Source organism: Pristiophorus japonicus, chromosome 2 (genome assembly GCF_044704955.1).
Source record: "Pristiophorus japonicus isolate sPriJap1 chromosome 2, sPriJap1.hap1, whole genome shotgun sequence".
Taxonomy (NCBI): domain Eukaryota; kingdom Metazoa; phylum Chordata; class Chondrichthyes; family Pristiophoridae; genus Pristiophorus; species Pristiophorus japonicus.
In genome coordinates this window covers 345,926,272-346,492,600 of record NC_091978.1, presented here as the reverse complement: position 1 = coordinate 346,492,600, position 566,329 = coordinate 345,926,272, and the positions used below count along the sequence as shown (strand labels likewise).

The following is a 566,329-nucleotide window of genomic DNA, read 5'->3' as shown; positions in this document are numbered from 1 at the left end:
TTACACACAATCTTCATCTTCTATTTCAATTCTCTTCCAAATCATATTCTGCCAAAAATAAATTCTGCCTCATCACATTTTACGAGAATGATTTCTGCAAGATATCGGCAACATCACCATTCCTCACAGTCCTACAAAAAGCCCTCATCAAGAAAACATTTTTCAAAATGTGGGGAGAAGAAAAAAAAATCTCATCCGGTCGTCCATTTTTTCCAACAACTTGTCTTGGACTTGCATTTATATAGCGCCTTTAACCAGGTGTCTCAAAGCACTTTATAGCCAATGAAATACTTTGAGTGTAGCCGTTGTTGTAATTTAGGAAATGTGGTAGCCAATTTGCACACCAGAAAGCTCCCACAAACAGCAATGTGATAATGACCAGATAATCTGTTTTTTTGTTATGTTGATTGAGGGATTACTATTGGCCAGGACACGCGGGATAATTCCCTTGCTCTTCTCCGAAATAGTGCCATGGGATCTTTTACGTCCACTTGAGAGGACAGACAGGACCTCAGTTTAACATTCCATCCGACCCAGTCAAGCTGCCTGACATACCCGGTTTCCGGTATACTTTCCCACTAAATTTTATTTTTAACATGATCTAACGCAGCAGTAATAACAATGAAATAATTAACCAAGAGACAGAGGCTGGGGATGGAGGGAGTTGGGGGACAGAAACAGAGGCACAACGAGTTCAACAGAGACATGTCTCAAATCTGTCAACACATCTCCAAGCAAGCAAGACAACATGACAGTGTGCAAGAGGCAAAAAGACAGACAGACAGAAAAAGTGGAAGGCAAACAGAAACACAATGAGAGAAAGAGTGGTGCTCAAGCAGAGATCCAGTTTCAGGAAAACATTTTTATTTAAATATTTTTGATGACAATAACTGCCACTAGAGTTTAACTAGCACTTCAACTAGTATTCTTTTCCAACTAGTATGACAGTTTTTGTGTGTTGAATATCAAGATGCTACTTTAGCCATTTTCTTCAAGTATAAAAAGTTTCATTCTCCAATCACTGGCTTCCAGCTAAAAGGCCAGCTCCAGAATCTTCGTATTAAAGGCTTCCCTGCTACTGGCTGCTAAAAGATGTACATTTAAATGGCACAAGTCCATTCTCCCTTGTAAATTATTTTGTGTGTGAGATCAGGACCCTACTGTGTAAGTAGCTAACTTCTACTTATCTTTACCGCAGCTCATGAATGTATTAATAACAAGACATCCCAATGAAACTCATTAGAAAAATATTTTCACCATATGGAGATTCATCATGTTGTGCAATATAGCATTGACATTACTGGATGAGTAGTTGCACAGCATGGTAACTGGACTTGGTCTTTACAGGGAAGAATGTCACATGGCACCTGTCTTTTCCAATAAGGGCCGACTGTTGAACGCTTCATCAGACAGCATGTCACATACATGGATTTCATTATACAACAACTTGCATTTATATAGACTCTTTAAAATAGTAAAACATCCCAAGGCACTTCACAGGAGCATTATCAAGCAAAATTTGACACCGAACCACTTAAATGAGATATTAAGACAGGTGACCAAAAAGAGGTAGGCTTTAAGGAGCATCTTTTTGGAGGAAAGAGAGCTCGAGTGGCAGAGCGGTTTAGGGAGGGAATTCCAGAGCTTAGGGCCTAATCATCTGAAGGCACGGCCACCAATGGTGGAGCGATTAAAATCGGGGATGCGCAAGAGCCCAGAAATGTGGGAGGATTGTAGGGCTGGAGGAGGTTACAGAGATGGGAAGGTGGGAGGCCATAGAAAGATTTTAAAACAAGGATGAGAATGTTAAAATTGATAATGCTGTACTTTTGGAGTGTAGTCACTGTTGCAATGTAGGAAAACATGGCAGCCAGTTTGTGCACATCAAGCTCCCAAAAACAGCAATGTGATAATGACCAGATAATCTGCTTTAGTGATTTTTTTTTTAAATGAGGGATAAATATTGGGCAGAACATCAGGGATAACTCCCCTGCTCTTATTCAAAATAGTGCCATAGATCTTTTATGTCCACCCGAGAGATCAGAGGAGGACTCGGTTTAACGTCTCATCTGAAAGACGGCACCTTCGACAGAGCAGCACTCTCTCTGTACTGTACTAGAGTGTCAGTTCTGATTTTTGTGCTCAAGTCTCTGGAGTGGGACTTGACTCAGAGGTGAGAGTTCTACCCACTGAGTCACGGCTGACAGTTAGTTCTACAGATTCAGGTAAATGGCAATTTAAACTGGCTTATGAGGTTATCAAATTGATTAAACAAGCTGAGTACTACAGGGAAGATGGAAGAGGAAACTCAGTTACAATTCACAATGAGAAGTTTACGTGCTCTTTGTATCGAAACGAAAAAGTAAAAGAAAAATGTACACACAATAAAAACCTAAAAGGTGCAGAATCTAGTTTACTTTTAGACCGGAGCTGAGCTTCCTACCCAACATCCAGTCAGATATCAATGCTGCTTTCTTTGCCTACTTCGACGACAGCCAAATCCCTAATCTATGCCTTTTAGCTTCAAGGCTAGACTCCTCAGACATTCTCTTTGTCAACCTCCCTGCTGCCACCCTTCAGAAATGAAGCTCATCCAGAATGGCAGAGTCTGCACCTTCATCCACAGAGATCCACACCTCCAACATTCCCCTCGTCATCAAACTCCACTGAACAAGCTACAATAACAACAAACTTTTTCCGGCATCGCTTCCCACTCCTGGCCATTGTGTTTGAGGCAGAGACCTCCTCAGCAATCTCCCTCAGATTGGCTGGCAGGGGTCTGGATCCACCCACCCTGTGTAGTTACAGGTATATCAGAGACATTTCAGCACAGAAAGAGCCCATCATGCTGGTGCCTGTACTAACTGTCTTCTCTATTCCCATTAACCCCTTAATGTTATTCTTCAAGTGGTCACCTCATTTCTATGATGGACTCGGGTTCAATGGCCATTTGCAATAATGCTTTCCATATTCTAATAACCCTTTGAATGAAAAAAATGCTTCAAAGCTCCCCATTTATTCTTCTAATACAATTCCTAAATTAATGCTTCCATTACCAATTGAGCAGTGCATTAGTTTAGGGTAAGGGTAACCAGCGGAAATCGGATTTCAAGGGGTATGGCGTGAAAGCAGGAAGGGGGTACTGAAGTTTCATGTTCAGCCATGAATTCATTGAATGGCGGTGCAGGCTAGAAGGGCTGAATGGCCTGCTCCTGCACCTATTTTCTATGTTTCTAAACCTTTAGCACTTCTATTCGACTCACTTTGAACCCTTTCTGTTCCAGTGAACATCGTACTAGTTTTCCCCAAATCTATCTTAACTATACCTGCTCCTCCCTGATATGACCACAGTAAATCTACATTGGAACGGTTCCACTCTTGAATTCTTGTTCTTTTTTAAAAAAAATAGTAAGATGTCTAAAACTGCAAGAGTATACCATCTGTGGCTGAACCAATGTCTTTTGCAGAGACATCATCGCCCTGCTTTGTATTCAATGCCCTGTGCTAAAAATAAAGTTTTTTTGCCCATGAATTAGCTTGGCTTCTCCAATCACAATCATTATGGGTTATCAAGTCAACTTCACTCACAGAACAATGTTCAAATTGATTTTGCTGCATTAATTGGTTGATTGGTGGAATACTTTTTCAGGGAATATGCTAAGCCACTCGATTCAAATATTCTGTCGGACTTTTCAAATCCGCATTTGATTGGCAGCTCCTTTTGAAATTAAAAGACAGTTATTTAAATTCATGGAGGCCCCAATAACTATTTTCAAGATATATTCAGCCTATTTTTCAAAATCAGTGAATCTGCCTGGAACCTCCTAAAGGTATTAGTGACACAAATAACTCCTGTAGCGATGGAGCAAAAGAAAATAAAAACAATACTAAAATTAGTTACAGCATAGAAGTTGCAGACATAATATTTACAAGATAGGTGTGATTACTGTAAATACTGTAATATTACTGCTTAATAATTACATTTGGTAGTTAAAACCTAAAACAAGTTCTAGTGTAGTGATGTTCTGCCACTTTCCAAAGACAAGTAGGTTCCTGCCAAGACACAGGATAGAATTAGTAACCGAGACAATTTGTAAAAGGGTTCGCTGTATGTTTTCCAGGTATACCATGAACTCGATCTAGATTACAGGGCAAGTGAAAGATTCTGTCGGATGTAAGGAGTTGGTGCTCACCTATGAGAGTAAACATGAAGTCAAAAATATCCAAATGAAAAAGTATAAAATAAACCAAAATATTATATATATATTAAAAAAATATACACACACACACACAAATATAAACACAGTGCCAGCATCAAGCATTCACACATCAAAAAAAAATTGTATTTATATAACACCTTAGATGATCTCAGGAACATCCAGGGGTATTCAACATTCAGGAAGGATAGACAGAAAGGAAAAGGATGTGGGGTAGCATTGCTGGTTAAAGAGGAAATTAACACAATGGTAAGGAAAGACATTAGCTTGGATGATGTGGAATCTATATGGGTGGAGCTGCGGAATACCAAAGGGCAGAAAATGCTAGTGGGAGTTGTGTACAGACCACCAAACAGAAGTAGTGAGGTTGGGGACAGCTTCAAACAAGAAATTAGGGATGCGTGCAATAAAGGTACAGCAATTATCATGGACGACTTTAATCTGCATATTGATTGGGCTAACCAAACTGGTAGTAATGCGGTGGAGGAGGATTTCCTGGAGTGTATTAGGGATGGTTTTCTTGACAATATGTCGAGGAACCAACTAGAGGGCTGGCCATCCTAGACTGGGTGACGTGTAATGAGAAAGGACTAATTAGCAATCTTGTTGAGCGAGGCCCCTTGGGGAAGAGTGACCATAATATGGTAGAATTCTTTATTAAGATGGAGAGTGACACAGTTAATTCAGAGACTAGGGTCCTGAGCTTAAGGAAAGGTAACTTCACTGGTCTGAGACGTGAATTGGCTAGAATAGACTGGCAAGTGATACTTAAAAGGTTGACGGTGGATAGGCAATGGCAAACATTTAAAGCTAACATGGATGAACTTCAACAATTGTACATCACTGTCTGGAATAAAAATAAAACTGGGAAGGTGGCTCAACCGTGGCTAACATGGGAAATTAAGGATATAGTGTTAAATCCAAAGAAGAGGCATATACATTGGCCAGAAAAAGCAGCAAACCTGAGGACTGGGAGAAATTTAGAATTCAGCAGAGGAGGACAAAGGGTTTAATTAAGAGGGGGAAAATAGAGTATGAGAGGAAGCTTGCTGGGAACATAAAAACTGACTGCAAAAGCTTCTATAGATATGTGAAGAGAAAAAGATTAGTGAAGACAAACATAGGTCCCTTGCAGTCTGATTCAGGTGAATTTATAATGGGGAACAAAGAAATGGAAGACCAATTGAACAAATACTTAGGTTCTGTCTTCACGAAGGAAGACACAAATAACCTTCCGGAAGTACTAGAGGACCGAGGGTCTAGTGAGAAGGAGGAACTGAAGGATATCCTTATTAGGTGGGAAATTGTGTGAGGGAAATTGATGGGATTGAAGGCCGATAAATCCCTGGGGCCTGATGGTCTTCATCCCAGAATACTTAAGGAAGTGACCCTAGAAATAGTGGATGCATTAGTGATCATTTTCCAACAGTCTATCTAATCTGGATCAGTTCCGATGGACTGGAGGGTAGCTAATGTATCACCACTTTTTTTAAAAAGGAAGGAGAGAAAACCGGTAATAATAGATCAGTTAGCCTGACATCAGTAGTGGGGAAAATGTTCAAATCAATTATTAAAAATGAAATAACAGCGCATTTGGAAAGCACGGACAGGATTGGTCCAAGTCAACATGGATTTATGAAAGGGGAATCATGCTTGACAAATCTTACGAAATTTTTTGAGAATGTAACGAGCAGAGTGGACAAGGGAGAACCAGTGGATGTGGTGTATTTGGACTTTCAAAAGGCTTTTGACAAGGTCCCACACAAGAGATTGATGTGCAAAATCAAAGCACATGGCTTTTGGGGGTAATAACTGATGTGGATAGAGAACTGGTTGGCAGACAGGAAGCAGAGAGTCGGGATAAACGGGTCCTTTTCAGAATGGCAGCCAGTGACTAGTGGAGTGCCACAGGGCTCAGTACTGGGACCGCAACTCTTTACAATATACATCAATGATTTGGATGAAGGAATTGAGTGTAATGTCTCCAAGTTTGCAGATGACACTAAACTGGGTGAGGCCTCACCTGGAATATTGTGTTCAGTTTTGCTCTCCTAATCTGAGGAAGGATGTTCTTGCTATTGAGGGAGTGCAGCGAAGTTTCACCAGACTGATTCCCGGGATGGCTGGACTGACATATGAGGAGAGACTGGATCGACTGGGCCTTTATTCACTGGAGTTCAGAAGGATGAGAGGGGTTGTCATAGAAACATAAAATTCTGACAGAACTGGACAGGTTAGATGCAGGAAGAATGTTCCCGATGTTGGGGAAGTCCAGAACCAGGGGCCACAGTCTAAGGATAAGAGGTAAGCCATTTAGGACTGAGATGAGGAGAAACTTCTTCTCTCAGTTGTTAACGTGTGGAATTCCCGACCGCAGAGAGCTGTTGATGCCAGTTCATTGGATATATTCAAGAGGGAGTTAGATATGGCCCTTACGGCTAAATGGATCAAGGGGTATGGGGAGAAAGCAGGAAAGGGGTCCTGAGGTGAATGATCAGCCATGATCTTATTGAATGGTGGTGCAGGCTCGAAGGACCGAATGGTCTACTGATGCACCGATTTTCTATGTTTCTATGTCTCAATGCACATTTCAGCCACTTTTGAAATGTAGTCACTGTTGTAATGTAGGAAATGCAGTAGCCAATTTGCGCACAGCAAGCAATGTGATAATGATCAGATAATCTGTTGGTTTAGTGATGTTTAGAGGGCTCAATATTGGCCAGGACATGGAGACACCCTGCTCTTCTTCAAAATTGTTACATAGGATATACGGCACAGAAACAGGCCATTTGGCCCAACCAGTCCATGCGGCGTTTATGCTCCACTCGAGCCTCCTCCCATTATTCGTCATCTAAATCTATCAGCATAACCAGCTATTCCCTTCTCCCTCATATGCATCTATACTATTTGCTTCAACCACTCCCTGCGGTAGCAAGTTCCACATTCTCACCATTCTTCTGAATTCCCTATTGGATTGCTTGGTGACTATCTTATTTTGATGGCCTCTAGTTATGCTCTTCCCCACCTCGAACAAAACCTTTCATAATTTTGAAGACCTCTATTAAGTCACCCCTGAGCCTTCTTTTTTCAAGAGAAAATAGACCCAGCCTATTCATCCTTTCCTGATATGTATACCTTCACATTTCTGGTATCATCTTTGTAAATCTTCTCTGTACCCTCTTCAGTGCCTCTATATCCTTTTTATAATATGGCAATCAGAACTGTACGCAGTATTCTCAGTGCGGTCTAACCAAGGTTCGATACAGGTTTAGCATAACGTCACTACTTTTCAATTCTATACCTCTAAAAGTAAACCTTAGTGCTTGGTTTGCTTTTTTTGTGGCCTTGCTAACCTGTGTCGCAACTAGTGCCATGGGATCTTTTACGTCCACGTGCGAGAGCAGACGGGGCTTCGATTTAACATCTCATCTGAAACGCAACACCTCTGGCAGTGCAGCATTGCACTGGAGCATCAGTCCAGATTTTTGTGCTCAAGTCTCTGGACTGGGATTTGAACCCACAACCTTCTGACACAGACAAGAGCGCTACCAAGTGAGCTACAGCTGATCAGACATAGTAGGGGTTATTTTAAAACTGGTGTCCTAATAACATAGAAACATAGCAAATAGGTGCAGGAATAGGCCATTCGGCCCTTCGAGCCCACACCACCATTCAATAAGATCATGGCTGATCATTCCCTCAGTACCCGTTTCCTGCTTTCTCTCCATAATCCCTTGATCCCCTTTGCCGTAATGGCCATATTTAACTCTATCTTGAATATATCCAATGAACTGGCATCAACAACTATCTGCGGTAGGGAATTCCACAGGTTAACAACTCTCTGAGTGAAGAAGTTTCTCCTCATCTCAGTCCTAAGTGGCCGACCCCTTATCCTAAGACTGCCCCCCAAGTTCTGGACTTCCCCAACGTCGGGAACATTCTACCCACATCTAACCTGTCCCGTCCCATCAGAATCTTATGTTTCTATGAGATCCCCTCTCATCCTTCTAAACTCCAATGTATAAAGGCCCAGTTGATCCAGTCTCTCCTCATATGTCAGTCCTGCCACCCCAGGAATCAGTCTGGTGAACCTTCGCTGCACTCACTCAATAGCAAGAACGTCCTTCCTCAGATTAGGAGACCAAAACTGAACACAATATTCCAGGTGAGGCCTCACCAAGGCCCTGTACAACTGCAGTAAGACCTCCCTGTTCCTGTACTCAAATCCCCTAGCTATGAAGGCCAACATATCATTTGCCTTCTTCACCGCCTGCTGTACCTGTATGCCAACTTTCAATGACTGATGAACCATGACACCCAGTTCTCGTTGCACCTCCCCTTTTCCTAATCTGCCGCCATTCAGATAATATTCTGTCTTCGCGTTTTTGCCCCCAAAGTGGATAACCTCACATTTATCCACATTATACTGCATCTGCCATGCATTTGCCCACTCACCTAACCTGTCCAAGTCACTCGGCAGCCTCCTAGCGTCCCCCTCACAGCTCACACCGCCACGCAGTTTAGTGTCATCTGCAAACTTGGAGATATTGCACTCAATTCCTTCATCCAAATCATTGATGTATATTGTAAAGAGTTGGGGTCCCAGCACTGAGCTCTGCGGCACTCCACTAGTCACTGCCTGCCATTCCGAAAAGAACCCGTTTATCCCGACTCTCTGCTTCCTGTCTGCCAACCAGTTCTCTATCCACGTCAGTATATTACCCCCAATACCATGTGCTTTGATTTTGCACACCAATCTCTTGTGTGGGACCTTGTCAAAAGCCTTTTGAAAGTCCAAATACACCACATCCACTGGTTCTCCCTTGTCCACTCTACTAGTTACATCCTCAAAAAATTCTAGAAAATTTGTCAAGCATTATTTCCCCTTCATAAATCCATGCTGACTTGGACCGATCCTGTCACTGCTATTTCATCCTTAATAATTGATTCCAACATTTTCCCCACTACTGATGTCGGGCTAACCAGTCTATAATTACCCGCTTTCTCTCTCCCTCCCTTTTTAAAAAGTGGTGTTGTATTAGCTACCCTCCAGTCCATAGGAACTGATCCAGAGTCGATAGACTGTTGGAAAATGATCACCAATGCATCCACTATTTCGAGGGCCACTTCCTAAAGTACTCTGGGATGCAGACTATCAGGCCCCGGGGATTTATCGCATCAATTTCCCCAACACAATTTCCCGCCTAATAAGGATATCCTTCAGTTCCTCCTTCTCACTAGACCTTCGGTCCCCTAATACTTCCGGAAGGTTATTTGTGTTTTCCTTCGTGAAGTCAGAATCAAAATATTTGTTCAATTGGTCTGCCATTTATTTGTTCCCCATTACAAATTCACCTGAATCCGACTGCAAGGGACCTATGTTTGTCTTCACTAATCTTTTTCTCTTCACATATCTATAAAAGCTTTTGCAGTCAGTTATGTTCCCGGCAAGCTTCTTGTCGTACTCTTATTTTCCCCCTCTTAATTAAACCCTTTGTCCTCTTCTGCTGAATTCTAAATTTCTCCCAATCCTCAGGTTTGTTGCTTTTTCTGGCCAATTTATATGCCTCTTCCTTGGATTTAACACTATATCCTTAATTTCCATTGTTAGCCATGGTTGAGCCACCTTCCCAGTTTTATTTTTACTCCAGACGGGGATGTATAATTGCTGAAGTTCATCCATGTGATCTTTAAATGTTTGCCATTGCCTATCCACCGTCAACCTTTTAAGTATCATTTGCCAGTCCCTATTCCAACAGAAGTCCCAATTCCAACAGTGTGAATTTTACCCCATATCTCCCAGAAGGCAGGTGAAAGAATGACAAAATGACGCTCACATCATTTTAGTCTTGTTTTCTCTTTTGAATGCAAAGTCTAAAATAACTACATTTCAGTGTTAAAATCAGGCAGTAAGTAAACCACTGTTGCATCGTGGAAAGTGCTTTTGGTTACATTATACACAAGAGATTCTATTTACACTGAATAAGTGCATTCTCTACAGCTACTTACTACATGAAATAAAATAATTGCAGAGGTATGGGGCAAGAGGTCAGATACTGCTAACCAAGCATGGAAGTTTGGGTACTGCAAACTATATAAATCTCAGTTTTCAGTGAACAAGTTATAGGAACTGCTGTGTTTTCCTTGGGTGACAAAAGTTATGTAAAAAAAAAACACACCCCCCAACAAGTAAAATTCAGCGAAAATTCCTGAGTGTGCTTTGAGCTGCAAGAGCATAATGATGCTAGCTCTTCCGAAACCTGATTTTGAATTCAAATTTTAAAATGATCTTAAAATGCTACTCTCACTATTTGGGTTTGACACCGCATGGAATATAAATGGGATATGTTTTACAAAAGCGGCTCCATTTGTAAACCTAGCTTACCGTAAGTTGCCTCCTTTTCTGCTTGATGTCCGTATCATCGAAGTTTTCTTTTACATGGAGTGTCAGCCATGGCTCAGTGGTAGCACCCTCACCTCTGAGTCAGAAGGTTGCAGATTCAAATCCCACTCCAAGGACTAGAGCACAGAAATCTAGGCTGACAATCTAGTGCAGTACTGAGGCACTGTTACACTGTCGGAGGTGCCGCCTTTCGGGCAAGAGGCCCCGTCTGCTTTCACGCGTGGTTATAAAAGATCCTATGGCACTATTTCGAAGAAGAGCAGGGGTGTTAGCCCTGGTGTTCTGGCCAATATTCATTTATCCCTCAATCAACATCATTAAAACAGATTACCTGGTAATTATCACTTTGCTGTTTGTGGGAGCTGTTTGAGAGAGCTTGCTATGCTCAAATTGGTTGCCACAGTTCCTATACGACAACAGTGACTACACTTCAAAAAGTACTTCATTGGCTGTAAAGCGCTTTGTGATGTCCGATGGTCATTATAGGTGCTATGTGTGTGTGTGTGTGTGAGAAATGCATTCATTTAACTATATATAGTTAAATAAATGCATTTCATACATATATTGTCAGCTCTATCCATATCATGATCAAATTTGATGAAATTTGTTTTGATTCAACACGAACACAGAAAAACTAAGAATTGAGCTGAGGAAATTTTTTGCGCAGAAATGAACCAGTGCAATGAAGTTTTATACATTATGCATCTGGATCCTTTAAAGAAATGGTCAGAACAAGTTACAATATCTCTGGTAAAAATCAAACATCATTTTAAGACATTGAGCCATTTAAAAGAAAATCAAAACAAGTGTTGTACATCAACGAATCAGTAACATTAAAAAAAACAAATTCCCCTATCCCCATGTTAAACACTGCTGAAAGATGAAGGGGCAATCGACTTTGGATCCATTTACCTGCAGGGAGTGAGGTGATGGGGAACTAGAGAGTGTGACGCAGGTTGATTTATATTCAGTTTCTCCTCCTCCTCCCCCTAGGTTGCGTCATCCGACAGCGAGCTAATGCTCTGTCACACCAGTGCCACATTAACAAGGCAATTAAAAGAAAAAGTTCTATTTCCGGAGAACATTTGGCGAAGCATTAAATTGTGACAGTGGTAAGCAGATGGTCAAACAACAAAACATTATAATCTCTACAGTCTCCACAGGGGCTGTTTGAGATAAGAAGTCAAAATTCCCATTAAAAATGACACACAAACACAAAACAATTCAACAAGAGCTCTCTAGAATACTATATTTATATAAATAACACACACACACAAAATGACTGGAAACACAGTCCGACTCTGCAGCAAGCTCCCCCAACTCCAAGCTTGTCCTCTCTCTCACAACCATCCCTATTCATTAGAGCAGTCAACAAATGCTAAAACCATCACACTCACTGCAGATATCGCTGCTGCAGAGCAAACAAACATATTCTATTAATATATTTACAAACAGAATTTAATATTGCTGGCAGTCCAAGAAGAAAATGGTGCATAAATCGTTACATTATCTTCAAAAATAAAAACATTCTTTTGTATTTCTGGACAAAGAGGGTGCCTTACAGAATATGTAAACATTTGCACGGTGTCATTAATGCATAATTGAAAGATCAACTCGAACATCTGACAGGGCTATGAGCTTCATAGCTTCCAATTTGAATATGGTAGCATAGTGGTTATGTCACGGGACTAGTAATCCAGAGTCCTGGACTAATGTTCTGGGGACATAAGTTCAAACCCCACCATGGCAGCTAGGGAACTTAAATTCAGTTAATTAAATTAAAACAAAGTCTGGAATTAAAAGCTAGGATCATTAATTAGTGACCTTGAAACTATCAGATTGTCGTAAAATACCATCTGGTTCACAAATGTCCTTTAGGGAAGGAAATCTGCCATCCTTACCTGGTCTGGCTGAAATGTGACTCTCGACCTACAGCAATGTGGTTGACTCTTAACTGCCAAATGAAATGGCCTAGCAAGTCAATCACATTGTACAAAGCAGCTCTCCACCACCTTCTCATGGGCAATTAATGCCGCCCTTGCCAGCGACACCCACATCCCATGAATGAATACATTTTTTACAAATCATTTAATGGTTTGTATCTAACCCTCCATTAAAGTGGTACAAGAGGCTAAAATAAAAACACTCAAAACAGCAACACGCATTGATTACTAGTGCTTACTGAATAAAGGGTAGAATCCATGCAAGCACATTAACTGCTCGTTCATCACAGTGTGAACGTATTATACACCAGTGCATGGAGACATGGTCCCCACAGGGCAGAAAGTATCTGCAGCACTTCATTGATGATCACTGTACGTTTAAAAAGTGACACGCTTTATGGTGAAGAGTAGGAGAATGCATGAAATGAGAAATAAAAGACGGATCATTAAGCCTGATTTGTCCACAACCCATGTACAATCCACTCGAATATGGGCTCCACACAACCCATTTAATTTCCCAAGGCATGATTCTGCAGTATTTTTCCCTAATCTCAGCGATAAATGAAAGAAAACTTTACAACTGGGTTCCATTAGGGTCAGAATTTTTACATTTGTTTACTTACCACATGGCTCTGGTTGGGGTGGAATATAGAATGCTTTAGTGTGAGGGGTGTCGCAGTTGTGTGGGACAGACTGGTTGGGCTGGGTGCTCTTTACCTTTCCACCATTGTTCATAGGTTTATATGTAACCTTCAGGGCTGCTGACCGAGGGCTGTGTGGCTCTTTGTCGGCCGGCGCGGACGCAATGGACCGAAATGGCATCATTCCGCGCTGGAAATTTCGATGATTCTATGTGATTTTGTTTGCTGCATAAATCTGGTTTCTGTATCGTTGTTTTTGATCCACTCGGAGTTTGCCGTTCTGCCATCTATTTGGAGGCTTTTCGTTGGTCGGTATTTCCAGTCGTTCCAAGTTGCTGAAAATCTGATCTATTCTGGTTTGGATTTCATTTTCCACTTATTTCAGAGGTTAACACAAGGGGGTCCCACAGAAGTGTGTCAATTTTTTCTGGGGGAGGATAAGGGCAGGGTAGGCATGTCATAGGAACTCTGAGATAACTAGTCTAGAATATGTGTCTAAGCCTATATTCCATTCTTTTCTTAACTGTTTTAGTTCTTGGCATGATATTTCCATGGTCCCAGCAGCTCAAAACATTACACTCCACATATCTCCAATCATTTCAATTTGCTCTTACCTGTACATCCATGAATCCTATTCCTTACCATTTGTTTTTTTTAAAAAGATATTATTAATAAGCATAGTAACTCCTTTATCTAGAAGTTAAATCTGGATATGCATAATTTAGGGGAGGGGGAAGATTATAATTTGCATGAAGCTTATTGATTTTCTATTCATATCCTCTGCATTCACAGTCCAAGTTTAATAAACTGCTTACATCTACATTATCCACTCCCCTCAGAATTTAAAGATAAAATCCTATTTCCTCTCAGTAAATAAGAACAGGTTCGGTTCTAATACTCTTCATAACTTAATGTAAACACTTGTTTAAAAAAAATATAGGAAGGGTTGAGGGACTAAAAGAGGAACATAACCCATGCTTAAAAAAAATAACTAAGGAGGGGCATATATATCCTCTCTCTCTCTCTCCCTCCCTCCCTCTCTCCTCTCCCCCAGACAGTGCTGTGCCAAAGGCCCCAAATCTCAGCATGGCCCTTCCACAAACTCTTTCCAGTGCGTTATTGCCCTTCTGAAAATAGTTTAATTTAGCAAGTGGAAAATACATGAGTGACTAGCTTTAAGGTACATTTGTTTACAGCACATATTCATGAAAACAATGAAAAATAAGTAATATCAAAACAAATAAGGCATTGACGCAAAAAGTAATCACTCGCACGCAACATTTTGGTGACAAAAATGACCCACAACACTTCACCTCCAGATAGTATTGGTGACTAATGTTTTTCCTAGGTCTCAATTTTTCAACAGATTTCAATTGGAAGATTTAGTAAGTTGTTTATAGCAAATTGTTTTATTGGTTTCCGCTTTTGATACCATCTAACATAATGCAGGACTTTGACTTGGGAGTGCAAATCTTACAAATACACCAGATTTCAGGATGTGGCTTATGCACCTTTGCTGTTCTGCATCAGGTGACAGGAAAGATATGCAAATAACATTGGAACACTGGACCACAGGTTATAATGAGACCATCCAAAAAGAAGGAAGGTTTTATAGAATGTAGAATCATTTGTAGAGCTGATGTTCAGCCGTTAATTATAAAACATGCACATGATACAAAGCTGGCTTTGAACAGGTTAAGTATTCAAGTGGTGTCAAGAAAACTACACAAACATGGCAAAAAAAAGAAAAATTAGGGGTAAAAACAGAAAATGCTGGGAAGCAGTTCTGATGAAAGGTCATCGACCTGAAACGTTTCTCTTTCCACAGATGCTACCTGACCTGCCGAGTATTCCCAACATTTTCTGTTTTTATTTCAGATTTCCAACATCCGCAGTATTTTGCTTTTGTATTCGAGAAACTAGGGGAATGATTTTCCTTTTAGAGATTGTTAGGACATGGAATGCCTTGGTAGAAAAAGAATCAATAATCGCCTTTGAAGTGGATGCAGATAAATCTTTGAAACAGGTAATGTTTTAATCGATATGGGGAAAGAGAGAAATGGGACTAAGTGGATACCACCTTCAGAAAATTGGCACATGCATGAGCCAAAAACCACCTTCTGTAAGATTTTATGGACTTACAAATATTCTAGCCACGTAATAGTGGGTTGTTTTGTATACCTATTTATATATCGAAGATGCTGACTGAATTGCAACATTATTTCAAAATGTATTAAAAACACCTATGTCAGGTTCTATAGCAAAATTCATTTTTAATGTGTCAATATCTACCTTCAGATCCCTGTTACACCTGTAGAATCATAGAAATATAGAAAATAGGTGCATGAGTAGGCCATTCGGCCCTTCGAGCCTGCTCCACCATTCAATATGATCATGGCTGATCAAGCACTTCAGTACCCCATTCCTGCTTTCTCTCCATACCCTTTGATCCCTTTAGCCGTAAGGGTCACATCTAACTCCCTTTTGAATATATCTAACGAACTGGCCTCAACAACTTTCCGTGGTAGAGAATTCCACAGGTTCACATTTCTCTGAGTGAAGAAGTTTCTCCTCATCTCGGCCCTAAATGGCTTACCCAGTATCCTTAGACTGTGGCCCCCGTTTCTGGACTTCCCCAACATCGGGAACATTCTTCTTGTATCTAACTCCGTCAGAATTTCATATGTTTCTATGAGATCCCCTCTCATCCTTCTAAATTCCAGTGAATATAATAAGCCTAGTCGATCCAGTCTTTCTTCATGTCAGTCCTACCATACCGGGAATCAGTCTGGTGAACCTTTGCTGCATTCCCTCAATAGCACGAATGTCCTTCCTCAGATTAGGAGACCAAAACTGTACACAATATTCAAGGTGTGGCCTCACCAAGGCCCTGTACAACTGCAGTAAGACCTCCCTGCTCCTATACGCAAATCCTCTTGCTATGAAGGCCAACATGCCATTTGCCGCCTTCACCGCCTGCTGTACCTGCATGCCAACTTTCAATGACTGATGCACCATGACACCCAGGTCTCATTGCACCTCCCCTTTTCCTAATCTGTCACCATTCAGATAATATTCTGCCTCCCTGTTTTTGCCACCAAAGTGGAGAACCTCACATTTATCTACATTATACTGCATCTGCCATGCATTTGCCCACTCACCTAACCTGTCCAAGTCACCCTGCAGCCTCTGAGCATCCTCCTCACAGTTCATACTGCCATCCAGCTTAATGTCATCTGCAAACTTGGAGATGTTACTTTCAATTCCTTCATCTAAATCATTAATGTATATTGCAAATAACTGGGGGCCCAGCACTGGACCTTGCGGTACCCCACTAGTCACTTCCTGCCATTCTGAAAAGGACCAGTTTATTCCTATTCTTTGCTTCCTGTCTGCCAACCAGTTCTCTATCTACGTCAATACAATACCAAGTGCTTTAATTTTGCACACAAATCTCTTGAGAGGGACCTTGTCAAAAGCCTTTTGAAAGTCCAAATACACCACATCCACTAGTTCTCCCTTGTCCACTCTACTAGTTACATCCTCAAAAAACTCAGATTTGTCAAGCATGACTTCCCTTTCACAAATCCATGCTGACTTGGACCGATCCGGTCACTGCTTTCCAAATGCGCTGCTATTACTTCTTTAGTAATTGATTCCAACATTTTCCCCACTACCAATGTCAGGCTAACTGGTCTATAACTCCCTGTTTTCTCTCTCCCTCCTTTTTTAAAAAAGTGGGGTTACATTAGCTACCCTCCAATCCATTGGAACTGATCCAGAGTCTATAGAATGTTGGAAAATGATCACCAATGCAGCCACTATTTCTAGGGCCACTTCCTTAAGTATGTAGACTATCAGGCTCTCGGGATTTATCGGCCTTCAATCCCATCAATTTCCCCAACACAATTTCCTGACTAATAAGGATTTCCTTCAGTTTCTCCTTCTCGCTACACCTTCGGTCCCCTAGTATTTCCGGAAGGTTATTTGTGTCTTCCTTAGTGAAGACAGAACCAAAGTATTTATTCAATTGGTCTGCCATTTCTTTGTTCCCCATTATAAATTCATCTGATTCTGACTGCAAGGGACCTACATTTGCCTTCACTAATCGTTTTCTCTTCACATACCTACAGAAGCTTTTGCAGTCAGTTTTTATGTTCCCTGCAAGCTTACTCTCATACTTTATTTCTCCCCTCCTAATTAAACCCTTTGTCCTCCTCTGCTGAATTCTAAATTTATCCTAGTCCTCAGGCTTGTTGCTTTTTCTGGCCAATTTATCAGCCTCTTCCTTGGATTTAACACTATCCCTAACTTCCCTTGTTAGCCACGGTTGAGCCACCTTCCCCATTTTATTTTTACGCCAGACAGGGATGTACAATTGACGTTCATCCATGTGATCTTTAAATGTCTGCCATTGCCTATCCACCGTCAACCCTTAGTATCATTTGCCAGTCTATCCTAGCCAATTCACGCCTCATACCATCGAAGTTACCTTTCCTTAAGTTCAGGACCCTGGTCTCTGAATTAACTGTGTCACTATCCATCTTAATGAAGAATTCTACCATATTATGGTCACTCTTTCCCAAGGGGCCTCGCACAAGATGGCCAATTAATCCTCTCTCATTACACAAGACCCAGTCTAGGATGGCCTGCTCTCTAGTTGGTTCCTCGACATATTGGTCTAGAAAACCATCCCTTATACACTTCAGGAAATCCTCCTCCACCGTATTGTTACCAGTTTGGTTTCCCCAATCTATATGTAAATTAAAGTCATCCATGATAACTGCTATACCTTTATTGCACACATCCCTAATTTCCTGTTTGATGCCATCCCCAACCTCACTACCATTGTTTGGTGGTCTGTACACAACTCCTATTAGCGTTTTCTGCCCTTTGGTGTTCTGCAGCTCTACCCATACATATTCCACATCATCCAAGCTAATGTCCTTCCTTACTATTGCATTAATCCCCTCTTTAACCAGCAATGCTACCCCACCTCCTTTTCCTTTCTGTCTATCTTTCCTGAATATTGAATACCCCTGGATGTTGAGTTCCCAGCCTTGGTCACCCTGGAGCCATGTCTCCATAATCCCAATTACATCATATCCTTTAACAGCTATCTGTGCAGTTAATTCATCCACCTTATTACAAATGCTCCTTGGATTGATTCACAGAGCCTTCAGGCTTGTTTTTTTTTTTTTTTAAACACTCTTTGTCCTTTTAGAATTATGATGTAATGTGGCCCTTTTTGATTTTTGACTTTGATTTCTCTGCTCTCCACTTTTCCTTATCTCCTTTCGACCTTTTGCTTCTGCCCCCATTTTACTTCCATCTGTCTCCCTGCATAGATTCCTATCCCCCTGCCATATTAGTTTAAACCCTCCCCAAAAGCACTAGCAAACACTCCTCCGAGGACATTGGTTCCGGTCCTGCCCAGGTGCAGACCATCCAGTTTGTACTGGTCCCACCTCCCCCAGAACCGGTTCCAATGTCCCAGGAATTTGAATCCCTCCCTCTTGCACCATTCCTCAAGCCATGCATTCATCTTGACTATCCTGCTATTTCTACTCTGACTAGCACATGGCACTGGGAGCAATCCAGGAGATTACTTCCTTTGAGGTCCTACTTTTTAATTTAACTCCTAACTCCCTAAATTCAGCTAAGACCTCATCCCGTTTTTACCTATATCGTTGGTACCTATATGCACGACGACAACTGGCTGTTCACCCTTCCCCCTCCAAAATGCCCCTTACAATAGAATCCCCTACCACTATAGCTCTCGCACTCTTTTTCCTGTCGGTGGCACACTGATAAGCAATTATAAAATATGTCACATAATCTTAGGCTGAAATCTGGCAGTTGTTGGCATCCATGCAATTCAACACAATCATTTAGTAACAGGTCATTTAGTCTCAATGGCAAAGGATTATTTTGAGGTGAAATGTTGGGATCAAGACAAGACATCTGATAATAGGTTTCAGCAGATTATTCATGGCAGACCAACTTCCAGCTTGCTTATTTCCTCCCACAACCTTTGCCCCTCAAGCCCTGTTCATATCTCAGCATATTGATCTAACAATTTATTAGTCTGCACATTTCCCTGGGTCCCGCATTGGACAGAGCAACAGAACATCTAGAAAGTTTCAACAGCCACCCCGTCCCCCGCCCCCCTGCCCTCCCAACATTATTGAGCCTGAACCACCCCAGCAACACACTGATCTGTCCCTTTCACAGCAGCTCAATTTTCAACCCTCTCGTCAACATGCATTCACTACTTACGGCTTAACAGTCATGTCATTGACTGTCATTTCACAGACCTTACCCAAATAGATTGTAATCTCTCAGATCTATCGCTCCTTCCTCTCTAATATATTTGCTTCATGGGTTCTTTGCTTAAGAATTCATAGCAACACATTGCTAATAAAAACTAGTTGGTTTATTAACAAAGGTTTATCAAACTACACATTACTAGTTCATCCATTAGAATCACAACTGCATACCTCATCGTGGATGACCTAGACCCAACTGACTGGGGTTTTATTGAGTCTTGTGAACATCATGTGACCAGCTAAGCCACTCACAATGCAACAGCTCTACAACTATTTTAAAGATACCTTTAAGCCAAGTGCCCCCCTTTTGTAAGGGCACAAAGATCCACAAATTAACATTCAAGGGAAGCTTGACAAATCAAATTAAATTAAAATGTTGTTCCCTGTGGAAATGATACACTCCAGTTCCTCTGGTGCCCACCTCTCACGGAAGGCCGCGAGCGTGCAGCAGCTCTCCAAACCTGTGAAAATACTCACAGGTGCAATGCCACAGGACATTGACTAGTTATATACAAAAGTCTATTTTGTTCCCCTGTTCAAAAATAATCTTAGAATTTATTGCGCAGGTGGCAAAATGAAGATTGGCCCAGAAAGTATCAAATTTGCACCAAAAATACCGTGTTCAAACAGTAACTGCAATTTTACAGGAATAGCATTTTTCAGAACAGGCGATGTAATCAGATCATCTTGTAAATATATTGTGATACTTGTGCACAAAAATAGCATCAAACAGTTCTGTTGAAGAAGCAGTTAGATCCCAATATCCCTCCTCCCAACTGTACTAACAATTATATATATTTAAACTGTTTTTCCACTCTGAAAATCTTGTTTTTAAATCAGATATATATGGCTCTGCTTCACTTGCATGACACAAAGTAAAGCATTGTTGTCGAGAGCTACTCTCAGTTGACTTGTCAATAGAGTGGGCGAATGGGATACAAGGGGACAGAGACTGAGGATTCTCATTGGACGAACTGATGGGGAAGGGAGAACGGAGTTTCCTGAACAGAGGGCGATTAGACCATGGGATGCTTCACAATAAGAGGCTAAAAGAGACTAGATCATCATTTAAAAGGGGAATGAGATTAAATATTTGAAGAAGAGGAATATAAAATTATTGGGGGTGGGGGGGGGGGGGGGGATGGGTGACAGGAAAGCATGCCAGCATCGGCACAGGAACTGAGGGCCAAATGGCCTCCTGCTGTAATTTTTATCATTCTATGAAAACGCTCCTTTCTTGAGTCTGAGCCCAGGGAGTGGTTTGGAAATTCTGGTGCTGAGCTGAGCTTAGTGCAATGTGCACGTGAGAAGTGTTGGGGAAATGGCATTCTTGTCATTATAGACAACCAGTGCCAGCATCAAGCACTCCCAGGTCACACATAGCACAGTAAGATGCAGAGCAACAGTCTCTCCACTCTGCCTGAACAATGTACCTCAAGAGCACCAACTATTAAACCAGTGAGAATTTTCCATTTCCACACGAGACAATTCTATGGCCTCTGAGATTGCTACTTAGAGGCAAGTTTTGCACTGAAGGCCTGTGTCAACTAGAAGCCAGATTGAGACTGACCAAACTCAGTTCATGTGGGACTCTTACAGCCAGCAAAGAGGTATTAAACCCACCAGTCTAGGCTGGATTTGAACCCAGATCCCAGAGATGAAAGGCCAGTGTTAACTCAGTTCTCTGGACACGATTTATAAAGTGTTTGTGATTTTGAGTGGGCACTCTGCAGATTTGAGGTGTAGTTCCTTAGGAGTCTTGCACAAATTAGTTTCGTCCAGCTCATGCCATGTTGTACACAGTGCTCGTTCCATCTGTCAAAAGGGGCATTCTTGTTGCACTCTCAGTCCAGTACCACATACATCTCAGCAGTGATACAACATGACAGACGTCAACTTTATTCAGCCCTGGGATCAAAATAAATCCACTCTTGCATTTGTAAAATAATCATGGACTCACGTTTACTGGTTTAAAAGAGAATTCTTCGAATCTTTGGTATACATGTGGGCAAGCAATCAAATGCACAATTATGTTGCAGTGTAGTTCACGTAGAAAATATGAATTAAATATAAAATGTCAGAGGTTTATAGTCATCTTGCACAGACGACCTCTCAAGACATGTGGAGAGAGATTAGGACAACTCTTGTGAGCTGTAATAAAAAGATACACATGCACTGAACTTTGTTGACTAGTGTCTGTTTACTAATAAAACCGATAGCAAAATGCTTGGAAGAACTGCGACATATGGAACAGATTCCTTATAGAGGACCCCACAATACAACCTGAAGGATCAAACCTTCCTTACAAACAGTGGACAACCATCAACCACCTCAGAACTGGTCATGATAGATGCTGTAACCTTCTCCATAGGTGGAAGATGAAAGCATCTGTGGAGCACCTAACCAGACCCTGCAGCACATCATCGAGCACAGCCCTCAGAGGAAATTTGCAGGCAGCCTACAAGATATCCATGCTGTACACCAGAAACTTTGACCTGGATTACTGACTTGATATTGACATTTGATTTGCTATGCTACCACCATATGATAGAAGAAGTAACATTTCTAAATAAAAAAATTATAGTTAGTTCTTTTATTTAAAAATAACTAGCAATCCAATATACTGCCAGGGCTCTTTCTACACTTTAGAACAGAAGTTTGAAAGCTTTTCTGCAAGTGTTGCAAATGTGTCAACATTAGCCAGTGTCTCACAAATGATGCTGCAGTGGGACATGGTCCCCTCCAGACAACGTTACGACCAACATAACATCCTTAACCAAACTTACTTCAGCTAGTTATACTGATCATTCTGAATGGCTCCAAAGCAAAATCTGCTTAACTGCAACATGTGATTTGCAACTTAAGTGTGCTAAAGAAAAGCAAAGAAAATAGATGGGAAGAGTTCAACAAAATTTCATCCAGTAAAATAATTTTTTTTTTTTTAAATAAGGAGGACCCTCTCTGGAGCACCATTAGTTTGATATTTTCTCCGTCAAACACAGAGGACTCATTTCACTGATGGCTGCGATGGAACCAGTGACATAAGTGCAGTTTACCCCCATTCGATGGTAGCGGTGTAGAGTCAGGTCACATGCTGATTACAACACATCTTTTTTACCCTGAAGAGGAAGAGTAGAAAGTCTGCATAAACCAAGATTTTATTTTAAACCTTAATATTCCATGGTAAAAATCAAATACCAATGCAAGGTAGTGTGCATCTATGTGTTTGACATCAGCAGAACATCCAGGTTATTAATAGAAACAGAAAACTAGCAAAGCATAGCAGGCGAAGCCCACCCTTTCCCTCTGTGCTTCTCTCGCCATTCTCCAACAGGCCCATCAAGGGACTCGTCGCTGGCTCCTCATGACCATCAATCCAAAATGGCCCACCCTCTCTCGCTGACATTCACACCCAGAGCACCCGCTGGGAGATAATATTACCAACCTTCCCAAATCCATGCCCATCTTTCTCGCAACTCTATGATTGAACCTTTCCAAATCAGGTTTCTGCCCCGCCACAGCACTGAATCAGCCATAATAAAAAAAGTCACAAACATCTTCGGTGACTAACCCCGGGGTAGTATCTCTCCTCCCTTCTCAACCTATATGTAACCTTTGATATGGTTGACCACACTATCCTCCTCCGTTGCCCAGCTAAGTGGGACTGGTTCCTCTCATACCTAGCCAGTCATAGGCAGAGATACTCCTGCAATGTCTTCTATTCCCACCCACTGCATCACTTTCTCTGGAGTTCCCCAGGATCTGCCCTTGGCACTCTCCTATTTCTCATCTACAGGTTGCTCCTCAGTGACATCAACTGAAGACATGACGTTAGTGTACATGTGGAACCTGTGTTGTGTATGCAATAACTGTTAGACTGAGTACTGTTTAACTCCAAGAGGTATGACCTTGGCTCTGCTTTATTAAGGCCCAAAGTGACTAATGTACAAAATGGCTGGCCTTTTATACTTGGGCTGCACACATGTGCGTGGAGCCCAATGGCCTCCAACAGTGATGCCATCTAGTGGCTAGTGATCCCAAAAGTACATACATGACAATACTCCCCTCTGAGATGTTAAGAGTCTTTTACAAATTGAGACGGTCCGGTGTTTTACACTCCCGGGTTGACGGTCTCAATTCAACTCCAGCCTTGGGTGAGTGTTCAGAGTCTGTTGTGACTGATCTGGTGGGAGTGGCAATGGCCAGGTCAGGGATTGAACATGTCAGTGATGAAAGTCCCAATTCATTGATGACCACGGAGTCCTCTGATGACTGGGGGTAGGTTGGTTGGTCGGTCGTCAATCGTCTCTTCCTCCGACTGTTCCGGTTCGTCTGTGTGCGCAGCTTTGTCTGATCCATATGTTTCCTGCAAGTTTGCCCATTTTTGAACTTGACAATAAATACTCTGTTGCCCTCCTTGGCCATGACAGTACCAGCGATCCACTTGGGACCCTGACCATAATTCAGAACACATACAGGATCATTTACAGAAATATCGCGTGACACAGCTGCGCGATCGGGATACCCTTGCTGACTTTGTCTTCTATATGCAACATGATTATTCAAGTCAGGGTGTACAGGAGATAGCTTGGCCTTAAGACCTCTCCATCATTAGTTCAGCAGGCCAGACCCCGGTAAGCGTGTGTGGTCTTGTCCTGTAACTAAGCAGTATGCATGACAAGTGGGTCTGCAGTGACCCTTGGGTTACTTGCTTCATACTCTGCTTTATGATTTGGACAGCACGTTCTGCTTGCCCATTGGATGCAGGTTTGAATGGTGCTGACCTTTTGATACCATTGAGTTTCATGAACTCTTGAAAATTCTGACTGGTGAAGCACGATCCGTTGTCGCTAACAACGATGTCAGGCAGACCATGTGTCGCGAACATGACACTGAGATTCTCAATGGTAGCTGTGGATATGCTGGATGACATGATTATACACTCTATCCACTTCGAATATGCAGCCACCACAACTAAAAACATCTTCCCCAGGAAGGGACCTGCAAAGTCTATGTGGATCCTGGATTGGACGGTCACGACCACAGACTCAGCGGCGATTCCGCTGGTGCTTTTGCGGCATCAAGCTGTGCATAGACCCTTCGTACGCAAACACCAAGTGTCAGTACGTGCTGAGATTCTATCTGTCCCCGGTGTTGCGAAGGATGTGTCTGGCCATGCTGCCGCGGAACGCTCCAACCAGTTGGACCATGCCTCAGCACCTGTCCTTCGTGGAAAAGTTTTTCAAGAAAAGCACCTTTGACCACAAGGCCATAAAGCAGTGGTCGGCACGCAAGGTCCTGGATGCCCTACGAAAGAAATAGATGATGGATCCTGTTGGACGTAGCTTGGTTAGCGGTGAGAAGGGCCCTACCCGTCAGATCCTTCATGCACAGCTGGGGTTTCAGAGACACGGCACTCTGCCCCCGAGTCGGCTATGGTGCGGACGAGACTGTCATCCATCTCCTTCGGGACTGCCCCTTTGCAAGGCAAGTCTGGAAGGAGATGCAGCGGTTGCTGTTGAGGTTCATCCCAAGCAGCTCCGTAACACAGGACTCTGTGCTCTGCGGACTGTTCCCAGGGACGCACACCGAGACAGACATCATCTGCTGCTGGAGAGCCATCAACTCAGTGAAAGACGCACTTTGGTCTTCCCGAAACTTGCTGGTCTTCCAGAGCAAGGGGATGACCACGGCCGAGTGTTGCAGACTGGCGCAATCCAAAGTCCAGGAGTACGTGCTGAGGGACGCACTAAAGATTGGTGCAGTCGACGCAAAGGCACGATGGGCAAGAGCCACAGTTTAAGACCCTTCCACCACGGTAAACGAAGGGGATGGAATCAGACCCCCCTCGGGCTGTACTTGTTAATCTGCTTGTATACATAGAGCACCATGTACTGAAAAACACCTGTGTTGTGCCATGTATAATGAAAGTCTCTGCACTGTTTAGTAACTTTTAAAGAAATGTAAATGTACCGTGTACTGCTTTCATCTGCATAGTGCTACATGTAACGCGACTCGCGATCGGTATTGAAATGTATCCTGGAATGTAATGTAAACCTGTTCTTATCTGCTCCATGTAATACATGTAGTACTGTGTAAATGAGGGTAACGTGATTTACGGATTGTACTAAACTGTACCTTGAAATGAAATGCACGCTAGTGCATTCTATCGAACTGCTATCAGCATCCAAACAAATTGTATGGAATTGCTGACCGCAAGGTACTGAACTATTTTCCAATGTATTGTGAAAATTTTATATGAATAAAGTATATTTTTGAAAAAAAAGATTCCACTGGTGCTTTGCTGAGCTGCATGCAAGCGTTGCACTGATGCACACATGATTGCAGCTCAAAGTCAATTCCCGCCACCATACACGAGACCTTGCGATGGCTTTCATCATTACAATGCCGGGGTGTGTGCTATGTAGCTCACGTACAAATTTCCCTCTCCCTTTCTTGGGCATAACAACATGATTGCCCCACAGTATACAATCCGACTGAACAGACAATTCGACTTTGCAACGAACATAACGTTTGGTCTCCTCACACATTTGCTTGGGTGTGGCAGACCAAACACCTTTGAGGATGCAACTCTTCACCACCGATAAAATCGGGTCCTGGCTGGTCCAGGTCTTAACTTGTTAAACCGTGACAGGGGTCTCTTCACTCTCAAAAAGCATCCATAACTAACAATAGGTCCGCCGGTTGTGGCGTTTCCACCTCCAGTGTAGGCAACAGCAGACAGCTCAAAGCATCGGCACAATTCTCGGTGCCAGATCTGTGGCGAATGACAATCCTAAACGGATAAGGTCAGCGCCCACCTCTGGATACGGGATGAAGCATTGGTATTGATACCTTTGTTTTCAGAGAACAGTGAAATGAGTGGCTTGTGATCTGTCTCCAGTTCAAACCGAAGACCAAACAGATACTGATGTATCTTTTTAACCCCATACACACAGGCTAGTGCTTCTTTCTCCAGCATGCTGTAGGCTCTTTCCGCTTTAGACAAACTTTTTGAAGCATACGCGACTGGTTGAAGTTTACCCGACTCATTAGCTTTTTAAAAAAAGAGGGAGAGAGAAAACGGGTAATTATAGACCGGTTAGCTTGACATCAGTAGTGGGGAAAATGTTGGAATCGATCATGAAGGACGAAATAGCAGCGCATTTGGAAAGCGGTGACAGGATCAGACCAAGTCAGCATGGATTTAGGAAAGAGAAATCATGCTCGACGAATCTTCTGGAATTTTTTGAGGATGTAACTAGTAGAGTGGACAAAGGAGAGCCAGTGGATGTGGTGTATTTCGACTTTCAGAAGGCTTTTGACAAGGTCTCGCACACGAGATTGCTGTGCAAAATCAAAGCACATGGTATTGGGGATAATACACTGACCTGGATAGGGAACTGGTTGGCAGACAGGAAGCAGAGAGTCGGGACAAACGGGTCCTTTTCAGAATGGCAGGCAGTGACTAGTGGAGTGCCGCAGGGCTCAGTGCTGGGACCTCAGCTCTTTACAATATACATTAATGAGTTAGATGAAGGAATTGAGTGTAATATCTTCAAGTTTGCAGATGACACTAAACTGGGTGGCGGTGTGAGCTGTGTGGAGGATGCGAAGAGGCTGCCAGGTGACTTGGACAGGTTAGGTGAGTGGGCAAATGCATGGCAGATGCAGTATAATGTGGATAAATGTGAGGTTATCATGAACAAATTGAAGTCCTTCCTCGCTGTCGACTCCTGCAATCGCTGGCCTGACCCCGCCCCCCATGATCTCTCTGCCACACTCCCAGCCACAAGCCAGCCAGCCCTGATATCCCCTTGCTCAGTACCTGTACCATTCAATTTATGACCACACCTTGTCCAGAAAAATCCCTTATCCAGAACAGGCCAGGTCCCGAGGGTTCCAGATAAGGGCGGTTCAACCTGTACAAATAATTGTGTCCACAGACGAAACATTTTCACCACAAAATTTGAAAGTGACTAATGTATTTCAACAGGATTTACACAGTGTAAATATATTTTTTTAAATATCAAATACATTATGAAAAAAATCAAAAATGTTCTTCATCTGTAGTCATTTTAATATAATTAAATGGAAATGCAAAGAGAAACATTTTGATGGAGATAGGAGTAAAATTCAGGTTATTAGTTACACGGATGGTAGACCCTTCAAAGACAAGGCATTGTTGCTTTCTCTAAGTAATATAACTTTAAGGAGTTCACTAATCTTGGGTAGTACATTAGAGTACCAGCACTGTGATTCCCTCACAATCAACTCTGCTCTTATTCTAACAAGGTACTGTGCTGGTGTGAGGAACTTCCACAGAGAGGACAGCACTGTGTTAGGGAAACCAGTGGGTGGTATGATTCAGCAGGACAAAAACTGTTTCCACTTTTGGAAAGATCAATACAAACAACAAGGGGAAGACAAACATTTGAGAATCGTGTATCGTGAAAATCAAGTATGGTAATACACACAGTCCTGGCAGTAAATGAGTCATTGTGAAGAGCATGAATCCTAATTTAGATGGACCAGTAAGGCTAACATAGGTTTCTGCCATGTGTCAATCATTTTCCAAGTACTCTTCTGAGAATTTTACTAATGGGTTTCGAGTGACTCACCGAAACAATTTGCAGGTATTTACACCTGTATTTTGTTGGAGGTTTTTATAGTACTGTGAATCCCTCGGTGCTCACCAGTCGTGAAAAGCTTTGAGCAAATTAGTGAATACCACACATTCATACCCGATGGCCACACACACGAACTCTGAGCATGGTGAAAAGGATGAATTAGAGTCGGATTGATAATGTGTCCATGATCTGGCTTTCTCTTGTACAACTCCTCCCTCGCCCCTCACAAACATTACTTGCAACAATGGATGTTCTTGGCTACTGCTATTTTTGACACAATTGCCCTGTGATTACTTCACAATTAGTGAAAAGACAACTCCATCCCTAATACACTAAATTAGCATTTGAGCAGCTGCAGTCCATTTCCAAAGTCAATTAATTTCAAGTAACATCCACACATTACTCACCAAGACAATCTAAACATATTAGGAAATAAAATATTGATTTCAAGTATGCTGAGATAAATCATTGAGGAAGGAATGAGCACCCGTAAAGAAAACAAGTGTGTATGTGTGTGTGATACACACGTACACACACACATACCACTTCCTCCACATAGCAGATGCTGACAGGATCACATCCTACCTTCAGAAACATCAAGGTCTGTGGTACCTTTCACTTGGGTAAAACACCACTGAACATCATTCCCACAGCCTCCGACTCCTAAAGAGACAAATTCATCACGGATGCATTAATTTAACCGGCAAGCGTACAGCAAGTTCCGTTATTAACGATTGAGATAAACTGCCCTGACAATCAGAACGTATACGGTTGCTTACTTCTCATGGCTGCAAGTTCGCCCCGCCGTTACAATCCAGAGACTGGAAGCCAATCCTCGGTCACACCCCAAAGCAATGCTCCTCAATCATCTGTTGGCTGCAGCCAGTTGGGTTTGCGGTGAGTGGAACTATCCTGACCGACAGCTCCGGGGACCAATCCCACACAGGCAAACGGGCTGAAACTGACTGAGGAGCTTTCGGCCACCCAATCACGAAATACCAGGCAGGTTTCCGTTCGGTTGGCTCAATGTGGAGACGGATGTCTTGCTTTTTGAAGATTTGCCACATTTAAAGTGAAATCTGGATTTAAATGATTTTTGCCACCCAGTTATTATTTTTTTGCAATTGTCATTTAAATCGGCGCACGGTCGCTTGACCGGTCTGCAGGCTGCAGTCACTCGAGTACTTTCCTGGACTGCAAGAATGAAGTTTAACCCTGCTGAGTGGCAGAACACCTGTGCATGTATAAAACAGGATCTTTTCCCCTTTGCTCTGAAAGCCTGCATGATCTCAATATCTTTACATCACAATCAATTGCCTTAACATTACTCTCATCTGCATATGGCAACTATCGAGTTTAGTGGAAGGTGAGGGAAGGTTAGCAAACGCTTGATCATAGAATTGCAGAGATGACAGCACCAAAGGCAGTCATTGCACTGCTTGTGTTGGCGCTATCTGGTCAATCCCAGTTCCCTGCTTTTTCCCAAAATACCTTTTTCTATTCATCCTCTTCAATTCCTTTATAAATTATGCAGCGCAGGTTTATCAGAATTATACCCTGACTCCAAGTGTTAAATTACGTGGAGAGATTACACAAATTAAGGTTGTATTTCTTAGAATTTGGAAACTTAAGGGATGATTTGATCCACGTTTTCAAGATATTAAGGGGAACAGAAAGAGTAGAAGTGGGGATTCTCGGACTCGGGGGCATAATCTAAAAATTAGAGCCAGACCTTTCAGGAAACACTTCTACACAGAAAGGGCGGTAGAAGTTTAGAACTCTCTTCCAAAAACGGCAATTGATGCTAGATCAATTGTTTATTTTAAATCAGAGACTGATAGCTTTTTATTAACCAAAGCTATTTCAGGATATGGGGCAAAGGCAGGTATTTAAAAAAATTAATTAATGGGATGTGGACATGGCCAACAAGGCTGGCATTTATTGCCCATTGCTAATTGCCCTCGAAAAGGTGGTGGTGAGCTGCCTTCTTGAATACAACTGCCATTTCAGATGGCAGTTAAGAGTCAACCACATTGCTATACAGAGTTAGGTCACAGATAAGCCATGATCTCATTGAATGGCGGAACAGGCCCGAGGGGCTAAATGGTCTACTCTTGTTCCTACGTTCCTATGTCACAATCTCTTCCTCAATCGGCACTTGTGGCAAATCATTCCTTGTTCTAATGTGTAGGGGGAAAACTTGAAATCCCCCCCTACCCCCGTTTTTCTGGTAATAATTTTGAGCTTATACTCTCTTGTTACTGGTTGGCCAACCAGTGGAAGCAATCTTTCACTATTTACCCTCTCAAAAAAAATCAATCATTTTGAAAATCAATTTTAAATCAAAGGGTTTTAGAAGGGCCTGGAGACCATAGATGTGTTATCCATGAAAACGGAGGCAAACTTCAGAACACTTTTGTAATCTGACAGTCATTTATTTACTGATTTACCTCTCACTATAATTAGTATTTGTTTGTTTTTTTTGGTCCTAGGTTTATTTGAAGATGGTGCAGCCCATCCATCTTATATTTAAGATAAAAGACTGGCTTCACCCCTGTAAGAGATATTTTTATTAACAGCATTCATTATCGCTCGGTCTCTCTGGAAACTTTAAATTGTGACCCCCCTCACACCACCAACCTAATCCAATGGGATAGGTATGGGAACATCAAGGAGTAACGTCCCACAGAAGCCCCAAAACTGGCCTGAATATCAACCTAGAAGCATCTGAAGTGAATACTTCTGTGTAATAAATTCAATAAGTAAGGAATTCTCTGTCAAAGTTGATTTTTGTGATTTTTTTTCTCCATATACTTCATGTTGAGGGGAAATCAAACTTGACAAATCTTCTGGATTTTTTTGAGGATGTAACTAGTAGAGTGGACAAGGGAGAACCAGTGGATGTGGTGTATTTGGACTTTCAAAAGGCTTTTGACAAGGTCCCACACAAGAGATTGGTGTGCAAAATCAAAGCACATGGTATTGGGGGTAATATACTGATGTGGATAGAGAACTGGTTGGCAGACAGGAAGCAGAGAGTCGGGATAAACAGGTCCTTTTCAGAATAGCAGGCAGTGACTAGTGGAGTGCCGCAGGGCTCAGTGCTGGGACCCCAGCTCTTTACAATATACATCAATGTAATTGAATGTAATATCTCCAAGTTTGCAGATGACACTAAACTGGGTGGTGGTGTGAGCTGTGAGGAGGATGCTAAGAGGCTGCAGGGTGACTTGGACAGGTTAGGTGAGTGGGCAAATGCATGGCAGATGCAGTATAATGTGGATAAATGTGAGGTTATCCACTTTGGGGGCAAAAATGCGAAGACAGAATATTATCTGAATGGTGGCAGATTAGGAAAAGGGGAGGTGCAACGAGACCTGGGTGTCATGGTTCATCAGTCTTTGAAAGTTGGCACACAGGTACAGCAGGCGGTGAAGAAGGCAAATGGTATGTTAGCTAGAGGATTTGAGTATAGGAGCAGGGAGGTCTTACTGCAGTTGTACAGGGCCTTGGTGTTCAGTTTTGGTCTCTTAATCTGAGGAAGGACATTCTTGCTATTGAGGGAGTGCAGCGAAGATTCACCAGACTGATTCCCGGGATGGCAGGACTGACATATGAGGAGAGACTAGATCAACTGGGCCTTTATACATTGGAGTTTAGAAGGATGAGAGGGGATCTCATAGAAACATATAAGATTCTGATGGGACGGGACAGGTTAGATGCGGGTAGAATGTTCCTGATGTTGGGGAAGTCCAGAACCAGGGGACGCAGTCTTAGGATAAGGGGTAGATCGTTTAGGACTGAGATGAGGAGAAACTTCTTCACTCAGAGAGTTGCTAACCTGTGGAACTCCCTGCCGCAGAGAGTTGTTGATGCCAGTTCATTGGATATATTCAAGAGGGAGTTAGATATGGCCCTTATGGCTAAGGGGATCAAGGGATATGGAGAGAAAGCAGGAAAGGGGTATTGAGGGAATGATCAGCCATGATCTTATTGAATGATGGTGCAGGCTCGAAGGGCTGAATGGCCTACTCCTGCACCTATTTTCTATGTTTCTATGTTTCTATGTTTCCCTTCCCCATGTTAACATTTGAGAAGCTGAGCTAGTATTTTGTAATGCATCTAGACAGAATGGATTGAGATAAACTGTTCCCATTGGCAGAAGGATTGAGAACCAGTGGACACAGATTTAAGATGATTGGTAAAAGAAGCAAAGGTGACATGAGGGAAAAAAAATGACGCAGCGAGTGGTTATGATCTGGAATGCACTGCCTGAAAGGATGGTGGAAGCAGACTCAATCATGGCTTTCAAAAGGGAATTAAATAAGTATCGGAGAATAAAATTTGCAGGGCTACGGGGAAAGGGCAGGGGAGTGAGACTAGCTCAATTGCTTTTGCAGAGAGCTGACACGGGCTCGACAGGCTGAATGGTCTCCTTCTGTGCTGTAACCATTCTATGATTCTATTAAAAACTGAAAAATACATTAATTCATTGGCAGGAAAAGTGCTCCAACGTTCTCTCTCAGGCCAACATCCCCAGCATCGAGGCATTGACTATGCTCAACCAGCTCCGGTGGGCGGGTCACATTGTCTGCATACCCGATGCTAGACTCCCAAAACAAGCGCTCTACTCCGAGCTACGTCTCGGCAGGCAAGCCCCAGGAGGACAGAGAAAATGCCCTCGAACACTTCGAGTCTCTTTGCTGGGAGCACGGGAAGCCAAGCATTAAAAGCGGAAGGAGCATATAACAAATCGAGCACCCATCCACCTGTCCCACCAACCACCATCTGCTCCACCTGTGACAGAGACTGTAGATCCCACATTGGTCTCATCAGTCACCTTAGAACTCATTTTAGTGTGGAAGCAAGTCATCCTCGACTCCAGGGAACTGCCTAAGAGGAAGACATTAATTTTCACTCCTTATATATTCTGAACACATATCTAAATTCATGTCTCCTTTGCTCTGTTCACAATCTATTGTCTAATGTTTAGTCCTGAATACAGTGCAACAAAATGTGCTAAATATAGATTTTTGCAGAGATTAAACACACATTTTCTCAAAAGGCTAAATGGAAACCTTATCACTTTTTTTGTACAAGCTTTGTGCTGTTTTGCTTTGTTTGCCCATTGAAGCTATTCAGTGAAGATTACTTTGAACAGGCATCAATTAGCAATACTGAAAACCTAGTTTTTACAAAGTTATCAATGCACAGAAACAAATGTATGTGCATACAAAATGCTAACATTTTCAATCATTTTGCATAACCAGACAGCTTTATAACAAGACTAACTATCGCATTACTTACTTTATAAAGAGAAAACGTAGGCATTATAACTATGTACATGAAGACAAATCTAGAAATTAGATTTTCTACCATGCAAGTAATCTGATAACTATAGATATATTTTTCATACATATATACATATACATATACATATATTTTTAAAAACATATCAATAAAATATGTCATAGCTCGCATTGCAATTTGATAAATGTTTTCACTCATTAGTCTGACTTTAACCCATTCATAACCATTTTGCTCATAATTTGCATATGATTTATCATAAGTTACCAATATTCAGTATATTGTAATCTGGTCTCTGGATATGATTTTTGATAGCACTTCTTCAGTTGCAAATATGAATGGCAGTAACATGAATCTAAATTTGGAAACATCCCATAAATAAATGCAATACCTCAACATACATTCACATTCTGCACAGTTTCACGTACCCGTTCTTTTTAGATGATGCAGGACACCAATCTCTCCGCTTTCTAAGGTCAAAATGTATAAACACATAAAAAAGTTTTAATTGTCTGCATTTGATGTTATTATTTTCTTTCTTATGGGGGAGAAATAATATTAAAATGTTACATAGTAATGACTGGGAGTGAAAACATGTACCCTAACTTGATATCTTAGTATTGACCAACATAAGTATATAAGAACAAAATAAATAGGAGCAGAAATAGGCCATCTGGTCCCTTGAGCCTGCTCCACCATTCAATAAGATCATGGCTGATCTGATCTTGATCTCAACTCCACTTCCCTGCCCGCTCCCCATAACCCTTGAGTCCCTTATCCTTCAAAAATCTATCTATCTCCACCTTAAATTTATTCAATGACCCAGCCTCCACAGCTCTCTGGGATAGAGAATTCCAAAAATCCATGACCTTCTGAGAGAAGAAATTTTTCCTCATTTCAATTTTAAATGAGCAACCTCTTATTCTGAGACTATGCCCCCTAGTTCTAGATTCCCCCACGAGAGGAATCATCCTCTCTGCATCAAACCTGTCGAGCCCCCTTAGAATCTTATACTTTTCAATAAGATCACCTCTCAGTCTTCTAAACTCCAGTGAGTATAGGCCCAACCTGCTCAACCTTTCTTCATATGACAACCCATTCATCTCAGGAATCAACCTCGTGAACCTTCTCTAAAATGCCTCCAATGCAAGTAAATCCCTCCTTAAATAAGGAGACCAATACTGTACGCAGTACTTCAAGTGTGGTCTCACCAACACCCTGTACATTTGCAGCAGGACTTCCTTTCTGTTATACTCCATCCCCCTTGCAATAAAGGCCAATATTCCATTTGCTTTCCTAATTACTTGCTGTACCTGCATACTAACTTTGAGTTTCATGTACAAGGACCTCCAGATCCCTCTGTACCTCAGCATTTTGTAATCTCTCCCCATTTAAATAATAATTTGCTTTTTTATTTTTCCCACCAAAATGGATAACCTTAAATTTTCCCACATTATAATCCATCTGCCAAATTTTTGCCTGCTCACTTAGCCTATCTATATCCCTTTGCAAATTCTTTGCGTCCTCCTCACAACTTGCTTTCCTACCTATCTTTGTATCAAATTTGGCTATCTTACACTCGGTCCCTTCATCCAAATAATTAACATAGATTGTAAATAGTTGAGGCCCCAGCACTGATCGCTGTGGCACCTCACTAATTACAATTTGCCAACCAGAAAATGACCCATTTATCCCGACTCTCTGTTTTCTGTTAGTTCACCAATCCTCGATCCATGCTAATATATTATGCTAATAAACTCTTATCTTGTGCAGTAACCTTTTATGTGGCACCTTATCCAATGGCTTCTGGAAATCCAAATACATGACATCTACTGGTTCCTTTTTATCTACCCTGCTCGTTACATCCTCAAAGAACTCCAGCAAATTTGTCAAACATGATTTCCCTTTCATAAAACCATGCTGATTCTGCTTGAGTGCATTATGATTTTCTAAATATCCTGTTACTACTTCTTTAATAATGGACTCCAGCATTTTCCCAATGACAGATGTTAGGCTAACTGGACCAAAGGAAGAATGGATGAAAACACGACACTTATATTATTCTTGACATTTTTTTGAAGATGAAAATGATATCTCTGTTGAAAGGTATAGGAATTCTCTTCCTTTAAAAAAAATTGCAAATGACTGGTGGACCCAAAATCAGACTCACAAGAAAAGTCTTATCTGTACACAGATGCAGGAACTTGCTTGTTGATGTTGGGTAAGGAAAACTACCCTACTAGCTGCCTTCTCACATTACCCCTCTCTGGCTGTTCTACAGCCTTTCATAGCCCAGGTGTGAACTTCCTGATGCTTGCGCTAACAGGAGAACAAAGTGTGCCGCAAATGAACTCTGTGCTAGCTTTTGGAAAAAATAGTGTTTGACTACAGAATAGCAGGCAAAATGATGCTCTGGATCTCCATTTTATACATTTCTATCTCTCAGAGAATTTCCATTCTCTCCCTGACTGGCAAAATATTTACCACATTTCCCAAAAGCACCATTCTTCTTGGATTCAACAAAGCCTCCAAGCCCAGAACACTTTTTGGCATCATCACAGCATGATTCTTACTCAGTAAATTTCAGCTTCCAACTAAATCAAGTGTGGCCAAATGTGCACGATTTCTCCAATAAATTAATGCACCAGATAAATCATTCATTGAATATTTAAAGTTAAATTACTTCTGTGTCTTCATGACAGCATCCCAAACATAACCCACAACAGACACTTGTTCGACATAATGCTTATACAACGCTTGGAAAAAACTTCACGTGAAGCATAATCGTTGCTACGATAGTATGTAAACTTTGAATCTTCTTTGTAAGTTGCAATGTTTGCAGGATCTCTGACTGTAGTTTCATAGTCTTGCCTGCCTGTGTTTATTTATATATGCAGCAAGATACAAATCAATAGAAGAAAGAAATAAGCACATACTGTTTCAAACAGGAGTAGCCAAGCTTTTTAATCTTCAACAAATGCCAAGGAGTCTCCAGGGCCACATGTCAAGTTTGAATCAATAATCCCATTAATTTGCATATATGTCTCAGACTGTGGATGCTACCAGATATGGGTGTCCTGATTTACAATGCATATATCAAATAAAATAACAGCACCAAGAGAAGCCAAACTCCCAGGCCCACGCATTTTAAGCAAGGCATACAACTAGTGAAGAAATGTAACGCAAGTAGCCTGGGCTCTGTGGTTTGGATTGCCCACAGGCTATAGTTTGGAAACTCCAGTGTAAAATAAATTAATATTAAACAAGCACGTTTTGGTTGGAATCATATGTAGGTATATGTGCAATAATTTACTTTAATTTTATATAACTAGGGGGATATTATAAATACAGAAAACATAGTGGGGTGATTTCCCCCAGATATTTTAGGTGCTAAGAACCTCCAAAGTGGCCAAGATGGAGCCTCCACCTGAAACGCCAGTTTAGCCCAGGTTTTCCGCAAGCCGCCATCTTGGTAAAGGAATCGAAGCTTGTGCTAGGAACAGCCACCAGGAGGATCGTTAAGGTGCTGATTACCACCTAAATTGCCTGCTAGCTCTCATTGAGGAAGCTTCACGGCATTTTGGTGGCTAGTGTTTGAACCGACGGCCTCTCCTGACAGCGATCAGCTGTTTGGGAGTAAACAGCCGTTGCAGAGGATTTTGAGAGCCACTTGAAGGTATATTGGACTAGATTTTACACGTTTGTGGTTATCGTCCAAAAATGGGTGTTATTTCCAGCGTGGGCGGTAAAAAAGGTTTTTCAGATCGCCGGCTTCTCGCCCATTCTCAAAGCACCTAGTCTCCATTTTTGAAAATGGGCGATACCGCAAGCGATATGAAATGGGCTTTAAATTTTTTTGACCTTCTGCCGTAAAGTGTGGCCGTCCTTAGCAACGGCATGGCAATGCTCGATTCCCGCGATTCAGGACGTCAAGGGTCATCATGACATGCGCAGAAGAGGAGACAGAGAGAGAGGGAGCTCAGAGGGACTGAAGGCGTGACTGGGTGTGGTGTGGCTGCTTTGGAAGGAACTTTGGAGGGAGACTTTAGAGCTTCACAGCAAGTAGGGAAACAAAAATTACCTGTTACCAGCTACATATTTGCCCAAATTTGGCCTATAATGGAGCGAGAAGAAGAGGCATCACTGACTGACGCTGGAGAGAACCATGAGGTGGGAGAGGAGCAGATTGGAGGGTGCAAAAGAGCCAGGAGGTTCTTGGATGAGGCAAATGCCTCCCTCCTGCAGGAGGTCGAGTTACGCTGGGATGATTTGACAGAGGGAGCACGTGGGAAGCCCACCCCAAAGACCTACTAGAGGATATGGACCAAGATAGCAGAGGTGGTCTTATAGGTGACCAACGAGGTTCGTGAGGACAACTAATGCCGCAAACGATGGAATGACCTTGTGGGATCCGCAAGAGTAAGTATTACATTGATTTACATGTACTTATGTATTTATATAATTTGATTTGTAACAGCCATGAGTGACTATCAGCAAATGTGAGGTCTTTCACTTTTACTGGGAATGTTTTACTCAAAGCCTGTGGTCACGGTGCACAGCATTATTATGAAAATTATTATTCTTTACCTAATCATGATTACATCTGTCGGTTATGTGAAGTATCAGTCCCTGTGACAGTACTGAGCAATGATATCAGCCAATGATCTCATGCCATGTCGTCCTGTCAGCTTTTACAGAAGAAGCGATTGATGATGAGGTCCGTGCAGAGGCGAACGGGTGGGGGGCCATCAGTCCCCAGCGACATCACTGAGATGGAGGAGCGGGTGCTTGCACTTGTAGGGAAGCGCCCTCCGGACAGCCATGGATGCATCTGCAGATCCTGAAGTGATGCCACGTGAGTAAAGCTTACACCATTGCATGATGTAAAGTCAATAGATGCTACACCCACTCATTTCCGAACAATCATATATGATAGATGATTTCTAAAATTGTCATAGAAATAATGCTGGTCTCATGAAAATCATTGCAATGCAAATGTGTTGATGGTCATGAAATGTGATGTCTGTGATGATTTTGATAGCGGTGGTGCTTTTGTCGTGCATATGCTGTGTGTAGTGCTGGACTTACCTTGTCACCCTAGTGCCCCCTTCTCTTCTAAAAACCTCATTTGTGTTTTGCAGCTCAGCCAGCAGCGCGGCCCTGGGCAAGACCACAGAGGCCAGAAGGTGGGGACGTGGGGCAGGAGTCAGTGGACGATCCAACATGTGGTGCTGAGGAGCTCCGATTCTCGCCCGTCAATCTGCTGGGTCTGTTCTCCATGGATGAGAGCGCGGACTTCGAGGAACCTCCAGAAGCCATTCCACCCCAAGGCCAATTAGTGGTCCTCCGGTCATTCCCGCCTCCACTCTGGAGGTACCGGCCACAAGCACCTCGCCACAGGGCACCCCATTTGTCCCCAGGACGGCGCCGACCCCGCGGAGGTCTCATGGACATGGCAGGTCTGTTCCACGAGCACCACATGAGAGCGGAGAGATGGTCCAGGAGGACTGTAGACATTGGTGACCAGCTCAAAGCATTGCGGGGCATATCCTGACAGCTGGCCACTATGACCGAATACATTCCGCGGATGGCGGAGGCCCTGGATGTGATAGCCAGGAACACTGCTGGCACAGGCCTCCCAGTGGTCCCCGAGCGCGTCATTCCACCCCTAGGTTCTGCACCACCACTGCGAACGACAGATGAGAGCAAGGCCAAGATCCCGCTTCCGCATCAGAGAATATTGCCCCCTCGGCATCCTCTGCTCCCGTACCCATGCAATCACGGCATCTGCCTTCATCTCCCACAATGAGGCACTGCCTGAGGAATTCCTCGACCAGGCACCATGGAGCGAGGAGGAGAAGGGGTAGAGGTGGGGAGAAGAAGGGAAGGGGGGTAGGAAAGTGAGGTGCATGTCCTCAGGTGATGGCTGTGTTATATCTCCATCTGGATATATGCAAATTATTGTAATGTACGGGGATTGGGGACCATCCTCCTGCTTTGCCTTTGTATTCTGTATTGCTGGACATGTTGAACATTTGATTGATGTCAATGGTGGAAAAAGTGGGGGGGGTTGGGGTTTGGGTGTTATTGTCTGTGATACTTATGATTTTAGACCAATGTTGGTATAAAAATTTTTTTTATTGAACATGACCTTAATAAGAACATAAGAAATAGGAACAGGAGTAAGCCATACGGCTCCTTGAGCCTGCTCCGCCATTCAATAAGATCATGGCTGAGCTGATCATGGGCTCAGCTCCACCTCCCTGCCCACTCCCCATAACCCCTTATCCCCTTATCATTTAAGAAACTGTCTACTTCTGCCTTAAATTTATTCAATGTCCCAGCTTCCACAGCTCTTTGAGGCAGTGAATTCCACACATTTACAACCTTCTGAGAGAAGAAATTTCTCCTCATCTCAGTTTTAAATGGGCGGCCCCTTATTCTAAGATCATGTCCTCTAGTTCTAGTCTCCTCCATCAGTGGAAACATCCTCTCTGCATCTACCTTGTCAATCCCCATCATAATCTTATGCGTTTCGATAAGTTCACCTCTCATTCTTCTGATTTCCAATGCGTAGAGGCCCAACCTACTCAACCTTTTCTCATAAGTCAACCCCCTCATCTCCGGAATCAACCTAGTGAACCTTCTCTGAACTGCCTCCAAAACAAGTATATTCTTTCGTAAATATGGAAACCAAAACTGCACGCAGTATTCCAGGTGTGGCCTCATCAATATCTTATATAGCTGTAGTAAGACTTCCCTGCTTTTATACTCCATCCCCTTTGTAAAAAAGGCCAAGATACCATTGGCCTTCCTGATCACTTGCTGTACCTGCATACTATCCTTTTGCATTTCATGCATAAGTACCCCCAGGTCCCGCTGTACTGTGGCACTTTGCAATCTTTCTCCATTTAAATAATAACTTGCTCTTTGATTTTTTTCTGCCAAAGTGCATGACCTCACACTTTCCAACATTATACTCCATCTGCCAAATTTTTGCCCACTGACTTAGCCTGTCTATGTCCTTTTCCAGATTTTTTGTGTCCTCCTCACACATTGCTTTTCCTCCCAGCTTTGTATCGTCAGCAAACTTGGCTATGTTACACTCAGTCTCTTCTTCCAAGTCGTTAATATAGATTGTAAATGGTTGGGGTCCCAGCACTGATCCCTGCGGCACCCCACTAGTTACTGGTTGCCAACCAGAGAATGAACCATTTATCCCGACTCTCTGTTTTCTGTTAGTTATCCAATCCTCTATCCATGCTAATATATTAATAAGGGATAAATTATAAGAGTTGCAAATAGGTGGTCAGAATTATGCTGAAGATGGTGAACTAATCAGTATTAGGAGGGTCTGAGAAATTGCCTATGTATGTAACACTTGCTTATGTAGGTATAGTGCAACGCAGTAATGCATTATCCTTAACCTTAGAAACACTTAAACAGCCTAAGTCAGCAGTTTTTGATTAGAAGACTCTGAGGAAGAGATCAGGATGCCAGTATTTGGTACAGTTACTCCAGGCAACATGCAGTCTGGTGTAGACGGCAAATAATGGAACAACACAATGATGGGAGAGGGACAGTTGTATATACCACTCAGAGCCAGTCTGATAAGAGTCGACAAATCAATGTAACTCCGCTGATAGCAATAGATTTATTGATGATTTTATAGGAGGGTAGCTCCTCTCCAAAATCTGTATAAATTATACTTGAAAACTCTTTTTTTTTTGGAGGTTTAAACTGAACCTTCTCGTGCATTGCTCGTAATAAAGCCGGTAAACCTGAGGTTTCGTTTGTTTACTTCCATGGTCATTATACAGTGGGAGCTGGGCTAGGTGTCGATTAACTATATCAGTTAATCCACCCGAGGAAGATAAGCCTCCCTTTTACCCCAACAGACGGGCGAGGTGTCGATTACCTATATCAGGTAGTCCGCCCAGAGGGAGAGAGGCCTCCTTTTTACCCCTACACCTCCAACCCCATGAACGTTTATCTTGTGCAGTAACCTCTTATGTGGCACCTTGTCAAATGCCTTCTGGAAGTCCAAATACTGGTTCCCCTTGTTGCGCATTGTCTCAGATAGCTGGACCATTACACACTGGTGATTCCTTAACATGAAAGGGTTAAATGCAACTTAACTTCAATCAACGTAAACTTTAACTGGCACCAAGGTGATGGGCACTATTGATGACTGAGCTGCACACACACAGAAGTGTGTCAGCGTTGTCACTCACATCAATGCTCTTTCAGGCAAATCGTTCAGATATCAGCTCCTCACGTAAGAGTTTTGCAGCTATGTAGCCACCACAGGCCCTTTCCTGTGTCTGGAGGGGGTTGTGGGCATAGTTGCATAGTCTGGCCCAAGGTCAGTGTCCTCTTCCTCTCTCTCCTGAAGTGGAGCATCAGTGCCTTCTGGCAATTCTTGGTCCCTCATGACAGTCAGATTGTGCAGTATGGAGCACATGACCACGAATTTAACTACTTGCTCAGGGTTTTATTGTAGCTCTCCTCCTGAGTCAAGACATCTGAAGCGCTACCTGTGTTAAGCACAGTTATTGTTTGTTGGCCCCATTGTATTGAAAGTATAATAGCGATTGATCAGAAGCAATAATTTCCTCACTAAAATACAACCCCAAGATTAAACCCCCAATAGTCCAGAGTCTGAAAACATGTCTGTTAAGATGTTCACTTCACCTGAGAAGAACTCCAGAGTCAATGCAAACTCCTCCAAAGTTGAAGCAGCCTTTTGAATGAAGTGACCTGCAATTTTACAAATGGCAGTCACACCACTGGCGTTCGTTCAGAACAGTTCCACTTTTTCTGGGCGTGTTTTTGGGCGAGCGATATTGTGGGTAATATGTGTGCGAGGTGGTGATCTCCTGGGCATTAGTTTTGCCAAATGTGCTCTTTACGACAAAAAAAAAAGTGGGCGCGTGGTAATATTTTTTCCCGGCGTTAAGCACATGGGGAAAGTAACGCTCGGTGATAAGTTTCCTAAAAATGCCCATCAGTTTCCATTTTGTGCCAAAATGGGCGATATATGGGCGTTAGACGTCATTTCAGCAGTAAAATGGCCGTTAAGTGGGTGTTAAGCATGCAAAAAAAGTGGAGGTTCTAGCCCATCACCTTTTACTGTTCACGTGCTGCTGGAGGTTTCAAGAGGATTTTTGAAACATACTGGGGGACTTTCTGAGACACTTTGTCAAGATTTCACCAATATTCTACCTGGAAATTTATTTTGGAAATCCTCTGTGCTACTCTACCTTATAGGAGTTACCAGGAGAAAGGGAGTGCTTGGTCATCAGCATCTTGCTAGAGGTCCCCCTTGGTCTGCAGGAGGAATGGGAGGAGGACATGAGGCCAGGTAGAGCAGCTGCTGCAGGAGAGAGGGACAGGAGGGTGAGGAGGATTCCTTCCCCCGCTGCGGGTACAAGACATTCCTCCTCCTCTGGACCTCCTCCACCAGGACCTCCAGTGCCGCATCCAAAAACTGAGCCATCCTGAAACTTGCTGCTGTGTCAGACAACTCACTCCACACCTTCCGTGGAAGTGCGTATGAGGAGCCCATATATACTGCTGCACACAAATTGTGTCTAATCAGCGTTTGATTGCTAAACCTGTAGGTATCTCCAGGCAAATGATGGTAATCGGCAATTTGGACCAAAATTGCGTGCTAAAACCAGACTTTCAAACAGGTATGTCTTACTAGCACAGCACCTACTTAGTGCCTATTTTCACCCTTTCACCAAAATCACCCCCAGTGTGTTTTATATATGTTTTGCATTAGTTACTTGGGTTAATATCTGTGCGTTAATGAAAGCAATGACAGTATGATAGCAATTGTGTGATATTACCTTTACAGAGGTATATATTAGATTTTGGCAAGATGTACCATATAACCAATACCACCAGTCTTCTTCATTCAAATTTCCTGATAAAAACATGTGAAAAAATTGTAAAAACTTTCAAAAATAATGAAATTCTTCTAAAAACTTTTTCAAAGCCACATTCAAACCTATTTTCTATAACCCTCAGTTTTACAAATTTGTACCAAAGTTTTCTTAGATGAGTTCAGATTACCGCTACCATATGGACCAGAGTATTGGAAACAGTTAAAATGTAATCTCGGGCTTTCGACATATCCATGATAAATATAAAGCAATCTGTCTTCTTTTGGTCTGGTAGGTGTCCTTTAAAAACAAGCACAATTCACAGGATTTTGAAAAGTCACCTACAACCTCAAACCTGTTTTATTACTTAAGAACATATGAACATAAGAAATAAAAGCAGGACTAGGCCATATGGCCCCTTGAGCCTGCTCCGCCATTCAATAAGATTATGGCTGATCTTCGACCTCAACTCCAATTTCTTACTCGATTGCCATATCCCTTGATTCCTCATGAATCCAAAATCCTATCCATATCAACCTTGAATATACTTAAGGATTCAGCATCCACAGCCAAAGAATCACAACCTTCTGAGTGAAGAAATTCCTCCTAGTCTTAAATGGCCGATCCCTTATCCTGATTCCATGCCCCCAAGTTCTAGACTCCCCCATGAGGGGAAACAACCTCTCAGCATCTAACCTGTCAATCCCCCTCAGAATCTTATATTGTTTCAATGGAATCACCTCTCATTCTTATAAACTCCAGAGAATATAGGCCCAATCTACTCAACCTCTCCTCATGTGACAACCCTCTCATCACAGGAATCAATCTCGTGAGCCTTTGTTACACCGCCTCTAAGGTAAGTATATACTTCCTCAGATCAGGAGACCAAAACTGTGCACTGTACTCCAGGAGTGGTCTCACCAAAGCCCTGTACAATTGTAGCAAGACTTTCTTACTCTTGTACTCCAAACCTATTACAATAAAGGCCAACATGCCATTTGCCTTCCTAATTGCTTGCTATACCTGCATGCCAACTCTCTGTTTCCTGTACGAGGACACCCAAATCTCTCTGAACACCAACATTTAATCATTTCTCACCATTTAAAAAAATTCTGTTTTGCCTTTCTTCCTGCCAAAGTGAATAACCACATGTTTTCCCAGATTATACACCATCTACCACCTTATTGCCCACGCATTTAACCTATCTATAACCATTTGCAGGATCTCTGTGTCCCCTTCACAGCTTACTTTCCCAACTAGCTTTGTATCATCAGAAAACTTGGATACATTACAATCAGTCCCTTCAACTTCGTCATTAATATAGATTGTAAATAGCTAGGCCTGAGCACTGACCCTTGCGGCACCTCATTAGTTACAGCATGCCAGATTAAATACGTTCCGTTTATCCTTACTCTCTGTTTTCTGTCCATTAACCAATCTTCTATCCATGCGAATATATTACCACCAACCCCATGAGCCCTTATCGTGCATCACAATATTTTATGTAGCTGGTTATCGAATGCCTTTTGGAAATCAAAATATATTACATTCACTGGTTCCCGTTTATCTACCCTGCTAGTTACATCCTCAAAAAACTCTAATGAATTTGTCAAACACAATTTTCCTTTCATAAAAGCATGTTGATTCTGCCTAATCATATTATGATTTTCTAAATGCCCTGTTACCACTTCCTTAATAATGGATTCCAGAATTTTCCTGATGACTGATGTCAGGCCAACTGGCCTGTTGTTCCCTGTTTTCTCTCTCCCTTCTTTCTTGAATCGTGGGGTTACATTGACTACCTTCCAATCCCTGGGACCGTTCTCGTATCTAGGGAATTTTGGAAGATCACAACTATCTCTGCATCCACCTCTTTCAGAACCCTAGGATGTAGGTCATCAGGTCCAGGGGATTTGTCGGCTTTTTTAGTCCCATTAGTTTCTTAAGTACTTTTCCTCTATTGATCTTAATTACTTAAAGTTTCTTACACTCATTAGCCCTTTGTTCCCCATTATTTTTGGTATGCTTTTTGTATCTTCTATTGTGAAGACAGATACCAAAATATTTGTTTAAAATCTCTGCCATTTTCTTATTCTTCATTATAATTTCTCCTGTTTTAGCCTCTAAGGGACCAACGCTTACTTTTGCTACTCTCTTTCTTTTTACATATTTGTAGAAGCTCTTACAATCTGCTTTTATATTTCTTGCTACCTTATTCTCAATCTATTTTCTCCCATTTTATCAAATTTTTGGTTATTTTTTGCTGGTTTCTAAAGCTCTCCCAATCCTCAGACTTACTATTATTCTTTGCAACATTATTAGCCTTTTCTTTTAATCTAATACTATCCTTAACTTCTTTAGCTAACCACGAATGGGATCACTTTTCCCGTGGAGTTTTTATTTCTCAATGGAATGTATATTCGGTGAGAATTTTGAAATATTTCTTTAAATGTTTGCCACTGCTTAACCACCGTCATACCTTATCTAATTTTCCAATCGACCTTAGCCAACTCACCCCCATACCTCCGTAATTGGCTTTATTGAAAACCAGAATGAACATTGTAAGAAATCGGGTAGCCCAAGATTCTCACTTTCCCGACCTCTTAAGGCCAGTGGCGTAAAAAGAGGGGTGTTTAGGATATTCAAATGCTCCCAAAATTTCTATGTTTTTTTTATCGAACCACTTCTTCTTTTGAAAGAACCTGCCAAGAACATGCCAACATATCAAGATCATTCGATAAAACACAGAAACAACAGATGTTCTTCCGGAGGTAGTCAATTCCGCATTTCGACCAGTAAAATCTAATGAGTTTGACTTGCATTTTTAAATATTGACCCGGATAGTACAGTGAATTGTAGCAACGTTATTGATAGATAACCACAGATAACCAAAGCTTGGACTTCGTTCTATGGAGTTTTTTGTTCAACAAGACTGATTTCTCTGTTCATTTGCTTTATTTGAATTGTTAGATTACTGGAAGCAATAAGGTTTCTATTTTGAAACTTATTGTGAAATCCAGATTTGAAAACCAGACCTTTTGAAGTAGTTTTGTTTAGTCTGGAAAGCTCATATCCAAACACCCCCTGAAAATAAATCCTGCCTGAGGCCACCATGCCAGAAATGCTAAGCCACTACCCTGTTGCCGAGAAAGCACCGAATTCAGAAGGATATCTGCACTCAGTCACTGAAGTACACACAGCTCGATGAGCGCAAGAACAGAATGTTTTCACTGATTCCCCAAGTTTTCAAATTCCCCCCAAACCCAATTCAGTATTTAATCTGAAACACCACTACACCTCTCCCCGCTGAGCGTAGAATCTGGATAGGAGCCTCCCTCATTGAACATTGAATCAGAATGTGTCCCTTCACCAGCATAGAATTGGATTTTAGCCCCCTCTGCATTTACTGTGCAAGTAATCCTGGAAATGGAATCGCAATAATCTTTCCTTGTCTTCTCCCTGGCCCCCCGCCCCCTCCACCACCCCCACCACCACCACCACCTACAGCTCCTCCAGCCCTCCTGTACTTCTCCCTCCCTTTGCAACTCTTCTCACACTCCCTTCCCCCTTCTGTTTCTCTCCCCTCTCCATTCCCTGCCCGTCTTCCCTTCTGCCTCTCCAACTCTTTTTCTCTCATTATTCCCTCTCTCAACCCACCCACCCCCTTCCTCCCTCCACCATCTCTCCTTCTCCTTCCCCTTCCTTCCTCCCTCCTCTATTCTTGTAAATCCATTTGACTAACAGTCTGAAACACCATGGCAAATGACATCTGCATGCACTTCCTATTAACTTTTTCCTTTATAAATTCCTATCTCTACATTTATAATGAAACTGCCTGTGTGAACTTATCATGTTGTAATTGCATTCTACCCTCTCAGTGGAAGTGTTGCAGTGCCATTACTGGCAGGAGGGTGTGATTACAGGATGACTCTCCCGCTCACTGCCCCCTGGGCAGTTTCCACCATAATCGTTAAAATCGGAATTTATAAAACTACTTTAAAAATAAGGACAGATTATTTAACTTTAAAATGACGATAGAATTACATCTGCCTCTCCTGGTTCAATTATCCCTCATCTTGTAATCCTTCTTCACTTGAAGAATACACGGAGTCTCGACTCCCTATATGCAACACCATGGAAGATCAACTCATAATTTGATGGTAATATATTAAATTTGGTACACAGGTTTGGTTCATTGAAAGTTTTTTTATTAATACCTGTGGTATCTGTTATTACTATAGGTGGCAATATAAAGGTATTTTCAAAGTTAAATGTGTCACACAGTGTGACATACAATAGGTAATTTCTTTTTTGTGACAGCATCTTTTTAAAAAATTCATTCTATAGATGTGGGCATCGCTAGCAAGGCCTACATTTATTGCCCATCCCTAGTTGCCCTTGAGAAGGTGGTAGTGGGCCTTCGATACCACTGTAGTCCTTGTGGTGAAGGTACTCCCACAGTGCTGTTAGGTAGTGAGTTCCAGGATTTTGACCCAGCGACCATGAAGAAACGATGATACATGCCCGAGTCAGGAAGGTGTGTGACTTGCAAGTGATGGTGTTTCCATGCACCTGCTGCTCTTGTCCTTCTCAGTGTAGAGGTCGCAGGTTTCGGAGGTGCTGCCCTGACATTGCACAATATGGCCACCAGATTCCATGAACTGCTCAAATGCTTTATGAAATGTTTTCAACCATTTATTTTGTCCAGTCATTAAAATTTTAATATTGATTAAGTTTTAAACAAAATAATAAAAATCAAAAATTACATATTTCATAATAACATGATGAAATGTATCCATTGGCTTTTGTGTTTTTACATGAATGCCTCAGCCTCTTTCAAAAGCCAGGGTTCAGACTCGATATTTTGGCGTAAAGCTGTGCTGATGTGAGTTAAATTTGGATTCTGCAGTCTGAGCATTCCCAGGATGCATCAGTATTATTCAGTCAGATCTATTGATGGAATAATTTTCTTTGCCTCCCACACTTGCTTCCCATTAATTTTCCTTCAAATAATTTTGAAAAACAATTGGACAAATGTCAAAAGCTTTAAACGAAAGACTTGCATTTATATAGCACCTTTCACAACCTCAGGATGTTCCAAAGCGCTTTACAGCCAATGAAATACTTTGTTTATGAAGTGTAGTCACTGTTGTAATGTAAGAAATGCATCAGCCACTTTACGCACATCAAGGTCCCACAAACAGCAATTTGGTAATGACCAGATCAGCTGTTTTTTTTGTGATCTTAGTTGAGGGATAAACATTGGTCAGTACACCAGGGATAACTCTCCTGCTCTTCTTCGAAAAAGTGCTATGGAATCTTTTACGTCCACCTGAGAGGGTAGACGAGGCAGTACTCGCTCAGTGCCGCGTTGGAGTGTCAGCCTGGATTTTGCATTCAAGGTCTCTGGAAAGGGATTTGAAACCCAGGACTCTCGTGACTCAGAGGCGAGAGTTCTACAAACTAAGTCACGGCTGACACTGAGGTATATATTGTACGCTTTTTTAAAAAGAGAGGCAATGTGTGGTGAGTGAGAGAGAAATGACCATGCTCTGATGGCTCACCTGTTGGAAATTTTAATTTGTGTTCCTTTAAATGTGAAAGAGAAAGAGACTGAGGTGAGAGAGAAAGAGAGGGGTGAGAGTGAAAGTGTGCTTTCTTCATTTAATATTGCTTAAATTTTTTTTAAAAGAAGTTAACTTTTGAAGTTAACTAATTATTGCCATGAGTTAGAAAATGTCAGTGTTAATCTCATACACCGATGAGTCAGATTCTATGAGGCGGAGGGAGAGAGAGAGAAAGACACAAATAGAGAGAAAGGTTGCTTTGCAGATGTTTTCCCTCAGTCTAATTGATTTCATTTTTTTTTAAATAAGTTGAAAATTGCAAACAAACATCTCAATTAGTGAAACAGATCGGGAGGGAGGAGGGGAAGAAAACTGGCGGTGGGAGTTTCAAGCCACTTGGCACCCATCGTTGAAGGCTGTATGTGTGATAGTGAATTGAGGATTAAGGTGAGGTGAGTGACAATGGAGAGAGGGGAGGGAAGAATAGGAGTTGAGTGGGTTTTTCGAAGAGGAAGAAATGGGGTACTAATGGGCTAGTGGGAAAGTGAACAGATACGGGACGTGTTGGGAACAAAGGGAAACTTAAGTGGTTGGTGAAGGGACCTGCTATGGGCCACATTTTTCCCAATACCGCCATGCCAAATGCAGCTTGCAACCATTGGTGGCTCCTTTCCCCAGCACACCACCTCCCACATCGCAATCAAAAGGAAAGAAAAGATAGAGAAAGCAATAAGCAGCAGAGAAGAGGGAGTGGCACGGAAGAGGAGACAGATCATCAGCAATGCTAAAACATCAGAAACAGGTGACAGAGTGACCATATTCTCTGATTTACCATGTGCAACACCATGACAGGCAGACTCATTAGGCCAGAATTTGTAGTGGATACTAGCAGAGAATGGACAGCGTTCGCTGTTATTATCTTTTTGGAACTCACACGCAGGTCGGGGCCGCCACTCTGCTTCCAGGCCGCCGCTCGCTGCTCCTTTTAATGCCCCGATCTGCCGCAGATGTTTCCAGACAGGTCGGGGCCTCATGTGGTGGCTGGTGCTCCACGCTCAGGCATTTTCCACCCTTCAATATGCAGTTCAGGACTTTGAATATTAGGTCCTTCATTGAAACACCTGAGAACTCATTGAACTCATCCCTTTTTGGCGTGGAAGCACGTCATCCTCGATTCGAGGGACCGCCTAAGAAGAAGGAACTGACTGCAACTTCAGGATTTATCACATGCGCATCCTAGCGGGCGTGGTAATCCTGAAGTTGCAGTCAGTCATTAAAAACTCCGACACTGGCTGCACTGGGCCCCCTCCCCACCGTTCCAGTGTATTCTGTGGAATCAGTGAAACTGACGAACACTTTGGATTTTCTGTGGTAATATTGCTGTTCAGTAACACATTAAAAGTTAGATCCTTTTTGATTAGGTGTAACTGGTCTTTTAACAGCGTATTGACAACTGAAAAACGAATTTTGATTTTGTGTGGTGTCAAATTTATCCATTTTAAAGTATGCAGGTACAGCAAGTAATCAGAAAGGCAAATGGAATGTTGGCCTTTATTGCAAAGGGGATAGAGTATAAAAGCAGAGAAGTCCTGCTACAACAATATCTGTACAGGGTATTGGTGAGGTCACACCTAGAGTACTGCGTACAGTTTTGGTCTCCGTATTTAAGGAAGGATATACTTGCATTGGAGGCTGTTCAGAGAAGATTCACTAGGTTGATTCCAGAGATGAGGGGGTTGACTTACGAGGATAGGTTGAGTAGGTTGGGCCTCTACTCATTGGAGTTCAGAAGAATGAGAAGTGATCTTATCGAAACATATAAGGTAACAAGGGGGCTCGACAAAGTGGATGCAGAGAGGATATTTCCACTCATGGAGGAAACTAAAACAAGGGGACAAAATCTCAGAATAAGGGGCCGCCCATTTAAAACTGAGATGAGGAGGAATTTCTTCTCTCAGAGGGTTGTAAATCTGTGGAATTCTCTGCCCCAGAGGGCTGTGGAGGCTGGGTTATTGAATATGGTGGAGATAGACAGATTTTTGAGCAATAAGGGAATAAAGGGTTATAGAGAGCTGAGTTCATGATCAGATCAGCCATGATCTTATTAAATGGCAGAGCAGGCTCAAGGGATGAAATGGCTTACTCCTGCTCCTATTTCTTATGTTCTTAATAAAAATTACAATTTTTAAGAAACTTAATTTAATTTTGAAGTTTGATCACCGTTATTTCAGGTTTATCTTTTTCCCTTGTGAGAGCCCCAATCTTTATTTTGCTTTCTATAACATTTTTTTAAAGTTATGATAAAAGGAGCTTATTCACTTTCTGGTTCCCGGTCTGTGAGAATTCTGCATTGTGATTGGCTACTTAGACAGCAGCTTGCGTTAGGGATTCCCGATTAACTTATGCTGATTTCATCTGGATTTCGGAAAAGCTGAACCTCTTGCCACAGAGATCGCGAGATCTTTGTGGGATGCTTAGAACATAAGAAATAAGAGGAGTAGGCCATTTGGCCCGTCGAGCCTGCTCCGCCATTTAAAAAGATCACGGCTGATCTGATCATGAACTCAGCTCCACTTCCATGCCTGCTCCCCATAACCTTTTATTCCCTTATCGCTTAAAAATATATTTCCGCCTTAAATATATTCAATGACCCAACCTCCACAGCTCTCTGCGGCAGAGAAGTCTACAGATTTACAACTCTCTGAAATTCCTACTCAACTCAGTTTTAAATGGGTAGCCCCTTATTCTGAGACTATGCCCCCTAGTTTTAGTTTCACCTATGAGTGGAAATATCCTCTCTGCATCCACCTCGTCAAGCCCCCTCATTATCTTATATGTTTCGATAAGGCAGATTATTATCTGAATGGTGACAGATTAGTAAAAGGGGAGGTGCAACAAGACCTGGGTGTCATGGTACATCAGTCATTGAAGATAGGCATGTAGGTACAGCAGGCAGTAAAGAAAGCAAATGGCATGCAAGGGGATTTGAGTATAGGAGCAGGGAGGTCTTGCTGCAGTTGTACAGGGCCTTGGTGAGACCACACCTTGAGTATTGTGTGCAGTTTTGGTGTCCTAATCTGAGGAAGGACGTGCTTGCTATTGAGGGAGTGCAGCGAAGGTTCACCAGACTGATTCCTGGGATGGCAGAACTGACATATGAAGAAAGACTGGATCGGCTAGGCTTATACTCACTGGAATTTAGAAGAATGAGAGGGGATCTCATAAAAACATATAAAATTCTGACGGGACTGGACAGGTTAGATGCAGGAAGAATATTCCCGATGTTGGGGAAATCCAGAACCAGGGGACACAGTCTAAGGATAAGGGGTAAGCCATATAGGACCGAGATGAGGAGAAACTTTTTCACCGAGAGAGTTGTGAACCTGTGGAATTCTCTGCCACAGAAAGTTGTGGAGTCCAGTTCGTTGGACATATTCAAAAGGGAGTTAGATGTGGCCCTTATGGCTAAAGGGATCAGAGGTACGGAGAGAAGGCAGGGGTGGGGTACTGAGGTTGCATGATCAGCCATGATCATATTGAATGGTGGTGCAGGCTCGAAGGGACGAATGGCCCGCTCCTGCACCTATTTTCTATGTTTCTATGTTAAGATCACCTCTCATTCTTCTGAACTCCAACGAATATAGGTCCAACCTACCTTCATAAGTCAATCCCCTCATCTCCGGAATCAACCTAGTGAACCTTCTGTGAACTGCCTCCAATGCAAGTATATCCTTTCTTAAGTACGGAGATCAAAACTGTATGCAGTACTCCAGCTGTGGCCTCACCAATAAGCTATACAGTTGTAGCAGGAATTCTTTGCTTTTATACTCCATCCCCCTTGCAATAAAAGCCAACATTCCATTTGCCTTCCTGATTAATTGCTGTGGAACTGCATACTAACATTTTGTGTTTCATGCACAAGGACCCCCAGGTCTCTCTGTACTGCAGCACTTTGCAATTTTTCTCCATTTAAAACATAATTTGCTTTTCTTTTCTTTCTGCCAAAGTGGATAACCTCACATTTTCCCAATTTATACTCTACCTGCCAAATTTTTGCCCACTCACTGAGCCTGTCTATTTCCCTTTGCAGATTTTGTGTCCCCCTCACAATTTGCTCTCCCACCCATCTTTGTATCATCAGCAAACTTGGCAACGTTACACTCAGTCCCTGCATCCAAGTCATTAATATAGATTGTAAATAGTTGAGGGCCCAGCACTGATCCCTGCGGCACCCCACTAGTTACTGTTTGCCAACCGGAAAATGACCCATTTATCCCAACTCTCTGTTTTCTGTTCGTTAGCCAATCCTCTATCCATGCTAATATATGACCCTCAAACCCATGAACTTTTATCTTGTGCAGTAACCTTTTATGTGGCACCTTATCGAATGCCTTCTGCAAATCCAAATACACATCTACTGGTTCCTTTTTACCCACCCTGCTTGTTACATCCTCAAAGAATTCCAACAAATTTGTCAAACATGATTTCCCTTTCATAAAACCATGCTGACTCTGCTTGATTGAACTACGCTTTTCCAAATGTCCCGCTACTGCTTCCTTAATAATGAACTGCAACATTTTCCCAACCACAGAATGTTAGGCTAACTGGTCTATAGTTTCTGTCTGCCTCCTTTTTTTTTTTAAACAGGAGAGTTACATTTATTTGTTTTCCAATCCGCTGGGACCTCCCCAGAATCCAGGGAATTTTGGTAAATTACAACCAATGCAGCCACTATCTCTGCAGTCACTTCTTTTAAGACCCAAGGAGGCACGTCATCAGGTCAAGGGACTTTTCCACTTTTAGCCCCATTATTTTGCCGAGTACTACTTCTTTAGTGATAGTTTTAAGTTCCTCCCTCCCTATAGCCCCTTTATTATCCACTATTGGGATGTTTTTAGTGTCTTCTACCGTGAAGACCGATATAAAATATATGTTCAGTCTCTGCCATTTCCCTGTTCCCCATTATTAATTGCCCCGTTTCATCCTCTAAGGGACCTACATTTATTTTAGCCACTTTTTCCTTTTTATATACCTGTAGAAACTCTTACTATCAGTTTTTATATTTTGTGCTAGTTTACTTTCATAATCTATCTTCCCTTTCCTTATTATTTTTTAATCGCTGTTTGTTGGCTTTTAAAATTTTCCCAACCTTCTGGCCTCCCACTAATTTTGGCCACTATGCCGTTGTTATCGGGACCAACGGTGAATGCCTTTGCTTCGCTACTGACTGCAAATTCCGGGCCGCTAAGTTTGCAATATTTGTCGAGCACTGCTTATTCAGGCAGTACCATTCTGTCATGCCTCTAAGTGGCACAGCATAACCTCCAGAAGCTGCAGATCACCATGTCTGTGTCTCATCTATACACTCAGAGCACTGCCTGGGGCCGTCCACTCCTGTTTTAAATAAAATTGCCAGATAAAACGTGAATGTATATTTTATTGTCGCCTTTTTTCCCCCAGACACGTTTGTCAATTGGGACATTCACTGGTCCAGCTTCTGACACTTGTAGAACTGACATGATGGAAATGTTAGACCTGACATTTTGTGACCAGCAACAGAGACACATTTCGAATTAAGCATATGTAACCGTGTATACACACACACACACGTATAATATATGCGCGAGAATTGGATGAAATGTTTCAACCCATTGTCAGGTAGCGGGGTGGGTAATCTCGTCCTGTGGCAACGCCCATTGGCTTAACCGTTGTTCGGAAAAGCAACGTGTGGAGGAAGTTGTCTCTTCTGCGTTGTGCAACTGGACTCGGACTCGTTCCGTATTCGATTGTTGCTTTGCCCGGAGAGGCGGAAGGAAGCCTGCGACTATGAAAGGCGTTGGCTGGGCTGTTACTATATGCGGAGCCGGCCTGTGGCTCAGCGCTCTCGGGGCAAAGCTGCGGCTCGCCGGCAGCTCGGGGGAAGGGGATGGCATCCAGGCTTTTGTCGTTGCTCACAGTCACATGGATGTCGGCTGGGTTTACACCGTGCAGGTACTGTGTGGGGTTTGAGCTCCGTGCATTGCCCCCCTGTCCCCCCGCCTGCCTGCCTGCTGTTTGCCGCTTGCCTTTCCCTCTTGCAGAACGGGGAAGGAATCCCGATGTGAAGTTCTGTCACTCCTGGCCCCACATTTGTCTCATGGCTCGCAAATAGGTTGAACCCAAATGGGCGAGAGTTGCCGCATATCCTAGCTGATGAATGTGGCACTGCACCTGATCTTGTGACTTTGGTGAGCTTTGTCATGTGATTCGGCAATTTTTTAGTGCATATTCAAATAAGGTTAATAACATTCGGCTCATCACTATCTCGACAATGTGGTTCGACAATGTGGTTCAACAATGCAAGTAGCTTAAGGAGCTTCAGTTCAAGTCATACAAATTTCACATCTTTCCGAAGCCTCAAAAAGCAATGTTACCTTAATGCATAGCCCAGCTACATAATTGTGTTGCAGATCAAGTTTGATTATATAAACTTACTATTAATTAGGTTTAAAAAAAAACTACCTGTAATTTTTTGTAGATAAACAAATGATGTCATCATCATAGGCAGTTCCTCGGAATCGAGGAAGACTTGCTTCCACTCCTGAAGTGAGTTCTTTGGTGTCTGAACAGTTCAATCTGAGAGCCACAGACTCTGTCACAGGTGGGAGGGAAGGAGTGTGTGGGACTGGTTTGCCGCACGTTCTTTCCGCTTGATTTCTGCATACTCTCGGCGTTGAGACTTGAGGTGCTCAGCGCCCTCCCGGATGCACTTCCTCCACTTAGGGTGGTCTTTGGCCAGGGACTCCCAGGTGTCAGTGGGGATGTTCTACTTTATCAGGGAGGCTTTGAGAGTGTCCTTGTAGAGTTTCCTCTGCCCACCTTTGGCTCGTTTGCTGTGAAAGAGCTCCTAGTAGACCACTTGCTTTGGGGGACTTGTGTCTGGAATGCAAACTATGTGGCCTACCCAGCGTAGCTGATCGAGTGTGGTCAGTGCTTCAATGCTGGGGACATTAGCCTGGATGAGGACGTTGATGTTGGTGCACCTGTCCTCCCAGGGGATTTGTAGAATCTTGCAGAGGCATCATTAGTGATATTTCTCCAGCAACTTGAAATGTCTGCTCTACATGGTCCATGTCTCTGAGCCATCCAGGAGGGCAGGTATTATTACAGCCCTGTAGACCATGAGCTTGGTGGCAGTTTTGAAGGCCTGGTCTACAAACACTCTGTTCCTCAGGCAGCCAGATGTATATTAGGCATAAAAACAGAAAATGCTGGAAATACTCAGCGGGTCAGGCAGCATCTGTGGAGAGGAAGCAGAATTAACATTTCGGGTCGATGACTTTCGTCAGAACTGGAGAGGGTTTAAAAAGAGCAGATTCTTAACAAGCACTGAAAGGGGGAGGGGAAGAAAGAACAAAAGGAAGGTCTGTGATAGGTTGGAAGACAGGAGAGATTAGAGAGACAAAAGGGATGATGGCCCCAATTGGGGCAGGAGTAGGCCATTTGGCCCCTCGAGCCTGTTCTGCCATTTAATAAGATCATGGCTGATCTGTTCTTGGGCTCAGCTCCACTTCCCTGCCGCTCCCCATAACCCTTCACTCCCTTATTGTTCAAAAATCTGTCTATCTCTGCCTTAAATATATTCAATGAGCCAGCGTCTACAGTGCTCTGGAGTAGAGAATTCCACAAATTCATGACCCTCAGAGAGAGGAAATTACTCCTCATCTCAGTTCTAAATGGGTGACCCCTTATTCTTAAACTATGTCCCCTAGTTCTAGATTCCCCCACGAGTGGAAACATCCTCTCTGCATATACCTTGTCGAGCCTCCTCAGTATCTTTTATATTTCAGTAAGATTATCTCTCATTCTTCTGAACTCCAATGTATAGGCCCAACCTGCTCAACCTTGCTGTGCACAAATTGGCTGCACATTTCCTACATTACAACAGTGACTACACTTCAAAAGTACTTCATTGGCTGTAAAGCACTTTGCGATGACCAGTGGTCGTGAAAGGCACTATATAAATGCAAGTCTTTCTAAGTGTCTTGGGATAGATTTCTGGAAAACCTGCCTTAATGCATTTGGGAATCAGGGTTCTGGAGTTATGCTGCTGATGCAAAATGATACAACTGCAGATTCAGTGTCCAGAGAGCAAGCATTATGGTTGGAGCAGGCTGCCCAATCCCCACCCTTAAAATGTGACACATTTTCTGTGGCACATTTTTCTTTCGACACAATAGCATTCCTACTTTGGATCTGCATTTAGGGGATACACTGCATCAGTGATTTTAAAAACATACTATTGGAACACATGGAAGTGTGCACATTATGTCCGGGAAGCCTATCTCATTCAGTGAATGAAGATCACTTCAGTTGAAGTACAAATGAATGACAGTAATAAAACTGTTGCAGTCACTCATACCCGCAATCTTATTCTCTCAAATGAGTTCAACTCTCAAATTATAATAGATACTGGTACTGCTACTAAAAATACCCTGCTTACCTTGCAGGGTTCTTTTCAATGGTTATTCTGTAATATAAATGGCCTTGTGCCAATGATGTCTGAGGCACTGAAACCCTTCAACAGAAGACCATTTTATTGCTGTCTTGAAAGAAAATAGTTTTGCCATTTTAGATCATGTTGATTCAGGAGAGTTTTAAATATCCATTTTAAGGTAATTGATTGTATGCAGTGTTTCTGTTGAGAATGTGTGGGTAGCTTGACTCATGTTTTAGTCGTGTAAGCTTCTTCCTCTCCACCACCAAAAAATATGCAATTTTGACACTAACAGAGTAGTGTGCCTTTGTTTCACTGTCTTGGCAGTCAAGTAATGGGGTGGGAGGGACAGTTGAGTTCAGTGAGACAACTAAGGACTTACAAAAATGAGCTGAATAACATTTTCAAGTGGACATAACAGTGGCAGATGAAATTCAATAAAGATCGAAGGTTAAGCTATATTTATCCCTTGAATGCTGTTGAACCAGCTATGGATGACATTGAAAAAGGGCTGGAGGTGTTGGGAGACTGCACTTAATTTGGCCAGTCACTGGAGCAACAATCAACAAAGTAAACCGAATACTGAACTATATTACTAAATAGGTAAATCATAAATTGGAAGATATGCTGAAATTGGATAGTGTTTAACGCTAAGTTTGATCACTGAGTCAAAAGGGAACTATTGAAGCCAGGCAGATAAATTGCTACAAGGCTGATTCCCAGTTAAGGATTTAGTTATGAGGAAAAGCTGGAGAAACTCAGGCTCTTCAACCATGAAAGGAGACAACTGAGAGGTGGTGTTGGAGCAGTAAACAAGATATTAAACAGTATGGCCAAGGTAAATCTCAAGCATTGCTTCAAGATAAATGCTAACAGTAAGACAAAGAGCCACTAATGCTTATTTGTATGGACCCTGACATTGGGAAAGATACACAATCTAAAAGATACAGCAACTGTGTAGAAGGGATTTTCTGCAAATTTTGAATTTGTGATTGTTCTAGTATTGTTTTTGCTCTGAATGCACCACAATGTAAATAGGGTGCATTTGGAGCATAAATAGCCCTACCATTTTGCAGATATGCTTATTTCTGCAATACAAATATGGTATTTGTTATTTACTGTCAGGTTAGAACTGCATTGAGTGTGTAGTAACCTAACTATTTAAATGGAGCTCTGAAATTTAATCTATATCACCCGCCCCCCCACTCCAGCCAAGTGCTGATTTGCTTGGATATGGTTCCATCAGAGTCTGTTGTCCAAATGTACCTTGCCCAAGTGACAATGATACTTATAGTGTACCAGCTCAAGTCAGCTATTTCAGCACAGACTGGTTCACATTTTGTGCATTCTCTTTCATGACAGGAAATGCAAATGCAACATATAGGACTTAAAATAAAACATTTCCATTGAATTGTTCTCTCAAAGGGAGGCATGGAGTAATAAAAGACAATCATTAAATCCCAATATCCTTGGCATTGATACAGTCAGCTGAAAGTGCTGCTGTCTGTAAAGTGTTGAGTTTTTTTAGTTGTACCATTTACATATAACATCAGTTTATCTCAGTACCATCAAAAATGATGGCATAACATGCTATCAGAATCAAAGTACAGTAAGTGCCTTGTTCTTTGCACTTGGCAGAATATGATTAATGGGTTTTTTAAATAAAGTTGCTGATCTCGAACTAGTGTTCTCTCAAATCTATAAAACGGAGATTGTTTTCTTGTGGTTGTGTTGAGTATTGACTTTAAATTCACTTTTCACTTGCTTTCATTGTTGGATGTCAGCTTTTCACTTTATCCGCATCTACTGCTTTTGTGATGCTCCATGCGGAGTCCCGTGAGCTTTCTCTGCATGCTTTAATGCAGTGTCTAACCGTGGAGGTTATACTGACACTATGCCCAAATAGAAAATATCCCATTTTCCATCACCGACATCTTTCGTTCTGAGCATAAAATACACAAAGTTTAAAAAATATATTTTTTTTTAAGTGTCAGCCTAGGTTTGTTCTGTCTTGCTAAATTGCATCATGAGAGAATGGGTGTGACCAGAGTCATGCAAGTGATGTGACCAGACTTGAGGTTAACTACATGAAAACTGCAGTGCCCATTCCTGAAATTGGAATGATTAACAATTTCACCAATTCTTGGTGCATTTATTCAGTTGTATTTTAAGATGATTAAATCATTGTCCCCACTAACCCAGTTTAGCCAAGAGATTCATTTAGCAGCCCAACCATTCAGTAATTCTTTGGAAATGTTTACATTAGTGAGTACATGCACCTGATTCCTTTCCCAGTTTTGGATAATTGCTAATTCATCTTTTAGATTTGATTGATTGCATTTACAGTGGACAGCACAGGTGATCCCAGTGGCTCAGAAGTGAAGGCACTGTCTCACAGTCAGAACAGTAAGATCCATGGTTCAATCCATTCCTTTGTTACCTCTAGACTTTACTATTCCAACGCACTCCTGGCTGGCCTCACACGTTCTACCCTACGTAAACTTGTCATCCAAAACCCGGCTGCCCATATCCTAACTCACACCAAGTCCCACTCACCCATCACCCCTGTGCTCACTGACACTACATTGGCTCCAGTTTAAGCAACGCCTCAGTTTTAAAATTCTCATCCTTGTTTTCAAATCCTTCATGGTCTCGTCCATCCCTATCTCCGTAAACTCAGCCAGTCCCACAATCCCCTGAGATATCTGCGCTCCTCGGATTCTGTCCACTTGTGCATCCCTGAAAATAATATTGCAACTTAAGCCCTAAGCTCTGGAATTTGTCCCTAAACCTCTCCGCGTCTCATTACCTATCTTTGCTCCTTTAAGACGCTCCTTAAAATCTATCTCTTTGACCAAACTTTTGGTCACCTGTCCTAATTTCTCCTTATGTGTTTTGTTTTATAACACACCTATGAAGCGCCATGAGATGTTTTACTACGTTACACGTTGTTGTTTGTGCTGAGTTACTTGATATTGCTGGTGCTGTTGGAAAGGTGCTATAGAAACATAGAAAATAGGTGCAGGAGCAGGCATAATAAGATGGTCTATGTTACTGGTGTACTAATCTTCTTATCCTTTCAGTCAGTAACTAGTTTGTTATCACTTAACAGGAGAGCATGCATGCATATGCAGCCAATGTTTACACCACCGTCGTGGAAGAACTGGTAAAGGGAAAACAGCACAAGTTTATTGTGGTGGAGCAGGAATTCTTTCGGCTCTGGTGGGACAATGTGGCCACGGATGCACAGAAAGAACAGGTAATGGGAGAAATTTGGTGTGAATGTAATTTTTAAATTTTCCGTTGGAATTATCATAGAATGTTACAACCACAAAGTCAGGCCATTTGTCCCATTTAGGCGGTGGAAGAGTAACTTTCAAAAGGAAATTGGATAAATACTTGAAGGGGAGAAAATTGCAGGGCTATGGGGAAAGCACAGGGGAGTGGGACTAAGTGGATGGGTCTTTCAGAGAACCGGCACAGTCACGATGGACCGAGTGGTCTCCTACTGTGCTGTAAGATTCTCTGACTCTAGGCTTGTGCCAGTGTTTTTCTTCACATGCACTACCTGGGTCGAATCTCGCTCTCCAGCACACTATCCATACCTTTTAATATTTCTTTTTTTTTTAAAACAACTATCTAATTCTCTTTTAAACAATTTATGAACTCAAAAACGGTTTATGGCAGAAAATGTCCTATTCTAATTACCCTTTCGTCTTTTTGGTTGAGACATAAAACCAAGGTCCCATCTGCCCTCTCATGTTAATGTAAAAGATCCCAGGACACTATTTGATGATGGGACAATATTTATCCGTCAACTGGCATCATTTTAAAAAAAACAGATGATCTGGTCAAATGTCGCACTGTTTGTGGGAACTTGCTGCATGCAAAATAGCTGCTGAAAAAATAGTCCTCAGGATTTCTCAAAGAGCTTTACTGGATTACTTTTGAAGTGCAGTCACTGGTTTGTCGGCAAATGTGACCAATTTGCTCACAACAAGGTCCCGCAAAATGAATGAATGAATGACAAGATAATCTATTTTGGTGGTGTTAGTTGAGGGAAGAGTATTAGTCAAGACACCGGTAGAACTCGCTACTGTTTTTTTTGAACAGTGCCGCGAGATCTCCTGTGTTAACCTGAGCAAACAGGCTTGATTTAACATTTTGTCCAAAAGACAGTACCAGTGCTACATGCTCTTAATACTGCACTGAATGCCAGCCTAGTTATAGGCCTGAAATTGTGGTCAGAGGGTTCCCACAGGCGGATGCCTCCGACCGAATTTTTTTTCACGAATGTACCTGGTGGTCCCAGAAGAACGAACACTTCCGCTCCAAAGCCTAGATGCGCAGCCCAGTGCAGAGGCCCACATATTTCAGGAACGTATGCGCATCCTGGGATCATGTGGGCCTTGACCAGCAATGAACATGGAGTATTCTCATTGCTAGTAATGGTGTGTTCCGTTTGTACGGAGCTCCCATTGCTATCAATGAGAATACCCCCAACAACACAGAAACACTATACATACATTTAAAAAAAAACACTTCACATATTTAAAATTAATTGAAATTGAATTAAATTCTTAAATGTTTTAGAAACATTTTAATTTTTTTGATATTTTTAAAATTGTTTTAATCGGGTTAAAAAATAAACTTACCTTAATGGACAGGGTTTTTAATAGAAAAATTTGTGATAAAATTTAATTTTTCTATCATTTAAAACTCTTGCGCTGGTAAGGCCTGCTTTTACCAGGCATAAGAGTTTTAAGGACATTTGCTAGGCAAGGGTTGGGCAAATAGCCCAAAACTCCCCCCGCGAAGTCCCTTCTCCCTTCTCCTGAGGATGTAGTGATCTGTCAAAAGAAATGTTGACCAATTGCAAGTCCTGGGTTGAGGCACATGCTCTTCGCCCCAGAGGCCGGGAAACATGGAAATCTGGCTAACGCAGAGCTCCTATCAAATTTAATGGGATGGCCTCATTTGTATTTTTATTTCTCCATTTCCTGGCTGGCAGCGAGCTAGATTGAGAGTCTCGCTGGCTGTTGGGTGGGATGGTCTACACTGGAAGGCTGCAGCTAGGGAGTGGTGGGGGGGAGGTTTGGTGTGCAGGGAGACATCATGGGTCAGGCGGACATTGTGGATCAAGGGGCGGACATTGTGGATCAAGGGGATGACATCACAAGGTCGGGGGGAAGAGTGCGGAGAGGGAGGCCAATCACTGGGAGCAAAGCAGGTTAGCTTGGAGGGGGCCGTGTGAAAGCATTCCTGCCTGTCCATAAGCAGTACTGGAAAGGCACTTACCTGCTGGATCCGGTCCCTTCTCGCCTCCCTTCAGCTGCTGGGTTTCCCCGAGCTCTGGGAAATCCGGCCCTCAGCCAGTAAATCTAAATGTCCGCTAAAATCTGAAGCACGCGGCCTCATTAACATATTTAAATAACTGACCCATCTCCCGAGAGTTGGGATCGGGTTTCATATTTAAAAAAATGTTAACACCCCATGACCCTTTCCCGCCCGTCGTGGGGGAGGGAGGGGGGTTAAAATTCCCCCTATTATCTCCATTCTTTCAGTTTTTTTTCATTAATTGAAGTTGTTGACTAATTGCTGAGGTATTTACTTATGTGACTGTCATTAATGCAAGTGCCTTGACAGGAAGTGTTGGTAAGCTATTTAAATGTGATAAAAATTACAGCTAAGCTTGATCCTGCCCTTACCTTTGAGCAAGTTGCACTGACCTTGAACCCTGCCTTTTTAAAAAATCCAGTTCCAATTCTGGGGGTCTGAAGACAATTCTCGTGCCCTAACCATTGTCTTGGCTGAACTGAGCTCCGTGATCACAGACCAGGGATTGAATCAGGACCCTTCCTGATTTAATATGGCTCAGCTACTCCGTGCAGAAATTCACTGAGCCATTGTAAGGCCTATTCTTCAGTTCTCTAATAAAGTCGTGTCGTTCAGTTACCATTTAAACGTTTCTCATTACATTTTACTAGGGTAGAGAGAAACAAAATGAAGAAAGAATATATCTCAGGAACATAGGGATAAGCAGTTAAAAGAAAAGGCAGCCACTCCCAATTCCCTACCCCATGAGAATAACAAGGTAACAATCCAAAGAGGTCATAGAATCATAGATGTTTACAGCACAGAAGGAGGCCATTCCACTCATCGTGTCTGTGCCGGCCGACAAAGAGCTATCCAACTTAATCCCACTTTCCAGCTCTTGGTTCATAGCCTTGTAAGTTACAGCAATTCAAGTGCATATCCAAGTACTTTTCAAATGCTATGAGAGTTTCTGCCTCTACCACCCATTCGGGCAGTGAGTTCCAGACCACCCCCACCATCCTTTGAGTGAAAATATTTCTCCTCTAAACCTTCTACCAATTACTTTCAATCTATGCCCCCTGTTAAGGGAAATAGGTCCTTCCTATCCACTCTAACTAGGCCCCTCATAATTTTATACACCTCAATTAGGTCTCCTCTCAGCCTCCTCTGTTCCAAAGATAATAACCCCAGCCTATCCGCTCATTCCTCATAGCTAAAATTCTCTAGTCCAGACGACATCCTCGTAAATCTCCTCTGTACCCTCTCTAGTGCAATCACATATTTCCTGTAATGTGGTGACCAGAACTGCATGCCGTACTCCAGAGGTGGCCTAACTTGTGTTTTATACAGTTCAAGCATAATCTCCCACACAAAAACTATCTGCACCTAATTAGGAACAGATGGTTGTCCCATGGAGACTTTTACAAAAGAATTCCCATTGCTGACATTTGAATAGAAAATTAAATGTCAATATGTAAGTGTTAACCGTAACCCCGTGTCACCCAGGAATGCACATGTAACCCAGGAGGCTTACAAGTGCCCATCAGCTTCACTGAAATCTAGGGAATGGTTGATGGCATTGAGTTACGCAGCAGTAAATACTGAAGTAAGATTGAGAGCCAAGTCGTCATATAGTGGCCCGCATGTTAGAAGTTGCGGTCTGTCAAGTTTCAGTTTGACAAATTCACCGCATCCCCGGGAAATGGACATTAGCTGCCGGAGAGTGCCCAGCGAATGCCCGTGAAACTCTTGCGCCTGGAAAAGCGGGTGTAGGGCCTTCTTTCACCAGCGTAGCAGTTTAAATAAAATATTAAAATCATTTTTTTTAATTATCTGAACATAAAAAATCTTTTAAATTAGTTTTTTTTTAGCATCTTTAAAAGATTTAAATTTATTTTTCAAAAAATTAAATTTTTGTTTCAAATATTTAATTTAATTGTATTTTAACTCATTTTGAACATGTAATGATTTATTTTTATTTACCTGGCATATAATTGTGTTTTTTAGGGGATTCCTATTCATGCTTATGGGGATTCCGTACGTAAATGGAATTGCAATGAGCATAATGGGGGTGCCCCTTTTTGATTGGTTGGCCTTGCGAACTGCATGCACCCCTGGGATGCATGGGCCTTTAAGTGTAGAGGCCCATGAGCGCGAGTCTCCGAGTCTCCGGGACCATCAGGTTGGTTCGTATTTTTCTTGCGATTCGGAGGCATTCACCCGCGGGAAGCCTCCGACCACAAATTTAGAGCCAATGGGGCTGAAATTCAGGGTCCGGGTATGGCCTGTTGCCGCCGTTTTGCGGCAGCCATGCGGCGGAATCGAATGGCCGCTGCGTTGCAGTCCATTGGCCACGACCCAAATTCAGCACGGTTCCGCCCCACTGCTGCCAACCGTCACAAGCGCGTCATCAAAGCGTGGACTGCCGCTATCCCGCACCTCCACTGCAATGTGCCCCAAATTTACCTTAAAAAATCCACGAGCCAACATGCACCTTGTCCTGAGTGTGTGTAACATAGCGGCCCTTCAAGGGGAGGGCGCATTGCCGTGGCTGCCATGTTTTTATTTTTGACGGCCAACTTCCTGATTGGCCGGCCAATTATTGCCCCGGGTTCGGCCGGGTGATCGCAGCGGACACTTGGTCCTGCCCCAACTTCCGCCCTGCACCAGGACTTACTGCCGTACTTGTGCTCCCACTATGACTGACTTCCGGTCCAACGCGAAAAAAGGTTAAAGTGGAGAAAATTGCTCGGAAGGCTGTCTCATTGCACACGGCGGTAAAAAAATGATATAAAAATTGTGGGTCTGGCTGCCTGAATTTCGGCCCCGATGTTTTTATTCCTATGTGAGTTGATTTAAGTCATTGTTGATATTTGTAAAAGTGATGTATTCCTAATGTACAGTTTTTTACTGAACATTAATTTCAGGTGCACCAGTTGCTGAAGGAGGGCCGTTTGGAGTTTATCATTGGAGGACAGGTGATGCACGATGAAGCAGTAACAGAACTCAGTTCCCAAATCTTACAACTCTCAGGTTAGTATCCTTCCCCTCCAAATCTGTACTCTAAACAACAATATTGAGCTAGTGTAGCCTGATGAACATGTCATTTTGGGGGAGAAATTTGCATTGTTTGCTCCGTGCAGTGCTGCTAAATTGCAACGCTTAGCGCCCCAGCCCCGCCCCCAAGAGGAAGTGGAACGCTGGGTGTCGGAAATTCCGCCTCGGTTACCACCCCCAAACGGACAGTTACCGAATTTTGGCCCCTTTATGTTTCCGGTTGTGTCTAACACTGACTTTTCTTTAATATCTTGAATGCTGAATGCCACATTCAGCCTTCAGAATATATATTGGGACTAAAATTGCGGCTGGAGACTTCCTTTGTATGAACGCCTCCGACCCGAAAAAAATCTACGAATCTACCTGTTGGTCTTGGAGAAACGCAAGATCCCGGTCGGAGGTGTTCATAGGCTATGCGGCTGATTTCACCAGGCATAAAAGTTTTCTGGGCATGAGTGGGGCAAATAGCCCAATCTCTCCTGCACTAATGTCCTTCTCCCGGGGATGTGAATCAGTCAACAGAAATCTTGACCGATTGGAAAAGCTGGTTTTCAGTGCATACGCATCTCGCCCCGCAAACCGGCTTTTGCGAGGCCTCACTGGGTCCGTCCGCACCCGGTGAGGCCAGAATTTCAGCACCACTATATGTGTTTTTCCTGCACAATACTTAGGGTGACTATTTTCAACTGCAATTGGAGCAACATACAATACAGGTTGAACCTCCCTTACCCGGCACCCTCGGGACCTGGCCTGTGCCGAATAAGGGATTTTGCCGGATAAAGGGAGGTCAGCCCGGGGGAGGAGGTCGGTGCCCCGGGTGGGCCCGAAGTGTCGGCGGGCCCCTTGGCGGGTCGGGTGTCGGCGTGGCTCCAAAGTCAGGGTGGGGGGGGGTCTGCTGCATTCTGCGCATGCGCCCCCGGCCACCAGAACCATGCCGGACGAGGGGTGGTGCCGGACAAGGGAGTCCCGGATAAGGGAGATCCAACCTGTAACCTATAAGACACAGACCTTATTGGGTCAAATACAATTCCTGCATTTCGATCATTTGCTTCTGATGAAGTGTATGCACCCACAACTTCAAGAACCTGTCTCATCTATTTACAGATGCAGATTGTTTGACCTGCAGTATATTTCCAGAATTTTCTGTTATTGTGGTGTATCTTTGTCTTTTCTAGTCGTCTCTATCGCGAACACTAAGTTTAATCTTTAAAACAAACTGGTGCTCCACCCATGTTAAATTGGAAACATCACTAATATTTGTCTTGTGTTCATCTGTACATTTGTAATTTTTCAGATGTTATTTACATGATCTTGAGGTATTTCTGAAGATGTTTTGATGAGACCATATGTCTTTGCAGAAGGACACGGTTTCCTGTATGAAACATTTGGAACAAGGCCTCAGTTTTCATGGCATGTGGATCCCTTTGGTGCATCAGCCACCACCCCCACAGTGTTCGCTTTGGCCGGTTTTAATGCTCATCTCATCTCCCGTATTGATTATGATGAAAAGGACATGATGCAGAAAAATAAGGTGAAACAGAGGAGGGGGAAATCCGAGGAACAATCTGTCAACGTCATCCAAATCTAGACTCCTGTCAGTCTTTCCCATTGTATATGTATGTTCTGCTTTAATGAGCTCTTACTTCTGTTTTCCAATTCCCTACAGATGAGGCCTGTGCTGTGCCTCTGATGTATCCAATCTTGCAATACTGTTTAGAATTTCTAAACCTGGTCACAAATGTGGTGGAAGGATTGATTTCTCAGTCTGTATTTGAACCAAGTCACTTTAACCACAGTTTATAGTGTTGTGAAGCGAGCATCTCAAAGTTGCCCAATCTACCCTGCAATTTTTATCACACGTGTGTTAGAATGAACTTGGATCTAATCCTGAGACAAATGCGCCAAGAATTGTTCACATCAGATATTGAGCTGTTGGACAACAACAACAACAACTTGTATTTATATAACGTCTTTAATGGAGTAAAACATCCCAAGGTGCTGCACAAGACTTTTATAAATCAAAGTTTGACATCGAGCCACATGAGGAGAAATTAGGGCAGAAGAGGTAGATTTAGGGAGAGAGTTCCAGAGCTTAAGGCCTTGGCAGCTGAAGGCACAGGCACCAATGGTTGAGTGATTATGGTCAGGGATGCTCAACAGGCCAGAATTAGAGGAGCGCAGATATCTCTGAGTTCTGGGATTGGAGGAGATAACAGAGATCGGGAGAGGCGAGGCCATGGTGGGATTTGAATGCAAGGAAGAACATTTTAAAATCAAGGCATTGCTTAACTGGGAGCCAATGTAGGTCAGCTAGCACAGGGGGGATGGGTGAGCAAGACTTGGTGCAAGTTAGAGCAGCCAAGTTTTGGATGATCTGAAGTTTACGTAGGGTAGAATGTGGGAGGCCAGCCAGGATTTTGTTGGAATAGTCAAGTCTAGAGGTAACAAAGGCATGGATGAGGGATTCAGCAGAGACAAGGGTGGAGACAGGCGATGTTACGGAGGTGGAACTCGGCATTAGTTATGGTGCGGATATGTCCCTCTAATTTTTATCCCTGTATGGCAGCTCATTTGGGATCTGAAGGACATTGCTAAATGACCTTTCAGACTTATAGAACAGGAAGGGGAACAAGAACAGTTAAACTTGGCTCCCTGAGATTTATCCTCTCAATGTTGTCGAATCCACAGAGTGCCTCGTACGACAGAATATGTATCTTGCACAATTCGCGTTCACCAGAGTGGTGAATCCTCAGGGTATTTTTAATGAGACGTTCTCTTATTCAAGGATCTTACTGCACTTACACACCACATGTTGCAGCCTCTTGACTTTCTGTCACTGCAGAAATCTTGTATCCTTTACAACTTGCACAAGCCTTGCTCGCTTACATCCTCTGCACTTTACTACTCTTCAAAGTCCCTCATAAAGACAGTAAGATCAGCACACCACACTGAAGCTAGGCTCAGGTTCTGAATTGACTAACACATAAGTCAAGCGCAAAACAACATACACTTTGGTATAGTGACAGCAGTAAATTGTACAGCCACATTCTGCCCAAACAGCATTGAATGTAGAGAATCGCTTTTACCACTAGTATGTCACTCTCTCCAGTGTATGTTTTTAGTGCTGTTCAGTTCAGGACCATCTATTGTTTCCACACTCTCAAGGTTCACTCTTACATGCTAGACAAAAAAAGTGAATAGTTTGCATTTGATTTTCCTGGCATTCACAGCAAATTCTGGTTAGACATAAAATAATAAATATTGATGTTACAGGCTAAATAGTTCAGCAGTTGTTCTGAAAGACACATTTCCATTTTATTACATGGGACACTGCAGTCTTTTTAACCAGGATCACATACTGGAAGTTTGTCCAGCGGGCTTCCCTATAATATACAAAGAGACTTACTCAGTGCGGGCATTCTTGCCACTGAATCAGAAGATTGTAGGTTCAGGCCCTACTGTCTTTCAGATGAGAGATTAAACCGAGGCCCTGCCTGCCCTCTCTGGTGGACGTAAAAGATCCCACAGAACTATTTTGAAAAAGAGCAGGGAGTTCCCCCCCACCCCCACCCCCGCCCCTCCCCCTCCCAGGGAGCTGGTCAATATTTATCCCTCAACCAACATCACTAAAAAAACAGATTAATTGGTCATTGTCACATTGCTGTTTGTGGCAGCTTGCTGTGCGCAATTTGGCTGCCTCATTTCCTACATTACAATGGTGACTACACTTCAAATGTACTTCATTGGCTGTAAAGCGCGTTGCAACATCCTGTGGTTGGGAAAGGCGCAATATAAATGCAAGTCTTCCTTTATTTTCTTTTTGTTTGCAGTGACTGAATAAGTCAATTCATTTTCTATATTGAAATCTTTTTTTTTTAAACTGGTTGCTTGAGATAACAATCCATGGTTCCATTTATTTTCTTTGTGAAAACAACAAACTAATAGCTACAAATTAAATCATTTCCATGTGTACTATTGTGCTGGCAGGAGATAGCAATTTTACTGTAAATAGGTGGTGTAGAAAATGAGCAGCAACATGATGCAATGGCAGTGATAGAACATGGGTTTAATCTTTCCTCTCTCCCACTCCCCCATTGTTAATGTATTGATCTAAGTTGTATTGTGGGGAGGGAGGGTGGGTGGTGCCTCAAAAGGAGGAGGGGAAATCAAAGCGCGAATTGTCCTGGGAAGTGTTGTGTATCTCTGAACCAGTGTTCAAGAATTGTATTGGGACAGGCTTGGGCGCAGGTCACTGTGGGCCACCCCGGACTGCGAGAGAACATCTCCGCAGGTCAGGGCTATAAAAAGAGCTAGAGCATGCCACTGCAGCTTCCAGCACGAGCGGACACAAATGTGCGACGGCTTCGAGCTGGGGGACGTCATCAGGACTCGGGTCGCCGTTTGGAGCGTGGGCAGAAGCATTGGCGGGGCCCTGGTACAGCAGAGGAGCTGGAAGGTCGTGGGGGAGGTGCGACAAGTGATCGGGGCGGAGGAGTGATGAGGGATCGTGGCTGAGATTTGGTGGGTGATCGTGACGGAGGTTTGGCGAATGTTTGGTGCGAAGGTGCAGCAGGAGATCGTGGTGGAGGTGCGGCGAATGAGAGTATGGGGCCCAGAAGAGCCGAGGGCCATGGGACAGCACGGGTCTGCCCACACTGCGATGTGTGTGCACTGGGTCCATGCAGCAGAGCAGGTCTCCAGTCCTGGTTTATCCAGTGGCAAGGGTTAAGGCCTAGCTCTGTCAAGCCCGTGTGATGGCTGGTGTGCAACAGTTACCACATGTTTAAAAAATCCACGCACAGGCATCCTCCACCCCCTCAATCGGAGTTCTAGACTGGAATATCGGGTCCTTCATTGAAACATCTGTGAACTCATGTGGAAGCAAGTCATCCTCGTTCGAGGGACCACCTATGATGATGATGTACATAAGAACATAAGAAATAGGAGCAGGGGTTGGCCATATGGCCCCTCGAGCCTGCTCCGTCATTTAATACGATCATGGCTGATCCGATCATGGACTCGGGTCCACTTCCCTGCCCGCTCTCCATAACCCCTAATTCCCTTGTCATTTAAGAAACTGTCTTAAATTTATTCAATGTCCCAGTTTCCACAACTCTGAGGTAGCGAATTCCACAGATCCACAACCCTCAGAAGATGTAGGTTATTACCGGACAGCAATTTCAGAAATGAGGAATACTGACCACAATCCATTGTCCCTGTCGATTCTGCTGCTGGACAGAACTTCTTGATGTCTCAGGAGGTTGTGGGGCGGGGCTGGAGACACTTCAGGCACTCCTATCTGCTCCCAGGTTATCCCTGACCAGTTCTGAAGCTTACGGCAGAGCAACGTGAAGTATTGTGGTGAGACAGTGAATAATTACACATATCTGTCTCGCTTTTTGTAACGTTTTGGATCATGAGGCAATTCAGTAGAATACACACCGGCTTAAGAAGAATGAAATGTTCCCTTTTCTGAGGGTGTTGATGTATCTTGATGAGCTGTGGTTTTTCTCTGAATTATGTTTTTTCTCTCTTCCCGCTCTTCCTCTCTCCATACAGAAGCTTCAGTTTGTATGGCGAGGATCTTCCTCATTGGCGCAGCAGCAGGAAATCTTCACTCATACCATGGACCAGTACAGTTACTGTGTCCCTTCTTCCCTGCCATTCTCCAACAGGTAATATAGTTTTCACTGTTAGAACCCAAATAAGATAGCTTTGGGTGGGTGTTCAATAATTAGTATCTAACTAAATGTTGCATTCTGTATGAAATGATATTGCTTGTGTAGTGGTGTGCTGCAATGTGTTGGTGCATTGGCAAGCAAGTCAGAGTGGTGCAACGTAGGTTTGACTTTTGTTTTTCTTCACAGTGCTTATGAGGCACTGAGCAGATGCCATGACTGCTATGAGTGAGATAGTTGTTGACATTTTGAAATGTATTATTTGCACTGACAGGGTTGTGGCAAATAAATCAAAGATCAAGGGCCATTAGCTGTGTATTCTGTTTTTTTTTTAGGAACCCACATAGGAACTTGAACACACAAATCTAGGCTGACATTCCAGTGCAGTCCTGAGGGAGTGCTGTATTGTCGGAGGTGTCGTTTTTTTGGATGAGACATTAACCCAAGGCCCCGTCTGCGCTCTCAGGTGGATGCAAAAGATCCAATGGCACTATTTTGAAGGAGAGCAGGGGGGTTCTCCCCAGTGTCCTGGCCAATATTTATCCTTCAATCAACATAACAAAAACAGATTATCTGGTCATTATCACCTTGCTGTTTGTGGGAGCTTGCTGTGCACAAGTTGGCTGCCCCGTTTCCTCCATTACAACAGTGACTACACTCCAAAAGTATTGGCTGTAAAGCGCTTTGAGACATCCGGTGGTCGTGAAAGGGGTTCTATAAATGCAAGTCTTCCTTTTTTTTTCTTTTCACAGAACTGTTGTAGATGGGTACAGCAGCTAAGCCAGGTCTATGTGGGTTCCTAAAAAAAAACAGAATGCACAGCTAATGGCACCGAGGCAGCACACTGGCCCTTGACCGATGACTTATTTGCCACAACCCTGTCAGTGCACATAATAAATTCAAAATGTTATATTATCTCTTCCATTGAGTGTAAATTAGATAATAATACAGCGGTGGGCAAAATATGGCCTGCGGGCCATATCTGGCCCCCAGATCATTCTATCCGGCTCGCTGGATGGGACAAAAATAGAACACGAGCTGGAGCTCGAGCTGCACATTTGTCTATCCACTTACACTTCCCATGGGTCAGAGACAGACCTGAAGTGCAGCCAAGGAAAAAACATAGTAATACTTCATTCAAATTAATAATTCGCAAAAGCGACTCTCCCTGGTCTGATCTTAAAAGGATCCGTTCTGTAATTCTGGGCCCCAATGATGGATATCTGTACCCAGAATGCACTGCGTACTCGAATGTGCCCTATCCAATTTAGAGTGGAGTCATGGCTTCTCATCTCCACAACTCTTTTAACAGAGAAAGTGACCGGTGACGCATCTTTCCTCTCCCGGTATCCAAAGTACAAGGGCAGGGAAGTTCTCATCTGGCACTAATTGGGGCGGCATTGGTAATCTTTGCAGAGGGGCATAAGGATGACAGAGTTGAGAAATTGATGCTGACACAGGCTCTAAAGAGGGTACAGTTCTATTTCACAGCACTGATTTAAAGAGACCAGAAGATACCACAACATTTTCAACTTTTATCTTTCATTCATTCCTAAGCAGTATCAAATACATGTTGCGTATGTAAGATAACATCTGACTACTATCTGAATTTATGTTAATGCAATGTTTATGTTTATGCAATGTTCACTAATTTTTTTTCACGCCCGGTCCCTTTAAATTTGTTGCGCTGCCGGCCACTATGCAGCTGAGCATGCACAGTATCTCTTCCACCGGCAGGAGCTGGGGAGCGGCCTGCACAGGACCGTGCGATTGGTGGAACTTTGGTGGGCGGCCCTCAACAGCTCACCAAAACTTGTTAAGTAGCCCTCCAGCCCAAATAATTGCCCACCCCTGTAATAAGACTTCTAGACAAAACAAATAGTGTACTGCAGAAGGAATACAATCAGTACTCAGCTGTCATGTTATGGCATAATTTTTATCAGGGAGATCAAGCAGAGGGTTTGTAGTAGTGGTGCCTCTTTCATTGTTAAATCCCTGTAAAGGTTGGGGCACTGCTGGGATCGAAGGAAAGGGGAGAAGAATCAGAAACATGATGATAAGGTATCGGTGCTGATAGATGAAATATTGCAATACTTTGGTCGATCAAAGTAACTACTACTGTAAACGGAAACGGTATTGAGGGAACCTTTCCCTACATATGAATAGGGAGTTGTGGATGCGGATATGAAAAATGTTTACTGTTGCTGGCTGGTGTCTGTCAACTTAAGGAAAAAGCTATTTCTGTTCACAAGATAATTCCAGGAGAGAGAGAACATTCAGCCCATCTTTGTTCATCCATCCAAAACGTACCTAAAGTTCCCCACTACATCCAATTGGTTCTTAAATGATTCAATGGTATTTTCCTCCACCTCTCTATCTGGAGATCCATTCCAAGTTTTGATCGCTTTTAGTGAAGAACAACTTCCAAATATAACCTACTAATTTGAGTCTGTGTCCCCTTGTTCTATTCGCAATTTAGTTTCAAGTAACTTTCCAGATTTACCTTCTCCATACCATTTACAATCATTTTCTCTTGGATGCGTCCTGTCGGCTGAAAAGCCTACTTTTCTCTTGTCTTTTCTCATAACTCCGAACTCAGAGACTATGGATCAGTCGTGTGACTCTTTGCACTGCTTCCAACAATTGAATGTCTCCCTTGGATCTTGGTAACAAGAATGAGATATAGCACTCCGAGCAGCATGTCGTTTGGTCATGACTTCCTCGGACTTGTGTTCCACTGTTTTAAAGTTAGAATTCAACATTCTATTGGTTTTGTTGATTGCTGCTTTGTATTGGCTGTACACATTTGAGTGTTGAATTTGCTTAGGCTCTTAGAAACATAGAAAATAGGTGCAGGAGCAAGCCATTCGGCCCTTCGAGCCTGCACCACCATTTAATATCATGGCTGATCATGCAACCTCAGTACCCCACCTCTGCCTTCTCTCCATACCCCCTGATCCCTTTAGCCGTAAGGGCCACATCTAATTCCCTTTTGAATATATCCAACTAACTGGACTCAACAACTTTCTGTGGCAGAGAATTCCACAGGTTCACAATTCTGGGTGAAAAAGTTTCTCCTCATCTCGGTCCTATATAGCTTACCTCTTATCCTTAGACTGTGACCCCTGGTTCTGGACTTCCCCAACATCGGGAACATTCTTCCTGCATCTAACCTGTCCAGTCCCGTCAGAATTTTATACGTTTCTATGCCCTCTCATTCTTCTAAATTCCAATGAGTATAAGCCTAGCTGATCCAGTCTTTCCTCATATGTCAGTCCTGCCATCCCGGGAATCAGTCTGGTGAACCTTCGCTGCACTCTTCAACTTCGTCCTTCAATATTTCAACTCCATTCATAAAGTACCTGTGCCATCTCTTTTTTCTTTCTGATGTACAGTCCTCTATACTTGTCTATCTCTTATCTGCCACTCTTCTGGCCATTTTACGTATCTTGCTCAACTCATTCTCTAATTTCTGAGTTGCCACCTTCAATTCCATTGCTCTTATAAGATTTCTAAATCACTGGCATTAAATTGACAGCAAGACCAATTCTTTTAAAACAATTTGGAATAAGTTTATTAAACACACACAAATGCAAATAGCCTATCGAACACAACAGCAGTCTATTAGTATCCTACGGACTCTACTTAATTACAACAGATACAATGATGTTATAATAAAAAAGGTATACTTTCCTTCCCTCTGGCAAAGCACAAGCACATAGTGTTTATCCTTGCTTCTGCTGTGGAGGGAAGTTCCTGCTTTTGCCGTGTGCTTAAGAAAACAGAGACCAAGCAATCTTTGGCTTTTATATCCCTGAAGGCCATTGTTTCTCAGAAATCCTCAGGATTGGGTATTGTTTCCAGGGCCGTTCCTGATTGGCTTCTCCTCATACATGTGTCTGGAGGGCTGGTGCCATTCCTTGACTAGGTTAATGGCTTTCCAATTAACATCTTTTCTAGTTTGGTGAGTTTCAAAGCCCAGCTTCCTTTGTAACTTGAGCTCTGCTCAGCCAGAGGAGACATGAACTTGGGGAAGGTATCCATTTTGACACTTCAAACTTGTCTTTTCGTATAATCTACACTTTTAACATTTCTGTATATGTTTTTTTTATATATATATATATCATCTTCACCTAAATCTATGTTGACCACTGTTTACTAAATTATTGTACTAATAATCTCAAGTTACATCAGATTGGCAGAAGCACGGAGAGGATGTTGGAACCACACCACTTCTAATTTATATCAATGACTAGGACTCAGAAGCCTAATGCAAATTAGTCAAATTTTCAGATGGGATTTATTTAGGAAGTCTGTAAGAATAAAAGTGTTTAGTAATGATAAAATTGATTCTGTATATAACATACATATATATTATAATGGACTTAATTATTAGAGGTTACTTATTGTTTTCTACCCTTCAGCCAATTTCTTGTCTTTTCCAAGACTTGCACTGAATTCCCACACTTTTGAGTTTAGCGAATAGGCATTTTACAAAGTTTCAATGAAAGTCGATCTGGAAATCTAACGACTAGTAAGGTTTTCCACAGTTCACGTCACTTCTACACAAATGTCCAGGAGGTTGGTTTGGCATTATCTTCACCTTCTAAATCTATGTTGACCACTGTTTACTAAATTATTGTACTAATAATCTTCCAAGTTAACCTCTAATAATTAAGTCCATTATTCTACATGGTATTAATGTTGCCTGTTTTTGAATATAGCACTATGTTGGCCTGTTTCAAATCTACTGCTACGCCCCCTGCTGGTGCACATTGGCTGCACGAGCAATGGCGGCCATTTTAGGCTGAACTTGGTACAAGCGTCAAACTATTGGTTTCTCCAAAATTAGGAGCCAATAATGCTTTTTTGACATTCATGCAGTGCAGAAAAAACAGGATTCCACCAACACCATACACACAAAAAACTGAGATGTGATATTCATTGGTTCTGCGATATAACTGGAGTGAAATATTGAGTGACCATATTCGTATCTTAAGGAAAAATAGTCTGTGAACAGTGGGCCCTTGCAGTGGGGGGGGGGGGGGGGGGGGAGGAGGAGGAGGAGGAGGAGGAGGAAAGAAAAAATATTTTACAGTTGATCAAATCAGATTCAAGGATATATAATCATCTTTTTCAATGTTGTTTAGATCTGGCTTTTTTTGGAATGGAGTTGCCGTTTTTCCTGACCCACCAAAAGATGGAATTTACCCCAATATGAGTCTCCCCGTGACCAAAGAAACAATTCGTGCCTATGCAGAGACCATGGTATCAAACATTAAAGAGAGAGCGGCCTGGTTCAGATCGAGTCATGTTCTGTGGCCGTGGGTAAGAACGGCAACAGATGCACATGATTGTTGTTGTTTCAAAATGTGGAATGATGCTCGTGCATTTGGTAGGCTGCAATGTGCATTGTGACTCATTCATGGAATTGGATTGGAATGTTGAAAATAAGTTGTAACAAGTAAAAAGTTGTTTTCATTTTATAAATTCATGTATGAACATACCCATCCTTTGTTCCAAGTGGACTTCTTCCAGGTTCTGTCCCACACTAGTTACTTTTCCCCGATTTACTTTCTACTTGCTTTTTAATTTCAGCTTCTGACACAGTACTTTTCATGTAAAGGTTATGTTGACATTATCAACTTTGAATCACTGAGTTGTTAAATCAGTGCCCGACATTAAGACTTGATGAGTCGTAACTTCCTCGAGCTAAATGTCAGGAAAACTGAAGTAATCCTCTTTGATTCCTGTAATCTCCTTTACATCTCCAGCATTGGCCCCTTCGATCAGCCTGGCTGTCGCCTCCTGTTAAAACCCAGAGGTGTGGAACCTTGGTGTATTACTGAGCCTAAGCTCAGTTTCTTTCCCCATATGGCAACTTTGACTAAGATCATTTCCATAACCCTAGTATTTCCCATCTTTCTTCACTACCAAAATATTTATTACCCCAAAGTTTCCCCTCGTGGGGGAATCTCGAACTAGGGGTCATAGTTTCAGAATAAGGGTTCGCCCATTTAAAACGGAAAGGAGGAGGAATTTCTGCTCTGAGGATCGTGAATCTTTGGAATTCTCTACCCCAGAGACCTGTGGAGGCTGGATCATTGAATATATTTAAGGTGGAGATAGACAGATTTTTGAACGATAAGGGAGTCAAGAGTTACGGGGAGCGGGCAGGGAAGCAAAGTTGAGGCCAAGATCAGATCAGCCATGATCTTATTGAATGGCGGAGCAGGCTCAAGGGGCGAATGGCCTACTCCTGCTCCTATTTCTTATGTTCTTCTGTTGTACAATGCTTTCTGGCCTGCCTGGTTTCACCCATTACAAACTACAACTAATCTATAATACCCTGGCCTGTATCCACAGACATACACAAAGGCCTGTACCTCCATCACTCATCTTTGTCAAGCTCCACTGGCTCCCTGTACCCTAATAAAATGATTTTGAGATCATTGTTCTCCCCTTCAAATCCTTCCATGGCCCTATCTTAATAATCTTCTGCAGCATTATGTCCTCACATGTACTTCCAGTCTTCTGACACTGGCTTACTACTTTTCTGTTTCTTCAGCCATTGTGGCCTCACCTTTGAACTGCCCCTCCCTCAACGCTTTTGTCTTTCCACCCCCTTTCCAACTTTCAAAAGCTTTCTCTGGCCCAGTCTCTTTGACTGTGTTTTAACTCCTTGCCGCCCACTAACTTCTCTCTTCCCTTTCGTCCTCCTGCACCGTGTCCACTTTCTTTGTTCATTGGCCTGAAATGCATTCTCCGGTGTCTCTCTGCATATGAGGAGCATTAAAATAGTATTGTCAGTTTGTGTGTAACCTATTTTCCCCTTTTATTTTTACCTCTTTGTTTTTTTGCCTGCAGGGCTGTGACAAGCAGTTCTTCAATGCCTCTGTGCAGTTTGAGAACATGGATCCGTTGATGGATTATATCAACCAACATCGAGATGAATTTGGAGTTACAGTGCAATATGCCACATTAAGTGAATATATGCAGGCTGTTCACAATGCAAACCTGACTTGGGGCATCCGAGAGAACCAAGACTTTCTCCCTTACTCCTCAGGTGATAAAAGGAAAACAAAAAAAAAAAATCATCTTTATGGGAACACACATTGTTTTAATTTTGGAGGAAACAGGCCACTTTTGTGTCCTTTTGTAAAAAGTATTTTGCCATTGTTGAGGGTCCAAAAAAACTATTGAATCTGCTAATGGAGGGTTGTTTGGAGATGGTTTTAGTGGGAGGATGAGAGGCGCCTTATGTTATTCCTCTATATCAGTGGGCACTGGTCTCTGTACATTCAAACTTCTCAATGATGAGCGTTGAAAAGTTGTCTGTGGGTGAACAAGGAGGTCATTACCAATGTAACCTTTAAGCTGCGCAGTGTTTTGCAGCTCCCCTGCAGGCCGCTCGGCGACTTGGAATAACCGCGCATTGAATGGGCCGTTCAGCCACTTGAAAGGGCCACGCACCCAAAATCAAGTTCAGGGAACACTGGTCATTGCCCCCACCACCACTGCCAGCATGTGGCACCTATGTTTAGCCAACAGGTGGCCAACTCCATTTGCAGTGATCTGATGGGTCCACTTGCAATTTTGTGCAACAGCCCATTTTAAAAAGTTAAAACTGCCACTCCGATTTAAGAAAGAATAAGGGGGGGGAAATTTGCGTCGGGGGGGCGCAAACAACTTCTCACCCGAGGCACGGGGCCGCTACCCGCTCACGCTGGAGTTAGTGGAGGCACAGACCAGTAGTGCCCCGCTTCTGCCGGTAGTGCCCCAGGCCGGAGCACCAGCAACGACAGCTTCATCACTATGCACCCCGGAGCGAACATTCGGTCGCGTCCCATGAGGCCACTGTGTTCAATGCCCGTGCCAGCTTCGCGAACCGGGCCGCACTCTGCTCGCGGACCGAAAATTAAAGGGGAGGTGCGCACTTTTTAATTATAAAAAAAAATGGCCGGTCTTGCCTTGACCAATTTGCGGAGAATGTGCCGGGCTGCTGCCACGGCACCCTGCACCCTGGTGGTGAAGTGGTGGCCCCTTCTCCCCATGCAGAGTCGGCAGTGTGCCCTCCCCTTTAACGGAAGGAGAGGGTCCTGTGCTCCGTGTAGCACTGGAAAATTCCAGCGGTTAGCGCCCCAGTCCCGCCCCCAAGAGGAAATGCAGCGCATGACATTGCGCTCCACTTGTTCTCGGGGGCGGTAACCCCAGTTTTGCTGCCAGGGATGGACTTCTGCCCCAAAGAAAGCTTTGCACATGCATGCCCCAAACGGGATGGTACTGAATTTTGGTTCCAAAGTGTCTGCTTTTTAACTAATCTAAAATGGTTGAGAAAAAGATGTATGAACAGCAAATTATCTTCGTTGTTTTAAATCCATCCTAATATTTTTTTTAAATGTTAAAAGGGCTTTTTAAAGATATTAAGTGAGTGTCCTTTATGCGTTCTTTTGTAGAGAGCTTACAAAATTTTCTGTGTATTGGGCAAAATCTCTGTCTTAAATGGTCATGTGTTGGACAAATACTCAAGGCAGTGACGTGGGGCATTTGTTATTCAGGGATATGTGTCTGTGGATCAATTCAGTAGCTTTTTCAACCAGAAAAACTGCCGATCTGTTGTCTGTAAACACTTGCAAGGAGACCTGGGAAGAAAAAGCCAGCTGTTGCGTGATGTCAGTGCTGTACCTTGCCAGTTCCTGCAGAGGGAGCCGTTGCATGCTTTATGCATCAGCAATTTGTAACGACAGTAAAATTGAAAAATTGTTTTAATTACGGCACCACAATGGGTACATTTCAGATACTTGGAGATAAGTAGGTCCTTCAAGCACATTACAAAATTAACTCGCAGCTTCAGTACAATTTTTATTTATTTCTCTAATGGGAAGTAATTTCCAAGCTTACAAAATGAGTATGGGTTGTAATTTGAAGAGAGCTGTTATAGGTATCTGTGAAGTGGAGGAGCGACTGTTGCTCAGCAAAGCCATTGTACTGAAATGGGGGAGAGTGAAACATAGAAACATAGAACATAGGTGCAGGAGTAGGCCATTCGGCCCTTCGAGCCTGCACCACCATTCAATATGATCATGGCTGATCATGCAACTTCAGTAACCCATTCCTGCTTTCTCTCCATACCCCTTGATCCCTTTAGCCGTAAGGGCCACATCTAACTCCCTTTTGAATATATCTAACGAACCGGCCTCAACAACTTTCTGTGGTAGAGAATTCCACAGGTTCTCTGAGTGAAGAAGTTTCTCCTCATCTCGGTCCTAAATGGCTTACCCCTTATCTTTAGACTGTGACCCCTGGTTCTGGACTTCCCCAACATCGGGAACATTCTTCCTGCATCTAACCCGTCCAATCCCGTCAGAATTTAATATGTTTCTATGAGATCCCCTCTCATTTTTCTAAATTCCAGTGAATATAAGCTTAGTCGATCCAGTCTTTCTTGATATGTCAGTCCTGCCATCCCGGGAATCAGTCTGGTGAACCTTCGCTGCACTCCCTCAATAGCAAGAACATCTTTCCTCAGAATAGGGGACCAAAACTGTACACAATATTCAAGGTGTGGCCTCACCAAGGCTCTGTACAACTGCAGTAAGACCTCCCTACTCCTGTACTCAAATCCTCTCGCTATGAAGGCCAACATGCCATTTGCCTTCTTCACCGCCTGCTGTACTGCATTGCTAACTTTGAATGACTGGTATACCATGACACCCAGGTCTTGTTGCACCTCCCCTTTTCCTAATCTGTCACCATTCAGATAATATTCTGCCTTCCTGTTTTTTCCACCAAAGTGGATAACCTCACATTTATCTACATTATACTGCATCTGCCATGCATTTGCCCACTCACCTAACCTGTCCAAGTCACCCTGCAGCCTCTTAGCATCCTCCTCACAGCTCACATTGCTACCAGCTGAGTGTCATCTGTCGACTTGGAGAAATTACATTCAATTCCTTCATCTAAATTATTGATGTATATTGTAAATAGCTGGGGTCCCAGCACTGAACCTTGCGGTACCCCACTAGTCACTGCCTGCCATTCTGAAAAGGATCCGTTTATTCCTACTCTTTGCTTCCTGTCTGCCAACCAGTTCTCTATCCACGTCAATACATTACCCCCAATGCCATGTACTTTAATTTTGTACACTAATCTCTTGTGTGGGACCTTGTCAAAAGCCTTTTGAAAGTCCAAATACACCACATCCACTGGTTCGTCCTTGTCCACTCTACCAGTTACATCCTTAAAACATTCTAGAAGATTTGTCAAGCATGATTTCCCTTTCATAAATCCATGCTGACTTGGACTGATCCTGTCACTGCTTTCCAAATGTGCTGCTATTACATCTTTAATAATTGATTTCAACATTTTCCCCGCTACCGATGTCAGGCTGACCGGTCTATAATTCCCTGTTTTCTCTCTCCCTCCTTTTTTAAAAAGTGGGGTGACATTAGCTACCCTCCAATCGATAGGAACTGAACAGAATCTATAGAATGTTGGGAAATGACCACCAATCCATCAACTATTTCTAGGGCCACTTCCTTAAGTACTCTGGGATGCAGACTATCAGGCTCTGGGGATTTATCGGCCTTCAATCCCATCAATATTCTTAACACAATTTCCTGACTAATATGGATTTCCTTCAGTTCCTCCTTCTCGCTTGACCCTCGGTTCCCTAGTATTTCTGGAAGGTTATTTGTGTCTTCCTTAGTGAAGACAGAACCAAAGTATTTGTTCAATTGGTCTGCCATTTCTTTGTTCCCCATTATAAATTCACTTGATTCTGACTGCAAGGGACCTACATTTGTCTTCACTAATCTTTTTCTCTTCACATATCTATAGAAGCTTTTGCAATCAGTTTTTATGTTCCCTGCAAGTTTACTCTCATACTCTATTTTCCCCCGCCTAATTAAGCGCTTTGTCCTCCTCTGCTGAATTATAAATTTCTCCCAATCCTCAGGTTTGCTGCTTTTTCTGGCCAATTTATATGCTTCTTCCTTGGATTTAACACTATCCCTAATTTCCTAGCCAATTCACATCTCATAGCATCGAAGTTACCTTTCTTTAAGTTCAGAACGCTAGTCTCTGAATTAACTGTGTCACTCTCCATCTTAATAAAGAATTCTACCATATTATGGTCACTCTTCCCCAAGGGGCCTCGCACAACAAGGTTGCTAATTAATCCTCTCTCATTACACAACACCCAGTCTAGGATGGCCAGCTCTCTAGTTGATTCCTTGACATATTGGTCTGGAAAACCATTCCTTATACACTCCAGGAAATCCTCCTCCACCGTATTGCTACCAGTTTGGTTAGCCCAATCCATAAGTAGATTAAAGTCACCCATCATAACTGCTGTACCCTTATTGCACGCATCCCTAATTTCCTGTTTGATGCCATCCCCAACCTCACTACTACTGTCTGTACATAACTCCCACTAGCGTTTTCTGCCCTTTGGTGTTCCGCAGCTCTACTCATATAGATTCCACATCATCCAGCTAATGTCCTTCCTTACTATTGCGTTAATCTCCTCGTTAACCAGCAAAGCTAACCTACCTCCTTTTCATTTCTGTCTATCTTTCCTGAATATTGAATACCCCTGGATGTTGAGTTCCCAGCCTTGGTCACCCTGGAGCCATGTCTCCGTAATCCCAATTACATCATATCCATTAACAGCTATCTGTGCAGTTAATTCATCCACCTTATTACGAATGCTGTTGTCATCTATGTAAAGAACTGATTGGCCAGGAATTTGCGGTCACCGCTGAAACAAAGGTATTCGTCGCTGGCCCCGAACTAAGCTTCGCACAAAGATTTTGCGATTGCTGTGTTGAGAATTTCTGGTTTTCCCAGTTCAAGTCAACGTAATATAGTGAGGATCCCCGAGTGCGAGCTGCTGAGATGTCAACAAGCTGTCCAAGCAGCCAATCAAAAGGCAGAATTCTCTCAGACATCCAACAAAGAAGTGGGCAAGGTCTTAAAATTCTGGGGCCGAAATTGGCCTTGTGCGCATTCCGCAGAATGGGGCGGGGTTTTGCGGAGGCTGTACGAGGTAGTGCCTCATTCCTGCCAGAAGCACTCCTTCGGCTGCGCATGGCAATAATGACATCATCGACATAAACAGCGCCCCGTTAGCGCCCCTGAAGTGAAATTCGGCTGCGCAGCCTCACTCACCGCCTGGCAGTGAAAATGACGGCGACATGCTGCCGAGCGACAATCGGGAGTTGGCTGGAATAGCGCTATTTAAAGGCACCATCTTGGAAACAAATTTCTGTTGGCCATTTCTCTTTGCAGCTTGCTAACACATAGGCTGGTGGACAGATCGCAATGATTTTGCTTTCAAGGACTGTTCTGCTTCCTAAATATTCTCCTGGATCATTCAGGGCAGATTGCAAATCACACTACTTCTCTCGTTTCATGGGAGCTGTGTTGGCACTTGACCTCGCAGCCCCCAAGGGTGACGTCGGAGCAGATGGGCGAAGACAAACGCAGAGAGGCAAATGCAGAGAGACAGACAGACAGGGAGAAGGACATGGGGCAAGAAGGGAGAGGCACAGGAAGAAAGACATGACAAAAGGCGGAAAAATGTGGCCAGAGGGAGATGGCCCAACAGGGCTGGCAACAGGAGACCTTACCCTCCCTGGGTATTCAAGCAGCAGTTCTCCAAAATAAATTTCACTGAGGAGCAGTGTTTGCGAAGGCTGCGCCTAGCAAGGATGTGATCACAGAGCTCTGCCATCTGCTGCAACGTGACGTCGAGTCTCAGACCAGGGTGAGGACGGCTCTCAGTGGCAGTCAAGGTCACTTATCACATTCAATTTCTACACCAATGGATCCTTCCAGGGAGCAATAGTTGACATCTCCAACATTTACCAGTTTGGCCTCCGTCCGCGAGGTCACAGATGCTCTGTACGGAAGAAGGAGGGTCTACATTTCCTTTCCCATGAGCAGAGAGAAGCAGCATGATTGTGCATGTGGCTTTTCTGGGATTGCAGGCTTCCCCATGGTGCTGGATGTCATTGACTGCACCCACATCGCTTTGATGGCACTGCTTCACAATCCTGAGATCTTCCGTAACCGCAGAGGGTTTCCACTCACTGAATGTGCAGTTGGTCTGCGACCGCACACGCAGAATCCTCACCGAGAATGCCCGCTATCCTGGCAGCAGCCATAATGCCTTCACCCGTGCCAGACCGGTGTGCCAGCTCTGTTCCAGCCTCCACATCAAGCTTGCGGCTGGCTGCTCGGAGACAAGGGTTATCCGCTCTTCATCTGGCTCATAACTCCCCTCCGCAACACCAAAACTTGTGCCCAGCACTCATACAATGAGAGCCATGCGGCCACCAGGAACATCATTGAGCAGACCATCGGAGTGCTGAAGCAACGGTTCCGCTGCCTTGACCACTCTGGAGGAGTCCTCCAGTACTCGCCTGAATGGGTGTTCCTATTCGTCATCGCCTGCTGCATGCTGCACAACCTGCCCATCATGACGGCACAGCCATTGACACTAGCATGGCCGCAGCACCTGAGGAGGATGATGAGGAGGAGGAAGAAGAGGAGCAGGGGCAGCAACAACAGGGACGGAGGAGGCAACGAGCCCATCACGATACTGCAAGGGAGTGCACCACCGTCTCATCAGAGTCCGTTTCCAGTGAATTCCATCCCACTTCCCGGTTCCTTTGGATGTCCCCATCACCACATCCATTTTCCCTTCCATACCAAAGCCCCAAAACTGAAATGAGAGACAACAGCAAAGATTAAACATTCCAATCAAAATATATATCAGAACAACAAAAGGCTTGCATCATGTATTTACTAATCATATTTTACCTGTAATTCCAGAGCCATTTCAAGCCTGGACTGGATTTTATGCCTCTCGGAATATACTTAAAGGAATGGCCCGGAGAGCAAATTCTTTCCTCTACGCCTGCGAATCCCTTTTCACGTTGTACCTCTTGAGATACCCGTCGGGATCTATAGACAGACTTTGGGCTCTACAACACATTCAGCAGCTGAGATGGGCAGTATCGGAGGTGAGGACTTTCAGGCACTTTGCTGATCAGCTATATTTTCTAGTGAGGTAAAAAGTGAAGAAATATTCCAAATTGTAATCTTGCATTCTTTTTCTTGAAAAGGCTCGTCAAAGGTCAAAACAATTATAAATGGTATTTTTTTCACAATTGCTACCCAAAAGGAGCAATATCTGACATTCAGCAACAGTGTAATCTGTGGCTCAGTGGATAGCACTCCAGCCTCTGAATCAGAGGTTGTGGGTTCAAATCCCATTCCAGAGACTTGAGGGTGACACTCCAGTGCAGTGCTGAGGTGCCCTCTTCCAGATGAGATGTTAAACCGAGGCCCCGTCTACCCTCTCAGGTGGACGTAAAAGATCCCATGACACTATTTCGAAGAAGAGCAGAGGTGTTACCCCAGTGTCCTGGCCAATACTTATCCCTCAATCAAAATAACAAAAACAGATTATCTGATCATTATCACATTGCTGTTTGTCGGAGCTTGCTGTGCACAAAGTGGCTGCCGCAGTTCCTACATTACAACAGTCACAGACTGCAAAAATACTTCATTGGCTGGGGACGTCCGGCGGTCGTGAAAGGTGCTATATAAATATAAGTCTTCCTTTACAAATAGTTTGAGGGAAGCGAATACTGTAAAACTCATGAGGAATCCATGAAATGTGTCTTTACTCCCAAGAAGTCGATGGAATAATGCAGAACAAATTGTGTTTTGATGCCACGTAGCTGATACAGTAGCCTGTTTTCGCAGAACTAGTTATTATCAAGTGTCGATGCATCCAAATGATAGTAGAGAAGATAATGGATACTTAGTTAATTCCTAGATGCTAATTGAATTAAGATTCAAATGACTTGTGTCATGTGCATACTTTCATCGTTTTTAATAGTGCATTTCCAGAAAATCCATGACCTATATGTGTTCTTTTTAAGTGTGTAACAGTAAAGTTAAGTTTTTCACGATTTGGCTTGCAAGGGTAATCCAAAAAATGAATATAAAGAAAAAGAAAGACTTGCATTTATATAGCGTATGCCATGACCACCAGATATCTCAAAGTGCTTTTGGAATGTAGTCACTGTTGTAATGTAGGAAATGCAGCAGCCAATTTGCGCATAACAAGCTCCCACAAACAGCAATGTGATAATGATCAGATAATCTGTTTTTGTGATTGAGGGATAAATATTGTCCAGGACACCGGGGATAACTCCCCTGCTCTTCTTCGAAATAGTGCCATAGGATCTTTTGGGTCCACCTGAGAGAGCAGAAAGATGGCACCTCTGACAGTGAGGCACTCCCTCAGTACTGCACTGGAGTGTCAGCCTAGATTTATGTGCTCAAGTCCCTGGAGTGGGACTTGAATCCACAACCTTTTGACTCGAAGGCGAGTATAGAACTCAAGCGGTTACTGAGCTGGTAAGTTGATGAAACAGTTGGTGCTCCATTATAGAAACTGAGACTCATTTCATATTGGAGCATTTGAAAAAATAACCACTCAGCCACTCAAGAAACACGAAGAGAATTTTAAAAGTTAGCACTCCCAGTGAAAGCTTTGCATGAGTGGAGCGCATATCAGGAATTTGGGTATGAGAGTTATGGTACCAATTCTCAGTGCAAAGATTTACCATCCAATGGGCAGGGAATCCTGCAGGTCATGCAATACTCAGCACTGGGAGTGCTGAATGGTCGCATTTACGCCACTGAGTGATTCAATATCATGAAATAGAAAATTGTGATCGTTTCAATTCATATTCTTTTAAAATAAAAATCAAATACAAGCCTTTACACTTTGTACTTCAGTTTTACCTTTACGGAAATGTCAACATTTACGTTTTAGGTACAACATCATGATGCTGTAACCGGGACAGAGTCTCCTAAAGTGAGAGATATGTACATGAATCACCTCTTACGAGGGATGTGGGCTGTGAAATCAGTAATGTCTGCCATATTTCAAGAAACCCTGAATACTGGAAAGGATAACTTTGATTTTCTTCTTCCCTCCGACAGTCAAGACACCAGAAGTACAGGTACAGATAGTTTCTTAAACAAGTTGTAGTCTTCAATGTTGCATGCAGTGTTTAGTGTTAACTGGGCAGAATGCAGGAACAGGTACACCAAGTAAGTTGACAATAAAAAGTCATTTTTTTTAAATTCAAATTCATGGGCACAGTGAGGTAAGTATAAATTAAAAATCTTTTATTATGACCTCGTCACGAGCAGGGCTGTTGCAAAATATTGAAAGATTGTGACAAAAAGTTGCAGTGATTTACTTGTAGAGAGATCCTGGGCTTTAGTAGATACATAATGGGTCTCTCTCTTACTAAATCTGACTGTTGCATCGTTTTATTGCACGTTAAATTGTTTTAAAATGATTTATTTATCCTCCGTCAATTCCCAGTTTATATTGACTCTTCAACATCTCCACTCTCCCTTTTGCATTGTCCATGTTGACACTCCCCCAACTCACTGGCACTCTTAAATCACAAGATCAGGTTCCCGACTATAAAGTGAAGCACAATTTGATCCCTTGGAATAGTAGCAGCATAGGTAGGAGCTGTGATAAGAGGTGAGCTAGAGAGTGGAGCAGTGGCTTTGTCAGGACAGTATATGATATTCTGTGTTAAAACGTAACCCTGATATTTAAGTGGCCTGGTAAATGACTAGTGAATAGAATTTACATAAGAGACATGTGCTAGCAAATCTACATCTAAATATAGGTTATCACTTTTTAAAAAATAGTTGCTTGACAACAAGAAGCTTGAGAGCAATTGTAGGTAAGATTTTAAGATACCATGGTACATTCGCGAAAGTTTCAATTGGGTGCCTATTTATGTCTGAAACTTGATGCAATACAGGTTGAGCGTCCGAAATACAGAAACCTCGAGACCGAGGCTGTTCCGGATTCCGGATATTTCCGGATTTTGGAACGGCTTTGCCTGGGTCGAGGTAGGTGGGGTCTGGCAGCCGAGGTAAGGGGGGTAGCTGGGGCCGGGGGGGAGAAAGGGGGAGCCAGGGCCGGAGCGAGCTCGGGCCACCGAGGGCTGGGGGGGGAGGGTGTGGGGGCGAAGTCAGGCCTCCGAGGGCCAGAGCGAGCTCGGGCCGCCGAGGGCTGGGGGGGGAGGGTATGGGGGCGAAGTCAGGCCTCCGAGGGCCGGAGCGAGCTCGGGCCGCCGAGGGCTGGGGGGGGAGGGTGTGGGGGCGAAGTCAGGCCTCCGAGGGCCGGATCGGCGAAGTCACGGCGGGCGAAGTCAGGCCTCCGAGGGCCGGAGCGAGGTCGGGCCGCCAAGGGCCGGGGCGGGCGAAGTCACGGCGGGCAAAGTCGGGCCGGAGGTCGGGCCGCCGAGAACAGGGTCGAGGTCGGGGCGGGCGAAGTCGGGCTGCCGAGACGGGGGGGAGAGGAGTCCGGATTTCGGAACATTTTCCAGATGACCCCACCATGGACCGGCCCGGTGTCCAGGTACCGGAACATTCCGAATTTTGGAACTCTGGATTTTGGACGCTCAACCTGTACTACAAAATTAATCTGAATCCTGGTCAAATCAGTCCACCCTTTAAAAATAAACCAACTCTTTGGCTAATAAAATAGCTGTGGGGAAGTCTGCAACTTGAAACCTATTGTCTTGTTGACTGAATTTTTAAAAAAACTAAAGGGACTCAACAGTTTGGGATTGAAAGGAGCCAATTTGGTGAAAAAAGAATTGAATTGAGTAAGTACTGAAGAATAATTTATGGATGCATGTACAAACACAAACTTAAACTAAAAGGAAATATTTTAAATGCACTGTAATAGCCATTAAAATAACGTCCTGATGTTTTTATCCTGAAAAAATATAGGGGACAGTACTTCCAGGATTTGAAATCCTGTTTCAAGAGAGCTATTGCACAGCTTCAGTGCACGTTGTGACCCATCACAATGAATGACAGCTATCTGAGAGCAATAAAACTAGTATATGGAAATAAAAATATAAGAACTACAAATGCTGGAAACAAAACAGAAAAGGTTTGGAAGCATACAACAGGTCCGTCAACCTAAAAATAACATTTAGGTTGATGTTTCGAGCAGGACTCTTCAAACCTCTGAAGAAGGGGTGCTGTGCCCAAAACGTTACCCTGTCTTTTTTTCTCCCAGGACATTGACGTTGCTTGTTTAGTAGAATTTTCTATTTTTCTTTAAACTAGCCTATGGAAATCTTTCATTGCCCTCCTTAGCCATGTGACTTGATTTAAATGATTAGTACAGTCATGAATTGATGAGGCATTGTTTATTTATCTCTCATGTCAGCAAAACATACTGTTCAATTTTATTTTTAGAGTAGATATTTGAAAGCTTAGCAAAAACATTTTGTAAATTTTTACTCAAATAGGTTTCGAGTGACACTTTCAGTGCACTGTACCTTCTCATCATTTTTGGGTGACTGATTCCATGCTTTTCTTTGGAAAATGAACCTATTGTGAACAAGATAACTTTATAATTTTCACTTGAGTTTCTTTTGATCATTTTGTAAATTTGTGTAATTAATTGTTGATAATTATATCGCATTTAGTCAATACAGAACAGCATGTGTAAATATGTACATTCACACTTGCCACGAATGTTAGACTGTTTCTATTTTTTCCTCTTTGAAAGAGGATAATTCTTTGCAGATCACTGTGTACAACCCTCTTGGATGGAACATCACGACTGTTATTAACATCTCTGTTGCTTATTCAGTAGTCAGTGTGTATGACGATGCCGGAAACACTGTACCATCACAGGTATCTGACTTGAGATTTATTGAGAATATAGACAAATTTATCCAACAGGTAATGTTTTAATTATGCAAAGTCTGTGATAAAATTGGTTCACATTTTTACAGTGTAAAAATTCTGCACTAGAAATTGTGTTTAAAAAGTATTGCGTCATAGACTACATTTCCCCCTCTTTATGATCCTAGAGAGCACCTTCTTTGTTTAGCATTCATGTCATGCAACAAAAATTTCCTGCATCAGCCTTGACTCAGTGATGGCACTTTCACCGCTGAGTCAGAAGATTGTGTGGTTCACGCCCCTCTCCAAGGCTTGAGCACATATTCTAGGCTGAGAGAGCAGTGCATTATCGGAGGTACCATCCTTTGAATGTGATGTTAAACTGAGGCGTGCTTAATTCGATGTAAAAGATTCCAGAGCAGTATTTGAAGAAGAGCAGGGGAGTTTACAACCTGCACTTTACAACCTACTGGACTCAACATCGAGTTCAACAATTTCAGACCATAACCTCTCCCCATATTTGGCTCCCTGTTTTTGAACCCCTCACCCCCCGATTTAATATTTTTTTTTTCCTCTGTCTCCCATGGCAGCTAGTAATTATTCCACCATTCATACCCTATCTAGACTAACCTTTTTCTAACTTCTGCCATTATCATCTCAAATTGGCCCATCATCCCTTTTGTCTCTCTAATCTCTCCTGTCTTCCACCTTATCACAATCCTTCCCTCCCCCTTTCAGCGCTCCTTAAGAATCTGTTCATTTCGAACATTCGCCAGTTCTGACGAAGGGTCATCGACCCGAAACGTTAACTCTGTTTTTCTCTCCACAGATGCTGCCTGACCCGCTGAGATTTCCAGCATTTTCTGTTTTAATTTCAGATTCTAGCACCCGCAGTATTTTACTTTTGTATATAGGGGAGTTCTCCTAGTGTCCTGGCTAATGTTTAGCCCTCAACCAACACTGCCAAAAACAGATAAACTGGTCACTTATTTCAGTGCTGTTAATAGGGGCATTGTGTGTGCAAACTGGCTGTGTGTTTGTCTACAAAACAATAACTGCACTTCAAAAGTAATTAATTGGCATTAAGGTGCTTTGGGATGTCATGTGGATATGAAAGGTGCCATGTAAATACAAGTTCATTCTTTGATCCTTTATTTTATCTTCATTATAACACCGTTCTTGGGATCTGATCACATTTTTTTTAAGGGGCTAGAATTTGATCATACACCGCCACTATCGGATTGCTGCCCAAAAAACCACTAAGATTATTCAATTAAGGCCGGTGGAAAATTGATCAAAAAAATGGAAAAGATTCCGCCCAGCGGGAAAAATTGACCTTCCACGCGGATTCTCGGCGGAAAACGCGATCCTGGTCAAATTGAGCGGTACTTAGTCAAAATTTCGTCTGAGACTACGAGTTGGGCCTAGGGAGGGGGGGTAAACACACAAAATATTTTTCAAAAAAACAAGAATCGAAAAACATTCACAGGACCCTTTTCCAGTGAATCGTTGCAAAAGAATGTAAAAAAATCCTTTCACTTACCTTTTTTTTGCAGGGTTTCATATCGACCGGCGCTGCTCCTGGGCGGTGTTTATTTCAGCAACTACGGATCACCACTACCATCAAACTCGGGCAGTGGTCATTTTTCCAGTGTTGCACATCGGCGGTCCGCTCCCCAGCGGTATTTCAAAACCGCCGGCGGAACACTTTGACGAAATTTTCACTGGGTGGTTTTCAACCAAAAAATAGGAATACTGCCGAGAAACCGAAAGGAAATGCTGATCAAATTCCAGCCCAGGGTATATAAAGTATATCATGAAACACAGAAACATAGAAATTTACAGCGCAGAAGGAGGCCATTTCGGCCCATCGTGTTTGTGCCGGCCGACAAACAGCCGCATGACCTTGCATCAGCAGCCCTAAAGGTTACATACAAACCCATGAACAATGAAGAGGTTGAGAGCTGAAATTGATTGGCTTGCTGTCTTAGAACTCAAGCCAATAAGAAAGTAACAATGTTGAATGGAATAATAGTCAAGATGGAATAATAATCCAGCAGGATTTGGTTGTTTTCTAAAAACAATGAAAATATTGGTGCAGGTTATTGGTTCGCTTGGCTTTTAGGACTTAAAAAAAGACTTGTATCTTTAGTATCTGTTTCTGAGTCCCAGCTCTGCCATCCATCCTGGTGGATATTAATAGTGCCTTACATTCTGTAATCATTATCAAGTTCTCAAGTCCGGGGCATGCTAATTTGCTGATTTAAATGGTTGGGAAATGGTGCACTGTTCCCATTCCCTTGGATTATTCCTGTGGTGTATTTATGAAATTAAAAAGATCTAACATCCAGAAAACTAGAGCAACTAATGTCTCCCACAAACACTGTTTAGCAACTGGTTCCAAGATATGTCTTATCAACGTTATTATGTAAACTAAATGTTGGCTAAGCCACACTATTCCATCCCTTTGCTTAATTCAGTCAACTAGCTTACAATCTGGTCAATAACATACTAGTTTCTGCATGATAACTTTCTGTAAGTGGACTCAATGGCCTAGAAATTGGTCTATACATTTTCGGGCACTGTTTGGACTGCTAAGGCCCCAATACGGTGGGGCAGGATGCATGAACACATTTCGGTCTGGAGTGCATCCCCGCCATATTGGGTAAGGACAAAAAGAGGCGATCGTTACCCACACCGGAAGTAGGCGTTGGGCCCTTTGCATATGCAAATAAGAGGTTGAACACCTGTTTGAGGCCCGCTTCTGTAAAATTGGCTTGTCCTGACGCAGCCAGCTATACTCTGGGTGGGGGAGAAAGCAGCCCTAGGGATCGTCTGCAACAGAAAAGGAAAGTAACTTACCTGAATGTTGAGCCAGGAGGAGAAGGAGTGCTCCTCCCAGCCCCATGTTAGAAAACCTGATCAGCCTCTACGACCCCTGTGGTCCACAATGCTGACCCCCGCGATCCTTGGCCCATGCTCCTAGGCCCATATCCCCAATAACTCGCCCAAGGGGAGCGCATGATGCTAACAGATGCCCAAGCTTGGAGTGCTCATCACCAGTGGGCTCTTCGTGCTTTGAAATGTGACCCAAAGCCCAATATCTGAAGGGTCTCGGGCCTCACCAGTCAGCCGCGCAAATGAGCCCCTGCCCTCCGCACCCAAAACTGATCACCGTCCAACTTCGAGGTCATTGTATGCCTCTGAGCCAAGCTGAGTGTGTGGAAAGGAAAAATCAGAAACAAAAATCCTACCTGATAGTCCTGAGAGCTGGGTATAGGGAATATGGAGCTCGCCTGAGAGCAGCTGTGTGCTGACCCATTGTGCACCAGAGCTGCTAAGGTCAGGCAGCCCGAATATGGGAGATACATTATTACAAGCTTCTTGGCAGGTAAATATATTTTTTAAGTTCCAGTAAAAATAATAATCCCTTGCGGTGAATCAGTGAGTAATTTTCTAGTTCAGCTGTAATTAAAATAAATATTCTTTTGTTCAGTGTACATGCAATAATATTAAAGCAATACCATTTTCTGTTGTAGATCCAGAAATCTGTGGATTCTAACAGCACTTTTGACCTGTATGTTCTTGTAAGGCTAAATGCACTCAGCTACCGTAGGTACCTTATAAAATCAAAACAACCAACTTGCACCAAGGAACCAAATGGCCACTGCTCAAAAATCAACCCTCGTATAGAGGGAGAGTGATTATGTTCGACAGAAAGCTAGTGAGCAAAACGAAAAATCGAGGGCATAGACTGCTTCCATTAATGAATGACTGTTATGTATTGATGCTGAATGAGGACACTAACTTGCTGCACAGCATCACTGACAGGTGAGAATCATGGTAAATGGCTCCTATACAAATCAAGCTTAACCCCCCCCCAGCTTGTTTCATTTAAACTCCAGTAAGCTTTAGAATAGCAACACAATTCAGAATCTGATTTGGTAAGTGATAATGGATTTTTTTAAAGTGTTCTTTTAGATTCTTTTAAAATGGGTTAGTAAAGACAGTTAATATTGATTTTTCTTGGAACTTGTAAATCTGGCTTGTGTTGAGGTAGAGCTGTTGTACAATTGGTAGTTTATATTCTGTGTAGGAAATAACTTCTGTGACACATTTTCCAAAGCAATAGAGTTCTCAACAAAAATTGTGACTCATAGGCCAGTTATAAAACTTTTTTCCGTTACTTTTCTTTGTCAGTTTTCTCTGTGCCTTCCTTTTATGGCAGTGTGGACCCTTACTGTGGCAGGTGTCCGCCAGAATCTTACTCAAGTGACCATCCTCCACAAATTCAGTGCCCTTTACTGCTGGCCTGGCTGAGATCAGCGAATTCAGCACAGATCTGTAATATATGCACCTGCGAGTGTGCTCACAGGTTTGTAGAGCTGTTGTATTGTGAGTGGCTTAGCCAGTCACGTGATGTTCACAAGACTCAATAAAGCCCCTGTCATTTGGGTCGAGATCATCCACGATGCAGTTGCAAGCCTAGTGGATGAACTGGCAATGTGTAGAGTGATTGTTGAACCTTAGTTAATAAGCCAACTAGTTCTTAATAGCAATGTGTTGCTATGAATTCTTAAGCAAAGAACCCATGAAGCAAATATATTACAAGATCAAATATTAAGCATAGTGTATTCCTAGTCTATATGGTTCAGCTACCCCTTATCTTAACCAGCCCAATGCAGAAACAATCTTAGTCACAGTAATATATTTGTGCATGCTTTTTCTTTACTAATTTATGTCTTTAAAGTGAATTTTCAAGATAAACAAATCGCATTTTGTGGAAAATAAGCTACTTAGGAGAAATGAACAGTAAAAGTGTGCCTTTCTCATTATACTGAAACTGGTTTGCATGTAGTTCATTTCTCAGTGGAGAAACCTCACATAAACACATTCAAATATATCCTTAATTCATGTTAAGGGTCAATTTTGTCACTTTGTGCCTTGCTCTTGTGAAATGCATGATTGGAAACCTTCCTGAGAAAGGAACTATTCGGAATTGGGAAATCCTTGTTGTATTCAATCACCCAATTGTCATAATGATAGTTTCTCTCTGTTGTAACTGGCAGATCCTCCCAGAAGACTGTCGAGATAAAGCAGGATTTCTTGGAGTACCACGCTAATGGGGACATTGGACGGGGCCCAATCTCCGATAATTACATATTCACACCAAATGGCTCAGCGATGCTTGTGTCAAAATCTATTGGTATGGAAATAGTAACGGGAAAACTAGTAACTGAAATCAGGCAGTACTTCTACAGGTAGTGTACATCAAAAGTAACATGTTAAGCACCTTATGTACTGATTTCCCAATAAAATTGGGGTGATGTTGCATGAGAAAGTAAAAAAGAAAGGAAGAACAAACTTGCCTTTGTAAGCAAATAATTTGTTTTTAATGTTGTTTGTTGGAGGGATAAGTGTTGACTAGGACACCAGAAGAACTCTCCTGTTCCTCTTCAGATAGTGCCACAGGATCTTTTACACCCATCCGAGCAGGCAGATAGGCCTCAGTTTAAAGTCTCATCCAAATGAGAGCATTTCCAATAATACAACATTCTCTCAGTATTGCACTGAAGTGCTCACTTGGATTCTGGAATGGGATTATAAACTCAAATTGTGGGAAAAATCTGCAAAGGGATATAGACAGGCTAAGTGAGTGGGGAAAAAATTGACATGGAGTATAATGTGGGAAAATGTGAGGTTATCCACTTTGGCAGAAAAAATAGAAAAGCAAATTATAATTTAAATGGAGAAAAATTGCAAAGTGCTGCAGTACAGAGGGACCTGGGGGTCCTTGTGCATGAAACACAAGAAGTTAGTATGCAGGTACAGCAAGTAATCAGGAAGACAAATGGAATGTTGGCCTTTATTACAAGGGGGATAGAGTATAAAAGCAGAGAAGTCCTGCTACAACTCTACAGGTTATTGGTGAGGCTATACCTGCAGTACTGCGTACAATTTTGAGGAAGGATATACTTGGATTGGAGGCTGTTCAGAGAAGGTTCACTAGGTTGATTGCGGAGATGTGGGGGTTGACTTCTGAGAATAGTTTGAGTAGGTTGGGCCTATACATATTGGAGTTCAGAAGAATGAGAGATTATCTTACTGAAACATAAGATAATGAGGGGGCTCGACAAGGTGGATGCAGAGAGGATATTTCCAATCATAGGGCAAACTAAAACTAGGGGACATATTCTTAGAATAAGGGGCTGCCCATTTAAAACTGAGATGAGGAGGAATTTCTTCTCTCAGAGGGTTGTAAATCTGTGGAATTCTCTGCCCCAGAGACCTGTGGAGGCTGGGTCATTGAATATATTTAAGGCAGAGATAGACGGATTTTTGAGCGCTAAGGGAGTAAAGGGTTATGGGAAGTGGGCAGGGAAGTGGAACTGAGCCCATGATCAGATCAACCATGATCTTATTGAATGGCGGAGCAGGCTCGAGGGGCCATATGGCCTACTCCTGTTCCTATTTCTTATGTTCTTCTAAAACTCGGAACATTCTGACTCCAAGGCGAAAATGTTATCCCTGAACTAAGGCTGACACTTAAGCCAAAATCGCAATGGAAGTGTTTACTTTATGTGAGCTGGGCTATTGACCCACACGTTGATGCTCTGTGGGCCTGTATTCACTGGAGTTTAGAAGAATGAGAGGGGATCTCATAGAGACATATCAAATTCTGATGGGACTGGACAGGTTAAATGCAGGAAGAATGTTCCCGATGTTGGGGAAGTCCAGAACCAGGGATCACAGGATAAGGGGTAAGCCATTTAGGACCGAGATGAGAAGAAACTTCTTCACTCAGCGAATTGTGAACCTGTGGAATTCTCTACCACAGAAAGTTGTTGATGCCAGTTTGTTAGATATATTCAAGAGGGAGTTAGATATGGCCCTTACGGCTAAAGGGATCAAGGGGTATTGAGAGAAAGCAGGAAAGGGGTACTGAGGTGAATGATCAGCCATGATCTTTATTGAAAGTGGTGCAGGCTCGAAGGGCCGAATGGCCTACTCCTTCACTTATTTTCTATGTTTCAGTGCCCTTGGATGGTAAGATAAAGTATCTCCCTGCAAGCCTCCCACAGTGAGTTCCTAATCTAGAAGATGCCAGGAAGGTCCATCTTCGAGAAAGAGATGAAAAATCAGATGGAGTATAACTCCTGCATACTTTCTTGCAATCAGCTTTTATTGTCTGTCATTAAGGACCAAGACACAGTCTTGCTACCGCAGTTGGAGAATAGGGCATAGCATAGGGTCACAAAAGTGGAGAAGCAAATATAGCTTACAAAATGAAGTGAGGAATCATTTATTTTTATTAATCGATAAAAGATCAAGCCACAACTCCAAGAACAGGATAGCTTAATATTCATTAATATTTCATGATTGTTTGGTATTATTACTTGCCCCTATTCCACAATCTCATCCCTGACACCAATTTCATAATTTAAAAAAAAACTCTTGCTTTTCATTATCACATTGCTGTTTGTGGGAGAGTATTGTGTGCAAATTGACTGTCGCATTTCCTGCATTACAACAGTGACTACACTCCAAATGTACTTCATTGGCTGTAAAGCGCTTTGCGACTCTGAGGGGGCTTGACAAGGCGGATGCAGAGAGGATTTTTCTACTGATAGGAGAGATTAGAACTAGGGGACATAATCTTAGAATAAGGGGCCGCCCATTTAGAACTGAGATGAGGAGGAATTTCTTCTCCTGAGGGTTGTAAATCTGTGGAATTCGGTGCCTCAGAGAGCTGTGGAAGCTGGGTCATTGAATAAATTTAAAACCGAGATAAACAGTTTCTTAACTGATAAGGGAATAAGGGGTTATGGGGAGCGGGCAGGGAAGTGGACCTGAGTCCATGATCGGTTCAGCTATGATCTTATTAAATGGTGGAGCAGGCTCGAGGGGCCATTTGGCCGACTCCTGCTCCTATTTCTTATGTTGTTATGGGCCCAAGTTTCCATATGATTTGCGCCTGATTTTTAGGAGCAACTGGTGGAGAACGGACTATCTTAGAAATCGCAATTCTCCACATTTTTTTTCAGCAGTTCTAGTCAGGTAGAACAGTTATACTTTGGAACAGAATTTTTTCTTCAAAAGGGGGCGTGTCCGGCCACTGACGCCTGATTTGAAAGTTTCCACAGTGAAAACGTACTCCAAACTAAAGTAGAATGGAGCAAGTGAAGATTTTTGTAGAACTGAAAAAAGCTGTTCTACACATTAAAAAATCAGACGCAGGTTACAAATTAGGCGCCCAGAACGAGGTGGGGGGGGGGGGGCGGGGGGAAGTGATTAAATTCTATAATAAATCCTTATTTATACTTATACAAATATTATACAAATAAATCCAACCTGAATAAACATTTATAAGCAAAGAAAAGATTAAATAAACGCTCTTCCTACCTGTGTGAAAGTGCTTCAGGCAGGCCTTTCGGGACCGAAGGCTGAACGGGCCGGCCCTAGACTTCGGGCAGGGCCCGTCCCCAGCACCAGATTTACAGGTAGGTGGCGTTGGGAGAGGGAGAGGGAGAGGGAGAGGGAGAGGGAGAGGGAGAGGGAGAGGGAGAGGGGGAGAGAGAGAGAGAGGGGCGGGAGCGCGGGTCGGGTTGGGTCCAGTCGGGGAGCGGGAACAGGAGAGCGGGTCGGGTCCAGTCGGGGGGGCGGGGAGCGGGAATAGGAGCGCGGGTCGGGTCCAGTCGGGGGGGCGGGGAGAGGGAACAGGAGCGCGGGTCGGGTCCAGTCGGGGGGGCGGGGAGAGGGAACAGGAGCGCGGGTCGGGTCCAGTCGGGGGGGCAGGGAGCGGGAACAGGAGCGCGGGTCGGGTCCAGTCGGGGGGGAGGGGAGCGGGAACAGGAGCGCGGGTCGGGTCCAGTCGGGGGAGCGGGAACAGGAGCGCGGGGGGGGGGGTGGGGGCGGAGCGGGAACAGGAGCGCGGGTCGGGTCGGGTCAGTCGGAGAGCGGGGGGGGAGCGGGTGTCGGGTCTGGTCCGGAGGCGGGGGGGTGGGGGGGCGGGGAGCGGGTGTCGGGTCTGGTCGCGGGGGGGGGGGGGAGCAGGCGCTGGCCGTGGGAGGAGCCTTATTCACGCAGCCCCAGTGAGGCCATTGGGCCAGGGCTAGGGGCTGCGTGCTTCGGGCCCCTCCCACACAGTTCGGCGCCTGGAGCTACTGCACTTGCGCGCTCACTGTAGCGCACATGTGCAGAGGTCCCGGCACTGTTTTCAGCGCAGGGACCTGGCTCCGCCCCCCCACAGCTCGTGCTGACTGCGCCGAGGGCCAGAGGACCTGCAGATAGGTGGAGAATACCGAGGATTTTTTTAGGCGCACTTTGTGGCGCGAAAAACGGGCGTCCAGGTCGGGACTGCACCGTTCTAGGCGCGTGTGGAAACTTGGGCCCTATGAGACGTCCGGTGGTCGTGAATGGCGCTACATAAATCCAAGTTTGTCTTTCTTTCTTTAGGTCTGATAAAAATTCCTTGCAATGTCGTGTCTTTTTTCATTAGTACAGCTGTTGATGGGCTTTTCTATATTTTTAAATTCCCATTTTGCAGCAGCGGTCAGTTTGTTTAGGTTGGCAGTCAAATGAAAATCTGCTCAGAATGCAACACGTGTACTATTAACCACCAGTGATTTTTCTTTTTAAACAGCAATATTTCTGCCGTTGCAAATGATTACCAATATGCAATATTCACAAGGATCTATAATGTACCTAATGGGTATGATGGATCAATGATATGCAATAGAATTGAGCAGGAGTATACTGTTGGACCACTGGACCTTAACAGGGAAGCGATCTTAAGGATGACTACAAATCTGAAAACTGACAGGACCATTTACACCGACAATAACGGTTACCAGATGATGAAGAGACTGTACAAGTCCCACACCAACAATACTCTTGCTCGAGTAGGTACACTCTGTTATGTTGCACTTGTACTTGGGGTGGGGGTCGGGGGGAGGGGAGTATGAATTCTTACAATTTTTAGAAAATGATAACAGAAGCCCTTTGGTGATTTAGTTCATTGTTTCTTTGGGACACCCTCAAAGCCTCCCTGATAAAGTGCAACATTCCCACTGACACCTGGGAGTTCCTGGCCAAAGAACACCCTAAGTGGAGGAAGTACAACCGGGAGGGCACTGAGCACCTCGAGTCTCATCGCCGAGAGCATGTAGAAAACAAGCGCAGGCAACGGAAAGAGCGTGCGGCAAATCTGTCCCTCCCACCCTTTCCCTCAATGACTGTCTGCCCCACCTGTGACAGGGACTGTGGTCCTCGTATTGGACTGTTCAGTCACCCAAGGACTCATTTTTAGAGTGGAAGCAAGTCTTCCTCGATTCCGAGGGACTGCCTATGATGATGATGATGATCTTTGGGAAGGTATTGAAGAGGAAATTATTTTCAGCTTTGAATGTGGATAGGTCAGATAGGTGTAGGTTCCATTGTAGAATGGTTACAGGCCATTCGGCCCATCGAGCTCGTGCCAGCTCTCTGCAAGAGCACTTCAGCGAGTCCCACTTCCCCGCTCTTTCCCCGTAGCCCTGCAAATGTTTTTTTCCTCCTTGTGGTTGTTCCCAAGTATCACTGTTTATATTCTATACTGAAATGCTCATAATGCACCACTGCTATTCTATGTGACATTTGCCTTTCTTCACATGCAAACACCAGCTTTCTTGGTGTTGATGGCACTACATTTGATTGCATTTTGTGCTGTAGACTGTGTTACATTTGTTGAAATTGATGACAGTTGATCTTTCAATTGCCTGGCAACCGTTAACACCTATTCTTGGATTCAGTTCATGATCTGGCTATTATGAGGCAGTGGGCCAATATTCTAACAATGCTGTAACACTTCTTTTCTGACTTGAATCCCCCACTTTGCCCTGTGTGTAGCTTTCTTTGTACAATGGTGCACTTTAGTCGCAAGAAGTAGCAACCTTCAAGGACCAGTTTGCTTATCATTTAATTTTGAGAGTTTATGGTGTTGGCGTGAAGCTGTTAATCTTATTAAATCTCAGCAAAAACTATAGACACACACTGGGATCTCAATACGGCAGGATTTCCAACAGCATTTAAAGATTCGAATACATTTCTATAATGGGCAAGGAACTAGCTTTCGAATACCTGCATGGAAAGCCATCTGCCCACAGCACTTTGTAATTCTGCTCTCAAAAAAACATTGTGAGTTATCTCCTTGACGCGTTCTGATCGAGGGGGTTGGAGAGGAACTTTCCAGAGTATTTTTTTTCCTATTGGCCCTGGGTTTTTATCTGGGAATTTTTTTTGTGTCTCTCAGGAGATTACTTGGCTTGGAGCGGGTTGGGGGAGGTGTGGTTGGTGGGAAAAGACGGAGAGGTGGGATGGGGGTGTGGGAGGAGCCACCATTGCTCCAGTTCTCATTGTGTGCGGGAGGCTTGGTGGACTAGCTGGTCTTTTCCTGCCCGTCAAGTTAATATATTCATCGATCAATTGCAGAAACACAATGGGCCCGAATTTGATCAAAGCCAAGTTCCGCCCATTTACCGTCGAAAAGACCGCTAAAATCCTGACGTTACTTTGGGCGGAATTTTGGGGAAAAAATGGGGGGGGAAAAAACGCCTGGCAGAAAAAATGGGCGTTACACGCCGATTCTGGGTGGCAGCGGGCGGTAAGTCGGATTCTGGGCGGCAAATGCAATCCTCGACAAAGTAACGCCGAGGCTGGAGTCGGGCCCAGGGAGTGGGGGAACATAAAAAAATGAATGTTCAACAAATTTTTAAAAAATGACAAAAACTTCAGAGGACCCCTTCGAACAAAATCGCTGCAAAAGAATTAAAGAAAAACATCTCACGAACCTTTTCTTGCAGGTCTTCATACCTACCGTCCAAGTAAGGCCTGCTTCCACGCGGCAGTCTGTCTCCTGCAGGAGTGGAGGACCGCTCGGATGAATCTCGGGTGGGAACGGGCGGGAGGACTTTCTTTCGGCGTTGCACGCCAGCGGATGCTCCCCAGCGGTCCTTTCAAACCGCCGGCGTGAGGGCCTCACCAATCTCACACGGAGGGGAGAGCGCCGAAAAACTGGGAAGACCTCCAAGAAAACTCGGTGATCAAATTCGGGCCCAATGATTTTTTAAAAAGTACCGAAACTATATGAAATCAAAACCAACAGTGCTTCAAAGACCCAGTAACTCAAACAGAATCTCCACAAAGAATGAGATAGGTTGAAGTGAGGCTCTACATCAGAACTGATGAGTTTCTACCGAACGTCCCCATCTAGAAAGTTAACCTCTATTTTGGAAGCTGACTGACCTGCTGTATATTTCCAGCATTTCTGTTTTCCCTGAAGCAGAAATACATATTCAGCCATGCTTAACTTCACAATGTGCGACTGAGTCAAATAATTCTTTGGCTTTGCAGTGCTGCAGATTGGATTCTGTGTTGCCATAGTGTGGATCCAAATGGCCCCAGTAAAACGTAACTTGGGAACTGTTACACCCTGCTGCCCTGGATGTTGCCATATGGCGATCTGACGTGCGTTTGGGATTATTATTCCAAGTTGCATTGTACTTTGTTGATCTGACGTGCGTTATTTTTACATGTAAATAGTATTTATGTGCATTTTGAAAAACCAAGTTCTTTAGAGGTGAACAATTTTAAAATTATAAGAGATGTTGGGGGTTATTTTTGGTGAAAGGGTGAAAACAGGCGGTAAATGGGAGCGGTGCTAACAAGACTATTTGAAAGTCTTGTTTTAGCATGCAATTTTGGTCCAAATTGCTGATTACCATAATTTGATCCTGCCTGGAGGTACTAAAGCAGATACCTGCAGGTTTAGCACTCGACCACTGTTTAGACGCAATTTTTGAGGAGCAGTATATATGGGCTCATGCACTCACTTCCACTGATGGTGTGGAGTGAGTTAGCTGACGCACAGCGGCACATTTCAGGATGGCTCGGAAACCGAGTGAGAGGGCACACAGGTTCTCGGATGCTGCACTGGAGGTCCTGGTGGATGAGGTGCAGAGGAGGAGGGATGTCCTGTACCCGCAAGTGGGGGGAGCGGGAAGGAGTCTACCCCTCCCTCCTGTCCTTCTCTCCTGCAGCAGCTGGTGCTGCTCTGCCTGACCTCGTATCCTCCTCCCACAATTCCTCCTGCAGACCAAGGGGGATCTCTAGCCGGATGCTGATGACCAAGCACTCCCTTTCTCCTGGTGTCTCCTGATAAGGTGAAACAATAATGTGGGCTGGAATTTTCCAGGGTGGTAGCGGGCGCGATCGGTGGCGGGTTGGGTGGGAAAGTTGTTATTTTTGACAGCAGGTCGGAAATCCACGTGCCTTTTCCCCCAGACGATTCTGTCATTGAAGATCTGATCCGACCAGCTGCAGTGGGCGGCCAAATTGAAATCATTGTCAGGTGGTTTACAGGCAACGGGGTTGCAACCCAAATATGGCCACTGCCTGCACCGAACCCGCCCAGGTAGCCAAAATTGTGGCTGTATTGTAGCATAGCATTTACTCTTTTCAGGTGAAGTCCTGAGAGAATTTTCAGAATAAATGTTGCTCGAATGTTGAAGCCTTGGCAAAGTGTCCCAGAAAGTCTCCCGATGTGTTGATAAAGCCCACTTCAAACCTCCAGCAGGAAGTGAACAGTAAAAGGTGATACAGTACCTATGTAGCACTTGAAATCCTCTGCAATGACTAGTTAACACCCAATCAGCCGGCTGCTGTTGGGAAAGGGCGTTAGTTCAAGTTATAGCCACCAAAATGCTGTGCAGCTTCTTTAATGAGAGCCAGCAGGCAATTTGAGTGGCAATCAGCCCCTTAGCGATCCTCCAGGCGGGCGTTCCTAGCACAGGCTTCAACTCCTTTACCAAGATGGAGTCTTGCGCTAAATGCGAGCTAAATTGACGTTTCAGCTTAAGACCTCATCTTGGCCACCTCCGCGGCTCTTTAATGCCTAAAGTATCCGGGGGAAATCGCCCCTGTTCATTCTTTAATAAACTATGCTAGATTTTTAATATAAATATCAGCTGCTTTCTCTGGAGCATCGCGGTCAGGATGAAAATATTATTGGGACGTTTCTCCTTGTGCTTTTCAGAACTACTACCCTCTGGTAAGGACTGCTTATATTGAGGAAAGTGGCACAAGGCTCGTCATATTATCGGAGAGAGCACATGGCATTTCCAGCCAAGCTGATGGGCAGGTGGAGGTGAGAAGCTTTTCCAGCTTAAAGCAATTTTTTTCGTTATTACCTGTTTTTAATGAATGACCTGATAATTCAGTATTCGTAGCTCACTAAAAACCTCTTGTATCATTGAAACACCCTGTAAAGAGGAAGTCTCGCTGTGGATCAGGACCCATGTCTAAACATCAGTTAGTTAAAGTGAATTGAATCAATTTAGAGCTTGCTTTTGGTTTTGGTTTTAAATTCTTTGTTTAAACATTGAGTGCCAATTACATCACCAGGCAAAATATCTTGGAAAAGTTAGGCTGAAGAAATTAAAGAACTGAATTTATATTTAGTAGACGCACCCCATGTTAATGATGCTAGTTAATTATCATTCAGTTCCCTCATGTTGTTGAAATCAGTAAGCTGCTGAAACCAGCACTTGCCAGTTTAACAAGATTTCAAAAATTTAACAGATAAAATAAAGGACTCAATTTTCCCCAGTGCTATTTTTTGGCGTATTTCAAGAGTTACACCTGTTTTTTTTTTTGGTCCCGATTAATCCAAAAAAATAACTTGCAAGTTTCCCCGTTCTAACTTTTTTTTGAAATTGGTGCCTCGCAGCTTGTCCTTTAGCTTCGGGGGTGGACCCTAATGTATGCGCTGAAAAAAGGATGGCTTCCCTTCTGCGCATGCGCAAAAAGAAAAATAACACCTCACAATCTGCATTCGGCCATTTTTAAAGAGCCAGTTGTGTGTGAGAACTGTGTGAGAACTTTAATTCTCAGTGGGAAAAGTCAGAGCTGCAATACAAGATGCAACACGGCTCAAAGACCAAGAATTTCTCACAAGAAGAAGTGGAGGCAATATACTGTAATTGAGGCCAGATGGCACGAGCTGGACACCAGCAGAAGTCACATAAAAGTTTCACCAAAAGAAATGAAGAAACGCTGGAACCAACTTGCAGAAGATTACTGTGCAATGGTGACTACCCCGAGGTCTGGAGGCCAGAGCAAAAAGAAGTGGCAGGACCGTGGTCAATTAGTTAGTGTAAGTAATATTTTCATGGATTCACTGGAATTGCAATTGTAAATGTGACCATCTGTATGTCCCACCCAGCAGAAAGACACTCTCTCTTAAAAAGTTATATTTTCATCTTTGCAGAGGAAGGTGGCACACAACAAAAAGGAAAGAACTTGAACAGGTGGAGGCCCGGAAAATCTGCACCCACTGACACCCTTGGAAGGGAAGGTTGCTGCTTTGATGGGTCCTGCCTGGAGAAAAGCAACCACCACTGCACAAGCTGGGCCCACACTCGAGAGAGAGAGAGAGTTCTGCAAATTCCACATTCTGAGTTGCAGAATCTAACAGAGGTGGTTCAGATGATGGCAGTGAGTGCGGAGAGCATTGACCTTACGCAATCACTCCTAGACACCATCAGTGGGGTGGGTGATGAGGTATTGGGACTGTCGGGAGAAGTAACCACAAAACTCGCGAGAAATGTGAACACTGGGCACATGAAGGAGCGAATGTTGCAGATAGTTGAGACACTGTCGGTGAACATGAGGGAGCGAATGTTGCAGGTGGTTGAGACACTGTCGGTGAACATGAGGGAGGGAATGTCGCAGGTAGTTGATACGCTGTTGAGGCACATGAGGGCGGGAATGTCGGAGGTAGCTGCTCACGCCCAAACCCCACGGCCATTGACTGAATCAACTGCCACTCCCACTCCAATCCCCAGACCAGCCTCTGAAGAGGTCCAAAGCAGGCCTTCCACATTACCGCCTGCCCATGCCCCCCCATCAAAAAGTGCGCATTACCCGAGATGCTCTAAAGAATAACCTTGGCACCAATCCAAGAAATGCTACGCCACTGCCTGCGGGCAGGGGTGAAGTCACCAAGACCAAGCGCAGTGGGCAGTCTTAGAATAAGGTGGAGAAGAGATGGGTGAGCCTTTCTTTGCTGTTGTTGTTATTGTTGTTACTGTTGTAACTGTTCTCAAATTAAAAGTTTATTGTAAGTGATGTAAATTTACAAGTTTAAAAGTTTGTAAGTGATCTTAAAGTTTGTAAGTGATCTTAACTGAAAACTTTAAAGTTTGATACAAGAATATTTTTATTAAAGTTAAGTACAAATAAGTGTTAAACTTTTGGATAAAATCTATTTTAAATTATAAATGAATCATTTACATTATTTGTTCCATTATTAACACAACATTTTGAACTAAAGAAGAATCATTTCCATTATTTGTTCCATTAACACAACACAAAACATTACGGAACAGTTCCAAACAGTAAACATGGTCCATTTGGAATAGTTGCCGCTGAGCCTTCAGTCAGCAAAGCATTTACAGATGAGCTGCTGGCGCAAGCCTCGAGCAATTGTTAAAGGGGTATGACTGCCTTCCCTCCTCCGCCGTCGTGCTCCGGGTTCAGGTAGTTGCATGGTTTCCTCCTCCTCGTCATCTGCATCTTCCTCCTCATCATCAGTTACTCTCACCTCAGGTGAGTCTTCTACTACCAGCTGCTGCTGCCTCATGATGGCTAAGTTATGCAGCATACAGCAAACAACAGTGAACTGACCGACAATCTCAGGGGAGTATTGCAATTAACCTCCGGAATGGTCCAGACACCGGAAACGCTGCTTCAAGATGCCAGTGGTCCTCTCTATTATGCTGTACGTCACAATGTGTGACATGTTGTATTCCCGCTCAGCTTCTGTCCGGGTTACGCATAGAGGCGTCATGAGCCAGGTGGCGAGGCCGTACCCTTTGTCTCCCAGTAGCCAGCTCTGCCTTTCTGGCTGCTGCTGAAACACGGCAGATATAACGCTCTAGCATCATGAGTGCTTCCAGGGTATCTCGCATCAACTAACATGATGCAATGCATGTCGTCACACATGAGCTGCACATTCATGGAGTGGAAGCCTTTTCTGTTCCTGTACATCTCAGAATCCTCCAAAGGTGCTCACAAGGCAATGTGGGTACAATCAATGCAGCCCTGTACCTTTGGGCAGCCAGCAAACCTGGAGAAGCTCACAGCCCTCTCACACGTTGCCTGGGTGGTCATTGGGAACATTATGTAGTCATTCCTCCAGGCATATAGTGCAGCATGTTGCATGTTGAGAAATGGTGCACACATCCCCAGTTGTGGCCTGGAATGATCCCGATGCATAAAAAGAAAGTGCATCTGTGTGTAACCTTTACTTCAACTGACAAAGCAGTCCTCCTGACACTTCTAGGATGCAGGTCTGCTTTTACGAACTCTCAGATCTCGGTTACAACTTCTTTGCAGAAAAGCAGCCTTCTCACACAGTCTGCATCATTCAGGTGCAGGTATGAATGCCTGTCTCGATATACCCGACGTGGGTAAGGCCTCCTGCCCATCATCCCACGTGCTCTGAGGTTCCTCAGGTGATGCTGCCTAATCAATCTTCTCCTCCGCAGCACCATCATGCAGAAGGCTTGCACAGGGTATGGCATTGTTAATACTGCCCCCATAATTTAATTGTAGCTTTGCAAGAAGCTCAAAACAGCAGGAGGAAAGACAGCACTCACACCTTCTTTCCTCTCTCTCTCTCTCCCCAAGGTTGACGCCCTAGTATAGACCACACCCTGGTCTGCGCATGCACAATAGGCTTGCTTAGAACGGGAAGTTCGGTATTCAATAAAGAAATGATGTCTAATGCAATTCTTTAATTTTTGATTTTTTTCGAAGTACCACCCCACCACCAACTGAACATCTCCTCACCGGGCTCGAGGGTCGGCCGGCAGAATCGCTCCCTCGTCCGGACACAGGCTCGGCTGTTGGAAAAAAAAGTAGAAGGCTTAGTTGAGAATTGAGTTTTATGATTATACTGATTATACAGTGAAATTAAAAATAAACTAAAACTTAAAAGCAAAAGAATATGGAAAGTACACTAGAGTAGTGAAGAAAGATTAGAAGGACTAAAAGGGAAAATGTAAAAAAGACTAGCAGATAATATAAAAAGTAATAAGGGCTTTTATTAGCACATTAAAAATAAAAATAGTTGGAGGGTAGGTCTGCTCAGGGATGATGGAGAGAGAGAATCTCATTGTAGAGGATAAAGGAGTAGTGGCAATATTAAATAGTATTCAACAAACATTATAAATGCTGGTGAAAGTGAGAATGTATGTGTACAAGAGAAGGATATGGAGTGACTGTTGGAGATAACTGTGGAAAGGCAACAGGCACTAAAAAGGGAAATGAGCAGAACGAGGCCCTGGTGACCTGCACCCAGGACTGTTGAAAGAAATCGGAAAGGAGACAGCGAAGGGTCTGACCACAATTCTTCAATACTCTAAGTATGCAAATTGTATCCTGGAACTGGAGAGTAGCCACTTTGTTCAAAAAAGGACAGAAGGATAAATTTGATAATTATAGAAGGTTACTCTAAAGTCAGAGTTCATAATTTGAGAAAAAATTTGAGTATTTAGAATTGCATAGGTTAAGGAAGGGCAGCCAGCACAGATTTGATAAAGGCAAGTTGTATTTGACAAATTTAATAGTTTTTTGGATCGATAAATAGACTGTAGCAGATTTCGTGTATGTGAATTTTCAGAAGGCATTTGATAAGGTATGTCACATGAGGCCTGTCGGTAAAATGCAGGCATCTAGTCGAAGAAAAAATGTAACAGAATGGTTAGTAAGTTGGTTGACAGTTAGGAAACCATTTGGGTACATGTAGAAGATGTGTGGCCCGGGGGTCACTGTTGGATTGATTAAAGATGTCAGTGAAACATCAAAACGGACTGGGCAGACAAATGGCAGATGCAATTTAATGTGGATAAGTGTGAGGCAATGCATTGGAGGTAAAACAAAGAATGAGAATACACACTCGGGAGAAATAAACTGAAGAATGTGGATTATCAGAGAGACCTAGAGGTTTAAATACACAATTCCTGAAAGTGCCAGTGTTGATGGATAGAACCATATAAAAGACCAACTGCATTTTGGATTTTACAAATGGGGGCAGAGAGTACAAGAGTAAAGAATTAATGAGAAATTTCTAAAAAAAACATTGTTAAAGCCACAGTTACAGTATTGTTTATAGTTTTGTCCACAACATTATGCAAAGGACATTAAAGCCAGCATCAATTCACCACAATATTGCCAAGGATGGGAAGTTATAAGGGAGAGACTTGATATAATGGGAGTATTTCTGCTGGAGCAAAGAAGTCTAGGAGGAGATTTAATAGAAGTTTTTAAAATGATGAAGGGTTTTGACAGGGAATGAAATTTTCCTTTGGTTGGGAAGCCAGTGATGAGAGGTCATCAAATTAAAATTCTCTTCAAACAGGTGAGGAGAGAAGTCCGGAGAAATTTCTCTGCGCAGATGGTTTAGACCATGGACTACGTTGCTGCTGGAAAAATTGTATAAATATTTGAAGCAGAGGAAGATACAATGCTTTGGGGAGCAAGCCAGGCAGTGGGATCAGTTTTGGAGTGCTTTAGCAAAGTGCTGAATCAAGCATGATAGCCCAGATGGCATTCTTCTGCACTGTAAACCTCGGAGTCCACAGCTTTTCACAATTAGAGCTGCTATAAGTTCATTGTCAAACATTTTGTACATGCCACTTAAGTTACAAATTGGTGATCAATGAAAAATATCTATCATGGGATGTACAGATCTCATTCCATGAAAGTTACATTTGTAAGACAAGGTAACCTGAATTTTTTTCATGTTGTTTATTTGCATGGCTATCTCCCACGGACCTTTTTCCCCTTGATCATGAAGCCGGACCGTCAATTGTATTGAAATTTCCAATGGAAAGTACTTGTTTTAAGTGGTTAATCAATGAGATCTTTATCTGTCTCTTTCTCCACCCCATGATTGTGTAATCTTGAGAGTCTGCTTATCCCATAATGATACTGTTGTAGATGATGCTTCATCGAAGATTATGGAACAACAAAGAATGGAATCTGGGCTACAACCTTACACTGAATGACACCTCTGTGGTACGACCACTTTTCTGGCTAATGTTGGGGTCAAAATCCACAACTTCATCCTTGTATCAGAGCGGGATGGCGCTCGAGTTCCGGCCGGTTGTTGTGTATGGCTCTGTCTCAGGTATGTGCTGCTGAGCCTGTCGGCAGGGCCAAAGGTTGAAAATTTGTTTTGAGGCCGTTTGCTGTCACTGGGTTAGGTTTAATCTGTTGTCTTGCAGCAGTGCTCCATTTCTGCCAGCAGACAGAGCAACATTATTTATAGAGCTGACACCTGGTCACCTACAGCAGAATGGTGGAGGAAATGCATGTACTCTATGCCGCAGAAGCAGTGGAAAGACTGCTAGAATTGATAGGAAAGGTGGGGGGGCTAGGGGAAGCTATCCGAACTGGGAGCAGGAAAGGCAATAGCACAAGTGCATTTGAGTTAATATGAAAGTAGCAAGCGAGCAGGGGAAACAGTACAACAGTGCTGTACTAACACAGAAATGTCCTTTAAAAGCCAACTGTGCCAGTGTGGCTGCCCCTCTTGATGCTAGCAGCAAATGTTCAGGGCCTTCACAACTGTGCTGGGCAGCAGTTGTGCCTGTGTTAAACGGTACAGGCCAGAAAGGTCTCGGATTCAATCCCCTCTCCATCGAGTCACGTAGCACTTGCAGGGCTGCAATTGGCCTTTATGTGCAGATCCCAATGAAGGAGAAAATTAACCTTGTTGCTTCTGCTCACTCCGTGCTGGAAATTGCACATGACTATTGAGTGAAGGCAGGATCAAATTCAGCCATAAGGCCCTCGACATTTGAATAGCTTGCTGCCACTCGTGTGACTGCACCCCGGCATATCAGTGCCTTCAGGAGAGGATGGGAGATAAGGGAAGAGAATTTGAAGGAAGGAGATAGGGAAGAAACCCATTGCACAAAAATGAGTGTATTGCAAAAATATAATCGGATTTCATGCTGGCTTGATGGACATCCTGGTATTGGCTGTCGACCTATAAATCTGCAGTGACAATTTCCGATTCTCTAATCCATGCTTTCATCAAGTGAGGCGATGGAAATGCAGCCTCGTAAATGTTACCCTTGTATCTTTCCTTATATTACTTGTGTATTAAAAAGCAAGTAGACATATTTTTTTTTAATATAATGTGCACTCTAAGTGTTATACACCACTTGTGCTGTAATATATCTGATGTCCAGCATACCAGACAAGAACTTTCATTTGATCTACTGCGGCCTTATAAGATCTGTTTTTGTCCTTTACCTGACATTGTGCAATTATTGTGGTTTTATGATAACAGATGCTTATAAAGTCAGCCATGATCTGTAACACTGCTAGTAGTATTTTTCTCTTTGGTAATCAGCTGTTATAAAACTGTCTCTACTTTTATGTGATAAAAACAGAAAATGCTGGAAATCTCAGCAGGTCAGGCAACATCTGTGGAGAGAAACAGAGTTAATGTTTCAGATCTGTGACCCTTTGTCAGAACTGGAAAAGTTCTGTGTGTTAGTACAGCAATGTTGTGCTGTTTCCCCTGCTCACATGCTACGTTTGTCTCGTTAAGCCACCTGCTTAAATTCACCAGTTATAATTTTGCCATTTTATTTATGCAATTAGCTTAATTTATTGTGTTGCGGCCACTGTTTTCAGGCTTATACCCACCATGATGGCTGATCTTTTGATGATACATTGTATGTTGATGCAGTTGATGTTGGCATAGTCAGGGAAATGTTCTCATTAATGGAAAATGAGAACATTTCCCTGATTTTAATCTTTGAAAAACAAACAGGCTTATTTAGGTCTCATGAAATGTTAGCAATGTATTATTCGCACTATCCAGCATTGTATCATCCAACCAGTAGTATTTAAGGTATAATGGATGAGGTTTTCTCCTTGTGCACTTGCCAGCCTATGATTTTTTTTGTCCATTAAAATCAGTGGGGGATAAAATCACGGACTGCTCAGTGCACAAGCAGACAACCCCTGGTCAATGTTTCTGTCATTTTACACTGATACCGATTCTTGTTATGATGTGTATTCCACAGGAAATGAGGCACTTTTCCCATCACACCGTTCCCATGGTGACACTGCAGCGAATTCTATCTTTCTCCCACCTAACCTTCATCTCCTCACGCTTTGCTTGCCCGGTTGGCGATATAACTCAAACCACACCGAACATGTGCAAAATCTAGTTCGAAGTAAGCTGCATTACCAATTTGCACTGTATTGATGTGTTCTTGTCTGTACATGTTTACTGAGTTTATGAAGAGCATTAGTATCAGAATTCATTGGCCACTTAAATGTTTTACTGACCTGTTTATAGAAGTTCTGCATAAAAGTTCTGCACTCAGTTTCTCATCCTCCTGTTTTCCACCACCCGCTGGTTGCTGACTACAATGAATTTGCAAACTGTAATGAATAAAACTGGGGAAAGAATGGATGGGGCTACTGTCAGCTACTCAAGCAATTCTATTGCACTTGTTTTTATTGAACAGCCATGTTTAAAACAAGCTGCAGCAGTTAGACAGTGCAATATTAGCAACCTGGAATTGCAACATTCTAAGCACTGCTTGTTGAATACCTTGATCCTGGCCATTAAGTCAAAAGGAACAGTGTGAGCTGAAGCTTGGTGATTATCTTCAGGCAGGTTTAAACCTGGGCTGTGATGGCATTCTTTCTTGGTGGTCGGTCACAAAGTGCCTTTGACCTGGGAGCAGGTTGCTTGCCAGCTCTCTTGCTTGTGAGCTAATGAAATGACTACAGCAAGTGCCTGCTACTGTATTGGGAAAAGGGATGATGTGAAAAGCATTAGCTCTGTCAAAACTATTTTGCATTCATTTAATTTCAAATTACAGTCCTTGATTGCTGTGTCGTACCAAGATATTTCTACCCATTTATTTCTCCATACAATCGCTCAAGTGATTGCAATTTGGATCCTCTCCCAGCTCTCATTATTTGTCTTTGCAGTAAAACATAGTGTTGCACAGTTGGAGGTGACTTTGAACCAACTCAGGGGGACACAAAAGATCCTATGGCACTATTTGTAGAAGACCAAGGGAGTTTTCCTGGTGTTCGGGCCAACATTTATCCCTCAACCAACATCATTAAAAGAGGAGGCCGTGACTCACTTTGTGGACCTCAGAGCAGGAAGTGTTTGGAATTTTTTTGACTCACCCAGTAGGCCACTTTGTCTATCACACCAGCTGCTGACCTTTCTTAGCCTGATGGGAAAGCCAGCGCTACTTCCCTGGTTAAAATGCCATTGGGGTCCTGCTGACATAATAAAATTCCAATTCTGCATAAATTCATGAGGCTCCTTCCTGCTACCATCATTTTATTGGCAAAACTTACAGCGCGCAGAATTGGAAGTAGCCTTTTCACTTGGGTTGGAAATTGGTTGGGAGTTGGATACAGAGAGTGGGGATAGAGGGTATATACTCTTATCGGCAGGATGTGACAACTGCTGTTTCTCAGCGAGTTGTTCTGGGGCCTCAGTATTTCACCATATTTATTAATGACTTAGATGACAGTATAGAGAGTTATATACACAAGTTTTCAGGTGATACTAAATTAGGAGGGCCAGTAAGTAGTGGAAGCAGGACATTGCAAAGGGACATCAACAGATTAAATGTGGTTTCTTAATTTGTGGAGAAACGGTCGAATGGTTCGAGACTGACCCCAATACGGTTTATAGTGGCTATTTAATTGCCAACAAATAAAACATCAATATATGTAAGTATTTAAGTGATAGTTAACAGAATAGAGCAAGAATTGATATTACGCGCTCCTATTGTAGGGTAAGGCTTTTTTTGCCGGTCACCCATTAATCTGCAGCTTCCTCCCTTTGCCTTGATTCCACACTCCTTCGGCCTGACTCCTAGTGTTAACCGTACAACTTAAACTGCACACTTGGCTCAGCTTTTAAACTGCACCTCAAGAAGGATATATTGGCCTTGAAGAATTTCCAGCGCAAATTCACCAGAGTGATACTGGGGGTTAGAGGGCTAAATTATGAGGGAAGGTTGCTTAAACTCGGCTTGTATTTCCTTGAGAATAGAAGGTTGAGGGGTAATCTGATTGAGATGTTTAAAAATGTTAAAAGGTTTTGATAGCGTAGATAAAGAGACACTGTTCCCTCTAATGGTGGAATCAAGAACCAGGTGACATAATCTTAAAATTAGAGCTAGGCCATTTAAGAGAGTTCTTGGAAAGCATTTTTTCAAACAATGGGTAATAGAAATTTGGAATTCTTTCACAAAGGGCTGTGGTTGCTGGGAATTGGAGCTTTTAAGGCTGAGATTGATATAATTTGGTTGGGTAAGGGAATCAAGAGATATGGAGCAAAGAGGGTAAATTATGTTGAGGTACAGATCAGCCATGATCTAATTGAAGGGCAGAGCAGACTGTTCCTATGTTCCTGCAGACTAATATTGGAAATGTCAGGAGAGGGTCAAGTTTCAAGCGAGGCTAAGTACCCTGCACACTTTTAACTGTCCACCTGCCCAGTTTCTGCTGAGCAGGTAGCGTTAAAACCAACACCCTTATTTTGTATTTGCATTCATATGTGGAAATTATGTACTTTATTAGAAGTGCAGAGATTAAATAGCAGTCTATTTGTATGCTTCTTCCAAATTTTTCATATCCATTTAAATTTCAGTTTCATTATCTTATAGACTGTAGCTAATGCACGCTTGTCTGGTTTTGTTTTCCTATGATAGACAAATCAACTTGAGCAATACTGAATAAAAAGCTTCTACTGTGCTTAAAAAATCTTGTATATATTGTGAGGCACCCCACTTATTTGGGAATAGCTTTGCATTCTGTCAATTGACTAAAAAATATTCTATTTGTTTTAAATCTCTACTTCTGAATAGCTAATGTAGCTTTTTAGTGTCAGCTGTGGCTCAGTAGGTAGCACACTCACCTCTGAGTCAGAAGGTTATGGGTTCAAGTCTCACTCCAGGGACTTGAGCATATAAATCTAGGCTGACACTCCAATGCAGTGCTGAGGGACTGCTGCACCGTCGGAGGTGCTGTCTTTCGGATGAGACGTTAAACCAAGGCCCAGTCTGCACTCTGGGGTGGATGTAAAAGATCCCATGTCACTATTTTGAAGAAGAGCAGAAAAGTTATCCCCAATGTCCTGGCCAATATTTATTCCTCAATCAACATAATAAAAAAACAGACTATCTGGTCATTATCACATTGCTGTTTGTGGGAGCTTGCTTTGCGCAATTTGGTTGCCGCCTTTCTCACATTACAACAGTGACTACATTGCAAAAATACTTCATTGGCTGTAAAACGCTTTGAGACATCCGGTAGTGGTGAAAGGCACTATATAAATGCAAATCTTTTTTTTCTTTTTTTCCTTTTTTAAGGTAAATCTAAACAGTCTGACCCAGACTTCCATCGGGTTCTACTGAGAATTATGCATTTGTATGAAATGGGAGAAGACCCTGTCCTGTCCCAACCTGTGGTAGTCAACCTGAAGGTCTGTCGGTCATTCCTCTTTTTAGCAGTACTGTATTATAGGAAACTTGTATCGTAGTCCTGCAATTATAGAAACATAGAAAATAGGTCAGAAGTAGGCCATTCAGCCTTTCGAGCCTGCACCGCCATTCAATAAGATCATGGCTGACCATTCCCTCAGTACCCCTTTCCTGCTTTCTCTCCATACCCCTTGATCCCCTTAACCATAAGGGCCGTATCTAATTCCCTCTTGAATTGATCCAATGAACTGGCATCAACAACTCTCTGCGGCAGGGAATTCCACAGGTTAACAACTCTCTGAGTGAAGTTTCTCCTCATCTCAGTCCTAAATGGCCTGCCCCTTATCCTAAGACTGTGTCCTCTGGTTCTGGACTTCCCCAACATCGGGAACATTCTTCCCGCATCTAACCTGTCCAGTCCCGTCAGAATCTTATATGTTTCTATGAGATCCCCTCTCATCCTTCTAAACTCCAGTGTGTAAAGGCCCAGTTGCTCCAGTCTCTCCTCATATGTCAGTCCAGCCATCCCTGGAATCAGTCTGGTGAACCTTCGCTGCACTCCCTCAATAGCAAGAACGTCCTTCCTCAGATTATAAAGCAGGCTTGAAGGGCTGAAATGGCCTGCTCCTGTTTCTATGTTCCTGCTGGTTAATTTTCTTAACGTAATAAATTTTGATCTCATCTGATTTGTCTTGGGGCCTATTGAGCAAAGTTGAGGTGCTTTCCAAGGGAGTGATTTAACCTCTGCCTTTTGCAATTGGGTCATTGTGATTGGTTATGCGCACCATCTTAATTAGGGAATGGTATGAGACATATGGAGGGAATTTCTTTGGGACTTCTCCCACTGCGCTGCTATAACCTGGGTGGACGTTCAGTGGAAACCCTGTTTACTTCTATCAAAGTTAAGGCGGCAAAACAGGAGAAGCTCTGAGAAAATTCCCAGCCATAATGGGACTTAAAATAGACAATGGGCTTACATTGCAAAATGGATTCCAGGATAAATGGAATACCATCTAAAACTAGTTTTTTCTGAAGCAATTTGACGGAAATGATATTGAGGTGCAGAAAATGAAAATCATTGGAAGGAAAATATTGCATATCGTTAGCTAAACGTATTTTTTGTGTTTTATTTCAATGCACTGAGAACTAGCTATGATCTACAGTTAGAAATTATTATCGGGGATTAATTACATGAGAACATAATTTCTACTTCTAAGAACATAAGAAATAGGAGCAGGAGTAGGCCATTTGGCCTTTTGAGCTGCTCCGCCATTCAAAAAAATCACGGCTAATCTTGTACCTCAACTCCACCTTCCCACACTATCCCCATATCCCTTAATTCTGTCAGTTTCTAAAAATTTAGCGACCTCTGTCTTGAATGTACTCAACGACTGAGTATCGACAGCTCTCTGGGGTAAAGAATACCAAAGATTCACAGCCCTTTGAGTGAAGAAATTTCTCCTCATCTCAGTCCTAAATGGTCTATCCCTTATTCTGAGACTGTGACCCTGTGTTCTAGATTCCCAAGCCAGGGGAAACATTAACCCAGCATCTACCCTGTCAAGCCCCTTAAGAATTTTATATGTTTCAATTAGATCACCTCTCATTCTTATAAACTCTAGGCCTAGTCTACTCAATCTCTCCTCACGAGCCATTCTCCTCATCCCAGGAACCAGTCTAGTAAACCTTTGTTGCACTCCCTCTAAGTATGTCTTTCCTTAGGTAAGGAGACCAGAACTGTACACAGTACTTCAGGTGTGGCCTCACCAATGCCCTGTATAATTGTAGTAAGACTTCTTTACTCTTGTACTCTAATCCCTTTGTAACAAAAGCTAACATACCATTTTCTTTCCTAATTGCTTGCTGTACCTGCATATTAACTTCCTGTGATTCATGTACAAGGATACCCAGGTCCCTTTCAATGCAAACATTTCCCAATCTCTCACCATTCAAAAAATATTCTGCTTTTTTTGTTTTTCCTACCAAAGTGGATAATTTCACACTTCCCCACATTGTATTCCATTTGCCATAGAAACATAGAAAATAGGTGCAGGAGTAGGCCATTCGGCCCTTCAAGCCTGCACCGCCATTCAATGAGTTCATGGCTGAACATGCAACTTCAGTATCCCATTCCTGCTTTCTCGCCATACCCCTTGATCCCCCTAGTACTAAGGACTATATCTAACATGTTCTTGCCCACTTAGTCAACCTGTCTATATCACTCTGCAGCCTCTTTGTGTCCTCCTCACAGCTTATATTCCCACCTCATTTTGTATCATCATCAAACTTGGATATGTCACACTCAGTCCCTTTATCTAAGCCATTAATACAGATTGTAAATAGCTGAGGCCCAAGCACTGATCCTTGACATACCCTGCTAGTTACAGCCTGCCAACCTGAAAAAGTCCTGTTTATTCCTACTCTCTCTTTTCTGTCCATTAACCAATTCTCAATCCATGCTAATATATTACCCCCAATCCCATGAGTTCTAATTTTGTGTAATAACTTCTTGTGTGGCATCTTTTCAAATGTTTTTTTAAAATTGAAATACACTACATCCACTGGTTCCTCTTTGTCCAACCTATTAGTTACAGCTTCAAGGTTATTAATTCATCTATTTTGTTACAAATGCTTTGCACATTCAGATATCGTGCCTTTAGCTTTGACTTTTTTCTATATAGTTCTCATAGATTTCAAATCTTATTGGCATCAAATGAAAATAAATAGATATGCATAAACTCTGCTGTCTCTGGCATATAAATTATTGCAAGTTGTATAGATTTTACATTCTCTTAAATTGCTACTTCTTCTCTGAGCAGTTCTTAAGCATAGAATCTGTGATGTCTCTGGAAAATAAAGAATGCTATATAGATTCAGTAAAATGCAAATATATAAATGCAAAGCATTTGAGGCAGTACTTTTCTTTGCTTTACTCTGATCTTGCCATGTCCCACAGTATAGTTTGTAAACTGCAGACACCATGTGACCAACCACCAACACACTGCACCATTGGTGCAAGTAGAGAATGCATGGCCTGGAATTTTCTGCATGGATATATCCTGTAAGTTAGGCCTGAAAATGTGTCCATTCTCCCAACCTCAAGATATGCCGGAATTACTTGCCATAAGAACATAAGAAATAGGAACAGGAATAGGCCATACGGCCCCTCGAGCCTGCTCCGCCATTCAATAAGATCATGGCTGATCTGATCATGGACTCAGCTCCACTTCCCCGCCCGCTCCCTTTAACCCCTTATCCCTTTATCGTTTAAGAAACTGTCTATTTCTGTCTTAAATTTATTCAATGTCCCAACTTCCACAACTCTCTGAGGCAGCAAATTCCACAGATTTCCAACCCTCTGAGAGAAGAAATTTCTCTTCATCTCTGTTTTAAATGTGCGGCTCCTTATTCTAGGATCATGCCCTCCCCCCATCAGTGGAAACATCCTCTCTGCATCCACCTTGTCAAGCCCCTTCATAATCTTATACGTTTCGATAAGATCACCTCTCATTCTTCTGAATTCCAATGAGTAGAGGCCCAACCTACTCAACTTTTGCTCATAAGTCAACCCCCTCATCCCCGGAATCAACCTAGTGAACCTTCTCTGAAGTGCCTCCAAAGCAAGTATATCCTTTCATAAATATGGAAACCAAAACTGCACGCAGTATTCCAGGTGTGGCCTCACCAATACCTTATATAGCTGTAGCAAGACTTCCCTGCTTTTATACTCCATCCCCTTTGCAATAAAGGCCAAGATACCATTGGCCTTCCTGATCACTTCTTGTACCTGCATACTATCCTATTGTGTTCATGCACAAGTACCCCCAGGTCCCACTGTACTGAGGCACTTTGCAATCTTTCTCCATTTAAATAATAACTTGCTCTTTGATTTTTTTCGGCTAAAGTGTGTGACCTCACACTTTCCAACATTATACTCCATCTGCCAAATTTTTGTCCACTCACTTAGCCTGTCTGTCCTTTTGCAGATTTTTGTGTCCTCCTCACACATTGCTTTTCCTCCCAGCTTTGTATCGTCAGCAAACTTGGCTACGTTACACTCAGTCCCTTCTTCCAAGTCATTAATATAGATTGTAAATAGTTGGGGTCCCAGCACTGATCCCTGCGGCACCCGACTAGTTACTGGTTGCCAACCAGAGAATGCCAATCTAATCAGATTTGGTCCAAACATAAAATTGGACGAAAATCAGCATAAACAATCGAGGCCCCAAAAAAGCACCAAACTCACACCATATATTCCTCCTTTAGGTATGAAAATTAAAATATGAACTCATTCAACCATCATTCATGAACATTAGGCACAGTATGTTTAAGAACCTACAATTGGAGAAGCTTTCCAATGTTTAATGTGCTTTATGCCATTGTTTCCTGCTGCACCTGATTATCTGGTCGTGATTTTAAGAGTCTCTGAGCAAGTGCAATTTCAGTATACTCGTGTATGAGGCTCTGTAACTTGCAAGGGCGTGGCCAGTATTATGTGTAAGATGCGTTTAGGGGGAGTGATTTGATAAATGGTTGTAAAACAGTGAGGAGATATGGGTGTGTTATAGTTGTACGTGTAATTCAATTATGTCCAAAATTCCACGATCGTTTAAGCCATGTAATTGGCAATGATACGCGAGTGTCTCTGTGCAAATACCGAGGAGATTTGCGGCCCATAATGCGAAAGCATCACCAACTGCTAACGCTTGCATAAAGCTCAATCTGTTTTCCAAATGCAGTAAGCAACTGCTTCTGAGCTTGGAAAGTGAACAGCTGTGAGCTTGGAGCTTTTGTGGCACATTTTAAGCGGTCAAGTAATCAGCTGATTCCATGACCATTCAACTCCCGACCTGCTTACCTGATGTGATCCCCGAGCAACGTGGACCCCCATGGGTGAGCTGGTAAATTCTAAATGTGAGCTCAAAATTGTTGTTAATCCTCTGATAAACAAGGTCATAATGACCTGAATTGTCTGCTCTGCTGCTGCATATTGGATCTGCTCAGCGCTGACAGACCCGACATTTGGGAAGTCGCGTGACAGCGGGGTCCCAACCCACCAGGGGAAAAAAAACACTTTCCCACCCGACTCTCTACCGATTTCGCCCGCTGACCCCTTGGAAAATCCAGCTCTAAAACTCTGTCGAGTACCAGTTTGAGTCATAAATTGTTTTCTCCCAAGTGGTTTTACTGCCTATCATTGAGATAATTGAGTTCACCTCCCTCTCTACCTCAAATAATACAGATAGTCATGAATTTGAGAGCAGTCAGCTGTGTGTGGAAAAAATGCTGACATCAGTTAGGAAATGAAGAGGAAGTTGATTGTGATGCGGTAATTGTGGTGCACTCAATAAGTGCTCCTCCTCTCTTCCCTCGACCTCCCCCGCCAACTACTAAGTCGAAGAACAAAAATATGAGCTCATGAAACTTCTAAAAGATCAGGATTGAAACGTTTGTTTTCTTCTTTCACAAGATATCAAAATAGATACAGATTAGGATGGCTGTTCACTCCACTTCAAAACCCAACAGTTCGTCCCCCTTCACAGCATCCAACTATTTCTTAATGATTCCTAGCATTTTGTCTCTGCCACCTGACCGAGATGGTCACTCCACATATTGATCACTCTGTGTGAAGAAGCACTTCCTGACATCAGTCCAAAATTTGTTTTTATACTAGTTTGAACCTGTGTCTCTTTGTCCTACTCTCATGGTCTAGTTTGAAGTTGTATTCCAGATCTAACTGTTATATACCATTTACTATCTTGTATCCCTCGAAGAAGCTTAAAAAGCTGAAAGTTAATTTACTCATTCCTTATAAACCAGTCCTTTTACACAAGGGATTAGTGTCACGGCTCTGCTCTTCACTGTCTTAGGCCTGAGTGCCTCCCCTGAGGCCAGAGCTGGGCGCAGTACTATAGATGTGATCCGACCAGAACATATTGCATAGCATCTACGGCACAGAAACAGACCATTCGGCCCAGCTGGTCTATACTGATGCTTATGCTCCACACAAGCCTATTCCCACCCCTCTCCACCTACACCTCCTCATCTTACCTTATCAGCATATCTTTCTATTCCTTTCTCCCTCATGTGCTTATCTAGCTTCCCCTTAAATGCATCTGTACCATTCACCTCAACTATACTTTGTGGTAGCGAGTTCCACATTCTTGCCACTCTTTGGATAAAGAAGTTTCTCCTGAATTCCCTCTTCGATTTATTAGTGACTATCTTATTTTTATGGTCCTTAGTTTTGGTTTCCCCCACAAATGCAAACATCTTTTCTATGCCTACCCTGTCAAACCCCTTCATAATTTTAAAGACCTCTATGAGATCACCATTCAGCCTTTGCTTTTCTAGAGAAAAAAGCCCAAGCCTGATCTGCTTTCCTGATAATTATAATCATCTCCGTTCTGGTATCATCCTTGTGAATCTTGTTTACACCTTCTCCAGTACCTCTATTATTTTTATAACATGGAGACCAGAACTGTGCACCATACTCTGAAGTATGGTCTATAGCCCTACAGCGTTTAAGCATGACTTCCTCTGACTTATACTTTGCTGTTTTGGCTTTATTGGTCAGCATTCTACATGGTTTGTTAGTTGCTGCTCTGCATTATTTGGACATGTTGAGTCTACTAAAGTGTCTTTAAACTTCATCCATGGCTATTTCAGCAATTTTCATTGAGTGACTTTTTTTCTTCCTGCGTGCAGTATTTCTGCTTGGATTAAATTAAATTTGCCAGTGTTCTGTCCATTTACGTATTGTTTTGTAGCTCCCAAACTACCAGCTTGGATTCAACTTGCCCTCCTAACTTGATATTGTCTGCCAATTTGACCAATTTGTGCTTCTGAATCCAAGTAATTTTGTAAATTGGAAACAGTAGGGCCCCAACACTGTGATACCCCATTCAGTTAATTTCCCCCCTCACTCCTTCACCTTGACATAATTCCTTTAACAATTACTGACAGGTTCCTACAGTTGGGCCATTTTTTAAAATGCATTTCTAGGTTTTACCTTGAGCTCCCACCCCTATGAACTTAAATAGACTTTTATCAAAAGCTTTTTAGGAAGTCTAGATACCACCATCTGGTAGGACTTCCACAGTCCATTTGGAATGTCGTTTCTTCAAAAAAAAGAGATTGTTTAGGGCAGGATCTTAATTCATAATGATTGCTGTTTTACTAGGTTGTTATTGTACAAACATAATCAACTTTTCTCCTAATAACAACAACAACTTGTGTGGATATATATAGCGCCTTTAATGTAGTAAAACATCCTAAGGCGCATCAGAGGAGTGTTATCAAACAAAATTTGATACCAAGCCATAAAAGGAGACATTAGGGCAGATGACCAAAAGCTTGGTCAAAGAGGTACGTATTAAGGAGTGTCTTAAAGGAGGAAAGATAGAAGCAAGGTGGAGAGATTTAGGGAGGGAATTCCAGAGCTTAGGACTTTAGCAGCTGAAGGCACAGCCATCAGTAGTGGAACGATTAAAATTGGGGATCTCAAGAGGCCAGAATTGGAGGGTTGTAGTTATCTCGGAGGATTGTAGGGCAGAAAGACAATCACAGAGATAAGATGGGGCGAGGCCATGAAGGGATTTGAAAACAAGGATGATCATTTTAAAATCGAGGCGTTGCTTAACCGGGAGCCAATGTTGGTCAGTGAGCACAGGGTGATGGGTGAACGAAACGTTGCGAGTTAGGACACGGGCAGCCGAGTTTTGGATGACTTCAAGTTTACATAGGGTAGAAAGTGGGAGGCCGGCCAGGAGTGCATTGGAATAGTGAAGTCTAGAGGTAACAAAGGCATGTATAAGGGTTTCAGCAGCAGATGAGCTGAGGCAGGGGCAGAGTTGGGCGATATTACGGAGGTGGAAATTGGCGGTCTTAGTGATGAAGTAGATGTGTGGTTGGAAGCTCATCTTGGGGTTAAATATGACACCAAGGTTGTGAACAATCTGGTTCATCCTCGGACAGTTGTCAAGGAGAAGGGATGAGTCGATGGTTAGGGAATGAAGTTTGTGGCAGGGTCAGTAAACTGTGGCTTCGGTCTTCGCAATATTTAGTTGGAGGAAATTTCTGCTCATCCAGTACTACATGTTGGTCAAGCAGTCTGACAATTTAGAGACATTGGAAAGGTCGAAAGAAGTGGTGGTGAGGCAGAGCTGGGTGTTGTCAGTGTACATGTGGAAAGTGACGCTGTGTTTTTAGATGATGTCGCCGAGGGGCAGCATGTAGATGAGAAATAGGAGGAATCCAAGAATAGATCCTTGGGGGACAACAGCGGTAGCGATGCGGGGGTGGGAAGAGAAGCAGTTGCAAGTGATTCTCTGGCTACGATTAGATAGATAAGAATCTGTCTAGGTGAGTGCAGTCCCATCCAGTTGGACGACATTGGAGAGGCGTTGGAGGAGGATGATGTGATCAGCCATGTCAAAGGCTGCAGACAGGTTGAGAAGGACGAGGGGGGATAGTTTACCATTGTCACAGACATATAGGATACCATTTGTGCCTTTGATAAGGGCCATTTCGATACTGTGGCAGGGACGGAAACCTGATTGGAGGGATTCATACTTGGCATTCCAGGAAAGATGGGCACATATTTGGGAACCACAACATGTTGAAGACTTTGGAGGGGAAAAGGAGTTTGGAACAGTAGTTTACAAGGATAGAGGGGTCAAGAATTGGTTTTCTGAGGGGTGATGGCAGCAGATTTGCAGCAGAGGAACCAAACTGCGTTTTACATAGAAACATAGAAAATAGGTGCAGAAGTCGGCCATTCGGCCCTTCAAACCTGCACCACCATTCAATAAGATCATGGCTGATCATTCCCTCAGTACCCCTTTCCTGCTTTCTCTCCATAACCCTTGATCACTTTAGCCGTAAGGGCCATATCTAACACCCTTTTGAATATATCCAGTGAACTGGCATCAACAACACTCTGCGGTAGGGAATTCCGCAAGTTAACAACTCTCTGAGTGAAGAAGTTTCTCCTCATCTCAGTCCTAAATGGCCTATCCCTTATCCTAAGACTGTGTCCCCTGGTTCTGGACTTCCCCATCATCGGGAACATTCTTCTCGCATCTAACCTGTCCAGTGCCGTCAGAATCTTGTAACTTTCTATGAGATCCCCTCTCATCCTTCTAAACTCCAGTGTATCAAGGCCCCATTGATCCAGTATATCCTCATGTGTCAGTCCCGCCATCCCGGGAATCAGGCCGGTGAACCTTCGCTGCACTCCCTCAATAGCAAGAATGTTCTTCCTCAGATTAGGAGACCAAAACTGAACACAATATTCAAGGTGAGGCCTCACCAAGGCCCTGTACAACTGCAGTAAAACCTCCCTGCTCCTATACTCAAATCTCCTAGTTATGAAGGCCAACATACCATTTGCCTCTTCACCGCCTGCCATACCTGCATGCCGACTTTCAATGACTGATGAACTATGACACCCAGATCTCGTTGCACCTCCCCCTTTCCTAATCTGTCGCCTTCAGATAATCTGCCTTCGTGTTTTTGCCCCCAAAGTGGATGACCTCACATTTATCCACATTATACTGCATCTGCCATGCATTTGCCCACTCACCTAACCTGTCCAAGTCACCCTGCAGTCTTTTAGCGTCCTCCTCACAGCTCACACCGCTACCCAGTTTAGTGTCATCTGCAAACTTGGAGATATTACATTCAATTCCTTCATCTAAATCATTAATGTATATTGTAAAGAGCTGGGGTCCCAGCACTGAGCCCTGCGGTACTCCACTAGTCACTGCCTGCCATTCTGAAAAGAACCCGTTTTAAATTATATCTTGTTTTTGGTAACCAATGGCATTTTATTTGCAGACCAGTTACATAACGTTGGAGTCCTCCATCAGTTCAATAAAGTCTAAATTCTCTTTCTACATGAAACCTCTGACAGGACCTGCTGAAGGTGCTGGGAACAGTGGTGTCTGTTGAAGAGCGCTCACTCACAGGAATCTGGGACATTAACACGCTCAAACGCTGGAAGTGGAGAACAGCACAGCAACAGGATATGAGTGAGTTACTCCAATTTACCGTTTTAAAATTCATTTTGAGATTTTCAAAGTAAGGGACACCAAATTCCTGTGAATGGAACATTTCTTTTGTTTGTGACGCCTAGTAGCCACATGAAAGCACTCCCAGATCAGTTATGGCTGCTTGTATACTTCTGCTTGTTTGGGTTGGAGGCCAGTATCTATGAAGCCAGCTCTCTGGATTTACACAACTTTTTAATTCTAAATACAATCCACTTTTTGTCATCACTTTTTTACTCTTTTTCTTTCAAACTGCAATTTTCACAGCTGTCTTAGATATTCTAGGAAGTGGTTTTGATTCAAATCGATGACCAGACTTGAACTTTCACACCTAGTTAACTAGTTTAAAGCTTCTAAAACTTTTTTAATAGACGTACTTGAACAGACCACACAATCCTGTCCAGATTCTCCTCCCCCCAACTTTAACAGAGCAATTTTCTATGAATATTTCTTAACTAATGTAATATCCCTATGTTATCAATAGTCTTATTTAGTGCATTGGTACCAATATGCATTGATACCGAAATCATACTTGTGCTAATATATTTTAATGAACAAAAAAAACAGAATGCTATTACAGAATTTGAAACAAAAACTGAACATCAAGTCTGGAACAAGAAATCACCATGCATATCATCAAACTGCTCCATCCAGTGACTGTATGATTATTTAATCATCGACTATCAACCTATCCGTTGATCCCGCTAATTTAAGGAACGCTAAATTCCTTCCCCACCACTCATGGAAAAAATGGAGCGGTGCTGTTTAACATCTCTAACACCACCGTCTCCCGTCTCCCGAACAGATCTGCTCCAATTTGATAGTGTTACTTGACTACAAATGAACCGTCTCTGTGGGCATTCTGCTCTACATGTTTACTATCCTGGGGAGAAAAGGTTTTCTTTTCAAACATCCACCCCTGCTCAAAACTTGTGAAATTTCTACTTTATTGGCCAAAATAATTTTTCGTGATGTCGCAGCTGCTTTTTGCAGTTTTGTGCCTGTAGAAACGGGAACTGGGTGGGTTGAGGTGTTTTTTGAGGTGTGTGTACATTCCTTTACATATTAAAATCTTATTATAGTGTGCACCTTGGGTGTGCTTTTTATAACAACATTTACAATGGAGACTGCCTGTATAAACATTTATAATGAGTTTCTGTTTGTTAACATTTTAATGGGAAAACTGTATAGAAACATATCACTGTTTCAGTATGTTGGTGAGTTAATCAAATCACTTCAAATGCTTTTTGAAACATCTTTTATCCAACCTATTTTGTAACTGATATTTCTAATCGCCAAAATAAGATTTTAAACAAAATAAATTTCTGAAAATGTACGAATTTCCCAATAAAATGTTTGAATGTACCCATTCTAAGGCTTCAACAAAATTGGGGAAATTATTTGGGTTTTGGTGCTTGACTGAATATTTGAGTGATGGGTATTATTTTTAAATAAGCAAGAAAGAAAGACTTGCATTTATATAGAGCCTTTGACGACCCCAGACTTTGCAAAGTGCGTTCCAGGCCAATTAAGTGCTCTTGAAGTGTAGTCACTATGGCAGTGTAGGAAACACGGCAACACATTTGCACACAGGGTATTGCATATAGTGTGTTATGAGAGTTGCCCTGTGTAGTTTCCTGTGTTTAGCAAGGAAGTTTTCATTGTCACTAGTTCTCCTCATCCCCTCCAGCACTTGCTCTCTCCTTCTCTCTTTCCTGTCTGACCCCCTCCACCCCTCTTCCCTTCAACGAATATAATACATATTTTAATATATTGTTTAAAAACAATGCAAATGTGAGGCTTTCCTGTCCATTATATCATGATTCAGCCATTATGTGTCTACATGCATGAGTGGCCTTATGGATCATCTGTGACCTTGCTCATGATGAATTGGAGAATATGCTCTCTTTTTCTTTTTCTCTGGCGTGTCTGTTGTCTCTGTGTCAGAGAGCAGCGTACATCGATGTTTGTGCTCCTTCCCTTCTGTCTCTCTCATATTTCTCTCCCCCTTTTTTGGTTTACTGTTGTAGTCTCTTCTGTTTTTCTCCAGTTATGTTTTTGTGCATCTTGTGTCTGTTTTTCTCTGTCTCTCTCCTCTTCTCGTTCCGTGTATACAGTGACAAAGGTGGGATATGGTGAGTGCTCTATGCTGGCATCAGGGAGTGGAGGGGACCTGACCAGGGAAGTGAAGAATAGTGGGAGGGGTCTTTGGCTTGGGCCAAAAATCTCAAGTCAGGTGGGTGGCATTATGGAGTGCCTTTTACTTGGAGGTCTCGGCGGTAAGTATATATAGTTTAAAAAAAAAATCATTCTCTGGATGTGGGCATCAATGGTAAGGTCGATATGGAGTGGTTTGCTAGGCCTCTTCAGAGGACAGTTAATAGTCATCACATTGGTGTGGGATTGGAGTGACATATAGGCCAAACTGTGTAATGGCATTTGGTTTCCTTCCTTAAGGACATTGGGCTTTTACAACAATTCAACTTTTGAAGTCCAACAATCCATGGTGCCAGCTTTTTATTTCTGGACTTTTTTTTAAACTAAATTCAGATTTTCATGCTGCAATGGTGTGATTTGAACTATTACTTGATTATTAGTCATGAACTCTGGATTACTAGACTACTAACATAACCACTACAATACTGTTACTTCATGACATGACTTCATCCTGTGTCATCGAACTACAGTATGTGGACGACGCTTGCGTCTGCGCACATTCAGAGGCTGAACTCCAAGCCATCGTCAACATCTTCACCGAGGCATACGAAAGTATGGGCCTTACAATAAAAAAAGGTCCTCCACCAACCTGAGCCCGCCTCACAGCACTGCCTCCCGGTTATCCAAATCCACGGCGTGACCTTGGACAATGTAGACCACTTTCCATACCTCGGGAGCCTACTATCAGCAAGGGCAGCTATCGATGGCGAGGGTCAATACCGCCTCCAGTGCGCCAGCGCAGCCTCCGGTCGCCTGAGGAAGAGAGTTTTCGGAGACCAGGTCCTCAAATCTGGTACCAAGCTTATAGTCTATAGGGCTGTAGTGATACCTGCCCTCCTATCTAGCTCAGAGACGTGGACCATATACAGTAGACGCCTCAAATTGCTGGAGAAATACTACCAACGATGTCTCCGCAAGATCCTGCAAATCCCCTGGGAGGATAGACACACCAACGTCCGTGTTCTCGATCAGGCCAACATCCCCAGCATCGAAGCATTGACCACACTCGACCAGCTCCGTTGGGTGGGCCACATCGTCCGCATACCCGATACAAGACTCCCAAAGCAAGCGCTCTACTCGGAACTCCTACACGACATGCGATCCCCAGGTGGACAGAGGAAACATTTCAAGGACACCCTCAAAGCCTCCTTGATAAAGTGTAACATCCCCACCAACACCTGGGAGTCCCTGACCAAAGACCGCCCTAAGTGGAGGAAGAGCATACGAGAGGGCACTGAGCACCTCGAGTCTCGTCGCCGAGAGCATGCAGAAAACAAGCCCAGGCAGCGGAAGGAGCATGCGGCAAACCAGACTCCCCAACCACCCTTTCCTTCAACCACTGTCTGTCCCAACTGTGACAGAGACTGTAATTCCCATATTGGAGTGTACAGGCACCTGAGAACTCACTTTAGAGTGAAAGCAAGTCTTCCTCGATTTCGAGGGACTGCCTATGATGATACTTCATGACATGCATTATGGAAAGACAAGACAAATCATGACATAAAAGTGTTACAGGAGATCCACGCTGTACACAAAACAAATAGCTCGGAGGTAGGAGGGAGGAAGTATTTTGTCTTGATGCTCCAGCCATCATGGAGTGAGGCAGGCTTGATGAATCAGTTGGTTTTTTTCCTGCTTGTCAATTTTGTATGTTCATATCAGCAAATCTCCCATGGCGTGGTCCATGGTTAACTTGAAGTTTTTAGAAGACTTGTTATGCTCAACTAGTATTATCGGGAGCACTGTTCTATCAACATTGTGAACAGTTCTGGGAAGCTTGGTGCCCACCCAGGTGCCTTTTCTCAGTAGTAGTGGTTAGGCTTTGCTCAAGTCACATGATCCAATATAACTGACCTGTTTGCAATGGCCAGTTGGAATGTCAGGCCTCTTGTGCTCTTTCCCCTCCCTGATTTTAGTCCGTGGTAGTAGTGGTCAATTGATGAGCCTACCAACTCCGAGCTCACAACCTTTTGAACCCCAAATTCCAAACCTCCAACCTCCAATCCCTGACTTCCCTCCCCCCACCACATCCACAGAGCCCTATACAAATGTAGAGCGCTACCTCTTTAAATGATTTTTTACAAACTAAGCTTATTCTCACCTCCGTGTTCTTAAATAGGCTTGTAGTTTTTTTTTACTTAATCCTTCATATTGGTATATATGATGTAACAAAATCCACCACAAACAGACTATATTTAAACATGCAGTTTATTTGATCATTTATCTCATTGCTGTCTGTGGGACCTTGCTGTGCACAAATTTTCTACCACATTTCCCTACATTCCCAAGAGTGACCACACTTAAATAATTGGACGTGAAATACTTTGGGACATCCTGAGTTTGTGAAAGGTGCTATATAAATGCAAGTTTTTTTTCTTGTTTAAAATGCTATACAAATATTTACGGTATTGCTTTGGCAAAATAAAAGCCAGAAACTATCTTTCATGAAATATGCCATCTCCTCTATCAGATCTGCGAGGAGTTATGCCTGCACCACCTCCTTGACTGGATCGACTATTTACTGGAATTTAGAAGAATGAGAGGGGATCTCATAGCAACATATAAAATTCTGATGGGATTGGACAGAATAAATACAGGAAGAATGTTCCCGATGTTGGGGAAGTCCAGAACCAAGGGTCACAGTCTAAGGGTCAGGGGTGTAAGCCATTTAGGACCAAGATGAGGAGAAACTTCTTCACTCAGAAAATTGTGAACCTGTGGAATTCTCTATGACAGAAAGTTGTTGAGGCCAGTTCGTTAGATATATTCAAAAGGGAATTAGCTGTGACACTTATGGCTCAAGGGATCAAGGGGTATAGAGAGAAAGCAGGAATGGGGTACTAAAGTTGCAAAAATGATCAGCCATGATCATATTGAATGGTGGTGTAGGCTCGAAGGGCCGAATGGCCTACTCCTGCACCTATTTTCTATGTTTCTATGTTTCCACAATCACCAACATAGGTCTGGCACCTTGGATCATCTGGGAACTCAGGCCATCTGCCCAGACCATCTGCCTTTGCCCCAGCCTGTTTCAGTTGCTGGTCTGCTCCCCACAGCTGATGCTCTTATGGGCCTTGGCCACCCACATCTTGGGGCCCACCATCGTGGGCTTGCTCATCTGGCCTCTGTTTGTCTTTTGCCATCATCATCTACCCTCTGGTCTTTCCTCTTGCTGATGAAATTCCTCCCGTCCCTGTCATCATTATTGTGGCCTTGGTCATCAGGCTTTGAATGGCATAATGCACCCCTGCTGCCTCTGCCATCTGCTTATACATTATAAGCCATTTTAAGTTCTATAAATAAAAAAATGAAAATCCTCTTTCAGAGCCCAGTGGAAAAGGTGAATGAATCAAATCGTGCAAAATGTTTTTTGAAAATGTTTTCAGCCACTGTATTGAATCTCCTGTAAACTCAGAACTTATTACTGACAATAAGTTTTGTAATGCAATGTAAAAGATTACAATTTACAAGAAAATGATTGAATTTATCACTACAATATAATTTTTCTGTTAGAAAGCATTATTAAAAGCATTTCTATCAGACGCCTGTGCTGATGTGAGAAGCTCACGTCCAAAGTTCATGCAGGTTCCTGAACCATTCCTGTTAGCTGAAGGGATTGAAGACGGTAGCGTACAATTTTCAGCAGGCACTTGTGCCTACATTTTCTTGAAATGCTTACGAGTGACAGCAAGACCAGCCATTCACAGTGTGTCCTTGAGATGTATGATGATCTGTCAGTGTTATTTGTTCATCAGTCAAAAAGACCAAGGGCTTATGGTGGAAATACATACCATTTCCAGTGCGTACCTCTTTAGTAAAATGATTCATAGTTGACCCGGCAGCCAGCTATCACAGACTACTGTGTGCGCAAGGTCACATTTAGCTTCATTGGCAAAGTGAGCTTGCCTATTCAAGCAGACCCTTGATTTGGGAACAAGTAGTAGTATCTGGAGTGCACCTAGCTTATTATAATAATTGCCTTTTGAGCAATTATTTTCTCACATGGATTGGTCTTTAGTATCCTAAATGGAGATGGTAAGGACAGAACCAAAAGGGAAAATAACATTTTTATATTGGTGAAATATGAGAAGGGATTAATTGATCCCCTGAGCTTGCGAGGAAAAAAACAGCCAGGCTTCCTGCTCTGGATTGCTGTCCGGTTATTCCTGATGGAAAGTGCCTGTGTGGGTACGAAATGAAAGCAGGATTGAGCTCAATCCTGTGATGGCTTTTTATGAGACCCACCCAGGGGTGGATGGGCCGTCTGAAAAATCAGGAGATTTCCCAAGTGTTCCCGTGAATGGTTCCATAACAATGTCCTTTTTTTCCATGATAAGGACCATCATTATCGAAGTATGGCGAGACCCCTGATTAAAAGGTTCTGCTTAAATACAAGTGTTATTGGGGAAAATATTTAAAAGAAGAAAAGATGCAGACAAGAAAATATTGGACTGAAGTTCTTGGCCTTTGCTACAAAAAGCCATACCCTGAAAAGATGGCAATAAAGGCAAAATGCTGCTCCTCTGTATGATATGTGGCGGTTTACTTGGGTAGAGTGTGGTATGTGAGGCCACAAATGTATTTTTATCTCTGGGTCGCGGAAAATAAATAGTTTTTCCTTGCCAACTGCAATCAGGTGATCTCTTTTTAAAAAAAAAAACCTCTACAAATTCTTTCTCTGAAAATATGTACCCCTCTTCACCCCCACCTTGTTGCAACAGTATAACCTCTGACTCTGTCAGCCATACCACTGAGATCTACTAATAGTTAAAAATATTTTTACAAATTTTTGTTGCGATGGTATTAAAACTGCTGACTAAAAGCATTCAAGCATTCGATATGTTCTGATTCCCTAATCCCGTCTTATTTCATAGATCTTACAAATGACACAAGATGGCAAACTGAAGACTTCACTGTCACCATTCAACCCAAGGAGTTGAGAACATTCTTTGTGCATTTTCAACAGTAAGAAAACTATGAAGAGAATGTGAAGTCTGAAAATTTTCACTGAACACTATATTGCACTGTTCCTGTGTCAAGTTGCACCTTGTTTTCATTGTGCAAAACACCAGCAGGTGTGTTTGTCATTGTTGGGAGAAGAAAAACTAGCCTATTGGATAGCATTACTACTTGAGAAGGAAGAATATTGAAAATATATTTTTTACTGCAGCTGCAAGCAAAGGGGATGTGAATATGCAAACCAACCTTAAAATAAAGCTGTTGTTCATTAATGGGAATAAAAGAAAATGCATCAAGATGAGAGACTGTGCAGGCTTTATCGAGAAGGGTGCCATTGAAAATCCTAATACTGACCAGTTCGTTTTTAGACAATCTACTTATACCTTATTGCCTGGAGTTTCTTGAACATTCCTGTTGGAGAGAGACCAGAGCACCATAAGCTGACATTGGAACCCCAGTCTCCCCCAATGATCATCAGTTTTCAAAGTTGCTAAGATGCCCCGCCCATGCTGTCTGATATTATTCAGCATAGTTGCAATAATCTTTGAAGATTCCTCTAGAATGTGCTTTTATTTGTTTATCAGTGGATATACTAATTTTTTTTACATGATTTCTAGTATTACTGTGTAGAGTATTGCATCCAAATCATCCTTTATTACCTGTTGGAAACACTTTGTTAACACATTGGTTCCTTACTAATCTCTACAACCCTACTGTCCCTTATTTTCAGTTGGTTTCAGTGCTGGAGTGGGAATCTAAAGCTATTCACAACCTTTACTGTAGTATTGAAGACATTGGGTATACATACCCAATCTCATTGTTAATGAGTTTTATTAATGCAATCCTATTTATAACGCACATCTCATCTACCTGACTTTGAATCCTATTTTTAAATCGGTACACATCCTCTGGCATCAACTAAAGGACATGGCTTTTTAATCTTGACTATGTTACCTGTGGGCTAGAAAACTGGAGTGACACAGAATTGTCCAAAGATTGGCCGTCTTGCCCTTTCTGTCAGTTTGACCCAGTTGATCACTGTTACATTTTTGGATTTTTGATCATTTTTTTTCACAGAAGTGATTTAGTTACAGTTAAATGATGTGTTTTTAAATGTTCTTGTAACCATAAGTCCCAACCACTGAAATAAAGAGCTAATATGTTAATGAGCCAGATTTACTCCACATTTATTGAAGATCATTTCTTGCCTTGTTTCACATTTCTTTCAAACATCCGCACCTATTAGCATTGGAATATCCTTTTTTGAACCCAGCATGGGATGTCTGCTGAGAATCTACTCTTGGTTGGAGGAAGATGGGGGGCATGGTGGAGGAGGGAGTCGGAGCCAGTTTTATTGACAGGCCTAGGGGGAGATCACAAAACAAAAGTCAGATGGACAGCCCTCGACTGCATGTGGTTAGAAGTAGCAAAAAGAAAAAGAGGAACATATGGGCAGTTCAGTTTGGATTTGGTAAGGGAGACCAGGGCTGGGCAGATTCCCCTATTTAGAGATCTGACTAGGCACGGAGCAGGTTAAATACATTGATAAGTTTGCCCAGAAAACATTAAGTGGGCTCGCTAATAGTGCTGGTGTGTCATATTAAATTTTTTTTGCTCTAAGGAATGATACAGAATCAGGTCATGGTGTAGTGAAAATAATCAATGTTTCTCTGTTCACTTAATTGCAAAATAAACTAGTTGTGAATCAACAATTGGCCTCATCTGATAAAGTTTGAATCGGTCTGCCTTTCAAGTGATTGGCAAAGCGTGACATGTGAGGGTGCGTGCCTAAGGTGTGGGGGTCTAAATTAACAGCGTTGTACCCATTTTTTCCGTCTTTCAGATGAGACGTTAAACCGAGGCCCCATCTGCCCTCTTAGGTGGATGAAAAAGATTCCATGGCACTATTTTAAAAAAGAGAAGGGGTATTATCCCTGGTGTCGTGGCCAATATTTATCCATCAATCAACATTACAAAAAACAGATTATCTGGTCATTATCACATTGCTGTTTGTGAGAGCTTGCTGTGCACATATTGGCTGCCATGTTTCCCACATTACAACAGTGACTACACTCCACAAGTACTTCATTGCCTGTAAAGCGCTCTGAGACGTCCAGTGGTCGTGAAAGGTGCTATATTAATGCAAGTCTTTCTTTTCATTTCATGGGTCTAAAGTGTGCTCACCGACAACCAATTTCACCTGAGCCCGATCTGCACAAGCATTCGGACCACTGCTGAATTAGTCGGGGCCTTTTTTCACAAATCAACTGTGAGCTGTTGCCAGCCCACCCATCATCTCTTGCCTACCCCCCCAGACTTATCACTCAGCCTGCGACAAAATTAGTATGGTCCCAACAGGAGGGGCTAATTGTTGCTCGCAACTCAACTGCTTTATTCTGATGAGGCCCGAGGAGGAATTTGCTTCAGTACTCAGGTCTGTGTTCCAGCACATTGTTGCTGGATGCGGCCAGAATCGTTTCAAGATTGGGACGCTAAGGAATTTACATCCCATGATGTCCATTTCAGGTCATTAGTCATACCTGAGGATCGAGGAATGAGTAACGGACAGAAAACAGAGAGCAGGAATAAACGGGTCATTTTTGGGTTGGCAGGCTGTAACTAGTGGGGTGCTGCAAGGATCGGTACTTTGGCCTCAGCTATTCACAACCTATATCAATGATTTGGATGAGGGGACCAAATGTAATATATCCAAATTTGCTGATGATACAAAGCTAGGTGGGGATGTAAGTTGTGAGGAGGATGCAAAGAGGCTTCAAGGGGATATAAGAGAGGCTAATTGAATGGGAAAGAACATGGCACATGGAATATAATGTGGAGAAACGTGAAGTTATGAACTTTGGTCGCAAAAATAGAAAAACAGAGTATTTTTTAAATGGTGAGAGATTGGGAAATGTTGGTGTTCAGAGGAAGTTAACATGCAGGTACAGCAATCAATTAAGAAAGTATGTTGTCCTTTATTACAAGAGGATTTGAGTATAAGAGTAAAGACATTTTATTGCAATTATATAGGGCTCTGGTGAGACTGCACCTAGGGTATTGTGTATGTTTTGTTCTCCTTAGCTAAGGAAGGATATACTTGCCATAGAGGGAGTGCAACAAAGATTCACCAGACTGATTCCTGGGATGGGGATTGTCCTATGATTGAGTAGACGAGGCCTATATTCTGTAGAGTTTAGAAGAATGAGAGGTGATCTCATTGAAACATACAAAATTCTTATAGGGCTTGACAGGGTAGATGCAGGGAGGATGCTTCCTCTGGCTGGGGAGTCGAGAAACAGGGGTCACAGTCTCAGAATAAGGGGTTGGCCATTTAAGACTGAGATGAGGAGAAATGTCTTAACTCAGGGCAGTGAACCTTTGGAATTCTGGACCCTAGAAGGCTGTGGGGACTCAGTCATTGAGTATATTCAAGTCAGAGATTGATAAGATTTTTAGATATTAAGGGAATCAAGGGATATGGGCACAGTGCAGGAAAGTAGATTTGTGGTAGAAGATCAGCCATGAAATATTGAAAGGCAGAGCAGGCTTGAGAGGCTGAATGGCCTACTCCTGCTCCTAATTCTTATGTTCTTATAAGGGTGTGTACTATTGTTACGCTCTGAGGTTATGCTATTATCTGACTAGATATTAGGCAGTATGGTCACACTTCTGTACATAAGGTGCAATGATCGCTTACAGAAGTGACCGAAGTGATCAAATCTCTCAAGAATATCTGGGGCGGATCTGAAATTTGTAATAGTTGCACTGTCATCTAAATCTGAAAGTTGTGGATTCAAGCTCCATTCTGGATTATTGGGGGTGCTGTCTTTCAACAAAACATTAATCCGAGTCCCTGCCTACCTCATCAGATGGACATAAAGGATCTCACAACAACATTCAAAGAACAGTGAGTCCTCCCATTATCACACCCAATATTCATCTCTCAATCTGAAGCATCAAAACTCTTTAACTGGCCCAATCTTACCTTTCTGTGTGCGGAACCCTGCTGTGTGCAAACCCCCCTGCCCTGTTTGCCTACATAACAATAGGGAGCGCTTTTCATAAAAGGCAATGAATTGCTCTGGGAAACCTTGAGGACAAGAAAGGCACTATATTAATGCAAGTCTGGCTGTTCTCTCTTTATTTGTCTCTCTTCGTTTGACACCAACTTGTGTTTATTTAGCATCTTTAACGTAGAAAAACATCCCAATGTGCTTCAGATACGGAAGAAAAATAGATACTGAGCCAAAGAATGAGAGGTTATGAAGGGTGACCAAATGCTTGGTCAAAAAGGTGGCGTTAAAGGAGAAGGAGGTGGAAAGGCAAAAATGTTTCGAGGAAATTCCAGAGTGGGATCTAGGGATCAGAACGCTTGGAAGCCAATAATGGGGCAATGACAAAGTGAAGATTGAATGTGCAAGAGGCCAGAGTCTGAAGAATGGATAATATGGGTGTTTACCACTGAGGGAGATTACAGCGATTAAAAGAGATGAGGCCCTGGAGTGACATAAACACAAGGACGAGAATTTTAAATGTGAGACGTTGGGGAGGTCAGTGATGATGGAGTGATGGGTGAACAGGACTTGGTGCAGCTAAGATACAGGCAGCAGAGTTTTTGATGAGCTAAGATTTGTGGCGGATGGGAGATTGGTTAGGAGAGCATTGGAGTAGTTGAGCCTGGAAGTGACAAAGGCACGAATGAAGATTTCAGTGGGAGATGGCATAGATGTAGATGATGTTGCAGTGGTGGAAGTGAGTCATCTTTGAGATGGAGATGTTATGAGGTCAGAAGCTCAGCTTGTGATTAAACAGGATGCTTAGGTTGCAAACGGTCTGGGACAGTGGCCAGGGAGGGGGATGGAATTTGTGGCATAGGCCAAAGGTAATGGGTTTTCCCATACTTAGCCGAAGGAAATTGCAACTCATGTAAGATCGGCTATCAGACAAGCACTCTGACAGCACAGAGGTGATGGAAAAATCAAGCACAGTGATGGATAGATGGAACTGGGTGTCATCAGCATCCATTTGAATGTTTCCAAGGAGCAGTATCTTAATGAGAAGAAAATGGGGCCAAGGATGGATTCTAAGAGGCCTCTGGAGATGATGGTGTGGGGTAGGAAGAGAATCCATTGGTAGAGTTGAACTGGCTGCAATCAGATAGGTAAAGAGTGGAACCGAGCATAGGCAGTCCCATGGAGCTGGACAATAAAGAAGAGGTGTTGGAGAAGGATTATCTGATCAACTATGTTGAAAATGGAAGGGAGTTGAAGAAAAACAAGGAGATAAAATGCACCACAGTCACAGAGAATGCCATTCGCAACTTTGGTTTTCAGTGGCGCTGAAGGGCGGAAACTTAATTGGAAGAATCCAAATTGGGAGTTGCATGAGAGATGGATGTGGACCAATCTGGGAGATTAGAACATCTTGGATAGTGGGTTGAGGGTGAGTGTTTTGAGGAGGGGGTGATAACAGTGCCTCAGGAGAGGGAACCATTTACAATGGGCCAAAAATTGCTGTTGGAGGCTTCCCATGAGTGGATGCCTCCGGCCACAAAACAAAATGCGAAAGTACCTGGTCATCCCGCTCCAACGTAGAGTTCGGGTCCCAGGCTTAGATGTGCAGCCCAGCACAGAGGCTCGCTCTTCCCAGGAGCATAAGCACTTCCTAGGATCTCGTGGGCTTGGACCACCAATCGATCAGGCCAACATCACTGGCATTGAAGCACTGACCACACTCGACCAGCTCCGTTGGGTGGGCCACATTGTTTGCATGCCTGACACAAGACTTCCAAAGCAAGCGCCCTACTTGGAACTCCTACACGGCAAGCGAGCCCCAGGTGGGCAGAAGAAATGACACCCTCAAAGCCTCCTTGATAAAATGCAACATCCCCATCGACACCTGGGAGTCCCTGGCCAAAGACCGCCCGAAGTGGAGGAAGAGCATCCGGAAGGGCGCTGAACACCTTGAGTCTTGTCGCCGAGAGCATGCAGAAAACAAACGCAGGCAGCGGAAGGAGCGTGCAGCAAACCAGTCTTCCCACCCTTTCCTTCAATGACTGTCTGTCCCACCTGTGACAGAGACTGTAATTCCCGTATTGGGCTGTTCAATCACCTGAGGACTCAGTTTAGAGTGGAAGCAAGTCTTCCTCGATTTCGAAGGACTGCCTATGATGATGATTCTCATTCATAGTAATGGGAGTTCCAATGCAAGAATCAATGTGAATACGATAAAAATAAAGAAAATGCACACATAAATTAAAAAAAACACTTCACTATTTTAAAAGTAATAGAAATTAAATTAAATTCAATGTTTTATTAAAGAAAATTAATTTTAGAATTAAAAAAAATGTTTTAATAGTGTTAAACATAAATTTACCTTCATGGGCAGGGTTTAAATTTTTTTTAAAGTAATAATTTTTTTTTCTATTTTTTACCACGCATAAGAGTTTGAAGGATATTCGTTGGGCAAATAGCCCAAATCTTCGCCAGTGAAGGCCCTTCTCCCGGGAGGCACGCAATTTTTCAAAAGAAATTTTGACAGATCGCAAGTGCCAGGTTTAGGTGCGAATGCTTTGCGCGCCTAAACCCGGAACTTACGGGGCCTCTTTGGGCATGTGCACACATCACACGCACCCGTAGTGGCCGCAGTCTATGGCCTAATATCAACTAAAATTAGGGCCAGAAAGGAAGTTGGGTGATCAGGAGTTTAGGGGGAATGGAACCAAAGGAATAGGAGGTAGATGTCATGGATTAAGTGAGCTTGGATAGAACGGGGATGGTGGGGGGGGAGGTGGCAGGGGGAATACATAAGGGAAAAACTAGCGAGTGATGAGGGTTCATGGCTAAGGTATGGAGGGGAGTGGAGTGAAGCATAGCTCAGGGGACAAGAGGAAGGGGGAAGCAACTGAATAGATGGTCTCTTTTGGAGACAAAAAACGTTTATGACCTCCTTGCCTTTATTAAAGGCGAGGGTGCAGGTAGCAGGGGAGAGGGGTTTAAGGAAGTATTTGGTCGTAGAGTAAAAGAGCCCATTGTTATCTTTGCTCCAGGATAATCCTGGTGTAATGGGCTGTTTGGTAGTTTGCACTCCTTTGAATTGAGGGAGTAAAGATGGGATCCATACCAGGGCAATAACAAAGTGCAAGATGGTAAAGGGTATTCTGGGGACTAAGGCATCAAAGGTGGGGCTCAAATTCAAACATTTTAAGAAAAGTACACCCAACATCTCCCACCCTAACAAATAGGTGCTTTGTATTCACTTGGACAGGGTGAGGAAGTGGTGTTTCCAGCTCACTGTTTAATTTTAGATACCTTTGTTGAAATCATTTGTAGAATAGAATTGAGGAGGTGGGTGGGGGGCCTGACCCATCCACCTCCATGGCACGAACCTGGTATTGCAGTACTTCCAGGTACGATGCTTTGGCTCTCGGCCTTTTGGCTAAGAGCATTGGCGCAGAGTGATCCTTGAATGGGCCCAAGGTGACCTCTGGCGTTTGTAATCTGACAAGATGATCTGACAAAGAATTGGAAAGATTGGCAACGAATAAATAAATAAATACATAAATAAATAAATACATTAAAAAAAAAAAAAATTGTAGAATTGCTTTGTTTTTTAAAATAATGAAAGGGATAAACAAGATAGAAGCAGAGAGGTTGTTTCCACTGGTCGGGGAGACTAGAACTAGGGGGCACAGCCTCAAAATACGGGGGAGCCAATTTAAAACCGAGTTGAGAAGGAATTTCTTCTCCCAGAGGGTTGTGAATCTGTGGAATTCTCTGCCCAGGGAAGCAGTTGAGGCGAGCACATTGAATGTATTCAAATCACAGATAGATAGATTTTTAACCAATAAGGGAATTAAGGGTTATGGGGAGCGGGCGGGTAAGTGGAGCTGAGTCCACGGCCAGATCAACCATGATCTTGTTGAGTGGCGGAGCAGGCTCGAGGGGCTAGATGGCCTACTCCTGTTCCTAATTCTTATGTCCTTATGATTGTATATCATTGAATGTTCCCTGCTTTTGAAAGTTAGTGAACTGTACAAGATGGTAGTTGTACAAATTAATCCCATCCTAAAAGTACTGTGTTTGAAACTGAGTTTCAAAGTTTATACAAGCCACAAGCTTGCAACAATCCAGTTCAGGTTGAAATGGTGGTTGGCTCCAACCTACACAAAATGATTGGGGGTTAAATGCTGACATTTTAGGAGTAATTTCCAACTTCAAGCTTGTGGGAGGGAATTCTGTTTTTGATATTGTGCCAAAGGCCATTCCAACCTCTCTTTAAAAGATAAAGTTAGTTTGATTTTTCCTTTTCTGTGATAGAACACAGATTTTGTTAAAGACACTAACATTCAGTGCATTTGCACATATATCAAATTACTTCAGTTTTTTTTTGCATCTGATAATTTAGACTGCATATACAACAAAATAAAAATAAAAACAACTTTAAAAGCCCTCTGCAAAATGGCACCAAACTCTAATCAGATCTTCTGATATCTAACATCTACATTTCTTCTAACATTCGTTATCAATCTGGCATTTTGTTTTCCTGCCATCGTGCCATCGTGCAATCAAGATCAAGTTTATCCACAAACATATACGGACAGACTCATGACAAAAAAGGCTGATTTTTATTTTTATATATTCTGTTCATTTTAAGGTAAAAGGCAATTTTAAAGGAAATTGAACTGGAGAAAGAGTCGAATTTTGAAGTTTATTCCAATATTTGCTTATTTTCCGTTGACGTGATAAGGTAGCAATTCAGTACTATCAAAGCCTCAGTAATTTTGCGTACTAAATTATCACCAAAAATTAAATGTCATGAAAATATTGACAGCCATACATTTTAAAAACATTATTTGCTAATGATTTTAATTTCCTTTCCTAAAAACGTGACTCACGTATGGATTGGTTCCACAATCAATAACAGTCCTTCCATTCCTCACCTTAATGGCCATTCCACAGATGTGAACCTGTTCATTGTGTCTTTTGGCTCCTGATCCCAGCAATTATCAGAAGGCTTCACAAATGGTAATAAGATTGAGATCCTGTTCCCTGATCTTTAGCCCTAGCTCATTCACTCCACACGAATCACTATATAGCCTATTCTTAGTGATACCCAGTCCTAAATAGTTATTTTATAAAATTTCAACTAGCTTTTAAGGGAGATTTTCTTGAGCTTATATTGATTTATGGTTGATTTGTTTACTTAATTTGTTTGATCATTTTATCCTCAGCTTTCGAAATCTAGTGCAGTTAAAAAAAATGAAATTTCAATGCAGCATATGTGGTAATGTTGCTTGTAACAAAAAGAGATTCGGAAAGATTGTGATCGCAGGAAATGAATCCTTGATAAAGTGGTTCATTTTAGCTTGATCAGTTATCTTGTCTCCTCAAACAGAATTTTACCAGAAGTAAAAGCCCATGGTACAGACTGCAGTCTATTTGCAGTGTCTACAATAATGTGGCCATTTATTAATGCACACTTTTAGATGTAGGTACAAATTATATTGATACACATTTGGGATATAATAATTTGTCATAATTGCATGAGGCACAAATCATGGGGAGAACATGGCAAATTTACTTGCAGCTTGGTGATGAAGTACAAAACAAAATAAAATAATTAAAATCTTTAAATATTTAATGCGTTAATGTAAAATCTGGACAATGCAACAGGTTAGGAACTTTCCTTTCATCTTTGGGACTTGGACTAAAATACAGCCCAGACTGGTGGTACAAAAGTAGCCTCTTTCTGCTGGTTGTAGAGTCTTACGCAAAGTTAATTTGGACAGTCTCAACCCAGCAGAATGCAGATCCAGAGTACAAACTAATTGGCACAAATTTGGAAACCTCACTGAACGAGGTTGTGGAGAAAGAGTGTTCTTCTGATGTTGAGGTTAAGCATGTTGATGGAGTACAGTAGAAGGAAATTTATTCTGCTTGTGCTAAATCTAAATCTGGGAATGATTGATCACAAGATCATATTTTAATTTGGCTCCTATTAGTTTATCCATCCAGAGGAATCCGAATGTCACCCTCTACTACCGTTGAGTGGTCCTTAAATTATTTCAGGGTTTTTTCTTCCATTACTCTCATCATCATCATCATAGGCAGTCCCTGGGAATCGAGGAAGACTTGCTTCCACTTTTAGAATGAATCCTTAGGTGGCTGAACAGTCCAATACAAGAGCCACAGTCCCTGCCACAGGTGGGACAGACAGTCGTTGAGGGTAAGGGAGGGTGGGACAGGTTTGCCGCACGTTCTTTCCGCTGCCTGCGCTTATTTTCTGCATGCTCTCGGCGATGAGACTCGAGGCGCTCAGCGCCCTCCCGGATGCACTTCCTCCACTTAGAGCAGTCTTTAACCAGGGACTCCCTGGCCAGGTGGGAATGTTGCACTTTATCAGGGAGGCTTTGAGGGTGTCCTTGCACCATTACCGCTGCCCACCTTTGGATAATTTGCCATGACTCTACCTGGAAGTTTATTCCACATGTTGGTCACTCTTTGTGTGGAGAAGAATTTTCTGGTACCTCTCGAGTCGCTTCTCTAGTTTGAACATGTATCCCCCAGATCTACTGCCATAATTCAATTGAAAGTAATATTTTCAGCTAACTTCTTCTATACCCTTAATAATCTCATACATCTCTATAAGATCATCTCTCAGTCGTTCGTTTCCAGATTGAAAAGCCAAAGGGGTTGAAATTCGGTACTGCCATTTTTGAGGCGTTATCACTCCATGAGAGAAATGTTTAGCGCCTCGCTTCAGGCGCGGTCCCCAAACAGGAAATTCAGTGTTGACGCCGAAAGAATTGCTAGCAGCGTGAAATCATGGCGTTGAACACTTACCTGGTGACACTACGCTGCGCTAAGTGAGCTGTTAAGCATGGGCTCAACATCTGGGAGTTGGCAGCACTTGGAGCTGCGCCACAGACATAGTGGCACCACCTGGATTTCATTGGGCGCCTCAATGCCTCGTAGTTAGATTAGCTTCCTACGCACTCACTCAGAAGCTGAGCATGGCAGACCCAACAGCAGCTCGTCAGCATTCCCATCGGTTCTCGGACGCTGCCCTGGATGCATTCCTTGATACCCTGAAAAGACGGCGGGTACCAACTCACAGAGGCCTATGGAGGGAAATCTCACAAGTTTCTGCGATTGTCACGGTGGCTACGACAGCCACTGAATGCGTACAAAAGTGGAATGACATGATGCGGCTGGTAAGGGTGAGTATCTTATATTTGAACCATCAAGATACTAAGCTCTGATCTCACCGTGCACTCTCTGCTCAATGTAGTGTTTGGGAATCCATGCTCTACGTGGGCGAGGCCAGTTGGAAGGTTCCCATTTGAAGCCTCACCCACTGCAAGGGCCTGCATGCGCTGTTAACCTTGCTACTCAGTTAGAAAGTGCTATGTGGGAAATCAGGGACACTTTCAGTGTCCCTGACGGTTACATGTGCGGGAAGTGCATCCGCCTGCGGCGCCTGACAGACTACATTGCGGCACTGGAGCTGTGGGTGGATTCACTCTGGAGCATCCACGATGCTGAGGATGTCGTGAATACCACATTTAGCGAGTTTGCCACACCACAGGTAAAGGGTACACAGCCAGAGAGGAGATGGGTGACCAACAGGAAGAGCAGTGGAAGGAAGGTAGTTCAGGGGTCCCCTGCGGTCATCCCCCTGCAAAACAGATACACCGCTTTGGGTACTGTTGAGGGGGATGACTAATCAGGGGAGAGCAGCAGCAGCCAAGTTCATGGCACCATGGGTGGCTCTGCTACACAGGAGGGCAGGAAAAAGAATGGGAGAGCTATAGTGGTAGGGGATTCTATTGTAAGGGGAATAGATAGACGTTTCTGTGGCCGCAACCAAGACTCCAGGATGGTATGTTGCCTCCCTGGTGCAAGGGTCAAGGATGTCTTGGAGCAGGTGCAGGGCATTTTGAAGGGGGAAGGTGAACAGCCAGTTGTCGTGGTACATATAGGTACCAACGATATAGGTAAAAAACGGAATGAGGTCCTACAAGACGAATTTAGGGAGCTAGGAGCTAAATTAAAAAGTAGGACCTCAAAAGTAGTAATCTCAGGATTGCTACCAGTGCCACGTGCTAGTCAGAGTAGGAATTACAGGATAGCTCAGCTAAATACGTGGCTTCAGGAGTGATGCAGAAGGGAGGGATTCAAATTCCTGGGACATTAGAACCGGTTCTGGGGGAGGTACAAACCAGACGTTCTGCACCTGGGCAGGACCAGAACCAATGTCCTAGGGGGAGTGTTTGCTAGTGATATTGGGGAGGGGTTAAACTAATATGGCAGGGGGATGGGAACCTATGCAGGGAGATAGAGGGAAGTAGAATGGGAGCAGAAGCAAAAGATAGAAAGAAGAAAAGTAAAAGTGGAGGGCAGAGAAACCTAAGGCAAAAAGCAAAAAGGGCCACATTACAGCAAAATTCTAAAGGGGCAAAGTGTGTTAAAAAGACAAGCCTGAAGGCTCTGTGCCTCAATGCGAGGAGTATTCGGAATAAGGTGGACGAATTAACTGCGCAGACAGCAGTTAACAGATATGATGTAATTGGCATCATGGAGACATGGCTCCAGGGTGACCAGGTTGGGATCTCAACATCCAGGGGTATTCAACATTTAGGAAGGATAGACAGAAAGGAAAAGGAGGTGGGATGGCATTGCTGGTTAAAGAGGAAATTAATGCAATAGTAAGGAAGGACATTAGCTTGGATGATGTGGAATCGGTATGGGTGGAGCTACGGAATACCAAAGGGCAGAAAACGCTAATGAGGGTTGTGTACAGACCACCAAACAATAGTAGTGAGGTTGGGAACAGCATCAAACAAGAAATTAAGGATGTGTGCAATAAAGGTACAGCAGTTATCATGGGCGACTTTAATCTACATATTGATTGAGCAAACCAAACTGGTAGCAATGCGGTGGAGAAAGATTTCCTGGAGTATATTAAGGATGGTTTTCTTGACCAATATGTCGAGGAACCAACTAAAGGGCTGGCCATCCTAGACTGGGTGATGTGTAATGAGAAAGGGCTAATTAGCAATCTTGTTGTGCGAGGCCCCTTGGGGAAGAGTGACCCATAATATGGTAGAATTCTTTATTAAGATGGAGAGCGACACAGTTAATTCAGAGTCTAGGGTCCTGAACGTAAGGAAAGATAACTTCGATGGCATGAGACGTGAATTGGCTAGAATAGACTGGCACGTGATACTTCAAGGGTGGATAGGCAATGGCAAACATTTAAAGATCACATGGATGAACTTCAACAATTGTACATCCCTGTCTGGAGTAAAAATAAAACGGGGAAGGTGGCTCAACCGTGGTTAACAAGGGAAATTAAGGATAATGTTAAATCCAAGGAAGAGATATATAAATTGTCCAGAAAAAGCAGCAAACCTGAGGACTGGGAGAATTTTATAATACAGCAGAGGAGGACAAAGGGTTTAATTAAGAGGGGGGAAATAGACTATGAGAAGAAGCTTGCTTGGAATATAAAAACTGACTGCAAAAGCTTCTATACATATGTGAAGAGAAAAAGATTAGTGAAAACAAACATAGGTCCCTTGCAGTCAGATTCAGGTGAATTTATAATGGGGAACAAAGAAATGGTGGACCAGTGAAACAAATACTTTGGTTCTGTCTTCACGATAGAAGACACAAATAACCTTCCGGAAATACTAGGGGACCGAGGGTCTAGTGAGAAGGAGGAACTGAAGGAAATCCTTATTAGGCGGGAAATTGTGTTCGGAAAATTGATGGGATTGAAGGCCGATAAATCCCTGGGGACTGATGGTAGGCATCCCAGAGTACTTAAGGAAGTAGCCCTAGAAATAGTGGATACATTGGTGATCATTTTCCAACAGTCTATCGACTCTGGATCAGTTCCTATGGACTGGAGGGTAGCTAATGTTACACCACTTTTTAAGAAAGGAGGGAGAGAGAAAACAGGTAATTATAGACCGGTCAGCCTGACATTGGTAGTGGGGAAAATGTTGGAATCAATTATTAAAGATGAAATAGCAGCACATTTGGAAAGCAGTGACGGGATCGATCCAAGTCAGCATGGATTTATGAAAGGGAAATCCTGCTTGACAAATCTTCTAGAATTTTTGAGGATGTAACTGGTAGAGTGGACAAGGGAGAACCAGTAGATGTGGTGTATTTGGACTTTCAAAAGGCTTTTGACAAGGTCCCACACAAGAGATTGGTGTGCAAAATTAATGCACATGATATTGGGGGTAATATACTGACGTGGATGGAGAACTGGTTGGCAGACAGGAAGCAGAGAATCGGGATAAACGGGTCCTTTTCAGAATGGCAGGCAATGACTAGTGGGGTACCGCAGGGCTCAGTGCTGGGATCCCAGCTGTTTACAATATATATTAATGATTTGGATGAAGGAATTGAGTGTAATATCTCCAAGTTTGCAGATGACACTAAGCTGGGTGGCGGTGTGAGCTGTGAGGAGGATGCTAAAAGACTGCAGGGTGACTTGGATAGGTTAGGTGAGTGGGCAAACGTGTGGCAGATGCAGTATAATGTGGATGCATATGAGGTGGCAAAAACACCGAAGGCAGGATATTATCTGAATGGCGGAAGATTAGGAAAAGGGGAGGTGCAACGAGTCCTGGGTGTCATGGTACATCAGTCATTGAAAGTTGGCATGCAGGTACAGCAGGCAGTGAAGAAGGCAAATGGTATATTGGGGATTTGAGTATAGGAGCAGGGAGGTCTTACTGCAGTTGTACAGGGCCTTAGTGAGGCCTCACCTGGAATATTGTGTTCAGTTTTGGTCTCCTAATCTGAGGAAGGACATTCTTGCTATTGAGGGACTGCTGCGAAGGTTCACCAGAATGATTCCCAGGATGGCAGGACTGACATATGAGGAGAGGCTGGATCGACTGGGCCTGTATTCACTGGAGTTTAGAAGGATGAAAGGGGATCTCATTGAAACATATAAAATTCTGACGAGACTGGACAGGTTAGATGCAGGAAGAACGTTCCCGATGTTGGGGAAGTCCAGAACCAGGAGTCACAGTCTAAGGATAAGTGGTAAGCCATTTAGGACTGAGATGAGGAGAAATGTCTTCACTCAGAGAGTTGTTAAACCTGTGGAATTCCCTACCGCAGAGAGTTGTTGATGCCAATTCATTGGATATATTCAAGAGGTAGTTAGATATGGCCCTTACAGCTAAAGGGATCAAGGGGTATGGAGAGAAAGCGGGAAAGGGGTACTGAGGTGAATGATCAGCCATGATCTTATTGAATGGTGGTGCAGGCTCAAAAGGCCAAATGGCCTACTCCTGCATCTATTTTCTATGTTTCTATATTTCTATGCAGACCCACCCCTCATGTTGGTGACTCCTCAGTCTTCATATGAATCTCGAAGACAGTAGCCTCCCCGTTATTGTTGGGTCCTGGCACCCTAATTCAAGCATTGCCACAGCAAGACCACGCAGCGAATGGAAGTTACATTGAACTGTGAAGATTCGCAAACAGTTAGTTATATGTGCTAAACTATGTAAGGCACTCAGACGTTCTTTTTAATCTCACATGACAAGCTCGCCCACTAGCGCAGGGAGCAGATGCGGACTGCAGGAGGGAACTCTGATTTGCTGGTCCTGACTCTGTTCGAGGAACACGTCTCGGCCCTGATGGGCGTTCAAGTTGGTGCCATGGCGGTGGGTGAGGCCGACCCCCCTGGGGACAGAGACGGTATGTTGAGTTCCTTTGCAGCATCCGCCAGGACATTTAGACCCAACACCACAATCCTTCAGCTCTTTCCATGAGACTGGCATTCTCGAATGCGTTTGCCTGAACACTTCCCTTTGTTTTGTGACTGAGCGGATCATCTCCCAGGCCTCTATGCTGCTCTGTAAGATACTGCTGGGAGATTTGAGAGAATAGTATTAGTAGTGTCTTGCTCTGCAGACTTTCTGCTGCTTTCCCACAGTGTAGTATCTGGCCTTTCATTGATAAATCAATGTGAGGGATTTACTGTGAATGTGGAGATCCTTAAAGAAGTCATATTCAGTGCATTAACATAAAAAAATGACTAGTTACCTTACATTAAAGCATTTTCATTTTCACAAGTATATTTTAAATCACAAATATATTTCCAATTAACTCTTTTACTTCTAACAATTCAGTTCTTGTGAAGCATTTTTTGGGGGAACTGTGAAAGCATACTGTTGGTGTAGGTAACAAAAATAGAGATGGGTTATCAACCCACAAACCTTGGCATCTCTTTCTTTATCACAAGCTAGGTATGGAGGTGTGGAGGTATGTCATTGCTAACTTGCACAGCGGTGCAATTTACTCAGCTTGCCAGCTCATGCACTGAGATTATGTTACTGTTATACTGAAGATTGAAGAAAGGTCTGAAACATTTTTTTAAATTATTTCCGAAAGCAGTCTTTAACCAAGGTTTTTCAGTCAAGGGTAAGACAGAGTAATTAATTCTTTGTACAATTGTAAATAATTTTACTCATTAGAAGTGAAGTTTTTTTTCTACTGTGGGAAGAATAACAAGTAGGTCAGTCGGTATGTCTGGTCAATATAATGAAGTTAAAATGCTGCTTTAATATCTGTACAGGCAGCTGAGCCTTTAGAACAAGTGTCTACCTGTCAATTCCTGCCAGCAAAGCTCATTAAGCTGAAAAAGGTATGTTTGAACCAAAAATACTAGTTCAAGGAATGTGAAAAGAAATCCTGTCAAGTTTGTTTAAATCCAAGATGGCAGCATGCACCTGCCTTGCATCATTGAATAGTAATCCAGAGGCCTGGACTAATGATCCAGAGACGTGAGTTCAAATCCCACCATGGCAGCTGTGGAATTTAAGTTCAGTTAATTAAATTAAAATCTGTAATAAAAAGCTAGTGTCAATAACGCTGACCATGAAACTATCGGATTATGGTAAACCCATCTGGTTCACTAATGTCCTTTAGGAAAGGAAATCTGCCATTCTCACCCGGTCTGGCTTATATGTGATTCCAGTCAATGTGGTTGATTCTTAACTGCCCTCTGAAATGGCCTAGTAAGCCTCTCAGTTGTAAAAAAAGGCTACAAGAATAACACGAATAAAACCGAAAGGGCTACCCGGCATCGACCTCGACACCGGCTTCAGACTCGACAACAACAGACCCAGCCCAGTCGACCCTGCAAAGTCCTCCTCACTAACATCTGGGGACTTGTGCCAAAATTTGGAGAGCTGTCCCTCAGACGAGTCAAGCAATAGCCTGACACAGTCATACTCACAGAATATACATTTCAGCCAATGTCCCGAACTCCTCCATCACCATCCCTGGATATGTCCTGTCCCACGGGTAGGTTAGATGCACCAGAGGTGGTGGCACAGTGGTATACAGTCGAGAGGGAGTGGCCCTGAGATCCTCAACATTGACTTCGGACCCCATAAAGTCTCATGGCTTCAGGTCAAGCATGGGCAAGGAAGCCTCCTGATGATTACCACCTACTGCCTTCCCTCAGCTGATGAATCAGTACTCCTCCATGTTGAACACCTTTGGAAGCAGCACTGAGAGTAGCAAAGGCACAGAGTGTACTCTGGGTCAGGGACTTCAATGTCCATCACCAAGAGTGGCTGGGTAGCACCACTACTGACCGAGCCCTGAAGGACATAGCTGCCAGACTGGGCCTGTGACAGATGATGAGAGAACCAACACGAGGGAAAAACATACTTGACCTCGTCCTCACCAATCTACCTGTCGCAGATGCATCTGTCCATGACAGCATTAGTAGCAGTGACCACCACACGGTCATTGTGGAGATGAAATCCCATCTTCACACTGAGGACACCCTCCATCGTGTTGTGTGGCACTACCACTGTGCTTAACGTGATAGATTCAGAAAAGGTCTAGCAGTTCAAAATGGGGCATCCATGAGGCGCTGTGGTCCATCATCAGCAGCAGGATTGTATTCCACCACAATCTGCGACCTCATGTTCCAGCATATCCCTCACTCTACCATTACCATCAAGCCAGGGGACCAACCCTGGTTCAATGAGGTCTGCAGAACAGCATGCCAGGAGCAGCAACAGGTGTACCTAAAAATGAGGTGCCAACCTAGGGAAGCTGTAACACAGGATTACATGCATGCTAAAAAACAGAAGCAACAGGCGAAAGACAGGGCTAAGCAAATCCACAATCAACGGATCAGATCTCAGCTCTGCAGTCCTGCCACATCCAGTCATGAATGGTGATGGACCATTAAACAACTAACGGAACAGGAGGCTCCATTAATATCCCTATCCTCAATGATGATGGAGTGCAACATTTGAGTGCAAAAGACAAGTCTGCTGCGTTTACAACCATCTTCAGCCAGAAGTGCCAAATGGATGATCCATATCAGCCTCCTCCTGAGGTCCCCACCATTACAGAAGCCAGTGTTCTGCCAATTCGATTCACTCCACATGATATCAAGAAACAGCTGAGTGCACTGGATAAGGCAAAGGCAATGGGTCCTGACAACATGAAGACTTGTGCTCTAGAACGAGCCATGCCTCTATCCAAGCTGTTCCTGTACAGCTACAACTGGCATCTAACAGCCAATGTGGAAAACTGTCCAGGTATGTCCTGTCCACAAAAAAAAGGACAAATCCAATCCGGTCAATTACCGCCCCATCAGTCTACTCTCAATCATCAGCAAAGTGATTGAAGGTGTCGTCGACAGTGCTATCAAGCGACACTTGATCACCAATAACCTGCTCACTGATGCTCAGTTTGAGTTCCGCCAGGACCACTCAGCTCCAGACCTCATTACAGCCTTGGTCCAAACATGGACAAAAGAGCTGAATTCCAGAGGTGAAGTGAGAGTGACTGCTATTGACACATCAAGGCAGCTCTTGACTGAGTGTGGCATCAAGGACCCCGAGTAAAACTGAAGTCAATGGGATTCAGGGGGAAAACTCTCCACTGGCTGGAGTTATACCTAGCACAAAGGAAGATGGTTGTGGTGGTTGGAGGTCAATCATCTCAGCCCATTACATTGCAGCAGGAGTTCCTCAGGGCAGTGTCCTAGAAACAACTATCTTCAGCTGCTTTATCAATGACCTTTCCACCATCATAAGGTCAGAAGTGGGGATGTTCGCTGATGACTGCACAGTGTTCAGTGCCATTCACAATTCTTCAGATAATGAAACAGTCCATGCCCGTGTGCAGCAAGACCTGGTGGACATTCAGGCTTGGGCTGATAAGTGGCAAGTAACATTCACGCTAAGTGCCAGGCAATGACTATCTCCAACAGGTGGGAGTCTAACCACCTATCCTTGACATTCAACGGCATTACCATTGCCAAATCCCCCACCATCAACATCCTGGGGGTCACCATTAACCAGAAACTTAACTGGACCAGCCACATAAATACTGTCGTTACAAGAGCAGATCAGAGGCTAGGTATCCTGCGTCGAGTGTCTCACCACCTATCTCCCCAAAGTCTTGCCACCATTTACAAAGCACAAGTCAGGAGTGTGATGAAATACTCTCCACTTGCCTGGATGAGTACTGCTCCAGCAACACTCAAGAAGCTTGACACCATCCAGGACAAAATAGCCTGCTTAATCGGCACCCCAGCACCTTAAAAATTCCCTCTCTCCACCACCAGCGCACCATGGCTACAGTGTGTACCATCTACAAGATGCACTGCAGCAACTCACCAAGACTTCTTCAAGTAGCACCTCCCAAACTCACAACCTCTACCACTTAGAAGGACAAGGGCAGCAGGCGCATGGGAACACCATCACCTCCAAGTTCCTCTCCAAGTCACACACCATCCTGACTTGGAAGTATATCGTTGTTCCTTCATCGTCACTGGGACAAAATCCTGGAACTCCATCCTTAATAGCACTGTGGGAGTGGGAACCACACGGTTCAAGAAGGCGGTTCACCACCACCTTCTCAAGGACAATTAGGGATGGGCAATAAATGCTGGCCTTGCGTAGAATATGCAGAACATGGAAAATGGTCCCTCTTCACCAGAGGAAACACAGTAGGAGGATACTCGAATGGCATAGGAGGATACTCGAATGGGATCCACAACTGAACCAACTTCCACGATGTCGAATTAGATACAGACAGGTGTACGTGGGTCATCATCATCATAGGCGGTCCCTCGAACGAGGATGACTTGCTTCCACGAGAGTTCACAGATATTTCAATGAAGGACCTGATGTTCCAATCCTGAACTCCAGTTGAGGGGTGGAAGATGCCTGTGCATGAATTTTTTTAACATGTGGTGACCGTTGCACATCAGCCACCACAGGGGCTTGACAGAGTTAGGCCTTTATTCAGTAGCAAGGATTAACCAGGACAATTGGAGACCTGCTCTGCTGCATGGACCTAGTGCACACACATATCCCAGTGTGGGCAGGTCTGTGCAGCCCCTGGGCCCTTGGCTCTTTTGGGTCCTGTACCCTCATTCACCGCACCTCCACCACGATGTTCCAGGGAGCTGCGCTCCAGCACATACACTAAGAATCTGTAATTCCCCAACTGTATCCAATTAAATGTTTGACACTTTTGATCTTTCCATTTTAGATGAATTTCTGACCAAACAAGGTACTGCTCAACCCTCAGCTAGAAATTAAAAGGCTTCCTCACACCAAACAGAATTCAGATCCACCATATTGATTCCTTTAACCTCATGGTAAAAACACGATTTATGTTTCACGCTCCCATAGCTAGCTCACATTAAAAACACCTGCTTTAAAAATGTGTCTTACTGGACAAGCTTGTCATGCACCCAAAAGCAAAATTTCATGTCAATCTACACTTACATTGAGACCCGAGGTCATAGGTACAGTGTTGGTGGTGGACACCAGCAAACCTGAAAGACCCTGAAAACAACAAAGTCCCACCAAGCAGTTGGAACAGCTTAGCACATTTGAGCAACACAGGATGGTGGAGAGTCTGCCCACCACACCCAACAACAACGACCTCACCTACGAAGCCACTAACAATACCACCACCAACCACTACGACACTGAAACCCTGGGAGTGTCCGGAGACAACCCAGGTCCTAAAGATGGACTGGTATTGGTGAACAATGGGAGAATATTGTATGAAAATGAGCTTGTGCCTGTGCTATTAAATCTGGTTCGGATATTCCTCCCAACATGATGTAGCCCAAAAACCCAACAGCTATATAAAACGCTAATAAAAAATGTCATAGACCAAACTGCCCAAGGGTCGGAGACATGTAGTAAACGAGAAAGAAAGTTGGGCAGGAAAAAATGGGGGTTGTGGGGACCGTGTTCAACATGGGAACTTTACTCGTCAATACCCTAGAAATCGAGAGTAAGAGCTCGAAAAGTTAAATAACAAAATAAAGCGGGTTTTGACACAAACAAACATCGAGGCTCAAAAGTGAAACCAGCTGGGGACAAACACAGCAGAAACCCTGTTGGGAATAACCCACATCCTAAAGGCACATGCAAAGACCACCGGCCGTCTAATAGATGCCAAAACACAGAACCAGCGAGAAAATAAAAATGAAATGCTATGTCACGCCTGTGGGGCATGGGTAAATGGTCAAGTGCGTGCCAATGTGGACCAGCTGCACCAGGGAGAGGTCCCCAGCTGGATCAGTAACAAGGAAGCAAAAGATATGGCCAGTGATCCAAGCAATCTGACAGCATGCCAACTCCGAGGGTGATCCAGGTATACCCCACTGATACAAATTGTGTGACAAATCACACACAATACTTCGGAATGATCATGATGATCCCAGCCATGGCTGAGGGCCAAAAACCTTACCCATTGTACCAAGTGTAAAATATAGGAATACTACCACAAATTGCACTGTGGAAGTAATGCAGATTCAATACGAGCCAACCCGGGTTGCCTACAAGGATAAGGGGAAGTACTGTGTGACTACGAGTGAAAAACAGTTCGCCTACAGACCGCTCATATGCCCGAGCAACACGGCGAGCTTCTGTTTCCACCCACAAACACCAACCACTAGTGGACTTCATTAACTGATAGTAGTATACAAAAGACGACAGATGATCTTCAATGCCACGGAGCATGAACGTCCAGATACATCCCTGGATAAGAATAGTATCCCACACCCTGGTCTCCTTCCAGGTAATAATCACTATATTACCTGATAGCAAGCTGCTGTTATAAATACAGGCGACAAAGAATCAGAAAGTTGGCAAAAGCCACAACCACTCAAACGCAGAGAGCCGTGTACGAGAACATGTACAGATTAGAGCAAACTTCTCCAGACTATCAGCACTTAAACTCAGTGGCTACCTTGGGCCAATTATAGCCAATTATAGAGGGGACTGAAAGGGGAGCACGAGGGAGACAGGGCCCAATACAGGGACCATAGCGTGTGTGGCAAGAAACCAGATATCTTGAATAAACAGCTTATGTGACAAAACAATTGGCAAGTCGAAACAAGATAAAACGTAATATGATTAAGCTAAATGTGCTGACCATCTTGGATAATAGCCTGTGTGGTGAAGCAATGGACAAGACTAAACAAGATAAAGTGAAATATGATTAAGCTAAATGAGCTGACCTCAACTGCCTACTGTCTAACTGTTATCTAAACTAAGGTGGACACCCGGTAGTAACAGAATGAAAACTAATGATCTAATATGGAATGTTCTAGAAGGGAGGCGGGGACTTTGTACAATGCATCATTTGAATGTATAAAAATCGAGTACATGCTGTAGCAATTTGAGAAGCTTGGCTCAAAACAGAGAGCAAGTTGTCTCCCACGCGTGCAAATAAATTCCATTTGGATCCTCGTTTTCAGATTTTTGTTGAGTATTTTGAAATATTCCACAACAAAGACATTTTCATATTGATAAAAGGCAAATGTAGCAGCTTCTCAAGTAAGTGACAGTATGAAGGATGTAGGAAAATGCCAGTTATTATTGGTACTTCTGACAAATCATCTACTTGTTGCTGGTAAGCATCATATGCTTTTATACTTTATGAGTACAATATAGTTATGAATAACTCGATTCTTTCTGTCTTAATTCCACCTCACTTTTTTCACTTACTCTGTGGAATTTCTTTGACATTACTCTATTGATACAGTGTGGATGCTTTGCACTGTATAATTTTGATATATGTAACGACCTCAACAGGAATCTGTTGAAAACATTCAAATTTTAATCAGATAAAGCTGTAAAAATAAGTTTAACAATAAGAAAAAAATGGCTGTCTCAACTACCTTTTGGTATATCACTGCTGCATCCTTTGAAAACACTCTCCAGCTTGTTTATTCTGTTCTTCCCTTGACAGTGGTCACAGATAGGATGGAAGTCTCTCAGTCTCCTCCAGAAATAGAGGCCTTTGAAGGAGACTCCATCAACATGCAGTGCTCTTATGAAGAGGACCAAATGATTGAAAGCATCCAGGTTGAATGGACCAAAGACTCGGTCCCAGTCCTCAATGCAACCATTACCAGTGCTGCTACAAATCCAGCTTACATCAACAGACTCTCTCATGCCATGAACAAAACAAATTCAAAGCTGACAATTGAAAATATCATTCAGGATGATGCGGGACTGTACCGCTGTAATGTGTTTGTTGAAATACCTGCGCCAGTTCGAAGAGGCCTTGGGAATGGAACCAAATTAAGTGTGCAAAGTAAATATCCACTAAAATTATAAAAGCTATAAACCTTGGTATTTATATATTAAATTGAGAAAAAATTATTAGTCCAAATTAAAACAATTTGACGAAGAGCATTATTTTTTTCAACAATTAATTCTTAAAACCAGTTTATTTATGGATAATCAATGCCTTTTTAGCCTGCTGATATTTCTGGCATATATACCAAATTTACTCTACATTAATGGTATCTTGTGCAATCTGAATGAACCAAAAAAACACAATAATTTTTAATTGAATTCAGCACACCACAACAACATAATGAAGCAATAGTTGACATATAAGCACTGAACAGATCTCTGAGAAAAGTGACCAACAGGTAATGTTATTGTATGCAATTATAAAAAGTGAATGAAGGTCAGAATTGGTTAATAATCGTGTTTTCCAAGTGAATATTTCATAGTCACTACTAATGTGTTATATCGTGTTTATCTAAAGGCACCATAAGATAAACACAAGGTCATTTTGATAACGTGCCTCATGGACTGCACTTGTGCTATCTCATTTTTCTCTTGCATGTGAAATGTAAGTTTTATTTTCTTTGAAGTGGAAAGTCCAACCACAGCTAATGAATAGATTGTGCATTAACCATCAAATACCAAAGAACTGTTGTGTTTGCTGGTCTCCAGTGTTTGAATGCTAGGATTGATACAAATTCCTCCTCACTCAAATGACTAAATTGTAAAAATAAACATATTGAAAGGGCGTTTTCTTTATTTTTTGTGTGTTTCGGGGAGGAGAGCTATGTGTGATTTTCAAAACAATGGAGCTACATTAGGACTTGACCATTTAACTTGCAATTCTGTTTGAACTTTCAAGCATTGGTGGACATATCTGGGCGTTTGGCTGCTGCTTTGAAGATACTAATTTTTGGTGTAGCCGTTTTCTTGACATTCATTGTTACGAGGCATTATGTGTTAAAATCCCAGAATCGACCAGCAGAAGGTAAGTGATGAGGCAGATCAGTACTGTTCTGTACCCAAGTATTTGTAACTATAACAATGAAGTATTTAAGCATTTATGTAGTGTAACGATTATAAATTTTGCAATGGTTTTTTTAAGTTTGCCAACAGATTTAAAATATTGTTTTACAAATCGCTTTACAAGAAACCTTATTTACTAAATTGGATTTTGATGTACTGAATTGTGAAAAATATTTTTACTCAGCAATTCACAAAGCTTCACATTTAAGCCTGTTTTTAAAAGAAATCATTAATAGTCACTAAAATAAATGTCAAATTGGCTAAAAAGATAATTTCCTATTTGTACTATTAAAATACAAAGTGTGTTTTCAACTATATTCTATTTATTTTTGTGCTTCCCACAGTTCCACCTGGCAACTGAAGTATTAATGTAATGTAGATTGGAAATCAGAGCCGATATTTCCATAAATTGAGTACAGGTCACTCATTCTAGATAGAGTAGAACAAGAAAGGGCAGTGTCACTGAGCTGGCAACAAAAGAGAAGTGTTGGAGGAGGATCTGGTCAAATGTGTCAATGTCTGAGAGAGTTCGAGGAGGATGAGGAGAGATAATGCATGATGATAATAGTCAACGAGAATGTAATTTGTGACTTTAGTTAGGATTCAAACCTGTACTTTGACAAGAGATGGGCATGGATTGGAAGGTGACAAAAAATCAAGGGCTTTGGAGGAGAAAGGAAGGTTGGAGAAAGGACAGTGGTTTGCAAGGACAGAGTGTGTTTTTCGAGGAGAGGGGTTTATGATGATAGTGTTAAGCAGAAGGGCAGTACCTGAGGAGAGCAAACTAGTTACAATGTGTTCTAGCATGTAGGCCAGGAAGAGAAGTTGGTGATGTTATGTCGAGAGAGGACCAAAAGGTAGTCATGGGCTTATTCAAGGGAGATTCAAACCTGCGATGGCAGGAAGAGAGTAGGAAGGCAGATGAGTAGTGATGGTTTGAGAAAGTAGGGGGCACAGTATCTGAGCAGGTAGAAATGAAAGATAGTGTAACCAGATGACAGGAAGGATGGAGAGAGGAGAGAAAAGCTCAAGAGAGACTGAAAAAAAGATAGAAGTAATGTGCTTGAATCCGGAATGGCAGGAAAAATCTGTATGAAATTGAACACAAGGGGAATTTTGGTTACATAGACATGGCAGAGATTCAAAAGGAAAGAAAGATTTTTGCATTTATATAACGCGTTACATATCCTCAGGATGTCCCAATGCGCTTTACAATTATTGGAGTGCTTTTAAAGTGTAGTCACTATTGTAATGTAGGCTGTTCAGACACCAAAATGGCTTCCGATGACCGTGCGGACACTTCTGTTGCAAATCGTGCCAGACGGCATATTTAACTTCAATGGTGCCAGTTTCGAGCCCCAGCCGATGCCCTCTCTTAACTTCACACAGCTGAACACGCGTTAAGCAGCAGGGAGGACCTCCCACCAGTGCTACTTAAAGGGATCATCAACAAGAGATCATCGACTACTTACAGCTTAGATGCTGGTTAATTTCTTCTGGTTGTTGCAATGATTCTATTAGTGTTTGATGCTTCTTATCATTTTCTCAAGTTGCAAAAGTCTTCAGGAAGTGGTGTGGCATAAGAACATAAGAATTAGGAACAGGAGTAGGCCATCTAGCCCCTCGAGCCTGCTCCGCCACTCAACAAGATCATGGCTGATCTGGCCGTGGACTCAGCTCCACTTACCCGCCCGCTCCCCATAACCCTTAATTCCCTTATTGGTTAAAAATCTATCTGTCTGTAATTTCAATACATTCAATGAGCTAGCCTCAACTGCTTCCTTGGGCAGAGAATTCCACAAATTCACAACCCTCTGGGAGAAGAAATTCCTTCTCAACTCGGTTTTAAATTGGCTCCCCTGTATTTTGAGGCTGTGCCCCCTAGTTCTAGTCTCCCCGACCAGTGGAAACAACCTCTCTGCCTCTATCTTGTCTATCCCTTTCATTATTTTAAATGTTTCTATAAGATCACCCCTCATCCTTCTGAACTCCAACGAGTAAAGACCCAGTCTACTCAATCTATCATCATAAGGTAACCCCTCATCTCCGGAATCAGCCTAGTGAATCGTCTCTGTACCCCCTCCAAAGCTAGTATATCCTTCCTTAAGTAAGGTGACCAAAACTGCACGCAGTACTCCAGGTGCAGCTTCACCTATACCCTGTACAGTTGCAGCAGGACCTCCCTGCTTTTGTACTCCATCCCTCTCGCAATGAAGGCCAACATTCCATTCGCCTTCCTGATTACCTGATGCACCTCAAACTAACTTTTTGGGATTCATGCACAAGGACCCCCAGGTCCCTCTGCACCGCAGCATGTTGTAATTTCTCTCCATTCAAATAATATTCCCTTTTACTGTTTTTTTTCCCAAGGTGGATGACCTCACATTTTCCGACATTGTATTCCATCTGCCAAACCTTAGCCTATTCGCTGAACCTATCTAAATCTCTTTGCAGCCTCTGTGTCCTCTACACAACCCGCTTTCCCACTAATCTTTGTGTCATCTGCAAATTTTGTTACACTACACTCTGTCCCCTCTTCCAGGTCATCTATGTATATTGTAAACAGTTGTGGTCCCAGCACCGATCCCTGTGGCACACCACTAACCACCGATTTCCAACCCGAAAAGGACCCATTTATCCCGACTCTCTGCTTTCTGTTAGCCAGCCAATTCTCTCTCCATGCTAATATATTTCCTCTGACTCCGTGTATCTTTATCTTCTGCAGTAACCTTTTGTGTGGCACCTTATCGAATGCCTTTTGGAAATCTAAATACACCACATCCATCGGTACACCTCTATCCACCATGCTCGTTATATCCTCAAAGAATTCCAGTAAATTAGTTAAACATGATTTCCCCTTCATGAATCCATGTTGCGTCTGCTTGATTGCACTATTCCTATCTAGATGTCCCGCTATTTCTTCCTTAATGATAGCTTCAAGCAATTTCCCAACAACAGATGTTAAACTAACCGGCCTATAGTTACCTGCCTTTTGTCTGCCCCCTTTTTTAAACAGAGGTGTTACATTAGCTGCTTTCCAATCTGCTGGTACCTCCCCAGAGTCCAGAGAATTTTGGTAGATTATAACGAATGCATCTGCTATAACTTCCGCCATCTCTTTTAATACCCTGGGATGCATTTCATCAGGACCAGGGGACTTGTCTACCTTGAGATCCATTAGCCTGTCCAGCATTACCCCTCTAGTGATAGTGATTGTCTCAAGGTCCTCCCTTCCCACATTCCCGTGACCAGCAATTTTTGGCTTGGTTTTTGTGTCTTCCACTGTGAAGACCGAAGCAAAATAATTGTTTAAGGTCTCAGCCATTTCCACATTTCCCATTATTAAATCCTCCTTCTCATCTTCTAAGGGACTAACATTTACTTTAGTCACTCTTTTCCATTTTATATATCGGTAAAAGCTTTTACTATCTGTTTTTATGTTTTGCGCAAGTTTACCTTCATAATCTATCTTTCCTTTCTTAGTCATTCTTTGCTGTTGTTTAAAATTTGTCCAATCTTCTAGTTTCTCACTAACCTTGGCCACCTTATACGCATTGGTTTTTAATTTGATACTCTCCTTTATTTCCTTGGTTATCCACGGCTGGTTATCCCTTCTCTTACCGCCCTTCTTTTTCACTGGAATATATTATTGTTGAGGACTATGAAAGAGCTCCTTAAAAGTCCTCCACTGTTCCTCAATTGTGCCACCATTTAGTCTGTGTTCCAGTCTACTTTAGCCAACTCTGCCCTCATCCCACTGTAGTCCCCTTTGTTTAAGCATAGTACGCTCGTTTGAGACACTACTTCCTCACCCTCAATCTGTATTACAAATTCAACCATTCTGTGATCACTCATTCCGAGAGGATCTTTTACTAGGAGATTGTTTATTATTCCTGTCTCATTACACAGGACCAGATCTAAGATAGCTTGCTCCCTTGTAGGTTCTGTAACATACTGTTCTAAGAAACAATCCCGTATGCATTCTGTGAATTCCTCCTCAAGGCTACCCCGTGCGATTTGATTTGACCAATCGATATGTAGGTTAAAATCCCCCATGATTACTGCCATTCCTTTTTCACATGCCTCCATTATTCCCTTGATTATTGTCCGCCCCACCATGAAGTTATTATTTGGGGCCTATAAACTACGCCCACCAGTGACTTTTTCCCCTTACTATCTCTCATCTCCACCCACAATGATTCAACATTTTGTTCATTAGAGCCAATATCGTCTCTCACAACTGCCCTGATATCATCCTTTATTAACAGAGCTACCCCACCTCCTTTCCCTTCTTGTCTATCTTTCCGAATTGTCACATACCCCTGTATGTTTAATTCCCAGTCTTGGCCACCCTGCAACCACGTTTCTGTAATGGCCACCAAATCATATCCATTTGTAATGATTTGTGCCGTAAACTCATTTACTTTGTTTCGAATGCTGCATGCGTTTAGGTAAAGTGTTTTAAAACTAGTTTTTAAACCATGATTTTAAGTTTTGACCCCTCCTGCAGCCCCTTTATATTCATACATATTGTCCCTTCCTATCACCTTGTGGTTTACACTTACCCCAGTGCTACTCTGCTCTGTTGCCTCCTGCCTTTTGCATCCTTTCTTGGGGTTCTGTTCATCTGAGCTCTCATCCACTCTAACTAGCTCAGAGCCCTCTCCTGGGTTTCCATCCCCCTGCCAAATTAGTTTAAAGCCCTCCCAACCGCACTATCAAAACCACCCACGAGAACATTGGTCCCATCTCTATTGAGGTGTAACCTGTCCGACTTGTACAGGTCCCACTTACCCCAGAAGCGGTCCCAATGGTTTAGGAAACTAAAGCTCTCCCTCCGACACCAATGCCCCAGCCACGTATTTATCTGACTAGCCTTCCTATTTCTACCCTCACTAGTACGTGGCACTGGCAGTAATCCCGAGATTACCACCTTTGAGGTCCTGGCTTTCAATCTTACTCCTAGCTCCCTAAACTCAGCTTTCAGGACCTCACTCCTCTTTCTACCTATGTCGTTGGTACCACTGGCTGTTCCCCTTCCCTCGCCAGAATGCCCTGCAGTCGCTCAGTGACATCATTGACCCTTGCACCAGGGAGACAACACACCATCCTGATGTCACTTTTGCTGCCGCAGAAGCGCCCATCTGCTCCCCTAACTATTGAATCTCCTATCACTATAGCCCTTCCCGTCTTCTTCCTCCCCCCCTGTGCAGCTGAGCCACCCACGGTGCTGTGGCCTTGGCCCTGGCTGCACTCCCCAGAGGCATCACCGCCCTCGCCAGTAGTCAGAATAGAGTACCGATTGGAGAGCGGGATAGCCTCAGGGGACTCCTGCACTACCTGCCTCGCCATACTCTTGTGTGCGACGGTCACCCATTCCCTATCCTCCTGTATCCTTTTAATCTGTGGGGTGACCAACGCCTGAAACGAGCTATCCACGTACCTCTCGTTCTCTCGGATGCTGCAGAAAGTTCTCTGCACAGACACACACGCACAGCCACAGATTAGTAGCTGGCCACCATGCTGCCTGCTGATAAAATGGCTCCTAGGCAGTGTGTAAGTACTTCAATCCATTGAGAGAGATATACAGCACAGATTGATGATGTAAACTGTATTGGAGAGACTAAATGATGTAATATATAGCGCATTTAATGTGGTGAAACGTCTCGAGGCGCTTCACAGGAGTATTATGAGATGAAAAATTTTACACCGAGCCGCAACAATAGAAATTAGCGCAGGTGACCAAAAGTTTGCTCAAAGAGGTAGGTTTTAAGGAGATCTTGAACGAGGAAAGAGAGGTAGAGAGGCGGAAAGGTTTAGGCAGGATATTCCAGAGCTTGGGGCCTAGGCAACTGAGGCACGGCCACTAATGTTTGAGCGATTATAATCAGGGATGCTCAAGAGGGCAGAATTAGAGGAGCGCAGCCGTCTTGGGGGGAGGGGTGGTTCTGGGCTTAGAGGAGATTACAGAGATAGGGAGGGGTGAGGCCCAGGAGGGATTTGAAAATAAGGATGAGAATTTTGAAATCAAGGTGTTGCTTAACTGGAAGCCAATGTAGGTCAGCGAGCACAGGGGTGATGGTGTGAGTTAGGACATGGGCAGTCACGTTTTGGATTACCTCGAGTTTATGTAGGGTAAAATGTGGGAGGTCAGCCAGGAGTATGTTGGAGGAGGCAAGCCTAGAGGTAACAAAGGCATGGATGAGAGCTTCAGCAGCAGATGAGCTGAGGCAAGGGCGGAGATGGGTGTTGTTATGGAGGTGGAAATAGGCGGGTATTTGCACAAACAAATATCAAGGCTCAAAAGTGAAACCAGCTGGGGACAAACACGACGGAAACCCTGTTGGGAATAACCCACATCCTAAAGGCACATGCAAAGACCACTGGCCGTCTAATAGATGCCAAAATACAGAACCAGCGAGAAAATAAAAATGAAATGCTATGTCACGCCTATGGGGCATGGGTAAATGGTCAAGTGCGTGCCAATGTGGACCAGCTGCACCAGGGAGAGGTCCCCAGCTGGATCAGTAATGAGGAAGCAAAAGGCATGGCCAGTGATCCAAGCAATCTGACAGCATGCCAACTCCGAGGGTTGATCTGAGTATACCCCACTGATACTAATTGTGGGACAAATCACACACAATACCTCGGAATGGTCATGAAGATCCCGGCCATGGCCGAGGGTCAAAAACCTTACCCATTGTACCAAGTGGCAAATATAGGGGCAGAATGCTGTCAGCATCAGATCCCGGGGAATAGACTGAACCAGGTCATAATACAGGGGATGGTTCGGGATATAAACTCCAGGTGAATGCACTGAATCGGGTCTTACAGTGGATGGTCCGGGATATAAGTACAACAAAAATAATAATAAATATATATATTTAATTGTGTAACTAATTTTTATACAGCAAAATTACGTGTTGTTTTACAGGGGGATCTGTGGAATTTTTATAATACGGGAGCGGGGCCTCAGAAGCAAAAAGTTTGAGAACCCATGCCATATTGCAGACAACTGTAATCTAATCACCCTTGTGAATCCACTTAGTGCCTTTGCCTGTCCTAGTGCACCTACGCAGTGCTACCCCAATGGCTGCAGCGTCGCAGGTGGAAGACTGCTGACTTTCAGTGGGAAAGCCTGCAGATGGCCTTGGAGGACGACCTCAAGCAGCTCTGGGCCGAGAAGGCCCGGCCGTGGACTGCACCATCTCGACACAGGCGGCAGCAGTCCAGGTTGGCTGGCTGATCGGCAACAGCAAGGGTGTGGTAGGGATGGGAGGACGAATGCTGACATCCTGAGAGAGGACAGCAGGTTCATGTTCCATGGAGTCACTATTACTCCCCGGTGTAGCGCCTCAGCGATCCTCGTAATCTGTTGTAGGACAGATTACTGGCTTGCTGTGACACTCTTTGAACACTGTAATCCACAGCCATGATGGCAGCAGTCTGAGCTTGCACAGTAAGTTGGGTGGCTTCTGCTTGTGCTGCAATGGGAGCTGAGACGTCGGCCATCAGACGCTGCATCAAGTGTGGGAATGAAGTTGGCCACCACTTCCATGCTGGAAAGGATGGGCTCCAAGCTCTGTGCAAAGCCCTGTGCCAAGTTGGTGCCTGACGTTGTGCTCCTTGACATTGAATGCAGGCTTTCCGCAGGCTTTCCAATGCACCAAGCATTTCATTGTGTATACCCATCAGCATACTTCTGTCGCGTGGCCCATCGAACTCCTCACCTGAGTCCTCTGCAGCGGAACCCATGTGTGACCTCGCCCTCTGGTGAGCTGGCACCTGCGCTATCCTTGCCCCTGCCCTGGCTGCAGCGCACTCGTGTCCAGTGTCTCACCACATGGAGATCGCGGCTCTAATATATCCCCTAAGATATACGCAGTGTCAATATCTTAGCTGATGGCTGTGAGGGTGAAATCAAGTGATGGTGCTCTGTCTACATCATCACTCTCTTCTTGCTGATCCTCCACTGACTGGCCACATTGCAATTCTTGAGTATCTGAAAGAAAAAAGGCACCCAGGTGAGATTGTGGTGAGGAGAGGGGGGAAAACTAAGAGGTGATTGCTTACCCATTCTGCAGCTTGTAAATCAGAAGAGAGTGTGCATTGAGGGGGATGTGGAGAGGTGGATTAGGTATGAGGATACTGCCATCTTTGATGGTTTTAGCCTTGCCACTGGCCATGGCCTGAGCAATGACCATTTCAATAATGGCCAGCATTGTCTCTTCCATGGGGGATAGAAAATGCAGGCGCACCTGTCCCCCGCCGGTTAGCTCCTCCTGTCTCCGGTTGTGCGCCACCTTGTCCTGCAAGAGAGAGCGGGAAGTGTTTCAGTGAGTGTCATGGAATCTGTTTGGGTGATGTGGCTGTCGTGGTTGAATAGCTGACAGTGTGTTCAGGCTTTGAGAAGTGGGTGTGAGGCTCGCAGTGCAAGGGTGACATGAAGCATATGAATGTTAGGTATGAGTCCTGATTGATAGCGATTGTTGGTAAGTGAGTGATATGGGTGTGGTGAATTGAGCAGTGTTTGAGGGTAGTGGTGTAGGTGGTAGAATACGGCATTCAAAGATGCATTCACTGACCTTGACCACTCACGTGAGGTCATTGAACCTTTTGCAGCACTGTATCCAGGTCCTCGGGTCTTGACTCCTGGCATTGACCTCCATGGCTATTTATTCCCACTGCCTTTTGACCATGTGTCTGGATAGCCTCCTGCCCCCCTTTCCACCTCCTCCATCAAGACCTCCAATGCAGCGTCTGAAAACCTTGGAGTCTGCTTTCTCCCATGTTGTGCCATTCCTCACTGTTTCCTAGGAGAGGTTTACTTCCTGCCTGACTCCCAGCACCTGGTCCAACCACAATGCACCTTCCCTTTAAGAGATGTAGGCTAGTTTTAAGCAGTGCAGGCTAGCTTTAAGTGGTGCTAGGAAGTTAAGATTTTGGGCCCCCTGCTGATTCGTGTAGCAAATCAACAAATTAGCATTGGCTGAACACATAAATCATTATAATTTCAATCAACGGGCGCGGTTTAATTGCACATCACGATCCCCATGCCCATTTTCGGGGCTATCCAATTTAGCCCCCAATCAGTTTTTAGTGTTGGTTGGAGGATAAATTTGGCTAGGACATTGGGGAGATGTACCTGCTCTTCTTCGAAATAGTACCATGGGATCTTTTACATCTAACAGAGAGGGCGGAAAGGACCTTGGTTTAACGTCTCGTCTGCAAAATGACACTTCAGACCATGCAGCACCCACTGCCTGGATTATGTGCACAAGTCTCTGGAGTGGAATTTGGACCCACAAACCTTCTAACTCAGAGGCAAGAGTGCTGCTACCCACTGAGCCACAGCTAACACCTTAAATTAAGTAAGACAAGTTGTGGTTATAAGCAGAGAACAGAGATCTGACAAAATCAAACAGTCCAAAGTTATAGTCTCAGGCCCTGTGGTGTGATGAATTAACTTGTAAACAACAGGGAGTCAGTTTCGAGTGGTCACAAAGCAAAGAAGGGGAACTCAGATGGGAGCTGTCAATCCGCGAGTTATGTCAACTCGTCAGTGACTTTAATTCATTGAGATTCCCATTACCACTCTCTGCCATAGATATTTCACACTGGCAGTCAGTAATTTTAAGGTGTGTCCACTTGTCAGCATTTACTGACAAATTCAGTGCAGGATGCAGATTTCTTGCATTGGGTGCTTCTTTGACTGATGTCACCAGAAAATGCTGCAGAAAGCTCTCTGCACAGACACACACGCACAGACACAGAGAGGTGGAGAGGTTTAGGCAAGGAGTTCCAAAGCTTGGGGCCAAGGCAAGAGAGGCACGGCCACTAATGGTCGAGCGGTAATAATCAGGGGTTCTCAAAAGGGCAGAATTAGAGGAGCACAGACATCTTGGGGGGGGGGGGGGGCGGGATTGTGGAGCTGGAGGAGATTACAGAAATAGGGATAGGTGAGGCCATGGCGGGATTTGAAAATAAGGATGAGAATTTTGAAATCAAGGTGTTACTGAACCGGAAGCCAATGTAGGTCAGCGAGCACAGGGGTAATGGGTGAGCGGGACTTGGTGCAAGTTAAGAGTTAGGACACTGAGCTTTAGATCTCTTCTAGTTTATGTAGGGTAGAATGTGGGAGGCCAGCCAGGTGTGTGCTGGAAAAGTCAAGCCTAGATGTAACAAAGGCATGGATGAGGGCTTCAGCAGCTGATGAGCTGAGGCAAAGGTGGAGACGGCTGTTGTTACGGAGGTGGAAATAGGCGGTCTTGGTTTTGCTGCGGATATGTGATCGAAAGCCCATTTCAGGGTCAAATACGACACCAAGGTTGTGAACAGTCTGTTGGGGAAAGGGATAGAGTCAACGGCTAGGGAACGGAGTTTGTGGCAGGTGTACCGAGATAATGTATAGCGCCCTCTAGCTAGGAGGTATAGGGAGCTGTATTGAGAGTGAGGGTCTGTGAAGGGACGCCATTTTAAAGCTCCACATGGTTGTCTGAAATCTCCCAAATAAACAGAGTTAAGTTGAACTAAGAGTGTTGAGTGTATAACTATAACATGCAGCGGGGACCGTAAACAATGGCTTCGGTCTTCCCAATATTCAATTGAAGAACATTTCTGCTCATCCAGAACTGGATGTCGGACAAGCAGTCTGACAATGTCGAGACCGTGGAGGGGTCGAGAGAGGTGTTAGTGAGGTAGAGCTGGGTGCTATCAATGTACATGTGTAAACTGATGCTTGTGTTTTCGGATGATGTCGTCAAGGGGTAACATGTAGATGAGAAATAGGAGGGGGCCAATGATAGATTCTTGAGGGATACCAGAAGTAATGATGCGGGAGTGGCGGAGGGGGGGGAGGTGGGGGCGGTTGGGGGGGGGGGGGGGGGAGAGAAGCCGTTGCAGGTGATTTTCTGGCTATGATAAGAATGGAACCAGGCAAATGCATTCCCACATTCCCACCCAGCTAGACGATTGTGGCGAGGTGCTGGAGAAGGATGGAGTGGTCAACCATGTCAAAGGCTGCAGACAGGTCAAGGAGGGATAGTTTGCCTTTGTCACAGATACAAAGGATGTCATTTGTAACTTTGATGAGAGCCATTTCGGTACTGTGACAGGCGCGGAAACCGGATTGGAGAGATTCAAACATGGAATTGCCGGAAAGATGAACAGATTTGGGAGGCGACAACACGTTCAAGGATTTTGGAGAGGAAAGGGAGGTTGGTGATGGGGAGATAGTTTGCAAGGATGGAGGGGTTGAGGTTTGGTTTTTTGAGGAGAGGGGTGATGACGGGGGATTTGAGGGAGAGGCGGACAGTACCTGAGGAGAGAGAACCGATAACAATGTCAGTTAACATGCTAACAGCTAAAAGGTGCTAACTTCAGTCTCTTAAGACTGCACTGAGAAGATGTAAATGACAATTGTATCTTTCCCAACTTTCTTCACTGACAGCAAAGTCCCAATGCAAATTAACTTTGTGGTATTTAAGACATTGGGGCTACAAATGCTCCAGATGCTCAGTGCCCATTTAAAACAGGCCCTTCAAATTTAACTACTTATGCCGGGGCTGTGGAACTAGAAACTAACCTTATCCCATAATGCAAAGCCAGCTGATTTAAATATTTAGATGCTATTTCCAGCACGTGATACATTGGGAGACCGTTGAGTATGGCGGCAGGTTATTGGGAGCCAGCAGCTGTTAAAAGGCTACTGTCTGTCCTTCAATCTGTATCTGTTTTTTTTTAATAAAATGGCTTTTGGCAGAATGGTTCAATTGCCAGAGTGTACATTGGAGGTCATGCAGATAAAATCCTACAACAAAGGGTCACCCAGAAATAAATAGTTGAATTTTCTCCTTTGGAGTGCGCATTTCATCTGCTGACGTAAAGCCTGTAAAAGCAGTTCTCCTTCAACATTTCCAGATTGTTGCTCCTCAGTCTATGGACATGGCTATGTGGGTAATGGTGGGTAAAGGCAGTCTGCCTTTGATGCAGTCAAATCTACCCCTCATCTCTCTTTTCATCCTCTTCCTCCAAATAGCATAAAAAGAGAGGACTACCTACTGGAATTCTCAGTTCCAGAATTCTGATTGTAGCAATGATAAATCATGTTTGCAAAAAATTAGGGCACGAACCTCCAAAACTAAAAAACTGTCAGTAAAGAAACCAAACTAACAAAGATTGAACGATTCAGTTGTGACAACCCCAAAGTTAAAGATCACTTTCATAAATCCTTCCCACCAATGCCACCACCAATGCCACCACCAATGCCACCACCAGTGATGCCACCAGTACTTCCACTTAGTGTTATATAGAGCAAAATGTTCTCTCTGGATACAAGCAAAGCTTTACATATAGTTTCTTTGGAACTATTTTCCACACTTCAATTAAACGTAGTCTGAAAATGTCATTCTTCTTCCATTTGGTGTGAAGCAAACTCATTGTTTTCATAACATAGTGAGTAAAATTCCCACACATAAGCCTGTCTATTCGGCATTTTTATATGCCTCTGCTTAATTTGGATAGCTAAAACGTGTTGGCTTGATATTTGACCAATATGTAACAGGAAGGAAGTAGCAGTAAACAAGCAGCATTGTGAAAGCTGCAACCACACCTCCACCAATGTTACTGGTGGTCATTCTGACAAAAGGAGGCAAGATGTATGGCAAATGTGAAATTCTGATCAAGACTTTCAGCTGTTTCCATTAGAACAGAGGGGGGTAAAATGTGATTTGATAAGCATGTTTAAAAAGAATATTATAGCATCTACTTTAATACCTTAGACTATCAGATAGAAAGTTCCAACCTGGTCTTGGATGTCCAGTTGGTCTCTTAATTTATATTTGGCATTTGAGAATTTGCTTTCCTAAATAAAAATGAAATATTTAAATCTTTTTATTTTGAACTTTTTCTGGTAAAAGCAGATATTTTATTTGAGGCGAGAAGAAATTACAATTTTTAAAACATTAATTTTTAAAAATTGTTTACAAATTGTTTAATCCCTAATATCGAAGAATTTGAAACTTTGGTCTCAGGTGAGCAATCAGGTTCCAATCAACCAGAACATTTTTACTAAATTGAGATTAAACTAATTCTTTTTCTAGTTTTGGGACTTCTTTTCCTCAGTGACAGGAGATAATTTATATAATTTAAAAGCAAATGAAAGTTTTTTAAAAAAACATGTATTGTTTCTTTCAGTCCTTCAATGTGACAAAGAGAATTTGAACCCTCGTCTTGAATGATCAGCAGAGTTCAAACTCCTTTTGGCATCTGAGGATTTTAACCCTCAACAGCAATGAAACCTTTTGTGACACTATAATGGCTTGGATTTTGGGCCAGCAAAGTGACAGTTCTTGCCGTTGACCTCAAAGAAAACTGCTCACAAAGATCAGCCGATCTCTGTGGCATGGATTTAATCTCCCCCAACGTTAATTTGATTCTGGTGCCAAGTCGAGGGGATCTCCAGTGTCCAGCAACAATGATATCATCAAGCAGGTTAAGCAGCCAATCACATTGAAGAAAACAAAGAGCAAACCAGGAAGTAAAATGCACTGATTATCCTTCACTTTTTATAAATTTTACAGAGTGAAATAAAGATTGAGACATACACGTTGGATTAAGGCCAATGCTAAAATATAATTTAAAAATGTTTTTATTATATTAAAAGCATATGGAATTTTTATCATAATGGAAAAATTAGACATTACACAAATATTAAATTAGTTTTTTCAGGGCTAGAGAGGTTGTTCAGTAGTAATTATGATGTACTGTGCCGTTAAAAGCCTAGTTACATCTCATTGCACAAGGCTTAACATTTCCGGGGGTATTTAACAACAATATTACAGCATAAAAGGGGAAGTTTTCATCAGATCAGTGATTTCTCAAAGATTGCCATCAGCGGGGACTGCAACAGCACACCCAGTGGAGAAGTAGGGAATCACTGACAGCAATTTCTGGATTTCCGCATTTAACTGTGCATATGCGGATGCCAGAAGTTGCATTCAATTTCACAGTTGTAACGATGGCAAACGCTGACAGCTTCACCGTCATTACAACCACAAAATACGGGGCAACGTGTTTTTAAGGTGCCAACTTTGCAGTTGTAGCATCGCATCTCCAGGGCTTGAGCACATCATCTAGCTTGGCAATTTAGTACTGATAGCGTTTGTCAGAGGTGCCATCTTTCAGATGATACATTGAACCGAGGCCCCACCTGCCTGTCAGGTGGATGTAAAAGATCCCATGTATTCGAAGAGAAGTGGGGATGATCTCCTTGTGTCTTGGCAAATACTTATCCATCAACCAACATCACCTAAAACAGATTAACTGGTCATTTATTGCATTGCTCTTTGTGGGACCTTGCTGTGCCCAAATTGGCTACTGCGTTTGCCTACATAACAACAATTACACTTCAAAAGTAATGTATTGGCTGTGAAGCAATTTGGGGTTATGCTAAGAACATGAAGGACATTAGATAAATGTGAATTTATTCCATTTTAAAATTTAGTTCCTAAAGCTATAAAAATGAATGCCTGGAATATCTATGGAGGTCCTTTGGTGGGAGATCAGTATAAATCCTGGAGAAATAATGTGAATGGCTAAAAGTGACTGTTTGACATTAACTCTAGAGTTTCTGGCAATCTTTCGCCAAAGTTACAGTGGGAGATTGGGACAGCCCCTCGGGAATTCAGGACCTACATGTTTCAATTTTTAAATGTAAACAAAAATCGCTCAATAACAAAATAAGGTATTCAAACCCTCATCCAAACAGGCCCCTGCGTTCATTTCTCTAATTTATCATTACAGGATTTTTCTTTTTTTAAATCATGGTTATTTTTCTTTTGAATCGAGAGAGCTCGCATCAAAGAACTGAGTCTCAGATGGACTGAAACCTGTAACTCTCACAATGCAGCGAGACAGCAAGAGAAGACCAGCAGCACAGGACATCAAATACCATGGAGACTCAGGGTCATGTGAAGAGACAGAGAAAGTGGGAGTGAGATGATGACAGTGTGGTCGACTTACAAAAAAAAAGCACAAGCAACTGTTTGAAATTTTAGTTAGGTTTGGGGTAAAGGTTGACATTTTGTGGGTCAGAAAATGAGATAGAGAATCCCACTTGAGGCCTTTTTCTTCTGCAAGTTGCATCATTTCAAGATATAGGTACAATACTATTAATGGGGATGGTGATATTTATTTGGTACATTATTAAAACAAAAAAATTGTTTTTAAAACATCCCTAAAATAGAAGGGATTGAAACCTTGGCCTGAATTGGCCAATCAGTTTCCAATCCACTGGAAGATCTTTCCTAAACCTAAAGGCCTAGAAATTCATCTTGGGCAGTGACACAAAATGGGCGGTTTCAGATCGGACACCCATTATTCTCAACGCCTGATATTCAGCTCTATTACAGTCAATGGAATTGATTATCAGGCGCTGTGTATAACGGGCGGTCAATCCTGTCATGTATGTAACCACAATGTAACACCACTGTATTACTGTATACACTCAACCTAGATGCACACCTTGACCACAAGGGGTGAACTTGTGGGAGACACTCCTTACCTGATCACACAGGTATAAAAAGGGAGGTCCCACGCAGGGTCATCGTCTTTGGAGTCCTGTGAATAAAGAGTTAAGGTCACAGAGTGACCTTGTCTCCAGAATGTGCCTCGTGTGGTTTCATACTGTAGAGTAAGGACTTTACAAATCCGATACCACCCGTTTTGCACCACCACCCGAGACGAATTTCTCGCCCAAATTACACTAATTGGGAGACAAGCAAATCTCTAAAAGATCTTTGAAAACAACACTGATCCTTTTTGAATGAAAGCGGGTGAATCTGTTGCATTCAGACAATGAATTACAAATCTAGTGGTAAACCTTGCTCATAAACATGGACGTCTGGAGTTTCCACGGAAGATCCACGGAATTCCGAAGTAAAGGTGAATGATATCTGTTTACGCCATTTCTCCAGAAGTTCCGGTAGGACATTGCGAGAACCTAGAGGAAATATCAAGTCCAGTATAATGGGATCCAGTCAACTGAGCCAACTGTGACACATTTCTACATGTTCGATCACAGAGGCCTCTGGCACCATTATGATAGGCAGTTCCTCGGGGTCGAGGATGACTTGCTTCCCCTCTGCTACCACACTGGTCTCTGGTCTCTGGTTTATTTTCTCAGATGAGAAAGGTACATCACAAATGGAGAATGTAGACAGTGAAAAGAGGAGGAAAGATGAAAATATCAAAGAATCTCTGTGCTCAAAGGGGCTGAAATTTCCCCTTCCCGTAAGACTTATTACTGCCGGAAATCAGCGGCCACGCTGTGGAATGGAATGGCTGTCGATTTTTCATGGAATGGCCGCCATTTTGAAAATTCTGCTCCTGTGGTATCCCGGCGGTGACCCACTCCCCCCATTGCCGCTCCACTGCTGTCGATCCATCCTAAGTGAGTCATCAGAGCGCGCATTGCCGATGTGCCTCCCTGAACACGACATTCCGCCCAGAAAATCTTCCTCCCACTGCTCAGTGCCACCGACAGCTTTTTCTGCTGGTGCACTGTGTTTGGAGTGCTTGCAAAATGGCGGTGCGGCTGCCATTAAAGGGGATGACCAACTGCCGTGGCCGGCATCTTATTTTTTTTGTTGGCCGACTGCCAGGTCTGACCGACAATTATGCCCCAGCGTTCGGCCAGGCCGCCAACAGGCCCCGGCCAAAACCCTCCCTGATAGCCCAGTGGATCTAAGTTAAAGAATGGCAGCAGCTCTCCCCTTTAAGTGAAGGGGAGAGACGTGGTGACGTGCCAGCGCGATGATATCATCACCGCAACACTGATGAGTGACAGCGGAGGACCGCCCCCAACTTACGCCCCTCTAATGTGTGAACTTCCGCTCACTGCCACACTTCCACCCCCATTATGACTGACTTCTGGGCCGCTGGAAAAAAAAGCCAAAGAGCGGAATTTCGCTCAAGACGCCACCGTATCCACGTCGCCGATAAAAACAACTGAAACAGTGTAGGTGTGCCGCATTTCCGGCAGTGGGCAATTTCGGCTCCAAACAGCACAATTATGAAGCCCTCTGTCAAATGAATATATTGATATAAAAGCTACAAACCACGTCACAGTATAATTAGTGAGCATGTGCCATTTTTTTTTGCAGCATCTCTGAGACAAGCGAATGTTCAAAGAGACAGTGCGTAACTGTTCATCAGAAGAGAATTCAGATTGATTTTAGTTGAAATGCAAGTTGGAAGAACGCCAGTACTGGCAAGTGTACTTCAAGTCCATATCTTAGGATAACCTTATCAAATGAAGAAAAGAACTGCAAATGTTGGAAATATGAAAACGGAAACAGAAAAATCTGAAAATACACAGCAAGTCCCTTTTATATTGGTTTTAAGGGTGGTGTTAGGACCACCAGCTTCGAACATCTGGCTCACCTGCAGGTGACAGCAACGAACTTGAAACATTTGCTAAGGCTGGTCACCAGCAAAACCTGGTAATAAAACAGTTTTCCGAGCCGCCGGCCTTAGCAACTCTGACAAACTCACTCTGGGGTTGCTGCTGGCTGCACAAGACCTGTGTCAGGTGGCTCTAATACTCCATTAAGACTAACTACAGCTTTTGTCAGAAGCTTGCTGTGAATGTTGCTGTTCCTTCAGGATAAACAGCACGGTCAATGCATTCAATCTGTTATCATTAATGAGGTCTGAAATTCTCCACTGCCAGGCTGTTTCTAGCCATCTGTCTGGGAATCATAACAGTGTTCACAACTATTTGCTACAAATAAAAAGACTCTCAACAACTTGCTGATCTATATAACACAATGCTCTGGTTGAAAACGGTCTTGGTTTCTATGATTGTGGCTTGTGGGATGACATCTCTTCTTTAAAGTTGTATCCTTAGTTATTCACTTCCCTGAGAGATAAAAATGCATTGGGTGGATTCTGTGTAGTCTATTGAATAAACTTGATGAGCTCAATATCCTTTTCTTGTTTCACACATTTGTAACATACTCACAATGGTGACTACTTTAATTGTAATTCACACCAATATATTTAGTTTTACGTCGGCCCTGTAGACTATGAGCTTGGTGACAGTTTTGAGGGACTGGTCTTCAAACATTATTTTCCTCAGGCAGCCGAAGACTGCACTGGCGCACTGGAGGTGGTGTTGGATCTCGTCGTCAATGCCTGCTCTTATTGATAAGAGGCTCCCAAGATAGGGGAAGTGGTCCACGTTGTCCAGGGCCACGCCGTGGATCTTGATGTCTGGGGGGCAGTGCTGTGCAGCGAGGACAAGCTGGTGAAGGACCTTTGTCTTACTAATGTTTAGCGTAAGGCCCATGCTTTCATACGCCTTGGTAAATACGTCGACTGTGCACTGAAGTTCAGCCTCTATGAGTGCACAGACGCAAGCTTTGTCCGCGTACTGTGGCTCAACGACAGAGGTTGGGGTGGTCTTGTATCTGGCCTGTAGACGGCGAAGGTTGAACAGCTTCCCACTGGTTCTGTATGGCTCAGGGACGTGGACCATGTACAGTAGACACCTCAAGTTGCTGGAAAAATACCACCAGCGATGTCTCCGCAAGATCCTGCAAATCCCCTGGGAGGGCAGACACACAACCATTAGCGTCCTCATCCAGGCCAACATCCCCAGCATTGAAGCACTGACCACACTTGATCAGCTCCGCTGGGCAGGCCACATAGTTTGCATGCCAGACACGAGACTCCCAAAGCAAGCGCTCTACTCGGAACTCGTCTATGGCAAACGAGCGAAAGGCGGGCAGAGGAAATGTTACAAGGACACCCTCAAAGCCTCCCTGATAAAGTGCGACATCCCCACTGACACCTGGGAGTCCCTGGCCATAGACCACCCTAAGTGGAGGAAGTGCATTCGGGAGGCGCTGAGCTCCTCGAGTATCGTCTCTGAGAGCATGCAGAAATCAAGCGCAGGCAGCGGAAGGAGCATGCGGAAAACCAGGCTCTCTGCCCACCCTTGCCCTCAACGACTATCTGTCCCACCTGTGACAGAGACTGTGGTTCTCGTATTGGACTGTACAGCCACCTAAGAACTCATGCTAAGAGTGGAAGCAAGTCTTCCTCGATTCCGAGGAACTGCCTATGATGATGATTGATTGATTTTTAGAAGTTTACAACCTTTATAAGGAGTAGTATAGCAAGAGAAATAATAGTTATATTGTGGCTTTCTCAGTGACTCAGCTAGCTTTTTTTATTCATCATGGGACGTGGAAATCGCTGGCAGGGCCAGCATTTATTACCCATCTGTAGTTGCCCTTGAGAAGGTGGTGGTGTGCCGTCCTTGTGGTGAAGGATCTCCCACAGTGCTGCAAGGGAGGGAGTTCCAGCATTTTGACCCAGCAACGAAGAAGGAACGGCGCTATATTTCCAAGTCAGGATGGTGTTGTACTTGAAGAGAAACTTGGAGGTGGTGGTGTTCCCATGTGTCTGTTGCCCTTGTCCTTCTTTGTGTTAGCTATGACTCCAACCAGTGAAAGTTTTCCCCCTGAACCCCATTGACTCAATTTTATTCGGCTTCCTTGGTGCCATACCTGGTCAAATGCTGCCTTGGTGTCAAGGGCAGTCACTCTCACCTAACCTCTGAAATTCAGCTCTTTTGTCCATGTTTAGACCAAAGCTGCAATGAGGTCGGAAGCTGAGTGATCCTGTTCGAACCCAAGGTTATTGGTGAGTAAATGCCGCTTGACAGCACCGTTGACAAAACTTTCCATCACTTTGCTGATGAATGCGAGTAGACTGATGGGATGGTAATTTGCCGGATTGGATTTGTCCTGCTTTTTTGTGGACAGGATATAGCTGGGCAGTTTTCCACATTATCGGGTAGATGCCAATGTTGTAGCTATACCAGAACAGCATGGCTAGAGGTGCATCTAGTTCTGGAGCAGAAGTCTTCAGCACTGCAGCCAGGATGTGGTTGGGCCCGTAGCTTTTGTTGTATCCAGTGTATTCAACCATTTCTTGATATCACGTGGAGTAAATCAAATTGGCTGAAGCATGGCATCTGTGATGATGGGGACCTCAGGAGGAGGCCAAGATGGATCATCCACTCAGTATTTCTAGCTGAAGATGGTTGCGAATGTCTTTTGCACTTGTGTGCTTGGCACTGAATGTGTACATTGAGGATGGGGATGTTCAATGAACCACCTGCTCCTGTTAGTAGTTTAATTGTCCACCACCATTCATAACTGGATGCATCTGCAACAGGTAGATTGGTTTATGACCGTCGCCCAGCTTGACCCCAAAGTGACCCTCATTAGCATCCCCTGCCCACACCCCACGGCCTAATAAAATCTCTCATTGCTAATTAAACAAATGAGTTATAGCGAACTTGCTGGTCAGTTTATTCATTTGAAGTGTAGCAGTGGTTCTGTGCTAATTTATGTGAATAATCATCAGAATTAAACATTTGATTCGCCAAATGAATGATCTCTTTTTATTCACATTCACCTGGAAGATCCTTGGGTGTTTTCTAGGGAGAGATTCTCGGATATCACAGAGAATTAACATAAACGGTAGAAGTCACGCGGGGATCAGGAATTCAAGGCCACTTTATTTCTTTCCTACCCATGCTCTTTTCATGGAAAATCGACAGATATGCAAATTTGAAAATAGGTCTTTGAGGTATGAGAAAGGTTTGACGCAATTCTAAAACAGCACCTGTTTGACCATAACCAGGCAGTGGTCACAACAGGAAACCTGCTTTACTTAAACGTGCAGTTATTTACGTATTCACAGCACTGACCCAATTCAAAGTCCAAGTATAGATGTTTTCGCAGTTTGACGTCCCTTTTCATGTCAGAGCTACATACATAAGCTCCAATTTTATTTTGATTCTTTTGTTTACACAAAGAATTTGAGCATGACTGTTTAAAGATTTCTATGGCACCATCATCCATAATAATGTCACAGGTTATCTCTCTGGCAACTGATCACTTTTGATGACGATGAATTTCAGTTTGAATTACAGAAGCAGATTTTCATCTCTGCAGCCTGGGGTGGTGAGCAGAGAGGAAAATTGGAGGATTGCACACACGTGCTACAGAGCCCACCCGACTTTTCATTTAAATAGAGCCCAGCTCTACCCCACCAACATATCTCTCAACCCTTCCACCGGTTTTATACAAATGGCACAAAGCCCAATTTGGAGCTGAAGCCTTCGGGAGTGCGTTCGAAATCCTTTTTGCACTTCTCGGCCTATGTGTCTCAAAACAGAAAAGGCTGGGTAACATTTTTGATGGCTGCTGACAGAGAATTCGCAACTAAAATCCATCCAGGCACCTTGCAGATATATTTTTCCTCACCATAATGATATTGCTTGCAAGCAACATCCATTGTATATAAATCAAAGGATTGAAACACTGTGTAATGATTTGGGGTTTGAGTGCATGTTGGGTGAGCATTGGACTATGTGCTTGTCTGCAGGAATTAAGAACATACGGACAATGACAGGAAAAGACCCTCATTATGGTGAGGGAAAATATATATGCAATCAAATCACTCCTAAATCTACGCTTTTCTAAAGTGTAGATTTCCACCTCTTTTAAGGGCTCAAGTTTCGGCTTGAGTTGCTCCTATTTTTTTGGAGCAACTAGTTTAAAATGGAGTATCTTCGAAATTGCAATTCTTGGCATTTAGTTTGCTCCAATTCTAGTGAGTTAGAATAGTTTCATTTTAGAACAGTTTTTTTTTCAAAAGGGGCGTTACCAGCCACTTATGCCTGTTTTTCAAGTTTAGGCAGCGAAAACTTACTCTTAATTAACTTAGGATGGAGTAAGTGTAGATTTTTGTACGCTCAGAAAAACCTTGCCAACACTTTATAAATTAGGCGCAGGGATGGGGGGAGGGGGGGGAAGGGAAGTTAGAGGGAAGTTAGAAGATTTTACAAGCATTAAACACTTCACTTTTACAAATAAAGAGCCATCATCAATAATAAATGATAAACAAATCAATAAATCAATAATCAACCAATAAATCAATCAAAAAAAATTAATAAAAAATTGAAAAAATAATAAAAAATCAATCAATAAATAAAAAATTAAAAGTTTCTACTCACCTGCTGCAGCACCGGGAGCCCTCCTACAGCCTGCTGGGGTGGGCCCCCCCCAGGAGATGCCGATCGGGCGGGCCCCGCCGCCGCTGAGGACTTCGGGTGGGGCCCACCTCCAGCGAGATGCCGGTCGGACGGGCCCCGCTGCAAAAGAGGTAAGGGCAGTTAGGCCACTCGGTCAGGGATAGGATTGTCGCCCGGAGACAGGACGCGCTGGGAGGGCCAGGAACTACTGCGCACGCGCGCAGCTGCCGGCACCGTTTTTGGCGCAGGGCTGTAGCTCCGCCACCAGCAGCTCCTGCTGCACTGCGCCGACCTGGAAACGGGCCTACAGATATCGGAGAATCGCGAGGTAAGTATTAGGCACAATTTTTGTTCCACAAATTAGGCGGGCCTCTCCGATGTGCGCCATTCTAGCAGGGGTCCGAAACTTGAGCCCCTAGCCTCTAGGTAACTAAGATGCTTTAAGCTGGGAATTAATCTAGTGGCCCTCCTCTGTACCCCATCCAGAGGCTTAATATCACCCATCATGTGAGGAGACCAAAAATGTACATAGTATTCTAACTGAGGTCTGAAAAGGTCCTGTACAAGGACAAAATAACGTTCTGTGTCTTACAGTAAATTGTCCCATAAATGCACCCAACATTCTATTTGCTCTTGTTACCGCTTTACAGCATTGCTCATGAACCTTTAGCGATGTATGCACTAGAATGCCCAGAACTCTTTCTTTCTCCACCTACTTTGATACTTTTCCTTGTTGTGCCCATGCTATTTTCATGGCCAGGCCTTATTTACTTAAATTCTGTGTGCTGCTAACATAAATCACATCCCCTATAGAAATCTGGCTGGTAGGCAATTTTGAAAGGCCTGCGGCACACTTTACGGAGATGGCTGGAAGTGTCAGGAGTAAAACGAGGCAGCAATTTTGAGCAGGCAAAATGTTTGAAGCATCTAAATCAAAAATGTTTGCTCAGAGGCTTCCCGCAGAGAAATTCCTCTGCAAATAAAATACCCGCCTACCTAGTGATCCAGGAGGTATGGAGATTCGCCGTTCTGTGCCTCTCTGGGTACCCGGGGGTAGAGGCCCACGTATCCCAGGGACGCAAGTGTCCCTGGGATCACATGGGGTGGCCCAATGAATGACAGAAGGGGATCCCCATTCATGCTTATGGTGATTCCGTGTGTATGGAAACCCCATAAGTCTGAATGGGAATACCCCCAAAAATATACCTGCACTTCAAATAAATAACAAAAACATTACATATTTAAAATGGCATTAAATTAAATATTTAAAACAAAAATTAATTTTTTTGAAAATTAAACTTACATATTTTAATGGGGCTAAACATCTTATTGCACAACATTTTTAATGCATAAATGATTGATAAAATGTTATTTTTATGTTTTTTTAAACTCTTATGCTGGTCAAAGCAGGGGATGTTGCATTTTTTCAAGGAGGCTTTGAGGGTGTCCTTGAAGCGTTTTCTCTGCCCTCCTGGGACTCGCCTGCCGTGATGGAGCTTGGAAACGTTAGCCGCCTAAGACCGTCAATTAGTCCATCTCTTGAAGCGGCACAGGATAGCTGCACATACCAATTTCTATCCTGGATGCGGGAATTTTTCTGGAATTTTTTGAGGATGTTTCCAGTAGAGTGGATAAGGGAGAACCAGTTGATGTGGTATATTTGGACTTTCAGAAGGCGTTCGACAAGGTCCCACACAAGAGATTGATGTGCAAAGTTAGAGCACATGGGATTGGGGGTAGTGTACTGACATGGATTGAGAACTGGTTGTCAGACAGGAAGCAAAGAGTAGGAGTAAATGGGTACTTTTCAGAATGGCAGGCAGTGACTAGTGGGGTACCGCAAGGTTCTGTGCTGGGGCCCCAGCTGTTTACACTGTACATTAATGATTTAGATGAGGGGATTAAATGTAGTATCTCCAAATTTGCGGATGACACTAAGTTGGGTGGCAGTGTGAGCTGCGAGGAGGATGCTGTGAGGCTGCAGAGCGACTTGGATAGGTTAGGTGAGTGGGCAAATGCATGGCAGATGAAGTATAATGTGGATAAATGTGAGGTTATCCACTTTGGTGGTAAAAACAGAGAGACAGACTATTATCTGAATGGTGACAGATTAGGAAAAGGGGAGGTGCAAAGAGACCTGGGTGTCATGGTACATCAGTCATTGAAGGTTGGCATGCAGGTGCAGCAGGCGGTTAAGAAAGCAAATGGCATGTTGGCCTTCATAGCAAGGGGATTTGAGTACAGGGGCAGGGAGGTGTTGCTACAGTTGTACAGGGCATTGGTGAGGCCACACCTGGAGTATTGTGTACAGTTTTGGTCTCCTAACCTGAGGAAGGACATTCTTGCTATTGAGGGAGTGCAGCGAAGGTTCACCAGACTGATTCCCGGGATGGCGGGACTGACCTATCAAGAAAGACTGGATCAACTGGGCTTGTATTCACTGGAGTTCAGAAGAATGAGAGGGGACCTCATAGAAACATATAAAATTCTGACGGGGTTAGACAGGTTAGATGCAGGAAGAATGTTCCCAATGTTGGGGAAGTCCAGAACCAGGGGTCACAGTCTAAGGATAAGGGGTAAGCCATTTAGGACCGAGATGCGGAGGAACTTCTTCACCCAGAGAGTGGTGAACCTGTGGAATTCTCTACCACAGAAAGTTGTTGAGGCCAATTCACTAAATATATTCAAAAAGGAGTTAGATGAGGTCCTTACTGCTAGGGGGATCAAGGGGTATGGCGAGAAAGCAGGAATGGGGTACTGAAGTTGAATGTTCAGCCATGAACTCATTGAATGGCGGTGCAGGCTAGAAGGGCCGAATGGCCTACTCCTGCACCTATTTTCTATGTTTCTATGTTTCTATGTTAAACCCAATTTGTCTTGCATTTAGTGCATAGATTCGGGTAAACCTTGCTTATTTGCAAGTAGTTAAACATCCAATAATAGGTGTTTTGATACGTATAGGCCGAGAAGTGCATGATGCAACTCGAATGCCTGCCTGAATATATCGGCCTGAGGCTTGCTCCAAATTGGGCCTCGTGCCTCATTTCCATAAAATCGGCGAGTTGCCGATGCCAATCGAGCGAGTTGGAGGAACAGAGAGTTTGGAAACGGAGGTTGTGGGGCTGGAGGATGTTACAGAGATAGGGAGGAATGATGCCATGAAGAGATGAGATGAGAATTTTAAATTTAAGACGATGGGAGACCGGGAGCCAATGTAGGTCCATGAGAACAGCACTTGGTGCAGGATAGGTCGAGAGATGGTGGAGTGGTAGAGCTGGGTGTTGTCAGCAAACATATGGGATCTGACCCCATATCTGTGGATGATGTCGCCAGGGGGCAGAATGTAGATGAGGAAGAGAAGGGAGCCAAACATAGATCCTTGGGGGACTCCGGAGGTATTGGTGTGGGAGCGGGATGATAAACCATTGCTAGAAATGCTCTGGCTTCAGTCAGGTAGGTAACAGTAGAACCAAGCGAGGGTCACCCCACTGAGTTGGACAACGGAGCAGAGATGTTGGAGGAGGATGGTTTGATTAATCAGTGATGATAGTGGCTTTGAAAGGTACGGGGACACGACCTGCGGGTAATGGGGGAACCATTTATAATGTCAGCTAGGATAAAGACCAGGAAGGAAAGTTAGGTAGTCAGCAATTTAGTGGGAATGGAGTCAAGAGATCAGGAGGTGGGTCTCATGGATAGGGCATGAAGGAAATGAGAGTGAATCTAGAGAGAGACCATGTGACTAGTAATAGTATCAGTTTATACTTTGTGAGTATAAAGGAGAGGTGCGAGTCTGGGGCCCAGAAGAGGGGAGGGCCCAGGGGCAGCACGAGCCAACTTACAGTGCTATATGTGTGCACGCTCGGTTCATGCAACAGAGCTGGTCTCCAGTCGTCTGGGGTAATCCTTGCCACTGGACCAAGACCTAGCTCTGTCAAGCCCATGTGGTGGCTGGTGTGCAACGGCCACCATACGTTAAAAAAATCCAAGCACAGGCATCTTCCACCCTTCAACATGTAGTTCGGGATCTGGAATATTAGGTCCTTCATTGAAACACCTGTGAACTCATCCCTTTTTGGCGTGGAAGCAAGTCATCCTCACTTCAAGGGACTGCCTATGATGATGATAAATGAGTATAAGGTAATTTATACAGAGTACATCAAAAAAATGTAATATGAAGAGACTAACAACACTGAAAGCTCTCCTGTGATAAAGAACACACTGGCATTTCTTTCATCATTTAAATCAGCCTTGTGAGGGCTTTAGAAACAAGCAATAAATGTTAAATTCAAAATTTGACAGGAGTCAAAATCGTTTTAAGATTTTATCAGCTTGAATTATTGGCAGGAGATAGGTTTGATCAAGTTACTAAAACTTTTTTCAGGAAGTAATTGATGATATTTCTGTGTACCTTACCCAAACTGCACTAGGCATCCATCAGTTCAGCTCTGAGAATCTGTAACAAAAGGTATGAATAATCAGCACACATATGGCACAGAGGATCAAGATCTTATCATTCGTAGCTCACAACCAGTATAGAAGACCAGCGCCATTCTGACTCAAAGATGCTGATTGATTTAGTTTCTATAATATGTCAGTTGGAAGATTTTCTTCATTTAGTGTGTCAGTGGATCTGAGTAAGAAAATGTCAATGTACCAAATGTCAATGAACACTATTTCAAGCAGTCAATCTTATGATACCCGATTGCCTCCAGAGAGCAATACTTTCATTCTTCCAATTTAGCTACCTACACACTAACTGAATTAAGTGGTCGATTAAATCAAGCGAAGTCGTAACTTACTGGCCTCGAATAAAATCTAAGTCCAGTCACACAATTAGGTTTAACTTGTGCACTTGGTGACTGCATAGATAAAATACTCACACTGCTGAACTCATCTCAAGAATTCTCCTGACTCGTTTAAAAAGAAGGCTGCACTGAAAATCTTGAAATTGTGCTCATCGCATTGGTGACATCCTCCACACATTACGTGATGATGTTGTTAATGCAAGGTTTGCGCATCTTGGGACTGAACTTCCACATGAAGATCAGGGAGAATTTAGACTTCTTAATGGAAAAACTGGGAGAAAATAGTGGGAAGGGTATGTGATTTGCACCTCATTGTGCCCGTCTTTCAGACACAAACCATAGGCAAACAGGTCCAATATTGCGGAGCTACGTCCACCATTTTGGCTCAGGCGATATTCAGGCATACCTGCCGAGTACCATAAACAGGCATTAGGTACTATTTAAGAATTCCCAAGAATTCATCCGCACTGAGGGTCACAGCCAGTTGAAACTGGTCCTCGCCTAAGCTGCGAGGTGCCTCTGAATGCCTGATTGGCCTCTGCAGCTCGTCGGAAATATTCAGGATGCTCAAGGTCCAACTTCAGATGTGTCGCCTATTTCCAGCCTGATAAATAATGCAAACCAATTTTTAGGATATTGGGCCAGATTTTTAACCTTAAAAAAATGGGTGGGTCGTTAAACTGTTAAAAACTGGGTTCCTGACCTGAACCCACCTCCAACCCGTGCACTTCAGGTTTTAATGGAGGTGGGAAGAGGGTGGGCAGCTAACCCACTCCCAGGAGGCGGGACACCAATTTAAATATTATAATGAGGTTGTAAATCTCTCTTTTTTTAACCAGCATTTTGCTTTTAACTGCATGTGGAAGTGTTTTACACAATTTGTAAAACCCGGCAGTTTCAGCAAGGTGGTGACTGCTGGATCCAGGAGGCAAGTGCCTTTATACCTACTTTCTGGATCCAGGGTCACTACCTAACCCATCCTCTGTGATTGGAGACCCTCTCACAAGGCCTCTGCTCATCCCTCCAGGCCTCCCCCACCGATGATGCTGAGGCTGGCCACAATCTTCCATTCTCCGACCCTGATCATCTGGCCCCGAAACTCTCTTCCCCAACCCCTGACCTTCTGCCCAACACCCGCCCCCCCCCCCCCCACCCCCGATCCTATTAACAGCTTAGCCCACCTCGAATCATCTGCCCGATCACCCCCCCTCCCCACCCGCCCAATCCTTTTAATGGCCCGGCCCCCTTGCAAACCCTCCCTCCCTCCTCTGTGCAGCTTGGTGCTACATGCTTACCCACCTGCAGCCAGCCAGCTTCTCAATTGGCATGCAAACTATTAAAGTCAGAAGATGCCTGCAGGAAACTCGGCCACCCGGGTTTCCTGACCACCTCGGAGCCCCCATGCCTTCAACCTGACCTTCTGTTTCAAATCCAGCACATAGTGCTTAACATTCCACCAACATGAAAAAAATCCAGCTATTCATGGTGGAAATTGATTAAAAAGCCAATTTTTAATCAGTTTTAAGAGTAAGCTGATGCTTTCAGGATAAGAGGGGACGAAAGTGAAGGGAGGTTTTTCTTTTGAAAAGAAAACCACTTCAGAAATGTCTCTCATTCGTGGTATAATCAACACAGTTCAGTGAACATCCCAGTTTACTAGCTTACTGCTTTGTGATTTAATTTCAGACGTACAACCTTAACATCTTATTACTGCGCTGGCCAGGTCATTAAGTTGAAACTTGAATGTTTGTTTTGTACTTTGTAGAGATTTGTTGGAAAATTTGGAACTTTTAAAAGGTTAGTAAATTGGAGACAATGGCAGATACCAATCAGACGTGGTTTTGACATAGAAACGGAAATGTGTAGCACAGCCTGCCTTTATTATTGATTCAACAAAAGGTTTGCTGTTGCAGATGCATTAGATTCTCAACTGCTGCCAAGATGAATCTCAATCATGATTACCTACAGTTAATACTGACACTGCAGTGCACTCATATATTGGTTCAAGTAACTGCAGGTAAGTTGTAAGCATTACTTTTTCTGAAATAAATATAGGTCTAGCCACAATTCTGTTCTGCTACTAATAACAATGGTTTTCTACAAATAGAGTGTAATTGGGATATTATTTACATTAAGTATGTTTGGGTAAGTACTGTAACTCAAATAAACTCTTTAAATGTTATGCTTTTAGGGAATGAATTTATCTTCTTTAGATTCTCAGACATAAGCAGTTGCTTAACATAAATTAATAATTTCTTCCCCCTTGACAGTGGTCACAGATGAGATAGAAGTCTCTCAGTCTCCTCCAGAAATAGAGGCCTTTGAAGGAGACTCCATCAACATGCAGTGCTCTTGTAAAGAGGACCAAACGATTGAAAACATCAGGGTTGATTGGACCAAAGACTCGGTCCCAGTCCTCAATGCAACCATTACCAGTGCTGCTACAAATCCAGCTTACATCAACAGACTCTCTCATGCCATGAACAAAACAAATTCAAAGCTGACAATTGAGAATATCATTCAGGATGATGCGGGACTGTACCGCTGTAATGTGTTTGTTGAAATACCTGCGCCAGTTCGAAGAGGCCTTGGGAATGGAACCAAAGTAACAGTGCAAGGTAAATGTCCACTAAAAATGTTTAAAGATATATATGTTGGTATGTAATCTTACATGAAATTCTTCAATTATCTCCAAGCAGGTATTTTTAATCTAAACAGTACCACTGATTTTTGAAAATAAAAGAGCTGTCAATAATTGTTTTGAAATAATAAGATCATTTGTATAATGTTTCCATTATTATCCAACGAGAAAAATGGTAGCAGTGGGACTCCGGGTCCTGTTAAAGTCTTCAAAAATAATAAACCTCATAGTTCCGATTTCACAACTGTATGTTGTAGTGGTAGTTACTGTAGTTTGGGAAATTACACACAACTGTGTGATGGAGATAGCGTAAAGTCTACAGGACGAACTGATAGGAGATTATTATCAGGTCCCAGACTCACTCTATAGTAATAGATGTGACACAAAGGAAATAACAACTGCAAATGCTGTAAACCTGAAATAAAAAGGAAGATACACTGCAGGTTTATGTTTGCGTGAATACCCTTTGAGTATTTACAGCAATTCCAGTTATTACTTACGTTTTACTTATGGGACCAGTAGCATAGGGTTATGTTACGGGATTAATAATTCAACAGGCTTGGACTGATGAGCCGGGGTCATGAGCTCAAATCCTACCTTGACAACAGTGGAATTTAAATTCACTTAATGAAATAAATCTGGAATACAAAGCTAGTATCAGTAATGGTGACCAGGAAACTATCGGATTGTCGTAAAACCCCATCTGATTCCCTAATGTCCTTTCGGGAAAGAAATCTGCTGCCCATATGTGGCTCCAGATCCTCTGAAATGGCCTGGCAAGCCACTCAGTTGTACCAAACCCTTACAAGGAAGTACAGCAGTGGTTCAAGAAGATAGCTTACTGCCACCTTCTCAAGGGCAAGTAGGGATGGGCAATAAATGTTGGTCTTGCCAGCAATGCCCACGTCCCATGAACGAATATTTAAAAAAAAAGATTTCACCGATAGATAAAGTGAATACACTGAACACTTAATTTCTTCAAACAAAAATCTCACGCCAGTTATTGCCAATGTTTTTATTTTAAAAAGCAGCAAAGGAGCCTGCTTGAAAGTACTTAAAATATCTAATATCCCAGTTGAAGAGCCAGGGCAAAGGTATTGACAAGCACAGACAACAAATACAATGAAAGAGGAAGATTTCCTGAAATTAATTCACATGCTTCATTTCTATAATGCAAATGATTAGTCCTGTTAAATATCATATTACAGATGTGTAAGACAATTTATTCACAAATGCCGTTATCTTCAAATATTAGTATGCAAATGCTTAACATAGCGCCTGTGTTAAAAAAGGAGAGACTAAATTCATAGGAACGAGTTGAGCATGTGTACACAACTATTCACTCTATGGACCGGATTTTCGAGAGGTTTCGACCGGGTTTTCGCCGCGATTTGACCCTCCGCGGCGAAAACCCGGTCGCAAAGCCCGGGCAGTATCCTCGGGTATCTGATGGCGGCGACGCTTCCAAGTTACGCCAGGGAGAGGTGCGCCAGCGTGCAACAACTTGGATTGTGTTTACGTCCGAGTTTCGGCACTCTCCCGACCCGTACGCTGCGCCCAGAATAGTGACAAGTCAAACCTGTCAGTGCAGCCCTGCCAGCAGCAGTAAGTACGAAAACCTGCAAAAAAGATAAGTTAAAGATTTTATTTTAAATTTTTTTTTGCAGCGATTAAATAGTTAAGGGTCTTGGAAATGTTTTTGGAATTTTTTTTTAATTCCCGCCCCCCCCACCCCTCCCAAGGCCTCTCTCGCTACGCGCCCGGCCCGGGACTAAATTTGCCGAAACTCGCATTTTGCGCCGCGAATGCTTGTGTAACACCTCCTTTATAGATGTGCCCCTGGCGCAGATGTAAAGGCCAAAAGATCAGCCTAAAAACGGTCGTGCACCGAAAACGGTAAGTTTCACGTATCACTACCGTTTTCACCGAAAAATCCCGGAAGCCGAAAATCCGGCCCATTGTATTATTATTGGAACGAGGACTGCTTTACGACAAATGGCTATAGAGATAGATACTAGAGCATCATTCAAAGGCAATGAGTTAAGTATTTAAAATGGAAGAATATAAAAGGATGTGGGAAGAAGACAGGGAATGGCATTAGAGTAGCCACTCTAGTTGAAGACACAGGCATAATGGGTCCAATTGCCTCCTCCTGTGCTGTCATTTTTATGATTTTATGATTGTGCTTGGAAGATGTTTTTAAGGGTAAATTCAAATATATTTCTTTGAGTGGGAGATGGTTCATTAAATAAAACTTTGTTCATAATGCTAGGACATTTCCATGGCATCATCTGACCAATGTTTGCCATTTTATTATGCCTATAGAGAAATCTTGGGAATCTGGTGCAACCTAATTCAATGTATATTTTAATATATAATATACACATGTAAAGAATCATCTGAAGGTAGTACCTTTAATGTGCTGTTACACAGATTGGAGATATACAGGTGATTCTGTGTTACACTGTGGCTCGCAAAATGTAACCGACCAATTGGAAAGATTTTAAAGTTCACTTTGCACAAGGCACAGTTATACTGCAACCAGTGGAAAAAACAGAGTAAGACCTGGCATGAGGCAAACACACATTCCTTGGTAGAATTCAAATTGTCCAGCTGAATTCCTGAGTTATAATATAGTTTGCCTCAATCCGAAGATGAAATTGCTTTGCACCCATGCAAACTGCAGCTTAACTGGCCTATCATGCCAGAGTGGCCTGGCATACCAAATCGCAGCATGCACCCAAACTTATTAGAGAGGAACACTAAAGGAGAGATAGGTGATTCCTGTTAGAGAGAGAGGGACAGGAAATTATCAGGCAAGAAATGCTCACATTCACACATTTTCCACCTGCCCACTTTTCAGTATGACTGTGCTTTATAGATATAAGTTAAATTAAAATATCACTTGTAGGCTTTAGACAAAATAACAAAGGGAGAGGTTAGGAGAAACTTCTTCATGTAGAGGGTTGTTCAGACATGGCATGCCCGACTAGAAGAGAGGAGTTAAATCCACAGTCATTCTCAAAAGGAAAGAGAAGTAGATAAATATTTGAAACAAAAAACTTTTAACCACTTTGATGATTCTTGCTTTGAGCAGTTCTTTTGAGATTATAAGTATTGTTTTTGTTTGACGGTCCATTCAAGAACTGTGCTGGTGACGCTGTATCATCTCCAGCCCTGTTATGAAAATCAATCTAGGCTTGGCATACATCTTGGTCTTTTGCATTCTTCAACAATTCTTTTTGCAATTTGAACAGTTTGCTGAGATATTTTGTTGGATTGATGGTACTTTTTTGATGAGGTTGTGAGTTTGAATCTGCAGTTGTTGCTGATTTTCTGAACTCCAAACTGAGGTCCTTTATCTGAATCTATTCTGTCAGATCACCAGTCTAGCAAGCTGCTTCTTGCAATCTACCGTCACATTTGAACACTTGGAATTCAAAAATTCTAAAGTAGCCCTTATTAAATATTGATTTGAAATGAAGTCAAATATATCAGTCCCAACTTTCTGTGACAGTCTGCTGGAATGTTAGGTGCTTTTATTGGCTCTGTGTACATTTTATTTCTATACGTATTGCATTTTAGACATTGCTAACCATGTCTGCAATTTGTGGCAACATACCAGACCAGAACAAGTCAACCATTGCTAAGGTTTTGGATTTTTCAGTCTCTTGGCTTTGATATTTTTCCTCAGGTTGTTTGGCACAAGAACTTTGTAACGTTTAAAGAATGGTTGGCCTTATGGCAATGTAGCCTGGTCCTCAAGATGGCACGCTGGGCAGCTGCGCGGTGTACTCTGCCAGTCAGTCGCTGATAGTTAAAATCTACCCTTTATCCAGAAATCCTTCCGGGATCAAGTTTCATAATGACTGGTATTTCTCAGTTTCAGGTGTCATCTCACCTAGTCTTGCTTGATATTACGCACACAATCATGGGAACGTCTTTGTCATTTGTGCCACTGGTTTCAGGGAGGGAATTTTGATTCATTGCATCCGCCACACTCAGTTCTGTACCTTTTGTAAGATAGACAAATAGAACATCCCATACATTATGTCAAAAGCATTGTATGTGGAATGTTAATTTGCAATCTATACTAGTTAAAAGGTATCAGTTGAATTTTTCTCCCCTTTTCTAATGCATAGACAATTGGAACATTGGATTGGAGTCCACCATTCATCTGCAAGGTTTATCAGATGGCTAAATGTGAATTGCCTCACATAACCCAATACAAAATATATCAATAGTTACCCAATACAACAGGACACGAGTGAAATACTGAGAGAATTAAATTAACCTCTACTTACCAGAGTCATCAAAGATAAATCCGGACACAGATGCATTAACTAACTCGACTTTATTTAATAACATCTATGATAAAACTATCACAAGGTTAAACATGAAAATTTTATAATGTACTTGGATATATAATTTTGGCCCTGAAATTCCGGCCTCGCTGGGTCTGTACGGAATACGTACGAACAGACCCGGCGAGGCCTCACAAAAACTAGTTTTTGGGGTGTGATGCGCATGCGCCGAAAACCGGATTTTCCGATCTGACAGATCCTCTACATCCCCAGAAGAAGGACATCCACGCGGGCGAGATTGGGCTATTTGCCCATCCCTTGCCCAGCGAATGTCCTTCGAACTCTTACGCCTGGTAAAAGCAGCTTTTACCAGCATAAGAGTTTTAAAACATATAAAAATAAAATTTAAATTTAAACCCTGTTCACTAAGGTAAGTTTATTTTAAACCCTATTAAAACACATTTTTTTTTAAATCCAAAAACGTTTTTTTTCTAAAACATTTAATTAACTTTAATTTCAATAAATTTTAAATATGTGTGGTGCTTTTTTAATTTATTATGTTGTGTTTGGGTGTTTTGGGGGTTATTATCACTGAAAATAATAGGAACTCGTAAAATGCGAATACTGTATTGGTGGTCCAGGCCCACGTGACTCCAGCTTCTCCGTCCGTATCTACAAGACATGGACGCGCTGCAAAGCACGGGGAAAGAAGGCCTCCGACCGGAATCCAAGGCGCTTCCGGGACCACCACGTACACCCGTAGAGAAATGTTGGGTTGGAAGCGTTCGTCCGGAATTTCAGGGCCATAAATTCACAGTGTTTAAATCATCATAGGTACAACAGTCATTGAAGTACATTAAGTAATCTTGGCATTAGCTGGAATTTACTTAATACTGTAAAGGTCAATGTGAAAGATTTCAGTATGTCTTAGCGAGGTTAAGTTTAGTCTGTATTTATTGTATTACTGACAAATTTCTAATATCAAGGCAGCCTTTCTGTGACATGAGCTTCAGAAATATAAGCTGTTCTTTGTAACAGGTTGGATGGCAGTTTATGCCTTCCTCTAAAAAGTTCGGGTTTCACATTGGGGATGCTTGCATCGGGTTGTCACCCAGACTCATCGAGTGTCATTTAAACCTAACCAGGCAGGCTGGAAATCCATTGAAGAATAAAATCGGGTGGGGTGTAAAATCAACACCACATCTGATCTCGTCAGTTTCCCGATGGGCGGGTTAGGTTGAAATTGTCCCCGTTGCTTTGCTCCTTTGCCTATCTTCTTATCCGAGCTGAAGTAACTTTGCATGCATGTTATTTCCCTATTATATTATTACTTTATTCTTTATGCTCAATGATTAGGGGGTGAAATTGGGGAGCACCCCTTTTGGGGCGCGAACTTTTAAAAGTTTGAAAAATTGGCGCAAGATGCTAATGATTTCAAACTTTTAATAAATTTGCCGTTTGCGCAATGGGCAGCAGGCAAGGCGGTGATTGGAACAGCGCAGCACACTGGGCCGTGAAGCACTGCCATGTTGAAAGGTTCCGTCACTCCCTTAAAGGGAAAGGCCATCACCACAGGCTCTGCAAAGGGAAAAAAACTTAACCTCTCCACAACTGCAGCTGCGATCCCACCCAATCAGCCTGGCTCTCAAGCAGAGTGCCGGGCTGATCGATCGCAGGCAGGAACCCGCGCAAAAAACCTGCCAGAGAGAAGGTCAATTTCGTGGAGAAATTTCGGGTCGGAGGCGTTCGTCCGAAAGAAGCCACCGATCGGAATTTCAGGGCCATAAAATTCACAGTGTTTAAATCATCAGCGGAGGTAATTTTTTACTTACTTCGGCCACCTCGCCTTTAAGCATCGCACAAGAAGTGGCCGGTCGCCCGATGCACACCTCCTGCACCTGCCGGTGTTTTCGCCCCGCGATGCTGCAGGAGGCGAATGTAATTTTGGGTCCAGGACGCTAGTTGGGTGATGCGCATGGCGATGACATCACGATCTCCGGGCGAAGGAGATTGAGGCGCAATGCCGTACCGCCGCCACAAAACCCCCGTTGAATTTAGCGGGAGTCGCTGATCTCGTCATGCCCAGTCACAAACCCATTTTCCCCTGGAGGCACTAACGAGAGGCACAAAGGAGCCCAATTTTTCCCCCTTAAGCAACAACAACTTGTATTTATATAGCGCATGTAACATAGTGAAATGTTCCAAGGCGCTTCACAGGAGTATTATGAGATAAAACATTTGACACAAAGCCGCATAAGTAGAAATTAGCCCAGGTGACCAAAAGCTTAATAAAAAAGGTATGTTTTAAGGAGCGTCTTGAAGGAGGATAAAGAGGTAGAGATTTAGGCAGGGAGTGCCAGAGCTTGGGGCCTAGGCAACAGAAGGCACGGCCACCAATGGTTGAGCGATTATAATCAGGGATGCTCAAGAGGGCAAAATTACTGGAGCGCAGATATCTCGGAGGATGGGGCGGGGAGATTGTGCAGCTGGAGGAGATTATAGCGATAGGGAGGGGCGAGGCCATGGAGGGATTTGTAATCAAGGATGAGAATTTTGAAATCGAGGTGTTGCTTAACCAGAAGCCAATGTAGGTCAGCGAACACAGGGGTGATGGGTGAGCGGGACTTGGTGCGCGTTAAGACATGAGCAGCTGAGTTTTGGATCACCTCTAGTTTATGTAGGGTAGATTGTGGGAAGCAGCCGGAGTGCATTGGAATAGTCAACAAATGCACGGATGAAGGCTTCAGCGGCGGATGAGCTGAGGCAAGGGCGGAAACGGGCGATGTTACCGAAATAGGTGGCCTTAGTTATGCTGCGGATATGTGGTCGAAAGCTCATTTCAGGGTCACATATGACACCAAGATTGCGAACAGTCCAGTTCAGCCTCAGACAGAAGTTGGGGAGAGGGATGGAGTCAGTGGCTGGGGAACGCAATTTGTGGTGGGGACTGAAAACAATGGCCTCGGTCTTCCCTATATTCAATTGGAGAAAATTTCTGCTCATCCAGAACTGGATGTCGGGCAAGCAATCTGACAATTTAGAGACCGTGGAGGGGGTCGAGAGAAGTAGTGGTGAGGTAGAGTTGGGTGTCATCAGCGTACATGTGGAAACTGACGCTGTGTTTTTGGATGATGTCACCAAGGGGCAACATGTTGATGAGAAATAGGAGGGGGCCAAGGATAGATCCTTGGAGGACACCGGAGATAACGATGCGAGGGCAGAAAGAGAAGCGTTGCAGGTGATTCTCTGGCTACGATTAGATAGATAAGAATGGAACCAGGTGAGTGCAGTCCCACCTAGCTGGACGATGGTGGAGAGGTGTTGGAGAAGGATGGAGTGGTCACCCGTGTCAAAGGCTGCAGACAAGTCAAGGAGGACGAGGAGGGATAGTTTACCTTTGTCACAGTCACAAAGGATGTCATTTGTGGCTTTGATGAGAGACGTTTCGGTACTGTGGCAGGCGCGGAAATCGGATTGGAGAGATTCAAACATGGAATTGCGGGAAAGATGGGCACAGATTTGGGAGGCGACAACACATTCAAGGACAATGGAGAGGAAAGGGAGGGTGGTGATGGGGCGGTAGTTTGCAAGGACAGAGAGGTCAAGGGTTGTTTTTTTGAGGAGAGGGGTGATGATGGCAGATTTGAGGGAGAGGGGGACAGTACCTGAGGAGACAGAGAACCATTAACAATGTCAGCTAACATTAAACTATTAACTAACAATTATGATACACTTCACAAGGATACTTTTGTTCAATTAAACACATTAACTTTCTTAGCATTCTAAATTTCACTCTCAGAATCTTTTCACTTTTGAAGAGCAGCTTCAAAAGCTTTTTACAACTTCCTTTACTATTTAACTATCATACAATCTTTCCTCTCAGCCACCCCAAAATCTTCTGGTTTAAGTCGCCACAGCATAACCTTAACTATCTTTATTTTCACTAAGGAAATACCATTTAAGGGAACATAGATATCAATATGATCACTTCCATCACATGGATTCTTTTTCAAGGTGTCAATCAATGAAATAGGCATGTGTCAGAAGCTTAAATTGCTCAATTTTAATAACTGTGACAAGGAACAGATTTCTAACAGAGTGTTATGCTTCTTTTTGCTGTCCCCCAGCTAAGAAAGAAAAAGCAAAACCGTACAACAGTATGGCGCCTTTAACATCATCAGGGAATTCAAAAACACTTCACAGCCAATTCATTACTTTGAAGCGTAGTCACTTGTTTTGTGGGCAAATGCAGCAGTCAATTTGCATTCATCAATGTCCTGCAAACAGGAATGTGATAAATGATCAGTTAATCTGTGTTGGTGACGTTTTTTTGAGGGATCTCTGTTGGTCAGGACACTTCCATGCTCTCCTTCCAAAAGTGTCGTGGGATTGTTTAATCATCATAACAGATATCTTTTCTGATGCCACAGTTTTTCAAGGTTTTTACTAGCTCATTAGCTTTATCTATTTTAGTCATGTTTCAGGACTTTTTGATCATATTTCCACATAAAGGATTTGGAAAAAAGTTACTTTTAATGTATTTTTTTTTTAAAGCAATTTGTATTTCTGCACATTTCATATCATCATAGGCAGTCCCTCGGAATCGAGGAAGACTTGCTTCCACTCTAAAAATGAGTTCTTATTTGACTGATACGAGAATTACAGTCTCTGTCACAGGTGGGACAGACAATCGTTGAGGGAAAGGGTGGGTGGGACAGGTTTGCCGCACTCTCCTTCCTCTGCCTGCGCTTGGTTTCTGCATGCACTCGCCGATGAGACTCAAGGTGCTCAGCGCCCTCCCGGATGCACTTCCTCCACTTAGGGCGGTCTTTAGCCAGGGACTCCCAGGTATCGGTGGGGATGTTGCATTTTATCAAGGAGGCTTTAAGGGTGTCCTTGAAACATTTCCTCTGCCCACTTTGGGCTCGTTTGCCATGAAGGAGTTCCGAGTAGAGCGCTTGCTTTGGGAGTTTTGTGTCAGGCATGCGAACAATGTGGCCCGCCCAGCGGAACTGGTCGAGTGTGGTCAGTGCTCCAATGCTGGGAACGTCGGCCTGGTCAAAACAAAGGTCCTCCACCAGCCTGTCCCCGCCGCACAGCACTGCCCCCCAGTCATCAAGATCCACAGCGCGGCCCTGGACAACATGGACCACTTCCCAAACCTCGGGAGCCTTTTATCAGCAAGGGCAGACATTGACGAGATTCAACACCGCCTCCAGTGCGCCAGTGTAATCTTCGGCCGCCTGAGGAAAAGAGTGTTCGAAGATCAGGCCCTCAAATCTGCCACCAAGCTCATGGTCTGCAAGTTTAAATAATCATCATCATCATAGGCAGTCCCTCGAACAAGAATGACTTGCTTCCACATGAGTTCACAGATGTTTCAATGAAGGACCCGATATTCCAGTTCTGAACTCCAGTTGAAAGGGTGGAAGATCCCTGTGTGTGGATTTTTTTAACGTGTGGTGACCGTTGCACAACAGCCAAAAACACAGGCTTGACAGAGCTAGGCCTTTAGCCAGTGGCAAGGGTTAACCGGCTAAAGGGTGGTTAATATACGAAACAATGTTTTTTTTTTCCAGAGTCTAAACAATAAATGGTTCATCATTGTGTCAGCTGTGGCTCAGTGGGTAGCACTTTTGCCACTGAGTCAGAAGGTTGTGGGTTCAAATCCCACTCCAGGGACTTGAGCACAAAAAAATCTAGGCTGACACTCCAGTGCAGTACTAAGGGAGTGCTGCATTGTCGGAGGTACAGTCTTTTGGATGAGACGTTAAACCGAGGCCCCGTCTGCTCTTTCAAGTAGACGTAAAAGATACCATGGCACTATTTCAAAGCAGAGAAGGGTCTTGGCTAATATTTATACCTCAATCAACATAACAAAAAAGAAGATTATCTGGTCATTATCACATTGCTGTTTGTGGGAGCTTGCTTGTGTGCAAATTGGCTGCCACATTCCAACCATGACTGCACTCCAAAAGTATTTCATTGGCTGTAAAGCTCTTTAGAGATGTCCGGTGGTCATGAAAGGTGCTATATAAATGCAAGTCTTTCTTTCTTATTAGATAGTCTGAGTAATTGTTAAACATCTTGTGATATCTTCACAGAGCACAGCACACACAGCTTCCTAACATGCAGGCTGCTCTCTCGGAACTCTCCGGAAAGCTGCCTGTTGTTTAATGATTAACTATGCAGCTGCAGTACACAATACGTCCACATCCACCGTGTGGAGCTACAAGCATTACAAGCTTACAAACATTACACTTCTCCCTCCTTAATGAAAAAGCCATCATAACAAACATCATAAATAACTTTCATTTTTATACATATTTACAAATTTAACTTTACCACTTGTTTTCTGTTTCGAAGAGGATACCTTCACTCTCGAACAGAACCTTCCAAACATGGTGTTGATTTCACACTCATTTGAGGCTCATCCTGAGGAACATTTTCCTTCATGGAATTTCCTTGATTTTCATTTGAACTCACTCTAACTTCAGGCTTTTTGTTTTCCTGACTTGGACTCAGACTTTCATTCTGATTCTCTCCTGGATTTGGCCATCCATTTGCAATATACTCATACACCTTTGACATCACTGGGTCACGTTTGGTTGCTCTACCAATCTCTTCAGCTGTGACTGACAGTTCATCAATGTATGAAAAATAAAACACTTCTTCCCTATCGGGTGTAACCTGTGATGGGGAAGGCAATCTAGACATTGTATCAGCATTACTGTGATCAGCTGATGGTCTGTATTCAATATCATATGTATATGCTGACAAAATCAAAGCCCATCTCTGCATTCAGGCTGCAGCTAATGTTGGAACTGGGAACTTTGGATGGAGGATTGCTGTTAGGGGCTTACGGTCCGTAACGATGGTAAATTTACGACCATACAAGTATTTGTGAAACTTCTTGACCCCAAAAATTAATGCCAAAGCTTCCCTTTCAATTTATGCATAATTACTCTCACTGGCACTGAGAGTGCGTGAAGCAAAAGCAATTGGTCTCTCCTCCCCACTACTTAATACATGAGAGATTACTGCCCCAACTCCATACAGAGAGGCATCACATGCTAGCTTAATCTCCTTAGATATGTTGTAGTGAACTAACATGGTGCTCTCTACCAATTTGTTTTTACACTCCTTGAATGCTGTTTCGCATACTTTTGACCAGTTCCACTGGACCTGTTTTTTCAAAAGTTCATTCATTGGATGTAATACTGTAGCCAAATTTGGTAGGAACTTCCCATCATAGTTCAAAAGACCCAAGAATGAATGAAGTTCAGTGACATTCCTGGGAGTGGGTGCATTTCTAATTGCATCCAATTTTTCCATGGTTGGATGTAAACCATCTTTGTCTACTCTGTACCCTAAGTACTCCACTGAATTTTTAAATAACTCACACTTACGAGCAGACACTCGTACTCTGTGCTTCTCTAGCCGTTTGAGGACTTCATTCAATACTTTATTATGAATTTGCCTATTTGGTGCTGAAATTAGTATGTCATCCAAATAACATACTACCCCTTCAATACCTAGCAAAATCTGGTTCATCACCCCTTGGAATATGGCAGGGGCGGAAGACACTCCAAACGGTAGCCTATTAAACTGATATAGGCCTAGATGAGTATTTATGGTCAAACATGACTTGGACTCCTCATCTAGTTCAAACTGTAAGTAGGCATTCGTAAGATCCGGTTTTGAGAAGATCTGACCACCTGTCAGTGTTGTGAACAAATCTTCTATATTCGGCAATGTATTGGGGACATTACCCTCTAGAACCTGGTTTACGGTTACCTTATAATCACCACACAATCTTACTTTACCATCAGACTTATGTACAGCAACAATGGGTGTAGCCCAATTACATCGATCTATCTTACAAATAATGTTCTCAGTCTCTAGTCTTTTGAGTTCTTGCTCAACTTTCTCCTTGAGTGCATATGGTACGGAACGTGGCTTGTAGTAAACCGATCTAGCGTCCTTCTGTACCCTGACACTCGCTTTGAAGTCTTGGATCGGACTGCCCATTTCGCAGAACACCTTCGGATACTGCTTGATAACCTCATCCGTTGATGAAAATCCCGCTTCCACACACAAAATCTTACTCCAATCCAGCTTCAGTGAGCTCAACCAATTTCTTCCGAGTAAAGCAGTCTTGTCTCCTTTCACTACCATTAGAGGAAAGTTCTGAAATTGATCTTTATATTTCACCGGTACGGTGATACGGCCTACTACTGGAATTTTCTCTCCCGAGTAGCCTCGCAGCTCTATCTTGGATTTCTCCAGTTGGAAATCACGCAATTTGTCGCGGTACAGTGACTCTGCTACTACACTCACGGAGGCACCCGTGTCAATTTCCATTGGTATCTTGAATCCCGCAACATCTATGTGGATTTTGATACCTTCCGAATCGCTGTCCGTTAACCTCGTGCTCCTGATGACGTGCAATTCTAACATCTCCTCGTCCTGTTGTTCTTCTTCCATGCTATGTAGTCTCTTTGGATTTCGACTCATAGCTTTGAACGCTGGACTCATAGTTTTAAAAGCTGGTTTACCCTTCAGTCGGCATGCCTTCGCAAGACGTCCAGTCTTTCTGCAGAAGAAACACTCTGCCTTCATGTATGGACAACTTTGAGCAATGTGTTGTCCCAGGCACCTATAGCATGACTTTGACGCTCTGTTAGAATTTTTAGTTTCTGAGACTTTCAGCCATGGCCGTCTTTACTTTGAACCTGTAGGTGATTTACCTCGGTTGACTGATAACCGTAATCATTATTTAATTCTCGGGAATATTGTTCAGCCATGCCCATCGACCTCGCTGTCTGACAAGCAATCTCAAAAGTTAAGTCATCTGTCGTCAATAACTTCCTTCTGATCGCATCATTTTTCACCCCACAAACAAAACGATCCCGTAATGCTCGGTTTTGAAAGTTTCCAAAATTACAGCGCATCGATAGCTTTTTTAATACTGTAATGTAATCAGCAATACTTTCATCCGCCTTTTGATTCCGAATCCCAAAACGATAGCTTTCAGCAATATCTAACGGTTTGGGGTTATAGTGCTGCTCCAGCTTCGTTAAAATCTCTTTAAGCGTTGTGTCCTTTGGCTCGTCAGGCGCAAACAGATTTACAAGGGTTTCGTATAATGCAGGTCCTGCCACCGATAAGAAAATCGCTTTCTTACGTTCCAACACAGCCCGGTTCTAGACTGCATTGTCTGGAACTTCAATTATGTTATTTGCAGTGAATTACATTTCTAGCCGATCCACATACGCTTTAAAACGTTCCCGGTCGTGTCTATATTCACCCAAATATCCCAATAAACCTGCCATTTTAATCTCTAGCTGTTCACACCGTGTGCTGTTTTTTTACCTTGGATTTTGTAGCTTTTTTTTCAAAGACAGAAACTTTCAAAGTCTTCTGTCGGCTGGCTGAATCCTTCACCAACAAAATTTAAGCTTTAAACTTCCGAAAAATCTCATCCTCGGTCGCCAAATGTGATATCTTCACGGAACACAGCACACACAGCTTCCTAACATGCAGGCTGCTCTCTCGGAACTCTGGAAAGCTGCCTGTTGTTTAATGATTAACTATGCAGCTGCAGTACACAATACGTCCACATCCACAGTGTGGCGCTACAAGCATTACAAGCTTACAGACATTACACATCTCTCACTCATTAGCTGGAATTTTCACATTACAGAGCTTGCGGGTTTGGCAGCTAAAAGCTCTGAAATTGATAGCGCATCGGGAACCTGCTGTCATCCCACCGACTTCTGGCATTCACTGGGACATGTTTCAAGGCGCACCACAGACCCGCTCGGGAGAGGCGTCGACCTCATTGAGGTAGCTACCTGCTCGTTTAGAGTTCCTTAACAGCCTTTATAATGTGAGGTTTCATCTTTAACTGGTTGTGCATGGGATTCACGGACCACGGGAAGCTCGCCTGTGAAGGAGAGGCGCGACTCAGTGTGCATTGTGCTAGTTCATTAAGTGACAGCTGGAAAAAGCACGTAAATACTCACACCTTACACCCGCTTCCTTGTCTAAGGGAAAGGCTCTTGCTGACACCATTTTGTGCAGAGATTTTGCTTTCAGGAGTTTGCAGGTGAATTCTGCAACTTCGGAAGCCACTCTCACACACATTGCAAGTCACTCTCACTATATTGGAGGATTGTGCCTCTGATCTCCACTTCACCAGGCATCCATCAGATCAGCCTGTGTGCTGTTTATGCTGTTTCATCTTGGACATTAGATTCCGATCAAGATGAGCCCCAGCAGCAACAACACCAGCCACGCCAGCAGCAACAGCAACAACACCAGCAGCCACAGGAGAGAGGGGATCAGCACTGGAGGCGATACCCCCAACATAGGGTATACAGGCAGAGGATGAGCTTCCCGGACATGACTGCTTAGCAGTGCTTCAAGAGGCTCAGGCTATCATGCCAGGTCGTCGTAGACATTTGTAGCTTGCTGGAAGAAGACCTGTTGCCCAGAAGTCCTGGTGGACACGCCTTACCAGGCTTCAATGTGCAGCTCGTCTGCAACTACAAAAAGATCATGATTGTGTGTGCCAGATTTCTTGACAGCTTTCATGACTCTTGTGCTGTGCCAGCCCACTCTCCCTCAGCTCTTCACACCTATAAACAGACTTACTTGCTAGCTGCTTGGAGACAAGGGCTATCCACTGAAGACGTGGCTGATGACATAGTTGAGGAGGCCAAGCATTGAGGCCAAGGAGTGTTTTAATGATAGCCACATGTCCACCAGATGTGTCATAGAGCAAGCAATCGGCATGTTGATGATGCACTTTAGATGCCTTGACAGATCTGGAGGAGTCCTTTAGTATGCGCCAGCCAGGGTCTCCAGAATTATCGTTGTATGCTACGTGTTGCACAACATAGCGCAGCAGCGACGATTGGAGTTGCAGGAGGAGCAAGGCGCAGAGCGCACACAGCCTCTTCGGAGGAGGAATCTAAGGCAGAGATGCCACCAGCAGCGGCGCATATTGCTGCCCGGGAGGCCCAGGATGGCCTCATAATGGCCCCATTTACTTAACTTGCACCAGTGCACCCGTATGGCTCCCAGATTCTGTACCAACTTCCCACAAGACACCCAACAACGCCACAAAGCAGTCCTAAAATGACCAAGCTATTCCTGTCAACCAAACCCCCATTGCTTGAGGTTAAGGAATGTCTCACCATTCAGTCCAAGTGACAAAGCCACTTCCCAGGTGTTGTGTCCTTAGATGCTCTAGTAATGACTCCACAAGGCAATGTGTTGCACTTGAACTGTAGTGACCTTAGTCCTTTATTAGTTAACTTCAGAGTGAGGATCACACCTGGTGGTCTGCCCTTTATACTGGGCCAGGCACACCTGTACAGGTAACCTACAAGTTTCCCACTGCTGTGCCCTCTGGTGGCACACCTGTGATAGTTCCAACAGTAGCCATGTAGGATACATGACATCATTACCCCCTGAGCCTTTAGTACAAATCGCCTCTGCATTGACTGTGCTCTGGGCTTAGCTCTATGTGGGCTCTGTCTGGTTGACCCTTGGCAGGTCACTTCAATCTTGGGTGAGTGGTTGGTACTGTAACGTGCTGGTGGTTGCTGTTCGTGTGTGTGTCCCTGACCACTCCATTCTCCCCCCACCCCGCCACATTGATTATGGCTGGGGCTCCTAGCAGTGATGTACATTCACGTTCAGGAAAATGGGTTTTGCATTGTTTTTGTGGTTCCGTGGTATGACAAGTACTTTAGATGCCTTATTGATGCAGTGACCGGTGCATGAGGGCAAGCTAGTTCCAGAGCTGCTGGGTTGTGTCCCTGCAGTCTGGTGGTGGCTCAGTGCCCGGTGCTGGCAGTGGGAACCCGGTTGGCTCGCGTATCCTGCTCTCGGGGCTGTTGCCGTGGTCCCTAGCGTTGGGCCGGTTCACAGATGTCTGTGACCTCCCTGTTCTTTCTTTGCGCCCTGGGTCACAGCTGTTCCCTGAGGAGCTGTCGTCGAGCAGTGCACAGGGAACTGCTGACTCGTTAGCCCGAGTGTCGTTTGGTTTGGGATCCTGGCTGGTGCCTGTTACCTTTTGAGGAACTGTGGCGAGTGAACCCTACATTTACGGGTATGGCCTTGGTGGCGATGGGGTCTGGGGACTGCGCCTTAGTGCCCTCTGCTCCTTTAGGCTCGTGGCAGTTGGTGCCATCGGGTGCCTGAGAGGTGGAACCAATCAGGGGGATGGTATCGATACCGGTGCCGTTGCCCTGCTGAGATCGCTTGCTCTGCAGCTCGTGTGTATCAGCTGCTTGTGGCCACACTCCATGGTGCATTACTCTGGTCCCCGGGACACAGGCTGCAGCATTGAGTAGCTCGCTGGACCTGTGTTTTCCCAATGGGCGTCTGCCCGCTGTATTGACCGCATGCAGTTGAACCCCTTTTCACTACTTTTCACAACTTGTGCTGCACACACTGTGGGTCCGAATGCGATTGCGCGACTTTTTCTCACTGGTTGTATGTGCATAGTTCAGATCATCCATTACACATTTTACATAATCGCGCGATTTTTTCTTCGCTGGTTGCGTATATACAATTCGGATTATCATTTACACATTTTACATGAACCATACACTTTTGTTTTCTGACTTACAATTACTGTTACATTGCTTAATTGTGTGGAACTGTCCCTTTAATTGTGGTGGGTTGCCGGCCTCCTTTAAGAGAGCCTTGCTTTCTTTACCCCAATCCACTTCTCCATTTGGTGCCACGTGTTGCTCCATCAGCACTGCACCTCGTGGTCTGGCCGCGGCCAACATTGTCTTCAGCGCCTCACAGTTCAGTTCATCCATCGTGGTTTGGGCACCATCTTTCCTCTATCCACGATGTCGACTGCGGTGATCCTCTTCTCCCCGGGTTCTGCCTCCAAGCTTGGAAGTCGCCTTTGGATCCGATTTTCTTCCTCCGGAGTGCTGCCACTGGAACCTGGAAGGTGCGTTCGGGTCGTCTCAGCTGGATCATCTCCACGCAGTCGTGCTGAGCGGTCAGTGTCTCGGGTGCCGTGCTGGTCTGCTCTCTGGTGCCAGATCCAACCTCAGGTGAGGGCTTGCTTTGCTCGGAGCGCAGAGGGCTTCGATCGCTGGAGGGGTGAAGTCTCCCCATTTCCAATGGATCTTCTCCATCCACCTTCTGCCGAGCAGCGTCGGTCCATCACCTGCAATAATCCACAGAGGTAACTTGTGCACCGTGCCATCATGGAGTACCTTTACATTTGTGCTACCAACGACTGGGATGATTTCATCTGTGTAGGTGCGCAGCTTTGCCTGAACCGGAACCAACTCGGGTCATTCAGCCAGATTGTCCCATAGCCTCTCAAAGGCTCCTTGATTCATCACTGACTGGCTCGCCCCTGTGTTCACTTCCATGAAGACTGGAACTCCCTCTATCTCGACTTCCATCTTAAGCAGGGAACACTCGGTGGTGCAGGTAAACATGCTATGTACATCCCCGTGGGTCTGGGCTGCCACTCTGCCTATCGATTCATAATCCACGCTGGATTCATGGCCATCTGCAGACTCTTCATTGACACAGTGAGTCATATTTCTCTTACACATTCGCTGGAGGTGGCCCTTTGTGCTGCAGCCTTTGCATACATAGTCTTTAAAACGGCACTGGTGAACCCTGTGATTCCCTCTGCAACTCCGCTACATGATTAGCCCCCCCTCGGCGGACTCTGAGTTAAGGGACTCAGGGGCCTGTTCTCTCTTCCCTGAGAGGGTTCGCGCTCTACAGTCCAACCTCTAAACAGCGCCAGTCTGTGCACAGTACCTGCCAGGTTTGAGTCCTGAGGGTAAGTCATCTGCCTAGAGCCGCAGGTCGAGGTCATGAATGACTGGCTCACAGAGATGACCTTCTGCAGTGTGACTGTGGTATCTGCCGACAGTAGCTTGTGAAGAAGGCCCTCATGGCCAATTCCAATGACAAAAATGTCCCGCAGCGCTTCATTGAGGTGGTTGCCGAACTCGCATGGTTCTGCCAGCCTCCTGAGGTCTGCGGCGTACTTTGCGACTTCCTGGCCTTTGGGCCGTCGGTGGGTGTAGAACCATTGTCTGGCTGTGAGACTGCTCTCCTTGGGCTTTAGCTGCTCATAGATCAGGGTTCTGAGCTCCTTATATGACTTGGTCGTTGTCTTTGCTGGTGCCAGCAAGTCCCTGACGAGGCCATAGACGTTGGGCCCACAACTAGTCAGCAGGATAGCGCGGCACTTATCAGCCAGTGTGGCCGGGTCGTCTCCTGTCAAGTCGTTTGCTGTGAAGAAATGTTCTAGCCGCTCCACAAAGGCATCACAATCAGCGAACTGCTGCAACGTACCAAGGGTAGCCATTTCCGCGTGAAAGTTCGTAATCTTGTCACCAATTGTTGTGTCCCTAGATGCTCTAGTCATGACTCCATGAGGCAATGTGTTGCACTTGAACTGTAGTGACCTTAGTCCTTTAATAGTTAACTCCAGAGTGAGGATCACACCTGGTGGCCTGCCTTTTATACTAGGCCAGGCACACCTGTACAGGTAACCTACAAGTCTCCCACTGCTGTGCCCTCTGGTGGCACACCTATTGATAGTACCAACAGTAGCCATGTAGGATATATGACACCAGGTAGCAGGCAAAAATGGACAAAGTGGGAAAGTAGTGCAAAGAAATAAATTTATGTGCGTCATAAATAGAACTGAAACTTTACACTAACGTTTTGGCAAACACCCATGTGCATACCCTTGTGTATCTACGATTGTGTCTTTTTTCTTTTCTGCATGCTTCTACGAGGTGCAACCCCTATGGCTTCAGCAGAGGTAGAGGCAGGCTGCTCACTTCCCTGCTGCGACTGCACAGACACTTTTGGCAGATGTCTTCTGGGTTTTAGGGCCCTTGAGGGCCTCACCAAAGACCGCTCCTCCTGCAACTGTTCAGGGACATTGGGATCCAAGGCGGCATGTGGGAGGCAATGGGGGAGATGTGAGAACGCTTTGAGAGGAGCCCCCACTTCCACGTCCCCTCTCACTATCATCCCTCTCATGGGCCACCCGCAATTCAATGCTAGCAAGTGAGCATGAATGCCCAAGTCTACTTTGGTATCCCTCCTAGAGATGAGTTCAATGAGCATCTGCAATCTGTTGTTCACAGCAAGCATGTTCTCATTTGACTGGAATATTTGCTGCTCCATGCAGATGGCCATCCTTTCCATGGAACAGCACATCGTTGCCATCGCCTGCGACATGGTGCTGTCCATGTTGGAGACGGACTCCTCCATTCTCCCAGCAATCGAGCACATCACGGCTGGAAAAGCTGCCAGAGCCTCGCACATTTATTGCTGCTCCTCTAAGATCAACCTCTTTGTCGACAGCCCCCGAGATTCATCATCTACATCCAGCTGAGCATAGCTGGGAGCATCCTGTGTCCTCCGGCGAGGACTTTGCACTGCTGGCCTTGTCTCCACCATCTACTCTTGCTTACTGTAAAGGGTTAAAGAATACAGTTGTTGTGAAGCCTATGTCACAGACAGGTCAAGAGGAACAAAAGGCGGGGCCACTGGAGCATGCTTGTTCAAGATGTCGGACAAAATGAGGACGTGTCTACGTGCGTTGAACTTACGATTTGCGGACTTGTTTGTTCAGCAAAAAAACAATAGTTTAAACTTATGTGAACAAAAACGATTGGAGTTATTTAGTCAGATAATCAGAACTTTGAACGATAACAGAAGAGGGATTGTGAACATTCAAACGCAAAAGTAGAAAACCCAAGAAGGATGTTGAGCTTGGGTAGGTGGACGTAAATGTGGGCTGGAGCCTAACACTTTATTAGCTAAAAAAAACAAGACGACACATGCTACTCTGTCCATTGACTGAACGGGTAATAACCATTCAGGAACTATAAATTCCTGCTGTGACATACGAAATGTATTGATCTCTGCTGTGCACTAATAAAAGGTTTACTGGAACCAATTGGTATCAAGTCCAAATCCTTACTTCACTTGTGATCTGTTAAGATACCAGATGGCAACACTACTCTAAGTCTCACTTGTTCCATCGAGGTGCATGTATCTGCGATGGGTCTGGGTGCGCGTGGGTCTGGTGATGATGTAACCTCAGAGAGTGGAACTTCCTCTGAGGAGTCGTCTTCCTCCTCTGGCTGGACAGTGGGGTTGTGGGGGGAGGGTGGCACTTGATGGACTTGTGGGAGAGCAAAGGCATGAATTAGAAATGTAATGATAAGAATGTGCAACGTTAGCATTCTGCACATGAAGACATTTCACGCTGTTGACATCAATCACCATGAGTGACGGTTGTATGTCATGTGGCTGTATATTTAATTCTGTCACCAGGTTGCTGGGAGGGCCCCCTCTCTCTGTCTCCCATCGCTAGCAGCACTGCAACTTTAATGATTTGCAGCGCCTCCTCCTCTGCTGTTCAGTGAGTTGGTCTTAACGCAGGTAAATGGTACACAGCCAGATAGGGAATGGATGACCGACAGGAAGAGCAGTGCAAGGAAAGTAGTGCAGGGGTCCCCTGCGGTCATCCCCCTGCAAAACAGATACACCGCTTTGAGTACTGTTGAGGGGGATAACTCATCAGGGGAGGGCAGCAGCAGCCAAGTTCATGGCACCGTGGGTGGCTCTGCTGCACAGAAGGGCAGGAAAAAGAGTGGGAGAGCGATAGTGATAGGAGATTCAATTGTAAGGGGAATAGATAGACGTTTCTGCAGCCGCAACCAAGACTCCAGGATGGTATGTTGCCTCCCTGGTGCAAGGGTCAAGGATTTCTCGGAGCGAGTGCAGGGCATTCCGAAAAGGAAGGCTGAACAGCCAGTTGTCGTGGTGCATATAGGTACCAACGATATTGGTAAAAAATGGGATGAGGTCCTACAAGACGAATTTAGGGAGCAAGGAGCTAAATTAAAAAGTAGGACCTCAAAAGTAGTAATCTCAGGATTGCTACCAGTGCCACGTGCTAGTCAGACTGGAATCGCAGGATAGCTCAGATGAATAAGTGGCTTGAGGAGTGCTACATAAGGGAGAGATTCAAATTCCTGGGACATTGGAACGGTTCTGGGGGATGTGGGACCAGTACAAACCGGATGGTCTGCACCTGGGCAGAACCGGAACCAATGTCCTAGGGGAGTGTTTGCTAGTGCTGTTGGGGAGGAGTTAAACTAATATGGCAGGGGGATGGGAACCTATGCAGGGAGACAGAGGGAAGTAGAATGGGGGCAGAAGCAAAAGATAGGAAGAAGAAAAGTAAAAGTGGAGGGCAGAGAAACCTAAACCTAAGGCAAAAAGCAAAAAGGGCCACATTACACCAAAATTCTAAAAGGGGCAACGTGTGTGAGAAAGACAAGCCTGAAAGCTCTGTGCCTCGATGTGAGGAGCATTAGGAATAAGGTGGACGAATTAACTGCGCAGATAGCAGTTAACGGGTATGATATAATTGGCATCGCGGAGACATGGCTCCAGGGTGACCAAGGCTGGGAACTCAACATCCAAGGGTATTCAACATTTAGGAAGGATAGACAGAAAGGAAATGGAGGTGGGTTGGCATTGCTGGTTAAAGAGGAAATTAATACAATAGTAAGAAAGGACATTAGCTTGGATGATGTGGAATCGGTATGGTTGGAGCTGTGGAATACCAAGGGGCAGAAAACGCTAGTGGGATTTGTGTACAGACCACCAAACAGTAGTAGTAAGGTTGGGGACAGCATCAAACAAGAAATTAGGGATGCATGCAATAAAGGTACAGCAGTTATCATGGGTGACTTTAATCTACATATTGATTGGGCTAACCAAACTGGTAGCAGTGTGGTGGAGGAGGATTTCCTGGAATGTATTAGGGATGGTTTTCGAGACCAATATGTCGAGGAACCAACTAGGGAGCTGGCCATCCTAGATTGGGTGATTTGTAATGAGAAAGGACTAATTAGCAATCTTCTTGTGCGAGGCCCCTTGGGGAAGAGTGACCATAATATTGTAGAATTCTTTATTAAGATGGAGAGTGACACAGTTAATTCAGAAACTAGGGTCCTGAACTTAAAGAAAGGTAACTTCAGTGGTTTGAGGCGTGAATTGGCTAGAATAGACTGGCAAATGATACTTAAAGGGTTGACGGTGGATAGGCAATGACAAACATTTAAAGATCACATGGATGAACTTCAGCAATTGTACATCCCTGTCTGGAGTAAAAATAAAATGGGGAAGGTGGCTCAACCGTGGCTAACAAGGGAAATTAAGGAGAGTGTTAAATCCAAGGAAGAGGCATATAAATTGGCCAGAAAAAGCAACAAACCTAAGGACTGGGAGAAATTTAGAATTCAGCAGAGGACAAAGGGTGTAATTAAGAGAGGGAAAATAGAGTACGAGAAGAAGCTTGCCGGAACATAAAAACTGACTGCAAAAGCTTCTATAGACATGTGAAGAGAAAAAGATCAGTGAAGACAAACGTAGGTCCCTTGCAGTCAGTTTCAGGTGAATTTGTAATGGGGAACAAAGAAATGGCAGACCAATTGAACAAATACTTTAGTTCTGTCTTCACGAAGGAAGACACAAATAACCTTCTGGAAGTACGAGGGGACCGAGTGTCTAGTGAGAAGGAGGAACTGAAGGATATCCTTATTAGGCGGGAAATTGTGTTGGGGAAATTGATGGGATGAAGGCCGATAAATCCCCGGGGCCGATAGTCTGCATCCCAGAGTACTTAAGAAGTGATTCTAGAAATAGTGGATGAATTGGTGATCATTTTCCAACAGTCTATCGACTCTGGATCAGTTCTTATGGACTGGAGGGTAGCTAATGTAACACCACTTTTTAAAAAGGGAGGGAGAGAGAAAACGGGTAATTATAGACCAGTTAGCCTGACATCAGTAGTGGGGAAAATGTTGGAATCAAGTATTAAGGATGAAATAGCAACGCATTTGGAAAGCAGTGACAGGATCGGTCCAAGTCAGCATGGATTTATGAAGGGGAAATCATGTTTGACAAATCTTCTGGAATTTTTTAAGGATGTAACTAGTAGAGTGGACAAGGGAGAACCAGTGGATGTGGTGTGCTTGGACTTTCAAAAGGCTTTTGACAAGGTCCCACACAAGAGATTGGTGTGCAAAATCAAAGCACATGGTATTGGGGGTAATATACTGACGTGGATAGAGAACTGGTTGGCAGACAGGAAGCAGAGAGTTGGGATAAATGGGTCCTTTTCAGAATGCCAGGCAGTGACTAGTGGGGTGCCGCAAGGCTCAGTGCTGGAACCCCAGCTCTTTACACTATACATCAATGATTTGGATGAAGGAATTGAGTGTAATATCTCCAAGTTTGCAGATGACACTAAACTGGGTGGCGGTGTGAGCTGTGAGGGGGACGCTAGGAGTCTGCAGGGTGACTTGGACAGGTTAGGTGAGTGGGCAAATGCATGGCAGATGCAGTATAATGTGAATAAGTGTGAGGTTATCCACTTTGGGGGCAAAAACGCGAAGACAGAATATTATCTGAATGGCGGAAGATTAGGAAAAGAGGAGGTGCAACGAGACCTGGGTGTCATGGTTCATCAGTCATTGAAAGTTGGCATACAGGTGCAGCAGGCAGTGAAGAAGGCAAATGGTATGTTGGCCTTCATAGCTAGGGGATTTGAGTATAGGAGCAGGGAGGTCTTACTGCAGTTGTACAGGGCCTTGGTGAGGCCTCACCTGGAATACTGTGTTCAGTTTTGGTCTCCTAATCTGAGGAAGGACGTTCTTGCTATTGAGGGAGTGCAGCGAAGGTTCACCAGACTGATTCCCGGGATGGCAGGACTGACATATGAGGAGAGACTGGATCAACTGGGCCTTTATACATTGGAGTTTAGAAGGATGAGAGGGGATCTCATAGAAACATATAAGATTCTGATGGGACGTGACAGGTTAGATGCGCTACAATGTTCCCGATGTTGGGAAAGTCCAGAACCAGGGGACACAGTCTTAGGCTAAGGGGTAGGCCATTTAGGACTGAGATGAGGAGAAACTTCTTCACTCAGAGAGTTGTTAACCTGTGGAATTCCCTGCCGCAGAGAGTTGTTGATGCCAGTTCATTGGATATATTCAAGAGGGAGTTAGATATGGCCCTTACGGCTAAGGGGATCAAGAGGTAGGGAGAGAAAGCAGGAAAGAGGTACTGAGGGAATGATCAGCCATGATCTTATTGAATGGTGGTGCAGGCTCGAAGGGCCAAATGGCCTACACCTGCACCTATTTTCTATGTTTCTATGTTTCTGCTGGAGTCAAGTTGGTGTAAATTGGAGGGCGATCTCCAGTTCGTTACTTCTTCTCCTGCAAGGAGGGAAAGAAGGGAACTTTGAGTGAGAGTGATGGAATGAGTGTAAGCAATGGATGAGCTACATCTGCAGAGGGTGACTGAGGGAGTGGCACGACATTTCCAAATAGCCTCCTTCTGTGGCGTTATTTCCTATGATTGCAATAGGATGAGGGTAAGTTTCAGTGGCGGTTAGTCAAATGGGGATGTGAGAAGGTGCACAGAGAGTGAGGTATGGGTGCATCTTGTAAGGTAGGTTGGTGTGAGGAATGATGTGCAGAAGTCGGCATGGAAAGGCAAAGTGATGGAGTTGGGGTGACATGCACATCAGGTTCCAGTTGAATGTGGCATTGCACTCACCTTTCCTGACTTCATGTGGTCATGAAGTCTTTTGCGGCACTGGATCCAGGACCGTATATACAGCAACCATGAATTCGTAACAAGACCCACAACATATTAGTCACTCTATCAATATATAGTTTTGTTGGACCACAGTTGATACAAGCGCATATGAATCCTTTGTGGCACAGATTTCAAAATAACCCTATTAGTTTTGCTCGATTGCCTGCAGTATGGCCAAAATAACTAGCTTTCCTACAAATGTGTCCAGAATGCTCTAGTTTTCCTAAACTTACTTATATTCTACTGTTAAATTCTACTTTTGCAACTTAAATAATTGCCTTGAATTTGCAGTCGGAGGCTTACCGGGAAGATGCCTCCGATCTGCAAATAAAATGCCTGTATACCTGGTGGTCCAGGAGACTCGCGGTCCTGAGCCTCTCCAGGTACCCGCTGTTAGAGGCCCACGTATCCCAGGGACGCAGGTGATTCGCAAGTGCCCCTGGGATTATGTGGGATAGCGTAACGAATGACAGAAGGGGATCCCCATTCATGCTTATGGGGATTCCGTATGTACCCATAAGCATGAATGGGAATACCCCAAAAATATTTCTACACTTCAAATAAATAAAACATCACATATTTAAAATCAATTAAAATGGCATTGAATTTAATATTTAAAACAAAAATGTAAATTTTTTGAAAAATAAATTTACATGTTTTAACAGGGCTAAAAATTAACTTGCCTTATTTCACAAATTATTGATAACATTTTAATTTTGGCTTTTTTTAAGCTCTTACGCTGGTAAAAGAAGCCAGGCATAAGAATTTCACAAGCATTCATTGGGCAGAAGTTTGCACCAGCGGATGCCCTTTTCCCGGGATTTGTGCGATTTGTCAAGAAGATTCTTGATAGCTTGCAAGTTCCACGTTTTTGCGCATAGGCTTCGCGTGTAAAAGCCCGGAATTTGCATGGCTCCTATGGATGCGTGTGTACCTCGTACTTACCCGTAGGGGCCACAAATTACGGCCCATTATGCTCTGTAGTCTTGACAGGTTTCCTCTAGAGGCTTTTTCTTAATTGTCTCAAAAGTTTCATGATCACTTTTCCTGCAACATTTCTCACATACATATATTGATGGAACTTTCAACATGCAAATTACAGCTGCAAGTTAGTTTTGTATTTGGGAACAGCTGAATTGAATTGCTGTAAGTCTTGTATGGCACACACTATGGATATTATTCCTGAATGGTCAGAGTGTAGTATTTTATCACTGGGATTTTTATCACCAGGCATTGCAGTTCTTGAAAACTTTCATGTGATTCCAGCTTTGTCCACTGGCCTTAAGCTCATTGCTGTGAGTATCTATCCCATGTAACTGACTCCCTAAGGCCTATTTTAATTCAGCCCACACAGTGAAAAAGAAACATGTACTGTCCTGTTCCCGCTCGGATTCTGATTACCACCATATGCCCAGTACCTTCTGCTAGGTGGTTCAGGTGCCTATCTGATTCATGCACAGCTCTTGTTAATGCAGGCAAATCAGAGTCTTATGACCTACATAGGACCTCGGTGCAATTTTGAGGGACAACTGGGTGGCATGCCGAGTTGTGCCATGCCGAGTTGTAGCAAATGGTGTAGCAGAAAAGGTCCTAAAATGTAAGAACAGAATTATTTCTGTAGGGCCAGGAGCAGCAGACAGTGCGCCTCCGGACACCAGAAGAATAGTATGAGCAACTGCCATGCCAGGCTCCCTCCCACTTGTGATTGGTTCCTCACCTCTGGACCGACCTGCCTGATGGCCAGCTTGACTTCTGGGCCGCTTGATATTGAACAGGCCTGGGGCTGGTGCAATATACTGAGGTGTGCGCCTGTGGCATCCTGCTTGCCAACAGCATGCGAATGAGACCTAGTCCACTAAATGGTTCAGGCGTCCCTGGTCTGCTGCTCCTGGCTCTACAAAAATAATTCTGTTCTTATCTTTTCTGCTACACCATCTGGTACAACTAGGCAGATCATGCATGGCGCATGCTTCACCCACTTGGCAATATATGGTGAGCATAAATCTCCTTGTATGTTGAACTTGTACGTATTCATATTCAGCTTGATATTGTACTCTCATACTCGTTATAGGGAATTTTCCACATTTTGGTTATATTTCTGTTCATTTTCTTCCCAAATCAGGATAATAGTCCTGAATATTCCATAGATGTTGCCCAATCTTTGGGGGGAGATCAGGGGAACGTTCGGAAAAATGGTGTAGCTGCTATTTCTCCAGTAGTTCTGCCTATCGAAGTTATGGCAGGTGATTGGGACAATCCCCATGGAAATTCAGGGTTACCATCTTTAATAACTTCCACTTCTTCAGTGTTAGCTTGAATCTGTGGCATTATGTGATGGAATATTTCTGAAGGTGAGGTGATTTCAAAGGGCACTCCGGTAAACAAGTATCTGCCAAAAGGACTATGAAAAGGTACACAATTCATCCAATTGTATTGACCAGTTGCTTCAAGTACGCTAAAGGTTTTGCCATTTGATAATTGTGACATTTCTTCCACCATGATTTACATTGAAAAATATTCTCTTTTTATGGCTTTATTTATATCTGTAGGGTCAAGGTATATTCTTGCTCATTCATTGCTTATCTTAACTACTGTCACTATTATTATTGACTCACTATCTTGGCACTTTGATTTTCTTGTACCAAGATTCTCCATTCTATTGAGCTCATCACAAACTTTATAATGAAGTATGACTGGCACTTTCCTTAATGGATGTATGGCTATTTAAGCATCTGGCTTTAGTATATGCTCTGCTTTCCTGCTATGCATCCTAAGCTTTTTAAAAAAAGGATCAATCACATTAAAGGGGTAATCTACAGACCACCTAATAATGGAAGGGAAGTGGAGGAAGAATTATGTAGGCAAATTTATGAAATGAGTAAAAGACATAGCATAATAATCATGGGAAATTTCAACTACCCCCAAATAAACAGGCAAGAAGAGTAAGGAAAAGGGCAAAGGAAATTGAGTTTTTACAGTGTGTTCAGGACTGCTTTCTAACCCAGTACATAAGAAGCACAACAAGAGATAAATCATGACTGGATCTAGTAATGGGAAATGATTGATAGAGCAGAACAGAAAATAGATGAAAGGGTAGGGGAACACCTAGGCAATAGCGATCAAAACATAAGGTTCAGAATAATGATTGAGAAAGATATAAGTAAGACTAAGATCAAAGTAATAGATTAGAAAAAAGTACATTTTGAGTGGACAAGAATGGAACTAGGGAAGGTAAAGTGGAAAATAAATTGACAAAGAAAAGAACAGCATGGGAAATATTTAAAATGATTATAGAGTTCAGGAGAAATATATTCCACTAAAAAACAAGAACTAGCCAAAAATGAAACACCATGATGAATAAAGAGATAAGGGTAAAATTGATACTAAAGGGCATACACTGAGTACAGAGACAAGGGGCTAGATTTTCGGCTAATTTGCGCACCGCTTAGCGCCTGGGCGGGATGCAAAAATGATTTTTTTTTTTGGTATGAAATGAGGCGCACAAGATTTTGCGCCCTGGCAGAATTTTCAGCAATGGCTTTGTGGCGACGCTAAAACTTAGCACCTGCCCACAGTTTTCACCGTTTAGATGATGTAAATCATCGTGCATCGCTGTGCTAGCGCCCCGGGCGGAACTTTCGAGCCTATCGCCCAATTTAGCATCCACCCGGGAACCTACCAGCAAAAAGCAGTTAGACCAAGCACTAATGGCACCATTTTGAAAATGAAGGAGAAAGTTGGAGTTCTGAGTGATTAATGCATTGGGTGAAGAACGCTGCATTACTGCATATTTTTGATTGTGAAGTTTGTGAGTTTATAGTTTGTTTTAAAGGACATTTAAGGACATTTTAAAAGATGGAGGCCATACTATGTCAGCCATTAATCTTGGCTGCTATATTTATATGGCGTTGAGCTGGAAGAAGGCTTATTGATGAGCATTTTCAACATAATCAAAGAGGTCACAGACGTATGGGGAGGAAGCCTTACTCCCCATGAGTTTACAGGGAACATCACTCATACCTGCAGCTCTCTGAGGAACAGTGCGTTAGAAGGGTGCGCTTTCAAAAAGAGGTGGTCACAGAGATTTGCCAGCTCATACAGGCAGACCCACAGCCTACCAGTGACAACAGGACTGCACTGCCCGTAGAGGTGAAGGTCCTTTCAGACATCAGTGAGGATGTCTCAGACAGAAGCCGAGTATCACTTTAATGAGAGCCATGCAGCCACATGGGCATCATCGAACTGACAATTGGAGTGCGTAAGCAGCGCTTCCGATGCCTGGACCACTCTGGAGGCTGCCTGCAATACTCCTCTCAGCAGGTCTCTGAGTTCATTATGGTGTGCTGCCTGCTACACAACTTAGCCATCATGAGGGGACAGGATTTACCAATGGGAATTGCAGGACCACCTCAGGAGAGGGGGGAGGAGGAAGAGGAGGAGGAGCCAGATGAGGAAGAGGAGCCTGGTGAGGAACCCATACCACCACCACCCCCACCACAACCACAGGGACGCATTGTGGAAATTTCGGCGCTGCAAAAGCCTTACATCAATAGTTCATAATTGAACGCTTTGCTTGAAGAGTGAACGGCACGTTTGACCATTGCCTGGCCACGCTATCTCACCATGTTGACGATTTCCCCTTTTAATCTGCAAATGAGACACTGCACAGGAATGGTTAAGATGAACAAAAGAATTTATGAAACATTGTAAACTTTTATAACTTTGATAACTACATTTTGAAACTTTGAAACTTTAATAAAATAACATCAATTATCTGCATGCAGCAGTGTGATTATTTAACAACAACAACAACAATATAAACAACTGAATGCAGAACATAATGCAGCAACCCCTGCCCCACTACCTTTTACCATCAGCTCTTCCTCCCCTTACCTTATCCTCCTCCTTCGCCTGCTGCTCCTACCCAAAGTGGCACCAAGTTGGCATGCAGCAAAGTTGCCAGAGTGCTGCTGTGTTGGGTGGAGAGACATTGAAGACACCGTCTGGGGACACACTAGACCAGCTGGTATGGAAGGACCGACTTCTGACTGGTCGACTGACTGGTCATCGGCGTCGACAGTCACTGGTGGTGTGAGTCTGTGTGTGCAGAACGCAGTGGGGAACGCAGAGAGTGTGGCGGAAGGGTTTATGGACTGCATCATCTGCCTAAGCTGAAGCAGAGCTTGTGCCTGTGATGCACCATATTCGGCAAGGCTTCACGCCACACTCTCCGGGACTCCAGTGTCACTGCTGGGGGCCACCAGCCTCGTGTGGGCACTGATGGCCTCACAGGTTTCACGGCTCGCACCGACAATCTGTGACTCTACCTCCGTAATGGTCGCAGTGAGAATCTCGATGGCGGCGAGAATCCTACCCAAGAGACATCAAGGAGATGACAGGTGAGGTGGATGCTCTCCCTGGACAGTTCCACCATGTCCAGTTCCACGTCTGCCTGTCTGTCAGCAGACCGACTTTGCCGACTCACCCTCCAGAGAGATAGCATATGGGATTCGACCCCAGAACTGAGTTGCTGCACGCCATTAGTTCCAGGAGCCTCGGAGATGTCAAACCCCGAGAAAGTTACATCATCGTTCTCAGACGAGGTGAGTGCTGGTGGTAAACGAGGGGTAGATTGCAGCTGCCCCAGAGTTGGCTGATCTCTGAACTCATCCTGTTCTTCTTCCTCCGACTCTTCCACATGTTGGCCTGACACGGAGAGTTGATTTGAGGGTTGCTGTGGCCGTGGAAGTAGAAAGCAACAGACAAGTGGTTAGCAGCAGGGGAGGGGCAGGGTGACATGGGGAAGGTCGCATAGCACAGACTCATTTGAAGGACCACCATTATTCCATTATATCTAGTCTAAACACATTGCATCACACTGCCCCAACCCTAGTCCAGAGACACTACATGACATTGCCCCACCCTAGTCCACAGACACGGAATCGCATTGCCCCAACCCAGCCCAGGGAGTGTGAAGGACATACCCTCAGTATCCAAGCAGGGGTCAGCGCACCCAGTGGCAGTTGCCCGACCTGAGATGCCAATGAAGCCTGCCACTCCCTCCTCAAGGTCAGGGAGTGGCAGGGTCTGAGGTGGACTGCCACCTGTCCTCACCTGCTCACGGCGGTTATGGGACTTTTTTGCCTGCAAAGATGAAAATGGGAATGGTTACCAGAGGGTCCATCTGCTCTTGTGGCACACACAGATAGCCACCAAATCACTTATACAAACTGTCTGAATGTAATAGAGTCTCTATTTAATGGCCTTGGAAGTTGCACGTGGTTCATCAGGAGGACATTGAAGTGTGGAAACATCTTATGAGATCTCAGAAAGCAATCTTAATAATGTGTAAAGATCATTCATGCCAAACGAAGCCTACCTACGTGTCATGCATTTTAGGAGTGCTGAGAGACAGCAACAGCATGAGAGCAAATAGTGTGTCAGATTTATAATTGAAGTAATGAAGGGGTGCATCAATAAGAATTATACTCGCTCTAACGACCCTACAAAGATCATTGAACTTTTTTCGGCACTGTTTCCCATTCCTGGCCACTGTGTCTGAGGCAGAGACCTCCTCAGCGATTTCCCCCCATATTCGATTAAAAATAGCTGACAGGGGTCTAGATCCACCCCTCCGATATAATTCTTGCCATCTTCTCTCCACAGCCCCCATGAGAGCTTCGTTAGCCTCTTGGCTAAATCGCCTAGCACACTGTCCACAATCCTCCTCCTCCATGATCAAAATCCAATTTTAAAATGGCTGATTCAGCCCTGGGTGTACTGTGTATGCGTGCGGCGATGCCCTGCATTTGCGTTTGTAATCGGACAGCAGACCAGAAGCACGGGAAGAAAAAAAAAGAAAAAAAAATTGCGCATGCGCAGAACGGACGTTTATTTTAGCACCGGAACTTTCAGCTCCGGCGCACAAATTGTTTTGTGCAATACCGGAGTTAGCGCGAATGCTCCTCGTGAACTTTCGTTAATCAAAAGTTGCGCACTCTGGCGCTAACGCTAACCCGGCACTAAATTTTTGATTTTGCCGCGATTGGTGCCCGGAAATGGGTAAAATCGCAAAAAGCCAAAAATTCAGCTCAACAAAGGAAAAGATGGCAAAAGGGAATACAAAGAGGTTAGGAAAGAAGTAAAGAAAATAGGGAAGCAAAAAGGAACTACAACATTAAATTATTGAGGAATATAGAAAAAAATAATAAAATATTCTACAAACACATAAATAACAAAAAACAAATCCAGATAGGGACAGGGCCATTAAAGGATGCACAAGATAAATTCACAGGTAATGACAGTGAAATGGCAGAAATATGTATTAGTTACTTTGCCTCAGTATTTTCCAGGGAAATGAACAAGATGGACATGACATTAGAAGAAGAGATCAAAAAAGACATAAAGGTATTTAAGATAGAAAGAGGGGAGATAATTGATAAACTAATCAAACATAGAGATGATAACACCCTGGTCCAGATGCATTGCATCCACGCATATTAAAAGAAGTTAGGGAAGAGATAGCAGAGGCACTATTATAACATATATAACAATTCATTAGAAAAGGGAATAAAGCCAGAGGACCGGTGGACAGCTAATCTTATTCCTATAATTAAAAAGGGAAATAGAACAAGTCCAAGAAAATATAGACCAGTTAGCTTAATGTCAGCGATAGGAAGGATAATGGGATCTTTACTCAAAGATGTAATAGAAAAACATCTAGAAACCAAAAATATAACAGTAATCAGCACAGATTTCAAAAGGGAAGTTCATGCTTGACAAACCTTATTGAATTCTTTGAAGAAGTGACAGAAAGAGTAGACAAGGGTAATGTATTAGATGCAATATATTTGGATTTTCCAAAGGCCTTCAATAAGATACAGCATAGCAGACTCACGACTAAGGTCAGAGCATGGGGAGTCAGGGGATAAGTAGCAGAATGGATAGCAAGCTGGCTACAAAACAGAAAACAGAGAGTAGGGGTTAAAGATAGTTACTCAGACTGGCAAAAGGCGGAAGTGGTGTTCCACAGGGATCAGTGCTGGGACCACTGTTATTTACAGTTATAATTTGCATTTAGGAATTTCAAAATTTGTGGATGACACCAAATTAGGAGGTATAGTTAATATAAAGGAAGAATGTGACAAAATACAGGAAGGCATTAATAAGTTTGCAGAATCGACATGTAATTGCCAAATTAATTTCAATATCGATAACTATGCGGTGGTGCATTTTGGTAGGAAGAATAAGAAGGCTACATACTGCTTAGATAATAATAGTCTGGATGGGGTAGTGGAGCAAAGGGGTCCAGCGATACAGATACACAAGTCACTAAAAGTAGTGGCACAGATTAGAAAGGCCATTTAAAAAGCACTGGGGTTCATTTCAAGAGAAATAGAAGTGAAAAGCAGAGAAGCTATGTCAAACATGTATAGAACCTTGATTAGACCACACTTGGAGTACTGTGCATAGTTCTGGTCTCTATTTTATGAAAAGGATATAGAGACATTAGAGAAGGTGGCAAAAAAGATTCACAAGGATAATACCAGAACTTAGAGGTTATACTTATCATGAAAGGCTGAACAGGCTGGGGCTCTGTTTTCTCGAAAAGAGGAGGCTGAGTGGTGGTAGAGGTCATTAAGATAATGAAAGGGTTTGATAGGTTGGGTGTATAGAAAATGCATCCACTTGTGGGGGAGTCCAAAACTAGAGGTTATAAATATAAGATAGTTACTACTAAAGCAAATAGTGAATTCAGGAGAATCTTCTTCACCCCAAAGAGTAGTGAAACGTGGAAGGTACTACCACAAGGAGTAGTTGAGGCAAACACCATAGATGCAGTTCAGGGGAAGCTAGATAAGCACACCAGGAGAATGCAACAGAGAGATATACTGATAGTATTAGATGAAGAGTGGTGGGAGGAGGTTCACGTAGCGAATAAACGCTGCCATAGACCAGTTAGGCCGAATGGCCTGTTTCTGTGCTGTACGCTTGATATAACTCGATGTAAATACATCAGCATACTTCTCGGTCACTTTTAAGTATTTATTATTAGTAATTTTATCAATAGTTTTGATAAATCATAACTAATCACTAATTTTCAGAGAGACTGTACTCAAATGTTTAAAATTTGAATTTTGAGATGTTGATATTTGTCTTTATATTCATTCACCCTTTTACATTTTCCTATCAAATTAATGTTTTAGACACAGTACATCACCAACTTTGTATTAGATTTGTTCAATATTGTTCTTAGCTTCTTTAAACTGCCTGTGATATGACACTGCATTGAGTGCCTGTGTCTAATGTAAAATTCTTGAGGGCGACTGTCCATTCAGTGGAACCACATGGATGAATTGCAACCATAAAATATCATTCTCATTCTCAGACTGCTCTTTAACTCTATGAATTTTCATTTTAATTATTTGATCATCTGATGAGAATGGTTCTGGTTAGGCTTTGCAGTCCTACTAGTGGGGTGCAGTTAGTCATCTCAGGCCCACTCAGTAGGCTGTGTGTTCAAACCCACCTCCAGGACTTGAGTACAGAATTTAGGCTGACACTTCATTTAAGTAGTAAGAGTGCAGTCATTGTGATGAGATGTTTATCTGAGGTACTGTCGGTTTGTTCAGGTAGAAATTACAGATCCTATTGGAGAACTCTCCCTATTAGGTTAGACAGGTGATTGAAGCAAAGGGGTACAAAGGGATAAGGTTGGTATGTTGCATTTGTTCGACTGCTCATGTGGAAGATAACTGGTTGGGCCAAATAGTCCGTTTGTGTGTTGTAATTTCGGTGTCATTCTACTTTAATATGTTTTTCCCCTCAAGTAAATTACAACAATACTTACAATTCATGATCTGTGGTTGACCAGTTTGATCTGATGTTTTTCCATCGTATGAAGTGGCAGCTCTGCTGCACTCGCATTATCTACAGCACTGCAAATATTCGATAAATGTTGTTGCTGTATTTATTTAGCTTCTGTTGGTCTGTAGATCGAGACATTTTTCTTTTAGTAATCTGGTTCTGGCGTGATCTTAAGGTCTATCAACTATAACACTGATTGGTGGGCGGGCAGTCAGATGGGGGTCTTGGTGTGCATAAGTTGCACTGTGACAGTATGAGACAAGCTTGATGGACCTGCTGGGTTTTTTCTGACATTTGTTTTTGTACATCTGTTTGTTTGTAATACTTTCTTTAACAAGCCTGTCTACAAGACCAGCCTTTGTTTGCAAGTCTATTACAAATAGACAGTGGCTTCTCCTTGAACTTGAAACCATTATCAAACACGTCTTTTGTATATAAGGGGGTCATTGTAACCTAACCCACCTGGAAAATAAAATCGAGCGGAGTGCAAAGCAGGCGGCCAATCCCACCCTAGCAGTTTCCCCAGGACGGGTGAGGTTAAAATTACTCCCCAGTATTCTTCAGTGGTGTGAAATATTCCTCAACCTTATCCATTAACATCTTTAGTTTCCATTTATTCTCTCCATCATCACATGTAAACTTGCTATACACCTCTATCGCTTCCTCATCTATCACATTGTAATTAATTTGACTCCTACGCATTGCTATTGCAAACACTTCATATTCTGTTTCCATTTTCTCTATGCTTCTGTGGCATTTTTATTGTCTCCAATAGTCTGGGTGCTTAAATATTCAATTTCCATCCGCATTTTGACATCATGCAATGGTTTGTTGTCTATTTTAATAACACTCAGGATACTAGCTGCAAATTGCTCTGTGTTCCCTCTCCACACATTTACATTTCACATCCCATTTTCTGCACCTCTACCATCTTTCTCTGGCTTCCTGGCACTTCCTCTTGTGCTCCATTCCACAGCCTTAATCCTATGCTCCACTACACCTATGACTGAATGCAAGCCTCTCCACTATACTCCCGCCCACTTTTAAATGACCCTACTCCTCAGTCAACACTGGAGTGATCTCAGTTTTGACATTTTCAATTGACCGCCAGCCTCAACAGCATTTTAGGGTTGAGAGTTCCAGATTGCCACTACCCTTTGCGTGAAGAAGTGCTGTCTGACATCACCCCTGAATGTCCTAGCTCTAATTTTAAGGTTATGCCCCCTTGTTCTGGACTCCCCCACCAGAGGAAATAGTTTCTATCTACCTTATCAACTTCTTTAATCATCTTAAACACCCCTTAATCTTCTATTCTCAAAGGGAATGCATGTCTCGGCTCTGCAGCCTGTCCTCATAATTTAACCCTTTTAAGCCTTGACTAGGTCCCTCTCTGACACTTTTGAAAGCTAAGGAGCTGAAGTTTATATTGTACATAATAAAGGAAAAGCAAAATAATTCTGCCTATATAACATGTCAGTAAGTGCAACTTTTCAAGTGTAATTGTATTGTATCTTTTGATGGAACCAGTTACTGAGCTCAATAACATGGGAGGCCTAAATTACCATCAGTAGAAATACAATCATTAACCTAGCTTCAGATGTATGTTAATTTAGCTCCCTGAGACTTTTGGGCTCGAGAACTCTACTGCCAGTTTCTCCAATAATGTCAGTATTCACATTTTAACAAGAATTCATGTATTTTAAATCATCACAAATTCAGAATGATTAAAAGCATCCTAAAATTTATTGTAATTCTTTGGAACAGTTCCATTTAAGAAAAATGTAAATTGCTCTTGAAATGTCACAAGATACGTTCACACGGCTAATAATTAAAAATTAATTTTATTCCTTTTGACAGATGGAAACAATAGTTTAGGCGCCTTTCATTTCATTTGATAATTTTGATAAACATGATACCACAGGAAGGTATTGTATTGCATTATCTGCAAATCCAGGGACATCTTGACTAAACTTTACTTATGTACTGATATCCAGGAAATATCAACTCTTATTGAGTATTCTGTCAATTAATTATTCTATTCAAAATGTCAATCCAGGCAGCCAATTCAAATTGCAAACCTGTGTTTGCTTCCAATAAAGCATTATTTTCTCTTCAATTTTGTACAGCACATCACAATAGGAATTACATGCTTGGACTTGGAGCATTAGGACTGTTGGTGATATTGATTGCTGCAATTTTACATTATAAGAAACGACAGAAAAGTCAGAGAAAGGCAAGAATGCCAGGTATGTAAATGATTTTTAAAAATTTTAAACGAAATATGAATTTCAAACTGAAAAATGGCTGAACTGATGGATCAGAATTGTATTCAGATTTGCATGGCACAGATTAGGGCACCTATTATTTCCTTTCCCCTAATTGTCACAATACGTTTCTTTTATGGTGCACTACAAACAAAGATGTTGAATCTGCAGTGAGGGAAGTGCTGACAATGGTACTTTGTTATTGGAATACATTCTATACCTAGTGCCCAATGTTCAAGAGAAGTACTTGCATAATCTATAAATGATCAGTTTTTAACACCTAATGGGGACAGGATGGGGCTCACTACTTTGGATATCTCCATAGAGCATTTTATTGTATTCTCACTCAGCTCAAGCTGCTGTCCTCTGTGTATTCATGTAATGCCAAGTCATTAGCTGGGAATTACCTTGCAGCTGCTCTCGCTCCGCCACCATAACATTACATAAGAACATAAGAAATAGGAGCAGGAGTAGGCCCTTTGGCCCCTCAAACCTGCTCCGCCATTTAATAAGATCATGGCTGATCTGATCTTGGGCTCAGCTCCACTTTCCTGCCCGCTCCCCATAATCCTTCACTCCCTTATCGCTCAAAAATCTATTTCCACCTTAAATATATTCAATAACCCAGCCTCCACAGCTCTCTGGGACAGAGAATACCACATATTTACAACCCTCTGAGAGAAGAAATTCCTCCTCATCTCAGTTCTAAATGTACGACCCCTTATTCTGAAACTATGTCCCCTAGTTCTAGATTCCAGCATGAGGGGAAACATCCTCTGTGCATCTACCTTGTTGAGCCCCCTCAGTATCTTATATGTTTCAATAAGATCACCTCTCATTCTTCTAAACTCCAGTGAGTTTAGGGCCAACCTGCTCAACCTTTCTTCATAAGTCAACCCCTTCATCTCAGGAATGAACTCGTGAACCTTCTCTGAACTACCTCCAATGCAAGTATATCCCTCCTTAAATACGGAGACCAAAACTGCACGCAGTACTCGAGGTGTGGCCTCACCAATACCCTGTACAGTTGTAGCAGGACTTCCCTGCTTTTATACTCTATCCCCTTTGCAATAAAGGCCAACATTCCATTTGCCTTCCTGATTACTTGCTGTGCCTGCATACTAACGTTTTGTGTATCATGCACAAGGACCCCCAGGTCCCTCTGTATTTTGTAATTTCTCTCCATTTAAATAATAATTTGCTTTTTTATTTTTCCTGCCAAAGTGGATAACCTCACATTTTCCCACATTATACTCGATCAGCCAAATGTTTGCCCACTCACTTAACCTGTCTATGTCCCTTTGCAGATTTTTTGTGTCCTCCTCACAACTTGCTTTCCCACTCATCTTTGCATCAGCAGCAAACTTGGCTACATTACACTCAGTCTCTTCATCCAAGTCATTAATATAGATTGTAAATAGTTGAGGCTGCAGCACCGATCCCTGTGGCACCCCATTAGTTACTGTTTGCCAACCGGAAAATGACCCATTTATCGCGATTCTCTGTTTTCTGTTAGTTAGCATGCTAATGTATTACCCCTAACCCTGTGAGCTTTTATCTTGTGCAGTAACCTTTTATGTGGCACCTTATCGAATGCCTTTTAGAAATCCAAATACACCTCATCCATTAGTTCCCCCTTATGCACCCTGCTCTTTACATCCTTAAAGAACTCCAGCAAATTTGTCAAACATGATTTCCCTTTCATAAATCCATGCTGACTCTGCTTGACTGTATTATGCTTTTCCAAATGTCCTGCTACTACTTCCTTAATAATGGACTCCAGTATTTTACCAATGACATATGTTAGGCTAACTGGTTTATAGTTTCCTGCTTTCTGTCTGCCTCCTTTTTTAAATAGGGGCGTTACATTTGTGGTTTTCCAATCTGCTGAGACCTCTCCAGAATCCAGGGAATTTTGGTAGATTACAACCAATGCATCCACTATCTCTGCAGCCACTTATTTTAAGACCCTAGGATGCAGGCCATCAGGTCCGGGGGACTTATCTACCTTTAGTTCCATTATTGTACTGAGTACTTTTTCTTTAGTGATAGTGATTGTTTTAATTTCCTCACGGCCTATAGCCCCTTGATTATCTATTATTGGGATGTTTTTAGTGTCTTCTACCGTTAAGACGGATACAAAATATTTGTTCAATGTCTCTGCCATTTCCCTGTTCCCCAATATTAATTCCCCAGTCTTATCCTCTAAGGGACCAATGTTTACTATAGCTCCTCTCTTTCTTTTTATATACCTGTAAAAGCTCTTACTATCTGTTTTTATATTTCTTGTTGGTTTACTCACATAATCTACCTCCCTTCTCTTTATATTTTTTTTGTAGTCATCCTTTGCTGGCTTTTAAAAATTTCCCAATCCTCTGGCCTCCCACTAATCTTGACAACTTTGTATACCATTGTTTTCAATTTGATACCATCCTTTACTTCCTCAGTTAACCACGGATGGTTCTTCCTTCTCTTAAAGTCTTACTTCCTCACTTGAATATATTTTTGTTGAAGTTATGAAATATCTCCTAAATGTCTGCCACTGCTTATCAACTGTCTTACACTTTAATCTATTTTCCCAGTTCACTTTAATCAACTCTGCCTTCATACCTTTGTAATCGCCTTGGCAGAAGTGCGGCAGAAACCTCACATGTGTAAGCAGGATTTCTGTCACACTTCTGGCAAAATAACGGGGTAAAGGTCTGAGGAAATACCCGCCCATTGTCAGTGAACTAGTACTTGCTTTAAATGCTGTGTCTACTCCCGCAAAATAATGCAAATGTTAACTTTTTGAAGTTTATTAACTATTATTAAAATTGGTTCCATTCCAGGACACAATACTTATGTAAATGGTTCCATGTTCTTCTGTTTTGTATGAACTTAATTCCAGTATTTACCTTCTTTACTGTGTGTTTTCGGGACTCATAAATTCACCCCCAAAGTCTCTATTTGATATAAATTTCCAATTTTTCTTTTTAATATTTTGCTGCTTCTCAGTGCCTCGAAGTCTGCTTCAGATAACGTAATATGGGTTCAAATCTTTCCCACAGTCTACTCAATAACTGGTGGTCAGATGTGCACTTACACCTGGACTGCATTTTCCGAGGGATCAGTGGGTACGATCGGTGACGGGTCGGGTGGGAAAGTGTATTTTTTCCACAGCCTGTCAGGGACCCGCTGTGAACCCGCCATCACACAACTTTCCCAAACGTTTAGTCTGTCGGCGCTGAGCAGACCCAACACACAGCGATGGGGGAGGCAATTAAAATCATTAGTGGCTTGTTTACAGCCAATTATCAATGTTTTTCCCCCAGCTTTTTTGATTTGACAGGTCATCCACCAGTTTCCCGCTGTGCCTAGACCTCGTCTGTGAAGCTGAGGTGGGAGGTCAATGGCCATTGAATCAGCTGATGAGTTGACAGCTTCAAATGTCAAACTAAATGTGGACTTGGTCCCTTTAAGGAAACCGGCAAATGACTCATCATCAAATGACGTCATCAGACCCTCTTCCTCTATTTGGCAGGCAAATGCGCTGGGCAGGCTTACATAAGAAATAGAAGCAGCAGTAGGCCATCAGGCCCCTCAAGCCTGCTCCGCCATTCAATAAGATCATGGCTGATTAACAAGCCCCATCAAGGTAAATTCATTTCAGAGGCCGGGATGGAGACAGCAGTGGGGTCGGTACCCACCATCGACATTGCCCGCCACAGACCCGTCGAGGTTCATAAAATCATGGCCCACATCCTGTGGTGTAACTATCTAGCAAGAGCCCCGGCTGAGGATTTACAGAGTCATGTTTGTGTTTGTAGTAACAAAGACCTAAATGTTAACATCAAGCACATCACTAATTTTATCTAGACATTTATGTCTGTTACTTTAATATAATGAATAAAAGTAACATTTATTCCACATCCATTTAATTCCTCATTGGTAAAGAACATCTTCAGTTATTATTTGATCCCATCCTATTTTTGAATAGTTTAAAAATAACTTGAGATAGCACAAAAATAAGTAACAATAATGCTATTTACATTGAACATCATCATAGGCAGTCCCTCGAAATCGAGGAAGACTTGCTTCCACTCTAAAAGTGAGCAGTCCAATACGAGAATTAAAGTCTCGGTCACAGGTGGGACAGACAGTCGTTGAAGGAAAGGATGGGTGGGACTGGTTTGCCGCACGCTCCTTCCGCTGCCTGCACTTGTTTTCTGCATGCTCTCGGCGACGAGACTCGAGATGCTCAGCGCCCTCCCAGATGCTCTTCCTCCAGTTAGGGTGATCTTTGGCCAGGGATTCCCAGGTGTCGGTGGGGATGTCTCATTTTATCAGGAAGGCTTTGAGGGTGTCCTTGAAATGTTTCCTCTGCCCACCTGGGGTTCGCTTGCTGTGTCGGAGTTCCGAGAAGAGCGCTTTCTTTGGGAGTCTTATGTCAGGCATGTGAACAATGTTGCCCACCCAACGGAGTTGGTCGAGTGTGGTCAGTACTTCGATGCTGGGGATGTTGGCCTGATCCGAGAACACTGACGTTGGTGCATCTGTCCTCCCAGGGGATTTGCAACATCTTGCAGAGACATTGTTGGTGGTATTCCACAGGAAGATAATTAACATAGGCTGGTGGAATACCATAGATTTTTATTTTTAGGCATTTCAGATTGCATTATAATTAGCAATTAACATATCATTTAATAATGTTTCACACATCTAATGGTTATCTTTCAGGTGTGTTCATTAGAGTCCATCTTCTCTATGATTTACAAAGAATCTGTGAATAGAAAACTTTGATCTTTGCAGATTATGATAGGCTAAATATATGACTTTTTAGAATCTCACAGTGGAACACTGAATAATTAGGGTCTTGCACCATTTAACTTGTTGACTATTTAGTATATTAATGCTGCATGAGAGTTGGACTATCCTGTTTTCCTTTGTCCCCTTTTAAGTGGCAGTTGATGTTGTGAGAGACGTGATACATGAAGAAAACCACGAGAATGAAGGAAATCAGGAAAACTCATCTTCAAGAGACTCATCTCAATGGGTACGTTATAGAACTGAGAGTCAATTCAATGACATTACCAATTTCCTAGGGTCCTGTAAGAATGCAAACCCATTGGTAAACCCATTAATCTTACAAGGTTGATTCATTAAAAAAGACGAAATGAATCCTTAACTCATTCACCTTAACTCCTTATCAAAATGTTATCGAAGATTTACGGTCCACGTCTAGGCGCTTATTAGATGTCCATATTTTGCTTTCTTGAACTATTTTATGTTAACCAAAATAAACTTGCATTTATACAGTGCATTTCACGACCACCGGACATCTCAAAGCTCTTTACAGCCAATGAAGTACTTCTGAAGTGTAATCACCAGTCAAAATTGTACTAATATTTGCACAACCAACCACACTTCAGAGGACCAGTGTAACAGAGTGAATGAGTTAATCTCTTCCTGCCAAAGTCATCAAAGAAATCAAACAATAAAATCACAAGTGAACATATCTTTAACTCTTCAGATAACCCATTCGTAGCATTTTGGTTTTAAACATTAAAACGTACACAAGATGTTGAATCATATGTTATTAACTGATAAATTAGTAAACTTAAAGTTGCAATGTTGAAGTATACCACCATTACTCAGCATCAGCGGGGGTCTACTTAGTGTAAACTAATGTTAAGCCCAATATCTAAAAATACCATGAAGTTGACGGGGTTAGTTTACAGTTAGGCACATGGTGCAGTTGACAAATTAAAAGATTTGAATAACAATTTTGTTGGATATGTTAAAACACTATATAGTTAGTTCAGCTTATTACTGATGAGCTCTGAACATTTTAGCAATGATTCTTGGATAATGGTTCTCGCCCTTCTGAGTCTCCCTTTGAGATGCTCATGTTAGTCTCCCAAGGCAGCATGGTGACTCTGCATGTGTAGTTGTGGGATCCATTCCCTCTTGGGCCGTTTATCTATTCTGGACAGTTCTACCTTGCATGTTGGTAGCTAAATTTGGCAAGAAGTAGTTCAAATTTGATTGCCGTTATTCTTAGGAAAACTTCACTTACACACAAATGATGCACTTAAACAATTGCGTAAATCTGAGTAGGCTTCTAAACGTTTCTTCAGATCTATCAAATATTATCTGGCCTGTAACTTCTCTTTCTTAGAGACTTGTTATCAGTTTGAAAGTGTCTGAAATTGTCTGCCTTAATCCCTCTTCTTTTTTTAAACACCCACTTTTATACATTTAATTTTCACAAAGTACACTGCTTCTCCCACCTTCTGCACCATTAGGCAATCTGAGTAATACAGTTTAGTGAAAGGATTCTCCTTTTAGTAATCAATCACCTTCAACAGACATTTATCGCGAACTTTTAATTCACCAATTTCAATTACAAAACAAAGATCAGACATACTAGTGGCTGATAACTCAATGTAATTCCTTGGCATTCAATAACAAGAAACTCAAACAATGGCAGATAAAAGTTGCATTTTTCTGAGTCATTCCCAGAACATACGTAATCTGTATGTTTGTCGCCTTGGCAAGCTAGGTCTACTGACTATGGGTGTGAAAAGTCATTGTGCTTACAATGCTGTCCTGATGTATCCATCATTTTTAACACTAACTTTCTCTTTGCCCAATGTTCAGCAGGATTGCTGAAAATTCTATCGGCCACTTTTACCACAGTCCATCATCATATGGAGCACATAGTTCTTCACACATAAAATGAGTCGGCAGGTCATACAAATGTATATTCTATGCGGACAATTGTGTTACCTCTGTGTTGCGTTACATTTTTGTAAGTTGAAAGATGCATTAATTATAATACTTTCTGCTATACCTTATAAGAGAATATGTGTTACAGAATAGAAGTGTAGTAATATAACATGTTTGATTCAACATGGCAAAAACATCCATAAATTGACTGACATGGTGGCATAGCACTTTGGTAAATTGCCCTGCTATTCCATGGAGTGGTAAGATGCAACACCTCTCCTATAATTCGCTACACAATTAGTTACTGAATTTTCCAAGATTGTTTATGAAAAGCAGCAAATTAAGCAAGAAAAAAATTGGAAGATGATTCCACCCCAGCCGTCACATCTGACTCCATTTCGAAATCCCATCTCATTTCAAAAAGTGCCACTTGATAGAGGCCTGAGATTATGGGGTGGATTTTGACCGTCAGCGTGTTTCTGGTGGGAACTTGCATTTGTGAGTTAATTTCCTGCCTGCCCTTGTCAGCCAGTGGCCACGGTGATTTTAATAGCCGAGCCTTATTACCATGCCGCTAGTCCACCACCCGCCCATTCTGGCAAGGTGCGGCTGCTGGCCTACAGAAAATAAGTTGGCTGCTGTTAGGTGAGGGTTCCAGGTAGGTCTGGTGGGAAGAAAAGGGAGGGGTCTGGGCTAGAGGAGGCCTAAGTGTTCCTTGTAGGGCCAGGAGGAGCAAAGACAAGTAGAAGAAACTTCCTTCAGAGCTTCTTCACGTCCCAATCCACTTTTGGGTGGCTTGAGCCTGACAGGAAAGCCACAGTGGGGGCCCGACGATGTCATCGGAACCCAATTTTTATATTTAAAGAAGGACTCCATCGGCTTCAGCTGGGTGCCTTTGCCACCTCCTCAGAAGTGCAGGTTAAAATTGGGATCAGTGTGAACTAGGTGGGCAAGTCACCCAGGGCATTTTAACTAGTTTATGATCCAGATTGGTATGATAATGGAACCCATTATTGGTTCCACAGACCAATCCAGAATTTTTTCGAGGTTTAAATGAAACAATGGATAGACAATGAATGATACACAAATGATATCGCATTGTACAGGGCAACTGTGGCAGCGAGTAATGGGCAGCAATAGCAAAGATTTAATAGGTGTACAACATTGGAGAGGATTTCCTCTGTTCCCTTTTGTAAGCTTAAAATGCACTACAAATAGTGCTTAGAGGCAGTATTTTTCCACGGTATTTAACAAAAAATTATTTGTGGGCATTGCTGGCAAGGCCAGCATTTATTGCCCATCCCAAATTGCCCTTGAGAAGGTTGTGGTGAGCCGCCTTCTTGAACCGCTGCAGTCCGTGTGGTGAAGGGAGTCCCACAGTGCTGACTTTGTTGTATTGGTTTTGGTACAACTGAGTGGCTTGCTAGGCCATTTACAGAGCGCAGTTACAGAGGCTGTGGGTCTGGAGTCACATATAAGCAGATTTTCTTCCCTAAAGGACATTAATGAACCAGATGGTTTTTTTTCAACAATTCAATGGTCACCATTACGGATACTAGGGGGCCGAAATTGCCCCTCTCCTTAAGGCATGTTACTGCCAAAAATTGGTAGCCACGCTGCGGAGAGGAATGGCCGCCGACTTTTCGTGGAATGGCCACTGATAGCCCAATTGCCCTTCTGAGGTTTCTCGGTGGTGCCCCGATCCCTCCCCACCGCTCCGCTGCTGCTGATCCGTGTTAAGTGCATCATCGCCATGTGCACTGCCGATCTAACCAGCCCCCCACCCCCCCACTCCCAATGGCGACATTTCCCTCTGAAAATCTTTGGCCCGCCAGGCAGTGCCAAAACCTATTTTTTCCCGGTGGTCCAGTGAGGCTGGGGCCTTCTGCAATGGTGGTGCAGCTTCTCTTAAAGGGGAGGAGGCACTGCCGCTGCTGCCATGTTTTTTTTGTCAGCCGACTGCCATGTCGACCCAACAATAATGCCCCTAGGTTCGGCCGGGTCACCAATGGGCAGCCTGGCACCCCCTCTTCGGTGCCCAGCCACTGGCCCAGCCAAAACCCTCCTTGGTGGCCCAGTGGACCGAAGTTTTAAAATCGTGAAGGCTCTCCCCTTTAAGTGAAGGGGAGAGCCGTGGTGATGTCATCATGGCAGTCACTCCGCACCGCCCCCAACTTCCACCCCTCAGATGTTGCCACTGCTGAGTATCTGCCCCTCTCGTGTAGTCACCGCCCCCATTAAGAGCGATTTCCAGATGCAAATTAAAAAAAACAACAAAGAGCGGAAATTCACTCAAGAGGCGACCTCAGCCACAGCTGCGGTAAAAACATTGAAACAATGTGCGTGCGCCCCATTTCAGGCGGGGGCAATTTCTACCCCAAGCTTTTTCATTCCATATTTATTTAATTAACTAAATTGAAATTCCCCAGCTGCCGTGGTGGAATTTGAACTCATGTCTCCAGATTATTAGTCCAAGTCTCTGGATTACTAGTTCAGTAACTATGCTATCATACCCCATGGCATAAGATGGTCGGCAAGGCTTTATTCATTATGATTCACAGAGCATATCTCACACTAATGTATTACAGTTGGCTGCTTCTATCATAGCTAATTGGGGTTTCAAAATAGAATTTTATATTTTTTCTAAGGGATTTCATTTTCTTCTCATTTCCCAACTCTCGGTGCCCTAAATCTAACCTCAGAAGAGCTGTATTTTGCACATTAGCTAGCCTTGTGATTTTTCTAAATCCGATAACCTAGTAACAACTAGTGTTGAGTTTTGTTTGGTTATATACTGTGAAAGGGCAACTACTAGGAACTGGTTTGAGATTACCCTAAACCTATCCAACAGGAAGGGAATACTTTCATCCTATCATTCTTCGACTTGAAACCATGTCCCAGGTAATGAGAGGGCACTGTCCACTCCACTCAATTCTTGATTTTTAACTTTGTTGATGCAAGGGGAACAATTCAATGTGTTATGCAAACTGGATTGCCATTTATCTTCATCATACCATGTTCTAAATTTCATGGAAAATTACAATACATTTTAGAAGAGTTGAGCTTTCAAAGGTTTGGAACACGGAATCACCTTGGGTGAAATTCCCTCCCATTGATTCGGAATGAAAAGATTTGCATTTCTATAGCGCCTTTCACGACCATCAGATGTCCCAAAGCGATTTACAGCCAATGAAGTACTTTTGGAGTGTAATCACTGTTGTAATGTGGGAAACGCAGCAGCTAATTTGCGCACAGCAAGCTCCCACAAACAGCAATGTGATATGCCCAGATAATCTGGTTTTTGTTATGTTGATTGAGGGATAAATATTGGCTAAGACACCAGCGATAACTCCCCTGCTCTTCTTCAAAATAGTGCCATGGGATCTTTTACGTCTCATCCAAAAGACAGCACCCTCTGACTGTGCAGAACTCCCTCAGCACTGCACCAGAGTGTCAGCCTAAATTTATGTGCTCAAGTCCCTGGAGTGGGACTTGAACCCACAACCTTCTGACTCAGAGGCAAGTGTGCTTCCCACTGAGCCACAGCTGACACTCCGGTTGAGGGTGAATTCCAAAATTTCTTGTTTCCTGAGCAATACATGGAAAAGATGATTGTGATTCGTCACATGATTATTATACAGAGCTCCTTTCAACTAACAAATTATTCTCTGGCTTTTCAGATGGCCTCATTGGTGTATGAATCTGTTGACTACTTTGCAATCAAAGGAGATGAAAATGAAGAAACCAGTTGCACAGTTTCGAACCGTTGATTTTTCCACGTCCTGTATTTATATGAAGGAAGTAAAGTATTTTCAAAGTAGACTTTAATTTCGAAAAGACTGAAAGTCAAAGTTCCGCTCTCACTGGAAGCTTTGCCGGTGCCATGTATTGTGTTGGGGGGAAAATCTGCCATGTGTTAACAGAAGCTGTTGTCAGGTGGTATTATGGTCTGCTGGAGCACCAATGTTAAACCCCATGGATCATAGCGACAAAAGAGTTGAACCTCCACTTTTCTGCTCTGTTATGGGGTGAGGCACCAAATGGTGCAGAACCACCTTCCCAGGAAGAGTTTGGTAATGGAATAGGTGCAGGCACTCAGCTGTGGAAGGCCTGTATACTGGGGATACTTGTGAGGAAGAAAGTGAAGTTGATGCAGTCAATGGAGGTTAACATACCCTCACAAAAAATCAGGTTCAATGATTTTGTAAAAAGAGTGCCTATTACCATTTGTTTTGCCTGTTATAGTTTGGGCTTGATTCAAACATGATCACAGAATTGAGCTGATGCAGTAATGTGGTGTTTGAGCAGTAATGGAAAGTTGGGGTGCCCCCACCTAAGTTTCTGTTCTCAGCTGTGTTTCTGCAGGGTGCCCCCCCCTCCCCTCCCCCTTCTCCCTCAGCAGAGGCTGAGAATCTCTCCATGAGGAGGAAAGAAAATCATTGAGAAACTTTCAACATTCTGTTCTTATACATGTCTTACCAACTGGCCAATAGCAGCATTACAAGTGACCTTGGCGCATATCACTTATCCTACTTTCTTGTATGTGCTATGTGGCTCATGAGAGTTTCCATCTTCAAGATGCATCTGAGGGCTGCAAACATAAGCACATTTGATACATGAATGACCTGGGCTTTCATTGCCAGATCTAACCCAACCATGTTAAACTCTGCTGTGTGTCACACTCCTTAGCCAAATGTTCCTATTTCTCCAGGATTACCCTGGAGACGGAAAGGACAATCCATGGCTCCTTTTCTCTACAATGAGTTGTCTTCTCGAAACCCTTCACCTGCCCCTTCCATCTCCATGTCCACTATCAAGCACAAAGATCTCTGGACCGTTCCACAGGAGCTTTGTAGCACACTGCTGAGCAGGTATCCAGATTTGTCATTGCCTGCTGCATGTTCTACAATTTTGCCATCGTGAAGGACCAGCCCTTACCCCCACCTGGGAAGCAACAAGTACAGGAGGAAGAGGAGGTGCAGAAGCAATGAGCACCAGAGCACTAATCTGCCCGAGTTCATCAAGGAGCACTTCAACTAAATCAGCCCTTTCCTTATCTGACAGTCCCACAATCTTCCATCAACCACCATCAGATTGCCTTCCTTCACTCCAAACTTATTGGTCTTGCCCTCACTTCAGTACAAAGACAAATACCAAAACCAAATCCAGATCAAAAAGCAAATTTATCAAACAAATCGTGTTAGCATTGACAAAAAAATTGCTAATCACCCTTGTGCAAGCCCTTACTGCCTGTCTTATGTGCATGTTTCCCTATTCTAGTGCTCCTATGAGGTGCTTCCCCAGTGGCTACAGCGTGGGCGGTTGAAGACTGCTGAGCTTCCATTGAGGACACTTCAGATGGCCTTGGAGGATCATGTCGAGCAGTTCCGAGTCTAGAGGACCCGGCTGCAGACTGCAGCATCTCGTCCCGGGCTGCAGTAGTCTGCATCGGCTGGCTGAGTGGCACCAGCAAGGGTACAGGCATCCTGAGAGAGGACAGCAAGTACCTCTCCCATGGAAACAAGGATACTGTTCTGGGCAATGCCTCAGTAATCCTAGGGCTTTGCTGGAGAATAAAGTGCAGGAGTGATGTGATGCACAGGGAAGTCCCTTTCAACAGTCGCCCCCAAGCCAAGATAGCTGCTTTCTGAGCTTCCATGGCAGCAGTGTGTTCTGCCATGATCTGTTCCACTGTGGTGTTGATGGATCAGATAACTCTGTCCATATTGGGTGGAATGAATCTCCATGGTCTTCACAAAACCTTGTGCCAGATTGGACCTGCACTCTTCCATGCATCGCGACATTGCGTACAAGCTCTCTTGCAGGCTGTCCAGTGCATCTAACATTTCCTAACTTATGTCCATGAGCCTTCTTCAATATCCTGGGTCCTTGAAGTCAACATCTGAGTCCTCAGTAGTAGAACTAGTATCTGACTACGCCCTCTGGCAAGCTGGCACCTCGCACCTTGCCCTAACTCCTGCACACTTGTGTGAGTAACCACATTCCAATCCCTCCTCTAACTTAGCCTCTAAAGTCCGTATGGTGTCAGTATCTGAGCTGGTGCTTGCAAGAATCTAATTGAGTGACGCTGCATCTTCAGGACCATTGCGTGCCTCTTCCTCCACTGGCTGAGGAGCATTGACATTCTCTGTAACTGCAATGAAAGAAAGGGACAAGTATTAGCTTATAGAATCATACAATCATAGAAATTTACGGCACAGAAGGAGGCCATTTGGCTCATCATGTATGCAGGTGTGCTGGTGTGTGGGAGAGGAGTGAGAGAAAAGTGGGTGTTGAAAGCATCTGCAGCTTAGCATGCAGAGTGTGTGGGGTGAGTGAGCAGCACAAAGAGACATAGAGGATTAGCTATAATGAAACCCAGCACGGCGTCTCCTCCACATCACCACTGGCTGAAGCCTCCCATCTGACTCTTCCCATCATAACCAGGACGCTCTCTTTGGCTGGGGGGTGGGGGGGAGAAAGAGGGTGTGCAGAAGGGCTCCTCTTCCTCTGTGGCAACCTGTTACCTTGTATTGTGTGCGACCTGTTCCTGCAAGGAAGAGGGAATTGCGTTGGTGATAAACTTGAGATGTGTTTGGAGAATGTGGCTGTCATAGTGGAATAGCTGACAGACTGTGTGTGAAATGTGAGTTGTGGGTAAGTAAGGGTTGTAATAGTGGCGAGTGTGTGAACATGAGGAGAAGCTGATTTAGTCAAGTGTTTTTAAACTAATAAGCGCTGGCTGCATAATCAGGGAGGAATTTCTTGAGACAGATATTGGGAAGAAGATAACTTCAAAGGACATCACCTTGCTGAAGAGTTTTCAGGCAGACGTAGTTCCTGACACTATTCAAAAATTCTGCTTGATGAACAGGGAAAATGTATTGCTGCAGTTATGCTTGCTGCAACATGAACATTTGCATTTTAATTTTTAAGATTTTTAAAAACAATCATTTTTATTTTCCCATAATTCCAAATTGGTAATGCAACAACACATAGGTGTAACCATGGGGTCGAGGGAAGGAAGATGAGAGGGATTTGTGTGTAGCTTATGCTTTCTTCCTGCTCCAAAGTGCCCCCCAGCTCTTTATAGGTGGTTGTGCCTCTGCAAAGACAGCATATCACTGGTTATATTCCTGTACATAACAAATAACCAAACAAGAATGTACGTATAGCCAAACTGAAGTGATTCAATCAGGGTGTGTCTGTGTGTCTCTGCCTGTACACATAAAAACATAAAAAATAGGAGCAGGAGTAAGCCATTTGACCCCTCGAGCTGCTCCGCCATTCAATAAGATCATGGTTGATCTGGCTGCACTGTTGGTGATAGTATCATCACTTGACATTTAAACAGATAGCAAGAAGAATGCAAAAATGTTAATTGTGATTTTTGTGTTTGTGTGTGCCTGTCTGTGTATGTGTGTTTCTGTGTGTGTGTGTCAGTGTGTATGTGTGTGTGTGTGTGTGCGCGCGCGTGTGCGTACGTGCGTGTGCGTTTCACTCTCTTTGTAGGTGTCATATTGAGAAGATTGGGCCTATACTCTCTGGGGTTTAGAAGAATGAGAGGTGATCGCATTGAAACATATAGGCCTGGAAATCCCGGCCTCCCCAGGTCCGTACTGAATGTGTACGGACCCGAGAAGGCATCGCAAAAGTCGGTTTTCAGCACGCAATGCGCATCCGCTGAAAACCAGCTTTTCCGATCTGTCAAGCTGGACTCCGCATCTCGGCAGGCAGGACATTCACATGGGCAAGATTACGGTATTTACCCATATATTGCCCAGCGGACGTCCTGAAAACTCTTGCGCCTGATAAAAGCAGGCGCATAGCCTACTCTTTCAGGCATAAGAGTTTTAAAACATAAAATAAAATTTAAAAAACGCATTTTATTGTTTAAAAACCCTGCTCACAACAATAAGTTTATTTTAAACCATAATTAAAAAAACTTTAAAAAATCGGAAAAATATTTTTTTGTAGGACATTGATAATTTAAATTTTAATTAATCTTAAATATTTATTGTATTTTTTCTATTTTTTATTAGCGTTTTGGTGTTTGGGGGCTGTTTCTCAATCATAATAATGGGAACTCCAACTTACGGAGTTCCCATTATGAATAAGAAAATACTGTACCTTGATTGGCTGCCCAGAGCCACGTGACTCCAGCTCCAGCTTGCGCAGTGAGTGGAGGCCTCGGGACTGGGATCTCTCGTGGGCGCAGCAGGAACAGGTAAGTGCGCATCTTTTTTCCCTTTTTCAGTCGTTCGTCCGCGGGAAGCAGCGGGATTTCTAGGCCATAAGATTTTGAAGGGGATTGACAAGATTGTTTCCCCGGGCTGGAGAGTCTAAAACTCAGGGGACAAAACTCAGGATAAGGGCCCGACCTTTTAACATTGACATGAGGAGGAATTTCTTCACTCAGAGGGTTGTGAATCTTTGGAAATCTCTGCCCCAAAGTGCTGTGGATGTTCAATTGTTGAGTATATTCATGTCTGAGATAGATAGATTTTTGGACTTATGGTGATTCAAGGGATATGGGGATCGGGCGGGAAAGTGGAATTAAGGTCGAAGATCAGCCATGATCTTATTGAATGGCAGAGCAAGCTCAAGGGGCCGTTTGGCCTAGTCTTGTTCCTAATTCTTATGTTCTTATGAAGTACCAAGGCTTAACGGTCAGGCTCCCAGTCAGCACTGTTGTACAATATCAGTCTTGACATTTAAACAGACAGAAAGAAGAATGCAAATATGTTAATTGTGATTTTTTTTTGTTATACGTTATTTATATTAAAAAAAAGGAAACCTTGTGCAGGATTAAAAATCACATATTTTACTTCGATTTAATCTAGCACCACATCACATCTCCCGTTTGTGACCCTCCACACCAGATGGAAATTCTCGAAAATTAAATCATTGCCAGGAAGCAGGCGTTACATACAACATGCCAAAGCTTGCAGAAAGCTAACTGTTCACAACATAAAGGGACAAAAATACAGAGCGGTAATGACCACGAATTTGCCAGAGCAGGGTATCTCACAGTTGGTTAGACTTTTTCTCTCTCTCTTCGGTTTGAAAGTTTTTTGTGTCTCGAATTGCTGGAAATGCCAGCTGATAATGGGGGCAACGGGGCATCTGGGACCTTGGTGAACGACGGGATCAACAGTCAACCTCCTTAACCAATGGGATTCAAGGATTGAGAAACAGAGGAACGATGGAGAAGGAAATAGGGTGAATTAAGAGTCAAATCAGCTGCAGAAATAAAGAGCGAGAAAGAAAGGTTGAATTAAGAGTGAGAAAAAAGACAGAAAGGAAAAGGAAGAAAAAAATTTACATTTTTAAAATCTCTATAAGAACAATTTATGACCTACAGGAGTGAGACTTCACGGTTTAAATTGCCCCCTTTAAGGGCCCGAGAAGATGAATGGCATTGCAGGAAAATAAATATTGTCACATCATACTGGAGTGCAAAGCCTATTGTTGGTCGTTATGAACTCTTTACAGGTAAGCGTGTGTTAACAGTTATATGTCACTGGAGAGTTAAAAAAAATATTTCCCATTTACTTTTTTTGGTGTCTTTTGTGATTGAGTCTAAAAAGTACATTTTGTGATGCTCCATTCCTAGCTCAGAGCCCCATGCAATCGGAACATGGATTTTGAGAAGTGGATAGTCTGGATTTTACAGTGATTCAGATTTAAAATGATCAGAAAAAGTTGTCAAGCAAAAACATTGAATATCCTTGTATTTCAGGGGGAAAATACAAAATTGAAAATGTAAATATTTTCTAAGTTTATAAACATAAATTAAAAATTAAACTGTCATTAGATTTTGTGGGACGGAAGCCTTCCTGGTTTCCTATTAGTGTGATTAACAAGACAGACCAACACAGGCAATGTGTAGTTCTGGTAAACTTGGTTTTAAGTTGTATAATAGAAGTTGTATAAAGAGAAAGATAATTTGAGATGTAGTGCCAATATTAGTGAGGTACAGGTAGCTTCATGGCACCAAAATGTAAATTATAAGAAGATTTATTGATACAGTGGGAATAGTCTCATCGGGGCTACTGTTATACAAGCTAGTGTAAACGTTATTCATTCAAGACAGACACCACACACCCACACATAGGTCTACAACAGGAAATGGAACATTTTTAAAGTTCTGTATCAGGAAATCAGTTGACATATTGTGTAGACCAACTGGAAAAAATGTGGTTTTTGGCACATTGTTTAATAATTTTGATCTTTGAAATTAGAAATAGTAACTTATTTTTCAAAAACATGTCACAATAAAGATTCTGATAATATTTTTAAAAATGCAAAAAATGACAGAATTTTTACTATTGATCTTTCTTGTTCTTTATTAAAGAGAATGATGTTGGATATTGAAGGGTCTATGTGGCTTTCTTGAAAATATTTGATTCGATTGATAGTTTTAAGGTATTATTAATGGCTCACTGCGCTCTGGAATGGTTCCTATAGACTGGAATGAAGCTAATGTAGTCCCTATTTTTAAAAAAGGTGACAAGACAGACCTGGGTAACTATAGGCACATTAGTTTAATGTCAGGAATAGGTAAACTGCTTGAGGGGATCATTGGGGATGCAATATATGAATGCTTGGCTAGAGAGGGACATATTAGGGACACCCAACATGACTTCATAAAAAGGTCATATTTTACAAATCTAATTGTATTTTTTGAAGAAGTTACAAAGATGGTGGATGAGGGAAGGCCAGTAGACATTATCTACTTAGACTTCCAAAAAGCTTTTGATAAGATACCGCACAAAAGGCTTCTCTAGAAGGTCAAAGCCTATGGTATTAGTGGTAATATATTGAGCTGCATTCAGAACTGGCCGGCAGGACGTAGGCAAAAAGTAGTTATAGATGGATTTGGATCTGTTTGGAGACCAGCCACCAGTGCTGTCCCGCAGGGATCAGTGTTGGGATCGTTGCTCTTTATTATTTTTATTAATGATCTGGATGCAAATGTTGGGTGCACAATCTGCAAATTTGAAGATGATACCAAGATTTGTAAGAGTATTAGGACTGAAGATGAGGCTAGTCTGTTTCAGGCAGATCTTAAAGTGTTGGGAGATTGGGCTCATCACTGGAAAATGATGTATAACTTAGATTAGTGCAGTGTTATGCATATAGGCGGGGCAAATGCTCAACATTCATACACCCTTCAGGGAAAAGCATTAAAGGCAGAGATAGAAAGAGATTTGGACATTCCAGTGCCTACATCCTTAAAGGTACATGAGCAATGCCATGAAACAATAGCTAGAGCAAATAGGGTGTATCCATAAGACAATTGAGTACGACGAGACATACTATTTTGTCCTTGTACAAGACCTTAGTCAGGCCACACTTGAAATACTGTGTCCTGTTTTGGTCTCTATTGAGGCTTTGGAGAGGGTGCAGAGCAGTGCCGCTCGACTAATTCCCAGTCTAAAGCATCTTAGTTATCAAGATAGGCTAAAAGAGTTGGAACTCTACACTTCAGAGAAGTATAGAAGTAGAAGTGATCTGATTGAGGTTGATAAGGTAATAAAGGGACTAGATTGTGTTCCAGTTGACAGTTTGCTTCAAATAAATAGGTTAGGGTGGTCAAGGGATCACAATTTTAACTTGTAAAAGGCCAGATCTAGGTTAGATGTCAGGAGGTGGTTCTTTTCCCAGAGAATAGTGGACCTCGGGAACAGGTGCTGTCTCGTGTTGTGGGCGCTGATTCGCTGAATTCCTTCAAGCGAGAGCTGGACCTGTTTCTGACTGGGGCAGTGATCACCTCTTACAGAAGATAGGTACTGCAGGGAATTCAGGGCCAGACTGATCTTCTGGAGTAGTTTTGTTTGCTTAGATGGGTCGGAGAGGAAGTTCACAGATTTTTATCCCCCAAATTGGCCTGAGTTTTCTTGGGCCCAAGTTTCGAGCCGCGCCTAGAACGGCGCAGTCCCGACCTGGACGCCCGTTTTTCGCGCCACAAAGTGCGCCGAAAAAAACCCTCCGAATTCTCCACCTCCCTGCAGGTCCTCTGGCCCTCGGCGCAGCGCAGCAGGAGCTGTAGGGGGTGGAGCCAGGTCCCTGCGCTGAAAACAGTGCCGGGACCTCTGCACATGCGCGCTACAGTGGACACGCAAGTGCAGTAGCTCCAGGCGCCCGAAACTGTGTGGGAGGGGCCCGAAGCACGCAGCCCCTAGCCCTGGCCGAATGGCCTCACTGGGGCTGCATGAATAAGGTTCCTCCCACGGCCAGCTCCTGCTTCCTCCTGACCCGACTCGACTCCCGCTTCCCGCCCCCGACCCGACACCCGCTCCCCCCCCCACCCCCGGACCGGACCCGACACCCGCTCACCACCCCCCCCCCCCCCCCCGCTCCCGGACCGGACCCGACACCCGCTCCCCCCCCCCCCCCACATACCCCGGACCGGACCCAACACCCGCTCCCCGGACCGGACCCGACACCCGTTCCCCCCCCCCCGCCCCCGGACCGGACCCGACACCCGCTTCCCCCCCCTCCCCCGCCTCCGGACTAGATCCGACCTGACCCTCCCCCCGACCTGATCTCCCTCTCCCTCCCTCCCTCCCCCCGACCCGAACAGAACCGATCTCCCTCCCACCACCCCGCCCGACCCGACCCAACGCCACCTACCTGTAAATCTGGTGCTGGGGACGGGCCCTGCCCGAAGTCTCGGGCCCGGCCCGTTCAGCCTCCCTCCCCCTTCTCCTTCCCCCCCATCCCCCCCAATCTCCTTCCCCCCCCCACCCCCCCCCAATCTCCTTCCCCCCCACCCCCCACAACTTCCCCCCACCCCCCCAATCTCCTACCTCCCCCCAATCTCCTTTCCCCCACCCCCCCAATCTCCTCCCCCCCCACCCAACCCAATCTCCTTCCCCCATCTCCTTCCCCCCCAATCTCCTTCCCCCCCACCCCCCCAATCTCCTCCCCCCCACCCCCCCAATCTCCTTCCCCCAATCTCCTTTCCCCCCACCCCCCAATCTCCTTCCCCCCCAATCTCCTTTCCCCCCACCCCCAACCCCCAACCCAATCTCCTTCCCCCCATCTCCTTCCCCCCCACCCCCCACCTCCTCCCCCCCCACAATCTCCTTCTCCCCCCCAATCTCCTTCTCCCCCCAATCTCCTTCTCCCCCCAATCGCCTTCCCCCCCAATCTCCTTCCCCCCGCCACAATCTCCTTCTCCCCCCCCCACAATCTCCTTCTCCCCCCCCCCCCAATCTCCTTCTCACCCCCAATCTCCTTCTCCCCCCCCCAATCTCCTTCTCCCCCCCCCAATCTCCTTCTCCCCCCCCCCCAATCTCCTTCTCCCCCCCCAATCTCCTTCTCCCCCCCCAATCTCCTTCTCCCCCCCCAATCTCCTTCTCCCCCCCCCAATCTCCTTCTCCCCCCCCAATCTCCTTCTCCCCCCCCAATCTCCTTCTCCCCCCCCCAATCTCCTTCTCCCCCCCCCCAATCTCCTTCTCCCCCCCAATCTCCTTCTCCCCCCCCAATCTCCTTCTCCCCCCATCTCCTTTCTCCGCCTTCTCCCCTTTATCCCCTTCTCCCCCATCCCTCCCCCTTCTCCCCATCCCTCCCCCTTCCCTCCCTCTGCTCCCCCCCTCTCTCCCTCTACCCCACTCCTCCCCCTCCCCTCGCTGTCAGAAACACAGACACTGACAGACAGAGAATGAGAGACACAGACAGACAGAGAGATAGAGACAATGACAGAGACATACTGAGGGGGGCATCCCAGCACGCTGTTGGAGGGGTCCCGGTGCTGCAGTCGGTAAGTAGAAAATGTTTTATTTATTGATTTAAAATTTTTTTATTTCTTATTAATTTTTTTTGATTGATTTATTGGTTGATTTATTGATGTATTTATCATTTATTATTGATGATGGCTCTTTATTAGTAAAACTGAAGTATTTAATGTTTGTAAACTTCCCTTTAAACACTCCCCTCCCCACCATTCCCTACGCCTGATTTGTAACCTACGCCTGATTTTCTAAAGTGTGGACAAGGTTTTTTCGAGCGTACAAAAATCTTCACTTACTCCATTCTAAGTTAGTTTGGAGTAAGTTTTCACTCACAAAACTTTGAAATCAGGCGTAAGTGGCCGGACACGCCCCCTTTTGCAAAAAGAATTCTGTTCCAAAGTGAAACTGTTCTAACTGACTAGAACTGGAGCAAACTAAATGTGGAGAATTCCGATTTCTAAGATACTCCGTTCTACACCAGTTGCTCCTAAAAATCAGGAGCAAATCATGTGGAAACTTGGGGCCCAAATCTGTTTTTTTGCCTCTCCCAGGAGATCACACTGTTTCAGGTGGGGTGGAACGTATATAATGTGATACACAAGATATCGCAATTGAGAGAGACAGGCTCGATGGACCAGAGGGTCTTTACCTGTCCGTCATTGTTTGTATTCATAGAATTAATCCTTGGACGAGTCCCTCGAGCCTGTTCCGCCATTCAATTAGATTGTGGCTGATCTGTACCTCAACTCCATTTACCCACCTTTGCTCCACAGCCCTTGATATCCTTACCTAACAAACATTTAGCGATCTCAGATTCAAGAGCAACTACACCCTTTAGGGGGAGAGAATTCCAGATTTATACGACTTTTGTGTGGGAAAAGTCTGCCCAATTTCCTTTCGAAATGGCCTGGCTCTAATTTTATTATGCTCCCTCGTTCTTGATTCCCCCATCAGAGGAAACCATTTCTCTGTATCTACCCTATCAAATCCTTTTAACATTTTAAACACCTTGATCCGATCACCCCTCAATCTTCTATACTCAAGGGAATGCAAACCGCATTTATGTAACTTGTCCTCCTAATTTAATCCTCTGAACCCCACTATCATACAGGTGAATCTGCATTGCACCACCCCCAGCGCCAAGGGCTGAATGGCTTCTTTGAGAAACTGAATATTGCAGATTGACAGAATTTTTCAGCCAAGTGCAGCCAGGGAGAAGCGGCAAAAGGTTTCTGAGCCGGTCAATGCTAAATAGAGGATAACAAACTTGGATCTGTTCAAATTGTTACTGTTGTGTTTTGAATAAAGAGTCAGACTAGTTACTGCAAGCTCGAAGTAAGGTGTGACTGTAGTCCTTTATTACAGGTCTCAGAGTGCCCCTCCAGCCTGTGGGATCCCTTGGGACTCCAGAGGATGAGCCCTCTGGTGGTTAAACAAGGTATTTACAGGTTTACATATATAACAACACTCCCCCGCCCCCCATCCCCCCAAAGTCAATAGTGTAACTATTTACAAGGCAAGTCGATCGTCTCGGTGCAAATGCTGGTTTTGGTGAGTCATTTTTTGGGCTGCTGCGCAGCTGGCTTTGCTGGGCTGCTGGGAGTGGCGAGACCTGCTGGGCTGCTGCGGGTGATGGGTTCTGCTTTCTGGTCAACCGCTGGGTTGGTTGCCACTTGTGTGTGTGTTGGAGGGTCGAAAAAGGTAGAGTCTATTGTGGGTTGCTCTGGATAGTCCGTAAATCTGAGTTTGGTATGGTCCAAGTGTTTTCTGCAGGTGAGTCCATTTGCGAGTTTAACCACAAACACCCTACTCCCCTCTTTGCCCAAAACAATGCCAGGAAGCCACTTGGGACCTTGTCCACAGTTCAACACAAATACAGGATCATTTATCTCAATTTCATGTGACACATTTGCGCGATCATGATATGTATTCTGTTGAAGCCACCTGCGCTCTATCTGTTCGTGTAGGTCAGAGTGGACTAACGAGAGCACTGTCTTAAGTGCCCTTTTCATGAGCAGTTCACCGGGAGGGACTCCAGTGAGCGAGTGGGGTCTTGTGCGGTAACTAAGCAGGACTCAGGATAGGCGAGTCTGCAGTGAGGCTTAGTTACCCTCTTCAAGCCTTGCTTGATTGTTTGAACTGCTCGTTCTGCCTGACCATTGGACGCTGGTTTAAATGGAGCAGATGTGACATGTTTGACCCCGTTACGGGTCATGAATTCTTTGAACTCAGCACTGGTAAAACATGGCCCGTTGTCGCTCACTAGGACATCGGGTAGGCCGTGTTTGGCAAACATGGCCCGCAGGCTTTCAGTAGTGGCAGCGGACGTGCTAGCCGACATTATCTCACATTCAATCCACTTGGAGCACGCGTCTACAACCACAAGGAACATTTTACCCAAGAACGGGCCTGCTTGGTCGATGTGTACCCTAGACCATGGTTTGGAGGGCCAAGACCATAAACTTAGCGGTGCCTCCTTGGGTACATTGCTTAACTGCGAGCATGTATTACATCTGTGAATGCAGGACTCTAAGTCTGCATCGATACCGGGCCACCACAAGTGGGATCTGGCTATCGCTTTCATCATTGCGATGCCTGGGTGGGTACTGTGGAGGTCATTGATTAAGGTGTCTCTGCCCTTCTTGGGAACCACTACACGATTGCCCCACAGAAGGCAGTCTGCCTGTATAGACATTTCATCTTTACGCTGCTGGAACAGCTTTATCTCTTACTGCATTTCCACTGGGACACTGGACCAGCTCCCGTGAAGCACACAGTTTTTGACTAGGGATAATAAGGCATCCTGGCTCATCCAGGTTTTGATCTGCCGGGCAGTGACGGGTGATTGCTCACTCTCAAATGCTTCCATAACCATGGCTAGATCTGCGGGCTGTGCCATTTCCACTCCCATGGTGGGCAATGGCAGACTACTGAGAGCATCGGCGCAGTTTTCTGTGCCTGGCCTGTGGCGGATGGCGTAGTTGTATGCGGACAATGTGAGTGCCCATCTCTGGATGCGGGCCGATGTGTTGGTATTTATCCCTTTACTCTCGGAAAACAGGGATATGAGTGGCTTATGGTCAGTTTCCAATTCGAATTTTAGCCCAAACAGATATTGATGCATTTTCTTTACCCCATGGACACACACTAACGCTTCTTTCTCAATCATGCGTATGTTCTCTCAGCCTTAGACAGACTCCTGGATGCATAAGCAACCGGTTGCAGTTTCCCGAAATCATTAGCTTGTTGCAATACACACCCGACGCCATATGACGATGCATCACATGCTAGTACCAAACGCTTACATGGATCATACAACACAAGCAATTTGTTTGAGCATAACAATTTTCTCGCTTTTACAAAGGCATTTTCTTGGCTTTTGCCCCAAACCCATTCGTCCCCTTTTCGTAGTAAGACATGCAGTGGTTTTAACAGTGTACTGTGACCTGGTAAGAAGTTACCAAAGTAGTTCAGAAGTCCCAGAAACGGCTGCAGCTCTGTCACGTTCTGTGGCCTGGGTGCGTTCTCGATTGCCTCCGTCTTCGCGTTGGTGGGCCTGATGCCATCCACCGCAATCCTCTTCCCCAAGAACTCCACTTCAGGCATCAGGAAAACGAACTTCGAGCGTTTTAACCTGAGCCCCATGCGGTTGAGTCAACTAAGAACCTCCTCCAGGTTCTGCAGACGCTCGATTGTGACCAAGATGTCGTCCTGGAAGACCACGGTGTGCAGGACCGACTTCAGTAAGCTTTCCATGTTTCTTTGGAATATCGCCGCCACTGATCGAATTCCAAACGGGCATCTGTTGCAAATGAAGAGACTTTTGTGCGTGTTGATGCAGGTGAGGGCCTTCGATGCTTCCTCCAGTTCCTACGCCATGTAGGCTGAAGTCAGATCCAGCTTCGTGAACGTCTTTCCTCCTGCCAACGTTGCAAAGAGGTCGTCGGCCTTTGGTAGTGGGTATTGGTCCTACAGGGAGAAATGGTTGATAGTTACTTTGTAATCGCCACAGATTCTGATGGTGCCGTCTCCCCTGAGGACAGAAACGATCGGGCTGGCCCACTCGTTGAACTCGATCGATGAAATGATGCCCTCTCGTTGCAGCCGGTCTAGCTCAACCTCTACCCTTTCTCTCATCATGTACGGTACTGCTCTCGCCTTGTGATGAATGGGTCGCGCCCCCGGAATTAGGTGGACCTTCACTTTTGCTCCTTGGAATTTCCCGATGCCTGGTTCGAACAGCGAAGGGAACTTATTTAAGACCTGGGCACACGAAGTGTCGTCAGCGGACGACAACGCTCGGACGTCATCCCAGTTCCAGCGTATCTTTCTCAGCCAGCTCCTGCCGAGCAGCATGGGACCATTGCCTGGTACCACCCAGAGTGGTAGCTTGTGCGCCGCTCCAACATAGGAGACCTTTACGGTAGCACTGCCGATTACGGGAATCAGTTCTTTCGTGTAAGTTCTTAGTCTCGTGCGAATTGGAGTTAAGACTGGCCTGGAGGTCCTTTTGCACCACAATCTTTCAAAAGTCTTTTTGCCCATGATGGACTGGTTCGTGCCCGTGTCCAGTTCCATTGACACCCGGAGTCCATTTAGTTCAACATTCAGCATTATCGGGGGGACAATTCGTGGTGAATGTGTGCACCCCATGTATCTTTGCCTCCTCAGTCTGAGGCTCTGGTTCAGCGTGATCCTCCGTGGATCTGTCCTCCTCTGCAACATGGTGGTTTGCAGGATTAACAGGATTAGCAGCTCGCCTGCACACACTTTGGAGGTGTCCCATTGTTCCACAGCCCTTGCAAACATACCCTTTGAATCGGCATGAATGGAAATGATGATCACCCCCGCAACACCAACGAGGTGTTAATGGCCTTGCATTCATCACCATTGATGATGGACTCTGAGACATCTGCGGATGTGCAGCTGCAGGCATGTGTGACCTGACCTGTACGTTGCGATTCGAAAACATCATCACTTTGTTCACAGTACTTGTAGCAGCACATGTGTGCTAAGAGATTTGTTTAGTATTGTCACTGGTGGCAATGAACGCCTGGGCTATCGCTATGGCCTTACTCAAGGTTGGGGTCTCTACAGTCAAAAGTTTGCGAAGTATGGTTTTGTGGCCAATGCCAAGTCCCTGAGCATATGCTCCAAATGTCCTTCAAATTCGCAATGTCCTGCAAGGTGCCTTAGCTCGGCGACATAACTTGCTACTTCCTGGCCTTCAGACCTTTTAGAGGTGTAGAACCAGTTCCTCGCCATCAGAACGCTTTCCTTCGGGTTCAAATGCTCTTGGACCAGTGTGCACAAATCATTGTACGATTTCTCCGTGGGTTCCGCTGGAGTGAGCAGTTTCTTCATGAGGCCATGCTTTGGTACCCCACAGACGGTGAGGAGGATCACCCTTCGTTTGGTAGTGTTCTCTCCCCCCATCTAGCTTGTTGGCCACGAAGTATTGGTTGAGTCGCTCCACAAAAGTTTCCCAATCATCTTGCTCCGAGAATTTTTCCAGGATGCCCACTGTTCTCTGCAACTTTGGGTTTGCTATTTGTATCTCATCGCCAGTTGTTGTGTATGGAGAAAGAGTCAGACTGAACACTGTGAGCTCAAAGTAAAGTGTGACCGTAGTCTTTTATTGCAGGTCACCAGAGTGCCTCTCCACCCTGTGAGGCCTCCTTAAATACCTGTGCTCCTAAGGGATTATGGGATCCCTTGAGATTCCAGGGGATGAGCCCTCTGGTGGCTGTACAGAGTAAATACAAGTTTACATATATAACAGATGTAAGGGGGGTTGGAAGAACATGATACGTCTTCCCGGAGTTCCCTCTCTCCCTTCCGAGTCTCTCTGTTCCCTCCATATCTCTCTCTCTTTCTCTCCCCCACCCAACCCGTCTCTCTCTCTCTCTCCATCCCTCCCATGTCTCTCTCTCTCTCCACCATCGCCCCTCTGTCTCTCTCTCTCTCTCCACCTCCCCCGTGTCCCTCTCCACCCCCCATCCTTCTCTCCAACCCGCACCCCCCCGTCTCTCTCTCTCTCTCTCTCCCCCCCACCCCGTCTCTCTCCCCACACCCTCCGTCTCCCTCCCCTCCCACCCCATGTCTCTCTCTCCTCCCCCCGTGTCTCTGTCTCCCCTCTCGCCTCCTCCACCCGTGTCTCTCTCCCCCATGTCTCTCTCCCACCCGCCCCCCCGTGTCTTGCTCTCTCTCCCCCACCCCATGTCTCTCTCTCTCCCCATGTCTTTCTCTCTCTCACCCCCATATCTCTCCCTCTCTCCCTCCCTCCATGTCTCTCTCTCTCCCCCCCATATCTCTCTCTCTCTCTCTCTCCCCCCCATGTCTCTCTCTCTATCTCTCTCCCCCCCCATGTCTCTCTCACTCTCTCTCCCCCTTCCCCTCCCCCATGTCTCTCTCTCTCTCTCTCTCTCCCAATGTCTCTCTCACCCCCCCATTCTCTCTCTCTCCCCCCCATGCCTCTCCCCCCATGTCTCTCTCCCCCCATGTCTGTCTCTCTCTCTCTCTCCCCCCACCCACCCATCTCTCTCTCTCCCCCCACCCACCCATCTCTCTCTCTCTCTCCCCCCCATGTCTCTCTCTCTCTCTGCCCCCCCCATTACTCTCTCTCTCTCTCTCTCTCCCCCATCTCTCTCTCTCTCCCTTTCTCCCCCCAGTCTCTCCCTCTCTTTCTCCCTCCCAGTCTCTCCCTCTCTCTTTCTCCCCCCCCCGTCTCTCTCTCTTTCTCCCCCCCCGTCTCTCTCTCTCTCTCTCTCTCTCTCCCCCATCTTTCTCTCTCTCTCTCTCTCTCCCCCCATCTCTCTCTCTCTCCCTTTCTCCCCCCCAGTCTCTCTCTCCCCCCCCCCCAGTCTCTCCCTCTCTTTCTCCCTCCCAGTCTCTCCCTCTCTCTTTCTCCCCCCAGCCTCTCTCTCTCTTCCCCCCCCGTCTCTCTCTCTTTTTCTGCCCCCCCTAGTCCCTCTCTCTCTCTCTTTCCCCCCCCCAGTCCCTCTCTCTCTCTCTTTCTCCCCCCCGCCGTCTCTCTCTCTCTCTTTCTCCCCCCCCGTCTCTCTCTCTCTCTCTCTTTCTCCCCCCACGTCTCTCTTTCTTCCCCCCCCCCCCCGGGCCCCTCTCTCTCTTCCCCCCCCAACCCCGTCTCTCTCTCTCTCTCTCTTCGCCCCCCCATCTCTCGCTCTCTTTCTCTCCCCCCCCCAGTCTCTCTCTCTCTTTCTCCCCGCCCCCAGTCTCTCTCTCTCTCTCTCTTTCTCTTTATCCCCCCCGCCGTCTCTCTCTCTCTCTCTCTCTCTCTCCCCCATCTCTCTCTCTCTCTCCCCCCCATCTCTCTCTCTCTTTCTCCCCCCCATCTCTTTCTCCCCCCCCCGTCTCTCACGCTCTTTCTCCCCCCCCATCTCTCTCTCTTTCGCCACCCCCGTCTATCTCTCTCTTTCTCCCCCCACTGATCTCTCTCTTTTTCTCCCCATCTCTCTCTCTCCCCCCCCCAATCTCTCTCTCTCCTCCCCATCTCGCTCTCTCCCCCTCTCCTTCCCCATCTCTCTCTCTCTTTCTCCCCCCCGTCTCTCTCTTTCTCTCCCCACTGATCTCTCTCTTTGTCTCCCCCCCATCTCTCTCTCTCCCCCCCCAATCTCTCTCTCTCCTCCCCCATCTCTCTCTCTTTCTCCCCCGTCTCTCTCTCTCTTTCTCTTTCTCCCCCCACTGATCTCTCTTTTTTTTCTCCCCCATCCTCTCTCTCTCCTCCCCCATCTCTCTCTCTCCCCTCCTCTCTCTCTCCACCCCAATCTATCTCCCGCTCTCCCCTTCAATCCTACTCTCTCTCTCTCCCTCCCAATCTCTCTCTCTTTCCCCCATAATCTATCTCTCTCTCTCACCCCCAATCTCTCTCTCTTTCCCCCCAACCTATCTCTCTCTCTTCCCCCCCAACCTAGCTCTCTCTCTCCCCCCCAACCTCTCTCCCCCACAATCTCTCTCTCTCTCCCCCCAATCTCTCTCTCTCTCTCCCCCCCAATCTCTCTCTCCCTCTCCCCCCCCCCATCTCTCCCTCTCTCTCTCCCCTCCAATCTCTCTCTCTCTCCCCCCCAATCTCTCACTCTCTCTCCCCCAGCCCCCGTCCCTCTCTCTCCCCCCCACCCCGTCCCTCCCTCTCTCTCTCCTCCCCCACCGTCCCCCTCTCTCTCACCCCCCTGTCCCTCTCAATCTCTCTCTCCCCTCCCCATCCCTCTCACTCTCTCTCTCCCCCCCGTCCCTCTCTCACTCCCCCCCGTCTCTCTCTCTCCCCCCCCTCCGCCGTCTCTCTCTCTCTCGCCCCCCGCCGTCTCTCTCTCTCTCTTCCCCCCCCCGTCTCTCTCCCCCCCGCCGTCTCTCTCACTCCCCCCACCCCCCCGTCTCTCTCTCTCTCCTCCCCCACCCCCCGTCTCTCTCCCTCTCTCTCTCTCCCCCGCCACACCCCCATCTCTCTCGCTCTCACTCCCCCCACCTCATCCTCCTTCCCTCTCTCACTACCACCGATGCTTTCTCTCCCACAGAAGGCTGCGAAAATGTTGCAAATAATGCAAAGGCTGGAAGCAAATCCCGCTCCAAGCTTCAGCGGCAGAACTTGTTTCAGCAGCTGATTCTATGTGGACTCGACCCAAGATTGGGGACCCACTTCCGGATCCGCATCCGAGGATCTGTGCCTGCGCGAGAGGCGTCGGGAGACCCAGCCACAGTGCAAATAGTTACAGTGTATAACTCTGGGTATAATTTTCCCAACAATGAGTTTGTCGTCGTCGTCGTCATCATCATCATCATCATCATAGGCAGTCCCTCGAAGCAAGGATGGCTTGCTTCCACGCCAAAAAGGGATGAGTGACCTAAGGATGAAGGACCTAATATTCCAGATCCCGAACTACATCATGAAGGGTGGAAGATGCTTGGTCGGATTTTTTTTAATGTGTGGTGACAGTTGCACACCAGCCATCACACGGGCTTGACAGAGCTAGGTCTTGGTCCAGTGGCAAGGATTAACCAAGACTAACTGAAGACCAGCTCTACTGCACAGACTGAGTGCGCACACATATCGCAGTGTAGGCTGACCCATGCTGCCCCTGGGCCCTTGCCTTTTCTGGGCCGCAGATTCATGCCTCTCCTGGGCCCTGGTCACTTCCCTCTATGGACTCTTGCCGCTTCTTCGCCCCTCCTGCTGTGCCTGCCCGCACTGCAATCAGTGACCTGGCTTCGCAGCCATCGCTCTCCTGCAGCAGCACGCGCTGCTCCCTGAAGTGACATGCTGCCGCACGCTGTTCTCTCCATTGGCCCCGGCCTGCTGATGGTCAAGTACAAGCTAGTTTAAGCCCTCCCTACAGCACTAGCAAACCCCCCTGCGAGGATATTGGTCCCAGTTTTGTTGAGGTGCAACCCGTCCGACTTGTACACATCCTATCTCCCCCAGAAACGGTCCCAATGCCTCAGGAAATGAAACCCCTCCCGCCTGCACCATTTCTCCAGCCACGTCACTGGTACCACATGAACATCACAACAGTTATGCAGATGTCTGCAGCTCAGATTATTCCAGCCACGCAGGAGTGTCGCAAAATCAATGCAAAGTGGGAAACAATTGTATTCCAAGCAATCAGGTCTTTATGGGTTCAGAAGCTCTCGTCTTCCATGGTGGTCCTTTAATATACATGAATAGCATGCACTTGTAATACTTGACCAATTCATTGCTTTTTAATGACTAAAAATGCTCTTTCTGCGGAATGAGCCGATGGGCACTTATAACCCTTCACTACCTCACCCAAGTACCCATTCTATATGCGTGAGCCAAGGCAGAAATTGTCGCCAGGTTATTCATTTGGGAGGGGTGCAGGGGGAAGGGGGTGCAGGGGGAAGGGGGTGCAGGGGGAAGGGGTAGGGGGAGGGACATCAATGCCTTTTATGGTGTCCAAATATGTGCTGTCCAATAGCATACACGAGATGGCAATCAGAAAGAAAGAAAGACTTGTATTTATATAGGACCTTTCAGGATGTTCCAAAATGCTTTACAGCAATTAAGTACTTTGGAAGTGTAGTCACTGTTGTAATGTAAGAAATGAGGCAGCCAATTAGTGCACAGCAAGCTCCCACAAACAGCAATTTGATAATCACCAGATAATCTGTTTTTTTGTGATGTTGATTGAGGGATAAATATTGGCCAGGACAACAGGGATAACTCCCCTGCTCTTCTACAAAATGGTGCTGTGGGATCTTTTACATCCACCTGAGAGAATTGACGAAAGACGGCAACAGTGGCAAACATTTAAGGAGATATTTCATAACACTCAGCAAAGATATATTCCAGTGAGAAAGACTTTTAGAGAAGGATGAACCATCCGTGGCTAACTAAGGAAGTAAAGGGTGTTATCAAATTAAAAACAAAGGCATACAATGTTGTAAAGAATAGCGGAAGGCCAGAGGATTGGGAAATTTTTAGAAACCAGCAAAGGATGATTAAAAGAGAGAGAAGATAGTTTGAGAGTAAACTAGCAATAAATATAAAAACAGACAGTATCTTCTAAAGATATATAAAAAGGAAGAAAGTAGCTAAAATAAATGCTGGTCTCTTAGAGGATGAGACTGGATAAGTCCCCTGGACCTGATGGCCTGCATCCGAGGGTCTTAAAAGAAGTGGCTGTAGAGATAGTGGATGCATTGATTGTAATCTAACAAAATTCCCTGAATTCTGGAGAGGTCCCGGCGGATTGGAAAACCGCAAATATAACACCCCTATTTAACAAAGGAGGGAGACAGAAAGCAGGAAACTATAGACTAGTTAGCCTAACATCTGTCATTGGGAAAGTGCTGGAGTCCATTATTAAGGAAGTAGTAGCAGGACAGTTAGAAAATCATAATACAGTCAATCAGAGTCAGCATGGTTTTATGAAAGGGAAATCATGTTTGACAAATTTGCTGGAGTTCTTTGAGGATGTAATGAGCAGGGTGGATAAGGGGGAACCAGTGGATGTTGTGTATTTGGATTTCCAGAAGGCATTTGATAAAGTACCACTTAAAAGATTATTGCACAAGATAAGAGCTCATGGGGTTGGGGGTAATATAGTAGCATGGATAGAGGATTGGCTAACTAACAGAAAGTGGAGAGTCAGGATAAATGGGTCATTTTCCAGTTGGCAAACTGTATCTAGTGGGGTGCCACAGGAATCAGTGTTGGGGCCTCAATTATTTACAATCTATATTCATGACTTGGATGAAAAGACTGAGTGTAATGTAGCTAAATTTGCTGATGATACAAACATAAGTGGGAAAGCAAATTGTGAGGAGGGCGCAAAGGATCTGCAAAAGGATATAGGCATGCTAAATTAGTAGGCAAACATATGGCAGATGGCGTATAATGTGGGAAAATGTGAGGTTATCCGCTTTGGAAGGAAAAATAAAAAAGCAAATTATTATTTAAATGGGGAGAGATTTCAAAATGCTGTAGTGCAGAGGGATCTGGGGTCCTTGTACATGAAACACAAAAAGTTAGTATGCAGGTACAGCAAGTAATTAGGAAGACAAATGGAATGTTGGTCTTTATTGCAAGGGGGATGGAGTATAAAAGTAGGGAAGTCCTGCTACAACTGGACAGGGCGTTGGTGAGACCACACCTAGAGTACTGCGTTCAGTTTTGGTCTCCATACTTAAGGAGGGATATATTTGCATTGGATGCAGATCAGAGAAGGTTCACGAGGTTGATTCCTGAGATGAAGCAAAGTTGAGCAGGTTAGGCCTATACTCATTAAAGTTTAGAAGAATGAGAGCTGATCTTATTGAAACATATAAGATTCTGAGGGAGCTTGACAAAGTAGATGCAGAGAGAATGTTTCCCCTCCTGCTCCTTTTTCTTATGTTCTTATAACTGAGCCACGGCTGACTTTGGAGTTATTATCGTTTTTAGCCCAGAGGCACTAAGACCAATTGTAACATTTCAAATGCCACCCTGCCTAAGATCAACTCTCTCAGCAGTGACCAAGGATCAAATCAGCGTGGCACAATTCCACGCCGAGCATTAAATTTACCAACTTACGCAATGGTGATTTTAGCCTATTTAACAGTGTGAGTCTAATGTCTAATTGGAATGTCAGTTTTCTGCTAGACTATGTCTAATACTGGGCTCTGAATCTCTCAGTGGATAGAAATATATCTGAGTTTCTGTTAAATAATTTAGGGTTATTTTTCCATGGATCCTGTGTATGTGCATTGATTGTTTTATTTGATGTACTGGCGCAGGTTGCAAAAGAATATAGTAACAAAGATAATAAATCAGCATGTCGTGTTCTATTTATAGGTAATAATAATGACTTGTTCCCAGGTAGCTCAACCAGTGGAGAAGCACAGCACGTGCATGCTTCCATTAACAATCAATGAGCTTGTGAAAAGGCAGTAAAAATGCCGCTTGCTCTGTACAGGATTAGTTTTGTGCTCCACCTGCTCTCCTGTTGTTCTGTTCAGAGGTTACAGCACCACTTCACAAATTTGCCAACATAGCTGAACTGTAGTTACGAAGCTTGCAGATAGAAATCATCAATACTTTCGGGTGGAAAAAAATAAAGCTGCAACATAAAATGATTGTTCCACTGCGCACTGCTTTTGGGGCAAACTGTTGAAAGACTCGGTTGCATTAAGCTCCAAAGCACTGCTGTTGTTACTCTCCCCTTGCAATGGCATACTCCCACTTTTGTGCCAAGACTTATACCTCTTGCAAACTCGTAATTATTTTCCTTCTGAGCAACAACTTCAACTAATGCTCATTGTCCAGCTAGGGTGATAGCAGAATGACTCATACCCCCATATCATTGCAGTTTTTACATGGTTTGTAATTCAGAAATAAACTAAAAGCTTCCCATCATCCATCATAGGTAGTCCCTCGAAATCAAGGAAGACTTGCTTCCACTGCAAAAGTGAGTTCTTCGGTGACTGAACAGTCCAATATAGGAATTACAGTCTCTGTCACAGGTGGGACAGACATTCATTGAGGGAAAGGGTAGGTGGGGAGTCTGGTTTGCCGCATTCTCCTTGTATTCTGCAACGAGACTCGAGGTGATCAGCACCCTCCCGGGTGCTCTTCTTCCACTTAGGATTGTCTTTGGCCATGGGCTTCCAGGTGTTGGTGGGGATGATGCATTTTATCAAGGCGGCTTTGAGGATGTCCTTGAAACATTTCCTCTGTTCACCTGGGGCTCGCTTGCCGTGTAGGAGTTCTGAGTAGAGTGCTTGCTTTGGGTGTCTTGTGTCATGCATGCGAACAATGTGGTCCGCCCAACGGAGCTGGTCGAGTGTGGTCAGTGCTTCGATGTTGGGGATGTTGGCCTGATCGAGGACACTAACATAGATGCTGAGGATGTTGACCTGATCGAGGACACTAACATAAGAAATAGGAGCAGGAGTAGACTATCCGGCCCCTCGAGCCTGCTCTGCCATTTTATACGATCTTGGCTGATCCGATCATGGACTCAGGTCCACTTCCCCGCCCGCTCCCCATAACCCCTTATTCCCTTATCGATTAAGAAACTGTCTATCTCTGTCTTAAATTTATTCAATGTCCCAGCTTCCACAGCTCTCTGAGGCAACGAATTCCACAGATTTACAACCCTCTGAGAAAAGAAATTTCTCCTCATCTCAGTTTTAAATGGTCGGCCCATTATTCTAAGATTATGCCCCCTAGTTCTTGTCTCCCCCATCAGTGGAAACATTCTCTCTGCATCCACCTTGTCAAGCCCCCTCATAATCTTATACGTTTCGAAAAGATCAACTCTCAATCTTCTGAATTCCAATGAGTAGAGGCCCAACCTACTCAACCTTTCCTCATATGTCAACCCCCTCATCTCCGGAATCAACCTAGTTAACCTTCTCTGAACTGCCTCCAAAGCAAGTATATCCTTTCGTAAATATGGAAACTAAAACTGCACGCAGTATTCCAGGTGTGGCCTCACCAATACCCTGTATAACTGTAGCAAGACTTCCTTGCTTTTATACTCCATCCCCTTTGCAATAAAGGCCAAGATTCCATTGGCCTTCCTGATCACTTGCTGTACCTGCATACTAACCATACTAACATAAAGCTTCTATCACCTAATCATCAATGCATAACATTGCATAGATTACAATGTTTAAAATCATGATGTAGTTATTCATGTTTAGGTAGAAAAAAAACTCATGAGACTGACCCACTTATTGAATGAAATATGTTCACTTTCAGAGTGCTGCACTGTCTTTTAATTAGCGATCCTAATAATCAAATTTATGTCACCATTTACAACCTGCTGTTGGTGAGGGTAATTTAATGAATTTGAACTGATTGTTCAAATTGAACAATCAACCTAGATGCGTGGGTTTATTCAACATCGACCTTTAATCCTAAAATAGAACAAAGATTACCAATCTAAGATTTTGCACTCACATTCAGAAGTAGGATTTGAGCACCCTCTGCTGGCATGGTTAGAATTGATTTGACTAGAGAGATACAAATGAGAATACCCACATGAAAACAAACACATTTAATGTAACATCTGTACTTGTTCTGCAACTCCTATTTCTTCCCGTCAAGCGAAAACCATTTAGTCTAGATTACATTTGACTTTATTTTTGCTCAAATTGCCCAACAACCTGTTGCATACTTTATTTCAAAATGGAGTGAATCAGAGCATATTAGACTTTAATATTAACAATTAATTTTTATACATGCAAGCAATTAGCAACAGAAAATGAGATCCAATAAATTTGTGATAACTGAATAAAATACTACAGAAATCAGTTTATTCACTCAGTTATGAACTGATTACAATTAGAACTTTATGTGGTGCCTACTTTGATTTTAAACTTGTTGGTGCTTTAATGAAAATGCCAATGGCACCAACATAAGAATTGATCGTTTTTTTTGCTTCTCATGATTGCCTTATTTTGCAGAATATGAAGAATCAAAGAGCAACTGGAGAACTGAAGAATTCAATGGAAATAAGTTCTTAAAAATCAATTTCTGAGTTATCATTCTGGTGGCTGCAGACACAATTACTTTATCAAAAATAATTAACTGAAATCAGAATAAATACAAATCATAAATGTAATTGTAACACTGTTTTTCTAAGAAGTAATGTTATTTCAGGTCTTTAACAAAATCCTGAAAGAAGCAGAAAGCAATTTATCCTTTCCAACTTTGCACAGCCCACTTCTACCTCCTTTCCAAGATCCACAAACTGGACTGCCTTGGTACATCCATCGTTTCAACCTGTTCTTGCTCCATGGGGCTTATTTTTTCCAATCTCAACTTTATTTTTTCTTCCCTTGTCCAGTCTCTTCTGGCCTACATCTGTGACTCTTCCGACGCCCTCTGCCACTTCATCAGTTCTCTGGCCATAACCATTCCCTCTGCGATATCCTGGTCCACTCTTCAATCACCCCAACACCTGCTCCCCTTCTCACGCCACCTCCTGTGTAAATGCAGGAGATGCAACACCTGCCCTTTCACCTCCTCTTTTCCCACCGTCTAGGGCCTCAATCACTCCTTCCAGGTGAAACAGCGATTCACTTGAACTTCTTTCAATTTGGACCGATGCAGTCTCCTCTACATTGGGGATACCAAACGCAGATTGGGAGATCGTTTTGAGGAACTCCTCCATTCAGTCTCTATGTAACCCCGAGCTTCCGGTTGCTTTGCATTTTAATTCTCCATCCCACTCTAACCTCGGCCTTCTACATTGTTCCAATGAAGCTCAACGGAAGCCCGAGGAACAGCACCTCATCTTTCAGTTAGGCACTTTACAGCTTTCCGGACTAAACAGAGTTCAACAATTTCAAACTATAACCACTGCTCCCATTTTATCATACAGCATGTGCTGGTAATGATTCTGCCATTGCCAACACACCTCCTCCAGACCCATCTTTTGTTTCCTCCTTTTTGTCTTGTCCCATCATCCCTTTTGTCATTTAATCACACCTGCCTTCCATCCTATCACAGACCTTCCCTTTGGTTCTTTCCTTCGCTCCCACCCCTTCCCTGCCTCTGTACTTGCTGGAAAATTTGACAAAAGGTCGTCGACCTGAAACATTAACACTGTTTATCTCTCCACAAATGCTGCCTGCCTGACCTGCTGAGTATTTCCAGCTTTTTTTGTTTATATTTCAGATTTTCAGCATCTGCAGTATTTTGCCTTTGTTTGGTGTTCAACGACTTTGGGTCATAGTCACCACTCCCATTTTCCTGGACAGCAAGTGTTAGTAATGGTTCTGCTGTAACCATTTACCCCTCTGATTTGAAGCCATCTTTTGTTTCCCTTCTTGCCCCATCTTCCCTTTTGTTATTTAATCACTCCTACACTCAACCCTTTGTTCTTTCCTGCCCCTCACCCACTTTTCCCTGGCTCTGTACTTTCTTATAAACTGTTAAATCTCTAACTTCTTCTAGTTCTGATGAAAGATCATCGACCGGAAATGTTAACTTTGTTACTCTTTCCACAGATGCTGCTTGACCTGCTGAGTATTACCAACATTTTCTGCTTTTATTTCAGGTTGTTTCGAGCCTCATTAGCATGCGGACAGAAAGCTGCAGGGTCGAACGGGTGCTCCAAGGCAGCTCACTATGCCAGCCGAGCGGCAGACTTGGGTGTGGAGGCAATCCCACAGGAGGCAGGCTGGGACAAGCAGAGAGCCTGAGCATTTTTTGTGGAGCCAGGAGGAACACTGCTTTAAAAAAAAATATCCAGTTTAAATGCGGCAGTAGGCCGAAGAAAATCGGCCCCTTGATATTCTCCCAGGCCTCTGCCACTAGATCTAGGATGATGTGTCTGCTTTTTATTGCTTCCCTATAAGTGGGTCAGGGGGAATGCCTGGGGTTCAGCTTGGCTGAAATGACAAGCTGAAGTCAGAAACTTGCTATTGTTGGGAAGTGTAACAGTCTGAAATCACTGGTGATTATTAAAGTTCTAAGTGCACTCTTGCACTTATGTTTTTGTATACAAGGCCCTTTGAAAACGCAAATTGAAAAGCCGAAGATTTATCTCTCCTGCCAGCACATCTATTATATAAAGGTATATATGTAAATAAATCATCATCATCATAGGTAGTCCCTCGAAATCAAGGAAGACTTGCTTCCACTCTAAAAATGAGTCCTTAGGTGGCTGAACAGTCCAATACAAGAAGCTACAGTCCCTGTCACAGGTGGGACAGATAGTCGTTGTAGGAAAGGGTGGGTGGGACTAGTTTGCTGCACGCTCTTTCCCCTGCCTGCGCTTGATTTCTGCATGCTCTCGGCGATGAGACTCGAGCTGCTCAGCGCCCTCCTCTACTTAGGGCGGTCTTTGGCCAGGGACTCCCAGGTGTCAGTGGGGATGTTGCACTTTATCAGGGAGGCTTTGAGGGTGTGCTTGTAACGTTTTCTCTGCCCATCTTTGGCTCGTTTGCAGTGAAGGAGTTCCGAGTAGAGCGCTTGCTTTGGGAGTCTCGTGTCTGGCATGCGAACAATGTGGCCTGCCCAGCGGAGTTGATCAAGTGTGGTCAGTGCTTCAATGCTGGGGATGTTGGCCTGGTCAAGGACGCTAACATTGGTGCATCTGTCCTCCCAGGGACAAACAGCCGTAACGGCTGGGGAAGGCAATGTTTTAAGAAATTAAGTAGGCAGAAATGAGAAAATGCAGATTCAGGACGTTCCACTCACTACCATTTAGGTCCCGCATAGACCATTTTCATCTCGGTCTTGCCTGAGATTCTATGTTCCTGTTGAATCAGAACATGTTCTTCATCATTTCTAATGCTTCAACTAACTCTGCATTCACTGTGTTAGTGTCAGGCTGTTCCATAAGTTAACAGTTGTAAAGGTGCCTCACTTCTCCAGTTGACTAAAGGTCAGCATTATATACAAAGCAGATTTTAACAGGAGACCGGAAACTTTGCTGGATATATGGGGGAAGATTTTACTTTACTGCCTTTTACATTAAGCATCATCTGGGTGGAGTGCAGAAAGGAAAACTGGGGGTGGGGTGGGAGGTGTTCACAGTGGAATGGCACACCTATTACAGAACCTTTCTTTATTTTAAATGGAAGGAAAATCAGGCAGGTTCTGTTAGGGACATGCAATCCTCTCTGCTGGATTTTCCTCTCTACATGTCACCCAGGGAGTATTTAATGCCTATGCAGCAAAGATGAGAATCTGCCACTTTCTGTCCATATACATGCACTGACCAGCAGAGGGCAGCGGATAGTTTTGAGGAGTGAGATCTGTGACCAAGGGGCACTGAGGTTGATTGTAAGTCTCAACGCCGAGATCATGCAGAAATCAAGCACAGGCAGCGAAAAGAGCGTGCGACAAACCGGTCCCACTCACCCCTTCCCTCAACAACTATCTGTCCCATCTGTGATAGAGTCTGTGGCTCTCGTATTGGACTGTTCAGCCACCAAAGAACTCACTTCAGGAGTGGAAGCAAGTCTTCCTCAATTCCGAGGGACTGCCTATGATGATGATGAATATCCATGGGGGAGATCAGTTAACTCAGTACAAACTGGGGATTACACTTAGGACCTTGCTGGTCTGTAACACGCAGGTATTCACTGGATAAATTCACTGAGCCATGGGAAGTATTCCCATTCTTCACTTTATCTTCCAACTCCGATATCAGCCCTCATTTGGAATAGTGTTGTTGATCAAAGCAGGCTGTAGTCTTGTCGATATGTAACTATTCAACCAAGAGGTGAAGTTTCCATATACCTTATTGCTTGTCCCTTACACGAGATGCTCTCCTATTAGGAGATGTGACACCGAGTAACCCAGTGAAAAACAATTTTTTTTTAAACACTGGTAGATATAAAGATAAATTGATTCAGATAATTAGAGCCTTATTTGCCAGTTCTAGCCTTGCTGGTAACTGTTGGACTGCTTTCTTGTTCCTCTTCGTCTCGTTACTTTAAAATGCCAGATTGCACAGTCATTTAGTTGTAGCAATGCAGAAGCAGTTTATTCAAAGTTCATACTTCGCAAAACCAGTATGAGAGCTGAGACACCATACTATCCACAACCAGTATGAACTGTTGAGACATCACACTGCACGATTCCAGTATGAGCTGTTGTACAGTGGTTCACTCGCCTCTCATAGTATTCTTTACCTTTGATCATTACATTACATGCATACCACCAATAAACCAGAGTACATTAAAGATTCATACAAATGACAACAGAAGAACAAACCCAACAAACATGCACTTAACTCTTCTCAATCTCTTCGAATTTTTTTTTTACCATAAACACAAGTGATCTGATCTCTGACCTGATAGGTACAGTAGTTCAGCCCTCTGATCTGTGGAGATACATTTGCCTTTAAACCCCCTTATACAACCCATGCTCGACAGAAAACTGTGTTAACTCATCGTGTGCTGATCCCAAAAGACTGCCCAGAAAGAACATCGAGGTATTCAGGTAGTGTAAACTCTTGTTCCCACAGTAACCACAATGCCTGAAGTAAGTAAAAGTTTATGGTTAAACAATATATGTTATCTGTGGAGGCCACTTTGTGATGGATCTGTGTTGGGATGCAGCTTCAGTCTGCCTTTTGCCTGGGACTCTAATCCCAACCTATTTACTGGGACCTGTGGCCTTTGCATATTTTGGGCAGGCACCTGCACCATTTACAGCAATGCTGGGGCACTTGCCTTGGGTGTGGCAGAGGGATTTTGCAGCAGCATGAGCAGATCCAGGAGACCATGCTGGCAGAGTAAAAAAAGCAGACAGTTTCTCATTAGGTTAGTTTTCATAATTGATAAATTCAAGTGCTTGATTGCATTGCCAAAGTTGACAATTTAAAATTGAAATCCCTTGCTGCCCACAGCAGTGCTGGATGACAGGGATGCAAGAGTGCCCCTTGCACCCAGGGGCTGCTAGGATGCAAATTATGGAAAATCCACTATGATGTATTTTCCCTTTTTTCATGTCATCATAATAGGCCCATTCAGACATGGACAGGCGTATTATGTGCCTGCCCCCACTTGCAGCACAATTTTTATGGCCGCTTAAATGAATGAGGGCACTGCCCAATTAGCTCCTTCCCCAAAATCCTGCCCTAACCCACACAAATTACAGTTTTTTTGCACCAGTACAATACTTTTGCATGACAGGTTGAAGCAGACCTAATAGTTTGGCAGAGTGCATGATGGAAACATATGAAAAATGATGGACAGGTAAAGACTATCTGGTCCTTTGAGCCTGTACCACACAATTGCGATACTTTGTATATTACAACATATGATCTCCTGGAGGGGCAAAAAAGATTAAAAAACCCAGGCCAATTTGAGGGGGAAAAAATCTGGGAAATTCCTCTCCGACCCATCTAGTCCAGGAAATCACTCTGGCCATTAAATTCCCTGCAGTACCGACCTTCTGCAAGAGTTAATCTCCGCCGCAGCCAGAAACAAATCCAGCTTTCGCTTGAAGGAATTCAGTGAGTCTGCATCCACCACATGAAACAGCAGCTTGTTCAAGAGATCTACTATTCTCTGTGAAAAGAACCACCTCCTGACATCTAACCTAGATCTAGCTTTATAGAACTTAAATTTGTGCCCCCTGGTCCGTGTCTAACATATTTAATTGAAATAAACGGTCAGCTGGAACTCTGTCTATTCCCTTCATTAACTTATAAATCTCAATCACATCCTCCCTAAGTCTATGCTGCTCTAAGGTAAAAAATCCCAACTCTTAACCTTTCCAGAGCCTCAATATCATCCATCATGTGAGGAGACCAAAACTGCACACAGTATTCCAAGTGTGGCCTGACTAAGGTCTTGCACAAGGACAAAACAATACCCCTCGTCTTATACTCAATTGTCCTATGGATAACCTCGACACTCTATTTGCTCTAGCTATCACTGCACGGCATTGCTCATGTACCTTTAAGGATGTATGCACTAGAATGCCCAAATTTCTTTCTATCTCCACCATCTTTAATGCCTTTCCCTGGAGGGTCTATGAATGTTGAGCATTTGCCCTGCCCATATGCATAACTGCACTTATCTATGTTATACATCATTTTCCAGTCATGAGCCCAGTCTCATAACACATTAGGATCTGCCTGAATCAGACGAGCCTCTTCTGAGCCACTCGCCACTCACACAGCACTTGGTATCATTTGCAAATTGTGCCGCCAACCCCTGAATCCAGATCATTAATAAAAATAGTAAAAAGCAACGGTCCCAACACTGATTCCTGCGGGACGCCACTGGTGACCAGTACCCAAACAGATCCAAATCCATCGATAACTACTCTTTACGGTACATGAAGAGTAGGCTTGATGGGGCATTGGCCTTTTCTGGTTTCACATTGTCTTGAGTTATGACCATGATACTGTTAACATTTTAACCTTTTCAGTTCTGCAGTAGCATTTCTGCTCCAAAACAAAAAAGGTCTAACTAGCCTGGTTCTACTCCGCTGCCATAACTTCACTGCAATTGTCATGGAAATTGCAATTGCACAATTTCTGGTGAAGCAATGGCGCTAGAGGGGGACCAGTTCTGAGGAAATTCTTGGCCTAAATCACAGTATTGTGGATTATTCCATAAATAAAGTGTACTAAGTATACAATGTTATAATATGCTGCAGTTGAAATTTATATATAAGCATTTTGGCAAATGCTACTGTATATGTAAGGGCTATGAGGTGAGGCCCATTGATTGTTAGTTTAACCCTTTTTTTAATGTTGGCTGATAGAAATTTTAATGCTTACTTTTGTTCTAAGTTGTTGGAAAACAAAAATGGTTACCAAATTAACCAAAACGATTATGTGGAAGCCCTCGAATTAAAAATAACATGACTCACTGTCGACGCACTGGAAGTGATGATGTCACAATTGCTACCTATATGTTACCAAGAATATTAGAGTTCTCTGTTGTAAGCAGATCAAAGATTAATAACGCAAGATTAGTACCTTGAGCTTTATTAATATCCACAAGATGAACCATATTGTTAGGAATATAAATAAGGTGTTTCAGTCCATCCATCAGTGAATCAATGTGGAAAAAATGTCCTCAGATGGAAGGAAAACAAGTCAGAAAGCACCCACTATTATTTTTATAGAAATGAAAAGAAAGTGGTGAACGCTGGAAAACCAAAACAGAATGAGAAAATTAGAAAGAGAAAGAAAGGTTAAGGTTTTGAGTGGTACCATCGTAGAAATGTTGCTATCCTTATTTCACCTTTTTTGTGTTGTGAGTCACATGGAGTATCCTGGCTCTTTGCATAATGGATAAATTATGATGAATTGCTTAACCAGTGAGGAAAACTCCAATTATATTATTGATTTAAATCAGATGAATACAAGCAATGTCAGTAAGATTATTAATTTCAAAAATGGAAAATTATTGCCAGTTATAATTAATTATTTTCTTAATGCAAGTTAAGAAAATAAATCAGCCTTGTCCTTTGCGATCAAGAGATCTTCCATTCCGCAATGTAACTAAGTTCTTAGTCCCCTAAATTAATTGATTTGAAGCACATTACATTAGACAAGGTTGAAGATCATTTGATAACACCACTTAGATCTTGTTGCAGTCATTCAATGCTAGGATCAAATTACATCAGACTCAGTTCACCATTTAACAACCAAGCTTCAAAATGGACCATTCGGTCAAGTCTCTCAAGGTGTACGGACATTAGAATTGTACTCTGCTTTCATAAATATTTATCTTCAGTTAACTTAGTTTAATAAAATTTAATCTTACAATCATGTTTAAGAATTCAAGGTCCCGGATTTGCTTCGGTACCAATCTTGGCATCATTGCCCGAATCGTGTCCAATGGTGCCCTCCAACATTAGACCTATCAGAGTTTGCAGGTTATTGGGCCCAAGTTTCCACATGATTTGCGCCTGATTTTTAGGAGCAACTGGTGGAGAACGGACTATCTTAGAAATCGCAATTCTCCACATTTTTTTTTCTGCAGTTCTAGTCAGGTAGAACAGTTCCACTTTGGAACAGAATTTTTTCTTCAAAAGGGGGCGTGTCCGGCCACTGACGCCTGATTTCAAAGTTTCCACAGTGAAAACGTACTCCAAACTAACTTAGAATGGAGCAAGTGAAGATTTTTGTAGAACTGAAAAAACCTTGTCTACACATTAAAAAATCAGGCGCAGGTTACAAATTAGGCGTCCGGAACGAGGTGGGGGGGAGGGGGGGGGGGGAAGGGAAGTCATTAAATTCTATAATAAATTCTTATTTATACTTATACAAATAAATCCAACCTGAATAAACATTTATAAGCAAAGAAAAGATTAAATAAACCATCTTCCTACCTGTGTGAAAGTGCTTCAGCCAGGGAGAATGCTGCAGGCGTTCGTTCCCGCGGGGGGAGGGGGGGGGGGAGGAAAAAGCCGTTCGTTCCTGGGGGGGGGGGGGGAGGAGAAAGCCGTTCGTTCCTGGGGGGGGGGGGGAGGAGAAAGCCGTTCGTTCCTGGGGGGGGGGGGGGAGGAGAAAGCCGTTCGTTCCTGGGGGGGAGGGGAGGAGAAAGCCGTTCGTTCCCACGGGGAGGGGGGTCGGAGAAAGCCGTTCGTTCCTGGGGGGGGGAGGAGAAAGCCGTTCGTTCCCGCGGGGGGAGGGGGGGGGGGGGAGGAGAAAGCCATTCGTTCCCGCGGGGGGGGGGGGGGGGGGAGGAGGCAGCCGTTTGTTCCCGACGGCGGGCGGGGAGGGGGAGGGAAACGGCTGCCTCAACTTTCTGACGCTTCCTGCAGCCTTCTCAGTGCTGATGGCAATGTGCTTTTATTAAAAAATGTTCAAAAATTAAACAGCTACAAAGAACTACAAAAATGGCCGAGTGCCAATGTTTCCTTCACACTGCGCGTGCGCGAACGCTCCAATGCGCACGCGCAGCATTGCCGGCAGGAAAAAAACTAATTTAAACCCGCCCCCTCCCACTTACAAAATTGGCGTGAGTGTAGGCTCCGCCCCCCTGGGCGCCGCGCCAAACAGACAAGGAGCTGCAGGGCGCTCCAGAATCACGCATTTTCTTTCCGGCGCCGTTTTAGGCGCGAAAAACGGGCACCCAGCTCGGAGTGGCGCCCATTTTTTATCGTGTGGAAACTTGGGCCCATTGAGAGGTCATATAATCTGCATGGTTCAGGTGGGTGCAAGCACCACTGCAGGCACATCTGGAGTGCCCGCCTGCCCCATGCTGCCAGATACTCAGGTCTAATTTCACACTGGGGGAGGGAGGTTGCTGAGATTCCTCCCGAGCTCCAATCAGTCCCCAAGCAAGAGGCCCAATCCATGATTTATTTTTTAATTTTAAAATGGGAATACTTAACAAGTATTTTGTTATGCCTGCAATGCACTTATGAATGACTCCACGAGGCAATGTGTTGCACTCAAACTGTAGTGACCTTGGACCTTTATTCATAACTCGAGTGAAGCACAAGCATGGTGAGCAGCCTTTTATACTGGGCCGTGCACAACTATGCAGGTGACCCTCAGGTCTCCCACTGTAGTGCCCTCTGGTGGACAGCCTCTGCTACAGGAGCAGGAAACCCCGGTCTCCACCAGATGCACCCTCTAGTGGTGTCAGCATAGTATATACAAGGTGTAAACCTTATGAATAGTACATCAGGTAACAAGTCTCCATCTTATGCAACTATACAGTGACTACACAGAGAGTATATCTATAGTTGGCATATATAGTGGGAGAGCTATAGTGGTAGGGGATTCTATTGTAACGGGGATAGATAGACATTTCTGCGGCCGCAATCGAGACTCCAGGATGGTATGTTGCCTCCCTGGTGCAAGGGTCAAGGATGTCTCGGAGCAGCTGCAGGGTATTTTGGAGGGGGAGGGTGAACAGCCAGTTGTCATGGTGCAGATAGGTACCAACGATATCGGTAAAAAATGGGATGAGGTCCTACAAGCTGAATTTAAGGAGCTAGGAGTTAAATTTAAAAAGTAGGACCTCAAAGGTAGTAATCTCAGGATTGCTACCATTGCCACGTACTAGTCAGAGTAGAAATAGTAGGAGAGTGAAGATGAATATGTGGCTTGAGAAATGGTGCAAGAGGGAAGGATTCAAATTCCTGGGACATTGGAACCTGTTCTGGAGGAGGTGGGACCAGTACAAACCGGACGGTCTGCACCTGGGCACGACTGGAACCAATATCCTAGGGGGAGTGTTTGCTAGTGCTGTTGGGGAGGGTTTAAACTAATATGGCAGGGGATGGGAATCTATGCAGGGAGACAGATGCTAGTAAAATAAGGGCAGAAGCAAAAGGTAGAAAGGAGATAAGGAAAGGTGGAGGGCAGAGAAATCAAAGGCAAAAATCAAAAAGGGCCACATTACAACATAATTCTAAAAGGACAAAAAGAGTGTTAAAAAAACAAGCCTGAAGGCTCTGTGTCTCAATGCGAGGAGCATTCGTTATAAGGTGGATGAATTAACTGCGCAGATAGCTGTTAACGGATATGATGTAATTGGGATTACGGAGACATGGCTCCAGGGTGACCAAGGCTGGGAACTCAACATCCAGGGGTATTCAATATTCAGGAAGGATAGACAGAAAGGAAAAGGAGGTGGGGTAGCGTTGCTGGTTAAAGAGGAGATTAACGCAATAGTAAGGAAGAACATTAGCTTGGATGATGTGGAATCTGTATGGGTAAGAGCTGCAGAACACCAAAGGGCAGAAAACGCTAGTGGGAGTTGTGTACAGACCACCAAACAGTGGTAGTGAGGTTGGGGATCGCATCAAATAGGAAATCAGGGATGCGTGCAATAAAGGTACAGCAGTTATCATGGGTGACTTTAATCTTCATATAGATTGGGCTAACCAAACTGGTAGCAATACGGTGGAGGAGGAGTTCCTGGAGTGTATAAGGGATGGTTTTCTAGAACCAACTAGAGAGCAGGCCATCCTAGACTGGGTCTTGTGTAATGAGAGGATTAATTAGCAATCTTGTTGTGCGAGGCCCCTTGGGGAAGAATGAACATAATATGGTAGAATTCTTCATTAAGATGGAGAGTGACACGGTTAATTCAGAAACTAGGGTCCTGAACTTAAAGAAAGGTAACTTTGAAGGTATAAGACGTGAATTGGCTAGAATAGACTGGCGAATGATACTTACCAAAGGGTTGATGGTGGATAGGCAATGACAGACATTTAAAGATCACATGGATGAACTTCAACAATTGTACATCCCTGACTGGCGTAAAAATAAAACGGGGAACGTGGCTCAGCCGTGGCTAACAAGGGAAGTGTTAAATCCAAGGAAGAGGCATATAAATTGGCCAGAAAAAGCAGCAAACCTGAGGACTGGGAGAAATTTAGAATTCAGCAGAGGAGGGCAAAGGGTTTAATTGGGAGGGGGAAAATAGAGTATGAGAGTAAGCTCGCAGGGAACATAAAAACTGACTGCAAAAGAGAAAATGATTAGTGAAGACAAATGTAGGTTCCTTGCAGTCAGAATCAGGTGAGTTTATAATGGGGAACAAAGAAATGGCACACCAATTGAACAAATACTTTGGTTCTATCTTCACTAAGGAAGACACAAATAACCTTCCGGAAATACTAAGTGACCGAGGGTCCAGTGAGAAGGAGGAACTGAAGGAAATCCTTATTAGTCAGGAAATTGTGTTAGGGAAATTGATGGGGTTGAAGGCCGATAAATCCCCAGGGCCTGATAGTCTGCAACCCAGAGTAGTTAAGAAAGTGGCCCTAGAAATAGTGGATGCATTGGTGGTCATTTTCCAACATTCTATAGACTTTGGATCAGTTCCCATGGATTGGAGGGGAGCTAATGTAACCCCACTTTTTAAAAAAGGAGGATGAGAGAAAACAGGGAATTTATAAACTGGTTAGTCTGACATCAGTAATGGGGAAAATGTTGGAATCAATTATTAAAGACGTAATAGCAGCGCATTTGGAAAGCAGTGACAGGATCGGTCCAAGTCAGCATGGATTTATGAAAGGGAAATCATGCTTGACAAATCTTCTAGAATTTTTTGAGGATGTAACTCGTAGAGTGGACAAGGGACAAGGTGGTTTATTTGGACTTTCAAAGGGCTTTTGACAAGGTCCCACACAAGAGATTAGTGTGCAAAATTAAAGCACATAGTATTGGGGGTAATGTATTGACGTGGATAGAGAACTGGTTGGCAGACAGGAAGCAAAGAATAGGAATAAACGGGTCCTTTTCAGAATGGCAGGCAGTGACTAGAGGGGTACCGCAAGGTTCAGTGCTGGGAACCCAGCTATTTACAATATACATGAATGATTTGGACGAAGGAATTGAATGTAATATCTCCAAGTTTGCAGATGACATTAAGATGGGTGGCAGTGTGAGTTGTGAGGAGGATGCCACGAGGTTGCAGGGTGACTTGGACAGGTTAGGTGAGTGGGCAAATGCATGACAGATGCAGTATAATTTAGATAAATGTGAGGTTATCCACTTTGGTGGCAAAAACAGAGAGGCAGAATTTATCTGAATGGTGACAGATTAGGAAAAGGGGAGGTGCAACGAGACGTGGGTGTCATGGTACATCAGTCATTCAAAGTTGGCATGCAGGTACAGCAGACGGTGAAGAAGGCAAATGGCATGTTGGCCTTCATAGCGAGAAGATTTGAGTATAGGAGCAGGGCGATCTTACTGCAGTTGTACAGGACCTTGGTGAGGCCACACCTTGAATATTATGTACAGTTTTGGTCTCCTAATCTGAGGAAGGACATTCTTGCTATTGAGGGAGTGCAGCGAAGGTTCACTAGACTGATTGGGATGACAAGACTGACATAAGAAAGAAAGACTGGATTGACTAGGCATATATTCACTGGAATTTAGAAAAATGAGAGGGGATCTCATAGAAACATATAACATTCTGATGGGACTGGACAGATTAGATGCAGGAAGAATGTTCCCGATGTTGGGGAAGTCCAGAAAGGGGTCACAATCTAATGATAAGGGGTAAGCCATTTAGGACCGAAATGAGGAGAAACTTCTTCACTCAGATAGTTGTGAACCTGTGGAATTCTCTACCACAGAAAGTTGTTGAGGCCAGTTTGTTAGATATATTCAAAAGGGAGTTCGATGTGACCCTTACGGCTAAAGGGATCAAGGGGTATGGAGAAAAAGCAGGAATGGGGTATTGAAGTTGCATGATCACCATGATCATATTGAATGGTGGTGCAGGCTCAAAGGGCCGAATGGCCTACTCCCGCACTTATTTTCTATGTTTCTATCATCATCATAGGCTGTCCCTCGGAAGCGAGGAAGACTTGCTTCCACTCTTAGCATGAGTTCTTAGGTGGCTGTACAGTCCAATATGTGAACCACAGTCTCTGTCACAGGTGGGGCAGATAGTCGTTGAGGGAAGGGGTGGGTGGGACTGGTTTGCCGCAAGCTGTTTCCGCTGACTGCGCTTGATTTCTGCACGCTTTCGGCGACAAGACTCTAAGTGCTCAGCGGCCTCCTGGATGCACTTCCTCCACTTAGGGCAGTCTTTGACCAGGGTCTCCCAGGTGTCAGTGGGGATGTTACACTTTATCAGGGAAGCTTTGAGGGTGTCCTTGTAACGTTTCCGCTGCCCACCTTTGGCTCATTTGCTCTGAAGGAGTTCCGAGTAGAGCGCTTGCTTTGGGAGTCTCGTGCCTGGCATGAGAACGATGTGGCCTGCCCAGCGGAGCTATCAAGTGTGGTCAGTGCTTTAATGCTGGGGATGTTGGCCTGGCTGAGGACGCTAATGTTGGTGCGTCTGTCCTCCCAGGGGATTTGTAGGATCTTGCGGAGACAGCATTGTTGGTATTTCTCCAGCGACTTGAGGTGTCTACTGTCCATGGTCCATGTTTCTGAGCCATACAGGAAGGCGGGTATTACTACAACCCTGTTGACCATGAGCTTGGTGGCAGTTTTGAGGGCCTGGTCTTCAAACACTCTTTTCCTCAGGTGGCCAAAGGCTACACTGGTGCACTGGTGGCAGTGTTGGATCTCGACGTCAATGCCTGCTGTTGTTGATAGGAGGCTCCCGAGATAAGGGAAGTGGTCCATGTTGTCCAGGGCAGTGCCGTGGATCTTGATGACTGGGGAACAGTGTTGTGCAGTAAGGACAGGCTGGTGAAGGACCTTTGTCTTGCTGATTTTTAGCGTAAGGCCCATGCTTTTCTATGCCTCAGTAAATACGTCGAGTATGTCCTGGAGTTCAGCCTCTCTATGTGCGCAGACGCAGGCATCGTCCGAGTACTGTAGCTCGATGACAGAGGTTGGTGTGGTCTTGGACCTGGCCTGGAGACGGCATAGGTTGAACAGCTTCCCACTAGTTCTGTAGTTTAGTTCCACTCCAGCGGGGAGCTTGCTGACTGTGAGGTGGAGCATGGCAGCGAGGAAGATTGAGAAGAGGGCTGGGATGATGACGCAGCCCTGTTTGACCCCAGTCCGGACGTGGATTGGGTCTGTAATGGATCCATTGGTAAGCATCACGGCCTGCATGTCGTAGTGGAGCAGGCGGAAGATGGTGATGAACTTTTGGGGGCATCTGAAACGGAGGAGGATGCTCCAAAGGCCCTCGCAGTTGACAGTGTCAAAGGCCTTTGTAAGGTCGAAGAAGGCCATGTGTAAGAGCTGGTGCTGTTCCCTGCATTTTTCCTGCAGCTGTCGCGCTGCAAAAATCATGTCCGTTGTACCCCGTAGGGGATGAAATCCGCACTGTGACTCCGGGAGGAGTTCCTCAGCCACAGGAAGAAGACAGTTAAGGAGGACTCTAGCGACGACCTTCCCTGTGGCTGATAACAGGGAGATTCCTCTCTAGTTGCCGCAGTCGGACTTGTCCCATTTTTTAACGATGGTCATGATCACTGCATCTCCGAGATCTCCCGGCATGCTTTCCTCCCTCCAGATGAGAGAGATGCGGTCCTGTATTCACGTCAGTAGTGTCTCTCCGCCATACTTCATTGCCTCAGCAGGGATTCCACCTGCTCCCGAAGCCTCGTGCAGTGTTGGAGTTTTACTGAGGTGGTGGCGAGTAGCATGCTGCGGGATGGAGTTGAGAACACTCGAGTCAAAGGCAGAGTTTCAGTTGAGGAGATCTTCGAAGTGCTCCTTCCAGCAGGCGCTGACTGCCTCGGTGTCTTTGATGAGTGTTTCCCCGTTCTTGGCCAGCAGTGCTGCAGGACTGGAGAATACTCCATGTGGTACCCATTTTCAAAAAGGGAGGCAGAGTTGACCCAGGTAAAGTGATAGTGAAAATTTTAGTAGCAGCCAACAGATATTTCAGAAAGATCAATCTTGACAAACCTGATAGGATTCTTTGTGGAGGTGATGATATGATGGATAGGAAAATACAGTGGATGTGGTATACCTAAGAAAGCATTTGACAAGATACCTACAGGAGGCTATTGGAGAAGATTAAGGGGTATGGAATGCGGGAAGGAATGGAAATTAGATTAAAAAGTTGTAGAGTAGGAGTGAGGGCAGTGTGGTTGGAAGCGGTAGTGGTATCCCACAGAGATTGGTTCTGGGACTGCTTCTGTTCATTGTGTACATTAATGATTTGGATATAGGGTTAGAGGGAGTACTGTCTATGTTTGCAGAGGATACTAAAATAGGAGGCATAGTAAATAAGTCTGAAGAAACTCAAAGGAAGTTGCAGGGGGATATTGATATGATAGAATGAACAAAAAAGTAGCAAATGGAATCCAATGATAGTGTGAGGTGGTACATTTTGGTTAAAAAAATGTATGTAACAATTATACATTGACTGGTTGGTTGATATGTAAAAGCAGAAGGATTTGAGGATTACGATTCGCAAGACATTAAAAGCAGCACCTGAAATGGATAAGACCATAAAAAGCTAATGGAATACTGGGTGTTATGGAAAAGATCTGGAATACAACAGTTGAGAGTTAATAAGAACAGAAAATGCTGGAAATACTCAGCAGGTCAGGCAACATCTGTGGAGAGGGAAAGAGTTCGGACGAAAAGTCATACCTGAAACGTTAACTCTGTTTCTCTCTCCACAGATGCTGTCTGACCTGCTGAGTATTTCCAGCATTTTCTGTTCGTATTTCAGATTTCCAGCATCCGCAGTATTTTGCTTTTGTTGTAGTCAAGATGTAAAACCTTAGTAAGACCACCATTTAAGTACTGTGTGCAGTTTTGGGATTCACACTATGGGAGAAAGATTGAGACACTATAAAGTGGATAGTGCAGGTTCACTAGGATGCTGCCTAGTATGAAGAAATACAAATACTAGAAAGGCTTCAAATATTGGTGCTGTTTTCATTAGAATAAAGGTGAATACAAGGTGATTTGATAGAAGTGTAAGTTCTTATTGATGATCTCGGAGGAATTATCAGATCTGTGTTTAACCTTAAGAATAGAGGTCTGAGTTTAATGGGAACCATCCTTTATCAAAAGACATTGGGTGGACCTTTTTTTTTCTTCGCAAAAAACAATTCATCATCTGATCTGATCAAGATCTGATCGTGACACAAACACATAGCTCCTCTGGTTCTTCTACTTCCCCAAACACAACAAAATTACTAGATTTTATCATGAAGACAGAGCCCTTTTAAAATCTGTACCAGAACTTGGTGATGCAAGTTATTTTTTAATTAATATCTGTTAATATATACAAATAAAATTATTGACAAACTTTCACTCTTGCATAGGGCAGACAGAAGTAATCAATGTAGAATTATCCCTAGTTGAAAGTATATATCTAACATACCCTTCAGATAAAATATAAATATTCCTTTCTACAACATTGTATTTAATATAAAGTTGATTGTTGTTTGAAAGAGGCCAACTTATTATACGAATACATAAAAAATGAAATCACACCAGTTTATAAACTCAGAAATATTGTATGTGAAATGCAATTTTCCAAAACGTAAGAAAATCCACTCCCTGAAGTAAAAGCAATCTTCACAGAGGGAGGTAACAAGAAGCCAGTGACAGCTTCTACGGGTTGGCTTTCAGTAGCTAATTATATCTCATCTGACTGACAGCATATACTGTAATTAAAATAACATTTCAATTACGCCTGTGTGATGAGAATGCCTTAAATATTTAAACCAGACATTGACAGAATTCCAGAAATAGGACTGGGATTTCTGCAAGTAATTATCTGCTTGTAAATACTGCAGTTGTCCTCTGTTGAAAATAGCATAGCAAGGGAGAGAGAAGGGTACAGTTGCATCACGTAATTAAACCACATTCCCAGAGATACTTTGTAAAGAAGGTGAAAATATTTGTTGCATTAGCGAGCTACAACAGAGTGGTAAAAAAAATGGCTTATTGTTGGCAATGACATTCCCATATTACAACTGTAGTGTATGAATAAAGAGTCTGACCAGATACTGTGAGCTCAAAATAAAGTGTGACCGTAGTCTTTTATTGCAGGTCTCCAGAGTGCCCCTCCAGCCTGTGAGGCCTCCTTAAGTACAGGTGCTCTCAAGGGATTGTGGGATCCCTTGGGACTCCAGAGGATGAGCCCTCTGGTGGTTAAACAAGGTATTTACAGGTTTACATATATAACAACACCCACCTCCCCCCAAAGCCAATAGTGTTACTATTTACAAGGCAAGTCGATCTGGGTCCTTTCTTTCCCTGGTTGATCGTCTTGGTGCAAATGCTAGTTTTGATGAGTCGTTTGTTGGGCCCTCGTTGGGCTGCTGTGCAGCTGGCCTTGTTGGGCTGCCTGGTGTGGCGAGTCCTCCTGGGCTGCTGCGGGTGATGGGTTCTGCTTCGTGGTCAACCGCTGTGTCGGTTGCCACTGGTGTGTGTGTTGAGGGGGTCATAAAGGTAGGGTTTAATGTGGGTTGCTCTGGATAGTCTGTGAATCTGAGTTTGGTTTGGTCCAAGTGTTTCCTGTCGATGAGTCCATTTGAAAGTTTGAACCGAAACACCCTACTCCCCTCTTTGGCCACGACAGTGCCGGGAAGCCACTTGGGACCTTGTCCATAGTTCAACACAAATCCGGATCATTAATCTCAATTTCACGTGACACATTTGTGCTATCATGATATGTACTTTGTTGAAGACGCCTGCTCTCTACCTGTTCGTGTAGATCAGGGTGGACTAACGAGAGCCTTGTCTTAAGTGCCCTTTTCATGAGCAGTTCAGCGGGTGGAATCCCAGTGAGCGAGTGGGGTCTCGTGCAGTAACTAAGCAGGACTCAGGATAGGCGAGTCTGCAGTGAGCCTTCAGTTACCCTCTTCAAGCTCTGCTTGATTGTTTGCATGCTCTCCCCTGCATTGGATGCTGGTTCGAACGGGGCAGATGTGACATCTTTGATCCCATTGCAGGTCATAAACTTTTTGAACTCGGCACTGGTGAAACACGGCCCGTTATCACTCACAAGGACATCAGGCAGGCCGTGCGTGGCAAACATGGCCCGCAGGCTTTCAGTGGTGGGAGCGAACGTGTTTGCCGACATTATCTCACATTCAATCCATTTGGAGTACACATCTATAACCACTAGGAACATTTTTCTCAAGAACGGGCCTGCATAGTCGACATGGACCCGAGACCACAGTTTGGAGGGCCAAGACCTTAAACTTAGTGGCGCCTCCCTGGATCCATTGCTTAACTGTAAACATGTGTTGCATGTGCATGCACAACTCTAAGTCCGCATTGATACTGGGCCACCACACGTGGGATCTGCCTATCGCTTTCATCATGACAATGCCTGGGTGGGTACTGTGGAGATCACTAATGAAAGTGTCCTGCCCTTTTTTGGTACCACTACCTGATTACCCCACAAAAGGCAGTCTGCTTGTATAGACATTTCACCTTTGCCCCGATGGTAGGCTTTATTTCTTCCTGCATTTCTAATCGGACACTGGACCAGCTCCCTTGAAGCACACTTTTTTTTTTTACTAAGGACAGTAAGGGGTCCTACCTCGTCCAGGTTCTAATCTGTTGGGCAGTAACATGTGATTTCTTACTCTCGAATGCTTCCATTACCATGATTAAATGTGCGGGCTGTGCCATTTCCACCCCCGCGGTGGGCAATGGCAGCCTACTGAGAGCATCGGTACAGTTTTTTGTACCTGGCCTGTGGCGGAAGGCGTAGTTGTTTGCGGATGCGGGCCGATGCATTTGTATTTATCCCCTTACTTTCAGAAAAGTGGAATATCACTGGCTTATGGTCAGTTTCCAATTCAAATTTGACCCCAAACAGATATTGACGGATTTTCTTTACCCCATAGACACACGCTAACGCTTCTTTTTCAATCATGCTGTAGGCCCTCTCAGCCTTAGACACACTTCTGGATGCATAAGCAACCGGTTGCAATTTCCCAGATTCATTAGCTTGTTGCAATTCACACCCGACACCGAATGACGACGCATCACATGCTAGTACCAAACGCTTACATGGATCATACAACACAAGCAATTTGTTTGAGCAAAGCAATTTTCTAGCTTTTACAAAAGGCATTTTCTTGGCTTTTACCCCCATACCCATTCGTCTCCTTTATGCAGTAAGGCGTGCAGTGGTTCTAACAGTCTGCTGAGACCCGGTAAGAAGTTACCAAAGTAGTTCAGGAGTCCTAGAAATGACCGCAACTCCGTCACGTTCTGTGGCCTCGGTGCATTCTCGATTGCCTCCGTCTTCGAATCGGTGGGCCTGGTGCTGACCACCGCAATTCTTCTCCCCAGGAACTCCACTTCAGGTGCCAGGAAAATACACCGAGCGTTTTAACCTGAGCCCCATGCGATTAAGCCAACTAAGAACCTCATCCAGGTTCTGCAGATGCTCGACTGTAACCCGACCTGTAACCAAGATGTCATCCTGGAAAACCACAGTGCGTGGGACAGACTTCAGTAAGCTTTCCATGTTTCTCTGGAATATCGCCGCAGCTGATCGAATCCCAAACGTGTATCTGTTGTAAATGAAGAGACCTTTGTGCATGTTGATGCAGGCGAGGCCTCTTGATGATTCCTCCATCTCCTGCATCATGTAGGCCGAGGTCAAGTTCAATTTCATGAACGTCTTTCCTCCCGCCAGCATCGCAAAAAGGTCGTCTGCCTTTGGTAGTGGGTATTGATCCTGTAGGGAGAAACGATTGATAGCTACTTTGTAATCACAACAGATTCTGATGATGCCGTCTTCCTTGAGGACTGGAACAATTGGACTGACCCACTTGTTGAATTCGATCGGTGAAATGATGCCCACTCGTTGCAGTCGGTCCAGCTCGATCTCCACCCTCTCTCATCATGTACGGTACTGCTCTCGCCTTGTGATGGATGGGTCGCGCCCCTGGAATTAGGTGGATCTGCACTTTTGCTCCTTGGAACTTCCAGATGTCTGGTTCGAACAGCGAGGGGAACTTGTTTAGGACCTGGGCACACGAAGTGTCGTCGACAGAGAGAACACTCGGACGTCGTCCCAGTTCCAGTGTATCTTCCCCAGCCAACTCCTGCCGAGCAGCGTGAGGCCATCGCCCGGTACCACCCAGAGTGGTAACTTGAGCATCGCTGCATCATAGAAGACCTTTACAGTAGCACTGCCGATTACGGGAATCTGTTCCTTTGTGCAAGTTCTCAGTTTAGTGCGATTGGGAGGTAGGACTGGCCTTAAGGCCTTGCTGCACCACAATTTATCGAAAGTCTTTTTGCTCATGATGGATTGGCTCACGCCCGTGTCCAGCTCCATTGACACCGGGAGTTCATTTAATTCAACCTTGAGCATTATTGGGGGACACTTTGTGGTAAATGTGTGCACCCCATATACCTCTGCCTCCTCGGTCTGAGGCTCTGGTTCACCGTGATCCGCCGTGGATTTGTCCTCCTCTGCAACATGGTGGTTTGCAGGATTAGCAGGGTTTGCAGCTCGCTTGCACATATGTTGGAGGTGTCCCATTGTTCCACAGCCCTTGCAAACGTATACTTTGAAGCAGCATGAATGGAAACGATCACCCCCGCAGCGCCAACAAAGTGTTAATGGCCTTGCATTCATCACCCTTGATGGCGGATTCTGAGACATCTGCGGACGTGCAGCTGCAGGCATGTGAGGCCTGCCCTGTATGTTACGATTCAAAAACAACATTACTTTGTTCACAGTACTTGTAGCAGCGCTCGTGTGCTGAGAGATTTGCTTGGTATTGTCACTGTTGGCGATGAACACCTGGGCTATCGCTATGGCTTTACTCAAGGTTGGGGACTCTACAGTCAAAAGTTTGCGAAGTATTACTTCATGACCAGTGCCAAGTACAAAGAAGTCCCTGAGCATGTGCTCCAAATGTCTTTCAAATTCGCAATGTCCTGCAAGGCGTCTTAGCTCGGCGACATAGCTCGCCACTTCCTGGCCTTCAGACCTCTTGCACGTGTAGAACCGGTACCTCGCCATCAGAATGCTTTTTTTCGGGTTAAGATGCTCCCGGGCCAGCGTGCACAAATCATCATACAATTTTTCTGTGGGTTTCGCTGGAGCAAGCAGATTTTATGAGGCCATGCGTTGGTGCTCCGCAAATGGTGAGGAGAATCGCCCTTCGTTTGGCAGCGTTCACTTCTCCTTCCAGCTTGTTGGCCATGAAGTATTTGTCGAGTCGCTCCACGAAGGTTGCCCAATCATCTCCCTCCGAAAATTTCTCCAGGGTGCCCACTGTTCTCTGCATTGTTGCGGTTGGGTTCGATATCTGTATCTCGTCGCCAGTTGTAGTGTATGAATAAAGAGTCTGACCAGATACTGTGAGCTCAAAGTAAAGTGTGACCTTAGTCTTTTATTGCAGGTCTCCAGAGTGCCTCTCCAGCCTGTGAGGCCTCCTTAAGTACAGGTGCTCCCAAGGGATTGTGGGATCCCTTGGGACTCTAGGAGATGAGCCCTCTGGTGGATAAACAAGGTATTTACAGGTTTACATATATAACAATAGTGACTGCACTTTAAAAGTACTTCATTGGCTATAAAGCGCTTTGAGATGTCCAGTAGTCGTGAAAGGCACTATATAAATGTAACTCTTTCTTTGTTATTTTATTGCAAACATTAATCTGTTTATTTTAAATGAGTTAACACCTCGTTTTAAATGGATTAATGCTTCCACTATCATTTCACAGAAACTATTTCACAGGTTAAAGTAGTGAAATAAAGGAATGTGAAATGGACATGATGCTAATATTGTAAACAGTACTTTTTGCTTTAATGAGTTCCAAACCTTGGTTGTAATGACAGTGGAGGGTCTTGAGTGGAAGAGGGATTTTTCCCCAGGGAGTGATGGGGATGATATGCTGTCATTTTAAAATTGCATTGGTAGGAGGCTTTGAAGCTGTTTATTTCAAAGTGGGAAATGTTCTTTTTTAAAAAAAGGAGATTTGAAAAAAGAAAATTAAAATATAAATTGGACTAACATCATTGACCCAGATTTTGTGTTAAGAATAACAGTGAAACCATCAGCGCTCACCGTTATTATGGTGTAAACTTCTGGCATTCGCACATGTGCAGTTAAACGCGGAAATCCAGACTTTGCTGTCCGATTTGCCCTGGTCCTCCACAAGCTTTGCTACACCGGTATCTTGCCAAGAAACTCGGCATCGAAATCCATACAAGGGTATGAATTTGCTGCACTTGCCCGTTAAACACACCAGAAAAAGTTAGGGCTGGTGCATTCAAGTGCAAGTACATTTTTAACAGCGTGATAAGTCTTACTTACTGCCAAACAACCTCTCTGGCACTGAAAATTTAATTTTACAAGTATGGAGTCTCATTCCCTCAGAATTTATTGTTCAAGATTTTTTTTTAAATGTTTAAAACTTTTTTTTACATTTTCTTTGCCCATTTTATCTCTCTTATTCCCATCTCTTTCCCCTTTATTTAGCTTTCTGTACATGATTTTATAATTAATTAAATATTCTAATTTATACTTCCTGTTTCAGACTGTGTGTGCCTCTGAGGATTCTTCAATCTGATTGGTTGAAGAGATATGCTATTGCTGGTCATCCACACACACGCTACAGATCCCCTGAAAGGGCGCCCCGCTGAAAATCTCTAGGAACCATATGGGCTAGACTTTCCACTAGGTGGCTGAGGCCCAAAAAAATGGGCTTTATTCCAGCGATTTGTGATGTATCGCCCATGCTGATCGCTGGCATAAGGCCCATTTTTTTTGTGATTTTCCACTCGGCCTTACCCCAGCACTGTCAAATGGATGATCTAATTTCTCAGCAATCTCACGATCGCCCAAAAAAAGAGGAAGTGAAACGGAAGTCCAAAAAAAAGCTTCCCTAGCAACGATATTTTGCGCATGCATGGGATTTTTTTTTGGATCGATTTTCTTTGCCGTGTTTGGAGAGTTCATGGGTCATCACACATGTTCAGAAGGGAGGGTCGGTGAGAGCGGGAAAGAGGAGTTCATCGGTAGATTGTTATCAGTTATCATTACAGACATTTCAGCAATGGCCATGTCCATTCAAAATCAAACTGAAAGTAAAAGTGAAAGAAGGGCCAAAGCCATCAGTGAGGAGGCTAACGAGGCACTTGTCCATGTTGTATCAACAAGGTGGGAGGACTTGACACATGGTGGCCTTGGGAAACCTCCACCCCGTGCTTACAGGCGGATCTGGCAGGAGATTGCCGATGTGGTCACGTTGGCATCCCATGAGGTGTGGACGTCTGACCAGTGCTGCAAGAGGTGGAACAGCCTCCTGGCAGCTGCCAGAGTAAGTTTAATTAATTGCAAACAAATTCCTCAATTTTAATTATTTAAAATGTGAAATTTAAAAATTACATTAAATGAAAAAAAAATGACATTACCAATTACATTTATTCACCCTAATACTAAGTTGCATGTTATAGTATTAAAAATTATTCATATGCAGCCACCATAGTAAGTTGCATTGTAATATTTAAAAATGTTAATATTTTTTAAAAAATTAATATTTAAAAATATTTAAAAGATATTTAAAAGTCATACTTAAAATCATATGTACATATGTATTGTATACTTACTGTGTATAATAATAATATTAAAAATTATTCATATGCAATACGAGGTTATGTAATAATGGAACATTTAAATCAGTCTTCAATGTTTATTGTCAGGAAAGGTAGCTTCTGCCATGCAATGTTAAATTATCATTTACAGAAAAAGATAAGTTCAAACCACGCGGAGCAAAGGAGGACGGGTGTCGGCCCCGTGGCAGTGCACATTCTCAATCCACACGAGGAGCTTGCGGTGGCCTTGGTGGGTCCTGAAAGCCGTGCGGTCACGACTCGTGGCGTGGCTGAGCCCACCCTTGAGCCTGGTGAGTAATGTGGAATGTGCAAAGTACCAAACATTACTAATAACATACACGAAATATCGTAGTTACGCATTTGTTATGCAATTAAAATTCATTAGTTCAGATGTAGTCTGATCTACGAGTGAGGCCATGTTAACGCTGATGAACCCTTGTGCATTTGTGGTTTTGCAAAGTATTGCAATGTTTTGCATTACATTGAAATTATTGATATTGAAATATTGAAATATATTGATATGTATTGTTATTAGTTGTTTAGAAATTTCATTCATCTTTCTCAGGTGAAGTGTCCGTTGAGCACTGCTCGGTGCCACTCGCAGAGCCCGGTTCTAACAGCTCACAGGAGGGTGAGACGGCGGAGGACAAGCAGGAGGAGGAGGAGCAGGAGGATGATGATTTTTTTTTTTGTGGGGAGGGAACAACCTACGGCCATCTCGGTTGAGCTGGAGAAGCACCGGGACCAAGCGGTGTGCAAGTGATGACGCCAAGGCACGTCATGTTGCAAACGCCAACCCCACGGAGGTCCGGTCAGCGTGGCGAGCAATCGCCTACCTTGGAGGGCCAGACAGAGAGCTTTATTTCCCTGTGCAGGGAGACGGTCGCAATTGGTGGCGACCTTATACAGGGGTTAGCGGGATTCTCTGCAAATTGGAGCCAATTCTCTGCAAACTGGAGCCAGATTCCAGCATCCTGGAACGAGTTCTGTACGAACTTCTCGAACTGATCTTCTGAGTAGTCACAGACTGCAAGGGAGATCTTGGAGGCTATTCGGTAGCAGACAGCCACAACCAATGCCCTACAGCATGCATGCGTTGCTGGCTGGACACGGCACTGCACCCCAAGGTGTTGTGTCTGCCCGCAGCGAGATCCCTAGCACGCAAGCGAGTACGGAGGACACAGTTCCTCCTGGCTCGGAAGCGGAGCCTTAGGCTTCTGCTTCCGCTCAGTCACCTCCACCACGGCAGGAAGTCTTGCCATCCCATTCTGCACGACGTCTTGTTGTTGGTCTGCGTAGACCAAAATGGGCGGGTGGGGTGCGAACACGGGGTGGGGCTGGACCTGGAGGGAAATGTGGCCGCAGGTAGGGAGGGGGGCGTTTTTTCACAGTTTGTTCACTTGTTCAATTGTTCCTGTTTTGGTTGTTGTTATTGGCTAATTATTAATTGTTATGATTTTGTATTTTGTATTTGAGGGAAGGGTGGGTTGGTGCGGGGGGGGGGGGGGCTGGGGGGCAGGGGGGTGGAAGGATAGTTTTTCCATTTTTTTTGCATTTTTGTTGAAAAAAGTCTTTAATTCAATAAATTGTGTGTGTCTTCTCTCTTAGTTATCAACTATACAGATGTTATTCCATATCTGAGCATTCTATTAATATGAGTACTTTAGTAACACCTTCTAATAAATTCTATTATATAAAACCTATTCACTAAAAACAACATAATAATACCTATCTGAAAAATTACAGCTCTCATCCACATTAAATTCTATTATATAAAACCAAATTATATAAAACCAAACATAATGATAACTATATGAAAACTTACAGCTCTCAGTAAATTATACTATATAAAATATATTTAATAAAAATAACCTAATAATACCTATTTATATTCTGTCTCAATATTCTGACTATAACTAGCTCTCTAATTAAATCACAACTAATCCTCTACCCTTCCATTGAAGTCAAAATGGCATCCGTAGTGCCCATTTTCCTTCTCTTAGGTCCAGAAAAAGCAACTATTTCTCAGCACTGTTTTGGGCCTTACATCGGCCCAACAAAGTGCATGCTAGGTGCTGAAACTTGTGATGGGTGTTGTGTGGGCTATAATTTCGGCGATCTTCTCGGCGATTAAAGTGGAAACTTAGGCACCTGTTTTTCGGGCGATATTTTGGGCCTAGTTTCCACTTTTTGCTCAAAATAGGCGATAGAGGTCCATTTTGGGTCATATGTGGGCCATAACTGGGCGATGTGAAGTAGAAAATCTAGCCCCATACGTTGCCACTCAAAAGCCTGCAAAAAGTCTGTGGGCAGCTGTATCGCCAGTGCCGTTCATTCTTCACTGATGGCAGAATCCGGGCTATAATGTCTGCTACATCTAGATGTGTGCACAAAATGACATCACTTCCAACACCACTAAATTATTTCAATTTATCTAAACTGGTTCAGTCTAGTTTGAAGAAAGGCCTATAGCCAGCATAAACATTAATGCTAGCTCTGTCACCAACTGTGGTAAAAAGATCCTTACAGGTTTATTGGGAATTATGGTGGGGGTCAGTAATTTTAAACTTTTCTGTTAGAGAATTGCCCACTCATTATAGAACCTGCCTGATTTTCATCCCATTGAAGACAAATACCCCCATGTTTTCTTAAATCTTTTAGATTTAAATAAAAATGGAGCTCCCATTTGGAAAGTAGCTGAACAGATGTCATAGTCTATGCATTTCCACCAAGCTTAGATTGAAATACGACGATTTTGCAATGTAAGATAGAACTGTAAAGTGAATGACATCCGCTGCTCATCATGCAACCACAACCATGTTTCCACTCTATATTCAACTTCCTTTAAAGTTGTACAGCTACCACCTCTTAACTTGGCCATGATCAAATAGTCTGCTAATGTTTTTTTTATAATTGAGAAACCAATCTGAAAGAACAAGTCCTATAGTGGAGACCATAATGAAAAGAATAAAGATGATAAGTTAAAAACTGGTGATTAGTTGATTCCAAGTTTGAGTTTTAAAATTTTGAAAATAGCAGGAAGTACAGACTGAGTGAGGCAAGGATGTCCAGTTTTGACTGTATAATAACTCTTGATTCTAAAATGGTGATTGCTGAAATAAAGACTTGCATTTATATAGCACCTTTCACGACCACCGGACATCTCAAAGTGTAGTCACTGTTGTAATGTGGGAAACGCAGCAGCCAATTTGCACAAACAGCAATGTGATAATGATCAGATAATCTGTTCTTGTTATGTTGATTGAGGGATAAATATTGGATCGGACACCGGGTATAACTCCCCTGCTCTTCTTCGAAATAGTGTCATGGGATCTTTAACCTGAGGGCAGTCGGGGCCTCGGTTTAACTTCTCATCCGACAGTGTCTGGAATGTCAGCCAAGATTTTTGTGTTCAAGTCGCTGAAGTGGGACTTGAACCCACAACCTTCGGGCTCAGAGGCGAGAGTGCTACTCACTGAACCATGGCTGACACTCTGAAGAAGGACTAAAGGTGGAACCAACAAAGTTAAGAGGTGGTAGCTGCTAGGTGAACTTGACATGAAGAAACTACATCTTTGAGAAAAAAAAACAAGGTTGACATTGCCAGCTTTAAATACACGGGGAAGATTAGCGAAGTGGTGAGTCAGCAATTGCACTGCGAGAGGTCTGGAAGCTGTGTGCATCGAGGGTGTGCTGTTTGAAGGAAGTTGAATATAGAGTGAAATCGTCAGTGAGAGTGGCTGTGATTGAAGTCACTGATTTGAAGAAAGAACAGACTAGAGCGAGGACAGACCCTTGAAGAACTTCTGACGTAATAGAAAAAGCCATCGCCATGAACCACAGCACAGATGGAGTTTGAAACAGGATGGCTTTGAAAAAAGCTTTGGTGGAAGTCACATGACAGTAACTTGTTTGGAAATGCACAGTGCTAGACATGGCCAATGACTTTGAAGAAATCCAAGGCAATGACAGATGATTCATCAAAATGTTCAAGAGCAGAGTTCCATTGGCAATAACATAGGTAAGTGATATAGGCATCACGACTATTCACACGTGGAATAATCATGCTGAGAACTATACTGGTGAGTATTGATTTGGCCAGAACTTCAATATGATGGAGAATGAGAGAGTTAATTGGAGCTACTATAATTTTACAAAGTATCAATAGGATAAGAGGGATCAATTTTATCAACGAAAGAAATTTCCAAGGGGAAGGAAAGGTGGTTTGGGAAATAAGAGATTAAAGGAGATATTGAAGGACATGGACAACAGTGGGGGATGCCAATAGGACCAGAGCTCTGGGCTGCCTAACCAGCCTCATAATGGAAGGTTAGGGCTTGTAATTTACAGGGTGGGCTTTCATTAGGAATCCTACCACAAAGAGGAAGCCTGCCACTGTTAAAGAGGAAAATGTAGGCAGTGCGGGAGCCTGAAGGTATGTTGAATTAAACCATTTTAAGGTCTCAGACTGAGAGAAGAGAGAGAGCTGACCACTGCTGGGCCATCTCTCCAAAAGGAGCACCAGTGGCTCTTCTGACAATGCCCCAGGGAATACTGCTGCCCTTCTCCCGGCTGTCCTTGGGGTCAGCAGAAGACAGGGAAATCTACTGAGTTGCCAAGCCCCGCTGTCATTTACATGCAGCAATGCAGGGGATGGGCGCCTTTCCTGCTGGAGAAGTGGGAGGAAAATCGAGGTTGGGGTCAGGTTGTAGCGGTAGGCCTCCCCATCCAATGTCCCTTGATTTTCCTGTTACATAGTGCAGGAAAATCCAGCTCTTAATCTCACACATAACAAATAGGTATTTGGGCAGAAGACTAGATAACTGGTGCCAATGGAACTGCACCTCAGTATAACACTTTGACAAAGGAAAAGAGGACTGCATTAGAACTATAAGTGGTAGGAAGCCAAAGCAGAGTATGACTACTGTCTCAGGATGGTCTCGCATTATTTATGCTAAACTGAATCCAGGCTAAATTCAGCAAATTGTACTGCAGATTCTGCAACTTTCAAGTTAAGTTGATGCAGTATGTGCTGTACAACGAACTTGTAAAATACTCTGGAAAGCCCAGATGGTGACATTCTACTTTTAAGATGATGATGAAATACTCAAATACAATGATTTACTTTATACGTACGAGATCATTTGAGATTCATCATAACTAATTGATCTTAATAAAAATATTTTTCAAAATGTTTTTTCCCTCTATTTTGTAGTGTTTCCCCATCTGAAGGAATTGTCATTTATTCCTGTGAAATTTTGTTCTCTAGCTTTAATTAATTAAATTGATGAATAATTCATCCCTGTAAAATTTGTTGTGAAACAAAGGTAAATGTTAATTGCTTGTAATGACAGGCAGTCTGGAATAACATGTTTGTGACAACATTCACTGCATGAGATTATGTACTCTGCTTCTCATTTCAACTCCTCAAATCAACATGAAAGCACAAGATACATTTTGAAGGTTATTTTAACTGAACCCGCCTGGCAGTATACTGACAGGATTGGGGGGGAGTCAGCCACTCATTTTACTCTCGCACAATTTTACTTTCCATTATTTCCAATTTTATTTTCTAATACGATATATTTGGCCAGGACCAGTCTTTGCTGTATTTTTAATAGGTATATATAAATTTGGAATTTTCCTCCATCGATTCAAGGAACTCCCCCCACTTAATATGTTCAAATAGCATTAGGGGCGACAGGGAGAGATGGTGTCATGGAAGCTAATTTGTTCTGAAGAAATTCAGTCCCCATTTTCTACACATATGGACCTGACTTCATCCCAGATGTCCATTACATACCATCAAGTCTCTTTTTGACCATAGCATTTCTGGGTGATCATTTGAATCTGATGTTAGGTAGTTCACCATTTATGGTAATCAGCTACTGTCCATCCAGAGAAATACCAAAGCACTCTCTCAGATACGATCCTACGTTTCATGATATCCTTCATGCGACACACCATATAATATAGCTATACATTACACATGTCAAAGTGGATACAAGTACTATAAGCTTTTTGCACAATGTGTAACATTTTTCCAGTTCTTGGAACATTTTTATCAATGCAGCGATTTTTTGTAACAGTCAATCCGCAGTATAAGTGAGAATGGATTTGTAAATAGTTAAACTCGCTGAAAGTTTTGATACCATATGATGTACTCTTAACACAGAATATTATGTGAAATGTTTACATGCATTTAGTAATGTCAAATTGACTGACATTAAGAACAATAGAAAATGTGAACAGGTGCTTCTTCTATCCATATCTAACAAAACAAAACCAATCCAAAAATGTTTTAGTTTCCTCAGCCTTTTTTTATGGGTTAATAATTAGCTGTTCATCCAACAATACTTTAACCAGCTGTTTTCAGTTTGTGCGTTCAAGAGTGGTTAAAATTGAATTTGATTCTCAGTTATAACGATATAAAATTCCTAATCACTGAATTGCTGTTAACTACATTAACCCATCATAGCAAGATTAGGGACTAAACTGATTAATATTGCAACATGGAGCAAACTTTGGTTTACTATGATAACACAGAACAATGTGCTCATACATTGAGTATGATGCCACAGCAAAAAAAAGGTTTACTCCCATTCATTGCATGATTAGATTTTCACCACCTTGGTAGCAGTAATCCAGGGTTTATATGGGAGGAATGGGACTAGTTAGGAAAGAGCCCTCTTTGTACTGGGCTCCCTGATTCTTCTGCCAAAATGGTGCAACCCAGAGCCTTTGTTAATGCAATGCAAAACACAATAATTGTTGAAAAGACTGGACTCTTGTCCTTGATATGATATACAGTTTAGGTGGGAAATGTTGTTTAGGCTGGTTTTACTGATAACCGCCCTTTGCTGGTCTCTTGATGTCCAATTTCCCTCTACACTCAGCCGACTCCAACCTGACCAGAGCAGAGAATGTTTCTGTACAACACTGAAATTTGAACAACACAACTAGCTTCTGTGATCTTAAGCTTAGCTCCACTGCTCGGAATGGTTATAAATCTTCAGGGAGTTGCTGTATCGGCTGTTTCTTTACAATAGAGCTTTTGTTCTCAAAGAATTTTGTAGCACAGAATGAAGCACAGAAATGTATAATTTAATTAAAATAACAGCTACAGCTTTATTGGTTATATAAAAATAATAGAAGTAAAATTCAGAGAGTTATTTTCAGCAATGGTGCAGCATATTCGTACATTGTCAACATCTGAAAGCAAAACATTTTTTGTGTAACCCTTCACAATCTATGGCGGGGGAGGGGCTGGGCTGGAGGGGCATGTGGATTTTAACTCTACCCGCATGCCGGGGAGTTAATAATCCCCGGGTTCTTTGCCCGCCAGAAAGTTGCATGGATCTTGCCTTTTCCAATTTTAAATGAAGCTGATACACAGACATCTAAGTCTCCTGCATGTGCCAGCGGGGTCCTAATTCACATATGCTAATCGTTGTCTGGTAGTAATTTTAACTTCACCCTGAGTGGGGAAGCCACTGTGGTTTTCCCACCAGGTGAAGGCCAGCGTGAAGGGGATCGGGAAACTGAAGAGGCCTTTCTGGTCCGTTTTTTTACTTTTACATGTGCAGAGGTCACCCATTCATTGAAAGGCAAAAAGTAATGCGTAGTTAAAAGGGGAACCTGAAGGTAGGTTTTCAGCTTCGATTACTCCATAATTAAATGGAATTGGGACTGAGACATGGCCAGACATCTTTTATACTAGATCTCTGCCCATTATGTGCTCTTTCAGTTGAGTTTACAGCAGGTGGGAGCTTCATTATGATAATATGGTGGAAGTGAACCAATGTAGATGTTGATGTTATTTTCCGGCCTTTATGGAGTGGCATAAAGAGCTAGCACAGACACTATGGGTTGCATGGTCTTCAGCTGTGTTGTATGATTCTATGAAGTACACTCCCTCATAACTTTGCATAAATTGGGAGGTGAATTTCTGCAGTTCTCTCATTCATCTGGCATAACTTTGGCAGAAGAGTCACAGAAACATTGGAAAAATGGTGTGAAGTGTTCACGCCATTTATCTGGGCTTCAATGGCTCTTCTGCCAAAATTACGGTCAACAAGCAGGATAACTCCCGCAGAAATTCACACCTTGGATGTCCAGGGTTACCGAGCTTGTGTTATCTAAAATGCAGCATGGAAATTCACTCATGTGTTTCAATTGATTTTTGAGCTATTTTTATGGTGGCAAAGGTTTTAGGTCATTAGTTTTTTTTGTTTGACATCTACAATGAGCTTTCCTATTGAAATGCTTCTATACTGACGGCTAGTATTTGGACAGTTGGCACCAAAAAATGGGTCCTGCCCACCTGCTTTCCATGCAATTTTCAGTGAATGGGGCCAGTGGCAGTAGAAGTTCCCACCAAAAACAGGTGGGAACTTCATTTAAATATTAATTTGTGGGTATGTCAGTCCTGCATGCTATTTATATAGTTCTGACATGCAAGAGCTTGGATGTAAACAGTGATCCATGGGTTTCTAGGTGGCAGTAAATAGCCTGGACATCTCGGGAAATAGTAATATAAAATTGAGTGCATTTTAGTAATTTTTTCTTTTTTATATTTTTAGGCTCTCAAGAGCATTTGTACCAATTTTCCTCCAGCATTATTATTGGCACCAATGGGTTTGTCAAGGGGAATCTCCCTATCTGACTTGTTGGGAAGAGAAGGAGGCTGCACAGAAGGATACCAGGCAGGCCAGGCTGCATGACTGATGCTTTCTGTCTACTCGCCAGTATCCACATCTGCAGACACAGGCAAACATGCCTCACTTTGTAGATTAGTGTTGATGGAGATTATTCTTCCCAAAAGAAACTGGGACAGCAGATCAAATAGCACCATCGAGATATGTCAACGCCTGACTAATTAGTGTTGAGCACCAATGTTCCCTGTAAACTGCACGGCCGCACAGCATCTGTGAAGGTACAGCGCAGGCTACTCACAAGCTGTCCTGTTGAAGATATCCCGCTGAAAATTTAAAGGTAATGTGCATTTAAATAGACAGGTCACCCACCCACAGAGCGTCGTTGGATACTTCTTTGAAAGCACCCCAATCACAATATATCATATTTCATCTGCTACTGAAACCCTCATCCATGTTTTTTTACCTTTTATGGGACATTTTACTACGTTAAAGACGATATATACACGACTATTCCAATGCTCCCATCTTCCACCGCAATAAACATGAGCTCATCTAAAACTCTACTGCACGTATCCTAATTCGCACCAAGTTCCGCTCACCCATCACCTCTGTGCTTGCTAACCTAGTACACCGATACCTCAATTTTAAAATTTTAATCCTCATGGTCAAATTCCTGCATGGCCTTGCTCCTCCCTGGCTCCGTGATCTCCTCCAGGCCTGCAACCCTCCCATGAACTCTGCCTTCCTTCGATTTTGGCCTTTTGACATTCCTCCACCCTACTATTGGCAGCCGTGCCTTCAGCCATCTAGTATCCAAGTTCAGGAATTCCCTTCCCAAACTTCATTGCCTCTCCATCAATGTTCCCTCTAACCTGCGGCCTAAGTGCACAGTCCATTTAAATTTGCTGCACGGTATCTTCCAGTGGCAGGAACAGGTGAGCGCCCTCACACCTTAGGGAAAGCATTGCTCTCTACCTCTCTCGTTCTTTAAGACACTGCTTAAAACCTACTTCTTTAACCAAGCGATTGGTCACCTGTCCTAATGTCTTCTTCTTTGGCTCGGTGTTAATTTTTCTATGATGACACTCCTGTGAAATAGCTTGGGATGGTTTACTACATTAAAAGCGCTACATAAATGCTAGTTGTTGTTTTAGTAGTTTTGCATGTAATCAGACAAAAACTAGCACTAATAATTGGTCATGCTTATTAAGATATCAACCATGCCCTGGAACATCTATCTGGCAATAACTAGGGGAACTCTCTTATTATCTTAGTAAAATGACAGATGCAGTACTGTGTCATCTTCTGCATGGGCACCTTCAGATATTGTGTAGCAAATGGCTGGCTCGTTCAATGACAATCCATTGTGGTGTAGAACTTGTAGGCATGTTGCAATGTTGGTCTGTGATAGTGCTATGAAGTGGCAGAGGGCATCCCTTTGTTGCAACCACCTAGTGCATTATCCCTCCACTTCAGCAGCAAACATGAAGTTGGGCTGCTCTGTTACTTGTCTGCAGATTCATGCCTGCACCTTCGGTTTCCGTTTACTTCATTTTTACCTGCCTACTAATCCCTCAGCCTTCCTGCCTTCTTTTGAGGCTTTCCAAAGTTTTTGACTATTTCGGTTTTGTTTTTTGACACTTCCCTTTAATTGTCCCCATCCCTTTAAATTTGATACACCCAATTTTTCACTCCCGCCACTAGTGTCCTCCCAACACCTGAATCTGCTTGTGAAAAGCTACACTAATTATCTAACTGCAGGAATTTGAATGCAAAGAACACACTTCCATTTGAGTCAGTCTAAATTGCAAAAACAACAATCCTATAAATAACGCCAATATTAGTTCACGTAGGCTGTAGTGTCACTTGCAACAGTGTATTTGACATTGTCTCGATTGCCTATTGCTCAAGAGAGAAAGCGAAGCGGAAGCGATAGAACTTCCCCAACAACAGTGAGAACTTCCCCGGAACACAAATGCACAATTATTGACATCACTCATCGGCCTGGGAGGCAGTAATTCAGGGGTGTCATTTACTGTCACCCTCAAAGACACACTTCCAGCTGAAACAACCCACTGGCATTACAGTTGGCTGAATCTTTCCAAAGCACATAAGAAATAGGAGCAGGAGTAGGCAATACTGCCCCTCGAGCCTACTCCACCATTCAGTAAGATCATAACTGATCATCATCCTCAAACTCCACTTTCCCGTCCGATCTTCATATCCCTTGATTCCCCTAAAATCCAAAAATCTATTTCAGCCTTGAATATACTCAATGACTCATAAGACTCAGTATCCACAGCCCTCTGGGACAGAGAATTCCAGACAATTAATAGTGTTATGCTCTACAGCAACATAGCATTTTTTGCCACAAATTGGATTCAACCAAAGTACTGTGGTTAAAGTATATGGTAAAACACCTCCCATATAAATGTAGTTGCAATCTTTGTAAAAGCTAACACCCCTCTATTGCAGAGTAATCCATTTCTTGCAGTATTAACTTTTGGCTCAAATAAAAGATTGAGGCCTACTTCACTTGGCTATGCACCTGGCTTAACAGAGTACCAATGCATCTGCATCACAAACTCAGGACTGATCAAGACTGCATCTGAACACAAAAGCCTTTTTCAGGTTTTCAAATGACCAGTTCACTTATTTGTTACAAGTGAACTGTTTATGAGCTGGGTCTCTCGGCGAAGCAAGTTATCTATCATGTTGTAGTTCAGAATGAATCTCTGCTAATAGCTCACGGACCCCAAGAAGTTTGCATCTGTGTCATAGTTTTAGGACAAAGCTATTGCATGATCACCTCTATCTTGGCCTTATCCAATTACTGTTTCTCTTTCATCACTCCCCACCCGACAAAAACGTGATTCTGGTACAGCACTCATTCCTGCTAATGTGGTATTTTTCACATTCAATGAATAAATCTTTTTCTAAATGGATTACAACAATAACAACTTGCAATTATATACAACCTTTAACATAGAAAAACGTTCAAGATACTTCACAAAGACCTAACCAAAAAAAGTGGACAACATGCCAAAGAAGATATTAGGAGATGTGGCCAAAAACTTTATCAAAGAGGCAAGGAGGAGAGGGTGCTGGAGAGGTGAAGGGGTTTAGGAAGGGAATTTCAGAATGCAGGGTCGAGGCAGCCGAAGACACAGCTGCCAATAGTGGGGCAAAGGGAGGGAGGGATGCACAAGAGGCCAGAGTCAGAGGAATGGAGAGTTTGGGATGGTGGAAGGAATTTAAACCCAAGTATGAAAAACTTAAATTTGAGGTACTGGGGAACAAGGAGCCAATAGAACATTGCTGATCCTTCCCAATTCTCTAGTTTAATCAGATAGAATCCACCATCATTTAGAACGGGCTCATGGCAGAACCTTAAATTCAGATAGTCCTATAGGCATTATAAATGTGGAGTCCCTTTGGGTCTTAATGCTTTACAAAACCTGCCTCCATGTGCAGTACAAGATATACATCACCTATTGTCAAGCGTATTTAGCTTTCATTATTATCACTAAATATATTTTGCACTTTATTTCCCAACACAATAAAGTACTGGATAACTGGATATGGGTGTTACTTAACTGCAGTGGTAAACTTCATGGAAAGCTGTTGTGCCAGGCAAACAGTGGCTGCAAGTGTTGCAACAACTTTGCAGCCTACAATTTCTGCTTCAGGATCAGAGTAGCGAAATCAAACTTATCGCCCAGAAACAAAGGATTCCCTGCGCTACCTCCTCAAAGTGGGTAAGAGGATAGAACATGTGACATGATCCTTTCATTCTTGTAGAGGCTTCTCCTCCAAGTAGAGAAGAGGGGAGAGAGTGAAATAGTCAGAACATATAGGAATACCCACGTATTAGCAAGCAGCCCATAATAGATGATTAAATGAGCATACAAATACATTAAGTAGAAGGATTTGTTATGGGAAAAAGCATTTAGGGATGTGAAGAAAGTGGCACTTGCAGGGGAAGGTTACTACTGCAAAGTATACCCGAAAGCATAATGGCATTCATGGGAAGCATTTAAAATACTGTAACATTGAGAGAGTGGAAGGTAACCCTAGGTGCCATTATCATCATCATCATAGGCAGTCCCTCGAAATTGAGGAAGACGTGCTTCCACTCCTAAAGTGAGTTCTTTGGTGGCTGAATAGTCCAACACAAGAGCCACAGACCGTCACAGGTGGAACAGATATTCATCGGGGGAAGGGTGGGGGGGGCGTGGGGTGGCACTGATTTACCAAACGCTCCTTCCGCTGCCTGTGCCTGATCTCTTCACGCTCACAGTGTTGAGATTTGAAGAGCTCAACACCCTCCTGGATGCACTTTCTCCACCTAGGGTGGTCTTCGGCCAGGGTCTCCCAGGCATCAGTGATGTCGCATTTTGCCAGGGAGACTTTGAGGGTGTCCTTGTACCGTTTCCGCTGCCCACCTTTGGCTCGTTTGCCATGGAGGAGCTCTGCATATAGCAGTTATTTAGGAAGTCTCGTGTTTGGCATGCGAACTAAGTGGCCTGTCCAACGAAACTGATCTAGCATGGTCAGTGCTTCAATGCTGGGGATGTTAGCCTGGGCGAGGACACTGATGTTGGTGCGTTTCTCCTCCCAGAGGATTTGCAGGATCTTGCGGCGACATCGTTGGTGATATATCTCCAGCGACTTGATGTGTCTTCGGTAAGTCGTCCAGGTCACTGACCCATATAGGAAGGCGGGAATTACTACAGCCCTGTAGACCATGAGCTTGATGGTAGGTTTGAGGGCTTGGTCTTCAAACACTCTTTTTCTCAGGCGGCCAAAGGCTGCACTGGCGCCGATGCTGAATTTCCCCATCAATGTCTGCCTTTGTTGACAAGAGGCTCCCAAGGTATGGGAAGTGGTTCACGTTGTCGAGAGCCGCGCCGTGGATCTTGGTGATGGGGGGGGGCAGTGCTGTGCGGCGAGGATAGGTTGGTGTAGGACCTTTGTCTTACTGTGTCTAGGTGCCATAGTAGGGAAACATTCCCTCCTGATTAAACAGTCACTGGGACTCCAGCAATACAAGGTTCTGATGGGCTATCCTATCTTAGTAAACCTTTGAGGTCATGAAATGTTTTATGGAACTGATCAAGGCCTACTGAATGGCAGTAGGAATTGGTGTTTAATGCCAGGCACCCTGAGCAGCTGGAAAACAAACATCCAGCAGTGCTCCTATTTCTGATCACTATTCAGTGACCCCTTGATGGAAATAAACATTGGGCCATCAGATGAGGGCTAGATTACATATGGTGACTGTCAAGTATCGAATAACTCCATGAGGCTAAGTACTGAGAGTTAGTTCAGGCATGACCTTACTCCAGTTTATTTACTCTCAAAGTGAGGATTCAACATGGCTGCCAACATTATATACGCGGCTTGCACGTGTCTGCCAGTGACTATTAAGATTCCGACAGTCGCGCCGTCCGGTGGCAGGTAAAACCCAGTTAACATACATAACAGTGACCATGGTACGATGGCTTGAGGATATTATACATGATCAACATCTACTTGGTTAAGTTCCATAAAACTGATAAGTCACCAGCTTCAAGAGGAAGGGACAGAGAGAGGGTGGTTTAAAAAAAGGGAAGAAGAAAATGCACCAGTTTAAAAATTACATAGTTACCATCAACAAGAGAACAGAAAAGATTTAACCTGCCCAATTCCACAAGGCATTCACTAGGTGTTTATCCAGTGAGGCTCATGAAATTATAATGGCCCAAATTTTGCGATAGGAGTATCATAATCATGCACATGCTCAACACAAGACTCCCAAAGCAAATGCTCTACTCAGAGCTTCGTCACGGCAAGCGAGCCCCAGGTGGGCAGAGGAAACGCTTCAAGGACATCTTCAAAGCCTCCTTGATAAAGTGCATCATCCCCACCGGCACCTGGGAATCCCTGGCCTAAGACCGCTCAAAGTGAAGGAAGAGCATCCGGTGGGGTGCTGAGCACCTTGAGTCTCATCGCCGAGAGCAAGCAGATACAAAGCGCAGACAGCGGAAGGAGCGTGCGTCAACACAGGCTCCCCCACCTTCTCCTTTCCTTCAACCACTGTCTGCCCCACCTATGGCAGAGACAGTAGGTCCCGCATTGAACTCTTCATCCACCTGAGAACTCACTGTCAGAATGGAAACAAGTCATCCTCGATTCCGAGGGACTGCCTATGATGATGATGTGTTTATCCAGTGAAGTTCATAAAATTATAATGGCATGGATTTTGCAATAGGAGTAATGATGAGGCTATCAGCGTCACCGTTAATATGGAATAAATTGGATAACAACTTCTGCTGTCTGCACATGCATAGTTAAACATGGAAATCAGGAAATTGCTGTCCACTTTGCACTGCTCCTGCAGAAGCTCCGACCTCGCCGAGACTCAGCATTGAAAGATATGCAAGGGTGTGAAGTTGTGATACTTACCCACTAAACATGCCAGAAAAAGTTAGGGCTGGTGCATTCAATTGTAAATTAGCGTTTTAGCAGTCTTAAAGAGTCTCTGGCACTGAAAATGTAATTTCACAATTGTTGAGTCTCATTCCTTCAGAATTGATTTATTGTTTAAATTACAATTATTTTTGTTTCCTTTTTCTATCACTTCTTTAATCCATATTTCTTTTCCTCATGTTATTTTGTTTTCTGTACATGATTTTACATGGAATTAAATATTCTAATTCAACCGAGCCGCAACCGAGACTCCAGGATGGTATGTTGCCACCCTGGTGCAAGGGTCAAGGATGTCTCGGAGCGGGTGCAGGACATTCTAAAAAGGGAGGGAGAACAGACAGTTGTCGTGGTGCACATTGGTACCAACGACATAGGTAAAAAAAGGGATGAGGTCCTACGAAACGAATTTAAGGAGCTAGGAGCTAAATTAAAAAGTAGGACCTCAAAAGTAGTAATCTCGGGATTGCTACCAGTGCCACGTGATAGTCAGAGTAGGAATCGCAGGATAGCGCAGATGAATACGTGGCTTGAGCAGTGGTGCAACAGGGAGGGATTCAAATTCCTGGGGCATTGGAACCGGTTCTGGGGGAGGTGGGACCAGTACAAACCGGACGGTCTGCACCTGGGCAGGACCGGAACCAATGTCCTAGGGGGAGTGTTTGCTAGTGCTGTTGGGGAGGATTTAAACTGATATGGCAGGGGGATGGGAACCAATGCAGGGAGACAGAGGGAAACAAAAAGGAGGCAAAAGCAAAAGACAGAAAGGAGATGAGGAAAAGTGGAGGGCAGAGAAACCCAAGGCAAAGAACAAAAAGGGCCACTGTACAGCAAAATTCTAAAAGGACAGAGGGTGTTAAAAGAACAAGCCTGAAGGCTTTGTGTCTTAATGCAAGGAGTATCTGCAATAAAGTGGATGAATTAACTGTGCAAATAGATGTTAACAAATATGATGTGATTGGGATTACGGAGACGTGGCTCCAGGATGATCAGGGCTGGGAACTCAACATCCAGGGGTATTCAACATTCAGGAAAGATAGAATAAAAGGAAAAGGAGGTGGGGTAGCATTGCTGGTTAAGGAGCAAATTAAGGCAATAGTTCGGAAGGACATTAGCTTGGATGATGTGGAATCTATATGGGTAGAGCTGCAGAATACCAAAGGACAAAAAACGGTAGTGGGAGTTGTGTACAGACCTCCAAACAGTAGTAGTGATGTTGGGGAGGGCATCAAACATGAAATTAGGGGTGCGTGCAATAAAGGTGCAGCAGTTATAATGGGTGACTTTAATATGCACATAGATTGGGTTAACCAAACTGGAAGCAATACGGTAGAGGAGGATTTCCTGGAGTGCATAAGGGATGGTTTTTTAGACCAATATATCGAGGAACCAACTAGGGGGGAGGCCATCTTAGACAGGGTGTTGTGTAATGAGAGAGGATTAATTAGCAATCTCGTTGTGCGAGGCCCCTTGGGGAAGTGACCATAATATGGTGGAATTCTGCATTAGGATGGAGAATGAAATAGTTAATTCAGAGACCATGGTCCAGAACTTAATGAAGGGTAACTTTGAAGGTATGAGGCGTGAATTGGCTAGGATAGATTGGCGAATGATACTGAAGGGGTTGACTGTGGATGGGCAATGGCAGACATTTAAAGACCGCATGGATGAACTACAACAATTGTACATTCCTGTCTGTCGTAAAAATAAAAAAGGGAAGGTGGCTCAACCGTGGCTATCAAGGGAAATTAGGGATAGCATTAAAGCCAAGGAAGTGGCATACAAATTGGCCAGAAATAGCAGCGAACCCGGGGACTGGGAGAAATTTAGAACTCAGCAGAGGAGGACAAAGGGTTTGATTAGGGCAGGGAAAATGGAGTACGAGAAGAAACTTGCAGGGAACATTAAGACGGATTGCAAAAGTTTCTATAGATATGTAAAGAGAAAAAGGTTAGTAAAGACAAACGTAGGTCCCCTGCAGTCAGAATCAGGGGAAGTCATAACGGGGAACAAAGAAATGGCGGACCAATTGAACAAGTACTTTGGTTCGGTATTCACTGAGGAGGACACAAACAACCTTCCGGATATAAAAGGGGTCGGAGGGTCTAGTAAGGAGGAGGAACTGAGGGAAATCCTTATTAGTCGGGAAATTGTGTTGGGGAAATTGATGGGATTGAAGGCCGATAAATCCCCAGGGCCTGATGGACTGCATCCCAGAGTACTTAAGGAGGTGGCCTTGGAAATAGTGGATGCATTGACAGTCATTTTCCAACATTCCATTGACTCTGGATCAGTTCCTATGGAGTGGAGGGTAGCCAATGTAACCCCACTTTTTAAAAAAGGAGGGAGAGAGAAAACAGGGAATTACAGACCGGTCAGCCTGACATCGGTAGTGGGTAAAATGATGGAATCAATTATTAAGGATGTCATAGCAGTGCATTTGGAAAGAGGTAATATGATAGGTCCAAGTCAGCATGGATTTGTGAAAGGAAAATCATGCTCGACAAATCTTCTGGAATTTTTTGAGGATGTTTCCAGTAGAGTGGACAAGGGAGAACCAGTTGATGTGGTATATTTGGACTTTCAGAAGGCTTTCGACAAGGTCCCACACAAGAGATTAATGTGCAAAGTTAAAGCACATGGGATTGGGGGTAGTGTGCTGACATGGATTGAGAACTGGTTGTCAGACAGGAAGCAAAGAGTAGGAGTAAATGGGGACTTTTCAGAATGGCAGGCAGTGACTAGTGGGGTACCGCAAGGTTCTGTGCTGGGGCCCCAGCTGTTTACACTGTACATTAATGATTTAGACGAGGGGATTAAATGTAGTATCTCCAAATTTGCGGATGACACTAAGTTGGGTGGCAGTGTGAGCTGCAAGGAGGATTCTATGAGGCTGCAGAGCGACTTGGATAGGTTAGGTGAGTGGGCAAATGCATGGCAGATGAAGTATAATGTGGCTAAATGTGAGGTTATCCACTTTGGTGGTAAAAACAGAGAGACAGACTATTATCTGAATGGTGACAGATTAGGAAAAGGGGAGGTGCAAAGAGACCTGGGTGTCATGGTACATCAGTCATTGAAGGTTGGCATGCAGGTACAGCAGGCGGTTAAGAAAGCAAATGGCATGTTGGCCTTCATAGCGAGGGGATTTGAGTACAAGGGCAGGGAGGTGTTGCTACAATTGTACAGGGCCTTGGTGAGGCCACACCTGGAGTATTGTGTACAGTTTTGGTCTCCTAACCTGAGGAAGGACATTCTTGCTATTGAGGGAGTGCAGCGAAGGTTCACCAGACTGATTCCCGGGATGGCGGGACTGACCTATCAAGAAAGACTGGATCAACTGGGCTTGTATTCACTGGAGTTCAGAAGAATGAGAGGGGACCTCATAGAAACGTTTAAAATTCTGACGGGGTTAGACAGGTTAGATGCAGGAAGAATGTTCCCAATGTTGGGGAAGTCCAGAACCAGGGGACACAGTCTAAGGATAAGGGGGAAGCCATTTAGGACCGAGATGAGGAGGAATTTCTTCACCCAGAGAGTGGTGAACCTGTGGAATTCTCTACCACAGAAAGTTGTTGAGGCCAATTCACTAAATATATTCAAAAAGGAGTTAGATGAAGTCCTTACTACTAGGGGAATCAAGGGGTATGGTGAGAAAGCAGGAATGGGGTACTGAAGTTGCATGTTCAGCCATGAACTCATTGAATGGCGGTGCAGGCTAGAAGGGCCGAATGGCCTACTCCTGCACCTATTTTCTATGTTTCTATACTCCCTGGTTTAGATTCTGCGCATCTCAATGAGGATTCTTTAATCTGATTGGTTGAAAAGACACGCTGCAGCTTGCACTGCTCACATCTGTAGAGGGCATTGCTCTGAAAAGGATCTCTAGATATTGTAAGTTGCCACGCAAAAGCTCACAAAACATCTGTAGACAGCTGGAAGTGTAATAAATTGAGTGCCATACCTTCATTGTTGACTGTAAATTCTAGGCCTTAACTTTCCTTTGTGTAATAAAATGCATATGTATTATTGTGTTAAGTACATGGCTATTTTCAACTAACTTACGTAGTCGATATATATAAAGTATCATTCTAATTCTAACAATCATACAGCACAGATGGAGGCCATTTGGCCTATATCAGCCTGTGCCAGCACTTTGCAAGAACTATCCAATTAGTCCCACACCCATGCTTTTTCCCCATAGTCCTGCTAATTTTTCCTTTTCAAGTACATATCATAACTCACTGCTTAAAAATACTTCTCATTTCCCCTCTGATTCTTTTGCCTTTACTCAATCAAAACCCCCCATAATTTGGAATGCCTTTATTAAATCACCCTTTAACCTTTTCTGCTCTAAGGAGAGATGAGACGTTAAACCAAGGCCCCATCTGCCCTTTCAAGTGGATGTAAAGATTCCTTGGCACTATTTCGAAGAAGAGCAGGGGATTAAACCCCGGTGTCATGGCCAATATTTATCCCTCAATCAACATAACAAAAACAGTTTATCTGGTCAGCATCACATTGCTGTTTGTGGGAGCTTGCTGTGCACAAATTGACTGCCGCGTTTCCCACATTACAACAGTGACTACACTCCAAAAGTACTTAATTGGCTGTGGAGCGCTTGGAGATGTCCGGTGGTCGTGAAAGGCACTATATAAATGCAATTCTTTCATTTTTTAAGGAAAGCAAATCAAAGCTTCTCTACTTTCTTCACATAAACTGATCCATCATCCCTGGTGCCATTTTAGTGAATCTCCACTGCACTCTCTCCAAGGCCTTGACATCCTTCCTAAATTGTGGTGCCCAGAATTGGGCACAATACTCCAGCTGAGGCCTAACCAGTGATTTATGAAGGCTTAGCATAACTTCTTTGCTTTGGTAATTCAAGCCTCAATTTACAAGACAGGATGCTGTGTGGCTTTTAACAACCTGATGTGTATATGAACCCCCAGGCCTCTGTTCCTGCAACCCCTTTGAAATTGTACCATTTTGTTTATATTGTCTCTCATTATTCCTTCCAAAATACATCACTTCACACCTCTTCGTTAAATTTCATCTGCCATATGCCTGCCCATTTCACCAAGCTCGACCTGACTTCGGCCTACATGACGCAGGAGCTGGAGGAGTCTTCGAAGGGCCTCAACCTGCATCAACACGCACAAGGGACTGTTTCATCCACAAAAGATGTCCGTTTGGAATTCAGTCGGCTGCAGCGATCTTCCAGAGAAACATGGAGAGCCTACTCAAGTCGGTACCATGCATGGTGGTTTTTCAGGACGACATATTGGTCACGGGTCAGGACACCGTCGAGCACCTACAAAACCTGGAGGAGGTCCTCCAGTGACTGGATCGCGTAGGGCTGTGGCTGAAGAGGTCGAAATGTGTCTTCATGGCAACAGGAGTGGAGTTTTTGGGGATAAAGATCATGGCGGATGGCATTCGGCTCACAGACGCCAAGACAGAGGCTATCAGGAACGTGCTCAGGCCACAGAACGTCACGGAGCTGCGGCCGTTCCTGGGACTCCTCAACTATTTTGGTAACTTCCTACCGGGGTTAAGCACCCTCTTAGAGCCCCTACATGTGTTATTGCGTAAAGGTGAGAACTGGGTATGGGGAAAAAAAAACAAGTAATTCCTTTTGAGAAAGCCAGAAACATTTTATGCTCCAACAAGCTGCTAGTATTGTATAACCCATGTAAAAGACTTGTGCTAGCATGTGATGTGTCGTCGTACGGGGTCAGGTGTGTATTACAACAAGCTAATGTTGCGGGGAAGTTGCAACCTGTCGCCTATGCCTCCAGGAGCTTGTCTAAGGCTGAGAGGCCTACAGCATGATTGAGAAAGAGGCATTAGCGTGTGTGTTCGGGGTAAAGAAAAAGTATCAGTACTTATTTGGCCTTAAATTTGAGCTGGAAACTGATCACAAGCCCCTCATATCCCTGTTCGCTGAAAACAAAGGGATAAATACTAATGCCTCAGCCCGCATACAAAAGGTGGGCACTCGCGCTATCGCGCTAATTATACCATCCGCCACAGGCCAGGCACCGAGAACTGTGTGGATGCTCTGTCGGCTACCATTGCCCACCACAGGGGTTGAAATGGCGCAGCCTGCAAACTTGTTGATGGTGGCACAGCCCGCAGACTTGTTGATGGTCATGGAAGCGTTTGAAAATGATAATCCACCTGTCTTGGCCCACCAAGATCCTCTGCTGTCCCTAGTAAAAAACCGTGTATTGCATGGGAGCTGGGCCAGCATCCCCATTGAAATGCAAGAGCTAATCAAGCCGTTCCAGCAGCGAAAGGACATGCATCAGTACCTGTTTGGCCTCAAATTTGAGCTGGAAACCGATCACAAGCCCCTCATATCCCTGTTCGCTGAAAACAAGGGGATAAATACTAATGCCTCAGCCCGCATACAAAGATGGGCACTTGCGCTATCAGCGTATAACTATACCATCTGCCACAGCTACCCATTCAGGCAGACTGTCTGTTGTGGGGTAACCGCGTAGTGCTACCAAAAAGGGTAGGGAGACGTTCATCTCGGATCTCCACAGCACACACCCGGGTATAGTGATGATGAAAGCGATAGCCAGATCCCACGTGTGGTGGTCCGGTATAAACTCTGACTTAGAGTCTTGTGTACGGCAATGCAGCGTGTGCTCAGTTGAGCAACGCACCCAGAGAGGCACCTAAGTTTGTGGTCCTGGCCCTCCAGACCATGGTCGAGGATCTATGTCGACTATACGGGCCCTTTTCTCGGTAAAATGTTCCTGGTGGTGGTGGATGCTTTTTCAAAATGGATTGAATGTGAAATAATGTCGGGAAGCACCGCCACCACCACCATTGAAAGCCTGAGGGCCATGTTTGCCACCCACGGCCTGCCTGACATGGTCAGTGATAACGGGCCATGTTTCACCAGTGCCGAATTTAAAAAATTCATGACCCGCAATGGGATCAAACATGTCACCTCGGCCCCGTTTAAACCAGCCTCCAATGGGCAGGCAGAGCGGGCAGTACAAACAATCAAACAGAGTCTCAAACGAATCACAGAAGGCTCACTCCAAACCCGCCTGTCCCGAGTACTGCTCAGCTACTGCACGAGACCCTAGTCGCTCACAGGGGTGCCCCCGGCTGAGCTACTCATGAAAAGGACACTTAAAACCAGACTCTCGCTGGTTCACCCCAACCTGCAATATCAGGTAGAGAGCAGGCGGCAATGATAGCTAAAGAAGGGAGTAGGGTGTTTGTAGTCAAACTAGACAATGGACAAATTTGCAGAAAGCACCTGGACCAAACGAGGCTGCAGTTCACAGACTGCCCTGAACAACCCACAGCAGACACCACCTTTTTCGAGCCCACAACACACACCCAAAGGATCAACGACACCACACCCAACCAAGAAATCAAACCAATCATGCCCAACAGCCCAGCAAGGCCAGGCTCACCCAACAGCCCTGCAGGGCCAACAACACGCCAGCCCAGCGAGGGCACAGCCAACACACCAGAACAGACATTTGTACCAAGGCGGTCTACCTGGGAAAGAAAGACTCCCGACTGCCTCACCTTGTAAATAGTTTTCACTTTGACTTTGGGCAGGGGGTGCGGCGGAGTGATGTTGTGTATCTGTAAAGCATGCACTCCCATGTTCCGCCACCAGGGAGCGCATCCCCTGAAGTCCCAAGGGATCCCAGCATAGAAACATAGAAAATAGGTGGAGTAGGCCATTCGGCCCTTCTAGCCTGCACCGCCATTCAATGAGTTCATGGCTGAACATTCAACTTCAGTACCCCATTCCTGCTTTCTCGCCATACCCCTTGATCCCCCTAGTAGCAAGGACCTCATCTAACTCCTTTTTGAATATATTTAGTGAATTGGCCTCAACAACTTTCTGTGGTAGAGAATTCCACAGGTTCACCACTCTCTGGGTGAAGAAGTTCCTCCGCATCTCGGTCCTAAATGGCTTACCCCTTATCCTTAGACTGTGACCTCTGGTTCTGGACTTCCCCAACATTGGGAACATTCTTCCTGCATCTAACCTGTCTAACCCCGTCAGAATTTTAAATGTTTCTATGAGGTCCCCTCTCATTCTTCTGAACTCCAGTGAATACAAGCCCAGTTGATCCAGTCTTTCTTGATAGGTCAGTCCCGCCATCCCGGGAATCAGTCTGGTGAACCTTCGCTGCACTCCCTCAATAGCAAGAATTTCCTTCCTCAGGTTAGGAGACCAAAACTGTACACAATACTCCAGAGGTGTGGCCTCACCAATGCCCTGTACAACTGTAGCAACACCTCCCTGCCCCTGTACTCAAATCCCCTCGCTATGAGCACTGTATATAAGCCGGTCCCGAAGGCCTGTTACTCACTCTGGAGTGTCTTAATAAAGACTGAGGTCACTGTTACTTTAACCTCCCTGTGTGCAGTCTCATCTGTGTTAGGAACACAACAGACTCCTGTTAACTTAAAGTTTTCTCCTAGTAGCAATTTGGCCCATTAATCATTGGATTCAGGTGGGTTAGGAAAAAACTTGAAGTAATTTAAGCCAATATATGATGTTCAATCAAAAGGTACTAAGCTCTTCATGTAATGTTCACTTGATGGCATTAACATTGTCTTCTGAAACAGTGCGAGGAGCATCCAATTTGAAACTAGATTTAGAGATGAATAAGCAGAAAAGCAAATGACAAATGATGTATTATTTCATTTATCGTGATTTTGGGAGCACAGCCTTGCATTTTGGGACGCTTCTTTAAATGGTGAATAGTTATCTCAGCTATGCCTTCACATGGAAGCGCTGAATGGAGGCCGGTTTCTTCTCGACAGAGAGGAAAAATTAGGGAGCCAATTACTTGAGATCACCCTCCCATATAGCCTGGTAGTTGGACATCTTACACCCTGTTACATTGGTGCATGCAGATTTCCATCCCATTCTCTTGGGCCTAGGCTCATGTGCTCCACACACTGTTCAAAAAAGTAGAAAAAAAATAAATGCTTTATCCCAATTTCTTTTATAATTGTAAATATGCATGTGGTGAGTATTATAATGTAATATACTTAGATTAAAAAGAAAATTGAAAAAGTAATTGAATTTCAGTTTCTTTTCAATATTTTCATTATCTAGAAGTAATCGAAATAACAAGCACATTAACTTTACTTCCGGTATTACAACCTTTCAGTCACACATTTATGTCATGCCTGTCTATGTTAATCAATTGGTCAACGGTCACACATCTTCTATAATATAAAAGCTTTCAAATCAATCACATCAGAGTGGGGCACAGAACTAAAATGAGTTCGAATGAAAGGTTGAAACTTAAACTCTTGGTTCAGCCTGAGGAACCTTCCTGGAGGCTTAGCACCTTCGGGAGCCAAGTTGGGAGCCTGAGTCGAACCACGACCGCCAGTCGTTGAGGCTTTTTCATGTATTCAACACAAGGGTGAACTCGAGTCTGAAGCTGTGGGTTCTGGAAATCCCTTCACTTGGAGGGTTGAGTCTTTACTTGGGGCCTCACAAAGGCCTCAGGCATCGACCGTTGCTGGATTTGTGCTACCAGTGTCCAGGGCAGTTTGGGTGGACTTGATCAGCAGCCTCCAGTTATGACCAAGGTAGACAGCGGCCATAGTGCCTCCGCCACCTTGCTTCACTTACAGATCGCTGGTATAGCTGGCGAACTTCAATCGTGAAAGCATCAGAAAGAAGGGAATCGCCCAGGAAACTATTCTTCTTCCACCTACCAGAATAGGTGGGACATGTGGGTCTGGCAGACCTTCCTGCAGGGTTTGGCGCTTATCCCGAACTCCCTGCCACCAAATGCACTGGGGCAGGCTTTACTTACCAGCAGGCTAATGCCTCGCAGGTGAGTTGAGGGAGCAATTCCTGCCACCGAGTGACGACCAGCTTCAGAGAGCATCTACTGCAGCAGCAGACTGTATGGGTGTCCGCAATGTAGGAGCAAGGTCCATCACCCAGTGGATCTTGCATTGCCACTTACCTTGGCCTCAAATCTTCAGGTTTCTTCAGGAACTGTGGATGCCCTCTGGTGCTGAGGACTTCCTTGGTGAACAAGTGGAGAAGCTGCTGCAGGAGGGTGGGGGGCAGGGTAAACAGCTAGAGGTCGTGGTCCATAATCGGGACCAACGACATAGATAAAATAAGGGATTAGGTCCTACACGAAGAATTTAGGGAGCTAGGACCTCAAAGGTACTCATTTCTGGGTTACTACCGGTGCCACGTGCTAATGAGTATAATGAACACGTGGCTGGAAAATTGGTGTAGGAAGGAGGGTTTTAAATTCTTGAGGCATTGGGACCGCTTCTGGGGGAGATGGGACCTGTACAAACCGAATGGGTTGCACGCACCTCAACAGCATCATGAGCAATATCCTCGCGGGGAGTTTTGCTACTGCTGTTGGGGAGAGTTTAAACTAGCTTGGCAGGGGGATGGGAACCTGAGAATGAATTGAAAAGGGAAGGAAGTAAAGCAGAAGTTGAATAGCAAGAATCTAGAAAGCGAATCTGTAAGACAGAGGAAACAGGGCTTAGTGTGTAGTAAGCAAGTAGGTCTTCCTGTGCTGAATGGTATATACATTAATGCAAGTATAGCGAATAAGGCGGATGAGCTAAGAGCACAGGTAGACACGTGGGAGTATGACATTATAGCCATTACAGAAACATGGCTGAAAGAGGGGCAGGTTTGGCAGATCAATATTCCTGGCTACAGGATTTTTAGACAAGATAGAGAGGGGGATAACAAACGGTGGGGTGGGGGGGTTGCAATACTGATTAAAGAAACTATTACAGCAGTGAGGAGGGATGATATGTTAAAGGGATCATCAAATGAGGCCATATGGGTCGAATTGAAAAATAAAAAAGGGGCGATTACACTGCTGGGCGTGTATTATAGACCCCCAAACAGTGGGAGGGAGATAGAGGAGCAAATATGTAGGCAAATTGCTGTGAAGTCTAAAAACTATATGGTAGTAATAGTAGGGGATTTTAACTATCCAAATATTGATTGGGACAAATTTAGTGTGAAAGGTATAGAGGGTGCGGAATTCTTGAGATGCATTCAAGAGAACCTTTTTGAGTCAGTATGTAACATTCCCAACAGGAGAGGGGGTGGTCTTGGATTTAGTTTTGGGGAATGAAGCTGGGCAGGTTGAAGGGGCATTAGTGGGGGAGCATTTGGGTGCCAGTGACCATAATTCAGTCAGATTCAAGTTGGTTATGGATAAGAACAAGAATAGGACTGGAATAAAAGTTCCGAATTGGGGAAGCGCTAATTTTGCTAAGTTAAGAATGATTTAACCATAGTGGACTGGAAACAGCTACTTGTGGGTAAATCAGTGTCGGAACAATGGGAGGCATTCAGGGAGGAGATCCAAATGCTCAGGTCAAACATGTGCCCTTCAAGAAAAAGGCTGGGAAAAATAATTCTAGAGCACCCTGGATGTCTAGGGACTTACAGGGGAGGATTAAGAAAAGAAGGGACGCTTATGTCATATACCAACGGCTAAATATTTTAGAATCTTTAGAGGAATATAGAAAGTCAAGAGGCAAAATTAAAAAGGATATTAGGAATGCTAAGAGAGAGCACGAGAAATTCTTGGCCAGTAAAATTAAGGAAAACCCCCAAGATGTTCGATAAATATATTAAGAGTAAAAGGGTAACTAAAGAAAGGGTACGGCCTATTAGAGACCATGAGGGTAATCTTTGTGTGGAGGCAGAAGATTTTGGTAGTGTTCTTAACGAATACTTTGCATCTGTTTTCACAAAGAAAGAGGTAATGCAGATACTGCTATAGAGGAGGAGTGTGATTTTCTGGATGAAATAAATATAGTGAGAGAGTAAGTATTAAGGAGTTTAGCAGCTTTGAAAGTAGATAAATCCCCAGGCCCGGATGAAATGCATCCCAGGCTGTTGAGCGAAGTAAAAGAGGAAATAGCAGAGGCCTTCGCGATCATTTTCCAGTCATCTTTGGATATGGACATGGTGCTGGAGGATTGGAGGACTACTAATGTAATACCCTTGTTTAAGAAGGGAAAAAGGGATAGGCTGAGTAATTACAGGCCTGTTAGCCTAACCTCAGTGGTGGGAAAATTATTGGAAAAAATCCTGAAAGACAGGATAAATCTGCATTTGGATAGGCAAGGATTAATTAGGGACAGTCAGCACAGATTTGTTAAGGGAAAATTGTGTTTGACTAACCTGATTGAATTTTTTGAGGAGGTAACCAAGAGGGTCGATGAGGGTAGTGCGTACGAAGTAGTATATATGGACTTTAGCAAGGCTTTTGATAAGGTCCCGCATGGTAGACTGGTCATGAAGGTTAAAGCCCATGGGATCCAGGGTAAAGTGGCAAGTTGGATCCAAAATTGGCTTGGAGGTAGGAAGCAAAGGGTAATGATTGATGGATGTTTTTGTGACTGGAAGGATGTTTCCAGTGGCATTCCACAGGGCTCAATATTGGGCCCCTTGCTTTTTGTGGTACATATCAACGATTTAGATTTGAACATAGGGAGTATGATTAAGAAGTTTACAGACGGCACTAAAATTAGCTATGTGGTTGATAAAGAAGAGGAAAGTCATGGGCTGCAGGCAGATATCAATCTACTGCTCAGGTGGGCAGAGCAGTGGCAAATCGAATTTAATTCAGAGAAGTGTGAGGTGATGCACTTTGGGAGAGCTAATAAGGAAAGGGTATACACATTAGTGTAGATGAACAAAGGGACCTTGGAGTGGTTGTCCACAGATCTCTGAAAGTAGCAGGTCAACTGGATAAGAAGGCAAACGAATGTTTGCCTTTATTGGCCGAGGCATAGAATATAAGAGCAGGGAGGTTATGCTTAAATTGTATAATACTTTGGTTAGGCCACAGCTGGAGTACTGCGTGCAGTTCTGGTCACCGTATTTTAGGAAGGACGTGATTGCACTAGAGAGGGTGCAGAGGAGATAGAAACATAGAAAATAGGTGGAGTAGGCCATTCAGCCCTTCAAGCTTGCACTACCATTCAATAAGATCATGGCTGATCGTTCACCTCAGTACCCTTTTCCTGCTTTCTCTCCATACCCCTTGATCCCTTTAGCTGTAAGGGCCATATCTAACTCTCTCTTGAACATATGCAATGAACTGGCATCAAAAACTCTCTGCATTAGGGAATTCCACAGGTTAACAACTCAGAGTGAAGAAGTTTCTCCTCATCTCAGTCCTAAATGGCTTACCCCTTATCCTTAGACCATGTCCCCTAGTTCTGGGCTTCCCCATGATCGGGAACATTCTTCCTGTATCTAACCTGTCCAGTCCCGTCAGAATTTTATATGTTTCTATGAGATCCCCTCTCATCCTTCTAAATTCCAGTGAATACAGGCCCAGTCGATCCAGTCTCTCCTCATATGTCAGTCCTGCCATCCCGGGAATCAGTCTGGTGAACCTTCGCTGCACTCCCTCAATAGCAAGAACGTCCTTCCTCAGATTAGGAGACCAAAACTGAACACAATATTCCGGGTGAGGCCTCACCAAGGCCCTGTACATCTGCAGTATGACCTCCCTGCTCCTATACTCAAATCCCCTAGCTATGAAGGCCAACATATCATTTGCCTTCTTCACCACCTGCTGTACCTGCATGTCAACTTTCAATGACTGATGTACCATGACACCCAGGTCTTGTTGCACCTCCTCTTTTCCTAATCTGCCACCATTCAGATAATATTCTGTCTTCGTGTTTTTGCCACCAAAGTGGATAACCTCACCTTTATCCACATTATACTGCATCTGCCATGCATTTGCCCACTCACCTAACCTGTCCAAGTCACCCTGCAACCTCTTATCGTCCTCCTCACAGCTCACACCGCCACCCTGCTTGGTGTCATCTGCAAACTTGGAGATATTACACTCAATTTCTTCATCTAAATCATTACTAGGATGCTGCGTGGAATGGAGAATCTTAGTTATGAGGACAGATTAGATAGGCTGGGTTTGTTCTCATTGGAACAGAGGAGGTTGAGAGGGGACCTCATTGAGGCGTACAAAATATTGAGGGGCCTGGACATAGTGGATCATATTTCCATTGGTGGAGGGGTCTATTATGAGGGGCATAGTTTTCAGGTGGTTGGTGGAAGGTTTAGAGGAGATTTGTCGGGGGGGCTTCTTTACGCAGAGGGTTGTAGGGATCTGGAACTCGCTGCCTGGAAGAGTGGTGGATGCAGAAACCCTCACCACTTTTAAGAGATGGTTGGATGGGCACTTAAAGTGTCATAACTTGTAGGATTACGGACCGAGAGCTAGTAATTGGGATTAGACTGGATGACCTTTTGTTGGATGGCGCAGATATAATGGTAAGTACTGCAGGGAATAGAATACAGCCAGGGTGATCTCCTTGACTAGTTTCGAATTTCCCCAGATTTTTTTCTCCCTAATTTGGCCTGGGTTTTTTTCTGGTTTTTGTCTCTCCCAGGAGATTACATGGTTCTGGTTGGAGTGGAGTGTAGATGTTTTCAGTATAGGGGTGTCGCAGTTTTGTGAGGCGGACTGGTTGGGCTGGGTGCTCTTTGCCTTTCCATCATTGTTCATAGGTTTATATGCAACCTTTAGGGCTGCTGATCAAGGACCGTGCGGCTCTTTGTCGGCTGGCGCGGACACGATGGGCCGGAATAGCCTTCTTCTGCACTGTAAATTTCTATGTTTCTATTCCCAGGTGACTCACTTTTTAGCTTAGCCCACCCCATCTACAGGTTCCTTCAGGGACTGCTGCCCTTTCAAGGCTTTATCCGGAGCGCAATGTTCTTTGTACCGTGCCAGCCAGTTATTCCAGATTAGGACCTGGGATGCAGCGAGCTTGCAACAAGTAACCTTTGAGACTCCGACCTGCTCCACCTTCCCAAGCAGTGATCATTCCTTGATAGCCCATCCCTGAGCTGGGTGCTGGGCCATTTTCAGTATTTCCACGTGGAAGTGGATCACTCTGGACGCTTGGGTCCAGGAGACCAGAAGTCGTGAGTATCCTCTGCATTAGCAGTTTGAGCCTCCATGTTCTTTACGATGTTGTTTGGTTTGACCATTAGAGGAACCATCTACTGGCGGGCATAGTCTTCTACCATCCATGCTGAGAGTGATTGATAGTCATCCAGAAGGCTCAACTGCTGGGAATATTTCTCCAGTTGAGCCTTCTGGATGACTATCGCTCTGCTAGCAATGTTTTCACAGTTCTCCTTTCTCGCAGCATCTGAACCAGACTGGTCCTGGGAACACAGTCTTCTCCAGGGGTTGATGCTACAACCATCAGACTCAGCTAATGCTTCAACATGTGGGTGGGAGGCTACCTTCAGGATGAATGGGCTTCTAGGCCAGTAAGTTCACAGCATTTCAACATGCTTGGGGTGTGAATGGTATAATAGGACATTATCCACTTTCAGACTCGGTGCGGGGTAAGTCAGTGCGTCTCCAGACAGACAATATGACAGTTGTCAACAAACAGGGTGGGACTCCCTCCTGGTCTCTGTCAAGTTGACATGTTGCTTCCCATTGGTGCTTGAATGAGGGTGACACTCTTGCTGCCACATTTAATCAGGATGGACAACCCACAGTCTGCACACTCAGCTGCACTGTAGTTCACCCTGACGGGTGGATGATCCACACCGAGGTAGTCCAGAACATTGTCAGGACTTTGTGCGTTTACTAGATCGATCGACTTGTTCGCATCACCAATCACCAATCTGCTCGAGGAACTGAGGCAATCAGGGCAGAGGCCCGACAGTCTTTCATTCTTTTGTTCCTGGATTCTGTTGCTCAGGGAAGCCTGATCTCCAGGATGCTGCAGAAAATTGCAGCAGGTGGTGGTTCTGGTTAACCCTTTTCTGACCTCACAAACTGTGCTTCTCAGACACCCTGGTGTTGAATATTGCCAGTCTGACGTCAGGAGCCCATGGGAGAACAGCAAGTCATTTGAAGAGTAAAGACGAACCTACCTTTTTGGGGGAATTGGTACTCAGGGTGAGAAGGGCGGACCCTGCAAGGGAACAGACTCTCCTGCTCCCAGGACAAATTGATCAAAGTGGGTGTTATTCACGGGTGCCAGCGCCAGATCCAAGCAGTAAGCTTAACCGTCAGGATCTGGATCCTACCAGCTTCTGATTAGTGGCATTGCTGTTGAGATGGAATGCCCATCAGATTAGGGTATATCAGCATTGTCACTCATGGGAAATGCTCACTTTATCATGTCTGTCCTGGTCATTTAAGCCTCCATTCCCATAAAATTACCTCCATCCTCCTCGTCCTCAGTCCTACTTGGTCAGTCGCCAACAGTGTGTTCGGAATGCTGAATGAAGATCAGCTCCCTTGTAAAGCTGATCCTTTGCAAGCAGCTGCCTTGTCAGCTCCTCTTCATTCTTCAAGTAACCAAGCGTTTCCATCCACCTGGTTGTCTCTTGGGACTTGTGGGGAGCGTTTGGTTTCTTTTCCTCGTTCTGGATTGTCTTTGGGCGTCAACAAACTGAGTTCTAGGATGTGCTAAAAACAAACACTGCACAGGAGCCAGGGAGGGAGGAAAAATGTGTGGGCATGCCCTCCAAAGTTAAGGCATTTAACAAAATGTCTTAAAAGGGAGGTCATGCCTTATGGGATTTTCACCAGGAAAATTGTGCCGATGCATCTCGCTAATTAAGTCCACAATCCCCCCATTCGGCCCGTCCATGTCTCGGAGCTGATGTCTCATCCAATCACTGCTGGCTCAGTCACTGAATTCCAATCCATTGAGCACGGCACAGCCTGAAGGAATGGCATCAGCTCCCAGTGAATTAAAGGATGTTACAGTTGGCACTTCTGAAATTGTTGGGACAGTTTTTGTTCAAGCTGCAACGACACAGAAGTGGGAACTCGAGACAACCTGCCGACCGGTTTCAACTCATTGCCGAATGTTCGGTGAGTGTTTGCTGGAACAGAGGTGGACTGGAGATCGTTTGAGACCAGGCTCCAATGCTCTGTGCTCAGATGGAGTCCATAGAGTGGAAGTGGAAAAGCAATCACCTTGGAATACCTGAACTTATCACAGCCAGAGTGATCTGCTGGACTAGTTTTGAGCACCTGAGGGAAGGAGAGGAAATTCCCAGATTTTTTATTCCCAAATTGACCAGGGATTTTAATTCTGATTTTTTGCCTGTCCCAGGAGATCACATGGCCTCTGGTCAGATGGGGAGTCTATATATTGTGATGCACAAGGCATTGCAGTAGCATGGGATGGAGCAGAGGGAATTTTCCTGTCATTTTGCCTATATTTTAAAGAGTCACATTACTTCAACAGCTTAAATGTGAGAAGTTTAGTATCTGGAAATAAACGTGGAAAGAAATCTAACCATGTGTTGTCTGATTTGTGCACGTATCATAGTAAGGAACAGAAAGGGGAGGAGGAGTTCTCCAATGGCGGTTTTCAGACTGGGGATTGTCCCTGGCCTCTGCTACTAAACGTACAAAAAGACTTTCAGGCTCATCAAGCTCACCCCGTCCAGTAGACAGTATAACCTGGCACGCTGCCGTCCCACCTCCCAGTAATGCTAAGCTGTACTGCAGCACTTGGCAATATTTTTCCATTTAAATGATGATTTGCTTTTCTTTTTTTGCTGCAGTACAGAGGGATCTGAGGGTCCTTATGCATGAAACACAAAGTTAGTATGCAGGTACAGCAAGTAATCAGGAAGGCAAATGGAATGTTGGCCTTTATTGCAAGGGGGAGAGAGTATAAAAGCAGAGAAGTGCTGTTTCAACTGTACAGGTTATTGGTGAGGCCATAACTAGGGTCCTGTCATTTATGTATGCTTGGGGTCATTTATGTCTGCAGGTGGCATCACTGTTGGAGGTCATTGGGCTGTACGCACGTGTGCGCGGCCCAGGTATAAAAGGCAAGCCATCATGTAATGTAATCACTTTGGGCCCTAGACAAGGTGTCGTACGATGGTGCAGTTCATGATTTACCGTTATGGATTGTTCCAAGCAATGGTCCAACGCTGTCGGCAGGAATTAGCTGGAAAAAATCAAATCAATTGGAACAATATCAAAGCATTGTCATCAGAGCATGATACTCCATGTGCTCAAGTGCTGAGCAAGTTCCCCTCGCTGTTTGAACCAGGCATCGGCAATTTCATGGGAGCCAAGGCGCAGATCCATGTGGACTCGGATGCAAGACCCGTCCATCATAAAACTTGGGCGGTTCCGCACATGATGAGGGAGAAGGTCGAAATCGAACTGGACAGACTCGTGCGAAGGGGTCATATCACCTGTCGAATTTAACGAATGGGCCAGCCCCATTGTTCCTGTGTTGAAGAGTGATGGAACGGTCAGGATTTGTGGAGACAACAAACAAGATTACGATGAACCGAGTTTCAAAACAGGATCAATACCCGTTACCGAAAGCTGATGATCTGTTTGCAACGCTAGCTGAGCGCAGGGGGGAGCGGGGGGGGGGGGGGGGGGGGGGAGCAGAAAGTCGTTCACTAAACTGGATCTCACATCAGCCTACATGACACAGGAGCTGGTCGAGATGTCGAAGAAACTTACGTGCATTAACACTCAAAGGGCTGTTTATCTAAAACAGGTGTCCTTTATTAAAGATGGAGAGTGACACAGTTAATTAAGAGACTAGGGTCCTGAACTTAAGAAAAGGTAACTTTGATGGTATGAGACGTGAATTGGCTAGAATAGACTGGCGAGTGATACTTAAAAGGTTGACGGTGGATAGGCAATGGCAAACATTTAAAGATCAAATGGATGAACTTCAACAATTGTACATCCCTGTCTGGAGTAAAAAATAAAACGGGGAATGTGGCTCAACCGTGGCTAACAAGGGAAATTAAGGATAGTGTTAAATCCAAGAGGCATATAAATTGGCCAGAAAAAGCAGCAAACCTGAGGACTGGGAGAATTTTGTTATACAGCAGAGGAGGACAAAGGATTTAATGAGAAGGGGGAAAATAGAGTATGAGAGGAAGCTTGTTGGGAACATAAAATCTGACTGCAAAAGCTTCTATAGATATGTGAAGAGAAAAAGATTAGTGAAAACAAACGTAGGTCCCTTGCAGTCAGATTCGGGTGAATTTATAATGGGGAACAAAGAAATGGCAGACCAGTTAAACAAATACTTTGGTTCTGTCTTCACTAAGGAAGACACAAATAACCTTCCGGAAATACGAGGGGACCGAGGATCTCGTGAGGAGGAACTGAAGGAAATCCTTATTAGGCTGGAAACTGTGTTAGGGAAATTTATGGGATTGAAGGCTGATAAATCCCCAGCGCCTGAGAGTCTGCATCCCAGAGTACTTAAGGAAGTAGCCCTAGAGAGATAGTGGATGCATTGGTGATCATTTTCCAACAGTCTATCGACTCTGGATCTGTTCCTGTAGACTGGAGGGTAGCTACTGTAACACCACTTTTTAAGAAAGGAGGGAGAGAAAACATGGGTAATTATCGACCAGTTAGCCTGACATCAGTAGTGGGGAAAATGTTGGAATCAATTAAAATGAAATAACAGCACATTTGGAAAGCAGTGACAGGATCGGTCTAAGTCAGCATGGATTTATGTAAGAGAAATCCTGCTTGACAAATCTTCTAGAATTTTTTGAGGATGTAACTAGTAGAGTGGACAAGGGAGAACTAGTGGATGTGGTGTATTTGGACTTTCAAAAGGCTTTTGACAAGGTCCCACACAAGAGATTGTGTGCAAAATTAAAGCACATGGTATTGGGGGTAATGTACTGATGTGGAGAGAGAATTGGTTGGCAGAGAGTTGGAATATATGGGTCCTTTTCAGAATGGCAGGCAGTGACTAGTGGGGTGCCACAGGGCTCAGTGCTGGGAACCCAGCTATTTACAATATACATTAATGATCTGGATGAGGGAATTGAGTGTAATATCTCCAAGTTTGCAGATGATACTAAGCTGGGTGGCGGTGTGAGCTGTGAGGAGGTCGCTAAGAGGCTCCAGGGTGACTTGGACAGGTTAGGTGAGTGGGCAAACGCATGGCAGATGCAGTATAATGTGGATAAAGGTGAGGTTATCCACTTTGGTGGCAAAAACACGAAGGCAGTTATCTGAATGGTGCAGATGAGAAAAAGGGGAGGTGCAACGAGACCTGGGTGTCATGGTACATCAGTCATTGAAAGTTAGCATGCAGGTACAGCAGGTGGTGAAGGCGGCAAATGTTATGTTGGCCTTCATAGCTAGAGGATTTGAGTATAGGAGCAAGGAGGTCTTACTGCAGTTGTACAGGGCCTTAAGTGAGGCCTCACCTGGAATATTGTGTTCAGTTTTGATCTCCTAATCTGAGGAAAGACGTTCTTGCTATTGAGGGAGTGCAGCGAAGGTTCACCAGACTGATTCCCAGGATGGCGGTACTGACATATGGAGGAGAGACTGGATCGACTGGGCCTGTAATTCACTGGAGTTTAGCAGGATGAGAGGGGGGATCTCAGAAATATTTAAAATTCTGACAGGACTGGACAGGTTAGATGCAAGAAGAATGTTCCCGATGTTGGGGAAATCCAGAACCAGGGGTCATAGTCTAAGGATAATGGTAAGCCATTTAGGACTGAGATGAGGAGAAACTTCTTCACTCAGAGTTGTTAACCTCTGGAATTCCCTACTGCAGAGTGTTGGTGATGCCAGTTCATTGGATATATTCAAGAGGGAGTTAGATATGGCCCTTACGGCTAAAGGGATATGGAGAAAGCAGGAAAGGGGTACTGAGGTGAATGATCAGCCATGATCTTATTGAATATTGGTGCAGGCTCGAAGGGCCGAATGGCCTACTCCTGCACCTATTTTCTATGTTTCTATGTCCTTTCGGAATTCGCTTGGTTGCAGCTATATTTCAGAGGAACATGGAGAATCTACTGAAGTCCGTCCCAAGAACCTTCTTGTTCCAAGATGACATCCTGGTCACAGGTCGTGACACCGCTGAACATTTGAACAACCTGTAAAAGGTTCTACCTTGTCTGGACAAGGTGGGACTCAGACTGAAACGTTCAAAGTGCATCTTCATGGCACAAGTCGTATTCCTGAGGAGGAAAATTGCTGCTGATAGCATCAGGTCTACGGACTCGAAAACCAAGGCCATCAAAAATGCACCCAAGCCTCAGAATGTGATGGAGCAGTGTTCGTTCCTTGATCTACTCAACTACTTCGGTAATTTCCTACCTAGATTGAGCACTTCATTGGAGCCACTGCACATGCTGCTAAGAAAAGGCGACAACTGGGTTTGGGGTGCAGCTCAAGATAGAACTTTCGAGAAAGCTACAAATCTGCTTTGCTCCAACAAGCTGCTGGTACATTATGATCCGTGTAACCTTCTGGTATTGGCCCGTGATGCTTCGTCATATGGAATTGATTGCGTGCTCCAACAAGCTAATGCGTCGGGTAAACTACAACCTGTTACGTATGCTTCTAAAAGTTTGTCAAAGGCGGAAAGAGCCCGCAGCATGGTAGAAAAAGAAGCATTAGCCTGTGTGTATGTGGTTAAAAAGATGCATCAGTACCTGTTTGGTCTTCGGTTTGAACTGGAAACAGATCACAAGCCACTCATTTCATTGTTTTCGGAAAACAACAGTATCAACACCAATGCATCATCCCGCATCTAGAAGTGGGCGCTGATATAATCTGCCTATGATTGTCATTCGCCATAGCCCTGGCACCGAGAATTGTGCCGATGCACTGAGCCGTCTTCCGTTGCCCACGCCGGAGGTGGGGACACCACAACCTGCAGACTTAATGTTAGTTATGGATGCTTTTGAAAGTGAAGGAACCCCTGTCATGGCTCAACGAGTTAAGACCTGGACCAGCCAGGACCCGATATTATCGGTTGGGAAACATTGTGTCCTTCGTGGTGATTAGTCTGCCATACCCAAGCAAATAGATGATGAGACCAAACCTTACAACCGTCTCAAAGATGAACTATCTATTCAGTCAGATTGTTTACTGTGGGGTAATCTTGTTGTTATGCCTAAGAAAGGCAGAGAGAAATTTGTACATGGTCGACATAGCACTCATCCCGGTATTGTCATGATGAAAGCCATTGCCAGATCTCATGTATGGTGGCCTGGAATTGACTCTGATCTGGAATCATGTGTGCATCAGTGCAACACTTGCATGCAGCTAAGTAAAGCACCAGCGGAATCGCTGCTGAGTCTGTGGTCGTGGCCATCTAAACCATGGTCCAGGATCCACGATCCACATCAACTTTGCAGGTCCCTTCCTGGGAAAGATGTTTTTAGTTGTGGTGGATGCATATTCCAAGTGGATAGAGTGTATAATCAGATCATCCAGTACATCCCACAGCTACCACTGAGAGCCTTCGTGTCATGTTTGCCACCCATGTCCTGCCCAACATCGTTGTAAGCGACAATGGACCTTGCTCCACTAGTTTGGAGTTTCAAGAGTTCATGAAACTCAATGGTATCAAACACGCGAGGTCAGCACCATTCAAACCCGCATCTAATGGTCAAGCAGAGCGTGCTGTCCAAAATATCAAGCACAGTATGAAACGTAAACTCGAGGTTCACTGTAGACTCGCTTGTCATGCATATTGCTTAGTTACAGGACAAGACCCCACACGCTTACCGAGGTCCCCCCTGCTAAACTATTGATGGAGAGGTCTCAAGACCAAGCTCTCTCTTGTCCGCCCTGACTTGAACGATCATGTTGAATACAGACATCAAAGTCAGCAGTGGTATCATGATCGCGCTGCTGTGTCACACGATATTTCTGTTAACGATCCTTTGTATGTACTAAATTATGGACAAGGTCCCAAGTGGATCACCAGTACTGTTACGGCCAAGGAGGGTAACAGAGTGTTTATCGTCAAGCTCAAGAATGGGCAAACATGCAGGAAACATGTTGATCAGATAAAGCTGTGGCACACGGATGAACCGGAACAGTCTGAGGAATAAACCTTCTCATCTCTACTCTGCAGCATGTGAGTAGTCATCAATACTGGCTGAGAAATTGCAGGCCCCATTACTATTATAAATGCCCTATTTATATGTCTTCAAAATTATTACCCTCTTAAAAACGCAATAAAAAAATCAAAATTCATCACTATGATTAGATGGTTGTCAAGAGATTTTAAAACCACCTTAAAAGCACTCACGAATTATTTCAAAGCTACCAAGAACTTGAAGCAGCCTTTTATGAAAAGTCCTCCGAATTACAAAATGGCGTCATCAACCAACCAACCTACCACCCCGAGTCATCAGAGGACTCCGCTGTCATCAATGAATCTAGACTTTCAATCCCTGACATGATCATTGCCACTCTCATCAGATCGGCTACCCAGCCCCCAGTCATAACAGACTCAGAACGCTCGCCCAAGGCTGGAGTTGAACTGAGACAATCAACTCCGGAGCAGAAAGCCCCAGACCGTCTCAATTTGAAAAAAGACTGTTGCTAATATCTTAAATGGGGATATTGTCATGCATGTATGCTTGGGGTTACTGGCCACCAGTTAGCGCTACTGTCGGAGGTCATTGGGCTGTATGCACGTGTGTGCAGCCCAGGTATAAAAGGCAAGCCATCACGTAATGTAATCATTTTGGGCCCGAATAAAGCAGAGCCAGGTTTGTACCTGTGTTTGTTTACAGTATTCAGTCTATCGAGTTATTACATACATAACAGGCCCGAAATTGGTCAATGCATAAAGTCTGCCCATATCTCGGCAGGGTGTCGTTTCAAATCGCCTGCATACCGTCGAGACCGAAGAGGACAAAATTGGTCAAAATTTTTGCGCCGTTATGTAGGCGATATACCAGTGGTCTGCAGCGGGCAGCATGTAACCCAGTTGTCGATCCAGATCGACTTTCTCTTCAATGGATGGGATGGTGTGGCACTGATTATTTCCCCCCCCTTTTTTTTAAAACAAGTGTTTTACCTGCAATTTTGGGGGTCAGGAGTCATCCGCGCATGCGATGACTTGAAGAGGAGGGAAAGTGAGAAGGAGCAGCAAGGTAATTGACAGGCACTTACCACAGGAAAAATGCAGGGAACAGCACGAGCCCTTATACATGACCTTCTTCGACCTTACAAAGGCTTTTGACACTGTCAACCGCGAGTGTCTTTAGAGTGTCCTCCTCCGTTTCGGATGCCCCCAAAAGTTCGTCAACATCCTCCGCCTGCTCCACGACGACATGCAGGCCGTGATCCTTACCAACAGATCCATCATTGACCCAATCCACGTCTGGACCGGGGTCAAACAGGGCTGTCTCATCGCCCCAACCCTCTTCTCAATCTTCCTCGCTGCCATGCTCCACCTCAGTCAACAAGCTCCCCACTGAAGTGGAACTAAACCACTGAACCAGTGGGAACCTGTTCAACGTTCGCCGTCTCCAGGCCAGGTCCAAGCCCACCCCAACCTCTATCGTTGAGCTACAGTACGCAGATGATGCCTGCGCCTGCGCACAGACAGAGGCTGAACTCCAGGACATAGTCGACATATTTACTGAGGCGTACGAAAGCAGGGGTCTCACGCTAAACATCCATAAGACAAAGGTCCTCCACCAGTGACAGAGTCTGTGGCTCTCGTATTGGACTGTACAGCCACTTAAGAACTCATTTTAAGAGTGCATGCAAGTCTTGCTCGATTCTGAGGGACTGCCTATGATGATGATGACTTGAAAAACACATTGCAGACTTAAAAAAATATTCCTAACAATTAATAATTCTACAGATTGAAACTAATACCCAATTATCGCTGGCATAACTTTCGGCATACAGTTAGTTAATGCCAAGAATTAGCTGAATCGCCCGCCCATATTTTTTTGAAAATTCTGACCTCATCACTCATGCATCGCGCAGAAGACTGTATATAATGGAAACTAACGCTCAAATACCGCCCAGATTATTGCCGAGCATTACTTTCGACATCTTGCCCAAATGATCGCTCGCCCAAAGTCGCTCAAGAAAAGCTGTACTCACCTGACCTTAACCCAGCGGTATGGACGCCATTTTGTAATTCGGAGGACTTTTCATAAAAGGCTGCTTCAAGTTCTTAACAGCTTTGAAATAATTTGTGAGTGCTTTTAAGGTGGTTTTAAAATCTCTTGACAACCATCTAATCATAATGATGAATTTTGATTTTTTTTATTGCGTTTTTAAGAGGGCAATAATTTTGAAGACATATAAATAGGGCATTTATAATAGTAATGGGGCCTGTAATTTCTCAGCCAGTATTGATGACTACTCACATGCTGCAGAGTAGAAATGAGAAGGTTTATTGAAGAGCATTATGTGCCCAAAGAGGTGGCAGACCGCTGAGGAGGAGGATACCTTGCATCCAACGCACTTAGAGGGATAAGCAATCAAACCTGGGCTTGTCCGATAACACGTGCCTTAGGAAGCTGCGCTTCCGAAAGGAGGTCATCAGTGAGATATGCCAGCTAATTAAGGGAGATCTACAGTCTAACAGAACCACCAGGACTGCATTGCCCATTGAGGTCAAGGTTACTGCGGCACTTTCCTTCTATGCATCGGGCTCCTTTCAGGCCTCAGCTGGCGACATTTGCAGTATCTCTCAGCACGCCACACATTGCTGCATTCAACAGGTGACTGAAGCCCTTTACACTCGCAGGATGGACTTTTTAAACTTCCCTATGACCAGGGAGTCACAAACTGAGAGGGATTTGGGTTTCGAGAATAGCAAACTTCCCCAAGGTGCAGGGAGCAATAGACTGTATGCACATCGCCCTGCGAGCACCTTTTCAGGATGCAGAGGTATTTTGGAACTGAAAGGAATTCCACTCTCTGAATGTGCAACTCGTTGTCGATCACAAGCAAATAATGGCAGTGAATGCAAATTTTCCAGGGACCATCCATGATGCACACATCTTGCGTGAGAGCACAGTCTCTGACCTGTTTAAGAGTCAGCCACAAGGTCACGGTTGGATGCTGGGGGAATAAAGGATATGGCCTTGCCAGCTGGCTCAAAGCCACCCTGTGTAAGCACCAGATGGAAGCCGAGAAGCACGACAATGAAAGCCACATAGCCACACGCAATATAGTCGAAAAGACAATTGGAGAGCTTAAGCAGCGCTTCAGATGCCTGGACCACTCAGGAGGCGACTTACAATACCACCCTGAGCAGGCTGCTGAGTTCATTGTGGTGTGCTGCATGTTGCATAACTTAGCTATCAGGAGGGGATAAGAATTGCCAGATGGTACTGCCGGTCCATCTCAGGAGAGAGGGGAGGTGGAAGAGGAGAATGAGGAGGTGGACGAGGACCTCGGGGAGGACAATCAGGCTGGCATTGAAACCATGTCCCACCCCACCCAAGACCGCAGGAAAAGCCCGTGGTAGTTACATGGCTGCAAGTCTGTTGTGTCCGCAGCTCATAAATGAACGTTTTGCGTTATGTTGGTGATAGTTAGTTACAGTTGTGTTATGTTACGTTTCATCTTTGCCTTGCCTGGCCACGCCATTGTTTGCAAACTTTGTATATGCTTAATATTTCAGTTATTGGAAGACACTGCACAACAATGTTAAGTTAAAAAAAATTTTTAATGAATAGAAAAGTTTTAAAGAATTTTTTTTTAAACAAACACCCAACTAACCCCACCCCAACAGTGAAAATGTTTAAAATAAACAATAAATAACATTAACTACAGCATAATATATAATATAACAAACTTTCAAACAATTATAAATATAACATCCACTCGTCAACAAATTTATGAAGAATAATAAGTGCAAAAAAATACATTCCCGACCCTCACCTACTAGCGGCCATGACTCACCTTTCCTTTACCCTCCCTAATCTGAACTCCATCTCTCCCCCTTGTACACACACCAAGCTGCCTTGTAGCAGGGCACCTCAAGCGCTGCTGCTGTGTGGGGCTGACAGCAGATTCAAAGATGGGGCTGGAGAAGATCGAGGGGATGTTTCCAAAGAAACGTCCTCCGAGTTCGAAGCAACTGCTTGCTCCTGACTTGCATGCGCCATTGGCAATGGAGGTATGAAACCTTGGGGTGCAGTGCCGTATTCCGGGACCACAGGCTGCCGTCTGGCATCCATGGACTTCGCTATTCGCTCCATTACCGCTACCAACCACGACATCTCCTGCGAGACTATCACGGTCAAAGCGGCAACATGTCCAGTTAACCCGCCCATTGCCTGGAGGAGCTCTCGACCTATGTCGACACTCGTCCTGGACAGTTGCAACATGCCCATGTGACATATGCCGGTCTTGGAGCAATCCGACCTCGCTGAACCAACCTCCGCCGGATCGGCACAAGCATTGAACCATTTGGGATGTCCTGCTGCAAGGAGCTTGGTCCCACTGTTTCCTCGGTGGTTGAGGACGTGGCCGCAGGAACATTAGAAGACCCCGCTGCAGGCTCCTCCTCCATCTCCTCACTGTCCTCGGTGGATAAGAGGTGCTACAACAGTCCAGGAGAAGCTCTTGCCTCCTCGCCTCCAGAGACAACCTGCAGAACCTGGGTAGCATGGAGAGCCTGGTGACCTAGGAAACATAAATGAGGTTTGCAGAAGAGAAAGGGATGCCAGGGTGACATGAGAATGGTTACGCTAAGCAGTCATATATGTACGAGGAGCAACACTACTGCTATAAACATCACTGGCAGACGTCACATATAATTATCATGATAGTACAGAATCTGCATTGCATTACAATATTTCATGATCCCATTAATTACAGATTACATAACATTACATCAATCATATGTTGTACTGAAATGGCATTAAATTACTTTAAATCACCAATGGTTTATACATTACTCACGTGGCACAAGAACAGGTTTAGCACCACCACGAGTGGCCGACTGATTGTGGACCCCCACTGAGGCCAACACCCAGTCTTCAAGGTCAGTCAATTGGCATAAATCTGCCGGTCCTCCCCGAGTCCGCCTCTGCCCTGCCCAGTTTTTCGACAGTTTAATTCTGCAAAGGTGGCAAGAGCTTGGCATATGCTCATTGCCTAGGTACTGTTACAGATATTAATAGATACTATTACACAACACAACACACAAATAATCCTCAATTAGTCATCGCCCATGCTATTCATCATTGTTATCTGCTCATTCACTTTGTATGCAATTGAATCCATGGTTATATCTATGGTCTGAAAATAAATGTAATAAGATCAAGGTTAGGAACTAATGCATGACACCAAGATTACCAGTCTAATTACAATCCGGCAAATCTAGATTTGAATTAATGAGTCATTACAATTTATTTAATAAATGTAATACTTACTCTTCTCGAACCAACAAGGTTGTTTCAGCGCTTGCGGCACTGGTTCGGCTCACGGACCACATGTTTTAACGAGATGAATGAGATGAAATACAGCTGATTTTTCAAAATTAAAAATGGATATGGAGGCAAAGTTTTTTTTTTAATTACCTAAAATTTAATGATAAAACTCAACAAAAAAACTTTCAAGATTTATACAATATTTAATGAAAAATACATACACACACATATACAAAATCATATGGAAAATGTTGGTATAGAAGCAAGCACCATTGTAAATATATTTATTGTGAGGTACTCAGTTAGGAAAGAGAAATTAGTGAAGCACAGAGCTTGAATGAATGAAGGTGCCTACTAACACAGCATAGAGGTACCTTCAATCCTAGGGGAAGACACTGACATCATCTTGGTTCTTTCTCCCACCAAGGGGGTGGTAGTGGGGGGGGGGGGGGGGGAGGGGCAGGGAGTTCGATAAACAAACATTGATGACAGATGCAGTACTGTCTGAAGAAGCTCTCAAATAGACTCAAAGAAGTTACCCTACTTTTGTTTGTCCAATAACAATAGCAATAGCAGAGAAACTATGGCTTGTAAAAATAAACACTAAAAACAGCAAAGTACCTTTCAAGACTTAAGTTGCAGTATCCATTTGAAATGGGTACCCAGCCTGTGGATGCAACAGGCTCCCTGTACACTGAAGTCACTTAACTCTACTGCTCCACCACACCTCTCAAACCCCTCACTACATTTGTGCTGCGCGACTACTTTCAAAAACTTGTTGGATGACACTTAATTTCTTTCAACTCACCATTGAGAAGCCATTGTTTGTGATACCTGCCATAAATCCCACTCCCTTGGCACTGATATGCCATCCCTCTCCCTGGCTGAACCAGGCAGCTTACAAGAGCAATGTGTATTTATATCGTACCTTTAATGTAGTGAAACGTCCCAAGATGCTTCACAGGAGTATTATGAGATTAAAAAATTGACATCGAGCCGCACAAGTAGAAATTAGCGCAGTTGACAAAAAGCTTGGTCAAAGAGGTACATTTTAAATAGTGTCTTGAAGGAGGAAAGAGAGGTAGAGAGGCGGAGAAGTTTATACAGGGTGTTCCAGAGCTTGGGGCCTAGGCAACAGAAGGCATGGCAACCAATGGTTGAGCAATTATAATCAGGGATGTTCAAGAGGGCAGAATTAGAGGGCAGACATCTCAGGGGGTTGTGGTTGAGCGGGACTTGGTGCAAGTTAAGACATGCAGCCGAGTTTTGGATCACCTTAAGTTTACGTAGGGTAGAATGTGGGAGGCCAGCCAGGGGTACGTTGGAATAGTCAAGCCTCGAGGTAACAAAGGTAAGGATGAGGGCTTCAGCAGCGGATGAGCTAAGGCAAGGGCAGAAACAGGCGATGTTATGGAGGCGGAAATAAGCCGTCTTAATTATGCCACAGATATGTGGTCGGAAGCTCATTTCAGCTTTAAATATGAACAGTGTGGTTCAGTCTCAGATGTTAGGGAGAGGGATGGAGTCAGCGGCTAGGGAATGGAGTTTGTGGCGGGGACTGAAAATAATGGCTTTGGTCTTCCCAATATTTAATTGGAGAAAATTTCTGCTCATCCAGAACTGGATGTCGAATAAGCAGTCTGACAATTTAGAGACCGTGGAGGAGCATGTGGAAACTGATGCTGTGTTTTCGGATGATGTCGCCAAGCAGCAGCATGTAGATGTCACCAAGGGGCAGCACAGAGATGAGAAATAGGAGGGAACCAAGGATAGATCCTTGGGGGACACCAGAGGAAGTAATGCGGGAGCAGGAAAAGAAGCCATTGCAGGTGATTCTCTGGCTACAATTAGATAGATAAAATGGAACCAGGCGATGCAGTCCCACCCAGATGGACGACAGTGAAGAGGCGTTGGAGAAAGATGGAGCGGTCAACTGTGTCAAAGGCTGCAGAGAAATCAAGGAGGACGAGGAGGGATAGTTCACACACTTGTCACAGTCACAAAGGGTGTCATTTGTGACTTTGATGAGAGCCATTTCGGTACTGTGGCGGGGCAGAAATCTGATGAGAGGGATTCAAACATGGAGTTGGGGGAAAGATCGGCACAGATTTAGGAAGCAACACATTCAAGGACTTGAGAGGAAAGAGAGGTTGGAGATGGGGCAGTAGTTGCAAGGATGGAGAGGGTGAAGGGTTGTTTTTTTTGATGACGGCAAATTTGAGGGAGTGGTGGTTAGTACCGGAGGAGAAAGAACCGTTAACAATATCAGCTAAAATGGGTGGCAGAAAAGGAAGTTGGGTGGTCAGCAGTTTAGTGTGAATAGGGTCGAGGGAGCAGCAAGTGAGTCTCGTGGACAAGTTGAGCGCGGAGAAGCCATGAGGGGAGAGTGGAGAGCGGAGAGAATGTGGAGAAAGATGGGAGTTCAGGGCTAGGGCAGGGGAGAACCTTGGAGGAAGTTTGGTCCGGTGGGCTAGGAGAAGGAAGGGAAGTGGCAGAGGCAGCTGAACGGATGGTCTCAATCTTAGAGACAAGGAAGTCCACGAGCTCCTCACACTTGTCGGAGGTGAGGGTGGAGGAGAGAGGGTTTTTTCAGTCTTTCAGCCACTAAAACTCTTATACATGCTTTCATCATCTCCAGATTCAACTATGCCAATGCTTTCCTTACTGGCCTCCAATTGTTCATCTTCCATAAATACCAGTTTTCCAAATCCCTGTGCACATATTCTGCCCTGTACAAAGTCCTGCTCACCCATGGCCCCAGTCCTTGCTGACCTACTTGGCCCCCAGCACCTTAAGTTTAAAATCCTGATCATTTTTAAATCCCTCCATGGCCTAGCCCATCTTGTCATCATGCCCTCTTCCAGCCTTACATCCCTCAACTCTGTTCTTCTGACATCTTCCAATCTCTGTGTCCCATCATTGGTTACAGAGCATTCAGCCACATGAATCCTACTGTATGGAAGTCATTTCGTAGACATATTAAATGTCTCCGCCTCTCTAAAAACGTTCTCAAAATCCATCTCTAACCAAACTTTGTCATTCTTCATAATTTTTCCTTTTATTTCCCCCCCCCCCACCCCACATGAAGAGCCTTGGAACTTTAAAAAAAAACATTAAGAGCACTATATAAATGGAAGTTGTTGTTATGGGTTTTTTCCCCCAACTGTTCCACTTGCAATATGGGACTTACCCCGTTTTGGGTGAAAATTGGATAATTAGTGCCCAAATGGTGCATAGGTACAAGCATCCGAGGCACTTCTGTGTTATCAAGCTCTGTGCATTTTGGGCATTCCGTATCCTCATCATCCTGTCATGTGGGGAGCCGGTGCACAATGCAAAGCATATGGGCACCAACATTCCCATTATTGGCCGCATAGTATTTTCTATTTAGTCTTTTAATAATGTTATAGATTTTGGCTTGTACTCCCCATTGATGGGATCACATGAAAGGGAATGCTACACAAGTGTCTACTCTCAGGTTGCCTCTAAACAGTTCCGAAACAGGACAACAAGAGTTGACTTGAGAAGCACCATTAGGTATTTCCTTTTCTGACAGTTACGATTTGGGGCAGTTCAATATAGTTCCCCTTCAAAGACCCTGTGTCATCCTGCTAGCTGTTGGTTGACTGCACAAGTAGGGGTTTTTTCACAGCACTGTTACAAAAGAAAATATAAATCCAATGGTGGTTAAAAAAATATTTCAGTATTATCCCCCTTTAACTACCACTTTTAAAATTCAAAAAATCTTTACCGAGACTTTATTTTATTTTCAGAACATTTCTTTGGTATTGCGCAAACAATTGCCATAGTTTTGTACTATATTCATTTGCCCAGTAACAACTTTGGCTGAGATTTTGAAAACTCATTTCATTTTGGCTTCTTACAGTCAACATATGGAGGAGACTTTTATATTTTAAGGCTGGATGTGAATCCAGGTCCCAGAGATGGAAATAGAAGCATTTTAATCCATACATCAACCAGTTTTCAAGTTAAAGTATGCAGAACTTTCAACAGAAATCCATCTCATGCCCCGAGGATTTAGGGAACAATAACAAGCTGATTCTTCAATGATCTTCACTAATACTTTGCCAGAGAAAACATTGATGTTTAATGATGCCATATAAATAGCCCTATTGTCTGGAACAATCAGTAACAATGACATTCAAATGACATCGCATGCATAAAGACAACTGTGCACATGCACAGGACCTGAGGCAACGACACTGATATTCAGAAACTACATCACAGTGCCAGTTAGCTGGAGTTCAGCGTAGGGTTTTAGCAGTAAATTAGTTTTATAATAGGTGTCATAAGACTACTAACAACTGACAGGAATACATCATCACTAATTATGACATTTAATTTATATCCATAACTGAGGTAGTCTACAAATCACAGTATCAGCTACATTTAGGGGTTTATTTATTTAATCCCACATGTATTCGCTTCAAAACAATTAGAACAAACTTCACAAAATATAACAGTGAAGATGATGATTCATCGGTCACCAATACTGCTTTCTTTTGGTGAGCATGACGTGAGTGGGAATTCACTGGCAAGTGGTGTGAAATGGAGATACTCCAACACTTAAGAATGGGAGGAATGTCTGGATAGTTTTCTCAAGGTGTAGAGTCATACCTCAGAGGAAAGCACAGGTACAGGAAGGGGAGAGTGTGACTGTTTGTCAGCAGGGTAGGGGGAAACAAGGGAAAATAGAGGAGGAGGTTTTGCAGACACTGGTCTTGTCCAACAGCTACTTGATATATGTGAGGATGAGGAGACAGACTGGGGAGGACAGCCACAATGCTGACCTAGGCACCATGGAGCAGGAATCTGTCAAAAGGGAGGAGCAGAAATTATTTTAAAAATTTGTTCCAGAATGTGGGCATCGCTGGCAAGGCCAGCATTTATTGGCCATCCCTAATTGCCCTTGAGAAGGTGGGGGTGAGCTGCCTTCTTGAACCTCTGCAGTCCTTGTGGTGATGGTACTCCCACAGTGCTGTTAGGGAGTTCCAGGATTTTGACCCAGCGACAATGAGGGAATGGCAATATATTTCCAAGTCAGGATGGTGTACAACTTGGAGGGGAATTTGCAGGTGATAGTGCTCCCATGCGCCTGCTGCCCTTTTCCTTCTAGGTGGCAGAGGTCCCAGGTTTGGGAGGTGCTGCCGAAGAACCATGGTGAGTTTCTGCAGTGCATCTTATAGATGGTACACACTGCAGCCATGGTGCACTGGTGGTGGTGGGAGTGAATGTTGCAGGTGGTGGATGGGATGCCAATCAGCAGGCTGCTTTGTCCTGGATGGTGTCGAGCTGCACTCATCCAGGCAAGTGGAGAGTATTCCATCACACTCCTGACTTGCGTCTTATAGATGGTGGAAAGGCTTTGGGGAGTCAGGAGGTGAGACACTCACCACAGAATACCCAGCCTCTGAATCGCTCTTGTTGCCACAGTATTTATGTGGCTGGTCCAATTAGGTTTCTAGTCAATGGTAACTCCCCAGGATATTGACAGTGGGGGAGTTGTCGATGGTAATGCAGTTGCTATCAAGGGGAGGTGGTTAGACTTCTGCTTGTTGAAGATGGTCATTGCCTGGCACTTGTGTGGTGTGAATGCTACTTGTCACTTATAGGCCAAGCCCGAATGCCGTCCAGGTCTTGCTGCATGCAGGCCTGGACTGCTTCATTTTCTGAGGAGTTGCGAATGGAACTGAACACTGCAATCATCGGCGAACATCCCCTCCTCTGACTTTATGATGGAGGGAAGGTCATTGATTAAATCAGCTGAAGATGGTTGGGCCTAGGAAACTGCCCTGAGGAACTCCTGCAGCGATGTCCTGGGATTTTGATGATTGACCAACAACCACCACCATCTTCCTTTGGCTAGGTATGACTCCAGCCAGTGAGAGTTTTCCCCCCGATTCCCATCGACTTCAGTTTTACTTGATACCACCCTCAGTCAAATGCTGCCTTGATGTCAAGGGCAGTCACTCTCACTTCACCTCTGAAATTCAATACTTTTGTTTGCACCAAGGTTGTAATGAGGCCTGGAGCCGAGTGGTCCTGGCGGAACTAAAACTGAACATTGGTGAGCAGGTTATTGGTAAGTGCCACTTGATAGCACTGTCGACAATACCTTCCATCACTTTGCTGATGATTGAGAGTAGACTGGTGGGGCGGTAATTAGCTGCATTGGGTTTGTCCTGCTTTTTGTGGACAGGACATACCTGAGCAGTTTTCCACATTGCCAGGTTGATGCCAGTGTTGTAGCTGTACTGGAACAGCTTGGCTAGCGACGCGGCTAGTTCTGGAGCACAAATCTTCCGCACGACAGCCAGGATATTGTCAGGTCCCATAGCCTTTGCTGTTTCCAGTGTGCTCAGCCATTTCTTGATATAACGTGGAGTGAATTGAATTGGCTGAAGACTGGCTTCTGTGATGGTGGGGATGTCAGGAGGCCAATATGGATCATCCACATGGTACTTCGGGCTGAAGATGGTTACAAGCACTTCAGTCTTGGTTTTTGCCTGTTAGGCTTCGCCATCATTGAGAATGGAGATATTCATGAAGCCTCCTCCTCTCGTTAGTTGTTTAATTGTCCACCACCATTCACGACCGGATGTGGCAGGACTGCAAAGCTTTGATCTGATCCGTTGATTGTGCGATCGCTTATCACTTTTTATAGCATGCTGCTTCTGCTGTTTAGCATGCATGTAGTCCTGTGTTGCAGCTTTCCCAGGTTGATGCCTGGCATGCTCTTCTGCACTTCTCATTGAACCAGGGTTGGTCCGCTGGCTTGATGGTAATGGTAGTGAGGAATATGCCAGGCCATGAGTTTGCAGATCGTGGTGAAATACAATTATGCTGCTGCTGATGGCCCACAGCACCTCATGGATGCCCAGCTGCTAGATGAATGCTGAATCTATCTCATTTAGCACAGTGGTACAAAACACGATTATGTCTTCAGTGTGAAGATGGGACTGCGTCTGCACAAGGTCTGTGTGGTGATCTCTGCTACCAATGCTGTCATGGACAGATGCATCTATGACAGGTAGATTGGTGAGGATGAGGTCAAGTAGGTTTTCCCTCATGTTGGTTCTCTCACCACCAGCGATGTCCTTCAGGGCTCGCCCAGCTCGATCAGTAGTGGTGCTACCGAGCCACGCTTTGTGACGGACATTGAAGTCCCCCACCCAGAGTACATTCTATGCCCTTGCTACCCTCAGTGCTTCTTCCAAGTGGTGTTCAACATGAAGGAGTATGGATTCACCAGCTAAAGGAGGGCGGTAGGTGGTAATCAGCCCATGCTTGATCTGAAGCCATGAGACTTCATGGGATCCGGAGTCAATGTTGACGACTCTCAACTGTATACCACTGTGTGGGTCTGTCCTGCTGGTGAGACAGGACATACCCAGGAATGGTGATGGAGGAGTCTGGGACATTGGCTGAAAAGTATGATTCTGTGAGTATGACTATGTCATGCTGTTGCTTGACTAGTCTGTGAGACAGCTCTAGAATAGAACTGTAGCATAGGGATTTCAATAATTAAGTGGATAGCATCCTCTGCAGCCATGATCGAGGATCCAAAAGGGTGTGTTGCCTACCTGGTGCCAGGGTAAGGGATATCTCGATGTGGCTGGAAAGGAACTTGGAAAGGGAGGGGTGGGTGGGGGGAGGTTCCAGTTGTCATGCTCCATGTCGGAACTAACGACATAGGCAAGGAAATGAAAGATGTTCTGCTGAGGGAGTACAAGATGTTATGAGCTAATTAAAGAGGAACTCAAGAGTGGTATTTTTAGCATTACTACCCAAGCCATGTGCTAATTGACATAGGGGAAATCCTATTGGGAAGGTGAACACATGGCTAAAGGAGTGGTGTGAGAAAGAGTGGTTCCATTTTATGGAGCACTGGCACCAGTACTGGGACAGAACGGAGCTGTACTGTTGGGACGGGCTGCACCTGAACCTGGCTGGGACCAAGATCTGAACAGAAAAGATAAATAGGGTGGTAAAAAGGACTTTAAACTAATAAATGGGCAGAGGGCTCAGTCAGGAACAATATTAAAAATCATAGTTTCAAGATAAAAAAGGGATAAGAGCAGAATTCATGTCAGAAACAAGGGTACAGATACTCTTAGGTAAAGGGAATACTAAAATAACTAACATAGCTACCACAGGAATGACAAATAGGATATGTGTTCAGTTAAACGGTGAGAAAGGCAGCATCAGGGCCGAAGGATTAGGGTCTCTTCCCCAAATAAGAGTTTTATTACTAACAGAGTATAATAAATTGAGTGAATTAGAGGCACAAATGCAGCTCAAGAGTGTATGAGAGGACAAAATAACAGTGGTACCAGGGAACCTAAAAATAAGTCAAAGGGAGAAATTTAGTGGATTTAATACAAGAAAGAAAATGGTAATGGAGAAAACAATGAGATGTAAGATAGACAAATCTGCAGTACCTGATGGTTTCCACCCCATGATATTAAAAGAAATAGGGGAAGAAATTGCAGATCTGTTAGTCATAATTTTCCAAAGGTTAAGGAACTGTGCCAATGGATTGGAAAATTGCAAATATCACTCATTATTTAAAATGGGGGAGGAAAGGAGAAACCAGGTATCTACAGACCTGTCAGTTTAATATCAGTTGTGGGGACGTTACTGGAATCTATCATCAGGTACAGAGTGACTGAGCACTTGGTCAAGTATCAGCTGATTAAAGAGAGTCAGCATGGATTTGTGATGGGAAGGTCATGTCTCACAAATTCAATTTTTGAGGGAAGATAATTGGCAGGGATGGATAGGGGAGTGTCTATGGATGTTGTCTCCATAGATTTACAGAAGGCATTCGATAAGGTTTTCACAAGAAATTATCAAAAATTAAAGTACACAGAATTGGAGGTAACCTTGTAACATGGATTGGTACAATTATATATACTGCAGATGCTTGAAATCTGAAATAAAACAGAAAATGCTGGAAATACTCAGCAAGTCAGGCAGCATCTGTGGAGAGAGAAACAGAGTTAACGTTTCGGTTCGTTGACCCTTTGTCAGAACTGGAAAACGTTAGGGATGCAATAGGTTTTTAAGCAAGTGTAGGGGCAGGGGAAGGGGAGGAAAGAACAAAAGGGAAGGTCTGTGATAGGGTGGAAGGCAGAAAAATTGAGACACAAAAGGGATGATGGTGCAAGGCAAAACGAGATGGTAATGGAATAAGTGAAGAAAGAAAAGATGAGTCTAGATAGGGTGTAAATGGAAAATCATCAACAGCTGCCTTGGGAATGAGAGAAAATTATGCAACTGCATGATACTATAATTATATTATTTACTTTTTCAGCCCTCTGCTTAAATGAATGCAATCTAAAATAAACATACAAAAAGTAGGACATGATAAAACTGGCCGGTCCATCAAGCCTGTTCAAAAAGTTATGATGCAACTAAGCATCATTACTCCCAGAGCACCCTCCGAATTGTAGTGATGTAATCTCTTGGAAGAGGCAAAAAAAAAGATTTTAAAAAACATTACGCCAATGCATAGAGAAAAAGAGAGAAATTTTTCTCCGACCCTCAAAAGTGATCAAAATGAGTTCCAAGACACCACAGTGACTCAATGTTCCACCTTCTTTTTGTACACAGTGATATTAGCCACAGTAAGGAACTCTTCCAGCTCCTTTGTGAACTGTTACAGTGAATCTGAACTCACCACGAGCCTGTAACTTGTTCAAAGTGTCGATAACCTTTGCATAAAGAAAACATTCCTGACATTTAACCTACTCCCATGCTTGCTTAGCTTAGACGCATGGACCCTCGTTTTCCCTAATCTATCTAGTTCAAATAGTCTATCCTGACAGATAAGAGTTTGGTCCCTAAAACAAAAGAAAACAGTCCAGTCTCTTTATCATTTTGAATGCTTCAATTAAATCTCCAGAAGCCTGTGCTTTTTTATAAAAGAGTAAAATGATCCAGCGCTCTAAGCCTATCATTATAAATAAGGGCTTTTGTAAAATGGGATCATTCTATCGGTCCTGCTATGAATGTTTTCCAAGTCCTCTACTATCACCAACCCGGAGAGGACAAAAAATACACATCGTTTTTCAGATGAGGCCTAACTAAAGTCTTGTCCAAGGACACTGTAGTTCTAGTTTTATACCAAATTGTCCATGCTATACATCCTAGCACTCCATTTGCTTTCACAATAGATCCCTATGTATACCACATGTAATCGATCTCCATGTAGAACCCTTCCATAAAAATAATCCTCTGAGAAAATAACCAATTCCTTATTCAATCCATTATCTATCGCACTGGATTCTACCTTAATAAAGTAATCTGTTATGCGGTACCCCCTCAAAAGCTTTCTGAAAGTCCAAGTAAATAGTGTCGATAGGGTTATTTTCCTCCACCAACCTGGTTATCTGCTCAAAAATTCAACGGTTGGTGAAACATGACTCTCTTTTTCCAGATAATTACACCATAAACATTAAACACTAAAAATGTACAATTAATAGATACTTATTTTTCCAAGAAGAACAGTTGTTGTACCCATTTCTGGTTGTCGTGCCTTGCCAGGCCCACCATCTTAAAATAACCATAGCTTAGAAAACCATGAATGCAAGTTTCTGCTCACCTGCAGTCTGACCAAATTATTAACAATCATCATAGGCAGTCCCTCGGAATCGAGGAAGACTTGCTTCCACTCCTAAAGCGAGTCCTATCGTGGCTGAACAGTCCAATGCAAGAGCCACAGACTCTGTCACAGGTGGGACAGACATTCGTCAGGGTAAGGGGGTAGGACTGAGACTGATTTGCTGCACGCTCCTTCCGCTGCCTGCGCTTGATTTCTGCATGCTCTCGCTCTTCACGCTCGCGGCGTTGAGATTCGAAGAGCTCAACGCCCTCCCGGATGCACTTTCTCCACATAGGGCGATCTTCAGCCAGGGACTCCCAGGTGTCAGTGGTGATGTCACACTTCACCAGGGAGGCTTTGGAGGGTGTCCTTGTAACATTTACGCTGCCCACCTTTGGCTCGTTTGCCGTGAAGGAGCTCCATATTGAGCAATTGCTTAGGGAGCCTCATGTCTGGCATGCGAACTATGTGGCCTGCTCAGCGAAACTGATCGAGTGTGGTCAGTGCTTCAATGCTGGGGATGTTAACCTGGGCAAGGACGCTGATGTTGGTGCGCCTGTCCTCCCAGGAGATTTGCAGGATCTTGCGGAGACATCATTGGTGATATATCTCCAGTGACTTGAGGTGTCTTCTGTTCATCGTCCATGCCTCTTATCCATACAGGAGGGTGGGTATTACTACAGTACAGCCCTGTAGACCAGAGCTTGGTGGTAGATTTGAGAGCCTGGTCTTCGAACACACTTTTCCTCATGCGGCCAATGACGGATAGGTAAAGACAATCTGGTCCATCAAGCCTGTCCCACACAATTGTGATACCTTGTGTATCACAACATATACAAATTGGCCAGAAATAGCAGAGAACCCAGGGACTGGGAGAAATTTAGAACTCAGCAGAGGAGGACAAAGGGTTTGATTAGGGCAGGGAAAATGGAGTACGAGAAGAAACTTGCAGGGAACATTAAGACGGATTGCAAAAGTTTCTATAGATATGTAAAGAGAAAAAGGTTAGTAAAGACAAACGTAGGTCCCCTGCAGTCAGAATCAGGGGAAGTCATAACGGGGAACAAAGAAATGGCGGACCAATTGAACAAGTACTTTGGTTCGGTATTCACTGAGGAGGACACAAACAACCTTCCGGATATAAAAGGGGTCAGAGGGTCTAGTAAGGAGGAGGAACTGAGGGAAATCCTTATTAGTCGGGAAATTGTGTTGGGGAAATTGATGGGATTGAAGGCCGATAAATCCCCAGGGCCTGATGGACTGCATCCCAGAGTACTTAAGGAGGTGGCCTTGGAAATAGTGGATGCATTGACAGTCATTTTCCAACATTCCATTGACTCTGGATCAGTTCCTATGGAGTGGAGGGTAGCCAATGTAACCCCACTTTTTAAAAAAAGGAGGGAGAGAGAAAACAGGGAATTACAGACCGGTCAGCCTGACATCGGTAGTGGGTAAAATGATGGAATCAATTATTAAGGATGTCATAGCAGTGCATTTGGAAAGAGGTAATATGATAGGTCCAAGTCAGCATGGATTTGTGAAAGGGAAATTATGCTTGACAAATCTTCTGGAATTTTTTGAGGATGTTTCCAGTAGAGTGGACAAGGGAGAACCAGTTGATGTGGTATATTTGGACTTTCAGAAGGCTTTCGACAAGGTCCCACACAAGAGATTAATGTGCAAAGTTAAAGCACATGGGATTGGGGGTAGTGTGCTGACATGGATTGAGAACTGGTTGTCAGACAGGAAGCAAAGAGTAGGAGTAAATGGGGACTTTTCAGAATGGCAGGCAGTGACTAGTGGGGTACCGCAAGGTTCTGTGCTGGGGCCCCAGCTGTTTACACTGTACATTAATGATTTAGACGAGGGGATTAAATGTAGTATCTCCAAATTTGCGGATGACACTAAGTTGGGTGGCAGTGTGAGCTGCAAGGAGGATTCTATGAGGCTGCAGAGCGACTTGGATAGGTTAGGTGAGTGGGCAAATGCATGGCAGATGAAGTATAATGTGGATAAATGTGAGGTTATCCACTTTGGTGGTAAAAACAGAGAGACAGAGTATTATCTGAATGGTGACAGATTAGGAAAAGGGGAGGTGCAAAGAGACCTGGGTGTCATGGTACATCAGTCATTGAAGGTTGGCATGCAGGTACAGCAGGCGGTTAAGAAAGCAAATGGCATGTTGGCCTTCATAGCGAGGGGATTTGAGTACAAGGGCAGGGAGGTGTTGCTACAATTGTACAGGGCCTTGGTGAGGCCACACCTGGAGTATTGTGTACAGTTTTGGTCTCCTAACCTGAGGAAGGACATTCTTGCTATTGAGGGAGTACAGCGAAGGTTCACCAGACTGATTCCCGGGATGGCGGGACTGACCTATCAAGAAAGACTGGATCAACTGGGCTTGCATTCACTGGAGTTCAGAAGAATGAGAGGGGACCTCATAGAAACGTTTAAAATTCTGACGGGGTTAGACAGGTTAGATGCAGGAAGAATGTTCCCAATGTTGGGGAAGTCCAGAACCAGGGTACACAGTCTAAGGATAAGGGGTAAGCCATTTAGGACCGAGATGAGGAGGAATTTCTTCACCCAGAGAGTGGTGAACCTGTGGAATTCTCTACCACAGAAAGTTGTTGAGGCCAATTCACTAAATATATTCAAAAAGGAGTTAGATGAAGTCCTTACTACTAGGGGAATCAAGGGGTATGGTGAGAAAGCAGGAATGGGGTACTGAAGTTGCATGTTCAGCCATGAACTCATTGAATGGCGGTGCAGGCTAGAAGGGCCGAATGGCCTACTCCTGCACCTATTTTCTATGTTTCTATATACACGCCACCCCACCCAAAACCATGTGATCTCCTGGGAGGGGCAAAAAGCCAGATAAAAATCCCAGGCCAATTTGGGAAAAATAAATTTGAGAAATTCTTCTCCGATCCATCTAGGCAATCAAAACGAGTCCAGGAGATCACTCTGGCTATTAAATTCCCTGCAGTACCTACCTGCTGTAACAGATAGTCTCTGCCGCAGCCAGAAACAAATCCAGCTTTTGCTTGAAGGAATTCAGTGAGTCTGCATCCACCACATATAATGGCAGCTTGTTCCAGAGGTCTACTATTCTCTGTATAAAGAACCACCTCCTGACATCTAACCTAAATGTAGCCTTATACAACTTAAATTTGTGCCCCCTGGTCCTGCCTATCCTATTTAATTGAAATAAACTGTCAGCTGAAACACTGTTGCTTTGGCAGAACTGCAGATACAGGGATCAGTCGCTATGTTCAAACAAACAACAGGCATGGAGAAAATAGAACCAAGTTGAAAGCACAACCAATTGTGAAAAATTTGAATGAAAGTATCCTGAAGATTAAAAGCCTATTTAAAAACTATTTTCTTAGCTATTATACCTTTATCTGGAGCAGCCAATTCAATTCAGGTTATATTACAAAATTAGAAAAACGAAGTTTAAAAAAAATAGAAAACATCCCTTTCGGTCTTTGTTAGAAAAAATAAAATGAGAAAAACAAGTGGAAAGAGCTATTGCAATTTCAGTGTAAGTAATTAATTTTATTTAGTTTATCTTTTCTTTATAATACTGGATATTAAAAATAGATTTCTAGAAAATATCAAGTAATGCCCTATGATATATGCAGTAACTTTTATACTTTGAATATGAAGATATAAAGAATACATAATGAGAAACACTATTTAAATTTCACAAACAAACTGTCTCTTCAATGTCAGAGTGCCAATTACTCTTGGATAGCATCATGCGTAGATACGGATATTATGATCAATAGTTCATCACACACTGTTAGTATCACCGCTTAAATAAATAATTAAAATGATGCAATGTAAAATAGATATATTAATTTTAAATACAAATTGCAATGATGCACAAATCAGAGTGGTTTCAGTAACATCTATGATAAGGTCTTCATGAAATAGTAAAAACTTATCTCTCAAAGAAAACTTTATTGCAGGTATGGTAAAGTAATATTATTGATAGGATTAGCAATTCAACCTGGTGTGCAAATAAAAACTTTTCTCCCATTATCAAAGTTTTAAAAAGTACAATCTGGTGCACCTGTGTATTTCAAAAATAGAATTTTGTGTTTAACCCATGTGGTAAACGGCTGTCATATCATGTATGCTGAATTTACTCCCCTACGAGATAACAATTTGACAGGAACTCATTTCCCAGAAGCCACTGGCAGTTTAAAAAAAATCAGAGCCTGTGTCCACTGGCACTGAGCTCACAGGTGCAGCCATAGCAACTCTCACCCGATAGCTGCCTATTTTATAGTACCCACTTGGCACAAGAAAAAGACTGCCATACTGGAACAAAACTCCAGCACTAAAGGTAAGCCCATGTGTCCACTCGCCTACACCACACGCTGTATAACTCGGATGCTAAATAAACCATTATCAAATACAATAGTCACGGGTGTAAGAGATCGAAGTAACTCATCCAGACTTGAACCACTTGTTAAGAGTGGCAATCACCCACCTTGGTTTAAAATGCAACTCTCAATAAACACAGCTCCACGTATTCAAACGGATTTGCAATTTTCCTCAGTCTTTATTCCAGTGTGATGTGTTTTATTCTTTAGGCCTATCGTGTATTTTCGCGACAACTTAATAGGTTAATACCGTATTTAAAATAATTCAACAACTTTCAAACTGCCTTGACCCTAGCCAGCCTGGCAATAATGTGCAGCTTAAATTAAAATGTACGACAGAACCCGTCGGCACCAGACAGTAAATGTTCTTTCCTTTTTAAAAAAAACTTCCCGCTCGCGTATTTTATTGCCGGTCGAGAAGATTTATTTTATCGTCACTCACATAAATAAGAGTAGAGCACAAACAATTCCTGAATCCGTCCGAGCAACCTGAAGCCAACGGCAGAGGTGGCTTCGTTTCATTCTGACGGCCCGCGAGCGAACTCGAACCCGGCGCCACTGCGCAGCGGCGGCGCGTTCGACCTACATTGTCCGCGCCCCTTGTGTCGAACCTGCCTCTGGAGCGCGCGCCTGTCTGCCTGCGCGAGTGACGCGATCGGCGGATTGATCGTCCTTTTTGCGAGGGGGGCGGGGTGTGCTGCGGCCTGTCGCCTGCCTACGTGCTTCCCTTGGCGACGGGGGCCTCGCGCTGTGTGGCTGCGGGCTCGCGGAGAGAGAGGGGAGGGTGGGAGGGGGAGGAGGAGAGAGAGACGTTAATCGAATCACAGGCGAACGAGAAAAAAAAGGGAGGTCGATCCCGTTTGCTTGCCCAGCGCCGGACAGAGCGATCGGGGCCGCGCCTCCTCCTCCTCCTGTTCCTCCTCCTGCTGCGGGGAGGAATCAGGTAAGTAACATTTACTGTAATGAAAGATCATTAATAAATGGAGGCGACGGCGATCTCTCAAACTGCGCTTTAAAAAAAATCTCAAACCGAGTGGCGGGCTAGCAGCTCTTCTCCATATCTCTCTCTCTCTCGTGGTTTTGACGCTTGCCGCCGTGAGGGACGAGGGCTGAAGAGGAGAAAGAGGGGGCGGCGGCGACAGCAGCCGTGCCGCCTTTCTCTGTTTGTAACCGGCTTGTTCGCGGTGCCGGGTGTGTGTGTGTTTTAAATGTCAGCCGGCGGCCTCGAGCTGCGTCAGAATGGGGAACGGTTTAAAAATTCAAAAAATAACAATCGTTTTGTTCAGAGAGTGACAGGTCCATGAGCCTTTGATTTCATCTTTTCCCTGTCTTTGGTTAATGGACACCTATTAGGAACGCCGCCTTCTCTTTTATATATATGTGTAAATTGTCAGTAAGTGATCTGGTTTTGAATTAAGGGCAAGTGCGTATGTTTCATCCCCCCTCCTCCCCTCCCGGTGTTTGTCCTTAAACCGATGGGCCTCTCTGAATTAATGGCTAATTACAACCTGACTTGATACCCTTCCTAACTATTGTGACGTCGGAGAATTGACGGCGGCTTCGGCCAGTGGGAAAGTGGGCCGGGTCCGTTGACTCGCAACGTCAGCGCGCTGATGGCGAGTTCCGACCAATGGGGGACGGACGGGGACGAGGGCGGTGCTTTCGTTGGTCAGGTTAGGTGGAGTGGTCACGGGGAAGAAGCGGGCGGGCGGGACGGAGTGGGGGAAAGAGAGTCAGGTCGATTTCAATCGGTTTAATTCATTCCAAGTAGATTCCGATTACAAGACACCTGCTCTCCTTCCTCCTTTAAATGCAGCGTGTGTGAGAGCTGTATGAATAATGCCTCAGGACGAGCTTTTAAATCCTCTTTGTGGCTTGTAGAATAAGTTGAGTAAAAGGTCAAGTTCAAAAATGGGTTCAAAGATTTTTTGGTACATTAATTTTATGCATTTTTAATGATCTTTGATTTTTAAACGGTATTTAATAAACTGGTTTGTGTGACCTGTTTTTTTAACTTATACATCCAGTGCATTTTTCAGCTTGTTACGTTCATTTTCTATATACAAGGGTATTACACCGGTTGGAATGACCCTTCCTATTCTGTATCCCATTTTGTTTCTGCGCCTCAGGATTATATATTTAGCCTAATGTGAGGCTAAAGATTGCCAATAAACCCGAATTTTGTTTTCCCGGTCGATGTTTTGGGGGGTGGGCGAGGTTATTAACGTGAAGTGTCTATCGGGTTGGATTGAGGCTGTGAGTTTGGGTCCACCTGCTGATCAGGTTTGTCGCCGTTTTGAAAAGAGCGAGATTTGGATATACTAAACAATACTAGTTATCCAGTACAGAATTCAGAACCTAGTTTTTTCACCATTTCTCAATCAGGAACTGGTGACGAGAGTTATATATATTTTTTTTAAACAATGAAATGTACGTTCTTCCATTTTTCGCTGTCATTATTTTGATATCCCAGCTTTAAAAGTGGCCATGAACCCTGTGTATACCAGTAAAACATGCCAGATCCTTCTTTAGCATTTTCGGGTTTTACACCCACAACCTTGTGATTCAGGTTAAAACGGCCAGAGCCGTGGTCATATAATAATTTTTAAGCCTCCATAAATCCTATTTAATGCAGATCATGATCCGTGTTTATTTTTACACTGTAATCCCGGGAGTCCCCAGATTAATTTTATGTTGATATATCACAATTCTTAAATAGAACGTTTAGGTTTAACTATCCGATCAGTTTGCGTTACTTAGTGTTCTTTCGAGTTTCTAAAGTGATTAGATTGTTTGGCTCAAACGTCCATTTAGCTTCTTCGACCTTTTGTAAATTTTAAGTCATGTCGTCATGGTTTTGAGGCTTAGTGGTAACCAAAGATCCGAATCTATCTTGATAAATTGTTAATGTTCAGTCAAAAAAGATCATCTGTATAATTAGCTCGTTTCATATATGGAGGAAAACACGTGTATAACATATGAATGTTACTCCTACCTTATCAGTCGTAACTTTAAACGTGCTGGGATATGGGCGTGGTTGGCGGAATTATAGAAACTGTAAAACCACACGCTGCATGCACAGTGACAGAAGGCTTGTTGCTAAGTTGCAGCTATATATCGCGAAGCGATGATGGTGACATGCCTTTTCTGTTTCGATGTGATAACACTTCTCCTTTGGTATCAGTATAAGTTTACTTTAAAATAATCGAGCTCCGTTGTGGGAACCTAAAACATAGATATCGGATTGCCGATAACACTTGCGCTTACTGGGCGAGTATCTGATGTTTTTAGTTATAAATTCTATTGAAATACAATTTGAATATCGATTTATGGAGTTGGAAGAATTTTTCTACTTGCTTGCCTTATTTTAAATGTTGAAATAATCCAGTATGCAAAATATTATAAATGGTCCTCCCCAGAGTGATTTTTCATACTGATTTAGTTGCCCTAAATTCTCCATGCTTGCGAGAATAATTTTATGATTTTTGCGGAAAACAGTAATGCAGGAAAGAACACAAAAGTAGTGACTGGAGTTCATAACTGCTTAAAGTGTTGGATAATTTAGTTTCTGTATTGCAGCATCGGAGCATAAGTTATAATTGCAGCATGAGTTAAAACCATCAGTGTGGAATTGTGTTTAGCGGATGACCTATTGCACAGCATGTTTCTTCGTTTGTGATTTAGAATTTGCTGGTACTGTAATAAATGCTAGGTTTTGATTGCGCTATTTAGTTACCCAAAGTACATTTCTATATACCGCGTCATTTTGTGATCAGCACTGCAGCTGCCGGGAAGTCTGTGGGAGTCACCAGTAATGCTGCAGAGCATGCTCTGGAATCGTTCACTTGTGATTTTTCTGGATAACTTATTAAAATGACATTACTGGTGATCATTTGGATATACCAGTTCATAAAGTCGTATTGATGTATATTAAGTGAGCATGTTACCCACAGTTTACTTTGCCAGTTGGTTAACTTGCTTCCTATATATAAAAAGCATCGGTTTCCTTTAGAAAAGTAATTTAATTGGAGACGATGATATTCTTTGACCACACCTGAAATCTTAGTGTATTCTTGGACTTGTGATGCAAAATGCAGAAAATATTGGTTTGTGTTTTGAATCATTCTAAGGGGGATATTTATAATTGTAATTTTCATGAGGAGCAAGAGGACTGGGAGGAGAAGGGAAATCAATACTCTCTTTCCGGTGGGGTGGAGGGGGGAGGGGGGAGAAGGGGTTATTGTCTACCATTATGGATGATTCCTTTATGGAAACATTTGTCAAGTACCAGTTTATTTCCTACATGTTCACTGTAAACTATTAAATTAAAAAAAAATAATTAATTGCATATATTCTTGACCTGGAGTATTTCAGTGTATTGCAATTTATTTGTAATCCTATTTTTATTAGACCTATTTAAAATATATATATATTTTTTTTAAATATGCAAATTTGCACAATTATGATTTGCTTCCTTAATGGTTAATGTGTTGCGGGAAAAGATTAAACCATTGTAGTTACAATGCAGGAATGATGTATAGATGCAGCTGATTGCCACAGTGATGTTTGACAAGGCACAATTGATCCCTAATTTGAAAGTTAGTTTTCCAATTTCGTCTCAAATGAATTAAGGGACGTTGAAAAGTCCATGCAGCATATTATCCGAGAACAGTATACGGTATATAGGATACTCCATCTTATTTTGATTTGAACTTTAGGCTGTCTCACTTTTTCAACATTTTATTGTACATCCAGGTGCTAAGTGTTATCTTATTACTGAGAAATAAGTTGAAAGGAGTAAAAGAGCAGGAAGTTGTGAATATGTGATGCCATGCTTGAGCTTTAAAGCCTGAATATTGTAGAAGGAAGGAAAAACTCAAGGAGCTAAGTAATTCCACAGTTTTGAGGTTCTGAGAAAGAAAAAGTTCAAGTAGGAGACTGTCATCATAGGCAGTCCCTCAAAATCGAGGAAGACTTGCTTCCACTCTAAAAGTGAGTTCTTAGCTGACTGAACTGTCCAATATGGGAATTACAGTCTCTGTCACAGGTGGAACAGACAGTCGTTGAAGGAAAGTGTGGGTGGGGAGTCTGGTTTGCCACACGCTCTTTCCACTGCCTGCGCTTGTTTTCTGGATGCTCTCAGCGACGAGACTCGAGGTGCTCAGCGCCCTCCCGGATGCTCTTCCTCCACTTAGTGTGGTCTTTGGCCAGGGACGTCCAGGTGTTGGTGGGGATGTTGCATTTTATCAAGGAGGCTTTGAGGGTGTCCTTGAAACCTTTCCTCTGACCACCTGGGGCTCGCCTGCCATGTAGGAGTTCCGAGTAGAGCGCTTGCTTTGGGAGTCTTGTCAGGTCTGCGAACAATGTGGCCTGCCCAACGGAGCTGGTCGAGTGTGGTCAGTGCTTCGATGCTGGCCTGATCGAGAACACTTAACACTGTTGCATCTGTCCTCTTGGGGAATTTGCAGGATCTTGCGGAGACATCGTTGGTATTTCTTCAGCGATTTGAACCATACAGGAGGGCGTGTCTCACTACAGCCCTGTAGACCATAAGCTTGGTGCCAGATTTGAAGGCCTGATCTTTGAACATTCTCTTCCTCAAGCGGCTGAAGGCTGCGCTGGCGCACTGGAGATGGTGTTGAACCTTGTCGTCGATGTGTGCCTTTGCTGATAATAGACTCCCGAGGTATGGAAAGTGGTCCACGTTGTCCAGGGCCGCGATGTAGATCTTGATGACTGGGGGGCAATGCTGTGTGGCGGAGTCAGGTTGGTGGAGGACCTTTTGTCTTACGGATGTTTAGTGTAAGACCCATGCTTTCGCAAGCCTCGGTGAAGATGTTGACTGACTTGGAGTTCAGCCTCTGAATGTGCACAGACGCAAGGGTCGTCCGCATACTGTAGCTCGACGACAGAGGATGAGACTGTCTTAGATCTGGCCTGGAGGAGATGAAGGTTGAACAGGTTCCCACTGGTTTTATAGTTTCGTTGTGTGAGGTGGAGCATTGCAGCAAGGAAGATCGAGAAGAGGGTTGGCGTGATGATGCAGTCCTGCTTGACAACGGCAAAGAAGGGGTGGAATTTCTATAAGATATTTAGGATTTCTCTCTAGACCAATATGTTTTAGTTCAATGAAGGAGGTGATGCTTTATCTAGTTCTAGGAAATTAAATGGAGCAAGTAGGTCATAATGTAAGAGTGAGGAAACATCAAGAAAACAGCTACTAAAATGTAATTAGGTTTGAAATAAAAATTTAAAAGGAAAGGGAACAGATAAAGCTGCTTCACTAGGGGAGCAGATTTCAATCATACAAGGAAGGAATTAACCTAGATTAAATTGCAAAAAAAACCTGGTAGATAAGGTGGTCGACAGTTAATGGGAAACTTTGAAATGGGAGATGATTAGGGTATAAGCAACACATTCTCTGCAAAAACTGAAATTCCTTGGATGAATAGAAAAAATTGAAATAAGACTTCAAGGTATATGACATCTAGAACTAATAAAATAGAGGAAAATCAAGAAGTATATGAAAAAGTGGAGGAAAAGCAAAACAAGTATAGACTGGCAAAGTGGGGGATGAAGAAAGACCAGCAAGGAACTGAAAAGGGAAATGGAAAATAATTTTATAAACACACAAGGTAAAAGTTAGAGAAACGGTAGGACTGGTTAGAAATGAAAAAGGAAATCTTGTAGAGGATGAAGGAATGGTAGAGATAGTAGGTGAATGCATTGCCTTTTTGGTACAGAAGATTATAATGCTGGGAAGGAAAGGGTACAAGAAGAGGAAATCGAACAATTAGACTGGTTAACTTTCAATAAGGAAATAGTGTTGAAAATGTTAGTGGAGAAACCACTGAACCTTGATGGTATGTATCCTAGAAAGGAGGAGAAAATAGCAGAGTCTCTGACCACAAACTTTAAAGCTTTCTTGGATTATGGATGTCATGCCAAAGAATTGCAGGGTTGCCAGTGTAACACCTTGGTTAAGGAAAGGGATGCATGAGGTAACTATAGACCAGTAGGGTATGTTTCAAGTGGCCATAAATATAGAATAAAATTAATTCTCAGTTAGCAAGGCATGAGTTAATTAAGGGCAAACGGCACATTTATAAAACACAAATTGCACCTGACAAATTTAATAGTTCTTTGCAGAAGTAATGGAGTGTGTTAACAAAGAAAATGCAGTGGATATTGTGAAAAAATGGATTTTGTAAAGATGTTTGATAAGATGTTGATTGGGAAGCTTGTTAAAATTAAGGTTATCTCCATTTCGCTGCAGAATATTAATTCACTGGCATACAAGGATCTTGGCATCCACAACCTTATAATGGATGATTGCAATGACATTGTGGATTTGACTGAAACATGGCTCACGGGTAATGACATCTTGCTCCTTACTGAAGCTTCCACACCTGGCTATACTTTCCACCACTGCGCATACACGATCTGTGTGCTCTGGTGGTGGTGTGGTCCTCCTCACCAAATCAAACCTTTTTCCCCCCAACTCCTTTTGGCATAGTTCTCTCCTTTTGAGTACCTCATCTTCCACATTCCCGACTCCTTTAAATTCCCCTTTGCGTACTACTCCCCCAAGGCCTGTCCGAGTTTCTCCGAGATATCCTCCCTCATTTCCTCCATTAGCTTCTGCTCTGAATAACTTCTCATCCTCAGTAATTTGAAACTCATCTCTGCTCTCCTTGCTTGTTCTCCTGAATTCATTGCCTACTTGTCCTCCCTGAACACTCCTCTTATTCAGGTCCACTCTCTTGACCTTGCCATCTCCCATGACTTCGCTACACCCATGGGTCTCGATCATTGGCAAGGCCATTTCCAGCCACCTTTCTTGTATTCCTAACCTCCACAGTCCTCGACCTCCTGCCATTCCACTTCTTGCTGCAGTCGTACCTGGAAAAAAAATCTCATCACTTTCAAACTCTCAACTCCATTTGCTACAATATTTCTACAGTTGTCAATTTGCTCAACCACTTCCTCACCCTACCTTTTTGATATCCTTATCCCCAGCAAAGTGTTTACTCTCTCCCATCCTGGTACTTGACTATTCCAACAAACTCCTGGCCAACCTCCCACGTTCTACCCTCTAAATTTGACATCATCCAAAGTGCTGCTGCCAGTGTCCTAACTCGCACCAAATCCCATTCAATCATCCCTGTACTCACTGACCTACATTGGCTCCTGTTTAAGCAACAGCTCAATTTTTTAAATTCTCATCCTTGTTTTCGAATCCCGCCGTGGCCATGCCCACCCTATCTCTAATTTCCTCTAGCTCCACAACCCTCAGATATCTGTGCTCCTCTAATTTTGGCCTCTTTAGCATCCACGATTTTAATTGCTCCACCATTGGTGGCTGTACCTTCAGCTGCAAAGGCCCTAAGCTCTGGAATTCCGTCCTGAAACCGCTCTGCCTCAATACACCTCTTTCCTCCTTTTGAGATGCTTCTTAAAACCTATCCCTTAGACCAAGCTTTTGGTCATCTGCCGTAATATCTCCTTGTGCGGCTTCTTGTCAAATTTTGTTTTATAATGTTCTTGTGAAGCACCTTGCGACGTTTTACTATGTTAAAGGCGCTATATAAATAAAAGTTGCTGTTGTTGGTATGGCCCCCAACTAAGCTCCCTCAAGTCCAAGCTCCGTAGATTTTAGCACACGTTGCACAACTGGTTTAGCCATTGAGCACCAGATCTGGTTGGATCACATCAAACCTGTAGCTTAACCAAAACTCTGTTGGCCATATTCAATCCCGCTGATGTACATTGGCTCCCGGTATCCCAAAGCCTCAAATTTAAAATTCTCATGCTTATGTTTAAATCCCTTCATGGTCGTGCTGCTCCCTGCCTTCCTAATCTCATCCAGCCCAGGTCACGGCCATGAAGAGGGCACAGAAGATATTTACTAAGAAAAAAGAAAAACTTGCATTTATAAAGCGCCTTTCACTACCGTTTCCAAGCACTTTACAGCCAATTAAGTACTTTTTTGGAGGTAGTCACTGTTGTAATGTGGGAAATGCGACAGCCAACTTGCGCACAGAAAATTCCCACAAACAGCAATGTGATAATGACCAGATAATCTGTTTTTGTTATGTTGATTGAGGGATAAATATTGGCCAGGACACCGGGGATAACTCCTGCTTTTCTTCAAAATAGTGCCATGGGATGTTTTAAGTCCACCTGAGAGAGCCGACACCTGAGTGGTTTAGCGTCTCATCCGAAAGACGGCTCTTCCAACAGTGTAACCTCCCTCACCACTGCACTGGAGTGTCAGCCTAGATTTATGTGTTCAAGTTCCTGAAGTGGGACTTGGACCCGCAACCTTCTGATTCAGAGTGTGCTACCCACTGAGCCACAGCTGACACTGTAGGGAATGAACGGGGGTGATAGTAATGAGGATAAATTGGAGAAACTAGGTCTGTTTTTACTAGAACAGAGAAGGAAGGTTAATAGGTGATCTGATAGTGGTTTTCAGAATTGAGGTAAATTGAAAAAGTATTGGTCAGTGAATTGGTGATAAAAGACCATAAATTTAACTTCCGTACTAAAAGAATGAAAGGAAAGATTGAGATTATTTTATTATGCAGAGTTGTTAGCATATGGCATGGTCTACCAAAAGCAATAGCATATATTGAAGTTTTCATGTTTTTTTTTAAGTGGATAAATGTTGGAAAAAGAAAAATAATTGTAAGGGTATGGGGAAAGAAAAAAAGACTGGATAGCTCTTTTTGGAGTGCTGGTGCTGTCGTGATGGACTAAATTGCTTTGTGTGCTTTAGAATCCTTCTGTGCTTTAGAATTCTGATTCTTGATTTCACCACGGGCATTTAGGTTGTAAGAGTGTGTGGGTTAGTGTTCTTAGAGTTTTGAACAACAACAATTCGCATTTATATGGCACTTTTAATGCAGGAAAACATTCTAAGATCCTTCACAAGAGTATAATCAGACATAAATTGACATTGAGCAAAAGAAGAAAATGTTAGGAGTGATTGAATGCTTGGAGGTAGGTTTTGTGAAGGATCTTAAAGGAAGAGGGAGAGGTCGAGACATTGAGGGAAGTAATTCCAGAACTTGGCAACTACCACAAAAGGAATAGAATAAATTGCTCAAATGTTTTTTTTCTTGACCAGTGACTTGTAGACCTAAAATGTTTATACCATAACAAACATCATGTAAATAATTTGTAACAAATATTCTTTAAATTTACTCACTGAATTGCTCATCTTTTAAAAATTGCCCATATGTTTTATTCACAGGCCTGCTGGCTCAGGTTTGATTCTTGAGTTTTGCTTGTTTTCTTTAGCTTGCGTCTACTTATCTTTCCTTCCTAATATGTTTCTGTATTCAGCAGATGTGTATGCTGAGCACCCAGGGATCTCTGTGAGCCATCTAGATTCTAAATAAATGTATTACCTGTGTGTATATCACTGTTCAAGTGGTGCTAGGAACCAGTTTGCTAGTTATTTGTCCCATCCAGATGTAGGCGCGTGATGTGTGTAAAAATTGCCTGTTGACAGATTCCACTCAACTGCTTGAGTGTCGGCAACAACATAGGAGGGGACCCAGGCCATATCCATCCCAGACACCAAGCAATCTGATCAGCTCCGTTCTTTTTAAAAACTTCAACTTTCAGTTTGTTCTCTTTAATCTCAGATACCCCAATCTGGCCTTTGTGGTTTTTTTTGTTTGGAGATACTGTTCAGTGGCAATCCTTTTCAGGATGCAGGATTCAGCCCCATTTGTAAAGTTATATTTGTCAAGTCCATTTGATTCACATGATGAGTGACATTGAGGCTGTGGAGCAGGTGCAGAGGAGGACCAGTAGACTCATTCCCAGTCTAAAGCATCTTAATGTTGGAGAGAAGATGGGAGGTCCTGTACCCCACCCCCCAACTGGCATTTTAATACTTTCAACTGGAGTATTGTGTCCAATTTTGGGCACCGTACTTTAGGAAGGATGTGAAGGCCTTAGAGAGGGTGCAGAAAAGATTTACAAGAATGGTTCCAGGGATGAGGGATTTCAGCTATGTGGATAGACTGGAAAAGCTGGGTATGTTCTCCTTAGAGGAGAGAAGGTTGAGAGGAGATTTGACAGAGGTGTTCAAAATCCCATTGACAGAAGGGTCAAGAACCAGAGGACACATGTTTAAGGTGATTAGTAGAAGAATCAAAGGTGACATGAGGAAAAACTTCTTTACGCAGCAAGTGCTTAGGATCTGGAATTCACTGCCTGAAATGGTGGTAGAGGCAGATTCAATTGTGGCTTTCGAAAGGGAATTGGATAAGTACCTAAAGAAAAAACAAATTGTAGGGCTATGGGGAAAGGACGGGGGAGTGGGATTAGCTAAAGTGCCTTGCAGAGAGCCGGCACAGGCTCGACGAGGCGAATGGCTTCCTGTGCTGTAACCATTCTATGATTCTAGTTATCAAGATAGGCTAAAAGAGTTGGGACTCTACATGTTAGAGAAGCTCAGACTTCGAGGTGATCTGATTGAGGTTTATAAGATAATGAAGGGAACAGATTGTGTTCCAGTTGACAGTTTGTTTCAAATAAATCGGTTGGGGAGGACCAGGGGAGGCCAGATCTTGGTTAGATGTCAGGAGGTAGTTCTTTTCCCAGAGAATAGTGGACCTCGGGAACAGGCAGCTGTCTCGTGCGGTGGATGCTGATTTGTTGAATTCTTTCAAGCGAGAGCTGGACATGTTTCTGACTGGGGCGGACGATCATCTCTTACTGAAGGTCGGAACTGCAGAGAATTCAAGACCAGAGTTCTGATGTGGACTAGTTTTGATTGCCTAGATGGGTCGCAGAGGAATTTCCCAGAATTTTTTTCCCCAAATTGGCCTGGGTTTTCTTGTCTTTTTTTGCCTCTCCTAGGAGATCACATGGTTTCGGGTGGGGTGGAGTGTATATATTGTGATACACAAGGTATCGCAATTGTGAGAGACAGGCTCAATGGACCAGAGGGTATTTACCTATGTGTCATTGTTTGTAGCATTTACCATGCTACTGTGCTGCTTGGGAAAAGATTCGCATTCAGTCTCCAGTCAAAGATTATTCACCCTATCAATTGTACACTGGAATACAGCAAGCAACATTCTAGTTAATGAGGGAACTAAAATATTTAGGATAAATTCTTACAGCTCCACCCCACAAAAATTCTGCATGAAATTAGTGGCTTCATTCTTTGAATATCCTTGCATTTCACAAATTATATTATGTTCAGTCTCAACTTTCCCTCTATAGTGTATGATGGGGATTTTCTAGTCAAATACATACACTTTTTTTTAGTATCCTGAGAGCATCTATATTATAACATAGGTTGTTTCTTACCTAATATAATACTCCTGTCTTTAAAATAGTGCAACCTCTGTCTCAATATGTGCATGACCAACAACTTGTATTTATATAGCGCCTTTAATGTAGTGATAACACAGGAGATCCACTAATAATAAAGACAAAAAGGGTTATGATAGGAAGAGAGAGACATGTAGTTAAGAGAGGGATTTCCGATTAGATGACATGTTTAGAGATGCAAGAGGTGGTAGAATTCCATCTCCCAATCTATAATATATTAAGTATACTATATGTCATGTGCTCCCTATTTGGACATCGCCATTGTGACACCACCTGCCAGCTGTGCACTTCTACCATGAGACAGCTTCAGAAGCTGCGGATTCCCATACATATAACAATACTAATGCATTCTGAGGGAAAAACATTTTCGGCCAACTTTCCATGGACATGCCATGGCAGTATGAGAGTAATATTCAGTCTTGAATGGTAGGTAGGCTTTAGACAGAGTTAAGTTTTACAACATAGGAAATAGGAGCAGGAGTAGGCCATTTGGCCCCTCGAACCTGCTCTGCCATTTAATATCATGGCTGATCTGATCATGGACTCAGTTCCACTTCCCTGCTCGCTCCCCATAACCCTTCATTCCCTTATCGCTCAAAAATCTATTTGCCTTAAATATATTCAATGACCCAGCCTCCACAGTTCTCTGGGATAGAGAATTCCACAGATTTGCAACCCTCAGACGAAATTCCTCCTCGTTTCAGTTTTAAATGGGTGGCCCCTTATTCTGAGAATATGTCCCCTAGTTTTAGTTTACCCAATCCTCTGGCCTCCCATTGGTCTTGGCTACTTTGTATGTCCTTTGTTTTCAATTTGATACCACCCCTTATTTCCTTAGTTAGCCAAGGATGGTTATCCATTCTTTTACAGTGATGGAAAAACAACTGTGTTGACACAAAATATGAAGCACAGTTTACTGGAGGCAGGTTTAGCAATTATAGATGTTAAGATTTTATAAATTTTTTTTCAAAAAGGAAAAACTAATTAAATCTTAGTCCCATCTGGATCTAGACTTGCCCAGTGCTGGAATGTAAAAATGCAACTTTGCAGCAGAGATTGGTGCCCGCCTGCCATCTGGCAAGAACTGCATCTGGGCTCTAGGCGATGATAGTGTTAAGATCACTTTTACTATCCTCTTCCATGAACACTGCAGAGGAAACTCACTATGTAGAAGAATGTCATTGCTTTGTGGGAGGTGGACTGCATCGAGTAGCTGGAAGTCAGTGAGGTGAGGTTGGGGGAACAAGTAAGGAACCAGGAGAAGTTAATGTCTATGTTTTGTCTGAAGTTACTGTGGCGTGCTGAATATAGAATAATTCATTATATATTTATAATTACGCCTCAAATAATCATTTAATTAGCTTTGACTGATTTGTGTGGGAGATGTACATCGAGAGTGTGAAGATATAGAGAGCAAATATGGACGACTTGAACGAGGTCGAGAAGAGACTTGCAGAGCGGGATTGATGAAAAGTGAGAGTTACAGTCAAACAATGAATGTGTGAGCTATGTAGAGAAAGAGCAAGACAAATAATTAGAGAAGGGAGATGAATAGACAGAGAAACCTTTTTTTTAATCTGTATTTTTTCTCCATGAGCAACAATATGGGAGTTGAATTATATTTTAATATTGTGTTTTATGTGTCCATTGGAATGCATGCAATAGTCCAGAATGTATTCAATAATCCACCATTGGAGCACTCCGACGATCACTTGAATTTTGTAGTTGTAGTCTAGCAACTTCTAATGGTGCTTTGTCTAAAAAAGAATCAGTTGACTATGAGTGTACAGGTTGAACCTCCCTTATCTGGAACCCTCGGGACCTGGCCTGTTCTGGATAAGGGATTTTTCCGGACGAGGGGTGTTCAAGTTAAATTGGATGGTACAGGTACTGAGGGGGATATCGCGGTTGGCTGGCTTAGGGCTGGGAGTGCGGCAGAGAGATCATGGTGGGGTGGGGGGGTGCGATGGATCGCAGGGTCAGGCCAGCAATTGAAGGACTTCCAATTTGTACATGTCGGAGCTCTGCGCATATGCCACCCGGTGGCTGGGAATAGTTCTGGACGAGGGGTGGTTCCGCGTAAGGGAGGTTCAATCTGTATTGTACTTTCTGGGTGTGATTAATCTGGACACAGAAATTATCATTTATTTTATACAAATGTAATACTTTGTCCAACTTGTTTGTGGTGTGTGGAATATATTGGAAAATTAACTTGCTGAAAACAAAATATCCTGTGATGATCTCCAATAACATTTGATAGGTAATTTGGCATCTATTGCTGAAACAACTATCGTAATCCATTGTTGAATCAAGGTTTAAGAAACTTACTTGTGATTAACTGGTGACACCTGTCCTGGTGAAACCTTCATTGCATAAAATCATCATCTTGATCATCTAAAACTATCATATCGGAGTTGAATTAATATTGTGATAACAAGAATCCTGTTTTTCATATACTGAGCTCACTGTTATGAATGCATGTGGAAATGTAATGGTTCATTCAATAAATTAGTCAGCTCACTTTAATGCTACCATGTTCTTATAAACACTATTCGGCCTAAAAGTTGTGTTAAGTGTATTTGGGGCCTAGTTCTGTATTTAGCTTGGAAGGAATAAATCTAAGTCTCCTCTCTGCGCCAGCTATAATCTCTGTGAAATTAGTTTGTGCAGTCTCCAACACAGTTCTAGTGGGCGTGGAGCCCAGGGCATAAAACTATACAGGTTCTCAATCTTAATTTAAGATATGAGGATGCCTGGTGTGGGAATTGGAAACAGATTCATCCTGGTGGAGTAAGGAGTTTTCTTAAGAACTTGGATTGAGGTACATTGTTAAAGTAGAGAGAAGCAAACTTTACATCTGGTTCTTCTGTACCTGACTAGGCCAAGGTTGGTGTCAGTATCATGTGCCAAAAATGGAAAACTTCCACTTTCTTAACACTGATATTTCTTTCCTTGTTTAACATTAGTATCACTCAAAACAAGTTATGAATTCAATAGAAAAGTGCAACAGACATTACCAACATTTTTGCACAGGTTTCCACAGATATGGTTCTTGCCCTAAATGTTGCTCTTGGATGATATGTTAATTCCTAATTTATATTATTGACAAATTCAGAAACTCTCAGCAAATTGGTCAAATTTGCAATGGTGAATGGGGACACAAAGTTGGTGTAGTGCTTCTTCTTAGGCGGTCCCTCATATCGAGGATCACATCCACACCAAAAAGGGATGAGTTCACAGGTGTTTCGATGAGGACCTGATATTCCAGGTTGCGAACTACATGTGGGGTGGAAGATGCCTGTGCATGGATTTTTTTTAACGTGTGGCGGCCATTGCACACCAGACACCACACGGGCTTGACAGAGCTAGGACTTGGTCCAGTGGCGAGGATTAACCAAGACAACTGGAGACCAGTTCTGCTGAACAGACCCAGAGCGCGCACATATCACGGGAATAGTAAGTAGGTGGCCACCTGGTAGGGAAGGAAGAAGCAGGCAGTGCAGGAATCCTCCAGGAGCGTGATACACTCATACCGGTTTTCAGTGCTGAATAGTGAGCCAGTGAGGGTGATGACACCTTGGGGGAGTACAGTATAGAGCACATCCATAGCACAGGGGGATATAGCAAAGTGTAAAAATGCAGTGGTAATAGAGTATTCAATAGTCAGGGGGATAGAAAGGTGTTTCTGGAACCACCGATGTGAGTCCCACATGGTGTGTTGCCTTCCTGGTGCCAGGATAAAGGACATCACTGAGAGGGTGCAGAACATTTTTGCGGGAGGCGGCGGGGAAAGAGGGGACAGGCAGAAGTTTTGTGGTCCATGTGGGAACCAATGATATAGGAAGGAAAAGGGTTGAGGGTCCTGCAGTCAGAGTTTCAGGAACCGGGGGGAACTTAAAAAGCAGGACCTCAAAGGTAGAAAACTCTGGATTACTCCCAGTGCCATGCGTGAGTGAGTATGGGAATAGTAAAATAAAACAGGTTAATGCATGGCTGGAGAAATGGTCCAGGATTTGGGGGGGGGGGGGGGAAATGGGGGGCTTCAGATTCCTGGGGCATTGTGTGAATGCAATTGTTTAAGAATGTTTACTTTGATTCATGCAACTATGAAATGGTGTAGTGCAGTTAAACAGTGGCAGTAGAACAAAGGGCAAAGTCAGGAATGGTAGTAAATTCTTAAGAGTGATCCACATTTGAAATGGACTATGTAGCATACTGGAGGCAAAAAGTTTGTAATTATTTGAGACAATTGGATACTGTGATGGGGTAACTCGGGGTTTTTTTTGGATGGATGAGCAAAAATGGACTAAATGACTTTCCACTCCCTTATTTATCTTGTGATCTGGAATATTGGTGTGTGGACTGATAGTGTGTCTGTTAATGTATATTTAAACTTGCATTTCTAAAATTGCCATTGTCATACCGTGAAAGGAAGTTTTTGTTTGCAATATTAAAAGAATGGCAGGCAGTGACTAGTGGAGTGCCGCAAGGTTCTGTGCTGGGGCCCCAGCTGTTTACATTGTACATTAATGATTTAGACGAGGGGATTAAATGCAGTATCTCCAAATTTGCGGATGATACTAAGTTGGGTGGCAGTGTGAGCTGCGAGGAGGATGCTATTAGGCTGCAGAGTGACTTGGATAGGTTAGGTGAGTGGGCAAATGCATGGCAGATGAAGTATAATGTGGATAAATGTGAGGTTATCCACTTTGGTGGTAAAAACAGAGAGACAGACTATTATCTGAATGGTGACAGATTAGGAAAAGGGAAGGTGCAACGAGACCTGGGTGTCATGGTACATCAGTCATTGAAGGTTGGCATGCAGGTACAGCAGGCGGTTAAGAAAGCAAATGGCATGTTGGCCTTCATAGCGAGGGGATTTGAATACAGGGGCAGGGAGGTGTTGCTACAGTTGTACAGGGCCTTGGTGAGGCCACACCTGGAGTATTGTGTACAGTTTTGGTCTCCTAACTTGAGGAAGGACATTCTTGCTATTGAGGGAGTGCAGCGAAGATTCACCAGACTGATTCCCGGGATGGCGGGACTGACCTATCAAGAAAGACTGGATCAACTGGGCTTGTATTCACTGGAGTTCAGAAGAATGAGAGGGGACCTCATAGAAACGTTTAAAATTCTGACGGGTTTAGACAGGTTAGATGCAGGAAGAATGTTCCCAATGTTGGGGAAGTCCAGAACCAGGGGTCACAGTCTGAGGATAAGGGGTAAGCCATTTAGGACCGAGATGAGGAGAAACTTCTTCACCCAGAGAGTGGTGAACCTGTGGAATTCTCTACCACAGAAAGTAGTTGAGGCCAATTCACTAAATATATTCAAAAGGGAGTTAGATGAAGTCCTTACTACTCGGGGGATCAAGGGTTATGGCGAGAAAGCAGGAAGGGGGTACTGAAGTTTCATGTTCAGCCATGAACTCATTGAATGGCGGTGCAGGCTAGAAGGGCTGAATGGCCTGCTCCTGCACCTATTTTCTATGTTTCTATGTTTCTATGTTTCTATGTTTCTATGTTTCTATGTTTCTATGTTTCTATGTTTCTATGTTAATAGATTTCAAAATTGTGTAAAATGGCTATATTGAATTTTTAGCAAATTCTAAATGAGAATATAGTCATCTAAATGTGATGCCAATGAAGGCAACAGTTTTAGGTTAAGAATGTGGGTTGTAAATTAGATGGATATTCTGGAGTTTGGTGGCGTTTACCTTTTTGGGAGAGTAACTTTGCGGCCTCATTCCTCGATGAAATTGATTGGGTACGGTCAATGACAGCGTGAATTGTAAATAATTTTTGAAAGGAACAGGCTTTTGGACAAATGAACTTTTCTGCTTCCACGTGTTGTTACATTGTATGGTGACTGTGATGTATAGTCAAATTGGGTTTTTATTACTATTCTGCATAAAAGACTACAAATTTTATATAACCATACAGGAATGTGCCAAGTAATTTGTCCAGAAATAATATTTTAAAAGATGTCTATAATTTAAATGTCGGCTGTTCTATTCATATTTTAAACGGTTTAATCACTCCTGTCCACGTGGTTGTAGTTTACCATACTTTGTGTAATTAGGTCTGTATTGTCGCAATGATTGCCACGAGCCTCATCAGACAACTGTTTCGAAGTTAAGCATATGGTCAAGATATACATTTGATTGCACTGACCATCATAAGACTAGACGTACATGCACTGGGTCTAAAGACTTCTGATTATTCAAAGTTGTTTCTTCGTGCACACAAATGAATTTTCCAGTAATTTGAATTAAACAACATAAATAACACAACAAAGTGGAAATTTAGTACTAAAAACAATTATAATTCAAAGTTGCTTCATTCAAATGATCTTGAGGAGTAGGCTATATAGGAAGATTTGGCATCAACAAAGTCTAATAAGACACAGATTTGCTCATTTTTTGGCATATTGCATCCTCGAGATATAAACCACATTCTTATCCAGAACAATTACCTAAGAGCTGACCTCCCTAAAAAATATTTGATTACATGTTCTATTCTCTTCCCTCTCCTGCACCGTTGCCTCTGGAGTTCCCCCAAGGATCTATCCTCGGCCCCCTTTTATTTCTCATCTACATGACACCTCTCGGTGACATCATACAAAAACACATTAAGTTCTATATGTACGCTGATGACACTTGGCTCTGTCTCACCACCCCTCCACTGTCCCTTTCTCACTCTGCTTATCTGACATTTAGTATTGGATGAGGAGAAATTTCTCCAACTAAATATTGGGAAGACCGAAGCCATTGTCTTTGGTTTCCACCATAAACTCTCTTCCCTGGCCAGCAATTCTATCCCTCTCCTCAGAAATTGTTTAAGCTGAGCCAGACCGGTCGCAATCTTGGTGTTGTGTTTTACTCTGAGATGACCCCTTCACCAAAGGAAAGAGGCCCTTGCTATCCACTATATCCAGGCCCCTCAAAATTTTGTATACCTCAATGAGGCCTCCTCTCGGCCACCTCCTGTTCCAATGGGAACAAACTCAACTTATCCAATCTGTCCTCATGGCTAAGATTCTCCATGAAGTGCCCATCCAAGCACCTTTTAAATGTTGAGGGTTTCTGCATCCACCACCCTTCCAGGCAGTGAGTTCCAGACCCCCACAACCCTCTGCGTGAAGCCTCCCCTCAAATCCCCTCTGAACCGTCCACCAACCACCTTTAAAACTATGCACCCTCATAATTGACCCCTCCACTAAGGGAAATAGGTCCCTGCTATGCACTATATCCAAGCCCCTCAAAATTTTGTACACCTCCAATGAGGTCTCCTCTCAGCCTCCTGTTCCAATGAGAACAAACTCAGCCTATCCAATCTGTCCTCATAGCTAAGATTTTCCATTCCAGGCAGGATCCTAGTAAACCTCTGCACTCTCTCTAGTGCAATCACGTCCTTCCTATAATATGGCGACTAGAACTGCATGCAGTACTCCAGCTGTGACCTAACCAGAGTATTATATAATTTAAGCATAACCTCTCTGCTCTTATATTCTATGCCTCGGCCAATAAAGGCAGGCATTCCATATGATACCTTATCCACCTGGCCTGCTACTTTCAGGGATCTGTGGACAACCACTCCAAGGTCCCTTTGTTCATCTACACTATTAAGTGGCCTACCGCTTAATGTATATACCCTTCCCTTATTAGCCCTCCAAAAATACATCACCTCACACTTCTCAATTAAATTCCATTTGCCACTGCTCTGCCCACCTGACCAGTAAATTGATATCCTCCTTCAGCCCATGACTTTCCTCTTCATTATAGCGTCCTGGGTAGCAGCTATTCACATGCAAGATAAGGTGATTGGCATTGTGCACTAACTATACCCATCATAGGCAGTCCCTCGGAATCGAGGAAGACTTGCATCCATTCCTGAAAGTGAGTTCTTTGATGGCTGAACAGTTCAATATGAGAGCCACAGACTCTGTCACAGGTGGGACAGACAGTCGTTGAAGGAAGAGGTGGGTGGGACTGGTTTGCCGCACGTTCTTTCCGCTGCCTGCACTTGATTTCTGCATGCTCTCGGCATTGAGACTCAAAGTGCTCAGCGCCCTCCCGGATGCACTTTCTCCACTTTGGGCAGTCTTTGGCCAGGGACTCCCAGACGTCAGTGGAGATGTCGCACTTTATCAGGAAAGCTTTGAGGGTGTCCTTGTAACGTTTCCGCTGCCCACCTTTGGCTCATTTGCCGTGAAGGAGCTCCGCATAAAGCAGTTGCTTTCGGAGTCTCGTGTCTGGCATGTCTCGTGTCTTGTATTCTATGCCTCGACCAATAACGGCAAGCATTCCATATGCCTTCTTAACTACCTTATCCACCTGGCCTACCTCTCACTTCTCCAAATTAAATTTAATTTGCCACTGCTCTGCCCACCTAACCAGTAGATTGATATCCTCCTGCAGTCCATGATTTTCCTCCTCGTTATCAACCACACAGCCAATTTTAGTGTCATCCTCAAACTTCTTAATCATACTCCCTATATTAAAATCTCCATCATCATCATAGGCAGTCCCTCGGGGTCGAGGATGACTTGATTCCACTAAGAATGAGTACTCAGGTGACTGATGATGAACTCATTTTAAACGGTGGAAGATGCCTGTGCGTGAATTCTTTAACATGGGGTAGCCATTGCACACCAGCCACCACACCGGCTAGATGGAGCACGTTCTTAATCCAGTGATCTAGATCATTGATATATACCACAAATAGCAAGGGACCCAGTACTGAACCCTGTGGAACCCCACTGGAAACATCCTTCCAGTCACACAAACATCCATCAACCATTACTCCTTGCTTCCCACCTCTAAGCCAATTTTGGATCCAACTTGCCACTTTGCCCTGGATCCCATGGGCTTTAACCTTCATGACGAGTCTACCATGTGGAACCTTATCAAAAGCTTTGCTAAAGTCCATATTACATCGTATACACGACCCTCATCGACCCTCCTGGTTACCTCCTCAAAAAATATCCATTCCATCCACCTCTCTAATGTCGCCTGACTCCGACCCTTCCTTAGCCCATCTGCAGCTGAAACCTTCATTCATGCCTTGACTTCCAAGACATGTTCATTCCAATGCTCTCCTGGCCAGCCTCCCATCTTCCACCCTTCAGAAAATTGTGGTCATCCAAAACTCTGCTGCCCTATCTTAACCTGCGCCAAGTCCCATTCACCCATCCCCCTGTGCTTGACGACCTAAATTGGTTTCCAGTCTGGTAACACTTCAATTTTAAAATTCTCATCCTTGTTTTCAAATCCTTCCACAACTTCACCCCTCTCTCCAGCCCTACAAGCCTTTGAGATCTTGACGCATCTCCAATTCTGGCATCTTGTGCATTTCTGTCTTTAATCGCTCCGCCATTGGCGGCCATGCTTTCAGCTGCCTTGGCTCTAAGCTCTCATTCTCTCCCTAAACCTCTGGCTTTCCACCTCGCTCCTCCTTTAAAAATCTCTTAAAACCTGCTTCTTTGGTCAAGCTTTTGGTCATCTATCCTGATATCTCCTTCAGTGCCTCGGTGTCAAATTTTGATTGATGCACGATGAGACCTTTTACTACATTATTGGTGCTGAAAAATGCAAGTTGTTTTTGAACAGCATTGCTTCAGAATGGTTTCGGTGGTGTTATGACCAACACAATTGCTCTGTGTGTGAAAGGTCCAAGAGTGTCAGTTCATTTTTACCAGCTTTGAGTAACTGCTCGAAAGCAAGTACTTTCCAAAGACTTGTTGGATCTACCCTTAAAATTTCTTGACTATGCTGGATTTTGAAAAAAATTCTCCATATTCAAGGTTTATGCCATGTCAATTCAGTTTGCACATCTTCTGTTACAACCACGACCTCCCATCAGTTTTACACACTGCAATGTATTTAAAGTACTGTGCTGGATGGCCACTACCATAACCGAAGATATTTGTGAAGTATGATGCCACAGCTATAATTGTTTGGGCATTTCAGCTCACACCAGATGGAGCTGATTCCATAAGCTACAGCACGTAACTCATTGAGAAGTCTCATTCAGAACAACTAATATCAACCAGTTCTGATCTATGCCACGGTGAGCCACCTTAGTCAATCTACCGCTGATGATACTTCACTGTCTGCTGAATTGGTGACCTAGACAACACCAGCTCCAGAGGTACAAGTGGGCCCCTTTTTAGCAAGCATTACCTCGTACTAATTGTTCCAGTTGTAAACCTATAAGAGGAATGCTAGTGGTCATCATTCTGGTACCCCCAATTCTTCAAGTTTAAAAAAATTCATTCATGGAATGTGGGCATCGCTGGCAAGCTCAGCATTTATTGCCCATCCTTAATCACCCTTGAGAAGATGCTGGCGAGCCGCCATTTGAGAGCAGTTATAAGAGCCAACCACATTGTGAAAGGTGTGGCGTCACATATAGGTCAGACCAGGTAAGGACGGCAGATTTCGTTCCCAAAAAGACATTAGTGAACCTGTTAATACGGATTCTTTTTCCCTCAATCTGTTTCAGCGAATACACTGACGCGAACACCAAAGCAGCTTATAACAAAGCAGTCTTTATTAATTGTTTCACCGGCCGGGATTTATCAGAACAAAGGAACGCTCTCCCTCAGAGTGCGCCCACTTCCCTCGGACAAGCCCCGTTACAATGTAGGGGCGCAACGGTTAGACACTTTCAGTATGCAATACAGTTGAGGGACATTCAGTTCACCCTATCCTTTTGTGATCCCTCCTTCCCTTTGTCCACTCATGAGCCGACACCTGTCCTTCCTTGCCCAATTAAATAGCAACTGTTTTGCACAAAGAGCTTTTTCACCCATTGCTTGTTATTGCTACAATTTTACTGGCGTGACTAGTAACCAAGACCATGAGCAAGTCTGCTATTTGTGCTGATGTAACATTTGCAATCTGACATTCTTTTAGTTATCCTTCCATGATTCCTTTGTTCACTTCACTGTCTCTATTGCTATACATACATTTTCGCACATTCTCAAACCGAGTTTGAAGCTCATCTCTCTGGGACTCCAACTTGACCAACATTATCTTAAATGGCTGCAATGTCTTTGAATCTACTACCTTACTTGGTATCATGCTCTTGAATGAAGAATTATTTACTCAGTACTTTAAACTTGTGTCCTTTGGCTCTACTGGCCTAATTTACGTTGAAGTAGTAATCTAGATTCACCAGTATTTCCAACCCTCATCAGTTGATGGTAGTACACTGGTAGTATTAGTCCTTTTGTCTTGGGTTGTTGTATTATTTTTGAATGAATATATATTTATAAGATAGAAGTTTTGCATATAATATGCACTTCATGTAAATGTTGCACTTTTCCTGTGACATATTCGCCATCACACTATTAACATCCCTAACGTTATACTATAATCAATCAATTTTCCTCTCTCTTTGTCTCTGCTTCTTTCTGACTCACAGGTGTCAAGTTATCAGAATTTTTACATTTATAATGAACAAAACCCAGATAATAATTAGAGGATTTCCAAATTTAATTTATTTTTTTAATATTTCAAATTAGGGTGAGGAACAAGAGTCTGTCTGCATCTTTCCGTCTGTGTCTCAAGTGACTCTGCTTCCTGCAGTTTTAGAGTCTAACTGGAAACCAACAAAAGCTGTGACAGGTGTGTGATCAGTACAACTGTCATTTTCCTCTTAGCCGGGCACATGTGCACGGATCACACACAACCTCTGTTTTGAAAACCAGTCACTGTGAATTTTATGTAACATGCAATTTACATTGCATCTTTATTTTTCTAAATTATTTTGAAAAGTAACCAAATAGATTATCTTAAAGACTGAGGATTCGAAATTGGGTTTTGTACGCTGCCCGTTACCGCCGGCGGCAAAAGCCTACTGTCGTCGGTAAGCAGCGTTGACGCCTTGTACCAAATTGAGTCGACTCTTTGGCAGAGGCGCTAAGAGGCAAAGCTGTGCCAGCTAACGCCACCTGCGTGGTGACGTCATCCAGCATACAACGCCTCTGTTGCGATATTTGCTTTGCATGGCTGCCGTGCCGGCAGGTGGCCGTACAGCCAGGAAAAAGTTGTCGTTAAAGAGCGGATCTCGGGCAGAATCGTCCAGGAAGGAAGGTAAGTTTTTTTTTCTCTCATGCATGTTTTCATTAGTTTTAAGAGTGGGGAAGTGTGTGTTATGTGGATCTGAGAAGTTTTAATTTTTTTTTTCTAGCATGGAGGCAGTCTCCTGTCGGGAATTCCCGAGGATGAATGTGCAACACCACTTTTTAAGCACTGCTCTCTCATCTTTGAGCTTAAAAAGTGAATTTAGGACTTTGAGGCTGCGACTAATGTGTGCACTCAAAAACGGTGGTAGCAAATTTCGACCCCTAAGAGTAGCATTCTCATTTGGCTAGCTTAAATGCTACTGATGCAGTCTAGGAAATTATACACGCTGCACATGATTTAAGTGGAGGATTCCCCTTATCCTTGCACTGTCACTGCTCTGGACATGTTCAGATCCAGGCTTTTGGGAGAGTAGATGATCTTCAAATAAAAACTTAACGATGGTATTGAAAGGCACAAAATATAACCATGTTATGAAATATGTAACTTTTTGTATTTTTGTTGTAAAACTTTATTTTGGGCAAAGAATTTTCAGTTGCTGAGGGGGAAAAAAAACTGGGGGGAATTAATTTCAGAGTGCACTTTAAATGATTTGATTTATCAAACTGATGGTGAAATGTTTCCATAATTAGGTAAAGTTTTGCTATTACAAATGATCATTTATGGATTTTTAATGTCAATCATTGATGGAAAAATTGTCTTTTCACTTAAGCAGCCCCCCTGAGTCGAGGATGACTTGCTTCCACACTAAAATGAGTTCTAAGGTGACTGATGAGACCAATGTGGGATCTACAATCTCTGTCACAGGTGGGGCAGATGTTGGTTGGAGGGACGGGTAGGTTCTTCCGCTGTTTATACTTGGCTTCTGCATGCTCTCGGCGAAAAGACTTGAAGTGTCATGAGAATAGAAGAAATAGGAGCAGGAGTAGGCCATATTGCCCCTGGAGCTCCTCCACCATTTAATACGATCATGGCTGATCCGATTCAGGGACTCCGGTCCACTTCCCTGCCCGCTCCCCACAACCCGTTCTTCCCTTATCGGTTAAGAAAATGTCTATCTCAAATTTATTCAACGACCCAACTTCCACAGCTCTGAGGCAGCGAATTCCACAGATTTACAACCCTCCTGAAAAAAGAAATTCCTCCTCATCTCAGTTTTAAATAGGCGGCCCCTTTATTCTGAGACTATGCCCCCGAGTTCAAGTCTCCTCTATCAGTGGAAACATCTTCTCTGCACCCACCTTGTCAAGCCCCCTCATAATCTTATACGTTTCAATAAGATCATCTCTCATTCTTCTGAATTCCAATGAGTAGCGGCTCAACCTTTCCTCTTAAGTCAACCCCCTCATCTCCGGAATCAACCGAGTGAACCTTCTCTGAACTGCCTCCAAAGCAAGTGTATCCTTTCTTAAATATGGAAACCAAAACTGTACGCAGTATTCTAGGTGTGGCCTCACCAGTAACCTATAACTGTAGCAAGATTTCCCTGCTTTTATACTCCAGCACCATTGCAATAAAGGCCAAGATTCCATTGGCCTTCCTGATCACTTGTTGTACTTCCATACTAACCTTTTGTGTTTCATGCCCCAGGTCCCGCTGTACTGCAGCACCTCGCAATTTTTCTCCATTTAAATAATAACTTGCTCTGATTTTTTTTTTTCTGCCAAAGTGCAAAACCTCACACTGTTTTTTCTCCCATCTTTGTATCGTCAGCAAACTTGGCTACGTTACACTCGGTCCCTTCATCCAAGTCGTTAATATAGATTTTAAATACTTGGAGTCCCAGCACTGATCCCTGCGGCATTCTACTAGTTACTGATTGCCAACCCAAGAATGAACCATTTATCCCGACTCTCTGTTTTCTGTTAGTTAGCCAATCCTCTATCATGCTAATACCCCCAACCCCGTGAACTTTTATCTTGTGCAGTACCCTTTTATGTGGCACCTTGTGGAAGTCCAAATACACCACATACACTGGTTCCCCTTTATCCACCCTGTTTGTTACATCCTCAAAGAACTCCAGCAAATTTGTCAAACCTGACTTCCATGTCATAAATCCATGCTGACTGCCTGACTGAATTATGCTTTTCCAAATGTCCTGCTACTGCTGCTTTAATAATGGACTCCAACATTTTCCCAACCACAGATGTTAAGCTAGCTGGTCTATAATTTCCTGCTTTTTGTCTGCCTCCTTTTTTAAATAGGGGCATTACATTTGCAGTTTTCCAATCTGGGACCTCCCCAGAGTCCAGGGAATTTTGATAAATTACAACAATGCATCCACTATCCTTGCCATCAGGTCCAGAGGATTTATCCGCCTTTAGTCCTATTATCTTACTGAGTACCACCTCCTTAGTGATTGTACTAAGTTCGTCCCCCGCTATAGCCCCTTGACTATCCACTCACTGTTGGGTTATTTTTAGTGTCCTCTACCGTTAAGACTGATGCAAAATATTTATTCAGAATTTCTGCCATCTCCATGTTCCCCATCATTAATTCCCCGGTCTCGTCCTCTAAGGGATCAACATTTACTTTAGCCGCTCTTTTCCTTTTTATATACCTGTAGAAATTCTTACTATCTGTGTTTATATTTCGTGCTTGTTTACTTTCATAGTCTATCTTGACTTTCTCAAACATTTTGTGTCATTCTTTGCTGGCTTTTAAAAGCTTCCCAATCTTCTGTCCTTCCACTAATTTGTATGTCCTTTGTCGGTGCCTTCCCGGATGCCTCTCCTCCACCTTGAGCGGTCTTGGGCCAGGGATTTCCAAGGGGTCGGTAGGGATGTTACATTTTTTTCAAGGAGGCTTTGAAGGTGTCCTTGAAGCATTTTCTCTGCCCTCCTGGAACTCGCCTGCCGTGATGTAGCTCGGAGTAGAGTGCTTGTTTCGGGAGTCTAGTATCGGGCTTTGGGACAATGTGGTCCGTCCATTGGAGCTGATCGAGCGTGGTCAGTGCCTCGATGCTGGGGATGTTGGTTTGAGAAAGAACGCTAATGCTGTGCCTATCCTGCCAATGAATTTGCAGGATTTTTCAGAGGCAGCGTTGGTGGGACTTCTCCCGTGCTTTGCAGTGCTTATTGTGTGTAGTCCATGTCTCTCAAGAATATAGGAGAGCGAGTATCACTGCTGCTCTCTAGACCATGAGTCTGATGCTGGGTTTGAGATCCTGGTCTTCGAACACTTTTCCTCAGGTGGTCGAAGGCTGCACTGGCACTCTCAAGACGGTGTTGGACTTCGTCATCGATGTCTGTCCTTGCTGATAGTAGGCTCCCAAGGTATGGGAAGTGGTTCACATTGTCCAATGGATCTTGATAATCGGGGAGCAGTACTGTGTGGCAAGGCAGATTGGTAGAGAACCTTTGTCTTACTGATGTTTAATGTAAGGCCCAGACTCGTACGCTTCAGTGAAGGTGTCAATGATGGTTTGGAGTTTGGACTCTTGAGCGTGCACAAACGCAAGCGTCATCTGCATATTGTAATTCAGTGACCAAGGTTGGAACAACCTTGGATCTGGACTGGAGGCGTCGGAGGTTGTACAATTTCCTGCATGTCCTGTAGGTTAACTCCACTCTAGCGGGGAGCTTGTTAAAGGTGAGATGAAGCATTGCAACTAGGAAGATTGAGAAGAGCATTGGTGCAATGACAAAGCCTTGCTTGACCCCGGTCGACACTTGTATTGCGTCTGTAGTGGATCCGTTGGTAATAATTAAATGCAATCGAGGAAATTATACACACTGCACATGATTTGAGTGAAGGATTCCCTGCTCTGGACAAAAGTCCAAATCCAGGATTTTGGGAGAGTACGTAATCTTAAAATATAAACTTGAACGATGGTACTAAAAGGCACAAAAATTTAACCATGTTATTGTGAAATATGTAATTTTCTGTATTTTTGTTTAAAACCTTATTTTGGACAAATAACTTTCAGTTACTGAGGGGAAAAAAATTGGGAGAATAAATTTCAGAATGTATTTTGAGTGATTGATTCATAATTGGGTTAAGTTTTGCTATTACGAATGATCATTTATGGATTTTCAATGTCAACTGTTGATGGAAAAATTGTGACACAGGAAGAAAGGAAGGTTTGCAGACAGGAAGTGTGCACCACATCCAAGAATTTTAATGGTCTTAATACACCTGAGATCCTGCTCTATTTATCTTTGTGGTTGCCATTCAAACCTTTCATCATTTAGCAGAACATCCTTTGGTGTTGGACAATAACATTTACCCTCCTTTCAAATTTCTTAGTATCTGTGTTCTCAAAGACTACATTTTGCTGATACTGCAGTGAGATCCAAGTACTCATCCAGTCATCAAGCATCCTGGCCTGATTCGGTACACTGGTTAGAATATGCCAGGGTAAACCTGTAATGTACCTGTAAAACTTGTCGTCTACTTTCATCGAGGTCAAGAAATTGTGACCTATTCCTTACATTTTACCTCTCTGTTCGCTTCCCCCCCCTTCATCATCTCCCCCCCCCCCCTTCATCATCTTCCCCCCCCCCTTCATCATCTTCCCCCCCCTTCATCATCTTCCCCCCCCTCTTCATCATCTTCCCCCCCCTCTTCATCATCTTCCCCCCCCCTCTTCATCATCTTCCCCCCCCCTCTTCATCATCTTCCCCCCCCCTCTTCATCATCTTCCCCCCCCTCTTCATCATCTTCCCCCCCCTCTTCATCACCTTCCCCCCCCCTCTTCATCATCTTCCCCCCCCCTCTTCATCATCTTCCCCCCCCCTCTTCATCATCTTCCCCCCCCTCTTCATCATCTTCCCCCCCCCTCTTCATGATCTTCCCCCCCCTCTTCATGATCTTCCCCCCCCCTCTTCATGATCTTCCCCCCCCCTCTTCATCATCTTCCCCCCCCCCTCTTCATCATCTCCCCCCCCCTCTTCATCATCTTCCCCCCCCTCTTCATCATCTTCCCCCCTCTTCATCATCTTCCCCCCCTCTTCATCATCTTCCCCCCCTCTTCATCATCTTCCCCCCCTCTTCATCATCTTCCCCCCCTCTTCATCATCTTCCCACCCCTCTTCATCATCTTCCCCCCCTCTTCATCATCTTCCCCCCCTCTTCATCATCTTCCCCCCCCCTTCATCATCTTCCCCCCCCTCTTCATCATCATCCCCCCCCCTCTTCATCATCTTCCCCCCCTCTTCATCATCTTCCCCCCCCTCTTCTTCATCATCTTCCCCCCCCTCTTCTTCATCATCTTCCCCCCCCTCTTCTTCATCATCTTCCCCCCCCTCTTCTTCATCATCTTCCCCCCCTCTTCTTCATCATCTTCCCCCCCTCTTCTTCATCATCTTCCCCCCCCTCTTCTTCATCATCTTCCCCCCCCTCTTCTTCATCATCTTCCCCCCCCTCTTCTTCATCATCTTCCCCCCCCCTCTTCATCATCTCCCCGCTGTCAGCCCTGCATGCCCCCTCCCCCCTCTCTTGGGAGACTGATTCCCAGGATGGCAGGACTGACATATGAAGAAAGACTGGATCGACCAGGCTTTTTATTCACTTGAATTTAGAAGAATGAGAGGAGACTTATAGAAACATATAAAATTCTGTCGGGATTGGACAGGTGAGATGCAGGAAAAATGTTCCCGATGTTTGGGAAGTCCAAAACCAGGGGTCACAGCCTAAGGATAAGGAGTAAGCCATTTAGGTCCGAGATGAGGAGAAACTTCTTCACTCAGAGTTGTGAACTTGTGAAATTCTCTACCACAGAAAGTTGTTGAGGCCAATTCGTTAGATATATTCAAAAGGGAGTTGTGAGCCTTATGGCTAAAGGGATCAAGGGGAATGGAGAGAAAGCAGGAATGGGGTACTGAAGTTGCATGATCAGCCATGACATTGAATGGTGGTGCAGGCTCGAATGGCCTACTCCTGCACCTATTTTCTATGTTGCCCCCCCCACCCACTCTTTCTCCCCCCCCACTCTCTTTCTCCCCCTCCTCCCCCCCCACTCTCTTGCTCCCCCCTTCCCCCTCCTCTTCCCCCCCCACTCTCTTTCTCCCCCACTCTCTTTCTCCCCCTCCTTCCCCCCACTCTCTTTCTCCCCCTCCTTCCCCCCACTCTCTTTCTCCCCCCCCACTCTCTTTCTCCCCCCCTCCCCCCCACTCTCTTCTCTTCCCCCCCCCCCTCTCTTCTCTTCCCCCCCCCCCCCACTCTCTTCTCTTCCCCCCCCCCACTCTCTTCTCTTCCCCCCCCCCCACTCTCTTCTCTTCCCCCCCCCCCACTCTCTTCTCTTCCCCCCCCCCCACTCTCTTCTCTTCCCCCCCCCACTCTCTTCTCTTCCCCCCTCCACTCTCTTCTCTTCACCCTCCCCACTCTCTTCTCTTCCCCCCCCCCACTCTCTTCTCTTCCCCCCCCCACTCTCTTCTCTTCCCCCCCCCCACTCTCTTCTCTTCCCCCCCCCCCCACTCTCTTCTCTTTCCCCCCCCACTCTCTTCTCCTCCCCACCCCCCCCACTCTCTTCTCTTTCCCCCCCCCCACTCTCTTCTCTTTCCCCCCCCCCCACTCTCTTCTCTTTCCCCCCCCCCCACTCTCTTCTCTTTCCCCCCCCCCACTCTCTTCTCTTTCCCCCCCCCCCACTCTCTTCTCTTTCCCCCCCCCCACTCTCTTCTCTTTCCCCCCCCCCACTCTCTTCTCTTTCCCCCCCCCCCACTCTCTTCTCTTCCCCCCCCCCCCCACTCTCTTCTCTTCCCCCCCCCCCACTCTCTTCTCTTCCCCCCCCCCCACTCTCTTCTCTTCCCCCCCCCACTCTCTTCTCTTCCCCCCCCCCACTCTCTTCTCTTTCCCCCCCCACTCTCTTCTCTTTCCCCCCCCACTCTCTTCTCTTTCCCCCCCCCCACTCTCTTCTCTTTCCCCCCCCACTCTCTTCTCCTCCCCACCCCCCCCACTCTCTTCTCCTCCCCACCCCCCCCACTCTCCCCACTTACACTCTTTCCGCCCCGCCCCTTCGGTGGAAGTTAGTTATGGACAGCAGAGTTTTGGATCAGCTCACGTTTATGGAGGGTGTAAGGTGGGAGACTGGCCAGGAGAGCATCGGAATTGTTAAGTTTGGCGATAACAAAAGGAGGGATGATGGTTTTAGCAGCAGATGGGCTGAGGCAGTGACAGAGACGGGTGATATTACAGAGGTGGATGTAACAGTGAAGGAGAGGACATGGGGCCGGAAGCTCAGCTCGGGGTCCAGTATGTAGCTAAGGTGGCGAACAGAATGGTTTAGCCTCGGGTAGTTGCCAAGGAGGGGGATGTAATCGGTGGTTAGAAAATGGAGACAGTGGAATGTTGTTGGTCTTCCCAGTGTTTAATTGGAAGAAATTTTTGCTCATCCAGTACTGGATGTCTGACAAGCAGCCTGACAACACAGATATTTGGTGGTGGTGGTGAAGCAGAGCTGGGTGTTGTTAGCATGCATGTGGAAATTGATGATGTGTTTTTGGATGATGTCGCTGAGGGGCAGCATATCGATGAGAAATAGGCGGAGGCCAAGGATAGATCTGTTGTGTCTTCAAAAATAAGGGAGTGGGAAGAGAAGCCAGAGCAGGAGATTCTCTGGCTATGACTGGATAGATAAGAATGAAACAGGATGGCCCCACTCGACTGGACAACGGAGGTGAGGCTTTGGAGAAGGATGATGTGGTCAACTGTGCCAAAGGCTGCAGACAGTCAAGAAGGTTGAGAAGAGATGGTGCACCATGGTCACTGTCACATAGGATGTCATTTGTGACTTGGGTTTGGGCCGTTTCAGTGCTGTGGCAGGAGTGGAAACCTGATTGGAGAGGTTCTAACTTGGAGTTATGGGAAAGATGGGTATGGATTTGGGAGGCGACAACACGTTCAAGGACTTTTGGAGAGGTAAGTGAGGTTGGAGTTGGGGGTATTCATCTGCAAGGACGAGAGTGGTCAACGGAGGGTTTCTGAAATGCAGAAACAGATGTAATAGGGATAACGGAAACGCGGTTGAAGTGTGTGTAGAATTGGCAGTTAAATATTATAGGATATATATATATATATATATATATATATAAAAAAAAAAGATAGGGAAGGGGGAGTGATGTAGCTGTGTTAATCAGAAATAACTGGCAGTAACAACAAAGGACATAACTAAGAGATAGAAACAGAATCCATATGGATTGAGATAAAGGATAGGAAGGAATTAGTCAAACTATTAGGATATACGATCGTCCACCAAATGGTGGAAAGGAAGCAGAGGGAGAAATATGTCAGCAAATCTATGAAATAAGTGAACAATACAATCATAATCATGGGGGATTTCAACTACCTCAAAATAAACTGGCAGGGAGAAGGAATGAAAGGGGGAGCATGGGATGGAGTTGTTCGTGTGTATAAGACTCATTTCTGACCCAGTTCTCAACAAGGTAGGAAGTACTGCTGGACTTAGTAATGGGAAATGAACAGAATCAGATAAGAGAAGTGAGCATGAGAAACATCTGGGGAGTAGTGATCTCAATATACAAAGTTTTATGATGATTGAGAGATATATAGATAGTACAAAGACTGAAATAATAGATTCGGAGAATGAGGGGGGAGGTAAACCAGAGAAAAATATTGAGGCGGAACAACAGTATACAATAATGAAAGGAGAGATAGAGTTCAGGATCCATTTATTTAATTAAAAAGAAGTGCACACTAACCAAGAATGAGACACCATGGATGAATAAAGAGATGATAAAATTGAATCTCTGAAGAAAAAGGCACTACGCAAAGTAAAACGATAAAGGAGAGGGTGGCGAAAGGGAATATGATGAGCGTAGGAAGGAGGTACAAAAGACAATTAAGAAAAAAAGGAAATACTAAAGGAAAATCTACAAGAATATAAAAGAAATAGTAAAGTATTCTATCCCTGCTCGTCTCAGCATACAGTAACATTAAAGGCTAAAAGTAGCAACGCAAGTTGATAAAGCCATAAAGACTGCAAACAAAGTACTGGGGTTCTAGAGGAATAGAATACAAAAGCAGGGAATTAACATTAAATTTATATAAAACCAGAAAAGATTTACAAGGATATTAACAGAATTGAGAGAATGCAACTATCACAAAAGATTGAGCAGGCTGAGGCTCTTTTCTCATGACAGCATTGAATAGGTCTTTAAAATGATGACTGGGTTTGTTCGGGTAGATGTGGAGAAACTGGTTCCACAAAGGGACATAAATATAAGATAACCACTCGCCGATCAAATGAAGAATTTAGGAGGAATTTCTTCACGCAGTGGTGAAAATGTGGAGTAATGCAGATAGCATTGGCACATATATAAGGGAGGCTTGATGCATACATGAGGGAGAAGGGAGTTGAGAGATATGTTGGAAGAGGTCATTAGAGTCGGAGGAGGCTTGTGTGGAGTTTAAACACTGGCATAGATCAGATGGGCCAAATGGCCTGTTATTATGCTGTAAATTCCATGTAAGATTTCAGTCATCTAAACCCTATGTTCTAGAATGTCCTTCCTAAACCAGATTTGCCCCTCCACCCCTCTCTCCTCCTTTAAGACCTGCCTTTCAACCCATCTCTGACCATGCTTTTTGGTCACCCATCCTAATATCTTCTATGGCTCAGTATTGCTTTTTGTCTGATTTAAGTTTCTGCAAAACATTTTGGGATATTTTTCTTCATTAAAGGCACTCTATAAATGCAAGTTGAGATTCATTTTGTGCTCCTGAAGGAGGGCATTGTGTATAGTATATCAAGGAAAACAACGAATACTGGGACACATGGTTAGGTTTGATGAGAGAAAACTAATAAAGGTACTGCACAATTTTGTTCTGTTCTGAACATCCAAAGATGAGCCAGACTTTTACTTCAGTGTATTTCAGAGCGCCATCTTATCGTTTAGTGATGCCACAAGATTGCAGTGATAAGTTGTGAAAATTTACAGAACCCACATTCAGCTTGGACTTGGTACCACCAAAAATTATCGGGGAGCTGAAATAGCTGACGGAGGAAAGGCAAACAGCAATGTTTCTTCACCTAACTCTTTCTGACCCACAAGTTTTCATAATTTCTTACATTTAATTAGAATTTATTGATTGTGGGTCAGAAAAGTTTTTATACTTCACAATTTTTTTTACAATTATTTGTTTACATGTTGCTTCTTAGACAGACAGACAGACCGAAAAGTGCCACCTTTAATTTTATGTAACTCATGTTACAATTTAACTAAATGAATAATGTTTGGTTTAAATTCAAGTCTTCCAGTAGTACAGAGGTACGAGTAACTTTAATGTTGGTAATTGTGATTTTGTAGCTTGACTTATTTAAATATGCATTTACACTGCAAGTTTATCATTTAGTGCTAAATGATTTAATCTTCGTGCTGATAAACTGGCAGCATAACCTGGAGTCAAGGGCGGATTTAATTCCAGAGGGATGTGGAGAAAGACACTCTGAAAAGGGCAGTCTTGCACTGATTCCATTTAACACCACATGGAGTGTAAATCCAGTGCAGCATTAAATCTGGTTTGCAAAGTCCTTTTGGGCTGAGGGCTGTTGGACCTCCCGGACACTTTGTAAACTACAAGAACAGTCTGATTGTGTTCATATCCTTAAGTTTGACCATCAAACAAAGTTGTTGTGTGTTTTGGACTATTTATTAAACTATTTGATCTTGTGCAGTCAAAATTTAATCAAACAGTCACATAACTAATTCTTAAAAACACCTTTTGTTAATGATAGCTGGTCCATAGTCTCTGTAATCATTACTGGTGACCCACATATTCTTAAATGCTGTCAAGCTAGTTAAAATTGAGGCACCCATCCAAACAGAATAATTTCTGTTTGGTGGTGCAATTACTTTAAATGGTAATCCATTGGGAACTTGGAGCTTAATCTCCTTCAGCAATCTTTCTTCCAGACCTGGGAATAGAGTGGAACCACCAGATAGTAATATATTGCTAAATAGATCTCTCCTCAAGCTTCTATCACATTTTAAAATACTGTTGTAGATCAATTTATGAATTCCAGGTTCCTCCAAACCTGTGTTGCCTGTTGTGAAAAGTAGTTCTGGCGCTTTATAGAGTTCCTTTTGGATTGTGATCAGACTCCCATCAGGGAGTGTATACTCCTGTTGAATGTCGTCCGTATGCATTTTGTTCTCCAGCTTAGGATCGAGAGCAACATAGCACAATGTTTCCTTGATGTTCTCGAAAGTCTCCTTAAGGATTGTATTTGGGATATTGCGTCCACTTTCCAATAGGAGTTTCCTGATATATTCAGTGATATCATTGCCAGCCAATTTAAGTCTTTTGACAGCATCGGGCAGGTAGTAGCCTTCATAGATGGGTACAGCATCAGTTAATCCAAAGCCACTGTCTAGGACTATTCCCCTGGTGCGTCCTGATGCATAGAGTGCCAAAGTTGCAGGAATAGCCACATATATAGCTGGCACATTAAAACATTCAAACATGATTTCTGTCATCTTTTCTCTGTTCATGAAAGAAGTCAGTGGAGCAGTAGTCATCAAAACCGGCCTCTCTCTTGATTTGATATGTAGTTCAGATGCATAAATGTGCTTCCAGAGCTTCTCCAAATGCTCCCAAGAGGTTACTATGCCACGTTCAATCGGGTACTTTAAGGACACACTGCCTCTTTTAGCTTGAGCCTTTTTTCCAAAATAAATTTCTGTTTGGCATGCTTCATGCATGTTCCCCTTGACTTTGAAGGTACCTACAATGGATGGTATTGTTACTGTTGGGAAGCTGTCACCAGCTAACCCGCATTTGCAGAACCCAGAACCATTATCTATGATTACATCGGTAATGTCCATCATTTGATGTGCAGCGAATCTTGTCACTTTGAACAACAGGTCTTACAGTGGATAACTTGCCTCTTCTGGACAAGCAAGCACACTAATTGCAACTAGAGCCGAGGACCTTAAACAGCATAGATCATTGCCATCAGATGACTCGACAATAGGTAGCTATGTGACCAGTGAAAAGAGCCACTTCATAATAACTGACCTTTCAGTGACCTATGACTCATTGCTACATATATCAAGACAGATTAGCAGTTTTCATTCGATATAAGAGAAAAAAAAATGTATATGTAAGCTACCAAGTTCTGATTCTTATGGAGGTGGAAACTCCAGTGTGATGCTGTGGACTCGTCATGAATTATCAGGCTAAGTTGAAAATCATCAATCTTCAGCTAGAAACTAGGTAGCTTAGTGGATCAGATTTATTGCCCTTCCACTTGGGATTTGGATTTGAATTCAACCCCGGAGGCAAAATGTGCAGTCTAATTTCAGTTTATATTACAGCACATTTGCAGCATAAAACTTACAGTATTTATCAGAGAGCCTGTAATATAATGGGGAAATGAAACTGTTAAAATGATGTGGTGGACTGAGGTTTTAGATGAAGCATTATTGTATAGGTAATGTAAATGGAGCTTATAATGTAAATGTAGATTCTTTTCTCTCAATCTGGTTCAGTAAAATTACTGAGTCGAATACCTCTTGTGCTTTGAACAAAGCAGTCTTTATTTTACCGGCCGGCAAGACTTATCAGACAGAGGATATACATTCTCGGTCGAGCGTACACACTCCCTACGGATAAGTGAAGTTACATCGTAAAGCGACAACAGTTATACATTCTCGGCAAAAGATAACAAGATAGGGCTAGAGTGACATCCTAGTTCAACCTATCTCTTTTGGTCCCTCTTTCCCTTTGTCCACTCATAAGCCGACCTAAGTATGGTCTGATTTTAAACAAAGACCTTCTGTTAATGTTTCAGGTTAATAACATGATTTAATAAGACCTTGAGGTTTTTCTGCAAGCTGTGGGTTTTGTTTCAATATGTGTTAGTGTTGTAACATTTCGCAGTCTCGAGTCCGAGATGTCATGGCTATTCCTCCATGAATTCTTTGTTAGCTTATACTGTCCCGATACAATTCCCACGTTCTCAACTTCAATGTCTCTATACATTTTAAACATTCACATTCCCCCCTTTTATCATTCCATGATAACACTTAGGATCATTCCAGGAGTAAAATGTATAGGGAATGTGAACACACTTAATATCCAGAAAAGTTCCCATTTTGCGCATAAACATAAGACATGTAGCTCTCGTCTCTGTCTCCCCTCCCATGCGCCGAAACTGTCATATATTAACACTATTATACAGACTGTGGCATACAGACAGTTTCATCTTATGGCTCAGGATTTAGATAAATAGTCCAATTATTTTGCTGATTAAAAGAGTTCAGTTTTCCCGTCTCTCTCTTCTCAGGTCACCGTCGGTGTAGCTGGCTGTCTATCACTACGGGTAAAAGTTCAAACTGGTCCACGTTCCAATTAGGATGCCAACGGCCTTGTTCAGCTATGGAGAAGAGGAAGTCTGGAACAGAAACAGGAGTTAGAATAACCAGTAAAATAGGTTCGTTAGAGGGTGGTGAGCTTGCAGTGGTGCAGGTGAACCCAGGCACTTTTCCCCTCAACCTTGGCTGCAGTGGGGGTAGTGAGTAACACCTGAAAAGGCCCCTCCCATTGTGGCTCTAATCCCTTCCGAATCCATACTTCCCTGGTGCCACCAGGGACAATTCGGGTAAAACTGGGAGGTCGAGGTGAGCATCTTGAACCTGGTTGTGAACTAGTCGCAGAGCCTGAGTCAGAGAAAGAACATAGGTGGTCATCAGTCGAGCTGAGATCTCATATCTAGGAACAATTTCCCTCATTAACACCTTAACAACAGTGTAAGCCTTATTGTCCAGGTTAGGGTAGGCTTCAATCTATCTGCTAAACACATCTACTATTACTAACACATATTTGTAACACTGAACTTTTTGCAACTCAATGTAGTCCAACTGAAATGTTTCAAAGGGACCTTCGGGTAGGGGCGTTTTACCCCAATCACAGGGGACTCCCTTCCCTGGATTATGTTGCTGGCCAACCAGGCAACGACTACTGATCTGGGTGAGCGCCTGGAGTCTAGGGTGCCACCAAGTAGCCAAAAGTGTGTCACTCGTGGTCCTTGCTCCACAATGAGTAGCAAAATGCATACATTCAATAACCCATAGAGCCAACTTGTCAGACATGCAAGTCTGTTCCGCGGGAGTGGTCCAGAGTTTAGAAACATTGTCATAAGTACATGCATAATATTTCCACAACAGTTTATCTTTTTCAGGAGCGTCCTCCTGTGCTTTTATAACATCTTGGATGGTTGGCATTGGTTTTTCCGAGGCTAACTTATCCTTCGCAGGATTTTTAGTCTGACTCATAATTTTGGGCACTACCATCTGTTGGTCACGAGAGGCCTGTTTGGCCTCTTGGTCAGGACAACGATTCCCTATATCAACCAGAGAACTTCCGGTAGTGTGGGCGGTACATTTGACACTGGCAATGCGTTTGGGGAACATGAGGGCTTGCAACAAATCAGATACTAGCTGTTTATGAGATATCTCATTCCCTTGTGAGGTTAGGAATCCCCTATTTTTCCATAATTGTCCGAAATCATGGGCCACCCCAAAGGCATACCTAGAGTCGGTATAGATATTAACTTTGAGATCTTTGGCCAAGATACAGGCTCGGGTGAGGGCGAATAGTTCAGCTTGTTGAGCAGAATAGGCGGTTTCAAAAGCGGCAGATTCCAAGACCTGATTCTCCTGGTTTACTATGGCGTATCCTGAGATTCGTGTATCTTCTGGATTAATAGAAGTACTTCCGTCAACATACATGACTGGGTTCTTCCTCATCTTGGGGTGGCTCAGTAAGAAAACAGGCCGGATTAATTGCAGTACAGTGCCGAAAGGTCAGTTTAGGATTGCCTGTGATTTCAGTGGGTTCTGTCGGATAGAAGGCCAGTCCACATTGCCCTGCACTGGGATCTCAATCGGATCAATGGGAGTATAACCCATTTGGGAGGGGTCCTCTGCCCACACATGAGGATCCACATAGTCAGGTATGTCCGAGCCAGTATGATGCTGTAGAGTCGTTAAGACCTTCTCGGGGTCCCCATAAAATTGGACTGTTCGGCCATGTTTTACGATTTGCACATCCCGGCTGGTAGGGTCAGCCTCATCTATGACCTTGCGTACCATAACTCCCAAATCTTTAGCATGGTGAGGGGCTAATACTTCACGAGCAATATGCGGTGCCATTGTTAGGGGCTGTTTCCACAGATTCTTATCCACTTCCACAAAATCTGCCTCTCTTTCCAGTCCAGTCACTTTAGCCCTTAATAGAATTCCCTTCACTTCCCCTTCGTGATCCTGATAAAAGTTCTGCAGGTCCTGATTCTTTCCATTGGGATCGTATGCTAGGGTCACGTGATGGGGTGCCTGCGGCAGGTCCAGAGACCACCACTGAGGGGTTCTAGTGGTATAATACTGCCGCTTAAGGGTTTCCTGTTTTACAATAATCCCATCATCTCCACACTCTAAATGCAACTGGAATTTGCAGAGGAGGTCTCTAGCCATCAAGTTACAATCCAGATTGGTTGTGATAACAACTCGATGTTCCACCGATTCTTCCTGGTAACCCATTTTAACCGGTTCTGACACTGGGAATGTCGAGATTTGTCCCAGGAATCCTGAAAGTTCCTGTGTTTCAGTAGAGGCAGGGAGTTTAAGCTTTGATTGTACAGAAGACATGAAGGCTCCCGTATCTATCAAAAAGGGTTGCCACTCATTCAGAATGGGTTCGTCGTCCGGGGAGGATCCCTGCACAATCAAGCTGCGTAGTCAATCGGGGGACAATTGACCAAAAGGGGTTGTTCTGGGAGAAGTTAGTGTAAGATCCTCCTCTCCCCCCTTGCCCCCCTCCTCTTCCTCCTTTTCCTTTTCCATGCTGACGGTAGGGGCAATTTTTATTCCAATGTCCTTCCTGCCCACAATTAAAACAGTCAATTCCTCTTATCCAGTCCCGGCCTCTTCCCATACCATGCCGGGGACAATAGGGAGGTTTATTAGCAGGGCTCGGGCCGTTTGGTTGTTTAGTATAATAGTATCCTTGCTTATCCATCCAATCCTGTATGCAACACTGTGGTTCTATTGATCCTTCCTCCCGAGATGGCTCTTCCTTTCTAGTCACGTATTCAGTCTTGACCCGGGTTGGGGGCGCACCTCCACCCTCCCCTTTCTTTTCCTGCCAATAATATCTAACTGCCCTTTCCATTTGTCCGGATAGCGTGAGCAATCAAATAGTTGTTCGAAGATCTATAGTGGGTGGTCTGCAACTTGTTGTGCATCAGGGTTTGGCATTTGTCTGACAGGGAATTGGTGTCGGGACTTTGGGATTTTGGAAATCATTTCTAGGTCGGAGGATGTTTCGGAGCTGTCTGGCTGCTTGACAGTTCTGCGTCTCGATCGGCAGGGGTGTTTGCTATGTCTTTCACAACTTGGACTGGTAGATTGACTAGAAGATTTACGGGACTGTCTGTGAAAGATATAGTTCTGCCCTTTTGAGTGTGAGATCTGGTCCTTTCGGCTATATTGCTTGTGAACTGGGGATCCGAATCACTATCAGAGGATGAGGAGTCAGTTTGGGTTTGTTGCTTTGGTGGTATGGGGTTATTTTTAACTCCTCTTCGAACAACTATTTGAGTGTAAGGTGGAGGGTGTTGGGAAGAGGACTGGAGCAAGAGGCCAGGGGGTTCGGGAGGCGCCGTTGGGCGCTGAGTCAGTGACCACTCATCAATTTCATCATCAGCCTCGGTTAAAACAAAGCCAGCCATTTTACTATATAGTCGGTCAATACCTTTCTCAGAGGTCCCAGAGGATCTCTTAGTAAGTTTCTCGTGCGCACATTCTTTTTTTTTTAAGACGTCTACAGTTTTAACGTGTGTTCCCTCTGCCAATGAAAGTCCTAATTTAATAGCATTTATTTGCCAACTTGACAGAAGTGATGCATCTTTTAATTTTTTTTTGACAATCCCTGTGTTTTTTTTTTACTACCTCTTCGCTTCTAGTGCCACCTAGAGGCTATTGATCATCTCCCAATAATTTGTTCAGGGCTCCTGATAATTTTCTAAAGTCTTCAGCTCTTTCAGGGAATTCTTCACATAACTTTTGTAGCGGACTATCCGCATCCGTTGTTTTATCCAACTGATTACCCATTAGCGTGTCATTACGCGTTCACGTAGTCGTGCGATTTAAACAAACTTAAAACGAACAGACTTTACTGAAAAACAGACTTAACAAACTTACTAATCTAACACAAAGCCGCGTCACCCCCGCGGCTCACGTCTCCACGCGATTCCACCTAAACCAGCTTAACAAACTTAACACAAAGCCGCGTCGCCCCGCGTCAATCAAACAAAGAGCTGTAACTGGTTTTATCCTCAAATTTGTCTTGAATTTAACTTGCAATACAGTCATCATTCACTCGTAGTACTTCAGAAGTGCTCATAGATTGAAGTATAGAGTTAGTAAACACAGTTAAGTTGTAGAAAAGCAGGATGATTTGCAATTAGAATATTATATGATTCTACAACTTGACTGCTGCTTCCTTTCTCCTAGTTTATACATTTTTCTGCCTACCTTTTGGAACTTTGTATGTAAAATATTAAAAAGAAGCCTGTAGCACAGAATGTATAAACTATAGCTGAACTGTTGGTGTTATGAACGTAAAAGTACGAACTGCATAAATATCTCAGTAGGAAGGAAACTAAGGAATTAATTCAGCTCGTCTTTTGCAATCTCTAAGAAATTGCAAAGGAGTCTATTGAAAAGAGACATCGGTACAAAAAACATAATTTCCTCTTTTTTCTTGTAAAAAATCTTCCCCGCCTCAAAGGCATTAATTCCTTGCTGCAATACAATTCCACTGCTGCTGGTGACTTGTCCACATAGGCTTTATTCATGTAGACTAGTGAACGATTTGACTCTGATCCTGTCCTTGCCTTTTATCCAATTCCAGCAGGGATCAAATAGATTGTCATTGGGATCAGAAAGCACAGCTGATTTTCTTCCCTTTGCCCAGGGGCCCTAAGATCATTTATAGTGGGGCGACCTCTGCTCAAATGAGCTAACTTAACATAAACTAAGAATTGAAGTAAGTGAGTTTCTTAACCGATAAGGGGTATTGGGAGCAGGCAGGGAAGTGGACCAGAGTCCATGATCGGATCAGCCAAGATCGTATAAAATGGCGGAGCAGGATCAAGGGGCCGTATGGCCTACTTCTGCTCCTAATTTTTATGTTCTTATGACCTGTTGATTGATCTATGTTGGTCAGCAACATATTACTAATTGGACCATTACAGGTACGGGAGCCTCCACTTGTCAGCATTAAAGACTGGTGTGTATCAAAGCAGCTAAAATAGATCATTATTCATCCATTGAACATTGTGGATGAGTTACTTTTCTAGGTTGCTGTCAGGTATTAGAGGGAGAACACTGGTTTGGAAAGATTAACCTAGTTGCATTTATGATGTGACTAGTCAATTGACTGAGACTTTCGATTGCCTGAAAATCTGGCTTTTAAAGTCAGTGTTCAGCTAATTAAAATAGGGTTTCGAAGCGTGCCCTCAACCTTCAAAATGCTGGGTGGAAGCACAGGTATCCAGAAGGTTTAAAATTGAATTTTATAAGGGGGTGGTGGGAACCTGGTTAAATCAGGTAGACAAAAAGTAAACTGAAAATGTGTTCAACACAACACCAATACAAGGGAACAAAAGAGACATCAGGGTAAATTAAAGTAAAATTAGTACTTTTGGAGTTAATTAGGTGAAATATTTCTGACGTTTGAGTAGCTTTATTACTTTAATAGCATTTTTATCATCATGGTCCATCAGCTGATCAAAACTGGTTTGACGAATGGGAGTTTCCCCAGACCTCTTGGTCTGATACTCAAATAAGATCCTCGAATCAGCACATTGAATGCATCATTTGTACATTGCCTCTGAATGAAGTGAGAACTGTAACACACAACTGCAGAAGAAAAAAATCTATTATGCTATACTGTTATAAATGATGTCTAGAGTTCTAACACTTTAATTATGCTGGTTTGGTCTTGTTGCTTATGCTAATTTGTTAATACATTGTAATATGCCATAGATAATGTCAAGTTAGATTTTCTTATTAGTATGTTGTGCCAAGCTGAGGTGAGAAAGTGGTGATACTTGCCTGGATCTGCAATATATACTTTTCAAGAACAACTGGTTGTGATTTTTCCTCATACTTGGATTTTGACACCAAATATTAGTCACAATTCCATTAAAAAATATTTCACTCGACATTAATCCCCAAATATTTTTATACAGATTGGGACTTAATTATTTTAAACTTGAGTGGGCTGTAATTTGATATTGCACACAGGAAGTTTTGTCAGCCTGGATTGAAATTATATCTGTGCTTAGATTTAATATGTATAAGAAAAAAATATATACTTTTCTCTTCCCATCCCATTCTGTTCTAAGGTTTCTTTCTGATGTATAGGTGTCTGCCATATGCAGAATTCCATTGTTGTGTTTAAGAGTTTTCAAACCAAGATACTGAGACATAAACATGCATGCTGTTTCTGTTTGTCCGATTATGAAATGTGCACTTTCTGCAGGGGACCACAAAGCACTAGTTGACCGATTAGGGTCCCAATCAAGTATGTGCAGCTAGGACTACACTTCCCGTTAGGGTATTTGGTTTGCAGGGTTATTTTTGGGGAGTGGGGGGTGAGTGCGAAAGAATCTGTCCATAGAGACTGATCTACCCATCTCATTACTGAATTAATCAATAGTTCCCTGGAAAACTATGGACCTGCCTGGCTCAGCTATCAAATTACTGAACATATTAAGGGTTGACTTGGTTTCAAACCTCTATTGCCAGGCATGTTTTATTTTGGAGCCACCTTGACCCCAAAGCTATATAGAACATAGGAACAGAAGTGAGCCATTTGCCCCTTGAGCCCACTTACCTCGACTCGAAATGCCATTTCATTCATTATAGACCAAAAATCAATCCAGAAATTAAATGACTTGCATCGAGCATGCATTTGTACTTCATGGGAAAATTGTCCGTCACACTTGCACATGATTGGCTCAAATTTCCATCACCTGTTAATTATTGATTTCTCAAATGCCATGAAGTGCTGATCAAATTGCTCACATTTTTTTCTCAGCTGCTAATCAGGAACTAGCAACTCTCAAAATGAGCTAATAAAATGGCTCAAACTATTTTTTCAGGTTTCTTCAGTCATAGGATAAAAAATTATATAAGACACACACAAACTGAAATAATTTACAAAAAATATTTAAACATCTGCATAAAATTGCCCAAGAACTGTCAGATAGCCATACAATAAGTTTAACATGTGTGACTTCCTTCCACTCTTTCCCCCAAAATAATTTTAACTCACTGCAGATGTACAGATTCTTCCCCCGATTTCCTAAAGAAGTTTAGGTGGCCAAACTTGAATTGTTGTTACTCCTGTCCAGCACCTCTCGCTTGCTCCCCATGTTTAAAAATGTCTTTTTAGCTTTTTTATTGTCATCTTGATTTTTCTCATTTGGTTCCTGCTGCTTTTTGCTGCTACCCCATGCTGCATCAGTGCTCCTATCCTGTTCCTAACCCTCACTGATATTCAACCTGTGTTCCTTATTTAGTGGTAAGCACTACTAGATCTGCATTCGAGATCAGGTCTGTGTTGTGGACAGCTTTTAAGTCCCATATCCCACCATCTTCCAGACCTCATTTTCCCTCTGCTTCAAGATCTCCCCAGTGCTTCCAGAACCTATCTATGCACCCATGAGCACCAGCCTTCTTTTCTTCCCACATTGCTTAAGACCCCCTTCAGTGTTTTCGCTATCCATTCACCCCCACCCCTCATGCCCAGCTGCATTTCATTGCCAGTGGTCTCTCACCTCAGGCCAGCATCGAAGCACTGACCACACTCGGCCAGCTCCATTGCGCGGGCCACATTGTTTGCATGCCTGATACAAGATTCCCAAAGCAAGCGCTCTACTCGGAACTCCTACATGGCAAGCAAGCCTCAGGTGGGCACAGGAAACATTTCAAGGACACCCTCAAAGCCTCCTTGATGAAATGCAACATCCCCACTGATACCTGGGAGTCCCTGGCCAAAGATTGCCCAAGGTGGAGGAAGAGCATCCGGGAGGGCACTGAGCACCTCAAATCTCGTCGCCGAGAGCATGCAGAAAGCAAGCACAGGCAGCGGAAAGTGTGTGCGACAAACCAGACTCACCACCCTACATAGAAACATAGAAAATAGGTGCACGAGCAGGCCATTCAGCCCTTCTAGCCTGCACCGCCATTCAATGAGTTCACGGCTGAACATGAAACTTCAGTACCCCCTTCCTGCTTTCTCGCCATACCCCTTGATCCCCCGAGTAGTAAGGACTTCATCTAACTCCCTTTTGAATATATTTAGTGAATTGGCCTCAACTACTTTCTGTGGTAGAGAATTCCACAGGTTCACCACTCTCTGAGTGAAGAAGTTACTCCTCATCTCGGTCCTAAATGGCTTAACCCCTTATCCTCAGACTGTGACCCCTGGTTCTGGACTTCCCCAACATTGGGAACATTCTTCCTGCATCTAACCTGTCTAAACCCATCAGAATTTTAAACGTTTCTATGAGGTCCCCTCTCATTCTTCTGAACTCCAGTGAATACAAGCCCAGTTGATCCAGTCTTTCTTGATAGGTCAGTCCCACCATCCCGGGATTCAGTCTGGTGAATCTTCGCTGCACTCACTCAATAGCAAGAATGTCCTTCCTCAAGTTAGGAGACCAAAACTGTACACAATACTCCAGGTGTGGCCTCACCAAGGCCCTGTACAACTGTAGCAACACCTCCCTGCCCCTGTACTCAAATCCCCTCGCTATGAAGGCCAACATGCCATTTGCTTTCTTAACCGCCTGCTGTACCTGCATGCCAACCTTCAATGACTGATGTACCATGACACCCAGGTCTCGTTGCACCTTCCCTTTTCCTAATCTGTCACCATTCAGATAATAGTCTGTCTCTCTGTTTTTACCACCAAAGTGGATAACCTCACATTTATCCACATTATACCTGTGACACAGACTGTAATTTCTGTATTGGACTGTTCAGTCACCTAAGAACTCACTTTTAGAGTGGAAGCAAGTCTTGCTAGATCTCGATTTCGAGGGACTGCCTATGATGATGACCTCCGTGACATGCCAGTACTCTTTGCGCCAATGCCCAACTATCTCAGAGTGCCCACAGGCTCCCTTTGTCTTTCCCAGATTCGGAATCTCTTGTCCTTTCAGTCTCAAGATTTTCTTTGAATCCCCATGGTTCCAACTTACACCCTACCCAGTGAATACTTTCACGCTCTTGACCGCATTCCCTATGGTTCAACGTCCCCTCTTCTGTCAGCTTGTGCCATCCCATTTGCTGTGCCCAACTCCCGCTTTCTCCTGACCTCAATTTCCAGATAGTTCTGTCTTATCTGCACGTATTGCAACACTATCCAGACAGCCTCTTCCCACCCAATAAGAGAGATGGACACTGCAGCGATAGCCTTCTATAGAAAGAAAGGCAATAAAACAGAGATGTTGCAAAAGGAAGCTTGGGGAGTGATCTAATAGAGGCCTTTAAAATTATGAAGGTGTTTGACAGGGTAGGTGCAGAGAAAGTGTTTCCGTTTGTGGGGGAAACCAAAACTAGGGGCCATAAATATAAGATGGTCACGAATAAATTGAATAATGAGTTCAGGAGAAACTTCTTTACAAAGAGAGTGGTTAGAATATTGCAATTGGAGTAGTTGGAATGAATAGCATAGATGCATTTAAAGGGAAGTTAGACATGGATTATGTACAGTAGGCACATCAGAGCACTGGAGAAGTACCACCAACGCAGCCTCCGCAAAATCCTGCAAATTCATTGACAGGATAGGCGCATCAACATCTGCGTTCTCTCCCAGGCCAACATCGAGATATTGATCATGCTCCAGCAGCTCCGATGGACGGGCCACATTGTCCGCATGCCCGATACTAGACTCTCGAAAGAAGTACTCTAGTCCAAGCAACATCACGGCAATCAAGTCCCAAGAATGCAGAGAAAACGCTTCAAGGACACCCTCAAAGCCTCCTTGAAAAAATGCAACATCCCCACCGACTCTTGGGAATCCCTGGCCCAAGACTGCTCAAAGTGGAGGAGAGTCATCTGAGAAGGCACCGAACACTTCGAATCTCTTCGTTGGGAGCATGTGGAAGCCGAGTACAAACAGCGGAAAGAGCGTAAGATAAATCAAGCACCCCACCTACTCATCCCTCCAACCACCATCTGTCCGACCTGCGACAGAGACTAGATCCCGCATTGGTCTCATCAGTTACCTTCAAACTCATTTTAGTGTGGAAGCAAGTCATCCTCGACTCAAGGGGACTGCCTAAGAGATAAACATGAGAGAGAAAGGAATAAAATAATATACTGATAGGGTTGGATGAAGAGGCGTGAGAGGAGGTTCACGTGGAGCATAAGTTAGACCAAAGGCTTGTTTCTGTTCTGTAAATTTTATATATGTAAAACAATTATTGTATATTTTGTGAACAGTGCCACAGGAGATTAAATATATTATGCATTGTATAATGCTCCTATCATTACAAAATGATATATCCTACATCTCTCTGAGCTGTGGCATGGTAGGTCTTCGAGTATTTGATTAAAACATTTAATTATTCTTGGGGTGCATAGAGAGAAGGCGGCAGTACCTGTATATCCTCTCTCTTAATTGCCTTTTTAATCAGTTTGCTTTCCTGGGTTAACAGGTGAAGGTGAGAAGAATTAAAAATATATATGCAGCAGTGGTACCTGACAACTGCTTTAGCCTTTATAGTTTTAAGTATTGGGTGGGCGGCAGTATAAGAATTATTAGGTTGGGCTTTCCACTCGCTCACCTCTTTGCTGCTTCCATTGCGAACATTCATTCATGTCACGTCTCCTGTAGTGCCTCAGAAATGCAAATTTTTGAAACAACCATCTCAGAATATTCTTTTGTGCGTATACACCCTGAATCAGCATTGTGATGAAAATGGAAGTAAACCATTGGGGCATTGTTCCTTTAAGAGATTAGCACCATTTGAGAGCCATTTTAGTCTCCGTCCCTGTTACACATGGAGCCTAACTCTGAAAGTATATTTCAGTTTTTTTTCTTTCGTCAGCTGCCATTCGTTCTGCTACTAGAATTTTAGAAAAAAGTCTTCTTGTTCTGCCATTCTTTTTCAATTTATTTTCATCTAATTAATTATTGTCTTTTTTGTTAAGTTTGAATCCATGCATGTTTTTGTTGAGTTTCTGTAAAGCTACTAGCATTAACTACTAGTCTCAAAATATTCTTGTTTGAATTGTTGATCGAGACATCTGTTAACTATATTGTTGCATTGATTGCTTTTGTGGTCAATTTCACCTTGAATTTTGGTTAATGCCAGAATCCAATTAAAAAATGTTATACAATTTCTGGCTTGAAAATAACATTTGCATTGTATTCTGAAACTGATTTCCAGAGGTGTGCAGTCTATTCCAGATCAAAGAGCTTGTTCTCAGTGGTTTATTCCCTGGAAGGAAATGTTGAAGGGCAGTTGGTGTTCGACACATTTGCTTATCTCCAGGGAATATAACTCAAGTTTACCCAGTCTCTATATAGAGGTATCAGATGTGCCTCAGTTGGTAGCATTCTCGCCTCTGAGTGAGAAGGTTGTGCGTTCAAATCCCACTCCAGAGAGAGCACAAAAATCCAGGCTGACACTCCAGTGCAGTACTGAGGGAGGGTACTGTCTTTCAGATGAGATGTTAAACCGTAGCCCTGCCTGCTCTCGGATAGAAGTAAAGGATCCCATGGTATCACAAAACAACAGCTTATATATAAAAACAGATTATTTGGTCATTATCACAGTTGTTTGCGGGAGGTTGCTGTGCAGAGTGGATGCTGAGTTTCCTACATTGCAACAGTGACTACACTTCAAAAGTACTTCATTGGCTGTAAAGTACTTTGGGATGTGCTAAGGTTGTGAAAGGTGCTATATAAATGAGAGCCTTTTTTATATAGCTTAGTCAATGCATTTCCAGGTATCATCCTGCTGGTTTGTTCCTTGACTTTCTCCAAGTTCAATATATCTTTCCTAAGCTGGGGTATCCAAAACTGTTCATTGTATTCCAAATGAGGGCTGATCAGTGCTCTGTATTACTGCAGAAACTAGCTTTTATATATCTATACCGCTTATGCTGAGGACTAGCACCCTATTAGCCTGTTTGATGTTATAGAAGTTACAACATGAAAACAAGCCATTCAGCCCAATCAATCCATGTTTGTGTTTATCCTTCACACCAGCAAATAGTTCTAATCACATTTACCCACACTGTTCCTATATTCCTTCAACCATTTTACCTTCATCCATTTATCCAACGTAATCTTGAATTTTGTCTGCCTGAACCACTAACCCTGTGTTAAGTATGGAACAACTCCACAAGACTGAGTACTGTGAGCTAAAACTGATGTGACCTTAGTCTCTTTAATACAACTCGAGTGCCCAAGCAGCATGGCAGATGACCTTTTATACTATCTTATACGAGGTGTGCTGGTGACTCTTGGGCCTCCAACAGTTGAGCCCTCTGGTGGCAAGTCTTAGAGTTACAATGTTTACATACATAACATCACTTCCCCACCCCAAAGTATTTGATACAAATTATTTACAAGTTGAGACGATCCGGGGCCCTCTGCTTCCTGGTTGATTGTCTGAGTTCATTCTCTGGCATGGGTGAGTTGGTCGGACCATTGCTGCACTGCGGCACGGCTGGTCTGACAGGACTGTTGGGAATGGTGGGTTCATCCTCTTGATTGACCGCGAGGCCGATTGCAGGTTGGGTGTGTGTTGGTGGATCGATGATGTTGATGTCCTCCTCAGGTTGTTCCTGGTTGTCGGTGAACCGCAGTTTGGTCTGATCCAAATGCTTCCTGCATGTTTGTCTATTCAGTAGTTTGACTATAAACACTCTATTCCCTTCCTTTAGGACCATGACCGTAATTAAGGACAAACACAGAGTCGTTAACCTCAATGTCATGCGATACAGCCGCGTGATCGTGGTACGTTTTGCCGGTGACACCGGCTTTCCACATGATCATTCAGATCCGGGTGGACGAGGGAGAGCCTGGTTTTGAGTGCTTTCCATGAACAATTTTTCAGGGGCGACCCCAGTGAGTGAGTGGGGTTGCATCCGGTAGCTGAGCAGAACCCGAGATAAGCGGGTTTGCAAGGAGCCGTCTGTCACGCGTTTCAAGCTGTACTTGATAGTTTGGACTGCCCATTCCACTTGACTGTTGGATACGGGCTTAAACGGGGCAGACCTGACATGCTTGATGCACATGGTATTGGGGATAATGTATTGACGTGGATAGAGAACTGGTTGGCAGACAGGAAGCAAAGAGTAGGAATAAACGGATCCTTTTCAGAGTGGCAGGCAGTGACTAGTGAGGTACCGCATGGTTCAGTGCTGGGACCCCAGCTATTTACAATATACATTAATGATTTGGACAAAGGAATTGAATGTAATATCTCCAAGTTTTCATATGACACTAAGCTGGGTGGCAGCATGAGCTGTGAGGAGGATGCTAAGAGGCTGAAGGGTTACTTGGACAGGTTAGGTGAGTGGGCAAATGCATGGCAGATGCAGTATAATGTAGATAAATGTGAGGTTATCCACTTCGGTGGCCAAAACAGGAAGGCAGAATATTATCTGAATGGTGACAGATTAGGAAAAGGGGAGGTGCAACGAGACCTGGGTGTCATGGTACATCAGTCATTGAAAGTTGGCATGCAGGTACAGCAGGCGGTGCAGAAGGCAAAATGGCATTTTGGCCTTCATAGCGAGAGGATTTGAGTATAGGAGCAGGGAGGTCTTGCTGCAGTTGTACAGGGCCTTGGTGAGGCGACACCTTGAATATTGTGTACAGTTTTGGTCTCCTAATCTGAATAAGGACATTCATGCTATTGAGGGAGTGGTAGCGAAGGTTCACCAGACTGATTCCCGGAATGGCAGGACTGACATCTGAAGAAAAACTGGATCGACTAGGCTTTATAGTCATTGGAATTTAGAATAATGAGAGGGGATCTCATAGAAACACACAAAATTCTGATGGGATTGGACAGGTTAGATGCAGGAAGAATGTTCCTGATGTTGGGGAAGTTCAGAACCAGGGGTCACAGTCTAGGGATAAGGGGTAAACCATTTAGGACCGAGATGAGGAGAAACTTCTTCACTGAGAGAATTGTGAACCTGTGGAATTCTCTACCACAGAAATTTGTTGAGGCCAGTTCGTTAGATATATTCAAAAGGGAGTTAGCTGTGGCCCTTACGGCTAAAGGGATCAAGGGATATGGAGAGAAAGCAGGAATCGGGTATTGAAGTTGCATGATCAGCCATGATCATATTGAATGGTGGTGCAGGCTTGAAGGGCCGAATGGCCTACTCCTGCACCTATTTTCTCTGTTTCTATGCCATTGCGGGTCATCAACTCGTTGAATTCCGAGCTGGTGAAACACGGTCCATTGTCACTGACAAGGACGTTGGGCAAGTTATGGGTGGCGAACATAGCACTGAGGTTTTCAATGGTGGCAGTGGATGTGCTGGATGACATGATTACACATTCAATCCATTTAGAGTAAGAGTCCGCTACAACTAAAAACATCTTTCCGAGAAAGGGGCCAGCAAAATCTACGTGTATCCTGGACCACGGTTTGGAGGACCACAGTTTGGAGGGCCATGACCACAGATTCAATGGAGCCTCTCTTGATGCATTGCTCAATTGTGAGCACGTGTTGCACTGGTGTACGCATGACTCTAAGTCCGATTCAGTGCCGGGCCACCAAACATGCGACCTGGCTATAGCCGCCATCATGACTATGCCTGGGTGGGTATTGTGTAGGTCGCCTATAAATGTTTCCCTGCTGTTTTTGGCAAAACCACACGATTACCCCATAAGAGACAATCCGACTGGATGGACATTTCATCTTTGCGTCGGTGAAAGGACTTCATTTCATCTTGCATTTCCCCGGGATCGGCCGACCAGCTCCCATTGAGGACACAACTTTTTACAAGTGATAACACAGGATCCTGACTGGTCCAGGTCCTATCTGGCGAGCAGTGATGGGTGACCCCTCGCTCTCAAAAGCATCCATGACCAGAAGTAAGTCTGCAGGCTGTGCTATTTCCACCCCCGTAGTGGGCAATGATAGCCGACCGAGGGCATCAGCACAGTTCTCCGTGGCTGGTTTGTGGCGGATAGCAGTCATAGGCAGACAATGTTGGTGTCCATCTTTGGATGCGGGACGAAGCATTTGTGTTTATACCTTTTGCTTTCTGAAAACAGCAAAATGAGTGGTTTGTGGTCAAGCTCAAACCCAAGTCCAAATAGGTATTGGCACATTTTCTTAACCCCATATACACATGCTAACACCTCTTTCTCAACCATACTGTAGGGTCTTTCAGCCTTAGACCGACTTCTCGATGCGTATGCAACCGGTTGAAGTTTGCCCGATGCATTGGTTTACTGTAACACACAGCTGACCCCATACGACCCTGTACGAAGATGCATCACAAGCTAGCACTAATCGTTTACACGGGTTATACAGTACAAGTAACTTTAGAACAAAGTAGGTTTCTGGCCTTCTCAAAGGCTGTCTCTTGAGATTTACCCCAAACCCAGTCGTCACCCTTATGTAGCAACATATGCAACGGTTCCAGCAAAGTGTTTAACTCAGGTAGAAAGTTACCAAAATAGTTGAGTCCCAGGAACGAACGCAGCTCCGTCACATTCTGTGGTCTGGGTGCAATCTTGATGACCTCTGCCTTTGAGTCGTGGGTTTGACGCCGTCTGCCGCAATCTTTCTCCGCAAAAATTCAACCTCTGGCACCAGGAAAACACACTGAGCATTTCAGCCTGAGTCCCACTCTGTCTAGTCGACTTAGAACCTCTTCCAGGTTGTGCAAGTGTTCGGTGGTGTCTCGACCGGTGATCAGAATGTTGTCTTGAAACACAACGGTGCACGGAACCAATTTCAGCAGACTCTCCATGTTCCTCGGCAGCAGCCGAGCGAATCCCAAAAGGGCACCTGTGGTATATAAACAGTCCTTTGTGCGTGTTGATACACGTCAATCTTTTCGAAGATTCAGCCAGCTCCTGTGTCATGTAGGCGGAAGTTAGGTCCAACTTGGTGAACGACTTCCCTTCCCCCACCTCCACCCCCACCCCCACCCCCGGGCTAATGTTGCGAACAGGTCATCCGCCTTGGGTAGCGGGTACTGGTCTTGTAATGAGACTCGGTTGATTGTTACCTTGTAGTCTCCGCTTTTCAACACCGCAACAATTGGACTGGCCCACTCGTTGAACTCAACTGGCGATATGATTCCCTCTTGTTGAAATCTATCCAGTTCGATCTACCTTCTCCCTCATCATATATGGAACCGTTCGAGCCTTGTGATGAACGGGCCTGGCATCGGTGAGTAGATGGATTTGCACCTTGGCGCCTGTGAAGTTGCCAATGCATGGTTCAAATAGCGATGGAAACTTGCTCAGCACTTCAGCGTACGAGGCATCATCCACTGAAGATTGTGCTTTGATGTCGTCCCATTGAATCTTTCCCAACCAGCTTCTGCCGAATAACGTTGGGCCATCGCCTGGTACAATCCACAGTGATAAATCATGCACAGCTCCATAGTACGATACCTTAACTGCCACACTGTCAATGACTGGTATGAGCTCTTTGGTGTAGGTGCGCAGCTTTGTCTGAATCGGGCTCACTTTGGACATTTGTGCCTTGTTGCCCCACAGTTTCTCAAAAGCCTACTGACTCGCCCCCAGGTCCAACTCCATTGATACCAGAATACCGTTCAGTTTGACTTTCAGCATGATAGGAGGGCTCTTGGTGGTGAAGGCATGTACCCCATAAACTTCTTTCTCGGGTTGAGTTGCCGCTCTTGTTTGTTCTGCGTGATCCGCGCCAGATCGATCATCATCTGCCGATTCTGCCACATGATGACTCTTGCACATTCGCTGGAGGTGCCCATTATTTCGCAGCCTTTACACACGTAGGGCCCAAATTTCCACATGATTTGCGCCTGATTTTTTAGGAGCAACTGGTGGAGAACGGACTATCTAGAAATCGCAATTCTCCATTTTTTTTTCTGCAGTTCTAGTCAGGTAGAACAGTTCTACTTTAGAACAGAATTTTTTCTTCAAAAGGGGGCGTGTCCGGCCACTGACGCCTGATTTCAAAGTTTCCACAGTGAAAACGTACTCCAAACTAAAGTAGAATGGAGCAAATGAAGATTTTTGTAGAACTGAAAAAACCTGTTCTACACATTAAAAAATCAGGCGCAGGTTACAAATTAGGCGTCCAGAACGGGGGGGGGGAAGGGAGGGAAGGGAAGTCATTAAATTCTACAATCGATCCTTATTTATACTTCTACAAATATTATACAAATAAATCCAACCTGAATAAACATTTATAAGCAAGGAAAAGATTAAATAAACCATCTTCCTACTTGTGTGAAAGTGCTTCAGCCATCGTTCGAAGGAAACCGGCGTTTGTTGCCGCGCAGGGGAGGGAGGGGAAGGAGACAGCGGCTTGTTGGCGCGCAGGGGAGGGAGGGGAAGGAGACAGCGGCTTGTTGCCATGGAGGGAGGGGAAGGAGACAGCGGCTTGTTGCCGCGGAGTGGAGGGAGGGGAAGGAGACAGCAGTTTGTTGCCGTGCAGGGGAGGGAGGGGAAGGAGACAGCGGCTTGTTGCCGTGGAAGGAGGGGAGGGGAAGGAGACAGTGAGAAGGGAAGTCTCAGTGCTGATGGCAATGTGGTTTTATAAAAAAATGTTCAAAAATTAAACAGCTACAAAGAACTAAAAAAATGGCCGAGTGCCAATGTTTTTTTTCACACTGAGCATGCGCGAACGCTCCAACGCGCACACGCAGCATTGCCGGCAGGAAAAAAACTAATTTAAATAGTACCCGCCCCCTCCCACTTACAAAATCGGCACGAGTGTAGGCTCCGCCCCCCCTGCACGCCGCGCCAGGCAGACAAGGAGCTGCAGAACGCTCCAGAATCGAGATTTTTTTTTTAGGCGCGAAAAACGGGCGCCCAGCTCGGAGGGGCGCCCGTTTTTTTTCGTGTGGAAACTTGGGCTCGTAGTGCTTGAATCAACATTGATGGGCTCGATGATTACCCCTGCAGCGCCAACATGGTGCTAATGGATTTGCATTCACGCCCAATGGCAGACTCTGAGTCATCCTTGGTCTTGCAGCTGCAGACGTGTAGGCCCTGCCATATGCAGTTTTGCCTGATAGCGATGTTATTTTATGCACAGTACTTTCCGGTGAGCTTCGATGCTGGGAAGATATCTGGTATTGTCGCTCGTGGATATGAATGCCTGGGCCATCATGATGGCCTTGCTCAGGTCTTGGGATTCAGCGGACAGCAGCTTGCGAAGAATGACCTCGTGGCCGATGCCAAGCACAAAAAAGTCCCACAGCATTTCCCCCAAAAATCCAGCAAATACGCAAGTTCCTGCAAGGCGTCTCAGGTCGGCGACATAACTCGCCACGTCCTGGCCCTCGGAGCAGTGGTGCGTGTAGAAGCGATACCTGGCCATTAAGATGCTTTACTTCGGCTTGTGGTGGTTCCGAACCAGCGTACACAACTCTGTATATGTCTTCTCCGATGCTAGCAGATTCTTGATGAGGCCGTATATTGTGGACCCACACATGGTGAGGAGGATCGCCCTGTGCTTGATCGCTTTATCGTCCCCATCCAGCTCGTTGGCCACGAAGTACTGGTTGAGACGCTCAATGAAGACTTCCCAATCATCACCCTCTACAAATATCTCTCAAAATACCAACGGCAGCCATGACCACGTGAAAGTTCGTAACCTGTTAATTGTCGCCAATTGTTAAGTATGGAAGAACTCCACAAGACTGAGCACTGAGAGCTAAAACTGATGTGATCTTAGTCTCTTTAATACAACTCCAGAGTGCCTAAGCAACATGGCAGACAACTTTTTTATACTCCCTTGCAGGTGTGCAGGTGACCCTTGGGCCTCCCAACAGTTGCGCCCTCTGGTGGCAAGTCTTACACAGTTACATTGTTTACATATATAACACCCTGGACGTGAATTCCACCACCTCACGCTTTATGTCAAGAAGTTTTTTCTTTTCCCTTTGTTGAAAATCTCTTCATTTAATATTGTAATTTGATGGCTTTTTACACCTTGTGTTTAATGACTTGTGTACCTGGATCCTTAAACTCCTTTGTTTATCTATCCCGCCATGTACTTCCCCATTTAGATTGTACTCCTATCTACCATTCTTGTGTCCAAAGTGTACTACTTCACACTATGTTATATTTGCATCAGCCATTGTTCTGTCCACTTACTTAATTTACTACGTTGTGCAATTTTCTGCACTGCTTCACATTTCATTGAATCTCCTAGTAAACTTGCATAACGTTCCCTCTATTCCATAATCATAAAATGAAAAGCTGGGATCCCAGCACCAATTCCTATTACAGTGAATTGATCCAAGGATCCCTGTATGACAATTCTGTGCTTCGACCTATGCTACAAGATTGTCACTAATTCTGTGCACCTGTATTGTAGCTGACAATCGTCTGTGGAACTGTATCAAATGACTTTTGAAGATCCATGTTTATGACATCCGTTGATTCTGACTGACACGGAGCTCTGTTAGGTTCGTTAGACATATATTTTGCCCCAAACCTCGGTAACTTTATATTTATTTTCTAGATGCTTTACTGTATCTCTGATTTCCCCCACCACTAATGTTAAACTCACTAGTCTGTAGTTACTTAGTTTGCCCCTTCCTTCCTGCTTATATAAGCAGGAACATTTATTACTTTCTAATCTTTTTTTTTACACCGAGTGATAGAAGTGTGGTACTCTCCCACAAAAGGCAGTAGCTGCTAGCTCCATTCATGTTAAATCTGAGATCGATAGATTTTTGCCAGTCAATGGTGTTGAGGGATGTGGAGCCAAGATGGGTAAATTAAGTTAGGATACAGATCAGCCATGATCTAATTAAATGTTGGAACAGACTTGAGGTGCTGAATGGCCCTCTGTTGCTATGAATAATGCATTCCCAATTTCCTCATCTATTTCTTTTAATGCCCTTCAGTAGAAAGTGTTGGTCTTGGAGATTTATCCAGATTTAGTCACTCTGTTTTATTACAAATCTGTGATTAATTTCCCTGAACAAATTGTTATGCTGAAATTTTATTTTCAGCTACTTGATTCCTTGTTCTAAAAGTATAATTTTATTGATTATAAAGCTTCAACATTTTATGTGAAAAGAGTTAAAGACATTGGGAAAGTAAGCATTTGCTTGTTTCATTTGCTGATTTAAAAAAAATGAAACTGGCACAAAATATTGTTCGGTTAAACAGTATCTTTTGTTTCTTAAGAAATTTGAAAGCACAGTACTTCTAATCTAGCCACATTATGTCCCAAAGTACAGAGTTTCCTTTAATACTATTTGTGAGACAGCTATGTGGAACAACTTGCATGATTTTGCACAGTATTACTGTCTCAATTTGGCAGCTCGCGCCAGCAAGTGCTTTGAGGTCATGCTCAACCCGCTAAGTGCTTTTGGGTTGCCTGCTGGCTAGATCATAGAGTATCTTGTACCTGTATATAATTGAATGTGAGTCCAGAAATTTGGATCATCTTGTACACGAGCCATTGTGATGGGTGGTACTGTATGTCCAATCACCGACCAGGACCTTGCTGACGTCACTCTTCGCTGCCGTTGCCCTCCTGCACCAGTTCATGCTGTACCTTGTAGTTACCTTCACGCTGCTCTCTAGGTCGCACGCCGCTCCTTTTATGGCCCCGACCTGCTGCTGATGGTTTCTCGCAGGTTGGGGCCTCCACAGGTCGGTGATTGAAGCAAGGGCAGATGCCGCAGGAGCGACGAGATTGGGGCAAAGGAGCTGTGAGAGACTGGAGGGATGTGATCGGGGCTAAGGGGAGGCTTAAGTTCGGGGCTCGGACAGCACGGGCCAGCCCACAATGTGATATGTGTGCGCACTAGGTCCATGCAGCAGAGCAGGCCTCCAGTTGTCTTAGGTAATCCTTGCCACTGGACCAAGACCTAGCTCTGTCAAGTCCGTGTGGTGGCTGGTGTGCAATGGCCACCACACGTTAAAAAAATCCACGCACTGGCATCTTCCACCCTTGAGGATGCAGTTCGGGTCCTTCATTGAAATACCTGTGAACTCATCCTTTTTTTTGGCGTGGAAGCAAGTCCTCCTTGTTTCGAGGGACTGCCTATGATGATTGCATGGAGCTCATTCTGTAATAGTGCACTTGCCTGCTCTTGCCTGTTCCTGTTCTCCTATCTTGGAGTGCCCCACTTCTCTCTGACTCCTGTTTACTTCTTTCCCTTCTCTGGTCTCCTATGCCCGTATCAGTGCACAGTGCCATTATAGAACATTCAGTGCCAGTTAAGGTATAATCTGCTCTCTGCGCAGCAGCAGTGACTAAGGCATTTTTTATGTGGGCCATTGAAGGACAGCCAGTCTGAATTTGTAAAAAGCAAGTTGTGTATATCAAATTTTAGAGAGTTCTTTTTGAGGAAATAAGATAATTGATCATGGAATTTTCAAAAGATGCCATAAATGAAGCTTGTTGACAACATTGAGTCAGTGTTTGGGACAAGTGGTCTACTCAAAATGAGCTGGATTTGGGTTAAGGGTCACATTATCAAAATGACACAAAAATAGGGAGCATGGTGAACTCTGAAGAGGACTGTATGTGATTTCAAGACAATATAGACAGGCCAGCAAACTGGCCAGATAGATGTTAGATGATAATTAATGCAGAGAAATGTGAGCTGATGCATCTTGGGAGGAAGAATACAGAGAGCAAATAGTCAGTGAATGGGGCATGAAGTACAAAAGTAGAGAGGCAATGCTAAACCTATAGAAATCATGGGTTAAGCCAAATCTGTAATATAGTATCTGGTTTGGCACATCCTACTTGAAAACAGATGCCAAGACTATAGAGAGGGAACATAAGAGATTTACTAAGGATGATATAAGGTATGAGAGGGTTTAGTTATGAAGAGAGATATTAGCAACTGATGCTCCTCACATTAGAGCTGAGAAGGTTATGATGAGATCTGACAGGTGTGTTCAAAATTATGTGGTTGTGGTAAAGTAAATGGGGAAAAACTATTTTCCTTGATCACTGATGCTTAACTAGCATGCATAAATTTAAGATAATTGAACTGTGGACCTCTAGTTTATGATATTCTGAGGAAAGCAGTTGGATGTCGAGAGGGAATGTTTTTGGATGTAATGTACTTGGTATTCCTAGTGACTGATTTATGAATGACACTGTAGAAATTTGGAGCAAGTTACCTTCTAACACCTTTCATGGAAAATGGTGTATAGTTCAGTTACATTAACATCAATCTTAGAAAAATATAATGTTCCTTTGACAAAAACGAGACCAAAACTGGGGCCAAGCCAACCTCACATTTTCTCCATCACAAAGACCACCTTACTTTCACCTCTAAGATCATCTGACTCCACCCATGCTTCAGCTCATCTGCAGCTGAAACCTTCATATCCCTTTGTCACCTCCAGACTTGATTACTCCAGTGCTCTTGGCTAGCCTCGCAACTCTCTCCTCCACAAGCTTCAGCTCATTCAATAGCATGACCGTCAGCCTACTTTACAAACCAGCCATTGATGATTTTTTTCAAATTTCAAATAAAAATGACTGCGTTGCTCCTGTACTAACACTATCCTGTTCCTGCAAAGTGCGTGTCAGACTAGCAACTGATCAGCTTAAATATTATACTCGTAAAGCAGTAACAAGTCACAAATAATTTATGATTGGTATTATTACTGCTGGTAAACAGTAATAATATCAATCATAAATTACAGCCAGAAAACAGGCATTAGTTAATAAGGCAAGGAGAGCCAAAAAAAATCACTTTTGAATTTCAGGTGCCAACTTGACTCGCAGGAACGTGACAACATAAATTACAAAAAAATAAGGTTTTGAATGTGAACAAAATGCATAATTTAGAACAAAATTAATTGTGTTCTATGTTTGAAATCTTTCCAATAACATTTTCGTCTGGAGTCTTACCCACTTTCAGTCACCTGGGGCTTAAGTTCTGCTTCTTGCCACATTTATCGCTGTACAGTGTTGAGGAAGTGTATCCGGGCACTTAGAAATTCATAACATGATCAGGAAGAGTCAACGTGGTTTTATAAAAGGGAAATCGTGCTTGACAAATTTATTATTTGAGGATGTAACTAGCAGGGTAGATAAAAGGGAACCAGTGGATGTAGTATATTTGGATTCCCAAAAGACATTCAATAAGGTGGTTATACAAGATAAGGGATCATGGAATTGGAGGTAATGTATTCGCATGGATAGAGGCTTGGTTAATGGATAAAAAACAGAGCAGGGATAAATGGGTCTTTTTCAGGTTGGCAGGCTGTAACTCGTGGGATGCCGCAAAGATCCGTGCTGGGGCCTCAGCTATTTACAATCTATATTAATAATCTAGATGAAGGGATTGAGTGTAATGTATTCAAGTTTGCTGATGATACAAAGCTAGGTAGGACAGTAAGCTGTGAGGAGAACACACAGATTCTGCAAAGGAATATAGATAGGCTAAGTGAGTGGGCAATAAGGTGGCAGATGGAGTATAATGTCGGGAAGTGTGAGGTCATTCATTTTTGGTAGGAAGAATAGAAAAACAATATTTTTTAAATGGTGAGAAACTTTTAAATGTTGGTGTTCAGAGAAATTTGAGTATCCTTGTGCAAGAAACACAAAGCTTGCATGCAGGTACAGCAAGCAGTAAGGAAGGCAAATGGCATGTTGTTGTCCTTTATTGAAAAGGGTTTGGAGTGTAAGGGTAAAAACGTCTTGCTGCAACCTTGCAGAGACCACACCTGGGTGCCGAAATTGGCCACCGCTGGAAACGGGGCAAGCTCATCCCATTTCTAGTGTTTTTACCACCGCGGTGGTTGAGGTGGCCTCTTGAGCGATATTCCACTCTTTGGCATTTTTTGTCAGGTGGACCGGAAGTCGCTCATAATGGGGGCAAGAGTGCGGTGGTTAGCACACTAGAGGGGGGGGATGTTGGGGCGGAGTATAGTGTCTGCTGCTGTCAGTCATCAGCGTAGTGCTGATGACATCATCACAGCGCCACATCCCCATGGCTCTCCCTTTCCCTTAAAGAAGAGAGCCTGCGCGATTTTAAAAGTTCGGTTCACTGGGCTACCAGAGAGGGTTTCGGCTGGGCCAGCAGCCTGGCATTCGACATGGCAGTCGGCTGACACAAAACATGGCGGCAGTGCGCCCTCCCCTTTAATGGGAGCCGCACCGCCATTTCAGAAGGCTTACAGCCTCGCTGCACCGTCTCAAAAAAGCAGATTTTGGCACTGCCCGATAGGAAGAAGATTTTCTCGGCGGAATATCGCCATCCAGGGGTGGGGGAGCATTGGTCATGCGCACTCTGATGACGCACTTAGGATGCTCGGCAGCAGCAGAGCAGTAGGGTGGGGGAAGCGGGTCACCACCAGGATACCGCAGGAGCAGAATTTTGATAATGGCGGCCATTACATGCAAATTTGGTGGCCATTGCACTCTGCAGCGTGGCTGCCGATTTCTGGTGGTAATTGGCCTTAAGGAAAGGGGCAATTTCGGCCCCCTGGAGTACTGTGCACAGTTTTGGTCGTCTTCTCTAAGGAAGGATATACTTGTCTTGCAACGAAGGTTCACTAACTTGATTCCTGAGATAAGAGGGCTGACTTATGATGAGAGATTGTATAGAATGGGCCTATACTCTCTGGCGTTTAGAAGAATGAAAAGTGATCTGATAGAAACATACAAGATTCTGAAGGGGATTGACAGGGTAGATGCTGAGACGCTGTTTCCCCTGGCTGGACTGTCTGGAACTTGGCGGCATAGTCTCAGGATAGGGAGTCGGCCATTTAGGACTGAGATGAGGAATTTCTTCACTCGGAGGGTTGTGAATCTTTGGATTTCTTTGCCCCAGAGGTCTGTGGATGCTTAATCTCTGAATATATTCAAGGCTGAGATAGATAGATTTTTTGAGTCTAGGGGAATCAAGGAATGCGGTGTTTGGGCGGGAAAGTGGAGTTGAGGTCGATGATCAGCCATGATCTTACTGAATGGCGGAGCAGGCTCAAGGGGCCGCATGGCCTACTCCTGCTCCTATTTCTTATGTTATGTACATGGGACTCAACCAAAGAGCAAAGTACAACTCCAGAATGCACCAGTTTCACACTGCCGATAAAGATTGAAATGCAGCTTCAACTTGCCTTACTTCTGAATCTAATTAATATCACTATTTTTTGGTTCAGCAGAATTCAACAAGCTACATTTAGGTTGCATTATGTGGTAGATACAGACAGTTAAGTACTGTGGGTTGACCAGGTTTGTGTTTTTCCTTGATGGATGGGGGGGCTTGGGTCAGATCAGGAGGGTGATACTTGCTGGGTATTGGGAGATAGCACAGTTTGGGTAGTGTGTGACCACTTAGTGTGCCAATATGGTAGCAGGAGCTGGGGTCTCCCTGATCAACTAATGGTTTCAACACAAGAAGGGCACTCTTTTTTTTAGCGGCACAATGGTGCATTCTAATATGGCAAATGTTTTAGTTTCTACAAAAGAAAGTTATCACACTTGTATAGATAAAATAACACAGTTGATGTCATTTCAACACCCCAAGAACTAGTCACATTCTTCCCATAATATGTGGAAAAAATGAATATCTTCATTTTTAGAATTAAAAGTTATGAATGTGTAAGTACGGTTTTTAGAATGGAGGAACTACAGTTCATTGACCAGAGTGATGAAACCGATCACTTCTCGTGCACTTGGTACTCTTTAAAAATAAATACCTAATTTTATACAGCAAAGCAGTGATGTTGTATTGGTACTAGAACAATGATATAGGAGATGGGTTTAAATAGTTTACAAAAAATCAAGTGGCATTCGACATTGTAAACCATCTGTCTGTTTTACCCATGAATTGTATGTATAATGTTTATAATTTGTGAGTCCTACTGCCATAAATGATAGCACATAGAAAATATATCAGCCACCTAACTTGTGCTGCATTTTTTATACACATGTACTTGAGACTGTCTTAACTAACTTTGCATCGAGTTGTCATACCTAGCATAGAGAGTTACCATCTAGTAATCTGAATTCAGATCCCAGTGGTGACAGATTGTGTGTTTTGCTATCCCCTTTCCACATTTTAATAAGTCAAGTAGTACCTGGCCGGTCGATGAGTATTTGAACCATGCCGCAGTAAATAAGTTCAATAAAAACCAACCAAGTCATGCATAGTCTATTTCAACCCTTTCCTATTGAAAGCAGCAACATTATCTGAATTCTGCTAGCAAGATTGGAAATTCTTGAAAACTTCAAGGTGCCCATCTCTAACATTGCTCAGATTTGGGTGCCTATGGTTTTATTTTGTCTGTTACAAAAGCATGACTTAAAAGTAGATCAGTTTTACTGAATTATAGATAGAGCACTGTCAGATTGTATCATTATTTCTATATTATTAGTAGTCCACAACTTATCCACAATAAGAGTAACGCGTGCAAATCTTTTATTTTTCAGGCTCTACCACAAGTAGTCCTACTGTAACACCATGGAAGGCATCTGAAAGTTTGCAAACACAGGCGAGTGTTTTGCTAGTTGAGATCGTATTTCGCCGTCTGTCATGCCAATAGAGTGAAACTTCCATCTATTGACTACTTGCAACCAGTATAAATGGTAGTCCAAGCAGTTGGTCTTCCATTACACCTGGAGTGAGCACCTCCAGATAATTATTCAATACCAGTCAGGAAAATGCTGCAAGATTTAAGAATGCCTACGACTTAGCTTCATGCATCCAACCTGTGCAGTTGTTGTGGAAGGCCCACCATCTGAGGGATCCCCAAGCTCTTGCCAAGGCCCCACATCTGCTCCTGAAATGTCTCTCTTTCAAGCTTTGGGTCCAGTGCAGACCTGGCTAGGACAAGAGTTGGAGAAATGTGGGATTGATGCCATGATCTACACTCGCTATGTCCTCAGTCTTCTGCTTCATGACAGTTATGACTACGACTTGCAGGAACAGGTATACAGAGTAATTTTATCTATAATTACAAAATTAATAATTTTTATTTTAGGATTGCAAGTGAGTTGTTTAGAGCTCCCTTGTTCGGGAAATTTAAAAAAGCTTCCATGATTTAACGTTCTGTTTTCCATTCTATGATATTGTTACATTGTTTAATAAAATTGTAGTTGTTTTCTAAACTAAATATTTTTCACTGAATTATTTTACTGTAACATCTCCAACAAAATTGAAGCAATTTGCTTGTGTGAATTTATTGATTGGTTTCTTTATTGCTGGCCACAGTTTGCACAGAGTTAACATTGGTTTCTGTTGGTTGTTTCTACAATATCTGGAAGCAATTCTTTGCACAAAGGATAGTGGAAAAATTTAACTCTTTCAGAAAACTGTTGAGGCTAGCTCATTTGAAAATTTCAAAACAGAGATCGATAGAATTTTGTTCGGCAAAGGTATTAGGAGTTACAGAACCCAAGCGGGTAAATGGAGTTAATGTACAGATCAGCCATGAACCTATTGAATGGCGGAAAGGCTCGGGTTGAAATGCCTAATCCTGTTCCTTTGTACCTAAGGTTTAGGAATATACCTTATAACTTGGCAGGCCAAAAGCATTAATGTATGTCTGACATTTGGTTCCTGTTGAACAAATGGAAGTTCAATATGGTGGTGATGATTGAATACAGTTTTACGAGTGGTACTTTTTCGAATAATATCCTTGATAGGTTTCTGGATATTGTGTTTATTACGGAATTCAAAATACTTTGTAGAGATCAATGAATCAAGCCATTCCATTCAATTCCAAATGTCTTAATCGTGGTTTTCATTGGCAGCTCTGGGATGAAGACCAGGATCAGGCAGGGAGATGGGCAGGGCTAATTATTATTTCTAGTCTCTTTGAAGGACAACTCTGTGGCCTCGAGCTTCCAAATATGGGCTTTAAGAGTCCATAACAATGAAAGACTGGGCTAATTTTGTTTTTTGGATAATGTTTTTACGCTTAAAAAATGAGTGACCATGTTTCATGGTTCAGTTTTATGTTGAAGGATAACTGACATATCAAGGATAGCAAAGTTTATAATTTACTGAAATAGAAACAGAAAATGCTGGAAATATTCAGCATCTGTGGAGAGAGAAACAGAGTTAACATTTCAAAGCATTGACATTTTGTCAGAACTGGAAAAGGTAAGAGATGTAACAACCAAGTGCAGTGACAGGGAGGGGAGGAAAGAACAAAAGGGAAGGTCTTTGATCGGGTGAATGGCAGGAATGATTGAATGACTAGTTGTTTCATTACCATCTCCTTTAACCTTGCACCATCATCCCTTTAAAGAAACAAAAGATGGGTCTGGAATATTAGAATCATCAGCGTTAGCTGCCGTCCGAAAAAGTGGGGGCAGAGATTATGATCTGAAATTGTTGAACTCAATGTTGAGTCTGGAAGGCTGTAAAGTGTCTAATAGAAAGATGAGGTGCTGTTCCTTAGGCTTACATTGAGCTTCATTGGAGCAATGTAGGAGGCCAAAGAAAGTGAGGTCAGAGTAATACTGCAGAGAATTAAAAACACATGCGACCGGAAGCTCAGGGTCACACTTGCAGACTGAACAGATGTGTTTCACAAAGCAGTTATCGAATCTGTGTTTGGTCTTTGCTGAGGAGACTGCATCATGAATAGCAAATACAGTACACTAAATTGAAAGTAGTACAAATAAATTGCTGTTTCTCCTGGAAGGAGTGTTTGGGGCCCTGGATGGTGACAAGGTAGGAGGTGAAAGAGCAGGTGTTGCATCTCCTGCGCTTGCACAGAAAGGTGCTGAGGGAAGGGGAATTCTTATTGGGAATGATAGAGGAGTGGACCAGGGTGTCGTTGGAGGAACGGTCCCTTTGCATTGCTGAAAGGTGTGGTGGGGAGGAGGGGGAGAAGGGAAGATGCGTTTGGTTTGGGGATCACTCGAGATTGTGGAAATAGCGGAGGATGATATGAATGTGGAGGCTGGTGGGTTGAAAGGTATGGACAAGAGAAACCATATCGTGGTTCTGGGAGGGAGGGGAAGGAGTGAAAGCAGAAGTGCGGGAAATGGAAAGAACATGGTCGAGGGCCCTGTCAACCATGGTAGAGAGGAATCCTCGGTTAAGGAAACAGGAAGACATATCGGAAGCACTGGAATGTGGAATCGTCAGAACAGAGACCACGGAGATGGAGAAACTGTGAGAATGGAATAGAGTCCTCAGAGGATGCTGGGTGGGAGAAAGTGTAGTCAAGGTCGCTGTGGGAGTCAGTGGGCTTATAGTGGATATTGGTCGATATCCTATTCCCAGAAATGGAGACAGCGAAGTTAGGGCAGGGAAAGGAAGAAATGGACCATGTGAAGGAACGGGAAGAGTGGAAATTGGGAGCAAAGTTGATAAACTTTTCCAGTTTGGGGCGAGAGCAGTAAATGGCACCGATACAGTCATAAAAATACTGGAAAAAGAGGTGAGGGAGGGGACCCGAGTAGAACTGGAATAAAGAATGTTCCACGTATCCCACGAAAAGGCAGGCATAGCTAGGACCCATGTGGGTACCTGTAGGGTTTAATTTGAAGGAAGTGAGTGGAGTCAAAGGAGAAGTTGTTTGATGTGAGAACAAGTTCAGCCAGGCAGAGGAGGGTGATGATGGATGAGGACTGGTTGAGCCTTTGTTCAAGGAAGAAGCGAAGAACCCTCAGACCATCCTGGTGGGGAATGGCATTGTAGAGGGGGATTAGATGTTGATGGTGAAAAGGGCCAGGAAATTGAAAACTGTTAAAGTGGTGGAGGGCATCAGAAGAGTCGTGGGTGTAGTTAGGAAAAGATTGAACAAAGTGAGAAAAAATAGTCAAGATAGGAACAAATCAGTTTGTGGTGCAAGAACAGTCTGAATTGATAGAACTACCAGGGCAGTCCTGTTTGTGGCTCTTGGGAAGGAGGTAGAAGCAGGCTGTGCAGGGTTGGGGTCTATGAGGTTGGAGACCATGGAGAGACGATCTCCAGAGGATAGTCTTGGAAAAGATGGCTTGATGTTCAGTGTTGGGGTCATAATTTACTGCAAATGTACGGTTTACATTGAATATTGTTTATTTACCTGTTCTATGGTAAATAAATTGTCTGTTGGTTTATAGCTTGATCCTCAGTCTAATAGAGTGTATATTTGTCTACCAAAGAATAGTAGAATCATGTTTTAGCACATGGCACAATCCAGTAAGCCAAAATATAGTGGCAAGGGTTCTCTATTTGACCTCGGGATCTCAAGGTTTCTTTACCACCTAATGGGCCCAAGTTTCCACATGATTTGCGCCTGATTTTTAGGAGCAACTGGTGGAGAACGGACTATCTTAGAAATCGCAATTCTCCACATTTTCTTTTCTGCAATTCTAGTCAGGTAGAACAGTTCTACTTTGGAACAGAATTTTTTCTTCAAAAGGGGGCGTGTCCGGCCACTGACGCCTGATTTCAAAGTTTCCACAGTGAAAACATACTCCAAACTAAAGTAGAATGAAGCCAGTGAAGATTTTTGTAGAACTGAAAAAAACCTTGTCTACACATTAAAAAAATCAGGCGCAGGTTACAAATCAGGCGTCCAGAATGAGGTGGGGGGGAAGGGAACTCATTAAATTCTACAATAAATCCTTATTTATACTTCTACAAATATATCCAACCTGAATAAACATTTATAAGCAAAGAAAAGATTAAATAAACCATCTTCCTACCTGTGTGAAAGTGTTTCAGGCACGGAGAATTCTGCAGTCAGCCTGAGGCACCCGTTCTTCCCGCGGGGGGGAGGGGAGGGGAGGGGAGAGAAGGCGCCCGTTCTTTCCTGAATGGGGGGGGGGAGGCACCCGTTCTTCCCGCGGGGGGGGTAGGAGGCGCCCGTTCTTCCCGCGGGGGGGGAGGGGAGAGGAGAGGAGGCGCCCGTTCTTCCCGCGGGGGGTGGGGGGGGAGGAGACAGTGAGAAGGCTGCAGTGAGATGTGCTGATGGCAATGTGCTTTTATTAAAAAAATGTTCAAAAATTAAACAGCTACAAAGAACTACAAAAATGGCCGAGTGCCAATGTTTTTTTCACACTGAGCATGCGCGAACGCTCCAACGCGCACGTGCAGCGTTGCCGGCAGGAAAAAAAAAAATTTAAATAGTACCCGCCCCCTCCCACTTACAAAATCGGCGCGAGTGTAGGCTCCGCCCCCCTGGGCGCCGCGCCAGGCAGACAAGGAGCTACAGAACGCTCCAGAATCGCGATTTTTTTTTTTAGGCGCGAAAAACAGGTGCCCAGCTTGGAGGGGTGCCCGTTTTTTATCGTGTGGAAACTTGGGCCCATAAGGCTGATTCGTAAGCGATGTGAGATCCGTTTACAGGAGTGATCAGAGATGATGAACCAAAGAAAAATATCTAATGCAAAATCCAAAAGTTTAAATGTCCTCCATGATAAATGGGATTTAATTTACTGTGACCAAAGAATATTTTGTGAGAGCACATATTTATTTCCCCCGAGGCTGTGCACATTCAAGGTGGCTTGCCTGCTTCCAGTTTTGTGCCAGTGATGGTCTGAGCTCAAGTAGAGGTAGCTCATGTCAGTAGCTTTGTTACTTCAAAACAATGGAAGTAAAAATATCAGAAGTACAGATGAGAGAATCATTTGGTCCATCTTGTTCGGCCCATCTAGTTCATTGTTCCATTGAAACCTGCATTTTCCCCCTCTTTCCATCCCCAGACAAGTATCCAACTGTTGCTTGAATGATATCCATGTTTTCATCTTCACTAACCTCCTCAAGACCGTTACAGATATTGATTACTCTTTGCATGAAGCAATATCATTAGTTTGTACCATAGTAATGGTTTAACTTGAAATACTGCTCTGAATTAACCTTGTCAATTCCACTTGGTATACAGCTCTGAATTAACTGTGTCTATTCCACTTGGTTTACATTTCTTAAAAAGGTCCCTTCTCATTTGCCTCATTGTTTAAAGTCTTCTCTGATAACTCAGTCCTCTGATGTTATGGATCAAAATCATGATCCATATCTACACCACTTCCAGGGTTTCAATGTTTTCTGTGTACCTCTGACCAGAAGTGGATACAGTACTAAAGGGTGTAACCAGACCAGAACACAATACAGCTTCAGCATAATGCCCTCAGATTTGTATTCAACTGATGTACTTTGCTGATTGCTGCTCTGCAATGATTGGACAGGGTAAATGTTGAATCAGTTACTGCTCGCAATATCTTTTGTCCATTTCCTTAGCCAGTTTAACCCAATTTATGAAGAAAACATATTCCACATGTCTTCCAATATGTAACACCTTGCATTTATCTGTGTTGAATTCTATTTGCCATAGTTTTGTTTACTTGAAAATGTTGTCTCGGTCCTTCTGTAACCTCCTTGGTTACTTCATCAGACTCAACTGCCCCACCTAATTTCATATGATCTGCAAAGTGACCAGTTTGTGAATCTAGTTGGTTTATATAAATTCGAGCCAGTGGCGAGGTCTCCTCAAGGATCCCTGGGCCAATCCACTCTGTATTTCTCTGCAGCCCAACATTACTGTCCTAATTACATTTTTTTTCAGTTACAGTCTGCTCTTGTTATTTCAAAATCATTTTTTATGCACAGAGAAAATTAGAATTATCCAGTAATTTAAATTAAAACAACTTAATTAAAATAGCATTTACCTTTTCTGTGCTCAAAAAATTCAAATAAAAGGATAATTTGAAATAATTGACTTTGAAATCTATGTAGCATTGCTGGGGGAAATTATGTCCCCCCCTCCTCTTGACTGCACCCAGAAGTAGTTCTAGCGAGGCGTCATTAAACCTGGGTGCTGCCCTTACTCTTATGTCCACCATCCATCCAATTTCCATTTGTCCGCTGTCCCTTTAAATATAGTTGAGATTGCGTCATGCGGTTGCTGCACAGCCTAGAGACACAGGGCCCAAGTTTCCACATGATTTGCGCCTGATTTTTAGGAGCAACTGGTGGAAAACGGACTATCTTAGAAATTGCAATTCTCCACTTTTTTTTTCTGCAGTTCTAGTCAGGTAGAACAGTTCTACTTTGGAACAGAATTTTTTCTTCAAAAGGGGGCGTGTCCGGCCACTGACGCCTGATTTGAAAGTTTCCACAGTGAAAACGTACTCCAAACTAAAGTAGAATGGAGCCAGTGAAGATTTTTGTAGAACTGAAAAAACCTGTTCTACACATTAAAAAATCAGGCGCAGGTTACAAATTAGGCGCCCAGAACGAGGTGGGGGGGGGGAAGGGAACTCATTAAATTCTACAATCAATCCTTATTTATATTTCTACAAATATTATACAAATAAATCCAACCTGAATAAACATTTATAAGCCAAGAAAAGATTAAATAAACCATCTTCCTACCTGTGTGAAAGTGCTTCAGCCAGGGAGAATTCTGCAGCCGTTCGTGCCGCTGAGCGGGAGGGGGGGGGGGTGAGAAAGCCGTTCATGCCGCTGAGCGGGGGGGAGGGAGGGAGGGAGGGAAGGAAGGAGAGAGAGAGAGACACACAGACGAGAGAGAGAGACACAGACAGAGAGACACAGGCGGGGTGGGGGAGCAGGAGTTGGCCGTGGGAGGAGCCTTATTCACGCAGCCCCAGTGAGGCCATTCAGCCAGGGCTAGGGTCTGCGTGCTTCGGGCCCCTCCCACACAGTTTGGCGCCTGGAGCTACTGCACTTGGCGTGCCCACTGTAGCGCACATGTGCAGAGGTCCCGTCACTGTTTTCAGCGCAGGGACCTGGCTCCGCCCCCCCACAGCTCGTGCTGGCTGCGCCGAGGGCCAGAGGACCTGCAAGTAGGTGGAGAATACCGAGGATTTTTTTAGGCGCGAAAAACGGGCGCTCAGCTCGGAGGGGCGTCCGTTTTTTTTTCTTGGAAACTTGGGCCCATAATTTCAAAGTTTGGAGATAGCACAGAACTTGGGCTGATAAGTGGCAAGTAACATCCGTGAAACACAGGTGCCTGGCAATGACTATCTCCAACAAGCGAGAGTCTAACCACCGCCCCATGACATTCAATGGCATTACCATCGTCTCATCCCCCACCATCAACATCCTGGGGGTCACCATTGACCAGAAACTTGACTGGACCACATAAATACTGCGGCTACAAAAGCAGGTCAGAGGCTGGCTATTCTGCGGCGAGTGTCCACCTCCTGACTGACCAAAGCCTTTCCACCATCTCCAAAACACAAGTCAGGAGTGTGATGGAATACTGCCGACTTGCCTGGGTGAGTGCAGCTCAAAAAGCTTGACACCATCCAGGCAAAGCAGCCCGTTTGATTGGCACACCATCCACCCTTAAACATTCATTCCCTGCACCACCTGCACGCCGTGGCTGATGCACCATGTAGTATGTACCATGTACAAGATGCACTGCAGCAACTCGCCAAGGCTTGTTCAGCAGCATCTCCCAAACCCGCGACCTCTACCACCTAGAAGGACAAGGGCAACAGGCGCATGGGAACACCTGCAAGTTCCTCTCCAAGTTACACACCATCTTGACATGGAAATATATCACCGTTCTATCATCGTTGCTGGGTTAATATCCTGGAACTCCCTCCCTAACCGCACTGGGAGTATCTTCACCACAAGGACTGCATTGATTTAAGAAGGCAGCTCATCACCACCACCTTAAGGGCAATTAGGGATGGCCAATAAATGTAGTAAAAGTGATGAATAGTAGCAGGCATCACGAGGACATAGACAAAGTGGTGAAATGGGCAGCCACATGGCAGATGTAATTTAATTCAGAGAAGTGTAGTGATGGATTTTGATCAGAAGATCGAGGCGAGGCAATATAAATTAAATGGTATCATTTTAAAGGGGGTGCAAAAACAGAAATGCTTGGAGATTCACATCATTGGCAGTGGAAGGCAAGTTGATAAAGTTGCATGAGACAGAGTACAAAAGCAAGGAAATTATGCTAAACCTTTATAAATCGCGGGTTAGGCCTCAACTGGAATAATATGTCCAATTCTGGGCATCACACTTTTTAGAAAGGATGTCCAGGCCTTGGAGAAGGGTGTAAAGGAAATGTACTAGAATGGTACCAGGGTTGAGTGCCTTCAGTTATGTAGAGAAACTCAAGAAGCTGGGATTGTTCTTCTTAGAGCAGAGAATGTTACAGGGAGATTTAGTCGAGGTGTTTAAAATGTATTAAGAGCTATGATAGAGTAGATAGGGAGAAACTGTTTCCAGCAGCAGGAGGGTCGATAACCAGAGAACACAGATTTAAGATAAGTGGCTAAAGAATACTAGCCAAAATGACAAACCTGTAATAATTAGTGCTTCATCTCAATGCAAATATATTGCTCACAATACAGAATTTCTAAATTGTACTGCTGGGTGTTTTTAACAGTTCAAGTAGACCAAAAAATGGAAAATTTCAGGTGTCCACTGTTGTGCTTCACTAAAATCTTTTTTGACAATAATGGCACCTTTTTCAGACTTGCAACTTGTTGTATATTAAGCACATTTGTACTATCTACTTCAATAAGTTCAGATAGTAAAAGCTTTTACAGATATATAAAACGAAAAAGAGTGACGAAAGTAAATGTTGGTCCCTTAGAAGATGAGAAGGGGGATTTAATAATGGGAAATGTGGAAATGGCTGAGACCTGAAACAATTATTTTGCTTCGGTCTTTACAGTGGAAGACACAAAAACCATGCCAAAAATTACTGGTCACGGGAATGTGGGAAGGGAGGACCTTGAGACAATCGCTATCACTAGGGGGGTAGTGCTGGACAAGCTAATGGGACTCAAGGTAGACAAGTCCCCTGGTCCTGATGAAATGCATCCCAGGGTATTAAATGAGATGGCGGAAGTTATAGCAGATGCATTCGTTAGAATCTACCAAAATTCTCTGGACTCTCGGGAGGTACCAGCGAATTGAAAAGCAGCTAATGTAATGCCTCTGTTTAAAAAAAGAGGGCAGACAAAAGGCAGGTAATTATCGGCCGGTTAGTTTAACATCTGTAGTGGGGAAAATGCTTGAAGCTATCATTAAGGAAGAAATAGCGGGACATCTAGATAGGAATAGTGCAATAAAGCAGACGCAGCATGGATTCATGAAGGGGAAATCATGTTTAACTAATTTACTAGAATTCTTTGAGGATATAACGAGCATGGTGGATAGAGGTGTACCGATGGATGTGGTGTATTTAGATTTCCAAAAGGCATTCGATAAGATGCCACACAAAAGGTTACTGCAGAAGATGGAGGTACGCGGAGTCAGAGGAAATGTATTGGCATGGATAGAGAATTGGCTGGCGAACAGAAAGCAGAGAGTCGGGATAAATTTGCAGATGACACTAAGATTAGTGGGAAAGCGGGTTGTGTAGAGGACACAGAGGCTGCAAAGAGATTTGGATAGGTTAAGCGAATGGGCGAAGGTTTGGCAGATGGAATACAATGTCGGAAAGTGTGAGGTCATCCACCTTGGGGGAAAAAAAACAATAAAAGGGAATATTATTTGAATGGGGAGAAATTACAACATGCTGAGGTGCAGAGGGACCTGGGGGTCCTTGTGCATGAATCCCAAAAAGTTAGTTTGCAGATGCAGCAGGTAATCAGGAAGGTGAATGGAATGTTGGCCTTCATTGCGAGAGGGATGGAGTACAAAAGCAGGGAGGTCCTGCTGCAACTGTATAGGGTATTGGTAAGGCTGCACCTGGAGTACTGCGTGCAGTTTTGGTCACCTTACTTAAGGAAGGATATACTGGCTTTGGAAGGGATACAGAGACGATTCACTAGGCTGCTTCCGGAGATGAGGGGGTTACCTTATGATGACAGATTGAGTAGACTGGGTCTTTACTCGTTGGAGTTCAGAAGGATGAGGGTGATCTTATAGAAACATTTAAAATCATGAAAGGGATAGTCAAGATAGAGGCAGAGAGGTTGTTTCCACTGGTAGGGGAGGCTAGAACTAGGGGGCACAGCCTCAAAATACGGGGGAGCCAATTTAAAACCGAGTTGAGAAGGAATTTCTTCTCCCAGCGGGTTGTGGATCTGTGGAATTCTCTGCCCAAGGAAGCAGTTGAGGCTAGCTCATTGAATGTATTCAAGTCACAGATAGATAGATTTTTAACCAATAAGGGAATTAAGGGTTACGGGGAGAGGGCAGGTAAGTGGAGCTGAGTCCACGGCCTGATCAGCCATGATATTGAATGGCGGAGCAGGCTCGAGGGGCTAGATGGCCTAGTCCTGTTCCTAATTCTTATGTTCTTATGTTCTAACAATTTGCATGTGGTATTATGCAACACCAATAACCCACAATTCTGTCGATGGTTAATGGTTTTTATTAATGGGTAAAGTTATTGGGGCCGAAACTGGTCAAACACATGTTCCGCCCATTTTTCGGCAGTCCACGGCGGTGCATCATATTTTACCGCCCAGTTCCGCTGGGGCTGGATGGGCGGGAATTTCATTGAACTTTTCTCGGCGGTAAGCTGAGTGTAGTGCAGCTCGCTGGTGGTGTGCGGCAGAGAGGCCTTTTGACTTTGGACTCTTCGGCTCCCGAGTTGGGTGCACGCTGCTGTGAAGCTCCGCCCGACGAAAGGCAGAGACTGCCGGCCTGAGAGCGCTGTGGGGTGGCGGGGGAGAAACTGAGAGAACGCTGGGAGGATGGCGACGGAGAGATCGCGAGGGGGTGCGGGAAGAGAGATTGCTGGGGGGGGGGGGGGGGGGAGAGGAAGGAGAGAGATTGCTGGCGGGGGAAGAGAAGAGGGGGAGGAGAGATCGCTGGGGAGGGCGGGGGTGGGGGAGAGAGGGGGAGGAGAGATTGCTGGGGGCGGGTGGGGAGAGATTGCTGTGGGGGGTGGGGGGAGGATGAAAGAGTGCTGGGGGGGGGGGGGAAGGGAGCGCTGTGGGAGCAGAGGGAGGGAATGCTGTTGGCGGGGGGGTAAGGGAAGGGAGGGAGGCAGCGCTGTTGGGAGGGGGGGGAAGGGGATGCTGTTGGCGGGAGAAGGGGGCACTGTTTGGGGGGTGGCAGTGGGGGAGGGAAGAGAAATCACTGTTGGGGTGGGGAGGGAGGGGACAGAGATCGCTGTTGGGGGGGGGGGTGGGTGGGGGGAAGGGAAGGGACAGAGATCGCTGTGGGGGGGAGGGGACAGAGATTGCTGTGGGGTGGGGGGGTGGGAAGAGAGATCGGTATGGGGTCGGGGGGGAGGGGAGAGATATCGCTGTGGGGTGGGGGATGGTGAAGAGAGATCGCTGTGGGGGGGAGGGGGAGAAGAAAGATCGCTCTGGGGTATGGAAGAGATGGGCGGGCTGAGAGACGCATGAAATTTTTATTATAGTTAATTAATAAAGGAGTAAATAAGGCTTTATTAGAACATTTATATTATTACTAACACTCGAATATACTACAATTCATTTAAAAATACATCAAACTATGGAAAACTATAAATATTTTTTAAAACGGTCAGCTCTGTGTACATACCGCCCACTTAAGATCAACTTAAAAGCACCTTCTCCAGGACGGTATGCATTTTTGGGTGGTATGTTGGCGGGCGGTGTGCATACCGCCTGGCAGTATGTCACTGATGAATTTTCCGCCAGGCGGTATGTCGGTGGTATGTAGATGTTTTTTAACCAATTTTATATTTTCGGGCAGTAGTGGGCGATGTGTCCACCAATTTCGGGCCCATTGTATTTTTAGTCCAATATTCTTTAAGCTGCGCTTGGAATTGTGATATAGGTTTTTTATATACTAATTGTTCCACTCCAATTTTCTGAAACAGGAAAATGACATCTTCTTGGGCTGGGAGAAAGGAACCACCAAGAAATGGGGAAAAGGAAAAAAGAAGTGTTCAGATCTGAGTCTTGAGGAAATGAAGAAACAGGCTGCTGTTCAGTGTCTGCGTTCTGCCTCTGATGAAGTAAGTAGCATTGCAAATATGAATTAAACTTATAAAAATTGTGAGAAAAACTGCTAATTGGGGTTCTATCCTTTTGTGCTTTTTCCACTGCTTATAAATTTCTATAAGAGCGTAAGTTTATTAAGTTAATGTCAGCACAGCTAGAACTATAACCTCAAAATTTGCTACCTTAACCTGAAGCAGTGTATATTTTTGTACTCTGGTGATGCTAGTGGGGGCCACTTCACCAGGTATTAAGGCCCCACGTTTCCACATGATTTGCGCCTGATTTTTAGGAGCAACTGGTGGAGAACGGACTATCTTAGAAATCGCAATTCTCCACATTTTTTTTTCTGCAGTTCTAGTCAGGTAGAACAGTTCTACTTTGGAACAGAATTTTTTCTTCAAAAGGGGGCGTGTCCGGCCACTGACGCCTGATTTCAAAGTTTCCATAGTGAAAACGTACTCCAAACTAACTTAGAATGGAGCAAGTGAAGATTTTTGTAGAACTGAAAAAACCTTGTCTACACACATGAAAAAATCAGGCGCAGGTTACAAATTAGGTGTCCAGAACGAGGAGTGGGGGGGGAAGGGAAGTCATTAAATTCTATAATAAATCCTTATTTATACTTGTACAAATATTATACAAATAAATCCAACCTGAATAAAAATTTATAAGCCAAGAAAAGATTAAATAAACCATCTTTCTACCTGTGTGAAAGTGCTTCAGCCAGGGAGAATGCTGCAGGAAAACATAGAAAACATAGAAATTAGGTGCAGGAGCAGGCCATTCGGTCCTTCGAGCCTGCACCGCCATTCAATAAGATCATGGCTGATCATTCAACCTCAGTACCCCTTTCCTGCTTTCTCTCCATACCCCTTGATCCGTTTGGCCGTAATGGCCATATATAACTCCCTTTTGAATATATCTAACGAACTGACTTCAACAACTTTCTGCAGTCGAGAATTCCACAGGTTAACCACTCTCTGAGTGAAGAAGTTTCTCCTCACCTCGGTCCTAAATGGCTTACCTCTTATTCTTCGACTGTGACCCCTGGTTCTGGAACTCCCCAGCGACGGGAACATTCTTCCTGCCTCTAACCTGTCCAATCCTGTCAGAATTTTATGTTTTTATGAGATCCCCTCTTATTTTTCTAAACTCCAGTGGATACAAGCCCAGTTGATCCAGTCTCTCCTCATATGTCAGTCCTGCCATCCTGGGAATCAATCTGGTGAACCTTCGCTGTACTCCCTCAATAGCAAGAACGTCCTTCCTCAGATTAGGAGACCAAAACTGAACACAATATTCCAGGTGTGGCCTCACCAAGGCTCTGTACAACTGCAGTAAGACCTCCTTGCTCCTATACTCAAATCCTCTAGCTATGAAGGCCAACATGCCATTTGCCGCCTTCACCACCTGCTGTACCTGTATGCCAAACTTCAATGACTGATGTACCATGACACCCAGGTCTCGTTGTACCTCCCCATTTCCTAATCTGTCACCATTCAGATAATATTCTGTCTTCCTGTTTTTGCCACCAAAGTGGATAACCTCACATTTATCCACATTATACTACATCTGCCACGCATTTGCCCACTCACCTAACTTGTCCATGTCACCCTGCAGCCTCTTAGCATCCTCCTCACAGCTCACACCACCACATCTGCAAACTTGAAGATAGTACATTCAATTCCTTCATCTAAATCATTGATGTATATTGTAAATAGCTGGGGTCCCAGCACTGAACCCTGCGGCACCCCACTGGTCACTGCTTGCCATTCTGAAAAGAACCCGTTTATTCTGACTCTCTGCTTTCTGTCTGCCAACCAGTTCTCTATCAGTCAGTACATTACCCCCAATACCACGTGCTTTAATTTTGAACAAGTTGAGGCAGCCGTTCCCGCGGGGGAGGGGGGGAGGAGGCAGACGTTTGTTCCCGGGGGGGGGGGGGGGGTGGGGGAGGAGGAGAGAGGAGGCGAGGAGGCAGCCGTTTGTTCCCGGGGGGGGGGGGGGGGGGAGAAAGAGAGGAGGCAGCCGTTTGTTCCCGGGGGGGGGGGAAAGGCCGTCGGGAAACGACTGCCTCAACTTTCTGAGGCTTCCTGCAGCTTTCTCACTGCTGCAAGAAGCCTCTGTGCTGATGGCAATGTGCTTTTATTAAAAAATGTTTAAAAATTAAACAGCTACAAAGAACTACAAAAATGGCCGAGTGCCAATGTTTCCTTCACACTGCGCGTGCGCGAACGCTCCAACGCACACGCGCAGGGTTGCCGGCAGGAAAAAAACTAATTTAAATGGTACCCGCCCCCTCCCACTTACAAAATCGGCGCGAGTGCTAGGCTCGTCCCCTGGGCGCCGCGCCAAGCAGACATGGAGCTGCAGGGCGCTCCAGAATCGCGCTTTTTTTTTTTTCCAGCGCCGTTTTCGGCGTGAAAAATGGGCGCCCAGCTCGGAGGGGCGCCCGTTTTATAGCGTGTGGAAACTTGGGGCCTAAGAGTCAACCATAAAAGTCTGGTTGGAAGACATCAATGATCCAATTAGGTCTTTATGACATCATCATCATTATTATCATCATAGGCAGTCCCTCGACATCAAGGAAGACTTGCTTCCACTCCAAAAATGAGTTCTCAAGTGACTGTACAATCCAATACGGAAATTATAGTCTCTGTCACAGGTGGGACAGACAGATGTTGAAGGAAAGGTTGGGTGGGGAGTAGTCCAGTTTGCCACACGCTCCTTCCACTGCCTGTGCTTGTTCTCCATGTACTGTCAGCGATGAGACTTGAGGTGCTTAGCGCCCTCCCGGATGCTCTTTCTCCACTTAGAGCGGTCTTAGGCCAGGGACTCCCAGGTGCCGATGGGGATGTTGCACTTTATCAAGGAGGCTTTGAGGGTGCCCTTGAAACGTTTCCTCTGCCCACCTGGGGCTCGCCTGCCATGTGTCTATCCTCTCAATGGATTTTCAGGATCTTGCGGAGGCAGCATTGGTGGTATTTCTCCAGCGCTTTGAGGCACCTACTGTATATGGTCCACGTCTCTGAGCCATATAGGAGGGTGGGTAACACTACAGCCCTCTAGACCATAAGCTTGGTGCCAGATTTGAGGTCCTGGTCTTCGAACACACTCTCTTCCTCAGGCGACCGAAGGCTGCAATGGCGCACTGGAGGCGGTATTAGATCTCGTCGGCGATATCTGCCTTTGTTGATAGTAGGCTCCCGAGGTATGGAAAATGGTCCACGTTGTTCAAGGCCGCGCCATGGATTTTGATGATGGTGGGGTGGGGCAGTGCTGTGTGGTGGGCCAGGTTGATGGAGGACCTTTGTCTTCGATGTTTAGTGTAAGGCCCATGCTTTCGTACGCTTCGGTGAAGGTGTTGACGATGTTTTGGAGTTCAGCCTCTGAATGTGCTCCACCTGATCCCCGACGGCGGTGAGCCTCCGACCACAGGTTTGGGTCCTACCTTGTCTCTCCGCCCTCGCGCGTGGGCCTTCCTCCCTCCGGTAATGTCCGCGCCTTCCTCCGGCGACGTCCGGGCCTCCCCCCACCGGCCGCTGGCCCTACTCAACTGCGGAGCCTCTGTCGAGCACGTGGTATGCACAATGGCCGTGGCCACTCTGATCTCAGTGACCTCTCCTCCTTCCATGAAGTGGACCTCTGGCCATCTCGATGCCTGCCCTCAGTCAGGAGTTGAAGCCTGTGAAACCTCAAATCTCTCACCCCCACTTTCCACGCCTCTTTATGACAATCCAGCAGCTAGCCCACAAATTACCAAATTTATTGAGTTCAGTTTCACAACTTGCCATGCCAGTCTGTGTTGCCAATCCAGTTGTACAACCCCATGTGTATTTGCTATGCTTTTTACTACTTATTGAGCAACCTTGCAAAAGCTTTCATTCTACTACCTGTAGTATAAATTTTACTTCACGGCTTTTTCTATTTTTGAAATGTGTTTGATGCAGAAATTGTTCATTTTCTACCATTAAGCTTTTGACGCAAGTGATAGAAAACATGTTAATTCGGTGTAATCTTGTGGAAATGAATGATACATTACATATCATAAATATGAGGTTTCTAGGAATTAGTTTGGTATTACTTTTGCCATGCTTGTTTGAATAACTGCAGATTTGTATTAACTTGGTTCTTGGTTATTTTCTGCTTTTCAGTTATATAATTTGATATATAAATATACAAACATAAACTGTATTGAAGCTTTATGAAACATTTAAAGTTCTGATGCATGCTTTTTGTTTGAAATTTTTTGCATTCTTTTATTGTATTTTACTCTTGTAATTTTCATCACATTATCTGTGGAAAACCACAGAGGTAAGCTTGGGTGGCAAGCGGGGAGTAGCCTGAAAGTGGGATTTGTGTGGGATGGAAAGGTAATTTGAGCAATGTCCCAATGTTGTGATCCCACCAATGTTGATCTTTTGACTGGTTGCTTAACAGGGGCATGATGTTTTCATAATCGCAGCAGCTCAAGAACCATTACGTTCCAGAGTATGTGATCATCTCCATCTATACTTGTCTTATTGTGATCATAATCCAATATTATATGTCGTCCTTTTGAATTCATCAACAAAATATTAACTTGGAATTGTGTTACATTTTTCCATTATTAAGTGGCTGGGGCGGGGGAGGTGATATTTTGATCTCCAGTTTTGATTTAATCTGATTTTTAATGGTTTTCTTCTGTCCTGTGCTTCTATGTCCACAGTTCAAATGAATTAGCCAGTTTGTGTCAGTAGGGCTCATTTGTCTATAATAAAAAAAACAAAAATACTGGAAATACTCAGCAGGTCAGGCAGCCTCCATGGAAAGGGAAAGAGTTACCGTTTCAGGTCGATGACCTTTCATCAGAACTGAGTTTCTCTGCTTCTCTTTCCATGGATGGAGCCCGACCGGCTGAGTATTTCCAGCATTTTCTGGTTTTATTTCAGATTTCCAGCATCTGCAGTATTTTACTTTTGTTTTCTCTGTTGGCTGCTTCCAGCACAGAATGGCACTCACAAGAAGTGCTGGCTCGGAGTTTGTGGGTCGCAGTGCTTGATTTTAAATCCATTAATTAAAGTGAATGGAAAATGTGACATTGCATTTCGGCAATTTTCCAGCCAGCATTCCCTACAGCTGCCTGGAATGCCTGACCTTAAAATTACCACTTGTGTTGCTTCTAAATATTTTTAAGGTTTTCTCCAAACCCCTCTTTTTGAATGTTGTATTGCCCAAAATTAAATGCAGTTCTTCAAGTGTGGCCATACCGATTTGGTCTGTACAAGGTTGGAATAACTCGTCCAATGTCTGTAAAATGCATTCTGACACTTAATTAGCGCTGTTGTTAACAGCTTCATGTTGTTTGGTTGTTTTCAGTGAATAGCTAGCCAATAATAAGCACATGGATTCTTTCCTTTTGCTGAAAAATACTTCTTGCATGCTTCTGTTCCCATCTCTTTCTGTTCCATCTCTCACGTTTCCTCGTATTCCCCTACCTCTCTCTCGCGCTCGCCGCTCATACTCCCATATCTCCCCATCTCTCTCGATCGTCCCACCCATCTCATGCGCTCTCCATCGCCTGTTAATCCTTAAATAATCTATCTTTCTTAATTCATTTCACGAGCAAAGCTACAACAGGTCTAATAGAAATTCTTGAGTGCCATGCAATAAAAGCAAAATTTGACAATCACTGGCCTGATGATGCATTGTACATAACTGCATAAACCCCCAATTATTATAGAACAATGTATCCTTCAACTCGCTGTTAGCCACGCCATGGACAATCTGCTAATTTTATTATTAAAATGACTGGTCTACCTCTGCTATGTGTTTTTATTACTGGTAGCTGACTGAGCATGTGAATAATTAAAACTGCCTGCTTAGATCGATTGAAAATATGTTTCGGTGTAGAGTTCACTCAAGTGCTTAAAGTATACGGTTTAGAGAAATCAGAATGGCGTTTCAACATCTCAGCTTTGGACAATGTGGACCATTTCCCATACCTCAGGAGCCTCTTATCAACAAGAGCAGACATTGATGACGAGATTCAACACCGCCTCCAGTGTACCAGTGCAGCCTTCGGCCGCCTGAGGAAGAGTGTTCGAAGACCAGGCCCTCAAATCTGCCACCAAGCTCATGGTCTACAGGGCTGTAGTAATACCCGCCCTCCTGTATATGGCTGAGACATGGACCATGTACAGTAGACACCAAGTCACTGGAGAAATACCACCAACGATGTCTCCGCAAGATCCTACAAATCCACTGCGAGGACAGACGCACCAACATTGGCGGCCCCAACCAGGCCAACATCCCCAGCATTGAAGCACTGACCACACTTGATCAGCTCCGCTGGGCAGGCCACATTGTCCGCATGCCAAACACGAGACTCCCAAAGCAAGCACTCTACTCGGAACTCCTTCACGGCAAACGAGCCAAAGGTGGGCAGAGGAAACGTTACAAGGACACCCTCAAAGCCTCCCTGATGAAGTGTAATATCCCCTGGGAGTCCCTGGCCGAAGACTGCCCTAAGTGGAGGAAGTGCATCCGGGAGGGCGCTGAGCACCTCGAGTCTCATTGCCAAGAGCATGCAGAAATCAAGCGCAGGCAGTGGAAAGAGCCTTCAGCAAATCTGCCCCACCCTCCTCTACCCTCAACGACTATCTGTCCCACCTGTGACTCTCGTATTGGACTGTTCAGCCACCTAAGGACTCATTTTAAGAGTGGAAGCAAGTCTTCCTCGATTCCGAGAGACTCCCTATGATGATGATTTGCATTTTTTTAAATTCCCCTTTTCTACACATGTCCTGGACTATGTTACAAAACCACATCCAACAACAGCTTCATGATCTGTTACTGAAATGTTATGATTCACATCAAATTACTCCTTCACTTTTAGCAGCTGGTATTTCTAAGTGAACAAAAAGAACATACATCTATAAAGATCCTTTCACATCCTCAGGACATCCCAAAGCACTTCACAGCCAATTAAGTACTTCTGAAATGTAGTCACTATTGTAATGTAAGAAAATACAGCAGCCAGCTTGCATTCAGCAATGAGGAAAATGACCAGATAATCTGTTTTACTCCTCTCCTCTTCGCATAGTGCCCATGGGATCTTTACACCCACCTAATAGAGCAAATGAGACCTCGATTAAGTGTCTCATCTGAAAGGCGACGCCTCCAACAGTGCATCACTGTCTCAGTACTCCACTGAAGTGTCAGCTTAGATCAGATGTTATCAAACTGTGGGGAGTGTGTGGCAAGGATATCGGGGATGCGGGGAACACAGGCTGGCTAAGAAAGAGAGCTAACGATGCAACCACGCATAACCAGAGGAGATGCTTCAAAAGTCTGAATTTCTTGAAATTTGAAAGAAACAGAGCAAATTTAAGTTTAAATTCAAAGAAGCAGCTTGAATGTCGAGACTAATCTGCATTGAAGATTCTTTTAATATCAAACCGAGATTTCCCAAATTATGTGCTAGCGAACAGGCTCATCCTACTCAATTCAAGACCGGCGAGTCATCAAGTGTTCTTGTATGTTTTGCCTGCTTGCCAAAAATATTTTGTATCTGTCTTCGCGGTAGAAGACACAAAAAACATCCCAATATGGATAATCAAGGGGCTATAGGGAGGGAGGAACAATTACTATCACTAATGAAGTTGTACTTGGTAAAATAATGGGACGAAAGGCGGACAAGTCCCCTGGACCTGATGGCTTACATCCTAGGGTCTTAAAAGAAATGGCTGCAGAGATAGTGGCTGCATTGGTTGTAATGTACCAAAATTCCTTGGATTCTGGGGCAGTCCCAGCGGATTGGAAAACAGCAAATATAACGCCCCTACTTTAAAAAATAAAGTAGGCAGACAAAAAGCAGGAAACTATAGACCAATTAGGCTAACATCTCTCGTTGGAAAAATGCTGGAGTCCATTATTAAGGAAGCAGTAGCGGGACATTTGGAAAAGCATGATTCAATCAAGCAGAGTCAGCATGGTTTTATGAAAGGGAAATCATGTTTGACAAATTTGCTGGAGTTCTTTGAGGATGTAACGAGCAGGGTGGATGTGGTGTATTTGGATTTCCAGAAGGCATTTGATAAGATGCCACATAAGAGGTTACTATATAAGATAAAAGCTCATGGGATTGGGGGTAATATATTAGCATGGAAGAGGATTGGCAAACTAACAGAAAACAGAGAGTCAGGAAAAATGGGTCATTTTCCAGTTGGCAAACAGTGACTCGTGGGGTGCCGCAGGGATTGGTGCTGGGTCCTCAACTATTTACAATCTATATTAATAACTTGGATGAAGGGACCGAGTGTAATGTAGGCAAGTTTGCTGATGATACAAAGATGGGTGGGAAAGCAAATTGTGAGGAGCGCACAAATAATCTTCAAAGGGATATAGACAGGCTAAGTGGGTGGGCAAAAATTTGGCAAATGCAGTATATAATGTGGGAAAATGTGAGGTTATCCACTTTGGCAGAAATAATAGAAAAGAAAATTATAATTTAAATGGAGAAAAATTGCGAAGTGCTGCAGTACTGAGAGACCTTGGGGTCCTTGCGCATGAAACACAAAATGTTAGTATGCAGGTACAGCAATTAATCAGGAAGGCAAATGGAATGTTGGCTTTTATTGCAAGGGGGATAGAGTATAAAAGCAGAGAAGTCCTGGTACCACTGTACAGGGTATTGATAAGGCCACACCTGGAGTACTGTGTACAGTTTTGGTCTCCGTATTTAAGGAAAGATATACTTGCATTGGAGGCTGTTCAGAGAAAGTTCACTAGGTTGATTCCAGAGATGAGGGGGTTGACTTCTGAAGATAGGTTGAGTAGGTTGGGCCTATACACATTAGAGTTCAGAAGAATGAGAGGTGATCTTATTGAAACTTATAAGATAATGAGGGTGCTCGACAAGGTGGATACAGAGAGGATATTTCCACTCATGGGGAATCTAAAACTAGAGGACATAGTCTTAGAATAAGGGTCTGCCCATTTAAAACTGAGATGAGGAGGAATTTCTTCTCTGAGGGTTGTAAATCTATGGAATTCTCTGCCCTAGAGACCTGTGGAGGCTGGGTCATTGAATATATTTTAAGGTGGGGATGGACAAATTTTTGAACGATAAGGGAGTAAAGGGTTATGGGGAGTGGGCAGGAAAGTGGAGCTGAGTCCATGATCAGATCAGCCATGATATTGAATAGCGGAGCAGGCTCGAGGGGCCAAATAGCCTACTCCTGCTCCTATTTTCTATGTTCTTATGTTCAAGTTTATTCAGTTGTATGGTTCTAATACTGTGCTATTTATGTTGCTTCATGTCTTAAGCAATGTTTAATGTTAGTCAAGAAAATGAAATCCTCTTGCTCTGTGCAAAAATACGAGGGGTAGCTCTATCTCTGCTTCCCCTGTGTACACTCGCCAGTGTTTTGTTCCCTCTCCAACCACATGCAACATTTTGGGTCCATGCCCTTCTCACTGAGCAAGGCAATAAATCTATGCACTCAACCTCCCTCACCACTGATCAGCAAAATTGTTGCTGGCTGACTGTTGAACGCCCTCCTTCATGGAAAAGAAAAACAACCTTGGTGCACTCTAATACCATCCTTCCCACTGAGCAAGGAAATCATCCTTGGCCCATTGCCTCCTACTCCAGAAACAATTAAATTGGTAAACTGTTCCCATCCAAACATTCTCCACTGCTTCCTGACAAGGATCCTCGTCCCCTTCCTATTCCTTCTTTCTCTCTCCTCCCTGTCCCCTCTTCCATCTCACTCATTCACCTCAATTTCTACCCTCTCCTGCCCACCACCTCAGTCAATGCTGCACTCCCTCGGTACTGCACTCAAGTGTTAGCCTGGATTATGTGCTTAAGTCTGTGGAGTGGGGCTTGAAAGCATGACCTTATTACTTAGAGGTGAGAGTGCTACCACTGAACCAAGGCTGACACTTGAAACTGACAGGTATTAAAAGGGAGACTTGAGTCTTTGCAGACCAATGCAAGTTGTTCAACATTTTTGACATCTTGATTTGCACAGGTGTTAATACGGATTCTTTTTCCCTCAATCTGTTTCAGCGAATACACTGACGCGAACACCTTCTTGCCTTTTCTGTAAAAGACCTTTATTGAAGATTCTCCGGCCGGGACTTGTCAAGACAAAGGAACACTCTCAATCAGAGCCTGTTTACCTTCCTCTGGACAAGCCCCTTTACAGCGCGAAACAACAACAGTTATACATTTTCAAAACAGAACACATTTGATTAGCACTTGGTCTATCCAATCCCTTTCTGCCTCCCCCCCCCCCCCCCCCGATGGCTGGTTGTTTCATTCCTCCTATCCCTGGTGATCTGAATTCCCTTAGCTCAGCACTCCTTTCCTTTTTTCTCTTCTTTTTCCAGTGTTTTATATGATAGCAATCAAACTTTCCACAAAGATCAAAAATAGAGTGCTGCTCACAGTCCACTATTATCTTTTGTAATAATTTGAATATAATTTCATGATGTCACAGCAGGGAAGAACTGCAGAAAATGTCTGAGCCTCGAGTTCCACTAACAAATCACTTTACAGTCTTTCCTCTGCATTAACATTTTCTTTTAACATAAAATTAAGTTCAAAAGTATTGCAACGTGGGAATATTTCAGTTTCTAACGTGTCTGCAAAGTTGTTGGTGTGTTGAATTTTGCTGCATATAAATTTGCTGTGATAAAAACACTCCTTGGTATCCTTGTCATTTCAGTGCTATTATTTAAGCAGTGTTAATGAGTAAGTTTATTCAGAAAAATTGCAGTAAAAATATTGAGAGCTAGGGGCTTCTAGATTCAATAGAAGCAGCAGTCACCGTGAATCATACTGCTTTAAGTTACTTCACGTGGATGGGCAGCTGATCTCTACAACAGCTGTTTAATCCTCTTCTGACATTCTTCATGCTCGAGAAACTGATCTAGTATGCTGCACGAGTACTATCTCTGACCAAGGGCAACACTGTTTGCAGTGAAGCATAAAAATGGAACGCACTTCCAACACCCAGAAATTATGCTTGGTTAAAGGAGGTAAGTTTTATTATACAAGTATCAATAATCTCTCTTATTCAGAAAATGTATAAACTGCAATCTGTAATATCTTGCCTCCGAAAAGAATGTTAATATATAGTGAACACAAAGTTGTCCATTTTAATTATCCATATACAGGTGTCGATGTTGGATTAGTTGTTTTCCTTCAGTTCACTTACATACATACACACCAGGTTTACCTCATTCTGCATGCACTAGATTGCAAATATTTTGATTATTTTTTTTGCATTTCACCTACAGTGGTAACCACTGACTTTTCAACCTGTTCAGTGTCTGATGGATGTTTTTCTGGCTTGGGATGTTTTGCTGTGTTCTTTTGTTAAAGCTTTACTCCATACTGCAGTAAAGTAGATTGTTTTGGGATCGGTGTTTGCCATAATACTTTTATTTTAAAATACAGCACAACAGTACAGGATAGTGTTGCAGGCTTTTATTTAGATAGGTGAATGTCATTTCTGAGGGAATTTCACTTTAAATTTTCCCAACAGGAAAGCCATGGCCGCCATATGGGGTGTAAATATGTATGAGAATCTGGCACCTATAGTACAGTTCACTTCAAATTGCCTATTCACTCTGAAAGAGATTCTCTAGGCAGTCCTCCCATCGAGGGAACTTCATATAATTCTTCAAATCTCAAAAGCACCAAATCTCTTAGTCTTGAACTCTTTCTCAAGGGTCAAGATTCACTCCATGAGGAAGTTGAGTCATCTGGAGACTCGAGCTTTACTGTGCTTTTCTTTCCCTCGAGGAGGTAGTTGTCACCTTGTTCAGCATATTTTCCTTACCGCCTACTCCCTGCTCGTTCCCTTTTCTCTGGATGGGCCTGTGGCTTGTTTTGCTCTTTGACATCCCCTTCATCATCAACTTATATTGCTGTATCCTGTTTATCGGCACAACCGCAGCTCACCTTCCTCTTTGGGACCTCAGCTCTCTAACCTCCTCCATGCTCCTTTCATCTCCAACAATTCCCCAAACCTCTCCAGGTCTCATGCAACACTCATCAAAACGCCCATGTGAATAAGACTTGCATCAACTGCAACCATTCTGTATGAGTATTAACATCCTGGGTCAAAGTCATGTGAGATTTGTGAAGAGCCTCCTAAAGGTCCAAAAAAAGTGCATCATAAGGCATTCACTATCTAATTTATAATACGGCGGCATGCCACTGCAGGGAGCAGCGTGTGCTGCTGCAGGAGGGCGACAGCTGCAAAGCCAGGTTACTGATTGCAGTGTGGGCAGGCACAGCAGGAGGGACGAAGGAGCGGCAAAAGTTTGTCGATGGAAGTGACCGGGGCCCAGGAGAGGCTTGAGTTTGGGACTCAAGAGGAGAGGGGCCAGGGGCAGTACGGACCAGCCCATGCTGCTATATGTGTGTGCACTAGGTCCGTGCAGCAGAGCTGGTCTCCAGTCGTCTTGGTTAATCCTTGCCACTGGACCAAGACCTTGTTCTGTCAAGCCCGTGTGGTGGCTGGTGTGCAACAGCCAGCACACGTTAATAAAATCCACGCACAGGCATTTTCCATCCTTCAAGATGTAGTTTGGGATCTCGAATAGTAATTCGGGATCTGGAGCATTGAAACACCTGTGAACTCATCCTTTTTGGCGTGGAAGCAAGTCATCCTCGATACGAGGGATTGCCTATGATTATGATGATGAATTTGTAATGTCCTCAACGAGGTTGAGCAGATTTCTAAAGCAGATTTCTCCCTTCCAATCAATGATAATTACTTACTAAGCTATTACAATACAGATGATCCTGTAATTTACTCCTTACTGTAGTTGACATTATTTTATCCAATACTGATGTGTGGGTAGTGGGTAATCAATCCTACTGTCAAAATTACATTTTCACAAAAAAATGCTATTGCCCAAATAATGCTAGAGATGGAAAACTTGCTAAAGCCAGCGTAACCCAAATATAGTGCAAGACAGCAGATTGTTTCATTTTCAGTGTTTCATTTTATCTTTCTAGAGGAGCATAACAAAAATGCAATTGAAGTTCATTCAGACAGATAGTTATTTGCTGGTTAGGTGACATTTGGTTCAGATCATGTACACGGTTTAAAAAAATATTATGTATTTCCCATGATGCTGCTGCATACGTTAGCAGTATTGTGTTATTTAATGACGTGCATGTAGCGAGTTGTGGTGTTCTATGAAAAGGTATGCTGTTTGATGAGGGATGCTGGTTTTGTGGTGATATGGGTCTGCTGTGGAATTTGTTTTAGGGAGGTACAAATCGAGATGGGTAGAGATAGTTGGGAGAGGGAGTACTGTGGATAGTGAGTAATTGGGGTCGTGAGTATTGGGTTGAATGGTGTGGTTAAGTAAGTAGTTGGTTGGTGGAGGTGAGTAAATGTGGAGGTAATAGTTCGTATTTTGGGGAATGGTAGTTTGTATGGGTGTAATGTGTATTGGGTGCTCGACCAAGATGAGCAGCCAGAGGCAGAGCCAAACAACAAGTCATAGCTGAGGGAGGAGTGAGGCCAGGAGGCTGGGCCAGGGGAACATTCAAAAAGAAATTAATGGCAGCGGTGCCGTCAGTCAGGAGAGGAATCCAAGAGGAAAGAAAAAATTTTTGATAGCACAAGGCTTTTGAAGGAGCAGGGCTTGGAGGCTGAGCCTCAAGGGAGGGGTTGGAGGCGGCGGCAATTGGTGAAAGAATTGTCACGTTATCCCAGAGGCAGAGCGAGGAGCAGGCTGGAGGCCAAGCCAGGAGAGAAGTAGAGTCGGATATTTCTTCACAGATTTATAGCCAGCCGAGACTAGAGGAGCAGAGCCAAGGGCCAAGGACTCGCCCACAGCCAGAACAGACGAAGAACTGGGCCTGGCATTTATTTTCGGGAGAGATTTCCAGTTAGCAGACTGGAGCACCACAGTGAGAGTCATTTTTTTTCAGGAGTGGAGTGTGGACGAAAGTAAAGTTGGAGCTGGACCATGACTGGAGCAGTGCTAGAGGCTGAAAAGTGGTTAACTGAACATTTTTTTTAAATTTGAATTTTATATTAAGTGGCGTAGGTTTATTACTAGAGGGTGAATTTCTGCAGCGATTCTCCCAATCGTCCACCGTAACTTTGGAAAAGTTAATGTAAACCCCGGCAAAATAGCGTAAACTTTACCTTATTTTTCTGGGATTTGTGCGGCTCATCCAATGAAATTATGGCAGACAATCGGGAAAATGTCCACTGAAATTCACCTCAGTGCTTTGGTCAAGCAACTGAAGAGATTCTTTTTCCTTGGAAGAAGCAAAGGCTATGGGAAAGGAGTGAAACAGAACTACCGACTGCCTGGAGGCCTCCAAAAACAGTTTAAAAGAAGTGTCATGGCCAATTCTTGATCTAGGGCTTCCCATTATAAAAATGTTGACATGCGGTTTTCCCATTATAAATGTCGATATAGAATGCCTGACACAAATTGTGACACAAGATATAGGTTAATGTGGATAGGAAGAGCATAGCATATACAGGACTTTTTATGTATAATTAAAAGATCTCCCTTGGTGTTGCTCACAGTCAGTCAGGGGCTACTTTGTTAGAATAATGACGGCAATTTGCCATTTAGAGAATAGTCAAATTTCATTTTTATTAAATGGGATTTCTGCTGGTGCTTTGGGGATCAAATCGCACAACACAGTCCATTATTCTGTTAAAACCATAAATCCTTTATTTTTTAGAGATTTTTTTATTTCTGTATTTAATTTATCCCTTACCAGTTTTATAAGTTGAGAATACACAGGAAGATTGTATGCAAGGTGATCTGATTCTAGTTCGATACCTGGGGGATGCTACCGTGAGTACTGACTTGGAGCAGGACTTCATCCCTTCTTTATGTTGTGGCATTGACCCTGCCATAAATTGTTGGGTTAGCTAATTTAAATATTCAGAAGTTGTGTTAAAAACAGCCTGCAATGTCTCGGATATGCTTGAAGAGTATAAAACTGCAGTACAGGCAGTAGATAGACCCAAAAAGAAGAGAAGAGGTCAGATAATATCTAGCGGAGAGGCCAAGACTTGGTGCAGAAGTATATAAAAGCTGCAGCTGCTTAAAGCGCAGCAGGTGAAATAAATGAACAGGGAGCTGGACCTGCATGTTCACAGCAGAGATATAGAGCAGAAAGTATGGTCTGTTTGAAGTTTGAGGCCAGTGACCTGCCAATAATGTGGTACATACTTTGTGAAGGGAGGTGGCTCTGGCTGGGAAAACAATAACCAAATCAATAGGTTATGACGCTGCAAAATGTTTTGGTTAGCATGGCAACAAATCTACACACTATATGCAAAGGGTTAGAAGTGTTTTAACATCTGAGTAAGCAGTAACACCTACTGTTATCGAGAAGTGGAATAACTGGTCCTTTGAGACTTGGCATTCTGCACTGTGGTCTATTTTTGACACAACTGGCTGCACTGGATTGCTGTGACTCAGTATGCAGCCTGTCAGCTGATAGTGATACTGTGATGTAAGAGGAAATGCAGTGCATAGAACACCCAAACTTTTACCTGCTAAAGCAGGATGGTAAGGTGTTGGAATTCTCTCTTTGTCTGTCTCTGTCTCTCTCATTCGTAATAGTCTGTTAGCTTCTCTTTGCTTCATTAGTCTGTTGTAAATGGGTATATAATGCGATCACTTGAAATGATGTTGACAAAGTTCTGGATGGCTTGAAGTCAAAGGCCTTCTCAGAGTAAGCACACTACAGATATTTGCGTAAGGCTGTAAAGAACAGTAGATGTTTTTCAATTAGCTCAGCTGCTTAAAATAGAGATCAGGGCAGTATTTCTTTGGGGTTTTTTATACGCATGTGTTGAGCGGGTACAAAAGAAATTCTATAGAAGGATATGTGCTTACAAGGGGTACTGAAAGTGAATGTTTGGCCTCCCTGTTAAAATTTAATCCTTATCATGCGAATTTTTGTGTCTTTTTATCGCTTAGAATTCATTACATTTAAGACGACATAACATTTTGCCATTCATTTAGGATTCTAGGGATTTTGGATTGCTAAAAACTTTCGCTATCTGAACAGTTGGACAAGTAAATGGCATGTTGTATGTAATTGTGTCCTACATGTTTTCAAGTTAGATGGAGGCTACTTAGTTCCATTATTTATTTTCCTGCCACTCACTGTTTGCAATACATGTTTAATATCTGATGTATTTATTTTGGGTGATCTCTGATTGCATGTTGTTTTGCATTTGGGTGTTGGTATTCAAACCACATTATAAAATGCTTAAATATTCAGTCAAGTAACTAAAGTTTTGTAGGAACTATAATTACGGGCTTTGTGTATTTGTAAGTTCCATACAGTTTTTCTTTTAAATGTGTGAAATATGAGGGCATACCTGTAGGTATCAGACACACAAGTGAGGTATGGTTGACACCTGTTACTTTCACTTTGCTAAACATAAAAATGCTGGATTCAGTTTTCAAATGTAATGCAGTTTCTCCCCTGAAAAATGTGCAAAATGAATCATTTGATAAAACAACTTAATCAGCTTTTACATTTGGTTTATAGAAATTTTGATTCTACTTGTAAAGAACCTCCTTGCCACTGATATGAGATTCCTCAGTAGCGCTTTGGTCTTTTCTTCAATGACAAAGTCAGTGTAGGTTAGGGTTGTGGCTTTTAAGGCATGTGTCCAAACAGGTTTCTTTCACGGTTCTGAACTCCTTCGGCAATGTAGGGCTTCCTCCAGACCATGTGCGAAATCCAGGACCAAGCGTGAGATTGATTTCTGGCAAAAAAGAGAAATAGATGCAGGGTAAAGAGGACTAACCTGCCATTGAGTACTCTTGACCAGTTTAGGTTTATTGCTTTCCAGGATGATCCTGGAGTAAGGATTGTGTGGCCCGATAGTGCTGGATGGCTAAACCAGTTGTGCACCACTTGCACTCGTATCTATCCCCCTTCAACTTGGAATAAAGATCCCTCGTGGTAACACCTGTCCTAACTTCCAAAAGACAATATCATGTACCTAAAGAGATAATATGCTAACAAGTGAACAGATAGAAAAATCTAATCACTCTATATACGCCATAGCATTCTAGATTCCCAATTTGAACACATGCATTCGGTAAAACCATTACTAAAAAGATTAGTGATGTGTATCTTCTTGTACTGATTACTATGGGGCTTGATTCATCCAGGAAAGTTTACATGGTACATTATCATGACTCTGGAAAACATCTCGGGCAATATTTGAAATGCAGTTATAAGAATATTAGAACATAAGAAATAGGAGCTGGAGTAGGCCATGTGGCCCTTCGAGCCTGCTCCGCCTTTCAATAAGATCATAGCTGACTTCTACCTCAACTCCACCTACGCGCACTAACCCCATATCCCTTAGTTCTTAAAAATTTATCAACCTCTGTCTTGCATATACTCAACGACTGAGCATCCACAGCTCTCTGGGGTAGAGCATTCCAAAGATTCACAACCCCTTGAGTGAAGAAATTTCTCCTCATCTCGGTCCTAGATGGTCTGAGACTGTGGCCCCGTGCTCTAGATTCCCCAGCCAGGGGAAACATTTTCTCAGCATTAACCCTGTCAAGCCCCTTAAGAATTTTATACATTTCAATGAGATCACCCCTCATTCTTCTAAACTCTAGGGAATATAGGCCTAATCTACTCAATCTCTCTTCATGTAGCAACCCCTTCATCCCTGGAACCAGTCTAGTGAACCTTTTGTTGTGCTCCCTCTAAGGCAAGTATGTCTTTCCTTAGGTAAGGAGGCCAGAACTGTACACTGTACTCCAGGTGTGGCCTCACTAATGCCCTGTATAATTGTAATAATTGTTGTATGTGCAACCAATTTGCACGTAGCAAGATTCTTCAAACAGCATTGAGATGATTAACCATGTAATCTGATTTTGGGGATGCTGATTCAGAGAAGAATTTGATCCAGGACACCGGGAGAACTCTGTTCAAAGAGTGCAATGGAATTTTTAATGTCTACCAGGACAGACATAATGGGCCTTGGTTTCACATCTCATTTCTGGGATGGCACCTCTGTCAATGCAGCAGCCCCACATTACTATACTGAATGTCAGCCTAGTTTACAATATACATCAATGATTTAGATGAAGGAATTGAGTGTACTATCTCCAAGTTTGCAGATGACATTAAGCTGGGTGGCGGTGTGAGCTGTGAGGAGGATGCTAAGAGGCTGCAGGGTGACTTGGACAGGTTAGGTGAGTGGGCCAATGCATGGCAGATGCAGTATAATGTGGATAAATGTGAGGTTATCCACTTTGGTGGCAAAAACATGAAGGCAGAATATTATCTGAATGGCGGCAGATTAGGAAAAGGGGAGGTGCAATGAGACCTGGGTGTCATGGTACATCAGTCGTTGAAAGTTGGCATGCAGGTACAGCAGGCGGTGAAGAAGGCAAATGGCATGTTGGCCTTCATAGCTAGGGGATTTGCGTATAGGAGCAGTGAGGTCTTACTGCAGTTGTACAGGGCCTTGGTGAGGCCTCACCTGGAGTATTGTGTTCAGTTTTGGTCTCCTAATCTAAGGAAGGACGTTCTTGCTATTGAGGGAGTGCAGCGAAGGTTCAACAGATTGATTCCTGGGATGGCAGGACTGACATATGAGCGGAGACTGGATCGACTGGGCCTGTATTCACTGGAGTTTAGAAGAATGAGAGGGGATCTCATAGAAACATATAAAATTCTGACTGGACTGGACAGGACAGGTTCGATGCAGGAAGAATGTTCCCAATGTTGGGCAAGTCCAGAACCAGTGGTCACAGTCTAAGGATAAGGGGTAAGCCATTTAGGACTGAGATGAGGAGAAACTTCTTCACTCAGAGAATTGTGAACCTGTGGAATTCTCTACCTCAGAGTTGTTGATGCCAGTTCATTAGATATATTCAAGAGGGAGTTAAATATGGTCCTTATGGCTAAAGGATCAAGGGGTATGGAGAGAAAGCAGGAAAGGGATATGAGGTGTATTGTGTTCCTAACACAGATGAGACTGCACACAGGGAGGTTAAAGTAACAGTGACCTCAGTCTTTATTAAGACACTCCAGAGTGAGTAACAGGCCTTAGGGGCCGGCTTATATACAGTGCTCCCAAGGGATGCTGGGATCCCTTGGGACTTCAGGGGATGCGCTCCCTGGTGGCGGAACAGGGGAGTGCATGCTTTACAGATACACAACATCACTCTTCTCCCCCCCCCCAGCCCCCAAAGTCAAAGTGAAAACTATTTACAAGGTGAGGCAGTCGGGAGCCTTTCTTTCCCTGGTGAGCCGCCTCGGTACAAATGTCTGTTCTGGTGTGTTGGCTGTGCCCTCGCTGGGCTGGCATGTTGTTGGCCCTGCAGGGCTGCTGGGTGAGCCTGGCCTTGTTGGGCATGATTGGTTCGATTTCCTGGTCCGGGGTGGTGTCGTTGGTCCTTTGGGTGTGTGTTGTGGGCTCGAAAAAGGTGGTGTCTGCTGTGGGTTGTTCAGGGCAGTCTGTGAACCGCAGCCTCATTTGGTCCAGGTGCTTTCTGCAAATTTGTCCATTGTCTAGTTTGACTACAAACACCCGACTCCCTTCTTTAACTATCACCGCGCCCGCGATCCACTTGAAACCATGTCCATAGTTTAGCACATACACAAGGTCATTCAGATCAATTTCCCGTGACACAGTGGCGCGACCGTCGTTTATATTTTGTTGCTGTCGCCTGCTCTCTACCTGATCATGCAGGTTGGGATGAACCAGCGACAGTCTGGTTTTAAGTGTCCTTTTCATGAGTAGCTCAGCCAGGGGCACCCCTGTGAGCAAGTAGGGTCTCGTGCATTACTCTGGACAGGCGGGTTTGGAGTGAGCCTTCTGTGACTCGCTTAAGGCTCTGTTTGATTGTTTGTACTGCCTGCTCTGACTGCCCATTGGAGGCTGGTTTAAACGGGGCCGAGGTGACATGTTTGATCCCATTGCGGGTCATGAATTCTTTAAATTTGGCACTGGTGAAACATGGCCCGTTGTCACTGACCAGTATGTCAGGCAGGCCGTGGGTGGTAAACATGGCCCTCAGGCTTTCAATGGTGGCGGTGGCGGTGCTTCCCGACATTATTTCACATTCAATCCATTTTGAAAAAACATCCACCCACCACCACCAGGAACATTTTACCGAGAAACGGGCCCACATAGTCGACATGGATCCTCGACCATGGTCTGGAGGGCCAGGATCACAAACCTCTCTGGGCGCGTTGCTCAACTGAGCGCACATGCTGCATTGCCATACACAGGACTCGAAGTCAGAGTCGATACCGGGCCACCACACGTGGGATCTGGCTATCACTTTCATCATTGCTGTGGAGATCCAAGATGAACGGCTCCCTGCGCTTTTTGGGTGGCACTACACGGTTACCCCACAACCGGCTGAATGGACAGCTGTGGCGGATTGTATAGTTATACGCTGATAGCGCAAGTACCCACCTTTGTATGCGGGCTGAGGCATTAGTATTTATCCCCTTGTTTTCAATGAACAGGGATATGAGGGGCTTGTGATCGGTTTCCAGCTCAAATTTGAAGCCAAACAGGTACTGATGCATGTCTTTTCGCCGCTGGAACGGCTTGATTAGCTCTTGTATTTCAGTGGGGATGCTGGCCCAGCTCCCATGCACTACAGTTTTTTTTTTTTTACTCGGGACAGCAGAGGATCTTGGCTGGTCCAAGTCCTAATCTAGCGGGCCACAACAGGTGATTTATCATTTTCAAACGCTTTCATGACCATCAACAAGTCTGCGGGCTGTGCCACCATCAACAAGTTTGCAGGCTGCGCCATTTCCACCCCCGTGGTGGGCAGTGGTAGCCGACTGAGAGCATCCGCACAGTTCTCGGTGCCTGGCCTGTGGCGGATGATACAGTTATACGCTGATAGTGCGAGTGCCCACCTTTGTGTGCTGGCTGAGGCATTAGTATTTATCCCCTAGTTTTCAGCGAACAGGGATATGAGGGGCTTGTGATCGGTTTCCAGCTTAAATTTGAGGCCAAACAGGTACTGATGCATTTTCTTTACCCCGAACACACACGCTAATGCCTTTTTCTTAATCATGCTGTCGGCCTCTCGGCCTTAGACAAGCTTCTGAAGGCATAGGCGACAGGTTGCAACTTCCCCGCAACAACTTGTTGTAATACACACGCGACTCCGTACAACGACGCATCACGTGCTCGTACAAGTCTTTTACACGGGTTATACAATACAAGCAGCTTGTTGGAGCATAAAATGTTTCTGGCTTTCTCAAAAGCAATTACTTGTTTTTTTCCCCCATACCCAGTTCTCACCTTTACGCAATAACACATGTAGGGGCTCTGAGGATGCTTAACCCCGGTAGGAAGTTACCAAAATAGTTGAGTCCCAGGAACGACCGTAGCTTCATGACGTTCTGTGGCCTGGGCGCGTTCCTGATAGTCTCTGCTTTAGCGTTTGTGGGCCGAATGCTGTCCGCCGCGATCTTTCTCCCCAAAAGCTCCACTTCTGTTGCCATGAAGACGTATTTCGACCTCTTCAGCCGCAGCCCTACCCGATCCAGTCACTGGAGGACCTCCTCCAGGTTTTATAGGTGCTTGACTGTATCCCGACCCGTGACCAATATGTCGTCCTGAAAAACCATTGTGCGTGGTACCGACTTGAGTAGGCTCTCCATGTTTCACTGGAAGATCGCTGCAGCCGACTGAATTGCAGACGGGCATCTGTTGTAGATGAACAGTCCCTTGTGCGTGTTGATGCAGGTGAGGCCCTTCGAAGACTCCTCCAGCTCCTGTGTCATGCAGGCCGAAGTCAGGTCGAGCTTGGTGAGCGCCTTGCCTCCTGCCAGCGTCGCAAATAGGTCATCTGCCTTAGGTAGTGGGTATTGGTCCTGTAGCGAGAAACGATTAATAGTTACTTTATAATCGCCGCAACTCCTGACCGTGCCATCACTTGAGTACTGGAACAATCGGGTTGGTCCACTCGCTGAATTCCACTAGGGAGATGATGCCCTCGCGTTACAGCCTGTCCAGTTCGATTTCCACTCTCTCCTTCATCATGTGAGGTACCGCTCGCACCTTGTAGTGAAATGGGTCGTGCCTCTGGGACCAAGTGGATCCGCACCTTTGCCCCAGAAAAGTTTCCAACGCCTGGCTCAAAAAGGGAAGGAAATTTGTTAAGCACCTGGGTACATGAGGCCTCATCGACATGTGATAGCGCTCGGATGTCATCCCAGTTCCAGAAGATTTTGCCCAGCCAGCTCCTTCCAAGCAGTGTGGGGCCGTCGCCCGGGACAATCCAGAGTGGCAGTTCGTGCAACATGCCCTCGTAGGTGACCTTGACCATGGTGCTGCCCAGGACAGTGATGAGCTCTTTGGTGTACGTTCTCAGTTTCGTGTGGATGGGGCTCAGGGCTGGTCTGAGTGCCTTGTTGCAGCACAGTCTCTCAAACACCTTTTTACTCATGATGGATTGGCTAGCACCAGTGTCCAGTTCCATGGCTATGGGTAAGCCATTCAATTTTACATTTAGCATTGTAGGTGGACATTTTGTCGAAAATGTGTGCACCCCATGTACTTCAGCATCTGCCTCCTCTCTCTGAGGCTCGAAATTGCTTTGATCCACCATGGACCGATCTTCCTCTGCCACGTGGTGGTGTTGGAGCTGCCCCATTGTTCCACAGCTCTTGCAAACATACTCTTTGAAGCGGCATGAATAGGCTGAATGGAAGCCTCCACTGTGCCAACAAGGTGTGAATTGCCTTGCATTCATCCTTTGTTGGGGACTTTGAGTCATCTGGGTCACCTGAGGCCTGCTGGCAGTTGCAGACTCGTGATTTCTGCCCTGTACATTTCTGTTCGCAAACACAGTTCCAGTTAATTTATGAACATTGCTAGCACTTGTGTGCTGAGAGATTTGTTTGGTGTTGTCACTGGTGGACATAAACGTCTATGCTATCGCAATGGCCTTACTGAGGGTCGGTGTCTCTAAAGTCACAAGTTTTCGCAGGATGGTCTCGTGGCCAATGCCTTGTACAAAAAAGTCTCTGAGCATCTGCTCCAGGTAGCCATCAAACTTACATTGTCCTGCAAGTCGCCTTAGCTCGGCGACGTAGCTCACCACTTTCTGACCTTCAGATCGCTGGCACGTGTAGAACCGATACCTCACTATCAGCACGCTCTCCCTTGGGTTAAGATGCTCCTGAACCAATGTACACAGCTCCTCATACGACTTATCTGTGGGTTTCACCGGAGCCAGAAGATTCTTCATGAGGCTGTAGGTCGGTGCCCCGCAGACCGTGAGGAGGACCGCTCTCCTTTTTGCAGTGCTTCCTTCTCCGTCCAGCTCGTTGGCTACTGGTCTAGCCGTTCGACATGGGCTTCCCAGTCCTCACCCTCCGAGAACTCCTCCAGGATGCCCAGAATTTGCTGCATCTTTGCGTTGGATTCGTATATTTATTGTGTTCCTAACACAGATGAGACTGCACACAGGGAGGTTAAAGTAACAGTGACCTCAGTCTTTATTAAGTCATTCCAGAATGAGGAACAGGCCTTAGGGGCCGGTTTATATACAGTGCTCCCAAGGGATGCTGGGATCCCTTGGGACTTCAGGGGATGCGCTCCCTGGTGGCGGAACATGGGAGTGCATGCTTTACAGATACACAGCAAGGTGAATGATCAGCCATGATCTTATTGAAGGTGCATGCTCGAAGGGCTGAATGGCCTTACTCCTGCACCTATTTTCTATGTTTCTATGTTTATGTGCTCAAAGCCTGGGTGAGAACTGGATGCAGAACCTTCTGAATCTCGGAGGAGATTGCTGCTAACTGAGCCAAGCTGATGACTGTACTTGTTCAATAGCCATTTCTTGGGTCAATGTTGATGATTTCTCGAGAGAAATGTGCAAAGCCACTGTCAAGGTAGGCATGCTTTCACTGAGCATTACTTTCTTGGTTTTTCAGCTCAGGGTGATGAGCATGTCTGCTGTCTTGCCCTAGTTGGTTTGATAATATAGGTCGACGGAGTCCATTTAACAGTTTTTATGTGCTATTTTGGTTGGTCTTTTGTTGCATAATCTGTTTCATTCTTTTAAAATAATTCAACTTCTTTTCTGATTTGACATGGCTGCTCTACTGTTGTCTGTATTATGTTTCTTCACTTTTGTGTTGAGAGTTTTGCTACATTTTTCAGTCAACCAGCAAAGAGTTTTGTCAAGAGCAAGCCCTGACCATATGGGGTGTAAATCCCTTGTAGGGATAATATCCTCAAGTATTTTTTTCAGCCTGTTTATATGTGGAAATTGAAGAATGAGGAATTTTACAAAATCTAACCTTTTACAAAATCAAGTTATATTGTAGTTAAGAATGTTATCATATCTGAAATATATATTAAATTTGACCACATCTGTATACACACTGATTTGGATGAAAAAGCATCTGCTTTGATCTATTTTCCTTTTGCGGTTGTTACCTCGGTACTTATTATGGGGAAATTACGCTCTGTAAATAACTGAGTAGTTTCAAATGTACAGCAGGGTTTTATCATATTTTTCTTCTTCTCTTAGAGTTCTGGAATTGAGACCTTAGTTGAGGAGCTTTGCTCCAAATTGAAAGAACTACAGAATAAGCAAAAAGGTAAGTTTGTTTCAAATTTAATTTGAACATAAAAGTATGTTTTTTGAGTACTCACCATTGCAGCTGTTTGAAAACTGCAAGAAGGGGCAACAAAAGTCTGAAACCAAAATGTCATATGGCAAACCTGAGAGCCAGCATACTTGTAAAACCATTAGAGTCCACTGTAAAATGAACATTCGTCTGTTTCCATGTTAATTACATTCAAATGTTCATTTATTCACAAAAGAGGGTAAAAAAAAACATTTATTGAAGTATCGTTATCATCAACCTGTTTGGCTGTCCTTAAAATACTAATTTGATTTTCAAAAGAATTCAAATACAAACTTTATATTTTATATAAAACAATTAGACAGGAGTTCTTATTAGTTAAAATGGTGTAACGATGATTCTCTCTAGATTTAGTTTTGTAAAAAGTAGTTAATCTCCATTTGTGTGGCTCAGGAAAATGCTCGTTTGGAGCACTTTGGCACTATTAACTTTACAGGAAAGCTATGCAGGTGACCCTATGGAATTATTATTTCCAGTGGTTGGTTGGTTAGCTGTCAGTGGAGCCTAATGAGCTTGCTAGTAGATAGATCTCTGTCAATTAATCAGCAAGATCAAAACTGACCAGTCTCTTCTAATTCTATGGATGGGCTGAAATATGCTGCCTAAGGATTAAGCAACAGTTCACAAAAACATAAGAACATAAATAGGAACAGGAGCAGGTCATTCGGCCCTTCGAGCCTGCTCCACCATTCAATAAGATAATTGCTGATCTTCTACCTCAAATCCACCCTCCCGTCCTATCCTCATATCTCTTGATTCCCTCAGTATCCAAAAATCTCTCGATCTCTGTCTTGAATATACTCACGACTGAGCATCCACAGCTCTCTGGTATACAGGATTCCAAATATGCACAACCCTTTGAGTGAAGAAATTTCTCCTCATCTCAGTCCTAAATGTCCTAAACAATTTGCCGACTGAAAGATTGGAGTACATGCAAAAGACACAATATCCAATTTGTATGTCATGGGGGGCTGCATTTGTTACATTCTCTGGGTTACATAAATAAATATCAGGCAGCGGTGAGTCAACTCTGGCACACAAGAAATGTGGGATCTGCTTGTAGGAACATCTGACCCCAAGGAACTAGAAAATGTTTCTATAATAGACCTGAATTTGTAACGCTCCTTTAAGAAACTGCAGTTAATTTATAGAAAATACAACTGATTATCCAAAATGTCTCTCTGTGGCATCATAATTCTGTTAAGTGGTGATTTTAGAAGTGCTTTGATGCTCATTGAGCTGTATAGATGTTGTAAATACACACCATCAAAAGTGATGGAGCATGGGTTCAATGCACAATCCCACACAATGAGATTCTCAATTTTGAGCATATGGAGATGTCTAGCAAAAGTCAGGCTTGAAAAAAACAATACTCGACAATGCTGAAACTTTTTTTTCTTAGTGATTGGTGTTTTTCTATGATTTAAAATGTCTCTACCCTAATCTTTAAAACCAGGAAGAAGTCTGAATTGCAAGACTAAAATGATTGTTCTGAGTTTTTCATTTAAAATAAACAATCAAAGGAAGTATGAAACAAAATCCTGCCATTTGACCAATCAAGCCTTTCCCTCCACGAGGCTTGTACAATTAGCCTCACTATCTTGACTCACCCCACTCAATCCCCTGCTGGAGGAAACTAACCATAGGTAATACATACCAACAAGTAAATTTAAACCCTGAAATTTATCCCCAGAACCAAAACCAAACCAAGCCAAGCTTCACCTAACCAATTAAATTCCAAATTATACAGTTATGGTCCCATCAGTATACCTCCCTGATCTATGTATATTTTAAGCTTTTGAACTCGGAAAAAATGGGTATTAATCAACAGCTTTGATAAACAGTGCTTTTGCGAGTAATATATTCCATGTGGCCACTATTAAAGTAAATCATCTATCACTTGATGCTTGTGAATTCTGCACCAACATCCTCTTAGTTTGTGATCTGCTAATTACGGCTTATTTCTGTCTGCATCATCCATAATGTTTTTAAGTTCAAAATATATTAACCATGCTTCCCACCACCGCCCCCCCCACCCCCCACCAGTCCTTTTTACAATAGAAATGAGTTCAGTTCTATGAGCCTCTCTTTGTAAATTAAAAGCTCCCTGAAATCACCACTTGATTCTGATCTTTATTTCTTACTCATGCATGCTTTGTTATCAGCACTGCTCTCTTTTCTATATTTATTAAATTGACCTGGGTATAATCATCCTACACTCTCTCCGACCTTCCCACCTAGTGTACCTACTGCTTGCTAATCTTGCCAACCTCCTTCCCATCTCACTAACCCCTCCCACTGCTGACCTTGTGGACTCTGCTGCAGGTACCTGTCTTGGCACCTCCATCCAGAACATCTGTTCACTTGTGAGCAATGCTTTTGCCATCCATGACCTTATTGTGGATGATTGCATTGACATCATGGGCCTGACCGAAATGGGTGATGTCACCTTGCCCCTTACTGTCTACCGCCCACCCAAACCCTACGCTAAGTTTCTTAACGATATATCCTCATTGCTTTGCTCCCTCAGCCTGTGCCCTGAGCGACTTCTCCGGTGATTTCAACTTTCATCTTAACTTACCTTACCCTCCCCTATGAATTCACTACCCTCCTCTTCTCTCTCAACCTCTCCCTTCTTATAAACTGTTCTAGCCATATTCACTGCCACCCCCTCGACCTTGGCTTTACATGTGGCCTCTCTTCGTATTCTGTAAATCGCAGATAGGGCCATCTCTAATCACTTCCTTGTATCCCTCACCACTCCCATCTCCCTTCTCCTTTTCAACACCACTTCCTTCTGCATCTGGCTCTGGAAAAAAACTCTTCCCCCATGTCATTTGCAAGAGTACTTTCAAACTCCCAACTGTCTAGCCTTTGGCTCTCTCTTCGCCACGATACATCTGCAGTTATCAATCTGCTCAATCACACCCTCATCTCTGCCTTCTGATGCCCTTGTCTCCAGTATGCTTTGCTCCTATAAGTCCAAGGGATGCAGATTTGAACATTTATGGCACACAACTGGTTTAGCCATTCATCGCCAGATCTGGCTGGACCATTGGCGCATGCCTAGTATTTTATGCTTACACCAATTTTGACATTTAAAAACACAAATTAAATAAAAGTGCTAGAAAGTCATAGAATTTAGTGAAACTGGAAAGAAATTATTTCGAGTAAACTCCAACATGCTTAAATATAACCGTTCATTGAGCCCTTTCTCTGTCATCTCAAAGATCTTTTTTAAAGTTTGCCCCAGACATTTTTGATTGTGGCCCACTGTGCTGTTTGGACTGATTTCACTTTACTGTTATAAGAACATAAGAAATTGGAGCAGGACTAGGCCATATGGCCCCTCGAGCCTGCTCCGTCATTTAATACCATCATGGCTGATCCGATCATGGACTCAGTTCCACTTCCCTGCCTGCTCCCCATAACCCCTTATTCCCTTATCGTTCAAGAAACTATCTATTTCTGTCTTAAATTTATTCAATGTCCCAGCTTCCACGGCTCTCTGAGGCAGCAAATTCCACAGATTCGCAACCCTCAGAAGAAATTTCTCCTCATCTCAGTTTTAAATGGGCGGTCCCTTATTCTAGTTCTAGTCTCCCCTATCAGTTGAAACATCCTCTCTGCAGCCACGTTGTCAAGCCCCCTCATAATCTTGTACGTTTCAATAAGATCACCTGAATTCCAATGAGTAGAGGCCCAACCTACTCAACCTTTGTTCATAAGTCAACCCCCCCATCTCTGGAATCAACCTAGTGAATCTTCTCCTGAACTGTCTCCAAAACAAGTATATCCTTTCGTAAATATGGAAACTACACGCAGTATTCCAGGTGTGGCCTCACCAATACCCTGGATAACTGTAGCAAGACTTCCCTGCTTTTATACTCCATCCCCTTTGCAATAAAGCCCAAGATTCCCTTGGCCTTCCTGATTACATGCTGTACTTGCATGTTATCCTTTTGTGTTTCATGCACAAGTACCCCCAGATCCTACTGTACTGCAGCACTTTGCAATCTTTCTCCATTTAAATAATAACTTGCTCTTGGATTTTTTTCTGCCAAAGTGCATGACCTCACTCTTTCCAACGTTATACTCCATCTGCCAAATTTTTGCCCACTCACATAGCCTGTCTATGTCCTTTTGCAGATTTTTTTGTGTCCTCCTCACACATTGCTTTTTCTCCCATCTTTGTATCATCAGCAAACTTGGTTACATTACACTTGCTCCCTTCTTCCAAGTTATCACTCTTTTCTCTAGAATTTAAACAGCTCAAAAAAAGGAGAAAATATCAATTGAATTGCAACAACAACTTTTATTTATATAGCACCTTTTAATGTAGTGAAAACACCGAGCCGCATAAGGAGAAATTAGGGCAGGTGAGAGGTTTTAAGGAGCATCTTGAAGGAGGAAAGAGAGGCGGAGAGGTTTAGGCTGGGAATTCGAGCTTAGGGCCTCGGCAACAGAAGGCAAGGCCACCAATGGTTGAGCGATTATATCAGGGATGTTCAAAAGGGGGGAATTAAAGGAACGTAGACATCTCGGAGGGCGGGGTGGGTGGGGGCGGGGTGGGGGTTTGTGGGGCTGGAGGAGATTACAGAGATTGGGAGGGGTGAGGCCATGGAGGGATTTGAAAACTAGGATGAGAATTTTGAAATCAAGGCGTTGCTTATACGGGAGCCAATGTAGGTCGGCGAGCACAGGGGAGATGGGTGAGCGGAACTTGGTGCGAGTTATGACACGGGCAGCCGGGTTTTGGATCACCTCTAGTTAACGTAGGGTAGAATGTGGGGGGCCAGCCAGGAGTGCATTGGAATAATCAAGTCTACAGGTAACGAAGGCATGGATGAGGGCTTCGACAGCGGATGAGCTGAGGCAAGGGCGGAGTCGGGCGACGTTACCGAGGTGGAAGTAGGCGGTCTTAATTACACCAAGGTTGCGAACAGTGAGGTTCAGCCTCAGACAGAAGTTGGGGAGAGGGATGGAGTCAGTGGCTCGGGAAGGGAGTTTGGCGGGGACCGAAAATAATGGCTTTGGTCTTCCCAATATTCAATTGGAGAAAATTTCTGCTCATCCAGAACTTTGCATCACAAACACTTAAGAATGCAAATGTTACATAAAAATATACTTAAATAAGTACTATAGCTTCTGAAACGCTGTCTGCTAAGAGAATATGAAGCAGCTGAATCGCTTTATGCAACTTTGGTATTCCTGTATGCAACTTTGGAACCTCACTGTTCACAACCTTGGTACCATGCACAAGTATAAGGAGGTCCGCTACAGCATATTTTTCTTCCTTCACAGTTGTCAAAAGTTTGAACAAATTTCTATTAGTCACTTTACAAAAAAAATGAGCCAGGTGTAATGATATTTAAGCTACTTGTGGACTTGATCAGACATAACATACTATTTTCACTTGTGTGCTAGGCTTGATACATATATTTACAAAGCTTGAGTTCAGAATCCATGTGGTACCTATTATATAAGTTAGAGTGAATTCATAGGCACTCAAGAAGATGCAATAGCTCTTCCAAAGTTGTTTTGGGTATTAATCAAAATGTGAACATCTCTGCCATCTGCTCCCATTTCTTTCTACTGATCCATCTCGTATATTTCCCCTTAATGCAGGGAAAGTAATGAAGAAAATAACGATTATCTATATTTATGAAGAGCAACTTTAATTCATTTTTCTGTTCTCTCTTTCCTCTTCCCAAATTTCAGAAGAAAAGCAAGGTAGTAAGAAAGCAGAAGGATCTCAATCTCCTGAAATTATAGGATCTCATTCCACCAAGGATCAGGTAGAAATGTAAGTATTAATTATATTCTCTTTTAGGAAACAGTTGAAATTTCAGCGAGCATTCTGCCTTTCCATTTATTGATAGAAGCACTAAATGCATTGAAAGAAAATTAACTTATATAGCTTGGTTATTTTGTAAAGTAAATAAATGTGTTTACATTGAAAAGATATTGTACATTGTATAAATGGGTCATTTTCAGGATGGCAAACTATAACTAGTGGGGTGCCACAGAGATCACTGCTGGGGCCTCAACTATTTACAATCGATATTGACTTGAATGAAGGGACCTTGTGTAATTAACCAAATTTGCTGATAATACAAAGATGGGAAAGCAAATTATGAGGAGGACTCAAAAAATCTGCAAAGGGATATAGGCTAAGTGAGTGGGCAAAAATTTGGCAGATGAAGTATAATGTGGGAAAATGTGAGGGAAAAAGGGATCTGGGGGTCCTTGTACATGAAACACAAAGTTAGCATGCAGGTGCAGCAAGTAATTAGGAAGGCAAATGGAATGTTGGCCTTTATTGCAAGGGGGATAGAGTATAAAAGTAGGGAAGTCCTGCTTCAAGTTGGTGAGACCATACCTGGAGTACTGCGTACAGTTTTGGTCTCCTTATTTAAGGAGGGATATACTTGCATTGGAAGCAGTTCAAAGAACGTTCACGAGGTTGATTCCTGAGATGAAGGGCTTGTCTTATGAAGAAAGGTTGAGCAGGTTGGGCCTATACTCATTTTAGTTTAGAAGAATGAGAGGTGATCTTATTGAAACGTATAAGATTCTGAGGGGGCTTGACAGGGTAGATACAGAGAGGATATTTTCCTTCGTGGGGGAATCCAGAACTAGGGGGAATAGTTTCAGAATAAGGGGTCGCCCATTTAAAACAGAAATGAGGAGCAATCTCTTCTCTGAGGGTCGTGAATCTTTGGAATTCTCTACCCCAGAGAGCTGTGGAGGCTGGGTCATTGAATATATTTAAGGTGGGGATAGACAGATTTTTGAATGATAAGGGAGTCGAGGGTTATGGAGAACGGGCGGGGAAGTGGAGTTGAAGCCAAGATCAGATCAGCCATGATCTTATTGAATGGCGGAGCAGGCTCGACTGGTCAAATGGCCTACTCCTGCTCCTATTTCTTATGTTTTTATAGATCTGTAATTTGTGTATTGGTATCTATTTCAGTGAAAACTACTAGAATGTTAATTTTAAAAAACAAAGAAATAATTCATATAATTGAATTCAAAGTTAACAAAAATGTAAAGCAAATGACTGGTCAATAATTCAAATATATGTATATCATCTGGGTTATTAAACTCGTTTGCGTTTTTTTTTAGGTATTATGAAGCATTTCCACCTCTTTCTGAGAAGCCAATCTGTCTGCAAGAAATCATGACTGTGTGGAATAAGGCCAAAGCTTCTTCATTTTCTGGTGGTTCTTCTTCATCTGCTGCTCCACAAACAAGCACTGATACGTCCTCTCCAAAAGATTGCAACAGTGAAGGTGAAGGTACCAGAGAGCGAACAAATGAGGCCTCCATCACTACAAGTAGTAGCCGTATGTTCAGAAGAAGTAAAAAGGAGAAAGAAAATAGGCACAATAACAGCTTGCCAGAAGAGAAACCCACTACAGGAAAGAAGCAGATCAGACACAGATCAGAAGGAAAGATCCGCCCTCGTTCATGGTCCTCTGGCTCCAGTGAAGCAGGCTCAAGCTCAAGTGGGAACCAGTATGAGTTAAAAGGTCCCACAAAAGCTGTCAAAATCCGACACAAGATGAGAGAAACTGCTCGGAACAAAAAGGGGCGAAATGGACAAGTTAGGATATCTTTGAAGTCTGTTGACAAAGATGATCGAAGAAGCACCTATGGGAGCAGCAGCAGCGGACCTACCAAACAGCTGTGCAAAAAAGGAAAAAGGTTTATGAAAGAAACAAGAAGGAAAACAAATGGCAACAATGATGCAAAAGATCTTGGTAATGAAAGTGGAAGGGAACAAGAATTCAAAGAAGAACCATTGTGGTACACTGAACCAATCGCAGAGTACTGGTTCCCTCCGAGTAGAAAAAGTAAGCTAGAAACTGCATACCGGAATAGTGTGGCTGCTCATGATAGTGAATCTTTGACTTTGGAAGAGCTTTCGGAGACGATGCAGGGTCTTTGTATTAGTAACAATAATTTCCAAACATACCTCGCAGCAGGTGCTTTCGTCGATGGTCACTTTGTTGAAATGCCTGCATTATTAGATGAGGCTAATGACCTCACTGGGACCTCCAGCTGTTCTAATCCCAAGGACAGTGATATTTTAGATGATATGCATCTGTCAGAATTTACTCACTTCTATGAAGTGGATATTCATCAATCCATATTGGATCCTAGTGCCTCAAATTCATTGCAAGGAGAGAGTCGAATTTTAAGCATGATTCGACGGAAAAGTACAGAGCAAACTGATTTTGAGGCAGACTGTTGTATAGTGTTAGATGGACTACAGTTGACAAGGGAAAGTGCAATATGGACAGATTCACAAGCTTCTCTTGGTGCAGAAGGATTGTTCTTACATGATCTTGCAAATATAGCTCAATTTTGGGAGTGCTCTAGCTCTGATGAAGCAGAGGGGGAAAGCTTTGCTGGGGATTCCCCCATTACTCTTTCTCCTATTGTGGATAATACAGTGTGTGATGCAAGTAGCAGTACTGGCAATCAAGAAGAACACTTTTCAGAAGCAAATGAAGGGCCTGGTTTAAACTCCACTTGTTTTTCTCTGTTTGAAGTGCAATATGATAACTCTACTTCACCATTCTGTTTTGACGGACTTAGCCTGGGAAATCAGAATTGTGATATTGGAGGCTGGGCAGATTTGCCTGGGAAAACACAGTCTCGTTTGCTTATATGGACCAAAAATAGTGCCTTTGATGAAAATGACCACTGCTCAAATCTTTCAACACGAACCTGCAGCCCATGGTCACATTCTGAAGAAACACGTTCGGATAATGAAACCTCTTTTGGTATTCAAATTGAAGAGTCCACTAAATTTAATGCAGATGAGATTGATTGCATAGTCCCTGGCATTTCATCCAGCCTTCTTGATGAAGACCTTTTAGATTTATTGCATGAGGAGACTCTTTTACAAACGGATGGAGCTTTACGAAATATTACAAACATGACTTTCAAACAGAAATCTAAGCTGGAGTCAGTGTGTGGAATTCAGTTGGAAGAGGAGGAAAATAAAGAATATGAAACAACTGTGGAAATTTTTGCTGAACAGATGGCCAGTCGTGGGGATAGCTATGGCTCAGAAGTTATAAAAGACATTTGGACAGCCATAGCAGAAAACGATGCTGTAACACTAGAGGGAGAACGATCAGAAGAAGATTTCTTTCCTGGTGAGGTGAATGGTTGCCATTGTTGTTGTTTGGATATGGCAACTAAACAGGACATCCTGCAAGAGCCTCTTGAAAAGGCAGTGCAGAGGTCTGAATATCACTTATGGGAATGCCAAAAGGAAAACTTGGAGGCCCAAGCTGTTGCAACTGGAGAACTTGCAGAGATAGATGTAGGTGATTACACTGCACCCTCTAAACCTTGGGATATTGGTGCCGACAAAGAAAGTGCATTCATTCTTGGTGGAGTCTATGGAGAACTGAAAACCTTCGACAGTTGTGGAGACTGGGGTGTAGTTCCACCTGATCCTGCAAAAGGTACTTTATTGCAGTGCGCAGCTTCAGATGTAGTGACTATAGCAGGTACCGATGTCTTCATGACTCCAGGTAGCAACTTTGCTCCTGGCCATAGACCATTGTGGAGATCTTGTGCTTCATTCACACAGTGTGACCAGTCACGAAAAGGAGAGGACAGGTTAAATACTGAGTTCTCTTTAATCTTCCATGAAGATTTATTAGGAAATTGCAGTAATTATCAGAGTCAAGAGCCTGGTGTTGAGTATTCATTTTCCTCCTTTGACCTGAACAATCCTTTTTCACAAGTTCTTCACGTGGAATGTTCATTTGAACCTGAAAGGCTTGCAACATTCAGTCCAAGCTTTAAGCCCAAATCTATACTGTGTTCAGACTCTGAAAGTGAAACGTTTCATCCTAAAATATATAGTATTGACAAAACACAGTATAGGGCTATTCGAATTTCACCACGGACTCATTTCCGACCTATATCTGCCTCTGAGCTTTCACCAGGCGTAGGAAGTGAGTCAGAATTTGAGTCAGAAAAAGAGGAAGTTACTATACCTGTCCTCTCCCAGACAGATTTGTTTGAGGATCCACAGGCAGATTTAAAGCCATTGGAAGAAGATGCTGAGCGTGAAGGACATTACTATGGCAAGTCAGAGCTGGAATCAGGAAAATTCCTGCCGAGATTAAAAAAAGCTGGAATGGAGAAGAGTGCTCAGACTTCACTGGATTCTCATGAAGGATCTGGTGGCCTTTTACAGACAGAACAGCAGTGCCCAGAATGTCATTTACAGGCATCAGTGGGATGCACCAGTGTGAATAGTTGTGAAATAGATTTCAAGTTGAAGGTACCATGTGATAAATTGGAAGCGTTCCAGAATCGTACAATAAGCAGGAGCTTTTCTGGGTTAAGTGAAGGAACTTGTGTTACAGCAGCATCACTACAAGAGGTAAGCACCACTGTCGCTTTGTACACTTACAATTTGTGATTTCCTTTACATTGCAGAAAATAATCTCCCAACACTGTTGCGTTACTTTTTGGTACTTTATCAGTTATTACAGAGAGGTTGTAATGAAAGAATATTCCAAACAATCATTGTTAACAATAATTATTCCATTGGTCAGGCTAACCAGTTTAAGTTTCAAGACTCACTGAATCAAGGTTACACAGTCATTGGGCTGAAATTTGTAATCGGAGGCATACCTCCGTTTAGCGTTGACAGATTGCAAGCTTCAGGTTTTCGCGCATGCATAGCGTATGCAGAAACCCAGAACTTGCCGGGCTATTCTGAAGGCTTACGCGTACGCCATCATTGGTCCTGCAAAATCTGGGCCATTATTTTATAGAAGTAGTTGCTCACAGCATGTCAAAGAAAATACTGTTGCAAAAGGGGTACTAGGCTGTAGGGGTAAGGAGAGGGTGCGTATTACCACTGAGAGGATTTGGAAAGAAGCTCCGAAGAGTTCTGCTTAGATTGTGAAGTAATTTGTTTTGATTCATTCCTGGAAAATGGTGTTTGCCTTATCCACCGCAGATGAATATGGATAATTTGTTACCCTCAGTCATGTGAATAAAACTCTCTACATCTCACAAGGGCAACTAACTCTATGTATGAAAGTAAATGGCCAGCCACTCTGTCCTGTGTAGTTAGGGTGGGGGTTTTTATAGTGAGGGGCTAGAAATATAAGACCCATCTCCACTATTATTGGAAAACATTGTGCTCGAGATGTGGTCAATGCCAACGAGGGTGCGTTTTTTTTTGTACCAAGGTGGTGGACTACTGTCTATTAAATGTCTTGCTTTAAACAACAGACATTCTAGGATAGTAGAAGTGAACTATGTAGTATGAGATTAGAGGTAAATGTAGTCTGAAGAGGGAAGGAAAAGTTCCCTACCCTTAAGATCATGTGTGAATCAGATAGGGTTTTCATGACAATCTAGCAGGGTTCATGGTTATTTATTTATTTTTTCTCTGGTGTTAGCACGTAAATTTCCAGAACTATTGAATTCATTTTCACAAATTGCCATGGTGGGATTTAAATTCACAACCACTGCCAGTTCAGTAACATTAGCACAACACTAGCACACCATTATGTAGTTGGAAGAAGTAGTCACGGTTGGCTTAGGGTTGTTTTTTTTTTTAAAGAGTAGATCTCTGCACTGACATCCCAACACGATATCCACTCTCAAAGCATTAGGTAAATTATCGGATGGCCCACAGACCTCACATCTTGGGGTTCCAAGACTTGTGACTTTAGTTCTCAGCATCATAACTGATTCTGGATAACGGTCATCTTCCCACTGCAAACACCTAATATATGTTTTGTTAGTGCAGAGTAGATCAGAAGCAAACATCTTTCCTCGGTACTGAAGGATGTCAGGCCTGTCAGGTCATCAACTGTGATTGTTGATAGATCATCGCAGATTATTATTAGTACCCTGTAGTACAAATTAATTGGTGCATATGACTATCAAAGTCATCAATTTGGCATCCTTCATGTGACTTGGATCCTATTTTTCAACATTCATTGTTGTCCTCTTCACTAAGTACTTTCCCTATTTAGAATTCCATATCCTTGGATGTCCATTCTATGGAAATTTCAGTTATTATCTGTGACTATTTCACCTGCATGAAATTAAATTTCTCCATTGAAAGAGGTTCTTGTCTATAATTTCTTAGCAGTTAAAGAGCTGGCAGGGTTATGAACTACCTTTCTGTACTGTCCCTGGAACTTAAATTCTTTTCCAGGAGTATTTTTTTGTGCTTTGACACAATCTCTTATCAAGTTAGACCCCTCCTCTGAGGACTGAGATGAAGAAGAGAATGATCTTCTGGACCATCCCATGTCTGAATCAGATCCTTCACAGAAGTCAATTCAAAATAAAGGTAGCCGTGGGCTCGAAAGGTACAGCCCTTGAGACCTCTATCAATTAATATTCAAAAACCAATGCTGCTACCCATTTCTGTATTTCCTATATAAACTAATCTGTGGTTTGTAACTCAGGAATAATTTATCCTTTAAGAACTCTGCTTTTCAGAGGCAGTTCAAAATCTTGCAGGCTAAGCCCTTGATTGATTCTTCAATAGTCTATTAGTGCATTATGATGATGGAGAAGTCATCATTCTGAGGTGAGAATATTGTATAATGGAGACACAGCACTGTCCTGTTTCGTATTATAAAAGCCTTGTATTTTTAAATAATATTTAAGAAGGCAAAAAGATTGTGAGGAATTCATTTAGCCAATATCTGCTCTCTGAAGGATTTACTTTGCTTTGTGGCCTGGGGTAGAGTAAATATACGGTGCTGTTTAGGAGCAGTTGGTAGTATATATGGCAGCTCAGTTGACATACTAACATATCTGCATCAGATTAAGTTTGGCTAAATGTTTCAGGCTTTTGAAATGCTGTACACCAACTGACTGAGGAAGAGACAAAGATTCATTTTTCAATTTTGCTCCAGATACTTTTTCCTTGTGCCCATCATAAGTACATTTCTATAGGCAGACTCTCTATGAATCAAAATGTGGCTTTATGCATGAATAATCTGGGATACTGTGCCCCCCCCCCGATGTTTCCATTGCTGCCATATAGTAGATAGGAATTCTATTACATCTCGTGTCCTTTTCAAAGGCAGATAAAACTATTAACTGTTTATTCATGGATAGAGTTATTTACAGAAGCAGCAGTTTACATAAGTCAGCAGCCAGTTTACAAAGGGTAAAACAGACAAACCAGTTAGATCCTTTAAAACATTTCCATTGAGAACTTGGGCTAAGATAATTACATAAAAAGATTACTGTCCAATCCCTTAACAGGCCCATGGAAGGCTGTACAGAATTTACATAGGCCCATGCCCATAAAGCAATGTTCCATTGTTGTACCTCGTAGTCAAATAAAATCAAACCAATTAATAGCTAGAAATCCCGTGACATTTATGTCCAGGAATCCTCCTTGATCTAACAGTTCCTTTATTTACTTCTCCACAGTCCATCTTTTTGGGACTTGCAAGGCAAATACACACTATTACACAACAGCCCAACAAGGTAACGAGCTAACAGTCTAGCTGATAACAATCATTGAAATAGTAATCAGGAAGTATTCTGGTGCAACTTGACACAAATTTGCAATTAAAATGTTAACCTGTTAGAGATACTTTGTCCTTTCCAAGAGTTACCATAGTAGCCAACAATGCAAGATAACTCCAAGCAGATAGGCTGATTTCCAACGAGGTGTAACTTTCATGTTGTGTATTTTTATAACTGATATAAAACAGGTTTTTTTGAAGTAGTAACCGTGAACAAAATACTCCATTTTTGTTGACACAAAAGATTGTTATCTGTAATAGCTGGCCTATGAAAGCAACTCTTGGAAGGAAGTTAGTTGCCTCCAATTTAAGCCAGGATATGTGAGACTTTGTTTCAGGCCTGACCCAGTAGCCGTCTCTCCAGACAATGATGGGGGCTTTAACGCATCTACTCAGGATTGAGTGTTTCAATGGCACTAATTGTTCTGTACTCCTATAACTGACAGATGGACAACAGTAGTCCCATTTCATCAACCTGTGTGAAGACATTGTTCTCACAATGTGTTCTTGATTAGATACTACCTATTTCCTATGGCCTGACATTTCCATGGTCCCAGTGACTTGGGAATCGGCATGATCCATAGCGGAACTTTATCATCTCAATCTATGACCCTCAATTCAATTCCAGGCCAGATATTTATTTATTTCTTTTTTTTTATGTTGCTGGAAACACAACTATTTTGCTCTGTGGAAAATTTCCTAGTCTCTTGTTGAAGGTTTGTAAATTGTGTCCTCCTATGCTCTAGTGTACTGTTAATAGTCTAAGTTAAGTAATTTATCTTTTTCTATGTTGTATATGCCTCTTGGCATTTTAAAGGCCTGGATCACATCCGTATGAATTTTCTTCTAAGAATAAGTGGAAATTAGTGTTCTCATCTTCCCCACACTCCCATGTTCTCCCACCTCTGCTGAATTTGGTACTACCAGCACATACTGTTGTACAGTTCTGTTAGCACTGGTAACATGCTAGTACCTTCTCCTCTCCCTAACTCAGGATGCTGAGATTAATTGCATCACTTACATCTAAGAGCCAACTAGTCCAGCATAGATCGGAGATCAAACATGGGAGCTTCTTGGCCAGTTACTCACTGACTCAATGGAGAAGTTGCCTCTAGTTTCTGGAAAGCTCGTAGAAGAGTAATACCAACTGATGACCCATTAGTAATCGTATAGGAGCAGAATTATTGCCCTTCACAAGCTCTACAGCAACCTTTTGACCAGTTTTATTTCTACCATTTAAATACTCATTGGCTCTACCCCAAGCATCCAGCAATAATGCTGTTCTTCCATCTCCAATCATTCATAGCTAAGTAGAGAACTATTATAATAGATACATGGATCCGCGAGACAATAGAACATTTCCAATTGGACTGTACCACTTTTTCAAGACTTGTCTTCTTAAATCATTTGGAAAATCCCAAACTCGAATTCTTCTGACCAAGTACCAAGGCGTCAAAATAAGAGGGTTGGATTCCAATTATTTCATAAACACCAAGAGGACATGCTCATGGCCAATGCTGGAACTGCAATTTGTACTATCTGCTCATAGTTCAAGCTGGCCACTTTGCTTCACTTGTATTTGGGCAATATTTCAAGGAGATTGGGAAGCTTGCAATCAGTGTTCGAGGAAAGAACTGTCAATACAATGGGCCAGAATCTGCTGTCAAAATAAGTGAGGCTAATAGCATTTGCCATTGTTTATACGTAAATGGTGCAGCAACTTCACGTGAAGGGCAGATGCACGGTTAAATGCTGTCTGAGTTGCGCCGCTCCGCCATTGGCTTTGTGAAAATGGCATTTCGCTGACTGCCTCACCATTGATATGCATTGAATGTCATGAAGTTGCTGAGTTTGCATGGTAGATACAAATTAAACCTGTCGCAGATATTTAGGGCTAGTGATTAGCATAAGTATCCTTTTGATGTGACAATCAATCTCTCTGACACTGAAAATTAACTATTACAAATGTGGAGACTCATTCCTTCAGATTTAGAATTTTTTGGGAGATTTTATTATTTTTCCTTCTGTCTCTCTTTCTCTATCTCTTAATCCAATCTTTCTTTCCCTCTATTCCCTTTCTGATCCTGATTAGACATTGAATTGACCCCTTTAATATCCTTTCTTGGTCCTTCTGCTAATTTCAAATTCTTACCCTCAATGCTGTTATCACCTCGCACTTTGTGGGCAAAATTCTTTTAAGCTGAAGGGTGCAGGAGCAAGTCTAACTATAATGGCAGATAACATTAGATGCCCAGCTACAGCAAAATCTGGCCCAATGTTCTTGCCTTCAGTCTCACATCTGCGCCCAAACTGATCCTTGTTTCATTGCAACCCATCTATATTTGTAGTGCTGATAACTCTCTGGTTTTAGACAATTGGAAAATCTGTTGAGAGTCAAGTTTGCAGTGGACTCTGTCTTTCTCTTGAGAGATAGGTTTCAGTATTAGCAACAAGAAATCTTTGCTGGAGGCTAAAGCAAGACCTGAGATTTGTGCCCACTTTTGAACAATCTCTTTTTAAGAACATACAATTTTTTCTTACTTCAGAGTATGTTGTGAAATCTTGCATATATGTGGCAAACAGTACCATTGAGCAGGATTTTAGCAAAGTGTAACATTCAGCATGTATGATGTTTCTACATTGTCCACGAACTGTGGAGCACCCTCCAGTAGAATTTAGTTCTCCAAACTGGGGTTATGTCTGGGGGGGAAAAAAACACATCTGTAGGACTGTCTATCCATAAACCCCATTGACTGTGTACTGTAATATGAAAATATTGATTTGTGAAATGGCTGATTGAACTTAATGAGCATTGTTGGCAGGATGGGAATCCTCTCATCGATTGAGAATTACTATGTCCAGAAATAGTTGTAAAATGTAATTCAAAAATAACTACATATACTTCTAGCAACTGTTTCCCCTAGACTGCGCAGCTCCTTCGAGGCTGCCGCACACCAGGCATTGCAGGCGCCAATACACAGGCGCTCTTTTTTCAATCGCCTCCCTCAGGCTCATTCTTTAGGCTCGCAGGAGCGGGTTTCGGTGCCTACGTGCTGGACCTATTTCGGGGCTTGCCAAGAGAGAGACTGGGGAGAGGGAGGAAGGGCGAGAGACTGGGGAGAGGGAGGAAGGGCGAGAGACTGGGGAGAGGGAGGAAGGGCGAGAGACTGGGGAGAGGGAGGAAGGGCGAGAGACTGGGGAGAGGGAGGAAGGGCGAGAGACTGGGGAGAGGGAGGAAGGGCGAGAGACTGGGGAGAGGGAGGAAGGGCGAGAGACTGGGGAGAGGGAGGAAGGGCGAGAGACTGGGGAGAGGGAGGAAGGGCGAGAGACTGGGGAGAGGGAGGAAGGGCGAGAGACTGGGGAGAGGGAGGAAGGGCGAGAGACTGGGGAGAGGGAGGAAGGGCGAGAGACTGGGGAGAGGGAGGAAGGGCGAGAGACTGGGGAGAGGGAGGAAGGGCGAGAGACTGGGGAGAGGGAGGAAGGGCGAGAGACTGGGGAGAGGGAGGAAGGGCGAGAGACTGGGGAGAGGGAGGAAGGGCGAGAGACTGGGGAGAGGGAGGAAGGGCGAGAGACTGGGGAGAGGGAGGAAGGGCGAGAGACTGGGGAGAGGGAGGAAGGGCGAGAGACTGGGGAGAGGGAGGAAGGGCGAGAGACTGGGGAGAGGGAGGAAGGGCGAGAGACTGGGGAGAGGGAGGAAGGGCGAGAGACTGGGGAGAGGGAGGAAGGGCGAGAGACCGCGGAGAGGGAGGAAGGGCGAGAGACCGGGGAGAGGGAGGAAGGGCGAGAGACTGGGGAGAGGGAGGAAGGGCGAGAGACTGGGGAGAGGGAGGAAGGGCGAGAGACTGGGGAGAGGGAGGAAGGGCGAGAGACTGGGGAGAGGGAGGAAGGGCGAGAGACTGGGGAGAGGGAGGAAGGGCGAGAGACTGGGGAGAGGGAGGAAGGGCGAGAGACCGGGGAGAGGGAGGAAGGGCGAGAGACCGGGGAGAGGGAGGAAGGGCGGGAGACCGGGGAGAGGGAGGAAGGGCGGGCGGGAGACCGGGGAGAGGGAGGAAGGGCGGGCGGGAGACCGGGGAGAGGGAGGAAGGGCGGGCGGGCGGGAGACCGGGGAGAGGGAGGAAGGGCGGGCGGGAGACCGGGGAGAGGGAGGAAGGGCGGGCGGGAGACCGGGGAGAGGGAGGAAGGGCGGGCGGGAGACCGGGGAGAGGGAGGAAGGGCGAGAGACCGGGGAGAGGGAGGAAGGGCGGGCGGGAGACCGGGGAGAGGGAGGAAGGGCGGGCGGGAGACCGGGGAGAGGGAGGAAGGGCGAGAGACCGGGGAGGGGGAGGAAGGGCGAGAGACCGGGGAGGAGGAGGAAGGGCGAGAGACCGGGGCGGGGGAGGAAGGGCGAGAGACCGGGGCGGGTGAGGAAGGGCGAGAGACCGGGGCGGGGGAGGAAGGGCGAGAGACCGGGGCGGGGGAGGAAGGGCGAGAGACCGGGGAGGGGGAGGAAGGGCGAGAGACCGGGGAGGGGGAGGAAGGGCGGGGGAGAGAGAGAGGGAGGGAGAGAGAGAGAGAGAGAGACCAGAGGGGAGGGAAGGGAGAGACTGACCGACCGTGGAGGCGGGGAAGAGAGTAAGAGGGAGATTGGGGAAGAGAGTTGTACGACGAACTAAAAATTTTAATTAATTCTACCATAAACAAACTTGCAGAGAATGGGCTTGTAAATGTAGATAAGTGTGAGTTGGTGCATTTTGGTGGGAGGAATAAGGAAGCTTCCTAATCCTTGGAAAATAAGTATCTGAAGTGGGATAGAGGTGCAAAGGGATCTTGGGATATAGCTTTACAAATCATTAAATTCGCAATGCAGATTTAATAAGCCATAAAAATGCAAATAAAACACTGGTTAATTTCTAGAGGAATAGGATGTTAAACCTGTATAAAACCTTGTCTGATTGTCTCACGATTTCAGAAAGTGTGGTGGCAATATGGCATTACTGTATATATGCTTTTAAGGCGTTGTTGTTGTAAAAGTTGCCCACAGACAAAAAGGTCGCACTCAAAGGGAGGGAGAGAGAGAGAGAGAGCCCTCTCAGTACAAACAAAATTAGAGGGAACATTGCTTCACTATGCGAGTGGGGTTGCTTCCACAGCAATTGGACTCGGCTTAAACTAGAGTTAAGCTCATTTGTACTTGTCGTTGCATTAATACCTTGTCTGTAAGGAACCGATCACCATCTACGTTATAACTATAAGATGCAATAATTGATGACAATAAAAGGAAGTTAGTTAAGCCTGACATTAAAATGAGTGTTGTATGGAAATAATGCCCAAAGTATGTCAAAAAGATGATCATTGCTAACTGCTGTCAACAAACTTTAGTGTCATTTACTTAATTGGCAAATTGATGTTGGCACAGTAACAAGGGTCCGGGGGTTGTAAAATTAACTAATGTTTGACATAAGTACATGAAACAGTAAATGGCTTGTGCTGATTAAATGCCCAGGATAGAGGTTGTCATAAGTGAATCCTGATGATGCAATATTTTGGCAGAAATTAGTAAGAGAAATGAACCTATACAGTAACTTGTGAAGTTTTATTCCCCTTTTATTTTTCTCATTACCATTTCCATGGCATTAATAACTACTCAAAGATTATACACTGTACGCGCAATGATTTGTAAAGAATAATCAAAAATCTGAAGTATGTCAAATCCCTTCTGAGCTCCAATCTAGGTGAAAAATAATGACATTTCAAAACATTACACTGATTTATTTTGTCATGACAGGTTCCCTCTTCTGATTTGAACCAGCAAGGGAAGAGTGATTGCAAGGAGGAACCAGTCTGGTGGCGAGAAACACTGTATCCACAACCATTTTCTGGGATTGAGTGTGCAGGCAAGTCAATAATAAAATGCAGTTATAAAGTAAGATTTAAAAACTGGAAAAGAGGTAAGAGCATTGTAAGAACCAAAGGAAAAAAGATGGATTCTTTCACCCAATACATTCCCTTGTAGAAAGGACAGACAGTTGCATTGTTTCCAAACCTGTAACAATCTTATGTCTTGAGTGGCAAATCACAGGCCTGAGATCATTGCCTGGCTGCCCTGTCTTCGAGATGGACTGTGGTTCAGAGGAACTAGAAATGAAAAGGAAAAAAATGATGCAAAATTAATTTAACAGATCTTTTCCGGTCCACCCCATTTCATGCAAAATTACTTAATTCCTTCTTGATAGTGTTCAGAATATGTTCGTCCTTGCCCATAAACAGTGCTATAAAGGCCCTTGCCTTCCTCCTAAGGAAGTACTCGCCTCCCATCAGCTGCCGGGTTTCTCAAGGCCTGGGAAAGCTGGCCGGCCTGGGTTAAACCTGCAAAGCAGATTAAATCAGAGGCTGCCAGCCTCATTAAAATATTTAAATTACCAACCTGCCTCCTGAGAGAGGGTTGGCTGCCCACCCCTTGTCCCACTTCTGTTAAACCCGGAAGCAGGCGGGTCAGGGTCAGGTTTGAGATTTAAAGCATTTTAACATCTCACCCGACCCCCAACTCGCCACCCGTTTTTGGGGGTTAAAATTCACCCCATGCCTATTTGAATGAAATAAATCAAATACATAAATCTTTACTGACTGCTAACTTACTATCAAAGAAGGTTAAGATGCTTGTTTTTTTCATTCTCGCGCTCCTCATCTACTGCAGGAATTGATCCCTAGTTGGAACCAGAAAAAAAAATCACAAACTACAACATTCTTTTAAGGTGTTTTAATCTCGATATCTCATTCATGTGACTGTTCCCTTGATGTGCCATTTTAAGATGCCTTCCTTGGGCAGAATGTTGAGATTGATTTCCTGCTGAAAATAAGAAATGCTGTCATTTTGACGTCAAAAATACGTAGAAGTCAAAGAATTTCTTTTTACTACATTTTACTTCCTCTGTTATTGTCTTTAACTGTCCTTGCTTTGGTAACTTCTTGGAGGTAGCTTTATTTACACTCTCTGCGGTGACATCGGTACCAGTTTAGCGGTATGGTAGTATACTGTTACTGGACTGGTAATCCAGAGGCCTGGGCTAATAATCCAGAGATACGAGTTCAAATCCCACCATGGCAGTTTGAATTTGAATTCAGATAATTAAATAAATCTGAAACAAAAAGCTGTTATCAGTAATGGTGACCATAGAGCTACCGGATTGTTGTAAAAACCCAATCCAACCCAACTTTCCTTTAGGGAAGGAACCATGCCATCCTTACCTGGTCTGGCCAACAGCAATGTTAGAAACTCTTAACTGCCCTCTGAAATGGTCCACTCAATTTTTTTAAAAGTATAAGAATAAAACCTAGGCATCGGATTCTTACTCATTATTCATCGTCGCGGGCTCCAAATCCTGAAACTCCCTACCTAACATCACTGTGGTAGGAGCTTCGCCACACAGACTGCAGTGGTTCAAGAAGCCGGCTCACCACCAATTACAGATGGGCAATAAATTTTTGCCTTGCCAGTGACACACACAAGTTTGATTCAGGTGAGGTCTATCCCATCTGTCCAGCTTCCTCCTGCCCAGTGTCTTAGGAATCTGAACATTCCTTTTCAAGTGTTTTTTTTACCCATTCTGCCTGAAATCTGCTGCTTAGAGTCAAATGGGTGTGGTTAATCTTCCCATTCCATTTTCCCAAACTTTCACTCCAAACCTGACCGAAATTAGTACTGCCACTATATGTGTGATAGTATGAGCAGCAGAGCAGTATCCTCGAGAGGAATGTTATATTGAAGAGGCTATCACTCTTCGAAAGAGCCAGAACAGACTCGATAGGCTGAAAGGCCTCCTTCTGTGCTGTACTTTTCTATGATTTTGTTTGCTGGAGTTGAAGGTTTGTCTTTATTTTGCCTCCATACCAATTTCAGCTGTTTGGTACTTTGGAGGTTCTGTAAGTACTTTTAGTATCTTGTTTAGTCATCTGTGCAGAAAGTACAGTTGTGGACTGGAGACAAGGATTTCCCAATGGCAATCCCTCCATTATTTTGAAGAAAAGGAAATGGAGGACCGTAAACTAAAGGCTCTTGGAGCAAACCATCACAGATGATGTTTGTTTCCTACACGTAGATACCATCATCCGAGTTTATAATCCAAGAAGATTTCTCAGCACATCACTGCTTCCGAAGTCTGTGCTCCCTCCCTTCTCCCACCCCTCCCCCCAGCCTCTTGGGGAGTTATGTCAACTGCCAACTGAAGTCCTTCAGCCCACTTCCACCAGGAAAATAACATTGTCTGCACTCGTCAAAGTCACCACTACCTTGAAACCTTTTGCTCCTGAATCCTTCCAGACAGCATCTGGTAACTTACCACTTTCGTCAGGCAGCAGCTTTTACAGTTGCACAAGGTCACTGGTGTTCTTTTGGGGTGATTCCACACTTTGTGTCATTCCTTGTAGAACCAGAGAAACAAAAAGCTAAAGTTATCCAGTTCTACAGATTAACCGGGTGCAAGGAGCTATTAGTGGAATGGCCTTTATGATAACCTCCTCATTTTATAAGTGGTGAAGGCTTTCACTCCCATTAATGTGTAGCTACCTGCTTCACGACGACATGCAGGCTGTGATCCTTACCAACGGATCCATCACAGACCCAATCCATGTCCTGACCGGGGTCAAACAGGGCTGCTTCATCACCCCAACCCTCTTCTCAATCTTTCTCGCCGCCATGCTCCACCTCACAGTCAACAAGCTCCCTGCTGGAGTGGAACTAAACTACAGAACCAGTGGGAACCTGTTCAACCTGCGCCGTCTCCAGGCCAGGTCCAAGACCACCCCACCCTCTCATCGAGCTACAGTACGCGGACGACGCCTGTGTCTGCGCACTTACAGAGGCTTAACTCCAGAACATAGTCGACGTATTTACTGAGGCGTACGAAAACATGGGCCTGACGCTAAACATCCCTAAGACAAAGGTCCTCTATCAGCTTGTCCTCACCACAAAGCACTCCCTGCCCCCCCCGCCCCCCCCCCCCCCCCGGGTCATCAAGGTACATGGCGCGGCCCTGGACACCGTGGACCACTTCCCATATCTCGGGAGCCTCCTCTCAACAAGAGCATCGATGACTAGATCCAACACCGCCTCCAGTGCGTCATTGCAGCCTTCGGCCGTCTGAGGACCAGGCCCTCAAAACTGCCACCAAGTTTATGGTTTACAGGGCTGTAGTAATACCTGCCCTCCTGTATGGCTCAGAAACATGGACCATGTACAGTAGACACCTCAAGTTGCTGGAGAAATATCACCAACGATGCCTCTGCAAGATTCTACAAATCCCCTGGGAGGACAGGCACACCAACATCAGCGTCCTCGCCCAGGTTAACATCCCCAGCATTGAAGCACTGACCACACTCGATCAGCTCTGCTGGGCAGGCCACATAGTTCTCATGCAAGACACAAGACTCCTTCACAGCAAACAAGCCAAAGGTGGGCAGCGGAAACACTACAAGGACACCCTCAAAGCCTCCCTGATAAAGTGCGACAACCCCACTGACACCTGGGAGTCTCTGGTCCAAGAACGTCCTAAGTGAAGGAAGTGCATCCGAGAGGTTACTGAGTCTCGAGTCTCAACACCGAGAGCATGCAGAAATCAAGTGCAGGCAGTGGAAAGAGCGTGCAGCAAACAGTCCCACCCACCCCTTCCCTCAACGACTATCTGCCCCACCTGTGACGGAGTCTGTGGCTCTCGTATTGGACTGTTCAGCCATCTAAGAACTCACTTCAGGAGTGGAAGCAAGTCTTCCTCGATTCTGAAGGACTGCCTATGATGGGTGTAGTTAGTGCACAATGTTAATCACCTTATCTTACATGTGAATAGCTGCTACCCAGGACGCTATAATGACCCTTTCAGCGTGCAACAGTTTACCCATATCAGCTATGATGATTCAGAACCATGTTTCAGGATGGTTGATTGGTAATCAGGTCTATCCACTGCAGTCATGCCTTCTGACTCCAATAAAGCTTCCACAGGCAGAATGGCATGCCAGACTATAATGAGAGTATAAGAAGTGTGATAGGCCAGACAAATAGGCAATCTGAAGTCTTGTGGGTGTTTGGATCATTCTGGTAGAGCCCTGCAATACAGCTGAGCAAGAGTTTCCAAAATCATTGCAGATGCTGCGAACTATGTAAGGCTTGCTGTTTATGGAAGCTGAAGTGGATGATGTAGGGGTGGGATCTCTATCCCCAGATGAGAAAGGTGCATAAGAAGGAAAGGATGTGGAATATGATGGCCAGTAGCCAGAAAAAGGAGGACACAATGTTTAGTCAAGCACTTTAAATAAATAAAAGTTGACACACCAAATAAAGTCGCAACATCTGCCTGTTTTCCCGCCCTCTCACACACGCTCATAAAGTCCCTCCCATCATCCAACTACAAAAATTGCAATCTTACACAGAAATGAACTGAGAACTATGTGGTCAATCAATATTTATTTTTCTGAACCAAATTCACTCAATCGTACCCCAAAGTCCATTCACTCTATATGTAACTAAGTAAAGTATGATTGAGAATGTCATGCTGAAGCTGTATAGTGGTCTCGTCAGGCACACCTTGAGTGCTGTATTCAATTTGTGTTACCGAGGCAAAAGGGAAATATTGAAACCTCTGGAAGCAGTGCAGAAAAGGGGTGCTGAGACTGGCTTGTAAGGATCGGTGAGGAAAATTCAATCTTTCAAAAGAAGGCAATTGGGAGGGGACCACCTGGAGGCACATAAGGTAGAAAATATGAATATGATGCACATTAAAGTTAAACCACAACACTGGGACAAGGTACAAACTTAGAAAAAGGCAATTTCAAAACTGGTCAAGAAGTACCACATCACACCGAGCAATTAATGCATTGATTGGCCTTAAAGTTAGATTAATGGCAGCAGAAACTCAGGAATCATTCACGAGGCAGTTGGATATGATAGGGAAATTGTAGGATTCTATGGAAGGAAGTACTATATGGACAGAATGGTGTCCCCAATTTGTATTGATTTTTGTAATCTGAGCCTCTTTACACACCTGATAGATGATTTGTAGGTATGTGTGCTTCTGCTGCAATAGCTGAAATTTTGTACCACTTTGTAACAATGAAGGCAGATTTTAATCTTCTGATAATAACTGGAGGAATTACGGTTGCACGACAGCAAGTCTATCCAGACGACAACAACATTCTGTGCCAGCAATTAAAAGGTCATTCTTAAAGCACTTCAGTTCATATGCAATCTGTTTTAAAGATTTAATCCGAAAATTTATTTTACCCATTTATACATGATTTCTGTGTCTCACCAATTACAAATTAAAATTTATGGTTCAGTTTTCTAACTCCGTTTTATTTTACCTAAAAACAAATCTAAAAAGTTACTTTTATTTAACATGTTTGTGTTATTGTCTTTTTTTAGAATGCTACACTGATGCCAGGGAGAAGGATGGAACTGAGTGTCCAATTTTAAGAGGACATTCACACAATGGAGATTGTCTTCTCCAGTTAGACCGAGTAAGTTAACCAAGTATTAAAGATCTGTTTCCAAAAATAAGTGTTTCAATTTTATACTAAAACAGAAATCCCTTATCAATAAATGATAGTTAGTGTTTGCTTTAAGCTGTTTTTCTTGAGAACTGAATGTTCAGTATCCGGTACAGTTAAGTACAAGACCTATTGCATTACAAAAGTTTTGCACAGATAAAGTCTGAGTATAATTCTCATCGATGGTTGTGCAACGCTGAAACTACTTCAATTTCTTAATCTAGACTCGCATCTACTAAAAGCATACCACTTTTTCTGTTATTTTTAAGCCCTTACTTTATATTTCTTGCGAATGTTATGCTGCTTAGCTATAATTTTAAGAGAGCCCTGCATGTTTTCTGTACTTTCACGATCCCAAGCACATTAGGTCTAAAGTCTGTGGCCAAAATTCACCAGGACCCTACATGTCCACAAAAATAAATGCTTCCCCACACACAATGGCCCGGAATTTGCTGACAGGAGCAAAACGACAGCGCTCGCTGCTGACCTCGACGAAAGATGCCAATAAAGATTTAGCTATCTTGGTGTGAATTATATCTCTCCCAACGTTAATTTGATTCTGACGCCAAGTCAAGGGTATCTCCAGCGCCAGCAACAGTGATGTCATCAAGTTTTCATCAGTTTGGTGTGATTTTGAATTGATTGCAGACTGTGGGAAGTTCCACACTACAGCCTGTGGAGAAGCAGGAAATTACATAGCATAGCAGCTTCTGGATATCTGCGCATGTGCGGACATCAGAGGTTGCTGTCAGTTTCAGAGGAGTAATGACGGCGAACGCTGACAGTTTCACCATCATTCCAACTGCAAAATCTGAGCTATAACATTACATGAATTGTGCTTGCTCAATAATCAATGCTATATAGTAAAAAGAAAGGCAATAAAATAAAATGGTGCACTGTATAAGTTAGGATTTACACTTTGATATATTGCTCACAGGTTTGACATTATGCTTTAGAATGTAGAAAACAGATCATTTGAATGAACTAGCTATCTATTCAGTTCAATTAGATACAAGTGTCGAAGTTTTTTTTTTTTAAAGTGAAATATCCATCTCATTTAATTAAAAGACCAGCTAAAGGTGGTGTACTGAGTTCTTGCATTGTATTTTTTTAAGCTCTGGACTTAGTTTAAATCCAGCTCAGGCTGATGGAATGAAGGACTCCCCTCTCTCTAATGAAGCGAATTTAACTAGTCTGAGCCAGTGGCTTCAAAACTGTTCCTAACTCGGCAGAATCAGAGAGGAGTGGGTAAAAGAGGGACCAGAAGGATAATGGATATGGGAATGGTAGTTTAACTGGTGCAATATTTCTGAGGTTGGTGTGCATTGCTGGAGTAGAGAAGGGGAAAACATTATTCTATGTCTAACCCATGCTAAACAGGAATGTTTGACATAGCTATTAAGTGCCAGAAGAGGAAACATGTTCTAATCCCCGCGCCCCCCACCCCCACCCCAAGTACTACTCAAGGAGTACTACTTGTGCATGAAACACAAAAGGATAGTGTGCAGGTACAGCAAGTGATCAGGAAGGCCAATGGTATCTTGGCCTTTATTGCAAAGGGGATGGAGTATAAAAGCAGGGAAGTCTTGCTACAGCTATACAAGGTATTGGTGAGGTCATACCTGGAATACTGCGTGCAGTTTTGGTTTCCATATTTACGAAAGGGTATACTTGCTTTGGAGGCAGTTCAGAGAAGGTTCACTAGGTGGATAAGGGGGTTGACTTTTATGAGGCAAGGTTGAGTAGGTTGGGCCTCTGCTCATTGGAATTCAGAAGAATGAGAGGTGATCTTATTGAAACGTATAAGATTATGAGGGGGCTTGACAAAGTGGATGCAGAGAGAATGTTTCCATTGATGGGGGAGACTAGAACTAGAGGGCACGATCTTAGAATAAGGGGCCGCCCATTTAAAACGGAGGGTTGTAAATCTGTGAAATTCGCTGCCTCAGAGAGCTGTGGAAGCTGGGACATTGAATAAATTTAAGACAGAAATCGACAGTTTCTTGAATGATAAGGGGTTACAGGGAGCGGGCGGGGAAGTGGAGCTGAGTCCATGATCAGATCAGCCATGATCTTATTGAATGGCGGAGCAGGCTCCAGGGACCGTATGGCCTACTCCTGTTTCTATTTCTTATGTTCTTATGAGTACAAATAAAATTAAATGTAGAACTTACAACCAGGTAACTTGTTAGTATTAATGTTTTAACATGTTATGAGTATATGTACTGTAGTAAACATTAACTAGAAGTCTGACTAAAGAGAACTTTGTATAGAGAAAATTATGTAGTTAATCAATAAATGATTTAACCTATTTACTTTGTACTTTTTCCATAACCGTGCTTTGTTCTGTGCATTTAAATAGTTTTAGCAGATTTTAAAATTACAATGATATTTTTCACACTAAATAAATGAAAGAAGCTTTGATTTCATTCTGTTACATGTGAATATATAAACTGCAGTCAAACTTAATGAAACATTTGAATGTGGACTCTGTTACTGCAAAGCAAATATTTTTTTAATGTCAGTATGGTAAGTCATTGCTGCTTTAATATATGGTGCTTATGTGTAAAAATGTCAACTCAAAGTTATTTTAAAGCTCTGAAATCCTGCAATTTATATTCTTTCAGGTCTGTTGATCAATTCCTGAAAAAGGTGTTTTAAAACATGCAGTTTAAAAATCAAATCATCTGCCTTTTGTTTAGGGCTTCAACGGTCATATAATTGCAACAATCAAGAAACCTTAAGTGTACTGGGTACCTGCATAAATATAGATGAACTGGAAGATGTACATTTTGTATTTCGCTCAGAAACCTTGGTTCAATGCAAACTCCTATCAGTTTATTAAATTCAAATGCTAAATATTCTCATTTTAGTAAGTAATTCAGTGAAGAGTAAAAATAATAATTGTGTCACTCTACATAGTGGAAATTAAAATATTTATAACTTTTTTTCTATTTCAGCAGACTACAGCAGCCTGTGAGGTGAACTGCAGAGTTGAGCATGACACTAGAGGGAGGTCAGCTGTCATCCGCAGGAAGCTTTTCTCCAGTGACTGTTCAAGCTCAGATGAAACTGCTTCAGAAGGCGGAAGTGACTGGGATGACCCTCCAGATGAAGAGCTTTTTTCTCGCACCCATCTTTAATTCTGCTCAGCTGTTTCCAGCTAGAAAGCAACTACCCTTTTAATAAGTTCACAACTCTCTTGTTGAGAACTTATTGCTCTTTTAAAAACAAACTTTAGTTTTCTTTTCATTTAACTGCTTTAGATAGGTATTTATCTTTCTCTTCTTGTAGGTTTCACTGTTAGGCATTGAATGCAATCCCATGACAGAAAAACTAATTAACGATGATAGTTTATCGAAACCTTGGCTTTTTCAACTAGTATAGGTTGTGTTTGTCAAAGAATGATTGTGCATGTGCCTATCTTACTAGCATCAATGCTTATTTTGCTGATTAATTACTACCGCTTTCATTACTACTGTAGGACTACCATTGTCACTAGGACTATGTCTACTACAACTTCTGCTATTCAGGGGCTCTTAGCATATGGCACAGTATAATGCTTTGTTGTAAAAGAATTGGGAGATAAATACTTCAAGCTATACTTTTCACATAACTAGATCAGTGCCTTTCTGAATGCAGGAGAACAGCATGGATGAATAGACTTCAATCATCTAATTGAAACCTGTTATCTCACTTCAAAGTAGGAATGACAAGGTTGTGCTTCAGAGGCAGAATAAGTATAAATACCTTTTTTTCCTGAATGATTCTAAATGCGTTTTCATAAAATTGAGAAGTTTAGTGAGTATGGCTTGTGAAGTGCTAACTGTGAAAGTCCAGGATTTTACCAAGTTGTGGGAAAGGTTTCAGTGTGAAGGTTTGGGTTGATCAAACAGAACGAGACAAATTTTACACAGAGCTTAGGCATCAGTATTAAACAGGAGGGTGATAAAATTGTGTATTCTAGTTGTGAGAAATCCTGAGCCAATTGCAGTTAGTCCATGTTGTGGCTGTGATTTTGTAGATCTTAGCAGAATTCATTTTGTGTTTTGAAGGGGTGTGAGGAACCATTCTGGCATTTTACTTGTGCTGACTACAAGAACCAAATGTAGACTTAAAACTTAATCTCATTTACATGTGTGACTGCAGTAGTGATTGTTGCTTCATGTGGCTTGCTTTGAGGTTTTTTTTTCCTTATTTTGTAACACTGGTGTCATAAACATCACTTTGACATCATAATGTAATTGTTGAATATCTGTGTCACCCTTGTGCTTTGAATCTGCAAAATGAAAAGCCAAGGGGAAACAATATTCTGGTCACCAGGTACAACTAGTCATGAGTGCTTTCAACTTCATGGCCGGCTATCTGGATCCCATGACAGTAATCGCTGGTTACGACAGAGATCAAAAATTCAAGTCATGTTTTCCTGAACTTGAATTTATATTAGGAACAGAGTAACCACAGAACTTATCATGGTGATAATTGATATAATAAGAAAGTAGAAGGATTGAGTTGAATTAGCTTTGGGATAAATTCAGCATCCAGAACTATTTTAAGCTGCAACATTATTTTTTTGTTGGCATATATAAGCCAGGCGTAAAATATGGAATAATAGTTTACACATAAGTTTGTCAGAGATGGCTATTAAGCTCTGTGCAGTAAAATAGTCAGCAGTTTTAAGCATTAAAATTTTAAACTTTACAAAACATTTATCAAGGTCCTTTCTGTAGACTAATTTTTGATTGGGGGTTATTTTATTTGAAACGCATCTTATGTAAACTAGCAAAAACAAATGCTGCAGCTTTAAGAAATTCATAACTGTTATTTTAAGTAGTGTTATAGAATTTTTTTTTAAATGGTTATGGATGTTAACAAGAACAGAGGATTGAAAGCCTTCTCTAAATCATATTTGCTTAAGTTATGATTTCTTTTTAGAGCTGCTTATACAGACGAGGAAGGACTTCATGTCAGGTGATGCATGAGCCTGGCAAAAAGAGTAATATAATGTTATATCATCTTGGGAAAGAAGAAAAGGCTTGAGAAGTGGGTTAGGGAATAATGAAACGTTTACACATGTCACCTGTACTAGTTTCCATATTTACATGATTCAAAAAACTTAAAAGCAGCATTCAATTGGGATAGTTTGAGAAATGTGATTTCAAGTTTCTTATGGTCAGGTTTTCAACTGAGTGGTTTATTGAGGAATTGCAGGGGAGGGGAGTTTTATTTGTCATCTATTACAAGCAGGTTGAAAGGAGAACATAGAACACACTGTAGAATAGTGTATACCATAGCACTGAAACCTGAGTTCCCCATTTCTCAGTTGTTAGCCTTTTTCTAATTTTTGCTTAAAGTGGTTGTATTGTTCTCTGATTTCATGTACACCAGAGTAACTGATTTTGTTTCATTGTGGAATTACTTTACACCTAAATAAAGACTCGAAAGTAAAATCCAATTGAGCAGTATTTTGGTTTATTTATCCTGATCTCTTTGTTAAAAATGGTATTTAAATGAATATTGTGCAATGCTGTAGCCAGAGGCACTCACGAACAACTTTATCTGTTGAGACATAATCCTGAACAGCAAACTACTTGAACATAAAGCAAATCCGCCTGCTTAATATTTTAAAAGTAGCTCACTCAATACAATATTAGCAGGCTCTGAATTCAAACACATACAGCAGCTTGTTTTGAGGGTTAAGCCAATAACTTTCCCAAATGTATTGTGAATACCACTATTTTTCCCCCAATTTCACTCTATTCCTCCCCCTCCCCCACAAAAATGCTGACCCAACTTGGGTTCCCATTCCATGGGTGTCAGCAGTCGTCGTGTATTTCACAAAAGTAGCCATCGTTGGTGAGAGTGTCAGCAGAGTGACTCCTGTCATGTGGGGCACCAGAGCCAACATTGATCCTGTTCCTCGTCCAATACGTGTAATTAACAGCACTACACACAAAATTACCACTATCTGTGTCTGCAGAATAGATTTTTTTAATTAAGTGCCTTTACTATCTGCTGAGAAGCCTCCTAACACTTAAAATATATTTTATAAATTAAAATTGGCTTTTGTACAAAATGTATATCAAAAATGATGTTTAATAGTAGAATGGTCGATAGATTTCACTTTAAATCCTCTCAAAAATTAGACAAATTATGGGATCTTCCGCATGAATGAAACTGCGTAGTCATTCTTCCTTGAGTACTTTTTATAATATATGATGCGTAGAACACTCCTGATATTTAGTCAGTGGCATCAATTGCTTTGTCTATACCATAAAAACTATTTACTTGGTAACAAATGTTAACTATTGAAAAGATTTTGGCCCTGATATTGACAAGAGACCGGGCGAAGCACCCAGCAACGGTGAGGACGTGAAGGACCTGCCAAAAGATTGGGGCCACGATCGGGGCTGGGGAAGCTGAAGGCTTCCTTGTGAGACCTCGGGTGAGCACTCCTACTCTTAATGGCCCACAAGGGGTTCTATAAAAGAGCTGATCTTCAGTACCTCTCAAACCCGCAGCTCCTACCACCTCGAAGGACATGGGAACGGCACCACCTGCAAGTTTCCCTGCAAGTCACACACCATCCTGACTTGGAAATATATCGCCGTTCCTTCATCGTCGCTGGTTCAAAATCCTGGAACTCTGTCCCTAACAGCACTGTGGGAGTACCTTCATCTCACAGACTTCAGTGGTTCAAGAAGGCAGCTCACCACCACCACCTCAAGGGCAATTAGGAATGAACAATAAATGCTGGCATTTCCAGTGATGCACACATCCCATGAATGACTATAAAAAAAATTACCTGAAGCAGTCAGTCCTCCCACTTGGATCAGCTGCTCGTCAGCCGACAGTGCAGCTGACATAAATTTAAGTTTAAGTCGCGACGCCAATGATGTCATCGGCTCGTAACTTTTGAATGTTAATTAGGCCATGTCTGCCTTTTACGGAAGCCTCGTCAATTGCCTGATTTGGGTTTATAAAATTTTAAATGCCGGGTAGTCAGCGGGTTGGAACCGTAAGGTAGAATTTTAAAATTTATACCCTCCCATATACCATTCCTAATATTGTTTAATATCGGGGTTTTCATGTCTCTCTACTAGATATAGTCTTTTATACTACAAGCTGAAATGTGATGTCAATTAGAAAAATGAGACTGGAGCAGAATTTATTGAAACATCCTGTATTCTGTTGAAATAAAAACTCCCAGATTTATCTATATATAATTAGTTACAATTTTGTCTCAAGAGTTGAAGTTCTTTGTGGTGCAGTAGGTCAAGACACTGGGGAAGAGAAATTTGCATCGTTTATGCAAATAATTTCTCGCGCAGGGCTGCTACCACCTCCTGCTTTCCTGTCACCAGATGGCTCTGGTTGAGATTTTTTTAAATAAGTCTACTTGTGCTAGTAAAAACATATTTTCTTTATAATCCTTGACTGATTGGTAAAGGTCGGAAACAATGTGGAAGATCTTAGTACCGTGGCAGTGAGAAAGTATTTGCAACATGTAAAGCCCCAGTTGTGTTTTCAGATCCTTGGAAGAGAGAAACTCTCCGAGGGTGAAGAGCTCTCTACCTGCAAGAGCACTCGACTGTTGGGAGACTATGAAGGATAATGAATTTCTTGGGTGCTGTTCAGATTCACTAAGATGTTGCCATTGCCTGGCCAAATCACTGACTATGGATATGTTCCTCTGTAGGGCCTAATAAAGAAACCACATTGAGAGCATGCACAATGTCTTATAATTTGATGTTCCTTTTTGAAGTTGAATATGGTTGTACTTGCTGAGGAACAAATATTGCTGATGGCACTTTGCCACCATTCTAACTGGAGTTGGCAAATGAGGTCCACCAAAATGCAATGGGCGAGATATGCTGTATACTTTGCTGGTGGTGTGTTGCCCCAGAGTCTGGTAGTTCCAGATCAGGTCCACTTCTAGTCAGTCATTCTGACTCCTTTAGAATGAATGCAGCTCCTCCTTGTCAGTAAGGTCACTTGAATGGCATGGGCGGAGAAAGAAAATCCAAAATTGGTATCGAGAGATTTTTTTTTAAATCAAAGAATATTTTCTGAATATGTATTTTTAGACCTGTTAAGGGAGTATTTAGAGCAAAATGTCCTTTCCTCTAGCATTTCTTCAGACTCTTTGGTAATAAAGCTCTTGAATCAATTCAAATATTGAGAAGAATTGCACTCTGTTCCCTCGGTGAGATACAGCAACTGATTTTGTGAATTGTTAAGCCAAGTGAAAATAGCTTATTTTGAAAGGATTTTCCTTTAAGTGTAAATCAGAGGAATTGTCTCACTTTTCATCATCATGGCAATCTATGGACAGTACTTGACCTACTTCCACGCCTTGATTATATCAAAATGGATTGTCTCGAATTTGTCCTTGCAGACAGGCTTGTTGCAATATCTGTCTCAAAGAAAATAGCCCCTCCCCTGACCCAGAAAACTTAATTATCAAAAAAAAGAGAGTACAAACTGCTTTACTCGCTCATTTTGGTGTTAAAAGAATTCATATATTTCAAAGAAACATAGAAAATAGGTGCAGGAGTAGGCCATTCGGCCCTTCGAGCCTGCACCACCATTCAATATGATCATGGCTGATCATGCAACTTCAGTACCCCATCCCTACTTTCTCTCCATACCCTTTGATCCCTTTAGATGTAAGGGTCACATCCAACTCCCTTTTGAATATATCTAACGAACTGGCCTCAACAACTTTCTGTGGTAGAGAATTCGACAGGTTCACAGTTCTGAGTGAAGAAGTTTCTCCTCATCTTGGTCCTAAATGACTTACCCCTTATCCTTAGACTGTGACCCCTGGTTCTGGACTTCCCCAACATCGGGGACATTCTTCCTGCATCTAACCTGTCCAATCCTGTCAGAATTTTATATGTTTTTATGAGATCCCCTCTCATCTAAATTTCAGTGAAGAAAAGCCAAGCCGATCCAGTCTTTCTTCATATGTTAGTCCTGCCATCCCGGGAATCAGTCTGGTGAACCTTTGCTGCACTCTCTCAATAGCAAGAATGTCCTTCCTCAGATTAGGAGACCAAAACTATGCACAAGGTGTGGCCTCACCAATGGCCCTGTACAACTGCAGTAAGACCTCCCTACTCCTATACTCAAATCCTCTCACTATGAAGGCCAACATGCCATTTGCTACCTTCACCGCCTGCTATACCTGCATGCCAACTTTTAATGACTGATGTACCATGATGGCCAGGTCTCGTTGCACCTCCACTTTTCCTAATCTGTCACCATTCAGATAATCTGCCTTCCTGTTTTTGCCATCAAAGTGGATAACCTCACATTTATCTACAGTATACTGCATCTGCCATGCATTTGCCTACTCACCTAACCTGTCCAAGTCACCCTGCAGCCTCTTAGCATCCTCCTCACAGCTCACACCGCCACCCAGCTTAGTGTCATCTGCAAACTTGGAGATATTACATTCAATTTCTTCATCTAAATCATTAATGTATATTGTAAATAGCTAGGGGCCCAGCACTGAACCTTGCGGTACTCCACTAGTCACTGCCTGCCATTCTGAAAAGGACCCGTTTATTCCTACTCTTTGCTTTCTGTTTGCCAACCAGTTCTCTATCCACGTCAATATATTATCCCCAAAACCATGTGCTTTAATTTTGCACACTAATCTCTTGTGTGGGACCTTTTGAAAGTCCAAATACACCACATCCACTGATTCTCCTTGTCCACTTTACCAGTTACATCCTCAAAAAATTCTAGAAGATTTGTCAAGCATGATTTTCCTTTCATAAATCTATGCTGACTTGGACCGATCCTGTCACTGCTTTCCAAATGCGCAGCTATTACAGCGTTAATAATTGATTCCAACATTTTCCCCACTACCGATGTCAGGTTAACCGATCTATAATTCCCTGTTTTCTCTCTCCCTCCTTTTTTAAAAAGTGGGGTGACATTAGCTACCCTCCAATCCATAGGAGCTGATCCAGAGTCTATAGAATGTTAGAAAATGACCACCAATGCATCCACTATTTCTAGGGCCACTTCCTTAAGTACTCTGTGATGCAGACTATCAGGCCCTGGGGATTTATCAGCCTTCAATCCCATCAATTTCCCTAACACAATTTCCTGACTAATAAGAATTTCCTTCAGTTCCTTCTTCTCGCCAGACCCTCGGTCCCGTAGTATTTCCAGAAGGTTATTTGTGTCTTCCTTAGTGAAGACAGGACCAAAGTATTTGTTCAATTGGTGTGCCATTTCTTTGTTCCCCATTATAAATTCACCTGATTCTGACTGCAAGGGACTTACATTTGTCTTCACGAATCTTTTTCTCCACATATCTATCGAAGCTTTTGCAGTCAGTTTTTATGTTCCCTGCAAGCTTACTCTCAGACTCTATTTTCCCCCTCCTAATTAAACCCTTAGTCCTCCTCTGCTGGATTCTACATTTCTCCCAGTCCTCAGGTTTGCTGCTGCTTCTGGCCTTTTTATATGCCTCTTCTTTGGATTTAACACTATCTCTAATTTCCCTTATTAGCCACGGTTGAGCCACCTTCCCCTTTTTATTTTTACGCCAGAAAGGGATGTACAATTGTTGTAGATCATCCATGTGATCTTTAAATGTCTGCCATTGCCTATCCACCGTCAACCCTTTAAGTATCATTCGCCAGTCTATCCTAGCCAATTCACGTCTCATACCATCGAAGTTACCTTTCTTTAAGTTCAGGACCCTAGTCTCTGAATTAACTGTGTCACTCTCCATCTTAATGAAGATTTCTACCATATTATGGTCACTCTTCCCCAAGGGGCCTCGCAGGACCAGATTGCTAATTAATCCTCTCTCATTACACAAGACCTAGTCTAGGATGACTTGCTCTCCAGTCGGTTCCTCGACATATTGGTCTGGAAAACCATCCCTAATGCACTCCAAGAAATCCTCCTCCACAGTACTGCTACCAGTTTGGTGAGCCCAATCTATATGTAGTTTAAAGTCACCCATGATAACTGCTGCACTCTTATTGCACGTGTCCCTAATTTCCTGTTTTATGCCATCCCAACCTCCCTACTACCATTGGTGGTCTGTACACAACTCCCACTAACATTTTCTGCACTTTGGTGTTTCGCAGCTCTACCCATATAGATTCCACATCATCCAAGCTAATGTCCTTCCTTACTATTACGCTAATCTCTTTAAACAGCAATGCTACCCCACCTCCTTTTCCTTCCTGTCTATCCTTCCTGAATATTGATGAATGATCTGGACAAAATTTAATAGAGCTTCTCAATTTTACATTTTCCACAATGCAGGATCATTCTCAGGCAGGTTAAGTAACTATGCCTATTTTCTAGAACCCAGGAAACTGAAGAAATAGCTGCTACTAAATATGTCGAGTATTCTCATCTGTAAGGCTTGTTGTGCCAAACTGGTGAGGGGAAATGTCTAATGTAACACCATGTGGAATTGAAATGCCCAGGTTTAACAAGCAAATGCTGTGGCCTGTGTGATGAGGTAAAAGGGTTGGAGTTTCAAAGATTCAGGGGGTGATTTTTGCCAAATATTTTAGGCACTATAGAGGTAAACAAGATGAGGTCATAAGCTGATATGCCGATTTAGCCCACATTTAGCACAAGACACCATCTTGGCAAAGGAGTTGAAGCCACACTAGGAACAGCTGCTCAGAGGCTGGTTGAAAAGCTGAGCCTGCTAGCGCTCATTAAAGAGGCTGCATGGCATTTTGGTGCCTGGCACTTCAACCAACACCCTCTCCTAACAGTGACCAGCTGTTTGGGAGTAAACACAGTGTTGATGTCAATTTCAAGCTCTACTTAAAAAGGATACTCACCATTTCATGATCTTTCCTGTTGGACCGGTGAAGAGATCTCTGAAACACTTTCTGGGACACTTTGTCAAAACATCACCAATATGAGAACATGTATTCTAGAATTCTCTGAGGATTTCACCTAAAAAGAGTCATTGTTTGCTACTCCACCTTATTGGACATCTTATAGGAGTCACCAGGAGAAAGGGTGTGCTTGGTCATCGGCACCTGGCTGGGGTCCTCTTTGATCTGCAGGAGGAGAACATGAGATCAGGCAGAGCAGCACCAGCTGCTGCAGGAGGACAAGATGGATTCCTTTCCCCACCCCCCTGTCGGTACAGGACATCCCTCCTCCAGTGCTGCGTCACCTGTGCACCCTCTCACTCAGTCCTTGAGCAACCCTGAAATCTACCGCTGTATGCCAGAGCACTCCACAACTTCAGTGGTAATAGGTGCATGGAGCCCACATATATTGCGCCATGAAAATTGCATCTAATCAACACTTGAGTGCTAAACCTGCAGGTGTCTGTTAAGCACCGCCAGGAAAATTCAAATTATCGTAATTAGCAATTAGGACCAAAATTGTGTGCTAAATCCAGACTTTCAAATGGACAAGTCTTATCAGCACTGCACCCATTTAGTGCCTGTTTTCACCATTTGGCCAAAATAACCCCTTTAATGTCTTAAGAACAACAAAGCAGAACATAACAACAAAAATAACACTAACAACTAGAAAGGTTAGGAGCAACTACACAGAGCCAGATTCCACCACTGTATTTTACAGATACAACATTTAGGCAAATAATTAATTGTCAGTAATGCACTTGCTCTATATTTCAAAAATATAAATGGAATGTATAAATATTAACATTTGTAACTCAATTTTTTCGGTAGGCTTGGGAGACCAGCTACTGTTTTTGGAGGAATACTGAGTGGGCTCAAGGCTGTCAACTTATGAGCACTCGCACTAACTGGGTCTCTCACGAACCATACCAACAGTTTCTGTAGGAGGCTGCCTCATTTCTTTCAAAAACCTTGACCTCCTCATTTATCTAGGGAGTAATTTTAAACCCCAAAAATGGATGGGTTGGGGTTGGGTGAGATGTAAAAACATTTTTTAATCTCTAAAGGACATAGACAGGCTAAGTGAGTGGGCAAAAATTTAGCAAATGGAGTATAATGTTGGAAAGTGTGAGGTCATGCACTTTGGCAGAAAAAAATCAAAGAGCAAGTTATTGTTTAAATGGAGAAAGATTGTAAAATGCCGCAGTACAGCAGGACCTGGGGGTACTTGTGCATGAAACACAAAAGAATAATGTGCAGGTACAGCAAGTGATCAGGAAGGCCAATGGTATCTTGGCCTTTATTGCAAAGGGGATGGAGTATAAAAGCAGGGAAGTCTTGCTACAGTTATATAAGATATTGGTGAGGCCACACCTGGAATACTGTGTACAGTTTTGGTTTCCATATTTACAAAAGGATATACTTGCTTTGGAGGCTGTTCAGAGAAGGTTCACTAGGTTGATTCCGGGGATGAGGGGGTTGACTTATGAGGAAAGGTTGAGTAGGTTGGGCCTCTACTCATTGGAATTCAGAAGAATGAGAGGTGATCTTATTGAAACGTATAAGATTATGAGGGGGCTTGACAAGGTGGATGCAGAGAGGATGTTTCCACTGATGGGGGAAGATTAGAATTAGAGGGCATGATCATAGAATAAGGGGCCGCCCATTTAAAACAGAGATGAGGAGAAATTACTTCTCTCAGAGGGTTGTAAATCTGTGGAATTTGCTGCCTGAGAGAGCTATGGAAGCTGGGACATTGAATAAATTTAAGACAGAAATAGACAGTTTCTTAAACGATAAGGGGATAAGAGTAATGGGGAATGGGCGGGGAAGTGGAGTTGAGTCCATGATCAGATCAGCCATGATCTTATTGAATGGTGGAGCAGGCTCGAGGGGCCGTATGGCCTACTCCTGTACCTATTTCTTATGTTCTTAAACCTGACCCCAACCTGCCCATTTATGGGTTTAATGGAGGGGGGCCAGGCAGCCATCCCACTCCCAGGAGACAGATTCTCCACTGAAATATAATGAGCTGGGCGCGTCACATTTAACCTCTCCTACAGGTTTAACCCTGGCTGGCTGGCTGGGTTTCCCAGGCCTCAGGAAACCTGGCAACTAAAGGGAAGCAAGGACAGATTCATGGAAAAGCTAAGTGACTTTACAGCACTGCTTGTGGGCTAGGAGAAGCAAGAATGCTCCTCCCACCCCCCTCCCAGTCCCGGCCCACCAAGCTTATCTTCTTCCCTGCCATTAACCCACCATGGCATCAGACCCCTCCTGCCACCACCCCGCCCCCCCCCCCCATCCCTTGATCCATATCCCCAACCCCAGAATTGGGGATCGGACCCCCTCACCATTGGGATTGCTCAATCAGGTGGGGAACCTGTTGAAAGTTCCACAGCATGCAGGGAAACCCAGAGTTTGGGGTTTCCCGCCCAAAACTCCTCTTCTCCCACCCAGTAAATATTGGGGCCCTAGACTTTCTCATCCCATCACCATTTTCTCATTGCACTATCCCATTGCCATTTTTCTAATCTCCTTCCTGGTTTTCCATCACTTTGTCACTTCTTGTGCCCTTTACTATGACTTCCCTAAGGTATCTCATTCTGCCTGTCCTCGATGGAAAGCCCTTCGAGTTTAATCTTTCATTGACATTTTTTTGAAATACCCATGATTACATTTGCTCTGCGGGCATGATAAAGTCAACTATGGTCTTGAAGGTAGGGTGGTGAAGTTGCCATTGGATGAAAGTAACTGTAGCATAGTGTTTCATAATTAATTGCTTAATTGGCAACATCCAAACTATGTTGTTTACTTGTTCCGGTTACATTGTAGACAAACAATAGTGAAGGATATGAAAAACACGATTGAGCCTGGATGCTACTGAGCAATAGTCTCTAGTACTATAAAGTGGCACGGGTGGTAGCTGCCTATCCGAAGCGAAAGGAAAATAATCTGCGCCAATGAAAAAAAAATTGAAAAGTATGAAATGAATACATATTGCATGTGTCATGGCAGGCAAGAGGAAGAGCTGTTGTGATACTGACTTGAGCCTCACTTGCAGACTCCAGTGTTTCCTCTGCTCAGGACAGTAATATCTGTAAATTTGGGTTGCGGATAGAGGAACCATCTCTTGCAAAATTGTCAGTGCTAAGTATTTGTATTGTGTCACCAATTTGTGTTAGCCTCCATTTCTTAACCCAGCTATTTCAAGCCATTACATACTGATCCCTCCCTCAGCAGCAGAGCATGCATTCAGACACTGAGTGATAAGTGTCCACACCTTGGAAGGAACTCTATCTTTTGGCCTCTATTTACTAGTATGAAAACATTTCTCTTTCTCATGATGCCAAATTCTCAGCCTGCTCACTGTGGAAATAAGCCTCCCTTCTGCAAAAAGGCTTACTTTGTCCTTTGAGCTATTTCCACAATCATTTTTAGGAAATCTTAATTTACAGGTCCCACTATAGAAACATAGAAACATAGAAACATAGAAAATAGGTGCAGGAGTAAGCCATTCGGCCCTTCTAGCCTGCACCGCCATTCAATGAGTTCATGGCTGAACATGCAACTTCAGTACCCCATTCCTGCTTTCTCGCCATACCCCTTGATCCCCCTAGTAGTAAGGACTTCATCTAACTCCTTTTTGAATATATTTAGTGAATTGGCCTCAACAACTTTCTGTGGTAGAGAATTCCACAGGTTCACCACTCTCTGGGTGAAGAAGTTTCTCCTCATCTCGGTCCTAAATGGCTTACCCCTTATTCTTAGACTGTGTCCCCTGGTTCTGGACTTCCCCAACATTGGGAACATTCTTCCTGCATCTAACCTGTCCAATCCCGTCAGAATTTTAAACATTTCTATGAGGTCCCCTCTCATTCTTCTGAACTCCAGTGAATACAAGCCCAGTTGATCCAGTCTTTCTTGATAGGTCAGTCCCACCATCCCGGGAATCAGTCTGGTGAACCTTCGCTGCACTCCCTCAATAGCAAGAATGTCCTTCCTCAGGTTAGGAGACCAAAACTGTACACAATACTCCAGGTGTGGCCTCACCAAGGCCCTGTACAATTGTAGCAACACCTCCCTGCCCCTCAAATCCACTCGCTATGAAGGCCAACATGCCAATTGCTTTCTTAACCGCCTGCTGTACCTGCATGCCAACCTTCAATGACTGATGTACCATGACACCCAGGTCTCGTTGCACCTCCCCTTTTCCTAATCTGTCACCATTCAGATAATAGTCTGTCTCTCTGTTTTTACCACCAAAGTGGATAACCTCACATTTAGCCACATTATACTTCATCTGCCATGCATTTGCCCACTCACCTAACCTATCCAAGTCGCTCTGCAGCCTCATAGCATCCTCCTCGCAGCTCACACTGCCACCCAACTTAGTGTCATCCGCAAATTTGGAGATACTACATTTAATCCCCTCGTCTAAATCATTAATGTACAGTGTAAACAGCTGGGGCCCCAGCACAGAACCTTGCGGTACCCCACTAGTCACTGCCTGCCATTCTGAAAAGTCTCCATTTACTCCTACTCTTTGCTTCCTGTCTGACAACCAGTTCTCAATCCATGTCAGCACACTACCCCCAATCCCATGTGCTTTAACTTTGCACATTAATCTCTTATGTGGGACCTTGTCGAAAACCTTCTGAAAGTCCAAATATACCACATCAACTGGTTTTCCCTTGTCCACTCTACTGGAAACATCCTCAAAAAATTCCAGAAGATTTGTCAAGCATGATTTCCCTTTCACAAATCCATGCTGACTGGGACCTATCATGTCACCTCTTTCCAAATGCACTGCTATGACATCCTTAATAATTGATTCCATCATTTTACCCACTACCGATGTCAGGCTGACCGGTCTGTAATTCCCTGTTTTCTCTCTCCCTCCTTTTTTAAAAAGTGGGGTTACATTGGCTACCCTCCACTCCATAGGAACTGATCCAGAGTCAATGGAATGTTGAAAAATGACTGTCAATGCATCCGCTATTTCCAAGGCCACCTCCTTAAGTACTCTGGGATGCAGTCCATCAGGCCCTGGGGATTTATCGGCCTTCAATCCCATCAATTTCCCCAACACAATTTCCCGACTAATAAGGATTTCCCTCAGTTCCTCCTCCTAACTAGACCCTCTGACCCCTTTTATATCCGGAAGGTTGTTTGTGTCCTCCTTAGTGAATACCGAACCAAAGTACTTGTTCAATTGGTCCGCCATTTCTTTGTTCCCCGTTATGACTTCCCCTGATTCTGACTGCAGGGGACCTACATTTGTCTTTACTAACCTTTTTCTCTTTACATATCTATAGAAACTTTTGCAATCCGTCTTAATGTTCCCTGCAAGCTTCTTCTCGTACTCCATTTTCCCTGCCCTAATCAAACCCTTTGTCCTCCTCTGCTGAGTTCTAAATTTCTCCCAGTCCCCGGGTTCACTGCTATTTCTGGCCAATTTATATGCCACTTCCTTGGCTTTAATACTATCCCTGATTTTCCTTGATAGCCACGGTTGAGCCACCTTCCCTTTTTTATTTTTATGCCAGACAGGAATGTACAATTGTTGTAGTTCATCCATGCGGTCTCTAAATGTCTGCCATTGCCCATCCACAGTCAACCCCTTAAGTATCATTCGCCAATCTATCCTAGCCAATTCACGCCTCATACCTTCAAAGTTACCCTTCTTTAAGTTCTGGACCATGGTCTCTGAATTAACTGTTTCATTCTCCATCCTAATGCAGAATTCCACCATATTATGGTCACTCTTCCCCAAGGGGCCTCGCACAACGAGATTGCTAATTAATCCTCTCTCATTACACAACACCCAGTCTAAGATGGCCTCCCCCCTAGTTGGTTCCTCGACATATTGGTCTAGAAAACCATCCCTTATGCACTCCAGGAAATCCTTCTCCACCGTATTGCTTCCAGTTTGGTTAGCCCAATCTATGTGCATATTAAAGACTGAACTTTTATAATGCTATGTGCCTAAGGATGTTTAAATCTATTTTGTCTCTGTTTAAATATCTCTGACATAATTCACTGATAAATGTGAGCTTCAGCATGTAACTCAGGTAGTAGAATAGCAAAAGTGCACCATGACGCACAATTGCAAAATGCACTGCACATTAACACATCCAAAGAGGTTAAGAATGTTATCCTGTGCGGAAGCTGTAGTTTACTGTGCTACTAGTCAGGTAATTCCATACACCTTGTGTACTTGAAGCACACATCTCCACTGCGTTTTCCATGTCTGTTATGTAATTATTTTTTTTAAAATCACAGATGGGAACTGCAGCGGCATAATGAATTGGAACAATATATCATGTTATGGAAATGGGTCTGTCATGCTACCTTCATTCCCAAATGGTGTTGTGAGCACTACAGAAATTAGAATCATCTCCATGAGATGGAAAGTTGTTCACAAGCCAAAGGGGCGGTGGCATTGGCATTGGAGCATGAGGTGGATGCTACAACTCGGAGGGTAGGGTCTGAGTCTCTGCTGACCATTCCCCATGTGGTTATTTGCAGAGGCTATCTAGGTACGTGAAAAGCCTGAGGTCCTCGAAGCAAGTGAAAGCACAGTATTGACTGCCTGGGAACAGGTCTCCAGTCTGTCCTCTCGGACAAGTATATTGTCTAAACTAGAAAGATTTCGGGGGTGGGGGGGGGGTGGAAATAGCATTGAAAAAGACATCTGTAAAAGTGCTGTCTATTTTGCTAATATCAAGTCTCTGAAGGAATTTACTGTACTAAATATGCAGCTATCCAGATCTCATTCCACCACCTGCAGCAAGGGTTGACCATATTTTGCCTGTGAGCAACATCAAGTGGTAAAATATTGTTACTGCAAGATTTTCCTTTACTAAATTGGTTTACAGCTTTTTTTCAGACTTTTTTCTTGAAGTTAAATTTTTAGTAACCTTCATTTCAAGATGATATAAATGTACTGTAAATGATTTACCAATGGGTACTTTAGAACTTCACCCGTAGTCACAAATGACATCCTATGTGACAGTGACAAAGGTGAACTATCCCTCCTTGTCCTTCTCGACCTTTCTGCAGCCTTTGACATGGTTGACCACTCCATCTTCCTCCAACGCCTCTCCACCATCGTCCAGCTGGGTGGGACTGCATTTACTTGGTTCCATTGTTATCTATCTAATCGTAGCCAGAGAATCACCTGTAATGGCTTCTCTTCCCACTCCCAAATCGTTACCTCTGGTGTCCCCTTCCTATTTTTCATTTATATGCTGCCCTTGGCAACATCATCCAAAAACACAGCGTCAGTTTCCACATTACGCTGACGACACCCAGTTCTACCTCACCACCACGTCTCTCGACCCCTCCAATGTCTCCAAATTGTCAGACTCTTTGTCTGACATCTAGTATTAGTTGAGCAGAAATGTTCTCCAACTAAATATTGGGAAAACCGAAGCCATTGTCTTTGGTCCCCACCACAAACTCTGTTCCTTAGCCACCAACACCATCCCTCTCCCTGGCAACTGTCTGAAGCTGAACCTGACTGTTCACAACCTAGGTGTCATGTTTGACCCTGAAAAGAGCTTCCGATCACATAGCTGCGCCATAACTAAGACCGCCTATTTGCACCTCTGTAACATTGCCCGTCTCCACCCTGCCTCAACTCATCTGCTGTTGAAACCCTCATCCATGCCTTTGCTATATCTAGACTTGACTATTCCAACACACTCCTGGCTGGCCTCTCACATTCTACCCTACGTAAATGTGCGCTCATCCAAAACTCAGCTGCCGTGTCCTAACTCGCACCAAGTCCCGCTCACCCATCATTCCTGTGCTCGCTGACCTACATTGGCTCTGTTATGTATGCAAACTTGTATATACTCTACAGCCACCAGATGGTTCATCCCCTGGAGTCCCAAGGGATCCCATAATCCCTTGGGAGCACAGGTATTTAAAGAGGCCTCACAGTTTGGAGAGGCACTCTGGAGACCTGCAATAAAAGACTAAAGTCACACTTTACTTTGAGCTCACAGTATTCAGTCTGACTCTTTCTTCATACATAACAACTGGCGATGAGATACAGATAGTGAACCCAACGATGTAGAGAACAGTGGGCATCCTGGAGAAATTCTCAGAGGGAGATGATTGGGAAACCTTTGTGGAGTGACTCGACCAATACTTCATAGCCAACAAGCAGGATGGAGAAACGAATGCTGCCAAACAAAAGGCGATTCTCCTCACCGACTGCGGGGCACCAACGTATGGCCTCATGAAAAATCTGCTTGCTCCAGCGAAACCTATGGAGAAATCATACGATGATTTGTGCATACTGGTCCGGAAGCATTTGAACCCAAAGAAAAGCGTTCTAATGGCGAGGTACCAGTTCTGCACCTACAAAAGGTCTGAAGGCCAGAAGTGGCGAGTTATGTCGCCGAGGTAAGACGCCTTGCAGGACATTGAGAATTTGAAGGACATTTGGAGCACATGCTCAGAGACTTTTTCGTATTTGGCATTGGCCACGAAACAATACTTCGCAAACTTTTGACTTTAGAGACCCAAACCTTCAGTAAGGCCATAGCGATAGCCCAGGCATTCATTGCCACCAGTGACAATACTAAGCAAATCTCTCAGCACACAAGCGCTGCTACGATTACTGTGAACAAAGTGATGATGTTTTCGAATTGCAACGTACAGGGCAGGTCACACATGCCTGCAGCTGCACATCCGCAGATGTCTCAGAGTCCATCATCAAGGGTGATGAATGCAAGGCCATTAACACCTTGTTGGCGCTGCAGGGGTGATCATCGTTTCCATTCATGCCGCTTCAAAGGGTACGTTTGCAAGGGCTGTGGAACAATGGGACACCTCCAACGAGTGTGCAGGCGAGCTGCAAATCCTGTTAATCCTGCAAACCACCATGTTGCAGAGGAGGACAGATCCACGGTGGATCACGACGAACCAGAGCCTCAGACCGAGGAGGCAGAGGTACATAGGGTGCACATATTTACCACAAAGTGTCCCCCGATAATGTTGAATGTTGAACTAAATGGACTCCCGGTGTCAATGGAGCTGGACACGGGCGCAAGCCAGTCCATCATGAACAAAAAGACTTTCGAAAAATTGTGGTGCAGCATGACCTCAAGGCCAGTGTTAACTCCAATTCGCACGAAACTAAGAACTTATACAAAGGAGCTGATTCCCGTAATTGACAGTGGTACTGTAAAGGTCTCCTACGATGGAGCGGTGCACAAGCTACCATTCTGGGTGGTACCGGGCGATGGTCCCACGCTGCTCGGCAGGAGCTGGCTGGGAAAGAGAAAACGCTGGAACTGGGACGATGTCCAAGCGCTATCGCCCGCTGACGACACTTCGTGTGCCCAGGTCTTAAACAAGCTCCCTTTGCTGTTCGAACCAGGCATCGGGAAATTCCAAGGAGCAAAAGTGAAGATCCACCTAATTCCGGGGGCGCGACCCATTCATCACAAGGTGAGAGCAGTACCGTACATGATGAGAGAAAGGGTAGAGATCGAGCTAAACCGGCTGCAAAGAGAGGGCATCATTTCACCGATCGAATTCAACAAGTGGGCCAGCCCGATTGTCCCAGTCCTCAAGGGAGACGGCACTGTCAGAATCTGTGGCCGATTACAAAAAAGTAACTATCAATCGTTTCTCCCTGCAGGACCAATACTCACTACCAAAGGCCGATGACCTCTTTGTAAAGCTGCCGGCAGGAAAGACGTTCACGAAGCTGGATTTGACTTCAGCCTACATGACTCAGGAGCTGGAGGAATCATTGAAGGGCTCCCCTGCATCAACACGCACAAAGGTCTCTTCATTTATAACAGATGCCCGTTTGGAATTCAATCAGCGGCGGTGACGTTCCAGAGAAACATGGAAAGATTACTGAAGTCGGTCCCATGCACAGTGGTTGTAGGGAGAAATGGGAAGGCTACTCCTCCCACGAGGAGATAGAGGGTCGACGCTCGCCCCAACCCACGTAGCAGCTCTCGAAGTTAGCAGACAGAGACGGATGGCAAGGTATAACGATCTTTAATTACGAACGTCTGGGAACACCTCTAATCACAGCCGCCTGTGAGTGGAGATGCTCCCCGAATAGCAAAATCGTACATCATTTATACATTTCATAGATCACTTTGCTCCCCGGTACGACCTCCCTCTAAGTCTAATTGGGTTACCTTATCAATAATATTTTGAATTGTCAGACCAGGATCTCAAGGCAACCTCAGACCTTAACTGGGATGACCTCATTGGGTTAGAATTTGCTGATCGTACATGGCGCCTAAAAGTTTGTTTAAAGTCTTTTCACAAAGTCTTATCAGTATCTGTTTAGAGTCTTCCATGGTGTCTTATTTTGTCGGACTGGATGTACCTTAATGTTATCTAGTGTTCTAATACATCAATGTTGAATCAGAGGCCTCTGGGTCCTTGGTACTGGAATATGTTAGAATGTGTGAGGTCAGCCACAGACCTTCTGTCCCTTTTGCTGAGCCGACGTAGAAGCCGGCACTTTAAATCTTATTTTGCTTATACCCCTAATGCCAAATTTCTCTTACAATTCTCCCCTTTGGCCCTTGGCTATACGCCAAGTAGGCCATATTCCCCGGAAACTACTTCCCTGTGGGCAAGTTCCAGATATGTCCATTCGCCTGGGTTGCCACCTCCCAAACTTCAGGACCTCCTGTGACTTCTCCCGCAGAGCTATATAAGGTAAGTCCTTCCTGCAGGGCCTTATTGTCTTAATCATAGTGCGTGCCCTAACGTGTCGTTTAGCCTGTTTAATTCGTACACAGGTTAACCCTACCACTACCATCAGGACCAGGGCCTGTATTACTACAAGTACATGTGATATAATCCTTATCCATGAGTGGGTCTGAATATTAAGTCCAATGTTCCAATTTTGAGTACCAAGGCTGGTCGGCCAGCATCGCGTTCGTGTCTCTTTGTAGGTTGTCTATTTCTTCCATCAGCCGGATATATTGTCATCTTTGGTTTTGGATTCCTTGCACCAATTGTAATTGTTTCTCACTTAATTCGGGTATCTGTTTTCCTTGCGGTTCCCAAACCGCCTCCTTGTACCTTCTCGAACGGTATCCGTGACCGTTCCGTGGATAATTTCCGTTGTCTCGGGATGTATGTGGTATCCATTTATGTCTATTTTTCCCATGGGCCTGAAACACAAGTTAGGGTTGGTGATGACACAGAGGGTGACTCCTCCCCTGGTCTTAAGCGTCAGCTTGGCTGCTCCTGTGCTTACGCACCAATCTCCATTCCCTTGTGGAGCAGCGATTGTTTCGGAATCGCGTTCAAGAGAAGTGATACTCAGCATGCATCGTTTGTTTGGTGGAATCCGCAATCATCACCCGTCATTCTTAGCGCACCTTAGCGCACTTGGTTATTTTTATAGCAGTCGGTTATGTCAATGCCTTTGGTACTATTGTTAATTTTAATCACCTGTCTGGAGGGTAGATGGTAACGTGTTCGGTTTCTTACTTCACCGATATTGTCAGTTTGGTATAAGGGGTCTCCCTTTGTTACGTAATACTGTGGTATTGATAACACGAATCCGATCATATTCACATATCCAGTAATACATCTAAATTTTGGCACCCATGCGTAACTATTTTTCCCTACCTCACACGTGTTATTCATGTTTTTGTCTACAGTCCAATTATTAAATATGCCGTTCGGGATCCAATCTGGTATGTACCCATTCTGGAGTTGCTCCAGGTTATGTTGTACCTCACTCAGTATCCAGGCCCCATACCTGGAGCAAACTATCTCAGCTTGTAATCGTTTACTTGGGTCGGTCCCCATTGTGTGGATTAAATTTATGATCTTGAGATTGGCGTTAAGGTGTTAACCCGGTCGTCTATTGCATACAGTTCTATAGAATTCACCGTCACAACCCCCGCCGCTTAACCCGTGCCTAGTGTTTCCAGTATCCCCCTTTTTGTTTGACCTTGTCCTGTTCCCTTTCTGACATTAAATCTCAGGATAGTGGATTCCGGGGCCTTTGAGGATTCGTTGTCAGGTTCTGGTATAGACTTAGAGTTTCATTCCCACAGAAGCTAGGAAGGATGATATCCGTTAAGTTTAGGACTACCGTAAGTGGGCACTGACACACCCCAAAATATATCCTTTCCTTAGATTCCTTTATTACTAGCCCCCCTTTGGCTCCAGTCTTTATGGACGGGCACATGCGGGGGGGCTTGCGTGGTTGTGCTGGGAAGAGTTGTTGTCCCCAGGGTGATTGCCGGGGCAGCGATGGGGGGTCTATCTCGGACAAGGATGTCCCAACACCACTGCTCCGTATCCACGCACGGGGAGACCGGACATACCTTCCACCTGGTATCCCCTTGACATGGTCTTCCCGAGAATTGAGTGAAGATGGGCGTGCACCTTATCTATATCCCCTCCCCACGAGTGCAACTTCCTCATTCTTCTTCTAACACAAAGCTGCTATACTGCAGTCTCATTTACTGCTAATGTTATGCCCTTGTTATTGTTCCACCCCCACTGTCGGTTAGAATCTCTGTGAAGTTGGTTTATGCTCGTTAGTCCAATGCTACAATTTAAATCTACCGTTGTGCCAACTACCACCATTAGGGTTTTTGAATCGGGATCACAGCTGACATTTTCCAACGTCTTATAATATAGGCCTAGAGGTCCTTATCTTTCTTCGTCAGTGGATGTTCCGGCTCCAAGGAGGGATAGAATCCTGGAAAACACAACGTTTTCCGGTGGCCACTGGTTGGTTAGGATCCAAATCATTTCAACTGGGTCCAGTGTTTCCATTTGCCAACACCTCCCATGTCTATGCAAGCCCAGCAAGACCAGCTGCACAGCAGCCCAGCGAGGGCCCAACAGACGATTCACCAATACCAGCATTTGCCCCGAGACGATCAACCAGGGCAAGAAAGGCCCCAGATCGACTCACCTTGTAAACACTGTTAACTTTTGGGGGGGGTGTGTTGTTTTATATGTAAACTTGTATATACTCTATACAGCCACCAGAGGGCTCATCCCATGGAGTCCCAAGGAATCTTATAATCCCTTAGGAGCACAGATATTTAAGGAGGCCTCACAGGTTGGAGAGGCACTCTGGAGACCTGCAATATTGGACTAAGGTCACACTTTACTTTGAGCTCACAGTATTCAGTCTGACTCTTTCTTCACACATAACAGGCTCCTGGTTAAGCAATGCCTCAATTTAAAACTTCTCACCCTTGTTTTGAAATCCCTCCATGGCCTCGCCCCTCCCTATCTCTGTAATTTCCTTCAGCCTCACAAACGCCTGAGATTTCTGCACTCCTCAAATTCTGCACTCTTGGGCATCCCTGATTTGGAATTCCCTCCCTAAACCTCTCCGCCTCTACCTCTCTTTCCTCCTTTAAGACCCACCTCTTTGACCAGTCTTTTGTTCATATGCATTAATTTCTCCTTATGTGGTTCACTATAAATTTTGTTTTATAACACTTTGTGAAGCACTTTAGGATGTTTTACTATGCTAAAAGGGCTATATAAATACAAATTATTGTAGGTACACAGAAAACCAATTAGATTATTTTAAACATATAAAGAAGTTGATAAGATTGGAAATGAGGCACTTGAGTGGTCCTAATTTGATGTTTAGTTACAAGCACCAAATAAATTACAACCTACCCCCTCAAAATGTGTATTGAACGGTGAAATCAAGACATGATGCTCGAAATGATGATTGTCTGAATTAACAGCTGAGACTGAGAAGAGCTCAGTAAATGTTAAGTAGAGACAGGAAATCACTAGAATGTTATGTAATGAAGATGTAAAGATTGATTTGCAGGTTACACAGAAGTCTGTTTGCAGACCTTCCTACTTTAAAGAACATTTAATCTTGGGATTCACTCAAAGAGAAACACCACTGGAACTAAGATATCCACCTCAAGAAAATGTTGTACGCCTTATGCACAAAACATTAGAGTTGCTGAGTCAGTCTTTGTTGCTGCTTCTACTGCGTCTCTCATTTGTATAACCCAATCGAAATTACTCTGCTGGTGACAATAGCGGTGGAGGTGGAGAGTGCTATTTCTACAGTTAACAATAGCAGCAATCTTCAACACTGGTAGCTCAGCATGTTGACAGTAACTATTTTTTTAAACATGGCTGAGTCAGACAGGTTACTCGAGGGTTCAGGAACTGATGATTTAAGTATCGCAGTAAGTTACAAATACAGCACCTTCAACACAACCCACTTTCTTGAGATAATGTAACACCCATCTGACTAAACATGTTCATATATCCAAACTATGTATTTATATAGCATTGTCCTTTGGATCAGTCTCTACCACTTTTCTGCTCTTCTACAACAGCGCCGACACTCCAAAAGTACTTCATTGGCTGTGAAGCACTTTGAGACGTCAGTTGGTCGTGAAAGGTGCTATAGAAATGCAAGTCTTTCTTTCTAATACTTTATTTACTTTGGTGCTTGCAGTAAAATATTAATTCATAGTTGTTTCGTGAAATTTCTAGCTTTTTTAAAATTGTAATGAAGGATTGCCCAAAATGTAGGGGCCGAAATTTCCCTCCGGCCCAAATAGGACACACGTACCGATTTTTAAAAAAATTCTCCACCCCAATCTATGGGGCGGAGATTTGAGCGATATTCAGGTCTTTGTTTTTTTTTGGTGTTGGTGCGGTGTTCCGGGTGGCGGCGGAGCGGAAGTGCCGTTGTGTCAGGTCGGCTGTCACTCTAACTAATCAGCGCCGTGCTGATACGTCACAACGTCCCTTGCCTTCAGTTAAGGAGGAGAACTAGTGCAGACTCTGCATTTATTTCCGTTAGGTCCACTGGGCCACCAGGGATGGTTTTGGCCGGGCCAGCGGCCTGCCACCATTGTTGGACTGACCTCGGAGTAGGCTGACAATTAAAATAAACTGGCGGCCGCAGCAGTGCGCTCTCTCTTTTAAGGGCGGACCACCCAGCCACCCAGCCACAAGAAGCTTCCCGTCGGGAAAGCTGTCAGGGGCACCAACCAGCGGGCGATCTGCTCCCGTGGGGCAATTTCCCGTGGGGCAATTTCCCACGCGGGGTGGAAAGGGGGTCGCCGCCGGTCGGTAAAGGATCGGCGCATGCCCAACGGGGCGGGAAGATGGACGGGGCAGTTTCGTACATCGCTCCAAAAATAAATGAGGGCAATTTGCAAAACGTCGGTCCCTCCGCGCTGACCCAGCGGTGATTGCAAAGAGGTGGCAATGGCTCTTTAAAAAAAGGGGCAATTTTGGCCTGGTAGTCTTTTCTGCTATTATTACTAATGTACCAAGCAGTCCCATCCTGGCATATTCTGAACTACTTCTCAGAAAGGATTCCAGAATATGCTTTTTCCAGGATAAAAATGCAATAAAAATTAAGTGATATTTGAGGTACTGTTATTTGCTGCTGTGGTCTGTTGTGCTGTTATTTTACAGTTCTTTGGAAATAGTAAACTAAGTACTGGAAGTTAAATGGATGCTACTCATTCAATCAATCTTACTCACACACTCTTACAACTATTTTAAATTATACTATTAAGCAAGTATCCCTTGTGACATAGAGTAGAATGTGGGAGGCTAGCCAGGAGTGCGTTGTCATAGTCAAGTTTGGAGGTAACGCATGGATGAGGGCTTTAGCAGCGGATGAGCTGAGGCAATGGCGGCGAATGGGCAATAGTATCGAGGTAGAAATAGCAGAATAATGAAAGTTCCTGAATCTGAACAAATCTGGGGTTCACTGCTGCTTTTTTTTTTACAGAGGTGATCCAAAACTTGGTTGCCTGTGTCCTAACTCGCACCAAGTCCCACTCACCCATCACGCCTGTGCTCGCTGACCTACATTGGCTTCTGGTTAAGCAAAGCCTCAATTTCAAAATTCTTATCCTTGTTTTCAAATCTCTCCGTGGCCTCGCCCCTCCCTATCTCTGTAATCTCCTCCAGCCCCACAAGATCCCGAGATGTCTGCGCTCCTCTAATTCTGCCATCTTGAGCTTCCCTGATATTATCGCTCTACCATTGGGGGCCGTGCCTTCTGTTGCCTAGGCCCCAAGTTCTGGAACTCCATGCCTAACCTCTCTGCCTCTCTACCTTTCTTTCCTCCTTAAAACCTACCTCTTTGACCAAGCTTTTCATCACCTGACCTAATTTCCTTTTATGCGGCTCGGTGTCAAATTTTTTGTCTCCTAATACTCCTGTGAAGCGCCTTGGGACGTTTTACTACATTAACGGTGCTATATAAATACAAGTTGTTGTTGCTATTGTGAAGTTAAGAAAATAACCAAGAGAAAATGGAAAAAAGTTATTTTTCTCATTCAAGTAAAAAAATCATGGAAAGAATAATAAACACAATGTATTATACTGACACACTTCTGGTGTTCTGAAATATATTTTTTTTCATTCATTTTAACCAGGTATTTTTGGCCTGTGAATATTAGCACTGAAAAGTAATCTACAATGGCAAAGGTTTTTCTTCCATGTTATTCTATTGACTGCTTGTTGTGTAAAATAATTTTGAAAGACAGATCCTGCCATATAGATTCATGATAGATTAAACAATTACATTTTCTCTAAAAATAGGTTTGTTCTACTTAGCATTCAGTCATTTCTTGAAACAAAGCTGTTGAAAAATCCTATTCATACAGCAATGGACTTATAAACTTTCATTTGAAATATTTTGTTGAACCAGTAAATTCTCTTAAGCAGGCAAACATTTTACTACAATTGCCTATGAACAAAATAAAACTTCTATAACATGATGTGGTCACTGCTCCCTGCTGGCATCTTGAGCTAATAAATACAAAAGGATTGAATTGCCTGATATCAATTTATGGCAAGAGACAAACAAAAAGGTCAAATGTAATTAAATATTGTCTGTTTCTATTCCATTACAAGTCAATGTATACATTTGTGCTCAAGAATTTCTTATTTGGAACTTCATTTTAAGCAGTGGTTTCAATTTGCAACTAAATAGTTTCAACATTAACAACTCTGTATCATCGGACCAGATTTTGCTGTAGCAGGGCATCTAATGGCACCTGCCATTAGTTAGACTTGCTCCTTCAGTGACTGAACTATAAATTAGCCTAACCCAATGTTTTAGTTTAAGCTGAATCCAATTGCTGTGGAAGCTAACCTGTTTGCATTGTGGAGCAGATTCTAATCCAGCTAGAAGGATACACAGTTGTTTTTAAATTACAATTTACAACTATTATACACAGTTGTTTTTAAATTACAATTTACAACTATTTCTGGACATTGCCTATTCTCAATAGATGAGAGGATTCCCACCCTGCCAACTGATAACAATGCTCACTATGTTCAATCAGCCATTTCACAAATCAGTATTTTCATATTACAGTACACAGTCGATGGGGTTTATGGATAGGCAGTCCTACTGATGTGTATTTTTCCAGACATAACCCCAGTTTGGAGAAAAAAAATTCTACTGCAGGGTGCTTCACAGTCCAAGTGGACAATGTAGAAACATTTTACATGCTGAATGTTACACTTTGCTAAAATCCTGCTCAATGGTACTGTTTGCCACATATATGCAACATTTCACAACACACTCAAGTAAGAAACAATGGTTTGTTTTGAAAGAAATTGTTCAAAAGTGGACACAGCTACAAATCTCAGGTCTTGCTTTGGCCTCCAGCAAAGATTTCTTGTAGCTAATATTGAAACCTATCTCTCTAGAGAAAGACAGAGTCCACTGTAAACTTGACTTTCGACAGGTTTTCCAATTGTCTAAAACCAGAGAGATGTCAGCACTACAACTATAGATGGGTTGCAATGAAACAAGGATCAGTCTGGGCGCAGATGCAAGGCTGAAGGCATGAACATTGGGCCAGATTTTGCTGTAGCGGGGCATCGAATGGTATCTGCTGCTTGTTAGACTTGCTCCTGCACTCTTCAGCTCAAAAATCTTTGCCCACTAAGTTGTTGAAAGTGTGAGATTTAACTGTGCAGTGAGGGAAACAGAGCACCCATGACCGGAGTGAACAGGACAACCAACACGGCATCTCCTTAACCAATCAGATTTAAGAATTGGGAAATAAACAACAGAATTAAAAGGGGTGAATTTAATCTTAATTCATATGCTGAAAGAGAAATAAAGAGAGGGAAAGAAAGATTTGATTAAGACAAAGAGAAAAAAAGACAGAAAGGATGAGTAAGAAAAAAAATTGACATTTTAAAAATCTCGTAAAAACAATTCACAACCTGAAAAAATGAGACTGCAAACATATAATAGTTAATTTTCAGTGGCAGAAAGGTTGATTGGCAGTCATTAACCCATATCATGTCAAATAAGTACTTACGTTGTAATTACATGCGTAAATATCTGCGCCGGGTGAGATTTTTAACAACCATGCAAATACAGCAACTTCACAAGATTCAATGTAAGTCAACCGTGAGGCAAATAGCGAAATGCCATTGTCGCGAAGCTAATATCAATGTGGCACAACTCAAACAGCAACTTTTAGGTATTGGCATTTAACCATGCATCTGCCCCTTGCCTGAAGTTGCTCTACATTTATGCATAAATAACAACGAGCACCATTAGCCTCACCATTATTTTCAGAAGCAAAATTTGGTCCTATGATTCTGCAAAGAATCTGCATTAAGTATTGTGGCACAAAAATAAATAACTTTAGAACAAAAAAAATTCTACCTCTATATTGCAATTATTGGTATAAATCTATGAGCAAAATATATTAATGCAAGAAACAAATCTGCTTTAATATCAACTCAAACTATAACTGTTGAACGGAAGGGGAATTAATAAACTTTCCTTGGATGCCTTTAGATTGGATTTCAGAACAAATCCAACCTCCTTTTGTCACTGTGAATGTAGTATGTAAATGGCATGAAAAATTTTGGACTCGGTTTAAACTTCAGTTTCAAATAACACAGTATAGGGTTTCTGAAGAACTAAATATTATTCTTATTTTGTGCAGCAGAGTAATGCTTAATGTTGAAGTTGTATCTTTGCATTGGCAAATATTAGTTAGTAGCATGAACATTACAACATGCCACCCTGACTATCCATGTAAAGCACCATAACCAGTGTTGATAATGATGTGTTATCGCAGCAAGTAAGAATCATAGAATCATAGAAATTTACTGCACGGAAGGAGGCCATTTTGGCCCATCGTGTCTGCGCCGGCCGACCAAGAGCTATCCAGCCTAATCCCACTTTCCAGCTCTTGGTTCATAGCCCTGTAGGTTACGGTACTTTAAGTGCACATCCAAGTATCTTTTAAATGTGGTGGGGGTTTCTGCCTTTATCACCCTTTCAGACAGTGAGATCCAGACTCCCGCTACCCTCTGGGTGAAGAAATTTCCCCTCATATCTCCTTTAAACCTTCCCCCAATTATTTTAAATCTATGCCCCCTGGTTGTTGACCCCTCTGCCAAGGGAAGCAGATCCTTCCTATTCACTCTATCCAGGCCCCTCATAATTTTATACACCTCAATCAGGTCTCCCCTCAGCCTCCTCTGTTCCAAAGAAAAAAGATCCAGCATCTCCAATCTTTCCTCAGCCAAAATTCTCCAGTCCAGGCAACATACTTGTAAATCGCCTCTGCACCATTTCCAGTGCAATCACATATTTCCTGTAATGTGATGACTAGAACTGCACACAGTACTCCAGCTGTGGCCTAACCAGTGTTTTATACAGTTCAAGCATAATTTCCTTGCTCTTGTATTCCAAGCCTCGACTTATAAAGGCAAGTATTCCAGATACCTTCTTAACCACCTTATCTACCTGGCCTGCTACCTTCAGAGATCTGTGGACCTGCACTCCAAGGTCCCTTTGTTCCTCTACTTTGCCTTGTTAGACCTCCCCTCACCCTCATTACCTCATTACCTCACACTTCTCCGGATTGAATTCTATTTGCCACTGTTTTGCTCACTTTACCAGTGCATTGATATTTTCCTGCAGTCTGTAGCTTTCTACTTCATTATCAACCACACAGCCTATTTTAGTGTCATCTGCAAACTTCTTAATCATACCTCCAACATTTAAGTCCAAGTAATTGATATATACCACAAAAAACAAGGGACCCAGCACTGAGCCCTGCGGAACTCCACTGGATACAGCGTTCCAGTCACAAAAATACCCATCAATTGTTACCCTTTGCTTCCTGCCTCCGAGCCAATCTTGGATCCAACTTCCCACTTTGCCCTGGATCCCATGGGCTATTACTTTCATAACCAGTCTGCCATGTGGGACCTTATCAAAAGCTTTGCTAAAATTCATATACACTACATCATACGCACTGCCCTCTTCGACCCTCCTGCTTACCTCATCAAAAATTTCAGTCAAGTTGGTCAGACACGACCTTCCCATGACAAATCCATGCTGACTGTCCTTAATTAATTTATGTCTTTCCAAATGAAGATTTATCCTGTCCCACCAAAGTTAGGCTAACTGGCCTGTAATTACTTAGTCTATCCCTTTCTCCCTTTTTAAACAAAGGTACAACATTAGCCATCCTCCAGTCCTCTGGCACTGCACCTGTAGCCAGAGAGGATTGGAAAATGATGGTCAGAGCCTTTGTTATTTCCTCTTTTGCTTCTCTTAACAGCTTGGGATACATTTCATCCGGGCCTGGGGATTTATCCACTTTCAAAGCTGCTAAGCCCCATTAATACTCCCTCTCTCACTATATTTATCTCGTCTAATATTTTACACTCCTCCTCCCTCATTGCAAAGTCTGCATTGCCCCTATCTTTTGTGAAAACGGATGCAAAGTATTCATTAAGAATCCTACCCACATCTTCCGCCTCCACACACAGATTTTCTTTATGGTCTCTAATAGGCCCCACTCTTTTTTTAGTTATCCTTTTGCTCTTAATGTATTTATAAAATATCTTTGGGTTTTCCCTGATTTTATTTGCCAAAATTCTTTCATGCTCTCTTTGTTTTCCTGATATTTTTTTTAATTTCAGCGCTGCACTTCTGAAACTCCTCGAGAGTTTCTGCAGTGTTGAGTTTCCGGTATCTGTCATAAGCTTCCCTTTTTTTCTTTATCTCACCCTGTATGTCCCTTGACATCCAGAGGGCTCTAGATTTGTTATCCCCACCCTTTATTTTTAAGCGAACATACTTGCTCTTTACCCTTAGGATCTCCTCCTTGAATGCGTCCCACTGCTCTGACACTGATTTACCATCAAGTAGCCGTTTCCAGTCCACTTTTGCCAAACCCCATCTCTGTTCATCAAAATTGGCTTTACCCTGATTGAGAACTTTAATTCCTAGTCCCCCTTTGTCCTTTTCCATAACTACCCTAAATCTTACTGAATTATGTTCACTAGCACCAAAATGCTCTCCCACTGATACCCCTTTCACCTGCCCCTCTTCATTCCCCAAAACCCAAGTCCAGAACCGTCCCCTCCCTTGTTGGGCTTGTTACATACTGGCTAAAGAAGTTCTCCTGTATGCATTTTAGGAATTCCGCACCCTCTGTATCATTCACACTACCGTTTTCCCAGTTAATATCAAGGTAGTTGAAATCCCCCACTATTACAGCTCTATAGTTTTTGCACCGCAGCAATTTGCCCACATATTTGTTCTTCTATTGCCCTCTGACTGCTTGGGGTTCTATAGTACACTCCCAGTAGTGTGATCACCCCTTTATTGTTCTTTAATTCAACCTATTTGGCCTCGTTTGATGACCCCTCTGACATATCATCCCTTCTCACAGCTGTAATTGTTTCTTTAATCAATACTGCGACCCCCCTCCTTTTATAACCCCTCTCTATCCCGTCTGAAACTCTGTAACCAGGAATGTTGAGCTGCCATACCTGCCCTTCTGTCAGCCATGTCTCAATAATAGCTTTAATATCGTACTCCCAAGTGTCAATCTGTGTTCTCAGCTCATCTACCTTATTTCCTATACTATTAAAACAAACAATGCCCATTTGATTGCCAAATATTCTAATATCTAAATAGTGTACTTTTTTGGAAACATATTCTAGCATAAACAACAATAAATAACTAGTATAAACAACTGGGTATTCACTACTATCTCTACTTTTATTCTGTTTCCAGTATAAATTGATGCTCAAAATTAAGGCTCAAAGGAACAAAATTGTCACACAATGTTTCCTTTAGATTTTTAGATGCAGTTACACAATGCACAAGTCCAAAACATCTTACATCCATTTAATATTTTCAACCTCTGTGGAGAAAGATTTCCTCTGTGTGCTTGATGTAGCAAAATCATAAACATGTTTATGAAGACACAATCATGATTTTGGTACGCCGAATACACAGAGGATATTTTCCTCCTGAATGGTATTGCCATTGTTGTAAAGTGGGGACTGAACTTGTGCTAATACTTTTCGAAGACTTAGAAAAATTGCACTTGCTTCACAGTTATGGTGCACCGTTATTTTTTTAATTCCCTTTTATTTGTATTTGAAGCTGCTCTTGGCCAATGGGGTTAAATTATGAAGACAGATTGCAAAGACCAGGCTTGTATTTCCTTGAACATAGAAAATTAAGGAGTGATCTAATTGAGCTGTTTAAGATTAAAGAATTTGATAGGGTAGATAGAGAAACTATTTCCCCTGGTGAGAGAGCCTAGAATGAGGGGGAATAACCTTAAAATTAGAGTGAGGCCATTCAGCAGTGATGTCAGAAAGCACTCCTTCACGCAAAGGGTGGTGGAAATCTGGCACTCTCGCCACCAAAAGGCTGTTGAGACTAGGTCAATTGAAAATTTCAAAACTGAGATTGCTAAGAGTTTTGTTGGGCAGGGTTATGGAACCAAGGCAGATAGGTGGAGTCAAGATACAGATCAGCCATGATCTAATTAATGGCGAAACAGTCTCCAGGGGCTGAATGGCCTACTCCTGTTCCTATGATCCCACTAACTAAGATGCAACTTTGGTATCTAGTTTGCTTCTTAGCTAAATTTATTTCAATCAATAATCAAACCTTCTTGTAATATTTAGGTCACTAAACATGGATGGTTCTGGTGTACTTCCCAAGATGTGAATAATAAGTCAGTGGCACAAAAGATTTCATAGCTCCCTAATATTCAGTTCAGTAATATATCAGGTCCTGATATGTGTCTGAGAACTCATGGAGATCAATTTTGCATTACTGTAAAGTAGCAAAGACTCCAAGACACAGAAAGGCCAATATAATTCACAGTTGTTTGACACAGGAATCTGCTATTAACCCTTCCAGAAGTCCAAATTATTACATGTGTATGCTTTATCCACCCAAGTGCACAAATTTATCAATTCGAAGTAACAAGCAAGAATTGCAATTGGATGCCTGATTTAGCTAACAGAGATTAATATTAAACATGTAATTCTGTCCTTCTTTGACAGTAACACCACAGGAGAAAACATACTATAAGAGTGCTCATAGTCCTTAGGCATAGCATTTCCTGTTCCACTTTCTCCACCAGATGTTTAGAAGCGTGGTAGGGCCACCATCTCACCGGAGATATTTCTTTCAAAATTATTTGATGTTGCATACCAAAGGTGTAGCTTCACACCATTTTTTCTCCCCTTGTCCAGGCTTCCCACCTACATCTGCGACTCTTCCGATGCCCTCCGCCACTTTAACAGTTTCCAGGTTCCTGGTCCCAACCGCCTTCTTTTCATTATGGACATCCAATCCCTCTATACCTCCACCCCCATCAGGATGGCCTGAGGGCGCTCCACTTCTTCCTTGAACAAAGGCCCAACCAGCCCCCATCCACTACCACCCTTCTCCGCCTGGCTGAACTTGTTCTCACAGTGAACAATTTCTCCTTTGAATCCACACACTTTTTACAAATTCCTCAGCATCTTCACTCTGGGATTGGTTTGTGCCACATGTGAGCAGCTGGGAAATGTTGATCCAGCGAAAAATATCACGAGATCAGGAATTCCCACCAGTCACATGCAGCAGAGAGTCCACATCCAAAGTGAAGCAGCTGCCTCAGGTGGAAGCCAAGCCTGGCAAGGGAATCAGGAAGCAGAGCCGTGGAGGTCATAGGATCCGAAGACCAGCAACAAGGAAACATCAGGAAGTCAAGTCTGTCAGCGAGGAGACTTCAGGGAGCTGGGATCAGTGGAGAGGAGCGATCCCACCAATCCAGCAACTGCTTGAGACTTCCAGGTTGAACACTGCTGTTGGGTCAATAAGAACCTTCCCAGAATTCTTTCAATGGTTTTTTGTTTCCTGACATGAAATTATAATCCGATATAATGAGCTAATGTCATCCTTGTGTCTCACACTTTCTTGAACGATAACAATTTCACATCTTCTAAGACTTCTGAATCAATCCATAAATAGGATTTTATTGTGCATCTCTAATTTTCATTAGTAACAAACATTTTGGGTTTTACTGTAACACTGAAAAACTTGAAACTTGGGAGTAGTCGAGGGCTAAATTAGCATCATCACACTGTACCGTGCGATGTATGCAGGAGCCATGGATAGTATACAAGATAAAAATTAAAGTTATTCCAATAAAGCCATTGGATAGAGATGAGGTTAAGATACAGACTGAAACCAGTTCTGTATTATAAAAAAAGAAAAAGATGTTAGATTGTGCAATCAGGCTTTATCTGTTTGTAATAAAAACAGAAAATGCTGGAAACCTCAGCGGGTCAGGAAACATCTGTGGCGAGAGAAACAGATACTAAATTGAAAGAAGTACAAATAAAGTGCCCCATCGTCAGAATTGGCAATAGTTCAAAATATAACATATTCTGAAGGAAGTCATCATTCATAGGCAGTCCCTTGAACCGAGGATGACTTGTTTCCACGTGAAAATGTTCACAGGTGTTTCAATGATGGACCTAAAATTCCAAGTCCGAACTAAATCTTGAAGGGTGGTAGATGCCTGTACTTGGATTTTTTTAACGTGTGGTGACCATTGCACACCAGCCATCACACAGGCTTGTCAGAGCTAGGTCTTGGTCCAGTAACAAGGATTAACCAAGATGACTGGAGACCTGCTCTGTTCCACGGACCTAGTGCGCACACATATCGCAGTGTGGGCTGGCCCGTGCTGCCCCTGGGCCCTCGCCTCTTCTCGGCTCCAAACTCATGCCTCTCCTGGGCCCCAATCACATCCCTGTAACAACCTCTCGCCGCTCCTTCGCCCCGACCTCGCCGCTCCTGCTGTACCAGCCCACTCACCGACCTGGACCTTGGTGACGTCACTCTTCGCTGCCGTTGCTCTCCTGCTCCAGCACGTGCTGCTCCCTGGAGTGGTACGCTGCCATGTTGCTCCTTCTGCTCCCCGGCCTACTCCGATGGTGCTCGCAGGCCGGGGATGCTCAGCCTGCTGGGCCAGGCAGCCACGCTGCTCCTTCCCCTCCCCAGCCTGCTCCGATGGTGCTCGCAGGCCGGGGATGCTCAGCCTGCTGGACCAGGCAGCCACGCTGCTCCTTCCCCTCCCCGGCCTGCTCCGATGGTGCTCGCAGGCCGGGGATGCTCAGCCTGCTGGGCCAGGCAGCCACGCTGCTCCTTCTGCTCCCCAGCCTGCTCTGAAGTGCTGGGGCCCCTGAAAGAGAGAGGGAGGGAGGGTGGACAGAACAAAAAGGAAGGTCTGTGATAGCATAGAAGGCAGAAGAGATTTGAGCGACAAAGGGGATGATGGGTCGAATTGAGATGGTAATAGCACAAGTTAGGAAACAAAAGGTGAGTCGAGATAGGGTGTGAATGGCGGAATAAATGCCAGCTGCCATGGAAAACAGAGAGAAACAAAATAAAAATGAGGCGGTTGGGCGGGGGGGAGCTTTTGTAAAAAAAAGCGAGGAAAGAGAACAGAATGTGGGCAGCGGTTATGGTCTGAAATTGTTGAACTAGATGTTGAGTCCAGAAGTCTGTAAAGTGCCTAAACGAACTATGAAGTGTTGTTCCTCAATCTTGCGTTGTGCTTTATTGTAACAGTGTAGGAGGACGGTGAGGTGAGAGTGGGAGTGTTGCGGAGAATTAAAGTGACAGGCAACCGGAAGCTCGGGGTCACCCTTGCGGACTGAACGAAGGCGCTCTGCAAAGCGGTCACCCAATCTGCGTTTGGTCTCCCCAATGTAGAGGAGACCACATCGTGAGCAGCGAATACAGTATACTAAATTGAAAGAAGTACAAGTAAATCGCTGTTTCACCTGGAAGGAGTGATGTGATGGGTTATCTGTATGTGATGGGTTTGGTCTAACTCAGGGCTAAGGAACTCTCTCTCCTTCTATATCATGCTGTCAGAACTGCATGTGAAAGACATCCCAATTAGTAGAGCAAGTAAAAGCCAACCTGACCGAAAAAGGTTGCTATCAAAATAAAATTGTAACTGTATGATAGTTTGTCAAGAAGGAGAGAAGCACGGAAGTCCAATCTAATTTCCATAAAAACATTATTGATCTTTGAAACTGTTCAAAATTGTCATCACGAAAAATAAGTCATAACTTATTCGAATTTTCATTACCATGAACCTGTCCTGTACTGCATTAACAGACATTCTTGAAAGCTCGCCTTTAAAATTAATCTTACCAGCACTGTGTATATAGCTACTTACCCAGCTTTGAATACAAATAAATAAATAACTTGCATTTATATAGTACCTTTCGTGTCTCAGGATGTCCCAAAGTGCTTTACAGCCAATAAAGTTCTTTTGAAGTGTAGTCACTGTGTACTATAGTAACTGCGGCGGCCAATTTGTGCACAGCAAGTTCCCTCAAACAACAATGAAAGAAATGACCAAATATTTTGTTTCAGGTGTTTGTTTAAGGATAAATCTTGGCCAGGACACCAGGAAAAACATAAACATAGAAACATAGAAAATAGGTGCAAGAATAGGCATTCGGCCCTTCGAGCCTGCACCACCATTCAATATGATCATGGCTAACCATGCAACTTCAGTATCCCATCCCCCCTGCTTTCTCTCCATACCCCTTGATCCCTTTAGCCGTAAGGGCCACATCTAACTCTCTTTTCAATATATCTAACGAACTGGCCTCAACAACTTTCTGTGGTAGAGAACTCCACAGGTTCCCAATTCTCTCAGTGAAGAAGTTTCTCCTCATCTCGGTCCTAAATGGCTTACCCCTTATCCTTAGACTATGACCCCTGGTTCTGGACTTCCCCAACATTGGGAACATTCTTCCTGCATCTAACCTGTCCAATCCTGTCAGAATTTTATATGTTTTCATGAGATTCCCTCTCCTTCTTCTAAATTCCAGTGAATATAAGCCTAGTCGACCCAGTCTTTCTTCATGTGTCAGTCCTGCTATCCCTGGAATCAGTCTGGTGAACCTTCGCTGCACTCCCTCAATAGCAAGAATGTCCTTCCACAGATTAGGAGACCAAAACTGTACACAATATTCAAGGTGTGGCCTCACCAAGGCCCTGTACAACTGCAGTAAGACCTCCCTGCTCCTATACTCAAATCCTCTCGCTATGAAGGCCAACATGCCATTTGCCTTCTTCACCTCCTGCTGTACCTGCATGCCAAATTTCAATAACTGATGTACCATGACACTCAGATCTCGTTGCACCTCCCCTTTTGCTAATCTGTCACCATTCAGATAATATTCTGCCTCCCTGTTTTTGCCACCAAAGTGGATAACCTCACATTTATCCACATTATTCTGCATTTGCCATGCATTTGCCCACTCACCTAACCTGTCCAAGTCACCCTGCAGCCTCCGAGCATCCTCCTCACAGCTCACACTGCCACCCACTCATCTGCAAACTTGGAGATATTACATTCAATTCCTTCGTCCAAATCATTAATATATATTGTAAATAGCTGGGGTCCCAGCACTGAACCGTGCAGTACACCACTAGTCACTGCCTGCCATTCTGAAAAGGTCCCGTTTATTCCTACTCTTTGCTTCCTGTCTGCCAATCAGTTCTCTATCCACGTCAATGCATTACCCTCAATACCATGTGCTTTAATTTTGCACATTAATCTCTAGTGTGGGACCTTTTCAAAAGCCTTTTGAAAGTCCAAATACACCACATCCACTGGTTCTCCCTTGTCCACTCTACTAGTTACATCCTCAAAAAATTCTAGAAGATTTGTCAAGTATGATTTCCCTTTCATAAATCCATGCTGACTTGGACTGATCCTGTCACTGCTTTCCTAATGCGCTGCTATTACTGTAGTGTCCTTACACACTACTATAAATTCACACGAGGCACATTCTGCAGACAAGGTCACTCTGTGACCCTCACCTTTATTCACAGGACCAAGAAGTGATGACCCTGCGTGGGACCTTCCTTTATATACCTGGATGACCAGGTGAGGAGTGTCTCCCACAAGTTCACCCCCTGTGGTTAATGTGTGCATTTCTTAGGTGTATACAGTATGCAGTGTTGTTACATGAAGGTTACAGTTACATGAAGGTTACATACATGACATCACCCCCCCCCCCCCCCCCCCAACGTCTTATGGGATCAAAGATTAAGTCTTTCAGGCGGTTGACGCTCTCTCGTGGAGCACCGCAGTTGGGGCTCTGGTTGTTGAGCCTTGGCATGCGTCTCTGTCACCTGTGGTGATTCCGGCTTGTCTGGGCTGGCCGCAAGGACTGTGCAAGCTGCTGAATGTTCTTGTTGCTCTTTCACTGGCAGTGGTGTGGGCAGCATTTCATGATCTTCCTCAGGTTCCTCAGTGTCCATGCTGAACCTTTTTTTTACTTGGTCCAGATGCTTGCAGCATATCTGTCCATTATTAAGTCTGACCACTATGACCCTATTTGCCAATTACAGTACCCTCAAGCCACTTGGGCCCCACAGCGTGATTAAGAATAAATACAGGGTCATCGATTTCTATACATCTCTCCTTTGAGTTATGGTCATGGCACTCATTTTGGGACTGGTGCTTGCCCTCAACAATGTCTGACAGGACTGGATGAATGAGGGACAGTCGAGTTTTAAGTATACGTTTCATGAGTCGTTTCACGGGCGGGACTCCCGTGAGCGAATGCGGTCGGGACCTGTAGGCCAGCAGGAGATGCGATAGGCGGCATTGAAGGGAGGGTCCTTGAATCCGGAGCATGCCCTGTTTTATGATTTGGACCGCGCGTTCTGCCTGGCCATTGGAAGCCGGCTTGAATGGCGCTGTTCTGACATGTTTGATGCCATTACCCGACATGAACTCCCAAAATTCATAGCTAGTGAAACACGGGCCATTGTCGCTAACCAGGATGTCCGGCAAGCCGTGTGTAGCAAAGACTGCACGCAGACTCTCCACAGTGTGGATGTCGTGCACCAGTTCAATATGATGCACTCGATCCATTTCGAGTACGCATCAACAACAATGAGGAACATTTTTCCCATGAACGGGCCCACGTAGTCTACGTGAATACATGACCATGGCCTGGTCGGCCAGGGCCATGGGCTGAGTGGGGCTTCCCTGGGGGCATTGCCCAGCTGGGCACACATCGTGCACCTGCAAACACAATGTTCCAGGTCTGAGTCAATTCCCGGCCACCATGCATGTGACCGGGCAATGGTCTTCTCTGATGAATGCTTCCCTTCCCTTTTGGGGCATGACTACCCGGCTGCCCCATAGTAGGCAGTCGGCTTGGATGGAGAGCTCATCCATCCATCTGTGAAACGGTCTGACCTCCTCAGGGCATGCTCCGTGTGCGGGCGCCCAATCCCCAGTCAGGACACATTTCTTAATCAAGGATTGGAGGGGATCTCTGTTGGTCCAGATTTTGATCTGGCGGGCTGTGGTGGGGGAGCCTGCGCTGTCAAAGGCATCAACAGCCATGACCATCTCAGTGCTTTGCTCCGCTGCCCCCTCAGTGGTGGCCAGTGGAAGCCTGCTAAGCGCGTCAGCACAATTTTCGGTGCCTGGCCGGTGCCGTATGGTGTCGTCATATGCAGCCAGTGTGAGAGCCCATCGCTGTGTGCGAGCTGACGCATTGGCATTGACAGCTTTGCTGTCTGACAACAAGGATGTTAACGGCTTGTGGTCCGTTTCTAACTCGAACCTTCTGCCAAAAAGGTACTGGTGCATCTTTTTCATCCCGTAGACACATGCGAGTGCTTCCTTTTCAACCATCCCATATCCCCTTTCTGCTTGGGTTGGAGTTGGCCCTCATCATTACTCTGCTGCAACATGCACCCAACCCCATAGGATGATGCATCACATGTCAAAACCAATTTCTTACAGGGGTTGTACTGGGTCAACAGCTTATTAGAACAAAGCAGGTTCCGCGCCTGATTGAAAGCCCGTTCCTGACAGTCCCCCCAAAACCAATCGCAATCCTTACGGAGGAGCAGGTGTAGCGGCTCCAACAATGTGCTTAAGTTCGGGAGAAAGTTCCCGAAATAGTTCAAGAGTCCCAGAAATGAACGCAACTCCGATGTGTTACCGGGCCTGGGCGCACGACGAATCGCCTCCGTTCTGGATTCGGTAGGCCGAATCCCATCTGCGGCAAATTCACACGAGGCACATTCTGCAGACAAGGTCACTCTGTGACCCTCACCTTTATTCACAGGACCAAGAAGTGATGACCCTGCGTGGGACCTTCCTTTATATACCTGGATGACCAGGTGAGGAGTGTCTCCCTTAAGTTCACCCCCTGTGGTCAAGGTGTGCATTCCTTAGGTATATACAGTATTGCAGTGTTGTTACATGAAGGTTACAGTTACATGAAGGTTACATACATGACAATTATGTCTTTAATAATTGACTCAAACATTTTCCCCACTACCGATGTCAGGCTAACCGGTCTATAATTCCCTGTTTTCTCTCCCTCTTTTTTTTAAAAATGGGGTTACATTAGCTACCATCCAATCCATAGAAACTGATCCAGAGTCGATAGACTGTTGAAAAATGACCACCGATGCGTCCACTATTTCTAGAGCCACTTCCTTCAGTACTCTGGGATGCAGACTATCAGGCTCTGGTAGTCAGTCTGGTGACTCCCCTGCTCTTCTTTGAATAGTACGATGGGTTCTGTTAGTCCACCTGAGAGGGCAAACGGATCCTCGGTTTAACATCTTACGCAAAAGGCGTGCCTCCGATAGTGCAGCACTCCCTCGGTACTGCACTGAAGTACCAGTCTAGATTATGTGCTCAGGTCTCTGAGTGGGACCTGAATGCACAACCTTCTGACGTAGAGATGAGAGAGCTACTATTCATTCAGACTATCTTCATTCCTCTGCTGATTTAAGGCATGTTCAAACCCTGTACTCGCTATTAAATTGGTAAATTGTCCATTTTCTAATTCAAGTCCTTCAATATTTGAATAAATATGTATTCAATAACTTAAGAACTCTAAGTGTTAAGTACTATGGCCCCAAATTTCCCCAGCCACTTAGAGCGGTGTAGTTAGATGTGGTGCACCGACTTCGTGGGGGAAAAAAACGCGCCGAAAACGTACCGGGATAATTTGGCGTTCCTGGATCCCTGTGGTTCCGTGACGTGGCGCTGAGAAAGCTACGGTGCGGTGCGGAGCTTGGACTGCGCTTGTTCAGCGCAGCCGGCAGGGGGCGGGGGGGGGGGGGGGCTTGGGCCCGGTGTGTCCTCGAGTGCCGGCAGAGGGACGCATGACCGTTTGTGCGTGCACGCATGCTCAATGCGCATTAAAGTGTGCGCGCATGCGTAATGGGGCAGGAACCTTGGCAGTTGGCCATTTAAAGGCAGAGCGTCCTCAGTGCCTCAGCAGCATTGGCAGTTGGCCATTAGAAGGCAAGGTGTGAATTGTGATTTTTGGGTGGCTGAGAGAGTGGAAAGGAGTGCTGCATAGATGCATGAAAGGTGAGAACTCTGTGTTTTCAAGATCACCTGAGTGTAAATCCAATACACCAATGACACAAGAGCGTGCAACAAGGACGAAGAACTTCTTGCATGAGGAGGTGGAGAAACTAGTCACTGTCATTGAGGAGAAATGGCATGAGCTGGATATCAGTAAGAGTGGTCCCACAAAAATTCCACCCAGAGAAATGAGGAGACGCTGGAACCTCGTTGCAGAAGAATTCTCTGCGGGGGGTGAAGACCAAAAGAACTGGAAGCGAGTGTAAAAAGAAATGGCAGGACGTTGGTCAAGTAGTGAGTGTAAGTATTGTCGTGAGTTTTAAATGAAATTGCAATTGTTACTGTGATCATCTGTATATGTCCCATCCATCAGAAGCTCAGCATGTGGCAAAAATTATATTTTCATCTTTGCAGAAGAAATTGGCCCACAACAAAAGGGAGAGAACTAGAACAGAAGGAGGGCCGCCAAATCTGCACCAACTATCACCACTGGAACAGAGGGTCGCTGCCTTGCTGAGTCGCACCTGCAGAAAAAGAGTCAGCTCTGCACAAGCTGGGCCCACACGCGAGGGTGAGGGTGAGTCATTAAAATGCATCGTCGCCCTTCAAATCAACCTGCTGACTGGCCTGTTACGCATGAGACTACTCATTCCACCCATGCTGCTCCCTCCTTTCCTGCTAACCATTTGACTGATCTGTTGTATTTTGCAGAACAAGAAGATAATTCTGATCATCCTGAAGATCAACAAGAAGATCCAGATGCGTCCGCTCCAGACCAAGGCAGGTGGGGGGAGGAGTGGTCCATGGATCTGTGTTCACGGGAGAATGCTGATCGTGATATGGATCAGTCCATGGTACAGGGCATCACTTTGCCCGACACCTCCATCAGCTCTGCCACGACATTCCTTGGTTTCACACCTTCCAAGGTGGCGGGTCCCAGTGGCGGTGGTGGAATGCAGGTTGGAACACCCAGGGCCCCACCATCCCAGCCTGCGCCACACACCGGAGGGGTGCCGCTATGCAGGCCCACGGTGAGGGGAAGGAGAAGCCGACCAGTCTCTCCTGATGCAGCCTTCATCAGATGTACATCAGGTTATGTCATTGGGTGAGGAGACCAATGCCCTTACCCAATCACTCGTCGCTGCCATCAGTGGGGTGCGTGATGAGGTTCCGACACTGTTGGGAGAAATATCAGCACTGAGACGGGAACTGAGGGCGGGCATGTCAGAGGGATTGCAAATGATGGCAGAGACCATGAGGGAGCTAGCTGCTGCAATAAGGGCACACAGGCCTGACAATCAAATGCCACTCCCACTGCAATCCCCACACCAGCCGCTGTTGAGACCCAAGCCGGGCCCCAGACCCCTCCATCCCACCACCACCACCATCACCGCCCCTATGAGGAAGTGCACATTCCCCGATATGTGGGTGAGAGATGGTTGCAGCCTTTCTTTGCTGTTGTTGTTGTTGTTATTGAAGTGCATTGTAAACTTTCCAATAAAAGATTATTTGCATTAAAACTGAATCATGTTCCATTATCACCACACAACATTTAGGAACTGTAAAAAAACACATCCCTCACCCCTACAGTCATGCGTGCCTGCCGCCCCTAGCCCTGGCCCAAGGGCTAAGGGAGCATTCTGCAGTCGGCAAGGCAGGACTGCTCTATTTTCAGTAGCTGATTTATCTCTCATTTATTTTTGATGATGTTGTGAAGATGTTGTGATGTTGTACTGATGTTGTGAAGGTGTTTAGCGCTTTAGAATCATCTAACTCATCTTCCCCCCCACTATCTATGACTACCTACACTGATTTCTTAAATGTAGATAAGGTTTTTCTGTGCCTACAAAAGTGGCCACATACACTGACCTAAGTTAGTTTGGCGTAACTTTTAGCTGGCCAAATTTGCTTCTATGGCCAAAACAGGTGTAAGTGGCTGGTCATGCCCCCTTTTTGAGAAAAAACACTGAACTAAAAAAAAACCTAACTAACTGACTTACACTGGAGCAAGTTAAATGGGGAAATTTGCGATTTTTAAGTTACTCCAAAAAAAGCTACTTTCTCCAAAAAAAGCGGGGCAACTCCTGGGGAAATTTGAGCCCTATAACTTAAATTGTTCGATATGTATAGTAATTAATTGTTTTTTAAAACTGAAAACATGGCCAACGAAACATCTTTCTGTCAGTAAAGGCTTACTATCTAAAGATAGAGAGATAAGAATATTAAATGTTTTTATATATCCATTCGCCAAACTGGATATAATACTGGAACTGTCATCTCTCATTATAGATTGTCAATTTTACCTTGTGAACGTTTAGATCCAAGGAATTGGTGATGTTTAGATTAAAAATGGTTAAATAGCGTCAGTTGAAAATCATCTCTGCTGCACGCAAAATTCGTCCTCACTCCTCATTAAAATGATTGCAGTCAGGATTCTCGTCTAAAAACCCAAGCTCACTGGCATTACACTGAAAAGATGGACCAATGTCGAGGCAGTCTAAATGCAAATAATGATGCCACATGCTTTTTTCATTGCTTAAAGGGGAGGTTCATTGATGCTGCAGCACCTCATTCTCAGAATTGTTGGGTGTGCAGCTGCCTCAAACCCATAAGAAGAAGGACAAGGAGAAGGAGCACTTATTTACAAATCCTGATGGCAGATCACCGCCCCAGTGAGAGAGCCCAAAGGCTATCCGATGAAGCTTTGGAAACATTGATTTTAGCGATGGAAAGAAGGCAGGCGCGGTCCTGTACCCGCAAACTGGCAGGAAGCCCTCGCCACAAGTCTACTGGACTATGTAGAGGGAGGTGACACACCACATCACGGGCAGCACTGTGATTCCGAGGACCCACACACAGTGCAGGAAGAAGTTTAACGAGATCACATAAAACATAAGAATTAGGAGCAGAAGTAGGCCATTCAGCCCCTCGAACCTACTCCACCATTCAATATCATGGCTGATCTTCTACCTCAATTCCACTTTCCTGCACTATCCCCATATCCCTTGATTCCATTAATATTCAAAAATCTATTGATCTCGGTCTTGAATATACTCAATGACTAAGCCTCCACAGCCCTCTGGGTAGAGATTCGCCACCCCCTGATTGAAGACATTTCTCCTCATCTCAGTCCTAAATGGCCGACCCTTTATTTTGAGACTGTGACCCCTGGTTCTGGACTCCCCAGCCAGAGGAAACATCCTCCCTGCATCTACTCTGTCTACCCCTGTAAGAATGTTGTATGTTTCAATGAGATCACCTCTCATTCTTCTAAATTCTAGAGAATACAGGCCTCGTCTACTCAATCTCTCCTCATAGGAAAATTTCCCCAGTAATCAGTCTGGTGAACCTTCGTTGCAGTCCCTCAATGGCAAGTATATCCTTCCTTACGCAAGGAGGCCAAAACTGTGCACAATATTCCAGGTTTGGTCTCACTGGGGCCCTATATAATTGCAATAAGACATCTTGGGGCCAAAATTTACCTCCATCCGAAACAGGTTTGCACCTTCTGTTCCTGAAGTTTTTTCCTGCCACGTTGGATGAGGTCGCCTCTTTAGGTAAATTCAGCTCTTCGTCATTTTTTTTCTGGCGGACCGGAAGTCAGCCATAATGGGGGTGGAAGTGGGGCGGTAAGTACTCTAGAGAGGCGTAAATCTCCGCCGCTGTCAGTCAGCAGCAGAGTGGAGATGACGTCATTACGCATGTGTGTCACCACGCTCCCCACTTCACCTAAAGGAGAGAGCCTTCGACACTTTGAAACTTCGGTCTCCTGGGCAACCAAAGAGGGTGTGTGCCAGGCTGCCTGTTAGCATCCCGGCCAAACCCGTGGGCATAATTGTCGGCCCGACCTGACAGTCGGCCAATAAAAAAAAAACATGGCAGCCGCGGAAGTTCCATGGCTCACAGTGTGAAACCAAGGTGCACTGACAGAAAAATCCCCGAGCTGAATTTTGCTGGTGGCAGCCATTGGACCAGAAGTCGGCGGCCTCTTGACTCCGCTACCTGGCCACCACTTTCTGACGGTAAGAGGCCTTTTTGAGAGCTGAATTTTGGCTCCCTTTACTCTTCTACTCAAATCCTCTTGTAATAAAGGCCAACATACCATTTGCTTTCTTAATTGCTTGCTGTACCTGCATATTAACTTTCAGTGACTCATATACAAGGACACCCAGGTCTCTCTGAACACCAACATTTCTCAATCTCTCACCGTTTAAAAAAGACTGTTTTTCTATTTTTCCTACCAAAGTGGATAACTTCACATTTCTCCACGTTATATTCCATTTTCCATATTCTTGCCCACTCACTGAGGCTGTCTGTATCCTCTTGAAGTCTATTTGCATCCTTCTCACAATTTACATTCCCGCCTAGCTTTGTATCATCAACAAACTTGGATATATTGCACATGGTCCCCTCATCCAAATCATTGATATAGATTATGAATAGCTGAGGCCCAAACACCAATCCTTGCGGTACCCCACTAGTTACAGTCTGCCAACCCGAAAATTACCCGTTTATTCTTATTATCTGTTTTCTGTCCATTAACCAATCCTCAATCCATGCTAGTATATTACCCCCAATCCCACGAGCCCTAATTTTGCTTAATAACCTCATGTGTGGAACCTTATCGAAAGCCTTCTGAAAATCCAAATACACCACATCCACTGATTCCCCCTTATCTATTCTGCTAGTTACAACCTCAAAAAACTCCAACAGTTTTGTCAAACATGATTTCCCTTTCATAAATCCGTGTTGACTTATTATTATTTTCTAAGTGCCATGTTACCACATCCTGAATAATAGATTCTAGCATTTTCAGTACTACTGATATCATGCTAACTGCTCCGTAGTTCCCTGTTTTCTCTCACCGTCCTTTCTTAAAAAGCGGGGTTACATTTGCTACCTTCCAATCTGCGGGAACTGTTCTAGAATCTGTGGAATTTTGGAAGATGACAAATAATGCATCCACTATCTCTACAGCCACCTCTTTTAAAACGCTAGGATGTCGGCCATCAGGTCCAGGGGATTTATCAGCTATCAGTCCCATTAATTTCTCCAGTCCTTTTTTTTACTAATACTAATTTATTTCCGTTCCTCATTCTCGCTCGACCCTTGGTTCTCCTCTATTTCTGGGGCGGGGGGGGGGGGGGCAGAGGTTGCATCTTCTTCTGTGAAGACAGACATAAAGTATTTGCTTAATTTCTCTGCCATTTCCTTATTCCCCATGATAATTTCTCCTGTCTCAGCCTGTAAGGGACCCACATTTACTTTTGCTAATCTTTTCCTTTTTATATACCTAGTTAAGCTTTTACAGTCTGTTTTTATGTCTCTCACGAGTTTACTCTCATATTCTATTTTCCCTTTCATTATCAATTTCTTGTTCCTCCTTTACTGAATTCTAGAATCCTCTCAATCCTCACGTGGGTGGTCATGGTGAGTGAAGGCTTCAACAATTGCTATATACACCATCTGTACCACAAGCTTCACACACTGCTCAATGCACCACACCCTCAGCACTCATCCATCAACAATCTCTATCTAGCCACACTCACACCCACATATCACACCTTGCACAAAATGGCAGCTATTCAACTATGGCAGGCACAAGAGTTATTAGTTATTAGAGTTCATATGATATGTGCAATATGTTTATAGATAAATTTATGAATTGTGTTTGGAATATTTTATGGTGTCTCTCATTTCACCTTTGCGCTCAGGAGGACACTGTGATATGGCGTGAGAAAGGATTGCGAGATGGGGATGTGGTGAGCTACAGCGATCTGGGGTTTCATTCATGTGAATCGGAGTTTGATGAGCTGGTGACGGACAGCCCGTCTGGAATTCCGAATGCCTTGCTGCCTCCGCCGTAGATCCTGAAGGCCGAGGTGCACTGCGAGCATAGCCCCCATGACTTTTAGCAAGTGTTGTCGGTTGGACCTTTTCAGAAATAATTATGGAGTGTTGTAGTTGCCGCAACACTCCCTGATACCAAAGAATCTTGAAATTAATCAAGGAAACTTTTCCTGTAGCAGGAACCATAGCCACTCAAACTTCAAACATCTGTCAGGTCCAAGTGAATGGTGATGATCCCTTTAAATAGTGTTGCAGGAGCTGGATTCCTGCTGTAGCATGCCATCTGAAGCTTGTCGTTGTTTTCTCCAGCGGTAAGTTCATCGTCTGTTACTAAGTTGGGAGATCGGGCACCAAATGAGCATTGCACACTCACTGACGTCACGATCTCCGTGATGGCGAGGTTCCTGGCAATTGCGTTCAGCGGCAACGCTACCAGCAACACTATTATAGCGTGCAGCACTAGAACTGGCATTAGGCGGCATTAAAGCCCTCAACGGCATGTGAAAGAAAAGAAAGACTTACACTTATATAGTGCCTTTCACGACCACCAGACGTCTCAAAGCACTTTGCAGCCAATTAAATACTTTTTGAAGTGTAGTTACTGTTATAATGTGGGAAACGCGGCAGCCAATTTGCGCACAGCAAGCTCCCACAAACAGCAATGTGTTAATGACCAGATAATAGGGACTAATAGGTATCTTATAAAATGGGTAAAGTAATGCTAGGGTTCCGAGGTTTCGGGTCTCCTCCACATGTGTGTTTTTCCCTTGGAAATCTTTCATCAATATAAAATGAGTTAATTCCTTGAAATTCTGGTTCCCATACCTCCCCAATGGCTAGGTGAATAAATGTATCTTGTAGTGTGGTGAAACCACAACAACAACTTTGCATTTATATTGCGCTTTTAACGGAGTAAAACTGATCCTACAATTGGCCTCAGCACCTAGAGGAGAGGGTGAGGGGCAAAGGAGGTCAGGGGATGGGGGGAAATTGGAAAAATAGTTTGCATTGAATATGGAAACTTAACATTTTTAAATTGAGAGTGTAAGGTATGTCAAATGGGTTTATTTAATTATTCTTCCAGAAAGTATCGAAAAATATTTTCACTGTGTAAGGAATTGGAATGTTTTAACACTGTAGTGATTTATGTGAAGTGCTTTGTGAGATTTCTGAGTCCCGCAATACAAGGTTAAGCTAATGCAAATCTTTCTTTAATCGGATGTTCTGCTTGTTTTACACACACAGCACATACACACTGATATAATATTCTACCCTTGAAGTGCAACAAGTTCAGGGGAACTCCAATCTCCTTGGGCTGAGCGGTACTGTTTGTTTCTGTTGTATTGTGCGTGAGCTAAAAATGAACAGTAATAAACAATAAATCTACTCAAAAATCAACAATAGCTTTATTACTGTAATGAAACCCTATGAAAGGAAAATTACAATCCCAGCCCCTTTGGGGCTATCTTAGATCAAGCATACTCCTCAAGTGTTCACTCTCAACTTAAGGTTGAGGTAGCCGAATCTTAAAGACACTAACTGGGTCTAAAGGTCTGGACTATCTCTCCCGAAACGAAAGGAACAACTCGAGAATGTTACCGTCCTCCACATAACACTTTTTAGCAAGTTTTAGCCAGATTGTAATGTCGCGGTTATGGTAAGGGTCTGGGGGTCTCCCCTCAGAAATGTACCTCTTCACCCAGAAAGTGTACGGAGAGGTGGTTCGCGAGTTATTTATACAGAAGACTATGAGAGACAATTCAAAAATATATAAAGATTTATTTAAAGAACCGATATGCAATTTACAGTTGGTGAGTCAGCCAACCGCAACGTTAACAGTTCTAAAAAAGGTGAAAAATACAATCTTATTTCTAGTAGAGAATTTTTACTTTTAAATCTAAACTTTGTTACAGTATTAAAGTTCTTAAAATTGTTTAGCAGGATATCCATCAATTATCAAGGTACCTTCAATCCCCGAGAAGTGGAAGAGTAGGAGACCACAGAACAAGCACGGAGCCTTCTGCTTTGCTCTGCAGTCGACAAACACTTTTGCCCGTTTAAAGCGAGTCTAACTTTCTCATTTGAGCCTTCAATATTTATACCTTTTTCGGTTGTGTTGCATAAGGTCTCTTTTTGATCAAGTTAATTATCACTAGTTATTTACTTGCCGACCCTTACATTCCCAGCTGCTGTATCAATACATAGCTATTGTGTGTTTACCATTTATCTTCAAAGGGCAGATGTAATTTGTTTGTGCATTGGGAACTTAAGTGTTTGTTACATGATGTGTCATATTTAAGAAGTTATCCAATAACTTCTTCATAGTCCCAAGAATTTAGTCTTGTTTATGTGAGGTACTTAACATTTTGCTAGTTCAACTGAACTAACTAGTGTATTTACATGTATCCATTGTTCAATTTACCATCTGCAATCACAAGGGCAGATGCCATTTGTTTATGATGAACAATCCAGATTAGGCAATTCAAGCTGACTGCTTATTTCAACAATTGTCCTGTTTTAAGAAGTTAATAAAGTAACTTATCCAGGGTCAGTCCTTGAAGGCTAGAATTCTTTCATAGTTAGGATTTCTAAATGTGGCTTGCCTTATTTTTAAAGAAGTTATAAGGTAGAATTTTTAAAGAATTTTTAAGGTAGTGTCATATTTTTAAAGATGTTAAAAGATAGAATTCCTTCACACCTTAACTATGAATTAGAAACAGAAGCACAACTTTACATAAAAACATTAAACCTGTGCTTGCCACATCATTCATATTTTCCTTCTATTCCTCTGTGTCCATTTTTAAATTGTAATTTACTTTATCTATTCCAATCTCTTTGTGCTATTTATTTTAAAACCTTAAAACTAGCTGTTCTCCTGCAGTGTTGTATAGTCTGGGGTCTGGAGCATGTTTAGCTGCTCAGCTACCTCCTTTTGAGAAAACAGGCACATCCCGAGACTGATTACTTCTGATTGGAACATTTGTAAGGCCATAGACATAGGAGTAAGTCATTCAACGCTTCAATCCTTTTCCACTCATTCAGTTATATCATAGCTGATCTGTATCTTAACTCCATCTCTCACCGTGGCTCCGTATCCCTTAATACTCTTGCCTAGCAAAACTCTTATTAATCTCAATTTTGAAACTTTCAATTGATCTAGCCTCAACTGCTTTTTGGGGGAAGAGAGTTCCACATTTCCACTACTCTTTGTGTGAAGAATAGCTTCCTGACATCACATTGAATGGCCTATCTCTGATTCTAAGTTTATAATCCTTACTTTGGACTCATCTACCAGAGGAAATTGTTTCTCTCTATGTACCCTATCAACTCCTACAATCAGCTTAAAACACCTCGACTGGATCATCCCTTAATCTTCTATACTCAAGGGAATACAAGCATAATCTATGCAACCTGTTCTCATAATTTAACTCTTTTAGCCCCGGTATCATTCTGGTGAATCGGTGCTGTACCCTGTCCAAGGCCAATTTATCTTTCCTGAGGTGGAGTGCCCAGAACTGAACATAGCTCTCCAGATGAGGTCCAACCAGAACTTTGTACAGCTGCAACATAACTTCTACCCCTTTGTATTCCAGCCCCTTTGAGATAAGGGCTAACATTCCATTAGCCTTTAAAATTATGTTTGTACCTCTCCACTAGCTTTTTCTGATTTCTGTACTTGGTCCACAAAATCTCTCTGCTCCTCCACAGTTCCTCGCTTCTCACCATTTAGAAAATGCTCTGATCTATTTTTCTTAGGTCCAAAATGTATAACCTCTCACTTCCACACAGTGAACTCTATCTGTCAGTTTTGCCCACTCACTTCATCTATCTGTTATGTATGCAACGCCATGTAACCAGCATTCTACTGCCACCAGAGGTTGCATCTGTTGGAGTCCCAAGGGATCCCAGCATCCCTTGGGAGCACTGTTTATAAGCAGGCCTCCCATGCTGTGCCAGTACTCTGGAGTCAGAATAAAGAGACTAAGATCACACTTACTCAAGTCTACAGTACTCAGTCACACTGCTTTATTTGAGACATAACAACTGGCGACAAGTAATAGATAACGAACCAGCACGCGAAAATGCAGAGAACTTTCGGTATCCTGGAGAAATTCTCAGAAGATGATGATTGGGAAGCCTTCATGGAGTGACTCGACCAACACTTCATGGCCAACAAGCTGGAAGGAAATGCGAACACTGCCAATCGAAGGGCGATCCTCCTCACCGTCTGCGGGGTAACAACCTATGGCCTCATGAAGAATCTTCTTGCTCCGGTGAAACCAACAACCAAATCATATGAAGAACTGTGTACGCTGGTCCGAGAGCACCTAAATCTGAAGGAGAGCGTTCTGATGGCAAGGTATCGATTTTATACATGTCAACGGTCTGAAGGACAGGAAGTGGCGAGCTACATTGCCGAACTAAGGTGCCTTGCAGGACATTGTGAATTTGATGGATTCCTGGAGCAAATGCTAAGAGACTTTTTTGTGCTTGGCATTGGCCATGATGTTATCCTTCGCAAACTACTGACTGTTGAAACACCGAACTTGAGCAAAGTCATAACGATAGCACAGGCATTTATGTCCACCAGCGATAACACCAAACAAATTTCACAGCATAAAGATGCATCGGCAAGTACTGTACACAAAGTAACGTCATTTTCAGGCAGGAATGCATATGGCAGAACATACACGCCCGCAGCTACATGACCTCAGATGACTCAGAATCCGCCATCAAGCATGAATTCGAGGCAATTAACACCTTGTTGGCGCTGTGGATGTGATCATCGAGCCCATCAATGCCGCTTCAAACATTATGCGTGCAAAGGCTGTGGAACAATGGGACAACTCCAGCGAATGTGCAGACGAGCTACAAACCCTGCAAACCACCACGTTGCAGAGGAAGACAGATCCATGGCAGATCAAACAGAACTAGAGACTCGAACTGAGGAAGCAGAAGTGTATGGGGTACACACCTGCACCACGAAATGTCCACTGATTATGTTAAAAGTTGAACTGAATGAAATTCCAGTATCCATGGAATTGGACATGGGTGCGAGTCAGTCTATCATGAGTGTCATGTATCTTACATTATTATATATAACTGTATCTTAACATGCTATACATGACTGTAATAAGATATGACCTGTAACCACCAGCATCCCTTACCACCAGGGGTGCACTTGCAAGAGACAGGTATATAAGGACAGGTCTCAGGCAAGTGCAACATTCCAGAGCTGTGAAATAAAGGTGCAGGTCCAGAGTGACCTTGACTTCACTACATGCCTCGTGTGAATCTGTACTGAGGGGACAGGACTTTACAATGAGCAAAAAGGCCTTGGACAGGCTGTGGTACAACAAGGCACAAAGGCCTAAGCTGAGCCCTATTCATACCAAGCTGAGAACTTACACTAAAGAGCTGATCCCTGTAATTGGCAGTGCAGCAGTAAAAGTCTCCTCTGATGGAGCGGTGCACGAACTATCACTGTGGATTGTACCAGGAGATGGCCGCACACTGTTTGGCAGAAGCTGGCTGGGAAAAATCTGCTGGAACTGGGACGACATCTGAGCGCTTTCGTCCATCGACGATGCCTCATGTGCCCAGGTTCTGAGCAAGTTTCCGTCGTTGTTTGAGCCAGGCATCGGAAATTTCTCTGGGGCGAAGGTGCCGATCCACTTGCTTCCCCGGTACATGACCCATCCACCACAAAGCACGTGCGGTGCTATACATGATGCGAGAGAAAGTGGAGATCGAGCTGGACAGGCTGCAATGAGAGGGCATCATTGGGCCGGTCGAGTTCAATGAGTGGACCAGTCCGATTGTTCTGGTTCTCAAGGGCGATGGCACGGTCATAATTTGTGGGGACTATAAAGTAACGATTAACCATTTTTCGCTGCAGGACCAGTACCCACTACCCAAGGCAGACGACCTATTTGCAATGCTGGCAGGAGGGAAGACGTTCACCAAGTTGGATCTGACCTCGGCCTACATGACGCAGAAGCTGGCGGAATCTTCGAAAGGCCTCACCTGCATCAACACGCACAAAGATCTGTTCATCCACAATAGATGCCCGTTTTGGATTCGATCGACCGCTGCTATTTTTCAAAGGCACATGGAGAGTCTGCTGAAGTCGGTTCCGTGCACCATGGTTTTCCAGGATGACATATTGATCACCATCAAACACTTGCAGAACCTGGAAGAGGTTCTAAGTCTGCTAGATCGTGTAGGACTCAGGTTGAAACGCTCAAAGTGTGCTTTCCTGGCGCCAGAGGTTGAGTTCTTCGGAAGAAGTATCACGGCAGATGGCTTCAGACCCACCGACGCCAAGACGGAGGCCATCAAGAACGCGCCGAGACCACAGAACATGATGGAGCTGCGGTCGTTCCTGGGACTCCTCAATTATTTTGGTAATTTCCTCCCCGCGTTTAGAACCTCTACACATGTTGCTACGCAAGGGAGATGATTGGGTGTGGGGAAAATCACAAGAAACTGCTTTTGAGAAAGCCAGAAATCTGTTATGTTCCAACAAACTGCTTGTTCTGTATGACCCATGTAAATGTTTAGTGCTAGTTTGCGATGCATCTTTGTAAGGGGTTGGGTGTGTGTTACAACAAGCAAACAAATCGGAAACATTGCAACCAGTCGCTTATGCGTCCAGGAGTTTGTCCAAGGCCGAAAGGGCCTACAGCATGATTGAAAAAGAAGCTTTGGCACGCGTTTACGGGGTGAAAAAAATGCACCAGTATCTATTTGGGCTTAAGTTCGAGTTAGAAACCGACCATAAGCCGCTCATATCGCTATTCTCAGAGAGCAAAGGTATTAATACCAATGCCTCTGCTCACATCCAAAGATGGGCGCTCACGCTGTCTGCATATAACTATGTAATTCGCCACAGGCCAGGCACAGAGAACTGCGCTGATGCTCTCAGTTGGCTACCATTGCCTACCACCGGGGTGGAAATGGCACAATCTTCACTTGCTCTTGGTGATGGATGCATTTGAAAATGAAAAGTCACCCGTTACGGCCCGCCAGATCACGACCTGGATCCTTTACTGTCCCTTGTAAAAACTGTGTCCTCCATGGGAGCTGGTCCAGCGTCCCAGCGGAGATGCATGAAGAGATCAAGCCATTCCAGCGGCGCAAAGATGAAATGTCCATACAGGCGGACTGTCTTTTGTGGGGTAGTCTCATGGTTTTGCCAAAGAAAGGCAGAGAAACGTTCATACGTGACCTACACAGTACCCACCCAGGCATAGTAATGATGAAAGCTATAGCCAGATCCCATGCGTGCTGGCCTGGCATCGACTCAGATTAGGAGTCTTGCGTGCGTCAATGCAATACTTGCTCTCAACTAAGCAAAGCATCCAGGCACTGCTAAGTTCGTGGTCATGGCCCTCCAAACCGTGGTCTAGGATCCACGTTGACTTCGGGTGGCCCGTTTCTAGGCAAAATGTTCTTGGTTGTTGTAGATGCTTATTCAAATGGATTGAGTGTGTAAGCATGTCCACTGCCACCATCGAAAACCTACGAGCCATTTTTGCCATGTATGGCCTGTCTGATGTCCTTGTCAGCGACAATGGGCCATGCTTCACCAGTGCTGAATTTAAGGAATCCATGACCCGCAATGGAATTAAGCACGTCACATCTGCCCCGTTCAAGCCCGCATCTAACGGCCAGGCAGAACGGGCAGTCCAAGCCATCAAGCAAAGCTTGAAACGCGTGTCGGAAGGCTCCCCGCCTGCCCGAGTCCTGCTCAGCTACCACACTGGACCCCACTCGCTCACTGGGGTTCCCCCTGCCGAACTGCTCATGAAAAGGGCACTCAAAACAAGTCTCTCTCTAGTCCACCCTGATCTCCATGATCATGTCGAGGGCAGAGGGCATCAATAAAGCATGTACCATGATCGCGCAAATTTGTCACGCGATATTGAAGTCAATGACCTTGTATTTGTACTTGCTGGCACTGTCATAGCCAAAGAAGGGAGTAGGAGTAGGGTGTTTGAGGTCAAACTTGCAAATGGACTAACTTGCTGAAAGCATTTGGACCAAACCAAACTGCGATTCACAGACAGCCACGAGCAACCTAAAGAGGACACCACCAACTTCGAGCCTTCGATACACACACAAGTGGTAACCGACATCACGGCTGACCACGAAGCTGAACTCATCATCCTCAGCAGCCCAGCAAGGCCAGCTGCACAGCAGCCCAACGAAGGCCCAACCAACTCACCTGCACCTGTGTTTGTACCGAGACGATCGACTAGGGAGCAGAAAGCCCCAGATCGTCTCACCCTGTAAATAAGTGTACTATTGACTTTGGGGGGGAGTGATGTTATGTACGCAACACCATGTAACCAACATTCTACTGCCACCAGAGAGCGCATCTGTTGGCGTCCCAAGGGATCCCAGCATCCTTTGGGAGCACTGTATATAAGCAGGCCTCTCATGCTGTGCCAGCACTCTGGAGTCACACTGAGACTGAGGTCACACTTACTCACGTCTACAATACTCAGTCACATTGCTTTATTTGAGACATAACACTATCAATGACCCTTTGCAACCTTTTGCTCTATCTACACTATTTACTGTACCACCTAACGTGGTGTTGTCAGCAAACTCTTTTTATTCCTTCATCAAGAACAAAAGGGCATAAATATGATAGCCACTAATAAATCAAATAAAGAATGTAGACGGAATTTCTTTACACTGAGTGATGAGAATGTAGAACTCGCTGCCACATGACGTGGTTGAATCAAATAGTGTTGACATACTTAAGGGGAGAATTTATACAGTGCCTTTTACGACCATCGGATTTCCTAAAGCACTTTACAGCTAATGAACTACTTTTTGAAGTGTTGTTGCTGCTGTATTGTAGGAAACACGGCAGCCAATTTTCACACAGCAAGCTCCCACAAACAGCAATGAGATAATGATCAGATAATCTGTTGTTGATATGTTGATTGAGGGATAAATATTAGCCAGGACACTAGGGATAACTCCTCTGCTCTTAGAAACATAGGAACAGGAGTAGGCTATTCAGCTTCTGGAGCTTGTTCCGCCATTCAATGACATCGTAGCTGATCTGCGATCTAACTCCATATACCCGTCTTTGGCCCATAACCCTTAATACCTTTGGTTAACAGAAAGCTATCAATCTCAGATTTAAAATTAACAATTGATCTAGTATCAGTTGCCATTTGCAGAAGAGAATTCCAAACTTTTACCACCTTTTGTGTGTATAAATGTTTCCTAATTTCACTCCTGAAACGTCTGGTTTTAATTTTGCCCCCTAGTCCTAGAATCCCCAACCAGCGGAAATACTTTCTCTCTATCTACCCTATCTGTTCCCCTTCATATCTTGAAAACTTTGATCAGATTAGTCCTTAATCCTCTAAGTTCTTGGAAATTCAGACCTAATTTGTGTAATCTCGCCTCATAACTTAACCCTTGAAGTCCGGGTACAATTCTGGTAAACCTACGCTGCACTCCCTCCAAGGCCAATATATCCTCCCTAAGGTATGGTGATCAGAACTGCTCACACTACTCCAGGTGTGGGCTAACCAGCGTTTTGTATAGCTGCAGCATAACTTCTATCCCCTTCTATTCTAGTCCTCTAGATACAAAGGCCAACATCCCATTAGACTTGTTAATTATTTTCTGGACCTGTTCATAGCATTTTAATGATCTATGTACCTGGACCCCCAAGTCTCTTTGGACCTACACTGTTTGTAGCCCTTCACCATTTAGAAAGTAACCTGTTCTGTCCTTTTTAGGTCCAAAGTGGATAGCCTCACATTTGCCTACATTGAAATCCATTTGCCACAGCTTTTCCCATTCACCTAATCTGTCGATATCCTTTTGTAAATTTTATGCTTCCATCTACACTGCCTACAATTTCACCTATCTTTGTGTCATCTGCAAATTTGGATATATGACTTTCTATGCCATCATCTCATCATTATCATCATTATAGGCAGTCCCTCAGAGACGAGGGTGACTTGCTTCCACTCTAAAAGTGAGTTCTCAGGTAGCTGAAGAGTCCAATGCGGGACCTACAGTCTCTGCCACAGGTGGGGCAAACAGTGGTTGAAGGAAAGGGTGGGGTGGGGTGCTTGGGTTGACGCACGCTCCTTCCGCTGTCTGTGCCTGGTTTCTGCTTGCTCTCGACGATGAGACTCGAGGTGCTCAGTGTCCTCCCGGATGCTCTTCCTCCACTTTGGGCAGACTTGGGCCAGGGATTCCCAGGTGCCGGTGGAGATGTTGCACTTTTATCAAGGAGGCTTTGTGGGTGTTCTTGAAACGTTTCCTCTGCCCACCTGGGGCTAGCTTGCCATGACAAAGCTCCGAGTAGAGTGCTTGCTTTTGGAGTCTCGTGTTGGGCATGCAAACAATGTGGCCCACCCAACGGAGCTGGTCGAGCGTGGTCCATGCTTTGATGCTGGGGATGTTGGCCTGAGCGAAAATACTGATGTTGGTGCGTCTGTCCTCCCAATGGATTTGCAGGATCTTGCAGGTCTGGTGGTACTTCTCTAGCCTTTTGAGATGTCTGCTGTAGATAGTCCACATCTCTGAGCCATATTTGAGGGCGGGTATCACTACTGCCCTGTAAACCATAAGCTTGGTGCCAGATTTGATGTCCTGGTCTTCAAACACTCTTTTCCTCAGGTGACCGAAGGCTGCGCTGGCTCACTGGAGGCGGTGTTGAACCTCGTCATCAATGGCTGCCCTTGCTGACAGTAAGCTCCCAAGGTATGGAAAATGGTCCACGTTGTCCAAGGCCGTGCTATGTATTTTGATGACCGGAGGGCAGTGCTGTGTGGCGGGGTCAGGTTGGTGTAGGACCTTTGTCTTACAGATGTTTAGTGTAATGCTCATGCTTTCATATGCCTCGGTGAAGGTGTTGACGATAGCTTGGAGTTCGGCCTCCAAATGTGCGCAGACACAAGCATCATCCACGTACTGTAGTTCAATGACAGAGGATGGGATGACCTTGGATCTAGCCTGGAGGCGGTGAAGGTTGAACAGATTCCCATTAGTTCTATAGTTTAGTTCGACTCCAGCGGGGAGCTTGCTGAGGCTGAGATGAAGCATTGCAGCAAGTAAGATAGAGACGATCTCACCATCTCTGCCATCATCTAAGTCGTTAATAAATACTGTGAATAGTTGAGATCCGAACACAGATCCCTGCAGGACACCACTAGTCACCTCCTGCCAATTTGAGTAGCTATCCATTATCCCTACTGCCTGTGTCATGCCGCTCAGCTAATTTCCTAACCAGGTCAATAATTTGACTTCAATTCCATGGGCTTCAACCTTAGTTAACAGTCTCTTATATGGGAGTTTATCAAGTGCCTTCCAGAAGTCCATATAAATAACATCCATAGACATTCCCCTGTCCACTAATTTAGTCACCTCTTTAAAAAATTCAATCAGGTTTATCAGGCATGACCTATCTTTCACAAATCCATGCTGGCTCTCTCTGATCAACTGAGGTGTTCAGTCACCCTATCTTTAATTATGGACTCTAGCAATTTCCCAACAACAGATATTAAACTAACTGATCTATAATTCCCTGGTTTCCTTTCTCACCATTTTTAAATAGCGGTGTGACATGTCCAATTTTCCAATCTAAAGGCAGGGTCTCTGCCCTTGCCGCAGCTCAGCCACTGCTGAAAACCTCATCCATGCCTTTGTTACTTCTAGTCTTGACTATTCAAAAGCACTCCTGTCTGGCCTCCCACATTATACCCTACGTAAACTTGAGGTGAACTAAAACTCGGCTGCCCATGTCCTAACTCAGACCAAGTCCCATTCACCCATCACCGCTGTGCTCGTTGACCTACATTGGCTCCCAGTTAAGCAGCGCCTCGATTAAAAGATTCTTATCCCTGTTTTCAAATCCCTCTATGGCCTTGCCCCTTCCGATCTCTGTAACCTCCTTCAACCCCACAAACCCCCCCGAGATATCTGCGCTCCTCTAATTCTGCCCTCTTGAGCATCCCTGATTAAAATCACTCAACTTTTGGTGGCCGTGTCTTCTGTTGCCTAAGCCCTAAGCTCTGGAATTCCCTGCCTTAACCGCTCCACCTCTTTCCTCCTTTAAGATGCTCCTTAAAACTTACCTCTTTGACCAAGCTTTTGGTCACCTGCCCTAATTTCTTCTTATGTGTCTCGGTGTCAAATTTTTTGTCTTATAATACTCCTGTGAAAAGTGCCTTGGGATATTTTACTAAGTTAAAGTCGCTATATAAATACAAGTTGTTGTTGTTATTGTCATATCCCTCCAATTTCAATTTGCGCCTGCAGTTCATTCAATTTATTCCTTATACTCTGTGTTTGTATGAAGAATGCTTATTTGGGCAACACACCCTAGCCTGTCCTTCGGCTCTAATGTTTTTCTCATTTGTTTTCCTATTTCTCTCAAAGAGAAATTTTGTGTCAAGTATTCTTCGAAATAATGCCGTGGGATCTTATACGTGGCCTCGGTTTAATGTCTCATCCGAAAGACGGCACCTCGGACAGTGCAGCACCCCCTTGGTACCGCACTGGAGTACGTGAGGGGGAAGGGAATAAAAGGATATTGTGATTGAATGAGAAATAATTATAGTGGGAGGAGAGTCCTCTGGTCTAATAAACATTGACATCGACCAGTTAGGTTGAATGGCCTGTTTTCAGTGCTGCATTTTTTATCCAATACTCATAGGGCCTCGACAATGAGCACAGCTGGACGCTGCGCATGCGTCGCTTAGACCCGCCCTCCCGATTGCTTAGGTCTGAACTGATCGATCGGCGGGGGGGGGGGGGGGGGTCTTCAGGGATCGATTGACTGTCCTCTCGGCGTGACGTCAACAGGTTTCAAAATGGCGGCGGCAGTGAAGGAAAGAAACTTCCGGAAAGCGGCTGGGAGCTGAGCGGAGCGCAAGTCGCTGGACCGCAGCCTTTCCCCCTCCTCCCGAGGCCGATGGAAGGTGGGTCCCAGGACCAGCCGGGACCCGAGGAGAGAAAAAGCGGCAGCGTTGTCGCCGCCCCCGGCCCAGCCCAGTCACTTAATGGCGACCCGAGCGACGCTCCGGGCCCGTCCCCCTCCCGCAGAGCCTGGGTCCCGGCCAGGTCCCGAGCAGGTGAGAGCAGCCCGGCATCGCCGCGGTTACCGGAGTCCGTGCACCGAGCCGGAGGACCGAACCTTAGGGAAATTTCCTGCACGGAACGAGGCCATTCGGCCCAAGAACTGTCCAGCCTAATCCCACTTCCCAGCACTAGATCCGCAGCCCTGCAGGTTAATGCTCATTTTAAATGGGGCACGGGTTTCTGCCTCTAACACCCTTTCAGGCAGTGAGTTCCAGGCCCCCACCACCCTCTGGGTGAAAAAAAGTTCTCCACTCCATTCTAATTCTTCCACCAATGACTTTAAATCTATGCTTCTCTGATGTCCTGGTCAATATTTATCCCTCAATCAACATCACTAAAACACATACACTGGTCATCATCACATTGCTGTTTGTGGGAGCTCGCTGTGTACAAATTGGCTGCCGTGTTTCCCACATTACATTTCGAAAAAAAGTCCTTCAATTGGCTATAAAGTGCTTTGGGATGTCCGGTGGTTGTGAAAGGCACTATATATAAATGCAAATCTTTCTAGTCTTCTCATTTTGTTCATCGCAATTAAATCTCTCCGTAGCCACCTCCTGTAACCAAGAAAACAAACTCTGCCTATCCAATCTTTCCTCATAGCTAAAATTCCCTGTCAACATCTGCATAAATCTCTCCTGTACCCTCATGTAATCACCTCTTTTCTGTAATGTGACCAAAACTGTATGCACTACTCTAGCTATGGCCTAATTAGTGTTTTATGCAGTTCAAATGTAACCTCCCTGCTCTTTAATCTGTGCCACAGCTAATAAAGGAAAGTATCCTGTATGCCTTCTTAGCCACCTTGTCTACCTGTCCTACTTTCAGGGATCTATGGACATGCACTCCAAGGCCCCTCTGTTCCTCTATACTTAGTGTCCTACCATTTATTGTCTTGTTAGCCCTCCCCAAATACATCACCTTGCACTTCTCTGAAATGACTTCTATTTGCCACTTTTCTGCCCACCTGATCAGTCCATTGATATCTTCCTGCAATCTCTCCCCTTCCGCTTGACAGTTATGCCGGCTTTATTATTGATTGGAGTAGTGGTTCTCAAACTGGGTCTGCAGACATCTGGAGTCTATATAGGGATTTTTCACGTCGTCCAGAACTAATGTTAGCGAGGAGATAAATGGGCCCAGATCACTGATGCATTACCAGAGGTGCTGGGAATGCACTAAACGTGTTGATCGTTGGATAGCAGGACACACATAATAAGGATAATCGTTACAAAAGGTTTGTTGAATTCATAGCTGGATAGAGACACTCGCCGGGAGCACTGATAGCAGCGGGGAGGGATTAATAAATATTATTGTGAACAACTATGTGGAAGAACAGAAAATGTGGAAGTGCTGATGCAAAATGAGAACAGCTTCATTTACAGATTGCAGCTTATTTCTTTGTTCCTGGTTAATGCTGTAATTTCACAGAACTTATATCCACTCCTTAATTCATTAATTAAATCATTAACATACAAATTGCAGCTGACTATATTATACTTTAAACTACAAAACCAACATTTAATCCCATAACAGAGGTTCCCAAACTGGGAGATGAGATAAGGTGATCAGACTCTGCAGTGAGAAGCAGGTACACCATCTCACTGATATCGAAGTAAATATATTTTTTTAAAAAGCATTATTTAAACACACTTTACATGCAGTACTTTAATATTGAGTACGCTGTATTATAATTTAGATTGGGGGCAGGGGTGGTTGTGGTCTGTGATTAATCGATTTCAAAAGGACCAAAAAATCTTGAACCACTGGATTAGAGCAAGTATTGCTGAGAGAAAAGGAATGTTTGAGAACTCAGTTTCAGAGATATTAAACAACGTTAAGAGCTACTGCATTAATAAATTGGTAGAAGCAATCCATAAATATTAATGTCATTTCAATGCTGCATCTTACTTTTGCATAATACTATTATAAAAATAATTTTGCTTCTTTCCTTCCCCAAACTTCTGCCCAATATGCTTTTTGTAAAGCGTTCCCCTTTCAGACATACCATATTGTTAATAGTGTGATTGAGTCTGAACAGTTAATTTTTGTATGTTCGGAAAGCATGTGTTTAAATTAGAAGCTCTCATTTTAATAAAGCTCTAACGTTATGTAGTGAGTAGCTGAACCATGCATACTAAAGAGATCCCAGCTTTGATTTTGGTCTATCCTGAATAAATTGATGTTAGCCAGCCAGTGATAGGGCCTCAGTAGATTTGGAAGGGAGGGAAATTAGGCTGGGTCTCACTCCCAAGCTAGCAATTTGTACTGGAATTACATGTGCGTGAGCTTTGATTGAGGACAAGGCTAAGTATGGCTCAGGGGTTGCACTCTTGCCTCCTGAGTCAGAATGTTGTGCGTTCATGTTCCACTCCAGTACATAATCCACGCTGACACTCCAGTGCAGGACTGAGGGAATTCTGCACTGTCAGCCGTCTTTTGGAGGAGATGTTAAACTGATGTCTTCCCCTCAGATGGATATAAAAGATCCTGTAGTACTATTTTGAAGAAGAACTGGGGAGTTCTCCCTAGTGTCCTGGCCAATGTTTATCTCTCAACTAATACCACTAAAGCAGATTATCTGTTCATTATGTCATTGCTGTTTGTGGGACCTTGCTGTGTGCAATTTGGCTGCCGTGTTTCTTACATTACAACAGTGGCCATGCTTCAAAAGTACGTCATTGGTTGTAAACGATTTGGAACATCCTGAGATCGTGAAAGGTGCTGTATAAGTGCAAGTTTTGTCTTGTCTCTTCAGGCTTTTGGCTGTGATTGTCTTGTTTCTCTCCCCAGTCCAGTAGCCTCATGATCACTGTCAAAGTTCATCCGTGGATAATGGTGACTTGGCGGAGGTAATAGAAGGTGCTTGTCATTTATAAAACCATATACCAGCAATGAGTTAATTGCTTCAGAAGAGGAGGAAAAGCATTGATGTCTAATGTTGATGTACAATTTTAACTTTTGACCCCTTCACCCTGTTCCAAAAAAGAGCTTTGTGTTTGCACAAATGGTTATTTGATGAGCTGATGCACTCTCTTCGCCCTAAATGTTGCTGTTGAATCCATGTAATATACGTACAAAGTCTATGCACTGACTTTTCATGTGGCTGATGAATCAATGTGATGTATATAAAACTCCTGGTTTATAAAAAAAAAAATTGATTTTAGATATAAGTGGAGAAGCTGGTTTCGGTACTTGATTACTGAGACCTAAACTAATGCTGTGGTATGTGTGAGTGGTGAAACTGTTATGTTGTGGTTTTTATTAATACAGATAAATCTTGTTTGTTTGTTCTCGACCTAATACTTTCGCTTTCTCTTACAGTTTCACCCCAACCAACCTTGTTATTGAATTTCTACCGTGCACATTTAGATGCACACATGAAAGCGGCAGTGACACATCTGCCATCTAATTTGTCTGAAGAACTTAAATTAATTTCCTGCGTTGATACAGAATCCTTGGGAGAGGGAGTCTGGCTCTGCTTCAGAGTTAGTGTAGATATTAACACTCAATTTTCACCATACAAGTTTAGGTGTTGGTGCAGAGCCAACATTACTTTGCACTGACATTAAACTTGTAGTATAAATGCACCCCAAGAAACCACAGGGAATTCCCCTATCCTACTGTTCAGTATAGTGAGTCAGCATATGTTATCAACATTTTATAATACAACTTTTAAAAATAGATCTTAGTGCCCTACTCATTGAAATTTTTCCTTTTTAAACTTTTACTGATTATTCCAAAAACCTTCGACAAAACAAATTTCAAAGAACCATAAAATGAGCAAAGTTGAAGCCCATGGAATTAAAGGGGCAGTGGCTGTGTGGATACAAAATTGGCTGAGACAAAAAGCGGAGCTTACTAATGAATGTTTTTGTTTTTTCGACAGGAGGGAGGTACAGAGTGGTGTCCCCCAGAAGTTGGTATTGGGACCACTGCTTTTTTTGATGTATATTAATAATATGGACTTGTGGGCAGGGGCATAATTTCAAAGTTTGTGGATGAGATAAAGCTTGGAAAATAAGTAAACTCTGAGAAGGGCATAGACAGACTGATGAAATGGACAGACACATGGCAAATTAAATTTAGTGCAGAGGTGTGAAGTGATACATTGATGAGGACAGACAGGATAAATTAAATGGTCACATTTTCAAGAGGATACAGGAACAGAGACATCTGTGTACACAAATATTTGAATGTGGCAGGGCAAGTTGATTTAAAAACAAATCTGTGATCCTTGGCTTTGTAAATAGAGGCAGAGAGTAGAAAAGCAGGGAAATTATGGTAAACTTTAAATCACTGGTTAGCTAGAGTATCGCGTCCAATTCTGGGCACCACACTTTAGAAAGAATATCAAGGCCCAGGAGAGGGTACAGAGGAGATTTATCACAATGGTGTCGGGGATGGGGAATTCAATAATGTAGAGAGACTAGAGAAGTTTGGATTTTTCTCCTTTTTGAGGAAAGAAGATTAAGGAGAGAATTAATAGAGGTGTTCAAAATTATACGGGGTTTCAATAGAGTAGATGGGGCAAAACTGTTTCCACTTGTTGGAGGGTTGTTAACCAGATTTAAGATAATTGGCAAAAAGCAAATGGGAGATGAGAATTTTTTCCAGAGTTGTGATGATCTGGAATGCACTCCCTGAAAGGGTGCTGGGAGCAGATTCAAAGTAACTTTGATAAGAGAATCGGATATATACTTGAAAAGGAAACATTTGGAAGGCTATGGGGAAAAGAGCAGAGGAGTGGGTCTAACTGATGGCTCTTTCAGAGAGCTGGCACAGGCACAATGAGCCGAATGGCCGCCTCCTATGCTGTATTTGCAACTTGAATCAGATTTGTGTTTCAAAACCAAATTTGAAAATTGGGGTTTGCCTACAAGAATACAACCAGTTTCTTATCCACCCCAGGGTATGTCCTCAAATCATACAGGATTCTATCTTATAAAACTAGCTTTTTATGTGGGACCTTTTTAAAAGCTTTTTGAAAATCTATATACACAGTTAACTGGGCTACCTTCATTCATTAACCTAGTAATCTCTTCAAAAAATGTAACTAGATTGGTGAGACATGACCTCTTCCAGAAGCTATGTTGAGTTTCCAATAACCCTTTCTTTGTCCAGGTGCTCAGAGTATATCTAGTTGTCCTTTCTAGCAGCTTTCCTGACCAAAGTCAAGTTTATGGACCTATAGTTTCCCAGTTCTGACTTGCCATTTTTGAATATTGGTACAACATTAACAACCCCACAGTCTATGGAAACAAGCTCTGACTCAGTTGAGCTGTTAAATATATTAGTAAGGAGCTCATTGGGCACCATCTCTGTGAGCACCCTTGGGTGAATGCTATCTCAGCATTGAGCATTTTGCACCCAGTCTCAGAATTGAGCATTCTCTCATTAGATATAGCTTTGCCTTTCTGTCTACCTGGACAATGTGTCTGGATTCATTGTGATACCAGTGTGAATTTTCTTTGTTTTCCACACTGGTCCTTTATCAACCTCACAAGTTTTGACAGTTTTGTGTTGAGGGCACATCTAGTAACTACTGCGATGAGACTTTTCCAACTTGCTTCATGTATCCTTATGTTATCATAGAAAATACTTCTGTCAAATCAACCTGAGCTGTATTTGAAAGAACCAACACATTCTGTGCTAACATGCTATGTTGTTCAGCTGACTTGTTTGTGTTTTTTCCTCCTGTTTGCATTAAAAGAAGTTTTTCTTTTTCTGCATCTTGCATTTTAATAACTTTCAAAAATGTCTGCACAATAGTACTGTCAGCACTAATATGAATCTCGTACTAATCTGTAATTTAGTATCAAGGTGAATGTTGTTTTTGATATTGGGCTTGAAATTTGTTCGGTTCAAACCAAATAGCTAATTTATTCTCTGTTGAAGGAAATACGTCAAACATTTTCATTGTTTAGCAGTATGACTCAAACAAATTTGTTCCAATACTTATAATTTTTCAATTTCGTATAAAAAGCTGTTTTTACAGCCTTGGTTTTTAAGATTATCCGAGTTGTTAATTGTGAGCATTTTTTTCATTGCTTTTAATCCTTTCGATTTTTTTTTTTGTACCCAAAATTCAACTTTCTTTCAAAATGTTGACACTTTTTTCTTGATTTTATTTTTTTAGGTACATATAGCAACCCACCTAAGATATTGGAGGGCAGAATTTGCACCAACTTCATGACCCCTGCTGGACAGTGTGTTGACAGTTGTGAAGTTGTGAATTTTCAAAACTATGAAGTAAAGACAATGTGGTCTTTGTCTGTACCAAAATACAAGCACAATTTGCACTGCTCTAGATATGAAGACGGTAATAGCCTTAATTCTGAGGACTCGGGCATTCCCACACTGGAAATTGGAAATCCAGAACCCATCCATTGTGGTGTGTTAAACGTCAGAACGAACAATGTTGATTCATCGCAGGACAAACTTGGACAAGGTTCAGGTAGTCTCCCACCTGGCATGTGCTCACCAGCTATACGTCTTGAGACTGACAATGCATTGCGAAAATCCTCAACGTTCCCGCGATCTGGTTATGATAATGTGAAGCTTTACAGTCCATCTAACAGAGGAGTAAACAAGGCTGATGATATATCTGTAAGCAGTATTTCGAGCCTGAGCACCGAACTGTCCACAACCCTGTCTGTTAGCAATGAGGATATTCTAGATAGTCTGGTCACCAGTGACTCGAGTGCAATTGTAAATCTGGAAACTGATGAGGCACAGTTCACTGACATCAGTCTAAATTCCTCCAGAGACACCTACAATCAAGCTGACAGTCCTTCAGAACAAGAGACCAAATACAAAACACTGGGTACACTTGCCAGCTTTTTTACCAGGTATAGTCCACATCATTAATTGTGTATTTTTAAACCCTTATTGCTCTGCTGGGAGCAGAGAAGGAGGGAAGGAGAATGGTATGTTTGCTTTAAAGTCTTTTTCTGAGTGTTAACTTGTCATAGTTTCCCTGAGAAGGTGGTGGTGGTGGGCTGCCTTCTTCGTGTAGTGAAGGTGTGCCTACAAAGCTGTTTGGTAGGGAGTTCCAGGATTTTGTTAGTATGTAGAATGCCGGTGATGGAGGAGTTGGACATTTAGACTAGTGAGGTGACGATCACAGACTGCTTTTGTCCTGGATGGTGTCGATCTTTTTGAGTATTGTTGCGCCCATCCAACCGAGTGGAGAGTATTCCATCGCACTCCTGACTTGTACCTTGTAGATGGTGGGGTGGTAGTTGAGCTACTTGCTGCAGAATATCCAGACTCTGACCTGCTTTAGCTGCTTCAGCATTTATGTGGATAGTCCAGTTGAGTTTCTGGTTGGTGGTTGCCCCCAGGATGTTGATAGTGGGGGCAACCACTGAATGCCATTGAATGTCGGGGGTGGGGGGAGGGGGGGTAGTTAGGTTCTCTCTTGTTGGAGATAGTCATTGCCTGGCACTTGGGTGATGCAAATGTTATTGCCACTTGTCAGCCCAAGCCTGGATGTTGTCCAGGTATCTCTGCATGCAGGCATGGACTGTTTCATTATTTGAGGAGTTATTACATAGGATATGCAGCACAGAAACTGGCCATTTGGCCCAACCAGTCTATTCTAGCGTTTATGCTCCACTTGAGCCTTCACTTGAGATTGCAATGTGTTCCACTCCAATCATCAGCAAATAGCCCCATATCTGACCTTGTTTTGGAGGGAAGGTCATTGCTGACACAGCTGAAGATAGTTGGGCCGATGGCGCTGCCCTGATGACTTCTTGCACTAATGTCCTGCTGCTGAGATTGGTCTCCAACAAGCGCAATCATCTTTATGCCCAGTAAAACTCTAGTCAGTTGAGAATTATTCCTGATATCCATTGCCTTAGTTTTGCTATGGCTCCTTGGTGCCACATGCTGTCAAATGCTGTCATGATGTCAAGGGCAGTCACTCATTTAACCTCTGCAATTCAGTTCTTGTGTCACTGTTTGGGGCATGGCTGTAATGAGATCTGGAGCTGAGTGGTCCTGGCAGAACCCAAACTGAGCTTTGGTGATCAGATTATTGTAGATGAAGTGCGCTTGCTAGTGCATTAAGGACTCCTTCCATCACTTTGCTGATGATTGGGAGTAGGTTGATGGAAAGATAACTGGCCTAGTTGTGTTTGTCCTGCTTTTTGTGGACAGGATATGCCTAGGCAATTATCGCACAGTGTCAGTTAATGCCAGTGTTTTTGCTGTAGTGGAACAGTTTAGCTGGGGCCATGGCTAGTCGTGGAGCACAGTTCTTCAACCCTACAACTGGGATGTTATCGGGGCCCATAACCTTTGCTGTGTCCAGCCATTTCTTGGTGTCACTTGGAGTGTGACATCTGTAATGGTGGGTACCTTAGGAGAAGGCAGCGAAGGATCGGATTGTCCACTTGGCACTTCTGGTTGAAGATGTTTGCAAACGTTTCAGCACTCGAGTGCTCGGCTCCTCCATTATTGAGGATGGAGATGTTCATGGAGCCTTCCCCCCTCATTAGTTGCTTAATTGTCCAGCACCATTCACAACAGGATGTAAAGCTTTGACCTGATCTGTTGGTTATGGGATCGCTTAGTTCTATCTATAGCGTGCTACTTTTGTTCTTTATCATGCATGTAACCCTTTGTTGTCGTCTTAGAGTTGTGATTAGCTATGCCGTTATTTCAGTGCTGGCTGTTACTGACAATACCAGTAATCAGAGGAATAGCATTAACCTAATGTACTCCTCAGCAGCAACTTTGGACTTGCTAAATGTCGGCATGGCTCAGTTGGTACACTCTCGTCTCCTGACTGTGGGTTCAAACCCCACTGCCGTACTGTGGTAGTGTTGTATTATCAGAGTCTTGAATAAGACATTCAACTGAAGTACCATCTGGATATTGTGGTTTAGGTGGACATTAAAGATTTCATGACATTATTTGAATACCTGGAAGTGTTCCTGGTCAATATTCCCCTCTCAATACATAGTTAATCCAAAAATGGATTAACTGGCCAGTCCTTGGATTGGTTTTAGTGGCCCTTTGCATAAAATGGCTGCTGTGTCAAACCACAAAGCAGTAATTGCACAATGCATTGAATACTTTGGGACATTTCCAAGAAGTGTGATAAGGAAGTATATAAATGCAAAGTTCTTTCTAATGGCAGCTACAATTGATGCCTTTTTTCCCTCCCAAGGATCAAGTCTGTCTGAGTAATTGTTCATGAATATGAAGATCATAGTTTTCCCTGCGAATTGGTTGAGGGACATTTTATTTATTGTACATCCAAATGACATGACATAACTAGTCATTTAAAACTGCTACATATTGAGTTGTATATTTACCAATGTATGCATCATGTAAAATTATGTCGCTGTTGAAGAATCCTTTGGTAGTGACATGCTTTGGGTGCTTTGCCAATTGGCAGCAGTGTAAGTAATATAAACTGAAGTTCACAAAGAATTCCCTTGGAGTATCATTGCATTGTGCTTGGGCTGCAGACTTGCTTTATTTCAGGCTGGAATTCTAATAGTTCCATTCCAGCAATAACATGAACATATTTGTCGAGCTGCTGTTTAATAACACATACTGTCATATCTATGCACTGCAAAACTTGGTGTATTTGCTGAACTGTTTTGAGCTTGTTATCGTTGTGCCACAGTTCCTTATTTCATAGAACCAGGACAGCACTCCTGCTTTGTTTCACAATGAGATATCCCCTGTAGTGTTTTCTGTTCTGCCAAATGCAAGCATCGTTGGATTGGCACACACAGATCTGAGGTTGTTTTGATGATCTTTAGGATGTCACCAAAGTGTTGATCGTAGTAATTATCTCCCCCCCCCCCCCCCCCCCCCCTTGTTTTTGCTCCTTTCTCATTGTGTCTGCCAAGCACTATGGGCCCAAGTTTCCACATGATTTGCGCCTGATTTTTAGGAGCAACTGGTGGAGAACGGACTATCTTAGAAATCGCAATTCTCCACATTTTTTTTTCTGCAGTTCTAGTCAGTTAGAACAGTTTCACTTTGGAACAGAATTTTTTCTTCAAAAGGGGCGTGTCCGGCCACTGACGCCTGATTTCAAAGTTTCTACAGTGAAAACGTACTCCAAACTAACTTAGAATGGAGCAAGTGAAGATTTTTGTTGAACTGAAAAAACCTTGTCTACACATTAAAAAATCAGGCGCAGGTTACAAATTAGGCGTCCAGAATGAGGTGGGGAAGGGAAGTCATTATATTCTATAATAAATCCTTATTTATACTTATACAAATATTATACAAATAAATCCAACCTGAATAAAAATTTATAAGCAAAGAAAAGATTAAATAAACCATCTTCCTACCTGTGTGAAAGTGCTTCAGCCAGGGAGAATGCAGGAGGAAGCCTCAAGTTGAGGCGGCGGGGGGGGGGTAGGAGACAGTGAGAAGGCTGCAGGAAGCCTCAAGTTCAGCAGCCATTTCCCGACAGCGGAGGGGGGGAGGCCGTCGGGAAACGGCTGCCTCAACTTTCTGAGGCTTCCTGCAGCCTTCTCACTGCTGCAAGAAGCCTCAGTGCTGATGTGCTGATGGCAATGTGCTTTTATTAAAAAATGTTCAAAAATTAAACAGCTACAAAGAACTACAAAAGTGGCCGAGTGCCAATGTTTCCTTCACACTGCGCGTGCGCGAACGCTCCAACACGCACGCGCAGGGTTGCCGGCAGGAAAAAAACTAATTTAAATGGTAGCCGCCCCCTCCCACTTACAAAATCAGCGCGAGTGGTAGGCTCCGCCCCCCCTGGGTGCCGCGCCAAGCAGACATGGAGCTGCAGGGCGCTCCAGAATCGCGCGTTTTTTTTCCGGCGTGAAAAACGGGCGTCCAGCTCGGAGGGGCGCCCGTTTTTTATCGTGTGGAAACTTGGGGCCTATAACTTGTATTAGACAAACACATTCCTTTTCATTTAAATTTAAAAAAAATAGATATGACTTTAGAAAGCGGCATTCTTTTATCCTGTCTAAACCCACATCCAGTGAATAAATGTAAAAAAAAAAACTTAAGCTCTGAATACCAGCAGCAAAGCTTTGTACATCTCTTATACCTTTGAAACACTGTCTGGATCGTTTCCCGTCACTGCAGAAATTAAAATCCATAGTTTATCACTTGATGAACCTTAGTCATGGAAGCGTGTATTAAGGCTATGGGAAATTTAGGATTTTTCCTTTGGTATATTTGTACAATTGTTTTAATTCTGTGTTTCAGGAAGCCATCAGAATCAAATTTGAGAAACATTTGTATTTGATAGTCTGCAGTGGACGCTCAGCTGATTGTGTCATCATTGGGAGTTTAATTTTTTCTACCTTTCATGCATTGCAAATCTGCTACTATTTTAACAAGTCGTTAAGTGGTTTTTAGATGGCTTAACAGCTGTAATAAAAAAAATACAGATAGTAATTTAATACAAATGTTAAACAGTGCACGGTGGGAATTAAATCCTGGATGAGCTCTAGCAACTGTCTGAAGTTGAGCCAGATCATTCGCAACCTTGGTGTTGTGTTTGACCCCAAGATGAGCTTCCGACCACACATCTGCTCCATCACCAAGACTGCCTACTTCCACCTCTGTAACATTGCTTGACTCTGACCCTGCCTCAGCTCATATGCTGCAACCATGCCTTTGTTACTTCTAAACGTGACTATTCCAATGATCTCCTTGCCGGCCTCCCATCTTCCACCCTACATAAATTTGTGCATATCCAAAACTCTGCTGCCCATATCTTAACTCCCACCAAGTCTCGTTCACCTCTACACTGACCTATGTCGGCTCCTGGTCTGACAACACCTCAATTTTAAAATCCTCATCCTTGTTTTCAAATCCCTCCATAGCCTCTCCCCTCCCCATATCTGTAGATTTCTCCAGCCCTACAAGTTTCAAGATCTTTGCACTCCTCCAATTCTGGTCTCATGTGCATCTCTAATTTTAATCACTCCACCGTTGGTGGCCGTGCTTCCAGCTGCCTTGACCCGAAGCTCTCCCTAAACCTCTCGTGCTCTCCTTTTAAGATACTCCTTAAAACTTACTACTTTAACCAAGTTTTTGGTCATGTCCTGATGTGTCCTTTTGTGGCTCGGTGTCACAAATGTTTATAATTGATGACACTGTTGAAGGCACTATATAAATGCTCGTTGTTGTAAAAGGTTACCCACTCCTTTTTGTAAAAAAATGCTCTTAAAAAAATATCCACAAGAGGGTGCAGAAGTATCTCAAGGTGGCTCATTTACTGTTTGTTTACACTCTTCCCTAACTATAGGGCCTCTTTTCAGCACTTTCTCTTGACTGCACAAGTTTGTTCAAGAACTCGCAAAAGCCTATGCTCTACCATTGGGAAATACAGTATTCTTTAAATATTGCACCTGCAATTTTCTTCCTAGTTTTCTTTTTTAGATAGTTTTTTATTCCCTCCATCTTCCACCTTCTCTACTCACCCCCATGGCTATAGTCATGTAAATAAAACTATTCTTACAAGGCTTGTCAAGTCAGTTCTAATGTTATGCAGCATACTCAAAAGCTATCACTTTAACTGTTGTTAGACAATTTTTTTTTTTTTACAGCTTAATTTTTTATAAACTGCCAAGACTTGCCAGCTTTGAATATGAAGTATTGAATATTTGAACACTGCACTTGATATTTTTATGCATTAAGATCTGTGGGACAATTGTGGGGGTGGGGGGTTTCTTTGTACAGGTACTGCATCAAATTGTGTTCTACAGTCCTAAAACTAGATGGTAGCAGATACTGCATCTATAAATAGTTCTAGTAACTTCCTGTAACTCATGGAAGCATAGATGTGTTTTAAGATTAACCATTTAAAGGTTGTTCATTAACCTTGGAATATTTTGAGTACTGCTTCTCCTATTTAAAGGGTTGAAGGGCAAAAATGTTTTTTTTAATCTCGGCCCTAGCAATCTCCTTTACATTAGCTTGAGATAAAGCTCCATTTACATTCTTTTATTAAGGTGAAACTCGTCGTTATGACTTGTGTAATTAGAGTGCAACTTGTGGTTAACAGTACCCTTTTCTTTGTGTCTCCTACATTTGGAAATCTTTCCATTGACAGCAGGGACCCACTTTTTTCCTTGAGTCTTTTGAACTGCCACCAAATCCACTGACTGTGCAGAGCCAGTTTGACACCAATTGAACATAATGTCAGCATCGGAAGTGACCAGTGAAAATGCTGAGACTGATTAAAAGGGATCATGCTGATGTCATCACACTGTGCGCAGTCTATATTTCCAAACAGGATTTTAGTGGACGTGCAATTTCTTTCAAACTGAATGGGAATCTATACTCAATTTATTACACAATAAATGAGTATAAATGACAGTTACCGTGGACTCTTGGTAAATTGTCAATGTGCTGATGCAGTATCTTAAATACATTGCAAGATTTTTTTATTCCATCTGATGAGAAAAGAGTAATGTGAGGCTTATGTAACAGCACACACACACACACACACACACACACACACACACACACACACACACACAAGTTCCTCCAAGACAACTGCTGTCATCTCTTCTTTCTCTTCCCCATCCCCCACGTTCAATGTCCATCCTGGTGTCATTACAGATTACAAGCCTCAAATCCCTAGCCAAAGCTACTGATCCGTACAAACACGAACAAAGTACAAAATGGTAACTATAAAGCTAATTTAACTGCTTTGGCAATGATTTTCAAGAACTTGGAGATCTGAGAGAAAAATCACATTTTTCTTCCATCATTAAAAGCCAGCATAAGAAAATAACTGTCCTTGGGGACATAAAATTTTATTGCGCAAAAGGAGTAAGGAATACTTCTAATGTCCATTCCTCGTCCAACATAAAAAACAGATCAACATCTTTGCTGTTTGCAGGTTCTTGCTGTGTAGAATTGTTATGATTGAACTTCAAATGTTATTCAGTCATGTGCAGCACTTTGCGATGTCTTGAGGATATGATTTATGATGCCATAGAAATGCCTGTTCATTCTGCTTTCAGTCCAGCTGTTTGGGGAGGTAGGGGCTTCCCAAACAAAGACTTGGGATCACTTAACTCTTCTCTCGGTTGAGGATTGATACATACAAATTACAACATGGAAACAGGCCATTCAGTCTGTCGGCATTTACCATCGATCTGAGCAAACTCTTCTAATCATATTTGTCTACCGTGTTTCCCATATCCTTTTATTCTTTTTCCTTCAGCTAATCTTGAATGTTGGCATAGTTTCTGCCTCAACCACTAACCCTGGAAATGAATTCCACAGCCTCACCAGTCTCAAGTTTCTCTTGCTCTCTCTATTAAATCTCTTGCATTTAATCTTGTATCTGAGACACCGCATTCTAAATCCCTGTGTTCCTGGAAACAGTCTACTTAGCTACCCTGTCTTGTCCTTTTAATAATTTTCAACACTTCTAGTGTAATACCCTGTAATCTGCATTGTTCTAAGAAAAAAAACTTATCCGTCTTTGTAATTGTATTTCCTCATATCTGATATTGGGAGGTGGAGGCAGTCCTTTCAAAGGTGGGAAGAAGAATGTATTAAAATGTCTAAAAGTAAATACACTACAGATGCTGGAATCACAACAGCTTAATCAGCAATCTACCGAGATGACAATGGACTCAATTTTCCCCAGTTATCTGTGCCGTATTTTTGACGTAAATTAAAATATCCAAGTTTTCCCCAAAGTTTCTGCGCCAGCGTTCAGTTACGATTTTTCTAGGTTAGTGTTTTTTTGCGTAACCTGATGTCAGTTTTTCAGATTTAAGCAAGTTTGGCCAACTTACATTTTTCCTAGGATGGCATATGTGACCACTCCCAAAAAAATCTTCTAGGCACTTAAGAAAAAACAGCACACATTAAAAAATCGGTGCAGAAAGACGCAATTATTTTAAGTTTTGGAGGGAGCCAAGCAGACAGAATATGCATCATGAAGCTTAATTTTTTTCAAACTCAAAAGGGAGAAAATGGAAGTCTAATGCAATTCTTTAATTTTTGATTTTTCTCCAAATTACCACCCCACCACCGGGCTTGAGGGTCGGCGTGTCGGCTGGCAGAATCGCTCCCTCACCCGGACACTGGCTCAGTGCTCGACTTCAAAAGAAGCCTGGTGAGGGGGGGTGCTGGAAGCTGAAGGATGAGAATCCTTAGACATACAGCAGCTTCAAAAGAAGCCTGGTGGAGGGGGGCGGGTGGACGCTGAGCTAGTGTCCGGGCGTGGAAGTGATTCTGCCGGCTGACCCTCAATCCCGGTGAGGAGACGTTCGGTCGGTAATGGGGTGGTACTTTGAGGGAAAAAAATCAAAAATTAAAGAATTGCATTAGACTTCATTGCCCCAAATGTCTTCATTGAATACCTAACTTCCCGTTCTAAGCAAGCCTATTGTGCATGCGCAGACCAAGATGTGGTCCATATTAGGGCGTCGACCTGGGACGGGAGGAGAGGGGGAGAGAAAAGAAGGTTTAAGTCCTTTGTCCTGCTGTTTTGAGCTTGAAAAGCTACAATTTAATTATGGGGGCAATATTGACAATGCCATACCTTTTGCAAGCCTTCTGCATGATGATAATGCGGAGGAGACGATTGATTAGACATCATCGCATGATCATGGGCAGGAGGCCTTACCCACTTCGGGTATATCGAGACAGGCGTTCGTACTTGCACCCGAGTGATGCAAACTGTGAGAAAGCTGCGTTTCTGCAAAGAAGTTGTAACCGAGATCTGTGAGTTAGTAAAAGCAGACCGGCACCTTAGAAGCGTCGGGAGAACTGCTTTGTCAGTTGAAGTAAAGGTTACAGCTGCACTTTCATTTTATGCATCTGGATCATTCCAGGCCACAACTGGGGATGTGTGCACCATTTCTCAACATGCAAAACACATCTACATTCGGCAGGTGACTGCTGCACTATAAGCTTGGAGTAATGACTACGTAAAGTTCCCCACGACCGCTCAGGCAATGCGTGACAGGGCTGTGGGCTTCTCCAGGATTGCTGGCTTCCCAAAGGTACAGGGCTGCATTGATTGTACCCATATTGCCTTGTGAGCACCTTTGGAGGATTCCGAGATGTACAGGAACAGAAAAAGCTTCCACTCAATGTGCAGCTCGTCTGTGATGACATGCATTGCATCATGTCAGTTGATGCACGATACCCTGTGAGCACCCATGATGCATTCATCCTACGTGAGCGTGTTATATCCATGTTTCGTCAGCAGCAAGAAGGGCAGAGCTGGCTGCTGGGAGACAAAGGGTGTGGCCTTGCTACCCGACTCATGACGCCCCTACGCGTAACCCAGATGGAAACTGAGCGGGAATGCAACATGTCGCACATTAGGATGTGCAACAGTATAATAGAGAGGACCATTGGCATCTTGAAGCAGCGTTTCCATTTCGGAGGTTACTTGTAATACTCCCCTGAGATTGTCGGTCAGTTCATTGTTGTGTGCTGCATGCTGCATAACATAGCCATCATAAGGCAGCAGCAACTATAGTAGAAGACCCACCTGAGGTGAGAGTGGCTGATGATGATGATGAGGAAGATGCAGACGACGAGGAGGACGGGGAAGTCAAGCAACGACTTGAACCCAGAGCACGACGGCAGAGCAGGGCGGGCTGTCGTGCCCTTTTAACGATTGCTTGAGCCTTGCGCCAGCAGCTTATCCGTGAACGCTTCGCCGCCTGAAGGCTCAGCAGCAACATTTCCAAATAGATCATGTTTACTGCTTGGATCTGTTCTGTAATGTTGTGTTGTGTTAATGGAACAAATAATGGAAATGATTCAGTTATAATTTAAAATATATTTTATTCAAAAGTTTAACTAACATTTGTTTGTATTGAAATTAACTTTAATAAAATATTCTTGCATCAAACTTTAAAGTTTTCAGTTAAGATCACTTACAAAAAACTTTTAATGTGACAACAGTAACAAGAATAATAAACAGCAGCGAAGAAAGGCTGCACCCATCTCTCCTCCACCTTACTCAAAGACTGCCCGCTGTGTTTGGTTTTGGTGACTTCACCCCTGCCCGCAGGCGGTAGCACGGCGTTTCTCGGGTTGGTACAAAGCTTATTCTTTCGAGCATCTCTGGTAATGCGCACTTCTTGGGTCTCTTCAGAGGCTGGTCTGGGGATTGGAGTGGGAGTGGCAGTTGATTCTGTCAATAGCCGCGGGGTCTGGGCATGTTCTCTTATTGCAGCAGCTAACTCCGATATTCTCTCCATCGTGCACTGATTGTCAACTACCTGCAACATTCCCTCCCTCGTGTTTGGACAGTGTTCCCATTTCTGGTGAGTGGTGTTACTTCTCCCAACAGTCCCAATACCTCATCACCCACCCCACTGACGGTGTCCAGGAGTGATCGCGTAAGGTCAGTGCTCTCCGCGCTCATTACCATCATCTGAACCACATCTGTTCGATCCTGCACCTCAGGAGAGCGCTGTCGAGCTCTTCTTTCCCTCCTCACCCTGGGTGTGGCTTGCTGCATCCCACTGGGACCCCCCAACCTTGGACTGAGAAACCATGGAATGTCTCAACACTTGTACCACTCAGGAAAGGGGCTGGCACCTCAATGGGCGGCATCTGCACCTCCTCCAAAGTGAGTACAAGAGTGGGGGCTTCATCCTTCCCCCCCCCTCCTCCTCACCCCCATGCTCTTGGTTTGGAAGATGTTCTCTCTTCAGGCTCGTCCGCGTCTGAATAATTTTCTGCATCGGCTTCAGTCTCTCCAGGGTTGGCCTCAAGTTCTGCAAAATATAACAACAGATAAATGGTTAGCAGCAGAGGAGGGGGAAGGATAGCATGAGTAGGTGCTCACAACGCACGCAGCAGGCTCATTTGAAGAACCACGATGAATGATGACACATTGCATCAACTGAAGCGTAGCTGACGGAGACATCCCCATGAACCGAAGCATGGCTAGCCCTCGCAGTACTTTTTAGAGAGGGGTGTCTTTCTGCTGGGTGGCACATACAGATGGTCAGCTTTACAATTGCAATTCCGGTGAATAAGTATTACTTATATTAACTACTTGACCAAGATCCTGCCACTTTTTGCATGGGCCTCTGGACCTTGGGGTGGTCACCATTGCACAGTAAACTTCTGCAAGTTGGTTCCAGCATTTCTTCTTTTCTTTTGGTGAAACTTTTATGTTACCTCTGCTGGTGTCCAGCTCGTACCATCTGGCCTCAGTCATAGTAACTAGTGCCTCCACTTCGTCCTGAGAAATTCTTGGTCCTTGAGACGCATGGTATATTGCAGCTTCAATTTTTCCACCAAATTAAAGTTCTCTCACACACATGGCTCTTTAAAAATGGCTGAATGCAGACCGAGAGCTGTACTGGACATGCGCGTGCCCATAGCAATCACATAAAAAACATAATTTTTTTTTCACCCTGGCCGTATTAGATTCCCTGCAGTACTTACTGCCGTATCTGCGCCAGCCAATAAGAGGTTATCCAGTCTAATCCCACTTACCAGCTCTAGGCCCGTAACCCTGCAGGTTATAGCACTTTAAGTGCCATCCAAGCACTTTTTAAATGTGAGGGTTTCTGCATTCACCACCCTTCCAGGCAACGAGTTCCATACCCCCACAACCCTCTGTGAAGAAGCCGCCCCTCAAATCCCCTCTGAACCTTCCACCAGCCACCTTAAAACTATGCTCCCTCCTAATTGACCCCTCCACCAAGGGAAAGAGGCCCTTGCTATCCACTATATCCAAGCCCCTCAAAATTCTGTACACCTCAATGAGGTCTCCTCTCAGCCTCTTCTATTCCAATGGGAACAAACCCAGCCTATCTAATCTGTCCTCAAAACTAAGATTCTCCATTCCAGGCAGCACCCTAGTAAATCGCCTCTGCGCCCTCTCTAGTGCAATCACGTCCTTCCTATAATACGGCGACCAGAACTGCGCGCAGTTCTCCAGCTGTGGTCTAACCAGAGTATTATACAATTTAAGCATAACCTCCCTGCTCTTATATTCTATACCTCGGCCAATAAGGGCAAGCATTTTGTATGCCTTCTTAGCCACCTTATCCACCTGGCCTGCTACTTTCAGGGATCTGTGGACAAGCACTCCAAGGTCCCTTTGTTCATCTACACTTCTCAGTGGCCTGCCGCTTAATGTGTATACCCTTTCCTTATTAGCCCTCCCAAAGTGCAGTACCTCACACTTCTCCGAATTAAATTCCATTTGCTACTGCTCTGCCCACCTGACCAATAGATTGATATCCTCCTGCAGTCCATGACTTTCCTCCTCATCAACCACAAAGCCAATTTTAATGTCATCTGCAAACTTCTTAATCATACTCCCTCTACTCAAATCTAGATCATTGATGTATACCACAAAAAGCAAGGGACCCAGTAATGAGCCCACTGGAAACATCCTTCCAGTCACAAAAACATCCATCAACCATTACCCTTTGCTTCGTACCTCAAAGCCAATTTTAGAAACATAGAAAATAGGTGCAGGAGTAGGCCATTCGGTTCTTCGAGCCTGCACCACCATTCAATAAGATCATGGCTGATCATTCACCTTTGTACCTCTTTCCTGCTTTCTCTCCACACTCCTTGATCCCTTTAGCCATAAGGGCCAAATCTAACTCCCTCTTGAATATATCCAATGAACTGACATCAACAACTCTGCGTTAGGGAATTCCACAGGTTGACAACTCTCTGAGTGAAGAAGTTTCTCCTCATCACAGTCCTAAATGGCTTACCTCTTATCCTTAGACTGTGTCCCCTGGTTCTGGACTTCCCCAACATCGGGAACATCCTGCATCTAACGTGTCCAGTCCCGTCAGAATTTTGTGTTTCTATGAGATCCCCTCTCATCCTTCTAAACTCCAGTGAATACAGGCACAGTCGACCCAGTCTCTCCTCATATGTCAGTCCTGCCATCCCGGGAATCAGTCTGGTGAACCTTCGCTGCACTCCCTCAATAGCAAGAACGTCCTTCCTCAGATTAGGAAACCAAAACTGAACGCACTATTCCAGGTGAGGCCTCACCAAGGCCCTGTACAACTGCAATAAGACCTCCCTGCTCCTATATTCAAATCCCCTAGCTATGAAGGCCAACATACCCTTTACCGCCTGCTGTACCTGCATGCCAACTTTCAATGACTGATGTACCGTGACACCCAGGTCTCGTTGCATCTCCCCTTTTCCTAATCTTCCACCATTCAGATAATCTGCCTTTGTGTTTTTACCACCAAAGTGGATAACCTCACATTTATCCACATTATACTGCATCTGCCATGCATTTGCCCACTTACTTAACCAAGTCACCCTGCAACCTCTTAACATCCTCCTCACAGCTCACACCGCCACCCAGCTTAGTGTCTTCTGCAAACTTGGAGATATTACACTCAATTCCTTCATCTAAATCATTGATGTATAATTGTAAATAGCTGGGGTCCCAGCACTGAGCCCTGCGGCACCCCACTAGTCACTGCCTGCCATCCAACTAGCCACTTTGCGCTAGACCCCATGGGCTTTAACCTTCATGACCAGTCTTGCCATGTGGGACCTTATCAAAAGCTTTGCTAAAGTCCATATACACTACATCGTACACACTACCCTTATCGACCCTCCTGGTTACCTCAAAAAATTCAATCAGGTTAGTCAAACATGATCTTCCCTTAACAAATCCATGCTGACTGTCCCTAATTAATCCTTGCCTTTCCAAATGTAGATTTATCCTGGTTTTATGGATTTTTTTCCAATCATTTTCCCACCACTGATGTTAGGCTGACAGGCCTGTAATTACTCGGCCTATCACTGTCTCCCTTCTTAAACAAGGGTACCACATTAGCAGTCCCCCGGCACCTTGCCCAAATCCAAAGAGGACTGGAAAATGATGGTCAAGGCCTCTGCTATTTCCTCTTTTACTTCGCTCAACAGCCTGGGATGCAATTCATCTGGGCCTGGGAAATCTACTTTCAAAGCTGCTTAAACCTCTTAATACCTTCTCTCTCACTGTTTATTTCATCCAGAATTTCAGACTCCTCCTTGATAGCAGTATCTGCATTGCCCCTTTCCTTTGTGAAAACAGACGTAAAGTATTCTTCCGCCTCCACACAAAGATTGCCCTCATGGTCTCTAATCGGCCCTACCCTTTAGTTATCCTCTTGCTCTTAATATATTTATAGAACATCTTTGGGTTTTCCTTAATTTTACTAGCCAAGAATTTTTCATGCTATCTTAGCATTCCTAATATCCTTTTTAATTTTACCTCTGAACTTTCTATATTCCTCAAGATTCTACAGTATTTAGCCGTTTAACTAAAATTAATTAAAATTAGTTTTTCGGGTCTATAATGTTTGTTTAGCAGTCAGTATGCTGTTAAAATCCCAGTTACATCTGATCTAACAAGACCTAACAATGGGGTATTTAACGACGATATTTCTGGGGAAATGTTAAAGTTTTTGTCAGTTTCGCTGATTGCTAGCAATGCCGGGGCTGGGGTGGGGTTAAAGCACAGCCAGTGTCTGAACAGTGAATGACTGACAAGTTCAGGATTTCTACATTAGGATGCACATGTGCTACATCCTGAAATTGTGGTCAGTTTCAAAGGGGTAATAATAGCAAATGCTATTAGTTCATTGTTATTACCCATTGCAAATTCCTGACCCTAGTGTTCAAGAATGGACCACTGTATATGCAAGTACCTTGTTTAGATCAGCTACTCTTTTAGGGAAGTTGACTTCTTTTTGTATTTGTGTAACTGCAGTGTTGAGATTGAGTTACAGGAAGATAATTTAATATGAAACTTCCTTATTCAGCAGTCATGTAGGGTTTGTTTTGGCAGCTATTCTGTTATTTCCATGTTTTGGGGAGCATTTAATGTTTGGCCAGAAGTAAATGCAAACTTCCTTTATGTAGGGTTTTGGAACACATTCAAGAATGTCTCCATTCTCCCTGCAATTGAGGTTAGTGGTGAAGGATTTACAGTAACTGCAGAAACCCGGTTAGTAATCTGATGCGTTTGAACTGCTTCCATTTAAGAGTTTCAGTGGGCAGGCCTTAGATTGCAGTCAGCCCCTCCCTCAGGTATTGAGTAAATTTTCAGGCCTCCTTCTCTCTGTAATGTTAATATTGTATTGGATTGCTGCCGACGCACTGACCTGGATTTGCATGAAACTTAATATCTGTTTTAAACTAGATTTTATAAATTCAGTGTAATAAAGTAGCAATGGACTGAGATTTAGTGCTCTTCTACTGTTTGACTTGGGAATATTCAGAAGAATGACTGAACTATGAACTGGATCCAACGCTGGAGGGGTTGTTGGCTTTAGTGATTTCACTAAAATGAGTTTTACTGTCCTTTTTGAAAACATGGCTGCGCCTTCTCTACTCTTACTGATAGACAGGTATGGAGCTTCTGTGGATATATATGGTGCACTGTAAATGGTAATGTTTGCATATGAGTTGATGCATAACACACATTGCGCCGTTTGAATCTGATGAGTGCAATAAGTATGGTGTTGGCAAAGAACTAGGTGATAATTGGGCTAGTATTTGCATATTCTGGAGTTATTTCCCCAAGTGAATTTTCTTGTATTTGGGATTGCATCAGTGGGGAGAAAGAAGATCAGTATTAAGGTCAAGGTAGTTTTACTGAAAATTCAGATTACGCAGAAGTTGCAAGTGCTGTTGAGTGAAATGTAAAGGTTGATTTAATACAGGTTCGAGTAAGGAATACAATTACTATTGAAAGTTACTAATTCCACAGCGTACTGTACAAGATGAGCAAATTTTAACCTGATGTGTGGAAATTGTAAAAGTTATTTCTAGTTTCTAGACACTTTTTACAACAATTATATGGCATAACCGTGCAATCAGTTTGGCCTAGAGCTGTTAATTTGTTTATGCATGTAAACTCTGCTGATGGTTCAACTGGTTTGGATGGTGAGTAGCTGAGGCATATAGAGGCGCTAGGAAGGTCTTTGGTTCTATTTCCAGTCTGTGCTGAGTTATTTTAGATCAGTAGTGCCACAGATCAGCACCCCTGGATTCTTGGAGAAATTGCCCAGGATTGCACCTTCTGAATGCTTTCCAGCGACATCAAATAAAAGTGTGTCTGTGGATGATGAGTGGGGACAGGGTTGGCTTTGAATCAGATGCCACTGTAGTCACATAGCTGCACTTGTTAGTTCGGCTTATACATGAACAACGGTCAATTGTGCAAGGTACTGAAGTGTGACCAGGGCCTGTGGAAACATAGCACAGCAAGAGGTAACATATAGAAGAGGGGGGTGGGGAAAATACAGGAAAATATTGAATAGTATCTCTACCTTCCTTCTCTCCTGCCTTGCTAAAACATATTTGATTTTTGCCAATTTAGCCTCCAGACTTTAAGGAACTGTCTGCTGCTCCTCACACTAGTTTTTAATCTAAGGGGATTTTTCAGCTTTTGGCAATCTGTTTAAATAGTTCAATGTAACAGTCACTACACTTCACAGTAATTTCATTGTCAGTGAGATGTGCTCCACGTATGCATTCAGGAAGTCCATACTTTTTCCTTGATTATCAGAATGCAGGGCTGTCATTTTGTAAGGCTTCTGTGAAGTTGGGACGTTTTACTACGTTGAAGGCGCTATATAAATGCAAGTTTCTATAATTAACTAATAGATTCTTAAATCTTGTATTTTTTTTTAGATAAAGGGCTATTAAAAGAATTCTCAAGCAACCGAAGTTAACCCTGCTATGAGTAATGCTATTATCGAGGCTTATCCACAATGACTTAGACTTTTCTTGTATAGGTCATTATAGTATCTTAAATCACATATAGGATAAATAATCACTGGTTCTGGTAACTGTTCCTGACGCACATCATTTAAGATAAAAGCAGAAAATGTGAGCAATCAGAATCTGTAAAGAGAGAGAATTTTGTTTCGTCCTGACAAAGTTGTATTTGATTTAAATACCGTTTTATTACATTTTATAAATTTAGCTTTTTAACTTCGGTGTCTTTAATTTTTTTAATCATCTTGGTATAATGTTGTTCAGGCTTTTTCAGGAGCCTTTATAGATTCCGAAACTATAATTTGTAGAACAAATTGCGTTAGCAGATAGATAAAGCTATAAAAAGGCCAATAGCATTTTGGATTTTATTAATGGGGGCATAGAGTGAAGAGGTAATAAGCTCATCAGTCTCTGTTCAGCATCTCGTGTCGGCATCCTATGGTTTGGGTTCAAGCCCCATTCCAGGTACTTTGAATGCGACTGAGGGAATGCTGTCCTGTTGGAAGCACTATCTCTTTTGGATGAGACATTAAACTGAAGTTCCCTCAGGTGTATACAAGATCCCTTTTGATGAAGAATAGGTAACTTCTACCAGTGTAGTGGCCAACCTGTACTCCAACATCAGCAAAAAAACCACATTATCTGGTCATATATCTCATTGCTGTTTTGGCATCTTGTGTGAAATTTGGCTGCTGCGTTTCTCCATTACAACAGTGGCTTCATTTCAAAAGTAATTAATTGGCTATGAAGAGCTTTCAGATATCTTGAGATTGTGTAAGGTTCTATATAAATGCAAGTTCTTTTCTAATTGGAGTAATGTGTGCAGTTTAGGGTGCCCCATCATAGAAAGGACAGTAAAGTCATAGGGGTAAAAATTCAACATTGCACATGTTCTACAGGCATAAATCAAGTGCATTGATGGAAACAATAGCAGTGGGAAGGGCCATTCCCGATCTACGCATTTGCCAGGGCCACTGCTAAATTCAGCAGGACCTCTTTTTTTTTTAAAGCATCGATGGTAGTCGTCTGAAATGAGCACAGATCTCATTTCAATATTAAAATGAGACTCCTTTGCCCATTTCCAGCCCCTTTAATGAAATTGGTTAAATGTTGCCACAAGCTCTGACTACTCTGTCAGGCTCTATAGCGGCCTAGTCTGTGTACCTTAAAGGGCAGTTGGAGGCCGTGGAAGGAGCTTGTAGTGTTAGCTTAATGTAGAGCCAGGAGGAGTAGGAGAACTCCTCTAGCTTTTGACATTAACATTGCACCGCCGCTTGCCTGCCCCGCCCCTGTTTCCCCAGACTCTTCTATGGGTCTTGGCTGGTGTCTAAGTTGGCGAAATTGATCAGATACCTGCAGGGCCCAATTAGTGCCCACAGATTGGTGTCATTTTTGATAAGGCCCATGGATCAATTGAGAACAGCCCTTCAGCTTCTTCATTCTGTCATGCCTTGGTTGTGTACTGCTCATATTGAGCTCTATTACATGCGCTACTGGATTTCATACAATAGAATCATAGAAATTTACAGCATGGAAGGAGGCCATTGCAGCCCAGATTTAGACCCTATAGATTCTCCATGATGATCCCATGGTTGATAAACTATTAATTGAGAGAAGGTAAGTACTGGAACTATTTCCATTGGAGCAGAGAAGGCCGAGAAGATTTAATATATTAGTTACTAAAATTGTGTAAGGGTTTATTTGGTGAATAGGAAGAAATTGGCCCTTCATTTCTGTAGGGATTCTTCTGATCTCCTACTAATTTTGGCAGGGGATCAGCAGCACCTCTTGAGAAATAGCATAAACAATTGTATTATTGGCTATTACTGTAATTTCTCTGGGGATTAAACTGATCAATCCAAAATTAAAGTGGGCGATTCGTTCAACACCTGCAGAAGTTCAAGGCTATTTTGTCTGTTAGGAGAATCAATGATCAGCCATCACTTCAAAATTTCAGACGGGAGGAGAAGGGTGAGGAAAGATTTCTTTTTGCAGAGAGTTGTTGGTGCATGGAATGCTTTGCCACAAGAAGTAGTTGAGGCAGAGATGATTGTATCTTCAGGGAAGAGTAGATAAACGTTTCAAGCCAAGGAAGATACAGGGCTATGGGGAGAGAGCTAGAAAGTGGGATTAGTTGTGAATTACAGTAGGAAACAATAGTCTGATTGGCCACCTCCTAACTAAACATCTATGGAATTACCATTTTGCACGTCTGAACCTAGATGGTATCGTAAATTGGATTTTGGAGGATAACACATCTGAGCTTTTTCTCGGCCAGTGTCCATACTACACTACTGCTGATTATAACCTTGCTGCTTTAACCCTATTGAGGTCGTAAACCTGAAAACTGCCCTTATATTGGTGTATAACCATTGGCTTCAAGTGCCCAGGTGAGCTGGTAGATCAGCTAAAACCATCAAACAGTCAGACCTTGTTTTTTTTAACCTATGGGTTGTTGCTGATTATGCAAGAATAGCTCACTGGGGGCAAACAACCCCAGCACCACTAAATTGGAACATAAAAGTGGCTTTATGATCAAAACTCATTTAAAAAATTATGAGGACTGTGTCTGACATGCCGTAATCCCAATTCCAGGAGTGTTTACAGCACTTGAATAACCAGTGCCAGCCATCCTTTTGTTAAGGATACAATATTTATTTTAATGCAATGTGTGAATGCATATCCCAGGAGAGCCACTTGAATGGGAGAGAGCAATTATAAATGTAATGGCAGTTTTGCATTGACAAATATTGTCAATCAGAAATTGGGGAGAGACGACTTGAACTCAACAAGGTCTTCCGAGTTGGCAGAGACAGATCACTTCCATCCCACCAGTTTGGGCTGGATTTGAGCCTAGGGCACCAGTCCATTCCCCCAAATACTTTAGCTTAAAAATCATCATCAGAACATTTTGTGTTCACATTTCCCCTCCTGGTGAACTCTTGAGAGAAGGAGAGGAAGTTGGTCATTGATGTACATAAATTCAACTAAAGTCAAAATGTATTCCAAATTTGTTGCTTGAATAGCGTTCTGTGCAATTCTTCGGTTCTGATTTAAAACCAAAATCAAAAAAAGCTGCATGTTTTGAAAACAACATCTTAATTATTCCAAGTTAAGACTGAAATGTGTCAAAGAATATAGGGGGAGGTAGCTAATTCCAGCTGAAAAGCTATATAAAAAAAAATCAATCAATCGAGTTCCAGGAATTTATCCAGTTCCAAAAATTTGATCTCACTAAAAATAATACATTTCCAAGGAGTGCTTGTCAAAAATGAAACCAGAACAAATGATGGAATACTTGTCTAGTTTGTCATTCAATGTTTTTAAAAAAAAAAAATCACTTTTTCCTGTTCTGGCCCAACTACTGGTAATACTATAGATTCGGTGGGAAATAATGTACCTCTTGATTTGACATCAAGGCAGTGGTACAAGAGGACCTAGAATTGCAGCAAGGAAGATTGAGCAGTGCGCTGACGCAGCCCTGCTTGACCCCGGTCCGGTCGTGGATTGGGCCTGGGGTGGGTCAGTTAGTCAGGATCGCGGCTTGCATGTCATTGTGGAGCAGGCGGAGGATGGTTACAAACTTTTGGGGCCAACCGAAACGGAGGAGGACACTCCATAATCCCTCAAGGCCTTTGAGGTCAAAGGCGGCCATGTACAAGGGTTGATGCTGTTCCCTGCATTTCTCTTGTAGTTGTCGCGCGGTGAAAATCATGTCCGTTGTACCCTTAGTGGACGGAATCCAAATTGCGATTCTGGGAGAAGCTCTTCAGCCACAGGGAGAAGACAATTGAGGAGGATTCTTGCAATGACTTTCCCAGTGGCAGCAGGGAGATTCCTCTGTAGTTACCGCAATCAGACTTGTCCCCTTTTTTGAAGATTGTCACGATTGCGGCATCTGTGATCTTCCTTGCTGCTGCTATGCTACATCTCACTCTCAACAAGCTCCCCACTGGAAGGGAACTAAACTAATGGAACCAATGGGAACCTGTTCAACCTTTGCCGCCTCCAGACTACATCCAAGGCCATCCTATCCTCTGTCATTGAACTACAGTACGCAGACGCGCTTGCGTCTACACGTACTCGGAGGCTGAGCTCCAAGCCATCATCAACACCTTCACCGAGGTGTACGAAAGCATAGGCCTTACACTAAACAGTTGTAAGACAAAGGTCCTCCACTAATCTGATCGCGCCATACAGCACTGCCCCAACCCCAGTCATCAAAATCCACAGCGCGGCCTTGGATAACATGGACCATTTTCCATATCTTGGGAGCCTATCAGTAAGGGCAGACATCGATGACTAGGTCCAACGCCGCCTAGAGTGTGCCAGCGCAGCCTTCGGTTGCATGAGGAAAAGAATGTTTGAAGAGCAGAACCTCAATTCTGGCACCAAGCTTATGGTCCACAGGGCAATAGTAATACCCGCCCTCCTATACGGCTCAAACATGGACTATATACAGCAGACATCCCAAAGCGCTCGAGAAGTATCACCAGCACTGCCTCTGCAAGATCCTGCAAATCCACTGGGAGGATAGACGCACCAACGTCTGTGTTCTCGCTCAGGCCAACAACCCCAGCATCGAAGCACTGACCACGCTCGACCAGCTCTATTGGGCGGGCAATTGAATGGCCTCCTTGTCCTCGCTTCAATCCCTGGCCGAATGGCCTCCTGGTCCTCGCTTCAATCCCTGGCAGAATGGCCTCCTGGTCCTTGCTTCAATCCCTGGCCGAATGGCCGCCTGGTCCCTGCTCCTATCCCTGGCCGAATGGCCTCCTGGTCCCCGATCCTATCCCTGGCCGAATGGCCTCCTGGTCCTCTCTTCAATCCCTGGCCGAATGGCCTCCCGGTCCCCGCTCCCATCCCTGGCTGAATGGCCGCCTCCCTCCCGCTACCCGCTCCTATCCCTGGTCGAACGGCCTCCTCCCTCCCGCTCCCCGCTCCTAACTATGCTCAAAAGGCTTCTCCTCTCTCTCTTTCTGCGCGCCCCCCCCCCCCCCACTCACTGCTGCTGTCCGGGCCCTGGAACTGCACCTGCTGCGTTGATTTACTTACCTGCGCCTATTTTCTTAATTCACGGCGTCCTAAGAAACATCGGAGTAAATGGGGCTGGCCAAACTTGCTTAAATGGCCAGAATTGGTGCGGGTGGCAGGTTAACGCCCATGACACACACAAACTAACCTTAAAAACATCGTAACTAACTGAGTTAGGATGGCACACATTAATTGGGGAAACTTGTATTTTTTTTAACTTGGGCCAAGAAAAGCAGCATGCGCAAAAAAAAGCGGCGCAAATCACTGGGAAAAATTGAGCCCAGTGTCTTTCACTACTCAGTTACAAGGTGCTTCAAAATAGTTATTTAGAGGCAAACTAACAATCCCTACTTCGCTCAAAATCCAATTAATAAAATTGTGTTCGTTGTTCCATTGCCTGTGATCCGCTCCCCTTTGGGAATGGGAACATGCTACATATTAGTGCTCTGTTCCATATTTTAGATTATTTGTTAGCATTGCTATGAGATTTATTCATGTCTATATTTAAAATACAAATTTATTTTCCCATCTTGTATAAATCTGATTTGAAGGCATTCAACCTTTTTATGGTTGCCAAACATTGCAGCCTTGAAATTTATGTCCTTGAGATTAATGGGCCAATTCGTGATTCACTTGTGATGCTACAAAGAGTTGAGTAAATATGTAGTGAAATGATTCCACAGTCTCAAAGTCCTCTGGTGCTTTACTCAAGTAGCCATTCTTGTATGAACTGCGCTATGGTAAGGTCATGATTATTGTGGGGTGGGAGGGAGAAGTTTCATCCATTTGCAATGTCAAATGTGCACCTTCAGCAAAAACCGCAGATTGTGGTGGGAACCCTGCCCAATTGTTGTTTTCCTCATAGCCTGGCAAGTGAAACCAGCATAGAGCCGGATTGAACACGGGACCTTCTTGATAAGAGATATATTTACCTCGCGTGCAATTGATAGCAACATTTAATGTAAAAGCCGCAACCCGACCCGATTGCATCAAGAATCCAAATTTCTGTGGGTCCTGAAAGCTGCTGTTGGATCCCATGCCTCCTGTATGGAGTCAGCTATGGCTCAGTGGTAGCACTCTCGCCTCTGAGACAGAAGATCATGGACGCAAGTTCCACTCCAGAGACTTGAGTACAAAATCTAGGCTAACACTCCAGTGTAATACTCGAGTGCTTTAATTTCGGATGGCCCCACCTGCCCTTGGCTGGACTTTGAAATTCCATGGCACTATTCAAAGAAAAACAGGGGCGTTCTCCCTGATGTTCTGGTCAATAGTTATTTGTCAGCCAACATTGCAAACAGATTATCTGCTCATTATCACATTGCTGTTTGTGGGACCTTGCTGTGCACAAATTGGCTGCTGCGTTTCCTACATTATAACACTTTGGGTGTGGGTGAAGTAGCTCATTGGCTGTCTGGAGTTTGTATATATTTGTCAGGAACGGTAGCATAATTATTTTGCTAATGATCCGGAGAAGAGAGTTAAAATCCCACCATGGCAGCTGTGGAATTTAAGTGCAGTTAATTAAATAAATCTGGAATTTTTTTTAAAAAGCCACTGGATTGTCGTAAAAACCCATCTGGTTTGTTATGTATGTATGTAAAGCTCACCAATATGTAAGACTTGCCACCAGTGGGCACACCTATCGGAGACCTAAGGGTCACCTGTGCACCCTGGGCAAGCAGGTATAAAAGGGAATCTACCATGCTGCTTCCTCACTCTGGAGTCACATTAAAGAGACCAAGGGTCACAACAGTTTGAGCTTACACTACAATCTTGTGGAGTTATTCTGAACATAACATGGTTCACTAATGTCCTTTTAGAGAAAGAAATCTGAAGTCCTTGCCTGGTCTGGCCTATGTGACTCCAGACCCATAGCAATATGGTTGACTCTTAACTGCCCTCTGAAACAGCCCAGGAAAAACTACAGCGGTTCAAGAAGGCAGCTCACCACCTTCTCGAGGGCAGTTAGGGAGGTGCAATAAATGCTGGCCTTGGCAATGACGCCCACATCCCACGAATGAATACAAATATATATAACTGCAAGTGTTTCTTCCTGTATCTACTTTGTGTATGTGCTGTGGATTTGCAGCTTGTGTAAAAGTGTGCATAAATCATTTTATGCCCCATTATAAAGTAGAAGCAGGTCTGTGATAAATTGAAGCACGCTGTTTTGGAATCCACTCCATTTACTTTGTGGGGAACGTTCCAGACCACTGGCAGCAGTGGACAACTGCGTGCACAAGTTTATGTATGAATGGTTGACGCTTGTAAATTCACCTGTCATTTCTAACTTTCCTGGTGTTTGGAAAGGGTCTGTACTGGCCAGAAAACAGATGTGGCTGATATAACCAAGCTGGCCTGCTCTGCCAACCTACAGCCTGAGCAATGAAACCACAGCTGATTATCACCAGAAGCAGCTCGTAGAATTTCAGCAATTGCAGTTTTACTTTCTCACCTGTACTGTTTGATTCACTGCAACTTCTCTTCCATGAATACCAACCTTGGAGTTCTGTTTCTCTCTGCGTTGTGATTTTAATCTGTCTTTTTTTTTTGCAGATGCTCATGAACCTACTGTGCATTTCTAGCATGTTCTGATTTTTTTGCTTCAGCACTCAGTTTCCTTTTCTTTTTATTTTATTTGCAGTATTTATATTTTTTCCTCCGGAGAAGCCTGGGCAACTGCTTTTTGAAGTGGTTTTCTGTTACTCCAAGTGCAGCAGTGCCATCTTGTTTAACTTGCAGCACTGCTGTTAAAGTTAGCTGTAATTCAGAGAGGTACTTTTTTACTGTACAAAGGAAGCACCAATGTTGGTGTTCATGTGCTGGTCATCTAATTAGATACTGGCTAAATTCTAGCTAATAGCTGTCTGCTCTCATTTTGCAGGAGTTTGTTTGCTAAGAAGCTCAAAGATTCCGTACCATTAGAGCAGAATGCTCCAGGCTGGAAATTGTTTGGGAGGATACCTGCCAAAGAAAGCCCTCACAAAGATTCCAAGAAGGTTCAGCAGGTACTTAGTGGTAATATGCAAAATTAAGATGCATGCCCTTTTTTAAAATAAATATGTATAAATATTCTTAGTCACCGTTAAAGTTCAGTTTCATGTTTACATATCCTTTAGTAAAGCAGTTATGATGGATACAGATGCTGACCTGTGTTGTGATAACTGCGTAGCATCTCCTGGCTTGTAAGGGCAATGAGTATTATTCTGTAATATGCTGAGATGAAAAGATTAACTTTTTATTCTACCAACATACGAATGATGGTCTGGTAAAGACCCTTGGTCCATCAAGCCTGTCCCACACAATTGTGATACCTTGTGTATCACTATATACACACTCACCCCACCCACAACCATGTGATCTGCTGGGAGAGGCACAAAACAGAATTTTTTTTAAAAACAGGCCAATTTTGGGCGTAAATTCTGAGGGAAGAAATATCTCCTGAACCAACCGCAAAGTTTGCCGGTCTTCCAGGACCCTATTTTATGATTAAATGTCAACAGACAGAAATGGAGCTGATTACAGCACAACTAGTTGCCATACTTGATTTGTTTTGCAGTATGAAACCAGAGTGCAGGTGACCCAATTATTTGGCTGTACTTCATAATTTAAAAAATAACTTGCCTGTGTTAACAGTTTAGTAAATTATAGTACTGCCTGAAGTAGAAACTATGGTCTTTCAAAGTTATGTTCCTTTACAATTTTTAGACTTCAATCCAACATTATTCAGCATGTGTGTGTGTGTTTAAATAATTGAAACTCTCATCAGCTATGTAGTATAAACTATTGCAAGCTTGTGCACTTGGACAAATCAAGCTCTGCCAATTTCTACCAGGTTTTTCCTAAAATCCACACCATTATAAATGTGGGTTTAGGAGTCTGTTTTGTAAATTCAGAATGGATTTTTAATCTGAAGGGGAAGTCTAGATTTTGAAAATAAGCCACCGTGTTCTGTATTCATAGCTGTTTGACACCTGAGATTGAAGATGTGGAGATTGAAACCCTGTTGTAACTGATTCAAGCTTTAGAGATTTTGATCTAGATATTACCCAGCTTGATGCTATTTTTCCATGTCCATATAATTAGTTGTAATGTTCAGTATTTGTTTTGTAGTCTGCTACCAGATCTTGGAACAACTAATAAACGCCTTTACAGTTATCGAGCTATTAAAACGTATTAAACCTCAAATCTGCTAACTTGCATTTGTTTGTTGCGTAAGGTCAATATCTGTGTTCTCCCACTGAAGATGTGCAGTTTGTTTCTCCTTTTGGAGGTGAAAAAGGAGAAACTGTAGTTAAATTTTCACAGAGCTCTTCAATTATTATTGTAGCTACTTTATCAATAGGGGTCATTAACATTTTTTAGTACTTAACAAACTTTAACCTTTTTCGTGTTAAAGAAAATCATTGCATAGAGCCTCAAATTTGTATCCATAAACTGTGTTTTGTGTACTTATTTTAAAAAACATTTTCTTACTGGGATGCTTGTCACAAAAAATGTTCTGGAACTGTGAGGAGGCAATTTTGCAGTCCCCCCCACCCCCCCCATAATCTTCATGCAAACAGTAAGTTTGTGTCCTGGCAGGTTAGAAACTTGGGGTAAAAATTCCACTTGCTATTCCTGCCAGGAGCACATATTGTCAAATTGTAGACTCCAGCCCAATCCTTTTTAAATAAAGCTCGCTTTACAAACTTGTGTAATTTTGTACATTGGAAACGGCACCTCGGTTGAGCTCAGAAATTGTGTCTGACGGAACTCTTCAATATGCAAAGTAAGCATGTATCTTCTGTTTTGTCAGTTGTGTTGGAGTTGATAGCTTGTCATGAAGAACAAAATGAACTTTAAACACTGCAGAGGAATGTTATGCTTGGAGAAGGGAGAGATCAGAGTTCTAATGAACTCTCGTGGAATCGAGTCGTCATCATCATAGGCGGTCCCTCGAATGAGGATGAGTGTAGATTATTACATTGACCCAGTAGAATTGTGTCTCATGTTTGTTGGTAGAGTCCCTTGGTGAAATGTTCTGTCTATGTTGGGATGAGTTACTAGGTAAATTACTGGGCAAAGACTAGCAGAAGTTGAGGTTGCCAGCCACTGAACAGCAGCATTCAGTTTTGCAGAATGTTATTTATATAGTAGACTGCAATTGGCTGCACCCTGTTGTGCAAAGGAAAGTTAAACAGCAATATTTCAAGTATTTTTTTAACAAAGCTAGGTAAATGGTGCAATGAGGGATCAAACTTGCATTCTCTCACTCCATGGTTCAATTTTAAAATTGTATAACTAGACTGTTTTAATGTAGCATGGTTTTCAGCCCAAGAGAGGGAGAATTGCCAACCAGTTGTCATGTTCTGCAAAAAAAATTAAATTTTTATAAAGAATAGTTCTCCTTTCAAAAAAATAATTGATTTTTTGGACTCAAAGGGGCTTTGGTGCTGAAAATTGGAACATTTTAACATTGAGCTTTCCCCAGATGAGTGTAGCACAGCCAGATGCAAACTGTACCTCAGCCAACCCCAAATGTGTCTAAATGCCCCTACTGCAATAGTGATGATGATTATTTTTGCTGCCTAAAGTAGGGTGATCATACATTGCTGTTTATCGGGGACAGTCCCCGGATGCAGTACTAAATCCCCAGGCAAACAATTACCCGGTTAATGAAACTTGTTCCCAAATACCTTTTTTATTTGAATGAGCTCCATTCAGCCTAATTGCAGCTCGCGTAAATCCATGCCTGCACTCTGACTCTGACGGATCAATCAACAAGGTCCACTGTTGAATTTTTAGATTCCTTGCCCATTGGCATCAACATAAGAACATAAGAAATAGGAGCAGGAGTAGGCCACTGAGCCCCTCGAGCCTGCTCCGCCAAGAAATCTAGACTTAAGGGGCCCAAGTTTCGGGCCGCGCCAAGAACGGCGCAGCCCCAACCTGGATGCCCGTTTTTTGCGCCACAAAGTGCGCCTAAAAAATACTTACAGATTCTCCAGCTCTCTGCTGGTCCTCTTGAGTCAGGCCCGGCGCAGCACGAGCAATTGGGGGCGGAGCTAGGTCCCTGCGGTGAAAACAGTGCTGGGAACTCTGCACATTCGCGCTACAGTGGATGCGCATGTGCAGTAGCTCCAGGCACCCAAAACTGTGTGGGAGGGGCCCGAAGGACGCAGCCCTGAGCCCTGGCCGAATGGCCTCACTGGGATTGCGTGCATAAGACTGCCTCCCACGCCCAGCCCCTGCTTCCTCCCGACTCGACTCCCGCTCCCCCCCCCCCCCCCCCCCCCGGACTGGACCCGGCCCGACCCGCGCCCCCCCGCCCGGCCCGCGCCCCCCCCCGCCCCGGCCCGCGCCCCCCCCGCCCGGCCCGCGCCCCCCCCGCCCGGCCCCGCGCCCCCCCCGCCCGGCCCCGCCCCCCCCCCGCCCGGCCCGCGCCCCCCCGACCCGCGCCCCCCCCCGCCCGGCCCGCACGCACACCCTACCCGGAACCTACCAGACCCGCGCTTCCCCCCCCCCCCCCACCCGACCTGACCGCCCTCTCCCTCCCTCCGAACCGACCCCTCTCCGCTCCCACCGACCCGACCCGCGCTCCCACCGACCCGACCCGCGCTCCCACGACCCGACCCGCGGC

General features: G+C 43.7%; 5 protein-coding genes and 2 long non-coding RNA genes across 15 annotated transcripts in view; 5 read left to right on the top strand and 2 right to left on the bottom strand.

The window, feature by feature from the left end:
• The first annotated feature begins 54,708 nt into the window (after positions 1-54,708).
• On the top strand, positions 54,709-134,191 carry man2b2 (mannosidase, alpha, class 2B, member 2). Its single transcript, XM_070872267.1, is given in 20 exon segments — positions 54,709-54,918; positions 60,516-60,662; positions 65,647-65,752; positions 67,135-67,307; positions 71,336-71,451; positions 76,605-76,782; positions 78,322-78,520; positions 85,297-85,487; positions 87,317-87,506; positions 90,107-90,234; positions 93,765-93,908; positions 93,911-94,056; positions 95,295-95,486; positions 99,869-100,127; positions 104,297-104,407; positions 110,266-110,455; positions 112,371-112,523; positions 115,704-115,816; positions 125,731-125,848; positions 132,958-134,191. Coding segments are annotated over 20 exon segments (3,114 nt in total). The 5' UTR covers positions 54,709-54,753; the 3' UTR covers positions 133,053-134,191.
• A 9,865-nt stretch (positions 134,192-144,056) lies between these two features.
• On the top strand, positions 144,057-157,661 carry LOC139228234 (uncharacterized). The gene is made up of 6 exons (XM_070859417.1): positions 144,057-144,257; positions 149,657-149,725; positions 151,502-151,646; positions 153,613-153,633; positions 156,337-156,689; positions 157,515-157,661. The coding sequence occupies exons 1-6, from the start codon at positions 144,057-144,059 to the stop codon at positions 157,659-157,661; spliced, it is 936 nt and encodes a 311-aa protein (XP_070715518.1).
• A 34,574-nt stretch (positions 157,662-192,235) lies between these two features.
• Positions 192,236-234,940, top strand: LOC139249036 (uncharacterized). Its single transcript, XR_011591118.1, has 4 exons — positions 192,236-192,392; positions 224,270-224,389; positions 229,348-229,442; positions 234,799-234,940. It is a non-coding gene; the product is annotated as an uncharacterized lncRNA (long non-coding RNA).
• LOC139249047 (uncharacterized) lies at positions 217,135-342,740 on the bottom strand. Of its 2 annotated transcripts, XR_011591119.1 has the most exons (4): positions 342,584-342,740; positions 316,844-316,892; positions 222,127-222,265; positions 217,135-218,010 (listed from the first exon to the last, which is right to left on the bottom strand). It is a non-coding gene; the product is annotated as an uncharacterized lncRNA (long non-coding RNA). The 2 variants fall into 2 exon arrangements; XR_011591120.1 differs by lacking the exon at positions 316,844-316,892.
• Positions 341,999-473,802, top strand: kiaa0232 (KIAA0232 ortholog). 7 transcript variants are annotated; one of them, XM_070872261.1, is made up of 11 exons: positions 342,937-343,084; positions 366,031-366,133; positions 406,206-406,704; positions 418,469-418,606; positions 423,033-423,083; positions 443,160-443,229; positions 448,999-449,083; positions 450,406-453,697; positions 462,598-462,706; positions 468,223-468,317; positions 471,308-473,802. In XM_070872261.1, exons 3-11 carry the CDS (start codon positions 406,474-406,476, stop codon positions 471,488-471,490), a joined length of 4,254 nt encoding a protein of 1,417 aa, XP_070728362.1. In that variant the 5' UTR covers positions 342,937-343,084; positions 366,031-366,133; positions 406,206-406,473; the 3' UTR covers positions 471,491-473,802. The 7 variants fall into 7 exon arrangements, with proteins under 7 accessions (XP_070728363.1, XP_070728362.1, XP_070728365.1 ...); XM_070872262.1 differs by lacking the exons at positions 342,937-343,084; positions 366,031-366,133 and adding an exon at positions 341,999-342,101; XM_070872264.1 differs by lacking the exon at positions 366,031-366,133 and having other exon boundaries at positions 471,311-473,802.
• Positions 377,260-378,378, bottom strand: LOC139248944 (actin, cytoplasmic-like). The gene has a single exon (XM_070872258.1). The coding sequence runs from the start codon at positions 378,376-378,378 to the stop codon at positions 377,260-377,262; it is 1,119 nt and encodes a 372-aa protein (XP_070728359.1).
• A 56,883-nt stretch (positions 473,803-530,685) lies between the features above and the next one.
• The window catches only part of LOC139248910 (TBC1 domain family member 14-like), an 88,351-nt gene continuing 52,707 nt past the window's right edge, over positions 530,686-566,329 (top strand). Inside the window, exons 1-3 of one of the 2 annotated variants that reach the window (XM_070872255.1) lie at positions 530,686-530,933; positions 537,080-537,791; positions 562,592-562,715. In XM_070872255.1, coding sequence (XP_070728356.1) covers positions 530,774-530,933; positions 537,080-537,791; positions 562,592-562,715 — 996 coding nt within the window. In that variant the 5' untranslated portion in view covers positions 530,686-530,773. Of the gene's footprint in view, positions 530,934-537,079; positions 537,792-562,591; positions 562,716-566,329 lie in introns of those variants that run through there. The other variant, XM_070872257.1, reaches the window with a different exon arrangement.

Coding starts and splice junctions, on each gene's coding strand:
- LOC139248944 (XM_070872258.1), bottom strand. CDS start 378,378: ATGATGGACATTACCGATGTAATCATAGATAATGGTTCTGGGTTCTGC.
- LOC139228234 (XM_070859417.1), top strand. CDS start 144,057: ATGGCAGACCCAACAGCAGCTCGTCAGCATTCCCATCGGTTCTCGGAC. Junction 153,634..156,336: donor TGAATTTCTGACCAAACAAG/GTACTGCTCAAC, acceptor TTCCCTTGACAG/TGGTCACAGATAGGATGGAA. Junction 156,690..157,514: donor AATTAAGTGTGCAAAGTAAA/TATCCACTAAAA, acceptor TTGCAATTCTGT/TTGAACTTTCAAGCATTGGT.
- kiaa0232 (XM_070872262.1), top strand. CDS start 406,474: ATGCATCCAACCTGTGCAGTTGTTGTGGAAGGCCCACCATCTGAGGGA. Junction 423,084..443,159: donor AAGAACCATTACGTTCCAGA/GTATGTGATCAT, acceptor TTCTTCTCTTAG/AGTTCTGGAATTGAGACCTT. Junction 468,318..471,307: donor GTCTTCTCCAGTTAGACCGA/GTAAGTTAACCA, acceptor TTTCTATTTCAG/CAGACTACAGCAGCCTGTGA.